Source organism: Homo sapiens, chromosome 16 (assembly GCF_000001405.40).
Source record: "Homo sapiens chromosome 16, GRCh38.p14 Primary Assembly".
Classification (NCBI taxonomy): Eukaryota; Metazoa; Chordata; class Mammalia; order Primates; family Hominidae; genus Homo; species Homo sapiens.
The window spans coordinates 48011141-48520369 of NC_000016.10; the positions used below are offsets into that span (position 1 = coordinate 48011141).

At 44.2% G+C, this 509229-nt stretch overlaps 4 protein-coding genes, 1 long non-coding RNA gene, 1 other non-coding gene and 3 pseudogenes across 41 annotated transcripts, besides 30 other annotated features; 2 read left to right on the forward strand and 7 right to left on the reverse strand.

Annotated features, from left to right (window-relative positions):
* Window positions 2044-2545: an enhancer, noted in NCBI's record as "H3K4me1 hESC enhancer chr16:48047095-48047596 (GRCh37/hg19 assembly coordinates)". NCBI's record gives its function as "activates a minimal SCP1, AML or CMV promoter by ChIP-STARR-seq in naive H9 embryonic stem cells {active_cell/tissue: H9 hESC(naive)}" and the evidence as "EXISTENCE:reporter gene assay evidence [ECO:0000049][PMID:30033119]".
* Window positions 10093-10702: an enhancer, noted in NCBI's record as "H3K27ac-H3K4me1 hESC enhancer chr16:48055144-48055753 (GRCh37/hg19 assembly coordinates)". NCBI's record gives its function as "activates a minimal SCP1, AML or CMV promoter by ChIP-STARR-seq in naive H9 embryonic stem cells {active_cell/tissue: H9 hESC(naive)}" and the evidence as "EXISTENCE:reporter gene assay evidence [ECO:0000049][PMID:30033119]".
* Window positions 19846-36252, reverse strand: LOC124903686 (uncharacterized). Its single transcript, XR_007065062.1, has 2 exons — window positions 35878-36252; window positions 19846-20137 (listed from the first exon to the last, which is right to left on the reverse strand). It is a non-coding gene; the product is annotated as an uncharacterized LOC124903686 (long non-coding RNA).
* Window positions 36253-69741: 33489 nt separating this feature from the next.
* Window positions 69742-144853, reverse strand: ABCC12 (ATP binding cassette subfamily C member 12). 13 transcript variants are annotated; one of them, NM_001393797.1, is made up of 31 exons: window positions 144701-144853; window positions 142476-142744; window positions 135166-135334; window positions 132770-132925; window positions 130066-130213; window positions 129547-129780; window positions 128023-128196; window positions 127088-127235; window positions 122547-122695; window positions 119648-119755; window positions 117319-117597; window positions 113073-113144; window positions 110576-110700; window positions 106121-106193; window positions 104275-104478; window positions 100636-100770; window positions 100438-100522; window positions 100296-100367; window positions 97300-97389; window positions 96182-96285; window positions 93999-94196; window positions 93002-93228; window positions 89732-89869; window positions 85606-85762; window positions 79980-80069; window positions 77405-77594; window positions 76786-76945; window positions 75601-75679; window positions 74453-74566; window positions 72769-72933; window positions 69742-72661 (listed from the first exon to the last, which is right to left on the reverse strand). In NM_001393797.1, the coding sequence occupies exons 3-31, from the start codon at window positions 135282-135284 to the stop codon at window positions 72575-72577; spliced, it is 4080 nt and encodes a 1359-aa protein (NP_001380726.1). In that variant the 5' UTR covers window positions 135285-135334; window positions 142476-142744; window positions 144701-144853; the 3' UTR covers window positions 69742-72574. The 13 variants fall into 13 exon arrangements, 5 of the variants coding, with proteins under 5 accessions (NP_001380726.1, NP_150229.2, NP_001380728.1 ...); NM_033226.3 differs by having other exon boundaries at window positions 129547-129776; window positions 130062-130213; NR_171628.1 differs by lacking the exons at window positions 75601-75679; window positions 106121-106193 and having other exon boundaries at window positions 85606-85792; window positions 100447-100522.
* Window positions 89754-90453: an enhancer, noted in NCBI's record as "active region_10789". NCBI's record gives its function as "activates an Ori minimal core promoter by ATAC-STARR-seq in GM12878 lymphoblastoid cells {active_cell/tissue: GM12878}" and the evidence as "EXISTENCE:reporter gene assay evidence [ECO:0000049][PMID:35858748]".
* Window positions 105805-106667: an enhancer, noted in NCBI's record as "H3K4me1 hESC enhancer chr16:48150856-48151718 (GRCh37/hg19 assembly coordinates)". NCBI's record gives its function as "activates a minimal SCP1, AML or CMV promoter by ChIP-STARR-seq in primed H9 embryonic stem cells {active_cell/tissue: H9 hESC(primed)}" and the evidence as "EXISTENCE:reporter gene assay evidence [ECO:0000049][PMID:30033119]".
* Window positions 111841-113040: an enhancer, noted in NCBI's record as "P300/CBP strongly-dependent group 1 enhancer chr16:48156892-48158091 (GRCh37/hg19 assembly coordinates)". NCBI's record gives its function as "activates an origin of replication core promoter dependent on BRD2, BRD4, P300/CBP, MED14 and CDK7 cofactors, with strong dependence on P300/CBP, by STARR-seq in HCT116 cells {active_cell/tissue: HCT116}" and the evidence as "EXISTENCE:reporter gene assay evidence [ECO:0000049][PMID:35650434]".
* Window positions 112247-112366: an enhancer, noted in NCBI's record as "active region_10790". NCBI's record gives its function as "activates an Ori minimal core promoter by ATAC-STARR-seq in GM12878 lymphoblastoid cells {active_cell/tissue: GM12878}" and the evidence as "EXISTENCE:reporter gene assay evidence [ECO:0000049][PMID:35858748]".
* Window positions 146837-148036: an enhancer, noted in NCBI's record as "P300/CBP strongly-dependent group 1 enhancer chr16:48191888-48193087 (GRCh37/hg19 assembly coordinates)". NCBI's record gives its function as "activates an origin of replication core promoter dependent on BRD2, BRD4, P300/CBP, MED14 and CDK7 cofactors, with strong dependence on P300/CBP, by STARR-seq in HCT116 cells {active_cell/tissue: HCT116}" and the evidence as "EXISTENCE:reporter gene assay evidence [ECO:0000049][PMID:35650434]".
* ABCC11 (ATP binding cassette subfamily C member 11) lies at window positions 153679-236399 on the reverse strand. 15 transcript variants are annotated; one of them, XR_007064925.1, is made up of 32 exons: window positions 233069-233448; window positions 220683-220799; window positions 219297-219433; window positions 216666-216824; window positions 213142-213289; window positions 211458-211691; window positions 204974-205147; window positions 204057-204204; window positions 203741-203889; window positions 202303-202410; window positions 199808-200059; window positions 197285-197356; window positions 194273-194397; window positions 192088-192160; window positions 189136-189339; window positions 187001-187135; window positions 186831-186927; window positions 185092-185181; window positions 182739-182842; window positions 181380-181577; window positions 176061-176287; window positions 175813-175950; window positions 173300-173486; window positions 167457-167546; window positions 165784-165973; window positions 164118-164277; window positions 159749-159827; window positions 158965-159078; window positions 156356-156520; window positions 156013-156226; window positions 154553-154686; window positions 153679-154017 (listed from the first exon to the last, which is right to left on the reverse strand). XR_007064925.1 is itself a non-coding variant. In XM_017023797.3 (31 exons), exons 3-31 carry the CDS (start codon window positions 220779-220781, stop codon window positions 156134-156136), a joined length of 4149 nt encoding a protein of 1382 aa, XP_016879286.1. In that variant the 5' UTR covers window positions 220782-220799; window positions 223992-224037; window positions 236342-236399; the 3' UTR covers window positions 154633-156133. The 15 variants fall into 15 exon arrangements, 14 of the variants coding, with proteins under 14 accessions (XP_016879286.1, NP_115972.2, XP_016879287.1 ...); XM_017023797.3 differs by lacking the exons at window positions 153679-154017; window positions 233069-233448 and adding exons at window positions 223992-224037; window positions 236342-236399 and having other exon boundaries at window positions 154633-156226; NM_032583.4 differs by lacking the exon at window positions 153679-154017 and adding an exon at window positions 223992-224037 and having other exon boundaries at window positions 154633-156226.
* Window positions 153880-154381: an enhancer, noted in NCBI's record as "H3K27ac hESC enhancer chr16:48198931-48199432 (GRCh37/hg19 assembly coordinates)". NCBI's record gives its function as "activates a minimal SCP1, AML or CMV promoter by ChIP-STARR-seq in naive and primed H9 embryonic stem cells {active_cell/tissue: H9 hESC(naive and primed)}" and the evidence as "EXISTENCE:reporter gene assay evidence [ECO:0000049][PMID:30033119]".
* Window positions 154382-154881: an enhancer, noted in NCBI's record as "H3K27ac hESC enhancer chr16:48199433-48199932 (GRCh37/hg19 assembly coordinates)". NCBI's record gives its function as "activates a minimal SCP1, AML or CMV promoter by ChIP-STARR-seq in naive H9 embryonic stem cells {active_cell/tissue: H9 hESC(naive)}" and the evidence as "EXISTENCE:reporter gene assay evidence [ECO:0000049][PMID:30033119]".
* Window positions 155039-155208: a silencer, noted in NCBI's record as "silent region_7452". NCBI's record gives its function as "represses an Ori minimal core promoter by ATAC-STARR-seq in GM12878 lymphoblastoid cells {active_cell/tissue: GM12878}" and the evidence as "EXISTENCE:reporter gene assay evidence [ECO:0000049][PMID:35858748]".
* Window positions 177298-177592: a silencer, noted in NCBI's record as "tiled region #3115; HepG2 Repressive DNase matched - State 8:EnhW". NCBI's record gives its function as "represses a minimal TATA promoter and a strong SV40 promoter by Sharpr-MPRA in HepG2 cells {active_cell/tissue: HepG2}" and the evidence as "EXISTENCE:reporter gene assay evidence [ECO:0000049][PMID:27701403]".
* Window positions 233096-233185: an enhancer, noted in NCBI's record as "active region_10791". NCBI's record gives its function as "activates an Ori minimal core promoter by ATAC-STARR-seq in GM12878 lymphoblastoid cells {active_cell/tissue: GM12878}" and the evidence as "EXISTENCE:reporter gene assay evidence [ECO:0000049][PMID:35858748]".
* LONP2 (lon peptidase 2, peroxisomal) lies at window positions 233160-351863 on the forward strand. 7 transcript variants are annotated; one of them, XM_047434738.1, is made up of 18 exons: window positions 233160-233481; window positions 240991-241225; window positions 245470-245601; window positions 247478-247600; window positions 250284-250447; window positions 251638-251732; window positions 258876-259134; window positions 266198-266339; window positions 284875-285025; window positions 288522-288648; window positions 292032-292165; window positions 323076-323218; window positions 336367-336574; window positions 336960-337150; window positions 340441-340658; window positions 345525-345570; window positions 350337-350619; window positions 350714-351456. In XM_047434738.1, exons 1-17 carry the CDS (start codon window positions 233249-233251, stop codon window positions 350454-350456), a joined length of 2721 nt encoding a protein of 906 aa, XP_047290694.1. In that variant the 5' UTR covers window positions 233160-233248; the 3' UTR covers window positions 350457-350619; window positions 350714-351456. The 7 variants fall into 7 exon arrangements, with proteins under 7 accessions (XP_047290694.1, NP_001335007.1, NP_113678.2 ...); NM_001348078.2 differs by having other exon boundaries at window positions 350337-351863; NM_031490.5 differs by lacking the exons at window positions 350337-350619; window positions 350714-351456 and having other exon boundaries at window positions 340441-346209.
* Window positions 272122-272648: an enhancer, noted in NCBI's record as "NANOG hESC enhancer chr16:48317173-48317699 (GRCh37/hg19 assembly coordinates)". NCBI's record gives its function as "activates a minimal SCP1, AML or CMV promoter by ChIP-STARR-seq in primed H9 embryonic stem cells {active_cell/tissue: H9 hESC(primed)}" and the evidence as "EXISTENCE:reporter gene assay evidence [ECO:0000049][PMID:30033119]".
* Window positions 289198-289492: an enhancer, noted in NCBI's record as "tiled region #13528; HepG2 Activating non-DNase unmatched - State 15:Elon, and K562 Activating DNase matched - State 14:Gen5'". NCBI's record gives its function as "activates a minimal TATA promoter and a strong SV40 promoter by Sharpr-MPRA in HepG2 and K562 cells {active_cell/tissue: HepG2 | K562}" and the evidence as "EXISTENCE:reporter gene assay evidence [ECO:0000049][PMID:27701403]".
* Window positions 308061-308683: an enhancer, noted in NCBI's record as "H3K27ac hESC enhancer chr16:48353112-48353734 (GRCh37/hg19 assembly coordinates)". NCBI's record gives its function as "activates a minimal SCP1, AML or CMV promoter by ChIP-STARR-seq in naive and primed H9 embryonic stem cells {active_cell/tissue: H9 hESC(naive and primed)}" and the evidence as "EXISTENCE:reporter gene assay evidence [ECO:0000049][PMID:30033119]".
* Window positions 323244-323744, reverse strand: UBA52P8 (ubiquitin A-52 residue ribosomal protein fusion product 1 pseudogene 8; annotated as a pseudogene).
* Window positions 325359-325860: an enhancer, noted in NCBI's record as "NANOG hESC enhancer chr16:48370410-48370911 (GRCh37/hg19 assembly coordinates)". NCBI's record gives its function as "activates a minimal SCP1, AML or CMV promoter by ChIP-STARR-seq in primed H9 embryonic stem cells {active_cell/tissue: H9 hESC(primed)}" and the evidence as "EXISTENCE:reporter gene assay evidence [ECO:0000049][PMID:30033119]".
* Window positions 349391-376106, reverse strand: SIAH1 (siah E3 ubiquitin protein ligase 1). Of its 4 annotated transcripts, none has more exons than XM_006721246.3 (2): window positions 375914-376106; window positions 349391-351290 (listed from the first exon to the last, which is right to left on the reverse strand). In XM_006721246.3, the coding sequence occupies exon 2, from the start codon at window positions 351286-351288 to the stop codon at window positions 350440-350442; it is 849 nt and encodes a 282-aa protein (XP_006721309.1). In that variant the 5' UTR covers window positions 351289-351290; window positions 375914-376106; the 3' UTR covers window positions 349391-350439. The 4 variants fall into 4 exon arrangements, with proteins under 4 accessions (XP_006721309.1, NP_003022.3, XP_024306163.1 ...); NM_003031.4 differs by lacking the exon at window positions 375914-376106 and adding an exon at window positions 374064-374273; XM_024450395.2 differs by lacking the exon at window positions 375914-376106 and adding an exon at window positions 373636-373729.
* Window positions 354375-355037: an enhancer, noted in NCBI's record as "H3K27ac hESC enhancer chr16:48399426-48400088 (GRCh37/hg19 assembly coordinates)". NCBI's record gives its function as "activates a minimal SCP1, AML or CMV promoter by ChIP-STARR-seq in naive H9 embryonic stem cells {active_cell/tissue: H9 hESC(naive)}" and the evidence as "EXISTENCE:reporter gene assay evidence [ECO:0000049][PMID:30033119]".
* Window positions 354375-355174: a biological region, named in NCBI's record as "H3K27ac hESC enhancer GRCh37_chr16:48399426-48400088".
* Window positions 354745-355174: a silencer, noted in NCBI's record as "silent region_7453". NCBI's record gives its function as "represses an Ori minimal core promoter by ATAC-STARR-seq in GM12878 lymphoblastoid cells {active_cell/tissue: GM12878}" and the evidence as "EXISTENCE:reporter gene assay evidence [ECO:0000049][PMID:35858748]".
* Window positions 366662-367163: an enhancer, noted in NCBI's record as "H3K4me1 hESC enhancer chr16:48411713-48412214 (GRCh37/hg19 assembly coordinates)". NCBI's record gives its function as "activates a minimal SCP1, AML or CMV promoter by ChIP-STARR-seq in naive H9 embryonic stem cells {active_cell/tissue: H9 hESC(naive)}" and the evidence as "EXISTENCE:reporter gene assay evidence [ECO:0000049][PMID:30033119]".
* Window positions 373352-373621: a silencer, noted in NCBI's record as "silent region_7454". NCBI's record gives its function as "represses an Ori minimal core promoter by ATAC-STARR-seq in GM12878 lymphoblastoid cells {active_cell/tissue: GM12878}" and the evidence as "EXISTENCE:reporter gene assay evidence [ECO:0000049][PMID:35858748]".
* Window positions 373712-373781: a silencer, noted in NCBI's record as "silent region_7455". NCBI's record gives its function as "represses an Ori minimal core promoter by ATAC-STARR-seq in GM12878 lymphoblastoid cells {active_cell/tissue: GM12878}" and the evidence as "EXISTENCE:reporter gene assay evidence [ECO:0000049][PMID:35858748]".
* Window positions 373882-374701: a silencer, noted in NCBI's record as "silent region_7456". NCBI's record gives its function as "represses an Ori minimal core promoter by ATAC-STARR-seq in GM12878 lymphoblastoid cells {active_cell/tissue: GM12878}" and the evidence as "EXISTENCE:reporter gene assay evidence [ECO:0000049][PMID:35858748]".
* Window positions 387934-388679: an enhancer, noted in NCBI's record as "H3K27ac-H3K4me1 hESC enhancer chr16:48432985-48433730 (GRCh37/hg19 assembly coordinates)". NCBI's record gives its function as "activates a minimal SCP1, AML or CMV promoter by ChIP-STARR-seq in naive H9 embryonic stem cells {active_cell/tissue: H9 hESC(naive)}" and the evidence as "EXISTENCE:reporter gene assay evidence [ECO:0000049][PMID:30033119]".
* Window positions 405064-405851: an enhancer, noted in NCBI's record as "NANOG-H3K27ac-H3K4me1 hESC enhancer chr16:48450115-48450902 (GRCh37/hg19 assembly coordinates)". NCBI's record gives its function as "activates a minimal SCP1, AML or CMV promoter by ChIP-STARR-seq in naive H9 embryonic stem cells {active_cell/tissue: H9 hESC(naive)}" and the evidence as "EXISTENCE:reporter gene assay evidence [ECO:0000049][PMID:30033119]".
* Window positions 415891-415950: an enhancer, noted in NCBI's record as "active region_10792". NCBI's record gives its function as "activates an Ori minimal core promoter by ATAC-STARR-seq in GM12878 lymphoblastoid cells {active_cell/tissue: GM12878}" and the evidence as "EXISTENCE:reporter gene assay evidence [ECO:0000049][PMID:35858748]".
* Window positions 419866-420055: an enhancer, noted in NCBI's record as "active region_10793". NCBI's record gives its function as "activates an Ori minimal core promoter by ATAC-STARR-seq in GM12878 lymphoblastoid cells {active_cell/tissue: GM12878}" and the evidence as "EXISTENCE:reporter gene assay evidence [ECO:0000049][PMID:35858748]".
* Window positions 420947-421491: an enhancer, noted in NCBI's record as "OCT4-NANOG hESC enhancer chr16:48465998-48466542 (GRCh37/hg19 assembly coordinates)". NCBI's record gives its function as "activates a minimal SCP1, AML or CMV promoter by ChIP-STARR-seq in primed H9 embryonic stem cells {active_cell/tissue: H9 hESC(primed)}" and the evidence as "EXISTENCE:reporter gene assay evidence [ECO:0000049][PMID:30033119]".
* Window positions 421303-421422: an enhancer, noted in NCBI's record as "active region_10794". NCBI's record gives its function as "activates an Ori minimal core promoter by ATAC-STARR-seq in GM12878 lymphoblastoid cells {active_cell/tissue: GM12878}" and the evidence as "EXISTENCE:reporter gene assay evidence [ECO:0000049][PMID:35858748]".
* Window positions 444632-445131: an enhancer, noted in NCBI's record as "H3K4me1 hESC enhancer chr16:48489683-48490182 (GRCh37/hg19 assembly coordinates)". NCBI's record gives its function as "activates a minimal SCP1, AML or CMV promoter by ChIP-STARR-seq in naive H9 embryonic stem cells {active_cell/tissue: H9 hESC(naive)}" and the evidence as "EXISTENCE:reporter gene assay evidence [ECO:0000049][PMID:30033119]".
* On the reverse strand, window positions 459134-460382 carry C18orf32P3 (C18orf32 pseudogene 3; annotated as a pseudogene).
* LOC124903786 (small nucleolar RNA U13) lies at window positions 481258-481361 on the reverse strand. The gene has a single exon (XR_007065232.1). It is a non-coding gene; the product is annotated as a small nucleolar RNA U13 (small nucleolar RNA).
* Window positions 485475-488286, forward strand: MOCS1P1 (molybdenum cofactor synthesis 1 pseudogene 1; annotated as a pseudogene).

Below are 509229 nucleotides of genomic sequence, written 5' to 3' on the forward strand. Positions count from 1 at the left end.
TGTCTTACATGCTGGTAGGAGAGAGGGAGAGAGAGAAGGGGGATGCACTGTACACTTATCCAACAACCAGTTCTCATGAGAACTCTATCAGGAGAACAGCAAGGGGGAAATCCTCCTCCATAACTCAATCACCTCCCATCAGGCCACTTCTCCAACAGGTGGGGATTAAAATTCAACATGATGTTTGGGTGAGGACACAGAGCCAAACCATACCAAGCTTCCATAACAAAATAGAATAGAATAGACAGAGTGGCTGGAAGGACAGGAATTTATTTCTTATAGTTCTGGAGGCTGGGAAGTCCAAGATCAAGGTTCTGACACATCCCATGCTTGGCAAGGGCCTGCTTCCTGGCTTGTAGATGGCAGCCTTCTTGCTGTGTACTTGTGAAGGGAGAGCTCTTGTGTCTTCTTTTCTTATAAGATAAACTTATGTCATCATGAGGGCACCACCCTCATGGACTTATCATTACCTAATAACCTCCCAAAGGCCCTGCCTCCAAACACCATTACCCTGGGGTTTCTGCACCAACATATGAATTTAGGAGTGAGGCACGAATGTTCAATCTCCAGTAGTCCCTCCTATCATGTGGCCTTTCAGAGCCGGCTTTATTTCTGAACACTCTAATCACCCTGCAGTGGAGGAACGGTAGACAATAAGATCTCCAAAGATTCTGCCAACCAAATAAATGTACCTTAATTTCCATTACTTTAGGACCCTAGGAGCCACAGCAGGAGACAGGTCCCAGGAGCCAAAGTAACTATAAAATTGTCTGGAAGTTCAAAGAAACAAAGGATCAATGAGGGATGAAGTAAATTCACACTGAGGGATGGCTTGTCCCGAGCCTGGAGGAAGTGTTGGTTGGATGAGCGGAGAGAGACAAACTTGGTATTACAGATCACGCAGCTGCTGTGCTTCCTCAGCAATAAAACCACAAAAGAGACATGCTTAATCTCCCTGAATCTCAGTTCCCTAAAGCACATGCCTGAAAATGCTCAGAGACCCATCAAGAAAAGCTACTGGGCTCCTATGTACCTGGACTGGGGCCACAAAAAACCCTCAGAAGGCAATCGAGAAATCAGGACTTTGATTTTTAATGACGGTGGGAAAACGCCAGGAGAAGGATGGGCAGAAAAAGAAAGATGAAAGATTTTAAGCATCTCTGATGAAAGAGCCTGAGTGAGGTGCATGTGAAAAGAGGTGGATGAGAGACACAGAAAGCAAAAGTAATGAGGCAGTGCCAGTGGAGGTGGGGAAGAGAGCAGGCATCAAAAGAGGAGGGTGTCCTGTGAAGTGCAAAGGTGGGGAAGTGCGTGCCAGAGACCAGCTATGCAGGGCTCCCACTGGCTGGCTGCTCCCTCCTTGGAGAGAGGAGAGATTGGCTCATCTCTATGACTTGTACGGCTCGGGCCTCTGAGTGGGCAGAAGGGATAGGTGCAGGATTTGGCTAATGACTGTCTGGTCTTCACCATTTCTCTGTATATTCTGGAGAGCAAGGGTTAAGGAGAGCTGCTTTATTTTGCCTACCCAGGATCCATTTCTTCCTCCTCTGCTCACAGCAGATTTCCATCTGGGAGCCCCGCTTACCAATGCTTTGCTTCCTTCCACCATTACTCCAAAGCTGGGCACATTACCCAGGTTTTGCCCATGAGATACAGGATCAACTAAGTGGTTGGCTTGGGAGTTGACATGGGACCCAAACTGGACCAATCATGCCAACATCATCAACTCCAAGACTTGGCTAGAATGATGGAAGATAGGTCCTCTTTTTCTCCTGTGGCTAAGCTAAGTAGGATGTCATTCTGAAGCTCCTACTGCGTGGGGAGAGTGTGAGAATGCAACAATAGGAGGAACCTAGGCTGGGCTTAGCTTGGGGGGCAGGGGGCGGGGTTGAGGGCCTGGATTCAGCAGCGCTTGAGGCTGGACATATCCTTGGGCATCTCCGAATTATGGATCCCCACATTCCTGTTGTTCCTCAAGAATGCCTGAGCTGGATTTCTGTCACTGAAAGCGTCTTAATACAGTTTCCACCTCTTCCGGTGGCAAGCTCACTCTCTGCCCAGGTTTCTTTGAGTATACTAGTTTGATTTCTTCCCGTGGCCACTGCCCAAATCCAGGGCCTTGATGTGTGGTTTGAATCCTAGCTCTTCTATTTCCTAAATGTAAGGCTTTGAGTAAGTTACTCAAACTCTCTGTTTCCTCATCTGTAAAATGGGGACAGCACTATCTCATCAGGTTGTCTGGGAAACTAAATGAGCCCATTGATGTCAATTGCTTAGAAATGTGTCTAGCACATAGTAAGCACTCAAATAAGCATTAGCTAGCTGGTGCCATGTCTTATCCTGCATGCCGACCCAGGAGGAGATGCAAAACAGTTGCCACCGCCAAATGGTCTCCCCCGCTGAGCCTGCACTTAGAATGCTGGGTTGACACAAACTTGGCTTTCCTCCCACACCTCCTGTTACTTTTAAAGCATGCAAAGGGCAAAGTGAGTAAGCGTTGATATGTGGGCCAGGATCCCAGGGTGCAGCCAGCCATGGCCCCAGGGAGGTGGGGGGGGGGATCTGCCCTGCCTTTCTGGCAGCAGGAAAGGCGTGGGCTCTGAAGGGGCACCACAGCCTGCAGGGCAGAGGCTGTCAGTCAACGGGAAGAGTTTTCCGAGGCTGGGCATTGAGCAGCTTCAAAGAGGACAGAACATAAGTACCTTTATTCTTTGAAACTTCTCTGAGATGCCTGGAGCCATATTCAAAAGTTATTTGTGGGTCTATTGGCTGCATAGTAATTGACTTACGCACCCCTGAGAATTCAGTCTCACTATGGTTTTCCGCCTCTTTATCTTAATTTTTGAAATCTTAAATTGTCCTTATAAAAAAAAAAAAAAAGACAGGCTGGGCGTGGTGGGTCATGCCTGTAATCCCAGCACTTTGGGAGGCCAAGGCAAGTAGATTGCTTGAGCCCAGGAATTCAAGACCAGCTTGGGCAACATGGTGAAACCCCATCTCTACTAAAAATATGAAAATAACTAGCTGGGCATGGTGGTGTACTCCTGTAGTCCCAGCTACTTGGGAGGCTGAGGCGAAAGGATCACCTGAGCCTAGGAGGTCGAGGCTGCAGTGAGCCAAGATCACGCCAATGCACTCCAACTTGGGTGACAGAGCAAGGCCCTGTTTCAAAAAAAAAAAAAGACAAAAGGCAAACTTTTGGGGGAGAATAAGTTAAGAAACTCTGTTGTCTCAAACAGTCTACTTGCTGGGACTATTCCTGCAGTAATGAGACCATTTCTCTTTGACATATGTCAGGGTAGCCCTCCAAATGCCCAGGATTCATTTCAATTCCCCTCATGTCAGAACACATGAGTCCTTTCTTTATGGACCCTCCACTCGCCCTGTTACCATAGAAACCACTGCCTGTGTCAGCACCTTGGAGAGGGTAGGAAGGAGGCATGAGCCGCCGTCATAGCAACACGCATCTCCACAGCAGCAGCCCACGCTCCGTGCCATCTTGTCTCCGAAGAGGAGGAATGGTTGTTGGGGATACCCGAATACTTTCCCCAGTCTGAGAAGAGAGAGCTCAATAACTTGACCCTTGCCAGTAATTCTGGCAGCTCTGCCTGGGATGGAAGAATCAGAAAGTTCATTTTCAAAGTGTTAAGATGACCATATAGGCCAGAATGCATCGGAAGCCATAAGACCAGCAAGGCCACCTGTCATTGTTGAAAGGGTTCAGGTGTTCATACTGATGTTTATGCTAACATTGTTCTCACATGACTAATACAGCATTGCAGTTAAGAGCATAAGCCCAGGAACCTGACTCCCTGGATTGGAATTCTGGCTTTGCCACTAACTGGCTGTGTCACTGTATGAGTCCATTCTCACATGGCTATAAAGACATACCTGAGACTGGGTGATTTACAAAGAAGTGAGGTTTCTTTCTAAGTTGGCATACAGTTCCATAGGTTGTGCAGGAAGCACGGCAGCATCTTCTTCTGGGGAGCCCTCAGGAAACTTACAATCATGGCGGCAGGCAACGGGGAGCCAGGTGTCTTATATGGTGGAGCAGGAGCAAGGGGCCGGGGGAGGGTGACACACACTTTTAAAACAACCAGATGTCGTGATAACTCACTCTTTCACTATCTTGAGAACAGCAGTGAGGGGATGGTGCTAACCTATTCATGAGAACTCCACCCCCATAAGCCAATCACCTCCCATCAGGGCCAACCTCCAACACTAGGGATTACAATTTGACATGAGATTTGGGTGGGGACACAGATCCAAACCACATCAGTTACCTTGGATAAGTCAACTTTGTGTCTCGATTTTCTTTTTTTTTTTTTTTTTTTCATTATACTTTAAGTTTTAGGGTACATGTGCACATTGTGCAGGTTAGTTACGTATGTATACATGTGCCATGCTGGTGTGCTGCACCCACTAACTCGTCATCTAGCATTAGGTATATCTCCCAATGCTATCCCTCCCCCCTCCCCCCACCTCACCACAGTCCCCAGAGTGTGATATTCCCCTTCCTGTGTCCATGTGATCTCATTGTTCAATTCCCACCTATGAGTGTGAATATGCAGTGTTTGGTTTTTTGTTCTTGCGATAGTTTACTGAGAATGATGATTTCCAATTTCATCCATGTCCCTACAAAGGACATGAACTCATCATTTTTTATGGCTGCATAGTATTCCATGGTGTATATGTGCCACATTTTCTTAATCCAGTCTATCATCGTTGGACATTTGGGTTGGTTCCAAGTCTTTGCTATTGTGAATAATGCCGCAATAAACATACGTGTGCATGTGTCTTTATAGCAGCATGATTTATAGTCATTTGGGTATATACCCAGTAATGAGATGGCTGGGTCAAATGGTATTTCTAGTTCTAGATCCCTGAGGAATCGCCACACTGACTTCCACAATGGTTGAACTAGTTTACACTCCCACCAACAGTGTAAAAGTGTTCCTATTTCTCCACATCCTCTCCAGCACCTGTTGTTTCCTGACTTTTTAATGATTGCCATTCTAACTGGTGTGAGATGGCATCTCATTGTGGTTTTGATTTGCATTTCTCTGATGGCCAGTGATGATGAGCATTTTTTCATGTGTTTTTTGTCTGCATAAATGTCTTCTTTTGAGAAGTGTCTGTTCATGTCCTTCGCTCACTTTTTGATGGGGTTGTTTGTTTTTTTCTTGTAAATTTGTTTGAGTTCATTGTAGATTCTGGATATTAGCCCTTTGTCAGATGAGTAGGTTGCAAAAATTTTCTCCCATTTTGTAGGTTGCCTGTTCACTCTGATGGCGGTTTCTTTTGCTGTGCAGAAGCTCTTTAGTTTAATTAGATCCCATTTGTCAATTTTGTCTTTTGTTGCCATTGCTTTTGGTGTTTTGGACATGAAGTCCTTGCCCATGCCTATGTCCTGAATGGTAATGCCTAGGTTTTCTTCTAGGGTTTTTATGGTTTTAGGACTAACGTTTAAATCTTTAATCCATCTTGAATTGATTTTTGTATAAGGTGTAAGGAAGGGATCCAGTTTCAGCTTTCTAAATATGGCTAGCCAGTTTTCCCAGCACCATTTATTAAATAGGGAATCCTTTCCCCATTGCTTGTTTTTCTCAGTTTTGTCAAAGATCAGATAGTTGTAGGTATGTGGCATTATTTCTGAGGGCTCTGTTCTGTTCCATTGATCTATATCTCTGTTTTGGTACCAGTACCATGCTGTTTTGGTTACTGTAGCCTTGTAGTATAGTTTGAAGTCAGGTAGTGTGATGCCTCCAGCTTTGTTCTTTTGGCTTAGGATCGACTTGGCGATGCGGGCTCTTTTTTGGTTCCATATAAACTTTAAAGTAGTTTTTTCCAATTCTGTGAAGAAAGTCATTGGTAGCTTGATGGGGATGGCATTGAATCTGTAAATTACCTTGGGCAGTATGGCCATTTTCACGATATTGATTCTTCCTACCCATGAGCATGGAATGTTCTTCCATTTGTTTGTATCCTCTTTTATTTCCTTGAGCAGTGGTTTGTAGTTCTCCTTGAAGAGGTCCTTTACATCCCTTGTAAGTTGGATTCCTAGGTATTTTATTCTCTTTGAAGCAATTGTGAATGGGAGTTCACTCATGATTTGGCTCTCTGTCTGTTGTTGGTGTATAAGAATGCTTGTGATTTTTGTACATTGATTTTGTATCCTGAGACTTTGCTGAAGTTGCTTATCAGCTTAAGGAGATTTTGGGCTGAGACAATGGGGTTTTCTAGATATACAATCATGTCGTCTGCAAACAGGGACAATTTGACTTCCTCTTTTCCTAATTGAATACCCTTTATTTCCTTCTCCTGCCTGATTGCCCTGGCCAGAACTTCCAACACTATGTTGAATAGGAGTGGTGAGAGAGGGCATCCCTGTCTTGTGCCAGTTTTCAAAGGGAATGCTTCCAGTTTTTGCCCATTCAGTATGATATTGGCTGTGGGTTTGTCATAGATAGCTCTTATTATTTTGAGATATGTCCCATCAATACCTAATTTATTGAGAGTTTTTAGCATGAAGGGTTGTTGAATTTTGTCAAAGGCTTTTTCTGCATCTATTGAGATAATCATGTGGTTTTTGTCTTTGGCTCTGTTTATATGCTGGATTACATTTATTGATTTGCGTATATTGAACCAGCCTTGCATCCCAGGGATGAAGCCCACTTGATCATGGTTGATAAGCTTTTTGATGTGCTGCTGGATTCAGTTTGCCAGTATTTTATTGAAGATTTTGGCATCAATGTTCATCAAGGATATTGGTCTAAAATTCTCTTTTTTGGTTGTGTCTCTGCCCGGCTTTGGTATCAGAATGATGCTGGCCTCATAAAATGAGTTAGGGAGGATTCCCTCTTTTTCTATTGATTGGAATAGTTTCAGAAGGAATGGTACCAGTTCCTCCTTGTACCTCTGGTAGAATTCGGCTGTGAATCCATCTGGTCCTGGACTCTTTTTGGTTGGTAAACTATTGATTATTGCCACAATTTCAGCTCCTGTTATTGGTCTATTCAGAGATTCAACTTCTTCCTGGCTTAGTCTTGGGAGAGTGTATGTGTCGAGGAATTTATCCATTTCTTCTAGATTTTCTAGTTTATTTGGGTAGAGGTGTTTGTAGTATTCTCTGATGGTAGTTTGTATTTCTGTGGGATCAGTGGTGATATCCCCTTTATCATTTTTTATTGTGGCTATTTGATTCTTCTCTCTTTTTTTCTTTATTAGTCTTGCTAGCGGTCTATCAATTTTGTTGATCCTTTCAAAAAACCAGCTCCTGGATTCATTGATTTTTTGAAGGGTTTTTTGTGTCTCTATTTCCTTCAGTTCTGCTCTGATTTTAGTTATTTCTTGCCTTCTGCTAGCTTTTGAATGTGTTTGCTCTTGCTTTTCTAGTTCTTTTAATTGTGATGTTAGGATGTCAATTCTGGATCTTTCCTGCTTTCTCTTGTGGGCATTTAGTGCTATAAATTTCCCTCTACACACTGCTTTGAATGCGTCCCAGAGATTCTGGTATGTTGTGTCTTTGTTCTCATTGGTTTCAAAGAACATCTTTATTTCTGCCTTCATTTCGTTATGTACCCAGTAGTCATTCAGGAGCAGGTTGTTCAGTTTCCATGTAGTTGAGTGGCTTTGAGTGAGATTCTTAATCCTGAGTTCTAGTTTGATTGCACTGTGGTCTGAGAGATAGTTTGTTATAATTTCTGTTCTTTTACATTTGCTGAGGAGAGCTTTACTTCCAACTATGTGGTCAATTTTGGAATAGGTGTGGTGTGGTGCTGAAAAAAATGTATATTCTGTTGATTTGGGGTGGAGAGTTCTGCAGATGTCTATTAGGTCCACTTGGTGCAGAGCTGAGTTCAATTCCTGGGTATCCTTGTTGACTTTCTGTCTCGTTGATCTGTCTAATGTTGACAGTGGGGTGTTAAAGTCTCCCATTATTAATGTGTGGGAGTCTAAGTCTCTTTGTAGGTCACTCAGGACTTGCTTTATGAATCTGGGTGCTCCTGTATTGGGTGCATATATATTTAGGATAGTTAGCTCTTCTTGTTGAATTGATCCCTTTACCATTATGTAATGGCCTTCTTTGTCTCTTTTAATCTTTGTTGGTTTAAAGACTGTTTTATCAGAGACTAGGATTGCAACCCCTGCCTTTTTTTGTTTTCCATTTGCTTGGTAGATCTTCCTCCATCCTTTTATTTTGAGCCTATGTGTGTCTCTGCACGTGAGATGGGTTTCCTGAATACAGCACACTGATGGGTCTTGACTCTTTATCCAACTTGCCAGTCTGTGTCTTTTAATTGGAGAATTTAGTCCATTTACATTTAAAGTTAATATTGTTATGTGTGAATTTGATCCTGTCATTATGATATTAGCTGGCGATTTTGCTCGTTAGTTGATGCAGTTTCTTCCTAGTCTCGACGGTCTTTACATTTTGGCATGATTTTGCAGCAGCTGGTACCGGTTGTTCCTTTCCATGTTTAGCGCTTCCTTCAGGAGCTCTTTTAGGGCAGGCCTGGTGGTGACAAAATCTCTCAGCATTTGCTTGTCTGTAAAGGATTTTATTTCTCCTTCACTTATGAAGCTTAGTTTGGCTGGATATGAAATTCTGGGTTGAAAATTCTTTTCTTTAAGAATGTTGAATATTGGCCCCCACTCTCTTCTGGCTTGTAGGGTTTCTGCCGAGAGATTCGCTGTTAGTCTGATGGGCTTCCCTTTGAGGGTAACCCGACCTTTCTCTCTGGCTGCCCTTAACATTTTTTCCTTCATTTCAACTTTGGTGAATCTGACAATTATGTGTCTTGGAGTTGCTCTTCTCGGGGAGTATCTTTGTGGCGTTCTCTGTATTTCCTGAATCTGAACGTTGGCCTGCCTTGCTAGATTGGGGAAGTTCTCCTGGATAATATCCTGCAGAGTGTTTTCCAACTTGGTTCCATTCTCCCTGTCACTTTCAGGTACACCAATCAGACGTAGATTTGGTCTTTTCACATAGTCCCATATTTCTTGGAGGCTTTGCTCATTTCTTTTTATTCTTTTTTCTCTAAACTTCCCTTCTCGCTTCATTTCATTCATTTCATCTTCCATTGCTGATACCCTTTCTTCCAGTTGATCGCATCGGCTCCTGAGGCTTCTGCATTCTTCACGTAGTTCTTGAGCCTTGGTTTTCAGCTCCATCAGCTCCTTTAACCACTTCTCTGTATTGGTTATTCTAGTTATACATTCTTCTAAATTTTTTTCAAAGTTTTCAACTTCTTTGCCTTTGGTTTGAATGTCCTCCCGTAGCTCAGAGTAATTTGATCGTCTGAAGCCTTCTCTCAGCTCATCAAAGTCATTCTCCATCCAGCTTTGTTCTGTTGCTGGTGAGGAACTGCGTTCCTTTGGAGGAGGAGAGACGCTCTGCGTTTTAGAGTTTCCAGTTTTTCTGTTCTGTTTTTTCCCCATCTTTGTGGTTTTATCTACTTTTGGTCTTTGATGATGGTGATGTACAGATGGGTTTTCGGTGTGGATGTCCTTTCTGTTTGTTAGTTTTCCTCCTAACAGACAGGACCCTCAGCTGCAGGTCTGTTGGAATACCCTGCCGTGTGGGGTGTCAGTGTGCCCCTGCTGGGGAGTGCCTCCCAATTAGGCTGCTCGGGGGTCAGGGGTCAGGGACCCACTTGAGGAGGCAGTGTGCCAGTTCTCAGATCTCCAGCTGCGTGCTGGGAGAACCACTGCTTTCTTCAAAGCTGTCAGGCAGGGACATTTAAGTCTGCAGAGGTTACTGCTGTCTTTTTGTTTGTCTGTGCCCTGCCCCCAGAGGTGGAGCCTACAGTGGCAGGCAGGCCTCCTGGAGCTGTGGTGGGCTCCACCCAGTTCGAGCTTCCCGGCTGCTTTGTTTACCTAAGCAAGCCTGGGCAATGGTGGGCGCCCCTCCCCCAGCCTCGCTGCTGCCTTGCAGTTTGATCTCAGACTGCTGTGCTAGCAATCAGCGAGACTCCATGGGCGTAGGACCCTCCGAGCCAGGTGTGGGATATAGTCTCGTGGTGCGCCGTTTTTTAAGCCAGTCTGAAAAGCGCAATATTCGGGTGGGAGTGACCCGATTTTCCAGGTGCGTCTGTCACCCCTTTCTTTGACTCGGAAAGGGAACCCCCTGACCCCTTGCGCTTCCCAGGTAAGGCAATGCCTCGCCCTGCTTCGGCTCGCGCACGGTGCGCGCACCCACTGGCCTGCGCCCACTGTCTGGCACTCCCTAGTGAGATGAACCCGGTACCTCAGATGGAAATGCAGAAATCACCCGTCTTCTGCGTCGCTCACGCTGGGAGCTGTAGACCGGAGCTGTTCCTATTCGGCCATCTTGGCTCCTCCCCGAGAATCCTCCATTCTTATAAGTGGGAAACAGGCCTCTACCTTCCACTAAATAAGCCAGAATCTCGATTTTCTTATCTGTAAAATGATGATAATCATAATCGTCCCTGCCTTACAGTGTTATTGTGAGAACCAAGTCACCAAATTGATGAAAAGCTCTAAATCCCATCCTACAGTTACCCCCTAGTAGATGTTAACTGTTATGATGATCACTAACAATAGTGAGAACGAATGAGTGCTAGTTTATGCCAAGCACTGTGCTAAGCACTTCACTTGAAGTGTGGGCTTTAGTTCTTGCAGTAACCCCAAGAGGAGGTGCCGTTGTTGTTCTGTACTAGTGTGCAGATGAGGAGCTGGGTAAAAGCACCCCTAAGGGAGCAAAAATTGGCTCCTGGTTGGGGGGGGGTAAATGCAAGAAAATCACCCTTTTTATGGATAAAGCACAGAAAGACATATAGTCCATAAACGACTGTACAGTGGAGCTGCGCTATTAACATTTAATGAGCAGGGGGAGGTGGAAGGCAATAGGGGAAAAATGTCTGCAAAACCTCTTTAGAAAGGTGATGATGAAAACAGGGTTGAGAAATCGGAAATCAGATGGAAGGTTTGGGAAGCCAAATTGCAGGCAGATCCATCCCCAGCCCATACTGCGTGCAAGTAATCAAGGCTAGAACTTCTAAACTCGCATCCTTTCACCCAACCCCAAGATCAAGAACCGGCAGGGAGAACCAAACCTTCCCATGGTGACCTTGGAAGAAATGAGCCCAACATCTAGGAAATTACTTTGAACTTAGAAGAAAGGTTCCATGCAGACCCAGAGGGTGGTTGTTATTCTTGACACCAATGGTGCAGTCCCAGATTGTCCTGGGAATCAAGTCCCAAGCTTTTCTTTGGCCTGTGAAAGGACAGGGGAGCACAGGCCTGGGGGACAGAGCCTGTAGATGCCTACCCTGATCTCTGTGAGAAGCTGAGAGCCAGCTAATGGCACGGGTGAGTTTAGGTCTTGGTTAGCCCTCGGATGTCTGGGGAAAGGCTGACAGGGCTAAATCCTCCTGGAAACACTTCCCAAAGGACTGAAAGCTTTTCCATCCCTATCGCCTTAGCTGCTAACCTCTGGGCACTGAGCTTCTAATTGGAGGAAGGGGTACCGTGAGGGCTGGCAGGCTGCAGCCGTAAGATGGGAAACTCCACTGGAGCTGCAATGATGGTCGCAGAATGACTAATTCCTGCCACCCCACCCCCATGTATGTGAACAAAACCATTCAGCAAAAGTAAAAATCAACCAGGAACTTACTTACAGGCAACATTTTACAATATACTAAGTCATTTTATATCCATCATAGCCATGAGACATCATTGCCATCAATATTATTATAATTAGAAAAGTCAGGGAAGAGGGACAGCAGAACCTCAGCTCAAAACAGCTAGGGGTTTTTCTCCAGAGGGACCCGGTAGACTAGAGACTTTCAAACTGTTTTTGGTTGTGACTAAACTTGGAGATACATTTTACATTGTAAACAGGTACGTGCACATGTGTATATGTCAAACTAAATAAAAGTGTTCTGAAATAATACTTGTCCTTCATGTGAACCATGTGCTTCAATGTTTTCTATGATAGTTGAGGGTAGACTATTTTTAAGGTGCTCATGATCCCCTAAAACGATTTCATGGGTCACAAGTCATCATGGGTCACAAGTCTAGATTCAAACCACACTGTCAATGAATACCAGTTACTCCCTAAGACAGTGAGACCCAGGAGGAAAGAATCTGGATTCTGTGGTCAGAACTCTGTGGTCCAAGCTCCAAAATTAACAGTCACTGCTGTGGAGATTTCAGCCAAGTTCTTCACTTCTCTAATCCAGATGTTCCTCACTAGCCAGTTGGGAATAATGTGTGTAGGACCCAGCCCCAAAGACTGCTTTGAATGTGCAGTGAAATAATGCCTATGAGGCACTCATCACATGCTTGACATACAGAAAGCAGCCACTGCATTGTTATTGTCATCACTATTACTGTTGCTATTGTGGTTGTGTTGCCTTTAATGAATATAGAAGGTGGCACGTGCACCAAATTGTGGTCATTTGGGAACTCAAGGCTGGATAAAGCAGAGGTAGAAATAAAGCCCGGCCCAAAGAGAGAGGAAGATGTGTCCCAGTAAAAAGCAAGAACAAGGAAAGCATCCTAGATGAAGAGAGACATGATGAGGAGCCCCAGGGTGGATGAACGGAAGGGGTTGTTATCCCCACCACAAGGCTGTGTGTGTGTGTGTGTGTGTGTGTGTGTGTGTGTGTGTGTGTGTGTGTGAAAGAAAGAGAATGAGAGAGGAGAGAGAGCAGAGAGAGAGGTGGGTGTGTGGGAAATATTTGGCTTCAGAAATCCTCACATACAAAATATTTTTCTTTTGTTGCAGGAGTCCCAGGCCTGTTTGTTTGTAGATGGCAGCAAGTTGCAAAACAAATTCCAGAAGAGACTGCTATGGCCCAGGCAAACCTGGAAGCTTGTAATGCACTAATCGAAAATTATACACTTCATTTTCTGACTGCCAACTCCTGTCCAAAGATTATCTTAAATACAGTTCTGGGTGCACAGCTTGCCTGACTCCTGACTCACAGGCTGTGTTTAGTGAGCAGCCGAAATTGTTGGTGAACCTGCAAAAATAGCCAGTTCGACCTGCAAATCACTGCGTTCAGGCCAGAAGCTGCATGCCAGGCCCTCGCCTCTGCCCTCACCCCACAGGACAGATAGTCCAGGTGCTCCTAGGAGCCAGGCTGTCAGAGAGTGTGAGTGTGCATGCATGGGTGTGCATGTGTGAATGAATGTGTGTACATGTGCTCTCACATGCCCACGTGGAGAGCAGCAAAAACAAATGGCTCCCAGGAGCAGTGAAGGAGGAGGCTGTTTTTCACTGAGTGAGGTGGTTGCTGCTTGTACCTGAGACCCAGGACTGGAAAGGAAGAACCAAAAATCCCGATGATCATCGTCATCATAGTAATATAAAAAGGACCAGCATTTGTTGAGTAATTACTTGGAGCCAGGCACTGTGCTAAACTCTTTAATTGAAAAAACACATTTACTCTTCCCAACAACTGTATGAGACAGCTGTTACTATCACACCCACTTTACAGAAGAGGAATCTGGGGCTCAGAGAAGTGAAGCAGCCAGCCCAAGGTCAAGCGCCTGGTCAGTGGCCGAGCAAGGATTTGGACAATTTGACTGAAAGCATCGTCTTCAGGGAGGCAGCCGACAGATGCGTTTTCCATCTGGGAGAAGGTGGTTTTTCTGAACTGGGCTCAGAGCTGTTCCAGGTTCCATCCTGAGATGCAAAGAGGTTGCTGACACCTTCAGGCAGGTTCCAGTGGTGGGGCAGGCAAGGAGGAGAGCTAGCACAGCTTGCTTGAATGCTGTCCTTCCAATAAGCACAAAGAGGGCAATATCTGAGCTGGAATGGCTCTTTGGCTTCTCAGATAGGGACAAAATTGAGACCCAGGAAGGGAAAGTCACTTGCTCAGGGGCACACAGCAAGTAAGTGGCTAAGCCGAGATGAGAATCTACGTTGACAGACTCCCAGTCTAGAATGTTCCCAGCAACATAATAAACATGGATTAAGTATGTATCATCCACAAGAAACTGTGCTAAGTATGTGGTATTAGCTCAGTTATTTCTCACAACAATCTGTTATGTCCTATTATGATCCCTATTTTACAGAGGGGGAAGAGATGGCACAGAGAGGTTGAGCAACTTTCTCGAGATGGCACAGCCAGGAAATGCGCTATGTCCTTCATAGCCAAAGTAGGAGCTATTGTCCTACCCTGTTACCCTCCCATCTCATTTGTCCACAACTGCCTGTTCTCTCCCTACCCCTACCTGCTTCCTGAAGAAACCACATGGTTCTCTCCTGGCCTTGATCTCAAGGAGTTTGGTCTGGACTGGGTGTAGAAGGAAGCCCAGAAGACTCTAAACAGATGCAGTTGTCCCCATTCCTCATCAAGCTGTGTATGGCCGGCCACCCAGTGACCTCAAAGCCAATGTCAACCGGATCTGATAGGCTCAGCTACATGTGTAGCTGGGCGTAGCTCTGGGACTCATCTGTAAGACGTGACTAACAGCTTCACACCCTCCAAAGCATTCCATTTTGAATCAGGTGTCACCTGAGATGGAAAAGGCTTTTGTTTAATTTGGGTTATCTGGGTGGCAGTTGTATTTTTTTTTTAACTTCACTCTACCCTTTTTTATAGCTGTAGATAATCTTTCTTTCTGTAGACAGGCCGAGAAATGTAACCATATTTATGGGTCAGGCTTTGCACACAGTCATCATTCAGAGAGTGGAGACAGAGCAGTAACTCTCTGGGCAGGGATGGCACCCTTGTGGGCTCTATTTTTTCTCCCCAGAGCTCATGGAGTGGAGGGTGGGTGAAGGCGACACCTTCAAGAGGAGAATAGAAAATGAGATTTTAGCCCAGGTACAAGGAGAGCAAAAACAGAATGAGAAGGAGTGTGTGGAGGCTGAGGACAGACCTGGGAGAGGTGTTTAATGACGTCTCACCTGCCTCAGTGTTTGACCTGCCCAGTGCAGGAGACAGAAGCAAAAGGTTCCTTCAGGCCTCAGGCTCTGGAGACAGACACTTGAGCTAGAATCACGATGATTAACTTACTAGCCATGCTACTCTGAGCAAGTGACTTAGCTTCTCTAGCTCTCCATTTCCTCAGCTACAAAATGAAGATGTTAAAAACGCACCATGGGATTATTACAAAGATATGTAACTTGAGCATTGTGCCTGGTGCACCAGGAGTATTCAAAAATGTTAGGTGTTATTTGCATGCACGTGGATGAGATTCAGAACATCATGCTGAGTGAAAGAAGCCAGACACAAAGCAGGGCATTGGTTTCAAATTACAGAAGAGACAAAACTAGACTATGGTAAAAGAAATCACAACAGTGGTTATCACTGAGGTGGGAGATGGGGAGGCGTTGACTAGGAAGGGGTGCAAAGGATCTCCCTTGGGTGATGGTACTGTTCTGTCTCGATAGAGATGTGCATGCATTGAACTGCATGCTTAAGATCTGTAAATGTTACTATATATAAATTATACTCCCATAAAAAATTATCAGAGAAAAACAGAATTATTATTCTATTTATGCTTAACATTTTGTGTCCCAGTATAACGTCCTTTTTTTGTTTTAAATAAACAACAGGAAAAAAAATTTATTTCTCACAGTTCTAGAGGCTGAGAAGTCCAAGATCAAGGTACCAGCATTTGGCATCTGGTGAGGGCCTTCTTGCTGTGTACTCCAGAGGGAAGGAGTGCTATGTCCTTACATGGCAGAAGGCAGAAGGCAAGAGAGCCAGGCCTGCATGAAGCCTCTTTTAGAGGGGGCTTAATTTCATTCATGAGGAGATCATCATGACCTAATCACCTCTTAAGGGCTCTACTTCTTAATATCTTTACATTGGCAATTAAGTTTCAACACCTGAATTTTGGAGGGGACACATTCAAACCATAGTACACAGTGTGCTCAGAGAGTAGGGAACATGAAGGGAGAGGCTAGCAGGCCTGTGTTGTCCTGGAGGCAATGTGGCACTTTACAAGGTATGTGGATAAATAATGCTCAGAGTTGCATCTCAGAAAAGTAATGTAGGAGCACAGAGGATTGATTGGAAAGGGAAAGACTGGGGTATGTAACAGTCCAGGGAAAAGATGGTGATGGCCTGGACAGAGTGTTTTCCTTGCTTCCCATGCGGCTAACACAGCCCTCTTCTGATCACCTGGGCACATCCCTGGCACGTATCTAATCAAACTCACACTCACATAACCAGAACAGAGTGCAACTTGAATTCTCAGACTTCCTACACTGGACTTCCAGATCCTAAAAGGGAGACCTGAAGCATGCCCCATACTCACAAATGTGTTGTTGAATGAGCATGAACAAGTGAAGAGATAAGTGAATGCATGTCACGCACACATGCACAGGGAAGCACAGATAAGAGACGCATCCAAAGAGTAAGGTGACCTAGAGGTATGTTACAGACCAAGTCTGGGTCTATGCACAGACCTGCCTGATTCCAACAAGACCAATAGTGTCTAGCATTTAGTGGGAACCTACTCTACACATGTATACAAATTCCACTTAAATTCCCCCAGAGTAGGTGTATATTTTATTTCTGATAGAAAATTGGAGAGCATCTCCTAACCCCACATTTCACTGAGGCAGAAATCAGTCCAAGGCTCATATCTAATACATGAATAAATGAGCTCATTCATTCTTTGCTCACAAGTAACTGGGACTAGAGGAGCATGCCATCACACCTGGCTAATTAAAAAAAAATTTTTTTTTAGAGACAGGGTCTCACTATGCTGTCCAGGCTGGTCCCAAACTCCTGGCTTCAACTGATCCTCCTGTCTCAGTCTTTCCTTTTTAAAGGCAACCTCAATTAGTTTCAAAAATCCTCCTCTTATCTGTTTTGTTATTAAAGAAAATCCAATTTCTTAATGAGGAATCCTTCAGTGGTGGACACCAAGCTAGATTAAACATAAAGAGGGATGCATTGACTCTCTTAGCTGGAAAGTCCAGGGATAGTTTGGCTTCAGGAACAGCTGGATTCAGAGGCTCTCTTCGTCTCCCAACCTACTTTCCATCACATCGTCCTCATCCTCGGGGAGCTTTCCTGTGCGTGGTGGCCAGAGGGCTGTTGTGGCTCTGGACTTACCAACCAGCAGGTCAGCACAAGAGTGGGGGCCTCTTTGTGGGCCACTTCTGTAAAACCCTCGGGTTGATTGATGAGTCTTATTGGATGGGGAATGAGAGAAGGGTTTTCCAAAGAGCCATCAGTCAAAAATGGTGTAGTTTCAGGAGGCATTTTTATTGTTGTGACTGCTGATCTTGTTATCAAACCCTCCAACCAGTACAAGTAAATGAATAGACTGAATTGAATTGAGAACCAACCCAAGCAAAATTGAATAAATTTCAAACCATCAGTGGTCTTTTTAGGTGAGACAATACTTGAACTGTCCTAAGCTCCAAGCTAAGAATTAAAGGACATTGTTTCTTATTGGTGTCTCTGCTGCCTCGTTTCTCTGTCCTGATATCTCTTCTCCAGTCATGCACTACCTTCAGGTGTTTGGAGACCCTCATTTGGGGGCCAAAATAACATTGCAGTTTTGACACCAGGTAAGTTTTACTCTCTTTTCCTTCTAAGACAAGACACATATTACATACCCTAAGGATATTTTCACCCTTAAAAAGTCTCTCTAGGTTCAATACTGATTGTCTTCCCCCTACTCACTGAGTATAGTTGTTTTTACTCCTCCTGATGAGTGTGACAAGTGTGTGACCTTGGGATGTCATTAACTTCTCTAAAAAGGGGAAGACTTTATCTTTCCAGCATGCCTCATGGGATCATAAGATCCAGAGAAGCTAATGCAAGTGAAGATATTTTGAAAATCACAAGTCCTTGGAGTAAGAGTTACAAGAAGGAATTTCAAATGTACAGACAGAAAGACCCTCATCTTGACCCTTAGCCCCCTGCAGGCTGCCAAGGTGGGTTTTGTTGGCTATGGCCCTGAAGGAGAAACTTGCTGAAGGAGAAACTTGCTGTCCTTATAAGCCCCAACCCAAGACTGAGCAGAAAGATGTTCATTTAACTCTGTTGGGGCCAGGGTGGGGGGTGGGTTGTGGCCTTGAAAACCCTGCCACTCCCCATGCCCTCTGTCCAGCTCCTACAAGGTCCTTTAACATATCCAGGACAAAATTTAAACTGTATGTACCCTCTGACTCAGAAAATCTCCCTTACTAAAGTATTCATTTGTGCATTCTGAGACACATGTAAAAGAGGGCTCATTGTATCACATTTGTAATAAAAACACCACACAATGCATTTATTAAGCATTTATAATGAAGGAGAGTGTTAAATACATTAAGCATTTATTAAGAAGGAGAGTGTTAAATATATTAAGGTACGTCTGAATTATGAAATGCTTGGCAGTCCCCAAAAAAGAATGAAGCTTTGGTCTAAGCTCTGATATGGAGCAGGGCCATACAATGTTTATTTTGTTTCATGGAAAAAGTAGGTTTCATAAGAAATCCTTCATTTATTCATTCAACATCAATAAACATGATTGGCCATCTACTAATGCCAGGCCCTCTCCCAAGAATGCAACAGCGAATGACACAGACACAGTCCTTGTTCTCAAGGGGCCTATATTTGGTGTAAAAAACTCCTGGTGCCACATTCTCAGAAAATGGCTGCTTGCAGTGACTACCCCAGAATGAGATTCAAGGAAGGGCATAGAGGCACGGGGGAAGGAGGAGGGTGGCGTTTTCACTTCGTCCATTATACATTTCTATGCTGTTTGAATTATTTTTACAATGTGCATTTATCAGTTTGTAATTTTTGTAAAACCAATAGAGGAAACAAAATAAATGAATTGTGTGCACATGTGAGCACACACCATCCATAAACAGCCAGGCTGGGAGAAGACCAGGAGAGGGCAGGAGAGAATCCGCATGAGAGACCGATTCCCTGTGACCAGCAGCTGGAAGGGAATTGCTCCTGGAGGGAGCAAGTTGCTAAAGTGCTCCTTCCTCTGAGTGCTGGGACTCAGGCCCCTGGGGCCCTGCATACAGAGGAGGCAGAAACCAGCTCTCATGCCCTGTGCCCATTTTGCAATAGGAGGTAGGTTCTGCCCAAATCTGAGAGGGAAACCCTCACCTGGACTCCATCATCTTGTCCTGGCCCCATCCCTGCTTCTTCCAGGCACAGGACAACCTGTGCCCCTTGCAAAACACAGAGGTCAAGGGCTAGCAATACAGCTCATGGGCCATGGAACCCCAGGCAACTCCCTTCACCTCTCTGGGCCTCAGCATTCTCATCTATAAAATGAAGAGGCTGATGATGATAGTTGTGGTGAGGATTCAGTGAGTTAAAACATGGCAAGTCCTTAGAGGAGTGCCCAGCACACAGCAAGAGTTCAAGAAGTGTTTGGCATCCTCAGAGCTGTTGTTGTTAGTATTGCCTCCCACCAGAACTATCCTCCAACGCCATAAACAGAACAAGGTTTCTAGCTGTTTCCGCTGGGCCCCAGTGGCTTTGGGATATCATTCTCATCCAGTAAATCGGCCCTCTGCATTGGGCATCTCAGATCCAGAGGGCCTTGAAGATCCCACAGTCCAATCTCCCACTTTACAGATGCAACCACTGAGGCCCAGGGAGACCAAACTTGAGCTCCTGAAGCTCACTGCGAATATAGTGGGGAAGGTGTATGTGGGTGGATTCATCCCTCTGCCTCTGTGTTGAAAGGGGTGTTGGTAGAAAGAGAAGCTCTGAGCAAGTACTTAGTTTGATTTCTGCACCAAAGCAATCTTGCTGGGACAGGTGGATTCTAAACACCATATCCTGTAGTGTAATAACAATGCTATTAAAATTTTCCTGTGATTTAGTAATATTGTCCTGTGAATATGCTTAAATGCAAATTTCTTGCTGTTACATGAATTTACATGTATTTTATGCACTTTTAAAAACTTTTTATTTTGAAATAATTTCAGACTTAATGAGTTACAAAGATAGCAGAGTTTCTACCTACCCTTCATCCAACCTCCCCTAACATTAACGTCTTGCGTAACCACAGTACAAAGATCAAAACTAAGAAATCAACATTGATGCAATATTGGTAACTAAATTACGGACTTTTTTTTGGATTTTCTTTTCCTCTTCCAGGATCCAGTGTAGGATACCATGTGGCACGCAGTCCTTGTGGCTCCTTAATCTCTAATGTGCACTTCACATAGGCCAACCTTTTAGGACACAGGGCAAGGCAGAAAAAAAAAACGAGTCAGTCCGCAGGGGTAAATGGATATAGCCTGGCTTACCGCCCAACCTAAACTGTGTGCACTACCCTCCCAAGCCTGTCATTTTGCCATTTCTCCTCCGCCACATCATACATTTACCATAATCAGATACGGTCTTGTTTATTTATTGCTTGTTTATTGTTTACCTTCCCCCAGTATAATGGGATTTCCATGGCAAAGGGACCTGGACCATCCCATCCACTACTGTATTCATAGTCCCTGTTCACATAGTACACATAGTAGCTATTCAATAAATATTTATACATGAATAAATAAATGAATCAATCAATATTTAGAGGCCAAACCCCGTGTTGAGAAAAAACCCACAGCAGTTTTTTCTCCCTTCAGAATGCTTCTGTGGCTGGGATAATTTGTGCCATTCTAGAGTGAGAATTTCTCATGTCAGCCTCCCGCCAGCACCTCTGGTTCACCTGGCACCGCTCCTCCTCATACTCCCCATCAGCCTGGCTGAGCTGACTCCTGGAACTGCAGTGGGATTCACCTGTTGGTGCTTCTGCCATCTTTCTCAAGCTCCCATCTTCAATATCCAGCCCCGCCTGCTGCCCCTGGTGCCTCTCTGGTGTCAGCCGCCCTTCCTACCCTTGTCATTCCTCTCTGCAGGCAGGTGCACCTTGACTCCCAGGGCTCACCTATTTCTCTAGACTTATACTGTCCAACGTAGTAGCCACTGGCTAAATGTGGCTGCTAAGCACTTGCACTGTGGCCAGTCGAATTGAGATGTGCTGTGAGTGCAAAGTACACACCTGATTTCAAAGAGTTAGTAGGAAAAAGGAATATAAAAATCTTGATCACTTGATTATCATTTTAGTATTAAAATGATAACATTTGGGATGTATTGGGTTAAACAAAATATATCATTAAAATTAATTTCACCTGTTTGTTTTTACTTTTTAAAGATAGCTACTCGAAAACTTAAAATCACATATGTGACTCACATTATATTTCTATTGGACAGCTCTGCTGCAGACAGAATGTCTCCACAACCATCCATTTCATTTGCTATAAAAGCCACAGAACTGGCACTGAGCCTGGCATGTAGTAGATGCTCAATAAATACCTGTTGAATAAAGGAGCATTTCCTACTGAGAGTCTTTTCCCCAGGAAGATCGTGAGTTCTTGGAGAACAAGATAGAGACCCTTCTGTCTCTTCCACAGGCTAAGCATAGAGTGAAAGTTGTGTAGGGTACACTTTTGCTGAATGAAGGTGATTTGGGAGGTTGAAGCGTCACTGAGGCTCCAGAAATAAAACCTAGCAGGGCCTGATGTGGGATACAGGTAGGGAAGTCAAAGTGCCAGATTGGAAAATAAATGGTGCTACTTTTCTAATACAAATAACCTGCTCAAGAGTCTTTAGAAGAAGACAGGACTCTTAAAGAAGAAACACAGGACCCTGGCAACCTGTTTTGCTCAGCTAAGAAGGTTGCTACATGCCAGTTTTCTTGACAGGAAGATGCTAGGATCTGCTGGCTCTGCACATTTTTACCTGACCATGGGGGAGAATATGTAACCTTTTCTGCTACAGGAGGCTGTGAAAGGAAGAGATATCTGCCTCTCCCCAGAGGCAATGCTTGAGCCAGACACTGTCATGAGCACTTGAAGACTGTTCTTTCATAAATCGCTTTATGCCTCTGTGGGGTAGGTTATCATCAACTCTGTTTTACTGATGAGAAAAAGGAAGCTCAGAGAGGTGAAGTAACTTAGCTGAAGTTTCAGAGGGATGGTAGCAGAGTCAGCACCAGAACCATGTTCTTGACACTTTATCCAGTGCTCAGTCAATTGTATCACACTGCCTGCATATCTAAAATGAAGGATGGGGAAAGGGAGGCAGAGAGGGAGAGGGCGGAGATGGGTGGAGAGGGAGGGTTAGGCAGAGAGAGAAAGGAAGAGAGCTCTGGGGTCTGTAATTAGTTCGTTCGTTTAGGTCTTTGATGATAGAATTTTTCAAAGCAGTGTAGGTGGACTCTCTTTCTGAGCATAGTTGTGTGATGGAAGTCCAGTTATAGAATTCTAAAATCAACACCCATAGCTGCCTCTGTCTCTATCCAATCACTGGCTGAGTCCCCGAGGACAGTATTTCCCAGTTCCATGTGTGCCTCCTCCCTCTGTAAGATGGAGAATTGAGATGCTGGGAACCTTCATGTCACCCAGTACACATAAAACAACTCCACCACTAGCTGTTTGACCTTGGGCAGGGCACTGTATCAGTCAGTTATAGCTGTGTAACAAATTGCCCCTAAATATATGCCCACTCACATATGTGCACATTGCTAGAGTGCTCCCACTTCACTGGTCTCAGCCCAGGCCCCAGACTGAAGGGTCATTGGCCACCCAGGGCATATTCTTCTCATGTTATGGCCAGAGTGCAAGTGGGTAATACCCACCACTCAAACATACCTCAAGAATCCACTATCATTGGCCAAAGCAAGACATGGCCCAGCCCAAAGTCAAGGAGTGGGGAAGTTTATTCCTCCCATAAAGATTGATTGAATAATGTAGGTGAGAGGAAACATTTTTCAAGAATAATCTAATGTGCCATGTTCATTCACTGATCTGGGCCTCAATGACTGTTGGTTTCAATGACTATTTGGTCAAGGAGTGGAAACACATACCATGCTTAAAAGACAATACTGGGTATGTTCTTGATTTTTGAAGTAAGGATATAGCAGATATCTATTACATCCTAGTTCATTATTTCCTTGATTTGAGTATTCCAAAAGTCAAACTGTATCTCTAAATGGAACAACTACATTTGATCTGATGCAATCAGCCCATGTATAAATCCCATTTCTCATTACCAAGCTGGCAGTATTTCCATTGCATGACTATAGAAATGTACCTATAGCAGTGAGAGCAGGTTTTTTCCAATTGTAGTTTTCTCCCTGCATGAATTATTAATGACAAAGGGTCTCCTTATAAATCTACTCACTTTTCTGTGGCCTTCCCAAATTTCAGAGCTTGCTACTTTTCTAATTTGCCCTTAAATGCAGCAAACCCTCTTTCCTAAGAGGGTTGCAAGAAGGATTGTTGCATTTAAGGGCAATTTAGTTGGGTGTGTTTATCAACAAAGTAATTATAACTATTTAGGCACCAGTTATGCACAAGGCACTGTGGCAGGAAAGTGAAAACAGACTGAAGGGTGAGAGACAGCTTATATTCAAATGCTGCTTACAGTCTGGTTGGAAAGTTGAGATACTCACTCACATTGACATAGACTAGCCATTTCACTGAAAATATCACCTTAAATTTCACAGCTGAGACTATGGCATAGCATGTTTTTGAGCATGTTTCTCAAACCTGACCTCTATAGCTTGGTTCTCAGGGGCAAATTTGAAATGTCAGTTTTCTGAAATGATAGCTCTCAGATCTCTGATCAACAATATGTAGGCTGCTCTAGCACTCCTTTCAGCTGAATTTCTCATCTCGTAAAGGATATTTTTTAATCAGTTTATGGGGGAAGGCTAATTTTGTTTGATAAAAGAAAAATGGAGGCACTCGATGATACACATTCATCTTGCTTTCAGTTCATGTTTCATGACGGATTTCCATCGCATCTGACGCTCTCACATTAACAAATCTTCGGATACATCATTTTGGAGTTAAGACAATAATTTGCCTGCAAATTTGACAAAAAATTTGGTAATGCTGAAGATCCATCATACAGATATAATTTGCTACTCTTGTGATCATTTTCAGTAAAATGATCCAATTAGATGCCACATAGCCTGTCATTAGGTTCTCTCCCTCAGCCAGCTGAAAAGGGAAAATAGAGTCATGTTATCAGTAAATAGCTAAAAGTTTGCTTTGTGCAACTTGAAGTCTGATTCTGACAATGTATTCCAGGGACATCAAGCTCCAAACCCTATTTACTCAACAAATACATGTTAAGCACGAGCACTCTGCAAGACACTGTGCTAGGTATGAAGAGGAGGAGGATCTACACCAAAAGTGTAAGACTTTTGGATCCAGACTCATGTTGACACAAATGACTAAGGTGAGTACAGGAAAGCTGGGCAAATGGGAGGCTGCGTGCCCCGCCTACTCAAGTCCAGTCACCTGTTACCTGGTGCAAAAGCATGAATGACGGGTGGAGCCAGATCATCTGAACTTTTACAAGAAGTCAGAAACCTGGGCATTTGGTGAAATCTTATTATTTGAAGCACCTGTCTATTGGCCTATGGGCTGCTAATTTAGACCTCTACACAGTAGGATTCTGGCCTTCAAGACACTTCTGGTCTAGCAGAGAAGGCAACAGTGGACACTGGCCACTTTGACACAAGGCAGAGTAAGATTAGTGCTGTGATAGACACAGCCCCAAAACAAAGAAGCAATATGGAAAGAGAGACTTCAATGCTAAGTCTCAGCAAGGGCCTTCTCACATGAGACACCTCTAGGCCCCGTGCACTATTTCCTTCGAAGACCCCACCCCAAGACATAGTAATCATATTAAAATACATCCAGTGCCCAAATTAACTAAATGTTTTGTTCTCAAAAACATTTTTATGATTTTGTTTTTTAAATATTGTTATTTGGATTCTGCAATTTTCGTATTTTGGAGTTGATTATTCCTACCTCCTTCACTGCAGGTCCCAAACATTGGCACAGGCTCCTGAAAATCCTATGAGGCCTAATTGCCTTGATAAATGACAATGTTTCCCCCAGCAGAGGGGAAGCTGAAGGGTTTTACAGAAAGAATAAACAGGAGAGAAGGTTCAGGATCAGTCTGGAAAGGATGAAGCCTTCAGCTCTTGACAAAGGCAGGTCAGAGAGGGGTCTGGAAAGATAGGTAGTAAACAAATTTTGGAAACTAGATGTGGATTTTAGAGTCTTCTCCAGGCCATGAGGAGCCACTGATAGTTTCTGAGAGAAGCCCGACCTGTCTAGAATATTGTTAGATGGGACTTGTCTGGAAAAACTTCAAGGAGGTAAATCTAAAACTTGGCTTTGACAAACAAAACTCAGGGCTGAGCTTGGTGTAGAACTCACATACTGTCTGCATTGACTCTACTCTTCTTTCTCTTGATTTTTTTTCTGGCCACTTTTCTTTTCAAGACTCCTTTCCCTGCCTCCAAGATCCCCAGAACCACATTCTACCCCTGCTGCCTGGTCTTCAGCAGTCCTGGTGCTGGTGTGGCTCTCTCTGGCCTTCTTAGTCCACTTTTCATTCATTATTAAATGTGCTTTCTCCCAAACACACTTCCGTATGGTTCACAATATAACTTCTCTTTCTACCATAGAAAGGAATTACTTTATAGAACTGTAATGCTGAAAAAGACATTACAGGCCAACCACCCTTTATTTCCCTTAAGTTTACAGGAAAGGAAATTGGCTTAGAGAGGTAAAATGACTTGCCTAAGGTCACCAGAATCAGAGCCAGAGTTGAAACAAGAATCCGTGTCATCTGATTCAAACAATTCTGCTTCTCTGCACCAGGCCACATCCTGTGGGCATAACCTGAAAGTTAAATGGACAACTATGCAAAGGTATGACCATTCAGACACTAAAAAGAGACACAACTATTCTCTGAATTAAGATTGGTGTCCTTGGCAAAAAGAAAAAAAAATTACATCCCATGTTTATAAATTCCAAGAATAAATATTATGAAAATAATTATACTACCAAACGCAATCTACAGATTCAATGCAATCCCTATCAAAATACTAACGATATTCTTTACAGAAATAGCAAACACTATTCTAAAATTCATACGGAAACAGAAAAGATCCCAAATAGCCAAAGCAATCCTGAGCAAAAAGAACAAAGCTGGAGGCATCACATTACCTGACTTCAAAATTCACCCCAAAGCTATGGTAACCAAAACAGTGTGATATTGGTATAAAAACAGACACATAGACCAATGGAGCAGAATAGAGAACCCAGAAATAAATCCATGTATTTACAGCCAATTGATTTTCAACAAAGGTGCTAAGAACATCCACTGGGGAAAGGGCAGTCTTTTCAATAAATGATACCAGGAAAACTGGACATCTAGATGCAGAATAATGAAACTAGACTCCTTTCTCTCACTATATACAAAAAGCAAATCAAAATGGACTAAACTTAAATGTAAGACTTGAAACTATGAACTAACTAGAAGAAAACACAGAGAAAATGTTCTAGGACATTGGTCTGGGCAAAGGTCTTATGAAAAAGACCTCAAGAGCACAGGCAACAAAAGAAAAAATAGATGAGTGGGATTACATTAAACTAAAAAAGCTTCTTCACAGCAAAGGAAACAATCAACAGTGTGAAGGGACAACAGTAGAATGGGAGATGATATTCACAAATGATTCATCTGACAAGGGATTAAAATCCAGAACTCAAACAACTCAATAGAAAAAACAAATAATCTGATTTAAAAATGGGCAAATGAGCTGAATAGACTTCTATCAATAGAAGACATACAAATGGCCAACAGATGTGTTAAAAAATGCTCAACATCACTAATAGTCAGGTAAATGCAAACCAAAACCACTATGAGACATCATCTCACCCCAATTAGAATGGCCATTCTCAAAAACACAAACAAATAACAAATGCTGCTGAGGATACAGACAAAAAGGAACTCTTACACGGTGTTGGTGGGAATGTAAATTAGTTAGCACAGCTATTATGGAAATGGTATGCAGGGTCCTCACACACTAAAAATAGAACTATTATATGATCCAGCAGTCCTATTTCTAGGTGTATATCCAAAGGAAAGGAAATCAGTACGTCAAGGAGTTCTCTGCACTCCCATGTTTGTTACAGCACTGCTGACAGTGGCCAAGATATAGAATCGACCTAAGTGCCCATCAACAGGTGAATGAATAATGTGGTATATATACACAATGGAATACTATTCAGCCATAAAAATAATGAAATCCTGTCATTCATGGCAACACAGGTGAACCTTTATTCACGATGTTAAGTGAAACAAACCAGGAAAGACAAATGCTGCATATTCTCACTCCTTTGCGGAAGCCAAAAAAGTTGATCTCGTAAAAGTAGAGAGTAGAATACTGGTTACCAGAGGTTGGGAAGTGGCAGAGGTGTAGCTAAACATTGGTTAACAGATACAAAATTACAGCTAGATAGGAGAAAAAGTTCTAGTGTTCTATAGCGTTGTCGTGTGACTATAGTTAACAACAGTTTATTGTTTTCTTTCAAATAACTACAAGAGCAGATTCTGAATGTTCCAAACACAAAAAAGATTAATATTTGAAGTGACAGAGATACTAATTACCTTGATTTGATCATTACATATTGTATACATGTATTGAAATGTCATACTCTACCCCATAAATATATACAATTATTATGTATCAGTTAAAAAATAATAATAAAAGAGGGAAAAGATTGCTGTCCTTCAACCTAAAAATACTTCTGGGCATGGGACCCCATGGTTTGTGGACAGACCAGGTTGTCCTGGTGCCAATTAGACATCCATGGAATACACAGTGTGTGATTTACTTTCCCTTTTCAACTAAGAGTGAATGAAATAAAATTTGGGGCTGGTGAGCCACCCTTTTTGTAATCCTCTGAGAGAAAATGTGAGAAAACGTCTGGCCTGGAAATAACCATTTTTAAAGCCCTTTTTAAAAGCCCACTCTTGGAAAAATAGTGATGTCAACCAGCCACTTCCTAGCCTTCTATGCTTTTTCCCACCATTTTAATGAAGAGGGCTTCCCAGACATCATGAATTTTGCATGAAATCCTCATTTCTCTTTAAAGAGATTTAGTGCCAAAACCTTCTGTGACAACCAAAACCCATGTTTGAGTTATATTGTTAATGTCAATATAACTCACAGTGATGTGTTGTGTTGTGGAGACAGTGGGCAAAATAGCCATAAATTCCATCCTAAGTGTACCATCTCCCCAACGTTTCTGGCATTGTCTGCTGGACTGTCATGACATCTCTTCCTACAGACCCCCAGGAAGGGCAACATCACTTCCTGGCTCCGAAGCCTCAACCTGATGCTTTAATAATAGATCCTGATTGTCCTATCAAAACTACAATCCCTTCGACATTCATTTAATCTCTTCCTTTTGAGGTCATTTCCTAAAACATGAAAATCACTGCTCAGTTTTGTCCTTTTCCTTCCTATTTTTGAAGATGTCATTGTTTCTGCTGAGACCAGCACCAAGGGCGCTAGATGATAAAGGCAGCTTGCAGGGAAGGTTTCCTTGGGCACAGGGCCCTAGATTCTCACCCTGAATTGGATTTCAGGTAGTCCCACTCGGAGAAGTTGTTAGCTCACTTCCCGGCTGCCTCTTCATTTCTTTGCAATGCCAACAAACCTACTGCAAACACAATGAAAATTCTTCCCTCGTTTGAATCTGTGCTTACAATCTCTAATTAAGTAATAACTTTCATAGCACTCTGCTTCTCCAAGCCTGAACGGTATTTCCATTACCTCCTCTACTGAAGTCAAAATTACAGACCTGTCATTTTTGGATTTTTCTAAAAAACGCAAGCATTAAATTATACCTACATTCACCCATTAGTAATTTCTCTTCGTGGTGGGTGTTTAAATCTATTATAATGACTCTACTATCTCTTCAACTTTCTATCCCTCTCAGAATATTGATGAATTCTACCTCATTCTGGACTGCCTGTCTAATTTTGTCTTTTAATTTCTTGATGAAACATGAATTTGATTTTATAAAGTTCTTTTTTCTTTCTCTTTGGGAAAGGAAAAGAGAAACATCTTTCTGATGTGGAGTTACTATTCCTCTTTAAGGGTGAAAAACTGATAGAAGAGGAATTACCTTTTAGGTTTCAAATTGTCTTTGAGCAGAAGTGACTCTTCAGTCGCAGACAGATTGGGTCCCTTGTTCTGGGGTGTGTAATCATTTTTTGCCACTCACTCACACTTTGATGAAAATACAAGTTTTGTGTGCTTTATATGTATTGATTCTTTTAATCCTCATAGCATCCTTACAAGGTAGTGTATTAGGCAGTTCTTGCATTGCTATAAAGATATACCTGAGCCTGAGTAATTTGTAAAGAAAAGAGGTTTAATTGGCTCGTGATTCCGCGGCTTTACAAGAAGCATGGTGCTGGCATCTGCTCAGCTTCTGGGGGGGCTTCAGGAAAGTTACAATCATGGCAGAAGGTGAAGGGGGAGCAGGCATGTCACATGGCCAAGCAGGAGCAAGAAAGAGAGTGGGGAGAGGTGCCACACACTTTCTTTTCTTTTTTTTTTTTAGATGGAGTCTCAGTCTGTTGTCCAGGCTAGAGTGCGATGGCACCATCCCGGCTCACTGCAACCTCTGCATCCTGGGTTCAAATGATTCTCCTCCCTCCTGCCTCAGCCTCCCGGGTAGCTGAGATTACAGGTGCCCACCACCATGCCCAGCTAATTTTTATATTTTTAGTAGAGACGGGGTTTCACCATGTTGGCCAGGCTGGCCTCAAACTCCTGATCTCAGGTGATCCACCTGCCTCGGCCTCCCAAAGTACTGGGATTACAGGTGTGAGCTACCGTGCCCGGCCTTTTTTTTTTTTTAGACAGAGTCTCACACTGTCACCCAGGCTGGAGTCCAGTGGTGTGATCTCTGCTCACTGAAAACTCCACCTCCTGGATTCAAACAATTCTCCTGTCTCAGCCTCCCGAGTAGCTTGGATTGTAGGTGTGCGCCACCACATCCAGCCATGCCACACACTTTCAAACCACCAGATCACGTGTGAATTCAGAGCTAAAGCTCACTTATTACTGAGGGATGGCCCAAGCCTTTCATGAGGACTCTGGCCCCATAATCCAAACACCTCCCACAAGGCTCCACCTCCAATATTGAGGATTACATTTCAACATGCGATTTGGGTGGAGACAAATATCCGAACTATATCAGATAGGTTCTATTATTGTTCCCACTTTATAGATGAGGACACTGAGACAGAGAGGCTAATGAACCTTCTGAAGATTGCACAGTGAGCCAGTGTCAGATGCAGATTGAACCCAAGTTGTAGTTTGGCTCCAAAGTCCACATCTGTCAAGCTTTTTTGAGTCACAAGTAACAGAAGCTCAACTCAAAATAGGCAGAAAGGAGGATTTGTTTCCAAACCTTGAAAAGAACGGGAAGTCTCTCTGAAACTATTGAAGCTGGAAACTTGAGTGACCTCGGGACTTTATCTGTGATCTCTTTGTGTCCCCCAGAACCCTGAGGCTGGCTTCTTCCTGAAGGCTGAAGTCAGGGTCACCAATTACTCTTTAGCTGACCCTCCCAGCCTTACATTGAAAATGAGGCTCTTGCTCCCAAGCTCCAATTAACAAAGAAATAGAAAAAGAAAGAGAAAAACAGGAAAGAACAGGTTGCATGCCCAGGGGCTGGATCAACCACTATGGCCAGGAGGATGAAGTATTAGGATTGGTTCAGCCTGGGTTAATTGCCTGTCCTTAAATAAGTTATTGTGGAGGAGATAAAGTAGCCTCCAGCAAATCACATTTTAAAGTCATGAAATTTAAATAATAATAATAATAATAATAATAATTATTATTATTATTATTATTCCCTAAAAGATGGAGGATGGCACAGCTTTGCCACTGGAGTAATTACTGCAAGCTGAACAGCCACCCTGAAGAAATAGAAAACTCAGAGAAAAACAAAGGGTAAGATAATGACTGTTCCTGAAGCAAATGAACAGGTGCACAGATTCGGCGACACCAGACCTTCAGGTCAACTGTCAGCCAGTGCTGAGGACTGGGATCCCCCTGCAGGTGGGACAGCGACAGTCCACTTTGCCAAAGTTCCCATACGGCCTGCTTTGCTCATTTATGTCACCTGCCTGGCCCCCACAGGCATCTGAGTTTGAGACCTGTGGCTTAGTGTGTTGCCAAATAGCACAGTCAATCATTGGGAAGACCAACTAGAGCGTCCGTTTCCTCCTTCACATTTGGCCAACAGCCAGTGAATGCTTCGAAGACAAAATAGCCAAGACAAAGGATCCAGTCATTAAAAACAGAGTTTTCTTGACAGAATGGCTTATGGCATTTGACAGAATTTTTCAAGGCGCAGAAAAACACATTTGACAGCATGTGTTTTAAGCAGAGATGCGTATATGACACGTAAAAAGTCAATCACTGCCAGCCTTTATGTGGGGAGAGATCGGGAAGGGAGCGAGAGGGGCTTCATTTCTTCCTCCTTCCTTCTTTCCACCCAGAGCCTCAGTCTGCCCTCTGTAGATGGTTGTATGAAATAGGCAAACCCATTTCTCTCCTGTGCCCATTAATTTCCAGACGTTCCCTTTGTGCTAGTGCCCAGCGGCTCCTGGAAAGCCTCAGGCTCCACAAACTCCAAGCTTTTCCCACTGTGGCCTGAGAGATTCTTTCCTGCATAAGGCAGGAGATGATTTTTGGCAAGAGGCCTGCTGAAAGCTTTCTAGAACTCAAAGAAAAGATTGTGTTTGTAAAGTAGCCTCTGGAAAATCATGAAGTCATGAAATAAGAAAAACCCAACAATTTCCTAAAAAATAGGGGATGGCACAGCTTTGCCACTGGAGTAATTACTGCAAGCTGAATAGCAACCCTGAAGAAATAGAAAACTCAGAAAAATAAAGGGCAAGATAATGATTGTTCCTGAGGCAAATGAATAGGTGCACAGATTTGGTGACACCAGACCTGCAGGTGAACAGTCAGCTAGGTGAGGACTGGGTCTCCCTGTAGGTGGGATGGGGACCGTCTGTTGGGACAGGGGGGGTGGTGGTGCAAACACAGGATGAGAGTTTTAAATTACACAGTCAGTCTTTATTTTTCTCCACATCTGAAGCTGCCAAAATATAAACAGCCACTGTAAAGAGGAGAGGGCAGTGACCCTGAGCTGGGAAGTGGAAGGCGAGGAAGCAGGAGGTGGTCACTGAGGAAAAGACATCATGCCAGTCAAGCAAAAATGGCTCTCTCCATTCCCATTTCACTGAGTGCCCATGAGAAGATGAGTCTCTTGCCTCTTTTTATGGGATTATTGGTTCCATTATGGTATTTGAGGTGGAGAGCAGACTTGGCTGCCAGTGACTGTCTGTTTCCTTCAGCTGTCCCTTTCAGAATAACAACCCATATTTATGCAGTGAATTCAGTTTTCCTGACCGTTTTTGCTGCCCTTCTGGGCATCATTGTTCTCCCTATGCCTTGTGTAATCATCCCACTACAATTCTAAATGATTTCAGTGTTTATTTGTATGTTTTCCCCTCATTTTGTTGAGAAAGAAGAAAACAGTTTGTTGCTCCCTTGTTGCACCCCTACAAAATCTTAGCTTCAGCTTGTATTAGACTAAGATCATCTTGCTCAACTCCTCATTGTGCTGATTTTCTAAAGGCAAAAAGTATTGCCTATATCAAATCCAGCTATTGGCCAAAGGTAAGTGAGAATGAGTTTCAACTTTCTTTTTTTAAAAAAATTTATATAACTTGTGCTCAAGGTAATCCTTAATCTAACAGCAATTGTCTCTCACACCAGATTAATTCATCCATTCATCCACTATCCATCCATTGACCCACCATAAATCCATCCATCCATCTATCCATTAATTCCACCATCCATCTATTCATCATCCATCCATTCATCCATTAATCCATCATCCATCCACCCATTCACCATCAATCCATTCACCATCCATCCATCAATTCATCCATCCTTCTATCCACTGATTCCACCATCCATCCATTGATCCACCATTCATCCATTGATCCACCATCCAGCCATCCATTCACCACCCATCCATCCATCTATCCATTGATTCCACCATCTTTCCATTGATCCCCCATCCATCCATCCATCCACCATCCATCCAACCACCCATTCACCATCCATCCATCCACCCATTCACCATCCATCCATCCAGCCATCCATTCACCATCCATCATCCATCCATCCATTCATCATCCATCCATCCATTCATCATCCATCCATCCATCCATCCATTCACCATCCATCCATCTATTCATCACCCACCCATCATCCATTCATTGATATACGTCCATCCATTCACCATCCATCATCCATCCATTGATCCACCATACACCCATTTATCCACCATCCATTCATTCACCATTCAATCATTCATCATCCATTTACCATCCATCCATCCAACATCCATTGATCCACCATACATCCATTTATCCACCATCCATTCATTCACCATTCAATCATTTATCATCCATTTACCATCCATCCATCCATCCATCCAACAACCAAACATCATCCATCCATCCATCCATACATTTCATGCATTCGGCATTTTGTTGAGTGACTGCTGTGTGCCACTCATGAACAGAATCTTTGCTTTTTTCAACTGCAAGTAATATTTATTCAGGTAAAAATATCAGATCAAAACACCGTCTCTTTGACATTTACATTCATCCCAGTGACAATATGGGATCAGCTGCATCACAAAACATAGCTACTCTGCCGAAATCAGTTTTTAAAACAACCAAAGAAGCAATTTGACTAGGCAATCATTAAGTGTATAACTGGGCTTAATTAGATTTTTCTGCAGAGTATTATGCTGAAATCTTTAAAAGTAATTTTTACTTGTGGAGGTAAAGTATGACTATGTGTCTTTTAAAAAGAAGAACAAAAGGAAGGAAAAGAGAGAGAGATAGAGGATAGAGGTGAGAACATCACAAATGTCTCTTTGCTAAGATCCTTTTTCTCCCTAGGCCTAACCATGTTCCCGTCCTTTTGCCTAAGGCCACCATTGTTATGCGGCAGGATATAAAGACCTTTTTATATGCATTTATATGCTTATTTACAGTGTAATTTATATTAAAATACACACAAAATAATGCCCCATATTTCTCCATGGGTAATTATATATACATGCATTCCCTGATATTTTTCTGGCAAGCAATTTCAGAAGTTTCCCATGGTTTTAGTAGGAATGGACAGAGAATGTGGATCATTTGTTCCCTGCTTTACAGCTTAAATCTAAAGTCCCTGGTTAAACATCAGTGCTTTGGTGGCAGCAATGTCTGGGCTTGGGGCAGAATGATGGCATAAATTTTTAGAAATGTATTTTTTCCAGATCAATTAAAATTTAAAACCGCCCGCTTTTATAGAGGGTACCACATTATCAATTTTCTCCAGTGTTTTTTCTTAGTAAGGGCTGGGAATTAGGAAAAGCAGTGTATTACCACTCTGACTTTCACAGACCTAGCCTTTTCCCAAAACCCACTTGCTCTTCGTTCACTCTCCCTGAATTAAGAGTAGAGAAATTGCCACCTGGGGAAAAATATCTTGAAGAAGCAAGAGTCTTAAAGCATGGGGCTGTCACTATATCAAGCCCAAACTGGAGGTGGTCGTGGCATAAAAACAGGGCCTTAAGTCACAATGTTAGGCTTGCTGTCACTCTAACAGGAAACTTTCTGTGCAGCTGCTCCGCCGCATCATTAATTCATTGCCTGTTTCCTTTATGCTGCACTCTGGCAGCACCGATCATAATACATTCATTTGCTTTTAACACAGAGATTTCATTCTTACCCCTTCTGCCCCAACTTTATCCCCAGCTCTGCTCCCCAGCATAGATCAGTGAACCCCAAATGTCATACTGTAACAATGACACCACCATCCATTAGTAGACGGAGGAACTCCCAAATTGGAAATGTTTAAACTTAAAAAATATGTGTCTGAGTTATAAGTCAGCAGGATTTCTAGATATATTCAAATAGTCTACGTAAACATGAATAATTATGCATGTTACCTAAGAATCCATGTTAAATTATTCATTCATATAGCAGATTTTCCAATTAACCCAGAGTTCTCTTCTATTGGATGAATGCTTTTTTTGAGAGTAATGATTATATTTTTAATAGTTTGTGTTTATTATAAAGATTTTAAGCAATGCCAAATCTATGAGGAAGAAAGTAAAAGAGTTACCCTGAATCTAGCCCCCAGAAATAGATATCATTAAATAATGTGACACTTTAAAAGTTGCAAGAATATCACTCCAAACACCTCTTTCTCTCTTGCATATATACAGATAGGAGGGCAGATGAATCAACTAAAATACATTTCTCTGAAGTAGGTGATGCATACTATTTTAAAAAATAAATGTAATTTAATTTTACTTGAATTTAGAAAAAAATGGTTATTAAACTGAAAATATTTATGAATTTCAAGTAAAATTTTCTAAACCACCAGAGGTATTAATTGCTAAAAGATTGCTCTTAGCTTAAAATGCTAATGAGCTGGGCATGGTGGATCATACCTGTAATCCCAGCACTTTGGGAGGCTGATTTGGATTGATTGCTTGAGCCCAGGAGTTCGAGACTAGCCTGAGCAACATGGAGAAACTCTAACTCTACAAAATACAATAAAATTAGCCAGACAGGGTGGTGCATGCCTGTAGTCCCAGCTAGTCGGGAGGCCGAGATGGGAGGATCCCTTGAGCTTGGGAGGTCAAGGCTGCAGTGAGCCATGATGGCACCACTGTACTCCAGCCTGGGCAACAGAGCAAAATCTCGTCTCAAAAAATAATAAAAATAAAAATAAATAATACGTTAATGACAATGAAAACTGGAAAAGGTTGAAGTCACATTTTTAGCTATGTATATCAATTTAAAATAATATTTATACACTTTATTCTATGGAAGATATGGAAATTAGCACTACCTCTCTGTATTTTTGTTAGTTTTTTTAAGTTTTCAAGATTTACGACATTCACAGGTTAGTCTGTGATTATAATTTCCAACTTACTTAGTCCTGGTTGATATTTGTGTGGCTCCAATGCTCAGAACCTGCCCCTTTCCTGTGGTTTCTCCACCATTAGTTCTTTATCTGGACTCCTCTTTTAAGTGGCTGAATTTTGTTGTTGGGTGATTTTTTCAAAAGGACTCAGGAGTGTTGCTTTTCCATGGTTCTCTCCTGTGGAGAATCTCTGCTACTGTGACATCAGAAGGACATGGTATTGGAAGGCAATAGATTGGGAAGGTGCGTAACATCCAGCCCCTGTGACCAGAGAGGACAGATGTGCTGCCAGCTTCTTAGCCTGCTGGGTTGCAGGGGTCCAAATGTAGCTGCATTTAGGAGGAGGAGAAGGAGGTGGAGGATGGGGAGAGAGAGGGAAGAGGAGGGGAAGCAGGAGGAGGGAGTGGAGAGGGAGGGAATGGAGGAGTAGGGGGAAGAGAGAAAGGGGAGGAGGGAGAGGGAAAGAAGGAGGAGAAGCAGGAGGAGGGAGAGGAAGGGGAGAAAGAGGAGGAAGAAGAGGAGAAGGGAAAGGAACAGGAGGAAGGAAAGGGGAAGGAGGACGAAGGGAAGGAGAGAAAAGAGGAGGGAGAGTGGGACCATGTGTTAGGGTGGGCACTGACTCCGCAGGAGAAAAGGATCCCCTGGACTGGTCCTTCGTGGGTGCCAGAAAAAGGCTGCCCACCAGAAGTTCACCCCCACATTCGTCCCAGCTCTTGGAGCAGCTGCACATAGAATGCAAAGGAGAAGGACAAAAGCCCCCATGAAATCCCAGAGGCCAGGAAGTGAGCACAAACAGTCCTGCCAGGGAACTAACGAGGAAATCCTGCCACCTGAAAGCCAAACCCTCTGTGGAATAAAGCAGGGTGAAACTAACAAATAAATCAGAGTCAAAGCAATGAAAAGGCGGTGAGGGTGGGAGGAAATGAAAAGCTGGTGAACAGGCACAGCTGGCCCATTCAGAGCAAGCTTCATATCTTTCAATTGCAGGACGTGCTTTGCTCTTCAAGAATGTCCACACCTGTTTCCTCATTCAGCCTCTCAGCAACTCTGTGGAGTTGTCAGGACTCACCCCATTTCACAGAAGAAGGCACCAGGCTGGGAGATGCAGGGCTGGTGGTACCTACTAATCCAGGGGGATTTTTCGATGTGATGCTGCCTCTATTACAGTCAAAAGACAATAAAAGAAAAAAAGGCAAACAAGATGAAACTGGAGAGTTTAGACACCTTTCACTGTGTGCTTCTTTTGGTTGCCTTTTGCAAGGTGGAGGCTGGGGCCAGCTAGGTAGTGGCCCCCCATCATCTCTGGTTACCTGGCATCCATCCCTTTCCCTAATAGCCTGCCACTTTCCCACTGAGGAATTACCTCCTTTCCCTCCCCACTGTGGGTAATCTTGGTGCAAAATAATTTTAGATGTTCACTTTTACTGCAGAGATGAAGGGAGCCAAACCCATCCCAGGACAGTTGGGAGAGGTGTCTTCCCCACAGACTTTGAATGCTGAGGAAATGCTAAAAGCAAAAATGCAAATGGTCATTCATCATAGCAATGGTGCAGGTTGTAGGGACCATGGCATCCTGTTTTGTGGTAGAACAGCTCCTGCCTGTTATATCTTCATTTATATAAAGAGACTAAAGTTGCTTTCTGTCACACATAGCCCAGAAGCCTAACTGATGCAAAGAGGTTTGGCAGACTCATAATCTTTCCAAAGCTCCAGCCCCATACTTAGTCATTAAGGCCCTAATGGACAGCCAAGGAATTAGGAAGGGGGCAGAGAGGAATAGATCATCCCTTCCTCCCTGGGCTGTGCAGCTACAGAAGAGCAGATCCTGAATTTGGCAGGTGCACAGCAGTCATCAGTGAATCACATGAGAAGCTCTTGGAGCCTCCAGGATGGTGGATTGGTGGCTGCTAAGATTTTAATGTAGCATCCATCCAAAATTCACGTTGGAACTTAAATCCCAAAGTGATGGTGGGAGATGATTAGGCATGAGGGCTCCATCCTTGTGAATGGGATTAATGCCTTTATAAAGAGGCTTCAGAGAGCTGGCTGGTCATCCTGTCCCTTCCGCCAAGTGAGGACACAGCATTCATCCTCTCTGGAGAACACAGCAACAAGGAAGCAGAGAGAGCACTGAATCTGCCGGCACCTTGGCTTCAGACTTCCTAGCTTTTGGAGATGGATGAAGAAATAAACTTTTATCATTTATGAATTACTCCATCTGTGGTATTTTCCTATGGCAGCAGGAACAGACTAAGGCCAAGCCTGGAGGATCCTGGGTCTAAAGGCTGCATTAAGCTGGGGTTGCCTCGGGACACAGGCTTTGTATAGGAACATTCTGGAGATGCATCTCTACCACAAAGCTCATTGAAGATGTCATTTCCTCCTGCAAAAACTTCCCTGCACCAGCAGAGTGGCAGGCTCCCTGTAGAAAGGCTACCCTCCAATTCTCACTGCTACTGCGGCAAAGAGATGCTTGGAAGCACCTGCCTGGGAAATGTCTGAGAGTTAAGTGTGAAGCTTTCACCCTTGCACTCTGTATGGGGGCAGAATGTCCACTCCTGGGGCTGCCCATCAGCGTGCATCTTCCACTTGATGGCAGAGCTTTGCTTCCAGAGTGCTCACCAGAGCAGCCCGGCAGGCAAGCCTCTGTAAACCCCACCTTGGAGCCCACTTCCAAGGGACTCTTTCCTGCTGCTGACTCAAACTTTCCCTCTGTAGGTGGAGGGTGGCTGTCTCCCTGATGTTGCTTCTCTCCACCTTTTACTCTTTTTATTAGAGTAGGTAGTTAGGAAGACATAAGCAGGGCAGAAGGGAGCCCCTCCACCAGGAATGTCAGCTGACCATCAGGTGATGGTCGGGTAGTTATTAAATGGTCTCTCTAAAATAATCATTAGTCACAGCCAGCATCAGGGAAAGGCAGTCTCCCAATAGATAGAAAACACCTGAAACTGATGATCAGCAACTTCCTGATAAGATCTTAGGAGTTGGGCGAGTGGACTCAAGCATGCGCATTAACAGGCAGATGGTGGAGATTACCCAGTATATGACCTTCCTCTAGGAACACTCATCTGGTAAGGGAAGGATGCCTCAAGTGAGCATGTACACTTCAGTAAACATACTGTGCATGTGGCCCCTCCCAAGTGCTGGCAGGCCACTGTGCATGTGGACAGCCCACTCCAAGGGAAGAATCAGAGGACAAGAGCTGCAAGACCCCCAAAGCATGCCAGTGTATGAAACCCCAAGTCAAAGGTCAAACCGCACACTTGATCTCTCAAGTCACCCGCTTGGCCCTCTTCCAAGTGTACTTTACTTCCTTTAATTCCTGCTCTAAATCTTTTTAAATAAACTTTCATGTCTGCTCTAAAACTTGCCTCAGTCCCTCACTCTGCCTTATGCCCCTCAGACAAATTCTTTCCTCTGAGGAGACAAGAACCGAGTTGCTGCAGACCTGTATTCACTACTGCTAATACTCTTACAGCAGAAGAAACGGAACATGGTTGCTCATTGTGGAAGTTGGTGGTAAGTGAAAGAGTCTAGTAGAAACCAAAAAGTTTTTATTTTACTTTATTCATTCGCTCCTTCTTAAGAAGGCTGCTTGCAAAACAGAGATGAGAAAGCACAATGGGTAGGGCCACAGCAAGAGAAGAAGCAAACCCTTCCCTCTGTTACTGGTGGAGGGTGTCCAGGTTCTTGGCATACTGAATTGGACAAAACGTACAAACAAAGCAAAGAAGGAATGAAGGGATTTATTGACAATGAAAGTACACTCCACAGTGTGGGAGCGGGTCTGAGCATAGGGGCTCAAAGGCTCTGTTACAGAATGTTTGAGAGTTTAGATACCCTCGACTTGGGGTATGCCCTATGTAAATGAAGAGGATGAAGTAAAGTTACAAAGTCATTCACTTACTGTATGCTCTATGGAGAGGATATTTCCTGTTATAGCTGAAGTGTGGGGTTGGGGGGATAGAAGCTGTCCTCCTGCATGCTGAATTGCTTCTGGGTGGGGTCACAGGAGTGGGATCGGTGGGTCGGCTTGGAGCCATAGGTGTCAGACATTCAAAAAATCTGACAAGCTATCTCAAAAGGCCAATCTACAATAGTGGTGTTATCTGCAGGAATGGCTGGCAATCTATGTCTGCACCTTAGCAGAATCAGGCTCCTTTCCACCCCCATAGCCCCATGGCCTTTCATTAGCTTTATAGAGGGAGTCAAGTTTGGGGGAAGGGCTATTATCATTTAAACTATAACCTAAATGTCTTCCAAAGTTAGCTAGCCCAAAAGCCCAGCAATAATTAAGGGAAAGGCAAGATGGAGGGTGAGTTAGATCATATCTCTTTTACTGCCATAATTTTCTTACTGTTATAATTCTTGCAAAGGTGGTTTCCATCTGAGTGGGCCAGAATGCTGCAGGTCAAGATGCTCGCTTATGGGTTCCTCTGTTTTCAGTCTTTTCTTTTTAGAATGGAATCTGCATCCTTGCTCATGTCACTGCTGAATCTCCAGGGCCGAGGGATGTCCCTGACATGGGGGGCTTGGTAACTGGTGGAAAGGAAGGACAGAGGGGCCGAGGAGTGCAATGTGGCAGCATTTCTTGTTCCTTCCTTTCAGCATCAGGAATAAAATGTGGAACACAAGGGACCTTAGTGATGCACTCCAAGGGCCTCATTTCATGATGAAGATGGCCACCCCACTCACCATAGATAGTTAGTTGGAGATAGAGATGGCGTTCACACTTGAGACACCCAGGTGATTCTATCCAGACCACAAAAGTAAAAGTTCCCTCAATTACTCATTTTTTCAGGCAACTTTGGAAATATAGGGTCCTGTTTGAGTGCCAGACTTTAAGGGGGACTTATTCAAATATCCATTCAAAATTATTCAGTTAAATATGTTTTTGAATGAAATAATATTAAAGAATTATTTTTGACAACATGGATGAGCTGAAGGACAATGACAAAGGGGTCTGGAAGCCATGTCATTCCAAGAACTGGCTGAAACACCTGAAGTCAGGAGAACGGAGAGAATGGGCCACTGTGCAGGGGTCCTCACACATGTATCTCTCCTCCCCATGGACACATAACACACAGTGAGCACCCCACACACATTTGTTGAGTGTGTTAATTGCTTTGCTTGGAGAAGAGAGGGCTGACAATACACACTGCTTCAGAAAGCTCTGTGACAGCTGATGAGAAGGAAAGTTTTGGAGAGTTGGCTGTCTTTCAGGGGAAGTGAAAGGGATCGGTCAGAGCTGAAGGACAAGAGCACTTCTCATTCTTGATTATGCTCTTGAATTATTTGGAGATCTGGTTGAAAGGCAGATTCTGATTCAATAGGTCTGCAGTGAAGCTGAGATTCTGCATTACCAATGGGCTTGCAGGCAGTGTGGATGCTGCTGTTCATGGACCACCCTTTCACGTCAATAATCATTTCGGATTGCTTCCATTTCTAAGAGTCCCTAAGTGCTGAGCCTTCCATAAAAAAGACAAGGTTGAGAAATCTGGTAGGGTGTGATTTCCAGATGTAGGAGAGTGAAAATGGCTCCCTTCACCCCTCTATGTTCCTTGGCTGGGCTGCTAATTAAATTGACATAAGACAGATTAACAAGACAAAAACTATATTCAATTACATATGATGCACAGAGTCCCACAGACATATGTGACTTGAAGAAGGGCCAGATGATTGAAGCTTATATAATATCCTGAGCTATAGAAAGGAATAGGGTTTTGGGGTTTCTAAGGGTTGGTGGAGAAAAGCCATGGGAGGGTGAAGGGAAGAAATACGTGTTGAATAAAGCTTGTGTTTTCGTGCAGCTAAGCGATCTCTCAGATGGTAAAAGTTGTCTCAGAGCAGCCCTCAGAAGAATAGGTGAGAGTCTGGGTGTGGCACCAAACTCCAATCTTATCTCCTGTGGTCCAAGATAATCTTCACTGGTTGCTAAGATTCCCAGGGAGAAGATTTATGACAGTTGAGTTCCTTTTGGAGGATCAGTCTTTAGGCGCATCAAGGGAGCTCAGAGAAAGCCCAAATCTTCTGTTCCCCAAGTGCCTTCAGTTCAAAGTAATCAGAAATACCAAGGCATCAGATTTGGAGGTGGCATTTCCTGAACTCCTTCACAGACATACAAATTCATCTTTATATTTATGTAAATCCAGAGATCTCTGTGCTGGGAACTGATCAAAAGAAGGGGAGGTATTTCTCTTTGTATTTTCACACAAGAAGAAAAAGCATTCCTGGTGGCTATGATTCTACTAAAATACTCAGCATATGTTTACTGCATTTCACAACAAATCTGCTCAGTTTGATGCATTTAAAACCTGTCAAATGCTTTACAGGCAGAAAATACATAACTCATGCAGAATCCATAAGACACTTAAAGCCCCGTGCTGTTACTCTCAGCAAAATGAAGTCTTTCATACTCCCACAGCCTCTCCATTCAGTTTATTTCTCTGGTTATCAGCTTTTCTTCCAGATTTTCACATTCCTCATGAGGCCGCTCCCCCATCTGGCCCTGGAGAGCCAAAGGAATTTGCCCTCCAGCCCCTTGAGCTGACTACACCGGCCTTGCCAGAGAGCCAGAGCCACGGGGCAGCAGTCTTGAGCTCACTGAACTGACAGCTTCTGGTTAGGGAAATGCAAGTCCACAGGGAAGCGAGGAGTAGGGAATCATATTTGTTGAGCACCTATTGTGTGCCAGATAATGAACCAGACTCATTCCACCCATTTCCTCTAATGCTTATTGCACCATCACTAGAGAACTATGGAGGTTAAAGAGGGAAAAAGAAGTCTCCTCATATTCATGGGCTTCAGAGACAAGTAAGCATGTCCCAGACTACTCTCCTATTGCTTGACAGACAGGTCCTGATTTTGACTCTGTGTTCTGAAATCCTCTACCATCTTTGGGGAGCAAGACACAAAAGCTTGCCCAGATCAGGGCTGCCTGGCCACATGAGGAGAATCTAGTAGTGATAGTTCCAAGTTGTTTGTTTTTCTTCCAGCGTTGTCTACTCCCGGGGGAAGGCTGCAGACAGTGAATGCAGAAGTCCTGCCTGGATTCTGCCCTCACAAAAAGTGCACATCCTCTCCTGGAGCCTGAAGCGCCAAACTATGGGTGCCAGAGTCCAGGCCAAAATGGTGTGGCTTGAAGACCCTATTATTAATGCTGCTGATTTCAGTCCTATTTCCAATCAAGGAGGAATGGGCTTTTGTTTTGTATTTTTTTTTTTCAGATTGAAAAGCGCTAAACTGATAAGCAATGATGCATGGCCTTCATGGTCAATTGCCCACACTAGCAAAAAACGTTCAAGATAAGAACGACAAAAATAATAAGGAGAGTAACAATGCCACCATGACCTTTTAGCAAGATGGAGGAAATCACTCTTCAGCAGGGATTCATTTTTCTAGTTTTCTTGTTTTTTTAGCCACAGGAAATAAAGCGTGCACCCTACCCTTTAATTCACTGTTTCCCCCATTCATTTTCTATTTCCTGGTAAATTAAGTAGATGCAATTTATAGGCCTTTCTTATGTTCCCAGCTCCTGTGGACCCTGATTCTAAAAGCCTCTCTGCCCTATCCCTACTACTCCCTCCACATTTCTAACCCAGCTCTTCCAAAGAGAGTATATATAGGTACTGTGGAAGCAGAGTAAGATATCCTGCATATAGTAGGTGCTCAATAAGTGCTGAGAGGAATTAAATTGAAGCACTGACAGTTCTTTATCTGGGTCTTAGTCTCATGGAGAATTACAGAATCTGAGAAATGTGCTATCATACCTTGCCTCCTCAATCTAGTTTGTTCTCTTCCACTTTTGTTACCGGAGACTTGGAACTGAGAATGCAACACCCATCCATCCTTGGAAGCCTTCTCCAGAGACAAGCGCTCGTTCTCCCTGGGAACTGTGTAGGAGATGCAGCAGGGAGCCTAGCCCAGCCTGTGCCCGTCCTAGTAGCCTGCACCTGTCAACGCAAGGTCTACGGATCAAACGGAGGGGACTTTCTGATGGAGCCATCCTGGCAGGGCCACTGTGTAAGAAAGAAGTCACATACTTGCAAAATGAGGGTAGTGGCCAAGCGCACTCCCCAAATCCTCTGAAATAACAAAATTATTCATGAACTGAAATAATCACTGCTTTGTATCTTTCCGTTTTCCCTCTTCGTAAACAGCTCTGCTCTTGGTACTCCTGCCTAACCACAGCAGCCCCTAGTGGCAACAAGCTGGAACACGCAAGACTGTTCCGAAAATGTCTCCAGCCCTTCACCGGAGCCGAAAGCATCCCCCACCTCCGCCCTCCCCGCTCACCTTCATGGATCTGATTTTTATTTCTTAGGGGCTGAGGTTAGCCTCTTGGTTTTTCAGCACACACGAATGCACACAAGCGTATGCATATACTGACACTGCGTGGGGTGAGGCAAGACACGCCGGTCAACGGGCCCCTGGGGTGGGGAGAATGCAGGAGGGCTGGTAGGAGCTGGAGGAGCTCTCTTCACACCCCCAAGTCCTCTGGTCCAGGGTGCCCGTGAAACCAGGGCCCAGCTCTGACTCGATTTTTGTCGAGAAGAATCAGCCATCAAAGAGTGAGAGGTGGGATGCCTCACTCAGGGGTTCACCTCTCTGCTCCTATCACATCCCCAGAAGCAGCTGCCACTAGCCAAGGTGAGAAAATCATAATGGCACCCTTGAGAGAGAGCCCTTTATGAAGCAGCTAAATATCCTCTCTTTCCAGGGAATGACTTAACAAAACCTCAAATGACACGCTTGGATGTCAGCTGAAACAACTTTTCTCAAAAAAACCTAAATGCAAAAAAAAAGCTTATTTGAAACAACATCCAGAGGGAGTCCTTGTACACCTAAGCCCAGGTAATGGATTTACGCCCGGACTGCTTTCCCCCGCAGGGAATCTAGTCCCTCCACGATCTCACTTCCCAGAACCAAAGGCTAGTGGAGCACCAGGCCTATTTTGGAAGGGCTGGGAAGGGAGGGGAAAATGGATTTGTAGATGTCTAGTGAGTGCTGAGACTGCTGGGTGCTTCCTTCACCAACCTGAACTCACTTCAGACTCACACAGAAAAAAACATCACGTTAAGAATTCCTCTGGGAGGGAATTGACTCTTAAGAATAGAACTGTTTAACTCTTGATCCTGCCTTTAATTGACTCTGCAAATGTTTAAATGGATTCAAATACAACTGAAACGGAGTTGGGTGATTTTGACATCAATTAATATACTCCGATGAAGTTAGCAGAGGGGACTTTGAGTTAAGTGCAAGGAAAAAAGGGAGGGGGGTGGGAAATACGGCCCTTATACTTTCTGTTTTAAATTATGATAGAGCATACAGGGCTATTCCCCCAGGGCTTATTACAAAGACTCAGAAGATGTTAAATCCACTGGGAAAAGCCCAAAGCTCTGGCTCCTAAAGGGAAATGTGAGTTAGTCAATGCAGACACCGTAGATGATTTATTGGTTATTGTGTGTGTTTTTATGTGTGATATTGGGCTCTGTGCTGTGTGCCTCTCAGCTGTTTGAGGGACAGATGTCAGGAGGAGTAGTCCAGGCACTCACGGGTTAACTCAAGCCCTGATCCCAAGGGACCCAGGCATTTTAAGAGCAGAGCCTCCTCCAGTCATGGCCTGCCCTTACTTCTAAAACCTTGAATGTGAAAAAAGACTGTCCCCCTTCCATCTGATGCGGGTGGCTGAATGTTTTCTTCAGCCAAGTCCCAAAATGAGGCACACGTTAGCTGTTTCCACCCCCTCACCTTTCAGCAGCCTGCGTCCACTGAAACGGCTTTTGGGGAGCTCACTGGAGTCCTCTCCACATCCAGATTCCCTAGCCTCTTTCCCGGTGTCCTGTGGGGTCAGGACCCTGTCTGAGCTGCGGTCCTTGCTGAGCTCCTGAGACGTGGCTTCTGCTCAAGTCTCCTCTCCTCCTCGGCTCTTCCTCGAGCCCTTCCAGCCAATCCCCTGAAAGTGTTGATGCCCTTTCTGGTTTAGGACCACTCCTTATACCAAACCAGTGTTCACTTCCCCTTCATTCATCCTACGAGTATCTACTGAGAGCCTACCATCTACCAGGCATTCTTCCAGCACTGGGGATACAACCGTGAATTTAACAGACAAAAGTCTCTTTTCTTATGGCCTTAGAGTCTAGTGCCAGGGTTGGCAACACTTTTCTGTGAAGGACCAAATAGTAAATATTTCGGACTTACAGGCCATATGGTCTCCATGGTAACTACAGCTCTGTGGCTGCAGCTGTAAAGCAGCCATAGACAAAACATAAACAAATGGGCATGGCTGTGTTCCAATAAAACTTTATTTACAAAAAAAAAAAAAAAAAACAAGTTGTAGGAAGGCGGAGGGCTTTGGCCTGCTGGGAAAGACATGTTCTCTTTCTGCTGAGATTTTTCTTTTTCTTCTTCTTCTTCTTCTTTTTTTTTTTTTTTTTTTTTTTTTTTTGAGACTGAGTCTTGCTCTGTCGCCCAGACTCCAGTACGGTGGCACGATCTTGGCTCACTGCAGCCTCCGCCTCCCGGGTTCAAGGGATTCTTCCGCCTCAGCCTCCTGAGTAGCTGGGATTACAGGTGTGTGCCACCACGCCCAGCTAATTTTTGTATTTTTAGTAGAGACGGGGTTTCACCATGTTTGGCCGGGCTGGTCTCAAACTCCTGGTCTCAACTGATCCACCCGCCTCGGACTCCCACAGTGCTGGGATTATAGGCGTAAGCCACCCGTGCTTGGCCTCTGCTGAGATTTCTAAACTGACAGAATGAAGCTCAGGGGCCATCTTTGCTGCGACACAGGGAGAAGGTGCCTGAGAATTAAGCCATCCTGGGAAGGCAGAGTGGAGAATCCTCATGGCATTCATGACATTTTTTTTTTTTTTTTTTTTTGAGACGGAGTCTCGCTCTGTCACCCAGCCTAGAGTGCAGTGGCGCAATCTCGGCTCACGGCAAGCTCCGCCTCCTGGGTTCAGGCCATTCTCCTGCCTCAGCCTCCCGAGTAGCTGGGACTACAGGCGCCCGGCGCCACGCCCGGCTAGTTTTTTGTATTTTTACTGGATACGGGGTTTCACCGTGTTAGCCAGGATGGTCTCGATCTCCTGACCTCGTGATCCGCCCGCCTCGACCTCCCAAAGTGCTGGGATTACAGGCGTGATCCACCGCGCCCGGCCTCATGACATCTTTTGACCCCCTGGATTCAACCAGGTAATCATATATAAAACGATGTATACTTTCGTCTGTACCTTTGGTTATTTTGAATCAATAAACATTTCTCCCTCCCCGCCCCCCCCCTTTTTTTTTGGCTTAAGCCGGTTGATTTGGGGTTCTGTCACTTATAACCAGAGTCCTGACTGATACCAAACCCAAACCCATTCTTGAACTCCTTTTCTCCTTTCTCTATGTGTTTTCCCTGGGCAATATCATCCACCTGCCTGAGTTTCTGCTGTCACCTCTGTGTAGATAACCCTGACATATTTTTTGTTTTATTTTTGAAATAATAAAACAGGATCTTTAGAGTAGAATTTTTTTTTTTTTTTTTTTTTTTTTTTTAGTATTTATTGATCATTCTTGGGTGTTTCTCAGAGAGGGGGATGTGGCAGGGTCATAGGATAATAGTGGAGAGAAGGTCAGCAGATAAACACGTGAACAAAGGTCTCTGGTTTTCCTAGGCAGAGGTCCCTGCGGCCTTCCGCAGTGTTTGTGTCCCTGGGTACTTGAGATTAGGGAGTGGTGATGACTCTTAAGGAGCATGCTGCCTTCAAGCATCTGTTTAACAAAGCACATCTTGCACCGCCCTTAATCCATTTAACCCTGAGTGGACAAAGCACATGTTTCAGAGAGCAGGGGGTTGGGGGTAAGGTTATAGATTAACAGCATCCCAAGGCAGAAGAATTTTTCTTAGTACAGAACAAAATGGAGTCTCCTATGTCTACTTCTTTTTACACAGACACAGTAACAATCTGATCTCTCTTTCTTTTCCCCACATTTCCCCCTTTTCTATTGGACAAAACCGCCATCGTCATCATGGCTCGTTCTCAATGGTCGCTGTCTCTTCAGAGCTGTTGTATACACTTCCCAGACGGGGCAGCCGGGCAGAGGGGCTCCTCACCTCCCAGAAGGGGTGGCGGCCAGGCAGAGGCGCTCCTCACCTCCCAGACGATGGGCAGACGGGCAGAGGCGCTCCTCACCTCCCAGACGATGGGCAGACGGGCAGAGGTGCTCCCCACCTCCCAGACAGGGCGGCCGGGCAGAGGGGCTCCTCACCTCCCAGATGGGGTGGCAGCCGGGCAGAGGCACCCCTCACCTCCCAGACGGGGCGGCCGGGCAGAGGCACCCACTTCCCAGATGGGGCGGCTGGGCAGAGGCACTTCTCACATCCCAGACGATGGGCGGCCAGGCAGAGGCTTCCTCACTTCCCAGACGGGGCGGCCGGCCAGAGGTGCCCCTCACTTCCCAGACGGGGTGGCCGGGCAGAGGCGCTCCTCACATCCCAGACGGGGCGGCCGGGCAGAGGTGCTCTTCACATCCCAGACGATGGGCGGCCGGGCAGAGGTGCTCTTCACATCCCAGACGATGGGCGGCCAGGCAGAGACGCTCCCCTCTTCCCAGGTGCGGTGGTGGCCGGGCAGAGGCTGTAATCTTAGCACTTTGGGAGGCCAAGGCAGGCGGCTTTCCACCAACCAGAGGCAAAATGTGCATCTTTCCAGTTTGACAATCCTTCACTGAGGAAACGATAAGGCAGGTACCACAGAGGACAACTAGGCGCTCAGCCCACTTATGCAGCTGAGTCTTTCCCTTGCGTACATTATTGATGCCAAACAATAGGATTCGATCCAAATGATCCATGCGGCAATGTTTTTCACCATAAAATCGAATCATACAGCCGAGGTCAGGATTTGTAGCCTCCTCCTGTATGTGCACAGGATCATCAAATCCCAGCCTGGATAAGTAATCATAAATGATCTGAAGAGGTCGTTCAGTAGGTTCCAGTCTCCTGTAATCCCAGCACTTCAGGAGGCCAAGGAGGGAGGATCACTTGAGGTCAGGGGTTCAAGACCAGCCTGGGTAACATAGTGAAACCGCGTCTCTTCAGGACCCGGATCTCTCCCGGCCGGCGGCTCGCGGGCGCTTCAGGCGGCTCTGGGGGCTTCAGCGGTCCCGCGGGCCCCGGCTCCACCTCCCCCCATCGGCGACCCAGGCTGCACCTAGAGTAGAATTTTTATCATCCTTTTTTTTTTTTTTTTTAGACAGAATCTCACTCTGTCACCCAGGCTGGAGTGCCATGGTACAATCTTGGCTCACTGCAACCTCTGCCTCTTAGGCTCAAGTAATCCTCCCACCTCAGCCTCCCGAGTAGCTGGGACCACAGGCCTGTGCAACCATGCCCGGCTAATTTTTTTTTTTTTTTTTTGTATTTTTAGTAGAAATGAGGTTTCGCCATGTTGCCAATGCTGGTCTCGAACTCCTGAGTGCAAGCAATCCACCTGCCTCAGCCTCCCAATGTGCTGGGATTACAGGCATGAGCCAATATGCCCGGCCTTCTGTTTTATTTTAAATTTAGAGTTGGAGTCTCACTATGTTGCCCAAGCTGGTCTCAAAATCCTGGGCTCAAGCAATCCTCCCACCTTAGCCTTCGGAGTAGCTGGGCTTTTATAGATGTGAGCCACTGTGCCCAGTCCTGACATCTTTATTTCAGGCTCTAACTTTAATCCTGAGCCCCTATTTCCTCTGGCCTACTAGACATTTTGCCTAAGATATCCAGGAAGTATAACATGTCTAAAACTCAACTCAATACTCTGGTTTCTCTTCAGATGGTATAAATCTTTCACCTTTTAAAACTCAACTTATTACCTAACCTCTTTCCCTTCAAATGTCTTTTCCTGTGTTTCATAATAATACTAAAAATAATACCCAAGAGGCACTGTGACTCATGCCTGTAATCCCAGCAATTTGGGAGCCTGAAATGGGTGGATTTCTTGAGCCCAGCGGTTCGAGACCAGCCTGGGCAACATAGTGAGAATCCACCCTACCAAAAAAAAAAAAAAAAATACAAAAGTTAGCCAGATGTGGTGGTACACACCTGTAGTCCTAGCTACTCAGTAGGCTGAGGTGGGAGGAATACCTGGGTCAGAGAGATGGAGGCTGCAGTGAGCTGAAATCACACCACTGCCCTCCAGCCTGGGTGACAGAGTGAAAACCTGTCTAAAAAATAAATGAATAAATAAATAAATTAATAATAATATCAACTGAGCTATTATTACTATGGGCAAGGTCTTGTGGTAGGCACCATATTATTTCAAAGGTCCTAATTAGCATGCAAGGCAGATATTATAAGTCCCCTTGTACAGATGAGTAAACTGAATCTGAGAGCCTAAGCTAATTGGATCAGCAGGTGACTAAGCCGTGGTTTAACTTCAGGCCAGCTGTCCCCAGCCTCGATCCTCCCCTATACCAGGCTGGCTGCCCTTCCTTATTCAGTTAATAGCAGCATCAGCCACTCAGTCGGAAGAAGAAGGCCAGGAGCTCTTCTTCTAGAACATCTCTTGTATCTTCCCCTTTCTACACAGCCACTGTTTTATTCAAGGTTCTCATTCCTAAGGTAACAACAGATAGTCTTCTAGATGACTTCTATTTTCCCAGGCCCTTCCCTTCCACTCCAGTCCATACTGTATTTCTTTATGTTATATGGTTGACCCTTGAACAACATGGGATTGAACTGCACAGTTCATTTATAAGCAGATTTTTTTTTCAACCAAAACACAGTATTCACAGGATGCAAAACCCACTGTGGAGGCGGGGGTACTTTTTGTAAACTCAGGTTTTATAGGGTCAACTGCAGGGACTTGAGTAAGTATGGATTTTGGAATATGTGGGGATTCTGGAACCCTTCCCTCACATATACCAAGGGCTGACTGTAAATATAAACCCCCAGTGAAGGAACAAAATTTCTGCCTCTTCTTCCTCCTCTGCTCAGAAACCAACACCTCCTCCTGCAAGATAGAAGCCAAGCATCTTAGCTGGCAGTCAAGGACATTTTCAACCCAGCCCACAACCTACCTTTTTAAACATAGTTATCCATATTTAAGGTATACAATGTAGTGTTTTAATATACAAATACATAGTTTAATGCTGACTACATTCAGGAAAATAAGCATATCCACAACCCATCTTTTTTATCTTCTCACTTCCTAATGCTCCATTTAATACATTCTTGATCTATCTGCTGCTTCCAGAAAATAACAAGTTTAATTTGCTCTTTTAGAACGATTGAAACTGTTTCTGCTTGAAGTGATCCAACAACTCTCTGACTGTCTTTTGGGTCCATTCTCAGTTTCCAATTCTTCCATAAAGCACTCCTGAATACTCTCACCTACTCTCATCTCCCCACTTTCTGAACTTTTTTGGTTCTCCCACTCATGCAGTGATCTCTGTCTCTCTCTCTCTCTGTCAGTTATCTGCTACTTTGAAAGATTGTTGTCTTATTTCAATTGTGGGTGTCTTGAATTGTTGTCATATTTCGTTATTTAACACATACAATGCATTGCTATTTAACTGCATCTTATTTCCCTAGCTAGGCAGTAAGTGCCTAGAAGTCAGGTGATGGGACTCTTTCTTAATCCGGCCATAGTTCCTAGCACACTTCTTATTATAGCTCTTCTCAACACTGGCTGCACATTAGAGTCTCCAGTGGAGCTTTATAAAAAATACAAATGCCTGGTCCCAAAACCAGAGATTTAGATTTAATCATTCTGAAATGAAGCCAGGCATTGGTATATTTTAAATCTTTCCAGATGATTCTAATGTGCAGCCAGCCTTAGAGCCAGTGATTTATCACATCACAGATACCCAGAAAATGCTTGATGGATGTTTGATTGATTGACCTGAGTCCAGATGTGGGCCCAAATTTCCTAATTAACTACCCAAATGTATTTGGCTACCAGAAAAAGGTGGCTAACCCAATAGACTTAATAAATATTGTTTGGGGCTGAAGATGGTAATCTTGATGTTGACAGTGATTATGGTGATGATGATAAAAATCTGAAACAAATTCTGGCATTTCTAGTCTCAGCACAGGACAACAGTTCCCCAAAAAGAAATCAGATCGGCCCAGCTTCGATTTTTGCAAATTCTTTTCTTCCCTAAGAGGTGCCTTGTGCCTTTCCAGTCACTCTAGATGGGACTCTGCAAGACAACAGGCTTCCTGGATCAGTGGAGCAGACTCACTGGGAATAACCTAGTTCCTCCTCATTCCCAAGGCCACAGTTTATAAAAAGCTTAGTTAATTTGTCATTGTGAGAAACTTTTGGACACAACTAAGTTCCTTTCTTAATGAGGCGTTGCTCCCAGGGAATGGGTAGGGACACAGCCTTTTAGTCTATGGCCTAAAAGGTTTGGGAAGGACAGAAGTTCCTTCAATAGTTGTTGCCAGTTGTTTAGAGACATTTAGAGACATTTACTCATTTGCTAATGAGGCAAGAGTCATGGCTCCATCCCCTCATTTAGCATGGAGTTTTGCTTCATTCTGTGAGTGGTGTTCACCCCTAATCTCACTCAGTCTTGCAAATGCCACTGGAGTATTCATATAGATGGTGAAAGAGGGGGAGGATTGGAGAGAGCATCTTTATCCATAAAAGGTCACCATAGGTATAGCCCAAGCATTTAGGACTGGGACTGTTTCATTTTATAGCAGGTCTGATTTAGAATTATCTTGACTAGAAGGTAATATGGTTTGGCTCTGTGTCTCCACTGAGATTTCATGTCAAATTGTAATCCCCACTTGTTGGAGGAGGAGCCTGCTGGGAGGTAATTGAATCACAGGGACAGACTTCCCCTTTACTGTTCTCATGATAGTGAGTGAGTTCTCACGAGATCTGGTTGTTTGAAAGTGTGTAGCACCTCCGTCTTCACTCTCTCTCTCTCTCTCCTGCTGCCATGTGAAGACGTGCTTGCTTCCCCTTCCACCATGATTGTAAGTTTCCTGAGGCCTCCCCAGCTATGCTTCCTGTACAGCCTGTGGAACTGTGAGTCAATTAAACCTCCTTTCTTTATAAATTACCCAGTCTCAGGTAGTTCTTTATAGCAATGTGAGAATGGACTAATACAGAAGTCAAATGATATTTAGGATGGAAAAATTAAGCCTGTTTTTTCTTTGTCTTTAGCTTAACTTTTATTTAAAGCCTGAAAAAACTAGGATAGGCCCAAGCAGATCAGAAACAGAGGGCCTTGGGTGGTGCTTATTTTTTGGGCAACATTCAGAATATATCAAGAAGGCAGAGTAGTGCAGTATTCAGGAGCAAAGCTCTGGAGTTGAACTGCCTGTTCCCAAACCCCACATTGATCTTTGGAAATTAAAGATCTCTTGCCTCTTGAGGCTTCAGTTTCCATATTTGTAAAATTGGATAATAATAGCAAGTAATAGTGACAATCTCATCAGGCATGAGAGAGATTGGGTTTGTGGGAGCCATGGCATTAAAGAACCCTGTGGCTATTGCAAGTCACAGTGTGGACCCGCATCCTTGTTCCCCACAGCCTGGCTTCTGTTTAGCACACTTACTTAAGGGAACCAGCTTTTCATTTCATTGGCCAATGAAGGGTAATAGGGATTTTTTGTCCACATCCTAATGCTATACTCATTGGGTTTTAGTCAGAAAAGCAGAAACCATTCCAGGACTTCCAAACAGCAGCAGTTTAATATGGGGAACTGGTGACACTGGTAATGCAAGAGCCAAGACGTCAAGAAGAGGATAGTGAGGAGAGCCAGAAATTAGCAAGAGCAGGAAGTCACTATCACCCATGAGCTGCAAGGACAATGGAAGGAGTGAGTGGATTACAGTCCAGGAGCCAGGCCTCCAGGGGGGAGCTAAAACCATGTCAGGGGCTGCTGGAAAGAACCTGGGGCAATGGAGGGAGGGACTGGCTCTCCTCAGTATCCTCTGCTTGACTTCTTGGCTCTTGCACTACCGGTGTCACCAGTTCCCCATATTAAACTGCTGCTGTTTGGAGGCAGAGGCTGTGGAAGGGACACAGTCACTGCCAGAGACAACAGTCAGCACCAAGAAGGTATGATTTTCCGTGACACCACTTGGTCCCAAGGAGCAAGGAAGTCTGGGAGATATGGTTTCCTATGACACCAAGTGAGATAGAGAATACAGGGAATGAGGCCAGATAGGTGGCTCATGCCTGTAATCCCAGCACTTTAGGAGGCTGAGTCAGAAGGATTGCTTGAGGTCAGGAGTTTGAAACAAATTGGGCAACACAGTGAGGTCCTGTCTTTACAAAAAAAAAAAAAAAAAAATAGCCAAGCATGATAGCATGCACCTGTAGTCCCAGCTAGTCAGGAAGCTGGGGTGAGGATTGCTTGAGCCCAGGAGTTTGAGGCTACAGTAAGCTATGTCTGTGCCACTGCACTCCAGCCTGGGTGATAGATCAAGACCCTGACTCTAAAAAAGAGAGACTGAATGAAGGAAATAGATCTGAGGGAAGACAGGTAGCTGACAAGCACAGCTCTTTTCCCACTTCCTAATCTCCCCTGAAGCCAGCACAGAATTGTGTCTCTTTGGCTGAACTAAAATTCAAAAAGGCACTTCTTACCTGGGAAGTGTCAAAAGGCAGAAGGGTGCTGGAACCACGGTGCAGACCCAGGACTGTTCTTTCGGGGTCTGGAATAACAGAGAAAGCAGGAAGGGAATGATGCTGAGATTGTGGGGATTGCAGTGGCTTGTTTTCTTTCATTTTTATTCCCTAACAACTGCTTCAGTTCTTTTCATTATTAATCTGGGAGTTTTTTTATGTTCTCTGCACATCCTTGGAAGATTAATTTAAGCCAAATCTTCACTACCACAGAGGCTAATTCATTTTTCTGACTCTTTGAACAAAGAACAACTATTATTTCTTATCAACAGAAAAGCACAACTTTCTGAGTTAAAAGCCAGAAGAATTGCAAGCCTCCTTGGCAATTTGGAGCCTTGAGACAGTCAGGGAATCTCAGAACAGGCTGTGTTTCTTGTGGGACTTTTCATATTGTGTTAGAGGAAGGAAAGAAGAGGATGGCCTTTGCCACATCAGGCAAAGACTTCAGGACCAAGGGCCTCTCCTCTCTCTTGCCCTCTTCCCACCTCAGTTCTGAAAAAAAGAGGTTTCCCTTCAGCCAGTGGGTAAATGCATAGTGGGGGACCCAGTTCTGCTGGTGGGTAAATGAAATATTTAGTCTGTGAGCTGAAGGGAATCTTTTATCTTTTGTCCGAAGTTCAGAAGCTGGGGCCTTCAAGCAGAAACTAAATTACAGCAGAAGCTCTCCAGGGGGAACTGAGAGACAGCGAATTCTGGAAATGCCAAGTAAGCCTGGCAATTGCAAGAGAAATAACCCTGGATTTCCCCCTCTCCTGCCCTTCAATTCTGGAGGAAGAATCAAAACAAAGACCTTAAAGCCACACAATCTCAGAGCCAGAATGTGTAGGTTTCTATCAAACGTCCCCTCCCCAATCCTTCCCCAAGCACACACAGAGAATCCCGGATGCTGCTAGAACACTTCCACCACTGGAAAGCTCAGGACCCTCCATCCCGTTGGTGGCTGCCCCAGTCATTACAGATTTTCTTCCTTTCACTGAGCCAAATCTGTCCACTGGCTTCCAGGAAGAGGAGGCCTGGTCTGTGCCCCTGCCTGGCAAAGCCCCGTAGACTTTCCTCAATCTTTCAAGTGTCTTCTTTATCTTCTATCCTGCTTATAACATAAGCACCACATTCAGCTTTGGGTTTTATATGTCGGCCTGCTAAGTATCTGAACCAGGTTTATCCAAAATTTGTCACAGTATATGAATTGATGTTCTTTGAAAAAGAACAAAGAAAGTTTTATGGTCAAATAAGCTTTGAAAATGCTGGGTTAATAAGCTTTGGTGGTCACACTAAGTGTTCATCTACATCCCTGGCTCTTCCCACTTTGGCACCCGCCAGCCCCACTGCCACTGTCATCACCTGCACTGCTTTACCTGAGGGCCCTGTCTGGTCCTTGGAGCCCACTTTTTCTGCCCAGGCAACAAGAAGTGTGAAGGAATCAAAACTCTCCAGGAGCAGCCCTCAACCAGAGACGGACTGGAGTTGGTGTGTGATATGGTTTGGCTGTGTCCCCACCCAAATCTCATCTTGAATTGTAGTTCCCATAATTCCCATGTGTTGTGGGAGGGACCCAGTGGGAGGTAATTCAATCATTGGGGTGGGTCTTTCCCATGCTGTTCTCGTGATTGTGCATAAGTCTCATGAGATCTGATGGTTTTATAAAGGTAAGTTCCCCTGCACAACTTCTCTGTCTTGCCTGCTGCCATATAAGATGTGGCTTTCGCCTTTTGCCACCCCTATGCCAAGATTGTGAGGCCTCCCCAGCCAGATGGAACTGTAAGTCCATTAAACCTCTTTTTCTTTATAAATTACCCAGTCTCAGGTATGTCTTTATCAGCATCATGAAAACAGACTGATAACACTGTGTAAATACCCCGGCTCTCCCACACCACCCTTTGGGTGGGATGACACTGAGGCCCTTGTTCTGAGGGCTGCCAAAGTTCCCCTGCAGCATGAAGCTTCTATTCACCATGGGAACTGGCTCCACAAAACATCCTTTATCCCCTGCTTTCCTTCCTGATCTCATTCCCACGCCTTCCAGGAAACAGGAATCTTTGTCTCAGTAAATGCTCATGGGGAACCCAAACTAAGACACAGTCAACTTGTAAATTTCCAAGCAAGGGCTATAGTCCAAGCCCTTTCCAAAACTTATTTGACTGAGAAACTCTTTTCTCACAGTTCACCTGGAGGGACTAGGGTTCTGGAGGACACGCTTAGGGAAGCTCCGTTCTGGCCCTGGGCAGGATGCAGACCTGTCATGGAGTTCCTGAGGGGAGAAGTCAAGGACAGCATGATAGCATGGATGATCAGGGTGTGAAGCAAGAAAGACATTGAGTGGGAATATCCAGCCACCCAGAAACACCTGGAGTTGAGACTCCCCAGGGGCGGAGTCCTCTCAGAGACAGTCTGAGAGGAAGTGGCTGATGTGGGCATTGAATACGTTCATCTGCTGCTACGGATTTGGGGTCTTGTTCTCACACTTCAAGTGCAGTGTGTGGATTAGACTAATTCGGAGTGGATTCATGCTTCACAAAAAAATCATACTGTAGCTGCCTGTGCGAGAATTAACCCACCTGCTCTGCTTCTACCTGTAAGGAAATGGTACCAATTTCCTCAAGCTGCAAGACTGAGAGACAGAGACACCCCAGGATTGGGCAATTATGTTAGGAAATTCAACATTCGAGATGAATGGAAAATGGCTGGGGACTTTTTCTCAACAACTTGGCTCGAACAGGATTGATTCCAGGACTGAGAAGTATTCAAGTGACTCAGTGCCTGCAGTGATATAAAATAGGATCATTTGGTAGCTGGAAAATCTAAGGTGTGCCCTATCATCAAAGCACCGGCATTTAATAAAGTTGATTAAGGATGTTGAAGCAGCAAGGAGGGAAACCAACCATGGAACACCGGGTCAACCCTGCATTAGGAGTCCGGAACATCACAGAGACACAGGGAGATGTCTTCTAAATTTCTGCATGGACCAGGAGACTTTTTCTTGCCTCTAGAAGGACATGGAATGTTCTTTCTGGAACACCCCCCAGCACTGGCTCAGGACATCTCTGTGAGGGTTCTTAGAGGACTCAGGGAATGCTGTCTGCACCTGCACACACAGGTGTGTGGGTTTCCTCTGGGCATTGGCTGCATGTTAGGCATTTGGTATTCTGTCCTATACATGATGGGATAAAGTGTTTAAGAGATAAATGTTCCAAGACCTTCCTGATCTACCCATGAATAAACAACCTGACTGGGACTGCCCTCTACCCCCTGAGAAGGGCACTGCTTGGCAGACCAGCTGCTTATACTCAGAATCTGGAGAAAGGAGGAGGGAGGAAAGTGCAAAAGGCCTGGGGAGTATGGCTTGGAAAATGAAGTTTTTCAAGGTAGTTGGGGGAAAAAATAAGTTCAGAGCCACAGTGGTATGAGAACGAAATAGATGAAAGAGAAAATGGGAGTGTGTTCAGAATGGCTGACATTGGCAGGGCATGGTGACTCATGTCTGTAATCCAAGTGTTTTGGGAGGCCAAGGCAGGAGGATTGCTTGAGGCCAAAAGTTTGAGACCAGCCTGAGCAAGATAGTGAGACCTCACCCGTACAAAATATAAAAAATATTAGCCAGGTGTGGTGGTGTGCATGTAGTTCCAGCTACTGGGGAGGCTGAGGTGGGAGGATTGCTTGAACCAAGGAATTTGAGGCTGCAGTGAGCTATGATCACGACACTGCACTCCAGCCCGGACAACTGAGCAAGACCCTGTCTTTAAAAAATAGAATGGCTGAGGTCTATATGTGTCCTTCTTGGTGTTTGAAAAATATTAGTCCAGGACAGAAGTGCTTGCTTTGAAATTACTCTTGATTGCTGGACTGGACTTTCTTGACCTCAAATACACCGTGGGATTGGGTATTGTGAGTCATGGCTTAAAGTACTACTGAGATGTACGTCCAGACCCTGAGCCTTTTTTTTTTTTTTTTTTGAGACGGAGTCTCGCTGTCGCCCAGGCTGGAGTGCAGTGGCGCAATCTCGGCTCACTGCAGGCTCCGCCCCCTGGGGTTCACGCCATTCTCCTGCCTCAGCCTCCCGAGTAGCTGGGACTACAGGCGCCCGCCACCTCGCCCGGCTAATTTTTTGTATTTTTAGTAGAGACGGGGTTTCACCGTGTTAGCCAGGATGGTCTCGATCTCCTGACCTCGTGATCCACCTGCCTCGGCCTCCCAAAGTGCTGGGATTACAGGCGTGAGCCACCGCGCCCGGCCAGACCCTGAGCCTTTAAACAAATCTACCCACTCACAATAGGCACAGCTAAAGACCAATAAAAATGGGGGGACTGTCTTGAATCTTCTCTCTCCTTTTATCTTTGCTCCTCACTGTCTACTCCAGTCTTCTGTTTACTTCTGACTTTTCAGTAGTTCTCCCATTTTTGGTTACAAAATTTCTCTTTGAATTTGAATAAGGAAATTGACTTTCATAGTATTGATTCTTGCTCTCCTTAAGAAAAATCTTTTCCTCCCTTCTGTCTCTCCCCTATCCTAAGCCTCCAGGGTGAGCACCAGCCCAGCCTGGCTCCAGTTCCTGAACCACCCCAATGCCTGTTAACTGGGCTTGTTCTGCATCTCACTCCCACCTTGCAGGGCCATGAGACAGTGCAGTGTATGTCTGTTTCCCTGGTAGACTGAGCTATGTCTTATTGTTGCATCCTTCCCTGCTCCTAGCACTGCCTCTATTCCATAACAAGGGTTCACTGAGTATTTGTTGATTTCCAGACACAAGATCAGCTGTAGGTCTCAGCCTGGAGGAGATGTTAATAAGAACTGTGACACTTGGAATTTACCATTGAGATGCTTAAATGTGTTAACAGAAATTCCAGAAAGCTAGAGAGGCTCTTGGATAAATTAGAAATCATGAGGAAAAGAGATGTTATTTTCTCGTCAACAGCCAATTCACTAATGATTTAACCAAGTCAATAGCTCATGGGACCTCCGTGACCTTACCACACTGAATTGCTGTTTCTCCTTTTGCTTTTAGAGGTCAATCCTCTCCTGGCCCAGCTAATTTTTCCCCAGCTGGGCTGCACTTTCTTGAGGCCCCTGGACTCCTGCCTGTGTAGCCTCTCCCCTCAGTCACCTGCCTCCTCACCTCATCCAGAAGCTGGAGCCAGATACAACCCAGGTTTCCTTAGGTCTGTGATTAAATATTGAGTTGTTTCTGATTGGACTGCTCACTTTTCCCATTTTTCTTTACTTTTTTCACAAATTTTTTGGTAACTACTATGAGCCAAGCCCTCTGGCAGGCATTGGGACTACAGTGAGTCTCTGACATCAAGAGGCTCCAGCATGATGGGGAAGACAGACAAGCCAGCGGAGAATTGCAAAATGCTGTTCTATAGGTTGCTGGGGCATTGCAGAGGCAGGGAGGTGGACCACCAACCTAGATGAGGCTGGGCTATGTTTGAAGTGGGGGTTGAGGAGGGGAATGGAGTACAATAAAACACCCATACAATAAACGTCTTCCGCTGCATCATTACCATGGACCCATGACCCTGCCTCCCAGACAGATGTGCTAGGCCCTGCTGCTGTAACAAAATCTCAACCCAACAATGATTTATCATTCATTTAACATGCCAGAAACTGACTTCTTGCTCATACTAGCTGTTCTATTCAGATCAGCTAGTGGTAGGAGTCGGGAGGAGAAGGGAGCATTCTTCACACACTCACTTGGGAGCTCAGGATGATGGATGGAAGCTCCTCCATTTGAAATGTCATCTGTGACTAAAGCAAGGAAAGAGACATCTAGAGGGTTTTGCACTGGCTCTTCCATACAGCCATCCTCGCTGACATGTGTCAATTCCATTTAAGCCTGTTAACGAAAATTGCAAGATAACTGCAAAAAATCCCTTCCCTAAGAGCAAAGGGGCTGGGAATGGCGAGGGGAGAAGTAGATGGAAAGTTTGATGGGACCACTGACTCTGCTACAGGTAGGAATATCATTTCCCCCACTTTCCTTCACTAGATGAGGAATAGGGGCACCATTGAAGGAGAGCCACCAACCCATACTGTCAGGCCTGAGATCCCATTGCCCTGGCTCCAATTCATTCACAGGACATTGTGAAGCCTGAGTCCTTAGGAAACCCTTGTGTGAGGTTCATTTTCCTTGGAAATGATAATCACTGCTAGATCTGACTGATCCTGGTCTTCTTTTCATAGTACAGGTACTGTCACCATCAGGAGACAGTATAGGGCAGTGTTTCCCTGACATGGCATCCATCAATGTCCTAGGTCTCTTCCCAGTGAACTCTGCCCACAGGGACTTCACTTTGCTCCCAGTCGCAAAACACAATCACGTAGCAGCGTACTCTTCAATCTTGATATTTCAGATTTTCCTTCACTCTCATTCTCATTCTCTTCTGTGATACCAGTTCCTGGAATTACTGCCATGTTTCCATGTTTCGGTTTAATCATATAGCTCATCTCTGGGGTTGCTGTCACGAGGGGCTTCATACAAACCACTTTTGATAATCATTTTTCAATGTCTTCTCACCCCTCCCTGATACCTCTCCTACACACTAGTGTCCTAGGCATGGTCTTTCTGTTCTCAGCTTGGACTCATTTATTAAAGCTGTTTAAATTTGTTTTCTGCCTAGGTCTATTAATACAGTGCATGTCAATGCCATTGCCTTCCTTAATTCTACATGTGCTGTAGATTTTGACTCAGGGGATATGCACCAGTCCACACGTGTTAGCTTATTGGAAGGCGGAGGGGAGAGGTTTGGCTGAGTAGTGGGAGTTTGAATGGCCTCTGCAGATTGGCCTTCTCCTTACTCCTCCAGTGCATCCACGTTGGTTTCTCTTTCTCATCTCCTCTTATGAGCTCCCCTTGGCTGCAGTCTCCTTCCAGGCAGGCACCATGTCTTCCCTGCACTCATGAGAGTGTACGGGGCCTGCTGGCTGTCAGATCGATCAAGCACTCCACCCCTGTTTCCTCTACTTCCCCCTCACAGATCTTCCCAATTTATGAGGGGCAGGAGTAGCCAGGAGGACTCTCAGCAGCCTTGGAGGGCAAAGGTGCCCTGGCTATCACTTGGGGATGCTTGCCTCCCTCCTTGGCTTTTATTCTAATATAATTTCAGGGAAATCTGAAATACTGCCTACTGAGGACCCTACCTGAAGGAAAATAAAGCTATTGTGGTTTGAGCTGAAACACTGTCTAGCTCATTAGAGGTGACCAGGCTAGCACGGCCCCGCTGCTCTGTCTGAATTTAGAGGGAGACCATCCTGGGGTGGGGAGTCACAGGTGAGGTGGAGATGAGTAGTCCCTGGTGTGTGTGTGTGTGTCTGAGAGAGAGAGAGAGAGAGAATGGCAGAGAGTAACACACTGTATGAGGAGCATGGTAGAATGAAAGAACTGAGAAAATTAAGACTCCAGACCCCAACTTGCTCAAGTTGCTCTTAGGCAAACCACTCTTGCCTTTGAGACCCCATCAATCCTCCAGTGACATGAGCAGTCAGAACTTCATGGCTTCAAAGTTCCTTCCAACTCTGAATGTCTATGGTTTTATGAATGAGCACTGACTAGAGCATCATTTTTCGACCATGGGCAATTTATTTCAACTTTTTATGCTTTAAGATGTTTTTAAAATTCCAAATGGATGATAATCCCAATTCAAGAAACTGTTGTGATCATAAAAGGAGATTAAAGATGTAAACACACTGAAAAAATTGTGTGGTACTTTAAAAATGCAAGTTACTTAACTTGCCTATATGCCTTGCTGTCTTGTAGTCCACCCAGGCTGCTATAACAATGAAATATAATACAGAGTAATTTCACAGTTCTGGAGGCGGAGAAGTCCAACAGCAAGGCACCAGCAGATTTGGTGTCTGCTGAGAGCCCACTCCTCATAGATGGTGCCTTCTACATAACCTCACATGGCAGAAGGGGCAGACAAGCTCCCTGGGCCTCTTTTTTTTTCTTTTCTTTTTTTTTTTTGAGACGGAGTTTCACTCTTTTGCCCAGGCTGGAGTGAAGTGGCACTATCTCAGCTCACTGCAACTTCTGCCCCAGGGTTCAAGTGATTCTCCTACCTCATCCTCCAGAGTAGCTGGGATTATAGGCACTCGCTGTCACACCCGGCTAATTTTTTTTTTTTTTTGTATTTTTAGTAGAGATGGGGTTTTGCCATGCTGGCCAGGCTGGTCTCGAACTCCTGACCTCAGGTGATCCACCCCCTTTGGCCTCTTTTATAAGGGCACTAAGTGTGGAAAAACTCAACCCACTTTTCATCTGCTGTCACACTACAACAATCAACACATGGACTTCTGTGACCAAATATGTGGTGGTTTTCCCCACACACAATTCTGCAGCAGTGGACACCAGCTGGGTGTCCTGAAATTCAATTCCATTCTGAAACCTTCCACCTAGAGATAGCCATGGTCACCTCTAACAAGGTAGATAGTGTTTCAGCTAAAAAAAAAATGGCTTTATGTTTTCTCAGGAAACATCCTCAGTGAAATTGCAAGTAGTTCACAGCCTGGCCCCATGGGTGGGCCTGGACTTTCTGGTGAAGGTTCTTCACTCCATTCAGAGCACAACACAGCATGGGTTTAGCACAGTGGGGACACTTCAGTGTTCTGGGGGTTCAGAAGCTCTGGAGTGACCAGGAATCAGCAGTGAATCCCCGCATAGGGACTGTGCTGTCTCAAGGGTGATGGATGACTGAGCACACAGTAGCTTCTTCTCCACCCCCCTGTTCTGCTTTCTTCTGTGTTGGCTTCATTCACAGCAGAATTTCTCCTCGTGATGTCAAAAATGGCATCTGAGGTACCCACCATCCAAGAAGAGCTCACATTTTCCCCCCAGAGTTCTAGATAATGTGTTGGGTTTGTGTCCATCCCAAACCACTCACACCACCCCTGATATGTGACCCTCTGATTTGCCTGGTCTAGATCCCAGGCCCATACCTGGGGACCATTGGTAGAGTCAGTGTCATCTGAACTACCCAGGTTCCAGGCTAAGAATAGAGTGGGTGGTGGTCCCCAAAGAGGAGATGGGAACTTGCAAATGATGGGTTTGATTTTGAGCTCAGAATTCTTTGACCCCCCTGGGCTAGGTCAGATTTCCTAAAGATTGACTCTGGGACAAGCATTTATATGCTTCTGACGTATCAAGTATATTAGTCTGTTTTCACGCTGCTGATAAAGGCATACCCAAGTCTGGGAAGAAAAGAGGTTTAATAAACTTACAGTTCCACATAGTTGGGGAGGCTTCACAATCATGGCAGAAGGCAAGATGGAGCAAGTCAAATCTTGCGTGGATGGCAGCAGGCAAAGAGAGAGCTTGTGCAGGGAAACTCTCGTTTTTAAAACCATCAGATCTCATGAGACTCATTCACTATCATGAAAACAGCACAGGAAAGACCTGCCCCCATAATCCAATCACCTGCTGCCGGGTTCCTCCCACAACAGGTGGGAATTGTGGGAGTTACAATTCAAGATGAGATTTGTGTGGAAACACAGACAAACCATATCATCAAGGATATATTCTCGGGGAAAATTTCTAAGTAACACAAGGAGGAAGAAAGATACGATTTCAGGCAAAGTACTATGGAAGTTAACTTCAGCCTGAATCCACAGGGGAACTTGGAGTGTAAGTTCCACTTTAGGATCTTCCCAAAACGAGGGAGCTGGGCCTATCAGCTCAGAGCTCACCTGGAGGAAGGTACACTTCTAGCCCCTTTGGCCCTTCCTTGGGTGTGCACACTCTCACTCTAGTAGCCCAAGGCAGTCCTGGGAAGAAGAGTTAAAGGTACCAATTACAGGTAGCAAAAGCACCCTGAAACACACCAGCAGCCGGGACTCTGGGCAGAGTATTGACTGATGGTGTTTACTAGAACCCCAGAGCTCATGCTTTTCTCTCTGTGTCATACTTCCCCATCCTCCAGTTGTCAGTCCAGATATTAACATGCTGCCTTTGCTTAGAGTGAGGTCACTTGGCTCTAAAATCCCCACATCAGAGAAAACTGAGGAATTTGATTAGTGTGGCACTGTTATGACCACTTACCAAAGAACCCTTTTGGTTGCCAAGCCAAATGTACTCTCTGTACAGAGTGGCCTCATCATTTCCTAAACGATTCTGCTATGTAGATGATCTCTGATTTACCAATTGCAGAAGCAAAGAGGCAAATAATTTAAATGGATGCGCTGGAGGGAACTTGGCTCTCCCGTCTTTTCCACCTCATGCTTGGAGAAGAGCTTCCCCTGGCAAGGGCAGCATGCATCATTACAGACTGGCACACATGACCCTTGTGTGTCACTGGCAGTGTCTGCCCTCAGGACACCCATCTTGTCCTGGGAGGGGTGATGTGGTGGAACCAACCCCATTTCTCTCCCCATAACATAGTTGGCTCTGCTGCAGGGGGATTGTCTGTGGCCCCACTTTTCCTTGGCCAAACTCCCTTTATTACTAATGGACTTTTCCCCAGCACCTGCCCTAATTGTTTCTATGACAAACTGTTCTCCCTTCACTAGTTGTATCCAAGCCTTTGGTGTTCACCAACCATTTGAAGATGCAGACTGTGAAGTACTGAAAATTTTCCAAGCAGTCCTCAGCCCTAGTTAGGCAGTGGCTGGCTGTCTCCCCAGCCAGGCTCGCCCTCACTCCCAGATCTTTGTTTGAATGCTTTCCTCAACCAGAAACAACACCTTCCCCAGCCTCATCACCTTCATGGCTCATACTTGCCCTACAAGGACTGTTGGTCATGTCCAGAATTGTTTTCACTTCTTCCATCCTTTCAATAGAAGAAAGGATCAAAAGAGTGAAAAATCAGGTGAAATACTGAATGAGTGAACAAATAAATGAAAGAATGAATGAATGAGCTCACCACATAACATCACACTTCATCCACTGGTATTTTATTGTGTGTACTTTGGTACTTTTAAGTCATTTCCGCAATAACATGATGAGCTGCCCGGAGGAAAAGAGCTATATTTTTACTTCCCTCTGGAGAACAGTCTGATGCAATGTGGCTGCATGGACATAGCACTAAGCTGGAATTCAGGAGCCCAATCCTCCCCCCTACCACTCTTTGAATGAACTTGGACCAGTTTTAGATCTTCTGGGCCTTCTTTTCCTAATGTGTGAAGTGAAGAGATTGGACTGGGAAAGCCAGCTCTGGGATAAAAGTCCAGTTTCCTCTCCCTGCCATCTGGGTAACCTTGGGAAAATACACAATCTCTCTGAGCAAACAAGAAAAGTCATTCCTACCTCATGAGCTGTTTTAAAGCCTTAATGATGTGATGTATGCCAGGTTCTTAGCCCATAGCTAATAATTATAGTCTCTGAGCTCCTGTACACATTGACATAGTGAGAATATTCATTTGAGAATGCTGTATTGGCCAGGTGCAGTGGCTCAAGCCTGTAATCCCAGCACTTTGGGAGGCTGATCAGGACAGATCACTTGAGGTCAGGAGTTCAAGACCAGCCTGGCCAACGTGGTGAAACTGTCTCTACTAAAAATACAAAAATTGGCTGGGTGTGGTGGTGAGCACCTGTAATCCCAGCTACTTGGGAGGCTGAGGCAGGAGAATAGCTTGAACCTGGGAGGCAGAGGTGGCAGTGAGTCCATATTGTGCCACTGCACTCCAGCCTGGGTGACAGAGCAAGACTCCATTTAAAAAAAAAAAAAGCTATGTTAAAAAAGGAACCTTGCAAGATGGGCTACCACAATTTCTCTTTCTAAAAAATGCAAAGCCAATAAGCACATGAAAAGATGCACAACACAACTCATTAGGGAAATGCAAATCAAAACCACAATGAGATACCACTTCACACTTATTAGGATGGCCTTAAAAAGGAATTAAATTCTGATACACGCTGCAACATGGATGAACCTTAACTGAAATAAGCCAGACACAAAAGGACAAATACTATATGATTCCATTATATAAGGCACCTCATGCAGACAGAAAGTAGAATAGTGGTTGCAGGGTTTTACGGGGACAGGGGAATGGGGAGTTTAGTGGGCACAGAGTTTCAGTTTGGAAAAATGAAAAATATCTGGAGACGGATGATGGTGATGGCTGCTCAGCAATGTGAATGTACTTAATGCCACTGAAATATACACTTAAAATTGTTAAAATGGTAAATGTTTTGTTATTTCCATTTTACCATAATAAAAAAAATTATTTAGAGCAATGCAGAACAATTGCCACAAACCACGCTGAGGCTTCTTTGAGTGTGGCTCTTGCCAGGTGAAGGAGGCAGGTTTGTGCTAAAACAATAGAAACTGACTTGGTCTGGTCCTTGAATGCTGGTCTCGGCAGAGGGAAAGCTCTCAGCTGAAGCCAGGAACGTGCACATCATGAAGTTAGGCAGGGCTTCTCCATGGAAATTGACATTTATTTGAAGACGTTAATGCTTGATTTGGCCTTACCCAGAAGTGACCTTCTACACAGGGCCAAAAGAAAAGTGATTTCTTTGATCGTCCATCTGACCCAAAACTGAACTCCTGCCTTTTCCAATTCATTTTGAATCATGCTGTACTGGCCAAAGTGATTCCAGCTCTTAGCAAAGAACATTTCATATTTTACCAACAATTCTGGGCCAATTTCAGATCTGTTCACTTGAACAGCAAGAATAAAATCTGTGAGTTCTCTCTGGGTCTTTCTGATCTTAAGCAGTAGGGAGGGAAGGCAAGGGGAATATTTATAATTTGCGTGAAGCTTGGGGGACAGATGAGAATCGGAAACTCCTCCCTGCTTCAATGTGAACTGGCTCACTTGGGCCACATCTGAGTGGGAGGGAGACGGTGTAACTCGCAGTGCGGGGACTGGGATTCTTTCTTCCTCAGGTGAGGATCAGCATCTTCCCAGGCAAGAGGAGAATATGACTCTTCTGTGTTGTTTACAACACTTTGGGCTGCAAGTAACAGCAAGACCAACTAGAGTTGGATTAAACAACAAGGAAAATGTATCCTCTATAACAGGACAAGAAGAAGGAGCTATACAAAAGAATAAGATCATGTCCTTTACAGCAACATGGATGCAGCTGTAGGCCATCATTCTAAGTGAATTAACGCAGAAACAAAACCAAGTATCACATGTTCTTGTAAGTGGGAGCTAAACATTGGGTGCACATGGACATAAAGATGGGAACAACAGACACTGGCGACTCCAAACGTGGGGAGGGAACAAGGATTGAAAAACTGACTATTGGGTATGTTTTCACTACTTGGGTAATGGGCACACCAGGAGCGCAAATCTCAGCATCACACAATATACCCATGTAACAAAACTGCATGCATACCCCCTGAATCTACAATTAAAAAAAAAAAAAAGACAAGAGGTAGGGTGACTTCAGGGTTGGTATATCAGCAGCTCCGTGCAGTAAGCAAGTCCCTGTGCTCTGTCCTTCTGTCTTGCTTCCTTCATGCTCACACGAGGCTGCTGACTCCCCAGATAGACCAGGCAACGGGAGGGTATGCCTTCCAGACCCCATCCCGACAACCAACAGACTTCCCCCTCATATGAATCATATCCCACGCCAATGCCCCAAATCGGAAGACAGCAACCTTTCTCTGTAAAGGAACAAGATAGTAAATATTTTGGGCTTTGAGGATATACATTTGGTCACAATCACTCCACTCTGCTGTTGGAATGTGAAAGCTGTCATAGGTAATGAATTAACAAATGAGCATGGTTGCATTCTGATGAAATTTTATTTATAAAAACAGGTGGGCTGGCTGGATTTGGCCTATGGGCTAATTTGTCCACACTTTTTCTAGACCAGGTAGCCTCAAAATTAGCTCCAGGATACAAGTGTTGATGAAACAAGTCACAGGCAATTTGTTACCAATTTATAACCACATGCTTGTAAGTGGCTTATTCCATTCTCTGTTGGCATCTACTATTCAAAAGGTCCTAATTCATAACATTGAGCATATGATCACCCAAAAGGCAGATGATATCAGAGCACAGCAAAGCTGGGGCACTGAAATAAATGAGAATAAAAATTTCAAGGCCAGGCGCAGTGGCTCACGCCTGTAATCCCAGCACTTTGGGAGGCCGAGGTGGGCGGATCACTTGAGGTCAAGAGTTCAAGACCAGCATGGCCAACATGGTAAAACCCCGTCTCCACTAAAAATACAAAAATTAGCCAGGCATGGTGGTGCACACCTGTAATTCCAGCTACTCAGGAGGCTGAGGCAGGAGAATCTCTTGAACCTGGGAGGTGGAGGTTGCAGTGAGCCGAGATTGCGCCATTGCATTCCAGCCTGGGTGACATCTCAAAACAACAGCAACAACAACAACAAAAACATTTAATTACATTTATAGGGCATTCTAATCCCCTCTGAATGCCCAAATTCCAATAGAAACTGTTTTCATATCTCCTTTTTTGTTTCTCCTATATTGAAAGTCAAGAATGAAAAAGACCTTAGCACTTTGTCCAAATTTTACAGATGGAATGGAGGTTCAGAGAAGGCAAGCTACTTTCCCCATATCACACAGCCACTCAGTGGCAGAATGAAGATCCCAACCCAGGCTATAGTAGGTTGTTGTATTGTTCAAAATATTTGCTGCCCCTCCAAAGAGGAAGCTTATACAACTCCTGCTGGAATAAGCTTGGTCCTTGTGCCTTATGGTGGCCCTCCCTGTGGAGTAGGGTATATACCACCACCACTACCCACACTGTTGAACTCAGGAGCAGCCAGGCAATTTGTTTTGCCCATGAAATGTGGATGAAAGTAGCATGTATCACTTCCGATTGCCATGTCTGCCTGCCCTCTACCACAAAACATGATGTTCCTGGCAGAGACTGCTCTGCTCCGCTGGGTCACAGAGTGAAGAGGATAAGCACAGTCACAGCTCACCTGTGATGGATGTGTCACATAAGCAAGAAATAAGCCAGTGTGGTCTGGGGTCTTTTGTTACTGCAGCATAACTGAGTCTACCCAGACCAGTACTCAGGCTTTACAACACAGGCACTGCTCTTTCTCACCAGGAGGATTGCATTTCTAGCAGTGTTGCATGGAATTTAACAGCACATGTTTTATTTTTATTGTATGTATTTCTGTAGTGACGAGGTCTCACTTTGTTGCCCAGGCTGGTCTCATACTCCTGGAGGAGCACACTTTTTAGAGTCAACCTGCCTGGATTCAAATCTCACCAGTGGCTAACCTTGGTCAAGTTACTTTCTTGATGCCTCAGTTTCCTCATCAGTAATATAAGGATAACACTTGTACTGTGTTAGTCTATTCAGGCTGATATAATAAAATATCTTAGACTGAGTAATTTATAAACAACAGAAATTTATTGCTCACAGTTCTGGACGCTGGGAAATCCATGGTCGAGGTGCCAACAGATTTGGTGTTGAGTGAGGGCCCATTCCTCACAGATGATGCCTTCTATGTGTCCTCACATGGAGGAAGGGGTGAACAAGCTTCCCCAAGTCTCTTTTATAAGAGAGCCAATCCTATTCATGAGGTCTCCACCCTCATGACCTAATTAATCACCTCCTAAAGGCCCTACCTCTATACTGTCACACTGAGGATTATGTTTCAACAGGAGGATTTTGGGGGAACACAATGTTCAGATCATAGCAGACACCTACCCCACAGGGATATGTTCAGGATTTAATAACCTAAGCCTGTGCTTTGAGGAATTTGGCTAAATGGCTACTATTATTCTACATAGTCTCCCCTTGGCTGACATGGCAGTGATAGCAAGGGGTTGGGGTGGGAGAGGGGTTTGCTAAGATGGTTTCGTGTCTTATACATGCAAACAGCCAAACCCTCAGAAGTCACTCTCCCCCAGGGATGATACTGATGACCATCACTGTCCTTGCAACAGGCCAAGGGGAAAGGACTGGAGGGGCTTTGTTGTGAAGGGGTTGGGAGCAGGGCCTGTGGAGCCAGACTGGTTAGGGTTCAAGCCCTATCTCTGTCCCTTCCTTCCTGGGCATCTGTAGATAAGTTACTAACCTCAGTGAGCCTCAAATCCCATCTCATGGGGTGAGATGAGGATTCAGTGAAATAATTCATGGAAAAAATGCTTGTCACAGTCCTGGCACACTGCAAGGTCTCAGTAGACATCAGGATCAATGTCGGTGTTCTTCTTCTGCCAGAGTAAACCAAAGCGAGTGTGGGCAGAAAAGGAGTCATAGGAGGTGATTCATCTCTCAATGCATCTGAAGGAGCAGCAGGGATCATTGTAGTCTATCCTCTGTCCTCATGAAAACACCACCTCTTGAAATCACAGACTGATTATCTGGCTGGTGTCCAGTTGGTAGAAAGTAAAGCATCCCTCCCTGACATTGCACAACTGTCATGGATTCCCATGGCCAGCACAGACTGCCCAGTCTGCTTGTCATATTGGGGAAGTTATCTTATGTCCATAAAGGTGATGCCCACACTCAGCTGGGAGCAGCTGCTCAGAACGCTGTGGATGTGGGTTTAATGACCTTCAGTCAGGGTCATGCACCATGGGGGAAAGCTCAGATCAGGCAAAGATACACTGTGTCCCTTCACAGAGAGATCCACACTTGGCCTGGAGCTGCCCACAGAAGGAACCCCCTGGCTCACGTCCTTCTCAGCCACATGTCTTAGTGCACCCTCTGCTGAGGGCAGGATCCATTGCTGCCAAGCTGCTGGGCCAGGGCTTTCATGCAGTTGCCAGGTTATAAGCTCTACCTAAGGCCAGGTGTGCTCACCTCCCCGCTGGTTGGGTAGACCCCTGCCCAGGCCTGGCCGGAGGAGGGCTGGAGAATAATCGGTTGGAGGTTAACCTCACATGCCCAGCCCTTGAATTGCTGGCTGTTGGCTTTTTGGCCAGAAATCCAGATTAAGCTCTTAACATGCACACACACCTGGGAGGGGTGTCCGCCAGGCTCCACAGCTGTGTTTCAGCGAGTTCATTAGATGCTGTCATTCATGGCTGCCACAAGTGTTTCCCGAGTGCTTCCAGGTGCCAGGCACTCCTTCCTCCACGTCTGGGGAAGCAAGTACGTGACCAACACTTACAAGGGAAGTGGGGTGGGGGGTTGTGGTCTGGAAGCTTTGCTGACCACACTGCCCTGAGCTACATTTAGAGCTCAGCCTGGGGCCTGGAAAGCAGGCCCAGGGAACCTCATGGGGCCTTCATTCCTGATGAATGAAAAACAGCCAGAACTCCCAGCGTGCCCCTTGGCGGCTACTACACAAGAGCTTGCTGGATTTTCTATAAATATTTTTTTCCCAAATGTCACCATGAGTTAGCAGCGCTCACTCCTGGGGCTGCTGGGAATACATCTTTACTGCTTCCATCAGAACCAGCCTCCAGGTTGGAGAGAAAGCTTTTTGTTTGGTAAGCGACTGTGAAGGTTCATTACTGAGTGAAGGGAGAAGGCAACAAGGGTCTATTGGAGGAAATAGTATGGAAATTGGAATATCTTCAGTGAAATAATTGCAAGGCGACATTTCAGGGTAATTTCCTACCGCGTTTTAACGACGAATAAAGAAGATATAAAAGTGTCATTTATAGAGAAACTCCAGCATTTTGTTTTCTTGGTTATTCTAACAGATCAATTGAAACATATAATATGATTTTTAAAAAAATTTTTGGCCAAACACTGTATTCAGTCTTTCACGCTACAAATCTGTGTCATTACCACTTGTCACCCAGTCAAGATGGAAGTGAGTGGGGTTAAACGAGAAGAAAATTCTGCTCTTTTTCCTTCTGATAATGGGCAAGGAAACCTTGCAAACTCCATCCTAAGGCATTTTCCCATGTTGTTTATTGTGGCTGATTTCTAACTGAAAGTTACAATATTTTCAATCTCAGGCACTGGGGTGGTTTTGGTGAAAACACATGAGGAACCCTTGGGGATTTGGGAGGTGAAGGGCAGTTTTTTAATCCATTAGCTGGGTCTGCCCCGGTTCACCACCCAGAACCAACCCCAAGCCCACCAAGTGGGGTGACATGGACTGAGTATGGCAGTGGGGACAACTTCAGCCCCAGCTCACTCCGTGGATGGGAGGGGCTGAAGACCAGGGCTGCCTGCGGAGAGGACAGCCCCTCCTCCTGAAGACTCCTCCTATTCATCTCACAGAGCCTCTTCCTCCTCTAGAATCAGCCGCCAGGACCTCTACAATCTGACTTCTGCTGCTAGTAACATCGCAAATGCAGAATCTGGCTTCTCTGCAAGGACTTCAGGCTTGTCAAACTCAATCACCTGAAAGTCAGAGAAGAAGAACTGAAATCATCGGAAAATATCTACCCACTGTAAAGCTCAAACCACTGGACTTTCTGGGGAGGTGAAGCCAAAAGAGCTTCCTATACCTTCCCATTTTCCATAACCAGGACGTGATCGCAGTTGAGAACTGTGTTGAGGCGGTGGGCGATGGTCAGCACAGTGCAGCCCTTGAAGGCATCTTTGATGGTGTTCTGAACCAGGGTGTCAGTCTTGGAGTCCATAGAGGCGGTGGCTTCATCAAGGAGAATGATCTGTGGAGGAGGAAACATTATAAGCCAAAGGCGCACTGAGAGGGGAATTTACAGCCTCGGCTCTATTTACTTTAAAAAAAAGAAGAAGAAGAAAAATAAGACCACAAGATGAAAAGTAATTAGCTAAACATCCATCTCAAAAAAGAAAATGAGAAGAACAAGAGTGAAATAAAAGTCACATCACATCACCTCCATCTTTCCAAAGGAACTTGCTAGAGGGACAAGGTTGTATATCCTTTATTCCTCTTTTTAAGTGGTTTATTCTAACCCTACAAACTCATAGGGAGACAGGCTGCACAGGCTTTATCTACTGTGCTAAACTGAGTCGGCATGAAGCACAGCAGCTCCTACATTCATTCCCTATATTGCTGCCATACCAAACAATCACAAACTTAGAGACTCAGTGTAAATTATCTTCTAGTTCCAGAAGTCAGAAATCCTAAAATCAAGGTATTGTCAGGGCTGCATTCTTTCTGTTTCCTTGCCCTCTCCAGTTTCTGGGCCACTTGCATTCCTTGGCCCACAGCCCCTCCTGGCATCACAGCTCCTTCTCTCTTTGACTCTTCTGCCTCCTCCTTGGAAAGCCCCATATGAATATGCTCAGCACACCCAGATCTAGGATCATCTCCCCATCTCAAGATCCTTAATCGCAACTGCAGAGTCCCTTTTGCCAGGTAAGTTAATATATTAAAAGTCTCGGAGGAACATGTTCGCAGGTTCCAAAAATCAGGACATTAACATCTTTGGGGAGGTGGGGGTATTATTCCGCTGATCACAGGACGGATTTGATTTAGCAAATCAGAGCACTTGAACTTAACCCCTGACTCTGCTTGACTGGCCAAGTTACTTAACTTCCCCGAGGCTCTGTTCCCTCGTAGGTGAAAGGGGGCTATGCCTTATTGATGAGCTGGATATGGAGACTACACTTAAACCACTTAGCAGCATGCAGTGCCACGGCAGGCATCAGATCCACGCCGGCCCCTCTCCCCTGACATTAGCACATCTAGAGAATACACACAATGGGTCACATCTTTGATGAGGCTTCAGAGACTGGCATTACTAAAGCAACAGCAATCCCTTCCTGGAAATCAGTAAGTAAGGGTGGCTAAGTTACAAAGAAAAATAAGTATAAATTCTACAATTCCCATATCCTAGCATTCTGATGGCCCTCTTGAGCATCCTGGGGACAGTGTATCCAGATTCAGAATTGTTCAGAGACAATGGGAGAAAGTTGGGAGACAGATTTTTCAAACTCAAACCACTTAGGCAAGCAGAGTGAAAATCTAAGCGAGACCTCCCCAGGGGAAGCCTGGGAGGGGAAGGTGCTCTTGCTGTAAATGGCTGTTACTTTTCAATTTTTATCCCTCACAACTTTGTCTTAAGAAAAAGTGATCGGTTTTTAAATGGCTCAATTGCTGTCTCTTTGCTGAAAGACATACACGTGGCTCTGCCTCCTGGATTGAGTGGCGCTGCGGGAAATATCCAAAATTTGACCAATCCATTTTCCGTGTTTTCTTACCTTTGAATTACGGAGAAGAGCTCGGGCCACACAAAGCAGCTGACGTTCCCCTACTGAGAAGTTTTCTCCATTTTCTGTGACTTCTGCCTGTAATTTTTCTGGGAGTTTCATTATCTACAAAACACAAAAAATGCCACATTTGTGCTGATGATCTATAAAATTGTCCTATGCTGTCTGTATTGATTGCCCCCTTCTCTTGCATTCATCAGCTTGCTTTATTTTACTGTGGCAAAGAAAGTGCAAAACAACAATCATTTCAATATTGCAAACAGGCACCAGGGAAAGACCAGGGAGTAGACGGACATTAATAATTTAAAATCACAGTATGACTCATAGAACCCCATAGACAATTCACCAAAAGAACAAATGATGCAGATGCAGTCCCAGAGAGCAAACAAACAAGTGGAAACAGCTTTCTGGATTGCTGTTTCCAGGGACCAAATAGAGATGGGATGGGAGAGTTTTCTGGACATTAAGGAAGGGTAAGACAGGGTCTGACTTATCCAGAGTGACAAGCCAAAGTGGCCTTGGAAGATGCTCATGTCGGTACCAAGTCCTGGAAAAATATCACGTTGGGCTGCAGAGGTGTCCATGCTCACCTGCTGACCCCAGCTGGGGCTGTAGCTCTTATAGGACAGGGTTCCCTCTCACAGATGGTTCGGTCCTCTCCAACCAGCCATACTTGCCATTCCCAGAACATTCCACACCCTTCTGTTTTCTGTGGCTTGTCTGTTCTGATAGCAAATGAGGCCACTGGCAGAGTAGCAGGGCCTTCCATCTGCTCTACAGCCAGACAGGCTTGAGTTCAAGTCTCCATCCTGCTACTCACTAGCCTGGGCATGTTACTTCCCTGAGCTTTAATTTCTTCATCTCTAAAATTAGGGGTAAGAGTACCAACCTCAGAGCATTGTAGTAAGGACCAAGTGAGATGATACATGTAGTGCTCTTGACTGGATCATTGTAGAGCCCTATTGTTGCTTTTAATAGGAAAGAATAACTAAGGATTATGTTCTACTGACTTACGTGGTGTCTACAAATAAACCTGGCTAAGTGCTGGCCTAGGTGCTTGTCAAATTTAAACATAGGCCAGGAATCTAGGGCAGTGGTGCTGGGAAACAAACTCCTCCTCAACAGCCCCAGAGACCTACTGTGTCTCTCATGAATGTTCTCTCCAGAACCTGCCAGAGCATCTCATCGGTGTGACTCTCAAAGGGATCCAAGTTGTACCTGCAATGAAGGAGAGGAGAGGACAGGGAGCCAGATTTCCAAGGACGAGAGGATGGATGCGGAGCAGGTTTTCTGTAGCATGTGGAGGAGGGTAGGAGGTGGCATGTGATGACCTCGTGCTCCAAGAATAGTGCTCAGTACAGGACAGTGGTCCACAAAATATGGACCTCAGGCCACGAGACCAAGGGCCCACAACTCTGCAATGGAGCAGAGACCACTGAGGCAGGCAATGACAGGTGGAACCCTGCCGAGAGGCAGCTCTGAGCAAGGTGCTCAGAAAGACACACCTGGGCCTCTCAGCAGCCCCGAGTAGCAGAGTGGGTTTGAACTGATAAAAATTCTTGGCAGAGAAAGAGGGAGAGTGAGCAACCCAAATCTGCCACTCCATGTATCGGCAGCTCCTAGGGCCTCACAGGGTGCTGAGCAGCTCAGACGCAGAATGTAAATCTACTGTTTCAAGAGGCAGAATGCATTTTTCAAACAATGAACTCTAAATACAGTAAATACAGTTACCCTACTTCATCTGGTGCTGTATGGGAGAAATGTTCCTCTCATCACAGAGAGAGCTAACTGAGAAACTGCCTTTCCCCTTGTGCCTTGATATCAGATCTGGAGCCCCACAGAAGCTGCAGCCCTACTGTTCTTGTGCTTGAAATAGCTTCTGTTCACTTAGGTGTGGAAATAAATGAATGCACTTTGCAATGGATAGCTGTATACACGGGGTAACTATTTATTTTATTGTGCAAACTGGGACACTTTTCAGAGTGGCCATTGTTAAACCTGATGGGATACTGGGACACAGGCATAAACTAGGGCTGTCCAGAGCCACTGGAATATCTGCTCAGTGTATGAATGAATACAGAAGCATCTTGCTCATTAATAATGTGTTTATAAAACACAAGTAATGCTCAGACCCCGGGCCCTGGCTCCTCCCAAGGCTGGATGCAGAAACAGGGACCAGCAGTGCTTGTGAGCCCCCCTGGGATACTGCTTCCCTCAGACAGAACAGCTCCAGGCCAGCCATGCCCTGGGGACATCACAAAGTTCTTGGTCAGTCTGATTTCACTCTCCAAAAATAGAAATGCACAATGATTAAAAACAGCTACCTTACTGTACCTACAAACAGGACAGGATCCTGTGGGATCACAGTCAGCTTGGTTCTGAGGTCTTCCAAGCTGAGAATGCAGATATCCACCTCATCAATAAAGATTGTGCCACTGGCTGGCTCCACCAGACGAAACAAAGCCATTCCTAACGATGACTTTCCTGGGAACCATAAAAGTAAGAACAACAAATCAAACATCAGTTTGTGCTTCCATCATATCCAAGCATTTAATCAGTGGGATTTTTAATGCAATGCAAATGTCTCCGTAAGGATGACAGTGTAGACAGAAAGTGTCCTCACCAGGGTGGGGGTGGAGGGATGGGCTACCCTGACACAGTTAACCTGCCCATCCTTGCAGGGGCCCTTAGCACACAACTCATCTCTGGAGCCCTGTTGCACTAGGATGATTGTCATTTAATTAATTCAAAAACTGATGTGTTTGCTTCCATCTCTACACACCCATTCAACCTGAAATCCTAATTTACAGTAAAGAGATTTGAGGGAAATAACAGCCAATCTGACACACATACACATCACTCTCTGGTGTGACTTAACTAGGACATCCAGTGGAAATCCAAAGAAAACAACCCAAAAGAAACAAAAGCAGAGCTTGTCCTCACCGGAACCTGTTCTTCCAACAATCCCGACTGTCTGCCCACTTTGTATGTTCAAGTTCAGGCTGTCGAGAACAAGGGGGGTGTTGTCTCTGTATCTCATCTGATAGTCTCTGAAGGTGATCTCCCCACGGCTGGGCCAGTCCTTGGGACAGGTCCCCACTTTGAGGGGATGAGTGCATTCAGGAACACAGGTCTGTAAAGGAGAATAACCAATGACCAGTGACTAGCCATTTGTTTTTTCACTTATTTAACTAATTCATTCATTGATTCACACAGTTTCAGGTACTGCTATTCATGGTGGTGAAATAAACCAATAATGACCCTTAATTCTAGAAACTCACATTCCAGTGGGGATGTCAGATAATAAACAAGAAAAAAAATTAAAAATGAAGACAATAAAACAGAATATTGCAATAGGATACAGAATGTGATTTGTGTGTTGGGAAAGGGGGGTAGGAGAGTAAAAGTACTTGAGGTTTCAGGAAGGCACCTATGTGACATTGGACCTGAGGGCTGGAGTGCTGGGAGGATGTCAGCTACAAGAGAATCAAGTCCAGAGCCCTCCAGGTTGGGGGAATAGCTAGCACAAAGGCCCTGGGGCCAGAATGAGCTTGGGCAATTTGAGGGACGGAAAGAAAAGTCATGTGGCTGGAGCTTAGCGAATAGAGGGATGGATGACTTAGAGGAATACACAAGGGGAAGCTCATACTGGGCCTGTGGGCCTGGGAAAATGTCAGAAGTGTAGCCCTGAAGCTGTGTGACAAGGCCAGACATAGCCTTGAGTTTGCAGAACTCAACCAGATATAATTTCAAAATCTGCAAGAATCATCATTATACTAGAAGAAGAAAGATGATAAGAATGCAGGATGTCAAGTTCAGAGGTCTTTAGACATACATGAAAAAAAAAACATTTAAGTCTCCTAAGAGTCCAAGAAATGCAAGGTCTAATTAAGGAGTAGAGCAGCTTGGCTTCATCACAAGAGCAGCCCCTCCTCTTAAGTCACCTCTGTGTAAACAGCTGGAAATAGGGATCCCGTGTGCCCCATCAGGATGGCGGACCAGCCCAAATCTCTGGTCAATAAGCAACCTCATTTAGCTGAGAAAATACCTGTATTGTTAAGGACTGAGTATTTTTAACCCCTAGAAGATTTAGAATTAGGAATAAAAATATTTTAGAGAAATGAAACTGTAACAGTAATATTTTTAGTTTAAGAAATCTGCACACTTGGTGTTTCAAGTATTCACAATATATTAACAGAACTTGGGCTTGTGACTCTAATTTAAAATGCATAATTGAATAATTGATTTAAACACGATTTTAAGTTAAAAGTTTACTGTTTATAGCATTGATACTGTCATGAAAACTTAAAGCTTACTATGTTTATAAGTTTAATTAATTAAATTTGTACAAACTCAAGAAGGTTTGTTGTTAAATCAGATCATTGAGGTACTTAAAAAGAAATTGAATGTATTAAATTTTAAAATGCAGTTTAAAATGTTTTAAAATCTTTAAGTTTGTAAATGGAGCCAAACACTCTTCAAAGGCACCTAAATGTGATTGCTAGAATTGGCTAGACTTCTTTTAAAAGAATAGCAAGATTTGTAAGTTGGATATAAAAGCTTTTAAAGAAGAGTTAGACTGAGCTTCTATTTTTCAACTTATGACTTCAATCAAATAATAATTTTTAACTTAAAAAAATTTTAGAGTCAGGGTCTAGCTCTGTTGCACAGGCTGGAGTGCAATGGCATCATCACAGCTTACTGCAGCCTCAAACTCCTGGGCTCAAGTGACCCTACCTCCTTAACCTTCTCAGTAGCTAGGACTATAGGTGCATGCCACCACACGTGGCAAATTTGAACTTTTTTTTTTTTTTTTTTTTTTGGTAGAGACAGGGTCTCACTGTGCTGCACAGGCTGGTCTCAAACTCCTGGCTTCAAGCATTCCTCCTGCCTCGGTCTCCAAAAGTGTTGAGATTACAGGTGTGAGCCACTGAGCCTGGCAAAATATTAATTTTTAGAAACCAAAGTAAGCCACTGAATTGTATTTTTCTGTGTATCAAAACAGCCCTTAAGGAAACCTTGTTAAAAAGAACCTCACATTCAACAACAAGAACTTCAGAATGTATTGTAAATACAGGTTTTAAGAAGAGGGATGACTCGTCCGATTTGGGGTTTTTTGTCGTTGCTATTGTTTTTGATTTTTGAGATGGAGTTTTACTCTTGTTGTCCTGGCTGGAGGGCAATGGCACGATCTCGATTCACTGAAACCTCCGCCTCCTGGGCTCTAGTCTCCCGAGTAGCTGGGATTACCACCGCTCGCCACCATGCCTGGCTAATTTTTGTATTTTTAGTGGAGACAGGGTTTCACCATGTTGGCCAGGCTGGTCTCAAACTCTTGACCTCAGGTGATCTGCCCGCCTCGGCCTCCCAAAGTGCTGGGATTATAGGCGTAAGCCACCACGCCCGGCCCGATTTCCGTTTTTTAAAAAGACCCCTTTCGCATCTAAAAAGATCCAGTATTTGCCCAAGTCCTGCCAAAATTAACTTGTCCCTCCTCTCTGATGCACTAATTTCTTACCGAAATGTATTCCCTGAGCAGCTCCACGGAGGTGAATTTGGCTTGCGTCTCTGTTCCCGTTCGCACACACACTTGGAGCAGTCCGCTCAGCTGTTGAAAAGGAGCGAGCAGCCGCAGTTAGAGCCCCTTCCTCCTTCGGGTTCTGCAGCTCCCCGTTCAGGAGGCAGTCCTAGTGAATGATCCCTCCCCTGCCTAGCGCAAGACAGCACAAACAGGAGGCCTGCCTTCCCAGCCAAGCGCCCAGAAGTAAAGATATTCCTGTTCGGGTGTTTTGCCTTTAAACACTTCCTTTGTATTTAGAAACAAATGGTAATTACATTTTTCCCTGGCACTCCAGATGGTGAGAATCATCTCCCCACAGAACCACTTGATCACACGCCTCTTTGAGTGGTGGGAATTCTCCCTGGGAGCTGCAGAACTGCTGGCTATCGGCCCCTTGCTGCCACCTGGCAGGGTCTTGCATCTCAGAGCAGCCCTCCCCTAGCCCCTTGCTCAAAAAACAACTGAAAACCACATCACCATGAGACCAGAAAACCATCAAGCCTGTCTTCTTGTTATAGTAATGAGAAAGTCAAGGCTCAGACTGGGGCATGTGGCTTGCTAAGGTCACCCACCTTAGGCCTGGATCTCCCAAAAGCCAACCCCAAGATTTGACTGCAAGAAGTATATTAGGGCAGGTTGAATGGTGTCCCTACCCCTAAAAGATGTGTCCATTTCCTAATCCCTGGAACCTGCGAATGCTCTCTCATTTGGAGAGAGGATCTTTGCAGGTGTTAGCAAGGATCTTGATATCATCCTGGATCACCTGGGTGGGTCCTAAGTCCAGTGATAAGTGTCATTATAAGAGACAGAGGAGAAGTCACCGAGGAGAAGGGGACGTGAAGGCAGAGGCAGAGACTGGAGTGATGCAGCTACAAGACAAGAGATGCCAGGGATGGCCAGCAGCCACAGAAGCTGGAAGAGAGAAGAAAGATTCTCCCGAGCCTCCGGAGGGAAGCTGGCCCTGCCAACACCTTGAGTGCGGGCATCTGACTCCACAACAGTGAAAGAAAACCTTTCTCTTGTTTGAAGCCTGCAAGCATGTAATTTGTCACAGCAGCCTTCACAAACAAACATAGGCGGTGAACCCAGATTGTACCAGGAGGGGATGGAGGAGTGAGCAGGGGAAGAGAGGCCACCCATACCAGGTGTGTCTGTGAGATGTTACCGCTGTGGGCAACTGAGAGTCCGGCTGGTCTTGGAGCTCTGGGACACTGAATGGAGCACACCTCGGAACTGTCCCGTGCTGGGGCAAGGAAGCCAGGGTACACAGGGCTACAGAGCCACTAACTCCCTCAGTCATTGCTGCACTTGCTTCTGGGTGTGAGAATGCCCGGAACCTCCAGCCTGCCCTGGAAGGGTGGGGCAGCCACAGCATTTGTCACCAAGTGGGCTAGAGGCAGGGCCATCTCATGCATTAGCGAACTTCATTGACTGAGCAGTAGCCATGGGCCAGGTACTGGTTGGGGTGCCGGTTTCCAGAGTTGAAGGTTATAGACAAGATCCCTGCACTCAAGCAGCTTCCATTCTAGTGGACTGGCAGGGATGGTGCACAAGGCCACTGCGGGAGTGACAAGAATGTCCCAAAAGCAGGTTGATGTGGGAGAGGGGCCGGGGCTGGAGAGTTACCTTAGATAGGGGTTTCCAGAGGACTGTGCGAGCTGAGGCATTTATGATAAGAAGTCCACCAGTCAAACTCAGGATAAGAATGCTCTAGTAAGAAGCAAGCGGTCTTAGCAGCAAAGAGGCAGGGGGTGCGAGCAGGCGCGTGACGTGGAGAACGCTATGGGTGCAGACCCTCTGAGAGCCCCTCAGCAGGCCTCCCTGCTTAATACAGTTCAGCAGTTTCCACTTCTTTAGAGCAATGGCTCTCAACCTGCCCTACAGAGGACATTTGGCCATGTCTAGAGACAGATTGGGTTGTCACAACCTGGCGGGAGGGACGTAATACCAGCGTCTCATGAGCAGAGCCAGGGAGGCTGCTGAACATCCTACCACGCACAGAACAGCCCCTCACCAGAAGGATTATCCAGCCCCAAAGCCCACAGTGCCATGGTTGAGAAACCCAGTCTTGGAATACAGGTAATACCCCGCCCCTGGCTTACAAAGCTCTATGTATTCTACTCTGCCGGCACCTCATACCACCTTGCTCAAGCCATGTGGGCTTCTCAGATCCTCAAACATGCCAGGATCATGCCTACCGCTGAGCCTTTCCCTGAGGCACTCTTTCTTCCAGTCTTCCTTGGCTGGTTCTTTATCCTTCAGGTCTCAGCTTGGAAGCCACCTCCCAGCAGAGGCCTCCTCTGGCTGTTGTATGAAATGCTGCTTCCCCTTCCGACAGCCACATTCCTCCACTCGTTGTCTTCCTAACATTTAAACACCTTCTGAGCTTCTCATCTATTTACTTGGCCCTCATTTATTCCAGCTGCCCACTAGAATGAGGGCAGGACTTGTCCAGACTGCTGACTGCTGATTCCACAGCCACTAGCACAGTTCCTGGCTCATGGTGGGTGCTCAGGGGATATCTGGCAAATGAATGAATGAACCCTGCCCTTGAGAAGGGCATATACATCTTTTGCTAAATGCAAGAGTATCAGCTCCCAAGGCCACGGCAGCCCTCCCAGGTTTAGGATGCCCACAAAGGCACAGTGCTGGCCCCAGGAAGTGCTTATTCTCCTACGTGATGTGATATGATGTCACTTTGCATTCACTTTCTGCTCTGTGGGATTTCATGCCAATTTCTCATCCATCTGGGGAGTCTTCTCTAATCTCAAGTGGAGTGCTGTCATTTTGATTCTGTGTTCTCCAAAGGGGGCTAATGCTCAATGAAGCCACAGAGCCAGCTGGAGAACAAGTGTTCCCATAGATCTCAATGCTGTGCACAACCTTACAGGAATGTTTGAAAACAATCTCATGGAAAGCTGATAATATCGCCCAAAAGCATGACCTTAGTTGGGGAAAGCTGTTTTACTTGGACCAATTAAGGGAAACTGTTCAACATCATCTGTTTGATATTTTACTAGGCAACAACAAATGAAGACATCTATCAATACAGGAAACTGGTTACCCAAGGAAAATTCATTTTTCCCCACTTAAGAGAGAGTACAGAGAATACATTTTTGTTTCCTTTCTTCCCAAAATACAATTTAAATTATATCAGAGAAATTTTCCATAAAGAATAGACCTTTAACAGTAAGGGGATTGAGAAGAGATAGCAGTGAATAAGCTACAAATTTCTGCAAGATGGAAAGAGGACGAAAGCCTTTTGATAAAATGGAAGCAGAGCATGCTAGAGTTTAAAGAGCAGAACCCAGAGAGGCTCCAGGTGTGAGAAGGGGGCCCACAAAGAGGCTGGCTGATAGGCTCTGTATATAGACAACCACTCCTGTCTGGTTCACTCACTCCTCTTCCCCTCTTCTTTCTCCTAACCAGAGTTAGTTGGACCCTTTATCCCTAGGCATGGGAGCACACATGCACATGGACACACACACATAAACATGATTTTCTCTAAAGAAATTGAATTAACTGCCTAGGGATAAATTGGGCTCTCTGAATAGTCCCCTGCATAAAAACTCCTTTAAGTCTTGCATTTGGGTACCTAAAAGCCAGCTCCCTGGCTGCTTTCCTGAAGTGAAGCCAGCCTATGGAAAAGCCCCACCACCCACCTACCTGCAGTCATAAAATTTCCCATCAGGAGACACCTAGCAAGGTGAAACAAAGGCAGAGGAAACTCTGAAAACCCAACCCAGTTCCCCGGAGTTAAATACTAATGGGTCAGGAGACAGATGGACAAAACCAATGGCATGAAAGAGCAAGAACGAGAGAAACAAAAAGAAAAACTACCTCTGGAAGAAACAGATAGATGCAAGTCAAAGAAGGGAGGAGAGTTTAGGAGGGGAAAAAAAGACTCTAACTGATATGGTTTGGCTTTGTCCCCACACAAATCATCTTGAATTGTAGCTCCCATAATTCCCACGTGTTCTGGGAGGGACCCAGTGGGTTGGGAGATAATTGAATCGTGGGGGCAGTTTCCCCCATACTGTTCTCATGGTGGTAAATAAGTCTCACGAGAGCTGATGATTTTATGAGGGGTTTCCCCTTTCACTTGGCTCTCATTCTCTCTTGTCTGCCACCAAGTAAGACGTGCCTTTCACCTTCCACCATGATTATGAGGCCTCCCCAGCCACGTGGAACTGTGAGTCCATTAAACTCCTTTTTCTTTAAAAATGACCCAGTCTCAGGTATGTCTTTATCAGCAGTGTGAGAACTAACACACTAATTAATATTAATATCCTCAGAGAGATTCAAAAATATGCTGCATCCATGTAAAAAATGATTCTTTTAAAAACTCAGAGAATAAGAGCTTGTGGAAATTAAATATGTGAATATATGATTGCCAAATTTAAAATTCAAGGAATAGCTGAATGGCAAAGCTAACAAAAATTCCCAAGATAAAAAGACAAGAACATGGAAACTGAGAGAAAAGAAAAAGAAACATAGAGAATTGATGCAAGAAATTCAATATTCAACTGACATGAATACAGTAAGAAAAAAAAAAAGAAAGAAAAAGAGGACATTGTCAAAATGAAGGAGAAAAAGGAGAAATGTTTCCAAGCTGATGAGAAATTGGACTTTAATCTTAAAGAACTCACAGCATCAAACAGAACACATGAATAAAGACCCACATTCAGATACATTATCCCAGAGTTTCAGAGCACTAAGAATAAGGACTATGTCAAAAAAGTTTCCAAAGATAACAAGATTCAAACAAACATGAGGACCAGGTGGCCTGCATTCAAATCCTGGCCCTCACATGTGACAGCTGTTATGATCTTGGGACAAGTCTTTCTGTGGCTCAGTTTCTTCATCTGCAAAATGGGGACCACAGCAGTATTAGAGGGTTGTTGTGGGGAGGAAATGAATTAATTTAGTTAAAAGACAGGGCCTGAAGCCAATCACAATCAATGCCGTATGTTCACCTATTATTGTTATTCAAAAGAAAAAAAAGCAACCAAGAAGAGAAGTCAGTAATTATTTGTCATCAATATTATGACTGTCTCCCCAGCATTCATTTCACTCCCTCCACTGTGGAGTAGCTATGTGACTTAAAGTTGGAAATGGGTGTAACTCCAACCCTAGCCTAACCAATGATCCGTATCCCATCAAACCACTAATTAGTTTTGGGATGCCTAAATTAATCCAATAATAGTAATGCTCCAGGCTTTTGCCTCCATGGCTGGGGCAGGAAATGCTTTCCTCCAATAACAGTAAAGCTCCAGGCTTCTGCCTCCGTGGCTGGGCCAGGAAATGCTTTCTTTCTGCTTCCTCTTTGCTGTAGACCCCAGAGGCTGCTGGTCACCTATGAGGAAAGTCATCACAGGGCATGGGCAAAGCTCAGAGACATGATCCCACTGTGCCTGAAGTCCACACAACCATCCTACTTTTTAATGATGTGAGCCACTAAGCTCCCTTTCTCATTTAAACCCATTCGAGTTGGGGTTTTTGTTGTGTCCATCCAAAAGCACCCTCGCTGATGTATTACAGGCCGGAGCCTCCAGACTAAGCCCAACTTTGCACCAGGCATTACCTGGATGATGTATGACAATGACAGGCCTTTGGATGAAGTACTGATGGAGGAGAAACTCAGGGTCACCAACAAGGCCACAGTGAAGGTAAGGATGTTCATGAGGACATCCATTCTCAGCGCAAACCACCTGAGAGCACAGTTAAAGTAGAGGAGGTGACTGGAGTTTTCGTCGTTTAGCGTCTTAAACCTACAGTCAAGAAAATCAGAAAAAGCAGGAGATCAGGTTGTGCTGTAGACTTAAGGTTAGGGTGACTGGAGAAATGAGGCCAAGGAATTTTTAATCAAGGGAACACACTCTCACATAGCAAACTCTTACAAAAATGAACATATATTCATGCTCTTAAAAATCTGCCACTCTAGACATCTTTGATTTGCACATATTTTGGGAAATCTCATGTGGCAATAGAGTAGGGTGCTAAGTGGCTCTTTCTGTCTTTCCCAGAACTGGCAGCTAGAATCTACAGCTGAGAAGAAGAGGTGCCGAGTGCTTCACATTCTGACTCCAAAGGATCCCTATCGTGGAGTCAGTCACCCTCAAAGGCTTTGTGGAATTGACAATTGGCCCCCTTGATCTATAGAAAGGGTGGGGGTGGGTTGTGGAGGAGGTCACCTTTAGGGAAATCAATGTTTGTGACTGTAGAGGAGGGAAGGGAGGGTGCATGTTAGGTTTCCCTCCCTGAATCAGAGAAAGAAGATTGAAGACAATTGCTTATAAAGCTGGGAGCTTCTTCAAGGACAGGAAGCTGACACCTTGCATCCCTGCTGCACGTCCACGGAGCCAAAGGGCTTGGAGAGGGGGGAAGAAGCACAGAGCGGAGTGACAGGGAGATGACACAGCCAGGGGATGGGGGCAAGACCCACCCCCTGGAGTTCCGCATTCCCCAGATGTATGCAAGGTGGATCCCATCAGCTCCACAGTTCCTAGGGCTGAGATAGCAGAAGGAAGATGACCTTGGAGGCTGCAGTCTTGATGTGACGGTCCCTGGCATGAAGCAAAGGGGCCTCCACATCAGAGGAGTGCAGTGTGAGGGCTGCCAGGCAGAACTCACAGGAAGACCCAGCAACTCCTACCGATGCAGCAATGCTGGCAGAACTCCTGGGGTTCTGGCCCTACTGGGGCCTCCAAGCTGCTGTCCCACATCTGCACAGTGCATTGCAGCAGCAGGAAAGGATAGCAGAAAGGAGAGAATGGCCCAGAGGTGCCAGTCACCCAAGGATGTGTTCTTCCTGCTGTCCCCTCCCCAGTTCCCCCACATGGGCATCAGAGAGCCAGGCCTGGAGAAAAGGAAGAGGGTGTTTAAAAGCACAGAGCAGGTGCTTCTCAATTGCAAGCCTGCCCCACCTGACACACACACACACACACACACACACACACACACACACACACACACACAGCATAGCCTTGCCACACCAAGCCTCTGGGGGAAAGAGACCTGTGGCTTGAATATATTCAAGATTGAAATTTTCACCGCACTGAGCTGACCATTAACCAAAAGAGACATCAGATTCAATTGCCACTGTGGCTTCCCTGATCTAGTGGGGAAGGGCTTCATGAGAACAGCTGGTAGAAACTACTGGGGGAAAAATGAAAACCCTTCCACGCTTAAAGCCCTAAGGAGGTACAATTCCTCCCCTGGCATAGCTGTGAATGGCCTCAGGCACTGCTGCTCCATGCTGTCCTGGAAGGCCTCCCAGAGTTCTGCCTGGAAGCCCCTCTGACCAGCCGCCCTGGGCTCTGCTGCCCTCTCCTCCTCTCTGTTTCAACTCTAACTTATTTTCCCCAGAGCTTAGTCAAAATATTCTTCAAAACACAGTGCTGTTTCTATCATGTAGCTATACAGCATACAAATTCAACTGACAGCCTCCATGACCTGGAAGTCACCTGTGGTCTTATCCGTGTGGTTGGTTAGATTGCATAGAAACAAAATCACTAGCTGGGATCAAATTGGAATTTGACCTCTAATCTTTTTACATTTTTTAAGCTGTAGCATTTTTGTCTGGTGGCAAATGCAATACACGTCAGAAACCCAAGCCCTTTGGAAAGAAACTATTAAAAGAAGGGAACCCCCATCAGTCATTCTTGGCTCCCTATAGGATTCTCTCAGAAATCTTGGAGTAGAAGCTGTGGGAAGACAAAGTTTGCATGTGTGTTTGTTGTGGGTGAGTAGACTAATGGCTCCATGGGCTTTCCTCATGGCCAGGACTTTGGAAGTGTCTATGTGTGAGGCAGGACTCTTGACAAACGATGTTCAGGTCAAACTAGGGTCCGGACTAGGTGCTGACTGAACTAAAGACAAGGTGTGATGTCAAGTCTACTCTGAGATCCTGGGTGGTAAAATGGAGGGGGCGTGAGAGAGAGAATTAGAGGCAATTCTAAATTTAATGCAATTCCAGGCTGGTTGCAGTGGCTCACTATAATCCCCGCACTCTTGGAGGCCAAGGCAGGTGGATCACTTGAGGTCAGGAGTTTGAGACCAGCCTGGCCAACATGGTGAAATGCTGTCTCTACTAAAAATACAAAAATTAGCTGGGCCCCAGTTACTTGGGAGGCTGAGGCAAGAGAATCGCTTGAACCCAGGAGATAGAAGTTGCAATGAGCCGAGATGATGCCATTGCACTCCAGCCTGGGTGACAGAGCAAGACTCTGTCTCAAAAAATAAAAATAAAAATAAATAAATTTAATGCAATTCCAAACTTAGAATGCATTCGATGCACCCTTTAGAACTGCATCTAATTCTTTCTCTCTGAAGGGTGTGTTGGCATTTTAAGGAAGGAAAAGACAGAAAGTGGGAAAGGCTGCTATGGATTCACCAAACTCCATTTTCTTTTCCTCCTTTGGACACAGCTGGACTACATTTCCCAGCCTCCCTTGCGTTAGGTGAGCCCATGTGACTCCAATGTGGCCAAGGAATGTGCAGAAATCTTGGGACACTTCGCTAGGGTTGGACCATAAAATCCCCCTGGGTCCTCCTTCCTGGCCTCTCGCCTTGTCTTCCGGCCTAACACAGAAGATCCGAGAGAATACCTCAGGGCCTTGGGACAGAAGAGCCCCAGATAGAAACAGACTATGCCTGAGTGTGGAGTACAATCACCTACTGTTGCCCCATGGACCTTCACTAAATTGTGACATCAGGAAAAATAAAAATTTATTGCATGATCTCCCTAAGATTTGGGCTTATTGTTACTGCAGTGAGCCTACTGTGATTTATCCTTTTTCTTTTTTTTTTTTTTTGAGACAGAGTCTCACTCTGTTGCCCAGGCTAGAGAGCAGTAGCACAATCTCAGCTCACTGTAACCTCTGCCTCCCAGGTTCAAGTGATTCTCCTGCCTCAGCCTCCCAAGTAGCTGACATTACAGGTGCCCACCACCACACCCAGCTAATTTTTGTATTTTTAGTAGAGATGGGGTTTCGTCATGTTGGCCAGGCTGGTCTCAAACTCCTGACCTCACATGATCCACCCACCTCGGCCTTCCAAAGTGCTGGAATTACAGGCGTGAGCCACCGCGCCCAGTCTGATTTATACATTTTATGTCATATTTTAGAAGTTTGAAGCTGGAAGATGCCAGAGAGATTTACTAATGTAGTCCCCATATTTTAAAAAGAAGAAAATGCTAAGTGAAATGAAAGGTGGCCTTTAGAAATTATTTTTACAAGACTCGTGTAATAACATGAAACAGGCTATTTCAAACTGTTAAATAAATTTAAGAAATGATTATAAATAAGAAGAAAAAGAAGACGCCATGAATAGAAAAAAAGAACAAAAAATGGAAGGAAACATGAAAAAATTAATAGGTTTGGGTTTGGGGAGGGGCTGTAAGTGATTTTTTTCTTCTTTTTTCTTCTTTTCCCTATCTTCCTGAATCAAACACATTTTTACTTTTAGAATGAAAAATAGAACAAATGAGGTTGTCATTGAACAAGCTCCCCTCATTCACATCTTCTGGGGCCCAAGATGCTGGAAGAGAGGCTGTGAGGCCAAGTGTCTTCAAGGACTCCTCCTGATTCTTCCAGCTCTTTGTCTGTGATCAGTCCCCAGCAGCCCAGACTTCCCTCCTCCTGTGCACTCCCCATCGGAGTCAGGCATGAAGCATGGGGGCCTGGGGCAGGGCCCCACATGGGACTCACTAGGTGATGCAGCTCTCCTTCTTGCCATAGGCGTGAATGATGCCCAGGCCCTGCATGGAGGAGGTGATGTGGGTGAACCAGGGTGACCGGCTGACATTCTCCACCTTCTTGAGCTCCTGGACTCCTCTGTGGAAAATGCTGGAAGAAAATTGAAAGGGGCCAGGTGGGCCACAAAGTGAGGTCTCATCAGGCTTGCCCTCACACATACAGAGCCAACTAGGCACTCAGCACAGTGCTTAAGTCAGAGACGGTGCCATCTAACTGGGGATGAAGAGCAGCCTGCCATTCTGCAGTGGTGCCTGCCCCAGGTGTGGGAATGGCGGAGGCGTGAGAACCATGAGTCAGCGGCACCTTCGTTTGGCCACGGTGCTGTGTTTCTCATATCAGGAAAGTCTCGCTCCACAAGGCGTGATTCTAGTCTTCTAAAACCAAAATTTCTCATACAGCACAGCCCCTAAGTATCAGCCAACCACTTTTTGGTGCCCAGCCAGAGAAAAAGTGATCTGATCTAACTCTGGAAGAAAACCCGGTGTGTCAACTGCCAACATGTGGCCTTCTAAAGGCATTTTCAAAGGTAATTTTGAATGAACGTCATTATAGCTGACTTTAAAACCAAACACCCACGGGATGCAGCTCCCCTTTATGTGGAAGCTCCAGGAGCCCTGGTGAGCAGGAGACCAGGGACCTCGGGTGTTTACAGCAGCTGGCTGGCCCCCGAGAGAGAAGACAATCAAACCTCCAGACTCTCAGCCAAAACAAACCCAGGGCAGTGAGGAGGGAAGTCTCATTAGTGCAGAGCTAAAGTGAGTTGTTTGGAAACACTTGGATAATTCAAGCAGGACGAGCTCTGGTCTGTCTAGTCTTTATAGCTAGAGGGGTGGGTACAGAGCAGGGAAAGAGCTTTTACTAAGTAAATCAACTGCATAAACAGGAGGACAGACAAGAGCAATGATCAAATACAGGAATGACAAAAAGGAACATGAGCCCAAAGAATCCACTGTAAGCATGACATCCAGGACTTGCTTTTATCCTGTAAATGACTCTCAGAAATTATTTGTATTTGGTCATCACAATAAACCCTTGAGTTTGGAGACTCAGACCATTTCATTTGGAGACAGGAGAAGAGGGTCTGGAGGCAGGGAACCTAAGGCCAATTCACGCTGACTTCCTAGAACTAAATCAAAATGAAAACCCCAACTTTCCCCGCCTAGGTAACAAAAGGCTCAAAGGCTACTCTCCTTGCACACCTGCCCCTTTTTCTGGATGACAGATGTACCTTTGATTAGTCCCCTCCCACAACCAATCAGGCTGGTGGCAGGCCAAGTCTTCATTTGTATAGGAGTAACTGTAACTTCACTTCAGCCTCTGATTAGTCGCTTTCTGCAACCAGTCAGACTGATCATGGGCCACTACTTCATTTGCATGGGGCGTACACCAAGTGGCCAATGGGAAACCTCTAGAGGGTATTTAAACCCCAGAAAATTCTGTAACTGAGCTTTGAGCCCCTATGCTCAGGCTTGCTCCCATCCTGTGGGAGTGTACTTTCATTTTTAATAAATCTCTGCTTTTGTTGCTTCTTTCTTTCCTTGCTTTGTGCGTTTTGTCCAATTCTTTGCTCAGGACATCAAGAACTTGGACACCCTTCAAGAACCTGGACACCCTAACAATTTCGCTTCCTCAGGGTCACCACGGGAACAGTGAAAGACAGCAGCAAGAGTCCAGCTCTCCCAGCTCTCTAGGGCACAGTGTCAGCTCCCAGAGCCACACCTGCCCCTGCACAGAGTCCAGCTCTCCTGCCCCAGTACATTCCCACACCCGCATTTGCCACTGTCCACGGACACCATCAGCCGACTTGTTGAACAGAACTGAAACATCCGAAACTAAACTCGTATTCTTATTCCCCAAACCGCTTCTCCTCCTGCACCACACGTATCTCTCTTCACATCGCTCTCCACCTTGAAATCATCCTTTGCCTCTCCCATCCCCCAACACCCAAAATTCCACCAGACGTGGGAAGTGAAACCCTGATGACACTACCTTGGAAATGGCTCTCAAATCCACACCTCTCTTCTGTTCCCACTGCTGCTGCCTACGTCTGGTCCTCATTAATTCTCTCACACAGACTGTAGATTTCAAGGGACTCCTGCTCTATAGTCTGCCCTGACCTTTCTGTAGCTCCATTCACCCTCCACACTGTGGCCACAGCAATTATTTCTAAAACTAGGATCTGAGCGTGAAAACCAACAAACCTGTGCACAGGTGAAAGCAAGTCTAGGGTTTGTGGGCTGAATATTTTATTTGGAGGATTCTCTTTCAGATCTACAATAACTAACCCACTGGCTGGGCACGTCTAGGAGCATAATCCTGTGCACAGGTGAAAGCAAGTTCAGGGTTTGTGGGCTAAATATTTTATAATTTGGGGGATTCTCTTTCAGATCTACAATAACTATCCCACTGGCTGGGCAGGTCTAGGATCATGATAAATGATTATTTTTAGTTATGATTTTTATGGAAACTCTTGCATAACAGCTTATTCCATTTTTAACCAACAAGCATTGGTTGTGTAGTCTCCCTGATCCTCACAAGCCCTCTGAAACAGGTGAGGCATATATTTCAATGATTACCATTAAGGAGAGAGGAAACTGAGGTTTGCAGCACCTCTCTGACTTCTCCAAGGTCCTTCAGCTAGTTGTGGCAGAGCTGGGGCTCTAATGCAAATTTCTCTGATTTGCAACCCTTTGCCCTCACCCAATACCCACCATGCTACCTGCTAGGAACCCCAGCTCACCCCAGGAACAGCAGGGAGCCGGGCAGGTCTCCTAGGAGGCTGGAATCATGGCTGTCCTCCTGCTTTCCCCCAGGGTGGGTGTGCACAGCTGCAGTGGGAACCCCCGCCCCGACACTGTGCAAAGCTGCCTAAGGCCTTTCTCTAAACACACCCATGGTTAGGGTGGCGGTTATTTCTCAAAGCTCAGAGCAGCAACGGTAGAGCCCCATGGTTAGGAACATAGCAGCAGAGAGGAGGCAATCATGGCTACTAGTTTCTTGGCCTGGGACCAGTGCCGTAATCTTTCAATAGTTTCCACCTCTCAGGGTTGCTCTGGGGCTAAAATGCCAGATGTATGCAAAGCACCTGGCATTTACTAAGTACAAAAAAAATCAATGGTAGACCATCAGTAAAGACAGCAAGCACTCCATGCTCAATATCACCTGATACCCAGTCAGTGTGTGTGTGTATCGTTTTCTCGTGTAAATAGCACATGGGCCTACCGTAACAGAATGAAGAAGCCTACAGCAAGGCTGGCCACGACTAAAAGGACAGCAGGAAACACAGCAGCCAAGATCACGAGAATAAACACCACCATAAAAAACTGCTGCAGAAAGTTCTCTGCGTGAAACGGCAGCCTCACATCCAGCTCGTCCATATCCTTGGAAAAACGGTTCATTAGCCTGCCAGTGGGAGTCGTGTCAAAGAAACTCATTGGGCTCTTTAAGATCTGTGGAGAATGGTAGAGAGTCAAACAGAGTCGAGATGCGTGCTTAGTAAACCCTGCTGCTCTGCTGGAGGTGAAATTGTGAGCACAGGGCCTGACCTTTTTTCCAGGGCACAACACAGTGTGTCAGGTGATCTTGGGAAAGGGAGGATGCACCCCATTCTTGCGGCCACCGTGAATGAGTGTGAATGTGGGGATTCAGTCTCTGTGTGGAAGTCCCGAGAGACCCCCTATAGGTCAGGCTTCCCCTTCAAATCTGGGATGCAGCCTGAGACGGGAGAGGCTGATGCCTTTGTCGGAGGAAGGAATTTTGTGCCCCATGGCAATAAAAAGCCAAGTTTCACTTTGTCTCTTTACCTCCAAAGTGTGGGCCCCACCCACATGCTCTAGCCAGGGCCCTCCCAGGCCCTGGCTGCCACCCACCACAGCAGTGGAATGCAGAGGGGGCTGGAAGGATCTCTTGAGGGCCGTGTCGCACTCAGGGCTCTTTGGAGCAGGAGGTGCTTGCTTGGCCTGCGCATCTCTGCGGCGGAGTGGCCTCCCACGCCTCCATCCCATAGCCCAGACTCAGGGCTGATCCACCCCCACAGCTCCCTGGAATCTACCTTCAGTTGGTAATTAGCTATTTGGGAGACTCTTCCCAGACTAGACTGCAAGCTCTATGAGGGCTCTGGCTGTCCCCAGAGCCCAGCACCATGCCTGGCACACTGCAGGTGCTCCGTATACCTTGTTGACTGAATAACTGGGTACACCTGCAATGCTTGTGGCCCTACCTTATCAAACACCGTGTCATGCAGAGAGGAGGATGCCATCAGTGTGGTCTTGGTGAAGACGAAGCCTTTGGTGACGCCAAACACCAGCATGAACACCATGCTTGCAGTGTACACCCACTGGTACACATGCTGACCGATGTCTGCCAGCACCGCGCCGACCTCACACATGGTCCTGTTGCCCTGGGGCCCACAGGTCATCTTTGGAGAAAAACAAGAGAAGCACCAAGAATTGATAAATTCCTGCCAGGAGAACAGGAATTTTCCGGAGAATCTTTCCAGAGAGAAGAAACTAAGAAGAAGCACATGAGTGTTTTGAATGAGTCAGGTGGATACAATCTAGTCTGTTCCCTTCTGGGGCCTCTGAGCTTTGTGGGGTTCCTCCTGCTGGCACTCATGACCCCAAGGGGCACCTGACTTGTGAGCTCAGCACAGTGGGAAAAACAAAGCAGAGAAACCAGATGGGCACTGGGCAGACATCCCCGAAGCTCACTGCACCTCGGGAGACCAGAAGCAATGCTGGGCTGGGAAGATCAGAGAGGCAAATGGGGAATTGGAATTCCACCAGGCTGGAGGAGTAACCCTCAGGCAACCCGGACTGGATAGAGGATCAGGAACTGACCTCCAGCATGCTCAGCTGTGTGGCAGCAGCCACCAGGCCTTCAGGGCAACTCGGGGGGCTTCTCTGTATGATGGGCCAGCTCCACAGTCCCTTCCCTTTCTTTTTCCCAAGGGGTAACAGAGAGGGTGCTGGGGTACTGCCCTGGGATCTTTGGTGGGGAGGAGGGTGCCCAGTGAATACAAGTGGCTTTCAGAGGATTCAAAGAATCTGTGGCTCCATCCTGCCCAGTGAAAACACACAATTTTGCCGGCACTTCTGAGGAGAGGGCATCTCCTTGCCCTGAGAAATTGGCAGTTTCGTTTTTCTCTGGGCTGTGTACTAAAAGTCAAGACTGCCCTTGGGGAGCAAACAAGCATCTTTCTTCTAAATGCCATTTTGCTGATTACAGTCATAGCGGAAATGTAAATCAGAGGTGGCTGATGGATGAACATCGTTAAAAGCAAAAGTATCTCTGGGGAGTTGAGGGATAGAAGGCCCAGCCTGAAGAGGAGACACTCCTGTGCCTTTGATTGTGCTGGGGCACCAGGGCCAAACACATGGTTCAACCACCGTGGCTGCATGTCTGGGAGGGCAGGGGCAAACACATAGTGTCCAGGGCACCAGGCGCAAACATACAGTGTCTGGGGCACCAGGGGCAAACACATGGTTCAGCCACCATGGCTGCATGCTTAATCAGCCAATGGCAGTGGGACTCCTGGGGAAGCACCAAGCCTGTGAGGAGGCTGCACCCTGACTCCAAACCTCGGGCTCTCCAAGGACAGGGCTCTTCGTGAGTGAGGGGGGATCTGGGAGAATCTGTCTATTCCAGAGATGGCTCTCTATTTCTGCACAGAGCAGGCCACCCAGCAGCCTCTCCCCTGCCCCCATCTCCCCAGTGCCACCACCCTTTGGTTGTCATAGCAACAGAGCTGTACCAAATGTAATCTTGGAGGATGGGCCAGCGTCCCCACAGCACTCCCCAGGGCTCCAGGAAAGCTTTGAGACCATTGGCCAAAAGCTGGGAGAACTCCCAGCAAGCTCAAGAGAGAGTCAACACATCATTTCTTCCCAGGAAGGGCCCTGCAGAGAAGGGTCCCCCATGGCTCTGTGGCATTTGCAAAGCCTGAATCTGATGCTTGCCCATCCTGTTCATGCAGAGACAACTTTGGGGAGCAGAGACACGTGGGACCTTCTGGCACTGGGCAGTGTCCGTAACAAGATGCCAGTTTCTCTTTAGGAAGACACAAATCAGTGTTAGGCTTTCCTGGAGGAAACTTACAAGAGAGGCTGTGAAACTGACCCAATCTTGTACGTGCCTGATTCCAGACAAGCTGGGGCACAGTCTTCTTTAGTCAACCCTTTAAAATCTGAAAGTGGTGTCTATACCCTGCTTGTCTTGAAAAATCAAAGGGGATTCCAGGGGTTTGGGTCCTGTGGTGTAAGCATCTGACTCCCACTTCTTGAAAAGGGCAGAGGGATGCATGTGGGCTCATGGCATGGTGGCAGGGGCAGTCAGATGCTCTGGCAGCAGAGTTTTACTCCAAGACACAGACTCGGCATCTTCCAATGCCAAAGGGAAACTCACCCGTGAGCCCTTGTCCAACCAGAGACCCAGCCACCAGTTGCTGAAGGCAGCGCTGCCAATCATCAGGAGGAAGAGGAACACAGTGAAGAGAGAAAGGAGGTACCCTGCAAGAGGAGCGGAGAGGCCCAAGGGGCTGCAGACATGAGCACATGGCAGGGGCTGACCTTCCTCAGGACCCAACCCTGATGGGAAATTCAAAACCTGCAGGAAAAGGACTCCCACGCCTGGAAACCACCTGCTAGACTGATGCAGCACATCTGAGTGTTGGGACCCTGAACTGTGGGGACATCTGTTCTACCTGGTTGGAAAATGGCTCCAAACAGTGAACATATTGGAAAAACCACCAATGTGCACTTCAATAGAAGTGACTCAATATTCTTTTAAAAGAAGCCAAGGAAGGTCGGGCATGGTGGTTCACGCCTGTAATCCCAGCACTTTGGGAAGCTGAGGCAGGCGGATCACCTGAGGTCAGGAGTTCGAGACTAGCCTGGCCAACATGGTGAAACCTCGTCTCTACTAAAAATAGGAAAATTAGCCAGGCATAGTGGCGGGTGCCTGTAATCCCAGCTACTTGGGAGGCTGAGGCAGGAGAATTGCTTGAACCTGGGAGGCAGAGGTTGGAGGTTGCAGTCAGCCGAGATTGCACCATTGCACTCCAGCCTGGGTGACAGAGCAAGACTCCATTTCAAAAAAAAAAGGAAAGAAAGAAAGAAAGAAAAAGAAACCAAGGAAAACCCAGTCTTGCTGGAGAGAGACAGAGAGTGAAACTACAGGCATGTTTTGCACACTGAGATGAGCATCTTTTATGGAAGGCTGGCAATGGACTGGCCACTGCTGTACAGAGCAACTGGAGTGCAAGGGTAGGGTTCATGCTGCTGCTCACTCCACTCCAATAAAAGAGAGTCTGGCAGCTTTAATGGAGATAAAGAATGATTCCATTTAAAAGGCTGTATTATCAGACGTTAGTTTTTAGGAGGGGAAAAAATAAAAGCATTGATAAATGGCCCTAGCATAAACAGAATAATTGTTAAAGAAATCATAAAACGTGAACCCAACAGTTTAAGACAGGATTTTTAAAATGCAAATTAAATCAAGAAACTTGTTGTTTTATACTGAACCTCCAGAAGCCTTAATGTACGTGTGATATGTTTTCCAGGTCACGGTTCCTTCCTGGGGGGATTCAGTCTGGATGAGCTGGTGCTCAGGAACTGTGGAGACAAACACAAGTGCCATGGCTCTCACCACTGGGGTGGGGGCCCAGCGAGGTAGGCACGGCCCCTCCACAGACTCCACAACACGGCTAAGGGGGCTGTGATGCATCCTTCCACTCGTCCCATGCTCTCAAATGCACTTCCAACACACTTTTGCTCATTTTGTGCTACTCGGTCTTCAGTACAGCCCTGTGAAGTAAGCTTCTGGTCTCTTGAGAAATATTTATTAAGCACCTACTATATGGTCAGTCCTGAGGATGCAAGGATTGTCTTGGTGTATTTCTCCTAGAAGCAGCACCCAAGAAGAGACTATGAATACATGAGGTTTATTTGGGAGCTAAAGGGAGTAAGGTGTGTCACCAAGCTGGCGACCACTGTGGGCCACTGGGGCTTCATCCCATGTGAAAAATCTCAGAACCAGTGTAGGCACACACTCAGGGCTTTTTCACGTGATGAGAGGGATCTGGGATTTTTCTGTACTGATTCCTATTGGCCTTGGGGTGAAGGCCGCTCCCTGGATGGGGGTGTTAATTCCCGTACTTCCAGCTTGACATTAGCTGGCATCTCCCAGAAAGAGCCCCCAGGCAAAGGAATGCAGAGATGGCATTTGGGAGGGGGCTGGGCATGCTGAAGTGGTAAAGGCACCCTTGTCATCTGCTACAGAGTGAGCAAGAAAGAGGCAGGTCCTGTGTTCTCAGAGCTCATGCCATACAGAAGAAAACCAGCGTATCCCCCTAGGTCAGCTGCTGCATGGACACCTGATTCCCTCAATGTCTGTCCCAGGTTCTTCCATTCCCCAAGGGGAAGGGAAAATGACTGTCAAGTTCTCATGGAAACAAGATTTTGGAGGAAAAGGGATGCTGGATAAAGCAGCTCCTAGCAGCCAGTACTGAATGCATGTCTCTTCCGCTCCTCCACAGAGAAATGCGAAAATGTCGACTCCAAAGCAGAATTATACACCGTACTTGGCTTTTATAAACAGAGATAAATAGAGTTAGAAGAGGGGGCACCCCACATACAGACTGTGCACTCTGGCCCAACAGGAAAAGCTTTCACGCCTCAAAGGCACCTTGCTGAATAGAGCCACCATTATACTCGCTGCCTGGGAACCTGGAGCTCCTTTGAAAATGTTCAGCCTGACTTCAGCCCATTGTGTCTCCCTCTGAAACTGCAAAATGAGGGAGACGCCTCAGCGTGTGAGCAGAGCCTAATGAACAGCATCCAGGAGCACAAAAGGGACTGGTCACATTCCCTCGCAGCCCGCAGGCTGGGGCAGGAGTGCCGCTGATGCTCTGTTTGCCTCGGCTGTGCCTTAGAAGATGCTGTGATGCCAGGCAGGTGGGCAGTGTTGTCTTTAACCAGTTCACGAGTCTTCCCTTCCTCCAGCTTTCACCGCCCTTGACAGCCCCGTTGTTTATCCTTGAGGACTAGGTCTCTCTCCAGCATGAAATTTCACAATTACACTTTCCTCTCCAGAGAGGGGTGAGTGATGAGGAAGTGAGGAGCAGAGATTACTCTCTCCACGGGACCCCAAATCCCGGGCAGCCTGAAGGTTTCTCCAAAAAGCACAGAAGAGATATCTGGGTACTTCAGCCCTGGAAGCCTCTGGAACTGTAAAACTATGTTGCCTTTCCAAATGTGCGTGCATTTGTCACAAGCACCATTGAGGATGCCAGATCTCATCGATTCGAAGGCTCACTTCTTTCCCCCACATTGTAACATCTCTGGAATCTGGATGTGCCTTCCATTTGCTAGTATGTCATATCGTTTAGTTAGCAGAGATTTTTTTTTCTTTCCAAGTGGTAGGTAAAATGGTGGTAGCCTTTAAAAATGGATGGCATCTTAAATTTGATGAAATGTGCGAAGTTTTTTTTTTGGCTATGCATTATTGAGGAACAGAATAACTTGGAAAGCCACCTTGCTGTGTATACTTTGAGGACTATTGACCTCAGTCCTCTCTGTGTCCAGCATGGGGCAAGGGGCAGAGTAGGTGCTCTAGGGATGTGGAGTGAATGAAGGCAGGGTGTCTATGGAGGAGAAGAGGTGGCCTGACCAGGTAGCCCCCACCAGGCTCATCTTCCACATCTCGTCTCCCCACCTCCCTGGAATCTCCTCCTACCCTCAACCTCAAGCCCTCTACCCTCTCCCACCTTCTCACCACAGTGTCCCCAGCAAACTCCTATACAACCTTGAGGGACCAGTCCGAAGGCCACCCCCTCTGTGAAGGCCTCCCTGACATGTTTGTTTCTCTCACCCAAATTCCCCATTACTCTTACTGGTTTCCCATAGTTACCCATCTGCCTGAGTCCCCTCCAGACCACAAGATCCTGAGAACACGGGCATCTCTTCTTACTCTCCTCAGCCCAGTTTAGTACTACTAGGCACACAGTCAATGCTTAACCTTTATTTGTTGAAAGAATAATAACCTTATCCCACCTCAATCCCTTCACTGCTTCATAATCCGTTCTCAATGCTCCCCATAAAGAGTGGGAAGCTCCGTGTCTGCCTTTGCCTCTAACGAATCCCCATGCAGTACTTTGATCTCTCCAGCTCATAATAACTATTGAGCATCACTGTGTGTCAGGCAGTGTGCGAATCATTTTATGTTCATTTTCTCATTTAATCTTTACAAGAAATTGTGGTTGGTACTACTTCCTCATTTTATAGATTAGGAGGCTAAGGTTCAGAGTGGCCAAGTATCTTGCTCAAGGTCACAAAACTAGTAAGTGGTGGAGCCAAAATTTGGACTTAGGCAGTGGAACCCCAAGGCACACAGTACCCTAGACCATCCAATTCTGGCTGCCCAAAATGACATGCACAGTGTCTACACTGTCTGTATCCCAAACGGTAGATGCCCAATACATCCTTAAGTGTATGTGACTGAGGGGATGTGTGGTAAATACCTTTTGTGTCTACAAATTCTGAGCCTGTTTCAGATTCTTTTCCTTCATCTTTCTCATTTCCTGGAGCCAAAACTAGGGTGAGAAATAAAGAGAGATCTGTGTCCATTCAAGCCAAGGACAATAACAGGGATGGGATTCTAACCGATTATACCAGCATCTTCCTCTCTCTCAGCAGGGCTCTCCTTGAAGGCTTCCACCATTGCTGCATTGTAAAGGTGTTCAGGATCCTGGAGACAAAATGAAATTCCTTCTGAATGCTAAGTGACAGGACCTCTCCCAGGCACGAAATCCTGAGGGATTCCGCCCCAATTGTTCCCACACCTGCCCAGGTGTGAGTTACCTTGAACTGCAATCCTCGCAGGTTGTGAATCAGTTTTGCATAGCGCCCTCTCTCCTCCATTAACTCCTTGTGGGTTCCCTTTTCACAAATCTCTCCATCTTCTAATAAAATAACTTCATCACAAGACTCTAAGAACTGCAGAAGTAAGTGATCGACAATGAACTTCTGCCTGGAAAGGAGAGCCCATGCCAAACTCCTCTCCAACCTTAGTTACCACTGTTGACTTTAGGGGCCAGATCATTCTTTGTTTGAGGGGGCTGTCCTGTGCATTGTAGGATATTTACCACCCTCCCTGGCCTCTACCCCACTAGATGTCGGTAGCACCCCCTCCTGGAGGTGTGACAAGCAATGATGTCTCCAGACATTGCCAAGTGCCTCCTGGGGGCAGATTGGCCCCCAGCACAGAACCATTCATCTAGTACCCACAGGTCTCATGAGTCCAAAAAAAAGCCAGCCTTTGGCTCTCACAGTAAAGAACACTGAATCTTCCTTTGCTACTGCTCCTTAAATGAGCTGCCTTCCTAAGAAATCTGATCATGGCCAGGCGCAGTGGCTCACACCTGTAGTCCCGGCACTTTGGGAGGCTGAAGCGGGTGGATCACCTAAGGTCAGGAGTTCGAGACCCACCTGGCCAACATGGTGAAACCCCATCTCTACTAAAAATACAAAAAGTAGCTGGGTATGGTGGCGTGCACCTATAATCCAGCTACTCAGGAGGTTGAGGCAGGAGAATCGCTTGAACTCAGGAGGTGGAGGTTGCAGTGAGCCAAGAAGGTGCCACTGCACTCCAGCCTGGATGACAGAGCAAGACTCTGTCTCAAAAAAATTAAATAAATAAATCGAAATCTGATCATGGAGATTTGGAAAATAAAACTGACAGTCACAGCAGCCAGGACTTGGTAGGGAGGGGAAATATGATCTTCACGAAGGTCCTCCTGTGTTCTAAAATTACAAGCCTCCCTCATCATCCCCATTTAGCCCAGGAGAAGCAGACCACGGTGTGGTCTCCAGGCAAGAGGCCACATTCCCTGGCCTGAGGAATTTATGCCAGCTTTATCTATGAGATAAAAACACAGCTACATTTAATGCTGGCATCCCACATTTTGCCCAAAGCACTTCTGTTTTTTTTAATTTGAATTCCCTTCATTTCCATATCATTCCTGAGATCAAAGAGTTCTGCTAAGAGGGTTTTCCTTTCATTTTGGAATGAGACACAGAGCTCTCCCCCCAGGATCAAGGAAGCTCCCTCCTAGAGGTGGGCAAGATGCTGAGACTAAAGATGGTTTGACCGAAAGAAGCCTTTGCAGTATGGGCCAGAGGTCTTCCCTGATACTGCACGGTTCATCCAAGGTCAAATCAACCTCTGCTGCTCTTGATTACAAGCCTGAAAGAAGTAGCTGTGTTCGGTCATTGTACACTTGATTGGGCGAGTTGGGAGGGTGCCCAAAGGCTGAATGATAACAGTTCTAACAGCTTGGACAGCTCCAGCCCTCATGCCTCCCTCCCACTAACTGCCCAGCTCCCTGTCTTATCAGCTGATTTTTCAGATGGGGAAACTGAGACACCATAAGCCTGTTCCAGTCCCATAGCCACAGCACACGCTCCAGCTCCAGGAGCTCCCGGGGAAGCCCCCTCTGGTCAGCAAGCCCCCAGTTCACTCCAGAGATATGAGGCAGATTTGAGCAGCTTTGTTCTGCAAGCCGTCACCAAATCTGCACCTGGGTTGGATTTCAGTGGTTTCCTTAGAAGAGCGATCATCCACCCCAACCACTAAGATGCTTGCCTGTGGGCCTGGGAGTAAGAGCAGAGGGGATAGGCTCTGGAAAAGCCCCGGGCCGCAGTTCTGGGGCTCTAAGTTCCATTCTCCCTGACAAGGCACAGCAGGACCAAGATCTTGTGCCACCTGGTGGCTACCTGCCTCTTCCAACTTGCAAAAAGTTGGATAAAATGACACGGGAAGGTGGAATCTAAGGAGATGGACCTGGTGTGAAGATGGCTCCTGCCTGAGGTCATACTGCGGCTCAGTCAGTTTCAAAGACCGAACCAGGACCAAGGTTATGATTCCCCTCATGAGGACTCCTGGAGGGACAGCCATGACCCACATCTGTCAGGGATGAGGCATCCCCCTCCAGATCCCCAGAGCCCTTGGAGGACAGCCCTCCCTGCTGCAGGGTGTCTCCAGGGATATTCCAGGTGCAGAGCTAGGGCTGCCAGGTTTAGCATCCAGACTGGGCCAGAGCCCATTCTGTCACCTCATGAGGGTCTTGAAGAAATCCAACCTTGTCCTCCATCCTAACTCAGAAGAAGAACTAGGCCAGAAGAAGAACTAGGAGCTCTTGCCCACACCAGCCCAGCATGATGCTTCCTGGAGGTGCTCAGGCCCACTCAGAGGAAATCCAGACAATCCCCATGCGCAAAATTCGGATGCCTGGAGCTTATTCCGGGACCAGAACTCTAGCCCTGGGCAAAGGTGAGCTCAGGCTAGGGGCAGCATCACAGCAATGGGAAAGCTTGGTTTTACAGGGTCTTCGAGGAACACCCTCTTTAGGCTGGTCCTCCTGGCCACTACTGGAGGGTCCTAAAATGCTGGCTGCAGCATCCTATAGCCATGGCAACTTTATTTGCTGCTATTGCCCCTCCCTCTCCACCCCAGCTTGACTTACCTTTGCAAAGACCTGCTTCCTGCCCCCAGACCAGGCCCTTATGTAACATGTTCTCTGCAGGTAGCAGGAGAGTAAAGAAGACGGGACACTTGCTCTCCTGCTCCAATAGGCCTTTCAACATAAGTCAATCCCAAGGAATCTCTCGTCGGGCAAGGAGACACCCACGTGCACGCATGAACACACACGTGCACACACATGCACTGCCCCCCCTTCCCCCACACATCTCTGGGGATTCCCTACAAAGAAGAGAGAGGGAGATGGTCTGGAAGCAGGGAAACCTGGCCTGGGAGGAGGAGGTTCTTGGATTCCCATCAGGCAATCAGGACGCCTTATGTGAGACCAATGCAGTGAGGGCTGTTCCCACTCTGCCAAATTCTTAAATTCACTGAGGTCAAGCCCAGTCGCTTTCTTCAGTGAGATTCATGCTCCTTAGCCTGAGACAGTGGCCCTGAGCAGAGAGAGCTTCCCCAAAGCCTCAGCCTTAGTCCCAAAGTCCTGGCTTCAAGCCCCTTTCCCCTGGGGTGTGATACCTGGGGCATCTGGGCCCCTCATCCAAGAGGTCTACCACCCCCTGACACCCCCAGTCAAGGTATCCCTGGCCTCAGGCTTGCCCAGAATTGCTGGAGTAAGGGTGGGGCCGTCATTGTTTTCCCTGGCTCCCCATCTTACCAGGCGCCCAGAACTTGGGGAAGGGTGCCCCAATCCACCCACAGGCAGGACTCAATTGCTTCTAGAGAATCTACCCTCTGGTGCAGGAAAAGTCTTGGCCCCACTGAGGCCATGCATGGAGTGGAAGAGGTGGGCCTCCTGGGAGCCAGGAAGGCTGGGGAATCATGAGTGTCTCTTGCATCCCTGGCTCCCTCCCCACATTCCCAGCTGAAGACAGGCAGATATAGGCAGAAGAGGAGGCTCTGTGAGCATCAGATCCCCAGCCACACCCATCCCGTGACCTCCTGGATCCTGCATGTCCCATCACCTGTAGCTGGTGGGTCACCAGGACGACTGTCTTTCCCCTGAGCGTCTTCTTAATGCACTCCTCAAAGACGTGCTTCCCCACGTGGGCGTCCACGGCCGACAGGGGGTCGTCCAGCAGGTAGAGCTGACGGTCGGAGTAGACAGCGCGGGCCAGGCTAATCCTCTGCCTCTGCCCCCCAGAGAGGTTGAGGCCCCGCTCCCCAATCTGTGGACAGGGACAATGCTACTGCCCATTGTCAGCCCACCCTGAAGTTCTTGGGCAATGGAAGCTTCCTGGAGCTTCTCAGGACTCAGGGGAAAGACGTACACACTGATCCTCGCCATATCCAAGTTCCTCCGCCCCTTACAGGGCCCCCGGTCACACGAGACTCTGTGGTGAGTGGAAGTGCTCCACTTGTCTACCTCTCCAGGAAGCCCAGTGGGCAGCGGCAACGAGGGCAAAGCTCTTTCCCATGAGGATTGAGGGGTGCCCATCTCACAAGACCCCAGCCCAATGCAGATCCCACAGGGAGGGGCTACGTCATTTTTATCACCAAAGGGAATTGTGTGAGCAGAGAGCTGGGGAGAATGCAGCAGTGAACCAGAGGGAAACGTGGCTGGGTGCAGATGGAAAAGCGAGTTCCCTATTTTGTTTACTTGTAGAGCAACTATCCCATCCCTAGGCAACTCTAAGCACTGTGGAGAGATAAGCCTTGACTTCCTGGTTCATCATCACCACCCTAAGGCCTGGCACCATGCTGGGCACAGAATAGGTGCTCAGTAAATATTTATGGAAAGGATGATTGCTTGCTGTAGGTGATTCTATCCAATGGAACCCAAAGTGAACCCCAGGTGTTCAGCCAGATGTTGAGTTAGGCACGGGGCGGGACACACAAGCTGGACAAGAGAAGTCCCCTCTCCCTGGGGAGCTCCACGGTGGGCAGGGTAGTTATGTACATAATAGCAGCAGCAAGCAGAATTTCACAAGCGCCTGCTGAAGAGCATCAGTAGAGTACTTTGTGGCAAATTATTCAGGTGGTGGGACTTGGGAAAGCCTTCCTTGAGGAGGCAGATTTTGGGTTGAAACTCAAAGGATAGTGATGTCACAGGAGCAGAGACTTAGAGGCTAGGAAGTGAGTGGACACTTTGGCAGGCAGGTAGGAGCATGGCCTGGAAGGGTGAACCAGGGCTGCAGTGTGGGAGGTCTCAGATGCAGGCCAGGAAGGCTTCACGGCCACTTCCTTGGGGATGCAGACTGAGGGCACCAGTAGAGAAAGACACCCCAAACTGCCTTTCCTCAGAAAGCTTTAGCCTTCTGATCTCCTCTGGGGCTCCTGGGCAAGGTGAGGAAGATTGTGCAGAGAGCACAAGAAGGGTGGGGACCCGAGATGGCAAGGTGACTCCCCTGGGTCTCTTGGGGTGGCAGGCTCAGCCCAGGATGGGGTGGCAGGCTCAGCCCGTTTGGACAAGCACCCCAGGGGGCAATGTTTAGAGGTGACCCCCATACTCCTGGCCTGGGCAGAGCCAGTGAGGCAAGAAGGGGCCCTGGTTTGCAGGACAGAGCCAGCCCTTGGGATGAGGAAGCAGTTTTCACCAGAAACCCTTCCTGAGACGACAGGCAGATTGGGAGTAGCCCCAAGAAGTGACTACACTGTGCCAAACACCAGTAAGCTTGGTGCCACGTCCACTATGACATCCAGCAAGTATAGATCCAGAGGAAGAATTCAGAATGGGTGGAACCTGAGCTTTGCCCACACGTCCTTGGGGCATCTGGATGTGGAACAGGGGCTTGCTGGCCTCAGCCCTTTGGACCTGAGCAAATGTACTGTGTGCAGCTACAGTGGGCTTGCGCTCCCAGCCCCGCTCACCTCAGTCAGGTCTCCATAGGGGAGGTTGCTCAGGTCCTTCTGGAGGCCACAGACGCGGACTGTGTGCTGATACCTGTTGGTGCAAAGCTCAGAAGTAGCTGGGTGAGAAAGACCCCAAGCACTGCTGCCCTGGGCTGCTTCCACAGGCGCTGCTGGTGTTGCTGGGGCAAGGCCAGGGGTGGCGGCTGCTATGTCCAAGGCTCCCTGGCCAGTCGCTCTGCCTTCAATGACCCAAGGGTAGCGTCCCAGTGACCACTGGCCCCTCCCCTGACCTGATGCAGAGTTGATTCAGGAATGGCCCCTTCCCTGGCAGGGTTTTCGCCAAGCAGGGAAGAAGACAACGCTGAACAGGAAAGCCCTGCAGGAAACACTGAGGGCGCCACCTGCTGGACGCTCATGGGAGTCAGAGGAGGGGTCACCCTTGGGGGCTGCAGTTACTGGGGATGGCCTCCTGGGGGTCACAGGGCTGAAGCAGGACCGTGGGTGGAAGAGAGGGTGTGTGTGAAGGAGGCTAACAGCAGGGGGCTGGGTGATCACCAGTGACGACCTTGACATTTGCCCAGCCCCTCCACAAAGCTACTCCATCCACCCCTCACTGCTAGTAGGTTGGAGAGAATGGAGTTTTCTCCCCTGCAACAACTCGGGATACTGAGTCGAAGGGAATGGCACCTGAGGTGAGGGGGCGGAATGGGAGAGAGAGTGGGACTCCTGCTCTTTGGGCCTCTTGGCCTCTCCACTGTGCCCCCTCAGCGTCACGCTCTGCCTAGCCCTGCAGCCCAGGCTTTGGGGAGTTTGACAGCCGAGGCCCTAGCCAGCTCTGCGGCAGCCAAGCCGCCAGGACTAGCGCCCTATCCTGCAAAAAGCAGCAAAGCTGTGGGGTCAGCCCCACAGCGGTCCCCAGGGGCATGACCCCGCTCTGCCCCAGGGGAGGCCTTTGGGGCCTTCTGGCACCGAGGAACCTAGGAACGTCCGTGGTCACTGGGATGTCGTCCCCATGTTATGACAGATGCCCACACCCTCCTCCCTCGGTTTTCTCTGCAACTCAACCTCACTCATACAGCCCCCACCATAAGCAGAACCTTCCCCAGGCATCACAGAGCCCCCGCACAGCCGCCTTGGGGACCCAACTCCTGCTCAGGATGCCTGCAGTGCCTGGCTCAGGTTTGTGCTCCCTCCCAGCAGCTGCTGAGCAGCACCACTGGGCCTTTAGGTTTCTGTCCTGCTCAGCAGGTTGCCTGCCTCCACAGTGGCTGATTGGTTGGTTGATGACAGAATTGATTGATTGATATCATTGGCATTATCGTCATCAGGACCCTCTTTCCTTCAGCGAGTAACAATGGGCAGGCCTCACAACTCAGACATCAAAAGACAGACCTTCCCAATAAAGAGGCAAGAAAGAGAGTGGCAGGCATGAGCAGCTGCCCTTCCGGTTGCACACAGGCCCCAAAACAGAACCTGGGCACAGCCCAAGCATCATGCCCACACACAAACTTTGGGGTTGGTGTACATAGCAGTTATGATGAGGGGCCTTGGAATCAGAGAATGGTTTGAATCCAGCTGGGCGACCTTGGACAAGTGACTGTACCTCCCTGATCCTCACTCTCTGCTCTATAAAATTGTGCAAACAACTAATTCTCATTGGGTTGTTGTGAGAATGGAGCAGAAAAACATGTGAAGCCATTAGCACAGTGTCTGCTGCATGGCAAATTCTCCATCAGTGGGGGCTATAATTGCTATTACTACATTTGCCAATCTGACTCAGACTGCGCAGCACATCTTCCTCCCCTCAACACCTCCCACCTTCAATTTCCTCCCACCCTCCTGCTTCCTATGGCCCTGAGAGCCACAGTTTCTGCCCTAGGAGCAAAATCTCTGCTAAATATGCCACATATGAAGGATGCTAGATCCATCTTTCAAAGCCCAATTCAAGTGCCATCTTCTCTTCCCTGATCCACCATCCTCTCGTGATCTCTGCTGCCTTGGAACAATCCGAGCACGGTCTACTGCCACCTGGCTCATTCCTCCCTGGTGCACTGTCATTTCTGTGCATTTCTTATAGCCCATTCCAGACTTGAGCATCTTAAGGGCAAAGATACACCTGAGCCATCTCTTTCCCCATGTGCCCTGCATGCTGCAGGCATTTGGCACATATTTGCCCTCTGAACATCATTTTGATGAATAAGGCAACCCTCTGTCCAGTCCGCATCCACAGACAGAGAAGGCATTCCAGGTGGGTGGCACAGGCCAAGAGATGCTGAGCAGAGTAATTTGGCTATACTGATCACTGACTCCTGCACTGATCACCTTCCTGCCACACCTGAGCCTCCTGGCCACAGGACGGCATGGCCGGGGAAGAGGAGGTGAATTGACAAGCCTCTTGATGAGAACATACATGCTGCCATACCAGCCAGCAGGGACAGAGTTGGTGGGTAAGATGAGAAAGGCCAAACTACCACTGGAGAGCTGACAGCCAGATTCCTAAAACCAACTCCAGTTCTCTTAATTAAGCATTGTGATGCCTGGGAAGGTTTCTGAGTGACCCAGCTGTCAGGCACCTCCAGCTCCAGAAAACTGATGTTGATCTGGAGCTCAACGTCTAAGTCCAAGACTCAACTCTGACATTTAATAGCATTTAATACCTTGGGAGGGTCAACTCGCCTCTCTAGGCCCTTTTATTTATCTGTAAAATGGGGATATAATGCCACAATCTCTCTAAATGGGTGGTTAAGGGACTCAAATGAGAGAATGTACGTGGCAATACACCAAGCTAAGCAAAGAACCATAGGAAGCCATTACTTTCCAGAGCTTAAAGATGATGGTCCAATCAATGGTGAATTGGATAAAGAAAATGTGGTATATATACACCATAGAATACTATGCAGCCGTAAAAAAGAACAAAATCATGTAGCAACATGAGGCAGCTGGACTTCATTATCTTAAGTAAATTCACACAGAAACAGAAAACCAAATATCACATGTTCTCATTTATACATGGGAGCTAAACCTTGGGTATGCACAGACATAAAGATGGCAACAAGAGGCAGTGGGAATTCCAAAAGGATGGAGGATGAGAGGGCGCACGGATGAACAGCTTCCTATTGGGTACTATGTCCAACAGAGAGTGAACAGGATCAGTAGAAACCCAAACCTCAGCATCACACTATATACCCCTGTAACAAAACTGTACCCCCTGAATCTAATGTTAAAATTAAAATTTAGAAAACTCAAACATTTCAGAAGTAGGGAGAGAATAACTATAGAAATGTCCACGGTGATCACGGTATTAATGAGTTTTTTGTTTTTTTTTTTTTTTGAGAAGGAGTCTCGCTCTTTTGCCCAGGCTGGAGTGCAGTGGCATGATCTCGGCTCACTGCAACCTCCACCTCCCGGGTTCAAGCAATTCTCCTGCCTCAGCCTCCTGAGTAGCTGGGATTACAGGTGCCCACCACCACGCCCAGCTAATTTTTGTATTTTTAGTAGAGACAGGGTTTCACCATGTTGGTCAGGCTGGTCTCAAACCCCTGACCTCATGATCCACCTGCCTCGGACTCCCAAAGTTCTGGGATTACAGGCGTGAGCCACTGCGCCCAGCTAATGGGTTATTAAATGTTCTTAGAGAAAATATTTCTCCCCAAATTGCTGTCTGTTCATTACATACTACAGTTATTACAAATACATACTCGCAATTTTCGTGTTGAAAACATTTACAATATACTATTTCAGTACTTTTGAAATATATAATACATTAAAATTTATCATTGTCACCATTCTGTGCAATAGATCACTAACGCCTATTTCTCCTGTCTAATTGAAACTTTGTACCCTTTGGTCAACATCTATCCTTTCCCCACACTCCCCTCTCCCCCAGCGTCATATATCAAAACACAAAAGTGTACCCCATAGATAAATGTAATTATGTCCATTTAAAAAATAAAATGATATAAAAAAGATGATGGCTCAAAGTAAATCAAGTAATTATAAGTTGAGCTTTGTTTTTATTTAGTTAGACCATTCTGAGGACACTAACAGTGATAATATATCCTGATAGCTCTGATGTCAATTAATAATGTCAGGGCTGATTCATTACATACTTGCTCATGATTCTGAGCAGTTTTGGGTACTCAGCCTAAAGCAAAATTGCTGGATTCACTTTTCTCTAGTCAGACCACATATGCCCTGTTGCAGAGAACCTCGGAACATATGCTCCTCTGCCCTGGGAATGAAGTGCCGATTCTATCCTCTTCCCAGTGTGCAGTCGCAGGTCTGCAGAAGTCGCCTCTCCTGAACGCTTGGCTCAGGAAGAGGAAAACCAGTGTCTGTGTGGATCTGATGAATGTTTAATCAGAATTCATTAAACTCAGAACCCACTTAGCAGTCATTACCAACAGCATCAGCATCTGTAGGAGAGTGTGTACCAAACACAAATGTGCCTCCTGCTTTAAAAGTTAATATTACCTTTGGTGATCATACTTTTCTCCAAAGAGTATGTTTTCTCTCACATTTCCATGAAAGATCCATGCCTGCTGTGAAACGTAGGCCAAAGTTCCATTGACTGCCACCACCCCTTTCTGCAGCTGCATCTGGAACAACAAGACGGGAGAAGCTTCAGGAGCCAAGCCTTGAGAACTTTTCCTCAAATGCCCATTGCACCCTGGCACCCACATATTCCACAAGCATTGGTTATGAAGGCACAAAAGCGTTGACAGGACATCTTGTCCATGCACCAGAAAGCCCAACCATGCAGATGCAGAATCTCAGAGTCAAACACCTGCACAGGGCCAGGCAGGGAATGCTTGAAAAGAGGCAGTGGTAAGCTCTGCTACAAATGGGAGAGCTTGGACTGCAGGGCTGCTCCCAGTGCACATGGCACCTGGGCCCAACTACAACAGGATGTTCTCTGAACAGACTCTTCACAAGAGGCTCCCCTTCCTCCAGGTGCACTGGCTGGATCCAACCCTGCTCAGCCAGGCCCTGGGAGCAGGGCACCACCTGCACGGCTGTGGGTGTTGGCCTTGGCACACCCCATCTTCAGGAAGCAGCCTTGACTCAGTTGCATCTTTGGTGCCATGCAAGGATGCAGGCCTGATGGAGCAGGATTTTCTAATTTGTCCAGAGGAGTCAAAGATCCAGTTTTATATGACATCTTTGGACTTTTAAAGCATTCAGCAATCAATTAAAACTATGCATGGGCTCCAGTTTGTGACCCTGAGTACATATGTTCATTTAAGATGACCCCTCATCGTGGGCATCCAATAGACAATGGTAGACAGCGGGGATGCAACGTTCAAAGTTATCAACAGAGGGTACATGTGGGGCAGGCCACAGTGCTCAGGGCTGATGCTCACGGGGCAGTGGCAGTGGGTCCAGGGGCAAAGAAGGAGAGTCACCAAGGCGGCCGAAGGATGTGATGCCACTTCACCTCAGGAGTTGTGCAATGGACAGAGAATTCAATTTGGAGAAGAGACCATGATAATAACAATAATAATTGTAGTATTTTTAATGTGTAGGGTATATTCCGTGAACTGAATTAAATGTATGTTCAATGTTTTTCACCATGACTGGCCTTGCAAATTATCCTATAGCCAACTATTGCTTACATGATCTCATTCAAACCTCACCACAACTCTCCTTAGTCCCATTTTACAGACAAGGAAACCAAGTGGTTTCATGAGGCTCAGAGAGGTTAAGTTACCTGCCCAAGGCTAAATAGTGAGCATGTGGCAGAAACAGCTGGGGAACCCAGGCTGTCCAGAGTGCCCCCCTGCTTCCCCAGTGACCACAGCCAGGGGCCTGATCCCACCACTGTCTCATGGGAGATAGACTTAATGTTATCTCAAAATTTCCAAAGGACAGAAATTAAAAGGAGGCAAATTTCACTCCAATATACATCAAAACTCTCCAAAGAAGGAACTGGCTGTGACATGATGAGCTTCCCATCACTGGAGCTATCCGAGCAGTTGGGCCATCTCTTATGCAGTAGGATGCTATTAAGAGTATTCACATCATTATGTGGGGAATTGAGCTGAGTCACCTCTATGGCTCACGCTGACTCATCATGGAGGCACACACTCTCAGAGCGTGGGTGACCTCAGGAACTCATCCAATTCAGCCCCCACCTCCACCTCCAGGCAGGGAAGGAGTTGTCATTCTTTCTATAGATGAGTCAACTGAGGCCAAAAGAAGTCACTCATATTAAAACTCATAAGACACATCCCCCCACCACCCTATTCTGGAGTCCCCACTTCTTCAGAAGTACCCCGACCTCTTCCTGAAAGAGGCAATCCCAGCTGCACAAACTTCTCTTTAGCAACAGCAGAGTGGGGAGAAAGAGGACTTAGCATTTTTTTTCCACAAAGCTTCTCATTCATGTGGGATGTGACTTAGAAACCGTGGCAACATAGAGGTTTGTGAAAACTACAAATGGCTTAGCCATTTTCCCTGGGGTCACCCAACTAGAAGGAGCAGGGAAGGGACAATGACCCAAGTCCCCTCCCTCTTCCTACCCCAAGGTTTGCAGAGAAGGTGGGGGCATGAGCTGCTTTAGTTCAGGCATAAAATACATCTATAGTCACCATGAGCTCCAGACTCCAAAGTCCTTCCACACCAAGCTGCCTTGCTGGCATTTCTAAATCAGGGCAGCCCAACTCATGGGGATAACCATGGGTTTAAGGACCCATCTCTCCTTTGACCAAGATGGAGCTTTAGGCAAGGAGGCAATGCCATTCAATAGACCTCCTCATTGGCAAACTCAAGAGTTTGTGAAAAACTCAGCCTCATCTGGCCCAGGGGCCTGGAGCTGCTGCGTGCATTAACCTCCCAAAAATTATTGTGAACCACATGCACAGTGTCCAGTGCAGCCGAGGCCATCTGCTGGGTCCACGCCTGACCGGAAGGGAGCCATTTCATTGTCATGTTAATGTTCCATCTTCACAGCACTCATCACACAGCTTACCTGTCCTAGGAGAGCTGCAAGGAGGGAGCTCTTTCCACTTCCCACATTCCCACATATTCCCAAGATCTTCCCCTGCCAGAGAAACAGAGATGGGACACAGTCACTCTCTCCCACTTCTTAGAGGGTCTGGCCCAAAGGTGCCACTCCCAAACTATGCTGGTCAGGCCAGGCGGAGAACAAGGGGTCACTGCAGGCTCTGGGGCATGGCAGCTGCAGCCACACCACCCTGGCCCACATAAACAGCCTGGGAGGATGCAGGAATGTAAGTCTTAATTAAGTGCTTTCCCTTGTGTGGCATAGCCAAGCACCCACAGGGCTTCTAGAAATCACGTAAGATCACTGGTGTGAAACAGCCTTGTGCTGGTCTGGGAGACACAGGCCTTGAACAGGAAGGCTATTCTGTGCCCAGACTCCAGAAAAGCAAATCTAATGGGATGCAAAAGGCTGTACAACCCAGGGGGACTAGGGTAGCTTTTGAAGTATGGACATCTAGGGGCTTTTCAAAAATCTGGAATTACTGAGAAGTTACACTATTCTAACATTCTACAGCTCCAGATTTATTAATTCAACCAACAAATCATTATCAGAGCCTGCTATGTGCCAAGCACTGTTCCAACCACCAGCAAGAACAGCAATGAACACAACAGGCAATGGCCTGAGTCTACCCTCATAGAACTTACCTTGTAGTCAGGGGAAGATGGACAGGAAGCAAGACAAGCAAATGAAATGTGGGGCAGGCACATCTATGCTTGCCATGGAGAAAAATAAAGCAGGGAAGAGACAGGGAAGGGACAGGGAGTGGGCTAGAGGCTTGGGGGTACAAGGAAAGCCTTACTGGAAAGGTAGATGTCTTAGCTTGAGTTTTCCCAGAAACAGACCTTGAATCAAGGATTTGAATGAAAGTCACACTCACATTTGGAAGGTGCAGGAAATTCCAGTAGGGAAGAGGAGAAGTGATACAGGAAAGGGAAGGTGGCCCATAAAGGGCAGCCTATTGGGTTGGCTCCCTAACAGAATATCCTACACAGGAGGCAAACGGAACTCAACCCTGCAGGGAAACTGCAGGAAACTCTGGGGAACTGACTATAGCTTTGTCCCACCCAATGGCAGAGGAGGTGGGGTATTGATGCCCCAGCAGTCATTGTTTGAGGGCTGCTCTCTAGTCTGTGAAGGTCTTTATGGAGGTGTGCAGAGCCCTTGGGCACGGATGCAGATAAGGCAGTTGTAAGATGGCCAGGAAACACTTAGAGGTCCAGGGCACATGGGCAGGGACAACATCTGCCACAGGTGACATTTGGGTAAGACGTGAAGGAGGTGAGGAAGGGTGCCATGGGGTATCTGGGGAGAATCATTGCAGGCAAACAGCCCATGTGGAGACTGACGTGTAAGCATGTCCACTCATGTTCAAGCAGATATTGCAATACTGCACTTGGAGCATCTGAGAACATTCTCATGTAGGCCTGCTCCCTGCAATCCCTTAGGGCAAAGATGCCCAACATGGGGCCAAATATGGCTTTTTTCCCACCCCAAGCTAGACCAGAAACGCCCATCCCCTGTCTGCCATTCTCAGCACATGAGAGTCGCTGCCTGTCATCAATAATTCCTTAAACAAGGTCTTTGCTGAATCCCAGGCACCTTGGGATAAAATAGTGATCCACACAGAGGTCTCCCTGCCTTTGTGGAGCCCACATGGATGTAAATTTGGTTGGCTGAGTGCAACTGAGTTCAGATTTCAGTTAAGTCCCACTGAGTGCCACCTACTTTGCCTTCTCGCCACTCTCCCGGTGGAGCACCTGACTTCCCCCATGCTGCATTCCCATTTGCCTCCAAGAGGCCTCCGTGAACTTCCTGTGTTCTAAGGACTTTCTGGCCACACAATGACTTTGCTAATGGCTATTCCATATGTCAGTGACTCTGGAATTCCTGCCTCATGAAATGAAGCTGAATCTATTTAATTCCCCTAAAAGGACTTCAATGAACCGGGGCATTAAAGAGACCGCAGATGTGATGCAGCCTCACCAGGTATTTGGCTGCCCTTTGAGTCCTATCCACTTCTTGGGGCCAAGTAAGAAGCCTTCTAGATTCATCCTTGTCTTTAGCAGAAAATCCATGAGGCCTGTATCCTCTGATGATTCTCCCAACAAACACTGCTGGCCACCTCCAAGCCAGGAGCTGGGCTTCGGGATAACGACATAACTGTGAACAAAAAACCCTGACCCCATGGAGGATCCAGTCTGATGGAATTGAGGAGCTAAACTTGGAAAAACCTGGATGCCCTGTAGAACACTTGAGGGCAGCACTTAAGCTGGACATAATTGTTAAAGAAAAAGGCAACAATCATACCTAACATCAGCTAAGACTTACTATGGGCTTAGCATTTTTATGTGGTATCTGAGTTCCCCCACCACCTTGTGAAATGGGTACTTCTATGAAATGCATGGTGCTGGTAAAGAAACAGAGGCTTAGGGAGCTTCAGCAAGACATCCAAGGTCAAGCAGCTAGGAAGTGGCTGGGCCTGGAACTGGGGTCCCTCAGGCTCCAGAGGCATTGCATTGCCCCCACTGCTCCAGAGGCAACAATGCATTGCCCCCACTTTATCTTCAATTTATTCCACAAAACATTGACTGCATCCTTGAGGCAGGAATTCCAGAGTCACCGACATATGGAATAGCACATTAGCAAAGCCATTGCGTGGCCAGAAAGCAGCGTCCTTAGAACACGGGAAGTTCACGGAGGCCTCTTGGAGGCACATGGGAAGGCAGGGCGGGGGGAAGTCAGGTGCTCCACGGGGAGAGTGGCGAGAAGGCAAAGTAGGTGGCACTCATGGGACTTAGCTGAAATCTGAGCTCAATTGCACTCAGCCAACTAAATATCGTTTCCAATGAATACGTGGCAGACAGCTTTGTTAGCTATGAGAGGTACCACTCTCACACCAGCTATTGAGCTTGACATTGCATAATAAATAAGAACCTCTCCTTCTATAGCGCTTGCACAGGGAAAGAGTGAGTCAACAGGATGAGAGATTAAAATACCAGGCACAAGATTAATGTTGAGCCCTCTGCAGCAAAATCAACACTGCCACCCTGGGAGTCTGCTGCTGAGTTCCCAGAGCAAGAAGGAGATGCATGCAGGAGATGCAGGAAGAGGCCAAACATTCCCTAAACCCACAGCGTTGCCTGAAATCTCCATCCCCCAATCTTGAGGGGAGAGAACAACAAACAGACTCTGGCTGGCTTGGCTGGCTTAGCCCTTGGCTGGGTTGCTTGTTATCTCAGTTTGCTTTTTACAAGAGGAGTTTTTGCCGGTGGTTAAGAGCCCAGACTCTGCAGCCAGGTGCCCTGGGTATGAAACCCTCCTCTGCCACTTGCTAGCTATGTGACCTTGGGCAAGCTATTTAACCCTCTTGTGCCTTAGGCTCCTCAACCATCAAGTAGGGGCAGTTATGATGCCTGGTTATTGAAGTGGTTAAGTGAGTTTATTATGTACCTGGTAAATAGTAGTGTTCAAAATTATCAGTCATTATCATCTATCATAATATTCCAATGTGAAATTAAGAACATATCTAGGACAGGAGCAGTGGTTCATGCCTGTAATCTCAGCACTTGACCCAGGAGGCCAAGACAGGAGAATCACTTGAGGCCAGGAGTTCGAGCCTGGCCTAGGAAACATAGCAAGACCCCATCTCTACAAAAAATAAAATAAAATTTAATTTAAAAATTATCCCGCTTTCCCCTGGTAAATAAAAAATTTTAAAAAATTATCCGGGCATGGTGATATATGCTTGTAGTACCAGCTACTTGGGAGGCTGAGGCAGGAGGATCACTTGAGCCCAGGAGTTTGAGGCCGCAGTGAGTTCTGATTGCACCACTGCACTCCAGCCTGGGCAAAAGAGTAAGACCCTGTCTCACACACACAAAAAGAGAACAAATCAAAAAAGATTTATGAAACCTAGTCAGTTCAAGCCTAGCCACCTGGAGTGGACTGTTCATTCAAAACTGCAACTGACTCTAAGAGAAGTACTGCAAATCAGAATGAATATAACCACCGTCTTCTCCACACTTGGAGAGGGGGCCTCCAATGTTCATGTACATAGTTTTAAAACTGGGGGAAAAATACAGGGACTCTGGTTAGAGACATCCCATCACCACCTTCAGCTCTAACTGAACTGTATCAGACCTGGAGAAGGCTGTAGCTATGTAATGCAAGGAGGAGGGCTGGAGGCCACACCTGTGCAACACACACCCACCTTTCTCACCACAAAGCTTATGCTGTGCAGAACCGATTTGAGGCTGTCACTTTGCTCCTCTGGGCCAGTGGCTCCCTTGGCTGGTGGACTCCTCTCACTGTATGCCTCTGACCTCTGTTTCTTGCATAAATGCCTTTTCTGGTTCTGCAATTTCTTTGGGGTACTTTTCCTGCTGGCTTCATGCTCCCATGTCAAGGTGGCATTTGCTAAAAGCAAGACAGTATCTGGGTCTTCTGGTTGGGTGATGTAAGATGGGGGGCTTTTATCTATGAGAATTTTCTAAGATTAAAGAGACAAAATTAACTGAGCAGATGTCATCCATTTGCAAGAATCATCCCAATGTATCTTCTAATGACCCCAAATCACAATTTTGGCTATTCTAACCCACCACATCCAGGAAAGAGGTTCTGAAATTATTCCCCCAGGAGAAGCTGCAGCAGAAATAGTCCACTAGCTCATGCTATCTGGGACAGTTGCCTCTTTAACCACAAGGCCTATGTGGGTCACCCACACTGGAGAATGCTGATCCCAGCCACATTTCACCCTTGTGCCCAAGACAGTCGGTCTTACCAGTCTTTGGGCAGTGGACTTCACTGCTTGGCACTAAATGCTTATGAAATCAAGGTCATATGCTCAGTCTCTGCTGTGTCCTCTTCCGAGGCCACTCAGCCCAGTTCAACAAAGCATTTGCTAAGCCCTAACCATGTGCCAGACTTTGGGGTAAACAGCAGAAATGCAAATATAAATAAGACACAGTTCCTGTCCTTGAAGAGATTACAGTCTGGAGGGAGATGAGAACATGCACGGATCGTTTCTGCAAAATGTGATGAGGACAAAGCACTGTGACTGCCAGAGAAGGGACACTTGGCTCTCATTCTCGAGGTCCATGCACTTGGTGCTAGAGCTGGGTCTGTACAGGTGTTGTACAGGCAGAGATGAGAAAAGGGAAAGAGAATGACAGCATTCTACCTGAAGGCCCAGCATGGACAAAGGCAAGGAGCATGCAAAGCCATGGTTTGTTGGGGTGGTAGCATGAAACAAGCAATTCAGGATTACTGAGGCACAGAGCTCAAGTTGGGAAGGGAAGGGGACACAAAACTGAGAACCCACAGCTGGAGAGCCTGGAGGGGACAAGGGTTCAAGGATTTTGAGCAGCTGAGAATAAGTATTGGTAATCATACCAATATTTTGACAGCTCTCTTGGGGTTGAGTGCTATACGGACTTGAGAAGAATGTTAGAAAAAGAAAGGTTAGTTCATAAATCACTGCGCTAATCAGATGAGAGATAATGGAAGCCTCAACTGAAGGCAATGGCAGTAGGGACAGAGCGAAGGTTGAGGAGTCAAGAAATGCCATCCTTTATCTAGTCTAAGGAGCACCTTTACTTTTTTATCTGATATCATAATACATGCAATTAATGTGATGGTGTCCTTATGTTTGTTCAAAGACTGATAACTCAACAGTGTACCTTCCAATCCAATCTTACAATGGCACCCCTTAAAATGGAGAGAATACCATAATCAGGAGTTGACTTAACAGGGTTCTTGACTGGTTGGATGTGTATGGTAAGGGAAAAGAGGAGTGCATGAATCAGGATGCTTACGATGACTTCTGGATTTCTGACTCGGGTGAGTAAGATCATTCAATCAATTCATAGATGTTTGAACAAGCTTTCGTGTTGACACAAATGCCCTTCTTCCCTTTCCTCTCCTCAGTTGAACTTTCAAACCACTTTATTTGCCCTTCTCAAATGTCAATTATATCCTTATCATGTATAGAAATTCTTAGAGTGCCTGGGTCCCACACTGGAACAGAGGCTCTTGAGGATAAAGCCTCTCTCTTCCTTATATTTGCATTTCCCATGTCTTATATATAGGAGGCACAAAGTAAATCTTTGATGAGTGAATAAATGAATGAATAAAGGGACTAAATGAGTGCATAAATGTAGGGACCCCAACATCCTCTTCATCACTTCCATCACCATGCCCATTAAAGAACAAACTAGGTAAAGTGGGGATGACTCAGAACAAAACCAACCTCACTTGTGGAACACTTAGGATGTATAGATTGTTTAGGAAAAAGAGGATCAGGAACATCTTCTTCATGTACAGAGATTATCTCGTCATTCCTACAGACAACCTATAAAACTCTGCCTGCTCTGTCCTTCATACACATTTATTCATCTAACTCTGAATGGATGCCCTCCTCCCAATGTCAACTCAACAAGCGACCCAGCTCTCCAGCAGCTTGGTACAGCCTCCACATATCTGAGCATTTTCCCACCCCAAAATGAGATCTCTCTTCCCTACTCACCCAGGGTTAGTTATACCTTCATTCTCCTTAGAGAGACATTCGCTTCAGCCATTGCTTTGATGGAGAAGGGCAAGATTGCAATGGAAAACTTCATTACATTAAACATGGCAATCACACTAAATGCCTGAAGAACAAAAGAGAAGTATGAGGGTTTAGAAGGAGAAGTCACGTTGGCTCTAAACCGTTATACACATGGGGTTTAAACTTGCTGAGATGAGAAATGGTGGCATCGTTGGAATGTGCAGAGGAACAATCTTTTCATTTCATGGCTCAGAAACCATCGGTTGGCCAGCTGGGGACAGCAGCATCTTAAATCTATTTTGCTTTGGGATTTTCACCAAAATGGTGGCAAGTATATCCCCTTGTCTCTGTTGATACAGAAGGGAAAAGGTCTGAGGCAGGCCACTAACAGAATACATTTGGCAATCTCCATCCACACTGCATCCTCATTTGAATCTAGACTATTCACTCGAAGCCCATGCAGACTGTCCTAAAGCACCCCCTGCTCTCAGTTCTTCAGAGGCATCTGACCCTTTAGAGTTAGACTACACCACACCACAGCCTCAGGCATGCAGCCGGAGGCTCCCTGGAGGGACCTGCTTGCCCCTGGGGGAAGCTGGAGGGTGACCTCACTCTCCTGCTCCCAGGACCTGGCCTCCATGCCCTGCCTCCCCATTCACCACACAAGGCCAGATTTGAGAGCCTTTGGTCAACTGTGGTTCCCCCTCACCCTTCCCTCCAAAAAATCACCTCTGTTCATGGGGCCTTCCTTGCTGTGCCCTGCATAGTGGGTGGTTAATATTCTACAGCCTCAATGAAAACAAGCCTTCTCCCTTCGGTTGGTGCCCCGGGGGTACATGATTTCATCTCTCCAATTTCATCTTCTCATCTGTCCAAATTGTAATTAGCAGCCGCTCCCTAGCTACCCATTTAAGAAATTAATAATACAACTTTCTTCATCAAATCCTGAGTGATCCTGCCTGCTGTTAAATGGGCCCCATGGACACGGCCCCAGGCTTCAACTAATCCTAGTCCCTTCATTAAAAGGATAATGAAAGATGCTTCTATCACATCTGGTCCTAAATACATCCTCAAAGGGAACTCAGTTCTTCCAGGTCCCAAAGCACCACCTTGGCTCAGGAAGCCCAGGCCTGGCTGACAGAGCGCATGGGCAGCCTGATGTGACTGAATACCCTGGGGCTGACCAACTCCTGACATGACCCTAGCAGAGAAGCGACTGCAATCAGTTCTGAATCCAAAGGACCCAGAGCTTTGCAAATTTGGTTTTGGTCTAGATTCCCTCTAAACTATCATGTTGGAAAATATGAACTACATGCTCTCAATTTGATTTCAAGTTGATTTGCTTGATATGTTGCTGGAGGAAAAAAATAGTTTTCTTTTTGGTCTGGGATCACAGAGAGCCACAATAATTGGGCAGCGTTACATCCAGCCTTGGTGTATCCTTGCCATTCAATCTGGCTTTGGGCTCACAGCTGGGCTGAAGGCCCTAAAGTGTGTCAGAATAAACTGTGCATGAGTGATTGCCTGCTGAAGAACCAGAGAAAATAAAAGCAACTCACCAAGAAACACAGGGCAGTAATGGGATTAAACACAGGGCAGTCATGGGCCCCACAAAGGATGGCTCAGCAAGACCATTCTGGCTTTGCAAACGTCACCTCTTTCCTCCCCCGTGAGGTCCCTGATTTTAGGTGCAATTCTTCCTCTATGAACTTGCTTATTTCCTTCTCTCTCTCTCTCTCATTTTTTTGTTGCCTTTGTTGGCTTTCCTCCAATTACTTGGTTTAATATTTAGTTGGTTTTTTCTTTATTTAAGCCAGGAATCATTTTCCCTCTAGCTTAGCATTTCGTTATCTTTGGATGTCCAGGCCCCTTGTAAAGAACTTGAACATCTCACATTCATCCCAGTTCTCCCTCTAAGGCTTTCAATCCTCATTTGCCTAGCCCAGATGAGAATCAGGCTAAGAAGAATAGCTGACACTTGTATAGGACCTAAGAGCCTGAGATGGTTCTACATGCTTTACACAAAATAACTGATTCAGTCCTCACAACAGTGCTGATTGTGGCTATTATCGTCCCATTTGCAGATTACAAAACCGAGGCCAGAGAGGCTCAATGATTTGCTATAAGTCATAGCTACTAAGTAGCAGAGTCTGGATTTAAACAAGGCAGACTGGGCTCCTAAGCCCAGACTTTGACCCCAACACCACTACTTCTCTTAATACCTATACCTCCTCCCTCCGAGAAAATTTTCTCAAACTCTCCTTCTTGTAGTGTAAGTAGATAAAACAGCCAACTGCTTGTTTGGTTTCCATTTTTTTTTCCACACTTAAAATTGCATTCCAACATTAACTATGACCCCTGCCCAGCCATGGACGTGATTAAGAACCGCTGCCAGGCTCTCCCGGGCCCCTTGTCAGCCCAAGCATTTGTTTTTAAAAGTTGGAGTTGGCCCGGCACTGTGGCTCACGCCTGTAATTCCAGCACTTTAGAAGGCCAAGATAGGTGGACTACCTGAGGTCGGGAGTTCAAGACCAGCCTGGCCAACATGGTGAAACCCCGGTCTCTACTAAAAATACAAAAATTAGCCAGGTGTGGTGGTAGCAGGCACCTGTAATCCCAGCTACTCAGGAGGCTGTGGCAGAAGAATTGCTTGAACCCAGGAGGCAGAGGTTGCAGTCAGCCGCCATCACGCCACTGCACTCCAGCCTGGGTGACTGAGTGAGACCCTGTCTCAGAAAAAAAAAAAAAAAAAGTTGGAGTTGAAGTCACATCCTGTGGCCTGCCATGATTGGATGTTCCTAATGCCAGTATTGAGCGACGGTAGGAAGGGCTTCCCACCTGGGACTTGCCGGGGTCAGGTTGTGAAAGAGCCTCGATCTGGAGCCAGCTCTTACCACGGGTGCGGTGAGTTTGCGTCTCAGGAGGATGTGGCAGGATAATGTCAGCACGATGGCTATGGTGGACACGATGGGGGCCAGGGCAGAGTTTCCACTTTGGACAAATCCAGCTTTTTCCAGTAATTTTCTTTCCCTCCTTCTTATATCTGCAAAATAGAACACAGTCCAAGGTGGTCTCATTTTGCATGTCGAACACTAGCATTATGAAATGTATTAGCCCTACTTGGTCCTCTTCCAGATGGGCGCTCATGAGTCCTGTTGTGAAGTTTAAATGAGAGGAACCACAGAAAGCCCCGGGCACAAACCCAGCAGGTACTCACAGCTCGGTACCTGTCAGCTGCCGTAAGTGGATGGTGTCCAACTTCCCTTCCAGCCCTGACACTCTGTGTGTCAGAAGCCATAAACTCAGATGCTTAGAAGGGCCAGGCAAGTACCATTAATGAAGGAAGTGGGGCCAGAGAGGAGGGAAGACCAGAGCGGGGCTCTGCAGCGCAGCAGAATGGAGAGGAGAATCAAAGGGGCAGCCTCTTCTCAGTGCAGGGGAGGCTGGTGCTACCATGAAATGCAGCAGGGACCTCTCCTAGGAGCCTGCTCCCCACCAACTGCAAGTATGGAAACAAAGGAAAATCTTGAGTTCCTTCAAGGGAAATTCTAGGCACCCAGCTAACCCCTAGAAGTAAATGAGTAACTTGATAAGCAAGAAGGTAACAATAGCCTGAAACAACAGCCAAGGAAGTTAGAGTCACAAGAATGTTTGGTTCCCTATAGAAACTAAAGGTTATATCTTAACATATGTCCTTGAGTTGTATTTCAGAAAACCTGGACCCCCATCCAATTGATCCATTGGCACACAGACCTCAGAGAAGGGGGAGCCGAGGACAGAGCTCTGACTGCAGTTTTTGTTCTAAATTTCTTCCTGAGGGGCCTGGAGGAGGTCACGCCCAAAGGCCGGATCCAACACTCTTTTCTGCTAACTCCAAATCTTTAGACAAAGCTTCCTTTCCTTAACCAGGTGCAAATCAGAAAATCTTTCAATCTACCCATGATTTATAAGCTGCCTACTTTAAGATATCCCACCCTCAGCCAGGAGTGGTGGCTCACGCCTGTAATCCCAGCACTTTGGGAGGCCGAGGCAGGTGGATCACGAGGTCAGGAGATCAAGACCATCCTGGCTAACATGGTGAAACCCCGTCTCTACTAAATATACAAAAAATTAGCCAGGGGTGGTGACGGGAGCCTGTAATCCCAGCTACTCGGGAGGCTGAGGCAGGAGAATGGCATGAACCCAGGAGGCGGAGCTTGCAGTGAGTCGAGATTGCACCACTGCACTCCAGCCTGGGCGAGAGCGAGACTCTGTCTCAAAAAAAAAAAAAAAAAAGATACCCCACCCTTTCAGGCCAAACCAATACATAATCTCCATGTATGAGTTACGATTTTGCCTGTAACTTCGCTTTCCTGAAATTTAGCCCTGCCTTTAAAAACCCTTGCTTGCAAGCCACTGGGGAGGCCAGGTCTTAAGCATGAGCCGCCTGATTCTCCTTGCTTGGCACGCAGCAAATAAAGGCCCTCCTTTCTCCTGCGGCAAAACCTCAGCGTGGATATTTGGCCTTACTGTGCCAGATAAGCAGGCCACAGTTCGGTCCAGTAACAACCAGATCGTCAACCATTTCAAAGTCTGAGGTCCAGATTTTTATTTATTTATTTATATTTGAGACAGAGTATTGCTTCGTCACCCAGGCTGGAGTGCAATGACATGATAGAGCTCACTGCAGCCTTGACCTCTCAGGCTCAAGCGATCCTTCCACCTCAGCCTCCTGAGTACCTGAGACCACAGGCACATACCACCACACCCAGATAATTTTTTTTTTTAATTTTTTGCAGAGTTGGGATCTCCCTATGTTGCCCAGGCTAGTCTCGAATATTTAGGCTCAAGCAATCCTCCCATGAGGTCCAGATTTTTCTGAGACATCTCCCTATTTTTAAATGTTGGGAACTAAATGAAAAAACATTTTTAAATACTATACTGTATGGGGAGAAATAAAACACATGTGCTGGCCTGAAGGCACCTGCCTGGTGTCCCAAGAATAGACACAAAAACTCAAGAGTATTCTCCCCTTCCTAAGTCCAGAACATGCCCACGGCTCTGCAAAGCTCACAAATTACATTCAAGCCTCCTTCACCTCCTGTTTTTTGTCCTCAACCCCAATTCCAGCCTCCTCTGCAAAAGCCCTTTCATATCCACACAGGACAGCTCCAGATGTTCTAATGGCGTGATCACTACATGCCAGGTGCTCTGCTCAACACTTCACAGGTGCTTTCTCATAAGATCGTCCTCACCACTGCATGATGAGAGAGAGTCTGTTATTTTATGCCTTTTTGACAGGAGAGCAAACTGTCTTCGAAGGTTTGCTTGCGCAGGTTTGCTTCACTGAAAACTTGCCTTTTCAGTGATCAGGGCAGAATCGAAGCCCACTTCTCCTGGGATCCAAGCTCTGCTATCCAGGTGCCCTTCCCCTAAAGAACATCCAGCACCCCCTAGTCCCCAAGAGCACCCTCTTATCTCCACCTCCAGGCCTCTGCTCCTCCCTAAGTGGGCTTCCCCAGTTCTCTGTGCGTCCCAATCCTTCCTATCCCTTTGGCCTACCTGAAAGCCACTTCTGCAGGGAAGCCATTCCCAGTCTCCCCAACCCAGTGTGCTCCCCCATGGAGCATCTCTGTTTCTCTTGTGGCACTTCCTCCATCTTCCCCCATAGAATAACGTGAATTCATGTGTTCACTCACTTAAGATATTTGAACCTGATGTCTACTACATGCCAGGTGCTGCACCTGTGTTTGGAGAATAGAGGAGTGAACAGGGTCTCGGCCCTCTTCCAGTGGGATAGATAGACAAGAAAGAAATAAACAATTAAATAATTACAAATTGTGTTGAGTGATCTGAAAGAAATGAGCAGGATGAAGTGATTGAGAGGTAGGGCATGGACATGCTTGGAACTGCAGCCCAGAAGTCCTCTCTGGACATTGAGAAGAGACCTAAAGTCAAGACAAAGTTACTGTAAACATCCAGCAGGAGCGCACTCCAGGCAAAGGAAACAGCAATTGCAAGGATCCCGAGGCATGAACGAGTGTGGCGTGTGGTTCTAGAAACAAACTAAGGCAGACACCGCTAGAGCTGAGTTTCCTAAGGTTACAGTAAAGTGTGATGATGATGTCAGAGAGGTCACCAAGGGCCAGATCATGTCTGACCTAACAGGCCATATGAAAGAATTTGGATTTCCTTCCAAAGACCTAACTTTGAATAATCTTAAGTGTGATAAGAAGCCACTATTTTCCAACAGGGGAGGAACAGGATCTGACTGACATCTTTTAAAGGTCACTTTGACTGCTGAGTGCACAATGGATTGCAGGAGGGAGGGGGAAGGCAGGAGCAGTGCCTAGATGTCTTGCATAGTCCAGGAGAGAGAGGATATTGGCTTGGACTGGGTGGGAGTGGAATGGAGACGAGCAGATGGCTTCCGGATATACTCTGAAGGTAGAGCCAACAAACTCGTGGCTATTTTTGAGCTAAGTTATCTTATCCTCCCTTACTCATAAAAGCAGGAAACTTTTCCATTTCATTTGTGTAGCTCCCATGGCCTTGCACAAAGTAGGAACTTGATATATATTTATTGAACTAAATCGACAAGTTAAATTAAGTTGAAATCACATGGAATCAAATTTAATCAAATCAAATTAAATTGCACTGAAGTGAACTCAGAGTGTGAGGATGTGTTTCTGGGTTTTCAAAGAGGGTCCCCTAGTGCTGCTGGGGTCCCAACCTGGGGCACTTCCTTTGGCCAGCTCAGAAGCAGGTTCTCTACAGCCACTCCCTAGAGGGCAGATACACAGCTTTGGCCCAATTCCATGCTGGTGCAAAAGTGTAATTGTCCATCCAGACAGTCAATTGTAACAGTGGTTCAGATCATTAACTGGTGAACCACCTGAGTCTATGTCAGCAATTATGTAAATGTCCCTGCAATTAGATTTGCATTTATATTTGATCAAAATAGTTTCTATATCAGCTTTAAAAAAAGTAAAACTACATATGCATCTCCTCGTGTCTGCCCAAGGAGTGTTGAGTCAGTGGACCATCCGAACACAAGGACGCTGCTGCAGGCAAAGAGGTCTGTGTAACCCTGGATGTGTGAGTGTATGTGTGTGTAGATGTCTTCTAAGTTAAGTAAATAGCTGGAGACAGCTTTTTTCCTGCTCACAATGTTTTTAGTGGATTATTTTTATAAAAAGTAACTCGCCAGGACCAGGATCCACATGCCCCAGGAAAGAGAAACCATATGTCACTCACCCCTGGGTTCACCAGAACAGATGCCTGGCTCTATTATTAAATCTCCATAATCCTTTGAAAAATTCTTTGACCTGCAGAGCAGCTCAGAGGGTCCCCTCAGCCTCCTTCTGGAATGCCTGGCCCTGGGAACCGTAAGAACCCCTTAGAAGAGCATATTCTACAAGGTAAGTGGTTCTTTAAGCAGCTACTCTTGTCCTACCTTGGATAGTGTTGGTAAAAGATTTCTCCCAGGCATACATTTTGATCAGCCTGATGCAGGTCAGAAACTCATTCATTGTCTGAACTCGCTTGTCTGTCACCAAAATTGCTGACCTTCGGAAAGCTGAATTGAGCTTGGCCATAAACATCTGAAATCAAGGTACAAACACTGTTTTCAGAGAGAAGTGCTGAGTTGCAGCTGGCCTAAAAATCCAGAAATGGGAGTGTAAGTGCCAGAAAAAGTTCTAAAGGAAGTTGGCTTCAGATTCTCAGCCAAGTTCTTCCCTTGAGTTGTGGCTGTTGATGCTGTCTGAGGAACACCATGGGGGGTCAGGCAGGTCATGTAAAGGCATGAATTGCCAGGACTCAAAGAGAGTGCTGGGGGCTTTGACAAATTGAAGAGGCATTCCACTTCCTAGAGCATTCAAATTCAAGCTTTTTTTAAAAACCTTCACTGTGGCCAGGTGCAGTGGCTTGCACCTGTAATCCCAGCTGCTCAGGAGGCTGAGGCAGGAGGATGGGTTGAGCCCAGGAGTTCAAGACCAGCCTGGACAACATAGCGAGACCCTATCTCTACAATTTTTTTTTTTAACTAGCCAGGTACAGTGGCATGCACCTGTAGTCCCAGCTAGTTGGCAGGACTGAGACAGGAAGACTGCTTGAGCCCAGGAGGTTGAGGCTGCAGTGAGCTACGATTGCACCACTGCACTCCAGCCTGGGTGACAGAGCGAGACCCTGTCACTAAACAAAAACAAAACAAAAAACAAAACAAACAAACAAACAAAAAACCACTACTCTGTGCCAAAGGAAGTAAATCTGTGAGTACAAAATGGGGCACAGGCTTCATGCGCCAGAAATGCAGCCTTCCACCCAATTCAGTGAAAGTGTGTGAAATGCAAATACAAAGCAGTTAGAAGCGCAAAAGCCTGCCGTTACCTGGACGGGTATGAATATGACATACACTGATATCCCGATGAGAGCTGTGGGCCCCAGAATGAAAAAGGCGTACGCCGCACAAAAGACCATTAGGATCGGGATGGTGGCTGGCAAAGGACAAAACAAGGCAGCTTCAAACAAAGAATAGCTATCACTTGACAGTATATTGAGCACCTGGAAAGAAAAGCGCAAAGGTTCAGGCTTTGGAAGAGTCAGTCAAACATGTCTTTAAATGAAGGCTTTCAGATTGGCCGAGGGGATCTAGGGAGAAAGGAGAAAAACTTCTCTAAAGCAGGAAGGGGTCACCGGGGACCAATATGATGAGTTTTATGGGTTCTGGTACGACTTTGGAGAGGCTGGTCTTTTAGGGCTGATCATCTCAATGCAGAAAGACAAAGTGTAATGTTACCATCTGGGAGCATGCTGGAGGGACTGCTAGCTGCCTACCCAGTCTCCCCCACCCCCTTCTCCCTCAGCCTTCCTTGTGAAGACAACTCCGCTTCTTTCGGGAAGAGATGGGCCCAGAAAAGACTACATTTCCCAGCCTCCTTTGTGGAAGGAGTGTGGCCATGTGTCCATGTTGAGGGCAATGTGATGTAAGCCAAAGTGTAGAATGGGACATTTGTGATGAATTCTTAAAGGGAGCCAACTCAACCTGGAAGGCACCCCTTCTTCTGTTCCTCTTTCTCCTACCACCTGTCTGAAGCGTGGCTGGGATGGCTGGATCTCTAGCATCTACTTTTGAACCATGATGACAGCCATGTGCAAAGACAGTGATAAAGAAAAGCAGAAAGATCTGGAAGCTCCTGTGCCAACCCTGCATTATTCCCTTCTAGATTCCTTTTACATAGAGTGAAATTAATTACTTTTTTTTAATTCACTGTTATTTTGGGTTTGCTATATGCAACTGAATCTAATCATAATTAAATGCTTTGAGCTTGCTAAAAGAGCAACTAGTAAGAAAGAAGCAAGTCTTTTATCTTACCCCACACCACCTGGGGTTCCCTTGATTCAAGAGTTTTTGTTGTTGTTGTTGTGTGTGTGTGTTTTGTTTGTTTGTTTTTTGTTTTTGATAAGTGTTAAGGATTAAGAGCTTAAGAAAATGTCAACTCTGAAGTCCAATAGGCATGGTCTTCATTGTGGTTTTGGCACCCCCTATGCTACACAATTGGGATTATTGGAGCCATCAGTTCATCCATTTTATTAAATGCCTATAGTGTGCTCAGTACTCCTCCACAGTCCCCACTGACCATCAAAGCGATTGGATTAAGTCTCCCTGAGCCCTGTTCCCGCTGGAACTAGGAAGTCTCTCCAAATTCTCCAGCCTGAACTGAGCCCTCCCTCTCTGAACTCCTCTGGTGTTCTGTGTCTCCACCACCTCACTTAGCCAGGAGATGGGACATGATGGGCAGGTCATAGACAAGCAAAAGGAAGGCAGGTGCTCCACTCAGGATCCACATCTCACATGCACTCAAACCACTCAGGGCCCATTTTCCAACATTAAACTCCTCTGAGCCAGCTTACCTCGCCAACAGAGATGTGGGTCAATGTCTTGAAGGACACTAGGTTTTCAAAAACCAAGGTGGAGAGCGCCACCTTCAACCGGATGGCCGTGCGGTAGTTGATGGCCCAGGCAAGGGCCCAAAAGAAGACTTTGGTAAACTCGGTGGCAAAAAGGGCTATGCACAGTCCAATGCCAACCCAGACTTTCCCAGAGGTCCTCTCAGTCTGCTGGAGGATTTGGTGAATGAGAACTGTCTGTAAAACAGCATGGTGGGGAGAAGAGAGGGCCACTGAGGGCTGAGGCTGGCATAGGAGGCCTCAGATCATGCCAGCAAGCTGACTTTAAGAGGCAAACTTTTTAATTAATTTTAGTGGCTGCTGCTGTGCTTGACAAGGATTCACTTTATGAAAATTCGCCCCCAAGGAGCGCAAAGATAATGACAATGCACTAAACCCACCAGCTCGTAGAGAAAGTAACTAATGACATTCTTTGCTAGGCTGGGGACCTAGCAGATGAGGAGGAAGGGCTGCCGCACTCACCGGCCCTATGGCTGCCATGATGATGCACAGGATGTTGGCCACGATGTCCATCAACACGCGTGTCCTCTGGAATTTCCACACCACGTGGCTCAGAGAGGCCTTCTCAGGACCCACCCTTGCTACCTCTTCATCCCAAAGGACTCGAAATCTGTGATGAAAAAACAGAAGCATAAAATGGATTGGCACTTCTATGTGCTGTTTGAAGCTACGCTGTTGGGCATGCTCTTGCAAGGGTGCTCGGCAGAGCCCCCCTCCCTGGCAGTGGTGCCTTCCAGCACTGGCTCAGCTTTCTGCTCTTCCTGAGCAGGTGGGATTTGGGAAGGGCAGGGGGCAATGCCTAGATACAAGCTGGTATGCCTGTGACATCTGGGTCCTTGCCAGGCCTTCTTTTCCTCTGCCTACCACCCATCTCTGCCACAGTGTCAGCTCTTATAAGAAGGCAGAGGCAACAAAGAGGCCAAGAGAAAAATCTCAGTGCAGCGAAGACATTGTTCATTTCAAAGATCTGGAAGAAGACCAGAGAGACAGGAGTGTGGTGCACAAAGAGGAGGGGCTGATGGAACAGTGGGAAGCAAGGCAGGAACTTTTGGGACCTTGGGGGACTTCACAAGACCTAGGGAAAACCTCAAGGGCCTTCAGGAGTTTAGGTTTCACTCCAAGTGCAAAGGAAGCCATTACAGTTTTTTAAGCCGATGTGACAAGATCATTTTGCACATCTAAAAGATCAATTGGCTGCTATGAAAGTGATGGATGATGGTGTGAGACCACAGCAGGAGATTGTCAGCCTCCAGGTGAGAGGTGGCAGTGGAATTAAAGAAAAGTGGACAGAGAGCGACAACAGGGCTTACTGATGAATAAGATGTGGGAGGAAAGGAGAAAGAGGTTCAAGGACCGACCCCAGTTTTCGGGCTTGGCCAACTGTGTGAATATTTACAGAGACGGAGATGGGAAAAAGCAGAAGAGGAGAGGAATAGTGCTAAGTCTGGGGCCCTGGGTCAAGAATAGGTCCAGCTTTAGATAGAAGATGCTCGTGAGGCATCCAAGTGTAGCCATCCCATTGGATGCTGGCCATGCAGTTTCAGAGTCTGGAAGTGGGCTGTGGCCTGGAGATAGCCACGGACATGTTATTGGGGGAGTCAGCATGTGTTTGGTGTTTAAGCCTTTGGATTGGAGGGGTTCACTTAGGAGCATAACACAGAATGGCAAAGGCAAGGATCTAAGTGGACATTGGGTAGATGGGAGGAAACATTAAGAACAGATGGAGAAGTACTGGCCAGAGAGAACGGCAGAGAGGTGGTCCAGTGCCTTGCCCTCAGTGCTCCCTGGCAACTTTCTCCAGGAGGTAGATTTTGGAATGTACCACTAGCTGAGATTTCTTCGGGGCACAGATGAGGAGAAGCACAATTCTAGAAGCAATTAGGAGGCCATGACTAACACTCCCAGGCCTTCCCCATTCTTTATATTATACATTTAATCAGAACCACAGAGTTCAATGCAGCTGCTGGAAAAAATGAAGTTGATGTCTTCATCCTAACATGGAAAAGTCTTTATAAACTCTTAACTGAAAAGAGCAACATGATCAACAGTTATGTAGTATGCTTCATTTTTTGTTTAGATTAAAATAAAACATGATCTGTGAGTGGGGGGTAAGAAGAGGTACTGATCTGAAGAAGACGGTAGCCCAGGGTGTGTTTAATCAGAGTAGGAAAATTCTGGACAGAGCCACAGTGAGATTTTCATAGTGCTTGCCTCCAGGGAGTAGAGCAGGAGCATGGGAGAGATCCTTCCACGGCTTAAACTTCTGCTGCTTTCACATTTTTATAATGAATATGAATTAGGTTGGACAAATGACATTTACATTTTTACAAGTTAAAATTGTCAAATATTGGCAGTTTCATTAGGATCAACCTAAATATATTTTGTAATATAAAAGTCCAATAATGATGTTTAAAGTAAAACAAAACCTGATGCTGCATGCTGGTCAAGTGGGGTCTGACCAGCACAGGGCAAAGTGAGATTCCAGCCACCTCTGTCCTGATGCGGTGCCCCTGCAAACCAGCTGGAGCTCAGCCAGAAGGGTCCTGAGCCTCAGGCCATAGCTCTTCAATGAGTCCTCTCTCCCCGCTAATGCTGCCTAATTCCCACCTCCCCACAGCTTGGGCCAAGAAGTTCATGCAGTCCAGCCCAAATCTCAGAGAATGGTTACCAACACCCATTGGTGTCATTTTCCATGTTGGGGAAATTGTGAAGCACACAACTAGGGAGCACACAAAAGAGTTTATGGGACCCCTTCCTTAGAGTGGGCTTCTCTCCTGAGGTGACTGATACAGTTTGGCTGTGTCCCCACCCAAATCTCATCTTGAATTTTAGCTCCCATAATCTCCACCTGTCGTGGGAGGGACCTGGTGGGAGGTAACTGAATCATGGGGGTGGATTTTCCTGTGCTGTTCTTGTGATAGTAAGTCTCATGAGATCTGATGGTTTTACAAAGGACAATTCCTCTGCACACACTGTCTTGCCTGCCACCATGTAAGACGTGCCTTTACTCCTCCTTCACCTTCCACCATGATTGTGAGGCCTCCCCAGTCACATGGAACTGTGAGTCCATTAAACCTCTTTTTCTTTATAAATTACCCACTCTCAGGTATTTCCTCATAGCAGTATGAAAATGGACTAATACAGTGACCCAAGCAAATCCTGGTACCTTTTGGCATTGGTGTCAGATGAGTCATATGTCGACAATGGGGGCAGGGTGTCTACGGTCAGCCTTTGCCGGTAGCCTTTCACCATCACCGGCGTGAGCCAGGAAAATGTGGCGAAGGAGAGTAGCCCGGCATCATCCACCGGGTTGGGTGCTAACCTGCAGACAAACAAGACACTCAGCGTTCCAGGCACTGGGGTCATTGCCCCAACTCTCTCTCTGGATTGAACTTGTAACTACAGCAACAACCACAGCTGCACTCAGAATCTGTGACTTGCATTCATTATGTTTATTAGCCCTTTGAGCAGTGATGTGCTGGGGCCAGCTGGTGAGAGCCAATTGTTAAATTTTCAGGAATTTTGCAAGTTAGTTGTTAAACACAGTCAATATTCAAAATTAAATTACCTAAGTTTTAATAAATTGTCTTAAAGACAAAGGTAATAATACTCAAAACCCATCACTTCCTTTTTTTGTTCTTCTTCCTTCATTTCTTCTTCCCCTCCTCTTCCTTCTTTTTTCCCCTCCCATTCCTCCTTCTCTTCCTTTTTTTCCTCCTTCTCCTCTTCTTCCTCCTCCTCCTGCCCAGAATTGCAGGGCATTAATACCCCCAGGGGCAAAACTTCACTAAGGTAGTATAGAAGTCCACCTCACATCCTCTGGGTGGAAAACTGGACACTTTCTAGAAGGACCTAGTAGGATCCAGGCCCCTCTGCTCACAGCAGTGACGCTGAGGCCACACCTCACTTTGCCTTTTCCTCCTTCCCTACATCACTCTCCCTAAATCTTTCTTCTTGCTGCTTGGAATCACTTCTCAAATAAGCTATTTGCCTCCAGGTTCTTGACTGAGGCCCTGCTTTTGGGAGAATTCAAGCTAAAATCATGTGAATAAGGTACTACGAGCTCAGCACATAGTAAAAATTCCCTAAAAGGTGACTTTCATGATACAGTCATGCATTACTTCATATATTCCTCACAACAACTCAGTAAGATGGGTGGCAGGGTCATATTATATGCCTATTTCATAGACAAAAACATCAAGGCACAGAGAGTTTAGAGTATTTGCCCAAGGTCTTACTGCTGGAAAGTGGTGAGATGGGAATTCAAACCCACTGCTTGTTGACTCCAGTGTCCTGTCATTCCCTTCAGCACCTCCCCACATTGCCTCTCCACAAAGCGATTATAAACTGGTTGAAAAAGTGGACAGTTAGAGATCTCCTGGGGCTAGGAATAATAGCCCACGTCCTCACCTTCCAACCTCCACCTCTCACCTTGGAGGGCTTAAATGTGTGTGTCCTTGGCCCAGACAGAGATGCTGGGAGAAGATAACGCAGTGTCCGCTTATTATAGAGTTGCCACTTGGCCTTCTGCTGCTCAGAGAACAAACCACAGGGCCTCGTTCCATGTAGAAAAGGCAGCATTTCATAATGTTATGGTTAGCATAATGCTAATAATATATATAATAATACAATATGCTGCAAGGTTGAGCATGTGAGCTCAGAAATCAGACTACCTGAGTTTCTATCCTGGATTTCAAAAATGACCCCGTTTTCTCTCCCCATCTGTTCCCAATTCCTTGGAATGTGACCTGGCAGCTCATTCCATCAAAAAGTCGAGTCTGTTTCCTCACACTTTGAATATAAGCTGGCTTGTGATCTGCTTTGGCCAATAGAATACAGTGAAAAAAGTGGTGTGCCAGTTGCAAACCTGAATCTCAAGAAGCCCTGCATGCTGTCACTCATTCCCTTGGAAGCCTGCCACATTACTGTGTGACCGAGCCTGGGCTAGCCTGCTGGAGGTTGAGCACACGCGGGGTCCAGTTGCCCCATTGCCCCAGCCAACAGCCGGCCCACCTCCAGCAGCACAGCCACCTTGCTGTACAGGAGTAAGCCTGGTCAAGACCAAATGAACCACCCAGCTGAGCTCAGCCCAAGTTGCTTTATTTTATGGGTCACCCATCAAACTGTAAGCTAAATGAGTGGCAATTGTTTTAAGCTGCTAAGTGTTGAGACAGTCTGTTACAAAGCAAAAGCTACCTGGTAAACCTTAGGCAAGTCACTTAACCTCTCTGTGCCTGTTTCCTCACCTATCAGATAAAGATAGTAACAGTACCTCCAGGGAGTTTGTGAGGAGTGAATGAGAAGATATTTGTAAAGCACTTGGACAGGTCTGGATCATGGAAAGCTCTCCTTAAACCTGAGCTACTGCCTCCTTTTCACCAAAGGACAGGAGGAGGCAAGGAAGTGAGTGACTGATAAATGAATGAACGTGTGCATGGGTGGACGGACAAAAGGACGAGCAGATAGAGCAGCAGATGGGTTGCAGGAGCAGTGCCCACTCTCCTGATGGACATTCCTGGAGGTCCTGCCCTGGCCCTCCCTTCTGTCCTTCTTCTGACTTACCTTGCACAGGGTCGCACTGGGATCATGGTCTTCAGGCTGGGGTCATATCTTTCTGCAAAGGATCTCCGCCGGCCTCGCTGGTCCAGATCTGAGATAAGGTAGGGTCCTTCACCCACCATCCTGATGGCAGCCTGGAGCCCTGGGCTTTTGGCCTGGGGACACTTTCACTCTATGGCAGAGAAATGGCAAAGGTTATTGAGAGGTGAGGATGTCTGATTGGGATCAGGCAGCCTCTACTTTACCCAGATCAGTTCCTTTGCTTTGACCCCTGAGAACTGTTTTCACCAATGAGCTTTCCACATTTGTAGGGGAGTGTGGCCAGAAGACCTGCTACGTCCCTTAATGCTACGCTGAGGCTTTCTTATTAGTAGGACCATTTAATTCCTCTTTTCTCATGTTGGGTTGGCCAAGAGCAGAAAACCCTATGGTGTGGTTTTGGTTGGGAGCCGGTCCAATGACCAAGGCTGAGTCCCAGCCCAGGGAAAGAGCCCCAAGAAAATGGGTTTTCTTAGTATTACTCAGAGTTAAGTTTGGCTGACACACACACACATGCACATGCACACATGCACACACATGCACACACACATCCACACAGATGCACACATGCACACACATCCACAAACATGCACACACACCGCCATGCGCATACACCCACACACACCCACGCACACACATGCACACACCCCTTCTTCTTTCAGATTCTCTCAGATCCCCAGGAGTTTTTGCATCCACATCCCCTCCATCCTGATACCCACTGGTCAGAGAACTTCAACAACACCACCCCTCAGGACCAGCCACATCTGGACAGGCCCACATTCCCCACACTTCTGTGACTGCTGCCCCAAATGAAAACCAACAACCCAGGTGGAGAGGACACTTTTTGCAATGTCTGTTCAGTCCCCAAGCCAGCCACCCCATCCTCCAGCCACCTAAATCCAATCCATAGAGCATGATCCCTGAAGGTTTCCCATGCCTAGTCTTAGTCCTTTCCTGAGGCCTCCCTCTATTCCTGCCCTAGGGTCCCATGACAGCCACTTCCCCATACCCTATAGATAAATTCTCCTTTTTTACCTAAGGTATGTTGAGTTGGTCTCTGCCACTTGCAAACAAAGGCCTTATTATTATATATAAACGGGGTCACATTCCCATGAGTTCTTTCTGGAAGTTTTCATAGCTAGAAGCAGTAGATAAACCAACTCCCATCAAGTTGTTAGTGGCTGATAAAACCATGGCATGGCAGAGCTGGAAGTGTCCTCAGATGCAATCTTTTACACATTTCTCATTATACAGAAGAGGAAACAAAGGCCCAGAGAGAGGAAGGACTTACTCAAGAGTATATAGAGAATGAGTAGCATCTATCTCATCTGGGGCACTCTGGATACAGGAAACTGATGTTCCCTCCCTCCTCCAATAACCCTACAATAACCCTTGCTTATATTATATAACAAGAGGCACTCCTCTGGAATAATATACGTACTTTTTACAACAGAATTTGAAAATCATAATGTCTTCATCTCAAAAAGATAAATCCCCCAACGTGGAAACTGAAGACTCGTAGTCAGATGGAGAAGCCCACATGTTTTAGAGCTAGTAGTTGATGAAAAGCTCTTTAATCATTGTTAATGAATTTAAAGTTTTTGTTGTTATTGTGGTTGTTGTGGAGACGGAGTCTCACTCTGTCGCCCAGGTGGGAATGCAGTGGTGCGATCTTGGCTAACTGCAACCTCTGCCTCCCGGGTTCAAGCAATTATCCAGCCTCAGCCTACTGAGTAGCCGGGACTAGAGGTGCACGCCACTGCGTCTGGCTAATTTTTGTATTTTTAGTAGAGACAGGGTTTTGCCATATTGGCCAGGTTGATATCGAACTCCTGACCTCAGGTAATCCACCTGTCTCAGCCTCCCAAAGTGCTGGGATTACAGGCGTGAGTCACCAAAAAAAAAAAAAAAATTGAGACAGGATCTCACTCTGTCGCCAGGCTGGAGTGCAGTGGCACCATCTCAGCTCATCATAACCTCTGCCTCCTGGGCTCAAGTGATCCTCCCTCCTCAGCTTCCCAAGTAGCAGGGACTACAGGCGTGCACCACCATGTCCAGCTAATTTTTGTATTTCTAGTAGAGACGAGGTCTTGCCATGTTGCCCAGGCTGGTCTCAAACTCCTGGGCTCAAGCAATCTGCCTGCTTCAGCCTCCCAAAAGTGCTGGGATTACAGGCATGAGCTACTGTGCCCAGTGCAGTTAATGAATATTAATGACATAAATATCATAGACCCAGCTGTAGATTCCTAATTCAATGAGAGTATTAGCAGCTACCAGAGACTCCCTAAACCTCTGGCCAAACTGCATACTCTACTCTCCACCTTCTATTTGTACCATTGAATACTGCACTCCAGCCATGTGGAATATCTTACTACTCCCTGGACAAACTGTTTATTCCTCCTGCTTTTTAGTTTTTGTATTTACTACTGGCACAACCTGGAACCATCTAGTATCCCTTTCTTCACTTGACCAATTTCTGCTCAGCCTTCAAGGCTCAGTTCAAACATTTCCTTTTCTAAGAAAACTTTCCTACATACTTTTTTATTTCCCCAAACAAACTGTGGGCTTCTTGTTTGTCTTGTTTGCAGCTATATTTCCAATACCTAGCATAGTCCCTGGTACATCGGAAATGTTTAATACGTATTTGTTGAATGAATGAATAATAGTAAGTATGAGAAACAACTAAGATGCAAATCCTTTCCCCAGAAAGTGAAAAATAAGCACACAATAACACACAGTAAAATATAAATTATTTTGAAATTAAGTATGGGATGATATAAAAATAACAAATAAAGTATAAATTATAACATTGTGTTAGCCCTAGAAAAAATACTTTTTAAAAAGGGTTAAAGCTAAGAAGTCAGTCAAGGAAATAAAATGAAACACTAAATAGTAGATTAACCAAAAAAAAAAAAAAAAAAAGGTAGGCAAGGAGGGACAGAAGAATAAAACACAAAAGGAATAAATAGAAGACAAATATTAATAGCAAGCCAATAGACTTAAACACAACCATATCAACAATTACATTAAATATAAATGGAGTAAATATTTCAATTAAAAAACAAAGATTGTCAGACTGAATATAAAAAGAAGATCCAATGATATGCTTCCTATGACAAGTTTATTTTAAATATAAACACACAAATAAGCTAAAAGTAGCAGGGTGAAAAAGGAATACCATGTTAACAGTACAAAGTACATACAGAGATATGTATTTATGATCTTATGATAGGGAATAATTTCTTAAAGCAATTTTCTTTAAAAAGTCCTAAAGCAAAATCTTGATAAATTCTAGTACACTGAAATTACAGAAGACATAATTTGTAAGAGAAGCAACATACTGGCACAGATGTGACCCATTTAACTGTAAAGAATTAGTATGCAGAATTTATAAAGAATTCTCAATACATTAATAACAGAAGGACAAACAATTAATTAGAGGAGCCAGCAAAAGGCAATTGACAGATGATCCAAATACACACAAAAATATGCTCAATCTCTGAGTATCAGGAAAATATGAATTACAACCACAATCACAATAACAGCCATTTCTCATTCTTCAAATAGACATTATTTAAAAGTCTAAAAATTGCAAGTCTTGGCATATGTATGGAGCACTGCAGCTCTTAAGCACCCCTGGTGGGAATATAAATTGTATAACTAATTTTTAAAGCAATTTGGCATTATCTGGTCAAGTTAAAGATTCTTACTAACATAGGCAGCAATTATCCTTCTTAATTATATATATGCCCTGGAGAAAGCCTGCCTGTTCAAGCAGTCAGATACAGAGTGGCCACTAATTTTGCAGGCTGTCTTCCACTCTCCTGCGAATTTCCTCCCTGCCCCTGCTAGCCTCTCTTCTCTCATACTGGTGTCAACACTGAAGTTCAATCTAGGAAAACACAAGGAAACAATCCACAGAGGATGGAATCTCATGCAAAAAATATTTTTGTGGCCCCTCTACAGGAATATTTATAGTGGCTCTGTTTATAATATCTTAAACATACATGAATAGGAAAATGGATGAACAAATTGTATAATATGAGTTTGGCATATTACTATTCAACAGTAAAACTGAATCAACTAAGTCCACATATCAAACTATGTGTATAGCTCATATGATAAATTGAGAGGAGGGGAAAAAGCTGCAGAAAAATACACACACTTTGATACCATTTATATAAAGTTTGCAAACTTGCAAAATATACAATACACAAATTCATGTGCTTGCAATATATAATAATATATTTTATTTAATAATGACTATATTTGTAGTAAGATTTCATTTCTCCAAGTACTTGAATCTCCTTATATTGGAGAATCGTATTAGAACTAAGATCTGGGCACTAGGTAAATTCTTTGTTATTAGGATGTTGTTGCTTCTAGGCCCTCTCAGCTGACAAAGCAAGGAAATATATGTATGCATATTAACTAGTGCATAAACACATATCTATAAATATTTCTATATGTAACCGTCCATATCTATTTTAAGCTAACAGTGAGTTCATACTGACTCTCCAACTTGAATCCATTACCATAATTATCACAATTCTAGCCTCCTCCCCTTGCTTATTTGTAAGCTCCAATTCTAAAACTGAGAAGCCTGGCTCTCACCATCTACCATGTGTTTACTTAACTGTGTACATGTATAGCAGTATCAGAATTGTCAACCCATAGCCCTGTGAGAAACAACTTAATCAACTAGAATCCAATGCTTCCAAGAGTATAGTACCATATGGAAAAGGAAAAAAAAATAGCAACTTTGCAGTGGAGAAGCCTGGCACACATCACCTCAGCCAGGTAATCAAGGTCAACATCAGCAGTGATAAGTCCTGTTGATAACGTGTACCCTTAATATGATGGGGCAAAAAGGGCACTTTACCTCTGAGGTCCTCCGCCCAAAACCTCATAACGCCGGTCTAATCATGAGAAAAACATCAGACGAATCCCAATTGAGGGACAGTCTACAAAATACCTGACTGGTACTCCTCAAAACTGTCAAGGTCATCAAAGACAAGGAGAGCCTGAGACAGTGACACAGCCAAGGGGCACCTAAGGAGACCTGACAACTACCTGTGAAGAGGCATCTTGGATGAGATCCTGGAACCAAAAAAGGATGTTAGATAAAAACAAAGGAAATCTAGTAAAGTATAAATATTAGTTAACAATGTAGCAATATTGTGCATTAATTACAACACATATACCATACTAACATGAGATGTTATTAATGTTATTAGCAAGGGTAGCTGGATATGGGGTACTGGAGAACTCTGTACTATCTTTGCAATTTTTTTTGTAAACCAAAACCATTCTTAAAAAATAAAGTTTATTTTTACAGAATGAATGGGAACACTCTACACCAAATTCAAGATGATGGTTACCTCTAGGGGTGGGGAAATAAGATCTGGAAGTTACTCAGGTTTCCTCCCACATTGCTGTAATATCTGATCATAAGTTTAAGAATCTAAAGCCGAAAGCAGGCTGTCTGTGCTCAGTGTCACTGAGTAATGCAGACCTGTGCTACAGAAGTTCTGAGAAAGTAGAGGTCAATACGGTCTGGGAGGAGGACGGGGTTAGGGAGGACTTTTGTGGGAGGTGAGACTAGAAGGATTTGAGAAAAAGCCCAAACAGAGATTTTTGCCTGAGCCTTGGTTTGTGTGGTGTGCCCGTGTCATGGGGCTCTATGCACCAGACTTAGGTAAGAGTCGAGACAAGGCTTGGCATGACCGTGAAAGACTTCAGATTCAAAACCTTCCTTGGATCCTTTTCCACAAGACTTCCATTTGTTTGTTTACCAGAAAGCCCTTCAGAATTTTCTGTACCCAAGGCACCCTCCACTCAGAACAGCCTCCTGCTGACCTCTCTGCATTTACTTCAGGAGACAGAGGGAGGCTATCCACTGCAGAGATGCTGGGGCTGAAAAGTTTAAAAATTGGCCTCTCATTCTTGCATAGGTCCTTGGCTCCCTGCATGAACAGAACCCAGCCCTGGTCTGGATCGGAAGCAAGAAAAGAAGCCTGAACCCAAGTACGGCCTTTGGGCACGGTCTTTCTACCACATGTCCACCCGCTCTGCAACTGCCGGGCACAGCGGACAGTCAAGCTGTGGTCCATGATCAACAACCTACGACCTCCCAGTGGCCGCTGGGCCACTGCCCTGCCCTTGGTAACCTGAGCAAAGCAGAGGTAGGAAAGCAGGTTAGCTGATGAAGAAGAAAGAGCTCACGGCAAGTTCTGAAACCCAGCTGAAATTATTTGGGGGAGAATCATAGAATCCAAGACATGGCAAACCAGCCTCTCAGGGAGAATTTCCCTCTGGCCCACCAGATCGGGCCTCAACATGCTTTGGTGACAGACCCCAGTCACTTCTTCTCAAGACGGCCCGCATGCAGTATTCCTGCAGGAAATGCATACCCTGCGTCTAGTCTTGAGAAAATACCAGATGAACCCAAAGGAGCTTTCTACAGAACAAGTGGCCTGTGCTCTTCAAAAACGTCAATTGCACGAAAGACAAAGAAAAGTGAGGAAACATCCCAGATTAAAGGATACAGAAGAGATGTGACAGCTAAAAGCAACACACAAGCCTGGATTGGATGCTTGACCAGAAGAAAATTAATTTGCTATAAAGAACATTATTGGCCCAAGTCAAAGGTCAAACTGTGCACTTGACTCTCAAGTCACCCGCCTGACCCTCTTCCAAGTGTACTTTACTTTCTTTCATCCCTGCTCTAAAACTTTTTAATAAATTTTCACTCCTGCTCTAAAAAAATAAAAATAAGTAAATGAAATGTGTAAAAGAACAGTATTGGAACATTGGAGAAATCTAAATATGGACTATAGATTCTGCAATAATATTTTATCAAAGATAAATTTCCTGATTTTGATATTAATGCTAAAGTAAATGTGGCAAAAATGTCACTGCAAATCTCAGTGAAGGGTAGTTGGGATCTCTTAGCATTATTTCTGTTACTTTTCTGTAAGTTTGAAATCATTACAAAATAAAAAGTTAAGCATTTTCTAAAGAAATAGCCCTAAAGGGGATGATTTTTTTTTCCTTCTGTGGAACTAAATGCAATTTTTCTGCACACTTCTCAGCTCTCAGGAGCCATGCATCCTCCACTGATGTCCTCTTCATGTGCCCTGTGATATTTGAGGACCATTGTCATTTCCGACAACTCACTCCCAGCCACCCAGTGGCTAGTCCTCTCTCATCCAGGCTAATCTTTCCCAGCCCCTTTGAGAAGGTGGAACTCATTGTCAGTGGAGAACCCTTACCTATAACTTCTATTTTTTGGTTCCCTTTTCTAATGGTAAGGGACCCTGGCAGCAAGATGTCATCAGCTTGTCTTAAGGGCTCCTGAGTCCCAGATGCCAAACACTGGAGGCCAGGCCTCCCTGGCCAGGTTTGAGTAATCAGCGCGCATAGGAAATTGGTGCTAGAAGGTAATTTCCTTGAGTGCTCCCCAGGGCATGTGAAGTTTTGATGATCTGAGGCGGCTTGGAAGCATTGCAGCTGGAATGGCACTTTGCTAAATTTGGCAGCCCTGGGGGGAAAAATGAGACTTTTTTTAAAATCAGGAAGCCTGCTTTGGCTAACGTCTCTATCCCCGTCTGTCACGCCATCCTCTGCCAGGAGTGAGGAGCTGCCTGGGGTGAGAAATCTGTTTGCTGGCAATCACAGGATGGGGTCTGAGGGGTACACAGCTGATGAGAGCTGGGAGGAGGCAGTGCCAACCGGGCCAGGGTCCCTGCAGCCATCATGGCTCTGTTCTTGGCATTGTGTTTTCCATGCAGAGCATCTGAGGGTTGGCAGGAGATGCCAAAAAGTCACTGGTGCACCCCTCTGCTAGCAGGCAGGGGGTTCCTAACCTAACCTCAACAGACTGGACAGGCAGAAGCAGGAAGGCCTCTGTTTAGAGCACAGGACACAAAGACCATGTACAACTTGCAGTTCCATTTTATATGGCCTGCATAGTTTAAACATTTTTTTCCAATTTGTGGAAAACATTTAAAAATGAGGAGATACCACATTAAAAAAAAAATAAGACTGGCTTCTGGCTTTCGTCAAATATCAAGAGCTCTGTATGTTCATGTGGTGACAATCCACTTACGTTGAGCACGGCAGCCCCTCCTGGGCAGGGTATACATGCTTTAGTTTGCCACAATCCCCACCACTCCTTACTGTCTCTGTGACTCTGAGATTTGGGGTCATGTAACATTTATTATTGCATTGGCACTGCTGTCTTCCTTATAGTGTTTCCTGAGGCCTTTTTCTCTATCCTTGTCTCTGCCCCAAGAGAGAACAAAAGATGTCTAGAAGTCATCTCAAGAAGAACCATTTTCCACACCTGCCCACTTTGCTCTGTTATATTTCATTTCTGCCCCTGTCTAGCCCAGAAAATTAACAACTTTATGTTTGAGAACTGGACTCTGGGTCTTCCTTGGTGCTCATGATGGGAGTTCCTCCATCAACCAAAAGCAGGCACACCTTTAGTCATAAAATTTTTCCCAGGTATGAGACTACAGCCCTACTTCTTTCTTAATAAATCCATTGTTAATTTAAAGCCACCAAAGTTATCAATATCTGATGGTCTCCCCCAACTCCCACAGCCCCTTCCTCCAGGGCCTGACTGGCCTCCAGCACAGAGGAGACACTGGGGAGCTCTCCCAGGCCCTGCCTGCACCGCACCTCTCCTGTCTGTCCCCAGGTCCCAGGCACCTGTGGCAGCCAGATCAGAAAGCCCTGTGAGTGATGAGGGACTGGGGTTGGGAGGCAGGGAGAGGCAGAGAGGTGGCAGAGGGAAGTGCATGCAGGGGACAGCACCAAGCTGGGGGTGTGGGAAGGGAAGTGGGGGTGCTTTTGCTCAAGTACCCTCATCTCCCAGAAGGCCTAAAACAGTGGCCAGTGATGGCATCTCCAAAAGAGGTCATCCATCCAGTTACAGACACATTCCGACACGATCAAAGAAGGATGCAGAGCCTGGATTCAGAGCAATTCAAATCTACCCTCCCAGGAAAATAATATATTTAAAAGTTAAAAAAAAAAAAAAAAGAAAGAAAGATGAAAACCTCATATGAGAACTGCAGTAAAGCTTTCCAGGTCTTTTTTTTTGGGGGGGAGGTATAAATCCCATAATTAAATTGTGAACACTACCCTGTATATGTGTTTGTGTTTGTGCATGTGTGGGAAAAGACTTAAAATATTCAATGTAGGCTTTTGTATTTCAGAGATTTTGAAATCGCGTCTTGGCATTTCTGCCTTTTCTTTTATGATAGCGGGGGCTCCAAAAGTGGAAGAGGGGCTGCCTTTCTTCTGGGAGCCTCGTCCCTGCTGCCTCCCACTTGGGCAGCCCCATTCAGTGGTGTCACCTCCCCCAAACCCCCCACCACACACACACACAGCCTGTCCTGAGGATGAGAAACAAAGGCCCTTGGGACTAAATGGTGGCCACTAATTGTTACAGGGAGAAGCTTTACCTGGGCTGGAAATGAAGCTTTACCTGGGCTGAGGATGAGAGGGAGGGGAGGAGGGTCAGCAGTCATGGGGCTCAGAGCCTGGCATCTGCTGCCCAGGACTCCAGGGCCTGCTTCTCCCCAAGGACCTCAGATTCAGTTTCTCTTGTCCCACCCGCCTGAAGTCCTCCTCTCCAACTGCCCCATTCAACTGCCACTCCCACCACACCTGAGAGGGAACTCTGGCGGGCCAACATTCCCTCTGCCCACATTAAAGGGCTCTCCCCTCTTCCAGGATGGCCTGTGGCCGGGTCTGGCTCTTTGGTGACAGTCAGAGCCCATGCATGAAAGCACTGTGCATGGCCAGCCCTTCCCTGGCTGTCACAGCACATCCTTGTAGAAGAGAAGGAGAAAAATCCTCTCTCCAACCGTCATTCTACAGACGAGAAGCCCAAGGAACAGAAGCCTGTCCACGACTGGCGTGGGGCTGAGACCAGCACCCAGGTCCCCTGAGTCCCACTCCAGGCTCCTTCCTGAGAGAATGCATCGAATTTTCTACGCTGTGTTCCTGCAACCGGGAATCAACTTTGGGATCAGGGGAAGGGAAGGGAGGGGAGGGGAGGGCAGGGGTAGGGGAGGGCAGGGGTAGGGGAGGGCAGGGGAGGCGAGGGGAGGGGAGATGAGCCTCATCTTCAAAACAGAAAATCTCATTCATTCATTCCCCATTCATTTAACGAAAAAGAAAAGGGTAATTTGAGCTCAATTTGTCTTGAAATGAACGGAAGGTAAGTCTGAGACCTGCACTAGCAGCTAGCCCTTGCATAGAAAAGTTCCCCTGTGTCACCCTTGGAACCCTGCACATCCCGAGCGCAAGCGTGATTCCCGGGGTCCCTTCTGCGCCTGTCCCAGAACAAGCGCCCGATTTCAGGGGAGCCCAGCCGAAGGGTTCCACAGCGCTCAGCGAGCCGGCTGGGAGGGAGCAAACTCTCTAACTGCAGAAAAAAACAAATCTTGATTCCGCTTTAAGGGTTATTTAAACATCTTAGAGGACCTTCCCAGCCTCACGCACGTGGATTTCATGAGGAACTTGGCCGCTACCTTCTCCTGTCCTGCGCAATGCCGCCCCCTGCTGGCTGCCTTCCGGCCCCGCCGCTTCCTGGAGATGCGAATTCACCGCCTTTGCCCAACCTGAGTTCCCTTCCTACCTAGAGGGAGGTGGAAATGGAGAGGGGCTGTGGGCAGCTGTGTAGGAAAATGGGTCCTCCCAGGAAGGCTCCCCGGCCTGGGGAGTGAGCTAGACCGACAGCAGTTTCCTTACACGTGTCCAAAGTGTTCCATTTAATTTCCGTCCATTCTTCCCTTCATGAATGCAAATCACTGCTAATAATATCACTCGACATTTCTGGAGCCCTTTGTGTATCGCAAAATTCTTCATCCTCTTTATCACTTGATCTTCGCAACAACCCCGGGGGTCTCATAAACACAGCAAAGACTCGCTTCCACAATCTTCCAAACGGAGTCAAGTGCTGTCAAGTTTATGGAGGAAGAATGCCGATCAGTTTTCCTCTATCTCCATGAAAGGCTGGGCGGAGATGGATTTCCACCCAGACAAACAGTATTGGGCGCTACGCAAGAAGATTGGTGGGCCTAGCCGGAAACAGAGTGGAGAATGATGGAGAGGGACTGTCCGGTCTGTATCCAAGGAAGTCCTTAGGAAAAGACCAGCCAAGCTCCTGTTCCAGGCAGAGCGTGGACTCACCCATAGTCAGGGAACTGAGGCCCATCCTGGGTGTACACACAGCTCGCGGGGGGGCGAGATAATCCACTGGAATACAAAAAGAAAAAAAATAGAAATCCTTTTCATATTTCTCCTCTTCCTTTAAAAATTCTATTTTGGCTGTGTGCAGAGGCTCAGGCCTATAATCCCAGTACTGGGGGGCCAAGGCAGGTGGATCACTTGAGCCCAGGCATTCAAGACAAGCCTAGGCAACATGGTGAAACCCCATCTCTACTGAAAATACAAAAATTAGCTGGGCGTGGTGGCATGTGTCTGTAGTCCTAGCTACTTGCGAGGCTGAGGTGGGAGTATGAATTGAGCCAGGGAAGTCAGGACTGCAGTGAGCTGTGATCGTGCCACTGCATTCAGGCCTGGATGATGAGAGTGACTCTGTCTCAAAAAAAAAAATTGTGTACAGTGATATACATGTGTAGGGGAGAAAAAGTGTGATACTTTTCCTCACCAGTCATGTGGGTCATGGCTGACACTCTTGTAACAAAAGGCAGACTAACAAAAGGAAAGCATAACAATTTTATTTCATCAAAGTTTAATGTGACATGTGAGTCTTCAGAAATGAATACCGAAAGGCTCAGGAAGAACTGTCCATTTTTATGCTTAGACTCAATGAGGAATGGACAGTGGTATAGAAATGCGATTGGACAGAAAGTTCTGATTAACTGTAATGGACCGAGGTGATGGGATGGGGACCCAGCAGGGCCTGTCTGTTCAGATTCTTCTTGGCCTCTCTGCACAGCATTTCTTCTTTCTAGGTATGGGGCACGACCCCTCTGGAATGAGGGTCTTAGGACCTACTCTCAGACAAAGTTGGTCAGAGAATTTCTTTACGGCCAGCTCCTGTGCAGAAGGGTGGAGGAAAGTTTGAGTCATAGTTTTAGGTTCTATCGGTGGCTTTGGGGGAAGAATTTCTATGACTCACCTTGGGGAAGGGGAACTCTGGTTTCTATGACTCACCTCATGGGAGAAGAGGTGCACAAGGGGTGCAGGAGGGCAGGAGAAGGTCAGAGAGAACTTGCTTCTGAGGCTGCTTCTGAGGTCATCCAAACTCCATCAGTTCAAAGTACTCAGCCTGCCAAAGTGCCATACTTTGGGGTATTGTTGTCCGAGCCTCAACACATGTCCACCCTGCACATCCTTGTAAATAACTATACATGCATAAATTAGGGGTCTGTGTGCGCACATACCAGCAGTGGTGCTCCATGGCAAGGGAAAATTGGTGCTTGATGGGAAGGAAATTTTCCCAGCTCTGAGGTTCTGTGGGGTCTCTATTCCAAAGTGAGGTTCTCGCCGGGCATGGTGCTTCACACCTGTAATCCCTGAACTTTGGGAGGCTTGGGCAGGCAGATCACCTGAAGCTAGGAGTTCAAGACCAGCCTGGCCAACATGGTTGAAACTCCATCTCTACTAAAAATACAAAAATTAGCCGGGCATGCTGATGCACACCTGTAGTCCCAGCTACTCGGGAGGCTGAGGCAGGAGAATCGCTTGAACCCTGGAGGCAGAAGTTGCAGTGAGCCGAGATTGTATCATTGCATTCCAGCCTGGGCGACAGAGCAGGACTCTGTCTTAACAATGACAACAAAAAAGTGAGGTTCTGTCTGAAAAAAAAAATAGAGAGAGAGGAGTGGGGAGACAAAGACGGAAAGAGACAGATAAGAGAGAAAGAGCAGAAAGACTTGGCCCAAAGGCCCCAAGAAGTGCTCAGAAATCAGTGTGTGCAGTTACATAGAATCAATAGCTCACAGTGGCTAAGAGTAGAAACTCTGGAATCAGATCTGTCCTCAAAATCTCTAAATTTCAATGTCGTCAACTACAAAATGAAAACACTATCCTGAAAGCATTGTAAATTAACTAAGGATTAAAGTGGATCATGGAAGTGAAGCGCTTAAACACAGTGCCTTAAACAAACACTCAATAAATGGTAGCTATTGTTTGTGAATAAGAATTTTAAAATTAGCAGGATCTCAGCAGGGCGCGGTGGCTCACACCTGTAATCCCAGCACTTTGGGAGGCCGAGGGGGGCAGATCACGAGGTCAGGAGATAGAGACCATCCTGGCTAGCACAGTGAAATCCCATCTCTACTAAAAATACAAAAAAATTAGCCAGGGGTGGTGGCGGGTGCCTGTAGTCCCAGCTACTCGGGAGGCTGAGGCAGGAGAATGGCATGAACCCGGAAGGCGGAGCTTGCAGTGAGCCGAGATCGTGCCCCACTGCACTCCAGCCTGGGCAACAGAGCCAGACTCCGTCTCAAAAAAAAAAAAATTAGCAGAATCTCGCTAGAAGTAAGAATTCTACCTCCTGGGTTGCTATTAGAATCTGTCTAGTAGAAATACACTGATGTCTCTGCTAAAAGAAGGGGTTTGGATTTTTCACTTTATTTGCCTAATGAACTAAGGCGAGCGATATAAAAGGACTGTCAAACAAAGCTGATGTCAAGTGATTTTGGAAAGTAATTGGAATTTGCATGGACTTTTAAAACAGTAAGTGGAAGAAATATATGTAAGTAAAGCAATAATAGGATTCGTGAGCCAGAAATACATGCATGCAACAGTCAGAGAACAAGCCCTCTAATAAAGAACAAAAATATTTCACAGCCAGAAAATGTGGGTGCTGTTCTCAGCTCCACCACTTAACAGCTTAAAGACCTGAGCAAGCCCCTTGGCTCAGAGAGCTGATCCTAGGAGTTAAAACCTGCCCCCAACATGAGAAAGAATTCTCAAAGAATCCATTCTCAGAATCAGGAAAACTATGCTAATTGCAAACAAATGAATTTTCCATTTAAATGGTGGTCATAACAATCTTGTAATAAACCTATTTCTTTCTTTGCATGGGCTGTTAAGGAGTTTAGAGCAAAAACTCAGCCATCTCTAGTAACTGTACACAATCTTATGGCATGCACTTATATGCAATTATATGCGAGGAAGTGCTCTGTTAAGTCTAAATCATGAACACACCCCAGATCAGTGAAGGATATTGATATGTGAGGGGAGAAGGAGGTGGGGAGCATTTCAGTGAATGCCACTGAGAGGGACTGAGACCCTCATATCAGAACAGAAGTTTCCAAATCGGTACGGTTCTCTCTAGAGTACAATGCTACCCATTAAGTATCTGGGAACCAAGGATTTGGCAAGAAACACGCTTATCAAGTCAGCAAAGTGTACTCCTCTTTGCTCTGATGAATCACAGTTTTGCACTAATGCTCCTCAGAGATGCCGCACTGGATGGCAAGCTCTGCGTAAGGGGCTGTCAGGCACTAGAAATAGAACTTCCATGAAGGGGCAGCCTATCTGTCCCCCTGCTCTGAGCAGGCCATGCTGGCTGGTTTGGGGGTGAGGCCTTTATCCCCAGCCCTTACTGCTTGCTTCATCCTTCTCGTTTTCTTCCCTCTCCTGTTTTATTTTATTATTTTATTTTATTTTGGGGATGGAGTTTTTCTCTTGTTGCCCAGGCTGGAGGGCAGTGGCTCGATCTCGGCTCACTGCAACCTCCACCTCCCAGGTTCAAGCAATTCTCCTGCCTCAGCTTCCCTAGTATCTGTGATTACAGGCGCATGCCATCACGCCCGGCTAATTTTTGTATTTTTAGTAGAGATGGCTTTTCACCATGTTGGCCAGGCTGGTCTCGACCTCCTGACCTCAGGTGATCCGCCCACCTTGGCCTCCCAAAGTGCTGGGATTACAGGCATGAGCCACTGCGCCCAGCCCCCTCTCCTGTTTTATATTCGAGTTCTAAACCAGCCTATTAAAAGCCAGTGGTGTGGTTGTGGGCAAGGTATCTCCTCCGCCTGGGACACGAGTTCCCTCTAGAAAATCAAAGAGCTGAGTTAAATGCAGGTTCTTAAATTGTTTGTGTGCCATGGACCTCTTTGGCATTCTAGTATATTCTCAGAAAAAGTATTTCTATGCATGAGATAAAGTACATAGGATTGCAAAGATAACCAATTATGCAGAATGTGCTTATGATAATATGTATAAAACACAGCTGAATACTGTAAGGTATATGCTTCTATATTGATGCACTAAGTAATGTGATCTAGCAGAAGTTCTAATGACTATTATAATTTCAAAGCATTGATGCATGTAAGTGATATTTTGAGACATCTGAAACAATTGAAATGAGATTTGAGAATACCGCTGATTTCTATTGGTAACAAAGTCACAGATACTGCTAATACTATCTATTTGTTGCCCCATCAAGGAAAACACCAAATTTCAGTTTGTAAAAATAAAGATGTCATTTTTTTCCCATCCAAATTCATAGATGCCCTGAATCTAGCTAAGAGGTCCATGGACCACAGGCTAAGAACAGCTGGACTGACGACTTCTAAAATTGCTTCTGACTCTGAAGCAGTTGGATTCCACAGAATTTTCTAAATGATGCCGGGGGACAGATTAGGGGACATTTAGGATAATGGGGTGAAATTTTACAATCTTAACAGCTGGCACCAGAGTGAATCAGAGGGTGGGAACCGTTTTTGTTTAGCAACTGCCTTGATCTGTCTCTTGGGGCAGTCAGAGACACCCTAATGACTTGCTTGGCAGGAAAGGGCACCAGAAGGGAGAACTAAACTGCTCTGCATAAAATGTGTCCAAGAATTGGGAGGCGGGGGCAGGGAGAACACAGACAGTAATTAGAGAACCAGAGAGGAAACCAGAGCCAGAGTGGGTAGAATGGTGAGGGACTCCTTAAGAAAGCACATGGTTGATATTCAATTGGAAGTTGTTGACTTGCTGTCAACAATTCTTTTGACCCCACCCTTCATTCAAGTGGTCTACACATACAAAGGAAATAAGGAGAAGTGCTGAATTCTCCTGCTAGATGAATGCAGTGGAGCAAAGGAGAGGATGGATGGCCTAGCGGGATGCTCAGGAAGGCAGAGTTAAAAGAGGTCATGCAAATCAAAGTGCCCGGAAGCACAGGAACTTTGGGAAGCACATTCACATGGGGGCCTGGACCCTTCCTGTCTAGATCATATGGGACACGTGCTCTCAGCTAACCTCTGTGTTCTCAGAGCACGGGCCAGAGACCAGCAGTATCAGCAACATCTGAGCCTTGTTAGAAGGGCAAATTCTTAAGCCCAACCCCAGACCTACTGGATGGAACTATATGAGGTTGGGGTCCAGCAATCTGTGTCTTGCCCTCCAGGCAATTTGGATACTCAAGTTCAAGTTTGAAAACTTCTGCTGTCAGGCGTTATTATTTCCATTATTGCATTCCAGTGTCCCAGTCCACAGAGAGGTGTATGCAGAATTTCTCCCAGCACTCAGCCTTGGGGGACCCGCTCCCAGCCTGGGGATAAGAACACTGCCCCTCACCTTGCACTGGAGAGAGCTTTCCAGAGCCAGAAAATGCTCCCAGCCACGGTGAGCTCCCTGCCCCTCCAGGCAGCCACTCCCTCCTGGGACCTTTCCAGTGACCCAAAGGTCCATGCCTTCTAGGCTGGGGCTGCCCTCTGGAGCCACTTTTCTGAAAGAAGCCCTTCCGGACCGGAAAGACTGAAGTCTGAGTCTTCCCCTCTTTCTGCTGGTGCCTTGCACAGCATGGTGCTCTGGCCACCATAGAGGTTGGTCTCTGAAGACTGCTCATTTACCAGTTTCTCTTACGATATTGTCCAGGGCTGCAGACAGAGGGCAGGGCAGGCAGGGCCAGCGTGACTGTGGCCTCCTTTGCTCTGCACATCAGTTGCTGTCATTGTGGACCACACTGTTACAGGAAAGGAGCTCCAATCCAGACACCAAGAGAGGGCTCTCGGATCTCACGCAAGAATGAATTCAGGGCGAATCCATAGAGTAAAGTGAAAGGAAGTTTATTAAGCAAGTAAAGGGGCCTGGCACGGTGGCTCACGCCTGTAATCCCAGCACTTTGGGAGGTGGAAGCGGGCGGATCACGAGGTCAGGAGAGCAAGACCATCCTGGCCTAACATGGTGAAACCCCGTCTCTACTATAATACAAAAAATTAGCTGGGCGTGGTGGCGGGCGCCTGTAGTCCCAGCTAGTTGGGAGGCTGAGTCAGGGGAGCCGCTTAAACCAGGGGGGCGGGAGCGCGGAGGTTGCAGTGAGACAAGATCGCGCCACTGCACTCCAGCCTGGTGACAGAGCAAGACTCCGTCTCAAAACAAAAAAACAAGTGAAGAAATAAAAGAATGGCTACTCCATAGAGCAGCCCCGAGGGCTGCTGGTTGTCCACTTTTATGGTTATTTCTTGATGATATGCTAAACAAGGGGTGGATTATTCATGCCTCCCCTTTTTAGACCATATAGGATAACTTCCTGACGTTGCCATGGCATTTGTAAACTGTCATGGCGCTGGTGGGAGTGGAGCAGCGAGGACAACCAGAGGTCCCTCTCTTCACCATTTTGGTTTTGGTGGGTTTTGGCCGGCTTCTTTACTGCATCCTTTTTTATCAGCAAGGTCTTTATGACCTGTATCTTGTGCCAACCTCCTATCTCATCCTGTGGCTTAGAATGCCCTAACCATCTGGGAATGCAGCCCCGTAGGTCTCAGCCTTATTTTACCCAGCCCCTATTCAAGATGGAGTTGATCTGGTTCAAATGCCTCTGACAACATCACCCCAACTCATGCCTCTAGAACCTCTAAAAAAATTCCATGACCTCCTCTCCGCCAGTATGGAATTGAAAATAAAAATAATAACAAACCATCAAATAAATATAACAAAGCACAGCAAAGCCCTGCATTCTCTCATTATAATTATTTTAGTATTATTTTTGAAAGACCAAATACCAATTTTTAAATGTTTATCATAAAACATTTCTGAAACCTGAAAAGGTGAAAAGAATTATTAAAAATCAAAGCCTCATACACTCACCACTCAGCTTAAGGAATAAAATATTACAATATTGGCTGGGCGTGGTGGCTCACAGCTATAATCCCAACAGTTTGGGAGGCGGAGGCGGGTAGATCACCTGAGGTCAGGAGTTCAAGACCAGCCTGGCCAGCTTGGCAAAACCCCGTCTCTACTAAAAATACAAAAATTAGCCAGGTGTGGTGGCAGGCACCTATAATTCCAGCTACTCAGGAGGCTGAGGTAGGAGAATCGCTGGAACCAGGTGGCAGTGAGCAGAGATCGCGCCACTGCACTCCAGCCTTCACAACAAGGTGAAACTCCGTTTCCCTCCCTCCCTCCCTCCCTCCCTCCCTCTCTCTCTCTCTCTCTCCATATATATATATATATATGTAAAATCAATGTTGTTTAAAAAAACTAATGGTATTTTTCAAAAAATTCTGCTTTATTACTGCTCGGAGCCAATGGTTCTCACATTTTGCTGCTGGAGGTGGGGACGGGGGCAGATGGGATGGGGCTCTGCACACTGAGTGGAAATGGGCTCTATTTCCTGTCCTCTGACTCCAGGGGTCAACACTTTTGTGGCGAATTATCTCCGGGGATCCGGCCAGCTCAGAAGCCCAGTGGGGCCATCACCGCATTTTTGGGACGAGGCTGCCATCTGCTGGTCGCTCAAGGAAAAGACGGCAGCTGCATCTGGCCTGGGGAGGGCCAGTGTGTAGAGAGCTCCCTCACCCGTGATGAGGGCAGTGTCCCACAGCAGTTCTGGGAATGGGGAAGCAGAGGAAGGAGAGTCACCCTCAATGGGCAGATGAGCAGCTGAACTGTGATGGGATGGTAGCATATGGGGTTCCCAGGGACACTTCAGGGCCCAAAAAAGAAAAAAGCCAGGACTGAGGGGAAGGGAATAACAGAGCAAAGGTTTTTTAAGAAAGATAAACCCCCTAGAAGGAGAAGCAGGTGCCACTAGAGAGTCCCAAATGGGGAACAGAAGGTTCGCGCTCCAGGGCACCGGACTTCTCCTGTTCCGTCCAAGGATTGCATCAGCCCCTGTAGTAGCTCATTCCCGCAGGGATTTGTTTGCTGTTCTCTCTGCCTTGAACATTCTTTCCTGCCCCAGTCCCCTTCCTTGGAGTAAATGTTTGTTCAGTGCTCAGGTCTCAGTAAACTGTGCCCACACTGCCTCCAGGAAGTCCCCGGGGGCTGCCTTTTCCTCTGCATCCTGTTCCTGCTTCTAGCCTCAGGTAGCCCTGTTCTGGATCGGCCTGTTTACTTGTTTACAGTTTTACTGTTTACTTACCCTCACGAGATTCCAAATTCCCTGAGGGCAGGGACACCATTTCATCCCCAGCACCAGTGCAGGCAAGAGAGTGAGAAATATTGGTTTACTAAATTGATTTTTTATGGCATTTTTTGAAAATCAGACATCATAATCTGGAATAAAAAGGAAAGTACTTTGAAACATATTTCCCCCAACAACAAGGTCTCCCCAGAAGTAAGTTGAAAATGATTGCCTTTTCTATTTGTCTGTAACCACATGTGGAGGGTGGGGGAGTGAGAACAAGAAAGAGAGAAAACAAATTATTTTATTTTCAGTTGTCATACGTTGTAAGTTATGCTGCTCTTCAGTAAACAATCATAGTAGACAGCTGCTATCTGGGGCCTGGCCAGCATCCATATCCATTCTTCCCTCAGGCACAATTTTACTTTGGTGAAACAACCTCTTCTATTCTCAGTCTACATGATCTAGGGCAGCAAATCCCATCCCCAGGCCCAAATATGGGCATGTGGCTCAGGCCTGGCAAATCACAGTATGCCAACAGCCTAGCACATGATTGATCAGGAACAAGCACATGACCCAAGCTGGCCCAGTGAGATTTCACCCTGGAATCATTGAGGCAAGAAGACCTGGGGGGTGCAGAGTGTGTAGGACGTGAACCTGGAGCTGCAGGCAACCATATTGCCACCATGAGGCAAGAGGAAGTTAGAAAGTGAAGCCAAACAAAGGAAAGCAGAGCTAGGAGAAGAGAAACAGAGACCTCAAAACAGGCATCCTTTCATTCCGGCACCCAACCTTGAACTTTTTCTGTATCTTTCTGTTACAAGACCAACAAACTCTTTTTTTTTTCCAAAGTTAGTTTGAGGGAGTCTCTGTTCCTTGCAACTGAATAAGTACTAGCTAACGTAAAAAGCAGAATGAAGATGGCTGGGTGCAGTGGTTCATGCCCATAACCTCAGCACTTTGGGAGGCCAAGGCAAGCGGATCACTTGAGATCAGCCTGGCCAACATGGTGAAACCCCGCCTCTACTAAAAATACAAAAATTAGCCAGTCATGGTGGCACATGCTTGTAATCCTAGCTATTCAGGAGGCTGAGGCAGGAGAATTGCTTGAACCTGGGAGGCAGAGGCTACAGTGAGCTGAGATTGCGCCACTGCGCTCCAGCCTGGGCAACAGAGCAAGACCCTGTCTAAAAAAACAAAAAGAAAAGAAACGAAAGGAAGCAGAACAAAGAAAGTGAGTTTTCCTTAGTTTTATATTTTACAAAGTCAGTACAGCATTTGCAACACTTCTAACACAGATCAGAAAACTATAAGCTTTTACCTTATTATAAAATTATTCAGCATGTAAGTTAAAAGGAGAACCACATGATCACTGAATCCCATGTCTTAGATGGTTCTGGGGTTCTAAGGTCTTGAGAGCCATCAAGTAGCCTATTCCAGGGTTTCCATCCAGCAATCCCCACCCCCCCTACATTTACCCCTGCTTCCAGGAGAAGTTCTCATCTCCAAACAAGAAGGTCGCAGACTGTGGGCCTCGAAGCTGCACCTGTGTGAACCTCTGAGCTCAGCTGCCAGCCTCCATGAAGTCTCCACATCTCCTTATCTCAGTGAAGAAGTGGCTGTGGCCATGAGGGCTGCGAACAATGACCCAGGCTTCTTCCGCAGTACCTCCGGCCGATCAAATTCTACCACCTGGAGGGTAGAGAAAGGCGAGGGGAGGATCAGGGCACAGCTGAGCTTGTGTCCTTGGAGGACTCAAAGGCATCTGGGGTAGCAGCCTGAGCCCTCATCCTCCCACCAGCCCAAGGACGCAGCCTTCACCTTCCCATTGCCCATAACCAGGATGTGGTCACAGTTCAGCACAGTGGTGACACGGTGGGCAATGACGAGCACGGTGCAGCCCTGGAAGGCTTCACGGATTGTGCGCTGGATCAGGGTGTCTGTCTCCATGTCAATGGAGGCTGTGGCTTCATCGATAAGGATGATCTGATGAATACAAAACAGGGGTGAAGGTGTCTACTTCAGGCCCTAGAGACCTGGGTCTAGCCCTGGTTTACCACTAATTCACCAGGGCCCTTCCTCTCCAGGTCTCCATTTCTTTAGCTGGGAAATGGGAGAATTATGCCGAGTGCAAAGCCCGCTCTGATTGCTGATTATCCATTACCTTATGAAGAGAACGTTAGGTCTCAACCAGGAGCTAACTGCATTTTAGTGGCCAGAGAATTAAGTTCTTGGAAATGAAAATGGCCTAGTGGCAACTTCTTGTTTTATTAACTACTTTCCCATTTACCGAAACTAAAGTAGAGCGGTGTTCTCCAAGAAGGGGCAGGCACACACCCCAGGAGGCACATGAGATGATTTCTCCAGCATATGGATAAACATTCTTTTTAGTTTAACATTTTTGTATTTATTTCATTAACGATATGCATGAGGAAACTGTAACTCACACTGAAAGTGTGATTTCACAAATGGCACTGCTTGGGATGAGGCTGTTTTTGAAAAGGGAGTATCATTAGTAAATCACAGGGTAGGTGGTACCCAGAGATGACAAAAATCATAAAGTAATGACTCAAATTTGGGAAGCAATACAGAGGAAGCCATTGCAGCACCAAATGGCTATGTAATTGAAATAAGGAAGTGTGAAGAAAGTACTACATGTACTTTGCAAATTTGTTGTTCATCTCTCCAAAGAAGAGGGGGAAAGTCCTACCTCCTCTGAAATTTTCCCAGGCTTTGGGCCCCACTGAGCTCTTTTCCCACAGCTCTGACAGTTTGCACCAACAGTTTTTGCATTTATCATTAATTAACCATGATACATGTGTGTGAGCATGCATACATGTGTGAGTATGGAGAAGGTATGTGCATATGCATGCATAAGTATGTGTGTACATGTGTGTCTTGCCTCGCCTACGTAGGAGAAGGTTTGCCCCAGGCTATCTCACATACTCAAACACCTGAAATTATGGACAAAATATCTAGAAAGCTTCTGGAAGCCCTGTTCCGCCAAATTTTTAAAAATATGCAATTTTGCAGCCATAAAAAAGAATGAGTTAATGTCCTTTGCAGGGACATGGATGAAGCTGGAAGTCATCATTCTCAGCAAACTAACACAGGAACAGAAAACCAAACACTGCATGTTCTCATTCACAAGTGGGAGTTGAACAATGAGAACACATGGACACAGGGAGGGGAACATCACACACCAGGGCCTGTCAGGTGGTGGGGGGCAAGGAAAGGGAGAGCATTAGGACAAATGCTTAATGCATGTGGGTCTTAAAACCTAGATGATGGGTTGATGGGTGCAGCAAACCACCATGGCACATGTGTACCTATGCAACAAACCTGCACGTTCTGCACATGTATCCCAGAACTTAAAGTAAATTTAAAAAATATATATATATGCAATTTTGCCCTGGATCAGCATCTGTCATCCAATTCCCAGTTCTAATAAAGATAAAAGGGATGTACTGCATCCAAGTTTTTAAAACAGTATACAGTAGGCAATTTAAAAATCAACGAGGGTCTAATGTGTTGTGTTTTTCTGAGAAAAGAGGATCATCATTTGGTCTAGTTGGAGACATTTCAGCTCAGGTGTAAGGAATCCGCTATCAGGCAGCCTAGGCTGTGAATCTCATCTACCATGCCTCACCCACACCACAAATGCATGTGGAATGGCACTCAGTGAAATGAATAAGCCCATCTTGAATTAATTTTTGTAGAAGGTGTAAGGAAGGGATCCAGTTTCAGCTTTCCACATATGGCTAGCCAGTTTTCCCAGCACCATTTATTAAATAGGGAATCCTTTCCCCATTTCTTGTTTTTGTCAGGTTTGTCAAAGATCAGATGGTTGTAGATGTGTGGAAATAATTAAGAAAATATGGCACATATACACCATGGAATACTATGCAGCCGTAAAAAAGGATGAGTTCATGTCCTTTGTAGGGACATGGATGAAGCTGGAAACCATCACTCTCAGCAAACTATTGCAAGGACAAAAAACCAAACACTGCATGTTCTCACTCATGGGTGGGAATTGAACAATGAGAACACTTGGACACAGGGTGGGGAACATCACACACTGGGGCCTGTCGTGGGGTGGGGGGAGGGGGGAGGGATAGCATTAGGAGATATACCTAATGTAAATGACGAGTTAACGGGTGCAGCACACCAACATGGCACATGTATACATATGTAACAAACCTGCACGTTGTGCACATGTACCCTAGAACTTAAAGTATAATAATAAAAAAAAGGAAATGAATAAGCCCTTTGGATTCTGTTGCTGTTGTTGTTGTTGTTGTTGTTGTTGTTAAGACGTACACCACAGAGCCCAGTGTCCCACGGTAGTGAAGGGAGAGGGAGCCGGTGTGGCTTCCCTCATCATGCGTAGTCTGTGGCTTCCCCTGGCCACACGGCAGTGGTGGCCTCACCTTGGAGTTGCGAAGCACAGCCCTGGCAATGCAGAGCAGCTGCCTCTCCCCCACAGAGAAGTTTCCACCGTTTTCCACCACATCTGTATGCAGCTTTTTGGGGAACTTTGAGATCTGCGATATGGGAAGAAGAGACAACATAACCTGGAAGCCACTGTGGGGTGAGACCCAACCTGACCTTGTCAATCTTCCGCTGTATTGGCAACACTGCCCTCCTCTCTCTACGCTCCAGCCTCTGTTTTCTTGCTCCTTAACTGCGCCTTGCTCACTCTCGTCTCTGGGCCTTTGCATACGCTAGCTCCTGTGCCCAGAATGTCCTCTCAAAAGATCTTTCATCGGCTGCCCCTCAGTTCTTGGTCTCAGCTCAGCTGCCACCTGTTTAAAGAGACCTTGCCTGGCCACCCAATTGAAAAGAGCTGCTCCTGCCCTGACGTTTCTATGGGTCTCATGACTACCTATACAGCCCTTACCAGTATCTGAAAGTATCTCCTGCATTTACTTGTTGCCTTTATCTCCTATTGAATGTACGTACCAGGAGGACAAAGACCTCATCTGCCTTGTCTTTGCTGTGCCCCTGAGCCTAGAACAGTGTCTGGCACACGGTTGGTGTCTGAGTGCCATCAGCCTTGACTTAGGAATGCCAAGTCATCTCATCTCCATGAGATGATGCATCCATGACCCGAAGCAGCAGCAGCTGGAACACCACATGAGAGGAGCCCCAAAGGGGCAGCCCCCCATGGGCGATGCAGACTTAGACCAAGACTTGGGCCTTGGAGCTACTTACGGCCTTGGTCAGGAATGTCCTCTCCAAGGCATCCCAGATCTGCTGGTCAGTGTGACGGTCAAAGGGATCTAGGTTGAATCTACCATATGAGAGAAAGAGAAGTGTTCAACAACATCACCCAGGCTTTGAACACTCATTTATATGCCCAGTGAATGACCAAGAATGTTTAGAACTGGATTATGGGGTTTAGGGAAATTCATGGAACCACCACAAATGGAGATTTTTTGTGCCTCCCAGCACCTGTTCCTTCTGCAGGCAGCAGGCCCAGGTTTTGTTTAGGGGCCACCTCCTCCCCAGTCCCCCAGCCCATGTGTTCCAGGGCAGGCTCCACCATCCACTCCTGATGGAGCAAAGGGCTCAAGGATAAGCCAATCGACATACAGCAATCCCTGGCCATGGTGCTTAGCTTGGGGTGGGAAAGTAACCAATCAGAGTGTATCTCAGGACTTTTCAGGCTACCATGGGAGACGTGCGGAGAGATTGCAACCATCCTCCCACAGGAGTGGGACACATGGAGCCCCCCAGGGCCCTCATGTGGAGTTCAGAATGAAGCAAGGCAATGCTAGGGGAAAACCGGGCCCTGGAACTCAGCCTTGGCCTCCCCATTATCATGCATGAGTCATTAGAGGCCACTTTTCCTTAAGCCATTTGGGTTTTGTTTTATTGTGTGATAGAAAGTACATAATATTTATCATTTTAACCACTTAAAAGTGTACAATTCAGCAGCATTAAATACATTAATAATGTCATGTAACCATTACCACTATTTATATCGAAACCTTTTTCATCATCCTGCTGGGCATGGTGGTTCACACCTGTAATCCCAGCACTTTGGGAGGCTGAGGTGGGCAGAACACTTGAGGTCAGGAGTTTGAGACCAGCCTGGCCAACATGGTAAAACCCCACTCCACTAAAAATACAAAAATTAGCCAGGCACAGTGATGCAAGCCTGTAGTCCCAGTTACTCAGGAAGCTGAGACAGAAGAATCACTTAAACCCAGGAGGTGGAGGTTGCAGTGAGCTGAGATGGTGTCACTGCACTCTAGCCTGGGTGACAGAGTGAGACTCGGTCTCAGAACAAAACAAAACAAAACAAAACAAAACTTTTTCATTATCCCCAACAAAAACTCTATACCCATTAAACAGTCTCTTCTTCCCCCTCCCCACCAGCCCTTGGTAACTTCTATTCTACTTTCCATCGATATGGATTTGCCTATTCCAGCTACCTCATATAAGTGGACTCATGTAGTATGTGTCCTTCTGTCTGGCATCTTTCACTTCGTGTCCATCCATATTGTAGCATGTAACATTTCCCTTCTTTTTAGAGCTGCATAATATTCCATTGTATGTATATACCACATTTTGTTTTTCCATTCATCTGTTTATAGACGTATGACTTGTTTCCACCTTTTGATTACTGTGAGTAGGGCTGCTCTAAACACTAGTGTACACATATGGGTTGAAGTCTCTGCTTTCAACACTTTGGGATATATAACTAGAAGTGAAATTCCTGGATTACATGGTAATTCTATGTTTAACTTTTTTTTTTTTTTTTTTGAGACAGGGTCTCACTCTGTCTACGAGGCTGGAGTGCAGTGGTGCAAACACAGCTCACTACAGCGTTGACCTCTTGGGCTCAAGCAAGCCTCCCACCTCAGTCTCCTGAGTAGCTGGAATTGCAAGCACAGACCACCATGCCCAGCTAATTTTTGTTTACCTTTTTGAGGAATTGCCAAATTGTTTTCCATGGTCTCTGCACAATTTTACATCCCCACTGGCAATGCATGAGAGTTTCAATTTTTTCACATCCTTGTTAATAATACTTGCTATTTACCTTTTATTATTGTTATAGCCATTCTAGTAGGTGTGAAGTGGTAGCTCATTGTTGGGGGGCTGGACTTTCTGTTTCTTGCAGTGAAAAGAATCCTAACATCCAGGTAACTGACATGAGAGAGGGAATCTATCTGGACTTTACACCCAGCAAGCTTTACACTTGCATCTGGAACAGGCAGCACTATAGACACTTCCCTGCTATGCAGCCATGTAGCCCTGAGTGAAACCTGTCAACCTTGCTTTATCCTTCCCCAGTTGTGCCAGCCACGCATATCTTGTGTGTAGGGCTAATGTGTACTAAAGAAGAGGCAGGTCTTATTTGCATGACATTTGATATCTCCAAAGCACTTTCATAGATGGGTTATTTGACATTTTCTCCTCCATGAGATGGGTATACTCCTTTCTTATCAGTTTTAAATGGCTTGTTCAAGGTCACGCCACAAGCCAGTATGAGAGCCAGGCTGGCATCAAGACATTCAGAGAGATGCTTAAGGGTAGAGCCTTAAGTTCTAAGGTAGGATTTCAAGTCCACATTTCTTTCTACAGAAAGAGGTGGGGGGAAATATCACAAATTATGGGTTTAGAACACCTAGGGTTATATCTCATGTTCGCCATTTCTTTGTGTGTCTTTAAACAAGTCCCCTTCCTCTCTAAGTTCCGTGCCTTCATCTGTAAAATGGGGATAATGAAGGGGCCTCACAGTGTTGCTGGGAGAGTTAAATTAGGCAGTATACTAAAGCATTCAGTTGGCACATATAAATGCTCAATAAATGTTAGTTCATATTTTTACTACTCTTCATATCAACGCACAGGAGATTTGGCCACATTCTACTGTAACATAGAAATCTATCACTAAATGTCTTATCATTCCCCTAACACAACCATTTTTTTGTTGTTTTGTGTGGGGGCGGGGAAGGTTTTGAGACAGAGTTTCCTTCAGTCACCCAGGCTGGAGTGCAGTAGCACGATCTCGGCTCACTGCAACCTCCACCTCCCGGGCTCATGCGATTCACGTGCCTCAGCCTCCCGAGTAGCTGGGATTACAGACATGCACCACCACATCTGGCTAATTTTTGTATTTTTAGCAGAGACAGGGTTTTGTCATGTTGGCCAGGCTGGTCTCAAACTCCTGGCCTCAAGTGATCTCCCTGCCTTGGCCTCCCAAAGTGCTGGGATTACAGGCATGAACTACCATGCCCCACCTCATGACCCAGTCATTTTGAAACCCTGTGTCTGTGCACATATTGTTCCTTCTCCTTGAAAAGAGTTTGTCTCCTATTTCTGCCTGGCAAGCTCCTACTCAGCTTTCAAGACCCTGATCAAATGTCCCCTCCTCTGGGAAGCCTTTCTGGATTCACTCAGGCAGTGACTCATCCCAGTCGTAGCTCCCTTAGCATTTTGTACATATCTCTGATCTAACAATTACCCCTTCATACTGTGATTTATTGGGTCTTACCCCTGTACAAAACCATCTTCCCCACCCACACTGTGAGCTCCTGCTGGGGGAGCAGGGAAAATGTACATTCATTAAACTGGCTCCAGTCCCTAGCACAGTGTCCAGACCAGGCAGAAGCTCAGAAAAGGCAAGTTAAATGAGTGGGAGGATGAATGAAGGAATGAATGAATGAAGCTCTGGGGTTCAGTTTATCCTCCTGGCTCTAAGAATTCTCCTTAAATATCACAAAACATGGGGGGACCTAGCCTGCTTTTTAGTGCATCCATCTTCCTCAGTCCCCATGCCTTGATGTTTCCTCCCAGATAAAGTGCATTGTCAGTAGGAGCCTAATCTGGATAAAGCTTTGTCCCTGAGTTGACTTCTGAGGACACAGAAAGTGTAGTGAAGAGGCTGGAAGATCTGGTTCTGTCTGCTTCACTGACTGGGCTGCCTGGATTTTTCTCACATCACTCCTGTCCAGAATGTGTACCATTGAAGAAGCACTTCCTAAAAACGTCCCCAGGGGCTTTGCCCAGTGCACAGAGAGAATAAGCTACATCTGGACAAGAAAGAATATGGTAGCCTGAGTGCAAATGCTTAATGGTGTAGTGAAATCTGACCAATCCCATCAGGGTTTTGTTTCTGTTTTTTGTTTGTTTGCTTGTTTGTTTGTTTGTTTTTTAATAAGAGTCAGGGTCTTGTTGTGTTGCCCAGGTTGGAGCACAGTGGCTATTCACAGGCACAGTCATAGTGTACTACAGCCCTGAGCTCCTGGGCTCAAGTGATCCTCCTGCCTCAGCCTCCCAAATAGCTCGGACTACGGCTGTGCACCACCATGCCATCCAGTTTCTAAAAAATAAAAATATGTTTTGTTTTTGCGTATAACATTACGGTTTACAAAGTGCTCTTATATATATTGAGGCCTCATTTAATCCTCAACAGTACTTCAGTGAGGTAAGCCAGGTAGGCATGAGTGGCCCAGCAGGCCAAGGAGGCCTGGAAATCGGGGCATTGGTCACCAGCTCACTATAGGCAGCCCGGTGCTGGAATCCTGGTCCTGTGACCCACCTCCTGCAGGCTGCCTGCTGGCCCGGCACTCACCTGATGGTTCCTGAGAGCAGCACTGGATCTTGAGGGATCACTGAGAGCTTGGACCGCAAGTCCTCCAGGCCGATGCTGCAAATGTCCACGCCGTCAATGAGAATCCGGCCTGCCATGGGCTCCACCAGGCGGAAGAGAGCCATGCCCAAGGAGGACTTCCCTGTGGGGCAAGAAACAAGCGGGGCCTCAGTTTCCTGCATCTGCACTAGCGGAAGCACAGATCGCACCTGGCGATCACACCTGACCCGCTGCCCTCCGTGGCCCATTCTTCATCACTGTGAGCCCTGAAGGGGTAGGAGAGGGCTGGCGTCCCTGCTCCAGGTGATACCTAATGCCATGAGCAGCTTGTTACAGCCTAGATCAGAGGGCACACGTGGGGCCCCTGGATCAAAGCCAGCCCGCAGACATGTTTTGTTTCATATACACAATGTTAGGATTATTTTTTAATTCCTTGCCAGCATTTTTAAAAATCCTAGATATAAAAGTTCAAATTGCATGTTTCTCTTGAAATTTAGTAGAATTGGCAACACTGGACCCATATCCCCCCCAGGCAACAGCTCGGCTGGAGCTGAGCGCAGCCACTTGGTTGAGACACAGTGGCATTCTCCAGTCACCACCCGCCCTCCCCCGCCCCCATATATCACACCCACCCATGGCACCTGCCAGGCTCCAAAGCATTGGAGGTTTCAACCCTGTTCTCATAGTTAAGCTCTATAAGGGTAGAAGCTGTGTGTCTTCCTTACCTTTCGGTTCCCAGGCACATAGTAGGTGCTCAGTAAAAACCTACTGAATGAATATAGGCAGTAGGGTCAGAATCTACTGAGAGCTTTTCTCTGCCAGACCCCAGCCCTCTCAGGGTTTCCACCAATCGGCAGGTGGAAAATAGCAAGAGAAGAACACCCAAAAGAACATATGTGGAAGCTCTTCACCCTGCAGTGCAGGAGTGCTGAGGAGACAGACCAGGCAGGCCCTCATTATCCATGGGGCTGCCTGGAGGAGGCAGCTCTGGGGTGCCCAGGAGTGGGGGACTGGGGACAAGAACCAAGTCTTAACAGTAGTTTTTGAACAATGCAAAGAGGCAGAGGGAGGGGGACTTGGGCCAGATCTCCCAGAAGTGACAGGAGAGGAAGACAGGGAGAGAAACTGAGGAGGAGAAAGGAAACTGGGAGAGGAAAGAGGAGGAGACAGAGGCTGGTGAGAGCAGTCCAGGAAGGGGGTGGGGAGGGAGGAAAAGGGGAGTCTGGATTTAACTCCTAGCCTGCTCTTCATCCTGGCAGTGCCCTGCAATGCCCCTCCAAAAGTGCTCCTGCCCGGACCCTATACCCCTCAGCTTAAGCACTGGGCTCAGAACCCAGGTATCCAAGGCCCAGTACCACTAGCCCCATTATTCTGCATACCACCCTGTGGCAGCCACCACAGCCTGCAGCTGTCACATTTCCGTCTTTATTTGCTGGTCTATTTAACATCCGTCTCCTCCACTGGAATCCCATGATCACAGGGACCTTGGGTTTCGCTCACCAGTGTTTGTCTAGCACAGGGCCCAGCACAGCATGAGGACCTAATACATATTTGGGGGATGACTGAGCAAACACATGCCCCTAAATAGGTCTAGTGCCCAAAGGGCAAAGGAGGAGCTGGGGACGCTCGCCCAGGAAGCTCAGCTCACCAGAGCCCGTCCTTCCCACGATGCCCACCACTTCGTGGCCGCGGATGGTCAGGTTGATGCCGTGAAGCACGGTGGGTGTGTTGTCTCTGTATTTCATGTGATAATCCTGAAATATGATTTCCCCATGCTGTGGCCACCCCTGGGGACAACTTGTGCCTTCCATGTGTAAAGGAGCTTCCGAGACACACATCTTGTTTTTGAAGAAAGAAAAAGAAATCAATAGTTATCATCTATCTCGGCCCATCCCCTGCGGGCCTGCCAGCCTCCCGCTGTAGGGGGTGTGACCCACCCCAGCCTGCCTTGCGCCAAGGTCAAGCCCCCTGCTGTGTAATCAGAGGAACATCGCCCGTGCCCCCATCGCCTAAAACATACAAAATTTTCCCCAGAAGAGTGAGAAACCTGCATAGCTAATTCCCTTGTTATTAACATAGAGCAATGTTCCTGATTTACTGTGTGACTTTAAAGAAATAGAATCCAAGGTAATGACAGTAAAGGCAGCAGAGACTCCCCCCTTCGGGGGGGTTCATAGCTCAGAGCCCTTGTGCAGACTTAATCTCTCTCTATCCTCATCCTATGAGACAGGCCTTTTTGGAGGCATTTCCCAGGTGAGGAGATAGAGGATCCAACAACTTAAGATCAACAACTTACTTAACGTAAGTTCCACAACTTACTTAAGATCACACAGTTTCAGGTTGGAACTCAAACCCAGATCTGCCTAACGCCGAGCCCACTCTGCATCAAGTGCAGTTGTGTGTGTTGAGAGGAAAGAACGCTGGAGAAGAAGTTGGATCTGACCACCTGGCTGCAAGCCACAACTCCCCATGCTGGTGCCGTGTCACAGCAGCATCCCTGGGCAGGAAATCAGAGCCCTACAATTCATAAATTCCACTCATGCAAGGGGGCAGGAGACCTGGTTTGTAGAGGGCTCTGCCAGCCCCAGCCTGTGTGATCTTAAGCAAAAGTTCTGCCTGGCCCAACCTCGGTTTCCTTGTCTGAAAAATGTGGATAATCATTCAATCAACCTAATAAAATTGTTCCATGATCCCATGAGATAGTCTAGATAAAGGGCTTAGCACCATGCCTGGCCCACAGAAAGGTCTCAATCACAATAATAAAGAACATGATGGAGCCTCACTATGGGTCAGGCAGTGTGCTATGTGCTTTACATGTTATATCATTTCAACTTTGTGATAATCTGGCAAAGGGACGCTATTGTCTTTCTCATTTCAGAGATGGGGAAAAGAGAGTTTGAATAAGTTGCCCAGGTTATTCCAATGATTCAAATGGTAAAGCTTAGACTTGAACCCAGGAAATCTGGCTACAGAATCTGTGCTCTTAACCACCATGACATAAATGGAAGCAATAATAGGAACAAAGATTGTTGTCATCATTATTATTGCACTGGGCAAACCTCTCATTTCCAAGAGGAGAAGATGATCTCCTCTTCCCCCTAGGAATGCTGTGAGGGATGTGGTCAAAGTGAGCAGACAGGTATGGAAGAGCTTCAGCGAGATGGTCAACAAAAGTCTGGGGAAGACAGGGAGGAAAGGCCAGGAGCCTGGTGTTTCCTGGGATGGTCTCAGGGCTCTGAGGCCAGTGGGGCTTGTAGAGGTCACAGAAGTCATGCCCCAACTTGCATGGCTCCCCACACCAGACCCAGACCTGAACCCCACCTTCATGTACTGCAGTATCCTCTCTACAGCCGTGAACTGTGCCTCTGTCTCCAAGCCAATCCGGGCAGTGGCCTGGAAGCTGGACGCCAGCTAGAAGGAAGGAGAAGTATCGGGGGTCAAGAGGCTGCTGGGGTGTGCTCAGGCTCTTCAACGCTCCTGATAACCACTGATTGCCATTGCCCCTGAGTGACCCCTGAAACTAAGATAATTTTCCTAGCAAGAATGGAGCAGAGGCCCCTGGTGCCTCCTCAGCCCACTTCTGAGTTTAGCTGCAGCTGCGATGGGCAATTCTGGGGGAGAACCTCCCCAGACACTGTTCCACCTCGAGTGCCCTCTGTATGTCTTTCTGCTCAAGACCTCTGCCCACATCACAGCAACCACCTAGCCTGTGCATGAGGACATCCCAGAAACCCAGGAGACTTAAGGTTACTGAGAATGAACTTTGACTGATGGGGAACAAGAGCTAGCAGAGATAAATGCTCCCATCTCCCAGCCTTTGAGGGCATGGTCCTGGAAATACCCCATATGCTTCTCAGGAGATCCCAGGACAGTTGAGCCCTAGTGACATAGAACAGGGACCCCAGTGTCACACTCCCATGATGACTTCCTCCTTCCTCATCTCACTTTTCTGCTCCCTCAATCCTGGTTCCTGGGAGCACTTCCCAAATAAGCTGCCTGCACCCAAGTTCCTTTCTCAGGTCCTGCCTTCAGGGAAACCCAGGCTAGAGGAGTTAGGGACTCTTGGGAATTGGGGGCACCAAAGATAAGGAAACTGAGGCGCCAAAAGAAGAAATTACATCCACAGAAACGTCTAGAAGCTGGAGGCAGAGCTGGGCTTGGGGCCCCGGTCTATAACCTCCATTACCCTGGCCCAAGAAATGGGCAAACAGGACGTGCAGGGGGTGCTGGGTAACACATTAATCATACATTCATTCAACAAACTCTGGTGGATGGCTCTGTGCCAGGTGCTGGACCAGGCTCCATGTCCCAAAGTGCAGCAGATGTAGGCCTGCCCTCGAGGAGATCCCAGCTGGATGGAAAGGCAGACAAGGCAACAAAGAATAAAGTGCAGAGGGGCGCACTCCACAATGGAGAAGCCCTGGAGTGCCACTGGGATGCACAGGAGGGGCCCTGGATGAGGGCACAGGGAAGGATTCCAAGAAGAGTCAGTCCTAGAGTGACATTTTTAAGGTGAAGTAAGATGCAGTGGACTAAAGATGGGTGGAGAAGTGTGTTCCAAACAGAACAGCCTATGTAAGCCCTGAAAGCAGCAAATTCTCAGAATACATCCAGGCACCCACAAGCCATTTGGCTATGGCTGAAACAAAAGGGTGTAGGAAGGAGGGGAAGCCCTCTGTAAGTCAGAGAAGGTGGGCACCATGATGAAATGGTGCTTAGTCTGAAAAAGAGGCCAGGGGCGGGTTGGAAGACCACTTTTCCTCCCATCCCTCAGTGTATCACACCCTGCGGGCTGCCTTGCCAGCATCATGTTCAGGTGTCTGGTGGTCTTATGCTTCAGGGAAGCTTGGTTAATCCAAACCAACCACATTAATTCTACTCCTCTTGCCAGAGCTTGGTTTAGGTGTGGGCTCATGATGCCATTCTGGCCGTTGAAGGATGAGAAGGCATCAGATGGGTGTATTCTTGAAAACTTCTCTTTGCTTTTAAAAAGGAACACATGGAAAAAGTTATCTCCTCTCCAGCCTTTGACTGTTATTGTGGGAGGATGTGACACTTGGGGCTGCAGCAGCCATTTTGTGACCATGAATACAGACAGACTTGCAGACAAAGCCAGGCTGTGGATGCCAGCACAGAAAGGTAGAACGATCAAGGGTTCATGCTAGGCCACTAAATGAGCCAACTGAGCATAGGCCTACCCCAGCCTTCTGGTTACATGAGAGAATAAGTTCCCAGATGGTCGAGGCCATTTTGAGTTGGTTCTTTGCCTCGCAGCCAGATGCATCTCTGGCATTTACTGAGAAGCCTCTTGGGGCTGCAAAGCAATGTGATGTGTGATTCCTGCCTCCCAATGCTCGAATGTAATTTTCTCAAAAGCGCATGCAGAAGTCAGTGAGGTTCTGGCTTGACTGGAGCAGAGGGAGCACATTGAGGTCAGGACCCCATAGCTGAGGTTTGGTAGACAGGAGACAGAGTTTTTGAAGGCTTCTGAACGGGGCAGTGACATGATGAAAACTATAATTAAACATTACTCTGGTGAGAGTGTGGAAGGTGACTTGGAAAGTACTGAAGGACTGGGAACTGAGACGTTATTACCAGGATGAAGATAAGATGCTTAAATAGTACAGCAGACCTTGAAAAGAAGAAAAGACCCTCAAGGGCCATTTTGAAGCAGTCAGTCCCCCAGGCAGGGTTTCCCATTAGAGTCTCCTGTGGTGCAACAACCTTTGAGCAACCGCCTGCTGTGAACAGTGCACCCTGGGAGAGATGAGCCTCTGCCTCGCTCCCTACAAGGGCTGCGCTTAGGGCAGCACCAGCACTGGGCAACCTTCGCCCTGAGCGTTGCCCTCCTGATCTATGTCCTGAAGCAGCAGCGGGAGGGATTTCTGGGCCTTAGTGATTCCGAATCCCCTAAGACACTGGTGTGGTGCCTCTCCCTGAGAGTGCCGGAGGTTTGGGGGGCACTCTGTAATGGTGCATGTGTATGTGTATCAGAGAGAGAGAGAGAATGTGAGCCTGTGCACACACCTGTCTCTTATTGGCTATGGGAACATAGCCAAGTTACTTAAACGCTCTAAGCCCTAAGTTTTCTATTTGTAAGACAGGAACAATAATAGCTAATATTCATTGAGCATTTATTCCAGGCCAGGCTCTACTCTAGGTTTTTACAAACATTAAGTCTCACATTTACACATAATCCTCACAAGTCTATGATTTTGAAACTTTTATCTCCCTTTTACAGATGAGGAATCCCAGAGGTTAACCAATTTACCCAAAGCCACACAGCTAATAATGGGCAGAGCCTCTTTGAACCTGGGTATTCCAAACCACATGTTCTTTTTTTTTTTTTTTCTGAGATGGAGTCTCGCTCTGTCACCCAGGCTGGAGTGCAGTGGTGCGATCTTGCCTCACTGCAAGTTCTGCCTCCCAAGTTCACGCCATTCTCCTGCCTCAGCCTCCTGAGTAGCTGGGACTATAGGCACCTGCCACCACGCCAGGCTAATTTTTTTGTATTTTTTTAGTAGAGGTGGGATTTCACCATGTTAGCCAGGATAGTCTCGATCTCCTGACCTCGTGATCCACCCACCTTGGACTCTCAAAGTGCTGGGATTACAGGCGTGAGCCAACGTGCCCCACCCCAAACCACATGTTCTTAACCACTTTGCTCATCTCATGCAGTGTGGTGAGCACTGAATGCCTGGAAGAGAGCACGGCCAGTGCCTGGCATTGCACCAGCTCAGTGGAAGCTCCCAGTCAGCCCAGCTGTTATTGCACTCCCAGTGCATGTACGTGCTTGCTTCAGGGGGCTCAACGAGGAGTGAGATGGAGCCCCTTTGCATGCCCAAAATAACAGCTCAGCATGGAGGACTGATACATGTGCTCATGGACATACATGCACTCCAGCACATACATGCACTCCAGCACACACATGCACTCCAGTACATACATGTGCTCCTGCACATACATGCACTCCTACACATACATGCATTCTTGGACATACACGCACATGCCTGTGTGTGCAGAGCCTTCTGCAGACACATGGACATTCAGAGAGCTATGTGGTCCTCACCCTCAGACGCCTGGGAGTGCAATAACAGCTGGGCTGACTGGGAGCTTCCACTGAGCTGGTGCAATGCCAGGCACTGGCCGTGCTCTCTTCCAGGCATTCAGTGCTCACCACACTGCATGAGATGAGCAAAGTGGTTAAGAACATGTAGTTTGGGGCGGGGCGCGGTGGCTCACACCTGTAATCCCAGCACTTTGAGAGGCCAAAGTGGGTGGATCACGAGGTCAGGAGATCGAGACCATCCTGGCTAACACAGTGAAATCCCATCTCTACTAAAAAAAATACAAAAAAATTAGCTGGGCATGGTGGCGGGCCCCTGTAGTCCCAGTTACTTGGGAGGCTGAGGCAGGAGAATGGCATGAACCCAGGGGGTGGAGCTTGCAGTGAGCCGAGATCGCATCACTGCACTCCAGCCTGGGCAACAGAGCAAGACTCCATCTCAAAAAAAAAAAAAAAAAGGAACATGTGGTTCGGGATATCCAGGTTTAAAGAGGCTCTGCCCATTATTAGCTGTGTGGCTTTGGATAAATTGGTTAACCTCTCTGTGCCTGGGATTCCTCATCTGTAAAAGGGAGATAATAAAAGTTTCAAAATCATAGACTTGTGAGGATTATGTGTAAATGTGAGACTTAATGCTTGTAAAAACCTAGAGTAGTGCCTGGCCTGGAATAAATGCTCAATGAATATTAGCTATTATTGTTCCTGTCTTACAAATAGAAAACTTAGGGCTTAGAGCATTTAAGTAACTTGGCCATGTTCCCATAGCCAATAAAAGACAGGTGTGTGCACAGGCTCACATTCTCTCAGGGGACATACGCAAGATCCCAAGCCAATTAGAGAGAAAGCCACATAACCACAGAGGGGACAATTAATGAATAAGCCCTGGGGGAAGGAGCCCTGGACTGGTACAGCCCAGGTTCCCTTAGGCACTGCCAAGCCGGCCTCAGGCCTTGGGGCCTTCACGGATGCCCCTTCTGTGGGACTCTGTGGACAGTGAACCTTGGCCAGTCGCTCTCTCTCCACATCTCTCCCCATCTCCCAGCCCCCAGTGTGCTGGGCACAGAGGGATTCCGGCCTTGAGGTACACAGCTCACTATATCAGAATCTCCTACAGAACCCGTTTTAAAAATTAGATTCCAGGCTGGACACGGTGGTTAACACCTGAGTGCCAGCACTTTGGGAGACCGAGGCCAGTGGATCACTTGAAGCCAGGAGCTCAAGACCAGCCTGGCCAACATGGCAAAACCCCGTGTCTAACCAAAAATACAAAAATGAGCCGGGAATGGTGGCATGTGCCTGTAATCCCAGCTACTCAGGAGGCTGAGGCAGGAGAATCAAGTGAACCCAGGAGGTGGAGATTGCAGTGAGCCAAGATCGTGCCACTGTGCTCCATCCTGGATGACAGAGTGAGATCCTATCTCAAAAAATAAAAAACAAATTAGATTCCAAGACCCCAGCTCAGGACCAGACTCAGAATCTCTATGGCTGTGGCCCTTGACTATGGTCCTCCTGGCAGCCCCACCCATGCCCAGAGTGAGTCAAACCCCCCGGCTAAGGTCCAGAAGTCTGTTTCAAGTCTTAGGCACATTTAAGTTTGAGAAGCCCTGTTCTAGGGGCTGGGCTGTGAAACCCACCTTTTAAACAACCTTTCCAGGTGATTCAGAAAGGTTTGACAGCTCAATCAGGATAGGAACGGTTAGGTACAAAGACAGCAGCCAGGAAGCCAAGAGATCAGTGTTCTCGTTCCAGCTCTGCTAACATGCATCTGTTTGGACAACTCCTTCCCTTGTCTGGGCCTCAGTTTCCCCATCTGCATAATATGCACACTGGACTCTGTCATCTGTGGGCTCCCCTTCACTCCCAGTGTCCTGTGATCCTATTAAATACCTTTGAATACAGACTTCCCAATTCAGAGCTGACCACAAGGAAACAGAGCAAAGTACCAATTTCAGAAGGCCAAGCACATAGCTCCTAAGATCACACGTGGCCAGAGCCTAAGGTGTCATTGAACACCTGAGGACCCCCTGAGTCTGCCCAGAAGCCACAGGCAGAGGATGAGCAAAGCTCAGAGAGGGCCCACACAGAGTCACCCCCTCACCTGCAGCACGATGTTGACAGCCATGACTTTAAAGGAGTAGGGGGTGGAGGAAATGCCAAAAGCCACGAACAGGGCAACAGCCAAGGTCACAAGGTTGGTCATGATCTCCAGCCTCAATGCCATCCATCGTGTGGAAGATAGAAACAACAGCAGGTAGTTATTCTGCGCATCAGTCAGCCTCTTAAACCTGAGAAGGAAAGCACAGACTAAGAACCATGTGTTTGTCTGACCTAGGGTCTCCCCGGGTCAGGGTAGATACCGGCTGCTTCCTCCAGCATCCAGTTCCCCACTCCCAGCAGCAGGGCCTGATTTTTCTTTGGGGAGTTCCTCCCTACCCCTTTCTCAGCCATGAATTTGGGTGAAGTTGACCTGACTCCTAACCCAGATTGAGGAGTAGGCTCTGCTGCTAAGGCCCATCCTTAGCACGCGCTCCTCGCCTAACCTCTGTGACTCACTCAGGGATGGGTGAGTTACCCCAAATTGGCCACAGAGAGTGAATAAATGCCAGGACGTGTGAGTGAGTGTGGGAGTGATTCCTTTCAGTGGGATGATGGGATATCTGAAACTACCATTCTGCTACTAGGAGGGGAGCCTGGAGCCACCAGAGGGTCTCTGGGAGCTTAAAGGTAAAATAACACCATGGAAGGCAGAGCAGTAAAACCGAGACACCCGGGGAACATTAGCTGAGTCTCTGGATTAAGCCTCACTTTAAGCAAGTCCTCCTCCCCAGCCTTTTGCTATGAAAATTTTTATAAGTACCAAGAGATTAAAAGCTTGATTTAATGAACATCTGTATACCCTCTAATGAAAATTTTTTAAAGTACCAAGAAATTAAAAAGTTTATTCCGTGAACATCTGTATACCCTCTACCTAATTTAGCAATTGTTAGTATTTTGCCATATTTAAGTCATATTTTTAAGCTAGTTTGCATTAGTTTTTTCTGTCACTTCCAACCAAGAAACCTACCAATTTCCAATTTTCACATACCACCATCACAGTTTTCCATGTCAATCACAACCTGTACTGTTATTTGATTAGTATTATTATTTTACTTGCTTTGTTTGAGAATGTATATTAAAAGAAACTTTAATCACAACCTTAAATTATATAAATAATGGGTTTGATATGTTAGTTGCATTTTTTCTAAAGTACATTCAAATAAACCTTTGATTATTGAAATTAAATATTCATTTACTCATCAACTAAAACCATCTTACCATCTGAGTGGGCTATCACCCCAGCAGAGTGGCCCTTCTGACTCACTCTGTCCATACCCTCTGAACCTTTGCATAAGACATTCCAAATTCTGTCCACCTTACCTTTCTATACTGATTGAGTCACCTCCACCTTGAGGCCTTCCCAGATTAAACACAACAGACCCTGGTCACTCTGTGGCCCCTGTGCTCAAGCCACCTTGCTATCCTTCAAACCTACTTCCCCCATCTCATGGTCTTTGCATTTACTGTCCCCTCTGCCTGGAGAGCTCCTACCCACATATTTCCATAGCTCAACCCACACTTCATCTCAGGGTCCTTTTCTCTGACACCTTCCCCAACAACAGCTCCAATCCCTCCAGACTCTCTTCATCTGCTTATCTTAGTATATACCTTGGGGCAGGGTTCTCAGTGTGGGCTGAATGAATGCACCGCTCCAGGATCCCCTCAGTCCTAGAGTCTGCACAGACCTTGAGTGGTCTATAATGCCACTGAGAGAGCAGGTGCCACAATTAATCCAATATTCCAGCTAACTGAGCACATACCGTCTCCCAAATGTGTGCCCAAGTCTTACCCAGGCTTCAAGGCCAGCTCAGATGCCACCTCCTCCCGAAAGCCTTATCTGATTCCCCCAGGCCACCTCCTTCCCCTCTGAATTCCCAAGCAGTTTATCTGCCCCTCTCTTATGCTATCTACCTTCTTCAATCACGTATAATTACAAAAACATGTGCCTGTTTCTCCCTTTTTCCACCAGACTATGAACTTCTTGTAGGTGAAGACCGTGCTTGATTATTCTCTACAAACAGATAAGTTCGTGTTACACCATTAAACCTCAACAACAATCACAGGACTTGTTTGCTTGTTTGTTTCAACATTTAGGGGGCAAATCTATGGCATGAGTAGTGAAGGAAGTTCTATTATTTAGAAAGCTATTGTTCCTCATTATTTTGTTAAAGATAGATATTTGTTTGGAAGTGAAAGAAATAACATAATGCAAGATGTGTTTGCACAGTAATGCACCTTATCATTAAATGTATGTATACATATGTCCATATATATATACACAATATATACAAGGTCTTTAAAGTTTACAAACATTTTTCCTATCATTTACATTTTTCATTCTTATAAATGAAAGAATGGTTCAGCAGGTTCTGGAGGCTCAGAGAAATACGTCCATCGAACAATGTGCTCTCTGATGCTTTTGAAGATGATGCCACTCCCAGACGCTCCATTCTTTCCCTGCTCCCCACCACCCCTGTGGTTCCATCATTCTCAAATGGCAGCAGAAGGACTCACTGGCTGATGAAGTCTTCAGTTTTTCCATAGACATGGATGGAGCTCAGGCCTTGCAGAGAATTGAGGATGTGGGAGAATAAAGGAGACCGGCTATAGTTCTCCAGTCTCTTGAACACACCGATGGCCTTCTTGAACATCCTGCATGGACAGTGGAGGTAAGGGACCTGGACCGTCCACCTCTGGGACCATCTAGTCTGGGTTGGTCCCAGCCTTGCTCCCCAAGTCACAAGCAAAAAGAACCTACTCACATATAATAAATGAAGCAAATAACCATGATTATGGCTCCCATTAACAGGATATATGGAGACAGCACACTGACAATCAACAGGACGGCGATCACCATTAAGGACAGGACCAGGAACTGCTCTGAAAAGATGGGCAAGAGCTGGTCCAGCTGTTCCAAGTCCCCTGCGAAGCAGTTCAAAAGCCGGCCTATTGGGATGGTGTCAAAGAAACTCATGGGGCAGCGGAAAACCTGCAGGGACAAAATCAACGCAGACCATGAGAGAAGCTGCAGGCCCTGCTCAAGATTGGATGAAGATGCCTGTTACCCTTGACTCTAAAGAGCCACGGATCCCAGGGGTCTCCAGGGCAGGCAATGTAGAGCAATGATTTAAAAGCATGGATGGGCTCCACGGCTACCTGACTCCTCCACCTACTGCTGTCTGACCTCGGGCAAGTACTGAGTTCCTCTGAGTCTCAAGGTCCTCGTTAGCGAAATGGGAATGAAAACGATGCTTCACAGAGTTGTAGTGAGGATCACACAACTCCTCAAATATACTAAACACTGAAGTGTATAATTAAAAGGCTGAATGTATGGTATATGAATTATATCCTGTAAAGCTATTAGAGAGAGAGAGAATACATTAAAAATGCTCAGAGCAGTGCCTGCCCCTGAGGTAGGAGGTGAGACTTGACTCTGGAGGCAGGGTTTGAACGCCAGACCAAATTGAGGACTAGCTAAAACAGGGGTGGGGTGGAAGCCACTTTCCATAAGACAGGCCCACCAGTGTGTCGTGTCAGTTTACCATTCCCATGGCAACACCCAGGAGTTACCGCCTCTTTCTGGGTCATCAATGACTTGATGACTTGGAAGTTGCCACCCTTTTCCTAGAAACTTCTGTATAAACTGTCCCTTAATCTACATGTAATTAAAAGTAGGTATAAATATGACTGCAAACCTGCCCTGAGCTGCAGCTCTCAGCACACTGCCTACGGGGTAGCCCTGCTCTGCAGGGTCAGTCACAGAGCTGCAACACTGCCAGAACTGCAACAGTGACACTTCAGTAAAGCTGTTTTCTTCTACCCTACCACTGGCTTGCCCTTGAATTCTTTCCTGGGCAAAGCCAAGAACCCTCATGGACTAAGCCCCAGTCTGGGGTTTACCTGCCCTCCATCACCCCCAGTAGGGCATTCTACCAATACCAGCTCTTATTATTTTCTACAGATGGGACCATTTTCACTCAGGACTGCCAAAGATTAGGAGCAGCAATCCTACTGGGTTGCACACGATTTGGACCCTTGGATCAAATTTAGCCTTAACTGCCCCCTTCTTGAGGGTGGCACCTGCAAGTTGATCTCTAACAGCCAGTGGCCATGAGGCCTTTCGGAGATCAAAGGACATGTCAAACCACAAGGTAGGCTCTAACAAAAGCATTTAGTTTGGTGTCCTTGTTTTGCAGATGAGGAAACTGAAGATTGCAGAAGAGGAAGTGGCTCTGTAACTTACTCATTACGCAAGTGGTTAATGGCAAAACCATGATCCAATTAGGCCTTCTGAGGCTTCCCCAAGCCTGGCACAGTCACTCTTCACAGAAGGCAATTTCTTAAAGGTTCATGGCACTGACCAAATGACCACCTACATTTCCCCATGTACTTCTCAAGCTATAATGCAAGAAGTAGAAATGAATAGAAGCCAATGGCATTTATTAAAGCCAAACTCAAAGAAAGAGGAGGGAAGGACATTTTGACGGTTACTAAATGTAATTATTTGAGCCATGAAGTGTTCTCTGTAGCTGCTCTCATCGCAAATGCATGGATACTGCTGACCAAGCGTAGCTCTCATGTATGTTTGCTTTCTAGCTGGTGGGGTAGTGAGGGTTGGAGGAGCAGATTTAAAGCCTCCTTGCTTTTTCTGCCTCTAAAATCCCTTCAATTTTATTTCCAGAATGTTTTATTAAATACTTGAGCTAAAGCAATCAGAATTGTCATGATCACTCAGAGGAATCAAAGGGCAAAAGGGTCACCCCTTCAAGGACTCTGAGCACACCTTGCAGGTGCGGGGCATGGCAGGGTTGTGGAGGGGACACAGGAGTGGACGTCAGCTCCACTGTGGGTGAGGAAGATGCATCTGTGGAAGCCCAGCATTACTTTGGATTAGGGACCAATGGTGGCGACAAAGGGAAAATGGTTTCAGTTTCTGATTGTCTTCTAAGTATCAAAATGATCTGGGGTTGTTCTTGTTTGTTCATTTTTGCTTCATTTTTTTCTGTTGTGCTTGCAGTTGAGCGAACTTTTTAAGATTTATCCTTTACTTGTGATTCTTTAAAACTACAAAGACAAATTTAAAGTTTAAAAAGCCATGAAAGGACTGGAAAAAGGAAAATATTTTAAACACAAAACACGTTTTCATGGAAAGAAACTTGAACATTTCTCAAAATTAAAATACGAAATGTCATTTAGAGGCATGGGCACTGGATATTTCTAGAATCTTGGAATGTGCCATCAAAAGAAACTCAGAGACCACCTTGAGGGCCGAGGGCCACCCCCAGAGGCCGGGTGGGAAAGTGTCAGGCCTCAGGTAGAATTTCCCCCTCCTGCTTTCTGGTTCTGCCAAGCTTTATCTGAGAGGTGGGGAAAAGCTTTGTCTCACCCTGCCAAAGTTGAAACACTTCATGGCAACACAATTTGCATTCAGTCTACAAGGAACGATGGGCCGCTCCTCACCTCCTGCGTCTCCAAGTCAAAACCCCCACTCCCACCTCTGAGATTAGCCTTCCAGAGCTCCATTCTCCTCCCAGAAGTGCTCTGCTTTTGTTCACCTTCAGTCTCCTGGTCTTGAGCTGGCTAAATCTGATTCCTCCTTCAAGGAGTGAAGTCCCCAAGAAGGCTTTCTGGACTCTCCCCACTTTCTTCCCCTGCCCTCAAGCTAAGACAAGGTGCCTCTTATGTTCTCATGGCCCTGTGTGCTCCATCCCGTGATAAACTTTACATATCTACGACAATGGCCTGTTTTCTTGTCCATCTCCCCCATTAGACTATACATCCATGATGGCCCAAACCCTACCTGCACTGTGCATTCTCTAATGTAAGCCTCATGCCCACTGCAGAACCTGGCACATAGTAACACTTAGTAAGTGAGAGAGAGGAATGACATTTCCAAGAAGCAGTGTGATACCATAAGCAATTTGGTTTTTTTTTTTTTAAATGAGATAGGGTCTCACTGTCTCCCAGGCTGGAGTGCAGTGGCATGATCTCAGCTCACTGCCACCTCCACCTCCCTGGCTCAAGCGATCCTCCTTGATCCTCAGTCCCCCAAGTAGCTGGGACTACAGGCACAAGCCCCCATGTCCGGCTAATTTTTATATCTTTGGTAGAGACAAGATTTTGCCTTGTTGCCCAGGCTGGTCTCGAACTCCTGAGCTCAAGCAATCCACTCACCTCAGGCCTCCCAAAATGCTGGGATTCCAGGCGTGAGCTACTGCACCCAGCTGACAATTCAGTATTCTAACCAAACACATATTCCAACTTTAACATATGTGAGATTTCAGTTTCCTCATATGTAAAATGAGGATAATATCCACTTCAAAGAGAACTCAGGGCAATCATAAGCAACTCTGTATATGACCATGCTCAGCCAGTGGAGGCCAGCGTCACTGTGGCCCTCCATCAGGGGACACTGAGCTCTTAGAACCAGACTTCCAGCAGGAGAGCTCCACCGCACTTTCATCACTCCCTTCTCACCAAGCAGCCTGGTTCACCCAGCTGCAACTACATTTTAGAAAAGGCAAAGCTATGAAGAGAGTAAAAAAGATCAGTGGTTGCTGGGAGTTTGAGGGTAGGGAGGGAGGGATGAATAGGTGGGACACAGGGTTTTGTTTATGGCGGCGGAACTATTCTGTACCATGGATACATGTCATTATACATTTTTCAAAACCCATAGAATGCACAGCACAAAGAATGCACCATAAGGTGAACTATGGATATTCATTAATAATAGTAATTAATAATGTACCAATATTGACTCATCAATTGTAACAAATGTCCCACGTTAATGCAAGATGTTAAGAATAAGAGAAATGGGCCAGGTGCAGTGACTCACAACTGTAATCCCAGCACTTTAGGAGGCTGAGATGGGCAGATGGCTTGAGCCCAGGAGTTCAAGACCAGCCTGCGCAACATGGCAAGACCTGTCTCCACAAAAATACAAAAATTAGCCAGGCATGGTGGTGTGCCCCTGTGGTCCCAGCTACTCGGAGGTTAAGGTAGGGAGGACTGCTTCAGCCCAGGAGGTCGAGACTGCAGTAAGCTGTGATCACACCACTGCACTCCAGCCTGAGTGATAGGCAGGTATATGAGAACTCTCTGTACTTTCATCTCAATTTTTCTGTAAACGAAAAGTGCTCAAAAAATAAAGTTGGCTTGGTTTCAAGTCTTTGCTATTGTGAATAGTGCCACAATAAACATACGTGTGCATACATGTGCATTTATCTTTACAGCAGCATGATTTATAATCCTGAAGCTGGAAACCATCATTCTCAGAAAATTATTGCAAGGACAAAAAACCAAACACCACATGTTCTCACTCATAGGTGGGAAATGAACAATGAGAACACAAGGACACAGGAAGGGGAACATCACACACTGGGGCCTGTTGTGGGGTTGGGGGACGGGGGAGGGATAGCATTAGGAGATATACCTAATGTTAAATGACGAGTTACTGGGTGCAGCACACCAACATGGCACATGTATACATATGTAACTAACCTGCATGTGCACATGTACCCTAAAACTTAAAATATAATAAAAAATAATAATAAAATAAAGTTGGCCGGGCATGGTGGCTCACACCTGTAATTCTAGCTACTTAGGAGGCCAATGTGGGAGGATTGCATTAGCCCAGGATTTTGAGACTAGCCTGGGCAAACAGAGCAAGACCCCATCTCTACAGATAAATAAATAATTAAGGTCTACTAATAAAAAAAAAATAGGCCGGGGGTGGTGGCTCATGCCTGTAATCCCAGCACTTTGGGGGGCCGAGGTGGATGGATCACTGGAACCCAGGAGTTTGAGACCACCTTGGGCAACGTGGTGAAACCCAGTCTCTACAAAAAATACAAAAATTAGTCAGATCTAGTGGCATGTGCCTGTACTCCCAGCTACTTGGGAGGCTGAGGCAGGAGGATCACTTCAGCCTGGAAGGTGGAGGTTGCCATGAGTGGAGATTGTGCCACTGCACTCCAGCCTGGGCTACAGAGCTCTAAAAAATAAAAAAATAAAAAAATAAAAATGAAGCTGGGCAAGTTCAGAGCTCAGCCTTCGGCCCCACCCAGCACCCAGGCCCATACCTTGTTGAAGAGCTTGTTGTGCAGGGCCGTGGATGCCTTCCTCGTGACCTTGGTGAAAATCCCTGAGGAGCAGACCCCCACACAGATGAGGAGCAGGGCGTTGAGCCCGTACACCAGCTGGTAGAAGGACAGTTGAGGATTGTCTGCAATGTTGCCCAGGTCTGCCATGGTTCCATTGCTCTCTCGGCTGCTATTGGTCTTCAAGAAAGAACAGGGGGTCTGACTGCAGGTGTCCGGGGGAAATTCAGTGGCAGGGAAAGCCTTCTCCCTGGGGCCACGTGAGAATCTGTGGCTGGTAGAAGGTGAAGCTGTTTGCCCAAACCTCCCTGCTCAGCGCTTGGCTACTCTCTTTTGCCCTTCATTCCCACTGCCCTGCCCTGCATCAGGCCCTCAGAGTCTGCCCCGTGGACACTGCAGCAGCTGGGCCCTTGTGCACGCTCTGCTGTGATGCAGCGAGAAGCTTGGGAACGTGATTTCCCAGAACCCCTCCCAGCATGGTTTCAGGTCAGATTCTGCCAAGGAGAGGCACCCACAGGGAAACAGAAAGGTGGAAGAGGAGAAGCCAGCATGCTCAGTGGCAACTGTGGGCAGGAGCATGGGGTGTGGGGTTTTTCCAGAGGCTGGAAGGCATCCTGGGAATCACCCACTTCAGTTCAGCTGAGATCCCTGATGGCCAATTCCCCTCCAATGGTTGACTGAGCCTCTAATTCCCTATATTAAATCCTTGGAAGCTCTAAATACTTAGAGTGGCTTCTGCTCTCCTGACCCAAACCTCCTGGTACACGATCCAGAAATTAACCATATGGAGTACTGTGGGAAAAGCATGGCTTCGATTCTAAGCACCAAGTTCAAGTTCCGGCCCTGTCCTGTCCTAGGGCAGGTTCTTCATCCTCTCTAGGCACAGGGTCCCCTTGGAAAAATGGAGACAGTGGAACCTTCCTCTGAATGTGGGTGGGGAGATTAGTGAAATAACTTGACACAGTGTGGCCCGTGGTGGCTCCCAGCTCACAAGACCAGAAGTATATTTTAAATAAACCATAGTATGGAGGCCAGCCTGGAGCTAAAGGAGACAGTTACTGCAGTGGAATGCAAAGATTCTTGGGGCACTGTCTGGGGATATAAATCTCTTGGTTTTCCAGTAAGACTGCACAGGCGACCACCCATTCTACAAAGTCAGGAGGCCTGTGCCAGGGGAACCCCAGAGTCCTGGCTCCCCACGGTTCTCTCTGGAACACCAGCTCTGGGCTTGTCATGTGGGTCCCAAGCCATGCTCTGGCTCTTGTGGTCTCAAGGAGCAAGAAGTCACCCCACCTCACTCAAGCCCATAGAAACACAGCCCATCCACCTCATGGCACTCACCCCCGAGCCCTGCTCCAACCAGTAGCTCAGCCACCAGAAGCTGAAGATCGTTAAGAAGACGATCAGCACCACGAAGAAGAAAATTATGCAAGAGACCATGTAACCTGGGAGGGAGACAGTGGTGATGTACAAGTGCCACAAACAGGTGCGAGGCAACTGCTGACTCAGCTGCTCGGCCATCTCTGTCTTTGAGTGCTTGGAAACCCTTGAGCCCCACCCAATGTGGACACCTTGGAGGAATGGGAAGAGCTGGGTTCCAAAGTCAGAGAGCCCTGGGTTCAAATCCTGGCTCCACCACTTCCAAACCGTGTGACCTTGGATAAGGTACCAAATGTCAGCAACATACCACTTCTTTACCTATGAAATAGTGATAACCTTACCAGCTTCAGAGCCATGCTGAAGATGATATGATATAATGTGTGTGAAGCACTCAGCCCAGTGCCTGGCACAGGGCAGTGTTCTAGAGAAGTTAGTTCACCTTATGCAGGTCCTGCAGGTTCAGTTTTATAAATAATAATAACAGTTACCTTTTATGTGGTACGTACTATTATGTGCTACATGCCAGGAATAGTACCAAATGTATGCATTATTTCTGAATTAGTAATTCCTATCCCCATTTTCAATAGTGCTACTGTGTGAATGTATGTGTCTCTCCAAAATTCATATGTTGAAACCAAATTCCCAAGGTGATGGTATTAGAAAGTGAGGCCTCTAAGAGGTGACGACCATGAGGATGGAGCCCTCATGAGTGGCATTAATGCCCTTAAAAAAGAGGCTTCAGAGAGCTGCCTTCCTGGTTTTTTGTCCCTTTCACCATGTAAGGATACAACATTTATCCCCTCCAGGGATGGAGGACACAGCGTTCAAGGCGCCATCTTGGAAGTAGATACTGGGCCCTCACCAGACAAAAAACTTGCCAGCACCTTGATCTTGGACTTCCCAGTCTCCAGAACAGTGAGAAATAAATTTCTGTTCTTTATAAACTACCCAGTCTAATATATGTTGTTACAGCAGCACAAATAGGCTAATAAAATGAGGAAACTTAATCTGAGAGGGGAACTCCCTTGCCCAAACTTGCAGAGTTGGTGAGTGGCAGAGCTGGGATTTGAAGCAGTTAAGGGCAGGAAAAGGCAGGGTACACTCCTTGGGGCACTGCCTCCTGCTCTAGCACTCCTCTCATCTATTCATGCTCACATGTCCCGTGCCCACAGTCTTTTCCCAAATTCTATCCTTCCTTCAAGGGCTATCTCTTCTTTGATGAGATTTGAGATTCCCTGGCCACAGAGATCTCTCTTACCATCTGATGGAAGCAAGTCTTAATTCTCCAGCTAGATTCCAGGGTTGGTTCTTAGATGACTTTATACCCCTCCCCTCTAGAGCTTGGCACAGTGCCTGGAACATAGCAGGCACTTTGTAAATACAGATCAATGTAAGCTGCTAGATCCATTCATGCATTTCACAAGCATTTGCTGTTTCCTGCTCTGTCTGGGCAGGCCCTGGGTTACTCCTTGCAGGATACCCATGGTGGACGGGGTGGGGACGGCGTTCTGTGTGCACAGCCTACCTCTTCCTCCCCCAGGCATGCAGACAGGAGACATCTTACACAAGGGTCAGCTTCCAATGTAAACGATGAGTAAAAAGTTTCATGGAGTAAAAATTACTCTCAAAAATCTCTTAAATTACTTGATAAGTACAGCACCATATACTGAGTTTTGTGTTTACAACATTGTACAGTAAATATACATGATGATATATACCATTTAATAAGGCAGTAGCTTTGAACTTCTAATTGCCCTCTGCCTGCCTTAAGAAATAAAAATTAAGAAATTTTAAATCACACCAAAATAAAAGTCCCACCACTGTGACCTTTTGCGATGTGGCCGCTATTTTCTCTCCGATTCTATTTCATGTCTTTCAGTGCTGCTCATGATAAACTCAGCTGATTGTAAAACCTGCTAAGGGAGCAGAGCCCAGAGTTTGAAAAACACTGAAATAATGAGGCAGGGGCACTTTGGGAGGCTGAGATGGGAGGATTGCTTGAGGCCAGGAGCTCAAGACCAGCCTGGTCAACATAGCAAGACCCCATGTCTATTCTATTTTTTTTAATTTTTTTTAATTAAAAAATAGAAAAACACTGAAATAATGAGTATACATGAAAATATAACTTCCAACCTTGGCTTTGGTGGTAGAGTTGCTATAACTGAGTAGAGTTTGGTTTTGCAAGTTAGGCCAATAAATACCATGGCTCCTCTGGACCTCTCTACTTCACATGACCTCACGTGTTCCAATCTGACCCAGTTCCAGGGATAGGGCTGCTCCAAGAGAGAGCCCTGGGCTGGCATGGGGACCGTACCTCCAGCTGCCTGGATGTAGTGGTGGTAGACCCTCCAACTCAAGGAGCCTTCTTCCATCTCCTCCTCCTGTGTGAGCTGATGCTCCGGCACTGGGTCAGGGTAGAAGAAGAGAAAAGTGGTATGCCTGCCAATCACATGATCTGCTTCCTTCTGTCTCTGGCTTCGATCCTGTGCCAGCTTTTCACTTTCCAGCTTCAGTGCCCCACCTATGTCTAAGGTTTTTCATGGAAGACTCTACTGAAAGAAACCTTTGACCTGGGCTCCAGAGCCTGGAAAGGGATCCATCCTTAGCCATTCAATAAACTCTGGAGGGACTGCGGGGTCTCACGTGTGTGATGGGCTGAGAGAAACGCAGGAAAGAATGAAGAAAACCACCTGGGACCAGAAAACCTAGGTTTCAGAACTGTCACTATGACACTGTGCAACATCAGGCAAATCACTTAACCCTTCTGTTTCCTTGTCCGAAAAAACGGAAAGCCGAGAAGTTTGCTAAGATGCCCTGCAGCCATACACTTCTGAGATAATGCTTCACAAAACAGCCCTGACACAAGCCCAGGTGGACTCTTGGCCTTGAGCTTGGCCTGAAGACCGGTACCTGGAGATGCCCATAGATGTTTCTGATGATAATTGTAACAACAAACATCACGACAGTGACTGTCTGCTGCTGCTGCCTGCTATTCTCCCTTCTAATAACGACACCCCAGTATTTCCTGGGGAACGGTGCTCTTTTTCTGGAATTTTAATCCTGAGGGAAATTACACCAGGATGGAAATTTTTTGAGTAGGTTTTCTTCAAAAAGCCTCAGTTGGTGGCCGGGCACAGTGGCTCATGCCTATAATCCCAGCACTTTGGGAGGCCGAGGTGGGTGGATCACTTAAGCTCAGGAGTTCGAGATCAGCCTAGGCAACATGGTGAAACCCAGTCTCTACTAAAAATACAAAAATTAGCCGGTGTGGTGGTGCGTGCCTGTAGTCCTAGCTACTTGGGAGGCTGAGGTACAAGAATCTCTTGAACCTGGGAGGCAGAGGTTGAAGTGAGCCAAGATCAAGCCACTGTATTCCTGCCTGGGCAACGGACCAAACTCTGTCTAAAAAAAAAAGACTCAGTTGGAGACAGGAGCCTACAATGTGACAGGTACTGTGTAGGGGGCTTCCCTATATATGACCTCATCTAATCTCCACTTTTGCCGAGAATTCAGAGAGGTTAAGTTAGATGGCTAAGGTCACACAGCTTTGTAAGCAGCAGAGCTGGGATTCAAATCCAGAACTGTCTTACTTGAAAAATGGAAGTCGCTCCCTTCTGCTACTCTGCCCCAGACAAGAGCAAAGCCATGAGCTTCCAGACATCAGGGGCTAAACCCAATTCATTTCTGATCCCTAATACCTTTGCTCTCAATATTTACTCTCTTGCAGTGTGTAATGAATGAATGTCTAGATGCCTGGTCAAGTCTTAAATCTGTGCCACTCAGAGCCAAAGGTACCCCCTATCCTTCCTCTGATGTACAACCTTAGCTGTGCCCCCCACAACACTCACTTCCTGGATCCTTCAGGCCTCCTGCCCATCAGTCTACACCCCATGGCCCTCAACTACTTGGTTCTGGAACCTGTGTATGTAAATGCTTAGGGTCTCAAGACACTGAGGGACATGGCCCAGTCTGGGGTCAAGGAGGAAACACTGGGACCTCTGGAGGACCCAGGCAGGCATGCAGACATTCTTGTCCTATCTCCCACACCATTACCAGCATTTCCGTTGAGAGACTCTTCCAGGGAGGTGGCCAGAGCCTGACTTTCTACCTTTGGCTTCTCTGCTATCTTTGCTGTGTCCTGCAACATGTCCTGGGGAGAGAGCACAGGCCCTGAGTACACGTGCGTCCACCGTGGGTAGTGAGGGCAGTGGGGCAGGACTCACCGAAGTGGCTTCCTTGTGCATCTTCTGGATAAGTTGGGCATATTTCCCCTTTTTCTGCATTAACTCACTGTGAGTTCCATTTTCACAGATTTTCCCATTTTCCAACAAAATGATCTGGCCACAAAATTCTAAGTACTGGACAGTCAAAAGAAAGAAAGGCTTCAGTAAGCACATGGAAAGATGTTTGATTTTACTATTCACCAGGAAAATGTAAATTTAAACCATGATAAAATATTATTTCATACCAACAGATGAGCAAACATTCAAAAGTTGGACAACTCCAAGTGTTGGTGATGATCTGAGGCAAAAGGAACTCTCCTTAACTATCAAGAGGATTGTAGATTGGTACAACTACTTTGGAGAACAATTTGACCTATTCAGTAACATGGAAGATTTTTGAAGAATTATGAACCAACGATTCGACTCCTAAAACCCTACCCAAAAAAACTCTCAAACATGTGTGCAAAGGTACACGTAGAAGGATATACACTGAAGTATTTTTTTTTTTTTTTTGTAGAAGTGAAAAATAAGAAACAACTGTTCATCTTGGAGAAATAAATTCTGGTACATTCAGATATTGGAATGCTATACCAAGGAGAATTAAATAAAGTTATAAGGCTGGGTGCAGTGGCTCATGCTTGTAATTCCAGCACTTTGGGAGGCCAAGGTGGACAGATCACGAGGTCAGGAGTTCAAGACCAGCCTGGCCAACACGGTGAAACCTCGTCTGTACTACAAATACAAAAATCAGCCAGGTGTGGTGGCGTGTGCCTGTAGTCCCAGCTACTCGGGAGGCTGAGGCAGAATTGCTTGAACCTGGGAAGTGGAGGCTGCAGTGAGCTGAGATTGTACCATTGCACTCCAGCCTAGGCAACAGAGTCAGACTCTGTCTCAAAAAAATATATATATATATCTATATATATATAAAGTTACAAGTATCAACATGGAAGATCTCAAAAAACATAATGTTGAGGGAAAAAATGAAATTACCAAAGGACACAGAAAGTAAAAAATAAATTCTATAAAGTTTAAAAATATGCAAAAGGAATTTCTTCATGTCTAGAGATTCATGCATACACTGTAGAAGTATGAAGACATGCATGGAAACAATAAACAACAAAGTCAGGAGAGCAGAAAGGGAGAACTGGAACAGAATTGGAGAGTGGAATCAATGTTTTATTGTTTAATCTGGGTGGTAGATACATGGGTTTTTATTAATTATTTTCTAAACCTTGTTTAGGTCTTAAATATTTTATACCAAAAAAAAATAGTAAAGCAAAAATAAGGGGCGAGAGAAAAAGAAACAGAAGAAGAAGGGGGAGAGAAAATAATAAGGCACTGTGGCCAATGCCATAGATGAAAATATTCAAGGGAAAATGACCCAGGAGAAGCACCACCAGAAGCAGTCATTGCACTGCGGTCATCATCGGTAAGAAAACACACTGAGATGGCTCTCAATCTAAGAATGGGAGACTTGGGGAATTCTTTTCTGAGAGATTGGTTTCTTTTTCTTTTCTTTTCTTTTTTATTGATTTTTTTTTTTTTTTTTTTTTTTTTTGAGACAGGGTCTTGTTCTGTTGCCCAGGCTGGAGTGCAGTGGCACTCACAGCTCACTGCAGCCTTGACCTCCGGGGCTCCATCCTCCCACCTTGGCCTCCCCAGTAGCTGGGACCACAGATGCACCACAACACCTGGCTAATTTTTTTAAATTTTTGTAGAGATGGGAGGTCTCTCTACGTTGCCCAGGCTGGTCTTGAACTCCTGGTCTCAAGCAGTCCTCCTGCCTTGGCCTCCCAAAGTGCTGGGATTATAGGCATGAGCCACCGTGCTCGGCCTGTTTTCATTTTTTATAAGTTGAAAAGCAGGGGTCTACTCAAAAAATTTTGAAGATAAAGGAGACCATAAAATTTGTTCTCAATTTTTACCAGCACAAAAATCTTCTACCAGTCTGTTTGCTTTGTGTGGAAAGCAGAGGAAATCCAAGTTTTTTACAGCCCTCCCCAAATGTGGAGGAGTCTAACCTGAGATGAGGACAGCTGCTGGGAGGCTGTTATTGAATCACACTCTGAAATGGCAAAGGCTTGAGGATCTACGTTATCCGTCAATCACAGTCAGAGCCCTGGAAGGGTGCTAACCTGCAGCTGGTGGGTCACCAGGACGACCGTCTTCCCCCTGAGTGTCTTCTTAATGCACTCCTCAAAAATGTGCTTCCCCACGTGGGCGTCCACAGCAGACAGGGGGTCGTCCAGCAGGTAGATCTGACGGTCGGAATAGACGGCGCGGGCCAGGCTGATCCTCTGTTTCTGCCCCCCAGAGAGGTTGAGGCCCCGCTCTCCAATCTGCAGACAGGCAGTAAAAGGCACCATGTCCAGACAGCAAGCACAGCCAGGTGTGCTCAAATGGGTAGGCAGATGTAGCAGACAGAACCCCCTCAGTACAGACCAAGATATGCACACACTCCAGGATACCTGATAATTTGGCATTCTGGACTTAAAAATACATATATATCTCACTCATATGTGGGAGCTTAAAAGCTGATCTCGTGGAGGTAGAGAGTAGAATGATGGACACCAGAGGCTGGAAAGGATTTTTGGGGGTAGGGAAGGGAGGTGAGAATGAAGAGAGGTTGGCTGATGGATACAAACATCAAGTTAGATAGAAAGAATAAGTTCTAATGTTTGATAGCAGAATAGGATGACTATAGCTAACAACAATGTATTGTATATTTCAGCAGAGCTAGTAGATAGGATTGAAAAGTTCTCAGCACAATAGAAATGATAAATACCCTAAATGCCCTGACCTGATCATTACATATTCTACAGATATAACAAAATAGCACAGGTACCCAAAAAACATGTACAAATATTATGCATCAATAAAAATATTTTTCAAAACGTGGTTAGTAGGGGATGAATAAATTGCTTCTCAATTAATTAAAAATCTTACAACTCTCCATGTATCCCCTGAATCTAAATTTAAAGATATATGACTTTTAAAAAATTGTAACTCTTACTTAGATACAATTTTTCTAAACCTATCAACTTCTAGGAGGCAAACATTAAACTATTAAAAATTCAGATAATAAAATAAGTCACTTATTCCCAAGTCAGAGCACTGTCTCACATATTATTCTGGTTTTATTTATTTGGTTTTTTGAGACAGGGTCTCCTCTGTTGCCCAGGCTGGAGTGCAGTGGCACCAGCAATCATGGCTTACTGCGACCTCCGCCTCTCAGTCTCAAGCGATTCTCCCATCTCAGCCTCCTGAGTAGCTGGGACTACAGGCGGTGCCATCACACTTAGCCAATGTTTTTAAACCTTTTTTTTTCTTTTTCTTTTTTTTTTTTTTTTTTGTAGAGATGAGGTCTCACTATATTGCCTAGGCTGGTCTCAAACTCCTGGGCTCAAGCAATTTCTCCCACCTTGGCCTCCCAAGGTGCTGGGGTTACACTGGACCTGGCCTTATTCAGGTTTTTAATCTCCATTGACAGCACCTGTCAACTTGTGGGACCATTGGCCTGGGTTACAGGTGTCGTCAAAGACTATTTGCACTGTGTGCACCCACTCAACAGACCAGAGCTACAATGGCTGCAAGGAGCTTTACTGACGCTGGAAGGACCATCTCACACGGCACCTGCTGTGATAGGAGTTGAGGGTGGAAACCCAAGTTACTGAGCATGTTTTGCAGATTAGCACTCCAGGCAGCTGCCAGCTGGCCCATCCCTCCTTGAGGCTCTGAGGAAGTGGGAGCTGGAGTGTAAGTCCTAGTTCCTGTTCTATCCTGACTGCTTGAAGTCTCTGTAGAGAAGAATCAGAGTTGAAATGGTGGCAGAGAAAACTCCTGTCCCTGCCGTGCTTCCAGGTCACCACTGTGTGACCTTGGACAACCTGCTTGATCTGGCCAAAGCCCAGTTTCCCCATTCATTCATTTACTTATTCATCAAACACTATTCAATGCCTACTGTGCTCTTACAATAATAGTTAACACTTACTCTAGGCCGGGCACTAGTCAAAACACTTTGTATTAACTCATTTAAACCTCAAAGCAATCCGATCAGGTCAGTACTCTTATTTATGCCATTTTACAGATGAGACCTTGTTCTTCCTATTGAAGAAACAACCTTGAATAAGATCATTGAGCTCTCTGCCATCAAGGATTTATAGTCCCAGCTTTAAAAGAAGAAGAATAGGCCAAGCGCAGTAGCTCATGCCTGTAATCGCAGCACTTTGGAAGGCCGAGCTGGGTGGATCACATGAGGCCAGGAGTTTGAGACTAGCTTGGCTAACATGACGAAACCCTGTCTCCACTAAAAATGCAAAAATTAGCCGGGCCTGGAGGTGCATGCCTGTAATCCCAGCTACTCAGGAGGCTGAGGTAGGAGAATCTCTTGAATCTGGGAGGTGGAGGTTGCAGTGAGTCGAGATCGCACCACTGCACTCCAGCCTGGGTGACAGACAGAGAACAAGACTCCCCTTCAAAAAAAAAAAAAAGAAGAAGAAGAATTAAGAGACTACCCTCCTGAGGTTATTGAGATTATCGTGACTCTCACCTAAGACACTACATTCAAGTCACTAGAATAGCACCTTGCATGTAGTAAGTGTTCAACAGACTGAGATATTATTAGACCATTAATATCAAGAAGGCAATGCCACTTTTATCTCGGGTGAGGGTCGTATGTGTATTAAGGTGGCTGCAGATGTAAAAGATTGGAATTATCGGGGAAATGTTACAGTCAGAAATTTCCCCTGAGGGTCATGGCTGATGTTGCACCAGCCGGAGTGGGGCAAGGGCGATGCAGCGTTTCTCATCTTGACAGGGTCTCCGCTCTTGCTTCAGAAGAAGGAGCTTGAGGTCAGCTCTCCACCTCTGTGGGATAAGGTACCCACTTTCCTTTCCAGGTGCCTCTATAAGCTGAGCCCCAACCTCCCTCAGTGAGGGAAGCTTTGCTCCTCCTGCAGCAGCTGCAGGAAAAACTCCAACTGCTTTGGGAGGAAGAGCTGGGATTCCTCCCTTCCCTGCCTGGGGAGGCAGCATGAACATAAGAGCACCAACATTACACAGAGAAGGCAGGCTCGCCTCCCTCTCACCTCTGTCATGTCTCCAAAGGGCAGAAGTTCCAGGTCCCGATTCAGGGAGCAGCAGTGGAGCACCTGGAGGTATCTGTGAAGGACAGGGAGCCATAAGGCACAGGGGACCAGCCCTCCCGCCCATCACCCTTCCCAGTGTCGAGAGGAATGGTCTTGATTTTCATGCTAAGAAATTTAGACTTGATGGTGTTTAATGGTATAACACTGAAGGCTTTTTTCATTTCCTTCCCTCTTTCATTTCTTTTAAATTAATACACACTCTTAGTAAATATTTGACCAGAATAAAAAGATGCAATAAAAAGCAGTTCTCCTTCCCATCTTTGACCTTCATTTGCTTTTCTCAAAAGCAGTCACTCTTGGCCAGGCACGGTGGCTCATGCCTGTAATCCCAGCACTTTGGGAGGCCAAGGAGGGCAAATCACCTGAGGTCAGGAGTTCGAGACCAGCTTGGCTAACATGACAAAACCCCGTCTCTACTAAAAATACAAAAATTAACTGGGCGTGCTGGTGCGTGCCTGTAGTCCCAGCTACTTGAGAGACTGAGGCAGGAGAATCACTTGAACCAGGGAGGCGGAAAGGTTGCAGTAAGCCAAGATCACGCCATTGTACTCCAGCCTGGGAGACAAAGTGAGACTCCGTCTCAAAAAAAAGCAGCCACTATTACAGTGTCTTACGTATTTATTCAGAAATAATCTATTCGTATATGGATGTGTACTGCATGGTACTGCATGTATAGGTTATTATTGTTTTAATGGCATTTTAGTATTCCATTATATGGTTGCACCATAAATTATTTAACCAGTGGCCTAGTGATGGACACTGGAATTTTTTCTACTCTTTTGCTCCTGTGAGCAATGCAGTGTGAACATCTTTGTATATGGGTCTTTGCTTCCATGGGTGAAAATATCTACACATTAAATACCTAACAGTGAATTTGCTGAGTCAAAGGGTTGGTGCATTTTTATTTTAACAGATATTGCAAAATTTCTGTATGAGTTCTATCAGTCTCATAGAAGACCCTAAAGAAGAGCAATGACAAGATGAGAGCTGGGACTTAGGATGATTGCCCTGGAGACAATCTTACGCGGGGTGGAACAGAGCAGGAGATTAGAGACAGGGACCCAAGGGCAGGGGCAGTGGGAACTGTTCAAACAAGAGATCACAGGCTGAACGAACTAGAAACAGAGATGGAGAAGACAGAAATACAAGAGATATGTAGGAGACAGGCTTATTCACGATCGGTGACCAATTACCAATTAGATGTGGAAGAAATCAGAGGAGGAGACATCTGGCTTCCCGGGGTGCAAGGTTTGGGTGATGCCATTAAACTGAGTTGCACAATTTGGGAAAAGAAGCCAGGGGTATGGGGCTGGGCAGGCAGGGTGCTCATGAGTTGGTATTGGACATAATTGTGAGGTGTCCACAGGACAACTAGACAGAGACAGCCAGTTCCTACACCTCCATATCTATGTTGTTCCCGGGGGCAGATTGCAAAACCAAGCAAACAGTCACAGGTCAGAGTCCACCATAGTTGGAAGCGTAGCTGTAGCATTCAGAGCAGTTTTCCTGGACCCTTCACTGAACAGGCTTCACTCATGACATTCAATCTCATGTCTTGGGCAGGTTAACCCGAGAATTCTAGGGCAGGGAGAAGCCATAGAGGGAAAGGAGGGATATGGACAAGACTTGGGAGATCCACGGGGCCATAGATTCAAACTGGTTTCCTCTATGTCACAGAACCTCATCACTCCCATTTGTTTTCCTTTTCACAGAACCTCATCGCTCCCATTTGTTTTCCTTTTCACTTAGGGGCCAAGATTTAACGAATACAAATGAAGTTCAAATGTAGCAATATTGGAGGGGGAGAGTGTATTGACTATTTTGAGCCAATATAGCGTAATAGTTAAGCACGAAGTTTCTGAAAGCAACTGGGTTCAAATCCTGGCTCTATCACATCCCACCACCTGGGTGACTTCGGGCAAATTATTTAACCTCTTGGGGCCTCAGCTGATTCATCTGGAAAATTGATATGATGGTATTTCTTTCACAGTGAGGGGTGAATATGATAATGCGTTTAAGTGGAGCACACAAGTGTTAGCAGTTGTCAGGTTACCGTTTGAAGCTGGAGGTGCCCCCAGACCAGCCACATGCCCTGTACTCTCCCTTTCCCCTCCCAGGAGCTTACCGGGCCTTGTCATATGCGCCTCCCATGAGGATGTTCTCCCTGATGTTCCCGCTGACGATCCAGGCCTGCTGGGGGACATAGGCCAGGCTTCCCTGCACCCCCACCGAGCCCTCGAGCAAGTGCATCTGCGGCAGAATGAGTCCAGCCTCAGGACCAATTGGGCCAAGGGACAGAGCCTGCCTGGCTCAGCAGGCACAGTGCCCAGGGCCCCACTGCCCTCCAGGACCTTGGGGGCTCTCCTAGGTAAAAGGGACTTTTAATGTGGCCCTACCAGGCCCACCAGCGAGTTCCAGGGACCGGCCATGAGAACATGTGGAAGCAGCTGGAGATAAGCCCAGCCAGGTCCTGCTTGGACTGAATCCAAGGTCTGCACTAAAGACACTCCATACGTTTTTTCCTCTTTTTTTTTTTTTTTTGAGACGGAGTCTCGCTCTGTCGCCCAGGCTGGAGTGCAGTGGCACGATTTCGGCTCACTGCAAGCTCCACCTCCCGGGTTCACACCATTCTCCTGCCTCAGCCTCCTGAGTAGCTGGGACTACTGGCGCCTGCCACCACGCCCGGCTAATTTTTTGTATTTTTAGTAGAGACAGGGTTTCACCGTGTTAGCCAGGATGGTCTCGATCTCCTGACCTCGTGATCTGTCCGCCTCGGCCTCCCAAAGTGCTGGGATTACAGGCGTGAACGTTTTTTCCTCTTATTTGTCCCAGCCCCATTCCCTGGCAGCCAGTGCCTCCATGGTCTTCACCATGCACACCAAAAGTTCCAGGCTATCTCTGAGCATGCCTGGGTATTATGGAATTATTATTGTTAGGTAGGATAATGTTATCATGGTTAGGCAGAAAAATGTTCTTACTTTTGGACATCACGATGAAGTATTTAGAATGGAAAGTGTTATAACCTCTGTAATTTAAAGTATTCTACAAAATATATGTCTATATAGTAAGGTAAATATGCAAAAACTATCAACTGCTGCATCTAGATGGTGGGTATATGGATCCCTGCTGTAGTGTTCTTCCTGTTTTTCTGCCTAAGTTCAAAACAACACGTTAAAAACAAATAGAGATAGACACTCATCCCCAGCACCCTGACTTGGGACCTCATCATTCTTAATCCTTTCTCTTTTATACCCTAAAATGTTTACTTCTAGTTTGGAGCCAAGCTTTAATGAATAAGAACAAAACTTTAAAATGGCATCTCTGTCTTCCTTTATTAGAAGGAAAGTGACAGGCTCATTTACATAGGAAACTGACAAACCACTGGGCACGTAGGAGGTGGTCTTGCCTGGAGGCTGCCAGGCAATGCTGCTGTGATGTAGAACAGAGCTCTGACCTCAGGTGGACCTGGGACTCAGCCCTGGCTCACCCCTTACCTGCTGTATGACCTTGGATGAGTCACCTCTCAGAACCTCACGTACTCATCTGTAAATGGGTCATCGTGAGTATGCCTTTGTCATGGGAGGTTACCAGAGTTAAAGGGGAAAATGGAAAGCTCTTTGCACAGGACTTCGCATGTAAGTACTGAAGCTAGTTTTACAATTTTTTTTAATGGAGTCTTTCTTCTTTGCAGTTGCAAAGAAACCGGGGAAAGGCCATTCCACATGCAGCACGTGGCTGATGTGTTAAGAGAGAGCTGGCTTTGGTAACATAACCGCATTCCAAGGAGGGGATGAGTTTGGCAATGTTCATTTGGGAGAAGGAGCTGAGGGAAAAGCCGAAGAAAGGAAGGAAAACTTCTCCCAGTGTTGGGGGAACAAGGGACAATGGACAGAAGAAGAAGGGGGAAGAGATGGCAGCCCAGGAGGGGGTGAGGTTGGGGCTCCCTGGGGAAGGGCTGGTGTAAGACGCTTGAGGGAATGTGACCAAAAATGCATAGCAGGCGTCATGGGTGCTTTTAGTGTTCGTTATAAGGTGTGCAGTGTGACCCCAAAGGATCTGGGGAATGGGTTTGGGGTTTTTTTGAAACTGGAGAAATGGCCGGGCATGGTGGCTCACATCTATAATCCCAGCACTTTGGAAAGCTGAGGCAGGTGGATGACTTGAGGCCAGGAGTTCGAGACCAGCCTGGTCAACATGGTGAAACCACGTCTCTACCAAAAAATACAAAAATTAGCTGGGCATGGTGGCGCATGCCTGTAGTCCCAGCTACTCAGGAGGTTGAGGCATGAGAATCACTTGAACCCTGGAGGCAGAGGTTGCAGTGAGCCAAGATCACACCATTGCACTCCTGACTGGATGTGTCAAAAAAAAGAAGAAAGAAAGGAAGGAAGGGAAGGGAAGGGAAGGAAAGGGAAGGGAAGGGAAAAAGGAAAGAAAAGAAAGAAAAAAGAAACTGGAGAAAGGGTGTGTGAGCCACACATCCACATGGCAGCAGACCTCAAACTCGTCCACAGGGGATGGAATGGGGGGTTCAAATCTCAAGGGCAAGGGCACCCAGCAGGCATAGGTACCCCACTGCCAGAGTACGAGTAAGACTGCCCCATCCCATCCAGCAGGGCTCCTCTCCCCAGCCTTCCTTCCTTCTTTCTCCCTGTTTCTCCCCCCACATTTCTCTTCCGACGCCATCCTAAAAGGCACATACATCCCACTCCTCAATGTTATGAGTCTGGCTTTACAAAATGATTTTTATGCTCTTTTTTTTTTATAGGGACCATTGCAAGAGGGTATTGCAGTGTGGAAGAGAGACTAGACTCAACTCTCTGTGAAATAATTTGTATGATCATATTAACTTTGTGTTAATATCCTGTATCCTCACAGAGCACAGGTGAGGACAGGTCTCCAGGTGACATAAGAGGCAGCTTGCACCAGGAGCGCTGCCACAAGGTGAAGAGAGAGGGCCACCTTGATCACGCACCTCCCGCACAGTGCAAGCACAACCATTTTTGATTTATAAAAATCCCACTTGCTCAGACCCCTGTGAGGAAGAAAGCAGTGGGGGGCCCCGCCTGGGGCACTGGAGCTTGGGAGGGCCTGGACTGCCTGCAGACAGGCAAGCATGTGGCCACAGATCACTTACCTCCTCCAGGATGGCTGACAACAGGCTGCTCTTACCACTCCCCGTGTTGCCGCAGACCCCTAACATCATCCCCTGCAAGCCAAGGAGGACATACAAGTGTTGGGACAGCATAGCCCTGGCATACCCACCTGCCCATGGCGGCTCAACTGTTTAGAACCCAAAACAACACACAGAAAACAAAATAACCACACAGAGCCCAAGACTCCTCAGACAGGCAAAGCTCAAGAGGAGCTTTGTGCTCAGTCCCTGGAGGCAGGTGGGGTGACCCGAGAGGAAGGAGATCACAAGGGAAAGGCAGAGGGGAATTCAGGGGTAGGTGGCAAGAACCCTGAATTCCAGATTTGTGTCTATTCTATGCAGCAATCCTGGGAAAGCCACTTAGCCTCTCTGGGCCTCAGTTTCTCCATTTGTGAAATGGGAATAAAGAAGCCAGCCTCACAGAATTTCATGCATGCATGCATGCATTCATTTATTGAAGCATTCATTCACCCATCAAATAGTGATCTGAGTTTCCTCTATGGACCTAGTAATGAAGAAAAGACCTCACATTGAGCTCAGAATATAAGCTGAGGGGATGGGAAGACAGAGAGACTACATAAATAAATAAATATCAGATGGAGATAAGTGATATGAGTAAAATGAAGTTGACTCTTATGACAGACAGAAAGTTGGGGGTTGAGGCAATTTTAGATGGGTCAGCCAGGGAAGGCTTCTACAGAGCAGGTGTCATTGCTGCCCAAGAGCTGTGAGAACACTGGTGGGAAAGAGTTCAGAGGTACAGGTACAGATTTGGAGGAACCCGGGCTCTAAGGGCAGTGAAAAGTCACTGAAGGGTTTAAGGAGAGTGACTTGCATTGGCTTATGTTTTAGAAAGATCCCTCTGTCATGGTATAATGCAGCTGCCCCCAATCTTTTTGGCACCAGGGACCAGTTTCATGGAAGACAATTTTTCCACCAACTGAGGGATGGCAGGGGATTGGTTTCAGGATGAAACTGTTCCACCTCAGATCATCAGGCAAGATTCTCATAAGGAGTGTGCAACCTGGATCCCTCTCATGCACACTTCACAATAAGATTCGCTCTCCTATGAGAATCCAATGCTGCCGCTGATCTGACAAGAGGCGGAGCTCAGGCGGTGATGCTCACTGGCCTGCTGCTCACCTCCTGCTGTGCGGCCTGGTTTCTAACAGGCTGTGGACCAGTGCAGGTCTACCGCCCAGGTGTCGGGGTCCCCTGGTATAATGGATTTTGGAGGGTCAGAGAGACAGAGGATGGGAGTGGGGCGAGAGATACAAACTACCTATTGGGTACAATGCACTCTATCGGGTCACGGGTGCACTAAAATCTCGACTTCACCACAATACAACTCCTCCGTCTAACCAAAACCCACTCGTACCCCAAAAGCTATTGAAATAAAAAATATATATTAATTATTTAAAAAAGGAAAATCCCTCTGTCTGCTGTATGGTAGAAGGCTCATAAGAAGGCGAAAGTGGGAGCAGAGAGGTGGATGAGGAGGTTCTGGGAGCGGCGTGACAGTGGCAGGGATAGGGCAGTGGAGGGGCTATGGTGAGGGTGGCAGGTTTGGGGCAGATGTGGAAGTCAAGCTGACAGGCCTTGCTGGTGGATTGGATTCGAGGGAGGGAAGGAAAGGAATCAAGTGTGACTTCCAGGTCCTCAACCACTGGAAGGATGATGGTGCCATCTCCCAGGAAACGGAAGATTTGGGGAACTCGTCAAAGGGGGTGAATATCAAAACCTTATTTCATTTTAAATGCTTGATGGACATTTAAGAGAGATATTAAATAGGCAGTTGAGTCTGGAGTCCAGAAGATACTTCAAGGCTAGAGATAATAGCACAGAGATAGAATTTAAAACCGCAGGGCTAGAGATGATCACCAAGGAAGAAAGTATAAATAGATAAGAGACAGTAGATATTAGATATTAACACCTATTACTACTAGATATTATCTATTTTTTAGACATTTATCATTATATATAGATCAATATCTATATCTATTCTATATCAATTATTATAAGGTATCAATATCTACATTAATAGATAACAGAGAAGAAAAGAGGAGGGGCGAAGAGGAGACAGCAGGAAGCTAATTTTTGTAAACATTAGGCAGAGAAAGAACCAGATAAGGTGAGTTCACAGAATAACCAAATTCAAACACAGGATAGTGCTTGGCACATACGAGGAATGTAATAAATGTTAGCTGGGTCTCCTTTCCCTTCTCCTTTCTGTGTCCTTAGTTCTTCCAAGGACAAGCACACAGTACTCTCATATTATTTTGGGTCTTACCTAAGCCAAAAAAATTTTAAATGATAGATTAATTCACATTAAAAAATGAACGATATCCTGTGTTTGCCCTCCATGAAAAATTTGAATTTTAAGGGGAGAGATCTTGGAGAGGGCAGTTTTTAACCAAGGAAATGGTGGGGCACCTGGCCAAGCTCCTAGCCTCAGGTCCTGAGAGCCTGGCAGCTGGCCTGCCTGCGTGGCCTGAACAAGGCTACCTTGGACACCACCAGGTTGATCTTGTGCAACTCTGGGCCCAGGCTGTTCCCTTCTTCCTCTGGCCCGAGGGCATCTCTAGGCCTGGTCATCCCCTCAGAAGCATGCCCGTTCCTCTCCAGCTCCAGTGCCCCATTGACGATCCCGGGACAGGTCTGTTGCCATGACAAGGTGGCCTCCTCAAAGACCAGAGCTTTGCTGGGGTCTTGTAATGTCTGGACATAGAAAACAGGGCTCTCCTGGAGGAAAAACTTCTGTAAAGACAGAAAAAAATAGAGGGAGGAGGAATACAGTTCTTTAGTTCAGCAGGAATGTGTTCCCAGTTTTACAAGTCTGCCAGTTGGTATGGTTTTGTGAATTTCTAATAAGCAGTAAAAGTTTGCAGAAGTACCACCAGTTAGGAAAGGCCAGTTTCTGTGGGTGAAAATTCCAGGTCAGTGTTTTCCAAATTTCAGACCACCGGGCCACTCTTCCATATTTGCAAACACTGCACTGTCAACTGCAACTCTGCGCTCAGGAGGTTGACTAAGGCCTAACCTACATTAGCCTCATCCCAAGTGATGATAGCCATTGACTCATAGGATTGATGTTTTTCCAATTAAATTCTATTTAGATTGGGCTGGACATAATGGCTCATGTCTGTAATCCTAGCACTTTGGGAGGCCAAGTCGGGGGATTGCTTAAGCTTGGGAGTTTAAGACCAGCCTGGGGACCATAGTGAGACTTCCATCTCTTTAAAAAAAAAAAAATCTACTTGTAGCTATTGAAAATAAAAAGCTCTGTCCGTGTCCCACACTGGGGAAAGGTCATTTGGGGTCATACATTTCAAAAGGTGATCATCAGCAGGTCAATTCTCTCTGCATCTCCAGCTCCCTGTCTATAAAGCACAAGGGTTGAACTACATAAATTCAAGCAATTAAAAGAATGGAGGGGAGTATGATCCTATGGAAGTCAGGTTACATTCACATATCCCTACCTGGAGATATGCTTAAGAGATCTAGAAGGATGCTTCCTGACATTTTGGACTCTCTTACCCATCCTTCTGAGCTCAGATTGTGGCTTCCTCATCTCTGCCCCCTCCACAGGTGAAAACAGGCACAGAAGGGGAGAATGAATGGGTGAACCCAGTGTCCCATGGGAAGGAAGGCAGCAGTAGGAGCCTTCTCATAGCTGCTGAGAAGTCAGGGAAGCGCACTGGGCTGGTGATAAGCAAAGCACTGTTTGTGTTACTCAGAGCAGCCAAGCTCATTCCAGCCTCAGGGCTTTCACACTTGCTGTTTCCTCAGCCTGGTCATCATCACTCAAAGTCATCTTCGCAGGGGCCTTCCCTAACCAGGCTCTTCCTAGGAACCCCCAGCCCTCCCCAACTTACTCCCTAGAACAGGCGTGTCCAATCCCTTGGCTTCCCTGGGGCACACTGGAAGAACTGTCTTGGGCCACACAGAAAATACACTAACACCAATGATAGCTAATGAGCTAAGAAAAAAAACAGCAAAAATAAAAATCACCTAATGTTTTAAGAAAGTTTACAAATTTGTGTTGGGCCACATTCAAAGCCATCCTGGGCCGCATGCGACCTGTGACCCAGGTTGGACAAGCTTGCTCTAGGACATCACATTGTTTTATTGGCATCATGGCTCTTCATGTGATCTGATCTAATCCTCTTTGATCATTAATTTACTTGTTAATTGTCTGTTTCCAATACCAAATCAGAACTCCCTGACAGCAGGGACCCCTGTTCAATACAGTATTCTCAGTGCCTGGCTTGTGGTAGGAGCTCAATAAATATTTTTTGCATTAATGAGTGAATGAGTGATAATAGGTCGTGGACTGCATGTATGTAAAAGTGGAGTGACTACAAAATGACTTTTAAGAATTGGTTTAGATTAGGGTTTTCAAACTCAGATGCCAGCTATGTAAATAAGTGAAGTGGACCATTTTTAAGATGATAAATGGTAAGTAAAATGCAGCTCCAGGCCTGGAGGTGCAATAGGGTATGGTAGAGACTGCAGCAAACTGCAGCTAAATGCCTCCATCTAAACAAGGCAGGTATTGCCTCAACTCCAGCGGCTTGTGGCCATGGTAGAATGTGGTCCAGGGTCACTAGACCTTCTAATCATTCAAGAGAATTCAAAAATCTGGGTTTTCACATAAAATGTCCAAGTTTTTCAATGCAAGCAACATCTATGGTGTTTTTCTAAAACAAAACTATCTATTGGGGTAACTCTATGCAAACCTGGATAAAGTCTGCAGAGCATCTGTCTGAGACCTGGTTTGGACACACTATCCTAAGATCTTCTTGGGGACTGAGACCTGACCCGATTCATCTGTCTTCCCAGGCTCCACACCAGCCTTGGAACAGGAGGTCACTGAGTTAGCTAATCCCTCTCTCGACCTAGGCCTTGGCCAGGGGACGTGTTCTGGAGGAACATCATGGGGGCTGAAGGCAGAGGAGCGTCCAAGCAGGGGGCCTACAGCCAGTCCCCTGATGACCTACCTTGAACCTCATCACTGCAGACTTGGAATTCGTGAGACCTTTGACTGCAATAGGCACAAAGAACACTGACAGCCGAAGGAGATTCAAGGAGGCCAGCATGCTGAAGGCCTGGATAAGAAGGGGAGGAGGTGGTGAGGGTCGTGGCCCTTCCTGCTTCCTCCATTCCCTGTCACCCGCATCCCTGAGCCACATCCTCAGCATCCAACAAGCAGTTGCTTCATCCAACAGAGGCTAAGCTAGTGTTTGGAGGAGACTGGAAAAAGCTGGGGAAAGAGCACTCGTCCTGGAGTCTTAGAGTCAAAGGCCTAGTCCCTGTTGCAGCTTAGCCACTGACATCTCTAGCTTTGGGCAGGTTGCCCCTACCACAGCCCAGTTTCCCCATTGGCATAGTGAGAAAAATCATAAAGTGTATACAGGAATAAAGTTGGGAAAAAACAAGAAAATTCATGTGAGTGAGCATTGCTTCCTTTCAATGTAGCTTGGTGCTATTCTTGCTGTCAAGGTCCTATTTCTTCTTCTTTGCCTTAGATGTTTGTTTTCTTTCTAACATTCAACATCTCCTTACCCTTCATGCCTAACCCATGCTGCACTGTGACTATAGCAAAACACCTTAGGCTCTCAGGACCCAGAAGGTGCCCTCCTGGAGGTGCCGAAAGAACCTTCCAATCCATACCCATCTCTCCTTCTTTCTTCTCCTGGCTTCATCCAAAAATGAACTCCAATGGAGCAGGAATGCCTTCGTCTAGACCTGCCTTGTGTCATCTCAGTGTGAGCCTCAAGTACCTCTGAAAGTATTCCTTCTATAGCGCCCCCAACACCCTCAGACTTCTCGGGGGTGTTTTCCTGGTGCATGCCTGAGCCAAGCAGAGGGGCCAGCCATCTGGGGCACACACAACCCCTTGGCTGCAGACTCTCAAATGCTTCCCTTCTTGCTCTGGGTGCTGCCTCCTGGCCTCCCCAGTTGGATTACCACCCCTCCAAGAGCAGCACCCTGTCTTATTCTGCTCAAAGAGCAGGGATTCCTAACACTGAAAGGCAGCTGCCACTTCTCAGGGCCAGGTTCCGACCACGAAGGGAAGGACTGAAGACGCTATACCTTTGTATTTAAAGTGCACTCCCAGGGCCCTTATTTAGGGATTAGAGGAACTCCACAACCTCAAGGTGTTATTCAAATTGTCAGAATTTTAACTACAAGTACCACCTCCCCCACACCCCCGATGGTTCTGCTGTCCAGCCCGCCCACAGGGCTATCCAAGATGTCACTTTTTCAGATGGGTTGAGATGGAAGACAGCACTGTACTTTTGTCTGGAAAATCAAAATCAACATATAATGTCCATTTACAAAGCCTTCAGACCTTTGAGGGGCATGGCTAAAAAAGGACACGTGAGAAAATTCCCAATCATGATGGGGAGAAAACAAAGCCCCCCAAACCCTTACCATTGACGCTGTGAGTTTCAGCTTTAAGGATGTGTGGATGAGAACCCAGACCGCTGTGGCCACTGTGGGGATGATGAACAAGGTTATACTTGTCAGGCTCTGGACAAGCCCGCACTTCTCCAATAGTTTCCTTTCCTTCCTTCTTAGGTCTGGGAAATAAAAAAGAAATACACCAAAGATAACCACAAGAACATTCTCCAAAGAGCACAGCACCATCCCCAAAGCATTAAAAAGAAAAAAAATCCTCAAGAGGTGAGAGGGGCTCGGCTTACCATGCCATCACCAGGTTTGGAGCAGAAAGTCAGACTTTCCATACCTTCAATGATTTTTGCAAATGGTTTCTCCCATGTGTACATTTTAATCAGCTTAATGCAAGTGAGAACTTCACTGGTCACACGGATGCGCTGGTCGCTGACCTCAGATGTGTGATGCTGAGCCTTCACAGCCATTCTTGTCATGAATACCTGGAGTCAGGATACAGCAAGTTTGGAGTTGATCTGCAAGGGCTTCCTTTGACAAGGGCAGGAGAGTTCAGCCTGGCATAAGTAGGGCAACTGGGTGTATTTCCAAAGAGAGGTTTTCCAATCAAAGCTCTCCAGGCCACTATGCCTTAGAGCATCCCAGGGGCCTTTCTTTCCTGAGTCCCAAGCCAGGCTATGGCTACTTAGACAGAAACTAAACCGAAATGGTTCCTCTGTCTTCTGGAACCCTAAACCCTCTAATAATTAAAATCATCTTTCCATCAGAGTGACTGCACTCAGGAAAACACTCAATTTCAATAATTCAGAGCACACATAATCCAAGAATCATTTCTGTTTTCTCAATTTTATTTCACCTGAATCTTTGGCAACAAATATGCTTCCCTTTCCCCATTATACTGTGCTCAGACAAATGTTAAATGCTGGCTGTGTTATTACATCAGCACATTCTGGGGAGAAGAGACGGAACAAAAATCTCGCACAGAGATTATCTACAAAGGAAAGTTGTCGAAGCAGATAATCTCCCATAGAAAGCTACGAGGTAGACTTTGCACATCACATTCACCTCTTATTTACTTCTTAACCGAATGTTGTGGCCAGAGAATAGTTTGAAGTAGGGAGTGGAGCTGAATCTTAACCACAATGGATTGAAAGGTCAACAAGAATCAATGTTCTCACTCAGAGCTATCCCAGATTCCAGAGCCCTGGGACTTCTGGGGCCCAGCATCAAATGGGTGACAGAGAAAGACATTACCGCCAGTGGGAAAACCAGGAGATAGCATAAGATGGCAATAAATGCAGTGTATCCAATAATGAAGTAGGAAGAAATGCTGCAGATGACCAGCGATGCGCAGGTGATCAGTACTAGGGGTCCATAGCACACCCCTTCAAACAGGTAGTTTACATCACCGGTGAAGAAGCTGATGGCCTGCAAGACAGCAAGTTGATGGGCACAGATGTCACCTCCCTGGGTACACAGAAGGGGTGGCAGGTGGCCTCCCCATGCCCTCTCCTAGCAGGAAGGCTTGAAAGGAAGGGTGGAAGAGTAGAGACAGACACCCCAGGTTCACATCTTTCTTCTCTCTGGCTGTGTGACTCTCAACAAGTTACTTTACCACTCTGAGCCTCAGCTTCTCCATCTGTAAAGCTGGAATAATTATACTTACTTTATATGGGTTTTGTGAGATTTCAATAACATAGAAAGTGTCTGCACACATAGAATGTGCTCAATAAAAGGGATATTTTACTACGATTAATACTACTACTATTACTACTGCTACTGAAACCATGACCCAAAGAGTTAAAGAAACCAGTAACTAACAGAAATTCTTGAGTTTGTAGGATAGCAGTTACAGAAAGAAACAACTTGCTGAAAGTCCCTCTGCTTTTAAGATAACAGAACTGGCTAAAATCGGTGGAACCAGTATGGCTAACTAGAGTCTGTACAGAACCAGCTTGCTAACGTCACAGCCTAAATTTTCACCACATATTTCATACTAATTCCCTGTGAATTTGCAAATGGGACCCATGAAGAGACATGAAGAGATCACTGCATATACACAAGGGCTTTTCAGACCTCCCCTCTCATTCCACCAATCACCTACTAATCTCAGAATCCACCCCTTAAATCTTTCCTAATAAAATCACTGTCTTAAAGCAAGGACAAGGAGACAGATCTGGGCTGGACTCCTGTCTCCTTGTGAGCCAATTTGCAATAAAAAGCTTTTCTTTTCTCAAAAACCCAGTGTCAAAGTATTGGCTTCTAGCACATTAGGCAGTGAGCCCCTTTTGCTTGGTAACACCACTAATATCTATATTCCAGAGAATTGCTTCTATTCTTCACTCGATTCTATTCATTCTACTACTAATAATAATATTAATTAAATTTTCTCCTTTTTTTTCTTTTTTGTTATAGATTCTTCTGCCTACTTCCCTCCTCCCACATATACTGCCTGGCTCAACGCTATATAAAAAGTAACATTTGGCCGGGCACAGGGAGGCCAAGGTGGGTGGATCACTTGGGCCCAGGAGTTTGACACCAGCCTGAACAACATGGTGAAACCCCGTCTCTATAAAAAGTAGGAAAATTAGCCAGGCACGGGGGCACATGCCTGTAGTCCCAGCTTCTCAGGAGGCTGAGGCGGGAGGATTACTTGAGCCCGGCAGATCAAGGCTGCAATGAGCTGTAATCATGCCACTGCACTTCAGCCTGAGCAAGAGAATGAGACCTAGTCTCAAAATAAAAACAAAAACACAAAATCTTACATTCCAAATCAGGAAATCTTTAAAGAACAATTCACTAATGTTTTCTAGAATTGCCAGTCTGAATCCCTTACAAAGTGATTTGCTTTTAACTTTCACCTAAACTCCTTCCAGTTTCCAGGACATGCCCTAGTGGGAGCCTTTAAAACATTTAAAAGTACATCAGGGAGCATAAATTGGTATAGCCACTCTGAAGGGCAATTTTAAAGTATCTTTTAAGATTAAAAATTGCACAAAACTCTATGATCTGGCAATTTCATTTTTCTGTTGCGAAACATTCACACATGTTAGATGAAGCACATACAAGGATGTTCATTACAGCACTGCTTACACCAGCCAAATGCTGGAAACATCTTACAAGTTGGTGGAAAAGGATTTAAAAAGTCCATCCCAGGCTGTGCAAAGTGGCTCACATCTACGATCCCAACACTCTGGGAGGCTGAGGCAGGATGATTGTTTGAGGCCAGGAGTTCAAGACCAGCCTGGGCAACATAGCAAGACCCCATCTCTAAAAAAAATTAAAAATTAGCCAAGCATGGTGGTGTGTGCCTGTAGTCCTAGCTACTCAGGAGGCTGAGAGAGGATGATTGCTGGAGCCCAGGAGGTCCAGACTGCAGTGAGCTATGGTGGCACCACTGCACTCCAGCCTGGGTGATAGAGTGAGAACCTGTCTCAGACAACAACAAAGTCACCCCAGAAGTAGTAGGCAATCTTGGGTCCTAGAGCTAAACTGTCAGAGCTCATGCCCCAGACTTGTCATTTACTAGATGTGCAACCATAGACAAGTTACTCCACGTCTCTGTGCCTCTGTCACCTCATCAGTGAAATGGAAATAATAATACAACCTACTTTCTCATATTGATTTGAGAACGGTGCTAGATAATGCATATATAGCACTTTATTCAGGCATGTCAAAAGTACTGTAATTATGATTCAGCATCACTGAATAAAATAATGATATGGTTTGGCTGGGTTCCCACCCAAATCTCATCTTGAATTGTAGCTCCCACAATCACCATATGTTGTGGGAGGGACTATTCTCATGACAGTGACTAAGTCTCACAATATCTGATGGTTTTATATGGGGGGAGTTTCCCTACACAAGCTCTCTCAGTCTCCCTTGTCTGCCACCATGTAAGATGTGCCTTTCACCTTCCGCCATGATTGTGAGGCCTCCCCAGCCACGTGGAACTGTGAGTCCACTAAGCCTCTTTTCCTTTATAAATTACCCAGTCTTGGGTATGTTTTTATCAGCAGCGTGAAAATGGACTAATACAAATAAGGACGATCTATGTGTGCTAACTGGAAAGCTCTGGAAAGCTCAGTCACAATAAGCAGGAGGGAAAGCTACAAAGCAACACAAAGATGTAGTATCATTGATGTAAAAAATCCCCCAAAAGCTATGTTCTACATTTTCTATTGGCAAAACCAAGAGGAGGACGCTATGTAAAACATAGTACCACTTACATAAAAATACACAAACACAAAATCCAATGTTTTTTATGGGTACCTTGCATGTGTACCTAAATGGACTGTTTTGGTTTTGGGTTTTTTTTTTTTTTTTTTGAGACTGGGTCTCACTATGTTGTCCAGGCTGGGGTTCAGTGGTACAATCTCAGCTCACTGCAACCTATGCCTTCTGGGCTCAAGCCATCTTCCTTCCTCAGCCTCCTAAGTAGCTGGGACCACAGGCGCACGCCACCACGCCCAGCTAACTTTTTGCATTTTTGGTAGAGATGGGATTTCGCTCTGTTGCCAAAGCTGGTCACAAACTACTGAACTCAAGCGATTCATCCAACTCGGCATCCCAAAGTGCTGGGATTACAGGTGTGAGCCATCCTGTCCAGTCAAATGTGCTTTAAAAGGTCTGAAGTACAAAAACCAAGTTGCTAATGGTGCTAATCTCTGGGCACAGGGGAAGAAACTAGGCCTAAGGCAACTTCTATACTATTTTATTTTGTTTCCAAGGAGAATGTATTCAGATAATTTTAAAAAATTAATTTTAGTGCAAGAGAAAGGACAAAGAAATGTTTTTAAGTAAAAGAAAATTTTTTAATTAATTTAAAAATAAAATGTAGGCTGGGAGCTGTGGCTCATGCCTGTAATCCCAGCACTTTGGGAGGCCAAAGTAGGCAGGTCACCTAAGGTCAGGAGTTTGAGACCAGCCTGGCCAACATGGTGAAACCCCGTCTCTACTAAAAATACAAAAATTAGCCAGGCGTGGTGGCACACACCTGTAGTCCCAGCTACTCGGGAGGCTGAGGCAGGAGAATCGCTTGAACCCAGAAGGCAGATGTTGCAGTGAGCCAAGGTTGCACTATTGCATTCCAGCCTGGGCAACAATAGGGAAACTCCAGCTCAAAAATAAATTAATTAATTGAATTAAATTAAAATGTATATAAGCAACTGCCTAGAAATCCTTACTTCAGAAATTACTTCCATCTCCACTCTCAAATAGACCATTTTGTTTTATGCTTCTATGAAGATGTTTGAGGAAACTGGATTTTGCATACAGCAGGTGCTCAGAATATACAGAAAGGAACCAAGCTAGGCCTTAGCACAGGGCTCCTTAGTGAGGCGGGTGACTGCAAGGGTTGAAGACCCGGACTCTGCAGCCAGGCACCATGTCCAAATTCAGGCCCCAGCACTTAGCAATCACATGACCTTGTACAAGTTACCTACCCTTTCCTTGCCTCAGTTTCCTCCTTTGTGACAATGGGGACAATAACAGAAACTGCCACACAAGAGGGATGTTAGAGAACTGACCAAGCGAATGTAAGTAATGACTTGGAGCAACGTATGGCTAAGAGTAAGTTAGGGGTTGTTACGATGACTTTCCTGAGATAAACAGGGAGATCTTTTAGCTGTGGGTCAAGTGCAGGAGGACAGTGGAGCTCAAGGCCTAATGGAAACTAACACTAATTGTACAGCTTACACTTGTCAACCACTACCCCCGTCTACATGCTTTACATGTACAAACTCACTGAATCCTATGAGACAACAATCCTATGAGGTTGGTTCTATTATTATTCCACAGCTTCAGAGAGGCTGAACAAATTACCTAAGGCCACAGAACCAATAAAATGGTGAACAGTAATAACCATAATGATTCCAATAAATACCTAATGTTTGTTAGTGCTTGCATTTATGGAACGCCTCTACTTGATGGCAATGAATAATTCAGCAGATGTTTTTGGAATATCTGTTCTGTGTAATTCAGGTGTTGGGCCTTTTGAGAGACAGAGTGGTGAATCTGAAATGGTTTGTGTCTTTGAAGGGGGCTCATATTAGTAGGGCAGCCAGATTTGTGCAAAAAGAACTGCAAATGCTTAGCAGGGAATGCCAGTAGAAGGCTGGGTTTGGAGATCCCGTCACGGAGGAGAGGAAAAATAAACTGGGTCTTGAAGGATGAGTGGGATTTTTAAAGGGCTGGGAGTGGGAGTGACATAAGCAAAGTCACCAGGAGGGGGATGTGCCCGGTGTAATTGAGGACTGGAGGTTAAGCCCAGCCTAGGTGGCAGGAGGAAGTCAAGCTAGGGCTAGAGGAGAGGACACAGGAAGAGATGAGGCTGGAAAGGGGCTAATAACAGATCACAAAGGGGGTTGGCTTAAAGGAAAGGAGCCAAAGCAGTGTTGCCTTTTCCAAAAATTAAAGTATCTGTTTCAATATCAAAGTAACCCACAACCCTCGAGGCAATTGGTAAACCACAGAAAAATAAAGATATCAAAATGAAATAGATGAAATCCCAGTATCCCCCACAACTATAGGTCATAAGTTGGAGTTTCTTCCTCCATTTCTGTCAATGGTTGTTTGTGTTATGCTGTAAAAAAAAAAAAAGCAAGAGTAAGAATGGACAGTAACAATAACCAGGCAGGTGAAAGGATTCCTTTTTTGCAGATAAGGAAATTAAAACTCTGAGATGTTACCAAAAATTGCTTTTCCCTGGAAGATTTCCCTAAGCCATCAAGTCTTCCCATACCCTCACCCTCAGGTTGGCTTAGGGGACGCACTTTCCAACATGCTTCTATTTGGGATTTGTGTCTTTTTGTTCAGGGGCCTATCCCCAGGGTCTAGAACATAATCTGGCTCAGAATAGGCCTCAGTAACTATTTGGGGTGTGTGTGTGTGTGTGTGTTTGAGACAGGGTCTCGCTCCATCACCTAGGCTGGAGTACAGTGGTGTGATAATAGTTCACTGCAGCCTTGAACTCTTGGGCTCAAGCGATCCTCCTGCATTAGCCTCTCAAGTAGATGGGACTATAGGTATATACCACCATGCCTGGTTAATTTTTGTCTTTTTTTTTTTTTTTGAGACAGGCTGTCACTCTGTTTCCCAGGCTAGAGTGCAGTGGCGTGATCATGGCTCACTGCAGCCTCAACCTCCCTGGGCTCAGATGATCCTCCCACCTCAGCCTCCTGAGTAGCTGGGTCTACAGGCATGTACCACCAAGCCCAGCTAATTTTTTTTTTTTTTTTGCAGGGTTGGAAGTAGAAATAGGGTCTTGCCATGTTGCCCAGGCTAGTCTCAAACTCCTGGATTCAAGCAATCCTCCTGCCTTGGCCTTCCACAACTGGGATTACAAGACATGAGCCACCACAGATGGCTGATTTTTGTTTTTGCTTTGTTTTGTTTTTTGGTAGAGACGGAGTCTTTCCATGTTGCCCAGGCTAGTCTTGAACTCCTGACTTAAACAATCCTCCTGCCTGGGCCTCCCAAAGTTCCTACTTGTTGAATGAATGGATAAATCCTCTCTAGTCTCTGAATGTAAGTGGCATTTCCTGCATTATTGTTGACCTGCTTTCATGACACACAGGCAATTGTTAATGGTTATCCACACTCAACCTAGGAATTATTTTCTTTCTCTTTCTCCTTCCTCTTCTAACCCCCTTTTCTCCCTCTCTTGGCCCCCAGGGCAGTTATGTCCGGAGGAAGGGTAGGGAAGCATGGCCCAGAATAGGCAGTCCCAGCTGCTTACCTCTCCTGAGGTGATGTGTATTACAGACTTAAATTGGATGAGCTTCTCAAAGGCAAAGGAGGAAACAGCTGCTCGGAACCTGATGGCTGTGCGTTGGTTGATGATCCAACTGGAGGAGAAACTCAGAGACTTCACACATTCGGAGAGAAAAAGGGCAAAGCAGAGTCCCACTCCATGGACAACATTCCCCAACTGCTCTTCTGAATATTCCAGGATCTTTGGTATAATCAATATCTACAAGGAAATGGGAGTTTGGATCATTCAGACCACCCTGCCAGACACGTTTGATGTTTTGTTGCTGGAAGAAGGGTTGGGAGGTCTGATTCATGCTGGGGGTTTGTTGAAGGATCAAAACTGACTCAAGTACAATCCTGCCCTCAAGAAGGTTAAGGTCCAGTTGGAGGAGACTTAGGAGTTCAACTGACCCAGTTCTGCAACCTTAGGTGGCTGTCCTCATCCTGACAGGAGACAGGGGACACACACAAAACAGTGATTTAGGCGTTAACAAAGTGGCTTTACAAAGGTGTAGACAGAATATAGGAAATCCAACAAGGCCTGGTGGAGCACCATGAAGCTGGTGACAGCAGGGAACAGTGGCCTCCTTAGACTTAAGGGGCAAGAGCAGGAAGAGGTTCTGTGGCCCAAAAGGGGTGAGGCACACAGAGAGGGTCTGGACAGGAGCTCTGGTCACCAGCCTCCAAGGACAAGGAGGGAGGCCGCCTGGGGAATATGTATCTTGACCTCATCTTCTTCCTCCTTCCAGTCTCCTATTAGAATCTCCCACCGGTCAACCCCAACCAGAAGCCAGAGGGCAGTGGGGGTCCATTAATGTGATCCACATTAGGGGCACAGGGCAGGATGGAAAATGATGGAGAGTGGATCTAGAGGACCCGGCACCTAACTGTCACCCGACTCAGTTATCTCTGTTCTGTCATCGACTGCTGTTTCTTCCTGACCTACCTTCACCTCCCCGTAGCTGGTACCAGTGCCTCAGTTTTCTTCTGGGAAGACTCCCACCTCCCCCATTGGTGCAGTCTAGGCTGGACTGTAAATCAAAGTACCCCGCTTCTTCTGGCCAACCAGTGATCATGTGACCCCAGCTGGCCAATCAGACTCTTTCTCTCATATGAGACTCTTGGGCTGAGGAACTGGAGAATGATGGGAAATAGAGCACATTCATCCCAACCATGTTACCTGGAGAAGACCATTATTTCCTGCTACCTACATTCCCAGAGTTGCTCAGCCATTTCTCAGAGGAGCTAACATGTGCTGAGCCAGGCCATGTTCTAAATGCTTTATATACTTATCTCATTTAATGTTACCCTATGAGGCAGCTCTCCATTTTACATGCAAGGGTTTCCATAAGGTCTACACCTGAGGGTCCCATGGGATTCCATGGGGAAACCAAGTCGCAGAGAATGTGACTATATTGCTAGAAGTCACCCAGCAGCTAAGTGCCAGGGACATGGTTTGAATCCAAGCAGTGGCTACAGGGCCACTCCTTGGTGGTTAGCTACTCCTAACCACCATGCTCTACTGTCCTCAAAAGGTCTTCATTTTCTAGACAGCAACTGAAAGACAAATGCATCTCTAACTCCTGGCATGGACTTGAACATGCCCGCAGTTCCATCGCTAAACCTCTGAAGCCTAGAGTCCCCCAAACCTCACCAAGTCTGCCACTTACTGGCCCGAGTACACTGGCAATGCAGAAGCAGATGCCCAGAAGTGCATCGAAAATCAACCTTGTTCTCTGGAACCTCAGCATCACCAGAAGCACTGAAGCTTTTTCAATCCCTCGCCTTGAGACTTCTTCTTCCCAAAGGCGGTGAAGCCTTGAAAAGAGGATAATGGAACTGGTGGAATCTCTTTGCATGTGACATCCAAACATCCTAGTTCTTGCTAGCCAGGAGCTTTGTTGCAGAAATTTTCAAACATAACAGAATAGAACAATGTAGTAATCTTCTGAGTACTCATCCCCCTTTCCAGAATCAAAAATGTTTGACATTTTTGTTTCATGTCTCTTCCCTTTGACTTTTGTTTCCTGGAGGATTTGAAGCAAATCTCAGTCATCATATCATTTTATCTCTAAATGCTTCAGTATATATCTCTTTCAGATAAAGTCCTTTAAAAAACCATAGCACAGGGCCAGGCGCAGTGGCTCATGCCTGTAATCCCAGCACTTTGGGAGGCTAAGGCGGGTGGATCACTTGAGGTCAGGGGTTCGAGACCAGTCTGGTCAACATGGTGAAACCCCCATCTCTGCTAAAAATACGAAAATTAGTTGGCACGGTGGCATGCGCCTGTAATCCCAGGTACTTGGGAGGCTGAGGCAGGAGAATTGCTTGAACCCAGGAGGCAGAAGTTGCAGTAAGCCGAGATCATGCCACTGCACTCCAGCCTGGGTGACAGAGTGAGACTCCATCTCAAAAAATACAAAAAACAAACCAAAAAAAAAATAGTAACAATAAAATAACACTACAGTCGGGTGCCTGTAGTCCCAGCTACTCGGGAGGCTGAGGCAGGAGAATGGCTTGAACCCGGGAGGTGAGTTGAACCAGTGAGCCGAGATGGCGCCACTGCACTCCAGCCTGGGCGACAGAGCGATACTCTGTCAAAAAAATAAAATAAAATAAAATAACACCACAGTAACAATAATTACTTAATGGCATTTAATGCCCAGTCTGTATTGAAATTTCTCTAATTATTTAAACATGTCTTTATAGAGTTAGTTTCTCTGAATCAAGATCCAAACAAGGTCTAAAGGAGAAATCTGATAGAACTCTTGAGCTGCATTTTAATCTGTAAGCGTTTCCCCTTGTCTGCATTTCTATGCCATTTATTTGTTGGAGAAACTGATTTTTATTTATCCTGTAGGATCTCCCACACTCTGAACTGGACTGATTGCATCTCCATGGTGTTGTCTAACATAATTGTTGATCCCTTGTGCTTCCTAATAAACTGGTCACTAGACCTAAGGCTTAATGAAATCCAGAATTCCAGCCGTTTGGCAAAAAAAAATGTAAGAGGTGATGAGTGTACTTCCTGTCGCCTCACATCAGGAACCACATGATGTCTGGTGTCCCACTTTTAGGAATGTTGGTGGGGATCAGTGGGTTAAGGTGTGTCAGCCTGGCTCCTTCATTATCAAGATCTCCAACACTGATGACCATTGCCTAGCGCCACCTCCACTAGTGCTGGAAAAATGATGAGTTTTCTAATTCTTCCATTCCTTCTGTATTTCGTAGTTTGCGTATATAGTGAGATCTCATCTTTAAACAAAAAACAAAAACGGAGTGATTGCAAAAGTGTTTGTGGACAGACATTGTAAGTAACGAAATTAAAAAGAGAATCAGTGAACTGGAAGAGAATGGAAAGAAATCAGGAGATCTTGTACTCACAATGGTTAGAGAAGAACAAGCAAACTCAAATTGACTTAGCTGGTTACCTATTAAGCATCAAGTGTGTTTCCAGGTACATTATTATTATTATTATTATTTGAAATGGAGTCTCACTCTGTCACCCAGGCTGGAGTGCAGTGGCGCAATCTTGGCTCACTGCAACCTCCACCTTCCGGGTTCAAGCGATTCTCTGTGTACTTTAAAAAATGAATTTATCACCTCTTTTGTTTCTTGCAACAATCCTATGAAGGACCATGAAATAAATTTATGATCCACTTTTTTTTTTTTTTTTTTTTTGAGATGGAGTCTCACTCTGTTGCCCAGGCTGGAGTGCAGTGGCGCAATCTCGGCTTACTATAAGCTCTGCCTCCTGGGTTCACGCCATTCTCCTGCCTCAGCCTCCTGAGCAGCTGGGACTACAGAGGCACCCGCCTCCATGCCTGGCTAATTTTTTTGTGTTTTTAGTAGAGATGGGGTTTCACTCTGTTAGCCAGGATGGTCTCGATCTCCTGACCTCGTGATCTGCCCACCTTGGCCTCCCAAAGTGCTGGGATTACAGGCGTGAGCCACTGCACCCGGCCAATCCATTATTTTATACATAAAGACACAGGGCCCAGAAAGGGAAACTTGTCTGATATCATAGTAAGAGGTGAGATTCTGACTAATATCTGGCATTATCCAAAAAGTATTTCCTGGAACCATTTCTTTTTTTCTTACCAAATAGGTCTGAGAAGGAATGGGTCAAAGTTTACCCAGTTTCTGTACTCCATGTGAAAACATGTGCCTTCAATGTGTTAAGTTGCTTTGTAAATCTCCAACACCTGGCTATAACACAACATTTCACAAACTCCTCTGACTACTGAATGCTCTTTATGGGGAGGCTCTTATGAGACTATAATTTCCAGAACACATTTGGAAACTCATTTTCCACCTGGTATCTCTCATGAAGCAGCTAGAGGTAGGAACATGAATACAGGATCTTTAAAATCACATATTCATATTCTCCCACCTTTTGTCCTCATATTACCGTGTGTGGTGGGTGGTACAAGAAATTTAATCACACAACTAGTTAGCGGTGGCTTGAGCACTGGGAGACTGGGCCACTTACCCAAAGTAATACTCAGTGCCACTGTTGAATGCCTGATCCAGAAGAGAAAATCAAAAGGGACTAGAAGTGGTCATTTCTAACTTTCTTGGGACAGGTGTGGTGGCTCACACCTGTAATCCCAGAACTTTGGGAGGCCAAGGCAGGTGGATCACCTGAGGTCAGGAGTTCAAGACCAGCCTGGCCAACATAGTGAAACCCCATCTCTACTAAAAATACAAAAATTAGCCGGACGTGGTGGCAAGCGCCTGTAATTCCAGCTACTTGGGAGGCTGAGGCAGGAGACTCACTTGAACCCAGGAGGCAGAGGTTGCAGTCAGCCGAGATTGCACCACGCTGCACTCCAGCCTGGGTGACAGAGAAAGACTCCATCTCAAAAAAAAAAAAAAAATAGTGATAAAAATAAAAGAAAAAAATGAAAAATAACTTTCTTGGGTTCACAAGCCTTGTGGTAAGTCTGATAAGAGATGTGAATTCTTGCTCCAGAGAAAGATCTCCAGCCCGTATGTACAAAATATCCATACCATTTTAGGAGATTCATGAACCCCACGTTAAAAACCCTCACCTAGTATGAGGCCTCTTCCTACAGGAAGAGCCAAGTCGTCTGGCATGGCCCCTCCCTACCACCCTTAGGCATCTCTGGTCATTATCCCACCAAGAGATTGTCTTTTAACCTATCCACTGGTTTGCCCAGCGCAGCTTCACCTTTGGACATTTTTGTCTGAGGCATCATGGACTGACAGTGGAGGGATGGTGTTCTCATCTAAGCGACTCCGTAAGCTTTGGATCATGAGCGGGGTGAGCCATGACACGGTGAGGTAGGAGAACAGGCCAGCATTGTCCAGGGGCTGGGGGGCAGGAAACCTAGTAGAGGGGCCACAAGGATAAGAATGAATTCAGGATCAAGATTTTGCAAGGATGAATGACAACCATATTAAAACACAACGAGGTTACCCAGATCTACACACAAACATGTTTTCATGACTCTTATTTGTAAGTTGAAAATCATAAACAACAAAAGTGCCCATTAATTGAGGAATTATTTAAACAAAAAGAGAGAAATTATGATCTACCCATACTATAAAATGCAAATGCAATGTAGATGTTTGGGGTTTTTTTTTTTTCAATAAGGTTTGTTTATATGTAAAACACAGGAAGAGTTCCAAGCAAAAGCCAAAAAAAAGCCACTTGCAGATTAAAAACTCAGTATTGGCTGGGCCCAGTGGCTCATGCCTATAATCCCAGCACTTTGGGAGGCCGAGGAGGGTGGATCACCTGAGGTCAGGAGTTCGAGACCAGCCGGGCCAACATTGTGAAACCCTGTATCTACTAAAAATACAAAAATTAGCTTGGTGTGGTGGTGTGCACGCCTGTAATCCCAGCTACTCGGGAGGCTGAGGCGTGAGAATCGCTTGAACCCGGGAGGCACAGGTTGCAGTGAGCCGAGATCACGCCACTACCACTCCAGCCTGGGAGACAGCGCACGACTCCGTCTCAAAAGAAAAAAAAAACTCAGTATTTTTTTCACTTATATAAAAAAGGAAGAAAGGAGAGAAAGCAGACAAAACAGTATGTACATTTATATCACATTGCTGATAGTGGTTGACATTGAAAAAGGAGTTGGAGTTGACAAAGAAATAGGAAGAGAGGTCCTCAAGGCTTTAATTCTTCTGTGAAACTTTTACAAACAATAAAATTGAATACATAAATAATTAAAGATGATAAGGTATTACCTTTAAGAATGATTTACAAATACCAAAAATGACTAAATTAGGGTATTGGGATTATGTGTCATTTTTCCACTTTTTTTTTTTTCAAAATTGCCTTTAAGTTTATGTGTTTCAATGGGAAGAAAATGCAATTCGAAAAGAGACTTGAGGAGAAAGATGGGAAGATGAAAATGCCGAACTTATAAGATTTCTTTTGGGGGGTAGGGGAGAGGGACTATGACGTCTTTTCTCTACCCTTTCATATCCTCACAGCATTCTCAACAAGGCTGGCCACATGCCATTGCCAGGGATATTGGAGCAAGGAGCGGGTGAGGGGAGGGCAAGAGATTGTACCATTTGTGATCACAAAAGACAGGGCAAGACCTATGAGCCAGTGCTAATATCTTAAAGCCCCAACAGAAACAATATATTTATCTAAGATGAGGTTACCCAGGTGAATGAAAGTACCAAGGTTCTTTGTTCTTGGTGGAGATAACATAATTCAATATGGTAACAATGTAACTAGTATTGACAGAAGCTCAGATTTTAAAAATGGGCAAACAAATGCAGTTTGTTGATAGATAAAAATCTTAGAAAACATGTTGGAAATCAACTTGGTTACTCCCATAACCAAGGCTGGTAACTTTTTTTTTTTTTTTTTTTTTTGAGACGGAGGCTCGCTCTGTCACCCAGCCCGGACTGCGGACTGCAGTGGCGCAATCTCGGCTCACTGCAAGCTCCGCTTCCCGGGTTCACACCATTCTCCTGCCTCAGCCTCCTGAGTAGCTGGGACTACAGGCGCCTGCCACCGCACCCGGCTAATTTTTTGTATTTTTAGTAGAGACGGGGTTTCACCTTGTTAGCCAGGATGGTCTCGATCTCCTGACCTCATGATCCACCCGCCTCGGCCTCCCAAAGTGCTGGGATTACAGGCGTGAGCCACCGCGCCCGGCCGGCTGGTAACTTTAATGTGGCCTTTGAGAACCTGTCTGATCCGCTTGCCTCTGCAGCCTCACCTCATGCCACACCCACATCACACAAGACTCTCCAGTGACACTGGCCTCCTTCTTTCTCAGTTCCTGGACACATCATGCTGTGTTCCTTGCCCCTCCAGGCAAGGCTGTCCCACAGGCTGTTCCTTGATCATTCTTCTCCTACTCTTGCTTAGGAAATTCTTGTTCTCCCTCTAGGTGTCACTCAGCTTAAGCCACTCAGAACCTACCAAGTTGTCATGGTTCTCCGGTCCCTCAACACTCGCATACTTCTTCACAGCACCTTCCTCAAACAGCTTGTAATCATGTCATGCACAAGTTTATTTGCTTATTGTCTTTCTCTCCCATGTGAGGTCCATGATGGCAAAGATCACGTCTGTTTGCTCACTGTTCTTCCCCTGTGATGTAGCACAGTGCCTGGCACATGTAGGTGCTCAATGATCCTTTCTGTATGAATAAATAATGAATGAATGGCTATGACGATGTGCCTCCCTGGTGTGCCTCAGGCTGCTCTGAAGGGATTTGGCTGTGTAGGGATGTAGTTATGCAACCTTCGTGAGAGGTCTAGTTGGGAGGGTTGGGGATCATTGCCCTGGTGGATACAGCTCTCTCCCACCACCCCCATCAGGACTCACCTCGGCTTGGGACGGAAGGGAATCATGGTTCTCAAGGCAGCATCATACTTCCCCCACGGTGGGACAGCTGCCCTCCCTGGAGCCTCAGGATTTCTCTCTTGCTGACTCCAGGGGCCATCTTGGAGAGTATAGGTTTTCTTGGAAAAGAAAAACAAAAGAGCATCAGTTTCAAATCTCGTAAATTCTGTCCTGAGGGAATGTTGGACCAGCTGCCCATGGAGAAATGGATTTTTCCATATCCTGCTTCCTAAAGAAAGGCTTCCATACCGAGAATAAGCAGGGGACCGAGAGTCAGGGCAACTGGATCCCAGCACTCGCTCTGACCCACATTTGCTGAGTGAGTCTGGCCCAGTCACTCTACCTCTTTGGATTTTTATCTGACAGTAAACAATTTAGACAGGAATAAAGGGTGCCATAGTTAGTTACCTGCAGAATGAGGGACCAAGTCACTCTTTGAGGGTAAATCTACTAAAAAGAAACCAACAAGTAAAAAAGCAAATCCTAAAATATTATATGTTTCCCTTTTGACAACTAAAATAAAAGGACAGGTAATTTTTAGGACTTCATATAGAATAAATAATATATTCTATATAAAATAATACTTTTTAAAAGCACAGCAAGGATTGACAGAAAGAGATTCAGAATAGTGGTTACATCAGGTAGGAAGGGTTGGGGAATGACATGGGGGAAGACCAATTGCTGCGTGTGATTGCCAAGGTCCAAGCTGATGTATTGGTGATGGGTTTGCAGATGCTTATTATTATTATTATTAATATGAGTAAATGCATAGATAAATAGGTAATAGGTGATAGAGAGATAGATACAATCTAATCTCTATATAATATTATGCATAGAGATATGCATAAACCATGAAGGTATGCCATGATGATGGATTATAATTGATCTCATTGTGGAAGCCTGAGGTCTATTTGAAAAAAATCAAGAGTAGCTGGGTGGGGTGGCTCATGCTTGTAATCCCAGTGCTTTGGGAGGCCAAGACAGGAGGATGGAGGCCAGGAGTTCATGACAAGCCTGGGCAACATAGGGAGACCCCCATTTCTGTGAAAAATTTAAAAATTAGCTGGGCGTAGTGGTATGTGCCTATAGTCCCAGCTAGCTACTCAGGAGGCTGAGGTGGGAGGATCATTTGAACCCAGGAGGTGTCAGTGAGCTATGATTGTGCCACTGTACTCTAGCCTGGGTGACAAAGCAAGACCCTGAGTCAAAAAAAAAAAAAAAAGAGAGAGAGAGAGAGCAAAAAGAGAAAAGAAAAAAAATTCAAGGGTAAATAAGTATGGGAAGAAATTGTTTGACGTAATTTATGACCGTGGAGAATATTCTGCCAACTCAGTTTCCTGGTGTGCTGATGCTAAGAGATCTACTTACATAAATAAGTCCTGAAACCATGTCATCGCCTATGTCGATGCCACGATTCACGAGGCCACCAGAAGAGTTGGGCACCCAGTATGTCCTCTTCCTAGTCATTTTCAGTTCCTGCCAATTCTTCGTTTCCCAGAATCAGAGAATATGAAAAGACAGCAGGAGTTAGAAGAAGCTTAGATCTCGCCTTGAGCAGCCAGAAGAGGGGGCACTACCCTGCAGGGAGCATATTGGGGCCATGCAGAGGTTTGGGTGCCTGCTCTTTCCTCTCCTTAGCCTGTGCTTGATCCCTCTTTTTAAACATCTTCTCAGGCCTCAGGCCCAAATCACTTAGTGAAACCTTCTCTAACCACCCTCCCCAACCCACCCCCAACACCGCACCCTTGATCCTGGGCAATCTCCTTTGATGTATCAAACCCCTGCTCATAAAATCAGTCTTCTTGCTTTATCCCAGTCTTTAACTGTGTATTTGTTTGAATCATTATTTGTTCAGACTTCATTTATGCACTACACAGAGAGCCTCATGAGCACAGGGACATGTCTGCTTTCCTCGCTGTTGAATTTCCTGGGCCTGGAACGTGCTGGGAGGAGAGCAGGTGCTCAATAAATGAAGAATGAATGGACACATATGTGAATGAAAGAAACATCATTTTCCCTGCTTTCACTCTTGGTTTTCACAGACCCCAGAAGGAATCTGGGGACAAGTTAGGAGACTTAAATAATCAGGGTTCTTTTTTTAAAAAAAAAATATGACTTTCATATTTGTTTTTCTGAGTATGTGACTCACTCCCTGCTTGACTCAGAATATTCATGTGCCTGGGACAGGAGAGAAGGTAGTAATTAGGAATATTCTGAAGAGATGGAAAGAGAAAGTGTGCAGCAGAGCCAGGGCCATGAGGGTGCAGCCTGTGCCCCCCAGGGCCCCACACTCAGAAGGGCCCCAGGCTCAGTTGAATGCTTTTCTGTTGCCATCCTGAAATTCTTAATAAATTTGAACAAGAAGACCCACATTTTCATTTTCATTTTCATTTTGCACTGTTACCCACAAATTATGTAGTTGGTCCTGGTGTTCAGATATAGCTTTTACCATTCAAATACTGAGGCTGGGTATGATGGCATGCACCTGTAATTCTAGCACTTTGGGAGGCTGAGGCGGGAGGACTGCTTGAGCTCAGGAGTTTGAGACCAGCCTGGGCAACATGGCGAAACCCTGTCTCTACCAAAAATATAAAAAATTAGCTAGACGTAGTGGTGCACGCTTGTGGTCTCAGCTACTTAAGAGGCTGAGGCAGAAGTATAACTTGATCCTGGAAGGTGGAAGTTGCAATGAACTGAGATTGTGCCACTGTACTCCAGCCTGGGCAACAGAGCAAGACCCCATCTCAAAAAACAAAACAAAACAAACATTCAAATATTGGATTGTACTTCAAGCAAATAGACTGCAAGCTAACCCATTACTTTGTGAGAAGTTACTCTAGATTTCTTTGTCCCACTCCTTCCCATCCCACTTCCTTTTACCAAATCACAACCAGATCTGGTAGAGTCAGTTGCTGGAATTTTCCTACAGACCATATAAGATAGGCTTCCCAGCCAGGGCACCAGGCCATAGGCTTACTTGCCATGTAGTGGTAGAATGTGGACACTTCAGGGATGATAGAAAAGAGAAAAGAGAGAGAAGGAGGTGTATTAGATAAGAGAGAGTGACACACACTCTTTACAGCTCTGGGAGGAAGACTGGCTGCCATGAACCAGCCTAGAATATAGCTGCATTAAATTAAAACTGGCATGATTCCCTAGAATGAGGCCCTGTGGATGGGGCCACGGTATATTGCTGTATGATTTATTCACACACAAAGATCCCCAGTAAAGGGAATAGAGCAAGGGGTGGAGGCAGCAAATTTCAGAGTGCAAGTCTCATATCCTTGCAAAGGGCTGCCTCAGTGCTGTGCTCATAAACGTTTATATCTGTAACAAACCTGTGGTTGCAATTGGTGATTAAGTATAGTTCCAATGCTACTTGACATTTTGCTCTATGTTAACAAGTAAGAGGAAAGTGCAATACCAGAGATATATGTTGGTTGAATCTTCACTCATTTGCCAATGACCTGAGTAACTTTGCTGAATAGTTTTCAAATGCTGAAAGAATATTCCCTTATTTTATTTTACTACTCACAATGTAATGGCTACAGGCACCACACACTTGTACATTTAATCTGCATTATTAACATTTCCTACATTTCTTTCTTAAGACTAGACAATCAACAAAATGATAAATCCAGCCCTGATATGTAGCCTTTGCCTATTTCTGTGGTGTAAACACACCCATCATGGCCGATTTCGTGATGTGATACCAACATAACTCCACTGAATGCAGAGCTGGGAAGAGATGCGCAGCACGGCATCATCATATACTGTTTCTACCATAGAGATATAATAGATGTAAGTAACCTCAGAAGTATAAATAACAGCAAAAGGTAGCAAAATAAGTAGGAAATGATACATTTTGAGTATTATCTTTGTTTTTGATGTAATTTATTTAATTGTAAGTTTATATAATTTTTTTTTTATTAATGTTTGTGTTTAGCAGCTATGCTCTCAAAGTTCATGAAAATTTGACCGATGATTGTCATGAGGCAGTATGAACAGGTACTAGCCGACCACTGTGGCATCCATCTTGCGAGAGTGCTGCCTTTTCCTAAATCCTCGTCTTGCCGGGCACATCATTTTCCAATTCACTTCTAAGTGCTCTATGGGCTGTGGCTGGCTGTGCCTGGTGGTTAGCTTTCTTGGCTTCCCTGTGGTATAGATGGGAACAAGAAGTTGCTAAAAGTCTGGGTGAAGGGCTTCCCAGAAGTGTCATAGTGGACAACCCAGGTTGCAAACAGCTGAGAGTCATGGAGAGATCTTGGAGGGGGTTATGCTGCCAACAGAAGTGGGACAGGGGAGGCCTAGCAACTCAGAGAACATCCCCAGGTGAGTGAGCCAAAAAAGGATTACTGTGCAAGCCAAGATCCAGCTGGCTTGCAAAGACAGCAGGACAGGCAGTGAGCAAGTAGACAAAAGACCTCCCCTGGGAAAGCCTAGGAGCAGAGGTCACTGTGCCCAGGTTCCTGATTCTTTCTCTGCCAGGTGACAACTCCTAGACAGAGCCTTTAGTGAGAATTATTTGATAAAATGACTTAAATTATTGGCTCAAACAAGGTCTTAAAATGGTAAGCCAAAACATTTATTTTTCCCTCATTAACCAGCAAGTGGGGGATCATGAGGAAGACCAGATTTATAAAGACCAAGTAAAGAAATTAGATTTTCTCTCACCTTTCAGCTATAGTATGATTTGCCAACCTGGTTTATTCAAATACACCTGCAAAGAGAGGTAACGAAGGTTTCACAACTAGAGATGCAAAGAGATGCAAAGAGATGCAATGAGGGTTACTCATCACATTCTGAAATTACCATTTCTTTCCTTGTTGGCTTATTTGTTTTCTGCATACCTCATTAGAATGTAAGCTCTTTGAAACCAGGGACCTTGTCTGTCCTGTTCACAAATGTGTCTTTGGATCTAGAAGAGTGCCCAGCACATAGTGTGACTCTTTCCTATTCAAGATTCATCCAGGAAACTAACGACATGGAAAATGAAACCCAACGAAAATTAAGAAAATGCAAACATTGTAATAGTTATGTTTGCAGAACATCAGTCGCTCATCCCAAGCAAACGAGCTCGAGCTCAGCCACACATTAGCTTGGGCCTCCTTCCAGTTCCATGGGGCCCATCTCCACTTCCTGGACTGACCAGGGGAATTCCCTCCAGAACCTTCCTTGGCAGTCCCGGAAGCATTCCCTGGACTCCCAATTCTCTTTCCGGAAGAAAATGGAGCTGGAGTTTATTCACTCTAATTGGTGTAAGACCATCATTGTAGTCAGGATGGAAACCAGGACATGACTGGGAATAAAATAGAGAGGAAACAGCAGATGCTTCCAGCCCTGTGTTTTCCCAATCCCCAGAGGCAAAGGTCAGGATGACAAATTTGGTTTGGACGTGGGTTGTTTGCGTATGGTGAAACAGACTGTGAACAGGAGGGGAGCCACTGGAGCGGGGTAACCTGTATCATGGGCTTTCTGGAGGAGCTGATTTATTTCCATGTTCTTATGCAGCAGGGTCTAGTGTCCAAGATCAGAAGGTACATCAGTGGTTAAGGAAGTGTCCAGGGCAAGGAGCCAGAAGCACCTGCCAGCTGGGCCCTAAAGAAGTTTAAGTGATTAGATCTTACTCCTCCTGTACCTCGCCCTGTGCTATTTAACTTTCTCTGCTCTTAGGTTTATTTCCTTCTGTTAGTTTCAGTAGCTTCAGGAGGGCATCTTGTTGCCTGAAGAATCCCCACATCTCAGTACCTGGCCTTCTCCTCAATTTCAGAAGCTAGGATGATCCTCTCACCTTGATCTTTGCATTAGTCCTAATATCTGACAAGAATATTCTCCTCCCACCTCCTTGCAGAGCTGGTTCATTCTTGACATTCAGGACTCTACTCAAATGCCACCTCCTCAGAGTAACCTTCCCAGATCCCCTCTCTCCATACCACCTTCTGCATATTTTCCTAATCTACTTCCTTTACTCATCACATTCTGAAATTGCCATTTCTTTCCTTGTTGGCTTATTTGTTTTCTGCATACCTCATTGAATGTAAGCTCTTTGAAACCAGGGACCTTGTCTGTCATGTTCACAGATGTGTCCTTGGGTCTAGAAGAGTGCCCAGCACATAGTATATGCATAACAAATATTCAATGGATCAATGAATGAAGTACATGCAGAGTCTGTCAAAAAAGGAGCTAGGAAAGCCACACAGTCACGAAAGACTTCACATTTAAATTCTTGGTGTTCTCCAAAGTAGGCTGACACATCCCATCACAGAGATACAGTGACAGGATTGAAAGAGGGTTTTCATCAAGCAGGCAGGTTAAACTTGGGCCTATTCCCACACCACACCACATCTTCTATAGAGCAGCATTAATTTGTGTTTTAAAAACTAAATCCAGCCATTATTATGTGAACAGAACATTTATATAGTATTGTTTATTGTGGTTGTTGGGGCACATGTATGTATTAGGCCATTGATGCCTAGTGTTCCATTATGGGAATGCTAAGCATGTGAAAGTTATTTATATCCTACTGCTCAAGGTCATCACCGAGGTCTGATTGCAAAAATCCAAAAAAATTGCAACCTCCGGCATAAGTGGGTTAAAATTATTAAACATTAGTGTTTTAAAAATATACCATAAAGTTTGTAAGCTGGTTTTAGAAGTTCTTTGTTAAAACTCTGGAAGCCTGAATGAATGCAGCCCCTCCCCTCTTACCCTTGGAGAGACCCTTGATGAAAAGGTAAGCGCTTGGGAATCTGGGCCACATATGTTTTATCTCTGTACCACCCTCAGAATCTGTCACAAGGTAGGGCACATTGTACATATCCAGAGAAGTGAATGAGACCCTCATTATAGCCAGGATCTTCAGCTACTGGCTCAACCTCTCTCCAGGCCCTGGTGGCTTAGGCCCCAACCTAGGATAATCCTTCTCAACTGTTTTTCCTTAAATCTTCATGTCCAATCCATCAGCATATTCTCTTGAAGCTACAATCAAACATAGCTTGACAGCAACTGCTCCTAGTCTAAGTCATCACTTCTTGCCTGGACAACTGCAACCACCTCCTGACTGGCCTCCCTGCTTTTGATCTTAAATCCTTACGTTCCATTCTCCACATAGCAGTCAAAATTAACTTTTGAAAATATAAGCTAGATAATGTTATTCCTCAACTTGATCTCTCCCATGGCTTCCGTCAGGTTTAGAGTAAGACCCAAACTCCTTACCAGAGCCTACAGAGCCCTCTATAATCTGACTCTGCCCACCTTATTGCAACTGAAATCACTAGGTCCCAAGCTCAGACATTCCAGGAACAGGTTCCTCAAACACCCTAAATTCATTCTAGCCACAGGGTCTTTGCAAGTGCTGCTTTTTCTGCCTACAACAGTGCCCTTGGCCCCCACCCCCTAATCTTTGCATTGATTTATGCTTTCTCATACTGCAGGGCTCAGTTCAAATGTCGTCTTTTCAGAGACCTTCCCTGACCATCTAAAAGGCTTATTACTATCCAGAAATATTTTCCTTATTTCTTTCCTTGCTTATTGTTTGTTTTTCCCACTAGAATGTCAGCTTCATGAAAGCAGAAATCTTGTCTGTCTGATTCCCTGATGTATTCCCCATTACCTAGAATAGTGTCCAGCACATCATAGGTGTTCAAAAAATATTTTTAGTGAATGGTTATTGAAATGAATATTAAGCAATGTGAAAATGATGTTCAGTGAATGAATGAAAGAAGGTGGGATCCTGTCAGACAAAGAGCTTTAGGCAGGAGCTTCTAAGTTTCTATATTTGTGTCTCTCCCACAGCACCTAGTAACCTGATTTCTCTTTCCCTTATCTGTTGCACACATATAAACACACAGTTCTGTCTGCCCTACCTCATACTCAGATGTCTATGGGTCTGTTCCCCTGGCTGAGAGATGCTTGAGAGTAGGACCTTGTTTTGGGACCTGTCTACCCTTCTGCAATTAGCTCAGGGCCTGGCACTGAGAAGTCGCTTAACAAATAACTCTTGATATGAATGGACTTTCAACTCCTTCTGGAATTCTGAAAGCACTGCTGGACTTCACATTGGAGAAAATGTTCCACCTGCAACCTAAGGCCAAACCCAAGTCAAATCTCAACATGCAGAAATGGTCAAATCCAAAACAATTCAAGCAAAAAAAAACAAAAAAAAGATAATATTATCGGATTAGAATCCATAAAAACTAGGCCGGGCGCGGTGGCTCACGCCTGTAATCCCAGCACTTTGGGAGGCCAAGGCAGGTGGATCACAAGGTCAGGAGATCGAGACCATCCTGGCTAACACGGTGAAACCCCGTCTCTACTAAAAATACAAAAAATTAGCCAGGCTTGGTGGTGGGAACCTGTAGTCCCAGCTACTTGGGAGGCTGAGGCAGAAGAATGGCATGAACCTGGGAGGCAGAGCTTGCAGTGAGCCGAGATCTCGCCACTACACTCCAGCCTGGGCGACAGAGGAGACTCTGTCTAAAAAAAAAAAAAAAAAAAAAAAAACCATAAAAACTAAATATCTGTAAGACCATACTAACATTAAAAAGTAATTGAGTAAGTAAATAAATGGGGGAGATGGAACAGCTCTTTCTTATAGTAGAATTCTAAATAATAAATGTAAAATTACACCTACAACCACCTGATCTTCAACAAACTTGACAAAAACAAGCAATGGGGAAAGGATTCCCAATTTAATAAATAGTGCTGGGAGAACTGGTTAGCCATATGCAGAAAATTGAAACTGGACCCCTTCCTTACACCTTATACAAAAATTAACTCAAGATGGATTAAATGTAAAACCCAAAACTATAAAAACTCTAGAAGGGCTGGGCGAGGTGGCTCACGCCTGTAATCCCAGGACTTTGGGAGGCTGAGGCGGGCGGATCACGAGGTCAGGAGATCAAGACCATCCTGGCTAACACAGTGAAACCCCGTCTCTACCAAAAATACAAAAAATTAGCCAGGTGTGGTGGCAGATGCCTGTAGTCCCAGCTACTCGGGAGGCTGAGGCAGGAGAATGGCGTGAACCCAGGAGGCGGAGCTTGCAGTGAGCTGAGATCGTGCCACTGCACTCTAGCCTAGGCAACAGAGCGAGACTGTGTCACAAAAAAAAAAAAAAAAAAAAAAAAATCTAGGTAATACCATTCAGGATATAGGCACCGGCAAGATTTCATGATGAAAACAACAAAAGCAATTGCAACAAAAACAAAAATTGACAAATGGGATCTAATTAAGCTAAAGAGCTTCTGCACAGCAAAAGAAACTACCAGCAGAGTGAACAGACAACCTACAGAATGGAAGAAAAATTTTGCAATCTGACAAAGGTCTAATATCCAGAGTCTAGAAGGAACTTAAACAAATTTACAAACAAATTTAAAAACAAACAACCCCATTAAACAGTGGGCAAAGGACATGAACAGACACTTCTCAAAAGAAGATATTCATGTGGCCAACAAACATGAAAAAAAGCTCAACATCACTGATCATTAGAGAAATGCAAATCAAAACCACAGTGAGATGCCATCTTACACCAGTCAGAATGGCAATTATTAAAAAGTCAAGAAACAATAGATGCTGGCGAGGTTGCAGAGAAAAAGGAATACTTTTACACTGTTGGTGAGAGTGTAAATTAGTTTGACCATTGCGGAAGACAGTCTGGCAATTCCTCAAAGATCTAGAGGCAGAAATACCATTTGACCCAGCAATCCCATTACTGGGTACATACCCAAAGGAATATAAATCACTTTATTTTAAAGGTACATGCACACGTATGTTCACTGCAGCACTAGTCACAATAACAAAGACATGGAATCAACCTAAATGCCCATCAACAATAGACTGGATAAAGAAAATATGGTACATGCACACCATGGAATACTATGCAGCCATGAAAAGGAATGAGATTACGTCCATTGCAGGGACATGGATGGAGCTGGAAGCTGTTACCCTCAGCAAACTAACACAGGATCAGAAACCCAAACACTGCATGTTCTCACTTATAAGTGGAAGCTGAAGGATGAGAACACATGGTCACATGGCGGGGGAACAACACAATGTGGCCTGATGGGGGCAGGGGTAGGGGGAGACAGAGCATCAGGAAGAAAAGCTAATGGATGCTGGGCTTAATACCTAGATTATGGGTTGATCTGTGCAGCAAACCACCACGGCACATGTTTACCTATGTAACAAACCTGCACATCTGCACATGTACCCCAGAACTTAAAATATTAGGTTGGTGCAAAAGTAATTGCGGTTTCTTGCCATTACTTTTGCACCAACCTAATAAAAGTTGAAGGAAAAATAAATAAATAAATAAATATGAAATTATCTCCTTACATAATACTTACTAATTACAAAGAGAAAAATAGTAACTTACAGTGAAAAAATCTGGCAGATACCACCTTCACCAAGTAGTCAAGATTCAAATCGTCATTAATAAGACATTTCACCATCATATATCACATGGCCACAGCATCACTTTTTTTTTTATTTTTTGAGACAGAGTTTCTCTCTTGTTGCCCAAGCCAGAGTGCAATGGCCTGATCTCAGCTCACTGCAACCTCTGCCTCCTGGGTTTAAGCAATTATCCTGCCTCAGCCTCCCAAGTAGCTGGGATTACAGGCACGCACCACCACACCTGGCTAATTTTCTGTATTTTTAATAGAAACGGGATTTCACCATGTTAGCCAGTCTGGTCTCGAACTCCTGACCTCAGATGATCCACCCATCTCGGCCTCCCAAAGTGCCGGGATTGCAGGTGTGAGCCACTGCGTCCAGCCCACAACATCTCTTTCATGGTATTTGGCCCCAAAATGCATATCATTGATCTAATCGTGAGAAACAGTAGATAAACTCCAATTGAATGAACTTCTACAAAATAACTGACTGATATCCTTCAAAAGTATCAAGGTTTTCCCACTGCTCAACGAAATAAAAGAGGACACAAACAAATGGAAGAACATTCCATGCTCATGGATAGGAAGAATCAATATCGTGAAAATGGCTGTACTGCCCAAGGTAATTTATAGATTCAATGCCATCCCCATCAAGCTACCAATGACTTTCTTCACAGAATTGGAAAAAACTACTTTAAAGCTCATATAGAACCAAAAAAGAGCCGGCATTGCCAAGACAATCGTAAGCCAAAAGAACAAAGCTGGAGGCAACATGCTACCTGACTTCAAACTATACTACAAGGCTATGGTAACCAAAACAGCATGGTACTGGTACCAAAACAGAGATATAGACCAATGGAACAGAACAGAGCCCTCAGAAATAATACCACACATCTACAACCATCTGATCTCTGACAAACCTGACAAAAACAAGAAATGGGGAAAGGATTCCCTATTTAATAAATGGTGCTGGGAAAACTGGCTAGCCATATGTAGAAAGCTGAAACTGGATCCCTTCCTTATACCTTATACAAAAATTAATTCAAGATGGATTAAAGACTTAAATGTTAGACCTAAAACCATAAAATTCCTAGAAGAAAACCTAGGCAATATCATTCAGGACATAAGCATGGGCAAGGACTTCATGACTAAAACACCAAAAGCAATGGCAACAAAAGCCAAAATTGACAAATGGGATCTAATTAAACTAAAGAGCTTCTGCACAGCAAAATAAACCACCATCAGAGTGAACAGGCAACCTACAGAATGGAAGAAAATTTTTACAATCTACCCATCTGACAAAGGGCTAATATCCAGAATCTACAAAGAACTTAAACAAGTTTACAAGAAAAAATCAAACAACCCCATCTAAAAGTGGGCAAAGGATATGAACAGACACTTCTCAAAAGAAGACATTTATGCAGCCAACAGACACATGAAAAAATGCTCATCATCAGTGGCCATCAGAGAAATGCAAATCAAAACCACAATGAGATACCATCTCACACCAGTTAGAATGGCAATCATTAAAAAGTCAGGAAACAACAGGTGCTGGAGAGGATGTGGAGAAATAGGAACACTTTTACACTGTTGGTGGGACTGTAAACTAGTTCAACCATTGTGGAAGACAGTGTGGCAATTCCTCAAGGATCTGGAACTAGAAATACCATTTGACCCAGCCATCCCATTGCTGGGTATATACCCAAAGGATTATAAATCATGCTGCTATAAAGACACACACACACGTATGCTTACTGCGGCACTATTCGCAATAGCAAAGACTTGGAACCAACCCAAATGTCCATCAATGATAGACTGGATTAAGAAAATGTGGCACATATACACCATGGAATACTATGCAGCCATAAAAAAGGATGAGTTCATGTCCTTTGTAGGGACATGGATGATGCTGGAAACCATCATTCTGAGCAAACTATCGCAAAGACCGAAAACAAAACACTGCAAGTTCTCACTCATAGGTGGCAACTGAACAATGAGAACACTTGGACACAGGGTGGGGAACATCACACTCAGGGGCCTGTCGTTGGGTGGTGGGGAGTGGGGGGGAAGGGATACCATTAGGAGATATACCTAATGTAAATGACGAGTTAGTGAGTGCAGCAAACCAACATGGCACATGTATACATATGTAACAAACCTGTACGTTGTGCACATGTACCCTAGAACTTAAACTATAATAAAAAATAAAATTAAATTAAAAACAGAAAAAAAATAAAAGTATCAAGGTTGTAAAAAAAAAAAAAATTGGACGGGCGCAGTGGCTCAGGCCTGTAATCCCAGCACTTTTGGGAGGCCAAGGCGGGCAGATCACGAGGTCAGGAGATTGAGACCATCCTGGCTAACATGGCGAAACCCCGTCTCTACTAAAAATACAAAAAATTAGCCGGGCGTGGTTGCGGGTGCCTGTAGTCCCCAGCTACTCGGGAGGCTGAAGCAGGAGAATGGCATGAACCCGGGAGGCGGAGCTTGCAGTGAGCCGAGATCTCGCCACTACACTCCAGCCTGGGTGACAGAGCGAGACTCCGTCTCAAAAAAAAAAAAAAAAAAAAAAAATTGAGGACTTGCCACAGATTAGAGAACACCTAGGAGATTTCATAACAAAACACCTAGGAGATTTCACAACAGGATCCTGGATATTGGATCCTGGACCAGATCCAATGAAGGACATTAGTGGGAAAACTGGCAAAATTTGGGTAAGGCCTATAGGTTAAACGATAATAATGTTAATTTCCTGGTTTTGATCATTGAACTATGATTATGTAAGATGATAACAGACGAAACTGGGTGAAAGGTATATAGGAACTCTGCTGTAGTTTTGTACATCTAAAATCAATTCGGGCCGGGCACGTTGGCTCACGCCTGTAATCCCAGCACTTTGGGAGGCCGAGGTGGACGGATCGCTTGAGGTCAGGAGTTAAAGACCAGCCTGGCCAACATGGTGAAATCCCCTCCCTACTAAAAATACAACAATTAGCTGGGTGTGGTGGCGGGCATCTGTAATCCCAGCTACTCGGGAGGCTGAGGCAGGAGAATCGCTTGAACCCGGGAGGCAGAGGCTGCAAGCCGTGGGTATCGCGCCATTGCACTCCAGCCTCCGCGACAGAGCGAGAATCTGTCTCAGAATAAATAAATAAATAAATAAATAAATAATTAGTTCGAATCAAAAGTTAAAAACACTTCAAGTATATGTAAAAAATCGAAGAAAACGTTAAAAACACTTCAAGTATATACAATTCAAATAAGATCATCCTTCCAAATATACTCTGTAAGTGAGGCGAAGGTCGCTGCACGCTTGAGTGCACGTCTTTCCGCATAGGTAGGACGCTCAAGTCTTACCGGGAGGCTCTCCTAGAGAGCAGCGCGAAGCCATGGCTTTTGGGCCCGGGGACGGACCGTAGCGCGTAGCCGGAAGCGGAGGCGTGGAGGCGGGTCTGAGGTTTGGTGACTGCGGGGCAGGCCGGGGGCAGCTGTCTGTCTGGCTCTTTTTGACAGCCCCCAGTGCGAAAGGCTGCCAGCATGTCATCAGTGAGCCCCATCCAGATCCCCAGTCGCCTCCCGCTGCTGCTCACCCACGAGGGCGTCCTGCTGCCCGGCTCCACCATGCGCACCAGCGTGGACTCGGCCCGCAACCTGCAGCTGGTGCGGAGCCGCCTTCTGAAGGGCACGTCGCTGCAAAGCACCATCCTGGGCGTCATCCCCAACACGCCTGACCCCGCCAGCGACGCGCAGGACCTGCCGCCGCTGCACAGGTAGGCCTGGCTGCCCCCGCGGCGGCGGCGGGCGGCGCGGCCTCCTCCGGGGACCTGGGCCCAGGCCACGGCCTGCCTTGAGCGCGAGGCTCAGTTCGGGGCGGCCTTCGCGGCTCGGTTCCGCCTCTCTGGTGCTATCACTTGCAAAATGGGGATGTCAGATACCTGCCCCATGACCATGAATGAGATCGTTCATGAAGTAGTGCCTGACACCTGGTGAAACTACGCAGTTCCCTACCGTTCTGGATAATTTAATTTGAATCCTCTTCCCCCTCTCCGCAATTCCTCGCCCTCGGTCTTCAGCCTCCTAGGCCAGTGCTTTTAACTTTCCAGGCCCTTTCTTTCTCCCCGGTGATCTCTGCCTTCACTTGCCTTCGCTTTTCACCTTTCTCCCCACTGCCCTTTACTCCTATCCGCCTCCCCTTTTCTGTCACCCATCATTTTTGTCCGCTGAGGCATTCTCTGCTCCGTGAGTTTTAACTTTTCCTGTTTCATTCCTAAACTGCACTATTTGTGGGTGCCTTTCTTCTATACTCCCTGCCACCCTTCTCCTTCTCCCCCTAATCCTTCTGTTTCCCTTTGTAAAGGGCCTTTACTGCTCACATTTTCGCTGGTCCCCCTTTCTGGAACTTTCCTAGCTTCTCACCTCTGCTCCTTCACTCATAACATTTCTTAGGCCCCAGGCTTACTACTATATTGCCCAGTACCCTCGCCCTATTGGTGTGACTTTGGGTGAGAGCTTTAACCTCTATTTCTTTTATTCTGCAATTTGGAAACTGACAGCATCCATCTCTTAGGCAAGTTATGAAGAATAAATTGAATAATGTGTATATTCCACTTTGCACCATGCATGATGGATGACTTTGCTGTCCAGTACTGTGTAGTGCATGTGGCTCGTCAAATTGAGATGATAGAATTGCCAGTTGTCCTGGTTTGCTGCGATTGTCTGTTTTAGCATTGAAAGTCCTATGTTTTAGCCCCTCCGTCCCAGGGAAACCAGGAGGTTGGTCACCCTAAATGTGCTGTAAGTGTACAATACACGCCAGATTTTGAAAAAACTTTTTGATTAATACATTTTATATGGATTAAATGTTGGAAAGGTAATATTTTGAGTACTTGGGGTTAATAAAATGTTAAGATTTCTGCTGTTTTTACTTTATAATGTGGCCACTAAAATTTTATATGTGGTCCACATTATATTTTTATTGGACAATGCTGGTATATCGTATGCTCTCAACAAGTATCTTCAAACTCACCTGCCAAGCACCCGCCTCCTATTCCTAACTCTACTGGAGGTGTTGTGTTTTCAGTTTAGAGCTTCTCCTTTCCTGGCAGTTATCCCTTATTTTTAAATTAGGGGTTCCTGACTCTGAATGGATTTCCGGAGGGTTGGACATGTCTTATTTTTCCTCAAAATCTTGTGACTATGTACATTTTTTTAGGAGAATCCTTTGCTTTCTTCAGATTCTCAAAGGAGACTGGTACCTCCCCCCACCCCCGTTAAAAGAAAGCAAAACAAAGCAACAAAGACCAACAAACCTTCCACAGCAGCCCAGTATTCATTTATATTGTAAAAGCCTTGATTTTCTCAAGCATGGAAAATATTTTGGCTCCCATCTGACCTGCTTTGGTTATTGCCTGAGTGGAATTGGTCACATTCCAAGTTTCAGTACTCTTTGATAAATTGTATTGGATTCTAGTTTCCCAACATACGACTCTGCTCCTTCTGCTTACTTTTCCCAAATTATTTTGCCTTCTGTGCCCAGGCACACTTAGTTCCCTGTCTAGGCAAGAGTGGTCATTATTAGACTTCATTTTCTTTCTACTGTGCATATGTATTGATTAGCCATGGGCACATTGTGAACTTGAAAAGTCGATTTAGTCACATTTTAAGTTTCACTATTTGTTGGTATTATTCTGGCAAGATTTTGGAAGGTTTTTATTATTTATTCATTTGTGTATTTTTTGAGACAGAGTCTCATTCTGTCTCCTCCGCTGAAGTGCAGTGGCGTGATCGTAGCCCACCGCAACCTTGATTGAACTCCTGGGCTCAAGTGATCGTCCTGCCTCAGCTTCTGGAGTGGCTGGGACTATAGGCGTGCACCACTACACCCAGCTAATTTTTAAATTTTTTGTAGAAATGGGGTCTCACTATGTTGCTTAGGCTGGTCTCAAACTCCTGGACTCAAGCTATCCCCTGCTTTGGCCTCTGGAGTAGCTGGGACTATAGGCAAGCGCCACCATACCCTTCAGGTTTTTAATTTATTTTATGAAAATCCCTCCAAAGCAACAATCCTCAATTCTCCTGCTTGAAAGTAATCACTAATAATCAGGTACTGTGTGATCTGATCCTTGATGTTCATATTATTGCCTTTAACTGAGTAGCAATGTTAAAATTTAATCATTTAAATTAGAAAACATATATTGAAAAGTCTTCATAGAAGTCCGGCATTATAAGAACTCATCAGACCATCTAGTTATCCTAGAAGTATTGTTTGCTACTTAAAAAGCCTATGTGGAAAGATTGTACCATATTCCTTGGTAATAGTTTCCAATGTCTTTTTTTCTCTAATAGGGCCTTTAAAACACTCTACTTAAAAAAAAAAAAAAAAAAAGGCTTTAACAATACCAATACTGAGTAATCCATAGCATTAGCCTGTTTCCACGCACAAGTCTGTCCTTCCCCAGTTACCTGCTTTTCTGTATGGTAGCCCAGAGGCCAGAAGAGGGGCTCTGTTCCTTTCTCTTGTTTCCTTTGCGCTATCCAGGTGACGCTGGCACAGCCTTCAAAGAGCAGCAGAAGTAATTTGCTCCCAGCGTTCTTTGCCACACAGAGTGGCAGGATTAGATGTTGACTTACCTCTGCCACTTCCTTGGTGGTTTTGAGTAGTACAGTCCCTTTCTGCACGTTAGTGTGCAGGCATGTTGCCTGCAGGAGCCTTTTTAAAGGAGGAGCTTTGGACTTGTCCTGCAGTATAGAACTTGGCTGGCATGCTGACCCAGGGCACCCTGCATTTTTCTGCTTAGTAGAACTGCATTTTTAGTGCTTCCTGAGTGACCCATTGTTTTCTTAGTGAAAAGGGGTCATAATTTAGTACTACCTGTACAATATCCTTTCAAGCATTTCAAGATGGTCATCCAGCTTTCTTCCAAATTTACACTTTTCAGGGTACATGGCTTCATTTCCTCATAGTGCCGACTTCTCAGTCTCCCTCACCAGGCTGGTGTCAAACTTGTGAGCTCAAGTGATCCTCCTGCCTCTGTCTCCCAAAGTGTTAGGATTACAGGCGTGAGCCACCATGCCTGGCCTATGTTTATAATTCTTGTAGGTAGAAGTGGTACCTATTGTCCATTGTAATGAGAAAAAAGTAAAATTTGTCTTAAAATATAATTAAGGAACTCAATTTATTAAATTTAAATTTATCCTTTAAATTTTAAATTTAAATTTATTTCTTAAATTTATTTCTATTACATTTTCTTGTAACCATGTACACCTAAGTTGTTCTACTTTAATTTTTTTGAGACAGGGTCTCACTCTGTCACCCATGCTGGTGCAGTGGTGCCATCTCAGCTCACTGCAACCTTTGCCTCCCAGGTTCAAGTGATCCTCTCACCTCAGCCTCCTGAGTGTCTGGGATTACAGGCATGTGCCACAATGCCTAGCTATTTTTTTTTTTTTTTTTTGGTGGAGACGGGGTTTTGCCATGTTGCGCAAACTGGTTTCGAACTCCTGAGCCCAAGTGATCCACTTGCCTCGGCCTCCCAAAGTGCTGGGATTATAGGTGTGAGCCACCATGCCATGTTCTACCTTTTTGAATCTCATTTACTCACTTGTAATAAGGAAATAATACTACCTTCTTCATGGGGTGAAGGGAGGTATAAAATGAAGTATACATATGAAAGCCTTTTGAAACTGCAAAGCATTCTAAACCTATATCCAAATGGGTAGTTTTAAATGTAGATTTTCACAAAAGGGGATTAAAGAGAGGAGTGGGGAGGCCCCATATTATTCCAACACGGGCTGAACTGAACTAACATCATTGCAGGAAGGTCTTGGAAGATTAAAGATTCCAAGAAAAATTAAGGGCTTTGAGTAAAAAAATTTTTTAAAAGTGGCTGGGCCTGGTGGCACGTGCCTGTACTCCCATCTACTCATGATGCTGAGGCGGAGGATTACTTGAGCCCAGGTGATCGAAGCTGCAGTGAGCTATAATCGTACCACTGCACTCCAGCCTGGGTGACAGAGCAAGATTCTGTCTATAGGAAAAAAAAAAAAAAAAAAAGCAAGTGCTGGGCATATAGGCTGGAATTAGATATTTACATAATATCCTCATCTTGGAAAACTTTTTCCAGTAGTGCTGCTTTTAGATTTTCCCACTACTGCAGTTGATGGTTCTTAAATATGTTTGGAACTCTTATATTATTTAGGTCAGTTTCCAAATTACACAAATTGTAACCATTGTAGTCAGACCTCACTTGAATGAAAACAATATTTTACAAACTCTGAGGGTAGATTCGAGTTAGGATTTGGATTAAAACATTATCTTAAAACCTCTGAGGGTAGATTCGAGTTAGGAGTTTCAAAACTTCTTTGAACAATATCATAATTAGGATGTAGATTTACAGAGCTACTAGCTAAAGGGAAGGACACCAGTCATTGGGATGTATAAGTTTGGATCTGTTGCAAAATTAAAATGCTGCCTTTTGAGCATGCCTAATAATGCACATACAATAGAAGAGCCAGAATTTTTAGAAAAATGACTGACTTGATATACAACCTTTTGTATATCATAGAAGGAAAATATTAGTTGAGTATTTTGTTTATTTACCTGTTTGTATATATAAAACCTGGGGCCCAATATACAATAGATTCTTTTTCACTATGCTTTTCACCCACAGTGTCTCACCAGGTACTCTGTTTCTAGCCATCTATAATTTCATAGATGTTTTTCTTTAAAAGGGATGTATTCTAGGCTGGGCGAGGTGGGTCTTGCCTGTAATCCTAGCACTTTGGGAGGCCAAGATGGGAGGATTGCTTGAGGCCAGTAGTTGGAGATCAGCCTGGTCAACATCATGAGATCCCATCTCTGTTAAAAAAAGAAAAAAAAATTTTTTTAAAGGGATAATTTCTAGTCAACTATAAGTGATTTTAAGTAAAAAGCAATTAAGGCATGTATACATCTGTACCTTTTGTAGGCATAGTATAAATTCAGCTTAATCTCTTCAGTTTGGAACATCTTCCTTTCACAGCAAAAATATTGTATTTGCTTTATAAGAAAACCCCTTTTGGCCAGGTGTGGTGGCTCACGCCCGTAATCCTAGCACTTTGGGAGGCTGAGGTGGGTGGATTACCTTAGGTCAGGAGTTCGAGACCAGCCTGGCCAACATAGTGAAACCCTGTCTCTACTAAAAATACAAAAATTAGCTGGGCGTGGTGGTGTGTGCCTGTAATCCCAGCTAGTTGGGAGGCTGAGGCACGAGAATCCCTTGAACCCAGGAGGCAGAGTGCAATAAGCCGAGATCACGCCATTGTACGTCAGGCTGGGCGACAGGGTGAGACTCCCTCTAAAAAACAAACAAAAAAACCACAGTGGCTCACACCTGTAATCCCAGCACTTTGGGAGGCCAAGGTGGGCGAATCATGAGGTCAAGAGATCGAGATCATCCTGGCCAACATGGTGAAACCTCATCTCTACAAAAAATACAAAAAATTAGCTGGGCGTGGTGGTGTGTGCCTGTAGTCCCAGCTACTTGGGAGGCTGAGGCAGGAGAATCACTTGAATCTGGGAGACGGAGGTTGCAGTGAGCCAAGATTAGGCTACTGCGCTCCAGCCTGGTGACAAAGTGAGACTCCGTCTCAAAAAAAAAAAACAAAAAACAAAAAACAACTCTTTAGCATCACCTTTTAGCAATGACATAGCCCAAATAATTAAATTTGTCTCCTGATCGGAGATTTGGATTTGTCTCATCTCTCTTTCTGGTTCCTCCTTGGTTTCTACTTTGTAAACCCTTTAGGCCGGGGATCCAGTTTCTTGTCTGTGGATGTTTTATATACAAACAGGACTGTGAGCTCTTTCAGCATTGTACAAACAGTGATGAATATCATCTGCAATTAATTATGTTTAAGTTATTCTCTAATCAGTTTAGAGGTGGCTCACTTCCTCAGGCAATCTGAGTGGGCTTTCAGGAAGTGGGAAATATTATCTACTATTGATTGAAGAAAAGCAGCCACAACACAAATAAGTCAAAATAATAGCTAATTGCTAAATAATTTCAAGTTTTTTATGTATGTGATTTTTTTCCCTCACCAATTTATCTTCTCAGTTGTTTGGCTTATTATTTAAATCAGTTTTTATTGTAAACATGGTAATGACTGAAAGGTAAGAAAAGGATAGACGTAGTTCAGAATAAACTGAGTGGCAGAAAGAAGCCAAAGGCTATGTGTAATCTACGGAATGAGTAATTTATAAGGAAGTAATCAAGAATTCACTGTGTATAGAAGTAAGCAAGTTCACTCACATAGTCACATACTGTATTACATGATTTATTATCTTTGAGATGGGCAGGTGTGGTGTTCTTCTATTACCGCTTTCCTAGGGTGTTGAGAGTTCTAGTCCTTCTATTTTCTTTTCTGGAATTACCACTTTTCCTATGGCTGAAGGGAGAAAATATTATTTATTTTGGGATCTGGAATTGTCTTCTCAATGTTGATTTTTGTATTTTATATAACTGACTTAGTTTGGATGAGGCTTCCTTTCTGTGAATTAAATTTATATGTGACTTGATCAGAGTTGTATTTGCTGATGAGGAGCTGAGACTTGAAGCCTTTTCACCTATTGTTAGGTAAAATGATTACCACTTAGAACTAGGTTGAGACCTTTTGAGATGTGGGTCTTTCTTTAGCTCTCCTCAGTCTATGGCAGTGTGTGGACTGTAATATTTAGCCCTCACACTTAGAAATTCAGTGTTAAGGGCATATATATAAGTTCCCAGTATGTGATGGCAGCTTGTGATAAGGTGGGTATGTGGAAGTTTCATAGACTGATTATGTAAGAAAACTGACTTGATGTTAGTAGCACAACTGGTGTTGGAACGGAGATTTCTTAGATTGGTTTATGCTATTTATATTTAAATGTATTTAAATTGATAATATTTATCCTGGTATAAGATTGCCTTATTCTTAGTTGACAATGTTAATTTAAGATATGTAATTCTCAGCTGCTTTTCTCTTACATTTTTACGCTTGAATAATCCAAGTGTTTACAAATTCCTACCTAATTTTTTAAAAGAGGTGCAGATTATAGTGAGATGGTCTGCTTTGCCATATAGCTGAGGGTAGTGGCAGAAGAGGCCACATACTGGATGCTAAGTTAAATAGAGAAAAAATTTATTTACACTTCAGATGTCTTTTGCTTAATGAATGTATCAGAAAAGCCAACACTTTCTGAAGTGAGTTTCTGTTCTACCGTATTGAATGTTTGTAATACCGATGTTTTGTGTGTTTTTCAGGATTGGCACAGCTGCACTGGCCGTTCAGGTTGTGGGCAGTAACTGGCCCAAGCCCCACTACACTCTGTTGATTACAGGCCTATGCCGTTTCCAGATTGTACAGGTCTTAAAAGAGAAGCCATATCCCATTGCTGAAGTGGAGCAGTTGGACCGACTTGAGGAGTTTCCCAACACCTGTAAAATGAGGGAGGAGCTAGGAGAACTATCAGAGCAGTTTTACAAATATGCAGTACAAGTAAGTTGCTTTTATTTTTTCTTAAAACCCATTTTTCTTTGGTTCTTTTGCTTTCCTAAGATATGGTGAATCTGTTGGATAGTGAAGTTTTAGGACAGTATACATTTAAATGAGTTAGTAACATTATATATTAATTCTGATTTACTCTTATCTGGGGTTGTACCTAAATCATTCCAGGACATATTGGCCTACCCTTTCTAAAGTTTTCCAAATGTTATTTCTACAGCTTTCCTTCTAACTTCTACTGTCTCTAAACTAGATAATTATTAAACCTAAATATTTAAAGCTAAAAAACGAAATACTGCACAGAAGCTGTCTGTCACTAAAATATCTAGGCACCATTTATATAAATTACAATATATTACTTCAAAAGTCAAGATCACATTGTCTAGCAGTAACTATGGTAGATCAAGCCTGTGGTGGGCTGATTTCAAGTATGGTTAAAACCTTGATTAACTAGAATGCTGGGAAGGAAGCACATTTTAGATATGCATTAAATATTTGACTCTTTAATTCTAGTTCTTTTTGGTTAACTCTAGATAGAACAGAAAGCTCCTATTCCCACCCCATTTTGTTTCAAACCTTAATGAAACATAAAATTATAAAGTATAGTCTTCTACTTTTCTATTAGTTTAATCCAGTGACTATAACTAGATCTATGAGGATCAGATAATGTTTAAAAGTCACAATTATAAATACTACTGATCATTGAAATATGTGTGGGGCAAGTGTTCATAGCCAGTGGTATTTGTATCTGATGTGGCATTTGAAGAGCCATACTTACAGTGTAATGAACAATAACAGAAAAATAGTAAATTTGAGGGCCAGGTGCGCTGGTGCACACCTGTAATCCCAGCACTTTGGGAGGCTGAGGTGGGTGGATTGCTTGAGCCCAGTAGTTCGAGATCAGCCTAGGCAGCATGGTGAGATCCCGTCTCTACAAAATGTACAAAAATTAGCCGAGTGTGATGGTGCGTGCCTGTAGTCCCAGCTACTGGGGAGGCTGAGGTGGGAGGATTACTTGAACCTAGTAGGTGGAAGTTGCAGTGAGCCAAGATTGCATCACTGCATTCCAGCCTGGGCAACAGAGCGAGACCCTGACTCAAAAAAAAAAAAAGAAAAATAGAAAATTTGAATCTGTAATTTCTATATGGGCTGAAAGAAAGCACTTTGAGGAAAGAAATTTCAGTTTGAAAACTGGAATAAGTGAATATACTGCTTAGGAATAAAGGAGATTGAGAGAAATAGAATTTCTTTTTCTTTTCAGCAGTGATGTTCCCTGGGTCTTTGTGCCTCTATTGGACATAGATAGCTTCATAGCCTCTTTTGCTTTGCTTTTACTTCTTTGTACTTTGAATCTAGAGGAACTTTTTAAACTTGTAAAGATTTTGCAGTGACATTAAAGGAATTTTTAGAAATAAATAGATCACCACACATCTTACTGTCATCATGCATCAAATTTAATTTTTGTTCGTCTTCTGGGCTCAGTTCATATTCAATTATATGTTTTGTTTTTGTATCCATGTCTGATGTTCATATTAAGTACTTTTGTTAATTTCATTGAGTTAATGTATACTAATTTTATAATTTCTCTTTTTAGACATTAAAGTTATTTCCAATTATTCTCTTTCATCCCCTTCTGCATCTACTTCTACTTCTGCATCTCTTCAATGAACTTCTTCAATAGCATCCTGTCTCCTAGTTCTTCTGTCTTGAACCTTTTCTCTTCACTGAGCCTTTCTAAAAGAAGTCTGGGGCATCCCATTCCCTTGAGTAAAAGACTTTAATGGCTATAGGATGGACACCAAATTTCTTAGTATAACATTAAGACCGTTTGCAACTTGTCTTGGGCCTATCTGTCTTGCGTCAACTCTAGTTATCACCTCACTGACACCCTAGTTCTAGCTCTACTGAATGTAAAACAGCTTCACATTGAGTTATTTTATGTCTCTATGATTCTGCCTTCAGTTCTCTGCTGGGAGTGCTCTTCCATCTCTGATTTTTTTTTTTTTTTTTGAAATGGAGTCTTGCCCTGTTGCCCAGGCTGGAGTGCAGTGGTGCAATTTCGGCTCACTGCAGCCTCCGCCTCCCGGGTTCAAGCGATTCTCCTGCTTCAGCCTCCCAAGTAGCTGGCATTACAGGCATGCGCCACCACGCCCGGCTAACTTTTTGTGTCTTTAGTAGAGATGAGGTTTCACCATGTTGGCCAGGCTGGTCTCGAACTCCTGACCTCATGATCCAACCGCCACCACGCCCGGCCTCCATCTCTGAATTTTAAAATTGAATCTATGCTTTCCCAACAGCTGTAGGCTGTTAGCGCTCATCTCTGTGTGCCTTCACAGTCTGTCATACATGTCATTTAACATAATGCTTATCACATTGTATTGAAATGTATCTTATAGGTATTTTTTCTCTACCAAACTTGAATTCACTTTTCTCCTTTAGCCATCCTGTACTGAGCAGTGTTTTGGGTCTGGCAAATAGTTTGTACTCAGTAAATGTTTGGAAAATGAGTTTTAACTGTTTTATTTTCGTGGGGTGAATTCCTAGTAGCAAGGGTATTCAAATTTTATTATCTACTTCTTCCACCTGAACAGCTTCATCGTAATTATACTTTAATTCCCTTCATTCTAGGCAGGTAATGGATAAGTTCCAAAATTACGATGTTGTTGGAGAGGTTTGAATATTACTAGCACATGAAATCTGATTTGAACTGACTAAATGAAGGTTTAGTACATCATTATGAATTAGTGTGAACTAAGTTTTGCTATGTTAACTTCTCTGAAATCTCAGTCGCATAATGTGAGTGTCTTTCTGGCTCATGCTTCATGCCTGAGACTAGTGGGGGTTGTGTCTGCCTATTAAAGTCACTCGGACCCAGGTGGATTGGAGATTCATCTAAAGACATGCTTCCCTTATCTCTAAGGCAGGAAAAGGAAATGGGGCGCATCTCTCATTGGCTTGTAATGCTTCTGCCCAGAAGGAGCTGTCACTTCCACTACGTTTCATGGATCAATTTAAGACTCATAGACACACCTATTAGTATATTCGAAGGAAGTTAGAAAGAGCAGTGCCCAGAAGAAAAGGGGAGTTTGTCAGTAGCCCTAATGACTATCACAGTTACTGAAAGTGTGCCTTGGGCATAATCTATCTTAACTCCCAGATATACGCTGACAGTTGTTTTTCTAAAAGTCATTCACAGTGCTCAGATTCTAGTTAGTCCAAATTGATATGGTTTGGCTGTGTCCCCACCCAAATATCACCTTGAGTTGTAATAATTCCCATGTGTCAGGGGGCGGTGCCAGGTGTAGATAATTGAATTATGGGGGCGGTTCCCCCATACTGTTCTCTTGGTGGTGAATAAGTCTCACAAGATCAGATGGTTATATAAATGATAGTTCCCCTGCACACGCTGTCTTGCCTGCTACCATGTAAGACAGGCCTTTGCTTCTCCTTTGCCTTCCTCCATGATTGTGAGGCCTCCCCAGCCATGTGGAACTGTGAGTCCATTAAACCTCTGTCTTTTATAAATTACCCAGTCTCTGGTATGTCTTTATTAGCAGTGTGAGAACAGACTAATACAAAATGTTATACTAAATATTAATATTTCATCCTCTGATTGGCCGTGATAATAGCATCAACTATGCTAAATTTCTAATAATACACATATTTCTAATAATATGCATCTAATAGGGTTTATATTGTGATTATGTAAGAGAATATTCTTGTTCTTAAGAACAAGGGTCCTTAATCTGTCACAGGATTAGAGATTTAAAGAATAAGGATCTCGATTCTGCAGCTTATCCTCAAATGTTCATTAATTATGTGTGAGTGTGGAGAGAGAGAAAGCAAACATGGCAAAATGCCACTTTTCAGTTGGTGAATTCAATTGGTGAATCTGGAAGAAGGATGTACAGGAGTTATTGTATGATTCTTGCAACTTTTTTGTACATTTGAATTTTTTTCAATAGAAAGTTAAAAATAATCATGGCACAGGTTTACAAAACCCTTGTAAACATTAGTGTTAACTACTTTTAAGCCATTATTGCTTTTCATTCTGATTGATGTTTTGAAAGTACTTTTCTTTTCCTCTGAGGCCTGTAAAATACGTGGACTATATTAATCAGTGATCTTTCAAAAACAAAGACTGAGGCCCAAACATTAAACCTAGATGGAAATCTGATTTTTAAAAATTCACAAATAATGCCAGATTTCATTTAAAAGACTTTTTTTCCCCCTTCTAGTTGGTTGAAATGTTGGATATGTCTGTCCCTGCAGTTGCTAAATTGAGACGTCTTTTAGATAGTCTTCCAAGGGAAGCTTTACCAGACATCTTGACATCAATTATCCGAACAAGCAACAAAGAGAAACTCCAGGTACAGTGTTCCCTTTTGAACGCCAGGTTGCTTTGTCACTTTTTATTGAGATCTAGATAGTGAGTAGTTAAGTTTTGACCTTCAAGAAAAAGATATTGGAGACCCAAAGTAATTGAAATGCTTTTACATTTAAACTGACTTTCAAATGTGATTGTTTTATATTTTTGTTGACACAAGCAGCTCTTTTATTTTATATTTTTGTTGACACAAGCAGCTCTTTTATTTGCATAATCAGTAATGGTAGTCAATTTACAGAAAAAGTTAAAGCAAAGAATCATAAAAAGGTAAATATTTGACTGGGTGCTCACGCCTGTAGTCCCAGCACTTTGGGAGGCTGAGATGGGTGGATCGCTTGAGATCAGGAGTTCGAGACCAGCCTGGCCAACATGGTAAAACCCCATCTCTACTAAAAATACAAAATTAGCTGGGCGTGGTGGTGCGCGCCTATAATCCCAGCTACTCGAGAGGCTGAGGCAGGAGAATCGCTTGAACCTGGGAGGCAGAGGCTGCAGTGAGCCAAGATTGCACCACTGCACTCCAGCCTGGGCAACAGAGACTCTGCCTCTAAATAAATAAATAAATAAATATTTAATTTAACTTAAATATGTAGACATTCTTTGATTCACTATTTTTAAACGTGGAGCCATGGCCCTTCCCTTATGTGTGGACCTGCTTTCTTAGAATCTTCATCATGTTTCTTATATAAATCACACCTATGATGCATTACTTATAATTTTAAATTTATATTTATTTAAAGTGAAATGAATTTTAAAGACACTTGAAAAGTAATCCAAGTATAGAATCCTACATTTACATGACTTAATCCCCAAACTGTAATACTTTAAGTTTTCTTGCACACTTATTTTTAAGATATTTTTAAAGCAGTATTTTTAATGAATCATCCTAGAATATTTGTTTGTTTTCAGTGAAACAGCTCTTTCATATGTTATCAGTTTATTTAATACTTAAATCCAACTGTTATAATAGCAAATACAACTAACACAAACAGGTTGGTTATACACAGGAATTCAATTAATCCAGTGGGAGTAGAAGAGTTACAGGACTGCCAGAGAGCCCCCTGGCTGTGGGCGGCAGCAGTGTGTTTTACTGCGGGAACAGAGAGCGGCCTGTGCTCCGACAAATCACTAGTGAGAGTTGGTTGAGTGCTTCTGTTCTCTTGTGTATGTAAACATTTAATATTTTGAACCTATAATTTGTTTAGATCTAATATGAAAACACATTCTGGGCTTCAAGAGAGTAATTCCCAGAAAGAGTTGACGTCAACTGTGTGTCTGGTTTTTTCATCTTAAAAACACACAGCTTCGGCCGGGCGCAGTGGCCCACGCCTGTAATCCCAACACTTTGGGAGGCCGAGGTGGGAAGATCACGAGGTCAGGAGATCGAGACCATCCTGGCTAACAGAGTGAAACCCTGTCTCTACTAAAAATACAAAAAATTAGCCGGGCATGGTGTCGGGTGCCTGTAGTCCCAGTTACTCTGGAGGCTGAGGCAGGAGAATGACGTGAACCCAGGAGGGGGAGCTTGCACTGAGCCAAGATCTCGCCACTGCACTCCAACCTGGGGACAGAGCAAGATTCCGTCTCAAAAAAAAAAAGAAAAAAAAAAACCACACAGCTTCATTTTAAAGTGAAAAACCAAGATCCTGTTTTTTCTTTCTTTTTTAAGGATTCTGATATTCATCTCAAACAACCTTGCTGATTAATATAGTTCATTTGGTTGTCTTAGCCATAGTGTAGCTTTGAATACTGTTAATAATTTTTTTTTAACTTGGCAATTTAAACCATGGCTCTGACTGTCTGTTTTTGGATTGTGTGTTTCTGAGAGAGATCCTATTGATTGACTCACATTTCCTTAGATTTTAGATGCTGTGAGCCTAGAGGAGCGGTTCAAGATGACTATACCACTGCTTGTCAGACAAATTGAAGGCCTGAAATTGCTTCAAAAAACCAGAAAACCCAAGCAAGATGATGATAAGAGGGTAAATATTTATTTTAACCCATTTCAGTTTTGAAAAAAAAATAAGGAGAATAAAGAGAGGAACAAAGAAGAAAAGTTTATTGTCTCCTACCACTCGCACTACTGATAAAATTTAGGTGTTTCCCTCTCATCCTTTTCTTTGCCTGGATTTTTTTTTAAAGCATGTAAGCATTTTTCTCACTTTGTTTTGGTTATCATCCAAAAGGATAATTTACTGAGCCATTTCCCCTTTTGTGTTGTTTCCAATGTTTTGTGTATTGTAAACACTAACAAATAACTATGATGGGTGTCTTTGAGTATAACATTTTTTTACTGCATGTAATACTAAGAAACTAATACAAAACTCTTTCTTAAAAGGACTATATGTTGTGTCAAAATTTGGCTGTTTTCAACTTATAATAAGTTTCCATTTTTATTTAGTCAAACTCTTGATCTTTTTTTGTTTTCTAAGCTTAAGTCCTCTAACCTTCAGTGGCTTGATAAATATTCACTTTCCTTTCAGTTTAATTTTAGTTGATTTTTTAAAAAGTATTTAATTCTTTAACCCATATATTATTTTGAAGACAGCAGTTGTATTTTTCCCTCAAATAGCTTTTTGTTTGACTCAACACCACTAATTAAATAATCCTTCCCATCCCCATTATCATCTATTACATTTATATGTATGATGGGATCTGTTTGAAGTCTACCTTGATCTGCTGATTTTACTATTTTTATGTCTGGACAGAGTTTATATTAGGAAGATATATTTGATGTGGACAGGATGTGAAAATGGCATTTCTCTGAAGGTGTTGAGATGCAGCGCTCTGACTTAAGTTGAGGCGTTGAGAATTATGTTAGCAATTTGACGTTCATCAGCGCAGAAGTCTTGTCATCAAAGAGAATACATTGTAGAGAAAGCGGAGCAGAAGGGAAGAACTCCTCCCCGGTGGGACTAGAGAAGGGGCAGTCAAGTAGGCTGAGGAGAGAGATAGGAACAGTGATGATCATGCTGGCGATTAGTACTCCAGGACACCATGCTGTTTAAAACATGCAGAAAGCTGGATTATTTCTGGCTTGAGATCAGGTCAGGGACTCAATTACTCATTTTGTATAGAGAGACAAATCCACTGGGAGTTGCAGAAAACTGCAACTTACTCTCAGTAAAGTTTGCCATCACTTAAAATGAAAGTTTTTCAAAAGTGCTCCAGAAAATAAGCAAGAGACAGTTATTTAAAAAGTAGGAATTAGGATAATATTTGGAGTTAACCTAAAACTCTCTCCTTTTTGTTCCCCTAAGAGTTGAAAAGCACTGTTTTAGCAGTCAGGAAGGAAAAATGCATTAAAAAGTGCTTTTGTCTTAACAATGAAATCACTGATATGCTTATAAAAATCTCACTTTTAAAAAATATATAATATGTTCAGTTTTTTATTTATAATATTTTATCTGCTGATGACTTATGTAAGAATAAAAGCATATATTTAGTACTTGTGTTTTTATAAAATTAAATTTTTATTTACTGCTTTATGTTTTAAACATTTTTATATTTGAATGTATTAAATAGATAAATTTTCCAGGTTAAAAAATAAGTTCTGGGCTGAATGCAGTGGCTCATGCCTGTAATCCCAGCACTTTGGGAGGCCAAGGAAGGAGAATTGCTTGAGGCCAGGAGTTCAAGACCAGGCTGGGCAACATAGTGAGACCTCATCTTTACAAAAAAAATTTAAAAAATTAGCCAGCATGCTGGTGTGTGTCTGTAGTCCCAGCTATTTAGGAAGCTGAGGTGGAAGGATTACTTGAGCCAGGGAGGTTGAGGCTGCAGTAAGCAGTGTTCATGCCATTGCACTTCAGCCTGGATTACAAAGCTTGACCTTGTCTCAAAAAATAAAATGTTCTGGGGGCTTTTAAATTAAATGCTAGTATATAATTTTGCTCCAGTAGTGGTTGTTTATTCATGAATTTCAAGGAGCATATAAGGTAGTTTTAACATATGATAGAGAGATCATAGAGAATACAAAGGCCATTTGACTTTGCACAGAATATGTTTTTTAGATTTGAAAGAACAATTTTGGCAGGATGGGAACAGATGCCGAAGGCTCACTGAAGTAATTGATGAGGTAGGGGATCTGGTGGTTATAGCCACTTGCTGGAGAAGCAGAACTTCACAAGAAAGGAAGTAAATAGTGCGATAGTTAACTAGAAGAAACTAGAGGTAAGAAAAAAATATTTTGAAAGCAGGAAAGCTTTGAAGACAAAATAGAGCCAGTGGTGGAAAGGTTGAAGATGCTAGGAAGAAATTTTGTAATGTAGGAGATAAAATGGAATTTTTTTCAGTCACCAAATGGTAAGAAGTAATGTATTTCAAGAAAATAGTGGCTGCAATAGTAGCTCAAAGAAAGGTAATTCCTAGATGGTTTAATTATTTCTAGTATCCAGTTCCTTGAAATTTGTTTTCTCATGCAAGTATTATTGTAAGCATATACCAAAGAATCATGTCTACCTTACGTTGGTCTACTTCTGCAATTCTGCTGCCTCTCTGTATACAACTGCCTTTTGATTATCATTCTGAACTTCACTTCCTAAAGATAGAGACTGTAGTCATAAAAATATTTATTCAGCACCAGTCATAATCTTATGTGTACCTGGGTACTTCGTTTCCAATTTATTTTGACATACGGTTTTACTTTTCTGCTTTCTATGTTAGGTTATAGCAATACGCCCTATTAGGAGAATTACACATATCTCAGGTACTTTAGAAGATGAAGATGAAGATGAAGATAATGATGACATTGTCATGCTAGAGAAAAAAATACGAACATCTAGTATGCCAGAGCAGGCCCATAAAGTCTGTGTCAAAGAGATAAAGAGGTAAATTATAAAAGGCATTTGTTCATTATTGTTTTCATTCTTGGTACTCCTGATTAACACCACTTTCACTACTCTTTTCTCCAATACTGAGGATACATAATACAAATCTTCCACCTGCAGTGTGCTGTCAGGCAATATAACTCTTGCAGCTGCCTTTTTGTTGTCTGAAAGAACAGACCATGCTTCTTTGTTTATACGTAATGTTTGTTCAGTTAGCATCATATTCTTCACATGTGACTTTTCTTCTCTAGATTATAAACTCTCAAGGGCAAGGACTGTCCATTTCTCTTTGTACAAGACAAAGTACAGGGAAACCTTGATAACAGAATAGGATATATGGGTTGATTACATTTTCTGGATATCCCCAGTGTTAAACTGAAAGCCATTTTTCCTTTGCATACTTTTAACTTTATAACTCTTATTACATTTTCTTTTATTAGTGAATTGTAGTGAGCCTGCTTGAATGCTTAGTGACTTAATATTTGACTTTCTGAGGCTTACAGTTAAGAACATTAGTAATTGTAGTTGATGGGTATTTTATATTGCCTCTGACATTAGTTAATATATGTAGAACATTTATTATGTGCAGAACACTTTGCTAAGCATTGCATATATTATGGAAGTAGCATTTGTTATTAAATATATGATATTAGCTTGCTTTTATGAGCAGACCTCACTCATCTCTGATACAAAAAAAAATGTATTGTATTATGCATAGTTAGGCACTTACATCTTATTGTGATAAGTAAACCAATGGATATATGTCACTTGACTATCCCTGTGAGCTTAAAAGGGACACACACTAGTAAGGCCATATTTCCAGGTTAGAATTAGATATAATGTTTTCTCCTGCAGTTTGCAGGTATCTGCCTTATTTTGTTTTGTAAGTACCTTAAGTACTTAGAAAATATGAGAATACTTTGTAGAGAAAGCAGAGCAGAAGGGAAGAACCCCTCCCTGGTGGGACTCCAGAAGGGGCAGTTAAGTAGGCTGGGGAGAGAGATAGGAGTGGTGATCATTACATTACAAAACAAAATAAACGTTTTATTATCTGGATACTTTAAAACTTTTTCAGATTTGTTTAAACATGCATGATATATCTAACCAAGAAAGAGAGCTGTGTTTGATTTTTCTGTTATGGAATTTTTCTGTGTTCTTGAACATGTTTGCTGTGTATTCTTTCTCCACAGACTCAAAAAAATGCCTCAGTCAATGCCAGAATATGCTCTGACTAGAAATTATTTGGAACTTATGGTAGAACTTCCTTGGAACAAAAGTACAACTGGTAAGCCAAAAAATAACACCTGTTTTGCAGTCTAATTGTCACTCAGAAAGCTCATGCAATTTTTCATTTCAAATTTACTCCACTGATTGTCGTACTGTTAAATTATTTTTGTTTTCAATTTTTTTGAAACCATTTTATTGAAGTGTGATTGTCGTACAAAAAGCTGTATATAATTAATGAATACATCTCAGTGAGTTTCAGAATAAGTATACACCCATGAAACCATCACAATCTTCATAGCCATAAACATATCCGTCACCTCCAAAGTTTCCTCCTACCTCTTTTGTGATTATTATTATCATCATTATTATTGGCTTTTTTCTTTTGGTGCTGGTGGTAAGAACATTGAACATAAGGTCTAATGTTAAATTAACAATATTGTTAGCGATAGGCACTTTTCTTTATAGTAGATCTCTAGAACTTATTTATCTTGCATAAGTGAAACTTTGTTCCCTTTAACCATCACCTCCCATTTCCTTCTCCTCTCATCCTGTGGCAACTACTAGTCTACTCTCCATTTCTATGAGTTTCACTATTTTAGATTCCACATGCATTAAATAGGTGAAATCATACAGTACTTGTCTTTCTGTGTCTGGCTTATTTCACTTAGCATGATGCCCTCTAACCTAGAGGTCCATCCATGTTGTCACAGATGGCAAGATTTCCTTCTTTTTTAAGGTGCATAATATTCCATTGTGTGTCTATACCACATTTTCTTTATTCACTTATGTGTCAGTAGACATTTCAGTTATTTCCGTATCTTGGCTATTGTAAGTAATACTGCAGTGAATACGGAAGTGCAGATAACTCTTTGAGATCCTGATTTCAGTTCCTTTGGCTGTTTACCCAGAGGTGGCATTGCTGGATCATATGTAAGTTGTATTTGAACTTTTTTAGTAACTTCCATACTGTTTTCATAATGGCTGTTATCGGGGGACCTGCCCCAATAATCATGTAGGTTCTTTTCTATTTTCCTAAGCATTGGCTGGCTTGAGAAATAAAGAGACAGAGTACAAAAGAGAGAAATTTTAAAGCTGGGTGTCTGGGGGAGACATCACACGTTGGTAGGATCCGTGATGCCCCACAAGCCACAAAAACCAGCAAGTTTTTATTAGGGATTTTCAAAAGGGGAGGGAGTGTGCGAATAGGTGTGGGTGACAGACATCAAGTACTTAACAGGGTAATAGAATATCACAAGGCAAATGGAGGCAGGGCGAGATCACAGGACCACAGCTCCGAGGCGAAATTAAAATTGCTAATGAAGTTTCGGGCACCATTGTCACTGATAACATCTTATCAGGAGACGGGGTTTTGAGATAACGGATCTGACCAAAATTTATTAGATGGGAATTTCCTCTTCCTAATAAGCCTGGGAGCGCTATGGGAGACTGGAGTCTATCTCACCTCTGCAATCTCGACCATAAGAGACAGGTACGCCCCGGGGGGGCCAGTTCAGAGACCTACCCCTAGGTGCGCATTCTGTTTCTCAGGGACATTCCATGCTGAGAAAAAAGAATTCAGCGATATTTCTTCCATTTGCTTTTGAAAGAAGAGAAATATGGCTCTGTTCTGCCCGGCTCACCAGCGGTCAGAGTTTAAGGTTATCTCTCTTATTCCCTGAACAATTGCTGTTATCCTGTTCTTTTTCCACGGTGCTCAGATTTCATATTGCACAAACACACATGCTGTACAATTTGTGCAGTTAACGCAATTATCACATAGTCCTGAGGCCACATACATCCTCCTTGGCTGACAGGATTAAGAGATTAAAGTAAAGACAGGCATAGGAAATCACAAGAGTATTGATTGAGGAAGTGATAAGTGTCCATGAAATCTTTACGATTTATGTTTAGAGATTGCAGTAAAGACAGGCATAAGAAATTACAAAAGTATTAATTTGGGGAACTAATAAATGTCCATAAAATCTTCACAATCCACGTTCTTCTGCCATGGCTTCAGCCGGTCCCTCCGTTTGGGGTCCCTGACTTCCCGCAACACGCTGTACCAATTTACATTCCGAACAACAGTGTACAAGGGTGCCCTTTTCTCCATATCCTCACCTTCACTGATGATGGTTTTTTTGTTTGTTTGTTTGTTTTTTTAAATAATGGCCATCCTAACAGGCATAAAGTGCTTTCTCATTGTGGTTTTGATTTGCATTTCCCTGATGATTAGTCATGATAAGCACCTATTTGATTTTTTGCCGTTAAGTTTCATGAGTTCCTTGTGTATTTTGGATATTAACCCCTTATCAGAAATATGGTTTGCACATATTTTCTGCTGTTACATAGGTTGCCTTCTCATTTTGCTGAACTTTTTTTATTCTGTACAGAAGCTTTTCAGTTTGATATAATTTCACTTGTTCATTTTTGCTTTTGTTGCCTTGACTTTGGTGTCAATATCCAAAAATACCATGCCCAGACCAATGTCAAGGAGCTTTTAAAATATATTTTGTTCTAGGAGTTTTACAGTTTCAGGCCTTACATTTAAGTCTTTAATCCATTTTGAATTAATGTTTGTACATGGTGTCATATAAGGGTTCAAGTGCATTCTTCTGCCTGTGGGTATCTGGTTTTCCCACAACATTTTCTTGAAGAGACTGCCCTTTCCCTATTGTATATTCTTGGTGCCCTTGTTGAAAATTGGTTGACCTTCTAGGTAACTTTATAGGTTTATTTCTGGGCCCTCTATTCTATTCCATTGGTCCGTGTGTCTGTTTTTGTGCCAGAATCATACTCTCTGATTACTGTAGCTTCGTAATATAACTTGAAGTCAGAAAGTCTGGTGCCTCCACGTTTGTTCTTGCTCAAGATTGGTTTGGCTATTCAGGGTCTTTTGTAATTTCTTATTAATTTTAGGATTTTTAAATCTATTTTTGTGAAAAATGTCATTGGAATTTTAATAGGGATTACATTGAACTTGTAAATTGCTTTGAGTGGTATAGACATTTTAACAACATTCTTCTAGTCTACGAACATGTAATATCTTTCCATTTATTTGTGTCTGACTTATTTCATCAGTGTTTTATAATTTTTAGTGTACAGACATTTTACCTCCTTGGTTAAGTTTGTACTTAAGTATTTCATTCTTTCTGAAACTATTGTAAATGAGATTGTTTCCTTAATTTCTATTTATTTATTTATTTTTTTGACAGGAGTTTCACTCTTGTCGCCCAGGCTGGAGTGCAGTGGCATGATCTTGGCTCACTGCAACCTCTGCCTCCCAAGTTCAAGCGATTCTCCTGCCTCAGCCTCACGAGTAGCCTTAAATACAGGCACCTGCCATGACACCCGGCTAATTTTTTGTATTTTTAGCAGAGACGGGGTTTCACCATGTTGGACAGGCTAGTCTCGAACTCTTGACCTCAAGTGATCCACCTGCCTCGGCCTCCCAAAGTGCTGGGATTACAAACGTGAGCCACTGCGTCTGGCCCTTAATTTCTCTTTGGAGAAAGGTTTTTTTTTTTTTTGAGCTTTATTGAAGTGTAATTGACGTACAGTAAACTTCACAAATGTAGTATGTACATTTTGATGAGTTTTGACTTACATATACATCTGTAATACCATCACCATAATTAAGATAATGAGCATAACCCTCACCTCCAAAAGTTTCTTCATGCTCTTTGATAATCCCTTCCTTCTTCCCCGCCCCTTTCCTCCTTGCCTCCTAATCCCCAAGCAACCACTAAAGATTAATCTGTATTTTCTAAAATTTCATATAAATGGAATCATAGAGTATGAGCCCTTTTTTCTGGCTTCTTTAATTCAGCATGATTATTTTGAGGTTCATCCATGTTGCTGTATATAACAGTAATTTGTTTCTTTTTATTGCTGGAGTTGTATTCTGTTGTATGGATATACCATCATTTGTTTATCAATTCATCTGTTGATAGACATTTGGGTTGTTTTCAGTTTTTTGGCTATTAAAAATAAAGCTGTCTGGGCACAGTGGCTCATACCTGTAATCCTAGCACTTTGAGAGACCAAAGTGGACAGATCATTTGAGCCCAGGAGTTTGAGACCAGCATGAGTAACACAGGAAGACCCCAACTCTATTTAAAAAAATAAAATAATAAATGAAATAAAAATATTTAATAAAATATCAAAAAATAAAGCTACTGTGAACTGTGGTAGTAAATTTATTTTTAAATTTATGTAATGTTTGCATGTCGTGACAAAATACTGCCTTTTAGTTGAAAGGAAACATTTCTTGGTACTCTGAGATGCCATGTGTGTCAGCACTAGAGATGTGTAGCAGCCATGTATCCATCATGAAAATAATTCCATTGTTTAGCATTGCACATAGCACAAAGAACTGAAGATGAATAAATTATGGTATAAAAGGAGTCATGTTAAGCTCCTAAACCATTACTACACAGGATTATGTCTAGATAATTGTGAGTGTGGTTATAAAACCATGAAAATGCCATTCATATATATATTTTTGAGATGGAGTCTCGCTCTGTCACCCAGTCTGGAGTGCAGTGGTGTGATCTTGACTCACTGCAGCCTCCGCCTCCTGGGTTCAAGCAATTCTCCTGCCTCAGCCTCTCAAGTAGCTGGGATTACAGGCGCTTGCAACCACACCCAACTCATTTTTGTATTTTTAGTAGAGACAGGGTTTCACTACATTGGCCAGGCTGGTCTCGAACTTCTGGCCTCAAGTGATCTGCCTGCTTTGTCCTCCAAAAGTGCTGGGATTACAGACCTGAGCCACTGTGTCCAGCCTAAATATCTTTGTTTGTTTGTTTGTTCGTTTTTTGAGATGGTGTCTTGCCCTGTCGGCCAGGCTGTAGTGCAGTGGTGTGATCTCAGCTCACTGCAACCCCTGCCTCCTGTGTTCAAGTGACTCTCCTGCCCTAGTCTACTGAGTAGCAGGGATTACAGGCGCCTGCCACCATGCCCAGCTAATTTTTGTGTTTTTAGTAGAGATGGGGTTTCACCATGTTGGCCAGGCTGGTCTCGAACTCCTGACCTCAAGTGATCCTCCCACCTCGGCCTCCCAAAGTGTTGGGATTACAGGTGTGAGCCACCGAGCCTGGCCCCCCATTCATAATTTCTGAAAGAGAAGTTTACCTACCAAGTAGAGATCTCAGATAGTAACCGAAAACAAAAAGGAAAGCAGAGAGGAAAGAGTTGTAGGAAATATGTTTGCAGATTTTCCCAGCTTAGAGGAGTCAGTAGATACCATTTCAATCTTCTAATTATAAATAAGGAAATTTATATTGAAATTTGAAAAATTTTTTACATGTAATCACATGTTATTCAAAACAGGAAGCATGCTTTCTGAATCATTAAAGAGAATAATTAGAAAAATATATCCTGTATAGAAAAGATAGAAAATAATTTATACAGCATGGAAATCACCTTTACTTAAAAGATTGAAAGAACTTTTAAAATTGTCTTTACTTGGCATATTTCTTGCAAGAAATTTCTTCACAGTGTTTTCAGTCTTTTCTAAATTATCTTGACTTTTATTCTTACCTTACTGAATGTGTTAATCATGAATGGATAACGCATTATAACAAGTACCTTTTTAGGTACAAGATGATATTTTGATGGAAACTTACTCTTCTTGAACATGATGACATTGATGACCTAACACTGAACCATGTTTGCATAACTAAAATAAATCCCACTGGGACTTAGTATATTATTCTTTATAGATTTGATTTACTAGCATTTTAATATTTACAGCTATATAAAAAGATTTGTCTGAGGTTTTCTTTTATGTTTACTGTGGTAGGTTTTAGTGTCAGGGCTAGCACTGTGAAACAATTGAGAAACTCTCTATCTTTCACTTCTTCATATATTCATTGGTTGGGTTCTGGAGCCAGGAAAGGGGGAAGAAATTTTAGTTGTTCTTCTCCTACTTCACTCACCTAGGACTCTGACTAAAATCAATAGTACTATAATTAAATTATATAGTTTACTGCTTAGCTAGGTTTTTTGGGGGACTAGCTTGGGAACCAAATTACCATCTCAGGCCATTTTTTTCCTTTATGAAATATCCTTAGCAAATTCTAAATAATTAATTAAAAGATATGTATTAATTAATTAAAAGATTTCTGTGTATTTCTCTCTCCCATCTTCTTCTTTCACTGCCAGCATGATCAGGTGGCTGTGTATTATACCCTGGCAGCCACCCAGCTAGTGAATTCATTTTGGCTTCTGTTACCTGGTGTTTAATCTGAGTATTTTAAATGCTAAATCTTATTAGTAAACCTGTTGAAAGCTTGGCTCTAGAAACAAAGCCTAACTCATACACTTCTGGTGAGACTTTGATACAACTTTCTGTGTGGCAATTAGGCAATTCTTTACATCATCTGTTTTTTTTTTTTTTTTTGACCCAGCACTTCTGTTCATAGAAGATAAGCTGAAAGAAATCATTGCAGATATATGGGAAGATTTAGTTCCAGTGATGCACAGTTGAAGCATCTTTTATAAATGTAAAGATGTGTAAACAACTTGAATGCTCAGCAGTAGGGAATTAGTTAAATGAATATAGATAATTTAGTAATGGAACATTAAGTAACCATAGAATGTTACTGATAAATATATGTGTGACAGTGAAAGTTGTCTGTCATATATTAAGTGAAAAAAACATTTTACAAAACTTAAAGGCCCCATAAAATCCCATTTTGAAAAATAGGTTTGTAAATGCACGCACACAGCCTGGAATTACACATACTGAAGTAAAGGTAGTGGTGATCTCTTGGGGGCATGAGATTATGGGTAACTGTTTTCTTCTTTTCTGTTAGTGTTATCAGGTTTTCTGGAATGAACATATGTTACTACTGAAATAAGGAAAAAAATCACCCTTTTTTTTAAAAAACAAATGCCAGCACACATACAATATGTAGAAATTAAGAAGTAATGCATAACTAGAAAATCATTCCAAATAAAATGATATGAACATTGAGTTTTTAATTGTGTAGTGCCTACTATCTCTGGGGACACTAAGTCTTAAGCAGAGAAACCAAACCAAATGCAGATCTCCTAGAATCCTCATCTAGAAAGATCCAAGTCTGTTCTTATCACATCTATTTTCAAAAAAAATATTTTGCCCTCGTCATGCTTGAAAGGAGTTCTTTAACTTAAAAATTTTATGTGTTCTAATTATTTCTGTTGGGTTATTTGACAGACCGCCTGGACATTAGGGCAGCCCGGATTCTTCTGGATAATGACCATTACGCCATGGAAAAATTGAAGAAAAGAGTACTGGAATACTTGGCTGTCAGACAGCTCAAAAATAACCTGAAGGGCCCAATCCTATGCTTTGTTGGCCCTCCTGGAGTTGGTAAAACAAGTGTGGGAAGATCAGTGGCCAAGACTCTAGGTCGAGAGTTCCACAGGATTGCACTTGGAGGAGTATGTGATCAGTCTGACATTCGAGGACACAGGTAGAACACTTCTCTCAGTTTAATCTCTGATTCCTCTTTCTTTTTAATTGACTAGAGCTCCCTAAAAGCTTAGGCATAGCATACATCTATTTTCCTTAAAGGGCTATGTGTGGTACCTTGAATGAAAAGGACATTTACAAGAAGTATCAGCTAGCCTAGAGCCTCTAAGCGTAATGATAAACCCAAACTAACCTTGATTTGTATGACAGTGGATACTACTCTGTGCCTCAACTTTCCTGGAATCTCATTTGAATGTAATTATAAGTTATTTATGATTGGATATTATTATGTCTTTACACTCTTTTCAACCCAGTAGCATGCCATAAATAATGATCCCTAACTCTCAGAGTTAAAAAAAGTAACTGCAATAGGGAGGGCCAATAGGAGGAGGTGAGAAGTCTTTGATAACAAACTTGTTCTGATTGCAGTCTAAACTTCCTCTTATGAAGGTTGGTTTGTATTATGAATATGAGTAATAAGGATAAATGTTAGCATAATTATTAAGGCTTATTCTTGCATTTTGGACTCACTTTCTATAAAAAAACAATAAACTGTAAGAACTGTCCCTCTAGGCTGGGCACAGTGGCTCATGCCTGTAATCCTAACACTTTGGGAGGCTGAGGTGGGTGGATTGTTTGAGCCTAACAGTTTGAGACCAGCCGGGGCAACATAGGGAAACACTTTTGTCTCTACAAAATTTATATTTAAATTTTTTAATTTTAAATTTTAATTTTTGTCTCCACAAAAATTAAAAAATTATGCAGGCACAGTGGCATGCACCTGTGGTCCCAGCTACTCAGGAGGCTGAGATGGGAGAATCATTTAGGCCTGGGAAGGTCCAGGCTGCAGTAAGCCATGATTGTCCCACTGCACGCCAGCCTGGAGACAGAGACATTATCTCAAACAAACAAACAAACAAACAACAACAAAACTGTTTCTGATTAATCTGACATTATTAGAATCAGATTTGCATGTTGCATTCATTGTTCTCACTGGTCTCTTTGTTGATCTGATGGAAATTGCCTTGGGAAAGCATGAATTTACATTTCGTGGTTTAAGGGATTCATAGCAATTGTAAGTTGTGAGAAAACATACCTATAGTGTATGTGTTAAAGAACATGTTTAAATGTAGGAACCATGAACTGCTTATAAAAGAATATGATGCTTTTTTAATATCTTGTTTTCTATGTGCCTTATTCAAAGGGATCCCTATCCATAGACAGGGATGGGAAACTGTTTCAGAAACTTTTCTATAAGAAATGGTTATTTTTATTCTCTTTTATTTGCTCACTTAAAATTCTTACGCATTTAAAAAGTATCATTACTGGCCTTGTGTAGTAGCTCATGCCTGTAATCCCAGCACTTTGGGAGGCCAAGGCAGGCAGTTGCTTGAGCTCAGGAGTTCAAGAACAGCCTGGGCAACTTGGTGACACCCCATCTCTAAAAAAATAATAATAATAAATTTTAAAAAAGACTCATCACAAGATTTTAGTAAATAAACAATGAGGCGTGCAGATCAGAGTAGAGAATTGATTTGGGTGATTTCTTCTGGCAATTTCAAAAGATATTTTTGTTGCCTAGACTTCTTATTCTTGCATGTACCACTAGAGGCTATAGTTTGCTTTCGTAAAGGAATTGGCATTTCTCTTGGACCAAACTCAAAGAAGCTGCGTCTAGGGCCTAAATCTTCTAATTTTAGCTACAGAGTAAGTATTTGATGGCATTTAGAGAGTGAGTTCGTGGAATTAATGCTATGTGAAATTGACATCATAAGCACGTGACATGTAGGTAATTTGTTCTTATTTCTTTTCACATTGGTATTGATTATTTGATAAGGCTTGGAAAGCACTTATTCAATACCTGACACACAGTGAGCATTCACTAAAAATTAGCTTTAACCATTATTTAAATTCTATTAATAAATTCTCAGGAGGACAAATTTAGATTTACAAGCTTCAGTATGAGTTTTTATAAATTTCAATCTGATTTTTTAATTGCCTTCTAAAATATTTATCCTATTCTCAGCATTATTACTTAATTTATACGGCAGAATTATGGGAAAATGCATTTTTCTGTTGCCTACTAATGGACAGTGTATAGTGTCATGGTTCTCACCACTTACAAACATCACTGGATTAAAATAAATCTCTATTTTAAATCCTTACTGACATATAAAATTTGTTCTTTTTTTCAAGTGAATATGCTTTTGTGTATGTGACTGTATTAAGAAAATTGAGTCTGAAGAAAATAAGAATTGACTTTATGGGTCTTTTGTAAAAGGAGGTTGTGTTACAATCACCATTGCCTAAAATATTTGTAAATATAACCTTTTTAGAAACGTATATATGGAGGCTGTGATTGTTGCCGAGTAAAAAGTATAAGGATTTGTTTTGTGAATCATTCTATTCAGCCTGATTTTAGATACACCTTGCTGGTAAGTGTTACTTAGCCATCAGTGTACCAGATGTTTGATTAACTACTATAGCAACCTGCCCTTGTGCTGTTGGGGACATATTACCCATCTACCCCGTGAATTATTAAAGCCTGGTGAAAAATTTTATTTCAAACCCTGTTTGGAAGCACGTGGAGAGTAGTGGGGTTCAGTTGTTGAGGAAAGGGTGAGGGCAGAGCATGCACTTAGGTCAGTTATGAATTGAAGGTGAATAGGAGGAGGAGAGAAAGAACAACCGACAATTCCAGCACAACCATGGGTGTGCCTGGGGGAACATGTGGTTCCATGTGACAGTTGAGGCATTTGGGAGACAACCCAGGTCTTGACGTTTGAGTACCGGTCACATGCTCACAGTTAGAGTTCATGAAAAGTTTTGTTTTTCCTCAGCCTTTGAGTAGGCACCACTGTTCCGCAGCCTTAGAATAGCCAAGGAAAAAGAAAGCCAGGGAAAAAGAAAGCTGCTTTGTTATTGTCCTTGCTTATCCTCTCGATTTTGCCACTCACTCTCCCTGTTTTCCCATGTGTGGAACACTTTCCTTTTGCTAAAAGTACCTGCGTATGAGAAGAAGGATGCCGATAAGTTGGGGATTGATTTTAAAAACAAGCAAAGATATGTTTTTTATGGTTAAATGATAATGAGGTGGGAGATGGGGAAGCAAAAGAGAGGCTTGCCTTAATATTTAATCTTAAACTTGGAAAATAATAGTGATCTGACTAAACATTGCCTCATTTTTGTCTGTATTGTTTTGAGTAGCTTAAAGGAAGAATAATGTTTATGCTACGTATTAACTCATTCAGTTTTTCAGTCTTTTCGATATTTCTCATTTGGATTTATCTCCATTGTGATTTTTCTGTCCACTTTGTAAGCCACAAAATACTCATTCCCTTCTATCAGTTTTAACAACTTAAATTTTTATATTTAAGTATTACATTTAAATAATTTAAGTCAATTCACACAAATATAAGGTAACTAACTTCTTTTAAGATGAAGTTTTATGAAATAATGTTTGCATAATTGTTTTTCATTTGTTCTTTGGTAAAAAGAAATAATATATTATTGTTATGATATATCTTAAATCACTGTGGATATTAACTCCTAGAAATACTTTACCAGCTGTTTACTTAGATAATAAAATTATATTATTGCAAGAAATCCTTGTCTCAACTTTCAAACAAGATGAGAAGAAAAATGAACTTGTGATTTCCACATTGATACATTTTCATATGCAACCTGAAATGGTAAAGTTATAAATAAACTATTTCATTATTAGTTTCTACAAGGGAAAAATAACTGAAGCAGCAAGCTTCTAATGTATTTTTTTAGCATAGTGTACCAGATATATTATGGTTTGCCCACTATCCTTTCAACTTACATTTGCATGTAGCTCTTCTTTGCCTCTCCAAAACTTAGGTTTATTTTAAGGCCTCAACCCAAGGCTTCCTCCATTAATGTAAGTGCAGTCAGTTATGATTTCACTCTTCTCTAAACTGACCACCTATTGTGCTCCTTTATCGAATACGGGCCTCTGGCATTTCTACCATACAACTGTGGAGATGAAACATAAATACGTTTATAAAAAGTACAAGCTTTCTCAGGCAGGGGATTTATCGTCTATCTCCTTTATGTACCCCATGATGCTTATTTAACATGGTGCTAAATGTGGTGAGCGCTCTCTGGGTGTTTTGTGAATTCATGTAAGATTAAAACATAATATTTTGGAAGTTATGCAACCCTTTAGACGAGTACACCCATACAAATTAGTCTATAAAAAGATTTAGGAATGACTACCAGAAGAATAATTGCATTTGTTTAGACATGCTATTATACATTAAAATCCCAGTTTCTTAAAGACTGTTTTTCTTTTTGAGATCATTAGGATCTTTTTTAAACTGATTCCTTTTTCCAGTTTGAGATACACACACACACCCACACACCCACCCACACCCACACCCACACATCCACACACCCTTGGTAGAAAATGTGAAAAATAAGGGGAAAAAATCCTCATGTTTTTCTACCGTACAAAGATAATCACTGTTAACATTTGTTTTGTTCTGCCAGACTTATCATTGGATTTTAAGTAACAGAATTGTAATCCTGTCATTTTCACTTAACATTGTAACACTTAAACTCTTTTCTATTCCAAATTCTTTGTAAATTTTATTTTAACAGTTTGCATTATAGCCTGCGGGAGCCGAGCCCTTTAATTGAATAGGTAGGAAGAGTGGATGGTGAAATGCCTATATTTTTCTCTCTTGTCTGCTATAAAAGACATTTGCAAAAGTTGCTTCCATGAGGCAGAAATTGAAATGGGACTCAAATTCAGGTGTACTGAATTCTGCTCTTGTGCTTTTTCCAGGAAACCAGAAGTAAACTTTAAGTAGCTGTTGCTAATAATGATGAGCATCACTGGAAAGCTCACTGTGTGCCAGGGACCGTGCTGTGTGCTTTGCCTGTGTTCTCTCATGATCCTTATATTAATATAACCCACCAGGTTGACACTATTTTCCCCATCTTATAGGTGAGGAAACTGAGGCTTAGGTCAAGTAATTTGCCCAAAATAGTATTCAGAGGCTTGTACTGTGTTACCTTTAGAGTGCTGATGGAAAGATGCTTTGAGTGCTGGCACGGTGGATCTGGTGGGGAACAATCTTACAGCTCTATATCTAGCCTCTACTCTGTGGTAAGACCCCGTCTCTGTCATAAAAGTGCTCACTGGCTCTATAGAGGAGGTTATTATACCCATGAATAAAAACTAGGTTGTAAGTAACCATCAGATGAGTTATGGGGCCAGTAAGTGCTGTAGACATTGCATTATTAGAGCGATCCCTTTGTGAGAGGTAGTCAGAAAAAGTTTCTTAGAATTGTTGGGATTTACGTAGCAGGAAGAGGAGTATTAAGGGCAGGAAGGCACCATATTTTTAAGAAAGGTAAAAATTTTTAAGGGGCGTAATAGTATCTTGATTGTGGTTGAAGCAAGAAAGTAATGGCAGCAAGTTGGGAAGATGAATGGGAGCTGGATTGTGAAAAGCCTCGAACTCCAGACAAAGGAATTTGAACCTTATTCTGTAGGCTCTGGGAAGCAATGGAAAGTGTAAGAGGAATTGCTTATATACAGTGTGAGTAGAATCTAGGATTCCAATTTTTTTAGAAAGGGTGCCTACCTAGAATATTATTTTCTCTCTGTGACTTCAGGTGTAGAATTGTCAGTACTTGTTTTTGAAGTTTACTCATCAAAAAAGGAAAGGCAAATAAATAACTGCAGCAAAAAATGACCCATTAGAGCCTTTGAGATTCTTTAAAAAAATTCCCTTCCCTACCACTCTTAAAAATCAGAGTAATGGCAAATCTGTAAGTTCTCTAGAAAAATAATTGGAAAGAATTTATAAATTCTGAGTCTCGTCTTTCCTGTATCTGATTCTGAAATCTTGAATGTGCTAATTCCTTATATTAACAGGACAATGTTTATTGCCTTTGCTTCCCTGTGCCTTAGTCACCTTTCCCGGATGAAAGGCATTCCCATGATATTTTTAAGGCTTGCTTGCCTTTTCAAAGTTCACTCTGTTTATTCTGTCCTACTTTATACCAGTCATGTGGCAGAAATCAGGCCTGCTCTGTGAATCGGCTTTGTGCAGATCATGAGGTAACTGTGGCTGTTCCACTTGTCATTGATCATTTTCTTCTCGGCAGTCAGGCTTTTATGCCTTTTCAGAGACAGCATTTGCTTTGCACAACATAGACAGCAGGGTTATAATTAAAATTAGTAAATTGCTGCTTTAAGTTTTGCTGGCTTTGTAAAAAAGACACCTTTTTTGGTTTGATAAACTTATGTGTTTTTATTTCATGCCACACTCTACATCTGTCATAATTATGTGGGTGATTCTTGTCCAAATACAATAAAGCAGGCTCTCACATTTTAACGTTCAACAAAATACCTGGCTGGCTGAACGTGGTTATTGCCAATTAGTGCATATGGGATGAATACAGTTTTGTTCAAAAGGACAGAATAATGGAATTCTGATATAAATACTGTTGACCCCAGATCCTTATACTATAATTAATAGATTATTTCCTCTGAAAATAAAAGAGATTGGAGTTTTTCTTTTTTGTTGTTGTTTTTGGTCTGCATTCTGAGTGGCTGTTTGAACTGATTTTAATTTCCTTCATGAAGATGATGATGTTTTAGCTGGCCCAGGGGCAGCCATTTCAGTGTGCATAAAGGTGGTTGCGTTGGGTAGGGGGATGCTCAGAAAAATCATGGAAAGCATGGGAATTCATAGGGTACTTTGGACATTTTGGAATCTTGAAGAGTAAGAACCGTAACTGGTGACTTAAGTGTCGTGTTTCTTCATTTCACCAAATGGCAAAATGTGATACAGTTCTTCCAATATCATGGGCAACTTGTAGCCAGAATTAAGTAGAAGATAAGATTAGAATTGAATATAATAACTTTTGATTTATCATAGTGCCTTTTAAATACATAGTACCTCTTTGCTATATTATAGTGATAGCTAAATGATCTTTTCACATTCCTAAGTTTTGATTTCTGAATGGCGTCGCTCCTGCCTCCTGACATCTCACACTGTGAATGTGCTACTTGCTTTCTCTAGGCGCACCTATGTTGGCAGCATGCCTGGTCGCATCATCAACGGCTTGAAGACTGTGGGAGTGAACAACCCAGTGTTCCTATTAGATGAGGTTGACAAACTGGGAAAAAGTCTACAGGGTGATCCAGCAGCAGCTCTGCTTGAGGTAAGATTTGGAAAATTCCCTGTCTGTCTTCATACTGGAAGAGTATGGAGGAGGGTTGATAATCATATTCAAGTGATATACACAGTGGTGTAGCTTTAGTTATGGGAAAAACAGTTTGATACCGGCTGAGGTCTGAGCAATTTGGCACTTAAATTAAAATGTTTTTGAGATTTCTTTCACTAAGTCCCCTTTTTTTTTATTTTCCTTTTGTATTTTAATCAGATAGTTTAACAAAGTTTTGTGCACACTTATTATCTAGAGGCCAACAATTCTACACAGTTATGGCAAAAAAAACAGCAAGCAAGTCTCCTTCTCCCTGGGGTCCCCCATGCCTTCTTCTGCACTTTGACCTCTTCAGCTTTTAGTTGATTAACCCTATTTTCAAAATAGCATGGCTATCTTGCACTTCCTGATTTTTTTTTTTTTTAGTTTTTGTCATTTTCTATAGATGCCCCCCAACAGGAGGTGAAGATTTTACCTTTTTTCTTCCGTTGTCCCCACTGTATCATTTTTATACCTTAGATCTCGCAATAAGAATTTTTTTCTTGTTTTTTTGTTGTTTTTTTCTTGTGAATACTAATACATCCATATTAGTATTTACATTATTATGATTATGTAAATGCTTTTCACAGCAGGAGCCACATGGTAAACTGTGATCACTTTTCCTGTTCCTATTTTTGTTTTTCTCTACTTTTTAAGAATATTTTCAGAGTTAGCTGTCTTGTTTCTTTTGTTTACTTTTTCACCAATCGTCTAATTCTGTCAAGACCTTCAGACACTTTAGGTGTTCTATCCATTTTATCTTCTTAAGCGTCCGGTCTGAACTGGTTGTTTTTGACATCCGGTTTTATGGCTTCCTTCCTAGGTTCTCCCTTCACCTCTCACCATGTTGGATTTCCTGTCTCCTGTATTCCATTTCTTGCTCTTTCTTGGTCCATTCCCTCATTTTTGTGGTGTTAACTCCCTGATAGTTTCCTGAGAAAGCTTGCATGAGTGGTAAATGTTTTAGACTTTGCATATCTGAAAATGTCTTTATGTTTCCCTCATACTTGATTAGTAATTTGAGTAAAGAATTCTGGTTGGAAATAATTTTTCTATAGAATTGTACTTTGCCTCCATTTTACTTCACTTTCCCATTTCCAGTGTTGCTGTTGGTAAAACTGATTCCATTCAGTTCCTATCCTTGCAGACCTGCTTTACCCTGAAAACTTTCAGGTTCTTCCCTTTATCCTGGGATTCTGAAATTTCCTAATAATCTGCCTTGGCATGGGTTTCTTTTCATGCATTTTTGCTCATTCTTTCTTTGAATTCTTCCTGTTCTTTGGTTCTAAAATTTTTCTTAAATTCTTTTATTGATGACTTTTCCCCTTTATTTTTTGGAACTCCCATGACTTGGATATTATGTTTCAGACTTATCTTTTCTCTCCTATTAGTCTCCACTTTTATGTTTTGCTCTACTTTCTGTGCAGACTTTCTCAGATTTATCTTTTAAAAACCCTCTGAATTTATTATTTCAAAAACTTTCTCTGCATGTTCTTTTATAGTATCCTGTTCTTGTTACATAGTTGTAATATATCTTATCTCCATGAGAAAGATACTTATAGATATATTTTAAAATTTTACTTCTCTGACCACTTGGTATATTAAAAAGAAAAAGAAAAAAATTACTTCTCTTTAAGCTGCTTTTATCTGTTTATTATATATTTCTTTTAGTCTCTTTTATATTAGAGTCTTTCATTAGATATCTGGACATTTTTGTTTGTGTGTTTATATTTAATAGTAAGGGACAAAAAGGCTGATTGGAGGCTATGAGCATAGGAGTGGGGCTTATCAACAGTGAGTTCCACAATAGAGTCAGCTGGCTGTGCTGTTTGGTTGAGGAATCTTCTACTCAATAGCTTTAAGTCTTCCTTCTTAGGATGGTCAGATTCCTCAGAGAAGACTTCCTGTCTCTTGCCTTGAGAATGAAGGCCTGGCTGCCATCATTCTGGGAACCAAGCAGGGGAAGAATGATTGGGGTCGGGGGTATCACTGCATTCAGCATCCGTGTATATGCATTCACCTGAGCTCTTGTTTTCAGCATAGTATATGTTCTTATCAGCTGTGCCCAGGGTCCCCTGTGCAGAGAACCACTGTTTTATGTTCTTAAGAAAATAAACTTCCAGTGTTTTGCTGGGGTGGGGGAGGGGATCTGGGATCTGACTGCTTCCTAAATTTATTTCAGCCAGTCCTCCTTATTTTAGCACATCAGCCCCTCCTCCCTTTTACCCTTGCTTAAAATATTATTAATGCAAATTGATTTGTAAAATTGAGGAAAACTTACTTTGTGAAAGTTTTTATTTTTTTCTTGTTTATTTCTGTGCTTTGAGCTGCCTCGTGCTTCCTGTTTTTTTTCTGTTTTTGTGATCTTAGAACAGGATGGCCTGGGACATGTGTCTTATTAAGCAGGAGACCATACATTCTGGTTTGCTTGGCACATTCCCAGTTTATGCCTAATATTAATTGCACTCTTTTTTAGTCTCAGAAGTGGGTTTTGTTTGGACGATAAAAAAGTACAGTTACCTTACTTAAAAGCCCTGGTATTTGGAGGTAAGGGTTTGATTTGGTTCAGTTTTGCTACTTTTTATTGTAAGATCATTACCTTCTGGCTCCATAACTGGTTCTTTTTACTATGAAGAGTAAAATAGTGAACATTATTTAAGATTTTAGTAGTTTCTTATATAATATCTTTAGACTTTCAGTTTAATTTATATTGGGACATTTTTTCAGGTTATCTGACAGATTCTCCCATTAGACACTTACAGTTATCCTGTTGAAAATAATTTTAGAGTATTCCCCTGACACTTAAATTTTTTCAACAACTGTTTTGAAGCAAGTTCACCAAAGACAGCTTTACAAGTAGTAGTAGATGATTAAGTCCCCTGTTTATTTGTTCAGTTGATAAACAATATGTTTTAGGTCTTCACCTATATATACTTTGTAATGATTCAATAATATTTGTTAAATTGATCTTTGATAACAAGCAGCTAGCATAATGATATTTTCTTGTCTGATGTAGACCTTGGTACTCACTTTTTTGGCAGTCGATTTATTAGCATTCAAAAAAAAGGTATGAAAACCTCAAATGATATCTCAGAGTAAATGCCCCCTGGGCCCACGTACTAATCACTGTAGTTTAGTTATGAATAGCATTGGTTCCTTACAGACTGTAAATGCTATAAAATGAAGCAAGACATACATATGGAGGAACTGAGTATCTTGGTAGCTGACAGCCTCTTCCTCCCTGCTTGCCCAAGTCCTGGGTAAAAACCTCAGACCTCACAGATTGTTGAAACAATTAAATAACAGTACATATTAAAGCACTCTATAAATGGTAAAGTACTGTACAGATGTTAATTTAATATCCACTGATATTTCTTCTGTGTCCATTTTGAAAGCCACTTGCTGCTTCCATTGCCAGTAGGTTCACTTAAATTTAAAAAAAGAACAAACTCAATTACACAACACGTTACATTTAAAGTGAATATTCCTGAGAGTTTGGAGACCCAAGTATAGTTTTATTATCTTTCTACATAGAAAACCTGCTTTTAAAAAATGATATCTAGATATTATTTGTAAAATGTATAAGATTATTTTATGTTTAAGCTAATTATATTATTAAGGTAATATAGCCCAGATGTGAAGAATGTAATAGTAGATGTAAATATACACTAGAGTGCTTACTCTGAATAAAGAATAAACTTTTTCTGCTGTGTATTCTTCTTTTTATTTATGTAGGATATGCCCGTTTCCTTGACCTACCATGTAATTGTTGCTTATGTAAAACAGAATGTATTTCAAGTTATTACTTAATATTGTCCAAAAAAGGAGAATTCAAAATTTAGATGATCTCTTTTGAAAATTTATTGGAAGACTATAAAAATAGGTCCAACTACTTAATTAATAAATGGTGGTAGGCAGTAGAATTTGGGCAAGTCTATAACTGAGTAGCACTAAAATATTAGATATAAGGAAAGTAAGGGCTTGTATGTAATTAATAGACTTGAAAGAAAATTACAGAATTATTTTCTTACCAGATATATGTTATATTTATAACTGGCACATGTCCAGACTTTATTGTTAAATATGAATGCATATCTCAAATACATTTTTGTGTGAGTGGGCAAATAAAATGCATGGATACAATAATTAATTGTCTTTATAGGCAATAATATTTACAGTTCGAAAAACATATATTCCCCAAAATAGAGAAGTCACTAGTCTAGATATAGTAAACTTCCTTTAAAACTGAAGTTCTTACTTAATTCGAATTAGATCCAGTTAGTAATTAGACCAATAGTATATTTACTACTTAGATACAGTAGACATGATCTTTTGATTTGAGCTATACAATTATTGTCAAAGAATGTCAGAAGAGAGGGACTTAGACATCATCTAATCCAGCTTCATGCTCTTAAGGATAAAAAGCTTAAGGCCTAAGATATTATTTTAATTTCTTATTTCACTACATGCTATATTAATGATATAATTTCCAAATATCGAATGGAGTTAAAAAATGCCTTAAATAAGGCATACCTTGTTTTATTGTGTTGTGCTTCATTGTACTTCACAGACTGTGTTTTTTTAACAAATTAAATGTTTATGGCAGGCCAGGCACAGTGGCTCACGCCTGTAATCCTAGCACTTTGGGAGGCCGAGGCGGGTGGATTGCCTGAGCTCAGGAGTTCAAGACCAGCCTGGCTAACGTGGCGAAACCCTGTCTCTACTAAAAACCCACAAAAATTAGCTGGGCATGGTCGTGCATGCCTGTAATCCCAGCCACTCAGGAGGCTGAGGCATGAGAATAGCTTGAACCCGGGAGGCAGAGGTTGCGGTGAGCTGAGATCGCACCATTGCACTCCAGCCTGGGTGACAGAGCAAGACTCTGTCTCAAAAAAAAAAAAAAAAAAAGAAAGAAAGTGTTTATGGCAACCCCGTGTCAAGCAAGTCTGTTGACACCATTTTTCCAACATCTTACTTCATGTCTGTATGTCACATTTTGGTAGTTATTGCAATATTTTTAACTTTTTCATTATTATATCTATTATGATGATCTGTTATCAGTGATCTTTGGTATTGCTATTGTGATTGTTTTGGGGCACCACAAACTGCACCCATATAAGACAGCAAACTTAATCAATAAATGTTGAGTATGTACTAACTGCTCAACTGGCCAGGCATTCCCCTTTCTCTCTCCCTCTCCTCTGGCTCCTATTCCCTGAGACACAGCAATATTGAAATTAGGCCAAGTAATAACCCTGCAGTGGCTTCTAAGTGTTGAAGTGAAAGGAAGAGTCACACATCTCATTGTAAATCGAAAGCTAAAAATAATTAAGCTTAGTGAGGAAGGCATGTTGAAAGCTAGGCCTCTTGTGCCAGATAGCCAAGTTGTGAGTTCAGAGGAAAAATTCTCAAAGGAAATTAGAAATGCTATTCCAGTGAACACACCAATGATAAGAAAGTGAAATGGCCTTATTGCTGATATGAAGAAAGTTTTAGTGGTCTGGATAAAAGATTAAGCCAACTACAACATTCCCTTAAGCCGAAACCTAGTCCAGAGCAAGGCCCTAAGGCTCTTCAGTTCTATGAAAGCTGAGAGAGGTGAGAAAGCTGCAGAAGAAAAATTTGAAGCTAACAGAAGTTGGTTCATGAGATTTAAGGCAAGAAGCCATTTCTACAACATAAAGTGCAAAGGGAAGCAGCAAGTACTGATGTATTGTAGAAGCTGCATCATGTTATCTATCCAGAACATCTAGCTAACATCATTGATAAAGGTGGCTACACTAAAAAACAGATTTTCTATGTAGATGAAACAGCCTTATTTTGTATTGGAAGAAGTGTCATTTAGGACTTTCATGGCTAGAGAAGTCAGTACCTGGCTTCAAAGCTTCAAAGGGCAGGCTAACTCTTGTTAGGGGCTAATGCAGCTGGTGACTTTAAGATGAAGCCAGTGCTCATTGACCATTCTGAAAACCCTAAGGCCCTTAAGAATGATGCAAAATCTACTCTGCCTTTGTTCTGTAAATGGAACAACAAAGCCTAGGTGACAATGCATCTGTTTATAGCATGGTTTTACTAAGTACTTTAAGCCCACTGTTGAAACTTACCGTTCAAAAAAAATAGATTCTTTTGAAAATATTACTGCTCGTTGTCAATGCTTCTGGTCACCCAAGAGCTGTGATGGAGATGTACAAGGAGATTAATACTGTTTTCATTCCTTATAAAACAACATCCATTCTGCAGCCCATGGATCAAGGAGTTATTTTAACTTTCAAGTCTTATTATTTAAGAAACACATTTTTTAAGGCTATTGCTCCCATAGATTATGATTCGTCCCATGCATCAGGGCGAAGTACATTGAAAACCCCTAGAAAAGATTCACCATTCTAGATGCCATTAAGAACATTCATGATTCACGGGAGGAGGTCAAAATATCAACATGAACAGGAGTTCAGGAAGAGTTGATTCCAGCCCTCATGGATGACTTTGAGGGGTTCAGACTTCAGTGGAGGAAGTTACCGCAGTTGTGGTAGAAATAGCAAGAGAACTAGAATTAGAACCCAAAGATGTGACTGAAATACTGCAATCTCATGGTAAAACTTGAACAGATGAGGAGTTGCTTCTTACAGATGAGCAAAGAAAGCGGGTTTCTTGAAATGGAATCTAGTCCTGGTGAGGATGCTATGAACCTTGTTGAAATGACAACCTTGATGTTGTGAACCTTGTTGAAATTCTAAACAAGATTTAGAATATTACATAAACATAGTTGATAAAGGCAGCAACAGGGTTTGAAAGGATTGACTTCAATTTTGAAAGAAATTCTACGGTGGGCAAAATGCTATCGAATAGCAATGCAGGCTATAAGAAATTGTTTCATGAAAGGAAGAGTCAATAGATGAAGCAAATTTTACTGTTGCCTTATTTTAAGAAATCGCCACAGCCACCCTAACTTTCAGCAGCCACCACCTGATCAGTCATCAACCATTAATATTGAGACAAGACACTCCACCAGCAAAATGACAACAACTAACACTGAAGACTCAGGTGATTAGCATTTTATAGCAAGAAAGTATTTGTTAATTAAGGCATGTACATTGTTTTTTAGACATAATGCTATTGCACACTTAATAGACTATAGTATATTGTGTAAACATAACTTTTATATGCACTGGGAAACAAAAAAAAACATACATGTGACTCACTCTGTTGCAAAATTTGCTTTATTGCAGTGGTCTGGAACTGAACCCACAGTGTCTCTGAGGTATACCTGTATTGAGGAGGGGTTGCAAATTTTAGCACATAGGCAAATTTGCAAATATGGAATAATAAGGATCAACTGTAATTACTGCTTTATGCCATTATCTTTTAAATCAGATAAGAAAAAGTTACGTCAACAATATATTTACACTGCCTTTTATGTTTGCAATGTAATCACTTCTGCCAGTGCGCTCTATTTCTTTGTGTGGATACTGTCTAGTGTCCTTAAACTTCAGTCTTTCATATTTCTTGTCTCATCTCCTGGTGACATATTCTCAGTTTTTGTTTTTCTGGGAATGTCTTAATTTCTCCTTCATTTTTGAAGTAATTTTGTTGGTATAGAATTTGGGTTGACAATTGTTTGCTTTCAGCCCTTTCGCATGTCCTCTCACCACTTTCTGGTCTCTGTGGTTTCTGCTGTGAAGCCAGCTGTTAAGCTTGTGGCGGATCTCTTATGCCTAATGAGGGCAGCATTTTTCTCTCATAGTTTTCAGTATTCTCTCTTTGTCTTTCATTTCTGACAGATTGACTGTGTTTATGTGTGATCCTCTGAGTTTACTTAGTTCTTTTTGAGCTTCTTGGATGTGTAGGTAAATGTTTTTCATCAAATTTGAGAAGTATGTGGCCAGTATTTCTTCAAATATTCTTTATGCCCCTTTCTTTTTCCTCTCCTTCTGAAACTCGTATTATGGTGTGTTGGTAATCTTTGTGGAGTCCCGTAGGTCTCTAAAGTGCTGTTCACTTTTTTTAAAGCCTTTTTTCTTTCTATTCTTCAGACAGGATCATCTCAGTTGACCTGTCTTCAAGTTCATTGATTCTTTCTTCTGCCAGCTGAAATTGTCATTCAGCCCCTCTAGTGAATTTTTCATTCAAATTACTGTAGTTTTCAACTCCAAAATTTCTATTTTAAAATTTTTATTATTTATCTTTGTTTATATTCTCTATTTGTCAAGACATCATTCTCATACTTTCCTGTAATTCTTTAGACATGATTTCCTTTAGTTTTTTTAAATGTTAGTAAATATAACAGAAAAAGTCCCATTTTTACCACTTTTATGTGTACAGTTCAGTAATGTTAAGCACATTCGCATTGTTGTGCAGCCAATCTCCAGAACTTTTTCATCTTGTTAAAGTGAAGGTGTATACTCATTACACAGCAATTCCCTGTTTCTTTCTCCCTCCCTCAGTCCCTGGCAGCTACCATTCTCTTTTCTGTTTCTATGAGTGACTACTCTATATACCTCATATAAGTGCATCATACGGTACTTATCTTTTTATAATTGACTGACTTCACTTAGTTTCCTCAAAGTTCATCAATGTTGGGGCATTAGTTTTTTAAGCATATTTATAGTAGCTGATTTGTAATCTTTTTTTTTTTTTTTTTGAGACGGAGTCTCACCATGTTGCCCAGGCTGGAGTGCAGTGGCGGGATCTTGGCTCACTGCAAGCTCCGCCTCCCAGGTTCACACCATTCTCCCGCCTCAGCCTCCCAAGTAGCTGGGACTACAGGTGCCTGCCACCAGGTCTGGCTAATTTTTTGTATTTTTAGTAGAGATGGGGTTTCACCATGTTAGCCAGGATGGTCTCGATCTCCTGACCTTGTGATCTGCCCGCCTTGGCCTCCCAAAGTGCTGAGATTACAGTCGTGAGCCACCGTGCCTGGCCGCTGATTTGTAATCTTTATCTAATAAATCCAACATGTCTTCCTTAGGGATGGTTTCCATTGACTTCTCTTTTTCTTTTTTGAGACAGGGTCTCGCTCTGTCACCCAGACTGGAGTGCAGTGGCGCACTCATGGCTCATGGCAGCCTTGACCTTACCCAGGCTCAAGTGACCCACCCACCTCAGCCTCCCGAGTAGCTGGGACTACAGGCACACACCAGCATGCCTGGCCAATTTTTTGTAGAGACAGGGTTTCGCCATGTTGCCCAGGCTGGTCTCGAACTCCTGAGCTCAAGCAATTTGCTCACCTTGGCCTCCCAGAGTACTGGGATTACAGGCATGAGCCACTGAACCCAGCTGACTTCTCTTTTTTTTTTTTACTCTTTAGGGCCGTACTTTTGTATTTCTTTGTGTGTGTCTCATAATTTTTTTTGTTGAAACTGAATATTTAGAGTGTTATATTTATATTAAATACAGTCAGATATATAATTGAATAATATAACCTTAAGGGTTTTTTGTTTGTGCTGTTGTTGTTGCTGTTTGTTTAGTGACTTTCTGGTTTCATTCTGTAAAGTCTGTTTTATTCATTAATGTGTGACCACTGAAGTTGCTCAGTTTGTTTAGTGGTCAGCTAGTGACCGGACAGAGATTTCCTTAAGTACCTGGACAGTAGCTCTCCCACTCCTTGCCCAAGGGGCTCTTATGTGTGTATTGAAGTGGGCCTTTCACACTTTGGCAGATGGTTTACAACTCTGCCTTAGCCTTCACTTCCTGCTTTTGCAGAGCCTCAGTGTCTGCCAAAGATGAGCTTATAGGGCCTTCTCAGGTCTTTCCTGGATATACTTAGAGCCTGCACATTCACATGAAATTTTGGATTCTCAGGCATATGTCAAGGCTTTTCAAAGTCCCCATGAATATCTCATTTCCCAGTTTTTCCATTTAAGTTTTTTGGTCAGCCTCTTGTTAGTCCCAACTAGTTTCATTGCCTCAGGCAGCTGCAGTGCTAAAACAGTTGCCACTGGTTGTTTTTGGCAAATGTCCTAAGGATAAAACTGTTCTCACAGAGTGTTCTCTGAGTTAAGTCAAATAAGGATATGGAGCTCTTCTAAGGAACTGCCAGAGTCAAACAGGGACAGTTCTCTGGGGATGGGGCTTTTGAAGGATTGTAATCCTTTTCTACCCCCTAACAGGATTGCTAGGCTACTGGTTTTCACAGCTACTGGGGTTATGAGGCTGTTGATTTTGCTACCATGAACTTGAGAGAAAGGGATGAGTGTAAAGCAAGTTAAAATATCACAAAGCTCGTTCTGTTTATTGAGATTCAGCTGTTTTTCTTGAATAAGCACTCCTCAAATTGTTGCAAGTTAGTATGTAGCATTCTGAAAAAGTTGATTTTGACAATTTTTGCTAGTGCTCTCATTGCTTTTCTGGAGGAGCAGATTTTCAGAGTTTCTTACTCTACCATTATATAATAGAAGTGCTTCCTCCCCCATTTCATTTTGATTCTGTGCTTGAATGATTTCACTGCATGCTTCTGATACTTGTATTTTGGTTTATCACTTGTTCAGATGAAATATATCTTCAGGTTACTTCATTCAAAGATTTGTGTGTGAGTTGTATTTTGAATCTCTTCTATATTTGAGAAGGCTTCTTTGTTGTCTGCACCAGTAGTAATATATATGTAAATAAAATAAGAATGTATTAGTCTTCTTCTTTTTTTTTTTTTTTTTTTTTGAGACGGAGTCTTGCCCTGTCACCCAGGCTGGAGTGCAATAGTGCAATCTTGGCTCACTGCAACCTCTGCCTCCCAGGTTCAAGCGATTCTCCTGCCTCAGTCTCCTGAGTAGCTGAGATTACAGGCACGTGCCACCACGCCTGACTAATTTTTTGTATCTTTAGTAGAGATGGGCTTTCACCATGTTGGTTAGGCTGGTCTCGAACTCCTGACCTCGTGATCCATCCGCCTCGGCCTCCCAAAGTGCTGGTATTACAGGCATGAGCCACCGCGCCCAGTCAGAATGTATTAGAATGTATTTCTTAAGACTGCCATAACAAAATACCACAGACTGGGTAGCTTTGAAGACCAAACAGAAATTTATTTCCTTATGGTTTTGGAGGCTAGAATTCCAAGACCAAGGTGTTTATAGGTTTGATTTCTCCTAAGGCCTCTCTCCTTGGCTTACAGACAACCGACTTGTGGCTGTGTCCTCGGGAGACCTGTGTGCATGCATCCCTGGGGTCTCCTCTTTCCTCTTATAAGGGTACCAATTGTATTAGACTAGGGGCCCACTCTTACCTTCATTTAACCTTAATTACCTTCTTAAACACCCTGTCTCCAAATACAGTCTTCACCCTGACTGCCCTTGAGACAGAGCGGAGGGGGTTAGGGATTCTGTCAATTTTGAGGGGGCACAATTCAGTCCATAACAAAGGACATATATAATAGATACATAATATATATGTACCAGTGTGCCCATATCATGTACTTTATGTAAAACGAAATCAGTTTTAAAAGGTAATTATATTTTCAATGAAAGCACTGTGTTCTAATTAGATAATTGTTTTTACTTCATAATATGTCTATCCTAGCTTATTATATAAATAAAAGTGTCAACTCTGTTATTTTCTTGTGGTTCATACCTTTGCCTATACCCTTTTTAATGATACTTTGCAGGAATCTTTTTAAACCACTCAACCCATTTGTAATATTAGGCTCTGTGAACCCGGAAAATTTGAGACAGGTCTCAGTTAATTTAGGAAGTATATTTGGCCAAGGTTGAGGACGCGCGCCCATGACACAGCCTCAGGAGGTCCTGACGACACGTGCCCAAGGTGGTCAGAGCACAGCTTGATTTTATACATTTTAGGGAAGCATGAGACGTCAATCAGCATATGTAAGGTGAACATTGGTTTGGTCTGGAAAGGCAGGACAGCTCTCTGGAGAGGGCTTCCAGGTCACAGGTAGATAAGAGACAAACCCTTGTGTTCTTTTGAGTTTCTGATTAGCCTTTCCAAAGGGGGCAATCAGGTTTACCTCAGTGAGCAGAGGGGTGACTTTGAATAGAATGGGAGGCAGGTTTGCCCTAAGCGTTCCCAGCTTGATTTTTCCCTCTAGTCTGGTGATTTTGGGGGCCAAATATATTTTCTTTTCACAGCACACATGGACAGCAATGTGCTGTAATTATAGTTAAGGCAGATAAGTGAGGACACCACAGGCAGCCTTCGACCTTATGGAACTTCTTCTAAGTGAAGACATCAATTCCATTTTGGATATTAAATATTTACAAGCTATTTTTTTCTGGTATTTATAAATAAAAAAGATAAATACAAATACTAATATTTTCTACTTGCACTTTGGTGGGTCATTTTCCACTTTTGTGACCACTGGTCTAAATAGATAAACAAATGTCTTCACAAATGGGTAGTAGGTTCACAGGTGTTCATTTTGTTATTATGCATCATATCTTATATATATTACATATATTTGATGTATTCAAGATTGTAAAATATTTTAAACTAGTGATAATTTTGCTTGAAAATTCTGTAGGTGTTATTCTAATGACATTCTCATTTTTATTGCACAGGAGGAGGAATCTAAATCTTTTCAATCTATAGTGTCAAGGTCTTCTAGAATATTTTCGTTTCTTTAATCCCTATTTTAATTTACTGAGACCTCTTCTTTAGTTATATTAACCAGTTATGAATTGTATCTCTTAATTTTTCCCGTATTTATCCCCTACATGTCTCTAAAGCCCTTTTTCTTCTATGTCCTGAACACTTTTCTCAAGTTTGTCTTTATCACAGATTTAATTTCCATAGTTGAGGATATAGAGGAAAAGTAAACTCAGTTTCTCCTACTGCACTCTCACAACACAGAACACCTCTGACCAAATGCACGGGTTTTTTCTCCATATGCCAAGCAAGCAGTTCTTCAGCAACCGACCACAGCTGGGTGTCCTCTAATTCAATTCTGACAAAGTGTATCAGATCCTACGGGTTGAGCACTGAGTCCCACAAGACTGCCTCCCCCTTCAGATGCCAGTCGTGAGTTGACTTCCAGAACGTGTGACCAACCAGTTATAAATTGGAGTACCCACAAGCCCCCCTCCTCAGGTTTGCTTAATTTGCTAGAGTAGCTCACAGAACTCAGGGAAACAATTTACTTGCATTTACTGGTTTATTAAAAGAATATTTTAAAGAATACAAACAAACAGCACAGGAGCTTCCATCCCAGTGAAGTCAGGGTCCACCAGTCTTCTTGCACCTGGGTGTGCTCAAATTCACCTTCCTGGAAGCTTCCTGACCTCAGTCCTTTCGGGTTTTTAATGGAGGCCTTGTCACATAGGCCTGATTGATTAAATCACTGGCCATTGGTGATCAACTCAACTCTTAGCTCTTCTCCCCTCCCAAGAGATTGGGCTGGGGAACTGACAAGTCCTCAGCCCTCTAATCATGCCTTGGTCTTTCCTGTGACCAGCCCACATCCTGAAGCTGTGGAGGGACTGCCAGCCACCAGTCAATCACTAACATACAAAATGATACTTATCACTTTGGTGATTCCAAGGATTTTAGGAGTTGCATGTCAGGAAACAAAGAGATGAAGGCCAAATATATATTTTACAGTATCATAATAGTATTAATTGTGTGTGGCTTTCAGAGCTGATTTTAGTTATGTTATTTTATCTTTATTTTCTGTTGTGGAAAATTTCAACCATAGCAAAAGCAGAGAAGATAGTATAATGAATTCTGTGGACTCATCACCCAGCTTTAATATCTTGTTTCATCTATTGCTTCCCATTCTCCCCTACCCAACCTCTGATTATTTTGAAGCAGATTCCAGACATCATCTTTTCATAAATGTTTCAGTAGCTATCGACAAAAGATATACACTTTTAAAAAGCATAATCATACTATATCACACCTAAAGATGACAGTTACCTAGTCTTGTGTAATGAACTCTATGTAATCTATTCCTGGATTGCCTACAGACATCTATAGTTCTTCTCTTGTCAGAAATTATTATTGAAGAATAATTCTCAGTGTACATTCCTCCCACGGTTCATCCCATTGTGACTTCACATTCCTAGGAATAATGCGTCATATCACAGCTATTTCCATTCCCAGTCATACTTTGTAGGTAGGAATTATAGTCCTAGGATTGATACAGAAAATCTTTTAGTTGGGGAGAATAAAGGAGAAACAGCCCTAATTATTTTTGAAAGTGGCCCTGGATGTGGGCAGTAGAATCCCTGCTCTGAAGTTAGGGTAAGAAGATGAGGTTTGATAGCTACAAAGCTCTTAATTGTAATTTTCGTCCTTCCATGGACTCACCAGTTTGCCTCGGAGCTTCATCTGAGTAGTGATTACCAGAAATTATTTTCTGCCAGAATATTGATCAGTATTTCTGATGCTGTTTAAATTCTATATGTCTTTTTATGCTTTTGAAAACCAGAAAGTATCTGAGACAGGTCTCAACCAGTTTAGAAGTTTATTTTGGCAACGTTCTCCAGAGATGATTGTGAGGGCTTCAGTATTTAAAGGGGAATGGGCAGATATTGGGGAAAGAGGAAGAAATTTTAAAAGGTATGAGTAGACAAGAGACAAACGGTTGCATTCTTTTGAGTCTTTGATCAGCCATTCACCTGTGAGAGGGGAGCAGAGGAATAGTCACTGACGCATTCATCTAGCTTAGTGAATCTGCATTTCTACATAAGATAAAATAAATATAGCGTACAGGAAGCCATCAGATATGCATTTGTCTCAGGTGAGCAGAGGGATGACTTTGAGTTCTGTCCTTTGTCCTGTATGTGTAAAGAATAAGCTATCAATTTACATGGTTGGGGTGAAATTCAACAGAACTGTTACAGGTTAAAGATCTTGGGGCCCACAAGGAATTTCTCAGTGGGGGGATTGTGAGGGAGATATGTAGCTTTTTTTGTCTTTGTAGCTATCTTATTTGGAAACAAAATGGGAGGCAGGTTTGTGTGACGCAGTTCCCAGCTTGTCTCTTCCCTTTTGCTTAGTGATTTGGGGGTCCTGAGATTTACTTTCCTTTCACACTCTTCCTGAGTAAAAGAGGAAGGCAGGCAAATTGGGCACAAATTTAGCCTAAGTCTGCCTCCTTACATATTAATATTTTAAGTTTGGCCTAAAGGTTTCCCCTTACAAAGTAAACTGCAGCCTAACTAGCTGTGTAAACACACTATTCTTAACACCAATCACAGATTTTCAGCAAGTCACAGGAAGTCAGCTGTTAACAAACTTTAAATAAAGCAAACACCAAGCTGTAAGCAATCCCGCTGTTTCTGTACACTCTTTGTTTTCTGCATGTCGCTTTCCTTTTTCTGTCCATAAATATTATCAAACCATATGCCAGAGTTTCTCTGAACCTATTCTGTTTCTGGGAGCTGCCCAATTTGAGACTTGTTCTTTGCTCAATTAAACTGTTAATTTATCTAGAGTTTTTCTTTTAACAAGCATCACTAATTTTTTCTCCTTATAATCTAGGTATTCTGTCACACTGTTTTAAAAACCTCCTTCATAATTCAGAAACATTGCTTTATTAATTTTCCTACTTTTTAAAAACGCTAGTGTCTTAAAATTTTAAGAGAAAAAAATTACTTGTTCAAGTCTGACAGCCATTTCTAAAACATATCCAGCATATATGAATTACATATGCTTAGAGCCATTAAAGAATAGAATTTTTTCCGGCCAGGCATGGTGGCTCATGCCTGTAATCCCAGCACTTTGGGAGGCCGAGGTGGGCAGATCACGAGGTCAGGAGATCGAGACCATCCTGGCTAACATGGTGAAACCCCATCTCTACTAAAAATACAAAAAAGTAGCCGTGCATGGTGGCGGGCGCCTGTAGTCCCAGCTACTCGGGAGGCTGAGGCAGGAGAATGGCGTGAGCCCGGGAGGCGGAGCTTGCAGTGAGCCGAGATCGCGCCACTGCACTCTAGCCTGGGCGAAAGAACGAGACTGTCTCAAAAAAAAAAAAGAATAGATTTTTTTCCTTAGCTAGTGTTAAAAAATTACTCATGACGCTTATTAAAGGTGGTAAGGATTACTTTATTCAAGGTGGGAGACTACGTATAAGAAACACTGCAATGGGGTTTTGCAGTGACAGGAGGAGAGTGAATGGGGAATCAGTAGAGGGAAACATTCTAAGAGGAAGAATTGGGGTTACGGGGGATTCTCACTAGAAGGACACAACAGAACTCTTGCTGAAGGGAGGCCAGGGTGAAAAGATACTGGGTTAGAAGTGAGAACAGATACGTATGGGTATGGGTCATTTTTGCTAACCTGACTTAGCAGGATTCTTGCTCAAATTGGATTTTACAAAGACAGAGGGAAGGCTGACATTGGCCTAGTTGAGCAGAGGACTCAGAGGAGCCTGACTCAAGTTTGCGTCAAAAGAAGAGCGTTTTTGTCACTAGATGATAGTTTTAACTATTTTCCATACATAAACATTTTCCGTACCTAAACAGTTTGTTTGTTCATTTGTTTGTTAGTTTGTGTTGGATTTTCACTCTGTCGCCCACGCTGGAGTGCAGTGGCGTGATCTCAGCCCACGGCAACTTCTGCCTCCAAAGTTCAAGCAATTCTCATGCCTCAGCCTCCCGAGTAGCTGGAGCTACAGGCATGTGCCACCATACCAGGCTAATTTTTGTATTTTTTTTTAGTAGAGACAGAGTTTCACCATGTTGGCTAGGCTGGTCTCAAACACCTGACCTCAACTGATCTGCCTGCTTCGGCCTCCCAAAGTACTTGGATTACAGGTGTGAGCCACCGTGCCCGGCCTGTGAACAGTTTTTAGATGATTAGTAGATAGTAAGACCACTCTTAACCAATTCAATACTGAACATAATTAGTTTTCCTTGATTACTTGAAAGTACTTGTTTTTTAATGATATTAAACATTATTAAGTCTTGTGAAAATGTGAAATTAGAGCTTTCTGGGAATTCTAGATAGAGTTTCCAGTAATAATTAATGTTTAACAAAATTCAGAATTATGTATGAGGCCTAGAATTAAGACTAGCTTGGGGCTGGGCGTGGTAGCGCACGTCTGTAATCCCTGCACTTTGGGAGGCCAAGGCAGGTGGATTGCTTGAGGCCAGGAGTTTGAGACCAATCTGGCCAACATGGTGAAACCCCATCTCTACTAAAATTGCAAAAATTAGCCAGGTGGGGTGGTACGCACCTGTAATCCCAGCTACTCAGGAGGCAAAGATTGTAGTGAGCTGAGACCATGCCACTGCACCTCAACCTTGGTGACAAAATGAGACTCTGTCTCAAACAAAACAAAACAAAACAAAACAAAAAACTAACTTTGGATAGTTTTGAAAATAAGTAAAACTTCAGAAAGAATCAGAAGGTAGGAAAAACTGCTTATATAGTTAAATTGTGGTTGGTGAGTATATTAGTCATTTTATTGCCTTTTTGAATATGTATGGCAACCCTATTTATAGTAATTGGGCGTAAGTGAGAGTGTTAATATGTTTAAGGTTTGGAACATGTAGAAGCTGTTGGTGCCTTATGAAAGTTCTGCACCAGCCCCTTAGCAACAAGTGCCTGTGACTTGAAGCTCTTTAATGTACAGTTGCACATTTTAAGAATCCAAGTTGACTGATAAATTATCTAATGTATCTAATTCAAATATTTTTAAGAGCTATTGTAATCCCAGTACTTTGGGAGACTGAGGCAGGCGGATCACTTGAGGTCAAGAATTTGAGACCAGCCTGGCCAACATGGTGAAACCCCATCTCTACTAAAAATACAAAAGTTAGCCAGGCATGGTGGCGCACACCTGTAGTCCCAGCTACTCAGGAGGCTGAGGCAGGAGAATCGCTGGAACCCGGGAGGCGGAGGTTGCAGTGAGCTGAGATTGTGCCACTGCACTCCAACCTGGGCAACAGAGTAAGACTCTGTCTCAAGAAAAAAAGAGTTATTGATGTTTTGCTTATTATAAGCAGCAATGTTTTGTAGTAAGCCATTTTTAAATAGTGAATTTTTTGCTGTATCAGAATATAGTAGCATAGTAATTTTTACTCTTATTTAACTCATAGCAAAGGTTACTCTTATTTGGAATTCTCCTTTCAGTTAAATAATTTATACCAGACTTTCTGAAAATGTTTGAGGAGGATTATATGGGTTCTTATTTACTGGTTCTTTGAGAATTTCAAAATACTTTACACATTTGCTTTATATTCCCATAGCAGTTTAGATAGGGTGTGTTACCAAGATGGAAACTGGTTCTGCAGGACTGGTAACTTATGATGGCCAAACAATGAGTCATTAATAAATAGATTTTTGAACAAAGCTTGAAACTGTAATTTCTGCTGCTTTGTGCTATTACATTTTCAGAAATTTTGACACTGAACGTATTTTATTTTTTAAAAAGTATGTAGAATGTAGAGAATGCAAATAATAATGCTCAGATGTTAGTTTTGTCTGTTTCTTAAATTCTTCTGAGCAGAAATACCAACCTTGCCAGTACATCATGTGTGTTTTCACTTATATACAGCCTTCTGTTGGCACTACTAAAGTTTTTAAAATGTTTTTTGTTCTCCCCTAGGTGTTGGATCCTGAACAAAACCATAACTTCACAGATCATTATCTAAATGTGGCCTTTGACCTTTCTCAAGTTCTTTTTATAGCTACTGCCAACACCACTGCTACCATTCCAGCTGCCTTGTTGGACAGAATGGAGATCATTCAGGTTCCAGGTACCTGACTCTTAAATCATTATGATACATCTTGCCTTTCTGACCATAACTTTAAAATTAGTTATGCTATGGAGTTTTGACTAAAAGAAGTTCATTTGCCAACATACAATCTTCAGAAGTTCTGAGGAATGTATATAAATCAGTTTCTATGTAGCTTCAAAGTCTGGAAGAGCAAAACAGCAAACGTTGACAACAACAATTTCAGATTTAATTAGCATGAAAGAATGATAATTTTATGACAAATAAGACATTCTTCTTTAGTATAATTTCTAAAATGGCAGGCTGTGTGTGGTGGCTCACACCTGTCATCCCAGCACTTTGGGAGGCTGAGGCAGGTGGATCACTTGAGGTCAGGAATTCGAGACCAGCCTGGCCAACGTGGTGAAACACCATCTCAATAAAAATACAAAAATTAGCCTGGCATGGTGGCGGGCGCCTGTAGTCCCACCTACTCGGGAGGCTGAGGCGGGAGAATCCCTTGAACCTGGGAAGGGGAGGTTGCAGTGAGCCTCACGCCACTGCACTCCAGCCTGGGTGACAGAGTGAAACTCCATTTCAAAAAAAAAAAAAAAAAAAGAGTAACTGAACTTTCTCATAAAATCTGGCCTCACTTTTATATTAAAGTGCATGCCGCTTTTAAATTCCTCTTGAATCTGTCAAATAGTTAAATTTTTTAAATGTCTTCCCTGTCACTGGAGCGTGCAAAATGTATTCCTTCAGTTACTAACACTAGATAAGTTATAGCATTTTCACCTTATTTTAATTGCTCAGAATTGTTTTTCCCTGGAAGAGATCAAATATCACTGAGTTTTTTTTTAATGTAGAGTAGAATCTAAATGTCTTTATTTATTTAATTATTTAGAGACAGAGTCTAGCTTGTTGCCCAGGCTGGAGTGCAGTGGCACGATCTCGGCTCACTGCAGCCTCCGCCTCCGAAGTTCAAGTGAGTCTCGTGTGTCAGCCTCCCAAGTAGCTGAGATTACAGGCACTCGTGACCACGCCCAGGTAATTTTTGTATTTTTAGTAGAGACCATGTTGGCCAGTCTGGCCTCGAACTCCTGGCCTCAAGTGATCTGCCTGCCTTGGCCTCCAAAAGTATAAGGATTACAGACGTGAGCCACCATGTCCAGCCTAAATGTCTTTTACTTATTTTTTCTTTTTTTGAGATGGAGTCTCACTCTGTCACCCAGGCTGGAATGCAGTGGCACAATCTTGGCTCACTGCAACCTCTGCCTCCTGGTTCAAGCGATTCTTGTGCCTCAGCCTCCTGAGTAGCTGGGACTACAGGTGTGCACCATCACACCTGGCTAATTTTTGCATTGTTAGTAGGGACAGGGTTTCGCCATATTGGCCAGGCTGGTCTTGAACTCCTGACCTTAGGTGATTCACCCGCCTCAGCCTCCAAAGTGCTGGGATTACAGGCGTGAACCGCCACACTCGGCCCTAAATGTCTTTAGATTCTAAATGTAATCTAAATGTATTTTTCATATTAATCTGAAATATATTTTTACTACTAAGTGAATTATAATTGGATTTCTGTTTGTTTTTTTTTTGAGATGGAGTCTCACTCTGTCACCAGGCTGGAGTGCAGTGGCACGATCTCAGCTCACTGCAACCTCTATGTCCCAGGTTCAAACAATTCTCTTGCCTCAGCCTCACAAGTAGCTGGGACTACAGGCGTGCACCACCACGCCCAGCTAATTTTTGTATTTTTAGTAGAGATGGGATTTCACCATGTTGGCCAGGAAGGTCTCAATGTCTTGACCTCATGATCCACCCACCTTGGCCTCCCAATATAACTGGATTTCTTAATTATCTGTGAGCATTGCAGGTTCCTGTATTTAGTTTTAAAATATGGTAGAGTAAAAAGTTAATTGTGTGTATTTAAAGTCTAAAGTAAATAAGTAATGAATTCCCTGGAAACTCCAAGTTATGGCAGAAAATTCATTAGATACACTAAAGTAAAGTGAAAGAATCAGGACAGCTGCTGCAGAGGGGAGCATATGATGCCACCTTCTTCCTTTGGCAGATTTAGCTGTCCGATCTTCTAGCTTTCCTGGTGTTTACTAACCTCTTTCCATTCAAAAGGTGCCTTATCAATTCATATTTTTAATTTTTGCTTGTTAAATGGAAAGGGACATTAGTTGGAATTTTGTCTTACGGGATTTAGAGACAAAGGAAATCTATATTTATTCAGGCTATTAAATAAGAACATTATGTGTTCTAAATATACTATATATAGAAAAAATACATATATACATACATAAATACATATGCACACATATATAAATACATACACACACACACACACATATATATATATACCATCATGTGGAGGAAAAAACCTTTTATATGGACATCTTAGGTTTTCTTTTGCTGCTACAATTTATTTTATAGTCATAGTTCTGGAAACAGTATCTTTAGAGCCCTTCCCTTGGAACCCACTGCTTATTTAATTGAGGTGTGTGTGTGTGTGTGTGTGTGTGTGTGTGTGTGTGTGTGTGTTTCAAGTATAGATCAAATTAGGCTAAAAAGATGCATTTATTCTTCTATTTGAAATTTCAGAGGATTTGAGGATAAAGAGATAATTGTCTCTAAGATTTGAGGTGTTTTCCTCTTTGGGAAATATATCATTTAATCAGAAAACTTTCAAGCACTGTGCTTAGTAAATGCTTGTTTTGTTTGTGAAAACGTTGGAAATTTTAACAATTATTGACTTAGATCAAATTTCTTTTTCTTTTTTTTTTTGGAGGCAGTCTCTGTTGCCCAGGCTGGAGTGCAGTGGTGCAATCTCAACTCATTGCAACCTCCACCTCCCCAGCTGAAGCAATTCTCGTGCCTCAGCCTCCAGAGTAACCAGGACTACAGACATGCGCAACCATGCTCAGCTAATTTTTTGTGTTTTTAGTAGAGACAGGGTTTCGCCATGTTGCCCAGGCTGGTCTCAAACTCTTAAGTTCAAGTGATCCGCCCGCCTCAGCCTCCCAAAGTGCTAGGATTACAGGTGTGAGCTAACGTGCCTGGCCAGAATAAATTTCTTCATTGTAATTATAGTCTCATTTGAAATAATACTTAAATTTGTTCTAAATCTAAGATCCATTTAATCTACATTTGATTCATTAAAAAAGCATGGCACTGGCTGGGAGCAGTGACTCATGCCTATAATCTCAGCACTTTGGGAGGCTGAGGCTGGTGGATCACTTGAGGCCAGGAGTTTGAGACCAGCCTGGCCAACTTGGCAAAGCCCTGTCTACTGAAAATACAAAAATCAGCCAGCGTGGTTGTGCATGCCTGTAATCCCAGCTGCTCGGGAGGGTGAGGCAGGAGAATCACTTGAACCTGAGAGGTGGAGGTTGTAGTGAGCCGAGATCACGCCACTGCACTGCAGCCTGGGCGACAGAGCAAGACTCTGTCTCTAAAAAAAAAAACAAAAAACAAAGCATGGCATTATGGGAGCCATGTAAATAATTACAAAACAAGATCTCTTCTTTTCCAGGTTATACACAGGAGGAGAAGATAGAGATTGCCCATAGGCACTTGATCCCCAAGCAGCTGGAACAACATGGGCTGACTCCACAGCAGATTCAGATACCCCAGGTCACCACTCTTGACATCATCACCAGGTTAGTTAGCCATCCTGAGGCTTCATTAACTCCAGGCAACTTTTGAGTATTTACTGAGTTACCAAACAGGACATAGAGTATCAATATTTGAGTTTTTCATCTTTTGAGATAAGCCACAGTCTCCTGAAAAGGAGATTAGTTTATTGGCATCCCATAGCATCCATTTCTCTTTCTTCAACAACTTCCAGCAAGTGTTATCATAACTATTGATTTACACCGTTCTCTACACTAGGCAGAAGTTTACAGAGAAACCATTTGGAATATTGTTATAGCTAAAGCTGAAATTTATGCTTTGCCACAATAGCAATATAAGGGGTTAATTTGATCATTTAAAAACCAAATACATGGCAAATATAGAGACACTTTTTATGCCCAGGATCTTGAAAGTTGTTGAATTCTCTTAAGAGGTGATATGCTACTTTCAGATAATCTGATTTAAGTTACTCACTTTTCTTTTCTTCTCTTTGGCTGAGAGATTTTTAAAATCCTTAGAATTTTGATCTTCAGAATTAACACTGGAACAATAGAGAAGGTGCCTTCCCAAGTTTACTACCAAATGCTTAAGCCTGTAGCAAGCAGTGTGTAAATTATCTGAATAGAGTATTGCTTAGTCTAATTTACAGATTCCCTGTTTGAATGGAAAATATACTCTGTTGAGAATTTATATCCACCACAGCCTCTTACAGTTTTCCTAGCTCAGTATTACAGATCCATTGCATCATCCAGCAAGTCATGTCAGGCTGCCAAGCTCTCCTCTTGCGGCCCTTTTCTAGTAACTACTGTTTTTAAGAGATTTGAAGTATCTCTCTATTTTGAACTTTGACTTAGAGTTTGGCCAGACTGTCTTTTGATCTATGCCTTCTTATGGATCTATTTAGATTTATATACAAAGCAGTAAGACTAAGTCTTACCTGGGGGTTCCTTTTCTTAATTTGTCTTGTGATTTATGGTGTAGATAATGCCAGGAGAAATAAATTAAGTGACTTATATGTCTGAGTCTTCCAACAATATCATTATTCCAGATAACACCCATGATGCCTTTGGGTAACTTTCAATAAGTCATTTAACATTTTTGATAGCTTCCCCATCTGTAAAATATGAGGGATGGAGAAAAATCCAGAGTTTATCTGAATAATAATGATTCTGAAGAGTGATCATTATTTATATTTCCCAGTTGTTACCTAGAGAACTGTTTCTTTTTTTATGTATACTTGTTAACTCAAAATATCAGATCTTAAAAGCTGTGGACATAAGGAAATATCTGGAGCAGTTTTGTTAGTTTTGATATTGTTTTTAAAAACAGCACAAGTATGTACTATTCCAGGCACGTTTTTGGATATTTAGTGAGTTACCAAACTTAGGACATAGAGTATCAATATTTGAGTTTTTCATCTTTTGTGATAAGTCACAGTCATAGACCCTAATGTTCTAGTCTTTCTTATCTCCAAGTATAACTCACCTGCTTGAATACTTCCAGTCCCAGTATGCTTAATTCTAGCGAATAACTACCTTTTCATGGGTAATTCTAACTGTAACAAAGATATTCTTTTTATTTATTTATTTATTTTTTAAGACAGGTTTTCATGCTGTTACTCAGGCTGGAGTGCAGTGGCATGATCTTGGCTCACTGCAGCCTCTGCCTCCTAGGCTCAAGCCATCTTGCCATCTCAGCTCCCAAGTAGCTGGGACCACAGGTGCATGCCGGGCGTGGTGGTGTGTGCCTGTAATCCCAGCTACTCGGGAGGCTGAGGCAGGGGAATTGCTTGAACCAGGGAGGTGGAGGTTGCGGTGAGTTGAGATCGTGCCACTGCACTCCAGCCTGGGCAACAGAGTGAGACTCCGTCTCAAAAAAAAAAAAATAGAGATGGGGTTCTCACCATCTTGGCCAGGCTGGCCTGGAACTCCTGAGCTCAAGTGATAATTGTTACAAAGATACTCTTTCTATTCACTTTTCTATAATTTTCTTCTTCTGCCTTATAGGAGCACCTGGAATCTAAGTGTAATTCCTCCTTGTACAGCCCTTCTGACATTAAGATAAAATACTATCAGGTGCTGCACACTAAGTGTTCTCTTCTTCAAGCTAACCATTCCTCTCCTCTGTACCATTCCTCTTGATGTAGTTTCAAGACTTCTCACCCTCCTGATTAGTCTTCTTCTGAAAGAATCCTGTATATCAATGTGTCTTTTAAAATTAAACACCCAGAATTGAACACAGTGTTTCAGATAGAGTCTAAACAGTTCATGGTATAGGAAGCCCATGCTTTTCTTATTCTGACTATATTATTTTATGACTGTATCTCTAGATTCTTAGCTTTTTAAAGATTATTCTCTTCCCTTTTTCAGTGAATTTCGCTAAGCTTGGCATATCCCATTTTGTATTTATAAAGCTGAATTTTTTAAAGCCCAAATGTAGAAGTTGTTAAGATGCCTCCCTGTTTTCTCCCTTATTGAAATTATACGTAGTTGCATAATATAGGCTTTATATCCTTCTATACCTTTGACTGAAATGAGTATTAGAGTGTTTAGCTAAGAGCTTTTTATCTGTCTTTTCTCAGAACTTTTAAAATCTGCTTTCCTAAAGTCTACAGTGTATGTCTGACTTAATCAAATGTATGGCTTTGTCAAATCCAATTCTTCAGATAAAACTGCATTCTCCACCTGATCCTGTCCATTCAGGTCCATCCAAAGCTGAGTGGCCAAAAGTGGTTTCACTATATAATGGTCTGTGGAATGACTTAACGGAGTTTGATTCTAATGTACATGTGTTTAAAGCAGCTCTGCTTAAACCACACATAGCATCTTTTTCACAAAGTCCTCAAAGTCAGTGCTGTCATCACTTAGCATACCTTCTTCCTTTAGAAATCTTCACAATGAAAATACACTGAAGAAAGGTGGTTAGCAAAGTGCCTAGTGAAAACCAGATTTCTGTCTCAGATTTGTTTTTGTTTTAGTTCCACAAAGAGCACAATTTCTCTTATTCTTTCAGTAGTATTTCAAATACAATGAATTTATCTAGAATTTTCCTAAATTGACAAATTTTGTTTAAGAAAACTCTTCAACAAATTACCGAGGAGTAAATGGTTTTTTATATGCTGCCAAGTTTACTTTGGCAATGTAAATTGAACTAGAACTAGGGTTCATTTTTAAGTGTAGGATTATAATTCAAGATAATCTGTATAAAGGAAATTGTTGTAGCTGAAAATAGATCAAAGTATTGAAGAAATAACAATAATGAGGAGTTTTAAGTGTGGAAAAGTTAGTACTCAAGAAAGGGTAATGAACTTTTAAATGTACACTGTTTTACCAAAAATGTTAATCACATTACCTCTCTATTTTTTTAAGTGGTATATAGTCAAAAATAAAATATTTTTGTTTGATGACAGGTATACCAGAGAGGCAGGGGTTCGTTCTCTGGATAGAAAACTTGGGGCCATTTGCCGAGCTGTGGCCGTGAAGGTGGCAGAAGGACAGCATAAGGAAGCCAAGTTGGACCGTTCTGATGTGACTGAGAGAGAAGGTTGGTGACCTTGTTCTGGCATTCTCAGGCCTGGTGGCTAGGAGTGAGTGACAGAAGAAGGTTGGGTATGGAGGGGAAGGTGTTGGGTAGTCCTTGGAGCAGTGGCACACATGACTCCACTGTTAAATGCATCCAGTAAGTAATACCTTAATGTTTCAACATATTTCATCCAGAGGATTGTCTTTTACAAATAGCACAGTTTTAACTGGAATAATAATATGAATGCTTTGAGGATATAGGAACTGTATTAGGGTTCACTAGAGGGACAAGACTAATAGGATAGATGTGTATATGAAGAAGAGTTTAAGGAGTATTAACTCACACAATCACATGGTGAAGTCCCACAATAGGCCATCTGCAGGCCGAGGAGCAAGGAAGCCAGTCCAAGTTCCAAAATCTCAAAAGTAGGGAAGCCGACAGTACAGCCTTCAGTCTGTGGCCGAAGCCCCAAGAGCCCCCAGCAAACCACTGGCGTACGTTCAAGAGTCCAAAAGTTGAAGAACTTCGAGTCCAATATTCGAGGGCAAGAAGCATCCAGCACGGGAGAAAGCTGAAGGCCAGAAGATTCAGCAAGTCTGATCCTTCCAGCTTCTTTTCTCTGCTTTATTCTAGCCATGCTGGAAGCTGATTAGATGGTGCCCACTCAGATTGAGGGTGGGTCTGCCTCTCCTAGTCCGCTGACTCAAATGTTAATCTCCTTTGACTATATCCTCACAGACACACTGGAACAATACTTTGCATCCTTCAATCCAAAGTTGAAACTCACTATTAACCATCACAGTAACTTTCTCCAGATGTATAATGATGGTGTACGTTATGTATGGGTTCTGGTGTTATCTTATTTCTTTCTGACCCAGACAGTTAAGTCTTTAAATAATTTATAACATAAAAAGTTTTTACAACATAAGACAATCCATGCTGTTCAGGTACTGCAAGGACAGACCTTTGTACTCTGGAATAGCTCCATGTGTAATAATTTTTCACACATTTTCTTTTATGGATAAACAACTAAATGTAATTTAAATTATTCTTTAAAAAATTATTGTGAAGGTGTTCTATTACTGGAATTAATCAAATGTGGATGTTCCTTTGGTATCTACTTAAAATGTTTTAACTGGCCAGGCACAGTGGCTCATGCCTTTGATCCCAGCACTTTGGAAGGTTGAGGCAGGCAGATGACTTGAGGTCAGGAGTTTGAGACCAGCCTAGCCAACACGGTGAAACCCCGTCTCTACTAAAAATACAAAAATTAGCCAGGCGTGGTGTTGGGCGCCTGTAGTCCCCGCTACTCTGGAGGTTGAGGCAGGAGAATCGCTTGAGCCCAAAAGTCAGAGGTTGCAGTGAGCAAAGGTCATGCCCACTGCACTCCATCTGGGCAACGGAGCGAGACTCCATCTCAAAAAAATAAATAAGTAAATAAAATAAAATGTTTTAATTTCTTGCCCCAAAACTGTAAGGGGTCTCAGTTCATCATATCATGCTGTTATGCAGTTTGCCAAAACTTGCTTTAACAAACATGAGTTGTAGGGAATTGACAATTTCTTTCATAGTAAAGAGATTTATTAGATTTTTCTATCATTTCCATAGCTGTTTCCAGAAAGGAGTTGGATGACTGTGATTAAAGAACCATAATTTATGGTGGACCCAGTTGAACAGACACAGCCAAATGTCTTTCTTGTTTTTCCATCAGTCGCTGAACACAGTGCATTTTACAGCAGTAGCATCAGAGTCAGCTTTCACAGAATCCTTCTGTGGCCAGTACAGTGCTTCACCCCTGCCTCCCCACGCCTGGAACCTCACTGGTTCATTTTCTCCAGAGAGCGAAGCTCCTATCTTCTGTTGGATTGGAGGGAGGCAGTGCCTTCATTATGTGGAGTAGGAGTAGAGGTAGTGAGTTCTAATTGTATTTTATCCAGACTTTAAAACTTGTGCTTTATTTTTATTATTTTTATTTTATTTTACTTTTTGAGATGGAGTCTCGCTCTGTCGTCCAGGCTGGACTGCGGTGGCACAATCTTGGCTCACTGCAACCTCCGTCTCCGAGGTTCAAGTGATTCTCCTGCCTCAGCCTCCCCAGTAGCTGGTACTGTAGACGGATGCCACCACGCCCGGCTAATTTTTGTATTTTTAGTAGAGACAGGGTTTCACCATGTTGGCCAGGCTGGTCTTCAACTGCTAACCTCAGGTGATCTGCCCACCTTAGCCTGCCAAAGTGCTGGGATTACAGGTGTGAGCCACTGCGCCTGGCTTTATTTTTATTTTTTATTTTTACTCTGCCTTGGGAGAATCTAGAAAACTTTTGCCTTTTGTCCCACTCTTCATCCATGCTTTCAGGGCTACCTTGAATTCTTTAGCTTTTGTAGACTTTTAGGACCCACATCAACTTGTTGTTCTCTATCTCTAGCCCCACAAATGTTGAGGTTTCTGCTTTCTCTAGCCTGTTAAGTGTTGGTTACTTTTTGTCCATGTACTTTTTGTTTCCCAAAATTTTGTCAGCATCTCTTGTCAGCTGATGTCCTCTTTGTCATTATTTTTGTTCTTGTGGGTTTATATATTTTTTATTTCTTAATTGTCATTTTAATACTATTCAGACAGGAAGTAAAAACGCATGCTCAGACTACCATTTATAGAAATTTGAATTTAAAAAAAATGTCCTAGGTGAGGGAGTACCTATCAAGGGTGGAAATCACTTGTGTAGATGACAGTGACAGTGGAGAACTGAAGTCTATAAAAGTTAAGACCTAGATCTAGATGCTCCTGAATTTCCCCTTTTTATTCTTAACAACACTTCCTTTGTGCTGTGATCTCAAGCAACTGAGCCTAGGTCTTTTTATTCTTGTCTGATATAACAGAAGGTAGAGGATGAAATAAATGAGTTTATTAGGTAACACATTTTGAAAATTGTGTTTAAGATTTAGATGATATATTTTAGAACTTCTAATAAATTCAGAGGAATTCAATGTCAAAGGAAACTTTTGTATAGTTATACATTGCTTAATGTTTATACATACATCCATGTAGCATACTTCTAATAATATCTTTAATTATACTAGTTATTTTAAAATAACCCACAAATACTCAAGGAATTGTTCAGTTTGTGAACTGTGTGAGAACTACAGTTTTTCATGGTAACATTTATTTGTGTGGTTTTTAAAAGTGATCACAGGACATCTCCTAAAAGATAATATAGTTAAGCAGATTTGCTTAGTTAAGATATTACCAAGAGCATCTAGATGAATAATTAGAATAAATACTTGTCTCTTGGAGACGATTTTGGGTGTAGTCTTTACTAGAGGCATAGGTATGGACTCCAAGTTGGCTCTAATATTATGAGATACCCTTGAGTAAATAACAGCCATTCTCTAGACCTTAGTAGAATGATTATTAGGTGTCCTGAATTGTTTATGACCTCAACCAAACCAAAAGAATAATTTCTACAAAAGAGTCTATGTTAGGTTTTCATAGCACCAAGTTCAAATGGAGCTTAGTAATGAAAATTTTCTCATTAAGAAATGAATTAATTAAAATTAAGAGCATAAAATAAGACAGTTGTTTTAGAAACTTCAAGTAATACAGTGTGGGAGTTATTTTTAATGTTAAAAATAAAGCTTTCCTAATTCAAGCACGAGAGACAGAAAAAAAATAATAAGGCTGAACTTGGAGTTACTGCCAGGAAGAAAAGTAATTTTAGGCCACAAGCTTCAAAACAGGCAGAAACCTCCAGTGTATCAAACAAACTTTCTGGAATAGGCCCAGAAGCACTGATCTGTGAACAGTTGTCTTTGTATTTGTGGGGTCTTAACTGGCAGTTAAAGAGACTAAATAATAGCAGGGAGTTTAAAAAGCAGGTGAGATTTAGAATTGATCGATCTGTGTTAGCGGAGGAACATTTATGGTTTCAGTCACTTACCTATAAAGTATGAGAATTGTTTCTTTAAAAGAATGCTGCCTCTGTTTTTCTGCATGTTGTTAGTATTTTCTGAATTGCCGTTTTCCTTTCTAGGGTATTTGTTGGGTTGAGAGATTAGTTGGATTACATGACTACAGTTTTATTCTGCTTTTTGCCTGCCTTTTGCCAAGAAAGACACAAATGTCCCATGTATTTAATTTTGCACACTTCAGTGTTTCTAAACAGGGTAAATGTTCATTTGTTTAAGTACCCATGTATCATATATTCAATTTATATCTAGCAAGATTTTTCCTCAAAAATTATCCTAAGCAAAGAAGGATTTATATTATAATCAGTCCTTATAAAGTTTCTCATAATACACTGCATTCTCAATTACTTTATTTTTGAAGAACATAGTATTTGAGGAAGTTACATTAAACAGAAAGAACCTGGGTAGATACTAGTTTCTGATTATTTTCATAGAAGTCACCTGAAAAATTGGTTAGAAAAAAAAGACAAAATTAATACAAATTTAACAGTTATTTGTGAAATATGTAAATGTTGTGTTATTCCATTTTGCTGTGCTACAAAGGAATACTTGAGGCTGGGTAATTTATAAAGAAAAGAGATTTGTTTGGGTCAGAGTTCTGCAGGCTCTATAACAGGCACAGTGCTAGCTTATAAGGTGAGACCTTAGGTAGCTTATAATCATGATGGAGGACAATGGGAGAGCAGGCATGTCACATGGTGAGAGAGGGAGCAAGGAAAGAGCCAGGGACCTTTTAACAACCAGCTGTCATGTGAACTCATTACCATGGGGAAGGCACCAAGCCATTTATCAGGGATCTGCCCCTGTGACCCAAACATCTCCCAGTAGGTCCCTCCTCCAACATTGGGAAACAAAGCTATAGTAACCAAAACAGCATGGTACTGGTATAAAAATAGACACATAGATCAATGGAACAGAATGCAGAAACTAGAAATAAAGCCACAAATCTACAGCCAACTGATCTTTGGCAAAGTAGACAAAAACGTACACTGGGAAAGGACAACCTATTCAGTAAATGGTGCTGAGAAAATTGGATAGCCATCTGCAGAAAGAATGAAACTGAACCACTCTCTCTCTTATTTTATATAAAAATCAACTCGAGGTTAGGCTAGGTGGCTCACACCTGTAATCTCAGCACTTTGGGAGGCTGAGGTGGGTGGATCACTTGAGGTCAGGAGTCTGAGACCAACCTGGCCAAAATGGTGAAACCCCGTCTCTACTAAAAATACAAAAATTAGCTGGGCGTGCTGGTGCATGCCTATAGTCCCAGCTACTCGGGAGGCTGAGACAGGAGAATCACTTGAACCCAGGAGGCGGATGGTGCAGTGAGCCGAGATCGCGCCATTGCACTCCAGTGTAGGGGTATCGCAGCGAGACTCTGTCTCAAAAAAAAAAAAAAAAAAGTCAACTCAAGATAGATTAAAGACTTAAATGTAAAATCCAAAACTAAAACATACTAGAAGAAAATCTAGAAAAAATTCTTCTAGACGTTGCCATAAACAAAGAGTTCATGACTAAGACCTCAGAAGCAAAAGCAACAAAACCAAAAGTAGACAGATGAGACTTAATTAAACTAAAAAGCTTTTTATACAGCAAAAGAAACAACAGAGTAAACAGACAGCTTGCAGAATAAGCAAAAATATTTGCAAAATACATATGCAAAAGACCAATACCCAGAATCTACAAGGAACTCAAGCAACTCAACAACAACAAAAGAACCCCAAATAACCCCATTAAAAAGTAGGCAAAGGAGATGAAAGACATTTTTCAAAAGAAGACATACAAGTGGCCAGGAAGCATTTGAAAAAATGCTCAATATCACTAATCATCAGAGAAATGAAAAATCTATGAGATACCATCTTATACCAGTCAAAATGGCTATTTTTAGAAAGTCAAAAGTAACAGATGTTGGTGAGGATGTGGAGAAAAGGGAGTGCTTATATAGTGCTGGGAGAAATGTAAATTAGTACCACCTCTATGGAAAACATATGGAGAGTTCTCAAAGAACAAAAAATAGAACCGTCATTTGATCCAGCAATCCCACTACTGGGTATATACCCAGAGGAAAAGAATTCATTATGTCAAAAAGATACCTGCACACATATGTTCGTTTTATCTGATATAAAAAGTCTGTTTTATCTGGTATAAAAAGAATGGAATCATGCCTTTTGCAGCAATATGGATGAAACTGAAGGCTGTGACAATAACTCAGAAATTCAAATACTGAATATTCTCATTTATAAGTGGAAGCCAAATAATGTGGACATATGAACATAGAGTGTGGAATAATAGACACAAGCATGAGCTATCATGCCCAGCCTCAAAAAATTTAATTTCCCTCTTAATTTTGTCATTGACCCAAAGGTTGTCCAGGAGCATGTTGTTTAATTTACATGTGTTTGTATATTTTTGAGAGTTTCTCTTCAGATTGATTTTTAGTTTTATTCCATTGTGTGAAGATACTTGATATGATTTTGATTTTTTTTTAAATTTATTGAGACTTGTTTTGTGGCCTGACGTTTGGTCTGTCTTGGAGAATGTCCCATGTGCTAATGAGAAAAATGTATCTTTTGTGGTTGTTGGGTAGAATGTTCTGTAAATGTCTGTTAGGTCCATTTGGTTTTAAGTTCAGTGTTTCTTTGTTGACTTTGTCTGTCTCAGTGTTGAAGTCCCACATTTTGTATTGCTATCTGTCTCTTTTCTTAGGCCTAGTAGTATTTGTTTTATTAATCTGGTACTCCAGTTTTGGGAGTATATACTTAGGATTGTTATATCTTCTTGTTGAATTGATCCCTATGTCATTATATACTGGCCTTTAAAAAAAAAAAAACTATTGTTGATTTAAAGTCTGTTTTATCTAATATAAGTATAGTTACTCTTGCTTGCTTTTGGTTTCCTTTTGCATGGAACATTTTTCCACCCCTTTACCTTCAGTCTGTGTGTCTTTAACAGTAAGGCAAATTTCTTGTAAGCAGCATGTAGTTGTTGTTTTTTAATCCATTGCACCAATTTATATCTTTGAAGTGGTGCATTCAAGGTTAATACTGATGCATGAGGTTTTGTTCCAGTCATAATGTTAATTGCTATCTAGTTGCTTTGTAGATTTTTTTTTTTCTTTTAAGCAAGAGTCTTGAGTCTTGCTCTGTCACCCAGTCTGGAGTGCAATGGCGCGATCTTGGCTCACTACAACCTCCACCTCCCAAGTTCAAGCGATTCCCTTGCTTCAGCCTCCCAAGTAGCTGGAATTACAGGTGCATGCCACCATGCCTGGCTAATTTTTGTATTTTTAGTACAGACGGGATTTTGTCACGTTGGCCAGGCTGGTCTCGAACTCCTGACCTCAGGTGATCCTCCCGCCTTGGCCTCCCAAAGTGCTGGGATTACAGGCGTGAACCACCGCAACCAGCCAGCTTTGTAGATTCTTTGTTTGTTTTTTGTTCCCGCTTTGTGGTCTTCTGGAGTTCTGTCATGTTGCCCTTTTATTTCTTTCTTTTCCTTATTTGTATAATTGTTTCATAAAACTTGTGAGTTTCATGTGTTTTTATGATAGAGTATCACCTTTTGTTCCCATGTTTAGAACTTCTTTAAATATTTCTCATAGGACCAATCAAGTGGTGATGAATTCCCTCATTTGCTTATCTGGGAAACACTTTATTTCTCCTTCATTTGTGAAGCTTACACTAGCAGGATACAAAATTCGAGTTTGACCATTTTCTTTAAGCACTTTGAAAATAGAATCCCCGTCTCTTCTGGCTTCTGAAGTTTCTGCTGAGAAGTCCACTGTTAGTTTGATGAAGTTTCCTGTATAAGTGACTAGACACTTTTACTGTATTTAGGGATTTTCCCTTCACATTGACCTTAGACAGCCTGATGACTAGATGCCATGGTGAGATCCTTCTCGCAATGTATTTGGCTGGAGTTTGTTGAGCGTCTTGTATCTGGATGTCTAGATCCTTTGCTAGACTAGGGAAGGTTTTCTCAATTATTTTCTCAAATAGGTTTTCTGAAATTTTTGCTTTTTCTTCTCCTCTAGGAATACCTATGATTCATAGGTTCCAATGTCTTATGTAATCCCTTACTTTTCAGAGGCTCTACTCATTTTTTAAAATTCTTTTTTCTTTTTTTTTTTTGTCTGACTGGATTAATTGAAAAAACCTATCTTAAAGTTCTGAGGTTCTTTCTTCTGCTTGGTCTAGTCTGTTGTTGAAGCTTTCAAATGTATTTTATAATTCCTTCAATGAATTTTTTATTTCCAGGAGTTCTGTTTGGTTTTCTTTTTAAAATACCTATCTCTTTGGTAAATTTCTCATTCATTTCCTGAACTGATTTTCTGACTTCTTTGTATTAGTTTTCAGATTTCTCTTGTATCTTGTTGAGCTACTTTTTTTCTTTTAATTTAATTTTATTTTGAAACAGGGTCTCGCTCTGTTGCCTTGTCTGGAGTGCAGTGATGCAGTCATAGCTCATTGTAAGCCCAAGCAGTCCTCTGCCTCACTGTCCTAAGTAGCTACAAATTCAGGCACATACCACCACACCTAGCTTATTTTTTTATTTTTTGTAGAGATGGAGGGTTATACTGTGTTGCCCAGGCTAGTCTTGAACTCCTGGCCTTAAGTGATCCTCCTTCCTCTTGCCTTGGCTTCCTAAACTATTGGGATTGCAGGCATGAGTCACTGTGCCCTGCCCCTGACAGCTTCTTCTTTTTTTTTTTTTCTGAGACAGAGTTTTACCCTGTCACCCAGGCTAGAGTGCAGTGGCACGATCTCGGCTCACTGCAGCCTCCACCTCCTGGGTTCAAGTGATTCTTGTGCCTCAGCCTCCTGAGTAGCTGGGATTACAAGCGTGCGTTACCATGCCTGGCTAATTTTTGTATTTTTTTAGTAGAGATGCGGTTTCACCTTGTTGGCCAGGCAGGTCTTGAACTCCTGGCCTCAAGTGATCCATCCACCTTGGCTTCCTAAAGTGCTAGGATTACAGGTGTGAGCCACTGTATCCAGCCCCTGATAGCTTCTCTAAATCAGTGTTTTGAATTCTTTATCTGGCATTTTGAAGATTTGTTTTTTAGTTAGGATCCATTGCTAGAGAATTACTGTGTTTCTCTGGGGGTGTCATAGCACCTTTTTTTTTTCATATTTCCAATATTACTGTGCTGATTCATTTGTATCTGGGATAACAGTTGCTTCTTATTATTTTTTAGTTTACTTTTGTTGGGGCAGGACTTTCTTTCCCTTGAGGATGTATCTATTATGTATGTTGAGTAGGGTCATTTGGCTTTGCTTCAGGGTGCATTCAGTGACATAGACACTGTATGATAGCCTTGGTTATAAAGTAGTCTTAGTATGGTGGCTTTCTCAAATGCCAGTGACAGTAGTAATGTACGGGGTGGGTGATTGGGCTCAAGGCCTCCTGCCTAGCTGGGGTGGATGATGGTGGCAGCAGAGGTCGTGCAAAACTTGCTTTCTTCCAAGGCACTATGCAGTTGTATCAATAGATGTTGTAATGGGTGGTGCAGGTTGACTTCCCAGCTAGGAGGTGGTGCCTGCAGATGAGCGTCAGCTGCAATAGTGGCAGTAGGGTGATTAACCTTTGTAATTCAAGAATTATTCAGGTATCTCAGGTACCGAGCTGGGCCGTGAAACTCTCAGGGGTCCTGGTCTTGTGCTGTGCTTCCAGGGTAGATTGTGGGGTGAAGCCAGGCAGGCTGGACCAGCCAAGCTCATGTTTGAGCCCCCTGAATGGGTACTTAGGGCCTGGGATAAAATTTCCAGAGGCTGCCTCATACATTGTTTCAAGAATTACTTTATCTTAGATAATCTTGGTATCTGGTAGTGTAAGTCTTCCAGCTTTGTTCTTCTTCAGAATTGGGTTGGCTATTGTAGGTCCTTCAAATATCCATGTAAATTTTAAAGTCAGTTTGTCATTTTCTACCAACAAGTAAATAAATAAAAACTCCTGGGGCATTTTTATTATGATTCCGTTGAATCTGTAAATCTAGTTGGGGAGAATTGACAATTTGTATTATCAAGTCTTCTAATTCATGACCAGCTTCATTTATTTAAGTCTTCTTACATAAGTTTTTTTTCTTCAGCTTTTAAGTTCCAGGGTACATGTGCAGGATGTACAAGTTTATTATGTAGGTAAACATGTGCCATGGTGGTTTGCTGCACAGATAATCCATCACCCAGGTATTAAGCCCAGCATCCATTAGCTATTCTTCCTGATGCTCTCCCTCCCCTCACTCCCACCCACAACAGGCCCCAGTGTGTATTTTTCCCTGCCATGTGTCCATGTGTTGTCATTGTTCAGCTCCCACTTATAAGTGAGAACATGCAGTGTTTGGTTTTCTGATCCTGCATTAGTTTGTTGAGGATAATGGCTTCTAGTTTCATCCATGTCCCTGCAGAGGACATGCTCTCGTTCCTTTTTATGGCTGCATAGTATTTCATGGTGTACATGTACCACATTTTCTTTATCCAGTCTGTCATTGATGCGCATTTGGGTTGATTCCATGTCTTTGCTATTGTGAATAGTGCTGCAATGAATATATATAAATCATTCTGTTTCTTTGGCTATATACCCAGTAGTGGGATTGCTGGATCAAATGGTATTTCTGCTTCTAGATCTTTGAGGAATCACCACACTGTCTTCCACAATGGTTGAACTAATTAAACTCCCACCAACAGTGTAAAAGCATTCCTTATTCTTCACAACCTCGCCAGCATCTGTTGTTTCTTGACTTTTTAATAATTGTCATTCTGACTGGCGTGAGATGGTATCTCATTGTAGTTTTTATTTGCATTTCTCTAATGATCAGTGATGTTGAGCTCTTTGTCCTATGTTTGTTGGCAACATAATGTCTTCTTTTGAGAAGTGTCTGTTCATGTCCCTTGCCCACTTTTTAATGGGGTTGTTTTTTTTTTTCCTTGTAAATTTGTGTTCCTGGTAGACTCTAGATACTAGACTTTTGTCGGGTGGATAGATTGAAAAATTCTTTTCCCATTCTGTAGGTTGTCTGTTCACTCTGATGATACTTTCTTTTGCTGTGCAGAAGCTCTTTAGTTTAATTAGATCCCATTTGTCAATTTTTGCTTTTGTTGCTATTGCTTTTGTCATTTTCTTCATGAAATCTTTGCCCGTGCCTATGTCCTGAATGGTATTGCCTAGATTTTTTTCTAAGGTTTTTATAGTTTTGGGTTTTACATTTAAGTCTTTAATTCATCTTGAGTTATTAAATAATTTTTGTATAAGGTGTAAGGAAGGGGTCCAGTTTCTGTTTTCTGCATATGGCTAGCCAGTTTTCCCAGCACCATTTATTAAATAGAGAATCCTTTCTTCATTGGTTACTAGTACAAAAACAGACACATAGACCAATAGAATAGAATGGAGAACTCAGAAATAAGACCACACATCTACAACCATCTGATCTTCTTAAATAAGTTTTTTAAGAGTTTTGATCATTTTCTGTGGCACACTTTTACATAATTTTTCTTTAGATATCTTCCTAGGTATTTGATCTTTATGTGTATATTATTGTAAATAACGTTCTTAAAATTTTGTTTTCTAATTTTTTGTTGGTAGTGTATGACAATGCAATATTGGCCTCCTGTTCAACAAACTTGCCACATTCACTTATTAATCATAATTGTTTGTGGAATCTTTTGGATTTTCTGCATCTACCATCCTGTAATCACAAATGCAGATGTCAGTTTTTACTTCTTCCTTTCCAACGTTATACCTTTTATTTAATTTCTTCCCTAATATGTTGTCTAGGACCTCCTGGGAAATGCTGAATAGAAATAATGATAATAGACAAAGTAAGCAGGATAAAAGCCTATGAAGAAATTACCAACTGACATAGGCTTTGCTTTGTAGCTTTAGGTCACCCCTCATCACCTAATATTATAAAATGACAATTCGGTAGGATTCTCAGAAACTGTCCAGTTTGACCCTGATTTAATTCTCAACATTCTCCAGTAAACACTATGCCTTGCCTGTTTGACTTTGTTAACAGACATGTCAGACAATCATGTGGTGAAGTGTGATTTTACTTGTTTATTCAACCTGAGATTTGCTGACAGTTCGTTCTGTGTTGCTGTAACAGAATACCACAGACTGGGTAATTTTAAATGAGCAGAAATGTATTGGTTCACAGTTCTGGAGGCTGAAGAGTCCAATGTCAAGGTGCCAGCTTCTGACAGGAACCTTCTTGCTGCATCTTCACATGGCAGAAGGGCAAAGAAAGAGAAGGGGGCCTGAACTCACTCTTTTATAAGGATATCAGTCTCACCCATAAGGGCAGAATCTTCAGGAACCTAAGAGCAACTTGTTACTTCATGGCCTACTGACCTCTTAAAAGTCTCACTACTTAATATTGTTACAATGGCAGTTAAATTTCAACATGAATTTTGAAGGGGACAAACATTTAAACCATAGCACTGACTTTCTTGAATTTGTATACTCTTTTATTGGTTTTGGAAAGATTTTGGCCATTATCTTTTCAAATATTCTTCCCATTTTTTTACTCTTCCTTCTGGGATTCTGAGAAGAGAGCCCTTCACTGTCTCTTATCCTCCTTTCTATTTTTTTTTTGTTTGTTAATTTTTCTCTCTCATTCAGTTTAGATATTTTCTGTTGCCCTGTATTCCAGTTTGTTATTGCTTTCTTCTATTTTTTTGTGGTCTGCTATTAAGCCTATGAAGTTCTTAATTACCATATTGTAATTTTTTTTTTTTTTTTTTTTTACTTTTAGAATGGCCACTGGATATTTTTTTTTTCTTTCTTTAAGACAGAGTCTCACTCTGTCACCCAGGCTAAAGTGCAGTGGCACGATTTTGGCTTACTGCAACCTTTGCCTCCTGGATTCAAGCGATTCTGATGTCTCAGCCTCCTGAGTAGCTGGGATTACAGGCGTGTACCACCATACCCAGCTAATTTTGTATTTTTAGTAGAGACGGGGTTTCACCGTGTTGGCCAGGCTGGTCTCGAACTCCTTACCTTAGGTGATCTGCCCTCCTCTGCCTGCCAAAGTGCAAAGTGCTGGGATTACAGGCATGAGCCACCGCGCCCAGCCCATTGGATTCTTTTTTTTTTTTTTTTTTTTTGAGACGGAGTCTCGCCCTGTTGCTCAGGCTGGCATGCAGTGGCGTGACCTTGGCTAACTGCAACCTTCACCTCCCAGGTTCAAGTGATTCTCTTGCTTCAGCCTCCCGAGTAGCTGGGATTACAGGCGCCCGCCACCACACCCGACCAATTTTTGTATTTTTAGTAGAGACGGGGTTTCACCATGTTGGCCAGGCTGGTCTTGAACTCCTGACCTCAAGTGATCCACCCACCTTGGCCTCCCAAAGTGCTGGGATTACAGGCATGGGCCACCACACCCGGCCAGGATTCTTTGTATATATATGGACTCCAATAGATTCTCCATTGATATTTTCTATCTTTTTATCTATTTAATCCCTCCTTTTCCCTATTTTCTTGGACATGCTAGTCATTATTTTGAAAATCTCTACCTTAACACTCCATTATCTGATTCAGTTATGTTTGGTGTTTGTTTTGTTTGTATTACCTTTTTTTCCCCCTTGATTTCTAGTTTTTTGTTCTGTTTTTTAGCATTTCTTGTATTTTTTTACTGGATGCCAGACATTGGATGAAAAATACAAGGGCTGTAACTATTATCCTCTGAAAAGTGTTACATTTTCTTCTGATTGGTAACTACAGTACCAACCTGTCACTCTGTCCTGTCAAGGCTGAGTTTTAGGCTTTGTCAGGACTCGTCAATTTCAGTTTGGGTCTTATTACTGGGATACAGTCTTTATTTTTATTATGTGGTACTCCCAGGATGTAGTTCTTATTCCTTCGTGGGTGACCCTTACTTCTAGAGCATGATCTTTCTGAGTTCTCACATGAAAATCCAATCAGGTCTTTAGCATCCTGGCTTCTCCTTTCTCCTGGGTTTCTAAAAGACTCACCCTGAATACATTCAACTTAGGAGTTAGTCAACAGCTTGAGGGGGATTTAAGTGCAGATTTTTGAGATCCTTCTTTTTGGTTTCTTCCTTTATTGGGATTTTGCCAATGAAGTCCCAGTTGCTTTGACAACCTCTAATTTTCAGAATTACTTTTGACTAAATGTTTTATGATTCTAAACATACCATCTACTCTGTCAATTCTGAATTATGGTGATACTCAATTCTACCTCAAATCCCAAAGAAAAGAGGGGGAAAAAACAACAAAACTAAGAAGAAACATTGCTTTTGTTTTGTAGCTTTAGGCTTCTACCTATATAATTGACTATTATAAAATCTCATTTGAGTAGGATCTTTAGTAGCCACCTACTTTGACTGTGATTTGATTTATAAATCCCTTCACAACATTCCTCAGTAAACACCATGCTTTGCCTGTTTGACTTGGTTAACAGACATGTCTTTATAAACTTGGCTATCCATTTTCCAGTCTGTAGGAAAAGAGAAGCTGTAAGTTGGAGAAAAGGCTAGTGGTTGGGTGGTGAGTCATAAGCAATAAGATTTGATGTCAGTGATGACAGGCCTGTCCTCTTATGATAGATTCCTTGAGCCCCCTGCTGACCACAAAGCTTTGGCTGGCTAGACCACAAGTCTGTCTCCCTCAATGACAATTTTTGTAGCTCAATATGGATCCTATTTTGTGTGAGTTGCATTTGGAGATTTGTTGTTTATCTGCTGTATTTGCCTTAGGTGGGACAGTGAAATCAACCTAATGTAGTGGAAGGAAGTAGGTATTACATCCTTAATTCCTTGATATACATCCTTTTATTATGTGGTACTCCCGGGATGTGGTTTTTCAGATTTGGAGAAGAATAGTTAAAAAAAAAAAATGCAGAAAGGATCAAAAGCACTTGATTCTCTCGCAGGGACAGCTTCCTGTTTTGGTTGAGGAAGGAGCTGCACTTAAAATAACTAGCATAAAGCATGCTTAGGGCTTGCTTTCCAGACAACCTCAATTTAAAATGCATCAAAAGCCAGGTGTGGTGGCTAACATCTGTAATCCCAGCACTTTGGGAGGCTGAAGAGGGCAGATCACTTGAGGTCAGGAGTTTGAGACCAGCCTGGCCAACATGGTGAAACCCCATCTCTTCTAAAAATACAAAAATTAGCTGGGCGTGGTGGCACACACCTGTAGTCCCAGCTACTTGGGAGGCTGAGATGGGAGGATCATTTGAACCTGGGAGGCGGGGATTGCAGTGAGCCGAGATCACACCACAGCACTCTAGCCTGGGCAACAGAGCAAGACTCTGCCTCAAAAAAAGAAAGAAAATAAAATTCATCAAAATAAAATATTTGAATTTTACAGCACTAGTTCTTTTCATTCATTGACTTTCATTCTCCCACTTTACCACACCTTTAACTATTGGCAAGAATGTGGTGAGTGGGAGAAAGGTATCCTGCCACGTAAGCAAGTATACCTAGAGCCAAGGGGTCAGAGTGTCACAGAGGAGAGCCACATGCTGATGGGCTTGTGTTCGTTCCCACTCACTGACTATGCAAGCGCCTCTTCTCTTAGCCTTTCTCAGGATGCAGTTCTCCAGGAGGAATCAGCCTTCTGTTGGGCTGCTTTCAGAGCTCTTTGTTGTGGCTTCCTGCCATTGACTTTGCAAGCCCTAAGCATGCTTTATGCTAGTTATTTTAAGTGCAGCTCCTTCCTCAACCAAAACAGGAAGCTGGCTCTGCAAGAGAATCAAGTGCTTTTGATCCTTTCAGCTTTTTTTTTTTTTGACTATTCTTCTCCAAATCTGAAACATATCCATTCTCGTCTACGGCCATGAGTGCATTTATGTTAACAGAAAATGCTAAATTTAATGTTTAGAAAGTAACCTCTGTGGCCAGACATGGTGACTAATGCCTGTAATCCTGGCACTTTGGGAGGCCGAGGCAGGCAGATCACTTGAGGCCAGGAGTTCGAGACCAGCCTGGCCAACACAGTGAAACCCTGTCTCTACTAAAAATAGAAAAAATTAGTTGGGCATGGTGGTGGGTGCCTGTAATCTCAGCTACTTGGGAGGGTGAGGCAGGAGAATCACTTGAGCCCAAGAGGTGGAGGTCGCAGTGAGCCAAAAATCAAGCCACTGCACTCTAGCCTGGATGACAGAGCAAGACTCTCTCAAAAAAAATAAAAAGTAACCTCTGTGCTTTGTGTAACTTTTTGCTAAATTCCTGTCTTTGTCTTCTTGGAACAGTCTTCTACTTGTTACAGGATCTTCCTATCTTTTGGATTTTATATTAGTTTTAATATAAAATTAATATAGTTTTATATTATATAGCCCACTGACATGGCTGTTAGCTGACCTCAGTTCCTTGCTGACTTGGCCAGAGCCTTCAGTTTCTTATCTCTGGTAAGAGGTAATGTGTCTCTCCCTAGGGCAAGGCTGTGACAGCTGGCTTCTCCCAGAGGGAATGATGTGTGAGAGAAGCAGGGAGAGTAAGAATCAAGACAAAACTGCAGTCTTTTATACCCATCACTATTGCCATATTCTCTTGGTCACACAGCCCAACCCTGGTATGATATGGGAGGCACTAACTCCATGGGGATGGGATATCTGGGCACCATCTTGAAGGCTAGCTGACACAGATTATTTTTTGTGCGTGTGCCTGTAAGAATTTTTTGGCCAGGCGTGGTGGCTCACGCCTTTAATCCCAGCACTTTGGGAGGGCGAGGTGGGTGGGTCACGAGGTCAGGAGTTCAAGACCAGCCTGGCCAAGATGGTGAAACCCCATCTCTACTGAAATACAAAAATTAGCCAGGCATGGTGGCAGGGGCCTGTAATCTCAACTACTCGGGAGGCTGAGGCAGGAGAATCGCTTGAACTTGGGGGGCGGAGGTTGCAGTGAGCCGAGATCACGCCACTGCACTCTAGCCTGGGCAGCAGAGTAAGACTCTGTCTCAAAAAAAAAAAAAAAAAAAAGAATTTTTCTAAGCCCGCATTGAAGTTTATACTGTAGAATATCCATCAAACTTGAGCTGATTTCTTATCAAAGACCCAGGTTGCACAGATAGGGGTTAGAAGTTTGGATTCGGTTTTGCATTTTCAGTATTTAAAGTCTTGTTTCATCTTGTTCATTCTTACCTTTCCTTTGATTGTATTAGTAGCTCAGGACAAATAAGAATTTATAATTTTCCAAGGAACTAAGGTTGCTGTTGAGGAATATGGGTTTCAGAGACAAGAGTTTAGGCACTGGCTCATTGGTACTAAGCTTCAGGGGTTTGTAGTGTTGTTAGAGCTAATTGGATTTTACAAATAAGCCAAGATTATTAAAAAAAAAAAATAGATCTAGAGAGTAACACTTTCTGTGCTAAATCCATTGCATTTGATGGGATACTAGGCAGTATGCTATGTCCAAACTTCTAAAATCAGGCGGTGGTCTAACGTTGAGGTGAAAATATCATGTTGGTATATACTGCCAATATCATGAAGATATACTAAATATTATTTTCTGAGTCTGACATTTACACTGATTTACTGATTTATCCCTCATCAATATTGGCCTGGTTTAAGAGAGACTTGTTTGCCTGTACAGACCGGGAGGAAGCTTCAATGAAGGCAAAAATCTAACTATAATAGGAGCCAAACATTTGTTATTTGAATTCCAATTGGGGACAGGAAAATAAAATATTATCAAATAATTATAAAGTCATCATTCTGTTAAATGAATCATATAGGAAAATGCATTGACCTTAAAACAGAGTCTGGCTCTGTTACCCGGACTGGAGTGGAGTGGCCTGGTTTCAACTTGCTGCAACCTCCACCTCACGGGCTTAAGCTGTCCTCCCACCTCAGTCCCTAGAGTAGCTGGGACCACAGGTTTTGCCATGTTGCTCAGGCTGTTCTCAAACTCCTGAGCTCAAGAAATCCACCTGTCTCAGCCTCCTGAAGTGCTGGGATTACAGGCGTGAGCCACCGCGCCCGGCCTGCAGTGACCTTTGGTTGTCATTGTTATACATTATCAAAACAAACTCAAGTTACAAGAGTATTAAAGCAATACTTAATGGTTTTAAAAAAAATATTACAAAAGGTCTCTGCATTTTAACTACTCATCTAAATAATTGTCTAGGAATATTTTCTGAATCTCTAATACAGGAAATGAGATTTATTAATACATAAAACCCACTGAAAACAGGGGTGCAAACTTTCTTGTCTGGTACTAAAGATGGATTCCTATGTTTTGGGCCCTTGTTTATACCAGTTTATTCAATCAGTGAGTCAGCTAGCATTTACTGAATAGTCATATGCGTTGCTTAATGATGGGGATAATGTTCTGAGAAGTGCATCCCTGGGAAATTTTGTCATTGTGGAAACATCATAGAGTGTACTTACACAAACCTAGATGGTATAGCTTTCTACACACCTAGGCTATATGGTATAGCCTGTTAATCCTAGGCTATAAACTTCTACAGCATGTGACTATACTGAATACTGTAGGCAATTATAACAGAGTGGTATTTGTATATCTAAACAACAGATGAACAATAAAGAAAAAATAAACAACAAATAAAAGCTGGTACTTCTGTATAAAGGCACTTACCATGAATGGAGTTGCAGGACTGGAAGTAGCTCTGCGTGAGTCAGCAAGTGAGTGGGAGTGAATGTGAAAGCCTAGGACATTACTGTGTATATACTACTATAGACTTATTAACACTGTACACTTAGCCTGTATTTTTTAATTTTTTTCTTTTTTTTTTTTTACTTCTTTTTCTTTTTTTGAGACAGGCTGTGTTGCTCAGGCTGGTCTTGAACTCTTGGGCTCAAGTGATCCTTCTACCTCATCCTCCTAAGTAGCTGGGATTACAGGTGTGTGCCACCACACCCAGCTTTTTAAAACTTTTCAAATCTTTTATAATAACACTCAGCTTAAAACACAAATACACTGTATAGCTATACAAAAAATATTTTTACCCCATTTATGCCTAGTGCTCCATTATTGGAACACTAAGCTTGTGGGAGTTATTTATATCCTACTGCTCAAGGTCATTGCCAAGGTCTGATTTTTCACAAAAAAAAATTCACAACTTCTGGCATAAATGGGTTAATATCCTTACTGTATATAAGCTTTTTTAAAAATTGTTTTACTTTTTAAACTTCTTTGTTAAAAGCAAAGACACAGACACACATTAGCCCAGTCCTGAACTAGGTCAGGATCTTCAGTTTCACTGTCTTCCACTTCCACATCTTGGCCCACTGGAAGGTCTTCAGAGGCAGTAACATGCATGGATAACAGTGCCTTCTACCTTCTGAAGGACCTGCCTGAGGCTGTTTTACAGTTAACTTCTTTTTTACAGAAGGGAGTACACTCTAAAATAATGATGAAAAGCATAGTATAGTCCAGGCACGATAGTGTGTGCCTGTAGTCCCAGCTACTCAGGAGGCTGAGGCAGGAAGATTGCTTGAACCCATGAGTTCAAGACCAGTCTGGGCAACATAGCGAGACTCCACCTCTAAAAATATATATAAGAATAAAAAATTTTTTTTAAATGAAGCATAGTAAGTACATAAACCAATAACATAGTCACTCACTATGACTATGAAGTATTATGTACTGTATGTAATTGTACGTGCTGTGCATTTATACAGCTGGCAGCACAATAGGTTTGTGTACACCAAGCATCACCACAAAGATTTGGGTAATGCATTCCATTGCCCTAACGGGGCTACAACATCACTAGGCAATAGGAATCTTTCAGGTCCGTTGTTGTCTTCTGGGACTTCTGTCATATATGTGGTCTGCCTTTGACCAAAATGTTGTTATGCAGTGCGTGACTATACCCACTATATGTTCAAGTTCTAAATTGGATTCTGGGAAGCTGATTAAAGAGAAAATAATGTGTAGTCTATTGGAAGAGGTAGATAAACAATTTTTAAGTGAAATAATTGCTAATTTTTAACCTCTGTGGAGGCACTGAACTGATCATTGAAAGCTCTATTTTACTTACTAAAGATATGGTAGCTTATAAAAATTACTTATAGTAAATGGACATGAAAAGGTCATTTGCTTACATCTCTAAATTCATTTTGATGGAAAAATAGTGGAAAAATGTTTGCAGATACCCTTTTGTTTGTTTGTTTTTTTCATAATAGATAATTGCCACTAAAATTGAAGAATGGCCAGGTCCGTTGGCTCATGCCTGTAATCCCAGCACTTTGGGAGGCCAAGGCGGGTGGATTACTTAAGCTCAGGAGTTCAAGATTAACCTGGCCAACATGGCAAAACCCCGTCTCTACTAAAAATACAAAAAATTAGCCAGGTGTGGTGGTGCACACGCCTGTTGTCCCAGCTACTTGGGTGACTGAGGCATGAGAATCACATGAGCCTGGGAGGCGGAGGTTGCAGTGAGCTGAGATTGTGCCACTGCACTCCAGCCTGGGCAACAGGTGAGACTCTGTCTCCAAAAAAAAAAAAAAACAACTAAAATTGAAAAATACCTCACAGTCATAACTTCCATCTGTATCTCAGTGGTTATTATGTAGAAATGTTCAGTAGGTAAACTTGAAAGAAAATGTATTTGGTAATCGTAAGGTTGTGTTGCCACCCCCAAAATAATGAAGAAAATACCAACAGAAAGAAAAAGGATTTATTGCTGGCCTGAAGGTTCTTCTGGGCATTTGATCTACAGATTTCTCCATTATAGCTAGTTCCTTTAAAAAAATAAAAAACATTGAAAATATGCAGACCCAAATGCCTTGGCAGCCCTGGTCAGTAACTTGAATCTCAGTTGCACTTAGCACAATTCCTCTGGCTGGGAAGATGTTGTTTTGGAAAAGATTAACCTGAAATGACAGCACGAATTATACAGTTGGAAATACTCAGGTTTTTCTGATTTTTTTCAAAAGATACTTTGCTTTTCCTTTTCTGCCTTACCATGGGAAGGTCCTTAGATGCATCATATCCTTGTCAGTTTAGCCTTGTGACACATATTTCTGCAATTTTGTGCAATAAGAAAGCCACTCGAAATCTCAGCATTTCATGTCACTTTTAAAGTAGGCTCAGTTAAAACAAAACCACTTGATTGTTTGTATAACCACAACCATATGTGTCTTTCTCTCCATGCTTAAACAAGGTCTGAAATCGTGTGTCAAACAGTTGAGATGTAAACATCTCCTCCTCACACATAACCCCTCTGCCATGTTGTTATTTATATCCCCAGTAACACACTTCTTGTCCCTGACACAAGTACAGCCGTCTCCACATTCCATTTTGCTCCTACTCCATCAGCTTGCAAGAAAAATTTTAATCATTCAAAAATAATTGTTACATAATTACTTTTCACTGATTAAAAATATTTGTTTACTTGACAAAATTAGCATTAAAAACAGTAATTCTTTGGCAGATTAATAAGTATTTTGATGATTTGTCATTTTTCACAGATGTTGATAAAATTTAAGAATTACATAGCCGAAATTTGGTCTAATTCAACAAACCACAATTGACTCTTTTGGTAAGGCCCTATGACGAATGGTATGGGAGAGTGGAGTTTATCCAATCTGACTTTCATTTTATTGATACGGAAACTGGGGCCCCATTTGTTCTTTTTTTTAATTGCTACATAATATACATATTTATGGGGTATAGTGTGATGTTTCAGTACATGTATACATTGTGTAAAAATCAAATCAGGCTGTTTAGCATATCTGTCACCTCATATATTTATCATTTCTTTGTGGTAAGTATATTTAAAATTCTCTATTCTAGCTATTTTGAAATATACAATACTGTTAACCATAGTCACTGTGCAATAGAACAGTGGTCCCCAACCTTTTTGGCACCAGGGACCAATTTCATGGGAGACAGTTTTTCCACGGACCTGTGGGGTGGTGGTTTCAGGATAAAACTCTTCCACCTCGGATCATCAGCATTAGATTCTCATAAGGAGCACCCACCCTACATCCCTCACATGCACAGTTCATAATTCACAATAGAGTTTGAGCTCCTATGAGAATCTAATGCCGCTGCTGATCTGACCGGAGGCGGTGCTCAGGCCGTAATGCTTGCCCACCCGCTGCTCACCTCCTCCTGACAGGCCATGGACTGGTACTGACCAGTCCACAGCCTAGGGTTTGGGGACCCCTGCAGTAGAACACCAGAACTTATTCCTCCTATTTATCTGCAATTTTGTACCCATTGACCAATCTCTCCCCATCCCCACTATCTCTCCCCTTGCCAGTCTCTTGTAACCACTGTTCTACTCTCTGTTTCTGTAAGATCAACTTCTTTAGATTCCACATATAAGTGAGATCATGCAGTATTTGTCTTTTGGTGCCTGGCTAATTTCACTTAATATAATGTCCTCCAGGTTCAACCATGTTGCCACATGTGACAGGATTTTATTCTTTTTGTGGCTGAATAATATTCCATTGTTTATATATGTCACATTTTCTTTATCCATTCATCCGTTGATGGATGCTTACGTTGATTCCATATATTAGCTATTGTGAATAGTGCTGCAACAAACATGGAAGTGCAGATACCCCTTTGACATATTCATTTCCTTTGGATAAATGCCCATTTGTGGGATTGCTGGATCATATGATAGTTCAACTTTTAGATTTTGAGAAACCTCCATACTGTTTTCCATAATGGCTGTACTAATTTACATTCCAGCCACCAGTGTGTAAGAGTTCTCCTTTCTCCACATCCACACCAACTACAGGTGGCTTTTCTAGACTGGACTTTAGGTTGGGACAAAAAGTGTCTTTGAGAGTCAGTAGTCCTAATACTGTCTGTGAATGCTGTGGACTTAGGCAGTTTGTTTAAGCTTGTTTAAACTGGGTCTCTCTTTCCTTAGATATAAATGGAGGGTTAGACTGGATCTTTAAGCTTCTGCCCAGCATTTAATGTTCTGTTTATTGTGGTTCTAGCCTGTGCTTCTTGAATTCCTGATTCTTCCTGAATTCTGCTAAGCATCAGAATGCAGTCTATACATTCTCAACAGCTTCCCAAAGACATGATATTAGTATAACAGAAACAGTAGTAGTCCTTTCTTGGAAAATTATCCCCATTTCTGGACCCTATTTTATTGCTGGCTGCAATTAACAGGTTCTTGTATGTCCCATCCTTCCCTCCTCCATCCCTAACCCACAGGCATTAAAAACCTGCTGTTTGTGAAAATGAACACTTCTTTGATAATCTGGAAGAAGGGGTTCCTGTTACCAGAAAATTTAGCTCTTGAACTCCTGGGACTGGGCTTGAAAGCATAGTACTATTATGCTTCAGATTAAGCAGGGTATAGAGAATAAGGAGTGATCACAAAAATTCTGTCTTGAATAAAGATGATGATAGATATCCCAGGGCCCTCTGTGGTTAGATAGTCTCCATTTCTACCACATTCTGAGGAATTGTGGGTGTTGCGCTTTTTATGTTTCTGGCCTCCCTGCTACTTGCCATTGGTTGGATCACTGGCCAAGAGCTACCGAGAACTACCATTTTGCTTCAAGATTTTTTCAAACAGCAAGGAACTTTTTTATTTTTTAACAGAGAGCTACTGAAGTTTCCTGAGTTATTACAACCCCCTTATCCTTCCTCCTTACTTCCCCTTTCAATAATTCCCTTTCCTCCCTCTTCCCACAGCAGTTCTTTGGCTATTGGGCCTGTTTTCATTGAAATCATCTTCCTGTGGCAGAGGGAAAATGAATAGAGAAGAACAGTTGACTGTGTCCAAGTGATAGCTGCTTGCTTAGGAAAAGCCTGGTCCTTCCCCAGAGGAGTCTGTCCCTATAGGACTTCCCTCCATAATAGCTGTGCTTCCATCAGCTCTAGAGGATGGCTTAGCCCCCTTCGGGGGTACACCGCATTTCACTCTCACTTGGCTCACAGCCATCACCACAGTCCATGCTGTGAGTGCATTGCTGGTTCTGCCCCCGTGCTGTGTGCATCTCTGCTGCTTTAATGCTGGGAAACTCCGTGGTTATGCCCCAACTATCTTGGCAATGTTCTGAATCAGACATAGATAATACCTATTAAAGGTATTAATAGGCCAATAATACCTAGTAAAGAAGAGCTGGGATATACCTCTGCATAGATTAAATCAACTAGAAAACACTAGCCCCCTCCCATTTTCAGACCGATTTTATTTCTTTTAAGTGGGAAAATAGTCGAAGTGGGATGAAGCAGAGCTAGCTTATTCTACTCATTTTATATTTCTGTGGCCTTTTCAACCTCTGTTTAACAGCACTTTATTACTTAGTTTTTTTGTTTTGTTTTGTTTTTTTGGGATGGAATCTCACGTTGTCGCCCAGGTTGGAGTGCAGTGGCATGATCTCGGCTCACTGCAACCTCCACTTCCCGGGTTCAAGCGATTCTCATGTGTTAGCCTCTCAAGTAGCTGGGATTACAGGCACCTGCCACCAGGTCCGGCTAATTTTTGTGTTTTCATTAGAGATGGGGTTTCACCATGTTGGCCAGGCTGGTCTCGAACTCCTCACCTCAGGTGATCTGCCCGCCTCAGCCTCCCAAAGTGCTGGGATTATAGGTGTGAACCACCACGCCCAGCCTCACTTTATTACTTTTAAGAATATGCTTCAAAATAGTTTGTAAAGAAGATTTTAATAGGGAGCACTTATATGAAATATAATAGTGATATATAGTATAGCATAGAGCAGAGTCTTCAGTCTTTGTATCTTTTTCTTTTTTTCTTATGCATATTTAATGTATGTGATTCCCAACCGTTGTGTGATTGTGGTCAGAGCCCTGTCTGTGGGATGCTGGGTAGAATGAGATTGTAGAGAGCACTTTGTTTTCTTGTAATTGAAGGGTTTGGGGTGAGAATATGTGAGTCATAGAAATCTGTATAGTAAATATTACTCTAAAAAGGGAGCCATCAGGATCTGGGAGAATTTGCTAAAGGAAAACTAAGAATGAAAAAAAGGCCAGGTACAGTGGCTCACTCCTGTAATCCCAACACTTTGAGAGGCCAAGGCAGGAGGACCTGAGGCCAGGAGTTCAAGACCAACCTGGCCAACATAGTGAAACCCCGTCTCTACTAAAAATACAAAAATTGGGCCGGGCGCGGTGGTTCACACCTGTAATCCCAGCACTTTGAGAGGCTGTGGCGGGTGAATCACGATATCAGGAGTTCGAGACTAGCCTGACCAACATGGTGAAACCCCGTCTCTACTAAAAATACAAAAATTGGGCCGGGCGCAGTGGCTCACACCTGTAATCCCAGCACTTTGAGAGGCCGTGGCGGGTGGATCACGATATCAGGAGTTCGAGACTAGCCTGACCAACATGGTGAAACCCCGTCTCTACTAAAAATACAAAAATTAGCCAGGCATGGTGACGTGTGCCTGTAATCTCAGCTTCTCAGGAGGCTGAGGCAGGAGAATCACTTGAACCCAGGAGGTGGAAGTTGCAGTGAGCCGAGATCACACCATTGCCCTCTAGCCTGGGTGACACGGGGACTCCGTCTCAAAAAAAAAAAAAAAAAAAATTGGCCAGGTGTGGTGGTACACACCTGTAATCCCAGCTACTTGGGAGGCTGAGGCATGAGAATCGCATGAACACAGACGGCAGAGGTTGCAGTGAGCTGAGATCACACCACTACGCTCCAGCCTCTGTCTCAAAAAAAAAAGGGGGGGAGGGGCGGTGGGGGGAGCGGGAGCCAGTATATAATTCAGTATCTCTCATCTATACATATTAAGGCTTTTGACCATTACCAAATTCTCCCAGCAGCTCTCTGAGAGTACTGTAATTCTGGTTTTGCTGATTAGAAAACCAGATACAAAGAGGTAAAGTCACCTTGTTCTAGGCCACTAGGTGGTAATCTGAGTCAGGACTGGAGACAATGATTTATTTTTAATATCTCATGTAATGTTAATCTCATAACTCAGGGCATAACTCTTTTACCATTTTGGACTATATCATTTCATTCATATGATAAAGACACTGTAGCTTCCCCCTCACCTGCAGCTTCACTTTCTGCAGTTTTAGTTACCTGTGGTCAACCATCGTCCAAAAATATTAACTGGAAAATTCTAGAAATAATCCACTCGTAAGTTTTAAATTGTGCACTATTCTGGGCAGTGTGATGAAATGTCGAGCCATCCTGCTCTGTGTGACCCTGGACAGGAAGCCTCTCTTTGTCCAGCATATCCATGCTGTATGACTCCCGCCCCTTTAGCCACTCAGCAGCCATCTCACTTACCAGATCAACTGTCTTGGTTTCAGGGTGTTTGTGTTCAAGTAACCCTTCCTTTACTTAATAATGGACCCAAAGCCAAGAGCAGTGATGCTGGCATTCTGGGTTTATTTTATTAGTATTGTTGTAAATCTCTTACTTTGCTTAATTTATAAATTAAACATGATCATAAGTACATATCTATAGGGAAAAAATGGTATATATAGGGTTCTGAACCATCCTGCATTTCAGGTATCCACCGTGGGTCTGGAAATGTATCGCCTGTGGAGAAGGGGTGACTACTGTGTATGTAAAAATCACCCTGTGTGAAATGTTATATCCTCCCCTTTCCTCAGTTTAACGTTGTTTTGAAAGAATTTTCTCACATTACTTGAAAACACTTAGGAAACCATTTTTAGTGACTGTAGTATTTTACCAGTTAGATATGCCATGGTTTACTTAACCATGTTCCTAATGTTGGGTACTTATATTGGATCTAAGTTTTGCTGTTATTTGTAGTGCTGCGATGGGTGACTGTGCACAAACCCTTGCCTGTACTTTTGTGTATTTCCCTAAGGATAGATTGCTGCAAAAAAGAACCACTGAGTGTGAGACTGTAAATATTTGGAAGGCTTTCAGTCTATTTCCATATTGCTTTCCTGAAAGATTGAACCAGTTTATACTTCTGTAAGCAACAGTGTTTGAGAAGATCTCTTTACTTTTTTTAACATTGACCTTTGTCATTTCTTAAACTTTACTAGTTATTTTGGTAACCGGCTTGTTTTTATAATTTGAATTTCTTTGCTTCTCAGTGAAATAATAGTTTCTTTTATAGGAGTATTAACCATTTGTTAAGAACCACTATTTTAGTCCAAAAGAAAGGTATATAAGAAGAAAACTGCACAATTCCAGTGGGAAGGACTTGGGGTCAGGGTCCCTGATATGTTGGAAGGTTGAACTTTTTGTTGTTGGTTTTTCCCCTTGCCTTAAAAAGTCCATATTGCTTGAATGTTGCAATCTTGGGCAAGGCCAGCAATTAATCCAAGGGATGATGCCACTGTCTTCTCCTGGTGCTGGTCCTTTCTGACAGAGAACATGGTACTAGGGCTGAGTGCTTGAATGCTTGCACATAGGACCCAGAAGGTGCACATATAACCGGGGGTTCGTTCCTTGAGTGATATCTTTGTGAGATGACATTTTGCTTGTTGGTTGTTTGTTTTATAATGAGGAATCAAAGTGGGTATTCTAGGAAGATCCAGTGTTTCCCTACTCACACTTTGCATTACACACAGTCCAGGGGGTGACTCAGAATCCAGTGCTGTCCTGCCTCTCCCAGTTGGCTGACACCATTTTCTTGACTGGAGCCTTAGTTTTCTAGGCATATATTCTAATGATGGAACATTTTGAAATGCAGATTATTTTTGAGGTTACTGAATTTTTTAATAACACAGCTGCTGTCCCTAAATTGCCATCTTTTATAAGGTCTAGTTGCATTAGAAATAGCTCTCCCAACCCCACTCCCCCAGTGCTCAGAACGCTGAACCCCGTACTACACTTGGAAAAGGATTGGATGTCCTAAAGCATTGGTTATGTAATTGTGGGTTGGCTTTCACCCACTGAGCTTTACTTCCTCCTGTGATCGTGAAATACAAGCTGGCAACAGTAATTAGATCTCAGAAAAGCTTGTCACAAAGCACCACAGACTAGAGAAACTTGTAAGCTCTTTTTGCACTGGCTGAAGTTTTTGAGTACCACTACCTTCCATCTATAGTGTAGTAACCTTAGACAGGTAGTGCTTTTCTTCTGTGCATTAATTTTAATTAAGCAATGACACCTACTTTCTTTTCCACTCTGAGATCTGCATGTAGCTAAACTTATCAGGTGAGTGCTTTCCCATCTTTGATCATTGATACTGCTTGGAATATACCGGAAAAAGAGCAGCAAGCAGAAAATCTCCCATTTCCACAAGCTGCTGACTAACTCAGAATTGCTAGATTTTGTGAAGCAAATGAATGCTATAAAAGAAGTCAGAAAGATCAGGGAAGCTGTCCCTAGGACTTGGTCAGGCCAAACCTTGAAATATCAAGTGATGTTACAGAGGTACAATTATGAGAATATATATAACTCAAGACTTACATATGTGATAAATAGTGCATTGCTCTTTGCCGTCTCCAAAGGATTTTCTTTTTTTTTTTTTTTTGAGACGGAGTCTCACTGTGTCGCCCAGGCTGGAGTGCAGTGGCGCGATCTCCGCTCACTGCAAGCTCTGCCTCCCGGGTTCACGCCATTCTCCTGCCTCAGCCTCCCGAGTAGCTGGGACTACAGGCACCCACCACCACGCCCAGCTAATTTTTTGTATTTTTAGTAGAGACGGGGTTTCACTGTGTTAGCCAGGATGGTCTCGATCTCCTGACCTCGTGATCCACGCGCCTCGGCCTCCCAAAGTGCTGGGATTACAGGCGTGAGCCACCACGCCTGGCCAGGATTTTATTTTTAATTCTCACAGCAATTCTGCAGAGAGAGGTAGTGAGAGGTTTAATGCTTTGTTCAACATAATTTGCTGTTAAATAGCCATTCATTGGCAGAAAATCTGAACTGTTGTGTTTTCCTTCCTGTGTCATTCATGGTTTCAGTCCTGAAGAGGAGCCCACTAGAGCCCAACAGGAGAGGAGAGTGGGAGAATCCCTCACCCAGAAGTTCACAGTGGTATCATTTAGTGACACTCAGGATGTCTCCAGTTATTGTTAGAATTTAAAGTTAGGTTCATCCCTGTGAGGTCCAAGAAAATATAAAAATAAAATAAGGGTCTACTAGTATTAAACATACTCTGTAATCACTTTTGAAAGGAAAGGAGTTAGTGGAAAAAATGGAAGAACCATAGCGAAACTAAAATAAATATATGTAGATATATTGCTGGACGTGGTGGCTCACACCTGTAATCCCAACACTATGGGAAGCTGAGGCAGCCAGATCACTTGAGGTCAGGAGTTCAAGACCAGCCTGGTCAACATGGTGAAACCCCGTCTCTACTAAAAATACAAACATTAGGCCAGGCTCAGTGGCTCACACCTGTAATCCCAGCAGTTTGGGAGGCTGAGGTGGGCGGATCACCTGAGGTCAGGAGTTCGAGACCAGCCTGGCCAACATGCTGAAACCCCATCTCTACTAAAAATGCAAAATTTAGCTGGGCATGGTGGCACATGCCTGTAGTCCCAGCTACAGGGAGGTTGAGCCAGGAGAATCGCTTGAACCCAGGAGGTGGAGGTTGCAGTGAGCCATGATTGTGGCACTACACGCCCGCCTGGGTGACACAGCGAGACTCCATCTCAAAAAAAAAAAAATTACATATATATACACATACACACACACACAAACATTAGCCGGGCATGGTGTTGTGCACCAGTAATCCCAGCTACTCTGGAGGCTGAGGCAGGAGAATCGCTTGAACCCAGGAGGCAGAGGTTGCAGTGAGCCGAGATTGCACCACTGCACTGCAGCTTGGGTGACAGAGCGAGACTCTGTCTCAAAAAATATAGATAGATAGACAATGTTAGATAACTGCATAATTATTATATGTGTGTATTAATATACGAAGCAATCACTTTCAGAAGGAATAGTGTGTTAAAAAAAGGTAATGAAAGATTTTAAAACAAAACACTTCATGAGACAAGAAGTTAGAACAATTACGGCAAACTAAAAGAAAAAGCTAGGAATGAGATCGAATACAGCCAAGTATTTCCTGCAGTTTTAAAACCTCTACTCCCCATTTTGGGTTTCTGGCCACAGATTACGTAATATTTTTCGTTACTTGAACTGGAATTACAAAGATTGATACAGAAGATGGTCCGATAAGTCAATTGGGTCCTGCTCCTTGTATGTCTAGGTCCAAACCAAAATGAGTCAATATTTGGACAAGATATCAGCCATCCAGGGCTTATAGGCAGGTAAAGGAGATGGCCCATTATTACAGGGATTTCAAACCAGGCTTTGTATTCTCTTACCCTGGCACTGCCAATTATATTTATTTATTGGAAAATGATAACCTTAGAGTTAAGCTATATGCTTATAAAAGAGGCACTGCTTATATGGGTTCTATCATGTCCAGGTTTACATTGCCCGTTAGAAAACAGGACACCTGGCTGGGTGCAGCAACTCATGCCTGTAATCCCAGCACTTTGGGAGGCCAAGCGAGTGAGGATCGCTTGAGCCCAGGAGGTCAAGGCAGCAGTGAGCTGTGTTCACACCAGTGCACTAGACACCATCTCAAAAAAAAAAAAAAGTGTTGGGGGGAGAGAGAGAAAGAGAGAGAGAGAGAGAAGAGGAGGGGAGGGGAGGGGATACCTGATCAGACTCCTCTGAAGAGGGAATTGAAAAGTTTGTCACAAGCCCTGAGTTATGCTGATATAACAGAGAATTGTTAGATCAGAGAATCCAAAGTAACCTACTGCGCTTAGCCCTTCAGTCTTTGTCCTAGCTATAGGCCATAAAGTTGAATAGTGCCGGGAATTGTTCTTGACTTAAGAATATAATGGTCAAAAAGGACAGGCAAAGTTGTTTCCCTTCTGGAACTTACACTTTAATGGGGGAGATAGACAATAAGCAAGTAAAAGTAATTGAACAAGGCAATTGCAAATACCACCCTCGGTGAGCTCTTGAAACACAAATTATTTCACCTGCATTCCACAGATACACAGGTGAATGTTTGCCTTGATAAATGCATAAAAGTGACTGAACTTTTGAGGTCCACTGGGCTTTTGTTTGATATTTACTGCTAGTGAATTTTCCAGCCTGCAAATCTCTTAGAACTTCTAAATACATTTTTTTTTCTTTTAGGTTGCAGAGAACACATCTTAGAAGATGAAAAACCTGAATCTATCAGTGACACTACTGACTTGGCTCTACCACCTGAAATGCCGATTTTGATTGATTTCCATGCTCTGAAAGACATCCTTGGGCCCCCGATGTATGAAATGGAGGTGATTCATTCTTTTTATTTCTTTTTGCTCCAGTCAATGAAAGGAACACTTTATTGAGGCCCCAGGGCCGTAGGGCCTGGGCAGGAGGCTGCCCTTTGGGGAAGGAATAGCCTTATTCGACCTTCTTTTTGGGACGCAGGTTGTTGGTGTGGCCGCACTTCTTGCAGCAGTTGACTGCATGGGGGCGCAGGCGAGCACAGCTCTTGTGGCACATCATCTTCTTGCAGTTGTATTTCTGGGCAAGGTGGCAGAGGGAAGGCTCCGTAATGCCACCTCACAGGCACAGCATCAGGCGCAGGGTGGACTCTTTCTGGATGTTGTAGTCTAAGAGTGTGTGGCCATCCTTCAGCTGTTTGCCCTCAAATATCAGACACTGCTGGTCAGGTAAGATGCCCTACCTGTCTTGAATTTTGGCTTTGACATTCTCAGTGGCATCACTGGGCTCGACCTCAAGGGTGATGGTCTGGCCTGTGAGGGTCTTCACAAAGATCCACATCTCAGCGTCTGCAGCTTGGCCAGTCTCACTCCATTCTCATTTTTTTGTTGGTACTCACTGGTGTACTCAGGTGGTTGCTTAACAGAGAAGTAAAATTGGATGTTTCCAGAGGCTGAATTTTGCCTTAAGATGGAAACTTTATTTCTATATGGTATTGTGTTTTAGTGCTTATTGTGATAATATGACTTGCCAGGAGCCAGAGATCCCAGCCATATCCTCTTTTAGAACCCCAGTCTCATTTTATTCTCTACCATTCAGTTCCATTTTAAGGACAATGCCTCTGACTCTTCTTCTTAGAAAAATTACATATTCTTATGTGTACTTTAAGGAGGGATTTCTTTGTGCTATCAAGGGCTTGGGGGAAGAGGCGGGGAATCAACCTGATACAGGTCTGAAAACATGAGCATAGCTTAGCTTCAGACTGTGCTAGTGCAGACCCAGATGACATCTTTCAGGAACCTATTGTTCCATTGTTAATAGTTCCTTTAGGGTTAAACCCACATGCAGGTCTAGCCCTATTTTCATCTTTCTCTCCTAACTGTACCTCACAGCAGAAGGCCTGGGTGCCAAGACCGAGTTGAAGCAGCTGATGGAAATAGATGTTAGACTATAACTGCTAAGGGCATTGTGAAATAATTTATAGGTGCTTAGATGAGCTTTCATAGGTTGGTTACTATAAAAATGTTTGTATTATACTACTGAATTTAGCTTTATCATCACCTCCTTATCAGTTTAAGGAAAAAATATTTTCAGAAAATAAATCTGATAAACTATGTAGAAGATAATCTCTCCATCTAACATTTGAAATCATTACCAGTAGATATGGTTTTCCTCAAGTTCTTACAACTGAGCAGATGAGAAATAGCCCCCAAGCCTGTCTTGTTTATCCATTTAAACTCTAAACTGGTCATTAAAGCTAATGAGCCTCTCTACAGAGCTCTCAGTTACAAGAATAGAACTTGTTTACTCTTGACAGTAAATCTGGACTTGAACAATAGAATCAGAAGCATTGTTTTGATTATTTGAATTCTTAAGATATCATGGATTTGAATTTTGAAGTGTTGAAAGAACTTGAGCAAAACATTGTTGATTGAGAAAGTGAACAAAACCTGCTTTCTCGTTCTGGGAGGATCCAGTGACATTGTGAGTGAAGACGCAAACAGGTTTTGACTCCTGCATGGCCGATGACCTTTTTCTGTAGGCTTACCAGAAAAGTACATTCCAACAGTTCTTTGAGGATTTAAACTAGAGCAGCAAATAAAGACAAAAGATTAATGCATGTCTCTGTTGCATATACCCCTCTCTCCCAGCCATTTCTGCTGATGTTAAGTTTGGAAGCATTGCTGACATTCCTGGAGCATTAGCAAAGAAAGAGCCAAGAGAACAGAAATGAGAAATTTTATAAACACTGCTTACCAGTTATCCTTGTTAGCATGGGAGAACCTTATTTTCCTTGTAGCATGTGAGCTTTAACATAGTAACACTTTTACCAACATGAGTCTGCAGAAAGACTCCAGTAGCCATTTTGTCTTTTATAGATAGCATCTTAGAATGGAAGATGTGGTGTGTCACATGCGTGCGTGCGGAGAGACCACCAAACAGGCTTTGTGTGAGCAACAAGGCTGTTATTTCACCTGGGTACAGGTGAGCTGAGTCCGAAAAGAGAGTCAGCAAAGGGAGATAGGGGTGGGGCCGTTTCATAGGATTTGGGTGGGTAGTGGAAAATTACAGTCAAAGGGGGTTGTTCTCTTGCTGGCAGGGGCGGGGGTCACAAGGTGCTCAGTTGGGGAGCTTCTGAGCCAGGAGAAGGAATTTCACTAGGTTAATCGCTCAGTTAAGGTGGGACAGAAACAAATCACAATGGTGGAATGTCATCAGTTAAGGCAGGAACCAACCATTTTCACTTCTTTTGTGATTCTTCACTTGCTTCAGGCCATCTGGATGTATACATGCAGGTCACAGGGGATATGATGGCTTAGCTTGGGCTCAGAGGCCTGACATCGTGTTTTGAGTGTTGGGAACATTGTGTTCATTTTTTTCATACTTGAAAGTGAGAACTCACCCTGTAGCCGGGTGTCTCTACCTGTAGTGGTCTGATGACCACCAGCCCCAAATTACTTAACCACACAGTCTACCTCTGCTTTTGCATCTATAAAATTAAGATTTATGGAACATTTCTTTCTTGTCCGTGAGGGCTGTCACTGTGCTAGGAGTGTAATTCCATTTTACATACAAGGGAAAAAGTTTGAAGAGATTAAATGAATTGTACAAATTCACGTAAGTGGCAGTTGGTAGAGTTAGGATTCAGACTCAGATCAGCTTATTCCAAGTCCATTATTCTTTCTACCTTTCTACAGTACCCTGTCAGGCCAAAATAATTCCTGCCCTTGTCTGCTAGAAGAGAGTGGCAGTGATGTATGAGAGTTTTTTAAAAAGGCATCTGCTCTACATCAGATTCTCATTCATATTCTTACCAACTCTGTTGCTCTGTTTTGGAATGGGAGAGGCTGGGCTCAACTTGTTGACCACTCCCATTTTTGTATCTCTTGGCTATCAGGCACTGTGTAAGGCCCTCCACAGTGATCATTTAATCCTCAGTCATGGTTGTCTTTCCAATAACAGTTGAGGAAACAGGCTTAGAGTATTTAAATAACTTGAGAGAAGACACAACTTATGCCAGAAATGAGATTTGGTTCTAGACCTGACCAACTCCAAACCTAGTGCTGTTTATTACTCTAGAAAAACATCACAGGCAACCTGAGCAGGGCCTCTGTTCATTGCAGAGAGCTCACAGGTGGACCTGAGCAGGGCGTCTGTTCTTTGCACCTCACAAGTGGCCAGTCTTATTTCTCTACTTCTTTGTGCTTTCCTAGGCAAAGAATCTGAAGAGAGAGGTTATACTAGGAATACTGGAATACATGTTGAGGTGTTCCCAAGATGTTATAAGATACCTTTCATTTGTTTGTTTTTACTTTTTGAGATGAGGTCTCACTCTGTCACCTAGGCTGGATTGCAGTGGCATGATCATAGCTCACTGCAACCTCCACCTCCTGGGCTCCCACTTCAGCCTCCTGAGTAGCTGGGACCACAGGCGTGTGCTACCATACCCAGCTAATTTTCTCTGTATTTTTTTGTAGAGATGGGGTTTCACCATGTTGTCCCAGACTGGTCTCAAACTCCTGAGCTCAAGCCATCCACCTGCCTCAGCCTCCCAAAGTGCTGGAATTATAGGCATGAGCCACCAAACCCAGCCGATACCTTTTTTTTGTCTAAATGCCTGTATTCTCCCTTAGGGTAAATTACAGTCTAGGGTCTGTGGTTTCTTCTAGAAAGAGTTTGATTCATTTAATAAATACCTATTAAGGACCTAACATGTGCTTCTGGCAACACAGTAGTAAACAAGCAAGGTATGATGTCTGCCTTCATGGATCCCACTTTAATGCAGGAAAACAATAGACAAGTAAACAAATAATCACAAATTGAAGTTGATGCTATAGAGAAAACAAACAGGGTGGTACTGAGATAGACAGTAACTACTCTAGCTATATCTGAGGTCTGTTTTAGAGGTAGAAGTAGACATGCTGATGGGAAACATTTGGGGAATGAAGGAAACAGTTATCAAAAGGGACTTACAGGTTTCTGGCCAGAGTGACAGGGCATGTGTAGTAGTGCTGTTTACTGAGATGGGGAAGACTTGGGGAGGGAGATGAGGAGAGAGTGTTGCAAAGAAAACTGAGAGCTCTTTTGAACACATTACAGTTGAAATATCCAGGCTGGGCGCGGTGGCTCATGCCTGTAATCCCAGCACTTTGGGAGGCTGAGGCAGGTGGATTGCTTGAGTCTGGGAGTTCAAGACCAGCCTGGGCGACACGGCAAAATCCCTTCTCTACAAAAAATACAAAAATTAGCTGGGTGTGGTGGCTTATGCCTGTAGTCACAACTACTTGGGAGGCTGAGGTGGGAGGATCACTTGAGCCTGGGAGACGGAGGTTGCAATGAGCCAAGATCACGCCACTGCATTCCAGCCTGGGTGACAGAACAAGACCCTGTCTCAAAAAAATAAAATAAAAGTTAGAAATATCTGTGAGGCATAGAAGTAGAGACATTTGGACATTCAGATCTATTGCTCAGAGGAAATACCCAAGATGGAGATTTTAGAATTATTAGAAAATAGAGGATATTTAGAGCCCCAGATATTGAGGCTTTCACATCACCTAAGAAAAAAGGATACATTTTTAAAAAGCAGGTAGTCTAGAAGCAAGCCCTGAAGAACAGCATTATTTAGGGATCATATAGAGAGAAGAGGAGCCAACAAAGAAGTCGGGAAAAACAGAAAGGGACTGGGAAGGAACAAGCCTTCAGGGAAGAGGAAAACCAGGATGTTGTGCTGCCATAGAGACAGAAGAGGAGAGTATTTCAAGAAAGAGGGGACATCAAAATGTGTTTACTGTTTGAGAGATCAAAAGAAGATCAAGGTCAGAACAAATGTGTATTGGATTTGATGGCATGAAGGTTGTTGGTGACCTTGAAAGAGATTTCACAAGGAAGGAGTGGTGGGGATGGTAGAAATTGGAGTATGTTGAAGAGAGAATGGGAGGCGAGGAAGTAGAATTAGTGTGTAGGCAGCTCTTTAGAAGTTTGGCTGTAAACAATTGCAGAGAAATGAGGCAGCTAGAAGAGAATATGGATGTCAAAGGGAGAATGTTTTCAAAATAGTAGCTGCTGCTGAGAGTAATCCAGTAGAGAGCACAGACTGATGTTGCAGGACAGAGCAGTGGTACGATAGAAACAAAGTCTCCAGGAAAGTGAGAGGGGGTGGGACCCAAAGCACCAGTGAGGAAATGGCTTTTGTTGGGAGAAGGGATACCTTTTGCAGGATATTATGTAGAAAGGGACAAGAATATTGAGTTATTTATAAGGAAAAGATTATAATGATGGGGCTAACGTGTGTGAGCTGCACAAGAGAGGAGTGAAGTTAGGGCAGAGCTGCTGTATGATGGGAATGTGCTGGAGTTCATGGCTTGAGTACAGGCGAGCTAGAAGGATAAGAAATGATGGTCAGGGGTTTCAGAGGTAGCATGGTTTCTGTTGGTGATAAGTACCTGGAAGAGGGTGGCTGAGTTCAGGAGGCATTTAAAGAACTGAGAAGCCAGGTTCTGGGAGAGCATCATGCCTTCACTGAAGACACCCAGGGTGATAGCAGGGGCTGGGGCAGAAAGGAAGGAGCAGAGTTTAGAATCTTCCTGAATGTCAGAGACAGTGAAGAGAGAGTCAGGATGGTAAAGCCAGCTGCCATAAGCAGGGGCTCAGAAGGGTAGAAGAATAAGGCCTGAAAGTTGCAAGGCAGCCTCTTACTGACTAAATTTTAAACTTAGTCTCTTTGAGCTTGATGTCTTCCTCTGATAAATGGTGGTAAGCATGTGCACGTTATCACAGAGTTCAAATTTGGTGAGTCAGTGTACCCACTGCATTGCCCAGTAATACTAAAAAAGAAAAAACAAATACTAATTTCTGCAACTACCATACTCCCTAAAAACAGAGACCTACCCCCAATCACCAAAAAATCCCCATTGTTTTTCTAATCCAAATTTTGTACATATTTAATAACCTTATACCACCACTTACTATTTTTTTACTTTCATCGAAGATGAATCTACAAAAATATATTAATGTCAAAAAATATTACTGACCTAGCAAACTGGCAGTTGGGAAGTAAGGTAAGAAGGCACACTTTTATTAATTAATAATATCTTTTGTATTCCCTAAACAGATTGAAAAATGATGGATTAGTTCATTCTTGCATTCCTATAAAGAAATACCTGAAACCAGGCACAGTGGCTCACGCCTGTAAATCCCAGCGCTTTGGGAGGCCAAGGTGGGCGGATCGCTTGAGTTCGAGACCAACCTGGGCAGCAAAGTGAGACCTGGTCTCTACAAAAAATACAAAATATTACCCGGAAGGCTGAGGTGGGATCCACCTGAGCCCAGAAGGTTGAGGCTGCAGTGAGCTGTGATCACACCATTGCACTCTAGCCTAAGTGACAGAGTGAAAACTCTGTCTCAAAAAAAACAAAGAACCACCTGAGACTGGGTAATTTATAAAGAAAAGAGGTTTAATTGGCTCACGGTTCTGAAGGTTCTAAAGGAAGCATAGCTCCAGCATTAGGCCAGGTGCATTGGCTCACACCTGTAATCCCAGCACTTTGGGAGGCCAAGGGCAGGCGGATCATGAGGTCAGGATTTCGAGACCAGCCTGGCCAATATGGTGAAACCCTGTCTCTACTAAAAATACAAAATTAGCTGGGCGTGGTGGCGCACACCTGTAGTCTCAGCTACTCGAGAGGCCGAGGCAGAAGAATCACTTGAACCCAGGAGGCGGAGGTTGCAATGAGCTGAGATCGTGCCACTGCACTCCAGCTTGGGACACAGAGTGAGACTCCATCTCAAAAATAAATAAATAAATAAATAAATAAATAGGTCCAGCATCAGCTTCTGGGGAGGCCTCAGGAAACTTACAGCCTTGGCAGAAAGTGAAGGGGGAGCCGGCATGTCATGTGGCCAGAGCAGGAGCAAGAGTGCAGGAGGGGAGGTGGCCACATGCTTTTAAACAACCACCTCCCACAAGAACTCACTCACTATTGCGAGGACGACAGTACCAAGGGGATGGGGCTAAACCATTCATGAGAAATTTCCCTCCGTGATCCAGTCACCTCCCACCAGGCCCCACCTCCAGCACTGAGGATTATAGTTCAACATGAGATTTGGTGGAGACACAGATCCAAACCATATCAAATGGGTTCTAGGAACTTAGCCTAGATTTCAGATTTAGGAACAGTATCATAGGTCACCTTTTCAAAATACATAAAGTTTCCTACAGAAACAATATCAATTAAGTGCATGTTTTAAAAATAAAAATAAAGGTTACTACAAAAAAAGTGGGGAGGAGCAGGAGTGGGTGCAGGTGTCCCCAGGAAGCCTAGGCATAGCTCACACTGCATGTGCTATCACGGCAAGACTCAGAACTGCCCCGAATCCGAGGAGGGGCCATGCGAGTAGGTGGGCCTAGGCACCTCCTCAGTCACTGGCTGTGCCCTTTCACTCTGTCACTGGGAGACAGAATCCTGAGTTTTCTGCTTCAGGGAGCCTGCATGGAAAGAGTAGGTCACTGCCGGAAATCAGGCTAGTTTTAGCAAAAGGAACGGACATTAGGCACCTCCAAAGGGACAAAGGACCAATATACCTGGTTGGGGACAGGATTCTGTCATTTGATTATTCCTGACTCATGTTTTCATGAGGTAGTCCCCCACCTCATATAAAAGCCTCAGTGTTGGCTTCTGACCATGGTGTATGAAAAGCCCTTGTCTAAAGGTTACTGCCCTGAGAAAATAATAAAGGAAGAAGAGGATAGACATGAAGACACTTTAAAGCCTCCTGAATAGAATGCATCCAGAAGCGAATTCCAGGAGATTCTGTCATCATGCTTGCCTTTCAAGCAAACAAAATTAGCTGCTAGAACTGAGAAAGAGTGTAAACACCAACTAAATGCCTCAAAGAATCATGGTAGTAAATTACTTCTCCATGTTGCTCCATATAAACCTGCTGTGCCACCTGTTGAAGGCAGCACTGATGCTGCATGTTCAGTCTGGTCCAAGGCCCCAACAGGAATCCGTTGTGCCAAGAAAAGGCCCTACTGGAAGGATTGGAGAGCAGCTGGTTCTCAGCAATGCAAGCATCAGGCCAGGCTGGGGCTGCTTAATGCTGCTTAAGAGATGACAGTGGTGGACCCCAACACCTCTCCAAGGGATGTAGAATCTGCTTTTCCCATTTCTGAATGCTACTGAAACAAATCTACAACTAGAAAAATCAAATATTCATGAATTCAAGACTTGGGATCTCAGTACTAAGACTTTAAAGAAGTTGCCAGATGGATCGCTTCTGTGGTGACAGCCCTGGCAGGAGCATTCAAGTGCTCTATGAGCTACAAAAGAAACCAGTTGATGGTGTGAACACCACTACAGAGCAACCTGCACACCACAGCAATTTGACAGCTCAGGTTCTGTGTCTCATGTGGCACCGTGCTTGTCCTTGGAAAGAAGGCCTACAAAATTCTTCATATCTCCATTCCTTGACATCTGCTGGCAAACTCCCACTCATATTTTAAGACTCAGCCTCTCCTGTGACACCTGTGTCTTCTCTCCAAACAGGGAGGGACGCTTGCCTCTTCAGAGCTCCCCACACTGGAGTATAACTGCTCCTGTGTCTGATGCCCTTAGTCTCAGTGCCAGGAGGTATTCATGCTTATGTCCCCATGGCCTGTAACAGAGCCTGCATCAGGATGCTTGGTAAAGGACTGTTGAATGAATGTCAAATATGGGTCCCTCTGATGGGTCTATACGTGTTGATCTAGGATTGGAAGGGTCACAAAGAGTTGTGCATGCTTACAATTTCAATCAAATATCACTATTTTTAGTTAAGAGGGAAGAGTAGTGTGAAATTGGCAATAATTAGATACTCCAAATGTTCTTTAAAAACTAATAGCATTGATGTATTAAGAATGCAATCAGCCGGGCACAGCAGCTCACACCTGTAATCCCAGCACTTTGGGAGGCTGAGGCAGGTGGATCATGAGGTCAGGAGTTCGAGACCAGCCTGGCCAAGATTGTGAAACCCCCGTCTCTACTAAAAATACAAAAATTAGCCGGGCATGGTGACGCACACCTGTAGTCCCAGCTACTTGGGAGGCTGAGGCAGGAGAATTGCTTGAACCCAGGAGGTGGAGGTTGCAGTGAGCCCAGATCGTGCCATTGCACTCCAGCCTGGGTGACGAGCGAAACTCAGTCTAAAAAAAAAAAGAATGCAATCATACATTAGAAGACACATTCTGTTTTAGATTTTTACTTAAATATTTTAAATACTTCCTTAATCTGCATATTTACCTTATTGATAGATTTCAGAAGAAATTGATCATTTCATGGAACAAGATTTATTAGACACATAAGGAAAGTGAATCATAACAACTGTACAGGTGGGAAATTGAACAACAAAAATGACCCTGAGATACCCACATTCTACTTTGGCATATAGTGGGAAAAACATTCTAGACTTCAAGTCTAGGCCTATCTTGGCTAATGTAACCGATGACTTCACAAACCATTTATGGGACTAGAAGCTGAAAGGAAAGTACTGGTGGATAAACATCATATTGAAATTATGTTGAGTCACTTATTTGCTATAAAACACAAATTGTTTTGTGTAAAGGGGTTAAGATGGCTGGAAAACTGTCTCCACTCAAGAGCAAGAAAGCAGCATGTGTCTTACCCTGTACCTTCATTTTTACTTGTACTTCATAATTTCTGAGGGAGAAATACGTGGAAACCAGATGCTTGATATAGTTTCAGAACACGTCCTTAAAGAATATGACTCCAAGTCTAAGAATTGTAGGTCCTTTGCTTCTTAGATAACTACTGTTAGCCTTGATCACAGAGATTCCAGGTTTAATAACTTCAGTTCTCCCCACTGTGTATATAGATGTTAAGTTACACAGATTTGGCATTATTCCCATTTTCAGGTTAATATCAGAACACTTGTTATCAAGTCAGGATAGTAATTGTGAGCCTAGATGCTCTAGGTTTGGCCATACGTGGTTATCTACACCACCAACTGTTCCAATTAACAATTTACCAGTTGCTTCTACCCAAAGTACCAAGACTCCAGCAAATGGGGAATATTGGAAACTGGCTTGGCTTCTTGAAGCAACATGGTAATCAATAAGAATCTTGGCTGGGCATGGTGGCTCATGCCTGCAGTCCCAGCACTTTAGGAGGCCAAGATGGAAAGATGGGAAGATCGCTCAAGCCCAGGAGTTCAAGACCAGCCTGGGCGACATCGTGAAACCCCATCTCTACAAAAAAATACAAAAATTAGCTGGGTATGGTCGTGGGTGCCTGTAGTCCCAGCTGCTGGGGAGCTGAGGTGGGAGATCACCTGAGCCCAGGAGGCAGTTGCAGTGAGCCAAGATTGCACCACTGCACTCCAGCCTGGGTGACAGAGTGAGACTCTGTCTCAAAACAAACAAAACAACAATCTGGCTGGGCGCGGTCGCTAATGTCTGTAATCCCAACACTTTGGGAGGCTGAGGAGGCAGATCACTTGAGGTCAGGAATTCGAGACCAGCCTGGCCAACATGGTGAAACCCGTCTCTATTAAAAATACAAAAATTAGCCGGGCATGGTGGCACACACCTGTAATCCCAGCTACTTGGGAGGCTGAGGCAAGAGAATTGCTTGAACCAGGAGGCAGAGGTTGCAGTGAGCTGAGATCATGCCTCTGCACTCCAGCCTGAGCTACAGAGCGAGACTCTGTCTCAAAAAAACAAAAAACAAAAACAAGAAGAATCTTACTACTGCTTCTTCGGGGATACTTTTGGTATTATTTTGACAAATGAATTGTGAGGATTCAAATATAAGAAAGGGATTATTCTTGGTAGAGTTAACAAAATTGTACCAAATGACTTTTTGTGTTAAACACGATTCATTCACCCAACCCTAGAAAGGAGCCTGAATGAAGTCTAATTTGGGTGACAGATTCCCACACAAATTAGATGTATGTCATTCAGGTATAGAGAATTGATTTTATATTAGAAAAAACAAACCTTGTAAACAGTTTTATAAATAACTGTTTCATGATTTTCCTTAAGTAGTACTGATCTCTTACATATAGATCGTTTGTGTCTTTCGCCTCAAGTTAGTATAGAACAGGGCAAGTGGCAAAGCTCGAGGAAAGTGTGACCTGAGGTACATGCTGTCAGCTTGATGCTGGAGTTTGGCCTCTCAAATCTCTAACCTGTTAAATGAAGTTAATTAGGATTAATTTTTTTTAATGTATGTTTACTACTGAAAATAAGTGCTCGGCCAGACGCAGAGGCTCACGCCTGTAATCCCAGCACTTTGGGAGGCCGAGGCTGGCAGATCACCTGAAGTCAGGAGTTTGAGACCAGCCTGGCCAACATGGCGAAACACTGTCTCTATTAAAAATACAAAAATTAGCTGGGTGTGGTGATACATGCCTGTAATCCCAGCTACTCGGAGCCTGAGGCAGGAGAACTGCTTGAACCCAGGAGGCGGAGGTTGCATTGAGCCAAGATTGTGCCATTGCACTCCAGCCCAGGCGACAGAGTGAGACTCATGTCTCAAAAAAAAAAAAAAAAAAAAGAGGAAAAGAAGTGCCCAATAGCTTCAATGGATGCCACATAATTTTGGAATAATTTTTACAATCAGGAATTTCATTGTCCAAGCCCCTTAGAAAAAGAAGCAACCCAGCCCCATACCCAGAAAGTCAAGCTGTATAGTGCTGTTCCTTAGTGAGACGGTCAACTCTCAGTAGAAAAATCTCCTGTTTGGATTAGTGCTTAGTTGACCTATTGTGTTCAGTTCCTCTAACATGAGTAACTTCTATTGGATAGGAAATTTTGAAGCTCAAAGGGTGTAATGAGAGTTAACATTACTGATTTTCCACTGTTACTTTTTAGTGTTTTCATAACTTGGATGTGTTAACCTATGGCCCATCAACTATGCTCCTAGTCTCAGGTGACAACATGTTCAATTTAAGATGGCAGGCAGTACAGTGGACCTCTCTCATCCCATGGGAAGGAACCCAGGATGTTTATTATGTAGTATTGTATAGTCTCTGCAGCAGTAATAGAGAAAGTTAAAGGTAAGCGGTGGAGAAGTAAAATCTAGAGTTTCTAATATAACCCTTCTCACTTTTCTTTTCAAAAAAAATAAGAGGGTCTCACCATGTTGCCCACACTGGTCTCTATCGAACTCCTGGGCTCAAGCGATCCTGTCGTCTCAGCCTCCCAAAGTGCTAGGATTACAGGCATGAGCCACTCTGCATGGCCAAGCTCACTCTTCTTAAAGGTCTGCTAGTAAGAGGGTTTCTACTTTTTGAAACAAATTCATGATTACCTAAAATGAAGCTAGGTTATGAAGTATATATAAATATGCAGCCCAATAGGCTGGGTGTGGTGGCTCACACCTGTAATCCCAGCACTTTGGGAGGCTGAGGCAGGCAGATCACTTGAGGTCAGGAGTTTGAGACCAGTCTGGCCAACATGGTGAGACCACATCTCTACAAAAAATACAAAAATTAGCGGGTGTGGTGGCCTGTGTGCGCCCATAGTACCAGCCACTTGGGAGGCAGAGGCAGGAGAATCACTTGAAGCCAGGAGGCAGAGTTTTCAGTGAGCTGAAATTGTGTCACTGTACTTCAAGCCTGGGCAATGGAGTGAGACTGTCTCAAAATATATATATATTTGCAGCCCAATAAAGATACTTAGATAAAACTATTGGGTTTATTCCTTGAAAACTAGGGCATGTGTAGCTAGATCTGGCTCATAAAAAGCAAAGTTATTTACATATATTTTAAGGTAAAATTGCCTCTGATAAATGTCAAAGAGGAAGTTTAGGTCTTTCTTCTGGCAGAAAGCCAGAGAGTAAGTGCTGAATGTGACGCAGAATCATGTTAGGTAACAAGGACTTTGAGGTAAGTGGCTGAAGTCTTCTGTGGAGTCAGCCGACTCTTGCAGGATTGTGTGGTATCAGTCACCTTTAGCATTTGCCAACCCAACTCTGATCATTCTTCTTCTTTCAAGGTATCTCAGCGTTTGAGTCAGCCAGGAGTAGCAATAGGTTTGGCTTGGACTCCCTTAGGTGGAGAAATCATGTTCGTGGAGGCGAGTCGAATGGATGGCGAGGGCCAGTTAACTCTGACCGGCCAGCTCGGGGACGTGATGAAGGAGTCCGCCCACCTCGCTATCAGCTGGCTCCGCAGCAACGCAAAGAAGTACCAGCTGACCAATGGTAGGAGCCTGCACCCGGCCAGGCAGGCGTGACCCAGGAGGCGGTACCTTCCATGGCGGAGACTGGCATGAGCTCGAGACTGCCAGTTACACATCTAGCAAAGTACACACCGTTTTGAACCCCTGTGGAAATCCTAGTTCCCATTTCAGGACTATTTGACTAGTGCCTGAACTAGAAACTAATTCAAAAGGTTTATTTTGTTTTAATACGACTTAGAGTAGAATGGAACTGTTCTTCCACACCCTCACCCAAATTGTACTGTCCACCAATATTTTGAAGAATTCATTTACCCAAAACATTCATTTTTGTTTGTGACTTTTTTTTTAGGAGAAAAAGAAAACAGGTTTAATTTTTCTACATTAAAGTCCCTTTTTCCTTTTTAAAGCTTTTGGAAGTTTTGATCTTCTTGACAACACAGACATCCATCTGCACTTCCCAGCTGGAGCTGTCACAAAAGATGGACCATCTGCTGGAGTTACCATAGTAACCTGTCTCGCCTCACTTTTTAGTGGGCGGCTGGTACGTTCAGATGTAGCCATGACTGGAGAAATTACACTGAGAGGTCTTGTTCTTCCAGTAAGTATGAAAAAACAATTTATATGGTTATTTTTTATTTAATTTTTGAAAATTAATATTATTTTTAAATACGGGTTTGCCTTCTTTCTATGAAAACCTTGGTTTTAAGTATATATTATATTTTTATGCCTGTAACTAATTCATATTTTAAAATTTTGATCAAATAAAAGAAAAACTGACAATTTTTCACATTTTCCTTTTTTTTTTTTTTTTTTTTTTGAAATAGACAGGTCTCACTCTGTTGCCCAGGCTGGAGTGCAGTGGTGTGACTGTAGCTCACTATAGCCACCAAGTCCTGGGCTCAAGCGATCCTCCTGTCTATCTCCCGAATAGCTGGGACTATAGGAGCACGCCACCATGCTCAGCTAATTTATTTTATTTTGCGTAGAGACAGGGTCTCTCTGTGTTGTCCAGGCTTGTCTCAAACTCCAGGTCTCATGCAGTCCTCTCATCTCCACCTCCCAAAGTGCTGGGATTACAGGCGTGAGCCACCACATTCAGCCCACGTTTCCCATTCTAAGATTTGCTAAGGGAAAAAAATATTAGTGTGGTCATCAGAAATATTGGCAGTTACATGAAAATTTGAGGCCTTGTTCTACTTGACAAATTGTTAAAGATATAGCACATGTGCAAAATGGGATAGTAGTTGTTTTTAAGCTTTAAGCCCATTTCTTAAATTTGAAGTTTCTTTGAGACCTCCTGTCCCCCTGCAGAAAACTTTGCTAGTATAGAATGGAAACTCTAATAAAGATTAACCATATCTAATGACTACATTTTGAAAAGGTTCTATACATGTGGGGTCTTGAGGCTCCAGATCCTAAACTGCTTATAAAAATAGTGTGATAAAATGTACAGAACTTGAGAGTATTTAAAGTTGTTAGTTGAGTATTAGTCTACAACAGACTAGACTACAATTTTAGTCCACAACAAGATTTTGGCAGGTTCATAGCAAGATGAGGAAAAAAAAAAAGAAATAGTCTTTTTTTCTTTTTTCTATCGAGATGGAGTCCGGCTCTCTTACCCAGGTTGGAGTACAGTGGCACAATCTTGGCTCACTGCAACCTCTGCCTCCCAAGTTGAAGTGATTCTCCTGCCTCAGTCTCTCAACTAGCTGGGATTACAAGCATGCGCCACCACGCCCGGATAATTTTTTCTATTTTTAGAACCTCCATAGAACAAATGGGTTTTCTACTTGGTCCCCTCTCAGAGCAAATCGTAGCCCAAGTAAAGGCTTCTGCAGCCTCAGGAGAGACAGCCACAGCGGCCTGGGGTACACCTTCAGCTCCAGACCATTACAAGAGGCAGGATGGAAAGCAGCAGCACTTGAAAGAAAGGCCTGTGAAAGCTGGAGAAAACCTCCTTTGAGAACAGAGGACAAGACGGGGCTTTGGGATTTGAAAGTGGTCAAAGAATTATTCAGGAAAAAACTATAGTGAAAAACAATTTGTTGTTAGAACTCCAACATCTAAAAGGAGTTCTAACAAACAGGAAAATGGAATGGAACAAATTATCCAAGAAATAACTGAACATTTCCTAGAAGTTAAGGCATCTTGAGATCGAAAGGACCATTACTAACCAGGAAAAACATTTCATCCCCTTGACTTTTCAGATTACTGAGGATAAAGCGGCCTCAGCACTGACACTGGATGTGCAGTACCTTCAAAACTATGAGGGAAAATGGGCCAGGCGTGGCAGCTGACGTCTGTAATCCCAGCACTTTGGGAGGCTAAACAGGAGGATAGCTCAAGTCCAGGAGTTCAAGACCAGCCTGGGAAATATATCTCTACAAAAATTGTTTTAAAAATAGTAAGGAGGCTGGGTGTGGTGGCTCACGCCTGTAACTCCAACACTTTGGGAGGCCAAGGTGGGCGTATCACTTGAGGTTAGGAGTTTGAGACCAGCCTGGCCAACATGGTGAAACCCTGTCTCTACTAAAAATACAAAAAAATTATCCGGATGTGGTGGCGCATGCCTGTAATCCCAGCTACTCAGGAGGCTGAGGCAGGAGAATCGCTTGAACCTGGGAGGCAGAAAGTTGCAGTGAGCCAAGATTGTGCCACTGCACTCTAGCTTGGGTGACAGAGTAAGACTGTCTCAAAAAAAAAAAAAATAGTAATGAAAGCTGTGAGGGAAAATGTTTTACATCTAGTCTTGTATACATGGCCTTAGTATCAATCAAGTGTGAAAGTAAAATATTTTCAAACATGCAAGGAATCAGTTCATCTTACACTCTTTTGAAGAAGGTACTTTGAAGGAGTACTTCAGCAGCATGAACAAAACCTTGAAAGAAGATGCCAGTGGGGCGGGAAGGCCTGGAGCAGCCAGCCAGTCTTAATTGGAGCAGATGCAACACATTACCCCAAAGCAAGAATACTCCATACTCTTCAAGTTCCTGTGGGCCAGGAATTCAGGAGAGGCTGAGCTGGGTTCTTGTGGCCCAGGGTCTCTGGCCTTACAGTCTAGGTTCCAGCCAGGCTGCAGTCACATGAAGGCTGACAGGCTGGAGAAACTGCTTCCATGGTGGTTGACTCATGTGACTGGCAAATTGGTCCCATCTAGTGGCAGGAGGCCCCAGTTCCTCACCTGATGGACTTGCCCATAGGCTGCTTGAGTGACCTCAGACATTATGACTGGCCACCTCCAGGGCAGGTGATCAAGAGAGATTCAGGCAGCAGCTCTCGTTTTTTGTGACTCAGCCGTGGAGATCATACAGCATCACTCCCACCACACTCTGTTTCTTACCGAGTCACAAAGCCTGGCCCACATTCAAGCAGGGGGACCATTGTAGACATGTTTGAAAGCCACCATAGGAGCCTAGTTTAGGGATACATTTTCTTCATTAACCAGCATGGAGGTTCTGGCTTTAAACCTGTAGAGAGGGAAGTAACCCCAGCACACAGCTAAGCTCTGCAGGAGCGGCGCTCATGGTCAGAATCACGTGCTGCTTTTTCAGATCAACCTAAAGACTAGACGGTTGTGATTACACCTGAATGCCAATTTACTTTGACAGCATTTATAAAAACAATCATTGACAGAAGAGGAACTCATACCTATCAACAATTTAGAATCCCCCTCATCAGAGTCTTTAATATAACACCAATTGAAACATTAAAAAAAGGTTACTACTTATCCTTTTTCCTGGCTTTCCTAGCTCATGCTATAACAAAACGGAAGATGATTTGGATGTTTTAAAATAGTAGTGGTTAAATTCAGTGAAAGAAAGCTGGGTCAGGGTTTCTTTCAGCTTGAGGGTGATCATTAACCCTAAAAACTTTTTTCTCTCCTTACAGGTGGGTGGAATTAAAGACAAAGTGCTGGCGGCACACAGAGCGGGACTGAAGCAAGTCATTATTCCTCGGAGAAATGAAAAAGACCTTGAGGGAATCCCAGGCAACGTACGACAGGATTTAAGTTTTGTCACAGCAAGCTGCCTGGATGAGGTTCTTAATGCAGCTTTTGATGGTGGCTTTACTGTCAAGACCAGACCTGGTCTGTTAAATAGCAAACTGTAGGTCCAAATCTCAATTTTTTAGAATTTTAAGTTATGAAGTGCTCAAAGGTACTGACACAGTTGATTTTATTCACACCATTAGGGGTATGCAAGATGTCCCTGTTTTATAAACATAATCACAACAGTAATAAACCTCAAGTAGTGGCTAGTGTTTAGTATAGAAATATAAGATGTTGATTTAGTAAACTGATAAAAATCGAATTCTTGTCTTTTTAGTGGGATCCTTACTGTCCCTGGAAAGATATAGCATAGTGGTTCTCAGCACAGTCTCCAGAACAGAAGCATCTGTAGTACCTGGTAACTTGTTAGAAATGTACATTCTCAGGCTCCACAGCAGGCCGCCTGAATCAAATCCTGGGAGGTGGGGACAGAAATCTGTGTTTTAAGAAGCCTTCCAGGTAATTCTGCTGCACACTCAAGTTCAGGAACCACCGGTATAGACCATTACCTTAGTGGATTTACCTGTAGAGTTTATTGGATCCTGAAACCAATCAATTACTTAGAACTAGGCAAAGATGAAAGTATAGCCAACTATTCTTGGCTATATATATATATTCAAGTGGGCCGGGCGTGATGGCTCACACCTGTAATTCCAGCACTTTGGGAGGTCGAGGTAGGCAGATCACCGAGCCCAAGAGTTCAAGACAATCCTGGCCAACGGCGAAACTCTGTCTCTACAAAAAATATACAGGCGTGTTAGCATGTGCCTGTAATCCCAGCTTCTTGGGAAGCTGAGGCACAAGAATTGCCTGAACCCAGGAGGTGGAGGTTGCAGTGAGCTGGGATCGCGCCATTGCACTCCAGCCTGGCTGACAGAGCGAGACTGTCTCTAAAAAAAAAAGACTCAAGTGGACCCTACAATGAAGCCTACACATCCCAATAGAAGCCCCTTCTTATGCTGAGGGAAGCAGCCCTCAGAACATGATAGCTTGTATCCAGCAGAGTGGCACGTGCTGGCACACCTCACAGAAGCACCCTGGCCCTGGATGCCTGCAACCTCAGAAGAGTGCAGCTCCCAGAGGGAGGCAGCCATCCATCTGGGATGGTCCTAAGCATGGAATCCTAACTCCTGATTCCGTCTCCTATTTCTTGCTTGGCTACGCCAGTTCCCAAATCTGGTAGATGTCCATGCCCATGTGCTCCTGCTGGGACTCAATTCAGGCTATGTATGACTATGAAGTCAGGCTCATCTGCTTACTGGCTGTGTGAACTTTTTGTATCTTGGTTTTCTTCATCCATGAAATCCAAGTAATACTACCTAATTGTTACTGTGGAGATTAAGTTCAAATGCAATGTATAGTAATATTAAGCAATTTCTAGTTATTATTCTAGCCAGTAATGGACTTCAGAATCTTTTATTACACAATATAAGAATATGTATGTAAAGACATTTTGGAATTTCCTGGATGAGAAGGAAGTCTGGGCTGGGCATGGTGGCTCACGCCTGTAACCCTAGCACTTTAGGAAATCGAGGCGAGTGGATCACTTAAGCTCAGGAGTTCAAGGCCAGCCTGGGCAACATGGCAAAACCCCATTTCTACAAAAAATACAAAAATTAGCTGGGCATGGTGGCACCCGCCTGTAGTCCAGCTACTTGAGGCTGAGATGGGAGGATGAGGGAGGTCGGGGCTGCAGTGAGCCAAGATCACGCCACTGCACTCCAGCACCCTGGGCGACAGAGTGAGACCCTGTCTCAAAAAAAAAAAAAAAAAAAAAGATTGGGCCAAAATACTGTGATAAAATAGCAGGCCTGCTGATAAAAGTTTATCTGAATGCATTGAGAGGAAAAGTCCAGACCTAGGACTAGTTATGGCAGTTGGAGAGAAAGAACATCGGGATGTTTGAAAATATGCCATTGACTATCTTAACTACTGTAATTTTATCATTTCCAACGTCATCTAACTGGGGACTAGAACAAACTGTGAATTCACTTTCAGCAACCAGAGGGCGCTAATCCACACCCACATCGCTCTGCCCTGTTCCACCCAGCAGGGGCAACAAGGATATAACTTGGGGTTCTCGGTATTCTTCCTTTAGTCCTGACACAGGCAGCCTTGCACTTTGTAGCAGCAGGAGGGCACTTGCTTTAAGCATATCTTTCGAAAGGCATCCATTGAGAGAATAATGCATTCTCCCCTTGCTGTGTATGACATGGAACAGTATGACCATTGCACTAGCTTTGTTTTTGGTTTGTTTTGTTTTTTTTTTAATTCCAGGGGTGGGAGGTTGGTTGGTTGAAGTCTAAGCTCTTCCTTTTTCACCTGGGTTTTTTTTTTTTGGGGGGGGTGGGGGGTTAGGGGTGGGGCGGGTGGGGAAGAGCCAAAATTTTAACCATTTTTAAGCATATAATTTGGGGGTATCAGTTACTGGATCTAAGCATGTCCACTCTACACGCTTTTTTTTTTTTTTTTTTTTTTTTTTTTTGAGATGGAGTCTTGCTCTGTTACCCAGGCTGCACTGCAGTGGCATGATCTCGGCTCACTGCAACCTCTGCCTCCCCAGTTCAAGCAATTCTCATGCCTCAGCCTCCCAAGTAGCTGGGACCACAGGTGTGTGCCACCACGCCCAGCTAATTTTTGTATTTTTTAGTAGAGACAGGGTTTCACCATGTTGGCCAGGCTGGTCTCAAACTCCCAACCTCAAATGATCCGGCCACCTTGGCCTCCCAAAATGCTGGCATTACAGGCGTGAGCCACCACACCCGGCTTACATGCATTTTTTATCACCACAAACTGAAACTCTGTACCCACTGAAAAAGAGCTCCAAATTCCACCCTCACCCCAGACCCTGGTAACCACTATTTCACTTTCTTTCTGAATTTCCCTTCATATGAGTGGGATCAAACAAGAGTTGTCCTTTTGTGTTTAGCATTCTTACTTAGCAAGCCATCAACTGCTCGAACAGTCACTGGGGCAACTACTTTTCGCCCAGTGTCCTCCAGAAAAGAAAGATCTGGAGGGTCAGGCCACTCTTTTTCTTCAAAATAATGGGGTGCAGAAGGGTAGGGATGAACCTCTTCCTCCTTTGCCACTTTAGCTTTAGCTCAAAGGAACTCCAACTTTTTATTATTTGCAACAGTTAGCTTTCTTTGTTTCACATCTCTGCCTTGCAGAACCATGACCTATCAAGGTGTTTTGTCAAACAAAAACTAATACTTTCCCTGGGAAAAAGCCATGTGGTAGCAAGTACCAGAAATTTTTATGGCCAAATAATACACCACTATATCCATAGACCGCATTTGGTTTATCCACTCATCTGCTGATTGTTTCCCCCTCTTGGGTATTATGAGTAATGCTATGAACATGGGTGTACACATCTCTCTTGAAGTCCCTTCTTAGGTCCTTTAGGGATACATATCCAGGAGCAGAACTACTAGATCACATATGCTAAGGTCTGAATGTCCCCCCACCAAATTCGTATGTTGAAGCAACCACCAACGTGATAGGTGAGGCTTTAGGAGGTGATTATGTCATGAGAGCTCCATCCTCATTAATGGATTTAGTGCCTTTATAAAGGGGCTCAAGGGAACCAATTACCTCCTTTTTGCCCTTCGATTCCCTTCCACCATATGAGGACACAGCAACAGGCCCCGTCCTAGAAGCTGAGACTGGGCCCTCAATAGATGATACCAGTCTGCCAGCACGCTGATCGTGGGCTTCTCAGTCTTCACAACTATGAGAAATAAATTCGTACTTTTAAATTACCCAGTCTCAGGTATTCTGTTACGGTTAACACAAATGACTAAGACAACAGGATAATTCTGTTTAACTTTTTGAGAACTGCCAAACTTTTCCACCGCAGCTGCACCATTTGACATTCCTTCCAGCAATGCACAAATGTTCCAGTTTCTCCACATCCTTGCCAGCACTCATTTTCTGGGTTTTTTATAATAGCCCTCCAAATGGGTGTGACGTATTTTGATTCTATGTCCCTAATGACTAGTGATGTTGAGCATTTTCTAGCATTGATTTTTAAGATGTTACCCAAAGACCCCTTGTATCAAAATAAGCTGGATTTTTTTATTGAAAATTATTAACTCTAGAAATTTTAGTTTAAACTAGACTTAGGGATATGTGTATTTTACCGGTATTCCACGTTTTATGCATGGGTTTTTAAAACTTCTCAAGTATTAAAACTAAAAGCTTTAGGTGCTTTGCTTATCAAGAAATCCTACACTGTCCACTGGAGACATCCATGTTTTTACTTGGCTCTGCCCCTTTAGTGGTCCCTGTGAACCTTACCTCAAACCATGCATCTGGGGCAGAGATCCTTACTTGCTTGGTGGTTACAAATGCAAATACAGTGAAGAATGTCATCTTTGTGATTGTTCCTGAAATAGTTCACGAGAAATCCATGACCGTAAAGTACTGTGATAGTGATGTCTACCACTGTGAGCTTCCAGTACTAGGTGATTGGTCTGCATTCACAGTGACCAAAATCAGCTATGTGGCCAGGTAATTCACTGCTGAGGGCTTTGGATTTTCCTTTATGAACTACTGAAATGAGGTCAACTTGACTATTACTAAGGGACATTTTGCTACAAAGAATGTTAGTTTTGCCAATTCCCTTTCCAAATCTAAAATTTATTTTAACCAGGATTTTAGATGTAAACATCAAGTAGTTTTGGTTGTTTCAATGAAGTAACATGTTTAAGCTCACATTATTTGAAGTACTTCAGTTCCTATTGCCATGAAAATTGTATCCAGCAGCTAAAAAAAAAAAAAAAAAAAAAGACTACAGTTAGTCATTATCCAATTTGATGATTTATGGTCCAACACTAATGCTCATTTTTTTTGTTTGTTTTACAAACATTTGGTGGATACCACAATGAAAACTGCACTTAAAAAACAAAAATGCTGAAAGAGGAAGGAAATATCAAAAAGGTCTGAATAGACAACAGGCAAATATGGTGAGTGGTCATTGAGATGTTTTAAAAGTTACAGCAAAAGGACTTCTAAAACAATTTTAGGAAAAGCTTTGTCATGAAAATTCATTTCTTTGGAAATACTGTAGTTTGTACTTAATGACACTGTCAGCACATTTCTAGGCAATACAAACTCTTGAGGCTAAATCCTCATCCTGACATGACAGTGCAAGCCTGTCAAAATGTGACCCCAAAACCAGGTGTCCTTTTGCTCCATTATTTATATCTGTAAACCTGTTATTATTTTCAGAATTCAGAAAGGCCTAAGAAAATTACATCTATGATAATAAAGTGTATTTCTTTGTCAAGTTTCTAGAGCTATATAAGGATAGCGAAAATATTTGGTTCAGCAAGACACTGGGGTATCAAGTCAGGCATAATAAGCACTTTATAGCACATCTAGCCTTCCTCATTCCCTTACGCAGTGGACATCATACCCTTTTGTGGAGGAGGGACCAGGCAGAGAAGGTATTTAAATAAAAACTGGTAGATACAGAGTCAGAAGTCAACCCAGGCAGTTAGAATCTACAACCCACACTGTTTGCCACCAAATCTTAGTAGATGCTTGATAAGGAATTTTGTTTGGATGGTGCCATTTTTAGATAAACGTACGTTTCTTTTGGTAAATTCAGGTTAGGATCATAAGCAGTAAACTACCAAATACTCCTTTGTGCTTTGAACATGCACACTGGATGAGTGGGGAGGGGAATGACAAAGCTTCAAACTCCGGGTCTCTGTAACACTCTATCTGTACCTTTCATGTTTAACCTACACAAATACCACAGTCCTGCGTGGTAGTTCACACACACTATTCACCCTGTCGAGTTTCGACATTACTTTTATGTCCATTCTAATGCAGCAGTCACAGACTGACCCCCCAGGTATGTTGGATTTGATCCATTATTTTCTTAATTTGGATTACTTACCAATTCTTCTAATCAGGAGTGTGAATGAAATAGAATTCTACCATTAGTAGAATCACTGCAGATGTTTCTAAATATGAAGAGCTTTTGGGGGTTGGAGGCAGCACACTATTATTTTGGTGAGCTAAGCTATCTACAGCCACTTACATACGTTTGAAGTTTGCAGAAAGGTGGGTCTTAAAATCATACATATTACAATAAAAATTACTCACAAAGGAAAAACTGTTCCCCAAAAATTAACACACCAAACTGGCCCATGATTAAATAGGACAATTTCAAGTTTAAGGGTATAAAAGCAATAGAACAAAGTTAATAAGTATCTCCCATACCTACCCCATGTACAGCCTCCTGAAAGACACCAAAAATAAGAAATGGAGGAAGTCTTCGTTATAACAAGCAATTTCAGGACAAGAGTTATGCCTCATAAATCAAATGTGTAATGGACCAAGAAATATGGCTATAGATCTTACCTCTATAGGCTAAGAATATGAAGACCCAAATGCAAATAGTTAATACTAAAATGTCAAGCTTATTAACTGTTAAACACAAAATGTACTACCTTAATTTGCTTAAATTAGCAAAACATGAGGTGAAAATGAAAATGGAAAACTTCACACAGTTACTGGTGTCCTCTGGAACCTCTCCAGAAAGCAATGATGAAGTGTGTAAAAAATAATCCCAAGAATATAAACAGAAAACATACAGGTATGTTCATGGTTTACTTATATCCAGCAAGAACCTAGGTAAAATTACAGTGAATCCTCAAACTAACAAAAATTATTTTTCCAAGATTATTAAAGTGGTGAAACACTCAGATGACCATGTTGTGTGATGAAAGGCCTACAAGGTAATACATAAAAGGGCTCCCAATATCTTTGAAAATAAACATGTGGCTGGAGCCAGCTGCTCATGCCTGTAATCCCAGCACTTCAGGAGGCCAAGGCAGGAGGATCACTTGAGCCCAAGGGGTTTGAGACCAGCCTGGGCAACATAGCGAGACCCCATCTCCACAAAAAAATTTAATTAGCCAAGCATGATGCCATACACCTGTACTCTCAGCTACGCAGGAGGATGAGATGGGAGGATCACTTGAGCCCAGGAGTTTGAGGCTGCAGTGAACCGATTGCACCATTATACTCCAGCCTGGGTGACAGAGGATGAGCATATGTACATACACATAAAAAAAACTGGAAAAATAAAAATGTCACCTGAGTGGACAGTTAAGATTACACATCTCAATTGTATGTGCAGTTTTATAATTTCCAAAGTCTACATGAACTTTATAATCAAAACACTTAATAGTAAAACTACAAAATGATATACCTCCACGAATATACCCAATATGTTTTGTTTTTTGAGCCAAGAGTCTCAGTCCGTCACCCAGGCTGGAGTGCAGTGATACGATCTTGGCTCACTGCAACCTCCGCTTCCTGGGTTCAAGGGATTCTTCTGCCTCAGCTTCCCTAATAGGGTGTGCCATCATGCCTGGCTTTTTTGTACTTTTAGTAGAGACAGGGTTTCACCATGTTGGTCTCGAACTCCTGACCTTAAGTGATCCGCCCACCTTGGCCTCTCAAAGTGCTGGGATTACAGGTATGAGCCACAGCGTCCAGCCACGTTTATTTTGAAAGATATTGGGAGCCCTTTTACATATTATAATGTAACCCTTTCACCATACAACATTAAATATGGAATAAAAGTCACTTTTTCCAAGCACACATGCTAATGAACAGACTTGAATATAAATCTGTGGTTGAACTGTTGTTCTCTTTCACCATAAAAATGGCTACGCAAGGCCGGGCGCGGTGGCTCACGCCTATAATCCCAGCACTTGGGAGGCAGGCGGATCACAAGGTCAGGAGATTGAGAACATCTTGGCCAACATGGTGAAACCCCGTCTCTACTAAAAATATAAAAATTGGCCGGGCATGGTGGCACGTGCCTGTAGTCCCAGCTACTCTGGAGGCTGAGGAAGGAGAATCGCTTAAACCCAGGAGGCCGAGGTTGCAGTGAGCCGAGATCACGCCACTGCACTCCAGCCTGGGTGACAAGAGTAAAACTCCGTCTCAAAAAAAAAAAGCTCCACAAGCACATTATAACCAGTTCAAAAGATATTTATGTAAGGAAGAGACTACACAATCATCTTTTCTGAAAATGGATAACAGAAATAAACTCTTATCCAAAATTATCCAGAATCAGTGGTGGGATAAGGGTGAAGCCCAAATTTTCATTGACTTTCTAGGCTTACAGTACCCATAAAAACCACACAAAATTCTCTTTCACCATTCAGAAGGCAATTTCAGAATCTTGCCATGTGCCTCAAAGTAATTAGCAACAGTTAACTACATGGTACTGAAGGCATAATGGTAGCTAACATTCGCTGGATGCTGATATGAGCAAAGCACTGTTTCAGGTAACATACCTGTACCCCATTTAAAGGTTTTAAGTATCTACCATAATTTAACCCCACTTTACACATTAGGAAACTGGGGCCCAAGGTCACACAGCTGGTTAGTGGGGTAGAGCCGAGACTGGCACTTAGGTGCCTGGAAGTCTGGTTGCAGAACCAAGGCTCTTAGCCACTAGGCTATGAAATAGTGAATTTATTATATCATTGTGCTTTTTTAAAGAGGTGAAAAGTGGTCAGCATTTTAGTCATTCTCCTGACAGTTGTAAGAATCAAAATGTGGGCAAGAGGGGCAGGGCATGGGAAAGACTAATCCAGAGGCCATATACCCAGTTATTTGCTGTGATTAGAGTTAAGTCTACCGCACTTAAAAATGACAACACACAGCTTTCTGCTATATAATTAAAGTATGGAATGAAACAGGAAAATAACTTCGGATTTTATCAAACTTAGAGCTAAAGCAGACACAGTAAGATTTTTTTAATTTGCCAGATATTCTTTTAATGAGAATTATAAAAGACCAAAAACATTTTTTGCAAACTGCCTTTTTAAACAAATGATTTGCTTTTAATTACAAATACTGTGCATGACGATGCCTTCTTCTGCAAAACCAATAAATACAAGAACAAATTTTAAAATATGTGATTTGTCCAAGATATCTGAAAAAGGAAACAAAAGCCTGATTTGCAGTATTTATAAAAATCAATTTATTCTCTAACCTTTCAAAGATTAAGCTCAAAGGTGTGACTCATCTGTAGAAGACAGAAAGAGAGCACCTTATAGATGCTTTAAATAGCTTTTGATTATTTTTCCGATGTCACCTTTACTTTCTGGAACTCATGGCTTCACAAAATAGCTGATTTTAAAATATTTCTAATGAACTGATTAATGGGGGAAAAGAAAATATTGAACACGTTATAAATTTTTTACCATAAACAAATATGCATATCAAAAGATACTAACTTTAAAATGGTACAAAAAAAGGAAAAACCTGAATTACAGAAAAGTCAAATTTATTTAATGAAAAACTAAAATTAATAAAAATTAGCAAATACACACAAAAAAAGCACACAGCAGCACTATGTATTGACTCACAAAGGGAAAAGCAGTGGCCCATGACCACTCAAGATGGCTTGTCAGTTAAAGGAAAAAAACCCAAACACGCACACACCCACGCAGGCACACACTCCCACGCAAAAACAAACTTTTTCAACAATACAATCAATCTACAACAAACACAAAACTCAGAATTATTTTACAATGCTTCCTTTCTTAATACAAAAGATGCCCATCTTGGGTGTATATACATATATTTTTTCAGTGGTTTACTGTTGACTTATTTTTAAATATATTAGTGTTACTACATGCAACTGTTTCCTGTATTTAACAGCCTTTCTTTTTATTTACCTTCATGTGTCTAGCTTCCACCTACCGAAAGAGTTTTAGGTTGGCAGACAGATGGGTGCCTTATTTTCTGTGAAACTGAAGTTTTAAACACTGGCCAGAAAATGTTTGATTGCCATTTCAACACATGGAAATAGTTACATTGATGCCTAAATTGCCATTTTCTGCAAAAAGCTGTGCAATGCTGGTGTCAAAGACTAGACAGTCGCTATTCATAATGGCTGTTGCAATTCCTTCATGAATAGATCGAGGAGTCGCTTCCCAAGTCAATCGTCGCCTATGACCATTTAGCTCAAGTCGGTAAGCAAAATTTTCAGCTTGCTTGCGTGTTCCTATCAGCTGTACGATTGCGAAGAACTGCTGGTGACCATCGTATTTTTCCTGTTTCTCTAAGACTAACATGAAGTGAAAGCCAAAACAGGACTGCATCATCACCCAGTCAACAGCACCAGGAAGATTAATGTCTGTAGCAAGAAAAACTATATCCTCTCCCTGTAGGGTTGTAATGGACTTATGCTGATGCATCAGATGGGGCATTACAGCATCCAGAGAGCCTTGCCATTTACAGGAAGCACCAGGGCACGGACAGGAATAAGGCCTAAACTCACAGAGCTCTTCATGGTCTGCTTTTTCTGTGTGTGGCAGAGTTATTTCACATCCAGAAGACGCATATTTACAGGGGAAAAGTACTGAATTAGCCACTTTCTCCATAGCCAAGTTGCGAATGGATCCCAAAGGGCCCCGGCAAGTTGGACAACATGTGAGCTTTGGGCGACAGTTGCTACAAACAAGATGGCCACTCTGACATTGAAGAATGGGCGGTAACACATAGTCAAAGCAGACTGGACACTCAAAAAGACTCGCCAAGTCATTGTTGGATGCAGTTGTGCCAGTCAGGGCAGGCACCCTCTGGGATGGTGGACACTTCGAGGTACCGGTAGGTAATGCTGTAGCAGTCTGACGGCTCATTTCTGAAATAAATACATAAGGAGGCAGGAGAAAAATAATTATAACCATGACTTACTTTATAAATAATGTTTACATGCCATAAGTCCTTTTAAAGTTTCATACAAAATTTACTGAGCAAAAGAGGAAGAAAAATAGGATTAAAAAAGATATTAAAAAAATAAAATTACACTGAATGTGCACTTTATTAGGATCTGTACACTGGATAAGCTCTCTTTTCAAAATGTTCCGGAAAACATGTGGAACTCCCTTAATCGTCTTTGGATAGACTACATAGAATAATAAATGCTAAAATAGAAAATGGACCATAAACAACTAAAGAAACTATACAAGGAACTGAAGTTTAATCGAATCCGTTTTGCTAGGACTCTCCCTGAGGCTCCCTTACTCTATTTCTTTCTAATTTGGAGTCAGCTGTTGATAGGTACAGGGAGTTACAGGTGAACTCCTGTATAAAATCGGCACTCTGTATCCACACGGTCTGCATCCGAGGACTTCACCAGCCATGGATTGAAAATATTCAGAAAAATTTATAAAGAATACAAAATTTTTAAAATACAGTCTATAACAACTATTTACATATTGTTTACATTGTATTAAGTAATCCAGAGATCACTTAAATTATACAAGAGAATATGCACATACAAATATGACACCATTTTCTATCAGGGACTTGAGCATCCTCAGGTTTTGGTATGGAGAAGGGGGTCCTAGAACTAATCCGAGGATACCGCGGATTGAATGTAGTTCCAATGCCAAAGAATCAGAGTATCACCTTCCATTAACTCTTCTTAATGGTAAGCAATTATCTACTCTAGAGGTGTATTTTGGAAATGAGGGGAAGGGTCACAAGGGGAAAGGTCTGCTGCCATCCCATTATCCATCTCTATCTAATTAAGTCTTCCCCCCAAATTATCACCAGCCAGGTATTAATCTTATTTCCTACTGATCAGTGCCCACCTCAAGAGTGAGGGGATGTACTCGCTAGTGAAGGTGGCGAAAATATAAAAATAAATAAAAACACAACTAAGGTGAAGTGAGGCATGGGAGAAATGGAGGGCCATCTCAAAACTTTTTAGTCTGGTAGAGAAAGTATATCTTTCTGTTCTACTTTCAATCCACAATATGTGTCAGACATAATGAACAAAGGAGGACAGTCAGGAAGAGACAATGAAAAAGGAAAGAATAAAGATGATAGCACGGCAGAGATATATGCCATACTGGGGGTGGGGGATGGAGTCAACAGGTGAAGAACCCCTTGCAGCCTAGGGTTCTCCAGCGTTGCTGAAAACATTCATCAGCAGAGTAATAAACATTATTTAACAGGTAAATATCATCTGGAAGAAATAATCGACAATGTAACTAGCCAGGCTGAGTCAAAGATAAAACAAGCAACTTTTCCCAGGAAGCTACCTGGGCTGGAAAATGGCAGGCCACTATTTGTCTTGGGGGTGAAAAAAAAGATCAGTCAATGTCCTAAGACTGCACTCCTAGTAACTCTACTAAGCCATAATCTTTTTTTTTTTTTTTTTTTTTTTTTTTTGAGATGGAGTTTTGCTCGTTGCCCAGGCTGGAGTGCAATGGCGCGATCTCGGCTCACTGCAACCTCTGCCTCCCAGGTTCAAGCAATTCTCCTGCCTCAGCCTCCCAAGTAGCTGGGATTACAGGGGCCCGCCACCATGCCCGACTAATTTTTGTATTTTTAGTAGAGACGGGGTTTCACCATGGCTGGTCTCGAACTCCTGACCTCGTGATCCACCCGCCTCGGCCTCCCAAAGTGCTGGGATTACAGGCATGAGCCACTGCGCCCGGCCACTAATCCATATTACAAAATTAAAGCCTCAAAATTAATGTTTTATCTCAATTATAGTCATTCTGTTGCAAGGAACTTTTAAGAAGCAATGTTGGTTACCAATGTGACCAAATAAATGCAACTTAGGTTTAGATTACCCAAGTGGTTACCAACTGATAGCTTAAATGAGGGCTGAGGGTGACGGAAAAAATAAAGATTAATTCCACGTCACTAAACGGGTATTTTAAAGTTCCAGAGGCAACAAAAGTGACAATTCCATCGTAATGTGTCTCATCATATGGACTCAGAACATGAATCAACTCTCAATCTGAAGCCCAGTGTGACCCAGGTATTCTGTCCCCTGACAAAGGACTATAAGGGAGCTCTCCTGTAATCCAGTTTCCCTCTCAGTAGATTCTTTGTACATATGACATCCATTTTATGTCACTTGTAAAACAGTGGGCTCAGCATTGCCAAAACACCCTGGCTGTATGCTGTATGCCTACTGCATGGTCCAGTTTACTTCAGTAAGCAGCGTAACAATTACAAAGTGGTTCCTTGGGCAAAAAACAGTCTAGTCAACCAATGCCTTTCAAATTACTAAATCAAACCAAAGAATCACATCCAAGGGCAGTAAACTCAGTTTATATTTAACACAATATAGCTACGGACCAAGCAAAACACTGTTGTTCACAATTTCTTGACCTAGCAATAGTTATACATTTATCAACAACAGTTCGGGCTCACATTACAATATATCTTTGCCATTTTCCAAACACTACAGAAAGCACATTTTAACTCCTATTCAAAGTGTGAAAAAGAAGCGAAATGTGAACGGTATTTCTTGGGAACGGAGGTATTACAGGACAGCAACTGCTAAAGCCTCTCAAAGCTCCAAGGGTGGAACCCAGCTCCATCTTGAAACAGAAAAGGAATCCCAACCACACAGGCGCCCTGCAGTAGGAACCAAGGACAGCCCTGCAGAAGTCATGACGTAACCTGAAGTTTGATTTAAACAGAAAAAAGAACAGCAGCCCAAATGAAACATGACTGAGAACCTCGGAAACGTCTCGATTCTGCTGCAGCCATTCCCTAAGCCAGGCAGGTTCCACTGACTAATAGCGTTCAAGTTTCACAGCCTCAGCAAACCATCCTCTTAATGTCAATACCTTTTCTCTTCCTTGTCCTGGCCGCTGGTAAACATGTGAACAAGACTCCCCTCCAGGAGTACAGAGAAGGTGGAGTAGCCTTTCCCGTCATGAGAAGTCAGGCCACGCATTGCGTTTCCCCCAAGAAGTAAAGGAACAGGCCCCTCCTGGGCTCTTTCTGCTCCTAAGCACAGAAGACCCAAATTCGCGTCTGAGGTCAGGATCCAAATACCATTTACTTCTCAGAAGCACCAGTTACAGAGGTGGAGAAAGGAAGCCTTTCCATCCCCAGGAGGCAACCACACCTCCCTGTGAGCTCAAATTCGACTGCATCTCCAAAAATGGGAGCCACAGCTGCGCTGTCCTCCAATGTGCCCTAAGCTTTCGTCTGTCTCCCAAGTTTGTTTTCTCCAGATTCACTGGGTAGGGTCCTGCCCAGCTCCAGTGGAGGCCACGGATGCAGGGGGCGACGCGCTGGCTGAGAAGGAAGTGCGCTCCCTGAGCCAGCTCAAGAGTTACTGCAGGAGCCTGCCTGCCGGGAGAGCCATTTGGAGCCTCGGCCGGGGCTGGGCCTGCGTTGGGAACGCCTACTCCAACCCGGGGCGCCAGGGCCAGTTCAGGGCGCGCGGCGCACAGGGCGATGCCCGTCTTGCTCGCGCAAGGGTGGGGCCGTGCCCGCAAGCCCCGCCCCCCAGCCAAAGGCCGGGGGCGTGGGGGAGCCCCCGCCACCCCGCCGTTGACCCCATCCCACCCCAGCGACATCGAACCTTCCTCAGCATTTCCACCAGTTTAAAATTAGGTGGAACCACGCTATTTTCGGTAGGTCAGAACAGTCGAATATCGGCAGTTTCTTATGGTTTCGATCTAAGAGCTACAGCGTATCTGGGAAATGCGTGGCCACACTGGCGCTACGCTCCAGGTTTATCGTGCGAACTCTAAATTTTTAGAGTGAAAACATTCTCCCTAATTCATTCAACGGCTATTTACCGGGCATCAACTACCATATTTCCTCAATTCTAGCTCACTTCATTTCTACTCCTATCAGCACTATATTTTAAACTCTCCTTACCCACTGTGAAAAGACTTTGCAGGAAAAGTAGTAAGCACACTTCTGCCACATTAAACTCCTACTTAAACCTCCTAAGAGATTATACTCTCTTCCCACTCTGGGAAAGCCATCTTAAATGGCCTCATTAAACGCAGAGTAGCTTGTTTTGTTTTTAAACAAGCACTACCCTTGCCCCAATAAAGTCCTGCGCCTCAGATTTGCATTGCATCAGCTAGTGCGTGCAGAGGTTTAACCTGTCATTACATCATGCTTAGGGCAGCCTCAAAATGCAGCAAGAGTTGGCAGTGAGGAGTGAACCCAATGCAAGGAATTGCAGATTACCCACTTTCAGCAGGAAATTTTAACTCTAACCACTTCCTCACTCTATTAAGTGTGTTCAATCACCTCAACCTCGTTTTACAATACAGGCTACACAAAACAGCATTAGGAAAAGAAATATAATTGAAAATAGACACAGTCAGCCCCACAACTACTTTTTTTCCTTTTTTTTGAGACAGGGTCTCACTCTGTTGCCCAGGTCTGAGTGCAGTGGCACAATCTCCACTCACCGCAGCCTCGGTCTTCTGGGCTCGAGCAATCCTCCCACCTCAATCTCCCCAGTAGCTAAGACCACAGGCTGGCACCACCACTCTCGTTAATTTTCTTTGTAAAGATAGGGAGTCCCCATGTTGCCCAGGCTGGTCTCGAACTCCTGGGCTAAAGCCATCAGCCTGCCTTGGCCTCCCAAAGTGCTGAGCCACTGTGCCCAGTCTATATTTTTATTTTCTAATATTTTTTCATTCGACAGGTCTTAAATTTCCCTAGAGAAGAAAATTTCATATAGAGAAACTCTTCCAAACAGAACCAAAATGTATACAACAAAAAGATGACTGATTATTTCTCAAGCAAAAGATATTTCACTGTTTACCAAACTCCAAAAGATCTGTACAGAGCCTTACAGCACACTCTGAAAACCACTGATCTATGGACAGGCCCCTCTACTTAATTAAGTCAGAAAAGTGGAAGCATTCTAGAGTCATCTACACTTGGATTCAGACCCCGGCTCCACCAGTTGTTGAGCTGTAAAACTGGACTGTTTCCAGCCTCAACTGGCTTTTGTCTAGATTGAGATGGGTAATTTATGTGTATCATGGATGGTACATATTCCAGAATATTTAAGTTTTCAGCTGAGACCTGATTTAATTGCCAAGTCATCAATTAGTCACAGACTCAGAATTTGTAGATTCCAAGAAACACACTCCAAAAGATGCCTTAACCTTGCAAAGGTGATCAAACATGTCTGCCAAGAATCAACCACCATTTAATTTTTAGCACAATAAACCTTAATTCTCAACTAGGTAGAATATTTACACTAGTTTTACAAAAAGCTGAAAAGTTCACAGAAGTACCTTAAGACAAGCCCATAGAATCCAAAACTGGCAAAAATCCAAAACTTAGCAAGAATGCACTATTACCTACACTTTCTAAAGCCTACGTCCCAAGCCCAGTTTGGTATATAGTTTAAGTAGATGTCAATCTAAACAAAAACATTTTAGAATCAGCCTTTAATGTTGTCTTAGTAATTTCAGAGCATTCAGCCATTGCTTTACCACCTTAGCATACTTAACAGTAGAAAGATAAACTTTTATTCTCAATTCCACGTGGTAATCTTTGTTTCCTTTTATAAATTACTTATAAAAGTTTAAAATGGAGAAATGTAGTCAGATATGGAAAAAAATCATAATATATTGTAAATGAAGTTACAAATAGAACACAGACGTGAGGGACGGGGTGAGAAACCAAGAGGGCTACAACATCAGACCAATGAATCAGTTACCTATATGAGGATACTGGTGATTTTTAGCTGTATTTTCTCCAAAGGGGACAATAAACTGCTTTATAAAGATTAGTCTGATTAACAACTGTGAAAACAGTCAAAATGAGCAAAAAGTAAAACATGTTTATTCTTAATTTAGTAAAAAACAACAACAACAAAAAACAGCTGGGCGTGGTGGCTCACGCCTGTAATCACAGCACTTTGGGAGGCCAAGGCAGGTGGATCACCTGAGGTCAGGAGTTCAAGACCATCCTGGCCAACATGGTGATACTTTGTCTCTACTAAGTAAATACAAAAATTAGCCGGGCATGGTGGCGTGTGCCTGTAATCCCAGCTACTTGGGAGGCTGAGGCAGAAGAATCACTTGAACCTGGGAGGCGGAGGCTGCAGTGAGCCAAGATCGACTTGAACCCAGGAGGCGGAGGCTGCAGTGAGCCAAGATCGTGCCACTGCATGCACTCCAGCCTGGGCGACAGAGCAAGATTCCATCTCAAAAAAAAAAGAAAGGGTAGGATGCAATTATCACTACCCCATCTCTAGTAAAACAAAAATTATTCTTAGAAACAATAAAATATAAAATAAAATTATAGGTATCAGATTACAAATTTGCTCTTTCCATTAGAAATCTTAATTAAATAAAACTCCTCCATTCAAAACACTTAAGGCTTTTCTTGTTCCCAGAATGCCTTTAGGTTAAAAGGGTATTTTCCAAACTCATTTGACATTGTGGCAGGTATTATGTAGAAAATGTTTTACGTTAAAATGTTAATTAAACATTGCTTCTATTTGAAGACTTACTTGCTTCTTACACAATGACAAAATCAAAGCAAGTCTCTTAAAAATTCAACAAGTTAAAATGCCAAAAGTTAAAAAATCAAACACTGTTATAAGGACAATAAATTAAACAATCTATAGCTTCCAGAACTGTAGCAAAGCAATAAAATGATTTCTTAAAAATTGTATGTTTTTCCTAAAACCTCCATTTTTCCTGAAGATAATTCTGAAAACTTTGCAGCTACAGAAGAAGTTACACTGAATAGGTATAGAAAGATTGATTACTGGAGATGAGGGAAACCCAGGAAAGCTGCTGTCAACAGAAGACAAAGAGGAAAGGCAAATCCCGACTTAAATGTGTTCAAAGCAAAATACAACACTTGCTAAGTCACTTTATTTTGAGGCTTCCACCCAAGCTAAACATTAGATATACATGGAGTTTGGTGGCTCATACCTGTAATCCCAGCACTTTGGGAGGCTGAGGTGGGAGGATCACTTGAGCCCAAGAGTTTGAGACAAGCCTAGGCAATATACTGAGACCTCATCTCCACAAAAAAAATACAAAAAAATTAGCTGGGTGTGGTGGCATCCGCTGTAGAGCCAGCTATTTGGGAGGCTGAGGTGGGAGGCTCATCTGAGCCTGGGATGTAAAGGCTGCAATGAGCTATGTCTGTGCAACAGAGTGAGACCCTGTCTGGGAAAGAATAAATAAAGTGTAAGATCCCCCTAAAACAATGCAAGCCCTTCAACATGCCAATAGTAAAACTTTCCCTTTCCCACTAGGCACAATAAAGATTGTACTAAGCTCCTAACTTTGTCAAAGCAATTAATCAAACCTAACTACACCTGAATCCTTAATTTTGTGGTGTGATCACAATACTTCAAAGAAAGTTTCTGAAAGGATTACGTAAGTGATTAACTCTCCATCTTAGTCTAAGTCTGAAGCTCTTGCATAAATTCCACAGCTTACAATCCTGGTCACAACTCTCTTCTCTAAGAACTAAGTAAGCTATGCCCACTGTCTTCTGCTATTCAATGATGTAAGTGAAAGAAAAGCCTAATGCCATTTTCATTCTCAACCCTTTGCAGATAACCTTCTGATATGCTAAAGCATTTTCCAAAATATATAGGTATCCTCAATCTCCAGCAAGCCAACAGAGACTGATGGCAAGAATGGCCACTCCCTTCCCTTTCCCTTAAGTAGGAAGAGCCACATAAATTCTTATTACATTACTCTTGTAACTCCTTAACCCCTCTATATAAATTTTCATGCTTAATTTTCTCGTCTTTCCTTGGACCTTGGTTGTTGGTTTTGGTCTTGCTGCTAGTCTCAACGGGTTCCAGAGTCAGCAAGCTAAACACAGTTCTTCATTAATGAAGAACTGCCCCAAACACATATTAAGCACCTACTAAGTGCCAGGTAGACTCAATGGTTTACATATGTTCTCATTTAACCTTTCCAATGACCAAAGTTAGACATTTATCCCCACCTTACTTAAGAAAATAGATTTCGGCTGGGCGCGGTGGCTCGTGCCTGTAATCCCAGCACTTTGGGAGGCTGAGGTGGGCGGATCATGAGGTCAGGTTATCGAGACTACAGTGAAACCCCGTCTCTACTAAAAATACAAAAAATTAGCCAGGCGCGGTGGCGGGCGCCTGTAGTCCCAGCTATTCGGGAGACTGAGGCAGGAGAATGGCGTGAATCCGGGAGGCGGAGCTCGAAGTGAGCCCAGATCACGACACTGCCCTCCAGCCTGGGCGACAGAGCAAGACTCCATCTCAAAAAAAAAAAAAACAAATTTCAAGGACAGGCATGGTGACTCACACCTGTAATCCCAACAACTTTGGGAAGCCAAGGCTGGCGGGATCGCTTGAGGTCAGGAGTTTGAGATCAGCCTGGCCAACGTGGTAAAAAGTTGTCTCTACTAAAAATACAAAAATTAGCTGGGTGTGGTGGCAGGTGCCTGTAATCCCAGCTACTACGGAAGCTGAGGCATAAGAATCGCTTGAACCCGGGAGGGGGAGGTTGCAGTGAGCCAAGATCGTGCCATTGCACTCCAGTCTGGGCAACAAGAGTGAAATTCCATCTCAAAAAAAAAAAAAAAAAAAGTAAGAGCAAGCTGGCACATGCCTGTAGTCTCAGCTACTCAAGAGGCTGAAGAGGGAGGATCAGGTGAGCCCAAGAGGCTGTACTGCACCATGATTGTGTCTGTGAATAGCTACTGCACTCCAGCCTGGGCAATACAGTGCCTTGAAATAAATACGAGCACAGCCAGATGTTTTGTTGTCTCTAATCTCATCTTCTTTTGAATAACCCTAAAAAAATCATGTATGTTCTCCTTACTTACCCTGGTATGGAATATTTAATTTGGCATTCAAAACATCTTTTCCATATTTACAAAAATGTGTCAAGAAAATAAACTTCCTAAAGTCTTTAAATTAAACCTTTACTTTCCATCAAAGTGATAGAATCACATATTCTAAGTCTGCCATTAAGTCATTAGATATGAAATCAAAGCAAAGTATGTATCATGGAGAGGAAAGAGCAGAGAAGAGCAACAGAACCAGGCAGAGGGCCAAACAGGCTTTTTCAACTTTTTATTTCATACCACACATTACTAAAATTTTTAAATAACCTTAAAACTTTTTAGCAACACACTTGAAATTAAAATTATTGAAACATCAGTCTTGATTACAAACTAATCTGCAATATAACCAAGTCTCAGTGTCTATATAAAAACATTCAAATACTATTTACCTAGTTATCTGAATACAGCCATTTACTACCTTATGTTTTATATTCTCTCAGGATACAAAATTCTCACATTCCAGTGCAAGCTTGCTCTTTTACTCCATCTTGGCATTTAAGCTGTGCTTTTTAAAACCTTACTTATAAAATTCATGGTACCTAGTTCTACACTCTACCATATAATTCATTCAACTTCACATTACATCTGACAAATCTGGTAGGTAAGTATGTATACACACACACACACACAGAGAAAAAAATTTTACAGCAGATCAAAATTAGCAGTAATCTATATTTGGGATACTAAACTAAGCATAAAAGAGCATATTGCTAGGAAGACTAAAGAAATTAAAGAAACAGGGTAAAAAGTCACATTAGTGAGTCTGATATATTTTGATTGATGGCTCTTTACTAGTAAAATAGAAAAAAGTAATGGAATTTATAGGAAAGAAATGCCATCTTTTAAAAAATCATGGAGCCTTATTAAAATTCAATTATATTCAGCTGAAATAGTTACAATCTATGTTGACATAAGCAGTACCACCTGAAACTCCAGGCAAACCATTTTAGTTATTTCAACTAAGGATGTAACAGAAGAATTAACCTATATTAATTTCCCTCAAACTAAGATTCTGTTCACAAGGAGTTCACATTTCTCTAAAAATTTAATATTTTACTTTCATGTTTTTAATAGTCTAAAAAACAGTATCAACACATTCTGAATCATCTGAATACACCTGTTAGCCATGTAATTAAATGCCTCTATTCATATTTATGGCCACACTGGCTCTAAGTTGGTCCTATTTTCTCTACGCAAGCTAGAGAAAAGCTGAGGTCGATCTAATAACATAAATAATTCATTTGTGTGAAGCAAAGCCTAAATGCCATCATGGTTTCCACTAAAGCACTTGTATGTCAGTGAAAAAATTAAGATTTCATACGACCACATGATACAGGGCAATTAAGGTATGCTTAACTCAAAAAGAACCTGCCCGGTAACAGTCAATTTCATAACCGTAAGTCAATCCCATAAGTGCAGTTTTAAGACTAAAATTCAGCCTGACAGTATCCAATATTTTAGTGAATCAGTAATTTGAATTTCAATGGTTCTGTGGTTTTGTTTGTATTTAAATTGCAAGTTTTGAACTGTCAGCAACACCTAACAGAGTTGACGGATCACTGGGCTCCTGCCTAATAAACTCTGTTCACCGACTTCACATACTCTTGGTTTTCCTATCTCAGTCACTCCTCAGCTTCCTTTTATTCCTGCTCTTCTCCCCCAAATTATTGAAATTGTAGCTGCCTATAAATTACTGTAATCTCTTCCAAACCAGTCTCTCTGTTTCCATCCTTGTCTCCCACCCTTACACCCTAAGATGTTCTTTTCTTATGTACACTGGTACTTTGGTGATCTCATTCAGTCTCCTAGTTTTAAATTCCATCAACATGCTAAGGATTTCAAAATTTTCATCTCCAGCCCAGATTTTAAAAATAAACACAATGCTCCAGATTTGTCTGAAACCCCAGATTTGTAAATCCAATTGCCCCTTCAGGGGGATGGCCAAAGAGAAACTCCTTATCACCTCCCAAAGTCTCTCCACTCAGAGTCTTCCTTTTTTCAATTAATAGAGACTCCATCCTTCCAGTGACTCAGGTCAAGCGCCTTCGAGTCAGCCTTGATTCTTCTCTTTCACAACATACATCTAAAACAGTCAGGAAATCTTATTATACCTCCCTTCAAAATGTATTCAGAATCCAACCATTCCTCCCTACCTCTACCACTACCATCTAGTCCAAGCCACCAGTATCTCTCATCTGGATTACCACAATATCCTCCCAACCAGTCTCATTGTTCCCAGCTATGTCTCCCACCCTCACCACCTAATATGTTCTGAGCACAGCAATTAGATTAATTAATCCAGCTCCGTTTTATATCAGATGACATAAATCTCTGCTCTACACCCTCCGCTGGCTACCCATGTTAGAGTAAAAGCTGAAATCCTAAAAATAGCCCACAAGGGGCCATTATGTATAAGGATACAGTATGGTGCTGTGTTCCCATTACTCTCTGACTTCATCTCCTACTTTGTTCCCCTTTACTCACTGCACTGACTTCCTTGTTCAATGGCAATGCTAGGTTGCTCCTTTGGGCCTGTGTCTTAAAATACTTTTCTCCTGAATATCCATGTGGCTAACTCCCTAACTTTCAAATCTTTACTTGTTACATTCAATGACACTCACTCAGACCCTCTATTTAAAATAGTAAGCGGCACCCTGCCCACTGCCCCTCTGTGTACTCCTAAATCTTTGGCCCATCTCACGCCTCCTACTCTTTTCCCAGCAAAGAATGTATTATCTTCTAACAGACTACATAATTCACTTATTATTTTTTATTTGTTGTTATAGGCGCCCACTGTCCTCAATTGGAAGGTAGGATTTTTGTCTGGCTCAATTATGTATCCCAAAAACTTAATACAGTGCCTGGCACATAGTACAGACTCCAATAAATATTTTTTGGATGAATAAATACATCAGAAAACAAGAACTTTGGACTTTCAGGCAGCAACATCCAAAGTCAGAAAGCAACAGAACAATGCTTTTAAAATTCTCAAAGAAAATTATGCCCTAGAATTCTATACCCAACTATCTCGAAAGTGTTGAGGGCAGAATGATGATGCAGTTTCAAAATACTACCTCCCCTGGATATGTTCTTAGGAAGCTCCTGGAAGATAAGCTCTTCAAATACAAGGGAAATAACCAAGAAAAAGAACGGGGTTACAATAAACAGAAGACTGCATCTAGGAGAAAGGTAAAGAAACTACTGAAGATAATGACAACTTTATGCTAGAAGAGGGCAACTGAAGGCATCCAAACAACCTGATGGAACATTTAGACAAGCGGCAAGGAATGTGAGGTAGCATTAGCAGTAAGCACAGAAGAAAACAAAGCCAAAATAGGAAGGAAGAAAAAAGATATTACCTACAAAAATAAAAACTAAAAAATGCAGAGAAAGAAGTAATCAGTTTATTACATGGCTCAAACTGAATAACTTTGACAGTCAGGATAAGCAAATAAAAAACTGCAGTGTTACTAACTAAATTAGGAATGTAGGAATGAGAAGGGTATGCACATGTGATGGGGGCAAGAAGAGTTAAAGTCACAAACGGAAATCAACAAAGAAAGCCAAAAACTGAAATCTAGAAACAATAGAGGCGTGTTATTTAAAGACAAAGATAAATGCAAAAATAATCAGCTAAAAGAGGTCAAAGTGGTGGCTACGGCAAGATAATTACTTGAACCCGGGCACGGAGGTTGCAGTGAGCCAAGATGGTGCCACTGAACTCCAGCTAGGGCGACACAGTGAGACTCTAAAAAGTCTATCCTCTAATGTTGGCAAAGGAGTGAGTGTGTATGGATGCCTGTTTGTAATAGTAAACTGAAAACAGCCCTATCCTAAGAAAGTGGTTAAATTATGGTCCACACAACAGAATACTGTGTGCTGCCTTCTTTAAATAAAATGGACTCATACATCAGACTTACTAACATGTAAGAATCAACTGTTTAAACGGGGTGGGGGGAGAGAGGCGAGGAGCAGTAGCTCACGCCTGTAATCCCAGCAACTTTGGGAGGCTGAGACAGGTGGATCACTTGAGGTCAGGAGTTGGAGACCAGCCTGGCCAACATGGTGAAACTGTTTCTACTAAAAATACAAAAATTATCCAGGCATGGTGGTGGGCACCTGTAATCCCAGCTACTAGGGAGGCTGAGGCAAGAGAATTGCTTGAACGCAGGAGTTAGAGGGTATAGTGAGATGAGATCAGGCCAACTGCACTCCAGCCCGGGCGACAGAGCGAGACTCCGTCTCAAAAAAAAACAAAAAACAAAAAACAAATTGGGGGGAGAAAAAAAGCTACAGAATATACAGATTACAATTTCATTTAGGTTAAAAGAAAAAAATAGGTAAGTATAATAGATATGCACATTGATGTATATATTTTCATGTATGTATGCATGTATGTAGCATGTAATGAAACAGAAAAGAAACTGGAAGGACATCCAAACTGCAGAATGTAGTTTAATGGTTTAAGATGCAGGATCAGACAAAGGGAGAGCAAGCCTGGAATTAGAAACCAGAGAGAGATGGGACCACTGAACTACAGGCACACAAAGCATCAAGAACTCCAAGAAACAGAGACTGTCGGCACAAATTCCATCGTTTGAAATTACAGTACACAGTTCAAACATATATAGTTCTTAGAGATGATAATCATGAGAACTACAAGAATTTAGGTCAGATCAAAGAAACTAACTTTAAAATATCTTTGGCTGAGTAAAACAAAAAAATGTGAAGCACACCCAGACTACACCAAAATGTCTATGATGGTTACTTTTTAGTAATCAGATTATAAATAATAGTTTGGGGGTGAGGAGGGATTTCGGTATCTCTCCAATGTTTCATAAAATTATTGGCAACAAAAAATATTACACTTAAAAATTTTAATGCACATTTTATCATATCTCCACATTTTCTGTTAATGAATTGCTAGTAACTTCTACAGAACATCAAATACAGAATTCAAGAGCTGATTTTCTCCTTGCTTTCACTTTTTTTCTCAAAATTCCTCAAATAGATGGATACTTACAGGAAACTTAAAACCAGCCTATTCACAAAAAACTACATATTTTGTAGACATTTTATTTTATACTATAAAAAAAAATCTTATTTATTTTTTCTTGAGACAGAGTCTCGCTCTGTCGCCCAGGCTGGAGTGCAGTGGTGCAATCTCAGCTCACTGCAACCTCCACCTCCCAGGTTCAAGCAATTCTCCCGTCTCAGCCTCCCAAGTAGCTGGGATTACTGGCGCCCGGCACTACACCCGGCTGAAAATATCTTAAACATTTTAAAAGTTAACAAAATTTATGATAGCCCCCCTCCCCTCACAAACTCAAAAGAATACAGTCTGCAAAAATTAACTAACGTCTGTATAGACAAGATATCCGAAGTTGTTCTAATAAAGCTAAATCAGGGCCCTTGACAAGTTTTTAGAAGTAAAGCTACCTTACCCAACAAGCCTGAGTTCTGGCCAAATTCAAAAGGGCAAAATTTAATGTGAAATACAAAGGAAGGAAACCAGGAAGAAGTTTTTAACAGGGAGAGGATTACTTCATTTTGTCAAATAAATTATTGAAGTAATCTTTCCAAGGTAGAGTCTTTGCAGAGAAGCTAGTATACACTTATATTTACTGTATCAACCATCACTAGACCAAGGTGGTCGATGTGACACTAATAAATAACTATACCAAGTACGCTGAAATATTTTCTACAAAATTCAAGACTGGCATTAAACTCCTTAAGAAAATATTTCTCACTGGCAAGATCTGTTTTATAAATATAATTAGTTCTCCAAAGGTTTTTCTCTTTCTAGTTTATTCCATGTGCCCGGACTCCCTGTTCAAAACAAAAACGAATAAGCAAAAAAAACCAAAAACAAAACAAAACAAAAAAAACAAGTCAGTTCAAACATGACTGGGCAACCACAAACCTAATGGAAGGTTTCTGCCAGCTTTATTCTGGTCATATCTTGTCTGTAACATTAAACCTAAAGTTCTGGAAGACTTTTTTTTTTTTTTTTTTTGAGACAGAGTCTTGTTCTGTTGCCCAGGCTGGGTGCAGTGGCACCATCTCGGCTCACTGCAACCTACACCTCCCGGGTTAAGTGATTCTCCTGCCTCAGCCTCCGAGTAGCTGGAATTACAGGGGGATGACACCATGCCCAGCTAATTTTTTTATTTTTAGTAGAGACAAGGACAGGGCTTCACCATGTTGGCCAGGCTAGTCTTGAACTCCTGACCTCAAGTGATCCACCAGCCTCGGCCTCCCCAAAGTGCTGGGATTACAGGCGTGAGCCGCCACGCTGAGCCTCCTGAAGATTTAAGGAAAAAAAAAATCGTTCTAGAAATACTGGTCAGAAAGTATTTGAGATGGTCAGGGAAAAGAATAAGACTTAAAAAACAAAAGAAGGGCCAGGTGTGGCAGCTCACACCTGTAATCCCAACAATCTGGGAGGCCGAGGCGGCAGGATTGCTAAAGCCTTTGAGTTTGAGACCAGCCTGGACAACATAGTGAGATCTCGTCTCTAATAAAAATAAAAATTATAATAAAATAAAATAAGAAGTACTGGGACACATGGCTATTCAGCTGGTAACTTTGTCATGGATAAGCAAATAATACTCCTTAATCACACAAAAAAACATAATGTTGAGTGAAAGAAGCCAAACAGAAATGAAAGAGTACAGGCCGGGCGCAGTGGCTCACGCCTGTAATCCTAGCACTTTGGGAGGCCAAGGCAGGCAGATCACCTGAGGTTGGGAGTTCAAGACCAGCCTGACCAACATGGAGAAACCCCATCTCTACTAAAAACACAAAAAATTAGCCAAGTGTGGTGGTGCATGCCTGTAATCCCAGCTACTCGAGAGGCTGAGGCAGGAGAATCGCTTGAACCCGGGAGGTGGAGGTTGCCGTGAGCCAAGACTGTGCCATTGCACTCCAGCCTGGGCAACAAGAGTGAAACTTTGTCACAAAACAACAACAACAACAACAAAAGAATGAAAGAGTACAAACTCTACTGTTCCATTCATATAAGGCACAAAATTAGGCAAAATAAATCTATGGTGTAAAAAGTCAAGAGGTGGTTTCCTGTGAAGGGGGCGGCTCCTTGTTTCTTCGATCTGGGAGGTGGTTACAATAGCGTTCCTTTTGTGAAAATGTCAAGCTGTACACATGATTTGAGCACTTTTTCCATATGTATTTAGGCTAAATGTCAACAAAATAGTTTACATTTAGAAAATAAAAGTCCTAATATTGCTCTAGGTATTCTCCTAGAATCTCCTTGAACAACAGCCAGATGCTAATATCAGCTAACACTTCACAGCATCTCTCCTCTCTTTCCCTCTGCACAGTTCTTCAACCTGTCTCTCTCTACTACCCATTTGCTCCAGCAACACTCCTCAGGTCCTAGAGCAGTCCAAATTCATCCCTACTTCATGGGGCCTTTATCTGGCTGCATCTTCCATCTAAGATGTACTCCTTCCCCCTTCAAAGGGCGAGCTCCTTATCCTTGGACACCAGGTCTCCCTTCCACCCCACTGGTCTCTTCAGCACTTTGACTCCTTTACAGTACACTTCACAATTTGTAATTCTGTTTCTTTCTTTCCTCACTAGAAGGTAAGTGGTAATATTTAGAGAAGTAACTTACTCAACAACTAATCTTTTTACAACACTTGCTGTGTTAGGCAATGTGCTTTTAGATGCAAAGTAGGCAGTGTCTCTGCTCTCATGGAACTTAAAGTCACAAACACAACTAATAAGTGATAGAGCCAAGAGACACATCCAGATCTGACTCTTAAGGGCTTGTCCTCTTAGCCACTTAATTATACTGACACTCTAGCATTAGGACATGGGGGCTGGGGGGGCGAGGGGAAGGCAGGGAACAGCAATATACTTAATAACTGTTCATGTACTAATAGAACTAAGGCTTAGAGAGGTTCAGTAATCTACCCAAAGTAGCACAAATAGACATTTCAGAGGCTAAATACAATCATGACCAAAGGCACAGAGATGCTAAAGCAGTGTTCAAGGAACAAAAGAACCCAGTTGGCCTAGGTAGGGCAAAGGGGAAACACAGGCAATAAGGCTAGAGAAGTTTGTAAGAAACACTATGCCTTGGTAAAAACAAAACACAACGAAAAGGCTAGAAGAGTTTAATAAGGACAGTGTGGAGTCAGTCGCTCAATAACTTTTTACTGAGCACCACCTATGTTCCAGAAAGAGTCCTAAACTCTTGAGACACAAGGATGACCAAGTCGTCATAGAGATTACAGTCTATCTGGGGAGGCATACAACTAAAGAAAAATTATAATTCAGGAGGATATGTTACAGTGGGACCGAGCAGAGTGCTATGGGAACACAGAGATGACATCCAATTCAATGTGCAGAGTTCACAAAGAGCTTCTCAGCTAGTGATGTCCAGGCTGAGATAAGAGAGCTTAATAGGATGAGAGGGGCTTGCAAGTAAAGTCCAAAATGGCAGGGGAGTAACAAGAGAGGCCAGCTCAGGAGAGGCTATGTACTTACGAACCATATCAAGAACTTAGAACTTTACACTGAAAGCCTTTTAAGTCAGGTTCACCTATTAGAAAGCTCACTTAAACTGCAGTAGGAAAACTGACTGTAAGGCTGGAGACCAAAAGGAGATCTCTTAAAGGTAGAAGGAAATGAATGTAAATGTGAAGAAGAGAGGCAATGCCAGCTTTGAGATAGAGAACAGAAAAAATATCTGCAAAAGACGTATCTAAAAAAGAACTGTTATCCAAAATATGCAAACCTGGCCGAACACGGTGGCTCACGCCTGTAATCCCAGCACTTTGGGAGGCTGAGGCAGGCAGATCACTTGAGGCCAGGAGTTCACCAGGCTGGCCAACATGGCGAAACCCCGTCTCTACTAAATATACAAAAATTAGCCGAGCACGGTGGGCTCGTTCCTCTAATCTCAGCTACTCAGGAGCTACTCAGCAGGCTGAGCACGAGAACAACTGCTTGAGCCTGGGAGGCGGAGGTTGCAGTTAGCTGAGTTGGCGCCACCGCACTCCAGTCTGGACAAGAGTAAGACTCTGTCTCCAAAAAAACAAACAAAAAAAAAACAAAAACTCACCAATAACAAAACAACCCAACCTAAAAAAAAGAGTCAAAAAGACCTTAACTAACTCCCCACCAAAGAGATATACAGATAACAACTAGCATATGAAATGATGCTCCACATCACATGTCATCACGGAAATGCAAATTTAAAACAGTAAGATACCACTACAGGCCAGGCGCAGTGGCCCACGCCTGTAATCCCACCACTTTGGGAGGCCGAGGTGGGCGAATCACTTGAGGTCAGGAGTTCGAGACTGACCTGGCCAGCATGGCAAAACCCCGTCTCTACTAAAAGTAAAAAGAAAAATTAGCCGGGCGTGGTGGTGTATGCCTCTAATCCCAGCTACTCAGGAGGCTGAGGCAGGAGAAATCACTTGAACCTGGGATGTGGAGGTTGCAATGAGCCGAGATCACGCCATTGCACTCCAGCCTGGGCGACAGAGTGAGACTCCGTCTCAAAAAAAAAAAAAAAAAGAACGGCTAAAATCCAGAACAGTGGTAGCTCCAAATCCGGCCGAGGATACAGAGCAACAGGAACGCTCATTCATTGCTTGTAGGAATGCAAAATGGTACAGCCAATCTGGAAGACAGTTTGGCAATTTCTTACAAAACTAAAGATACTCTTCACTTTGGGAGGCTAAGACAGGCAGATCACCTGAGGTCAGGAGATCAAGACCAGCCTGGCCGACATGTTGAAACCCTGCCTCTACTAAAAATCCAAAAATTAGCTGGGCGTCATGGCAGGCGCCTGTAATCCCAGCTACTCAGGAGACTGAGGCACGAGAATCACTTGAACCCAGGAGGTGGAAGTTGCAGTGAGCTGAGATTGTGCCACTGTACTCCACCCCAGGGCACAGAGTGAGACTGTCTCAAAAAAACAGCAGCAAAACAACTAAACTCTTACTATCTGATCCAGCAATCACATTCCTTGGCATTTACCCAAAGGAGTTACAAACTCATGGCCACACAAAAACCTGCAAATGGACGTTTACAGCAGCTTTATTCAGAATTGCCAAGACTTCGAAGCCAACCAAGACATCCTTCAGTAGGTGAATGGATAAACCAACTGTGGTACATCTAGACAACAGATTATTATGCAGCCCTAAAGAAATGAATTACCAAGCCATAAAGACGTGGAGGAAACCTAAATGCATATTACTAAGTGAAAGAAGCCAATGTGAAAAGGCTACATATTTTAAAAGCCCAGTTACACATATGACATTCTGGAAAAGGCAAAACTATGGTGACAATAAAAGAAAGAAGATAAGTGGTTGGGGGTGTGGGGACAAATAGGTGGAAGTCAGAGGATTTCTAGGGTGGTGAAAGCATTCATGTATGTCATTATGTATTTGTCTAAACCCATAAAATGTACGCCACTATAATCTTTGGGTAATAATGGTGTGTCAATGTAGGTTCCTCAATTGTAACAAACGTACCACTTTGGCGGGGAATGTTGATAATGGAGGAGGTTACACGTGTAGGGGCAGGGGCTACACGCGAAATCTCTTGTCTCTTCTACTCAAGTTGCTATGAACCTAATGCTGCTCTAAAAAATAAAGTCAATTAAAAAAATCTGCATAAGGGGATATATGGGTCTACATCTCAGCAGGCAAAAAGATTGGAGGCCAGGCACAGCAGCTCACACCTGTAATCTCAGCACTTTGGGAGTCCGAGGTGGGCGGATTACTTGAGCCCAGGAGTTTGTGACCAGCCTAGGCAAGATGGCGAGACCTGACCTGGTCTCTACAAAATAACTTTTTAAAAAATTAGCCCAGTGTGATGGCACATGCTCCTAGTCCCAGCCACTTATGAGGCTAAGGTGGGGGGAACCTTTGAGCCCAGTTGGAGGCCACAATAAGCTATGACATCACCACTGCACTCCAGCCTGGGCAACATAGCAAGACTATCTCAAAAAAAAATAAAAATAAAAATAAAGATCTGAATGTCATTAGAATACGCACAGTAGTAGGTGAGTAAACAAATACCTACTGAGCACTAGGTACTGAGGATATATATTAAAAACACAATTCTTGCCCTTATGCAGCAGATATTCTAGTAACTATAGCCATGGGAACTAAATCATTTAAAGTGCATTAGACATCCTGCTATTTTGAAGAATACTATTAAGGATACTTATTGTAAAAAGGAAAATTTCCTTTTTTGGCGGGGGGATGGAAGGTTCTGGGGATTTCATACAGATTTTGTTGAAAGAGAGGGCTGTACAAAAAATATCTAGATTTTAACATTTCACAAAGCGAATATGGAAATTCCACAAAATTCTGTTAATAAATCTCTTTAAACAAAGAACCTCCAATCTTTAAAAATTTTGTAAATCAACTGCTTAAAAATACAATTTAAGCAGTCACCTAAAACTCTGTAAATTACTAAACTTTGTTACCCTAGTTATGTAAGATCTGTTTTCAAAACACCATACTCACTGAAAATCCTATTTGTTATTTTATGTCATTACTGACATAGCTAGATAATTCCTTCATAACTCCAATTTAACCTAATCATGCTTTTTAATTACAGATATTAAGAAAGAATATTTCTCTACAGCAATTTCGTAAGAACTTCCCGAAGCTTAGAGGGAATAGATTAATATTTAACAGATGTAAAATGCATTAACATTGTTTCTGAATTTGTACTTTGTGGAATACTTATCCTGAAAAGTTATCAGTTTCACATCTATTATACGTATTTCAGTTTAAAATATTAAATGTTAGTAAATTATGTTGGAAAGATGCCAATAACGAAAAAAAAACTGTTTGGCATAAACTTTGGGGAACAAATTCTGGATATAATCGCAACTAACCATCCAAGATTACAGAAATCTGTATCTTTATTTAAATTTTCAGAATGAAACACTACACAACCAATTTGTGTAATCTACTTTGAGTCTCAAGATCTACCAGTCTAAAGTCCTCCTAACAACTAATTAAAATCCTCTCCACCATAATTTGAGCCAACAACTCCCAGATAAAATTACCAGACCATTACATTTGCCACCACACTACATTCTGCTCTTCAGTAACTTCTAAAAGTGATGGTAACACCATAGATACACACTCAAGTATTCACTGTCCCACTTTTCTAAGTTGGTTAACTCAAGTCCTTGAAAGTGAACTGATCAATAAATCTAAACTAGCTAAGAGAAGACCTCATTTTAATCAATTTGATTTTTTTTAATCACAAAGATATAGCCATTCAAATCCCCGGCCACAGCAATTTCCAAAATGCCACCATCTCAGAAAGTCTGTTAATTTATCATACAAATCTCCTTGTCCTTTTTAACAACAAAATGCATTGAAAGAAAAAACCCAGCACTAAAGATCTGTGACCTGATTTCACAAATTCTGGTCTATGCACTTTCATCATACCAACACATCATGCCAAGAAAACCTCGTAAGTTTAGCTATTAAACTACAGTCTTAACAGTAAGCATTTGTTGAGAACTTAGTATGGGGCTGCCACTGCTTTCAGTCCACCTATTGTCATCTCATCAATTCTCAACAGGGCTTGAGGTAGATACTGTCGTTACACCCATTTTGCAGATAAGGAAAGCGAAGCACAGAGAAGTATCTGCCCAAGGTCACAAACCAGTGGAGCAGGATTTGACCCAAAGCAGACAGTCGGACTTCACAGCCCGTGCTCTCAACATCCAACTGCTGAAGAGTTAACAATTTACCCTTGACAGCCGCTATAAGCAAAGGTAAATGCTCAACTGCTAGGAAGGGACAGTCAGAACACCGTCCCATATCCAGTATCCATGTCTCTCTGTTTGTTTATGGCCTCTATGACTTTGGCAAAAGAAGTACACACAATCTGATTTTCCGAACACCCAAGCTGGACTTTTCTGAATGTCCGAGCAAACAAATTATGTATCTTTCCAGGAACGGGCAGACAGCGAAAACGAACCTACGCATCGGAGTGGCCCAGGTTATTCACTTTAAGTTATAAATTTGGGAGAGTTAAGAAAGGACCCCAAACTACCCGGCAAATGAACCCTAGGAAATGCCAGGTTTATAATAAGCTAGAGCTTCCCCGGCACGCCGTTCACGCGCTCTCCTCTCTAACGACATAAACAAGGGAGGAGGCTGCATTCTTCCCACTGCACAATGAAGCCTCCGGCCGAAGCGGCAGGAAGAGCGCAGCCCCGTCCCGGACGGCTCCAGCCGGGGGTCGGGGGCAGAGAGCGGAGGCCGAGGCCCGCCGAGCGGCGCGGTGCGGCCCGGGCCTCCGGGCGCCGCGGGGAGGAGGGGGAGGGAGGGCAGGGCCCCGGCAGCTGCCCGCACTCAGCTGACCTCCGCCATGTTGGCCGCACACCCCGGGACCCTCCACAACAAAGGCCGGCACGAGGGCGCGGGGCGCGCCGGGCGCCACCCCCGGCCGGGCCCGCCTCCCGGGCGCGCGGGGGCCGGGCCGCCGCCGAGGCCCTTCCCCCGCCCTCGGCCCGGCCGCGCGGGGCCGACCCCCGCCGCCACCCCGCCGGGCCCGGGGCTCCAGGGGCGGGGGCGAGCCGGCTTGCGAAGGCTGAAGGCAGGGGAGGGGCGGGGGGCGGCGCTCGACCGGGCGGCCCGACTCCGGCCGAGACAAAGGCGCCGCCGCGCCGACTACTGCCCGCGCCCCGGCCGGGCCGCCCTTCCCGCCCTCCGCCATTACCGGGCCTGGGCGCCCGCCTGTCGGAGAGCCCCTCGCCGCCGGCTCCTCCCTCAGGCCGGGCCCCACTTACCTGTGGGCGGAGAGCGCGCCTCGGACCCCGGTCCTGGCACCAACGCGCTCCGTCGCCAACCCCCGCCACCGCGGGCAGCGCCACCGCCTCTTCCCGGCGCCGAGACCGACGGGACACCCTGGGCCGCCGCCGCCTCTCGAGAGCGCGCCCCGCAACGGCCGCCCCGGCTCCCCCCTGGCCGCCGCCGCCGCCGCCGTTTCGCGCGTCCTCGAGCCCGCCGCGCGCCCCCGCTAAATACCACACACTGCGGCGGCGGCCATGAGGAGGCGCGGCCCCGCGCGCTGGGAGCCTGGGGGGGCGGGGCTTTCGCGGGCGCGCAGGCGCACAGGCGTTGGCGCGGCCGGCGGCGGCCTCCGCGGGCGTAGCTGTGCGGGTCTCCAAAGGCGGCAGTAGGTGCGGGGGCTACTCGGCTACCGTTGCTGCGCCCGTGCACCGCGCATTCAACGGATCCTGGCACGTGGCGCTCTGGCCCGCGAGAAGCTAGCGCTTGCCCGTCGGCTCAGGGCAGCTCCTCCCGCGGCGCTTTGTTCCGGGGCCGCGTGACCCCCCCGGCTCCGGCCGGAGGGGTCGCCCAGCGGGATGCGAGCCCCAGGCTGGCCGCCGCCGCGGCCTTGTGCCCTCCCCCTTGTTTTGTCTGCTGATTTAGCCCAGCGCCTCCACGGATCCTTCCCAACTCCACTCAGTCCCAAAGAAAAAGCGGCTGCCCTGCCCGCCGACCGGGACCCCACCCCTAAAGAGAGTCCCAGCCTCTCCCGAGGTTGAGCCGCTCCTCAGCAACAGCGGGACGAGCTTCAAAAGCTTGTTTCAGCTGAAAAGTGGGTAATGGGGAAGCACGCGTTTTCCTGTGTCCATGCTCATCTGGAAAGTCCCTAATTAGGGACTCTGCATTCCACTTCTTGAAATAATAAAAGGAAAACATCACTTGCAATTCTTTGATGGGTGCTATGAGCAGAAGCAAGCATCTGAGACATTTACAAGCCCTAACTGGAATTCCATGTAAGATCTATTAAAATGGTATTCCGTCCGGACGCGGTGGCTCACGCCTGTAATCCCAGCACTTAGGGAGGCCGAGGCCGATGGATTACCTGAGGTCAGGAGTTCGAGAGTAGCCTGGCCAACATGGTGAAACCCTATCTCTACTAAAAATACAAAAATTAGCCGGGCGTGGTGGTGCACGCCTGTAGTCCCAGCTACTCGGAGGCTGAGGCAGGAGAATCGCTTGAACCCGGGAGGCAGAGGTTGCAGTGAGGCAGAGATCAGGCCATTGCACTCCAGCCTGGACAACAGAGCGAGACTCTGTCTCAAAAAAATAAAAATAAAAATAGAAAAATCCCATACCGGGCACGTATGTACAAATTCCCAGTGTATGATAAAGTTTATATGTGCAAAACACTAGTTTACAGTATTCCTAATTACATGATTTAAACTGCAATTTTACTTTCACATTTTTGGGGAGAAGTTATAGCTCCTCAGTACACGGGAAGGTCAATAGAGTTCGGTTCACTTCAGTTTAGAGGTAAATTTTCCATTTTTACAGACTATGTGCTTGGCATAGCCATGTGGCCTTGACCTGGTCGTGAAGGGCAGAGGAGTTCTGTCCTGGGCGAGGAGCAGCTCTGGGGTGAGATGTGTTTCTCGCCCCCAGAACCCCTGGGCCGCTCTGCAAGCAGTGAAATGGATACGGACTAAGAGAGAACTTGCCAACGTGGCGATTAAAGTTCTAAACACCCGGCTTTGCCAAAGTCAGATTTTGTCCTCCTTATCCCGCATCCCTTCCTCTACCCAACAGCATTTGTCCATCTGAAAATAACAGTCTGTCTCTGGCCCACTGCTGACAGTCGAGGACTTACCTTATAAACTAGTGGATTCTCTTAAACTGCAGGGGTGCCCAGGACACAGTGTCCCCTGAGGATGCCGCACACCAGTCTTGAAGTGCTGGATCGTTGACGTCAGGCACCCAGAAGCAACTTCTGCCTCTGGAATTCTCAAACGTGCTTTTCTTGGCTTAGTTTGTGCCTGCTCTCCTCTAGAAGAGTCCAAGTTACTTCTTACTTTCCCCACTTCCCTTTTATACAAAACAAATTTAATCGGGTTAATTCCATCTCTGAGAATTCCTACCTAGATTTGGGCGGGGCTCAATCTGATTTGGTTAATTCTGGGTGGTAGCTATGGGTGGGACATAAACATCACCATTATAAATTTAATTTACTCCCCCTCTCAAAAAAATGTACCTTCCATTTGAAAGAAAATAGCTCCACTGTGGGGGTAACTAAGCACCTTTTCTGAACAGGGAGTTGACTCTGCTTCCTTGACAGTTTATCCATAGAAAAGCATTTTGTAAACTGTAAAGCCTATCCAAATAATCCTCCAATTGATGGGATTTCAGTAACGGTGACAAATATTTTCAGGCCACATCTGGATAGGGAGCCTTCCTGGTCCCCTCAAATCACATCAAATGGTAATTCCATCTATTGCAATGGAACATAACGCTCTGGTCCTGCATCTGGCCCGTAGTTAAGGTACCAGTGATGTAAATTACTTTCCTCTTATGAATAAAACAGGCACTGGCCAGGCACGGTGGCTCACACCTGTAATCCCAGCACTTTGGGAGGCCAAGGCAAGAGGATCGCTTGAGGCCCAGAAGTTCCAGACCAACCTAAGAACATAGCAAGACCCCGTCCCTATAAAAAGTTTAAAAATTAGCCCGGCAGGGTGGTGTGCGCCTGTAATCTCATCTAATCAGGAGGCCAAAATGAGAGGATTGCTTGAACCTGGGAATTTGAGGCCATAGTGAGCTATGATTGTGCCCCTGCACTCCCATCTGGGTGACAGAGGGACACTCCATCTCTAAAAACATAAAAATAAATGAATAAATAAAACAGGCACTGATGAGAGTATCTTTATTTGGGGGTTTTGCTATGAATTTATATTAAATTGATATTTATTTATTTATTTATTTTGTAATCTCGGCTCACTGCAACCTCCATCTCCTGGGTTCAAGCGATTCTTGTGCCTCAGCCTCTCAGATAATGCTGTCAAAGTTGGCTAAACTAGTTAAGACTGAACAGATGATTTCCAAGTGTCTTCATGTCAATATAGTTATTTTACAATAGACCAGTTCACAAGACCAAACCCATCTATTGAATCACCGATGGGCTGTGTTTGTTTCCAGGCAATCACAGATGTCTCTTGCCCAGGAAACTATAGCTATCTCCTCTTACATTAAACCACTGATACCCATTTGTCATTCAGCTTAGGTGGATAGGTCTGGAAACATATTAGCATTCCCTTCCAAGCCTGGCTCTGCTGGTAGCGAAACAGAATCTTTTTCAGCCTGGAAACTGGAAGGCGGTTCCTCCCTCCCAAATAGACTCCTATAAGCTTTGCAAAGGAAAGCAGGTCCCCAACTTGTCAGACATGCCTACAGCAGAGCAGAAACAATGTTTTCTTTATCAGACACACCTGTTGCCAGTCACTGTCTGAGGTTGGTGAATGTGTTAAACAGTATCCCAAACAAATTTTCCTGGACATGGTGGAGAAGTTAGAGACACAACATGAGCATCCAAGAATGAAACAGGAAGTAGCTGAAGGAAGTTCCCAAAAGCCCAAGTGGTTGGGAAATGAGTTCGCCCATAACTGTAGTTTTCCTTCAATATAATCAAGTTTCTTTAGGAAAAAGGTTACATGCTAGGCATCACATTTTTCAAGAAGTTAGAGCCGGGCACGGTGGCTCACGCCTGTAATCCCAGCACTTTAGGAGGCCAATGCCTGCAGATCACCTGAGGTCAGGATTTGGAGACCAGCCTGGCCAACATGGTGAAACTTCGTCTCTACTAAAACTACAAAAATTAGCCAGGTGTGGTGGTGGATGCCTGTAATCTCAGCTACTCGGGAGGCTGAGGCAGGACAATCACTTGAACCCAGGAGGTGGAGGTTGCAGTGAGCAGAGATCACACCACTGCACTCCAGCCTGGGCAACAGAGCAAGATCCTTGTATCAAAAAAAAAAATTAGAAAATCATTGAGGTTTTTATGTAGCTGGTGGAAGTAGGTGATACTGACAATTAGTTTAAGTAATTGTTGTTCTTGAGTTCATTGGAATGCAGTGATAACTGTCCAGTGCATTAGGTACAACCCCTGCCTCATGCCCAACCCACAGATGCTCATTTCCATGGATCCAAATCTTTTCTTTACACTTGTCAGAATTTAGCCTTTTTCTTTTTTCTTTTTTTTTTTTTTTTCCAAGACGGAGTCTTACTCTGTCACCCAGGTTGGAGTGCACTGGTGAGATCTTGGTCACTGCAACCTCTGCCTCCCAGGCTCAAGCAATCCTCCCACCTCAGCCTCCTGAGTAGCTGGAAACACAGGTGCGTGCCACTGTGCCCAGCTAATTTTTTTGTATTTTTGGTGGAGACAGGGTTTCACCATGTTGCCCAGGCTGGTCTCAAACTCCTGAGCTCAAGCCATCTGCCCATCTCGGCCTCCCCAAGTGCTGGGATTATAGGCGTGAACTACCATGCGCGGCCTTAGCCTTTTTAAAAAATTTAAGTATTTGTTGAACTGCTATGACATGGCAATAAGTAGAATAAATCCCTGGAGGGCAGGGTGCATGTCTGTATTTCCATCTATGCCTAGCACAGTGGCTGACACATAAAGGGCCCTCAACATTTTTGTTGAGCAAATGAAGAAATATTAAACAAGGACCATGCCCTTAACTATCACGGTCTATGGAATCTGTTTCCAGTTTCTCTTTTACATCCTTTCATTCATTGTTAGTAGATATTTGACTTTCTTTCCAAATTATCTTGGAGAAACTAGCATTTAGAAACATTTAGCATTCAAGAAATGCTTAACACACGCACAAGTTCATGGGTTACTTAATTTTTTTTTTTTTTGAGACGGAGTCTCGCTCTGTCACCTAGGCTGGAGTGCAGTGGCGTGATCTCGGCTCACTGCAAGCTCCGCCTCCCGGGTTCACGCCATTCTCCTGCCTCAGTCTCCCGAGGAGCTGGGACTACAGGCGCCCGCCACCACGCCTGGCTAATTTTTTGTATTTTTAGTAGAGATGGGGTTTCACTGTGTTAGCCAGGATGGTCTCGATCTCTTGACCTCGTGATCTGCCCGCCTCTGCCTCCCAAAGTGCTGGGATTACAGGTGTGAACCACCGTGCCAGGCGGGTTACTTAATTTAATACTAACAAATATATGAAGTGAGCACTGCTTTCCCATTTTACAGATGAGGAAATGGAAACTCAGAAAGGATAAAGAACTTTCCCATGGCATGTACTAATAAGTGGAGGTGTGGAAGTTAACATCCAGGTCCGTCTGGCCCCAGAGCCTTTGCTCCTTCCTCATTCATCGTGTCTTACAGCTGAGGAGAAACATGATCTGTGATTCATATTCATCCAGGAGGGCTTACACATGAATCTGCAGGGCCCTCAAGTCCTTTATGAGAATTTGTCAATTCAGGGTTTTCATTTTAATGAATTTTAGAAGGATGAATTAAAGTATATTTTACATTATCTAAACAACTACCTGCAATTCACTATGTTAATGAAAAAATGGCCAGGTGCGGTGGCTCATGCCTGTAATCCCAGCACTTTGGGAGGCTGAGGCAGGTGGATCACCTGAGGTGAGGAGTTCGAGACCAGCCTGGCCAACATGGCGAAACCCCATCTCTACTAAAAATACAAAAATTAGCCAGGTGTGGTGGTGGCAGGCATCTGTAATCCCAGCTACTTGGGAGGCTGAGGCAGGAGAATCGCTTGAATCCAGGGGGCGGAGGTTGCAGTGAGCCGAGATCGTGCCACTTTACTCCAGCCTGGGCGAAAGAGCGAAACTCCATCTCAAAAAACACATGCACACAAAAGTTATAACACTTAGGGTACAGTGGTGACCGCTAGACGCATTAAAGCTGCAATGGTTAAAGGGGTTATTTCTGGCAAAAAGTACTAGGAAAGGGGAACTAGGTGGAGTTGGGGTAGAGAAAAGGGAGAATTTTTTTTTTTTTTTTGAGACAGGGTCTTGCCCCATCACCCAGGCTGGAGTGCGGTGGTGCGATCAGAGCTCACTGCTGCATCGACCTCCTGGGCTCAAGCGATCCTCCTGCCTCAGCTTTCAAAATAGCCACCACACCCAGGTAATTTTTGCATTTTTTGTAGAGACGGGGTTTCACCATATTGCCCAGGCTGGTCTCAAACTCCTAGGCTCAAGCAATCCACCCACCTAGGCCTCCCTAAATGCTGGGATTACAGGCACGAGCCACCGCGGCCAGTCTAAAGTCTATGTGATATTTGAATGAGAAAGCAGGCTCAAGGCTGGGCAAGGCGGCTCACGCCTGTAAACCCAGGACTTTGGGAGGCCTAGGTGGGTGGATCACTTGAGGTCAGGAGAAACCCTGTCTCTACTAAAAATACAACAATAACAAAAAAAATTTAGCTGGGCGTGGTGGCACACTTCTGTAGTCTCAGCTACTTGGAAGGCTGAGGCAGGAGAATCGCTTGAACCTGGGAGGTGGAGAGGTTGCTGACCTGAGATTGCACCACTGCACTCCAGACTGGTTGACAAAGCAAGACTTGGTCTTAAAAAGAAAAAAAAATGCCTGGCTGGGCACGGTGGCTCATGCCTGTAATCCCAGCACTTTGGGAGACGGAGGCGGGTGGATCACCTGAGGTCGAGAGTTTGAGACCAGCCTGACAAACATGGAGAAACCCCATCTCTACTAAAACTACAAAATTAGCCAGGCATGGTGGTGCATGCCTGTAATCCCAGCTACTCGGGAGGCTGAGACAGGAGAATTGCTTGTACCTGGGAGGTGGAGGTTTCAGTGAGCCAAGATCGTGCCACTGCACTCCAGCCTGGGCAACAAGAGGGAGACTCCATCTCAAAAAAAAAAAAAAGTCTACAACCTAATCCCCAGAACCTGTGAATAAATTACTTTATGTGGCAAAAAGGACTTAGCATATGTGATTGAGTTAAGGATTTTGAGATGAAGACATTATCCTGGACTATCCCATGGGCCAAGAGATAGAAGACGTGATAACAAGAGGTCTGAGCCAGGCTCAGTGGCTCACACCTGTAATCCCTTTGGAGGCCAAGGCAGGAGAAGCACTTGAGCCCAGGAGTTTGAGACCAGTCTGGGCAACATAGCAAGACTCTATCTCAACAAACAACAACAACAAAAGCAGAGGTCAGAGAGACCCAGAAAGGGGCCATGAGCCATGGAATGCAGGAGGCCTCTAGAAAACTGAAAAGGCAAGGAAACAGATTCTTTCCCTGGAGTATCCACATGGGGTCAGCCCGGCCGACACCTTGATGTTAGCCCCATAAGACTAATTTTAGACTTCTGACCTCTGGAACTGTAATATAATACATCTATGTTGTGGCAACCCACTAAGTTTGCAGTAATTTGTTAAAGCAGCGATAGGAAACTAGTACAGACACAAAACAAAGTGTAAATCCTCAGTCAATGTAGAGTGAAAGAGAGGTGAGGGGCAGCTGCGGACAGCACCCTTCCAAATGTCACCGAATATCTGCAAACAAAGCCAAAATATACCTGGGTAAATCAACAAAGTGGAGGCAGAAATCTGTCTGGATTGTTTGGTAAGTTGTATTAAGACAGAAGAGGCCATGGAAACTCACTGAACTTGGTATTTACATGTATACAATCTCAGTCTTTTCATCCCTTGATCCTATTGAAAGAAAACAAATACCTGTCTGCTAGTTTTAGTGAAACTGTCCCTACACAGTTAAGCAACTGATTCTTAATAACTGTCTGTACTGATTGTGGTAATCAATAAGAAACAGTTTCTCCCAGTTCATTCATTTCTTTTTTTTTTTTTTTTTTTTTTGAGATGGAGTCTCACTCTGTTGCCCAGGCTGGAGTGCAGTGGCCCGATCTTGGCTCACTGCAACCTTGGCCTCCCAGGTTCTAGTGATTCTCCTGCCTCAGCTTCCTGAGTAGCTGGGACTACAGGCACCCATCGCCACACCCAGCTAATTTTTGTGTCTTTAGTAGAGACAGGGTTTCGCCATGGTGGCCAGGCCAGTCTCCAACTCCTGACCTCAGGTGATCCACCTGCCTTGGCCTCCCAAAGTGTTGGGATTACAGGCGTGAGCCACTGCCCCCAGCCTTTCTTTTTTTTTATTTAGAAACAAAGTCTCACTCTGTTGCTCAGGCTGGACTCAAACTCACTGGCTCAAGTGATACTCCTGCCTCATCCTCCCTAAATGCTGGGATTATAGGCATGAGCCACCACACCCAGCCTCCAGTTCATTTCTTAATCAAGAGACATACTGATTAACCCAACTGACTTTCCAGCATGTACACTGTATATCTGTATTCATAGACACATTTCTCTTTTCTTCCTCTTAATAAAAATGTAGCTCTCAAAGATATCCTGAAAATAGTGCTCAGGCTTGCAACATTACAGCTTTAATGAGCCAAGAACTCTATTTTTTCCCTATTACACAGAACAATAATTCTCAACAGCTTAAATTTTCAAAGCACTTCACAGGCATTTAATTAATCCTCTCCATTGCCAGAGAGAAGGAAACTGATATTCATAGCATCTCATCCTGACATCCTTTAATTTGGCAAGACTTCTGCTGGCTTTGAAAAACAGTGTCTGAACCACTGAGGTTATTTGGGCCACCGTTGCTTAATCGGGCCTTCTTACCTAATGAAACCTGGTCATCAAAGCAGTTTAAATTGCCATCTCATCAGCGCTTTACACGGGGCAGGGGGAGCTGCTTTGAGCCTGGAAGAGAAATGACAGTGATTCCCTCAGAGAAATGACAAAGCTCATCTGTGCGGAGCCTGTGAGATGAAGCTTGTGATTAAGGCCTATTGCCAATTGCATCAGAGCCTGATTCACTCGGTGTAACTGGGGCACGATGTGTATCGCGAGGCCCTTCTCAGAACCCTGCTCTCCTGAGGCCCGGAGAGAATCAGCAGTTGAATTTCACTGTGTTCTTTGCTGAGCCTCTCCTGTGTGTGGGAAGCTCTAAGAAGCCCTACTTTTCTCTCTTTTCAGACCTGCTTCCTGCGGAAGGCATAACTAAGACAGACTAGTCATGCCACCTCAATCACCAAACAGGATTCTCCTCCAGCTGTGCCCCAGAGGCACAGCCTTTCCCTTCACTGCCTCCCAACACCCCCATCCAGACCTACTCCATTTGTTTTTTATTTTGGTGGGGGGTGGGGGACAATACTTCATTCCGTTAACTAGAACGAGTAACGCACCAGACCCATTCCATTTACTGCAATTTCAACTAGCCAATCTCTTCCCACTTCATTATGTCAGTTACACAGTGGCCGGAGTGACGTCATACCCTGTGTTCAATTCCAAGAAACAACCTCGAGAGATGCTTCCTGAGTGCTTGCTATATGCCAGGCACTGAGGGATCCTGAGTGAAGGCCCCACACCTCAAGAAGCTTGGTTTGAAGTAAGATAAATAGCAAAAAATAACTAGACTATAAGTACAATGATGGAGGCACAAACAAGCTATTACTGAGAGAACAGGGCACAAGGAGAAGGGAGAGAGAAGGGAAAATACCATTTATGAGGGGTAGGGAAGAATCATTGAATATTTTCTTTTTTTTTTTGAGACAAGCTCTTGCTCTGTCGCCCAGGCTGGAGTGCAATGGCATAATCTTGGCCCACTGCAACCTCCGCCTTCTGGGTTCAAGTGCTTCTCGTGCCTCAGCTTCCCAAGTAGCTGGGATTACAGGCATGTGCCGTGACTCCTGGCCAATTTTTGTATTTTTTATAGAGATGGGGGTTTCGCTATGTTGGCCAGGCTGGTCTCGAACTCCTGACCTCAAGTGATCTGCCTGCATCGGTCTCCCAGAGTGCTGGGATTACAGGCACGAGCCACCGTGCCTGGCCGTAGAATTTTTAAGAGGTGGCATTTGATATGGCCCTTCGAGGATGTGCTTTTGTTTCTTTTTATTATTTTTCAAATTTTAAATTCTTTTTTTGAGACAGGGTCTTGCTTTGACATCTAGGCTGGAGTGCAGTGGCACTGTCTCAGCCCATTGTAACCTCTGCCTCCAGGGCTCAAGAGACTCTCTTACCTCAGCCTCCGAGTTGCTGAGATTACAGGCATGCGCCACCACGCATGGCTAATTTTTCTGTTTTTGGTGGAGACAGGGTTTTGCCATGTTACCCAGGCTGGTCTAGAACTCCTGACCTCAAGCGATCCTCTTGCCTCAGCCTCCCAAAGTGCTGGATTACAGGAATGAGCCACTGTGCCCAGGCAGGATATGCTTTTAATGAGCACAACGGGAGGGTGTATTCTAGACAGAGGAACTAGGCAATGTGCAGGGTCTGTGTTTGGGGAAATGGAAGCCCGCTTTCACTGGGGCCTGGAGGAGACACTGCTGGACAGCTAGGTTGAACCAGACTGTAGGGTTTTATGCACAGTAAACATTTATGACTGCATTGCTCAACTTGGTTATTGTTGAGCCACTGTTAGACTATTCTATTGGCCCACAAATCATTTGTACTCTCCTTTACTTCATATTATTCTTAGCTATTGTTCTGTTTAAATTAAAAGAACACTCTATAGAGCCCGGCCTTACATGTTTAAATGGTTGGAAAAAATCAAAAGAAGAATATTTCGTGACACATGAAAATTATGGAGCTTGGCACCGTGGCTCATGCCTGTAATCCCAGCACTTTGGGAGGCTGAGGCAGGTGGATCACCTAAGGTCAGGAGTTCAAAACCAGCCTGGCCAACATGGTGAAACCCCGTCTCTACTAAAAATACAAAAATTATCTGGGCATGGTGGTGAGCACCTGTAGTCCCAGCTACTTCAGAGGCTGAGGCAGGAGAATCGCTTGAACCTGGGAGGCGGAGGTTGCAGTGAGTCGAGATTGGGCCACTGCATTCCAGACTGGGTGACAGAGTGACATTCCATCTCAAAAAATAAATAAATAAATACAAAAGTAAAAAATTATCTGGCGTGGTGGCGTGCTACTCGGGAGTCTGAGGCAGGAGGATTGCTTGAGCCCAGGAGGTCCAGGCTGCAGTGAGCCATGATTGTGCCACTGCACTCCAGCCTGGGCAACAGAGTGAGATACTATCTTGAAAGAAAAAGAAGAGGAAAGGGAAAGGGAAGTGGAAGGGGATGGGGAAGAGAGAAAAAAATAAAAGAAAGAAAGAAAGGAGAGAACAAAAGAAAATTATATGAAATTCAAAGTTTAGCATCCATTAATAAAGTTTTTTTTTTTTTAACTCCCATTCCCTGAATTATCTAGTAACATGAATAGAGTTTTATCGAGACACAGCCATACCCCTTCAGTTACATTTTGTCTATGGCGGCTAACAGCAGAGTTGAAAAGTTACATCATAGTATGGCCTGCCTTAGTTGAAATATTTATTATCTGGCCCTTTACAGAAAAAGTTTGCCAACCTCCGACATAGAGTAAATATATTAGCATATACATTTGTATGTCATGTCATCTTTCATAAATGAGAAGTAATGGCCGGGCGTGGTGGCTCAAGCCTGTAATCCCATCATTTTGGGAGGCCAAGGTGAGTGGATCACTTGAGATCAGGAGTGCGAGACCAGCCTGGCCAACATGGAGAAACCCTGTCTCTACTGAAAATACAAAAATTAGCTGGGCGTGGTGGTGGGTTTCTGTAATCCCAGCTACTCGGGAGGCTGAGGCAGGAGGATCGCTTGAACCTGGGAGGTGTAGTTTGCAGTGAGCCAAGATCACGTCACTGCACTCCAGCCTGGGCGACAGATCAAGACTCTGTCTCAAAAAATAAATAAAATGTAATGGGAAAAAACAGTTTTGAAATACAAGTAACACCAGAGATACAGACTCAAGTAACATCTTGGGAAAGCACTGATTGCTTGAGTACCTTAGTGGCAGGCACTTTTTGCTAAGCACCTTTATGTGAGCTAATAATGATAGCAGCTACAATATAGTCATGGCTTAATGTGAACAAGGATAAATATTTTGTATGCATTATCTAATTCCATCCTCAAGACACTTGATTGGAGAATTATCCCTGACAGAGGTTCACAGAGTTGGCACAACTTGCCCAGAGTCACACGAGACAGGAAGATCACTTGAGGCCCAGAGTTTGAAACCAACCTGGGCGCATCCAGGATTTTGTCTCAGGTCTTGGGATTTCAAGCCTCTTGCAGGTTAAATATTAAACTACCGTAATCTCACATACTGTGAGATCTGGAGTGCCAAAATGGAAAAGTTCATTCCTCTGTTCCCAGGAAGAGCCACTGAAAGTTTTTGAACAGGAAGGGTAACATACTCAGAGCCCCGGCTGTACTGGATTAATCAGGTATGCAAAGCAGGAAGAACTGGACTGGGAACTCTGAGAGGCTCTTTTTTTTTTTTTTTTTTTTTTTTTGAGACAGAGTCTCACTCCATCACCCAGGCTGGAGTACAGTGGTGTGATTATGACTCACTGCAGCCTCAACCTCTTGGGATCAAGTGATCCTCCCACCTCAGCCTCCCAAGCAGCTGAGACTACAGACATGTGCCACCATGCCTGGCTAATTTTTAAAATTTTTTGTAGATACAGGGAGGGTCTCACTCTATTTTCCGGGCTGGTCTCAAACTCCTGAGCTCAAGTGATCCTCGTGCTTCAGCCTCCTAAAGTGCTGGAATTATAAGCATGAGCCACCGTGCCCGGCCCCTAGGACACATTTGGATTAGTGAAGCTGTGGTGGTAGTAAAATCCAGAGGGCTTGTTGGTGGAATGGTTGTCTGAGGTGAGGAAGAGGGAAGGGTCAGAGCGCCCATGGTTCTGAATCTCAGAAATGGTAGGAAATGGTGGGTGGATTGGGGAGGGGGTTAAGTTTAGACACGGAATGCTGAGTGGTCTCTGGGATATCTAGATGGAGAAGTGCAGCAGACAAGATAAAATTTGGAAATGGAATTTGAGAAAATACTATGCTTTGGGGTATCATGTTCCTACAGGGGATGGTTAAAATCACAGGAGCCAATGAGATTCTCAAGGACAAGGCTGTGTAGTGAAAGGAAAGGGAAGGGCAGGGTTGGGCGCAGTGGTTCACTCCTGTAATCCCAGCACTTTGGGAGGCTGAGATGGGAGGATTACTTGAGGCCAGAAGTTCGAGACCAGCCTGAGCAATGTGGCAAGACCCCATCTTTATAAAAAAATATGAAAATTAGCTCGGTGTGATGGCTCACGCCTGTAGTCCCAGATAATTGGGAGGCTGAGGTGGGAGGATCACTTGAGCCTGAGAGGTCAAGGCTGCCATGAGCTGAGATCATGCCACTGCACTCCAACCTGGACAACAGAGGAAGATCCTGTCTCTAAAAAAAGAGAGAAATATATATTTTATTCTCCTTCATATACCCTCACAAACACCTGGGAGATCTGACTTGAATTTAAAATCCACAGACTGGCCAGGTGAGGTGGCTCACACCTGTGATCCCATACCTTTGGGAGACCAAGGCAGGAGGATCACGTGAGCCCAGGAGTTCTAGACCAACCCAGGCAACATAGTGAGACCCCATCTCTATTTTTAAAATAAATTATAAATTAAATTTGTAAAAAATAAAATCCACAGCCTTCCCAGAGTTCCACCCAGCAGCCCAGAGAGCAGAGGCCGACCCTGAGCCCTGCTCCTGAGCTACTTTTCTTCCCAGCCCTCCTCTGCCTTGCCATGTCTCATACATCAAAGGGACTTGCATGTGTCCATGTGGACACTGAAGCCCAGTGTCCCAGCTCAGGCCTCACCTGTTCCCGCACAGACACCCATTGATGTGTTTCCCCTCAGGCCTGGGGGTGCTCATCTGAGGCCTGTTCACCCTCTGGAGGACAGAACGAGAGAGGAGGCACATGTGGGCCATGAGTGCAGGACCAGGGCCATTGAGCAGCTCACTGATGTTAGAAGAGGCCTCCATAGGGGCACCTCTCCTTGGGTCCTTAGACTCCTGACTCCTTAGGGGCCCCACCAGGGTGGGCCTAGAGCCAGTCTAGGGTGGAGTATTAGTTTCCCATTGCTGCCGAAACAAATGACCACAAATTTTTATTTATTTAGAGATGGGGTCTCACTCTGCCACCCAGGCTGGAGTGCAGTGGCGTGATCTCAGCTCACTGCAGCCTCGACCTCCTAGGCTCAAATGATCCTCCCACCTCAGCCTCCCAAGAGTTTGGGACTATAAACGTGAGCCACCACACCCAGCTAAGTTTTGTATTTTTGTTTTGAGATGGAGTTTCACTCTTGTTGCCCAGGCTGCAGTTCAATGGCGTGATCTCAGCTCACTGCAACCTCCGCCTCCTGGGTTCAAGTGATTCTCCTGCCTCAGCCTCCCAAGTAGCTGGGATTATAGGCGCATGCCACCACACCTGGCTAATTTTTTTCTTTTCTTTTTTTTTTTTTGAGACGGAGTTTCACTCTTGTTGCCTAGGCTGGAGTTCAATGGCATGATCTTGGCTCACTGCAACCTCTGCCTCCCGGGTTTAAACAATTCTCCTGCCTCAGCCTCCTGAGTAGCTGGGATTACAGGCATGCGCCACCACGCCCAGCTAATTTTTTATTTTTAGTAGAGATGGGGTTTCTCCATGTTGGTCAGGCTAGTCTCGAACTCCTGATCTCAGGTGATCTGCCCACCTTGACCTCCCAAAGTGCTGGGATTACAGGCATGAGCTACCACACCTGGCCCTAATTTTTTTATTTGTTTGTAGAGTTGGGGTCCTGCTGTATTGCCCAGGCTGGTCTTGAACTCCTGGCCTCAAGCTATTCTCCCACCTCAGCCTCCCAAAGTGCTGGGATTACAGACGTGAGCCTCCACACCCGGCCCAAATGACCACAGATTTAGTGGCTTTAAACAACACAAATGTATTGTCTTACAGCTGTATAGGTCAGAAGTCTGGTGTGGGTCTCATGGGACTAAGATCAAGGTGTTAGCAGACCATGCTCCTTTCTGGAGGTTCTCGGGGAGAATCTGTTTCTGTGCTCATTCAAGTTTTTGGCAGAATTCAGTTTTTTGCAGTTGTAGGACTGAGGCCCAGTTTGCCTGCTGGCTGTCCATGGAGGGCCTGTTCTGAGCTCCTAGAGGCCACTGCACTTGGTTGACAGAGCCTGCCTGTCTCCATTTTCAAAGCCAACCACGGAGGGTGATTCCCCCTCACACTTCTTGGTTTTTTTTTCAGACAGAGTCCCACTCTGTCGCCCAGGCTAGAGTACAGTGGCGCAATCTCTGCTCAGTGCAACCTCCGCCTCCCGGGTTCAAGCGATCAAGTGATTCTCTCGTCTCAGCCTCCTGAGTAGCTGGGACTACAGGCGCCCACCATCATGCCTGGCTAATTTTTGTATTTGTATTTTTATTTTTATTTTTATTTTTATTTTTTTTTACTTTTTATTGATCATTATTGGGTGTTTCTCGCAGAGGGGGATTTGGCAGGGTCATAGGACAATAGTGGAGGGAAGGTCAGCAGATAAACAAGTGAACAAAGGTCTCTGGTTTTCCTAGGCAGAGGACCCTGGGGCCTTCCCCAGTGTTTGTGTCCCTGGGTACTTGAGATTAGGGAGTGGTGATGACTCTTAACGAGCATGCTGCCTTCAAGCATCTGTTTAACAAAGCACATCTTGCACTGCCCTTGATCCATTTAACCGTGAGTGGACACAGCACATGTTTCAGAGAGCACCGGGTTGGAGGTAAGGTCATAGATCAACAGCATCCCAAGGCAGAAGAATTTTTCTTAGTACAGAACAAAATGGAGTCTCCTATGTCTACTTCTTTAATTTTTGTATTTTTAGTAGAGACGGGGTTTTACCATGTTGGTCAAGCTGGTCTCGAACTCCTGACCTCAGGTGACCTGCCCGCCTAGGCCTCCCAAAGTGTTGGGATTACAGGCGTGAGTTACTGCGCCTGGCCTGCCTCACACTTCTAATCTTTCTCCTTTTTCATCTCTCTCATCTCTATAGCTCATCTACTTCTCTACCTACTTCTTTTTCCCTTTTAAGGACTCAAAAGATTAGATGGGCTCATCCAGAAAATTCAGGAGAACTTTCCCATTTCAGGGTCAGCTCAGCAGCAACTTGATGTCATCTGCAACCTTAATACCCCTTTGGCAGGTAAGGTAACAGGTTCCAGGGATTTAGATGTGTATGTTTTTGGCGGGGGTTGGGGGGGCATTCTGCCTTCCACAGGTGGCAATCCTGAGGAACAGCCTCTCTGAGAAGATGATCGATAGCTGAACATTGCAAAGGAGCAAACCATGAGCCATGCCGCCCAGTATAGGTGCCACTAGCCCCCGTGACTATTTAAATAAATTAGACTTGGCCTGGCAAGGTGGCTCATGCCTGTAATCCCAGCACTTTGGGAGGCCGAGGCAGGCGGATCACCTGAGGTCGGGAGTTTGAGAACAGCCTGATCAACATGGAGAAACACCGTCTCTACTAAAAATACAAAATTAGCCGGGCGTGGTGGCGCATGCCTGTAATCCCAGGCAGGAGAATCGCTTGAACCTGGGAGGCAGAGGTTGCGGTGAGCCGAGATCTCGCCATTGCACTCCAGCCTGGGCAACAAAAATAAATAAATAAATGAGACTTAAATACAGTGGGTTGCAGTGGCTTGTGCCCATAATCCCAGAACTTTGGGAGGTTGAGGCAGGAAGATCGCTTGAGCCCAGGAGTTCTAGACTAGCCTGGGCAACATAACAAGACCCTGTCTCAAAACAACAAGAACAACAACAAAAAAACTCAAAAGCAAAAATGAATAAATAAATACAATTAAAAATTCATTCCATTCCTCAGTCACACTAGCCACATTTCAAAGGTTCAATCCCCACATTTAACTAGTGGTTACTGTACTGGACAATGCAGGTTAATAGAACATTTCCATCATCCCAGAAGGTTCTACTGAATGGAGTTTGATTCAGAGGAGATGAGTTCCAGGCAGAGGAAGGGGCACATGCAAAGTTTTGATCCCATTGACACCATCCTACTAGGGTGTGGAAGGACATAACACACACCAGGAGCACAAGCCTGGCAGATCTGTATTCCAAACCCATCACAGAATCATAAGTTAACCATCGACTATAAGTATCAGAAAATGACCTCACAGACCCTGGGCCACCCCATGCCCTAGATGCAAACCCCAGTTCAAGATAGCTTGGATGCACCCCAAGCTCTCCTAACTCTCCGTTCATTATTCCTTCCTTTATACCCTGCTGCTTTCCCGACTAGGAAGGCCGTCTTTCCCCCAGTCTACCTCCTCATTGCTTTCTTCTTTTTTTTTTTTAAGACAGAGTTTCACTCTTGTTGCCCAGGCTGGAGTGCAATGGCGCGATCTTGGCTCACTGCAACCTCTGGCTCCGGGTTCAAGTGATTCTCACTGCCTCAGCCTCCCGAGTACCTGGGATTACAGGCGCATGCCACCAAACCTGGCTAATTTTGTGTTTTTATTAGAGACATGGTTTTTTCCTGTTGGTCAGGCTGGTCTCGAACTCCTGACCTCAGGTGATCCACCCCCCCTTGGCCTCCCAAAGTGCTTGTATTACAGGCATGAGCCACCGTGCCCAGCCACTTTCTTTTTTATTTATTTATTTTTGAGATGGAGTCTCACTCTGTCACCCAGGCTGAAGTGCAGTGGCGCAATCTCGGATCACTGCAATCTCTGCCTCCCAGGTTCAAGTGATTCTCCTGCCTCAGGCTTCTGAGTAGCTGGAACTACTGCCACCAAGCTCAGCGACTTTTTTTGTATTTTTGGTAGAGACAGGGTTTCGTTGTGTTGGCCAGGCTAGTCTCGAACTCCTGACTTCAAGTGATCTGCCTATCTCGGCTTCCCAAAGTGTTGGGATTACAGGCGTGAGTCACCATGGCCAGCCCTCATTTCTTTCAAGAGCCAATCTAAAGAGTACACTTTCAGAAAATCTCAGGTTGGTTTTTTTTTTTTTGCAAGAGAACTTATGCTAATTTCCCCTTTACTTTTATTTTCTTATTTTGTTTTTGTTTTAATCCACTCATCTACACACTGATCCCCTTTATTTTTAGATATGCACAAGGGATACAGTTGGGCCAGCATCCCCTCATTTTTATTCTTTGTTAAAGGTCTCCCTGTCTTGTCTCCATAACTAAATTGCACAGCAACTGTGACTTCTCCGTGTTTGGTTTCCCCACAGCAGATGGCAAAGGTTATTGAGAAGTTTTTACTGAAGAAAGGTATAAAGTAGGTATGGTGGAGAATAGAAGGAGATAGGACAATTCCAAAGTCATAAAGGTCATTCCAGACTGATTGGTGATGTGCAAAATGTCTCTGTTTTGTTTGTGATGTGGCTGGGATGAAAGAGGTTTTTTTTTTTTTGTGACCAGGGCTGGGCAGGGACAACTTCCTGTCTAGCACCTTCACACATACCTTCAGAGACCATTTCCTCCATCTTCCTTTTGTCCTGGGGAGCTCCCTTAGAATATGTGTCCACTTCTTGTCACTTTGAGTTGATGCTTTATAGACTCCTTGAAGGAAAGTTATAGGATGAAAATAGAAATAGAGCATCAGGGATCATTGTGTTGGGGATATCTTTAAGACATTCTAGAGTTTTAAAAGGTTCCATTTTGTAGATAATTCCTTGATCCTTTTTTTTTTTTTTTTTTTTTTTTTTTTGCAACAGTGTCTCGCTCTGTCACCAGGCTGGGGTGCAATGGCACAATATTGGCTCACAACAACTTCCACCTCCCGGATTCAAGCAATTCTCCTCCCTCGGCCTCCCAGGTAGCTGGGACTACAGGCACAAGCTATCACGCCTAGCTAATTTTTGTATTTTTAGTATAGACGGGGTTTCACCATGTTGGCCAGGATGGTCTCGATCTCTTGACCTCATGATCTGCCCTCCTCGGCCGCCCAAAGTGCTGGGATTACAAGTGTGAGCCACTGTGCCTGATGATCCTCTCTTTCTTGCTGGCTGAATATGCCAACCAAGGTGATTTTCTAAACACAAAGAGAAAAAATGCTGGGTTCCCCTGCCCGGGTTACCTGTTTCTTTCTCTAGTTATTAATGGTGCAAGCTTCTGTTCATCCTCACCTGATAGAATACAATGTAGTGGAAAAGCACAGGATATTTACATGAAAATAGATTTGGGGTGTTCAGTCCCCTGCAAGATGCTTGGTCCAAGAGAATGAGTTATTCACGTAGTAAATAACTAAGCCAGGCCGGGCACAGTGGCTCACACCTGTAATCTCAGCACTTTGGGAGGCTGAGGCTGGTGGATCACCTGAGTTCAGGAGTTTGAGACTAGCCTGGCCAACATAGCGAAACCTCATTTCTACTAAAAATACAAAAATTAGCCAAGCGTGGTGGCACACGCCTGTAATCCTAGCTACTCGGGAGGCTGAGGCAGAAAATCACTTGAGCCTGGGAGGCAGAGGTTGCAGTGAGCCGAGATAGTGCCACTGCACTCTAGCCTGGGCAACAGAGTGAGACTCCGTCTCAAAAAAACAAAACAAAACAAAACAAAAACTAGGCCCTTGCCACTAATCCTGAACACTGGGTACTGAAGGGAGTTGGGGTGCGAGGAGGATCTAACAGATTTCTAGAATTCCTTTGGGAGCTTGAGCTTGACAAGTGTTGCAAGACCCAAAGGCCATGACTGAGAGTGCCCAGGGCTGAGACATGAAGCAAAACCCAGGGTAAGTAGGCATCTCATTAGGCAAGTCTAATTTAGCATCTTTCACATCATTTTTTGTGTGATTTTTTAAAAAACTATGTTAGAGAATTACAGTGGTGCTGCTGCTGCTGCTGCTGTTGTTGTTGTTTTTCTTGGAAAGAGTATAAGATGTTGCCTTGGTTGAATTTGGAGGAAAAGGAAGAAAAAAATATGAGTGCAAGATCTGAGTGGTCACATTTTTTTTTCCTCTGGGTATTAAGAAATAAGGCAGGGCCAGGTGTGGTGGCTCATGCCTGTAATCCCAGCACTTTAGGAAGCCAAGATAGGCAGATCCCTTGAGCCCAGGGGTTTGAGACCAGCCTGAGCAACATGGCAAGACCCCATCTCTACAAAAAAATACAAAAATTAGGCAGGTGTGGAGGTGTATGCCTGCAGTCCCAGCTACTTAGGAGGCTGAGGTGGGAGGATCATTTGAACCCAGCAGCTGGAGACTGCAGTGAGTCATGATTGCACCCTTGCCCTTTAGCCTGGGTGACAGAGTGAGACTCTGCCTAAAAAAAAAAAAGAGAGAGAGAGAGAGAAAGACACAAGGCAGGACATTATGCACCTGGCATCCTTCAAAACCTTGTTACAGCAATAGCGGTGGGCAAGCATAGATGTCCTGACACTGAGGGCCTCAAAGTCAACATAAGGATGTGCATTTGGGAAGCCCAGGTAGTGAAAGGAAAAGGCAAATAAATCCTGTCCCCTCCTGCTCCCTGGCCAGGTCCACACAAAAGAGTCCATTAAACTAATTGGTGACAAAACTCCCAGCAGGGTTAGGTTTCTCCAACTTTCCCTAGAGGAGGATCTCAGATGGCCTCCTTCTGGCTCAGGGGAGCCAGGTCACAGTGACCCCTGGGGATGGGGGCCAGACCATGGCCTGGGAGCTGGAAAACAGCTCAGGCAAGTCATGCACCTTCTTTCTGAGTTTCCCCATCTGGGAACTGAAGGTCTTGGCCTAGAAACTCCTTTCAGCTCTAATTCTGTGTGTTTACACAAACTTTACAAAACAAAACAAAAAAACAAAAGCTCGCTCTAGGAAAACTGTTAACATTTATTAGATATCTACTACCATGTGCCAGCCACTTCACACTAACTCGTTGAATCCTCACAATCTAGGTATACTGGTATACAGGTATACTGTTTGCCCATTTTATAAATGAGGAAATAAGGTTCAGGAAATGCAACCAAAGTCATTACAAATAGGCAGTCATGTAGTTGGCCTTCACACTGAGGTCTGTCTGGGTCCGAAGTTCATTTCTTTCCACCACTCAGCCTCCCTATCTCCTTTATTTCTTTACCACTTTCAATTACAAGTCACTGACTCTGTCAAACATGCTAGGAAGGACAGTTGAAGCCATGCTGCACTCCCCTCAGCCTTCAGTCTCTGCTCTCCAACCTTTTTTTTCTTTTTTCTCGCTATCTCGCCCAGGCTGGAGTGCAGTGGTGTGATCTCAACTCACTGTAACCTCTGCCTCCTGGGTTCAAGTGGTTCTCCTGCGTCAGCCTCCGGAGTTGCTGTGACTATAGGCATGAGCCATCACACCTGGCTAATTTTTGTATTTTTAGTAGAGATGGGGTTTCACCATGTTGGCCAGGCTGGTCTTGAACTCCTGACTTCAGGTGATCCACCTGCCTCGGCCTCCCAAAGTGCTGGGATTACAGGTGTCCAAGCAACGTTGTTCTCTGGGCCATGCTGTATTTTGACTGCAAACATGGGTTGAACCCTTGCTTTGGGCCAGATGCTGTGCTGAGCAACTCCCATGCTCCTGCAGTATCATTACCACCCTATGAGATAGTCACCATGGTCAGCCCCACTGCACAGAGAATAGAACAGATCCAGCGAGCTCAGAAGCTGCACAAGTCAGATGGATTCCTTAGGCTCAGGGAACTTCCATCTGGGAAGTAAAGGTCTTGCCATATGCACTCATAGTGGGTAGTACGTTTTGTACGCTCATCTAGACCGATATCCCCCCTAATCCATGGCTCTGGGCAGCATCATGGAGTTTCTCTTTCATAATCCTGAAAGAGCAACCTGGGGTGGGGGAATTTTGTTCCCACACAACACGCTTGTGTATTGTTATAATTTATTAAATAACTTGTTGTATGACTTTATAATAAAAAGTTATTTATTTACTTGAGACAGGGTCTTGGTCTGTTGCTAAGGCTGCAGTGCAGTGCTGTGATCTTAGCTCACTGTAGTCTCAAACTCCTGGACTCAAGCGATCTTCCCTCCTCAGCATCCCAAGTAACTAGGACAACAGGCATGCACCACCACACCCAGCTAATTTTTAAATTTTTTATACAGATGGGGGTCTCACTATGTTGCCCAGGCTGGTCTAGAACTCCTGGGCTCAAGCCATCCACCCACCTCAGTCCCCCAGAGTGCTGGGATTACAGGTGTCAGCACCACGCCTGGCCTATAATGAGAAGGTTTTATTTTTATTTTTATTTTATTTTTGAGACGGAGTCTTACTGTGTCACCAAGACTGGAGTGCAATGGCACCATCTCGGCTCACTGCAACCTCTGCCTCCCAGGTTCAAGTGATTCTCCTGCCTCAGCCTCCTCAGTAGCTGGGATTACAGGTATCTGCCATCATGCCCAGCTAATTTTTGTATTTTTGTAGAGACGGGGTTTCACCATGTTGGCCAGGCTGGTCTTAAACTCCTGACTTCAGGTGATCTGCCCGCCTCAGCCTCCCAAGTGCTGGGATTACAGGCATGAGTCACAGAGCCCAGCTGAGAAGATTTTTTAATACTAAAAATAAGATATAATTTATTATAAAGACAAAGATAAGTTCTCATATCAAATAAAAGGAGAGAAAATTTCAGGGCCAGGTAAACATTTCAGATATTAGTCCCTCCTCTTCCTCCTGTGTTACAAAAAAATAGTTTGTTTTGTGAGAGGGGGAAAATCAGTAATTGGACCAAATAAAAAGTTTTTACAAATTCATTCACCCATTAAAAAATATATTGTTTTGCTTCCTGTACTAAGTTCAGTGGAGAATAGAAAAATGCATGAGCTTTCATCCCTACCCTCAAGGAATCTACCATCTCACCAGGGAGGTGACTAGAACACGATCATTTGAATAAATGCAGAAGTAAGGCTAGGCACAGTGGCTCACCTCTGTAATCCCAGCAGTTTAGGAGGCTGAGGCTGGAGAATGGTTTGAGTTTAAGAGTTCAAGACCAGCCTGAGCAACATAGTGAGACCACTGTCTCTCCAAAAAAAAAAAAAAAAAAAAAAATTAGCTGGACTTGGTGGTGCACACCTAGAGTCCCAGCTACTTGGGAGGCTGAGGTGGGAGGATCATCTGAGCCCAGGAGGTTGAGGCTGCAGTGAGCTGTGATAACACCACTGTGAGATCCTGTCTCAAAAAAAAAAAGCATGCATGGAAAAATTGAGACTCGGTGTAGGGGCACATCAGAAAGAGAAGGCAGTGCTTCAGTTGGATGCAGGAGATGGGAGGAGAAAGGGAGTGTGGAGAGGGGAGGAGAGGGGGCATGCATGCTGGAGGGGCACAGGGAAATGGAGGCTGGATAAGGGGATTGTTTTGGGGAGGTAAATCTGGACACATCAACTGGAGTCAGATTGGGTCTTTTTTTTTGAGACAGAGTCTTGCTCTGTCACCCAGGCTGGAGAGCAATGGCACCATCTTGGCTCACTGCAACCTTGGCTTCCCAGGTTCAAACAATTCACCTGCCTCAGCCTCCTGAGTAGCTGGGATTACAGACATGTGCCACCATGCCTGGATAATTTTTTCATTTTTAGTACAGATGGGGTTTCACCATATTGACCAGGCTGGTCTCGAAGTCCTAGCCTAAGGTGATCCGCTCACCTCGGCCTTCCAAAGTGCTGGGATTACAGGCATGAGCCACCACGCCCGGCCCAGATTGGGTCTTTAATGCCTAAGAAATGTGGACTAAACTGATGGCTGCTGTGTGTTTGTGGGTTTGTGGAGTCATGGTGCTAAGCAGCTAAGGAAGGCCACACAAGGGAGACAACTGGAAGAATGCAGAAGTGTTGGATGGCTGCCAGTCCCACTGCAGGGAAAGGCAACTGTAGAGGAAGAAAGAGAACAGGGTGAGGGGAGGCTGGGTGCCTGTGAAATGACTCCACTTCACTCCTCCTTGGGAAGCCTGCTCTCCTTTCCCTGGTCGCGGAGAGGCAGCTGCAAGATGCGAGTATTTACTGGAGAGATGAACAGAAATGCTTTACCTGTCCTATAAAGCTATTTCAGGACATGGATTCAGCAAAGATACAGCTTCCATCTTTTCATTTTAGTGAATTTCAAAGTCATATTTCCTTCTACTTTACTGGACATATTGGAGTGACACAAATCTGAGATTCATAGAATTTTAAAATGTTAGAGCTGGAGAAACTTCTATGTTTATAGGATATCTCTACAAACCCTTATTTATTTTTTATTTTATTTTTTTGAGACAGAGTCTTACTCTGTCACCCAGGCTGGAGTGCAGTGGTGTGATCTTGGCTCACTGCAACCTCCACCTCCCGGGTTCAAGTGATTCTCCTGCCTCAGCCTCCTGAGTAGCTGAGACTTCAGGTGTGTGCCACCATGTCTGGCTAATTTTTGTATTTTTAGTAGAGATAGAGTTTCACCATGTTGGCCAGGCTGGTCTCAAACTCCTGACCTCAGGGATCTGCCCACCTTGGTCTCCCAAAGTGCTGAGATTATAGGCGTGAGCCACCAAGCCCAGCCTACAAACCTTATTTAACATCTGACTTTCAACATTTGAATTTGAAGTCCTTTAAAATTGGGTAATGTTTCTTATAATCCTAGGAGGGAAAAGTAAGAGCTTTCTTTTCTCTTTGTTTTCTTCCTCCTTTTAATAAAAACAAATAGACAAAACTGTTTGTTAGATGGAACTTAAGAGAACTTTGTCAAGAGAGAACTTCAAGACGACCTGGAATATCTTTTTTTTTTTTTTTTTTTAGACAGAATTTCCTTCTGTTGCCCAGGCTGGAGTACAGTGGCTTGATCTTAGCTCACTGCAATCTTCTCCTCCCGGGCTCAAGCGATCCTCCCACCTCAGCCTCCCAAGTAGCTGGGACTACAGACACGCTTCTGAGCTCAAGCCATCCAACCGCCTCGGCCTCCCTAAATGCTGGGATTATAGGCATGGGCCAACCATGCCTGGCCAGCCTGGAATATTCTACGTTGACCTCACACACCACCCTTCCCAAAGTGGACTCAAATGCTAGAATCTGCCCTTACTGCAAAGAGAGAGAGGGCTTATCAGTCACTTTCATGAGTCACCCAGGCTGCTGCACATACTAACTATCCAATATGCAGCAACAAATCAGAAGCAGGCCAAGGTTCATGGCATACACACTTGAGCAATCCTCAGAGAGAGGCTGCCAGAAGCCACATGCATTCTACCCCCTCAGCGTTCCTCTCATCCGCCCTTCCTCATCAGCGAGGTGGCTTCCTTGGGGTCTTTCAGAGCTCAAGCGTGGGTGACATCCAGGAAGTGGGCTCTGCCCTTGAGCTCCCAGTGCAGGCCAGGAGCCTCCCTTCTCTAGTCCTGCCCCTTCCTTGGCACTCACACAAGGATTTTGTGACCTCCCTCTGCACCTCCTGAACACTAATTACAGGTGTGTGTCTACACACATGACTACCTCAGAAGCTACAGGACAGCCTCTGTGCACAGAATTCCTTAGGTAAGGGCGAGGGCACAATTGCACAAGCCTTGCCTCGGCCAAGTTTTCCACTAAAAACAAATTGTTACTTGGCAGCCAAAGCAATTAGGCCCAGTTCAGGAAATTATCTACCCCCGAATAGAGCACCAAAACAGTCTGGGACCACCAGCCTTCCCCACCGTCTTCACATGTGGTTCAATAGAACTGAGCAATGCATGTATTTGTTCACAACAATTTATGCAAGAGTTGGATTCAGGAATAAGCAGCTCAAAAATGTATTTATGGCTAACAAAATTAGATGGTTAGAGAAAGATGGGTGGTAGATGTGATGTTCTCAGAGTTAGTTAATTAGCATTACTAGTTTTCGAGCCCTACACTCTTCTTTTTTTTTTTTTTTTTTTTTGAGACAGAAGTCTCCCTCTGCCACCCATGCTGGAGTGCAGTGGCACGATCTTGGCTCACTGCAACCTCTGCCTCCTGGGTTGAACCGATTCTTATGCCTCAGCTTACCAAGTAGCTGGGACTACAGGCATGCACCACTACACCTGGCTAATTTTTGTATTTTTAGTAGAGATGGGGTTTCACCATGTTAGCCAGGCTGGTCTTGAAATCCTGACTTCAAGTGACCCACCAGCCTCAGCCTCCCAAAGTGCTGGATTATAGGCATGCGCCACCACACCCGGCCTTCTTATTATTATTTATAAGAAACCCCACCTTTACTAAGAGTACAAAAATTAGCTGGGCATGGTAGTGCACACCTGTAATCCCAGCTACAGGGAGGTTGAACTCGGGAGGCAGAGGCTGCAGTGAGCCAAGATTGCACCACTGTACTCCAGCCTGGGCAACAGAGTGAGACTCTGTGTAAAAACAACAACAACAAAAATTCTGAGAGGTGAGGGGACAAAAAGGGAGATGAAAATCAGATCCCAGAAGTACAAGCACATGCAGATGTGGAAGCGTGACAGTGCCGATACGAATCCCTGTGGAGAGTGCCCGTGGATGCATATGGGGAATAATAAGAGGTGAGTTCAGGGACAGTCCTGCAGACCATGCTACAGAGCTCCTGTTTTATCTTATGGGTGGGGAGCCATTCAAGAGTGTAAGCAGACAAGCAGGTTTGTGTCTGGGCAAGAGCATTCTGGATGCTAAATCCACAAGGGGTTGGAGAGGGGCACCATCAGCGTCAGGGAGACCAGACAGCCTGTAGCAGTGACCAGGTGAGGGATGATCTGGGCTTTGGTTGTAGCTTGGGTGTAGACAGAAGAAGGTAACCTAGAGGTACATTGTGGGGATAAAATCCATAGGACTAGCTATGGATTGCATATAGGAGGTGAGCAAAAAGGAAAAATTAAAATACTTAAGTGGGCCAGGTGCAGTGGCTTACACCTGTAATCCTAGCACTTTGGGAGGCCGAGTTGGGTGGATTGCTTGAGGTCAGGAGTTTGAGACCAGCCTGGCCAACATGGCGAAACCCCATCTCTATTAAAAATACAAAAATTAGCTGGGCACGTTGGCGCATGCCTGTAACCCCACCTTTTTGGGAGGCTGAGGCAGGAGAACTACTTGAACCCAGAAGGCAGAAGTTGCAGTGAGCTGAGATCATGCCACTGCACTTCAGCCTGGGTGACAGAGCAAGGCTCCGTCTCAAAAACAAATCAAAAAACCAAAAAAACAAAAAAAAAAACACTGAAGTGTCTTGCTTGGGCACTAGGTAGATGCCATTTGTGATGATGGTGCAATGGACTGCATGTTTGCATCCACCCCCCAAAATTCCCAATATGATGGTAATAGGAGGTGGGGCCTTTGAGAGGTAATTAGGTCGTGAGGGTGGATCCCCCCACGAATGAGATTAGTGTCATAAAAGAGACTCCAGAGAGCTCCCTTCAGCCCTCTTCCCACCTTGTGAGGACACGATGAGAAGTCGGCAGTCTGCAACCTGGATGAAGGACTTCACCAGAATCCTACATGCTTGGACCCTGATCTCAGACTTCTAGCCCCCAGAACTGTGAGAAATATATTGCTGCTGTTTATAAGCCACCCAGTCTAAGGTACTTAGCCATAATAGCCCAAACTAAGACAGATATAAAGACTGGGGAGAAGGGTGGAGGGTGTGCTCAGGATGAATTAGGAAAAATCCATCGTTAAGCCTGGAATGCTTACAGGAAACTTAAAATATGCCTGGGGCAAGCCTAGAGAACAATTTAGGAACACTCATGCTTGCCCAGGACCAGACACTGTATTATCCACCTCAAAACTCTGTGTCCTGCGTTTTCCTTTTAGATAGAAAACAAAACCAAAACCCCCCAAAATCCTTTGTGGTTCCCTTTTGCCTAAGCATGGGTTTTAACCTGGATGTGCCCCTGAATCACATTTGAGCTCTCTGGATGCATATCACTTCTTATCTTTTTTTTTTTTTTATACAAGGTCTTGCTCTGTCACCCAGGCTGGAGTGCTGAGGCGCTATCATGGCCAGGCTAGAGTGCAGTGGCGCGATCTCCGCTCACTGCAACCTCCGCCTCCTGGGTTCAAGTGATTCTTCTGCCTCAGCCCCCCAGTAGCTGGGATTACAGCCATGCACCAGTATGTCCAGCTAATTTTTGCATTTTTAGTAGAGGCAGGGTTTTACCATGTTGGCCAGGCTGGTCTCAAACTCCTGCCTTCAAGTGGTCTGCCTGCTTCAGTCTCCCAAAGTGCTGGGATTACAGGCAAGAGCCACTGCACCCGGCCAATTAAAAAATTTTTGTTTCCTAGAGATGGGGTCCCTATGTTGCCCATGCTGGTCATTTAACTCCTGGGCTCCAGTAATCCTCCTTCCTCAGCCTCCAAAGTACTGGGATTATAGATGTGGGACACTGTGCCTGGCCACACCTTTTATCTAAAGGGCTGGGCCCTCTTCTACATGTAGGACACAGAATCGGCCCTGGGTAGGCTGGTTGCACCTGGCAGTTTTTCAAGTACTGTTTATATATTTAAAATTTTCTGTTTGCAAAAGCAATGTATACACATTGTAAAAATTCAAATCATGTGGAAATGTAAACACACACACACACTCCAAAAAACAAAGAACAACAAAACAGAAACCAGGAGTCCCTCCTAAACCCCACTCGCCTGCCCCCACACCTCCCATCAAGGTTTGTTCTTTTTTTTTTTTTTTTCAGTTGAGACAGTCTCACTCTGTTGCCCAAGCTGGAGTGCAGTGGCGTGATCTCAGCTCACTGCAACCTCTGCTTCCCAGGTTCAAGCAATTCTCCTGCCTCAGACTCCCCAGTAGCTGGGATTATAGGCATGCACCACCACGCCCAGCTAATTTTTGTATTTTTAGTAGAGACGGGGTTTTGTCATGTTGGCCAGGCTGGTCTCGAACCCCTGACCTCAGGTGATCTGCCTGCCTCGGATTCCCAAAGTGCTGGGATTACAGGCATGAGCCACCGCGCCCGGCCTAAGATTTGTTCTTAATGTGATGGTGTAATTGGCCAGATCTGGATCTGAAATTGATGCATCCTTTCCGAATCATACTTGTGGGTTGCCAGCAAACAGCCTTGCATGGGAAACTCCCCTTCCTGAGTCACTTGGGGGAAAGCTGAGATGGCCTGAAATTCTAAGAAGGTGTAGGAACTGCAGTGTCAGGAGGGGAAGACTGCAAGACTGCCAACTTGCTGAAATGTGCACAGGGCCAGCCGCCAGGACCATCCCCTCAGTACCCCTGAGCCAGTTAGGAAGTCTGCAACTACTCTACTTACTTTCATTTTTAAAAATCAACACTTCAATTATTTTTATATAAGTAAAATTTTTTTTTAGACACAGAGTCTTGCTCTGTTGTCCAGGTGAATGCAGTGGTGTGATCATAGTTTACTGCAGCCTCAAACTCTTGGGCTCAAGCAAGTCTCCTGTCTGAGCCTCCTGAGTAGCTGGAATTACATTCATATGCCACCATGCCCGGCTAATTTTTTAAACTTTTGTAGAGATGAAGTCTGGCTATGTTGCCCAGGCTAGTCTCAAACTCCTGGGGTCAAGTGATCCTCCTGCCTTGGCCTTCCAAAGCTCTGGGATGACAGACATGAGTCAGTGTGTCCAGTTGTCAATTATTTTAAAATATACAATGGCTGGGCGCAGCAGCTCATGCCTGTAATCCCAGCACTTTGAGAGGCCAAGGTGGGTGGATTGCCTGAGGTCGGGAGTTCGAGACCAGCCTGGCCAACATGGAGAAACCCCACCTCTGCTAAAACTACCAAAAAAAAAAAAAAAAAAACAAAACTAGCTGGGCATGGTGGTGCAAGCCTGTAATCCCAGATACTCGGGAGGCGGAAGCAGGAGAATCACTTGAACCTGGGAGGTGGAGGTTGCGGTGAGCCGAGATTGTGCCACTGCACTCCAGCCTGGGCAACAAGAGTGAAACTTCATCTAAAAAATATATATATATACACAAACAATACATGCTCATAGAGTATTGTATATTTTGGGCTCTGTCGCCCAGGCTGGAGTGCATTGTCACGATCTTGGCTCACTGCAACCTCTGTCTCCCGGGTTCAAACGATTTTTCCGCCTCAGCCTCCCGAGTAGCTGGGATTACAGGCACCCTCATCGTGCCCAGCTAATTCTCATATTTTTGTAGAGACAGGGTTTCACTGTGTTGGCCAGGCTAGTCTTGAACTCCTGACCTCAGGTGATCTGCCCACCTCAGTCTCCCAAAGTGTTGGGATTACAGGCGTAAGCCACCGTGACCAGCCTAGAGGTGCTATCTTAGCTGAAATCTGAACAATGAGTAGGGTTAATCAGGCAAGATGGAGAGTGTATTAGGAACAGGAAACTATAAAGTGCAAAGACTGGAAGGCAGATAGAGGATGGCCCACTGAAAAAATGGAAAGAAATAGTATTTGCAAGAGTTGAAGGACGTATCAGCTAAGCCTTTATACTTTCTCAAGTCAGACTGCCTGGGTGCAAATTCTAACTGCTACTCACTGACTGTATGACCTCAGGCAAATTTCATAACCCCTCTGGGCTCAGCTCCCTCATCTATAAAATGGGCTGGGTTATTTAATCTCCTTCATAGAAAATATACATATATATATTTATTTTCTTTTTCTTTTTCTTTTTTTTTTATTTTTGAGACCGAGTCTCGCTCTGTCACCCAGGCTGGAGTGCAGTGGCGCAATCTTGGCTCACCGCAGCCTCCACCTCCTGGGTTCATGTGATTCTCCTGCTTCAGCATCTCGAGTAGCTGGGATTACAGGTGTGCGCTACCATGCCCAGCTAATTTTTGTATTTTTAGTAGAGACGGAGTTTCACCATGTTGACCAGACTGGTGTTGAACTCCTGACCTCAGGCAGTCCTCCCACCTCAGCCTCCCAAAGTGTTGGGATTACAGGAGTAAGCCACTGCACCCGGCTTTCATAGAATTTTAAATGAGACAGTGTAGGTGAAACTGCTTAGAATAGTGCCTGGCTCATGGTAAGCACAAAATAAGTCTTCGTTGTTTTTTCTTCAAGTTTTATTAAACTTGAACTGACGTGAAAGTCTAGGGTTGGGGGCACGAGGTGAAACTAGAAGGCAAAGCTGAAGAGGGAAGCACAGGGCGGTTCTTGAAGGGCCTTCTTTTTTTTTTTCAAAGAACAAAAATGTGATTGGGGTTATTTATTAGAAGAGCTCGCCAATTCATTTCATTTTTTTTTTTTTTTAGTATTTATTGATCATTCTTGGGTGTTTCTCGGAGAGGGAGATTTGGCAGGGTCATAGGACAATAGTGGAGGGAAGGTCAGCAGATAAACATGAGAACAAGGGCCTCTGGTTTTCCTAGGCAGAGGACCCTGCGGCCTTCCGCAGCGTTTGTGTCCCTGGGTACTTGAGATTAGGGAGTGGTGATGACTCTTAACGAGCATGCTACCTTCAAGCATCTGTTTAACAAAGCACATCTTGCACCGCCCTTAATCCATTTAACCAGGAGTGGACACAGCACATGTTTCAGAGAGCACGGGGTTGGGGGTGAGGTTATAGATTTAACAGCATCCCAAGGCAGAAGAATTTTTCTTAGTACAGAACAAAATGGAGTCTCCTATGTCTACTTCTTTCTACACAGACACAGTAACAATCTGATCTCTCTTTCTTTTCCCCACATTTCTCCCTTTTCTATTCGACAAAACCGCCATCGTCATCATGGCCCGTTCTCAATGAGCTGTTGGGTACACCTCCCAAAAGGGGTGGCGGCCGGGCAGAGGGGCCCCTCACTTCCCAGACGGGGCGGCTGCCGGGGGGAGGGGCTCCTCACTTCTCAGGGCGGCCGGGCAGAGACGCTCCTTACCTCCCAGACGGGGTGGCGGTCTGGCAGAGACACTCCTCAGTTCCCAGACGGGGTCGCAGCCGGGCAGAGGCACTCCTCACATCCCAGACAGGGCCGCGGGGCAGAGGCGCTCCCCACATCTCAGACGACGGGCGACCGGGCAGAGACGCTCCTCACTTCCCAGACGGGATGGCGGCCGGGAAGAGGCGATCCTCACTTCCCAGACTGGGCGGCCGGGCAGAGGGGCTCCTCACATCCCAGACGATGGGCGGCCAGGCAGAGACGCTCCTCACTTCCCAGACGGGGTGGCGGCCGGGCAGAGGCTGCAATCTCGGCGCTTTGGGAGGCCAAGGCAGGCGGCTGGGAGGTGGAGGTTGTAGCTAGCCGAGATCACGCCACTGCACTCCAGCCTGGGCAACATTGAGCACTGAGTGAGCGAGACTCCGCCTGCAATCCCGGCACCTCAGGAGGCCGAGGCGGGCAGATCACTCGCGGTCAGGAGCTGGAGACCAGCCCGGCCAACACGGCAAAACTCGGTCTCCACCAAAAAATACAAAAACCAGTCAGGCGTGGCGGCACGCGCCTGCAATCCCAGGCACTGGGCAGGCTGAGGCAGGAGAATCAGGCAGGGAGGCTGCAGTGAGCCGAGATGGCGGCAGTACAGTCCACCTTGGGCTCGGCATCAGAGGGAGACCGTGGAAAGTGGGAGACAGAGACGGGGAGGGAGAGGGAAACGGGGAGGGAGAGGGAGACGGGGAGGGAGAGGGAGACGGGGAGGGAGAGGGAGACGGGGAGGGAGAGGGAGACGGGGAGGGAGAGGGAGAGAGGGAGAGAGGGAGAGGGCAGGGCCTTCTAATTCATGGTAAGAGGTTGGGACTTTTCTCCTGCAGGGGAATAAATCAATTTCAGGGAACCAAAGAGAAACTAGGAGTGAGGAAAGGCCCATGAAAGTCCTTGTTGAAAGAGCAAGCTCTTGGTGGTAAGTGTTCACCAAGTGCCTATGGTAGACAGACAGGTACAGGCTGGGAGACCTGAGCTTGAATAACTGCTCTGCCAAGGCAGGTGGGGACAAGTGGCATCACTTCTCTGGGCCTGCACCCTCAACTGAGATGGATTTTTTTCGGGGACTGAATGAGAGGGGGAAAGCCAGATGCCTCCTTTCTGCGGTACCCAGCAGAAAGCATGGGTTTGATGTTGGCTGGTGCCTGTGCCCTCAGTCCACACATACATCTTGAGTGTAACAGCTTCAGAATTCTTATTCTACTGCCTTCTCAGCCCTCTTTTTTACTGATATCTGGTGATTATGCAGGATGAACCTCCCCACATTCACCTACCCTAGTTAGAACCATGTTCTGGAGGCTGGACTCCCAACTGCAACTCCGTGTAGCCTGAGCTCTGTCCGGTCGGTGAGTGGTCTGTACATCTCCAGCATCTTACCCCAAACATAGTGATTCTAACTTGATTCAGTGAAATATGCCAATTAGCACTTGTCTGGGAGAAAAGAGGTTCAAATCAAACAAGTTATGCTGGAGTGTGAGACCAGTCTGGGCAATGCTGCAAGACCCTGTCTCTACAAAAAAATAGAAAAACTTAGCAAGGTATGGTGTTGCACAGCTGTATTCCCAGCTGTTTGGGAGGCTTAGTTGAAAGGATCACTTGTGCTGCAGGAGTTAGAGGCTACAGTGAGCTAAAAAAGAATCTAGTTTGAGTCAGTTCAAGTGAGATCCCTGTCTCAAAAATAAATAAATAAAATAAAATAGGCCGGGTGCGGTGGCTCAAGCCTGTAATCCCAGCACTTTGGGAGGCCGAGGTGGGTGGCTCACCTTAGGTCAGGATTTTGAGACCAGCATGTTGATGCTGAAACCCTGCCTCTACTAAAAATACAAAAATTAGCCAGGAGTGGTGCTGGGTACCTATAATAATCTCAGCTACTTGGGATGCTGAGGCAGGACAATTGCTTGAACCCGGGAGGCAAAGTTTGCAGTGAGCCGAGATCATGCCACTTCACTCCAGCCTGGGCAAAAGAGCGAAACTCTGTCTCATAAAAAAATAAATAAATAAAAATAAAATAAAGCCAGAAACAATAAATCTATGATTTTTTGCTAGTCATAGTACTACCATTTTTACTTATGAGTTAAGTAATCCTGAAATAGTAATCGTGTTTTATTAGTTCATCTTCAGTGTCCGGGAAATAGTTAATTGAGTGGAGTAACACAGACATTTATTGAGGTCCTTCTCTGTGCCAGACCTTGGTCTATCCACTGAGGATACAAAGATAAGCAGGACTCAGAGAGTCAGTCTCAGTTACTGGAGTACAAGGTCTGTAGGGGAAGAGGACAAATTATTATATTTTATACTAAATACTAGAGTAGAGGTTATGAACAGTTCCAGGAGAGCCTGCAGGCAAAGCTGCTGGCGTACATCTGTATAGGTTGCACACTGCACAACTCCAGGGCACCACTAACATAGACCAGGGTTTGGCAAACTTGTTCTGTAAATGGCTGGATTTTATATATATATATATATATATATATATATATATATATATATATATAAAATATTATTTTATTTTTTTTTTTCCAGACGGAGTCTTGCTCTCTCACCCAGGCTGGAGTGCAGTGGCACCATCTTGGCTCACTGCAACCTCTGCCTCTTGGGTTCAAGCAATTCTCCTGCCTCAGCCTCTGGAGTGGCTGTGATTACAGGCGTGCGCCATCATGCCTGGCTAATTTTTGTATTTTTAGTAGATACAGGGTTTTACCATGTTGCCCAGGCTGGTCTCGAACCCCTGACCTCGAGATCCTCCTGCCTTGGCCTCCCAAAATGATGGGATTACAGGTGTGAGCTACTGCACCCAGCCAATAGTAAATATTTTATGCTTTGTGGGCCACCATCTCTGCTCTTGTAGCACGAAAGTAGCAATAGACAATATGTAAACAAATAAGCATGGCTGTATTCCACTTTTCATTTTACTTTTAAATTATTTACATCTGTTCAAAAATGAAAATCATTCTTAGTTCATGCAACACACAAAAACAGGTGGTGGGCTGGATTTGTGGATTTGGCCTATGGGCTGGACTTTGCTGATCCTGACATAGATGACCATGAGAATCACCTCCCTTGGAGTTGTACAGCAGGAGGGCCCTGTCTGGAGGTGATCTTAGACAGGCTTCACTCAGAAGTTTCTGTCTGAGCTAGGGTTTTTTTTTTTTTTTGAGACAGAGTCTCACTCTGCTGCCCAGTCTAAAATGCAGTGGTACAATCACAGCTCACTGCAGCCTCAGCCTCCTGGGCTCAAGTGATCCTCCCACCTCAGCCTCCCAAGTAGCTGGGATTACAGGCACACAGCACCATGCCCGGCTAATTTTTGTATTTTTCGTAGGGACGGGGTTTCACCATGTTGCCCAGGCTGGTCTCGAACTCCTGAGCTCAAGCCATCTTCCCACCTTGTCCTCCCAAAGTGCTGGGATTAAAGGCGTGAGCCACTGCACCCTGCCTGAGCTAGGTTTTAAAGGATAAGTAGGTACTGAGTAGGGACACTTCAGGGAAGGGATTATAAGAGAGAACAGCATGGGCAAAGGCACAGGATGGCTGCACTGGAGGGGACAGAGGGAAATGGGACCCAGAAAGATAGGGTGGAGACTGACTGTGAAGGGTCTTGAATGCCATACTTCAAAGTGCAGGCTCTGTCCTGTGGGCAATAGGGAGTCATTCAAGGTTTTAAACAGAAAGTGACATGGTCCAGGATTGCATCATAGGGAGTGAAATGGAAAATGGAAAGCCCAGTTAGGAGGCATGCAAATCAGTCAGAGAGGAGACGGTGAGTGCCAGGTGCAGTGAGTGCCAGGTGCAGTGGCTGGAGCCTGTAATTGCAACTACTCAGGAGGCTGAGGTGGGAGGATGGCTTGAGCCCAGGAGTTTGAGACCAGCCTGGCCAACATAGCAAGACCCTCTCTTTACAAAAAATAGTGCCATAGTGCCAGCTACTCAGGAGGTTGAAGGAGGAGGATGGCTTGAGTCCAGGAGTTTGAGGCTGCAGTGAGCTATGATTGTGCCACTGCACTCCAGCCTGGGCCACAGAGCAAGACCTTGTCTCTTGAAAAAAAAAAAAAAAAAAAGGAGATGGCTAGGACCTAAATAAGCAGGCACAGGGGAGTTAGAGAGAATTCAAAAGTAAACTGGAAAAAAAGGTCAACATCCTTAGCCATTAGGAATTATAACCACATAAGATACCACTTGACATCCACTGCAATGGCTATACTGAAAAAGATAATAAAAAGTGTCGGCAAGGATGTGGAGAAATTGGAACCCTCACCACTGCTGGTGAGAATGGGAAATGGTGCAGCTGCTTTGGGAAACAGTCTGACAGTTCCTCAAAGAAAGCTGCCATATGACCCAGCAATTACACTCCTGAGCATATACCAAGAAAACTGAAAATATATGTTCACGTGAAAACTTGAGCACGAATATTCATGGAAGCATTCATATGGCTATTCATAATAGTCATGAAGTAGTAATGACCTAAATGTCCACCAACCGATGCATGGAGAAATAAAATGTGGTCTATTTATACAATGGAATATTACTTATCAACAAAAAAGAATAGCTGGGCCTGGTGGCTCATGCCTGTAATCCCAGCACTTTGGGAGGCTGAGGCGGGTGGATCACTTGAGGTCAGGAATTCGAGACCAGCCTGGCCAACATGGTGAAACCCTGTCTCTACTAAACATACAAAAATTAGCCGGGTGTGGTGGCATGCGCCTGTAGTCCCAGCTACTAGGGAGGCTGAGGCAGGAGATCACTTGAACCCTGGAGGCAGAGGTTGCAGTGAGCCGTGATCACGCCACTGCACTCCAGACTGGGTTACAGAGAGAGATTCCATCTCAAAAAAAAAAAAAAGAAAGAAAGAAAAACATAAAACAAAAGAACAAAAAACAAGAATATATCCTGCAACATAAATGAACCTTGAAAACATGATAGGCCAGGTACAGTAGCTCACAGCTGTAATCTCGGCACTTTGGAGGGCATAGGTAGGAGGACTGAGACCAGCCTGGGCAACACAGGGGGACTCTGTCTCTATAAAACAAAACAAAACAAACAAAAAAAACCCCATTATGCTAACGAAAGAAGCCAGTCACAGAAGACCAAAGATATGATTCCATTTGTGGGAAATGTCCAGAATAAACAAATCTATATAAAGATAAGTGGTTTCCCAGGGCTGGGGAAGTGGGTGGGGTAATGAAGGATGATTGCCAAAGGTTATACAGTTTTTTGGGGGGTTAAATAAAATGTCCTAAAATTGGTTGTGTTGATGGTTGCACACCTGTGGAAGAAACGAAAAATGATTGAATTGTACATTTTAAATGTGTGAAATGTATAATATGTGAATTATATCTCAATAAAGCTATTTTAAAAGATTACATGAGGCTGGGCATGGTGGCTCATGCCTGTAATCCCATCACTTTGGGAGGCCGAGGCGGGCAGATCACGAGGTCAGGAGTTCAAGACCAGCCTGACCAACATGGTGAAACCCCTTCTCTACTAAAAATACAAAAATTAGCCTAGCATGGTGGCGTGCATCTGTAATTCCAGCTACTCAGGAGGTTGAGGCAGGAGAATCACTTGAACCCGGGAGGCGGAGGTTACCGTGAGCTGAGATCACGCCACTGTACTCCAGCCTGGGTGACAGAGCAAGACTCCATCTCAAAAAAAAAAAAGTTACATGAATGCAACTCAAGAAGCGTAATTATCTCTCTGCATCTCTAAATAAATGATCTGTCAAATGCAATTTAAACCACTCATCGTTGGTTTTAAAATACATGCAGTTTTTGTAATTTAGATTTCTGCATTTTGTTTAATTTAATGCAATGCATATGTGTTCATCTTAGCAATGATATTCCAAAATTCACTCATAAAAAAACTAGAACATTGTAGCCAATAGGGAATTATACATGCAGCAGATCAGATTCAGACTGTGTGGACCTTGCTCTGACTTAGTCCTCACATCTAGTCAGCCAGCCATGCAGACCTTTTCATTTTATTCTGTGTATGTGGGCTTTGAGGGGGGCGGGAATGGAGGGAGTATTATACAATAACAGCTTTATTGATATATAATTCACATACCATACAATTCACTCTTTTTAAGTGTAAAATTCAGGCTGGACACGGATGCTCATGGGTAATCCCAGCACTTTGGGAGGCCAAGGCGGGCAGCTTGCCTGAGCCCAGGAGTTCGAGACCAGCCTGGCAACATGGTGAAACTCCACATCCACAAATAATACAAAAATTAGCCAGGCATAGTGGCATGTGCTTATAGTCACAGCTACTCGGGAGGCTGAGAGGTGGGAGGATTGCTTGAGCCTGGTGGGTTGCAGCTGCAGTGAGCCATGATCGTGCCACTGTACTCCAGCCTGAGTGACAGAGTGTGACCCTGTCTCTAACAACAACAATAAAGTGTACAATTCAATTTTTTTTAGTATATTCATAGAATTGTGCAATGGTCATCACAAATTATTTTTAAAACATTTCGCCATTAAAAAGAAACCCCATATCCATTAGCTATCACCCTTCATTCCCAGATCCCCCAGCCCCCCACCCCTAGGCAACCATTAATCTACTTTCTGTCTGTATAGATTTGCCCATTCTGGACATTTCAAATAAGTGGAGTCAATATAATACATAGCCTTTCATGACTGGCTTCTTTTACTTAACATGTTTTCTTTTCTTTTTCTTTTTCTTATTTATTTATTTTTTTGAGACAGAGTCTTGCTCTATTGCCCAGGCTGGAGTGCAATAGCATGATCTTGGCTCACCACAACCTCCACCTCCTGTCTCAGCCTCCCAAGTAGCTGAGATTACAGGCATGTACCACCGTGCCTGGCTAATTCTGTAGTTTTAGTAGAGACAGGGTCTCTCCATGTTGGTCAGGCTGGTCTCAAACTCACAAACTCAGGTGATCTGCCCACTTCAGCCTCCCAAAGTGCTGGGATTACAGGCGTGAGCCACCATGCCCAGCCTAATCTTTGTATTTTTAGTAGAGATAGGGTTTCACCATGTTGGCTACGCTGGTCTCAAACTCCTGACCTCAGGTGATCTGCCCACCTTGGCCTCCCAAACTGCTAGAATGACAGGCATGGGCCACTGCATCTGGCCCTAACATAATGTTTTCAAAGTTCATAAATGTAGCATGTATTAGTTCTTTGTTCCTTTTTATTGGTGAATAATAATCCATTGTATGGTTATCTTGCATGTTATTTATCCATTTATTAGTTGACGGACATTTGGTTGTTTCTACTTTTTGGTTATTATGAATAAAGCTTCTGTGAACATGTAAAAATTTTTCTGTGGATATACATTTTCATTTTTGGGGGGTACATAACCAGGATTGAAATTGCTGGATCAAATATAACTGTTTTATAACAGCATAGTAGTATTACTTTAGATATTTGATAGAAATAGATTTCAGAGTCTGTTGACTCCAGTTGTCATATGGTGAATTTCTTTCAGTCTAGGGTACTCAGCCACGCAAATAACCACACTTTTAGATATGGATACACACATGGCGAAAGACTGCTTGACTACATAATGCACGAATGCAGCTCTCATTTTTAACCGGAGATAAGCACCTAATAGCATTATGATGCCTTAAAGGGGAACCTTGCCATGCAGTCATCAACCTGTACCTTTTAATTACAACTCATGACAATTACAATGTGGTATTTCCCCTTCCAAATCAAGATGAGAGAGGGTACAGATAACCATGTCCCTTTTTCTTTCTTCTTACATGCTTGTTTGTTTTTGACAAAGGAAACAAACAGAACTAATGATGTAGTAATTTCAGCAGGCCTGGCTCCCACGTTTGGGGAATTTGGTGCAGCCCTGTACCAGTAGTCCTGAGAATTTTCACTCAGCATTCTCATTGCTTTTTTTCTCTTAATTATGGTAAAATATATGCAATATAAAATATGTGATTTTGACTCTTTTTAAGTGCACCATTTAGTGGCATTAATGACATTCACAATATTGCAGAGCCATCACCACTATGTCTGAAATTTTTCCATTACCAAGAACAGAAACTCTGTACCCCTTAGGAAGAACCTCGGCTCAAGTGATCCTCCTGCCTTGGCCTTCTGAGTAGCTGGGATTACAGGCTTGCACCACCATGCCTTGCTACCCTGTATCTTTTTAACAAAAAGTTCTTACTTTCAAGTGTACCTGGGTTCATTTTGTACCAGTTTGAGACAGGGTCTCACCCTGTCACCCAAGCTGGAGTGACACCATCACAGTGGCTCACACCTGTAATCCCAGCACTTTGGGAAGCCGAGGCAGGTGGATCACTTGAGGTCAGGAGTTCGAGATCAGCCTGGCCAACATGACGAAACCTGGTCTCTACAAAAATACAAAAATTAGCTGGGTGTGGTAGCACCTGTAATCCCAGCTACTCGGGAGGCTGAGGTAGGAGAATTGCTTGAATCTAGGAGGCAGAGGTTTCAGTGAGCTGAGATCATGCTACTGCATTCCAGCCTGGGTGACAGAGTAAGACCCTGTCTCAAAAAAAAAAAAAATTAAAATTAAAAAATAAAAGTATTTTTTAAAAAGCTTTACATTTTCACGAAGTCCAATTTATCTATGTTTTTGTTGCTTTTACTTTTGGTGTCAGATCTTAGAGTCCATGGTCACCTCATCACTCTTTTTTTCCTTTAACACCTACAAAGCTTCCGGACCTCATGTCTCCTATGCAGGAGAGGCAGGACGTGTAGATGTCCTACAAAATAACCGTGGTGGAAGTGGCAAGTCAATTATCTTTCTAATACAGAAAATATTTAGAAAGCCACATATTTACACTGAATATGGGCTAAAACAGCATTTGTATTTTCTTTGACAAAGCTCATATTTAATGAAGTATGTTTATGTTGCTCTGAGAACCTAAGTTCATTTTCATCAATTATTTGTTTGGGTCTCTATCAAAGTGGACAATATGAAAGGTGTCTGCCTAGCCCAGAAACCATTGTTCCTCCTAGGAAACTGCCCCCACAATGTCCTCTCCCACCTTGGTGGCTCCCTGGAAGCCACATTTGTACCTCATGATCCCACTCCCTGGTCAGGACCCAGCCTGGCCAACCAATTCTGTCCTGAGAATCTGTCTTTGAGACTGAGAAATGACGTGTTCATTACTGCAGGGGACCATGGGACTGCCTCATCCTGCCATTTGATTTGAATTAAGTAGACTTCATTCCCTGCCTTGAGATCCATGTAAGAGATCCCTGTATTTATCTGTTTTCTTGAAACAGGGTCTTGCTCTGTTGCCCAAGCTGGAGCACAGTGGTGCGATCTCGGCTCACTGCAACTTCTGCCTCCTGGGCACAAGTTATTCTCCTGCCTTGGCCTTCTGAGTAGCTGGGATTACAAGCATGCACCACTGTGCCTGGCTACCCTGTATTTTTTAGTAAAAAGTTCTTATTTTCAAGTGTATCTGGGTTCATTTTGTACCAGTATGATTTTTTTTTTTTTTTTTTTTTGAGACAGGGTCTCACTCTGTCACCCAGGCTGGAGTGCAGGTCTGTCACTGTAGCCTTGAACTCCCAGGCTCAAGCCATCCTCCCAACCAACCTCAGCCTCCTGAGCAGCTGGGACTACAGCCACATGCCACCACGCCTGGCTAATTTTTGTATTATTTATAGAGATGGGGTTTTATCATGCTGCCCAGGCTGATCTCAAACTCCTGAGCTCAAGTGCTCCTCCTTCCTTGTCCTCCCTAACTGCTGGGATTACAAGTGTGAGCCACTGTGCCCAGCCTGATATTTTGAAATAATGTGTATGTTCCCATACTGGTGGGCTGGCTTCTCTCCCTGCAGGTACCCCATCTGCAACCAGAGTTGAGCTGTGAAACTGCAGTCAGAGAGGAGGGTATGGCTTAGTGCAAATGTGGAAGTCTCAGTCATACAGAAGAAAATGAAAAGCCTGTTCTTTCCTCTTCACAGGATTGTGAGAAGCAGGGATCTTGAGGTAGGTGAGATGGTTGGGCCCTTCATGTTTGTTTCTCTTTGGGGCTCTGCCTAGGTGAGAAGGGGATTCAGGCTCACCCAGCTGGGAGCAATGGAGCCTGAAGACATGAAGGCTCATGATTTGCTTCCCTGGACACTGTCTGGGGGAGGCTGCCAGCCCTGGGAGGCCTATCCTGTGGTTTGGCAACATTTTTAACAAGAGACTGAAGAGAACGTGGTGTCAAACACAGCTACAAAAATGAGTCTAGGGCAGAACCCCTTGGCTCTTCAAGGTGTGGCATTCAGGGACCTGGAGGTTTCCCCAGGTCCCAGCAAGGAGATGCAGAGAGCCTGAGAGAGCCTGTGGACCCTCAGAGGCCTGGCTGGGTGCTGAGGCCTCTATGGCCCAGAGCACGGATGGTGCCAGACGTACACTCACACTTCAGCATCGCCAGTCCCAGGGGCAGGGGCAGGGAGATGCTCAGCTTCAGAGACCAATGCACGTCCATAGGACCCTACCTAGATGGGAATGACCCTTCTGTCATCTCCAGGACTCAGTGACCCTCTGTACCAAGGCACCATCCTGGGGAAGAGAAGGGGTGGGCCTTAAAGTAGCTGAGAAATCATTGCCCTGGGCTCCTGTTTGCCAGACACAGACACAGATGGAGCAGACGCAGCTCTCCTTTCTCACCCTCACCTCTCTGCAATGTAAAGAGCTCATCGGACACTGAAAAACTAAAGAAGCCATGTTCGCTTTGCATTCTGGGTGTTCTGTGAACTCCAATTTAGACCAGACTATACTAAAAGCTCCAGAATCCAAAACCAACAGACATTGTTCTCAGGGGCCAGAAAAGTTAATCCAAAAGATACCAATGACTCCCTTGTTTCTCCTGCCTATCCTGCCTCCCTCCACCTCTCCCTCTCTCCTGTCTTTCCCTCATTCCTCAGTAGGTCTCAAATGCCCTATTGGAGGTCAGGCTCTGGAGATTCCAAGATGACCACACAATCCCTCCTCCGTGGAATTCACAGTTCTGAGACAAGACAGAGACCAAGCAGCTCCAAGCCGGGTAATTAACACCAACACTGAGGTGTCCACGGGGGCTCTGGGAGCAGAGAGGGGAGCCTCTTCTCTCTGCTTGGGCAGGTGTGAGGGCAAGCGTGTGAGTTTCACAAGAATGTGTGTACCTCTTGTATAGATGTGGGTGTCTGTGGTAGATGCAAACAGTTACCTACCCCTAAACGATTCTTTCCCTTCTTTTTTCCTAATGGAACCAGATTTTGTTTGAGGCTGCCTGTGTGCCATCTTAAGGGCTGATGCATGAATGATGAATGATTCTGTTTCCATTGCAGACTCTGTTTCCAGGCCCCCTTCCCTTGTAGCCATGGCTCATGATCCAGATTTTTTTTTTTTGTTTTTTTTTGAGATGGAGTCTCATTCTGTTGCCCAGGCTGGAGTGCAGTGGCACCATCTCAGCTCACTGCAACCGCCACCCCCTGGGTTCAAGCAATTCTCCTGCCTCAGCCTCCTGAGTAGCTGGTATTACAGGGGCCTGTCACCATGCCCAACTAATTTTTTGTATTTTTAGTAGAGACAGGGTTTCACCATGTTGGCCAGCTGGTCTCAAACTCCTGACTTCAGGTGATCCACCTGCCTCAGCCTCCCAAAGTGCTGGGATTACAAGCATGAGCCACTGTGCCTGGCCAATTTTTGTATTTTTAGTAGAAATGGGGTTTCACCATGTTGGCCAGGCTGGTCTTGAACTCCTTGGCCTCAAATGAACTGCCTGCCTAGGCCTCCCAAAGTGCTGGGATTACAGGCATGAGCCACCATGCTCAGCCTATTAAAAAGTTTTAGAGCAGGAATGGAAGGAAGTAAAGTACACTTGGAAGAGGGCCAAGTGGGTGACTTGAGAGATCAAATGCACTGTTTTGACCTTTGACTTGGGGTTTTATATGTTGGCATGTTTCTGGGGGTGTTGGTTCCCTTCTCCCTGATTCTTCCCTTGGGGTGGGCTGTCCGCAGCTGCAGTGGCCTGCCAGCACTTGGGAAAGGAGCATGCACAGTGTGTTTCCTGGAGCTGTGCACATGCTCACTTGAGACGTCTTCCCTTACCAATTGCGTGTTCCTATAAGGAACCAGTTAAACTCTAATTTTGCCTCTTAGTGTGCCTGTGTGAGCCCACTCACCCAGCTTCTGAGATCTTATTAGGAAGCTAATCACCAGCTTCAGGGTTTTTCTATCTGTTGGGAGACTACCTTTGCCTGGTGCTGGCTGTGACCAGTAATGATCTCTGTGAGACAGTGTAACAACTGCCTGACCATCACCTGACAGATGCCTGCCAGTCATGGCGGGAGATGGCCTCTTCTGCCTGCTCATGTCTAGCTACCTACTGTAACAGTTCTATTTACGAAACCAGTTCCATTTATGAAAATTCATCAAGCTGTTCTCATGATATGTGCATTTTTCTTTATGTTGTACTATAAGTGTAGCTGAGAAAAGAAGTATGGGAAGTGGAGGAAAAAGTGTGAAGAAAATGCTAATGGGTTCTGTCTTACAAAGTGAGGAGTGAAGAGAGTTTGTCAGGTTGATGGAGAAGATATAAAATCCGGAATATGTAAATGAACAATAGTAACCAATAGATGAAGTAAAAGTAATACTAGAAGTGTCAAACATGGAGGAAACTAGGGAGGTAAAGTGAGCGTTAAATTCTCATGTTTCATTGTATGAGTCAATAGATGTCTTCCAAGGTGGAATTAGCCACCTAAAGAATTCAAATCCAGGCCAGGTGCAGTGGCTCACACCTGTAATCCCAGCACTTTGGGAGGCTGAGGCAGGAGAATCACCTGAGGTTAGGAGGTCAAGACCAGCCTGGCCAACATGGCAAAACCCCGTGTCTACTAAAAATACAAAAATTAGCTGGGCATGGTGGCACACGCCTGTAATCCCAGCTACTTGGGAGGCTGAGGCAGGAGAATCGCTTGAACCTGGGAGGCAGAGGTTGCAGTGAGCCGAGATGGCACCACTGCACTTCAGCCTGGGCAATAGAGTGAGACTCCATCTCAAAAAAAAAAAAAAATTCAGATCCTAAGCTGGGTGCAGTGGCTCATGCCTGCAATCCCAGCACTTTGGGAGGCTGAGGCAGGAGGATCACTTGAGCCCAGGAGTTCAAGACCAGCTTGGGCAACATAGAGAGACCTCATCTCAAAAAAAAAAAAAAAAAAAAAAAGGTCTCAGATTCTCAGATTTCTAGTGGTGAAAAGACAGCTTCTGAGGTTGGGAGGCATGGGATGGAAGACTGTTGTCATCAGTAATACTGAGCTATTTAATTTATTACCATGTAGGCCAGGTGCAGTGGCTCACACCTGTAATCCTAGCACTTTGGGAGGCTGAGGCGGGCTGATTGCCTGAGCTTAGGAGTTTGAGACCAGGCTGGGCAACATGGCAAAACCCTGTCTCTACTAAAAATACAAAAGCGTAGCTGGACATGGTGGTGCACACCTGTAGTCGGGTGGCTGAGGCAGGAGAATCGCTTGAACCCAGGCGGCAGAGGTTGCAGTGAGCCGAGATCGCACCACTGCACTCCACCCAGCCTGGGCACAGAGCAAGACTCTGTCTCAGAATAATAATAATAATAATAATTTATTACCTTGTGCATCTATTATTTTAATAATACAGACCTTAAAAACAATGCAATTGACCAGGATGGAAGGAAACTAAAAAAAATAAAAATAAAAATAATACAAGACAATAAACAAGCACTACATTGTATGATATAGTCAAGCAGTGCTGAGAAGGGCCTTCTGATGTTTTGAGGCCAGAGCACCTCTTTGCCCTGGCTACCAAACCATGTCACCAAGACCCACAGAATGTCTAAAAGACCTTTTGGCTTTGAAATGTTTCTAGGACACAGGCTATAACCCACATTTTCCCTTAAACTATATTCCTAAAGTAGGCAATGGTATTTCTAAATCTCAGTTTTTCAGTACCATGGGGGAAGCACCAACAACTTTCAATGGTGCTAGGAGAGTCTTAAAGATGTCCCAACAGAATTATTTTTAATATATTTTATGATTTAAACAGTTTATACTCATCAGCATTTGTAGACATTATGAGGCAAGGGGAATACAGAGGAGTATAGGAACCTGCATAAAATTTGATAAACAGTAGGATGTTGTAATCTAAAAATTATTGGGGTATGAAATAAGATTTTTAGGAGGCCATTGGTTTGGACCGAGCTCCCGCACCAGGCTCAACAGACCAAACCAGAATGGAGTCACTCATGTGAAGTTCCACACCACCAAACTGAAAGTAAGTTGTTTATCTGACCTTCCAAGAAATCAGGACAGAGAGAGAGCGATAATAGCCAAATCCCCAAACAGTCTGGTTTTAGCTGGCATGATAAAAAAAAGTCCCCTCTGCTTTAACCTTTACAAGAAAAGTGGCTTTGAAATGACCTATTCACTTTCTGTTTTCTCTTTCTGCTTCCCTCAGCCCCTCTGTTTATAAAACCAAGTTCCGGGCCAAGTGTGGTGGCTCACGCCCGTAATCCCAGCACTTTGGGAGGCCGAGGTGGCCGGATTACCTGAGGTCACATGTTCAAGATCATCCTGGGCAATGTGGTGAAACCCCATCTCTACTAAAAATACAAAAATTAGCTGGGCGCGGTGGTGCATGCCTCTGATGCCAGCTACTCGGGAGTCTGAGGCAGGAGAATCGCTTGAACCCGGGAAGTGGAGGTTGCAGTGAGCTGAGATGGCGCCACTGCACTCCAGCCTAAGAGACAGAGCGAGACTCCATCTCAAAAAAAAAAAAATTAATTAATTAAAAAAATAAAATAAAACCAAGCTCCTCTGCTCAGCTTGTCAGAGCACTCATCTGTCTTATGAAATAAGTGTTGCCTGATTCTGGAATCACAAATAAAAGCCAATTAAGATCTTTAAACTAAACTTGTTGTAATTTTGTCTGTTGAAAGAGGTTTGCCATGGAATTAACAGAAGTCACCTTAAATTCAGGTCTTTTTCACACCTTGGACAAAACACACAGCTGAAGCAGGATGTCAGCTCACAAATGTTCATTTACTTCACTCCACAAAAATATACACTAGGCTGAGTCCTGGAGATTCAGCGCACACCTTCAAGGACCCTTTAGGAGAGTAGACAGATTTTGTGAATTAAAATGGCAATTAATAGGGCCTTCTCCCTATTAAATGTATTCATAACATTTTGCACCCAATTTAGGAGGCTCCTGGGCCACCCCTAAAGCCCATCCTTGGAAGGATTCATGAACTTTTTGCTCTAAGAGTCTAAGAACTTAGGACCACCGTGTTTCTTATCACTTCCATGGATCCTAGGGCAAGGGTGCTTCTTGGGAAGCCAGCAGCCAGGAGACTCCTCTTGCAAGAAGATCCTGGAACATCTCTTCTGTTCACAGAGATATTCCAAGTGGAACCAAAGACAAGTCGAGCACCTTTGTTTACAGCTGAAGAAACTGGAAACCCAGAAAGGGGAAGTTTCACACAAGGTCTACTTCCTCATCCACTTAGAGATCACAATAACAATAGTCACAATTGCTGCCTCAATGGAGTGCAGGGGAGTGGCAGTCACTCAAAGATCCTTCCAACACTCTGGCCTGGGCTTGATCATCCCTGTTCTCCAGAGTCAGAGAGGACGAGTGGCTTGTCAGGTCACACAGCAGGAAGTAGCCCAGCTTGGCACAGAACTCAGTTCTGTGGAACTTCAAAGCAGGATGCCAACAGTTAAGAGGGCTATAAAGGTGGCAGAGACACTGTCTTTGCCCTCATGAAGCTGGTAATCTTATTGGCTCTGGGGATGGGGCATTAATATGTAAAGAAGTTAACATAGGGGCAGTGGCTGATCCCTGTAATCCCAGCGCTTTGAGAGGCCAAAACAGGAGGATCACTTGAGGCCAGGAGTTCAAGACCAGTCTGGGCAACATAGCGAGGCCCTGTTCCCTACAAAAATAAACAAACAAATAAATAAAATAAAGAGTAAATAAAAAGTTAGCATATTTATTGAATGCTTATACCTGGCCTGGAGAGATGCTCCCCGGGATAGAGCCCTGAGTCCTGAATCCATGCTGCCGGATTTTGCATTCTCTTTGGCTCAGATGATAGTTGTTTTTGTTTTTTTGAGATGGAGTCTCACTCTGTTGCCCAGGCTGGAGTGCAGTGGCGCCATCTCGGCTCACTGCAACCTCCACCTCCCAGGTTCAAGTGCTTCTCATGCCTCAGACTCCCGAGTAGCTGGGATTACAGGCATGTGCCACCATGCCTGACTAATTTTTGCAGTTTTAGTAGAGACAGAGTTTTGCCATGTTGCCCAGGCTGGTCTCGAACTCCTGGCCTCAAGTGATCCACCCACCTCGGCCTCCCAAAGTGCTGGGATTACAGGTATGCGCCACCATGCCCGGCCTGAAATCACAGTTTTAATGCTGTGCACACTCAGGCTGCAGTTTGTAGAGTTCTGTCAGGCAGAGAGCAGGTGTCCTAGTTTCCTCAATTTTGCACCAACCAAGGGCCTCTGTGACTCCCACCTGGAGCCCTGCTTGTCTCCTCCAGCTTGCACATAAGAGGCAGCTGTGCTGAGTCTTTCTGCCTTGGTGGGGAGGTGAGAACTGCGCAGGGGGACAGGGAGCCTCTGCGGGGGTGGGAGGTCCTCTAATCAGCCTGCCATCAGTTATTGATCAGACCCCCGGGTCAGAACTTCTCCCTGGCCACGAGGCCTGGTTGACCTCTCCAGCCCGATCTGTTTCTCCACGGTCCTCCTTACCCCACTACCAATCCATATTTGCACCTGCCTGAACAGATACGCAGTTGCCGCCTTCCTTGCGTTGTCCACACAGCTCCCCTGCCTGGAAGGCCCTGGCCGTCCTGATCGCCGGGCAGTGAGTTCCTGTCCTTCCTTCACAGGCTGCTCACGCTCCAGTTCTGCGAGGCCCTCCCTGACCTCCAGCCTAACTTTGAGCCCTGCTGTTTTCAATGCCTCTGTTTCTGTCATTTCACTTGTCTTTCTCCTTCTTAGGGAGCCATATTCTTTCCTATGTCCCTGTCCTTTGCATGAGGCATAGTGTCCAGGACACACTCAAAAATACCAAAAAATGAAGGCACGCTCCTTCCCTTCTCTCCCTCTACACCCGGGCCTCATTTAATTATGCACAGACTCTGGGAGTTGGCAAGTATTCACTTCAATTCCTCACTTTACAGATGAGGAAACCAAGACCCAGAGAGAGGAAGTGACTTCCCCAAGGTCACAGGCTGTTGATAGAGTCCAGACTGAACCCAGGTTTCTTTCCTCCCTGTCTTGCACCCTATTCCCTTCCCCATGCCTCTCAGAGTAGCCTTTCTCTTGGGGAAATGATGATTTTATTTAGCCACAAGGACCCTGTGATTGGATTAGGTTGTCCTCAAGACAACAGAGGGGGCCTCCAAGAAAGACATCTTTAATGGTGGAGGAGGAAGGAAGTGTAGAATAAGAATTGCTACAAACTTTGGTTTCCTCCTGTGTAAAACTGGGAGCCTGACCCCTGTCCTGCAGCAGTGTTCTGAGGATATGTGTTGATGTAAGAGCCGAGGTTCTCATTCATGAAAAGCTTATATCACATGCTTCTCTTGCTGGCGGAATATCGCTTCTTCAGTCAAGAGCTTTTATAATCTGGCCCAAATTACCTTTCCAGACTCATCTTATCCTATTCTAGCCCAACAGCTCACACTCCAGCCACATCTGGCTCCTCCCCTGTCCTAACCATTTCCTACCCTTTCCTCCTCTGTACCTATTTCCTCAGCCTGGACTAGCCTTTCCTCTCAATCCAACTATTGCATCCCCGGTCCATTTCTGGGTCCAGTTCAAAGACCACCTCCTCTGAGAAGTCTTCCCTGATAGCCCTCCTTTCTGTGTCTCTGACGGTTTGCTCACTCTTCTCCTTAGGCATGGCTTGGTCATTTCCATTTGGATAAATGTTCCTCTTCCTTTTACCCTGTGGGTTTCTTGAGAGCAGAGATCCTGTGCTGTCAATATCTGTGTTTCCTGCAGCTCTTAGGCAGCTCTAGTACAGAGCAGTTGCCCCATCCTGTCTGTGGTAAGCAAGAAATAAAGGCTTCCTGGGACAGAGTCAATGTGAAGAAAGATAACACCAGGCAGAGCCTTCAGGTGAAGCAGGAACATGGCTTCCAAGAACACTAATCATTGGTTTTGCAGAGCAAACCCCTAGCTGGCTCCTTTGTGTGCCTATTTTGGCCCAACTTTCACGTCAGCACGTTTCCACCATCCCCAAGCTGGAACTTCCCTCTGCCTCTCCGTGACTGACCCTTGCCTCACCAGATGTTTATTTTGCCTCCCAGGCTGAGGAGTTTAGACACTGCTCTTGCAATAGGGGCCCCAGGCAGCTGTGTGACCTTGGCATGTTACTTTGCATCTCTGAGCCTTGGTGCACCTCCTCTGCAAAACAGCAATTTAAAATAGCACCTGACTCCTGGGTTGCTGTGTTAATTAGATGAGCCAAGACATGGGAGGTGCCTAGCCCAGTGCCTGACACGAAGTAAATACTCAATTAAAGATGGAAAAAACAAAAATAAACTCACTTAGTATGTGTTTCCCTCTGTGTTGCCAAAACCTGTTCCTGGACCCTTGCCACCCATCTTGCTGTTTGGCGAGTCTTGCTTGGGGCAGTTTCCAGCTGCCCCCTGCCGGGAGCACCCCTGATGGAAACCTGGGACCCAGGAAGGAGGAGGTGCTGACACGACTGTGAATCCACGGTCACCAAGCTGCCCCTTGCCCAGACTGTGGGTAAAACCTACATAAGTAACAGATCTACAAAGTATTAATTTTTTTTGTTTTGTTTTTTTGAGATGGAGTCTCACTCTGTCGCCCAGGCTGGAGTGCAGTCGTGTGATCTCTGCTCACTGCAACCTCCACCTCCTGGGTTTAAGCGATTCTCCTGCTTCAGCCTCCTGAGTAGCTGAGATTACAGGCACATGCCACCACGCCAGGCTAATTTTTGCATTTTTAGTAGAGACACAGTTTCACTATGTTGGCCAGGCTGGTCTCAAACTCCTGACCTCAAGTGATCCACCTGCCTCGGCCCCCCAAAGTGCTGGGATTACAGGCCGTAGCCACCGCGCCCGGCTTTTTTACTTTTTAAAGATCTAATGTCACAAATGGGAAGAATCCTGCCTTCTGGGAGGCCCTCATGTGTGCCTGGCCCGGAATCAGTCCCATCCAGCAAGGGCATTGATGAAAATTCTCAGGACATCTAACACAAAGTGGTGCTTCCTGGCACTTGTGGCTGCACCAGTACGAGGCTGATCTGCTGCTTGGCTCACCTCCCCAGAGCAGAGCTCCTTTCTGGCCCTCTCTAATCATGGCCCATTTCCAAGAAGAAAATGACAACAAAGTCCTAGGCAAAGCATTGGAGTCCTGGCCTTGGCTTTAACCTCCTGGGACTGATTGCATCCCTCTCTGGCTCTCCCACCTGGAGGGCAATTCCCGCCTGCAGTGGAAAGCAGTAGCTGTGTGCAAGTCTTAAAGTTCTCAGTGGCATATTTAGAAATAACAGAGGGAATTAGGTTTCATAAAACCATCTATTTAAGTGGCTCCAAATTAAGCCCCATTGTGATCTCTCTCTGTCTCTCTCTCTCTCTCTCTCTCTGGTTCCTTATATCCTGATTGTTCATGAGAGGCCCCATAGGACATGTGAGAACACCCCCTTTTTTTTTTTGAGACAGTCTCACTCTGTCGCCCAGGCTGGAGGGCAATGGCACAATCTCGGCTCACTGCAACCTCCACCTTCCAGGTTCAAGCAATTCTTATGCCTCAGCCTCCGGAGTAGCTGGGATTATAGGCGTGTGCCACCACGTCCAGCTAATTTTTTGTATTAGAAACCTTTTTTTTTTTTTTTTTTTTCTGATAAACCAGCAGAAAGGCATTAGTCCTGGTAACTAATCAAGTCAGGAATTGCCGAGAGGAGGGAGAAGGGGAGGTGCAGGGCCAAGGCTGGGACTATTAACACATTTGGATTTTTGGAGGAATAGTTTATTACTCCTCCTCCTCCAGCTCCTTCTATATTCAAGGGTTTTCAAGCGGGAAAAGTTGAGGTCTTGGCCTTGGGTGACTTTCATAGCCACATGACCTTAGCAATGGATTGGTTGATGCAGAACTTCTCATTGATGACTTTGTAAACCCTTGGTTAGCTCACTGCTGTCTTGCTGCTTCTCTGTGTCAGAATTAAGAAACTACTCTAGGTCTTTCAACAGTGGGAGTTTAACACAAGGAATTGCTTACATAGATAATGGAAGGATGAAAGGCTGAACGGGATAGTGAGGAACACAGCTTAGCACCAGCAGGAAGCTTCTTACTCCAAGGTTGAGGAGATGAAGCCCAGAAGCCAGTGTTGGTGGCAGCAGCTAGAACCATGGCAGGGCTGCCCGTGAGAGCTCGCCCCATGGAGGTGAGGGTTGTCTGGCAGGAGTCAGAGCCACAGAAGGGCTTGGAACCATAGATGATACACAGCCACTGTGGAAGATGCAGAGCAAGAGGGGGGAAATGGTTGATCCCCACATCTCACCCTACCGTACTCTGGTCTTGTACCATTTTCTCCCAACACACAAAGCTATGGAGAGCCACTTGACAAGGGAGCCTGGGAAACACAGCTTCCTGCAATATAGAGCAGAACATTGGAAAGGCAGGGAATAAGCTGGGAGCAAACAGTGGGCCATCTGTGTAACACAAGGCTGCTGGATGAAATGGCTGGGAAGTAAGAAAGCACTGCAGAGAGGAGCTGAGGGGGCCATGGCAGGCTGGATCCCATTGAAAGCCTTACAGCAGTGTTTCCCAAAGTGTGGGATGCACTGGGCCACCTGAGCTGGCAAAAAGACCAGGCAGAGCATGAAGGAACAGTGTATCAGTAAGAAAGCTAGTCTATTTTCAATTCTCTTTCCCATCATCTGACGACATTAAGGAGAAAGTCTCTATTTGGTGCTAACCTGTCTTTAACATCACTCTAACATTTTCTAATTTCTTTTTTCTTTCTTTTTTTTTTTGAGACAGAGCTCTGTTGCCCAGGCTGGAGTGCAGTGGTGTGATGTAGGCTCACTGCAACCTGCAACCTCCATCTCCTGGGTTCAAGCAATTCTCCTGCCTCAGCCTCCTAAGTAGCTGGGACTACAGGCATGCACCACCACTCCCAGCTAATTTTTGTATTTTTAGTAGAGACGGGGTTTCACGCTAGCCAGGCTGGTCTCAAACTCCTGACCTCAAGTGATCCACCAGCCTCGACCTCCCAAAGTGCTGAGATTACAGGTGTGAGCCACCGTGCCTGGCCACGTTTTCTCATTTCTTTTTAACTCCAAAAGATAGCAAACCAGACAGGTGTGGTGGTTCACGCTTGTAATCTCAGCGCTTTGGGAGGCCTATGCGGGAGGATTGCTTGAGTCCAGGAGTTCAAGACCAGCCTGAGTATCATAGTGATGACCCCCATCTCTACAAAGAATAAAAAATTAGCTGGGCATAGTGATGTGTGCTTGTAGTCTTAGCTACTTGGGAGGCTGAGGCAGGAGGATCCCTTGAGCCTGGGAGTTTGAGGTTGCAGTGAGCCATGACTGTACCACTGCACATTCCAGCCTGGATGACAGAGTGACACCCTGTCTAAAGCAAAAAGAGAGGAAAACTTAGGTTAAAGCCTTTGGCTGGTACTGGTATAATAGATGCTGCTGGTCCTGCCTAATCCCCGTCACCTAGTTGATACATTCACCTCCCAGCTGCTGTGAATGTTGGCAGCTAGCACTTTACAGCCACACCCTTCTTTTGGAAATTGCCTCACCTGGAAATAGGTGGGAGATTATACCATCATCCCGAGAGGAAGTATGCGGCAACGACTGATTGATGCCAGGCACAAAAGCCCAGCCCTCATGCCTTGAGGTGGTTCAACTCTGGTCCCATTCCTGTTCCAGAGCTTCAGCTGGCCCCACGCCTTTGCTTAGCCTCTTTCTGTTTCCCTCCCTCCTTCACCAGGAGTCCCCCCTGTAAATCACTTGCACAAGAATCCCCACCTTATACTCAAGCCCTGGCTTGACTTCTAGAGAATCTAAGATAGCAGGCAACAGGAGCTAGCTGGAATTGTGTAACTTTAAAAATTATTCTTTTTAATATTTTTGCCTGTGTTGATTTATGATAAGGTATAAAGGTTTTCCATTTATAGTAGTGCTAAGTTTTCTGTAAGTGTAATATTATTTTTAATTTATATATATATATAATTAAATTATAAAGACCATGGGCAACATAGTGAGACCCATCTCTACAAAAATTAGCAGGGCGTAGTGGCATATACCTGTAGTCCTAGCTACTTGGGAGGCTAAGGCAGGAGGATCCCTTGAGCCTGGGAGGTCGAGGCTGCAGTGAGCTAGGACTACACCACTGCACTCCAGCCTAGGCAACAAAGTAAGACCCTGTCTCAAAAAAAAAAAAAAAAAAGGCAGGGGTTGGTAGAAAAAATAAAAAATAAAAAATAATTATCTGGGCATGGCGGCATATGCCTATACTACACTACTCAGGAGGCTGAGCTGGGAGGATCCCTTGAGTCTCAGGAATTCGAGGCTGAAATGAGCTATGATTGCACCACTGCACTCCAGCCTGGGAAACAGAGAAAGTCCCTTTCTCTAATAATATATATGTTATTTTTATTTTTATATTTTAATTTATATATAAATATATATAGGTCGAGTTCTGTGGCTCACGCCTGTAATCCCAGCATTTTGGGAGGCCGAGGCGGGCAGATCACCTATATTAGGAGTTTGAGACCAACTTGGCCAACATGGTGAAACCCTGTCTCTACTAAAAATACAAAAATTAGCTGAGCGTAGTGGTGCATGCCTGTAATCCCAGCTACTCGGGAAGCTGAGGCAGGAGAATCGCTTGAACCCGGGAGGCGGAGGTTGCAGTGAGCCGAGATCTCACCACTGCACTCCAGCCTGGGTGACAGAGCGAGACTCTGGCTAAATATATATAAAATATTTTTATAATTTTTATACTACTTATTTTTTATATTTTATAATATTTATTTTTATTCTATTTTTATAATAGTTGTATGTATTTTTATAATATTTAATATATACATATATAATTTTATATATGTAATAAAATAAAAAAAATAACTTTTTTTTTTGAGATGGAATCTCACTCTGTCGCCCAGGCTGGAGTGCAGTGTCGCGATCTCACTGCAGCCTCCGCCTCCCGATGTTGCTCACTGCAACCTCCGCCTCCCAAGTTCAAGCAATTCTTGTGCCTCAACCTTCTGAGTAGCTGGGATTACAGGCACATGCCACATCTGGCTAATTTTTGTATTTTTAGTAGAGATGGGGTTTCACCATGTTGGCCAAGTTGGTCTCAAACTCCTAGCTTCAAGTGATCCACCCGTCTCAGTCTCCCAAAGTGCCAGGATTACAGGTGAGTGCACCCGGCAGAAATGGACTATTAATACTTTCAAAAACTTGGATGGACCTCAAAAGCATTATGCTAAGAAACTCACAAAACTAGGTGCTGTGTGATTCTTCTTCTGTGAAACTTTAAAAAGGCAAAATTACAAGGACAGAAGGAAGATCAGCATTGCCAGGGGCTGGGAGGGGAGGAGAGGGACTGCAAAAGGGCATGGAGGACCTTCTTGGGTAACGGAAATATTCTATATATTGTAATTGTAGTGGAGGCTATAGACTACATACATTTATCAAAATGTATCAAACTATACACTTGAAATGGTAAATTTTAATGTACATAAATTATACCTTATAAAGCTGATTTTTTATTTTTTTTTGAGATGGAGTCTTGCTCTGTTGCCCAAGCTGGTGTGCAGTGGCATAATCTCAGCTCACTGCAACCTCTGCCTCCCGGGTTCAGGTGATTCTCCTGCCTCAGCCTCCTGAGTAGCTGGGACTACAGGCGCATGCCACCATGCCCGGCTAATTTTTGTATTTTTAGTAGAGACGGGGATTCACTATGTTGGCCAGGCTGGTCTGGAACTCCTGGCCTCGTGATCCACCCGCCTCGGCCTCCCATAGTGCTGGGATTACAGGCATGAGCCACTGTACCCGGCCATAAAGCTGGTTTTTTAAAAATAGAGGCAGAGCATGGTGGCTCACACCTGTACCCCCTGCTGCTTAGAAGACTGAGGTTGGAGGATCACTTGAGCCCAGGAATTTGAGGCTGCTGTGAGCCATTGTTGCGCCACTGCACTCCAGCCTGGGTGACAGAGGGAGACCCTATCTTCAAAAATAAAAAAATAAAAAAAAAATAAAATGAAATAATAGTACGGTTGCATGTGGATATAGGAGAAATTGCGATGATGGTAGAGGGAAGAGCCCAAGTGGGAAGAATATTTCAGAGGGAGGTGCCAAGCCTCTACCGAGTAGGTAAAGTGGACTCCTGGAGTCCGCTCTAGGAATTTGGCAAGTTTGGTGGCTCTGGGCCGGTTGGGGTGAGTGGGGAGGAAGTAGATTGTGGCTCCTTAACACAGCCTCAGGCCTGATGCTTACGACAGATGCAGACCTCTATGGAAAGTGGTGGGCAGAAGCCCAGCATGCCTCTCTGTCCTTCCCCCAGGGACCGGTTGAGGAGAAAGCAAGGACCCCCTGCCTCTGCATAGCAACACCTTTCCTGGTCTTTGGGTCCTTTTTTTTTCAAAGAGACAGGGTCTCCTTCTCTCACCCAGGCTGGAGTGCAGTGGTACACTAATAGCTCACTTTAGCCTCAACCTCCTGGGCTCAAGTGATCTTCCTGCCTTGGCCTCCCAAAGTGCTGGGATTACAGGCATGAGGAGCCACCACACCCAGCCAAATTTCTTTCTTTTCTTTCTCTTTTTTTTTTTTTTTAAAGCAAATATCCCTGGAAAAGAGGAAGAATGAAGAAAAAAAAGGGTATTGAGGAAGCTGGCAAAGAAAGAGCTTTCCCCAGCCTCCCTTTGAGGCAAGGTGGGGAGCAAGAAGAGTGCTTGGTGACAGAGGTGAGCTCCAAGAGACACTTCAGAGGACAGAATGGGCTCTGGAAGCCCCCAAGGGTACTTGGCCAGGAGCCTTTCCTCTCAGCCTTGGTCTTTCGGCCTCCAGGTCTCTCTCAGTCTCCCAACTTTGTCTCTGACTCTTTCTGATGGGGGATCACGCTGAGCCAAGGTGAGATGCTGACATAAAGTCCACACGGGAGCCTGCTCTGAGAGTCCCCTCAATGTTGACTTAGTATGAAGTCAGCTTGTCCAAACATCACCATGGACAGTACTTCATTAGATTAAATGGCTTCTTTTTGCAAAGAAGAACCTGTACTAATATTTGCTTTGCATCTTGTAAAATCATATGGAAATAGGATAATGATGTTGAAAATAGAAAAAGAGTGAATTCCCAGAGAGAGTGTGGCTGAGATAGCTGTACTTTTCCAAGCAGCCCCTCCTCCCCCGTCCGCAGTCTCTCACTCTGAGCAGCCCCAGCCTCAGCCAAAGGTGACTGTCAGGCTCTGGAGTTTATTCAGATTCTCACATGGAGAGTTTTTTAAATTTAGACTCAAACCACCTTTCCCTTGGTGGGTCAGGGGTCTGTTTTTGTTGTTGTTTAAAAATTTGCTAAGAAATTCAAGAAAAGGGAGTAAACAGTTGTATGATTGTAAAAAAAATCTATCACCAGTAAATGTTAATGAAAACAATTCTTTTTTCTTTTCTTTTTCTGTTTTCTTTTCTTCTTGTCTACTTTTTTTTTTTTTTAGAGACAGGGTCTTGCTCTGTTGCCCAGGCTGGAGTACAGTGGTGGGTCACATAGCTCACTGTAACCCTCAAACTCCTGGGCTCAAGTGATCCTTGAACTTCAGCCTCCCAAGAGGCTGAGACTACATGCAGGTACAACCATGCCCAGCTAATTTTTTTAATTTTTCATAGAAATGGGAATCTCACTATGTTGCCCAGGCTGGCCTGGAACTCCTGATCTCAAGCAATCCTCCTGCCTTGGCCTCCCAAAGTCCCGGGATTACAGGCATGAGCCACTGTGCCTGGCTTTTTTTGATCATTTCCTTAGTGAAATGCATATTGTTAATAATGTGATTCACTAATTTGTCAAACATTTGCAGAGTCCTATGCACTGCATTCCCTGCACTATGACAGACACCAGGGTTGTACTAATTCATGTTTGCATCCATTTGTTTTTCAACAAATATTATTGAGTTCTTTCTGTGAGCCAAGCACTGAGTGAGGCTTCGAAGGGCAGGAAGGAATGTGAAATAGCTTAAGTTCCCTTACAATTTTGCCTTACAGGAGGCAATGAAGGATTCATCTATTCAATTGCTCCTTCCTGTATTAACTGACTCTACGTTTACTCCTGAACATCCACTACTGGGCACTAAGATGCGGGGTGAGTGTAGCCCTGTCCTTTCGGAGTTCAAGGCTGGACACACCCCAGAATCCCTTCCCAACTCTGTCGCCATTAAGTCACTCAACCAGACATCCACTAGACAGAATGAGGGGCACACATAAATATGAAACAATGGCCAGCTGACCAGTGAGGTGTCAGTGGCTGGCCCAGGCTCTGGACCAGGGGACCTCAGGGAAGGCCAGCACCCTTCTTGGTGTCAGCCAGTACTTCCCCTTTGCTCACCTTCATTGTGTTTGCAATGTTATTTAGCAGCAGTGGCAGTGTGTCTTGTTCAGATCAGTGTCTGGCACATAGTAGGTGCCCAGAAATACTTGTGGCCTGACTTCAGCCAGCTTCCCAGAGCAACTGAGTTTCTGGAGGAGGAGGCCTTTGGGGCGGGATTTTGGGGGAAGACCAGGGGGCCTTGGTGTGCTGGCATGCAGAGGCACCAATATTTAGAAAAGTGTCACCCACATAGGCTTGACACCATGGTGTATGCCTGTAATCCCAGCACTTTAGGAGGCTGAGGTGGGAGGATCACTTGAGGCCAGGAGTTCAAGACCAGTCAGGGTAACACAGTGAGATCCTGTCTCTACAAAAAATTTACCAAAAATAGGGCTGGGCACAGTGGCTCACACCTATAATCCCAGCACTTTGGGAGGCCCAGGAGGGTGGATCACTTGAGATCAGGAGTTCAAGACCAGCCTGGCTAACATAGCAAAACCCCGTCTCTACTAAAAATACAAAAATTAGCCAGGCGTGGTGGCGGGGACCTGTAATCCCAGGTACTCAGGAGGCTGAGGCAGGGAGAATAGCTTGAACCTGGGAGGCGGAGGTTGCAGTGAGCCAAGATCACGCCATTGCACTCCAGCCTGGGTGACAGAGTGAGACTCTGTCTCAAACAAACAAACAAACAAACAAAAAACAATTACAAAAAAGAATTAGCCAAATGTAGTGGTGTGCACCTGTAGTTCCAGCTACTCAGGAGGCTGAGGTGAGAGGATTGTTTGGGCCCAGGAGGTGAAGGATGGGTCTTGTATAGTACTTGCATAGTACTCTGTAAATGTTTGACAAATTAGTGAATCACATTATTAACAACATGCATTTCACTAAGGAAATGATTAAAAAAAAGCCAGGTACAGTGGCTCACGAAAACAAGGCAAAATGATAACATTTCAACTATAAATAGCAGAGCAAGCAGTTCCTCTGTCATCCTGCAAAACAATGAGGTTGCAGTGATCCCAGATCGTGCCACTGGACTCCAGCCTGGGCCACAGAGCAAGACCCTGGCTCAATAAATTTAATTTAATTTAAACAAAAAATAAAATCTTGAACCCTGTGATGCCAGGACTCCCAAGAGCCACAGTCACCTAAGAATTCCAGCCAACATCTATTGAAGGCTGACTGTGTGCCAGGCACGGGTCTAAGCACTTTACATGGATTCATCCAATCCTCACAGTGGCTCAAGCCTGTAATCCCGGGACTTTGGGAGGCCAAAGCAGGAGCTATGATTGTGCCTCTGCACTCCAGCCTGCAGGACAGAGCAAGATCCTGTCTCTTTAAAAGAAAAAAAAAAGTGCCACGTATGTAATAAATGCTCCAAAGAAACATTAGAGGTGACGTTGATGATGGTGAGGTGATTAGTCATGAGTGACCAAGAAGCCAAAGGCAGAGGCTGGAGCCAGTTCCTGCGGATGCGTCCAACTCTGGAATCCTTGGAGATGTTTCTTTTTTCTTTCCTTTTTTTCCTTTTTTTGAGAGAGGGTCACCCAGGCTGGAGTGCAGTGGCACAATCACAGCTCATTGTAGCCTCAAGCTCTCTGAGGGATGTTTTTGAAATCCATGGATAATGATGTTTCTCTGCCTCTCCCTTGTCAGAGAAGCCTGGGGCCCAGGAGCTGGCAGGTCCCTATACCCCCTCCTGGAAGTCCACACTGCAGGCTTGTCCAGGAGCTTGCCTGGGTGGGACTTCGCTGGGCTAGGCACAGCAGGCCTCCCAGTCAGACTCCAGGGGACCAGAGCTGAAGAATCAGCCCCCACCAGCACACTCCCAGTTCCTCCTCTGCTGTTGGACACGGCTCTCAAGTTACTTCCCTGTGTGTGTGGTGGGGGAGTGAAGGGGACTCTATTTATCCTTCAAGCAACATGAAGGAAGAGGCTCATTGTTTTGCAGGATGACAGAGGAATTGCTTGCTCTGCTATTTATAGTTTGAAATGTTATCATTTTGCCTTGTTTTCGTGGCCTGAAGTCCCCAGCGCTTCCTGTCTAGCAGTCCTCATTCTCTCCCTTTGCACAGTCTGCCTTTAGTTTAAAATCTTGGGGCTGGGCGCGGTGGCTCACGCCTGTGCTCCCAGCACTTTGGGAGGCCGAGGCGGGTGGATTGCTTGGGCTCAGGAGTTTGAGACCAGCCTGGGCAAAATAGTGAAACCCCGTCTCTACTAAAAATACAAAAATTAGCTGGGTATGGTGGGAGCCGGGCCAGCTATCTGGGAGGATGAGGTGGGAGGATGGCTTGAGCCTGGGAGGCGGAGGTGCAGTGATCCCAGATCGTGCCACTGGACTCCAGCCTGGGCCACAGAGCAAGACCCTGGCTCAATAAATTTAATTTAAACAAAAAATAAAATCTTGAACCCTGTGATGCCAGGACTCCCAAGAGCCACAGTCACCTAAGAATTCCAGCCAACATCTATTGAAGGCTGACTGTGTGCCAGGCACGGGTCTAAGCACTTTACAAGGATTCATCCAATCATCACAGCAATGCTTTGAGGCAGATGCCACTATCATCCCCACTTTACAGAGGAGAAAACTGAGGCACGGGGTTGGTAAATTACCTCTCCAAAGTTGTCAGGTGGTAAGCAGGAAGAACAGATCCCAATCTCTGAACCACAAACACCTATATCTCGGAGAAAGGCAGCTCCTGTTTCTGGAACTTGGATTGGAAGAAAAGTAAAGACCAGTCCAGCACCGTGGCACATGCCTGTAATCCCAACACTTTGGGAGGCCAAGGCGGGAGGATCGTTTGAACAAAGGGGTTCAAGACCAGCCTGGGCAACATAGGGAGAACCCGTCTCTAAAAAATATAGAATTAAATTAGCCAGGCATGGTGGTGTGTGCCTGGGGTCCCAGCTATTTGGGAGGCTGAGGTGGGAGGATCACTTGAGTCTGGGAGGTCAAGGCTGCAGTGAGCAGTTGATCGCACCACTGCACTCCAGCCTGGGCAACAGAGTAAGACCCTGTCTCAAAAAAAACCTACCAAACAAACAAACAACAAAAAACTAGACCTTAAACACTGCTTCAATTTTAGCTCCAATTACAAGCAAGAGAGTTTTTTCTGTTTGAATCTTCCATCATCCCAGGGTACAGAAGCTAGATAGTGGCCAAAGAAATGCAGTCTCTGAGCCCTGCAGTGACAGCTGAAGGAATAGTGACTGACAGCAACTGACCCGTGACCATTTCCTGATTTCCAGCTTCCCCAACCCATTGGTCAGCTTTCCATCCCATGGAGGAGCAGCTTGGGGCCAAAAAGGCCACCTGCAGAGAGCACCAATGCCTTGTGCCAGAGACCACGCTAGGGAGGGGCTGCAGCAGAGGATTAGAGGTGCTTTGGTTTGCTTGCTTGTTTTATTTTGGTTTAATAATTAGGGAGGTATCCAGACCCAACCATGGTTCTTTTTACCGCATGTAGGCAGCGAAGCCCAGAGTCGCTTGATGCCTCAAAGGAGGTGATTAAAGTGGAAGAGAAAATATTCTTTTCTTGGCTTTTCAGTTTCAAATGCCTATGCCTTTAGGCAAATAGAAAGGACTAATCTAGGCTGGGCACAGTGGCTCACGCTTTTAATCCCAGCATTTTGGCAGGCCAAGGTGGGAGGATCACTTGAAGCCAGGAGGATCCCTTGAGACCAACCTAGGCATAGTGAGACCCAGTCTCTACAAGAAATTTAAAAATTTGCTGGGTGTGGTGGCCCGTGCCTGTAGTCCCAGCTACTTGGGAGGCCAGGGTGGGAGGATCACTTGAGCCTAGGAGGTTGAGGCTGCAGTGAGCTATGATGGTTCCACTACACTCCAGTCTGGATGAGAGAGGGAGACCCGGTCTCAATAATAATAATAATAATAATAATAATAATAATAATAATAATAATAAAAAAAAAAATTAAAAAGGACTAATGAACTCACCTAAAGATGGGGGGTGCATAATGAAGAAAACCAGCACCCTTCCCCAGGTGGGGGAATACAGATGTTGATGGGTCCTGAGTGGGGATCCTTGACCCTCGTGCCTTGTCTAAGCTTCAGATGGGAGGCAAAACATCCATCCAGACTGTGGAGCCGATGACCAGAGAGCACCCAGTACCATTTAATGGGAAAGGCCCTGGGCAGGCACCAGACACAGAGAAAGAGGAATGAGCTGGAGCCAAGGAGGCCTCCCCAGTGAAACGCTGCCAGGCGCCCAACACCAGCAGAGACTCTAGACCTGGGGCACGGAGGAGCAGGTGTCCCAGCAGCAAGCTGTGAGGACAGGTGGGACCCCAGGCCTTGATCGCAAGCCCTCGATGACTTCCTCGATAGCAAGCCCTGAGGAAAGGGGCAGGCCCCCAACATTGCCTGAGATGACATTTCTGCCACCTAGCATAACAGGGGCTCAGAATAAAATTGAGTTATAAAAAAAAAAGTAAGTCCCATTTTACTCTAATGAGGCATCCTTTAAAGACCCCAAGTGTGCAGCCTGGAGCTTGGCTTGCTGCATCGTGTGGAAACAGTATACACCGTTCTCCTTATGGGGCACGGGCAGCACCACTCAGCAAACCTGTTGCTTTTGTGCCTTCATGAAAGTCTTTCAGGAGTAGTCTACACAGCAGGTCTCTCATCACTCTGGGGAGCCCAGTGGCTCAGAAGCCCCCTGTAGTCCGGGGAAGTCCTGCTAAAGTACATCCAGCACAAACAAGCTTCCAAGCACAAACAAGCTTCCAACTCACCCACCTCCCTGTGTTCAGCTTGGAATAGCAAATACCAAAAAGTAAACATTTGAAACTGATGGCCTCAATGTACAGTCTGGAGTTCATGGGTCTAAGTTTCCCACTGGCGTTCCCCTCAAGGTCCACCATTACCTGGGCTCCACTGCCTGCTAGGCTTCATGACCCCTCTCCAGGGAGGCAGCATCCCAAACACAGCTGGGCGGGCATGTCCTTCCTTCCTCTGGCCCCATCCTTCACCATCCCACTGCATGCCATCCACACTGCCCGGTAAGCAGCCCTGGGGACCTCAAGACTTCACTCAAACACCACCTCCTTTGTGAAGTTTTCCCAGGTAGTGCTAACCACACCCTTCTTCTGTGACCTCACCGTGACAGGTACAGATGGCTACCGGTGCCCTGGCACTGCCTTGGGAATGAGTGTGTTTTAATGTCTTTGTCTTCCACTGCAAGACTTTTGGGGTTCAGGATAAGAGAGAGAGAACAGGGGGCATCAAAGAGGGTTGCTAACTACTTTGCTATGTAAAAGGATGTTTGTGAAACAATACCCCAGCTCCTCTACCTACCATCACCATTATTTCATAAAAGCATGGTCATATTAATACAAAAAATAATAGGAAAATCATGGCCTCAGAATGAAGGATGCTCCTTCACAGAAAGAAGTCTTTACAGCTTCCACATTTATACACACACGTGTTGGCCCAGGTTTCTCATTTGCCCTCAAGTCACAGAGTGGTCCTAGAATATAAGCTCTGCGGGGTGCCTGGGGGCCTGTGAGATCACAGCTCTGGCCATTGGGGATCCCTGGCAACAAGAACCTGAGGGATGCCCCTCTGATGCTGCCTGAGGCGCTCCCCATCTGGTCCCAGTGTGGGATGGTGAGTGAGACTGGGGGCCATGGGTGCCGATGATGTCGCTGGGAAACTCCCAATTTGTGTGTCGATTTAAGCTTAACAAGGGTGGTTCTCAGCTGGTGAATCCCATTTGGTTGAGAAGCCTCAGACTAAAGAGGTTCATAGGCAGGGCTTACTGGATTTGACACAGCTTCCGCAGCCCAACACAAGGTCTGTGTAGGAGGAACTCTCCTGAACCCCACTCCACAACCAGGGAGGAGCCCGCTGGGTGGCGTGCACCTGTAACCCCAGCAACTCCCTAGGCCGGGGCAAGAGGATCTCTTGAGCCCAGGAGTTCCAAACCAGCCTGGGAAACACACTGAGGACTCATCTCTACAAAAAAATTAATAAAATTAGCCAGGCATGGTGGTGTGTGCTTGTAAACCCAGCAACTTGGGAGGCTGAGAGGGAGGATTGCTTAAGCTTAGGAGGTTAAGGCTGCAGTGAGCTATGGTCACACCACTGCACTCCAGCCTGGGCAGCAGAGCAAGACCATATCTCTAAAAAAGAAAGAAAGAAAACTAGTATATGACAATCAGGCAAGGTGCTCAACCCACAATCCCAACACCATCCTACCTTTTTAGCCCCTCCCACAATTTTATGTCATTGTCAATGTTTCCTTTTTATAACAATTACTTTAAAACCTCCCTTACTGTTACTGTATGCATAACATAACTGACCTACATGTATTATGTATATGGAAGAAATGCAATTTATAAAAACATAACATAGGCCAGGCCCAGTGGCTCATGTGTGTAATCCTGGCACTTTAGGAGGCCAAGGCACTTGAGGTCAGGAGTTCAAGACCAGCTACCATGGCCAACATGGTGAAACCCTGTCTCTATTAAAAATGCAAACGTTAGCTGAGCATGGTAGCACGCACCTGTAGTCCCAGCTACTCGGGAGTCTGAGGCACGAGAATCACTTGAACCCAGGAGGTGGAGGTTGCAGTGAGCCAAGATCATGCCACTGCACTCCAGCCTGGGTGACACAGTGAGACTCCATCTCAATAATAATAATAATAATAATAATAATAATAATAATAACAACAACAACAACAACATAACTTAAAATAATATGCTTTTAAAAGACTACATATTGGGTACAGTGTATACCACTCAGGTGATGGGTGCACCAAAATCTCAGAAATCACCACTAAAGAACTTATCTATGTAACCAAAAACCACCTGTACCTCAGAAACTATTGAAATAAAAATTTAAAAATAGATATGTATGCTTTTAAATATGTAAATGCCTTGGCCCAACTACACTAGTAGAATTAATAAAATAGGTGCTTGCAGTTCTGTATAGAATCATCATAAACATGTGTGTTATTTAGTAATGTGATGTTTTAGTTTTTCATTTTTTAATTGACAATTATATATATATTGATTGTGTATGTGTTGTTTTGAAATAGGTATACATTACATATTTCAAACATAATCACTAATCAAGTGAATTGACATATTAACCTCACATGCTTTTCATTTTTGTGTAATGTGATGTTTTGGTGAGTCAAATACCATGAGCTATGTTGCCACTAGTGGTTTGATATTCTGAAATCTCTTGGTAAAGTACTGAGCCAAACAGAACGTATCTTTTCTTGATTTACATAGGAATTGCAATACTAGAAAATGCAGTATAGGTTAAAACTGAAAAAATACTTGGTGTTTATATGTACACATATACACTGTATGTAAAATGGATTATTAAAGAGAGAATTATTCATGGGTTTAAACTACAAGGCTGTTTGCAGAAGCAGTAGAAAGCCTGGCCATGACAAACCAAAATCGGCCCCTCTCCCACCCAGACCTCCCAGTGAGAACCACTGATGTGGGCTGCAGAGGCACAGAAAGAAAGTGATCCACCCAAGGCCACGCAACTTGTCAGCTCCCACGCCTGGACTGGGCCTGTGACTTCTGACCCCAACTCAGGGCTCCCACCTGCACCAGGACATTTCAGACACTGCTGTTTGGAGGTCAAGGCTCCCTAGAGGTCCCTTTAGGGTGACCGCAGAAGCCCAGGGAAGCATCATGCCCTTTTAACCAGAGCCATTCCATGTTTATATATTTTGTTTTAAAAAATGTGTAAAATAATTGCTAATAATTTGGGGGCATTTGCCATGTACCAGACACCTCTGGAGATATTACACTGAGTTTCCACAACCACCCTGTGGGGCAAGCTTTAGGAGCCCTTTTTACAGATAAGGAAATGGAGGCTGAGGGGCCTAAGGCCACATAGCCCCAAGTCTCTCTGATCTGAGTCTGAGCCCCTTCCATTCTGCAGGCTGTCTCCCCACACCCTGTTTAGAGGTTGGGCTTCCTTGTCAGTTTTATTTGAAAAAAAAAAAAAGCTATTGGAATGGGAAAAGATGTTTGTGACTGGACGTGGTGGCTCACGCCTATAATTTCAGCACTTTAGGGGGTGGAGGCGGGAGGATCGCTTGAACTCAGAAGTCTGAGACCAGCCTGGGCAACATGGTAAAACCCCACCTCTGCAACAGCAACAAAAAAGCTGTGTGTGGTGACATGCGCCTGTAGTCGCAGCTACTTGGGAGGCTGAGATGGAGGATCACTTGAGCCCACAGTGGAGGCTGCAGTGAGCTGAGACCATACCACCACACTCCAGCCCGGGCAACAGACCTGTCTCAAAAAACAAAAACAAACAGACAAAAAAAGGTTTTGCTGTGAAACTGCGGCCCCATGGAGGCCACTTCAGCAGCCCTGGGTCATTCAGTTGGGGGTATTTGGACACACTTGGTCTTCCCAATCTCCTAGGAGAGGCCAGTGTTGAAGTAGCCCCCTCTACAGAGCTGCAGGCCAGAACCCACTTTTGTTTATAAAAAGCACTCAACCAATCAGTCGTTGCAGAAAAGATAGCAAAAAGAATGAGATCAGGCCTGGCGCAGTGGCTGATGCCTGAAATCCCAGCACTTTGGGAGGCCGAGACTGGTGGATCACTTGAGGTCAGGAGTTTGAGACCAGCCTGGCCAACATGGTGAAACCCCGTCTCTACTAAAATTACAAAAATTAGCCAGGCATGGTGGCACGTGCCTGTAATCCCAGCTACTCGGGAGGCTGAGGCAGGAGAATCACTTGAACCCGGGAGGGGGAGGTTGAAGTGAGCCCAGATTTTGCCATTGCACTCCAGCCTGGGTGACAGAGCGAGACTCTGCCTCAAAAAAAAAAAAAAAAAGGAAAAGAAAAGAAAAGAAAAGAATGAGATCAAAATCATCCATAATCTCCCCTCTTGATGAGGTGGCTATTAACAGACAGTGATTAACTTTCCAGACTATAAATGAACAATGGATTTATTCATATAGTTCATTTATCTATTTATGGAGATTACATTTAATAAAATGTATATCATGGAAAACATTCTATTTTATAATTTTATGTAACTTGATAATGTATATTTACATATTGCTAACAGGATGGGATAAGAGCACACTCTAGACACAATTTGATGAACCTTATTTGGCCAAGTGGAGGATGGGTGTGTCTTCTCCTTTCCCAGATGCCAAAATCCCAGTTCTTTTATTTATAATGACAATGACTGGTGTTGAACTCCTCCTTACAACTCACTAAGTCCTCTCCAGTTATTCTCTCTTTTATTTTTTTTGAGACGGAGTCTTGCTCTGTTGCCCAGGTTGGAGTGCAGTGGCACAATCTCGGCTCACTACAACCTCTGCTTTCCGGGTTCAAGTGATTCTCCTGACTCAGCCTCCTGAGTAGCTGGGATTACAGGCACCTGCCACTATGCCCAGCTAATTATTGTATTTTTAATGGAGACAGGATTTCGCCATGTTGCCCAGGCAGGTCTCAAACTCCTGACCTCAGGTGAGCCACCTGCCTCAGCCTCCCAGCTGGGATTACAGGTGTGAACCACCGTGCCAGCCCCATTCTCTCTTTTAATCCTAACACTCACTCTGGGAGGTCAGTCTGTGTTGCCTAATTATCCTCATTTTATTGAGAAGGAAATTCAAGTTCAAAGAGGCTCCTTGACTTGCCAGCTTGATCCCGTGTCCTCCCAACCAGCCATCGCCTCCTCTTTATAGTTTGTCGGGTGCAGCCTGCATGCTCCAGGCAAGTGACTTCTCAGCACAGCCGCTGGCCTCCGGCTGAGACCTCTGGCCTCTGTGCAGGGCCAGGGATGTGGGCAGAGTCGCAGGCGGCTGCCAGGAGCCAGACTCTGCCCAGCGCCCTGGGGATCCCCTCTTGCCAGTGCCTGAAATGCCTGCTTCGTCCCTTAGCAACTGCTGGTGGCATCAACAGTAAAGGGCTGTGATCCTGTTTCAGAGCTTCTGAGGTCTTCCAAAGGTGTTTGCTCTTTCTAATCCCAATTAGATACTCCTGAGGCCAATACCAACCTTGTAGGGCACAGGCAGGGGCTGGACCACTCAGCACCCTCCCTACTCCCCAGGCCTTGGCAGGCCCTGCCCTTGCAGCTGGCCCTGAGCTCAGGGCACCCAGAGGGTAGTCTGCTCCTCCCAGGCCTTCTCCTAGGGTGTCAGGGTATGAGGTGTCAGATCTGGGGCACTCCTGACATTCTAATCCACCCGGGATTCCGGCAGATGCCAAGTCTCTGGTATCAGGGGAAATGACCTCAGAGCTTTGGATGTGGCTGGCAGGCCACTGTCCAGACTTAAAGGTCTCCCAGCAGGCACCTGTCATCTGAGCTGGGAGGTCTCTTGTCCCTCCCCTGCCTCAGACCTTCCAGAAGACAGCTGAGGCTCCTGGGAGAGAAGGTAGACTTCTAGGACAAGATGAGACCTTGGAATTTCAAAGCCCCTTTTATGAATGCTTGGTTCTCTAAAGTCCAGGCCGGGCGTGGTGGCTCATGCCTCTAATCCTAGCACTTTGGGAGGCCAAGGTGGGCAGATCACTTGAGGTCAGGAGTTTGAGACCAGCCCGGCCAACATGGTGAAACCCTGTCTCCACAAAAAACACAAAAATTACCCAGGCATGGTGGTGGGTGCCTGTAATCCCAGCTACTCAGGAGTGTGAGGCAGGAGAATCGCTTGAACCTCTGAGGTGGAGGCTGCAGTGAGCTGAGATCACGTCACTTCACTCTAGCTTGGGCAACAGAGTGAGACCCTGTCTCAAAAAATAGATATCTATATCTCTATACATAGATGTATGTAATAAAGGCTGAAAACACAGCTTTCCTCTTGGGCCAGTGGAGGAGAAGTGAACTGCCGTGTACTGCATGGGCTTGGGGGCCCTGAGGAAGACCCTCTCTTGCTCCCAGGTATTTATCACTACACTGCACAGTGGATGGAAAGTGAAATTAGGACCACTCTTCACGCTGCCACTCGCCGTGGCCTTCACCTCCTTCCCTTCCCTCAAACCTGTGAGGAGTGCGGAACTGCTCCATCACGTCCATTTTCACACATGAGGAATCCCAGGTTTGGAAAGGTTATTTGTGATTCATCCCAAGCCAGGGACCAAAACTGGTCAGGGCAGAGCTCAATCCCAAAGGCAGGTTTTCCGTTTCCACCATAACCCAAAGCATTCAAGCCATTCTCCAGCCATGCTCCTTTCATAAAGGAGTCACACGCACGTAAGCGTGTTCATTTGGAAATTCTTTGATGGAGCTATTTATGTGCCCATTCATCACCAATATTTATTTTTTTAATTAATTACTATTTTTTTTTTTTTTTGAGACAGAGTCTTGCTGCGATGCCCAGGCTGGAGTGCTGTGGTGCGATCTCGGCTCACTGCAACCTCCGCCTCCCTGATTCGTGATCCTCTTACCTCAGCCTCCTGAGTAGCTGGGATTACAGGCACCCGCCACCATGTCTGGCTAATTTTTGTATTTTTCAGTAGAGACGGGGTTTCACCATATTGGCCAGGCTGGTCTGGAACTCCTGACTTCAAGTGATCCGCCCGCCTTGGCCTCCCAAAGTGCTGGGATTATAAGCATGAGCCACCAGGTACAGCCCATCACCAGTATTTATTAAGCACTTTCTTTTTTATTTTTATATTTTGACCTTTACAAAATGATGTGGGGTGTGTGTGTGTGTGTGTGTGTGTGTGTGTGTGTGTGTTTTAAGAGACAGGATCTTGCTTTGTTGCCCAAGTGGAAGTGCAGTGGTGTGGTCACAGCTCACTGCAGTCTTGACTTCCTGGTCTCAAGCGATCCTCCCATTATAGTTCTCAGTCTCCCAAAGTAGCTGGGACCACAGATGCACACCACCATGTACAGCTAATTTTATTTTGTAAATTTTTTATAGAGACAGGGTCTCACTATGTTGCCCAGGCTGTTGCTGAACTCCTGGGCTCAAGCAATCCTCCGCCTCAGCCTCCCAAAGTGCTGGGAATACAGGCGTGAGCCACTGTGCCCAGTTTATTAAGCACGTTCTGTGAGCCCAGCTCTTGGCTGGGGACTGTGGGGACCTCCAAGGTGAAAACGGTCTAGTTCCTGCTTGAGAAGGAGAAGGAGGTGTGGATTAAGGAGAAAAGGAAGACAGGTCCTGAAGACAGACCTGCAGGGAAAACGATGGGCTGGAGGAGGGGATGGCCAGCACATCCCAGGGGCACTGTCTGTGGGCTGGGGCTCCAGGGGGCTTCCTGGAGGAGGACTGGGGGAAAAAGGGGCTCTGTTTGGAAGCTGTGATGACCCTTGAGAGTCTTGATGGACGCAACAGCCAAGAGCCCCCAGCTCCCAGTTGGCAGAGGTGCAGGCTGGGGCTGAGGCTGTGCTCAGAGTCCCCTGGTGCCCAGAAGGTGTGTGGAGACAGAGCCTGGAGGAAGCTGCAGTGCACACATCCCCTGCTTGGTGGAGAGGAGAACCCATCCTGGGCGTCCCTGGCTCAGCTCTGAAGACCAGAGCACAGTTGGTGCCCCGTTCAGGGCCCCAGCCAAGCCCCCCGGGGAGGGATAGCCCTTCAGAAGCCCTTTCCTTCCCTGCAGGCACATGTGGGTGCTTTTCCCAAAAGCCGGGGTAGAACCACCTCTCTCTTTGGAGAAAGTTCTTCCATGGTAACTGCTAACACAGCAGGGCTCAGGGATCAGCGGACCCTCGACAAAAGTGAAGTAAGGTCACAGAGTACAGCAGGGTTAAGCCCCCTGTGGACCAGGCTGGCCCTGCCACTTACCAGCTTTGGGGATTTTGGGCAAATCACTTAATGCTCTGAATTTCAGTTTCTCCTCTGTAAAGTACAGTTGTGTCTGCCTTATAGGGTGGTTGTGAGTTTTTCTTTTTTAAATCTTTCTTTTTTAAATTTTTTTCAGACGGGGTCTTGCTCCATCACTCAGGCTGGAGGGCAGTGGTGCCGTTATGGCTCACTGTACCCTCAAATTCCTGGGCTCAAGCAATCCTCCTCTCTTAGCCTCCCAAAGGGCTGAGATTACAGGTGTGCACCACCACACCTGGCTAATTTTTAAAAATCTTTTGTAGATATAGGGTCTTGCTATATTGCCCAGGTTGCCCTCAAACTCCTAGCCTCAAGTGATCTTCCTGCCTCAGCCTCCAAAAGGTTTGGGATTACAGGTGTGAACCACTACACACAGCCAGCCACTTGGCCTAATATTTCAACTTCAAATAACTTTTTTTTTTTTCAGTGGAGTCTCCCTCTGTTGCCCAGGCTAGAGTGCAGTGGTTCAATCTGGGCACACTGTAACCTCTGTCTCCCGGGTTCAAGTGATTCTTCTGCCTCAGCCTCCTGTGTAGCTGGGACCACAGGCGCCTGCCACCATGCTCAGCTAATTTTTGTATTTTTAGTAGAGGCAGGGTTTCACCATGTTGGTCAGGCTGGTCTCGAACTTCTGACCTCAGGTGATTGCCTGCATCGCCCTCCCAAAGTGCTGGGATTACAGGTGTGAGCCATTGTGCCTGGCCCCAGATAACTTATTCAAATGAAAGGATAAATCATCAAATGAGAATGATGTATGTGCTTGAATAGTCACTGGAACATTTTTATAAAAGCAAAAAGCTAGAAACAACCTAAATGTCCTTTAAAAGGGGATTGTTAAGTAAAATACTGTAAAGTTATAAAATAGATTATTACATAGCTGTTAAAGGAGATACGGTGGATTTAAACATGCTGATGATAAGGGGAAAAGTCCATGAAAAAATTCAAAAAACAAGTCGGGGTATGTGATCTTATTTTTGAGTAACAGAGTCTTCTGGCTGAGCCCTAACTTGGATTTTGATTTTGACTCTATACAACTGGTTTTCTGGAATTTGTAGGAGTTGAAATGTTTGACAGACTATTTTGTAAATATGCACGAGGTTTCTGCTGAAAACTCTAGCACAGTGTTGAGAAGATGGTGGAGATTTGTAAGCAGGGCTAGGACCCCAGCCTGTGTAAGAAAGGGACAAAGGTAAGATTTTTTTTGGTTATTTGTGCATCTATAAGTGTATTTTTAGATTTACCAAAGACTGGTGTGTATAAGCTACATTCATTAAAAAAAAGCTTATTTAGGCCGGGTGCAGTGGCTCACACCTGTAATCTCAGCACTTTGGAAGGCCAAGGTGAGAGGATTGCTTGAGTCCAGGGGTTCAAAAGCAGCCTGGGCAACTTAGTGAGACCCCATCTGTACAAAAAAAACAAAAACAAAAACAAGCAACAAAAAACCCCACGCTTATTTATTGAACATAAACATAGAGAAGGCATAACTTGATGAGTTTTCTCAAAGCGAGCACCCTCATGTGATGCCCAGTCAGATGCACAAATTTGTGGGAGCCCAGAAGCTGGTCTCTTGCACCCTCAGCCACTTTTCTTCTCAGGGGACCACTCTTCTGACTTCCGACACCAGAAATGAGTTTGATTTTGTTTGAACTTTACATCAGTGGAACCATAAAGCATGGCCTCTTTTATGTTTAGCTTCTTTCACTCAACATTATGAAATGCAGCTGGGTGTACTAGCTGTCCCTCATATTCCTTTCTGCATAGTATTTTATTGTACGAATATACACACATTGTTGATCTATTTTTCTGTTTATGACTATTTGGATTGTTTTCATCTTTGTCTATGAAAAACGATGTCACTGTAGATATTCTCACACATGCCTTTTCGTGTGTAAATGTGCCAGTTTTATTAGGTATATACCTAGCTGGTTAAAGGGTTTATTTACATTTAGCCTTTTGTTTTTTTTCTTTTTTGAGACAGAATCTCACTCTGTCGCCCAGGCTGGAGTGCAGTGGCACAATCCTGGCTCATTGCAACCTCTGCCTCCTGGGTTCAAGCGATTCTCCTGCCTCAGCCTGCAGAGTAGCTGGGACTACAGGCACCCGCCACCACGCCCAGCTAATTTTTGTATTTTTAGTAGGACGGGGTTTCACCATGTTAGCCAGGCTGGTCTCAAACTCCTGACCTCAAGTGATCCACCCATCTTGGCCTCCCAAAGTGCTAGGATTACAGGCGTGAGCCACTGTGCCTGGCCACTTACATTTGGCTTTGATAGTGCCAAACCATTTTCCAAAGTTGTACCAGATTACATTTCTACCAATGGTGTTTGGGAGTTTCAGTTCCACCACATATTTGCCAGCAAGTGACGTGTCATGTCAATTTTGAGTATACTGGTGGGTGGATATCTCACTGTGGTTTTAACTTGTGATTCACTGATGACTAATGAGGATTAACACTTTTTAAACAAGTTTCTTGGCCATTTGTCTGGAACATCCTTTGTGTTCTAGACATTTGCTTTTTTTCTGTTGAGTTGTTAATCTTTTTCTTATGAATTTGCAGTTCTTTATGCATTTTGGATATTAGATCTTTGTCAGTTATATGTATTGCAAAAATATTTTTAAAAATATTTATTTATCTATTTGTAGAGAAAGGGTCTTGCTATGCTGTCCAGGCTGGTCTTAAACTCCTGGGCTCAAGCGATCCCTCTGCCTTGGCCTCTGAAAGTGTTGGGATGATAGGCATGAGCCACCATACCCAGATGCAAGAAATCTTTTCCCATTCCAATAGCTTTCCTTTTTACTCTCTTAATAGTTTGTTTGATAAACAGATACTCTTTAATATAGTCCAATTTATCTACTTTTCTTTTATGATTTGTGCTTCTTCGTGTCCTGCTTAATACATTTTGCCTAAAATAAGGACATAAATATATTTTTCTACGCCAGTTTCTAAAAGCTTTATTGTTTCACCTTTCACATTCAGCGCCTATCTGGATTTGATTTTTGTGTATGGTATGAGATAAGAGTCAAGATTCACTCTTTTTCCTCCTATATGGTTATTCAGCTGACCCAGCACCACTAATAGAAAAGACCCACCTCTTCCCCGCTGTGCTAACGTGTTATTTTTTGTCTTGTCTGTATATGTGTGTGCTGTTTCTGGACACTCTGTTATTTCACATTGGCCTGTTTGCCTGTCTTTGCATTAATACTGGGCTATTTTAGTTATTGCCCAGTAGTACCCCCTTGTCTACAGTTCCTCTTTCCATGGTTTATGTTACTCAAGGTACAGAACAATGATATATTTTGAGAAGGAGAGACCACATTCGCATAACTTTCATTCCTATATATTGTTATAATTGTTCTATTTTATTATTAGTTTTTGTTGTTAATCTCTTAATGGGACCAATTTGTAAGTCAATTTTATTATAGGTATATAACAGAAAAAAAAAACCATAGTATATATAGGTTTTGCTATTATCTGTGATTTCAGGCATCCACCAGGGGTCTTGAAACATAACCCTCACAGATAAGAAGAAACTACTATGGTCCAAATCCTTCAACTTTGTTTTTATTTTTCAAGACTTTCCTAACTATTCTTGGCCCTTTGTATTTTCACATAAATTCCAGAATTGGTTTGTCCATTTCAACCTCCCTCATTCCCTTTCCCCTATACCCCTGCCACCACAAAAATCCGCTGGGATTTTAATTGTGATTGCTTTGAATCTATAGATCAAGTTAGGGAGAAGTGATATCTTAACAATACTATTTCTTTTCTTTCTTTTTTCTGAAACAGAGTCTCATTCTGTTGCCCAGGCTGGAGTGCAGTGGTACAACCCTGTCTCACTGCAACCTCTACCTGCTGGGTTCAAGCGATTCTCCTACCTCAGCCTCCTGAGTAGTCGGGATTGCAGGTGCCCGCCACTACGCCCGACTAATTTTTGTATTTTTGGTAGAGATGGGGTTTCACCATGTTGGCCAGACTAGTATTAAACTCCTGGCCTCAGGTGATCTACCCGCTTCAGCTTCCCAAACTGCTGGGATTACAGGTGTGAGCCACTGCCCCTAGCCAATACTGAGTATTTCGATCCTGAACATATCCTGAAATTATATCCTTTCATTTTTTACGATCTTTTATAATCCTCCATAAAGTTGTATAATTTTTTGTGTAGAGGCTCTGTACAGTTTTGTTTCGTTCATCCCTGTATATTTATGTCCTTGATGCTACTGTATATGATATTTAATTTTTTTCAATTTCTAATTAGATAGAAATACAATGAATTTTTAAAAATTTTGACTTTGTATCTACTGACTTGTTAAATTCATTTATTAATGGTAGCAGGTTTTTTTTTGGAGACAGCGTCTCACTCTGTCACCGAGGCTGGAGTGCAGTGGTGTGATCTCTGCTCACTGCAACCTCTGCCTCCTGGGTTCAAGCCATTCTCGTGTCTCAGCCTCCCGAGTAGCTGGGATTATAGGCACACACCACCATGCCTGGATAATTTTTGTATTTTTAGTAGAGACGGGGTTTCACCATGTTGGCCAGGCTGGTCTTGAACTCCTGACCTCAAATGATTCGCCCACCTCAGCCTCCTAAAGTGCTGGGATTACAGGCATGGGCCACTGTACCCAGTCATGGTAGCAGTTTATCTGTAGATTTGTTTAGACTTTCCAGGTCTATAATAATGTCATTTGTGTATTATAGCAATTTTAATTTCTCCCTTACTGATTCTTTTTTAAAATTTTTATTTTCATTTATTTATTTATTTATTATTTTATTTATTTAAAATATTTTTGAGGCAGAGTCTCACTTTGTCACCCAGGCTGGAGTGTAGTGGCGCCATCTTGGCTCACTGCAGCCTTGACCTCCCAGGTTCAAGAGATCCTCCTGCCTCAGCTCCCCAAGTAGCTGAGACTACAGAGGCATGCTATCACACCTGGCTAACTTACTGATTCTCAGACATTTTATTTATCCTCTCCCTCCCCCTGTACATCTTCTCTTCCTCCTCCTCCTTTCTTTTTCTTCCTCTTTTTCTTGTTTGTAATTGTTTCACTGGCTAAGACCTCTACTACCATGTTAAAAAGAAGTGGTGACAATGGTCATCATTGTTCTAAACTCAGTGGAATGCTTTCAATATTTCACCATTAAGTATGATGTTTGCTGTAGAATTTTAAAATTTGAAGTGAAATTCACCTAGCATAACATTTAGGGCACTTGGTTATTCACAACACTGTGCAGTCACTACCTCTGTCTGGTCCAAAACATTTCTGTCATTCCAAAATAAACTCTGTTCCTATTCAGCAATTACTCCCCATTCCCCCAAACCTCCCACCTCTGGCCACCACCAATCTGCATTCTGTTTCTATGGATTTACGTGTTCTGGATATTTCATATAAGTAAACTCATACATCTCTGGTCTTTTGTGTCTGACTTCTCTTACTTAGCATACTGTTTTCAAGATTCACTCATGTCGTAGCACAAATCAGTACTTCATTCCTTTTTATGGCAGAATAATATTCCACCGTGTGTATGTACCACATTTGTTTATCCATTCAGATGTTGCTGGACATTGGATTGGTTTTGTCTTTTGGCACTGCAAATAGTGTCGCTATGAACACTCATGTACAGCAGTTTCTCCCTCCCGTCATCTATGGTTTTGTTTTCCATTGTTTCAATCACCCACCGTCCAAAAATATTAAATTAAAAATTCCAGAAATAAACAATTCATAAGTTTTGTTTTTTTGAGAGACAGAGTCTTACTTTGTCATCCAGGCTGGAGTGCAGTGGCATGATAGCTGACTGCAACCTCTGCCTCCCAGGTTCAAGTGATTCTTGTGCCTCAGCCTCCAGAGTAGCTGGGATTACAGGCGTCTGCCACCATGCCCAGCTAATTTTTTTTAAATATATTTTTAGTAGAGACGGGGTTTTACCATGTTGGTCAGGCTGGTCTCGAACTCTCGACCTCAGGGCATCCGCCCGCCTCAGCCTCCCAGTGTGCTGGGATTACAGGCATGAGCCACTAGGCTCAACCAACAATTCATAATTTTTAAATTGTGTGCTGTTCTGAGTAGGATAATGAAATCTTGTGCTGTCTGGCTCTGTCCCATCCGGGATATGAATCATTCCTTTGTTCAGCTTATCCACGCTATATTACTACCTGCCCATTAGTTATCAACATCATCTTGTTTGCTCCTGACATCCAACCATCAACATCATCACGGCTTGATTATCCAGGATCGCCCAAATCATATGATCCTCCTCACACATAGTCAGAAGGTCAATAGCAGCCTAATGATACATCGCAATGCCTGTCATTCACCTCTCCTCATTTCATCACGTAGGCATTTTAGCCTTTCACATCATAAGAAGTAGAAGGGTGAGCACAACACAGTAAGATATTATGGGGGTGGAGGGAGAAGTCAAAAAAAAAACCTGTAGTGTGTATGGGATTTGGTACAATCCGAGGTTTGAGGCATCCACTGGAAACCTTGGAAAGTATCCCCTGCAGATAAGGGCAGACTACTGTATGAGGATTTTTTTTTTGAGCTCATTTTAAATTCTTTTAGGTGTGTATCTAGAGGTGGACTTGCTGGGTCATATGATAATTCTATGTTTAACTTTTTGAGGAACCACCAAACTGTTAAAAAACAACCTGAACCATTTTACATTCCTACCAGAAATACATGAGGGTTTGAATTTCTCCACATTCTCACCAACACTTGCTATCTTCCACTTTAAAAAATTTTAGCCATCCTCTTGAATAGATTCTTTATCAAATTAAGAAAGTTTTCTTCTGGGACAGCATTACTTTGTAATATTCTTGACAAAACTGCATAATCTCAATCTAGCTATGGGAAAACATCAGAGAAATTTGCACTGAGATATTTCACAAAACAAAGTACTCTTCAAAAAGTGTTTAGGTCATAAAGACAAAGAAAGACTGAGGAACTGTTCCAGATTGGAGGAAAGTAAGTAGACATGACAATTAAATGCTAGATGGGATCTTGGACTGGATCCTGGGTCAGAAAGGAACATTAATGGAAAATCTAGCAAACTTTTAAGAAGGTGGCTGGGCATGGTGACTCATGCCTGTAATCCCAGAACTTTGGGAGGCCAAGCCAGGCAGATCACCTGAGGTCTGGAGTTTGAGATTAGCCTCGCCAACATAGTGAAGCCCGTCTCTACCAAAATACAAAAAATTAGCTGGGCGTGGTGGCACATGCCTGTAGTCCCAGCTACTTGGGAAGCTGAGGCAGGAGAATCGCTTGAACCCAAAAGGCAGAGGTTGCAGTGAGCTGAGATTGTGCCACTGCACTCCAGCCTGGATGACAGAATGAGACTCTGTCTCAAAAAAATATATGTATATAATATTTATATATTATATATAATTTTAAATATATAATAAAATTATAAATATATTTATAAATTTACAAATATACAAACAAGGTGTTCTTTTACATTTGCTGAGGAGTGCTTTACTTCCAACTATGTGGTCAATTTTGGAATAAGTGCATGTGGTGCTGAGAAGAATGTATATTCTGTTGATTTGGGGTGGAGGATTCTGTAGATGTCTATTAGGTTCACTTGGTGCAGAGCTGAGTTCAATTCCTGGATATCCTTGTTAACTTTCTGTCTCGTTGATCTGTCTAATGTTGACAGTGGAGTGTTAAAATCTCCCACTATTATTGTGTGGGAGTCTAAGTCTCTTTGTAGATCTCTAAGGACTTGCTTTATGAATCTGGATGCTCCTGTATTGGGCGCACATATATTTAAGAGAGTTATCTCTTCATGTTGAATTGATCCCTTTACCGTTATGTAATGGCCTTCTTTGTCTCTTTTGATCTTTGTTGGTTTAAAGTGTGTTTTATCAGAGACTAGGATTGCAACCCCTGCCTTTTTTTGTTTTCCATTTGCTTGGTAGATCTTCCTCCATCCCTTTATTTTGAGCCTATGAGTGTGTGTGCACGTGAGATGGGTCTCCTGAATACAGCACACTGATGGGTCTTGACTCTTTATCCAATTTGCCAGTCTGTGTCTTTTAATTGGATCATTTAGCCCATTTACATTTAAGGTTAATATTATTATGTGTGAATTTCATCCTGTCATTATGATGTTCACTGGTTATTTTGCTCATTAGTTGATGCAGTTTCTTCCTAGCGTCAATGGTCTTTACAATTTGGCATGTTTTTACAGTGTCTGGTACAAGTTGTTCCTTTCCATGTTTAGTGCTTCCTTCAGGAGCTCTTTTAGGGAAGGCCTGGTGGTGACAAAATCTCTCAGCATTTGCTTGTCTGTAAAGGATTTTATTTCTCCTTCACTTATGAAGCTTAGTTTGGCTGGATATAAAATTATGGGTTGAAAATTCTGTTCTTTAAGAATGTTGAATATTGTCCCCACTCTCTTCTGACTTGTAGAGTTTCTGCCGAGAGATCCACTGTTAGTCTGATGGGTTTCCCTTTGTGGGTAACCCGACCTTTCTCTCTGGCTGCCCTTAACATTTTTTACTTCATTTCAACTTTGGTGAATCTGACAATTATGTGCCTTGGAGTTGCTCTTCTCGAGGAGTATCTTTGTGGCATTCTCTGTATTTCCTGAATTTGAATGTTGGCCTGCCTTGCTAGGTTGGGGAAGTTCTCCTGGATTATATCCCGAATAGTGTTTCCCAACTTGGTTCCATTCTCCCCATCACTTTCAGGTACACCAATCAGACGTAGATTTGGTCTTTTCACATAGTCCCATATTTCTTGGAGGCTTTATTCATTTCTTTTTACTCTTTTTTCTCTAAACTTCTCTTCTCACTTCATTTCATTCATTTGATCTTCCATCACTGATATCCTTTCTTCCAGCTGATGGAATTGGCTACTGAAGCTTGTGCATTTGTCACGTATTTCTCGTGCCATGGTTTTCAGCTCCATCAGGTCATTTGAGGACTTCTCTACACTGGTTATTCTAGTTAGCCATTCGTCTAATCTTTTTTCAAGGGTTTTAGCTTCTTTGCGTTGGGTTCGAATTTCCTCCTTTAGCTTGGAGAAATTTGATCGTCTGAAGCCTTCTTCTCTCAACTCGTCAAAGTCATTCTCTGTCCAGCTTTGTTCCATTGCTGGCGAGGAGCTGCATTCCTTTGGAGGGGGGAGAGGTGCTCTGATTTTTAGAATTTTCAGCTTTTCTGCTCTGTTTTTTCCCCATCTTTGTGGTTTTATCTACCTTTGGTCTTTGATGATGGTGACATACAGATGGGGTTTTGGTGTGGATGTCCTTTCTGTTTGTTAGTTTTCCTTCTAACAGTCAGGACCCCTCAGCTGCAGGTCTGTTGGTGTTTGCTGGAGGTCCACTCCAGACCCTGCTTGCCTGGGTATCAGCAGCAGAGGCTGCAGAACAGTGAATGTTGCTGAACAGCAAATCTTGCTGCCTGATCATTCCTCTGGAAGCTTCGTCTCAGAGGGGTACCCGTCTGTGTGAGGTGTCAGTCTGCCCCTACTGGGGGGTGTCTCCCAGTTAGGCTACTCGGGGGTCAGGGACCCACTTGAGGAGGCAGTCTGTTCATTCTCAGATCTCAAACTCTGTGCTGGGAGAACCACTACTCTCTTGAAAGCTCAGTTGGAAATGCAGAAATCACCCATCTTCTGTGTCGCTCCACTGGGAGCTGTAGACTGGAGCTGTTTCTATTCGGCCATCTTGGAACACCCCCGGTTTTTTTATATTTTTTGAGACAGAGTTTCACTCTTGTCACCCAGGCTGGAGTGCAATGGTGTGATCTCGGTTCACTGCAACCTCTGCCTCCCGGGTTCAAGCAATTTTCCTGCTTCAACCTCCTGAGTAGCTAGAATTACAGGTGCGTGCCACCATGCCTGGATAATTTTTTGTATTTTTAGTAGAGATGGGGTTTCACTATGTTGGCTAGGCTGATCTCGAACTCCTGACTTTGTGATCCGACCCACCTCGGCCTACCAAAGTGGTGGGATTACAGGCGTGAGCCACCATGCCCAGACTTAATTTACTATTTTCTTTTTTTTTTTTTTTTTTTTTTTTTGAGACGGAGTCTCGCTCTGTCGCCCAGGCTGGAGTGCAGTGGCGGGATCTCGGCTCACTGCAAGCTCCGCCTCCCGGGTTCACGCCATTCTCCTGCCTCAGCCTCCCAAGTAGCTGGGACTACAGGCGCCCGCCACTACGCCCGGCTAATTTTTTGTATTTTTAGTAGAGACGGGGTTTCACCGTTTTAGCCGGGATGGTCTCGATCTCCTGACCTCGTGATCCGCCCGCCTCGGCCTCCCAAAGTGCTGGGATTACAGGCGTGAGCCACCGCGCCCGGCCTTAATTTACTATTTTCTAACTATTATCTGGAAATATGGATAACTGATTTTTCGTACTTTTCTTCTTACATATGTATTTGAAGCTATAAAATTTTCTCTAAACATGCCTAAGCAGCAGCCCAGAAGTATTGACATGCCATTTTTATATTATAATTCTCTTCAACAAGTTTTCTAATTTTTGTTGTAATTTTTTTTGACCCATGGGTCATTGTGAAGTGTATTGCTTAATGTGTAAACTTTTGGGGAGTTTTTCTGGTTTTCTTTCTGTAATTCATATTTATCTTATTTCTATTGTAGTCAGAGATACATGCTCTATGTGATTTTAATCCTCTGAAATTTGTTGAGACTTGCTTTATGGCCAAGCATACATTCACTTTTTAAATTTTTCCATGTGCATTTGAAAAGAATATATATAATTTAGTTGAGTTCAGTGTTCTTTTTATTTTTTATTTTTTGAGACAGAATCTTGCTCTGTCAGCCAGGCTGGAGTGCAGTGGCATGATCTCAGCTCACTGGAACCTCTGCCTCCTAGCTTCAAGCGATTCTCCTGCCTCAGCCTCCTGAGTAGCTGGGGTTACAGGTGCGCACCACCATGCCTGGCTATTTTTTGTATTTTTAGTAGAGATGAGATTTTGCCATGTTGGCCAGGCTGGTCTCAAACTCCTGGCCTCAAGTGACCCGCCTACCTCGGCCTCCCAAAGTGCTGGGATTGCAGGCATGAGCCACCCCACCTGGCCAAGATCATCTTTTGTAACCAGATAGTTTTCAAAATCTAGATTGACAATCTTTATCTTCTAATTTACATATTTTGTCCATTTATACTCAACATAGCTATGATATATTGAGATTTTATTCTCTTTTCTCTATAGCTAAATGATTTAATGTTGATTTTTATTTTTTTCTTCTTTTCTCTTGGATTAATCAATATTTTCAATAAATTTTCCTCCCATTTTTAGCTTAGTAGTTATACCTTATTTTGTTCTTCTTTAACGGGTTGCCCTAGAGATTATAACATGTATCTTTGACTTATTGGAATCTCATATAGATTAGTACTTTTATATTTTCAAGGTCCTTAGAACATTTTAACTCCATTTACTTCATCCTTCTCTTTATGCTACTATTGTCCTATAGCTTATGTTTGGGGTTCTGTTGTTAGGTGCATGTATGCTTGTAATTGTTATATTTTCCCGATGGATTAAACTTTTGCATCATTATAAAATGCTATTGTTTGTCTCTAGTACAAATTTTTGCCTTAAAGCTTATTTCTTTTGATATTAGTATAGCCATACTAGCTGTGCTTTGGCTGATGTTTGCATGGTATACCTTTTTCTATTCCTTTATTTATTTATTTATTTATTTATTTATTTATTTTTGAGACAGAGTCTCACTCTGTCACCCAGGCTGGAGTGCAGTGGCACCATCTTGGCTCACTGCAACCTCCACTTCCCAGGTTTAAGTGATTCTCATGTCTCAGCCTCCTGAGTAGCTGGAATTACAGGTGTGTGCCACCATGCCCCCTAATTTTTGTACTTTTAGTAGAGATGGGGTTTCACAATGTTGGCCAGGCTGGTCTTGAACTCCTAACGTCAAGTGATCCACCCACCTCTGCCTCCCAAAGTGCTAGGATTATAGGTGTGAGCCACCGCACCCAGCCTATCCCTTTACTTTTAACTTATTGCATCTTTGAATCTAAAGAGTGCTCTTGTATACAGCATAGAGTTGAATCATTTTTTAAAAAATCCATTATGCCCATTCTGCCTTTTGATCACAGTATTTAAATCTATTTATATTTAATGTAATTACTAATAAGGTAAGATTGACACCTACTGTTTTGTTATTTATTTTTAATATATTTTATGTCTTTTTGTTCCACTATTTTGCAGTTACTGCTGCCTTTGCATTGAAAAGATTTTTATAGTGTACTATTTTAATTCCTTTGTTCTTTTCTTTACTATTTTGTTTTGTTTTTAACATATTTCTTAGTGGTAGCCCTGAAGATTACAATTAGCATCTTAATTTAAAAACAATCTAGTTTGGATCACTAACAACTTTATATCACTCTTACACGAAAACATTGCTTTGGTATGGCTTCATTTCCTCCCCACTCCTTTGTGCTAGTATTGTCATACATGTTACATCTTTATACATTACAAGCCAATTAACATAGTTTTATAATTATTGATTTATAATTTATAATTTATATATACATATAAATTTATATATATAAATATATATAAATTTATATATATAAATATATATAAATTTATACAATATATAAATAAATATATAATTTATAATTATGTGGTTGTCTTCTAAATTGGATAGAAAAAAAGGGTTACAAACAAAAATACATGTATACTCTCTTTTATATTTACTTATGTAGTCACTTTAATTGGTGCTGTTTTTGTATTTTTTTTTTTTTGACAGTCTCACTTGTCACCCAAGCTGGAGTGCAGTGGTACGATCGTGGCTCACTGCAACCTCCACCTCCTGGGTTCAAGCGATTCTCCTGCCTCAACCTCCCGAGTAGCTGGGATTACAGGTGTGCACCACCATGACTGGCTAATTTTTGTATTTTTAGTAGAGACAGGGCTTCACCATGTTGGCCAGGCTGGTCTTGAACTCCTGATCTCAGGTGATCCACCTGCCTCAGCCTCCCAAAGTGCTGGGATGACAGATGTGAGGCTCTGCGCCAGGCCTGTAGTTATCTTTTTTGTAATGTCATTATCTAATTTTGGTATTAGGGCAATGCTACTCTCATAGAATGAGTTAGAAATGATTCCCTCCGCTTCTGTCTTCTAAAGGAGATTGTAGAGATCAGTCTAATTTCTTCCTTAAATGTTTGGTAGAATTCACCAGTAAATACATGTGGGCCTGGTGTTTTCTGTTTTGGAATTTATTAATTATTAATTCAACTTGTTCAATAGGTATAGACCTATGCAGATTGTCTGTTTCTTCCTATGTGAATTTAGGCAGGTTGTGTCCTTCAGTGAATTGATCCAATTCATCTAGGTTATAAAATTTGTGGGAATAGGGTTGTTCATAGTATTTCCTTATTATCTTTTAAAAATTCACAGGAGCTGTAGTGACATCCCCTTTACATTTCTGATATTAGTGATTTGTATCCTCTTTTTTTCCTAGTCTGTTTTATGTTTTATTAATCTTGCAAAAAACCACCTCTTGGTTTCATTGATTTTTCTCTATTGAGTTCCTGTTTGCAATGTCATTGGTTTCTGCTTCAGTTTTTATTATTTCTTTTTTTCCTGCTTAGTGTGAATTTAATTTGCTCTTATATTTCTAGTTTCTGAAGGTAGAAGTTTAGATTATTGATTTTAGCTCTTACTTCTTTTCTTTTCTTTTCTTTTTTTTTTTTTTGACAGGATCTTACTCTGTCACCTAAACAGGAGTGCAGTGGTGAGATCAGGGCTCGCTGCTGCCTCAACCTCCCACACTCAAGTGATTCTTCTGCCTCAGCCTCCCAAGTAGCTAAGATTACAGATGTGTGCCACCACACCTGGCTAATTTTTTTTTTTTTTGTAGAGATAAAGTCTCACTATATTGTCCAAGCTGGTCTTGAACTTATGGGGTAAGCAATCCTCCTGTCTCGGCCTCCCAAAGTCCTGGGATTCCAGGCATGAGCCACTGTGCCTGGCCTATTTTCTAATACATGCATCTGATGCTATACATTTCCCCCTAAGCACAGCTTTTGTTGCATCCCACAAATTTTGATAAGTTGTCTTTTTATTTTCACTGTGTTCCCAATATTTTTAAATTTATCTGAGATACATTCTTTGACCCATGTATTGTTTTGAACTGAATGTGTAATACATTTGTAGAAATAGAAGGAATGCAACAAATATCAGAATTTCATAATATACATTAGACATTTACGTAAAAGTTATTTTCCAAAGAGGTTTCCCCTATGTTCCTGTCTTTCCTATCTTCCTCAGAGGGTAAATAATAATTACGGCTCTCCTGGATAAGCTGGTCCATTGTGTTGGAGAGTAATTATATGTTTATGTTTCATATCATAAAAACTCTATCCTTCATTTCACAGCACAGTCTTATGGCACTGTTTCACAGTAAAAGTGTTCTCCACTCAAATTAGAAGAGCCCAAAGAAATTAAAGCAAACAGCAGTGAAATTCGTGTGAATAAATGCTGGAGTACCAACATTTTTTAAATATTGACTTAGTAGCAGGGTGTCTACCGGCACAAACCTTCCATTTATTCGTCTTATTAAAATTGTAATAATAGAAATGAAAGCTATTTTAAGGAAAAAGGAACTCAGGAAGGAGGTCATTAAATATAACTAAATACATTGAAAATATAAATACCATGCATTTCCTGATTAGTATCAGGTAAATATTGAAATATTCTATCCCAAATTCTGGTCTCAGAGAAAAAGGTCAGAGACAATGACAAACAACGTGTTTCATATTATCAGGTTCATTTTTAAAACAATGAGATCCTTTGGGAAAATTGCTTTAGTCTTTCTTTTTATCAGAGATTTCTGTTGGTCCTTTTGTTGGTAATCCATTTATGTCTGCATTATTATAGTCTCTTTGGCTTTTATTTTTATCATTGGATTATTGTATAGTTTTTCTAAGACATATATGACCAACAAAAGGGGAAATCAGAGGGTATATGTGTGACCCAGGATGTTTTTGTGTTGTTTTGTTTTTTCGAGATGGAGTTTCACTTTGTCACCCAGGCTGGAGTGCAGTGGCACCATCCCAGCTCACTGCAACCTCTGCCTCCCGGGTTCAAGCAATTCTCCTGCCTCAGCCTCCTGAGTAGCTGGGGGATTACAGGCGCCACACCTCCACACTCAGCTAATTTTGTATTTTTAGTAGAGAGGAGGTTTCACCATGTTGCCAGGCTGGTCTTGAACTCCTGACCTCAGGTGATCTGCCCACCTTGGCCTCCCAAAGTGCTGGGATTACAGGCGTGAGCCACTGGGCCCGGCCGGAAGTTTTTGCAGCTTCAGAGCAGAACTGGAATGAAGACACAAGGAATGTACATCATTTTCCCAGGCCTGAGGTCCTAACCATGAGATGGGATGTATCCTCAGAGCACAGGTGGGCAGCCAGGAGCCCAGGAGGGCAGAAAGGAAAACTGCATGGGGCTAGGGCTCCATGAGGCAGTGGGCTGGAGCCTGCCAGGCAGCTTGGAAGCACTGAAATCACCCTGGGAACATGCAGCCTAGAGCCCATCCCCAGCCCAAACCCTGGCTGCCTGCGGGGGCCACCCCAGCTCCACTCACCCACAACCACCCCGTATGGTTTTTTGTTTTTTGTTTTTGAGGCGGAGCCTCTCTCTGTCACCCAGGCTGGAGTGCAGGGGCGCGATCTCAGCTTACTGCAGCCTCCACCTCCCGGGTTCAAGTGATTGTCATGCCTCAGCCTCTCAAGTAGCTGAGATTACAGGCACAGGCCACCACACAGGCTAATTTTTGTATTTTTAGTAGAGACGGGGTTTCTCCATGCTGGCCAGGCTGATCTTGAACTCCTGACCTCAAGTGATCTGCCCACCTCAGCCTCCCAAAGTGATGGGATTATAGGCATGAGCTACCTCGCCCGGCCACATGTGTTATTTTGAAGTGTATTGTTTAATCTCCAAGTATTTTCAGATTTTCCAGCTATTTTTCTGTTACTGACTTTTAGTTTAATTCCACTGTAGTCTGAGGACAGAAATATGATTTCCATAGTTTTAAATGTTGGCCAGGCACAGTGGCTCACGCCTGTAATCCCTGCATTTTGGGAAGCTAAGTTGGGAGGATGGCTTCAGCTCAGGAGTTCGAGACCAGCCTGGCCAACATGGTGAAACCCGCATCTCTACCAAAAATATAAAAGATTAGCTGGGCATGGTGGTGTATACCTGTGGTCTCAGCTACTCAGGAGACTGAGGTGGGAGGATTGCTTGAGCCTGGGAGGCGGAGGCTGCAGTGAGCTGAGATGACACCACTGCACTCCAGCCTGTGTGACAGAGTAAGACTCCATCCCAAAAAAAAAAAAAAAAAAAGTTAAGGTGGTTTTAAAAATTTTTATTTTTATTTTTACTTTTTTATACTTTAAGTTCTAGGGTACATGTGCACAATGTGCAGGTTTGTTACATATGTATACAAGTGCCATGTTGGTGTGCTGCACCCATTAACTCGTCATTTACATTAGGTATATCTCCTAACTCTATCCCTCCCCCATCCCCCCACCCCACAACAGGCTCTGGTGTGTGATGTTCCCCTTCCTGTGTCCAAGTGTTCTCATTGTTCAATTCCCGCCTATGAGGGAGAACATGCGGTGTTTGGTTTATTGTCCTTGCAATAGTTTGCTGAGAATGATGGTTTCCAGCTTCATCCATGTCCCTACAAAGGACATGAACTCATCATTTTTTATGGCTGCATAGTATTCCATGGTGTATATGTGCCACATTTTCTTAATCCAGTCTACCATTCATGGACATTTGGGTTGGTTCCAAGTCTTTGCTATTGTGAATAGTGCCGCAATGAACATACATGTCCATGTGTCTTTATAGCAGCATGATTTATAATCCTTTGGGTATATACCCAGCAATGGGATGCCTGGGTCAAATGGTATTTCTAGTTCTGGATCCTTGAGGAATCGCCACACTGTCTTCCACAATGGTTGAACTAATTTACAGTCCCACCAACAGTGTAAAAGTGTTCCTATTTCTCCACATCCTCTCCAGCACCTGTTGTTTCCTGACTTTTTAATGATTGCCATTCTAACTGGTGTGAGATGGTATCTCATTGTGGTTTTGATTTGCATTTCTCTGATGGCCACTGATGATAAGCATTTTTTTCATGTGTCTGTTGGCTGCATAAATGTCTTCTTTTGAGAAGTGTCTGTTCATATCCTTTGCCCACTTTTAGATGGGGTTGTTTGTTTTTTTCTTGTAAATTAGTTTGAGTTCTTTGTAGATTCTGGATATTAGCCCTTTGTCAGATGAGTAGATTGCAAAAATGTTCTCCCATTCTGTAGGTTGCCTGTTCATTCTGATGGTAGTTTCTTTTGCTGTACAGAAGCTCTTTAGTTTAATTGATCCCATTTGTTAATTTTGGCTTTTGTTGCCATTGCTTTTGGTGTTTTACACATGAAGTCCTTGCCCATGCCTATGTCCTGAATGGTATTGCCTAGGTTTTCTTCTAGGGTTTTTATGGTTTTAGGTCTAACATTTAAGTCTTTGATCCATCTTGAATTAATTTTTGTATAAGGTATAAGGAAGGGATCCTGTTTCAGCTTTCTGCATATGACTAGCCAGTTTTCCCAGCACCATTTATTAAATAGGGAATCCAGCTGATAAGCAACTTCAGCAAAGTCTCAGGATACAAAATCAATGTGCAAAAATCACAAGCATTCTTATACACCAGTAACAGACAAACAGAAAGCCAAATCATGAGTGAACTCCCATTCACAATTGCTTCAAAGAGAATAAAATACCTAGGAATCCAACTTACAAGGGATGTGAAGGACCTCTTCAAGGAGAACTACAAATCACTGCTCAATGAAATAAAAGAGGACACAAACAAATGGAAGAACATTCCATGCTCATGGATAGGAAGAATCAAAAGCGTGAAAATGGCCATACTGCCCAAGGTAATTTATAGATTAAATGCCATCCCCATCAAGCTACCAATGACTTTCTTCACAGAATTGGAAAAAACTACTTTAAAGTTCATATGGAACCAAAAAAAAGAGCCCGCATTGGCAAGTCAATCCTAAGCAAAAAGAACAAAGCTGGAGGCATCACACTACCTGACTTCAAACTATACTACAAGGCTACAGTAACCAAAACAGCATGGTACTGGTACCAAAACAGAGATATAGGCCAATGGAACAGAACAGAGCCCTCAGAAATAATACCAACCATCTGATCTTTGACAAACCTGACAAAAACAAAACATTTTTATTTTTAATTTTTTAAAATTATTATTACTATTTTACTATTTTTAAAAATTTTTCCTGTTCACTTAGAGGGAATGGAAGGTGGTTTTCTTTTTTAATAGCCCAGAAGTTGTCTATCTTGGTGAATGTTCCACATGAGCTTGAGAAGAGAAGAATGTGTATTCTACTGTTGCTGAATGAAGCTGTCTATAAGTAGCCATCGTACCTCATTGATTGGTGGTGGTGGTGAGTTTACCTAAGTCCTTACTGCTTTTTTGGCTGCTGGATCTGTCCCATTATGAAAAGGGAGGTTGGAGTCTCTAACTATAATAGTGGATTTATGTATTTCTCCTTGTGGTTCTATCAGTTTTTGCCTCATGTACCACTGTGACCAGCTATACCATTGACTTTCAAACTGATTATTTATATAATTGATTATTATCTACTATATTTGTTACTGTTTTCTATTTGTTGTTCTCGTTCTTCATTCCTAATTTTGCCTTTCACTCTTTTTCTGCCTTTTGTGGTTTTAATTAGGCATTTTGTATGATTCTGTTTTCTGTCCTTTCTTGGCATATCAGTTATACTTCTTTTTTACTTTTTTTTTTTTTTTGAGACAGTCTCACTCTGTTGCCCTGGCTGGAGTGCAGTGGTGTGATCTTGGCTTACTGCAACCTCTGCCTCCTGGGCTCAAGGGATTCTCCTGCCTCAGCTTCCTGAGTAGCTGGGATTACAGGCACGCACCACCATGCCTGGCTAATTTTGAATTTTTAGTAGAGATGGGGTTTCACCATGTTGGCCAGAGTGGTCTCAAACTCCTGACCTCAAGTGATCCGCCTGCCTTGGCCTCCTGAAGTGCTGGGAATACAGGTATGAATGGTCTGAACTCAGGAGTTCATGACCAGTCTGGCCAACATGGTGAAACCCCATCTCTACCAAAAAAACACCATCTCATTCTTTTTTTATGGCTGCATAATATTCCATGGTGTATCTGTACCACATTTTTCTTATCCAGTCAGCTGGCCACTTTTTAAACTTTTTTTAATGGTTGCCCTAGAGTTTGCAATATACATTTATAATTAAATATAGTCCTCTTTCAAATAACACTGTGTCTTTTCAAGGGTTGTGCAAATACCTTACAATAAAACATTCCTAATTTGTCTCTCCTGTTTCTTGTATCATTGTTCTATTCATTTCATTGTATACATAAGCATACACACACATACACACACACACACAAGTGTAATCATACATAACTGAATACATTGTTGTTATTTTGAACAAACGGTTATCTGTTAGATAAATTAAGATTAAGAAAAATGAAAGTTTTTCTTTTACCTCCACTTATTCATTCTCTGGTCCTCTTCCTTTCTTTATATGAATCTGAGTTTCCGACCTACATTATTTTTGTTCTCTTTGAAGAAGTTATGTTAACATTTCTTGCAAGACAGTTCTAATGGCAACAAATTCTCTTCCAAATTTCTTTCCTCCTCCGCCTCCCAAAGCACAAGGAGATTTTTCTCAGAAATTCACTGTGAGAACTGCAAGGTAAATCTCACAAAAACATGGGGGCCCCATCAATGACAGATTGGATAAAGAAAATGTGGTACAGATACACCATGGAATATTATACAGCCATAAAAAAGAATGAGATGGTGTCTTTGGGGGAACATGGGTACAGCTGGAAGCCATTAGCCTTAGCAAACTAACACAGGAACAGAAAACCAAATACTGAATGTTCTCACTTAGAAGTGGAAGCTGAATGATGAGAACATGTGGACATAAAGAAGGGAACAGCAGACACTTGGGCCTACCTGAGGATGTAGAACGGGAGGAGGGAGAGAATCAGAGAAAAGAATTATTGGGTACTAGGCTTAGTACTTGGGTGATGAAATAATCTACACAACAAACTCCTCTGACATGAGTTTACCTATATAACAAACCTGCACATGTACCCTTGAACATAAAAGTTTAAATAATTAAAAAATATATTAAACAATACATAAATAAATGATTTCAGACACTCAAAAAAAATGTGGGGGCCTTCTGACGCCTAGGGCCTCCTGATATTTTATCTACTGGACTTGTCCACATTGAGCTTCCAGCAATTCGTCAGTTACAGATTAGGTTTCCCTACCTCAGTTCTGGTTCCCACCGAGGTTTCAGCCTGTGGGTTTCTGCTCCAGTAAATTGTGATTCTCTGAGAGGCTTCTAGTTTTCAAGGCTACCGTGGATCTGGGAAAGGGTATGGAAACAGAAAAGGCTAAAATGCACAAAACTCACTCTTCTTTCTGAGATGCAACTTTGCTTCTTGACTAGAATCTCCTTCGTTGTTGAAACCTGGTGGTTAATTTCCAAAGCCTAGAAAAGATTTTTTTTTGTCCTTTGTTGCCAATGTCCTTATGGCTTTCATGGAAAACTGAATTTTTGGAAGTCCTTACTGCACCATTTTAGAATTACTTCTCTCTATCCTGCATTTTAATTCTACATATACTTTAAACACCAAGAAACATTATTATTTTATACAGTCAGTATCTATTTACAATTAATCATATACTTACCTTTCTGCTGTTTGTCATTCTTTCTTGCATTCTTGTACCTTTGTGTTCAATAATTTCCCTTCTGTTGAAGAGCCTCCTTTAGTATTTCTTTAATTATTTTATTACCATTTTTATTTGAGACGGGTCTCACCCTTTTGCCCAAGCTGGAGTACAGTGGTACGATCTTGGCTCACTGCAACCTCTGTCTCCCAGGTTCAAAGGATTCTGGTGCCTCAGCCTCCCGAGTAGCTGGGATTACAGGCATGAGCCACCAAACCCAGCTAATTTTTTTTTTTTTTTTGTATTTTTAGTAGAGACAGGGTTTCAACATGTTGGCCAGGCTGGTCTCAAACTCCTGACCTCAAGTGATTCACCCACCTGGCCTCCCAAAGTGCTGGGATTACAGGCATAATAAGCCACTGCACCCAGCCCAGTATTTCTTTTATTCCTATCTACTAGAAATAAGTTCTCTCAATTTTTGCTTCTTTGAAATATTTTCATTTCTTTGTTTTTTTTTTTTTTTTTTTTTTTGAGACAGAGTCTGGTTCTGCTGCCCAGGCTGGAGTGCAGTGGTGTGATCTCGGCTCACCACAACCTCCACCTTCCAGGCTCAAGCAATTCTCATGCCTCAGCCTCCTGAGTAGCTGAGATTACAGGCATGCACCACCACGCCTGGCTAATTTTTGTATTTTTAGTAGAGATGGGTTTTCGCCATGTTGGCCAGGCTGGTCTCAAACTCCTGGCCTTAAGTGATCCGCCTGCCTCGGCCTCCCAAGGTGCTGAAATTACAGGTGTGAGCCACCATGCCTGGCCTCATTTTACCTTCATTTCTGAAAGAACTTTTAATTGAGAATAGAATTCTAGGTGGGCTATTGTTTTGCTTGAGTTTGTAGGAGCCAAGGAAAGCTTCTGTGTCCTCCAGAGGTTCACTGAAAATGAACTAGCAGGTTAATAGGGAAAGAAGGTGTACAAAATTTTTGTAGCATGCACAAACATGGAAGCCATACACAAAGTGTAAGATGTGAAGAGGGGACAGGCCTAAATACTCTCTTATTAGGGGAGAGATGTATGGAGCGGGGAGGCAGATATTATTTTGTAAATGATTCTCTTTGGAAGCTGGTTGGGACATGACTGGAAAGTGAAGGGCAGAACTGCACAGGAACACAGGTTGTCCTACTATACAAATAAAGTCTCCTAAATAATTTCTTAGAGTTGCTATCAAAAGAATTGATGAACTATGGGTGCAGTGGCTCACACCTATAATTCCAGCACTTTGGGAGGCCAAGTTGCGTGAATTACCTGAGTCAGGAGTTTGAGACCGGCCTGGCCAACGTGGTGAAACCCCGTCTTTACTAAAAACTACAAAAATTAGCCAGGAGTGGTGGCGGGCACCTGTAATCCCAGCTACTCGGGAGGCTGAGGCCTGAGAATCCCTTGAGCCTGGGAGGTGGAGGATGCAGTGAGCCGAGATCGCACCATTGCACTCCAGCCTGGGCAACAAAAGTGAAACTCTGTCTCAAAAAAAAAAAAAAAAAAAAGAATTGATGAAAAGTTTGTCTGGCCATGGTGATGAGTTCCAGCCTCTTCTCTTCGCCTGTGGTTAATCTTTCCTGATGATTTAATGAGATTCCTAGGGAAGGGACCTTGATTGTATTTCATTTGGAAAGGAGCTTTCTTAGTTAGATAAGGAAATTCCAGAGAGAGTGCCTCCAAGTGCCTTGGGAAAGAGGATCGGAGAGACAGGAATGTCGGGGTAGGGGGGTGGTGGGGGAGGTGAAAAAGAGCCCTTGTTTCTGAGGCTTATTTCTGAGGCTTTTCAATTTTCAAAGCACTCAGCATGCCGGAGTGCCATATTTTGGGGAATCGTTTTCTGAGCCACCACAAGCTCCACAAATATTCCATTGGATTATTCTCTAGGCTTCCAAACTTTCTGCTGAATAACTGTTAGTTAATTATTATTCTTTTGAAAATGATATGTCCTTTTATTCTGTGGTCGCTTTTATGAAGTTTTATTTGTCTTTCATTTTCTGCAGTTTTAGTATGACTAGTTGTGTCAGATTTTTTAGTATTCATTCTTGTTGACATTCATGGGGTTTCTTGGGTCTGTGACTTGATATCTTTTATCACTTGGCAGTAGGCTCGTCAAACATTGCCCATTTCCTATTCTTTTTCTCTCCTGAAATCCCAATTACATGTATGTTTGACCTTTTCACCATGTCCCATGTGTTACCTAAGTTTTTTACTGAATGCTGGGCATTGTGTATACAAAATTATGGAGATAATTTGAGGCTCTCATGATGTTACTTTTCTCCAGGAGGATTACTTTTGATTCTGGCAAGCAGTTCGAATAAATACAGATTACCCTAATCCAGTCTGAGCCTGATTTGGTTTGAAATCAAATTTTAGTCTTTAGAAGGATCAGGTTATTTTCATTTTAACTTTATTCCTAGGGTGTAGGTCTTCTGGGATCCTAATTGAAGCTATGGGGTCTTTATTCCTTCACAGTGAACCCTGAACTTCAAGTTTTGTCTCGTTAGTGATGCGAGACTGCTGAGAATACTGCTCAGCTTTCAAGCTGCCAGGCTCAATGCTACATATGCATCAGCTAAGACCCCAAGGGGAGTGCTTCTGAGCCTCTTAGCTTAGCCCCATGGCGCTTATGAATTGGCTAATGGTTCAATGGGGAGCCAGGCATCATGCCAGCCTCACTTCAATGCACCTCCTTTTTCTCAGAGATTTTGGTTTTTTAGGTAACTGTTATCTGCAAATAAGCAAACAAAAACAAGTAAATAAACTTTTTATTTTGGAATAAAAGTTGCAAAATAGGATAGAGGTCCCATACATCCTTCATCCAGTTTTCCCTCATTGTTAACATCTTGCCTTGCTAGCTGTGTTACATTTAGGAAAAATGAAGTTAACATTGACACAGTGCTATTAGCTGAACTGTAGACTTCATTCAGATTTCACCAGGTTTTTCATGATGTCCTTTTTCTGTTCCAATGTAAAATCCAGGGTATCACATTATGTTTATCTGCCATATCTCCTTAGTATCTTATGGTCTGTAACAGTTGTTATCAGTCTTTTTGTTTTGTTGTTTATGACCTTGAGAGTTTTGAGAAGTACTGGTTAGGTATTTTGTAGAATGTCCCTCAGTTTGGGCTTGCCCGATGTTTTCTCATGATTAGACAGGATCACGGGTTTGGGAGAAAAATGACAGAGATGCTAAGTACTCTATGGATTGCATCATGTCAGGGAGTACATGATGTAAACATGACTTTTTACTAATGGTTTCAACTTTGATCACTTAGTTGTGAAAGCTGATTACACAAGTTGGGTCATTCTTGTCATACACAACTAAATCAGAGTTGAGGGGCTGTGGGAAAAAGCACTTGAGGCACATAGCATTGCTCCAAGAATTGAATTATCTGAAAGCCCAGCTGCTAAAACTACCTGTAACCTGAAGACCAATTTTACCTAGGAGCTGCTGAAATGACCTGCTGTGACTATAAGACTAGTTTTACCCATGGTGTCACTCTCTAGTGCTTGCCAGCTACCCAGAGCTTCTCTAGTGCCAGTGAGCTTTCTTTCAAAACAGTACATACATTTATATATTATATATATATAATATATATAATATATAATATAATATATATAATATATAATATATTATATATACATAATATATAATATATTATACATTATATATAATGTATAATATATAATATATATTATATATATATTTTTTTGAGACGGAGTTTTGTTCTTGTTGCCCAGGCTGGAGTGCAATGGTGCGTTCTCAGCTCACTAGAACCTCCACCTCCCTGGTTCAAGCGATTCTCTCACCTCAGCCTCCCAAGTAGCTGGGATTACAGGCACCCGCCACCACACCTGGCTAATTTTTGTATTTTTAGTAGAGACAGGGTTTCACCATGTTGGCCAGGCTGGTCTCACACTCCTGAGCTCAGGTAATCCCAAAGTGCTGGGATTACAGGCGTGAGCCACCTCGCCCGGCCAACATTTATCTTTTTAATAAAACCCCCAACCTTTTCTTTGTTCTGCAGACAAACCAGAAACCATCCAGTCTATGTGTATGCCCTGAAATGCAATTCTTGCTTCCCAAAATAAAAAGTTAAATTTAGAGATTTGTCTCTACATTTTATTTTGACTTTGACATAGTCAAAGCAGTGTCTGCCAGATTTCTCCAGTAAAGTTACGTTTTCCCCTTTCTGCACTGTATACTTTGGAAGTGGGTCTCTGAGAACAGCCCACACACAAGGATATTTAAGCTCCACCCACTGTAAAGACAAGTATCTACTTATCTAATTTGGAATTTTTTCTGTATGGAAAATTTGTTGCTCAAATAGTCTTTTACTTTTGTTTTCATGAAATCAGTATTTGTAGTTGTTCAGTGCAAGCATTGGTCTAATACAAGCTAGTTTGCTGTGACTAGAAACAGAAGTCTGCTGCATTTATTCTTAAGACATATTTTGTTTAGAGAAAGCTAGTCAAAGCAATTATCTCTGGCATCTGTGGCAAATGAGATTATATGTGTCTGTGTGTATGTGGTGGGTTTTCACTTTCTGTAGTTGTATATATTTGCATATTTTATAACAAGCGCATATTTTATTTTACAATCAGCAAAACAATGATGGTTTATCAATTTTATAAAAATAACAGAACAAAACAGTGGTCTTTACCTTTACTTCTTAGGGGAGAGGAAAAAAAGTCTCTTTCCTCTACCCATCTTAGGTTTTCCAGCTGGGGCCCTGTAAATTAGATTGGCAAAAGGCAGATTAACAAGAGAGAAACAAACAGAAGTTTATTAATGTGGGCATTGCACATACCCACGGGAGCACCCAGTGATGAGTAACTCCAAGGGATGGTTACAAAGTGGGGTTAAAGAGCATCTTAACAAAAAGAAAATAAAGTTTTAGAAAGTGACAAGACAAAGGAAAAGGACTTTGAGCTTCTAGTAAAATGTGCACAGGCAAATACATGGGAAAAACTAATGTAGGATAAGGGCTAGTTAATGAGGTTTACTATGTCGATTCCTCTGGTGCCCTGTAGGCTAAGGGTCTAGCATTGTTTCCAGTGATTAATTTCTGTCCTTTGCGGTAGAGAGGGGAGGGAGGATATCTTAACAAACTTTTGTCCTGTTTTTAGGCAAATAGAGGGAGGGCAGAGAGCTTTTCTGATCTTTTTCTTTTTTTTTTTTTGAGGCAGAGTCTTACTCTGTTGCCCAGGCTGGAGTGCAGTGGTGTGATCTCAGCTCACTGCAACCTCTGCCGCTGGGGTTATGCGATTCTCATGCCTCAGCCTCCCCAGCATTTGGGACTACATGCGTGCACTACCACGTCCGGTTACTTTTTTTTTTTTTTTTTTTTTTTTTCAGTAGAGACCAGGTTTCGCCATGTTGGCCAGGCTGGTCTTGAACTCCTGGCCTCAAGTGATCTGCCTGCCTCGGCCTCCCAAAGTGCTGGGATTACAGGTGTGAGTCATCATGCCCAGCCAGGGAGCTTTTCTTTTTTTTTTTTTTTTTTTAGTATTTATTGATCATTCTTGGGTGTTTCTCGGAGAGGGGGATTTGGCAGGGTCATAGGACAATAGTGGAGGGAAGGTCAGCAGATAAACATGTGAACAAGGGTCTCTGGTTTTCCTAGGCAGAGGACCCTGCGGCCTTCCGCAGTATTTGTGTCCCTGGGTACTTGAGATTAGCGAGTGGTGATGACTTTTAAGGAGCATGCTGCCTTCAAGCATCTGTTTAACAAAGCACATCTTGCACTGCCCTTAATCCATTTAACCGTGAGTGGACACAGCACATGTTTCAGAGAGCACGGGGTTGGGGGTAAGGTTATAGATTAACAGCATCCCAAAGCAGAACAATTTTTCTTAGTACAGAACAAAATGGAGTCTCCTATGTCTACTTCTTTCTACACAGACACAGTAACAATCTGATCTCTCTTTCTTTTCCCCACATTTCCCCCTTTTCTATTCGACAAAACCACCATCGTCATCATGGCCCTTTCTCAATGAGCTGTTGGGTACACCTCCCAGACGGGGTGGCCGCCGGGCAGAGGGGCTCCTCACTTCCCAGACAGGGCGGCGGGCAGAGGGGCCCCCCACCTCCCAGATGGGGCGGCGGCCGGGCGGAGGCGCCCCCCACCTCCCGGACGGGGCGGCTGGCCGGGCGGGGGCTGCCCCCCACCTCCTGGATGGGGCGGCTGGCCAGGCAGGGGCTGCCCCCCACCCCTCCTGGACGGGGCAGCTGCCGGGCGGAGATGCTCCTCACTTCCCGGACGGGGCAGCTGCCGGGTGGAGGGGCTCCTCACTTCTCAGACGGGGCGGCCGGGCAGAGGCGCTCCTCACCTCCCAGATGGGGTGGTGGTCAGGCAGAGACACTCCTCAGTTCCCAGACGGGGTCGTGGCCGGGCAGAGGCGCTCCTCACATCCCAGACGGGGCGGCGGGGGAGAGGCACTCCCCACATCTCAGACGATGGGAGGCTGGGCAGAGACGCTCCTCACTTCCCAGACGGGGTGGCGGCCTGGCAGAGGCTGCAGTCTGGGCACTTTGGGAGGCCAAGGCAAGCGGCTGGGAGGTGGAGGTTGTAGCTAGCCGAGATCATGCCACTGCACTCCAGCCTGGGCAACATTGAGCACTGAGTGAGCGAGACTGCATCTGCAATCCTGGCACCTCGGGAGGCCGAGGCGGGCAGATCACTCGCGGTCAGGAGCTGGAGACCAGCCCGGCCAACACAGCGAAACCCTGTCTCCACCAAAAAATACAAAAACCAGTCAGGCGTGGTGGCGCGCGCCTGCAATCCCAGGAACTCGGCAGGCTGAGGCAGGAGAATCAGGCAGGGAGGTTGCAGTGAGCCGAGATGGCGGCAGTACAGTCCAGCCTCGGCTCGGCATCAGAGGGAGACCGTGGAGAGAGAGGGAGAGGGAGAGGGAGACTGTGGAGAGAGAGGGAGACTGTGGAGGGACGGAGAGGGGGAAGGGGAGAGGGGGAGGGGGGGAGGGGGAGAGGCGGAGGGGGAGAGGGGGAGGGGGAGAGGGGGAGGGGGAGAGCAGGGAGCTTTTCTTATATCTGCTTCTTCTCAGTTATCTTGAGCTCAAAATCATCTTTATGATGAAGTGGCATATTTTGGGGTGACATATTCTGCTACCTTTCAGCTCCCATGATCTATGTCTGTGTCTCTCAGTGAAGGGAAAAAATGAAGTTCACTGTTTAGATTATTTAGCTCAGAGTCACATCTTTTTCCCATAAACTCTGCTATTTGGATGTTTGGGGCACAAGGAACTGTGCTCTTGGGTCAGTGTGCATAGTACCCAAAAACCTGGGGTCTAGAGTTCAGATTCTGCATCTACCACTTATGACTGGCTGAGTAACCTTGACCAACATACTTACCTTTTTGTGCCTCTGTTTATCTGCCTCTGGGGTTATTGTGAGGAATAAATGAGATAATGAATGTAAAACATTTTGCATAGTACCTCTGCCGCAAAGTGCTCATTTCATGTTAACGATGATTATCATTAGGAATCAAATATAGGCTTGGAGGGGAGTCAGTCCTGAGCTTTATGGTCCTAGACCTTCCTCTGGACTGAATCCCCCTTTGGAGCCCTGCCTGCTTTCATGGGTTGTTCAGATCTAATTTTCTTTATAAATTTGGTTGCTAAGAAAGAGTGCAATTTTCCATATTGACTAAGTATTTAAAAATATGTATGTAAAATCACGGAGTTAGGAACAAGCCCAAGCCCCGGGGGTTTGCTTTTCACCCTTTGTTCTTTAACAGTGAGTTTTTTTCTTTTTAAAATCAAATAAACAAGCCAGCCGACACTCTTCAGTCTCACCATGATCTCTCACAGTCTAGAATAAGGTCTGGTGCCCCAAGGGCCTGGAGCTGAGCCCAGTACCTGGAGGGTGTCAGGCTGAGGTGATCAAGGATGCTGACACATCTGACACCAGCAGGTGCTGGGACAGGTGAAGCCCATGTGTGGATGAACATAAGGTATCAGGGGACCCTTCGAACACTACATTTATGGTGGAAAAGCACTGAACACCCTCTGCAACATGATTAGCTGATTAATTCACCGGGAGCTTGTTTTGTTCCTATTATGGAGACTAATCATGTGTTGTTTGAATGTGTTAGATGTTCCAGCTCCAATAAAGACATTAGTGACCATGAATAAATAAAATGTGTTTGCATTTCTAAGTAGTGGGTTGGAATTTTATAATTTTCTATTTCCCTAGAAGCATCTCATTATCCTGAAGCATCTCCTGCTAGATTCTAGACACAGGGTTTCAACCAAAAGAACAAATTTTCAGGCTGCAAAATGAAAAGAAGACTGAATGTTAACAGAATGTTGTCAACAAACCTGGGCTTTCATGGCCTTGGTCTGTAATGACTGTGGACAAATTGGTTGTATTCTAGGCATTGTGTTGAGTTTTCTTTTTCTTTTTTAATTTTTTTTGAGATGGAGTTTAGCTCTAGTCTCCCAGGCTGGAATGCAGTGGTGCGATCTTGGCTCACTGCAGCCTCCACCTCCTGGGTTCAGGTGATTCTCCTGCCTCAGCCTCCCGAGTAGCTGGGATTACAGGCATGCACCACCATGCCCGGCTAATTTTTGTATTTTTAGTAGCGACAGGGTTTCACCATGTTGGCCAGGCTGGTCTCAACTCCTGACCTCAGGTGATCTACCCGCCTCAGCCTCCCAAAGTGCTGGGATTACAGGCATGAGCCACCGCACTTGACCTGTGTTGAGTTTTAGACACATGACCTCATTTCCTCCTCCCCTCAAATCTGGCCAGTCACAGTGGCTCACCCAGCACTTTGGGAGGCCAAGGCCGGTAGATCACCTGAGGTCAGGAGTTTGAGACCAGCCTGACCAACATGGTGAAACCCCGTCTCTACTAAAAATACAAAAATTAGCTAGATGTGGTGGCAGGTGTTTGTAATCCCAGCTCTGTTGCCCAGGCTAGAGTGCAGTGACATGATCTCAGCTCACTGCAACCTCCACCTCCCAGTTTCAAGCGATTCTCCTGTCTCAGCCTCCCGAGTAGCTGGGATTACAGGCGCCTGCCACCACGCCTGGCTAATTTTTGTATTTTCAGTGGAGATGGGGTTTCACCATATTGATCAGGCTGGTCTCAAACTCCTGATCTCAGATGATCCACCCACCTTGGCCTCCCAAAGTGTTGGGATTACAGGCGTGAGCCACCACGCCCGGCCTTTCCCCAATATTTCTTAAGGGATTTTTTTTTTTTTTGAGATAGCGCCTTGCTCTGTCGTCCAGGCTGAAGCAGTGGTGTGATCATAGCCCACTGTTGCCTCTGCCTTCTCAGCTCAAGCTATCCTCCCACCTCAGCCTCCCAGGTAGCTGGGACTACAGTCACACACCCCCACACCCAGCTAATTTTTGTATTTTTGGTAGAAATGAGGTCTCACCATGTTGCCAAGGCTGGTCTTGAACTCCTGGGCTCAAGCAATCCTTCCATCTTGGCCTCCCAAAGTGCTGGGATTACAGGCATGAATCTTTCCCCAATATTTCTTTAGTCTAAGAGCAAGACCTACTTTCCTCATAATAAAGGCAGGTGGATGTGTCATCTTGGGTATTAACGCTGACAGATAGTAAGCTTGTGTATACACTAGGAGTTTAGTTCTATTACAGACATCTCTTGCTTAACACATGGATCAAGCACTACTTTCCAATCAAAAACTATCTGAACAAGCAGAAACTGCAGAAATTCTGAGTGTCTAATGAACCAGTGTGAGCAGATTGAATGGCCTGCAGGGCAAAATTAATCAGTTTGGAACTTTGCTTGTTGGGCAAAATCTTAGCAGAAAACTCTCCCACTACTTCAGTTCAATCACTAGATAGCATTTTCTCTAGTAAATAATACTGGAAATTCACATGGGCTTATAACCATCTTATAGAACATATTGTGTTAACATTCCCTTTTTAGGACTTGATAATTTTTTAAAGACTTGGCTTCTTCAATAAAAGGCTGAGATTATGGGTTCTTCTTCTTCTTCTTCTTCTTCTTCTTCTTCTTCTTCTTCTTCTTCTTCTTCCTCTTCTCCTTCTTCATCTTCTTCTTTTCTTCTTCTTCTTTTTTTTAGAGTGTGCACCACCACACCTGGCTAGTTTTTTATTTTTTGTAGAGACAGGGTCTCACTATGTTGCCCAGGGTGGTCTTGAACTCCTGGGCTCAAGCTGTCCTCCTGCCTCAGCCTCCTGAGTAGTTGAGGCTATAGGTGCACACCACCACACCGGCTAAATAAATTTTTTTTTTTTTATGTGGATACTGGGTCTTGCTCTGTTGCCCAGGCTGGAGCACAGTGGCACAACCACAGCTCACTGCAGCCTTGACCTCTCAGGCTTAAGTGATCCTCCTACCTCAGCCTCCTGAGTAGCTGGGACTACAGGCATGCACCACCACCCCTGGCTAATTTTTATTTTATTTATTTATTTAGTAGAGATGGGGTCTCGTTCTCTTGCCAGGGCTAGTTCCAAATTCCTGGGCTCAGCTGATCTTCCTTCCCTGGCCTCCTAAAGTGCTAGGATTACAGCTGTGAGTCACTGCCCAGCCGGATTTTCCTTCTCAACTCATTTCATGGTCACCCTTTTAGGTGGGAGTTTTCCCTACATGCTGGCCTCCTTCTGTGTTCCTACAGAAATCCCAAATCTTTGAAAACATCCTTGCTTCCTCACCACAAGTAGTTTCAGGCTTTTGTTGCTTGTCTTACTTGTAAGAATCCCACCCCACCTCATCAGGGAAGCTCTAAACTTTGCACATGAGGGTGCATGTTATGTTATGTTTACCACCTCTGTAGGATGACTCCAGAGAGACCACTCTGTTTTATATCATTGAGAGTCCAAGACTTTCATAAAGCCCTTTCCCATCATCCTTCAAGTAAGAGCTTTTCAATTTTTGCTTCTATTCCTTCTGAGTTATCAGCTTTCCTCTTCTCTTTCAGATGCAATGTACCGTCGTATATGTCACACCAGACTAATGTGTATGTTCAAGTACGAGGCTCTACAATGATTCTGTAACATCAACTATTAAACACCAATGGCCTAACTTTTTGGACCCTTGAATTAATTTCCCTACTTTACTCAATATATTTAAAATGACTTCCAACCTCATGCAATGGTGTGACATAGAACATGACATTTTCTCCTAGATCTCTATACTTTTCCATGATAAAACTACGTTGTTGAAATGTCCCATAAAGGAACACTTCAAATACACATACATATCACTACAAATATTGTGAAATAAAGCCCATCTTACAGAAGTGAAAACAAACAAATGAAGAAAATTTCCTTGACCTCATATTCCTTTCTACCTCTCATTTCTTTGTTTTCCTTTACATCTCAAAAGAGATATCTATACTATGCTCAGCAAGTCCTCCCATTCTCTCTTAAATATTCTCCAACACAGCATTTGTCTCTACCTGTTCACCAGAACTGCTCCAAGGTTACCAGTGACCATCCTATGGCCACATTGAATGACCACTCTCAGCTCTTGTCTCACTTTGCCTTCAGGAGCATTTGACAGTTGACTCCTCTCTTTCTTGCAAAGCTTTTCTTCGCTCAGCTTCCAGAACCCCATACTCTTGAGGTTTCCTATCTCTCTCGCTGCCCCTTCTCAGTCTCCTTTGTTTATTCCTCCTCAAAGCCCCAAGTCTTAAACTTTGGGGTGCCCCAGGGCTCAGTCTTTGGGATGTTTCTCTTCTCTATCTCTACTCCTTTGGTGATCTCAATTAATTTGCTTAAAAAAAAAAAAGACACAAGGTCTTGCTTTGTTGCTCATGCTGGAATGTAGCGGCACAATCATAGCTCATTGTAGCCTCAAGCTCCCGGGCTCAGGCAGGCACAGTGGGCTCACGCCTGTAATCCCAGCACTTTGGAAGGCTGAGGCAGGCGGATCACCTGAGGTCAGGAGTTCGAGACCAGCCTGGCCAACATGGTGAAACCCTGCCTCTACTAAAAATACAAACTTAGCCGGGTGTGGTGGTGCACACCTGTAATCCCAGCTACTCAGGAGGCTGAGGCAAGAGAATCACTTGAACCTGGGAGGTGGAGGTTTCAGTGAGCCGAGATCGTGCCATTGCACTCCAGTCTGGGGAAAAGAGGGAGAGTTTGTCTAAAAAAGAAAAAACCAAAAACCAAAAAACAAAACACACACACACACACACAAAACAAAACAAAACAAAACACCTCCTATGCTCAAGCAATTCTCTTGCTTCAGCCTCCCAAGTAGCTGGGACTACAAGTGCACACCACTGTGCCTGGCTGATTTTTCTTAGTTTTTGTTTGTAGAGATGGGGTCTTGCTACGTTGCCCAGGCTGGTGTCAAATTCCTGCCCTCAAACAATCCTCCCACCTTGGCCTCCCAAATACTGGGATTATAGGTGTGAGTCCCTGAGCCTGTTCTCAATTAATTTCAGGACTTTAAATACCAACAATACACCAATTACCCCTAGATTTATACCTCCAACTCAGACCTGTCTGTTGACCTCCAGACATATCTGAACTCCCGATCAATAATCCTAAGTTGGATATTCAGCTGATACCTCAGCATTAACAAGCACCCAAAGGAGACTCTTGATCTTCTTCGCCAAACCTGTTTCTCATTCAGCCTTCCTCTGAATAATGATAGTCAGCATTTACACAGTGCTTACTCCATGCTTTGCACTGTTCTAAGTGCTTTATGATAGTAACACATTCAAAACTCATGACAACTTTCTGAGGTGGCTGTTATTACTATCTCCATGTCCTAGGTTAGGAAACTGAGGCATCAAAAGGTTAAATGACAAGAAGTTAAGGACACAGGCATCATGTGGCAAAGCCCCTTTAGAATATAAGCTCCATGACAGCAGGAATGCTGTGTGATTTTTTTTTTTTTTTTTGAGACGGTCTCTCTCTGTTGTTCAGGCTGGGTGCAGTGGCACCATCTCAGCTCACTGCAGCCTCAACCTCCCCAGCTCAAGTGATCCTCCCACCTCAGCCTCCCGAGTAGCTGGAACCACAGGCGTGCACCACCATGCCCGGGTAATTTTTGTATTTTTTTGTAGAGATGGGGTTTCACGATGTTGCCCAGGCTGGTCTCAAAGTCCTGAGCTCAACTGATCCACCTACCTTGACTTCCCAAAGTGCTGGGATTACAGGCATGAGCCACTGCACCCAGCCACTGTGTGTCTTATTTGTTGCTGTAACCCCAGGTTCTAGTGGCTGGCACACAGTAGGTGATTAGTAAGTGGTTACTGATCAATAAATGAATGAATGATTGTACACATTTTAAGTTACATATGAATTATTACAATGAAGTATTACAGTTATTACTGGTGCATCCAGTAAGCTGGAACACTTTTGCCCAGAGTGAACCACGTGGCTTTTCAGGGCAGGCCATGGGTATATAGCCAGCAGTAAATGCAGAGGCTGCCTTCTCTTGATAGTGACCCATGATCACTGGGGATCTGGATACCCTGTTCCTTCTCACCCCTCTCCCTGTTTTGGGCCCTTAGGGATGGCTCAGGTTGACCAGGCAGTTGATATCACATCTGTAGTGCTGCTGTGCCCACCCCACTTTTTCAGCAGCACAATAATAACTGTTTTTGGGTTTTTTTGGGGGGTCACTGACAGTATGCCTGAAACTCTGCTAAGTGCTCCATATGGCTTAACTGAATTCTCTCATTAACCCTAAGTGATAGCACCCCCCCAACACACATTTTATTTTAAAACAAGAGTCTTGCTCTGTCCCCCAGGCTGGAGCGCAGTGGCACAGTCTCGGCTCACTGCACCTCTACCTCCTGGGTTCAAGGGATTCTCATGCCTCAGCCTCCCGAGTAGCTAGGATTACAGGCACGAGCCACCATACCATGCTTGGTTAACTTTTGTATTTTTAGTAGAGATGGGGTTTCACCCTGTTGGCCGGGCTGGTCTCAAACTCCTGACTTCAAGTGATCCACCTGCCTCAGCTTCCCAAAGTGCTGGGATTACAGGTGTGAGCCACTGCGCCTGGTGGTGACAGGCCTTCTTATTAACACCATTTTTCAGCTGAGGAAACTGAGGCTGAGATGTGTTAAGTAACTTGTCCAAGATCACACAGCTAAGTAGCAGATTATAAAGGACTTGGTCCATCCCGAGGCTGTCACTGACTGGTGCAGCCAAACTATTTCTCGTGATCTGAGTGGACAGAAAGGGAGGAGAATGTGCTGGGGAAGCCAGTTCCCACATTCACATCTCAACATCAGGAACCCAGTGATAGTTTTAGCCCCAGTGGTGGGAGATGCTGCTGCTCTACAACTACAGTCTCCAGGTCCCATTTGCTTTTCTGTACTGACCAAATGGGCATTTTGTTTTGAGTGGGCACTGGGGATTACCCCTTCTTTTTCAGAGTTCTTGAACTTCTTAGACTCCTAGGGTTGGGTAATCACTTTGGGTTGGTAGTTTAGAGGACACTGGAAACTTATTGGGATTTGCATCCAGTCAGGTGTGTGTACCCTGGGTAACACCATTACCAGGTAGCTCAAATGACCTCTCTAGCTCATTCCATCCCTCCTTCCTAAAATCTGCCCACTGTACTGCAAGGTTAGCCACTGCCAGGACTGCTCACTGGGCAATTATCATTTTTACCATTTCAACCTCATTTGCAACCAGCCACTAAGCAGCCATTGTGGTTTAAACAACAATCCCCTTTGGACACAGACATAGTAATCAAAGCCTTTCACACCAAATGCTGGGAAAGTCTGTGATTTTGTTAACTAAGAATGCACTGTTTTCTGTTCTCCATGTCTATGATTTTCACATTCCTGAGCACTGGCCAAGGGGGTTGTCCAAAATCATGTCAAACAGCAAGACCATTGTTTACCTTTTTTTCCTTGGCAGTTTCAGCACTGACTTGCTCTTTTTGTTTTGCTTTGTTTAGAACAAGTAACAGGCAGTAAAGGAGCAAAATAGCAGGTCCCAATAGGGGTGACAAAATAATATCTTTTTCAGAGTTGAAAACAAGTGTTCAGACAGAATTTTACATGAATGGTCACAGCAGCACTATTCACAGTGGCCAAAAGGTGAAAACAACTCAACTGTCCATTAACACATAAACAGATAAATTGTGGTATAAACACACAACGGGATATTATCCTCTCATAAAAAGAAATGATGTACTGATACAGGCTACAAAATTTATGAGTCTTGAAAAAATTATGCTAAGTGAAAAAAAATGGGCCAGACACAAAAGGCCAATATAGTATGATTCTATATAAAATATCTAGACTAGGCAAATCCACAGAGACAGAAGGCAGATGAATGGTTGCCAGAGCTTAGGGAAGGTGGAATGGGGAGTGATTGCTTAATATGTATGGGGTTTCCTTCTAAAGTAGTGAAAATGTTCTAGAACTAGGCGGTAGTAATGGTTGCACAATATTATAAATGTACTAAGTGTCACTGATGGTAAATATTGTTATGTGTATTTTCTGTGTGTGTCAGACTGGTAATGTGCTGATGTCATAACAAGGCTTGAGGGAGTCACATCTCACACATGCACATGAAAACCCAACGATCATGCTTAGGAACTCCAAAAAGATCGTGTTATGTGGATTTTATCACAATTAAAAAAACTTTCATAGGAAGAAAGAAAAAATTTTTTTTCAGAGATCTTTGGGCATTAACTCAAATTAATATTACCAAAACTCCCAAAAGAGAAAATTAACCAATTAAGACATTGGTTACATAGGAGTATACATTTGTCAAAACCCCTTGAATTGTACTTGAGATCTGTCTTTCACTCTATGTACATTTTACCTCACTAAAAATTTGACCAATCAAAAGTAACAGAAAATACAACTATACTACGTGCAAAAATAATCTATGAAGAGGTGATATTATATTACCTATAAGATTGAATTATACAGCTTCTGGGTATCCAGGCAGTCATCGACAATGCTCTGTGGAGCTCTGGGAAGCCTATCGTAAAGTTATTTAAACTACCACCGAATTCTAGAAGGAATTGCAATGTGGAGTTGCAGTCAGGGTAGACGTTCATGTCCCAGAGGTCACAGCATGTTCCTGTTGCAGCCGCACCCAGATGTTCACAATGGTGGAGACCTTGCTTCCCAGTAACACCAAGTCTGAATGTAATTTCACTTAATGTTCTTTGGCTATACAGCAGTCAATAATGAGAAGTATCCACTGCAAATAAAATTATTTACAGTTGTCACGTGGGGCTAGCTCATCCATCACTATATCCCTACTTCACCAGTGCGTAATATATAAAATCACATTGTATCTGACAAATGAGTCAACGAAAGATTTTTCTCCTATTTACATTAGAAGCATCCAGTAAAACCATTCCCAAACAAAAATTTAACATTTAACAACTTCACCAAATATGTATTTCTTTATTTACTGAAACCTACCTAGATACATAGAATTATAGTATTAGAACTCTATTGTGTAAGCCCAGTTTCAAATGAATTAGATTCCACAGTTTTTAAAAATCTCATTGGAATTAGAGGGTGATTGGGAAAGCTTTTAGTTCCAAGAAACTTTGTCTAGTTTTAGTCCTTGTTTGTTCCTTGCTGATACCAGATAGAAGTAGGGTTATATGGATACCTTTTAAAATAGCCTAAGTTGGCCAGGCACGGTGGCTCACGCCTGTAATCCTAGCACTTTGGGAGGCCGAGGCAGGTGGATCACCCGAGGTCAGAAGTTTGAGACCAGACTGGTCAACATGGTGAAACCCGTCTCTACTAAAAATACAAAAAGTAGCCAGGTGTGATGGTGCATGCCTGTAATCCCAGCTACTCGGGAGGCTGAGGCAGGAGAATTGCTTGAACCTGGGAGGCGGAGGTTGCAGTGAGCTGAGATCATGCCACCGCACTCCAGCCTGGGTGACAGAGTAAGACTGTGCCTCAATAAATAAATAAATAAATAAATAAATAAATAAATAACATAAAAATAAAATGGCCTAAGTCTAACACTCCCCCCAAAAAAAGAAAAAAAAATAAGGGCTGCGAGGGCTGGCTCACATGTAATCCCAGCACTTTGGGAAGCTGAGGGGGCACAGGTCACTTGAGCCTGGGAGTTTGATACCAACCTGGCCAAGACCCCATCTCTACAAAAAATACAAAAATTAGCCAGGTGTGGTGGTGTATGCCTGTGGTCCCAGCTACTTGGGAGGCTGATGTGAAGGAATCACTTGAGCCTACGAGGTCCAGTCTGCAGTGAGCTGTGACCACGCCACTACACTCCAGCCTGGGTGACAGAGTAAGACCCTGTCTCAAAAAATAAATAAATAAAAATACATAAAATAAATAAAATTACAAACCCTAGGTAAAACAAAAGCTGATAAAGAAATGTAGCTTAAAAACATTTCTGAGCTCTGCAGTGAACAACGTTTATATTGTCATAATATAAATCCTGTTTATTAAATTTCAACTTTAAGAATCTATAGTTGGGCTGGGCGCAGTGGCTCACGCCTGTAATCCCAGCACTTTGGGAGGCCGAGGCAGGCGGATCACCTGAGGACAGGAGTTCAAGACCAGCCTGGCCAACATGGTGAAACCCTGTCTCTACCAAAAATACAAAAATTAGCCAGGCATGGTGGCATGTGCCTGTAATCCCAGTTACTTGGGAGGCTGAGGCAGGAGAATCGCTTGAATCTGGGAGGCGGAGGTTTTGGTGAGCCAATATCATGCCACTGCACTCCAGCCTCGGTGACAGAGTAAGACCCTGTCTCAAAAAAAAAAAAAAAAAAAAAAGAAAGAAAGAAAGAAAGAAAAAAAAAATCTGTAGTTAGACAACATATAGATGCAATTTTGATTATAGGACAGAAAATAAATGCTATTCACTTTGTCAATCTAAAATTAAATTTCAAATGATAGAAGTTGAAAAGTAAAAGGGAGAAGAGCTCAAAGTGTGTGAGGGGCTGATATTCTCATCTCATGAAACAGGAACCAAAAGACACTACATAATTAATAGAATTAGAAGTAAAACTGTTAGCATATGACCAAAGTTACTGGAGCAGACACACTACATAACCAATATTTATTCCCCTTTACTTCCTTGTAACAGAACCCTAGTTTTGTTCAGGGCATCAATATGGTGTAATCATGATATGTAATGGATCATTCAGAAACCAGTGAATCTTAACCCTGGCTGCACATTGCAACCACGTAGAAGAGATTATAATTTAATTGGTCTAGGGCAAGGTTTCTCAACTTGACACTACTGACATTTTGAAGAGAATAATTCTGTGTTGTTGGGGGCTGTTCTGTGTGTTGTAGGGTGTTTTACACCATCCTGGCCTCTATCCACTTAATGGTGGGCGCACCTCGCCCCCAGTTACAAGGATCAAGACTGTACACAAACATTGCTAACTTACCCTTGGTTGAGAACCACTGACCCTAGGATAAGACCATGTTCAGAGACGTACACTTAAAAATATCCCTAGGAGATTCTAATATGTAACGAGGGTTGAGAACTATTGATATAAGCCAATTAGTCAATCCAGTTTCTTGTAGGTTTTTCCAGGTTCCCTTGCAGCTATGTGTGGTCATGTGACTTAGTTCTGGCCAGTGAGATTTAAGTGGAAGTTTGCTTTGCTAGAGGGTTTGTGAGAGGAGGTCTAAGAAAGCTTGTACTTTATTGATGAAAGGTGACAGACATAGCTCTTGTTTCCTGCCTACTCTCCTCTTTTTCCTGTTTGTATGAAGCTGTGATGTTTGGAGTTGTGGCCACCAACTTGTAATCAAATGAAGACAAGCATGAATATAAAAACTAGCCTGTTAAGGATGGCAGACAGGAAAGACAGGGAAGGCATAAAATAAAAAATTTATTTAAATTTTTATTTTATTTTAAACTGGGTCCCTGCTGGCAGTTTTTGGCAGCTGAACCAACAATAAGCAGGACTTGTTTAGTGAGTACAAATTTCTCCCTGTGTGTTTAAGCTGCTGTAGGCAGGTTTTTGTTATCTGAGTGAAAATCAATCACAATTACTACAGTTACGAATGTAATAAAAGGAAGAAGAAAAATAGATTACTGGTAGGATAGAGATGGGAAGGAAAGAGAATACTGTAAACAAGCTAAATCCTCATCTCTCATAACAGGAAGTATAAAGGGATGAATAAAAACAGTTGTATATATATCTCCAAAAGAATTGAAAACATATGTGCACACAAACACTTATATATGAACGCTCACAGCAGCGTTATTCATAATAGCCCCAGGTGGAAACAGTGTAAATGTCCACCAACTAATGAACGGATAAACGAAATGTAGTCTATACATACAATGTAGTCTATGCATACATTACTTTATGACCAGCTGTCATAAAGTAATGGGGCACTGACACACGCTACGACATGGATGAACCCTGAAATCATTACACTAAGTGATAGAAGCCAATCATACAAGGTTACATATTATGTGATTCCATTTGTATGAAATGTCCAGAAAAGGTAAATCTATAGAAACATAAAGTAGATGTGCCTGGCGCGGTGGCTCACCCCTGTAATTTCAGCACTTTGGGAGGCCGAGGCAGGCAGAGCATTTGAGGTCAGGAGTTCGAGGCCAGACTGGCCAACATGGTGAAACACCACCTCTACTCTATATACAAAAAATTAGCCGGGCGTAGTGGTGCATGCCTGTGATCTCAGCTACTCAAGAGGCTGAGGCAGGAGAATCGCTTTTGCCCGGCCAGTGTGCTCCCGAAGCCGGCTGAGGGCCGCAGCTCTGCCGGGATCAGGCTTCACGGTGGCGCGGCCGCTGTCCCGGATGCTGCGCCGGCTCCTAAGGTCCAACGCCACGGAGCTGCAGCTCACGGGTTCCGGTGATGCCGCCCCGCCCGGGCGAGTCCCCGCAAGCTGCCTCACAGGAGCTGTCCAGGTGGAGGCAGTTCTCGCGGGAGCACGAGGCCCCCTTCTCCGCCTTCCTCACAGACAGCTTCGGCGGGCAGCACAGCTACCTGCGGATCTCCCTCCCGGAGAAGTGCAACCTCAGATGTCAGTACTGCATGCCGGAGGAAGGGGTCCCGCTGACCCCCAAGGCCAACCTGCTGACCACAGAAGAGATGTTGACCACAAAAGAGATCCTGACCCTCGCCTGGCTTTTTGTGAAGGAAGGCGTCGAAAAGATCTGGCTCATGGGCGGAGAGCCGCTCATCCAGCCGGACGAGGTGGACATTGTGGCCCAGCTCCAGCGACTGGAAGGGCTGAGGACCATTGGTGTCACCACCAATGGCATCAACCTGGCCCGGCTGCTGCCCCAGCTTCAGAGGGCTGGTCTCAGCGCCATCAACATCAGCCTGGACACACTGGTGCCTGCCAAGTTTGAGTTCATTGTCCGCAGGAAAGGCTTCCACAAGGTCATGGAGGGCATCCACAAGGCCAATGAGCCAGGCTACAACCCTGTGAAGGTGAACTGTGTGGTGACGCGAGGCCTTAACGAGGATGAACTCCTGGACTTTGCGGCCTTGATCAAGGGCCTCCCCCTGGACGTGGCCTTCATAGAGTACATGCCCTTTGATGGCAACAAGTGGAACTTCAAGAAGATGGTCGCTATAAGGAGATGCTAGAAACTGTATGGCAGCTGTGGCCAGAGTTGGAGAAGCTGTCAGAGCAGGAATCCAGGACAGCCAAGGCCTTTAAAATCCCTGGCTTCCAAGGCCAGATCAGCTTCATCATGTCCATGTCTGAGCATTTCTGTGGGACCTGCAACCACCTGCAAATCACAGCTGACGGGAACCTCAAGGTCTGCCTCTTTGGAAACTCTGAGGTATCTCTACGGGATCACTGTGATCTGGGGCCTCCAAGCAGGAGCTGCTGAGAATCATTGGCGCTGCCGTGGGCAGGAAGAAGCAGCAGCATGCAGGCATGTTCAGTATTTCCCAGATGAAGAACTGGCCCATGATCCTCATCGGTGGGTGACCCCCATCAAGACATTTTTGATGTTCCACGATTCCCCACCAGCCAATCCAAGCATTTCCTCCTGGGACCCCCTCCATGTTCAAGGTCTGAGATCCAGAATGAATTTCTCCAGTCAGATGGCCACTTTATGGAAAGGATACAGGGTACCCCAGACCCCTCTTCTAGCCCAGCAGCAGCTAGGTTCTGGCTCCTTTCAGAGACACTACACTTCCCATGCAGACTCAGATGCCAACTCAAAGTGCCTTAGCCCAGGTTCCTGGGCTCCTGCTGCCCCCTCAGGACACCAGCTAAACTCAGAACAACTAACTCATGTGGATTTGGAAGGACGGGAAGCTATGGTAGATGTGGGCAGGAAGCCAGACACAGAGTGGTTGGCTGTGGCCTCAGCCATGGTCATCCTGGGGCCTGTAGCCTTCAAGCTTGTCCAGCAGAACCAGCTCAAGAAAGGAGATGCCCTGGTGGTGGCCCAGCTGGCTGGAGTCCGGGCAGCCAAGGTGACCAGCCAGCTGATCCCTCTGTGCCACCACGTGGCCCTGAGCCACGTCCAGGTGCAGCTGGAGCTGGACAGCACATGCCATGCTGTGGAGATCTGGGCATCTTGCCAGGCTCGGGGCCCCCACCAGGGTGGAAATGGAGGCCCTGACCTCTGCTGCAGTGGCCGCCCTCACCCTGTGTGACATGTGCAAGGCTATCAGCAGGGACATCGTGTTGGAGGAGATCAAGCTCATTAGCAAGACTGGAGTTCAGTGGGGGGACTTCCATTGGGTTTAGCTTCTGCCCTTCTCACCCATGGCCCAGCCAGGTCTGAAGATGGGGTGCAATTTAAGCTGAGGGAAAGACATCAAGTTCCTTTCATCACAGTCACTGTTTACCTTGAGCAGTAAACCTGAAGTCAGCCTGCTCTACTACTAGGCCTGCTGCTAGATGATCTTTAATGACCAATGGGGCTTCCTTTCTATAGGGAGGATACCAGGAGGCCCTTAAGCCTTCCAGGACACTAAGTTCATGGGAGCCAGACTGCAACAAGCAATGCTAGATAACTGAGAAATCATGTTCTTTCTGGACTATTTCAGACAAACAGTCTCAGACAGTCCAGCCCAGAAATGTTCCTTCTCATTTTGGGTTTTCTCTTCTCCTACTTTCCTGGGGAGAGATTAAGGGCTCATTAAGCGGAGGAACCCACTTTGAGGAGAGTAAAGCCCAAGCTTGCCTGAAGAATGCATCTCCCCAGCAGCTCTGCCTCCCTAAGTCTGTGAAGCCACAGCCCTGCCCTGTCCTGACTTTATCTCCCTTCTGCCCAAGTCTATGTCCCATCAAACTTGCAGCTTTTCAGCTTAACAGTTGCCTGGTCCTGCTGGCCCCCTTTTCTCAGGCCCCCCTCCTCTGAAACGGGATGTGAACACGTGGGCCACAGCCCTAAGGACTCCTGACAGACCACATAGCCCACAACTGGCCCTGCTCATGGCTGTTCCACCCACCCCTCTTTATTCTGGAGCATATCAGGGAAAGAAGAGTTGACGATAGATTGCCTTCACCCTCACAGTGCACAAATAAAGCTACGATGCCAACTTTGCATATGCAATAAATAAATAAATAAATAAAGTAAGTAAGTAAATAGATGAGTAGTTGCCTGGGGTTGGGGGAGGGGCAATGGGGAATGATTGCCTAATGGATATCGGGTTTCCTTTTGGCATGATGAAAACATCCTAAAACTAGATAGTGGTGATAGTTGCACAACTTTATGAATATACAAAACCCCACTGAATTGCACTCTTTAAAAGGATGAATTTAATGGTATGTGAATTATACCTCATAAATAAAAATTAAAAAAAAACACAGAAACAGCTTTATAAGCTGAGTATTAGAGGCATGGAAGGATCCATCAAAAGGCAAAGTTGAAAGAGACTCCTTCTTAGGAGCAGGAAGAGGACTTGGGAGGGCAATTGTTTTTCATTATTAGTCCTTCTGGATCCTTTGAGACATACATATATATATATATTTTAAATGTATCTGTATTACTTTGGTAAAATTTTTAAAGAAAATTTAAAGGAAAAAAGTGACATAAGAATCTTTCTTTCTTTGTAGCCTTGGATAAGCTAGCAACTCATGTAAGCAAGAACTTTTCTCTCTTATTTCCAGGCAAGCTGCCAAATTAAATCCCTTTCTTTTCCTGCTGGCGTCTGCCAACGTGATGTCAGAGACTGAAAACTAGCTTCTAAGTAAATAGGAAAAAAGAAAAATAAAAAGCACATTCTTAACTAAAATCACACATTTATAATTCTTCAGGCTCATGACTAACACAATGTTTTTCATAACCCTGAAAAAGTGAGGAGCATGTCATAACTCACAAATAACCTCTAAAACCATTTAAGAGCTTTTTAGCAAGAGAAAGGAGAGTGTTAAACAGCAGTAAGCTGTCACATCAATCCAGATCTAAATTCCAAACCAGTAGGACAAATGTACACAGCCACGTGTACATGAACTCTGCAGATATCAAAATAGAAGTTTATGCTTTCAGCTGAGCAATCCATTTTCCTGGGGAGAACACTTTCTTCCTGCAAATGAGTATGAAAGGCCTCAAATTCAAGATTTCTGAGCAACTGCTCCTGAAGAATCCAGTTTCAACTCCTACAAAATGCAACTTAAAAACAAAATGTAGACATATTTTCTTTTCTTTCTCTTTTTCTGAGATGGAGTCTTGCTCTGTTGCCCAGGCTGGAGTGCAGTGATGTGATCTCGGCTCACTGAAACCTCCGCCTCCCAGGTTCAAGTGATTCTCCTGCCTCAGCCTCCCGAGTAGCTGGGATTACAGGCGCCCGCCACCACGCCCAGCTAATTTTTGTATTTTTAGTAGAGACGTGGTTTCACCATGTTGGTCAGGCTAGTCTCGAACTCCTGACCTCGCGATCCACCCGCCTCGGCCTCCCAAAGTGCTGGGATTACAAGCGTAAGCCACTGCGCCCGGCCCTTTCTTTCTTTCTCGATTTTCTTTTCTTTCTTTCTTTCGTTCTCTCCTCTCTGTCTTCTTCTTCTTCTTCTTTTTTTTTTCTGACAAGGTCTCACTCTGTCACCCAGGCTGGAGTGTAGTGGTACGATCTCGGCTCACTTTCAACTCTGCCTCCCAGGCTCCAGCGATCCTCCCAGGTAGCTGGGACTACAGGTGTGTGCCACAACACCCGGCTAATTTTTTTATTTTTATTTTTTTTGTAGAGGCGGGGATTTCCTCATGTTGCTCAGGCTGGTCTCGAACTCCTGAGCTCAAGCAACCCACCCACCCCGGCCTCCCCAAGTGCTGGGGTTACAGGTGTGAGCCACTGCACCCGGTCTCGGACGCATTTTCATTAGGTGCCCTCTGACGTCAGCAGCTGGTTGAAGGTTTAATGGCTTAGAGTGCGCACAGAGTGGGGTGGGAACTTGTGTGTCTCACCCCTGCCCCACCCCGCTTGGGTTTCCCTACAGTTTCTACCAGGTTCATAAGCAGAACCTAAAACAAATGGGTTTAGAAGTAACTTTAGCCTCTTTGGCTACTTCTGGTGCTCGCCGAATCCAGAAAAATGGTCTTTTTAAATGTCCTGTTATTTTGCACAAACGATTTCCTGCTTAGAGTGAGGAGCAAAACCTCTGGCTTTTAACCCTGCCAAAGACCTACTTGAAGTCAATCTGTGCATATTTAATTTTTCAGGCTCAGCAAGGTCTTATCTCATTCTATCTGCATTTTATAACAATCCCACATTTTCTCTCTACTTTCCTCAAGCATTCTAACCCTTCCGTGTCCTCGCTGCCCGCCACCCACTCAAGGGAACTTCACCTACTCAAGAGCCACAGGGGCTGGACAGAAGAACCTGGCAGCTGTCCAAAGCCTTCAGCGCCTAATTTCCCACCAAGTGCAAGACTGACAAGGTTCTTCCCTGCGGTCTCCTCTTGCCAATCCTCACCGCGTTCTTAGTTCCTGCCTCAGTGTTATTTTCTCCAAGCAACATAGCAAGTGAGGCCCGATGGGTCTGGAAGGCTTACACGGCCCAAAGGGACAATGACGGCAGGCTTCAGAGCTGTGGTTGAGAGTCTGGAGGATTTCAGCCTGGATTTCACATACCATCCTCATCATGAGGAAGGAAGCAGCCCCCATCTGGGAGCTGGGAGGTAGGTTGGTTGCCGACAGCACCAGGTTCACCTACTGAGGGTTCACATCTGTGAAAAAGTTTCTCCTTCCCACTAACTGGATCCCATTTGGCCTGGTTTGAGTCATGTGTTCATCCCTGGGCCAATCACTATTGCCTAATGGAAGGATTCTGATAGGCCACATCCAAGTCGCATGATCATGTTGAGTCATGTGCTCATCTCTGGACCAATCACTGTGACCTACTGGGCAGATTCTAATAAGCCAGGCCCAAGTCACATGATCACCTTCCTGATTGTGGGGGTGAGAAGTCAGGATTGTAGTTACCAAAAGAAGGGGAGTGAATCTCAGAGAAACAAGAACAGTGGCTTTCTCTACATATATCTACTCAAAAACAGCAACAGCAAACAAAAAATTAGAAGGAAGGATGAAGACAAACACTAGGAACATAAAAGTCTCTCCTATTCTCTAGATAGATGCATCCTTAGGATCAACCTCTACATATCATTTTGTAACTGTTATTTTTACTTATTTGTTGAGGACTTAGTATATACAGTGCTCTAATAAAGCTCAGCACAGAGGAGGCATAGAAAGACTGGGAAAAAAGGTAAGTGCAGCTGGGAGCAGTGGCTCACACCTATAATCCCAGCACTTTGGGAGGGTGAGGCAGGAGGATCGCTTGAGGCCATGAGTTCAAGGCCAGCCTGGGCAACATAAGATGTCTGTCTGTAAAAAACTAAAAGAAAATAAATTAGCCAGTGTGGTGGCACATGACTATAGTTCCAGCTACTCAGGAAGCTGAGGCGGGAGGATCGCTTGAGCCCAGGAGTTCCATGCTGCAGTGAGCTATGATCGTGACAGAGTGAGACTGTGAGTCTTAAAAAAAAAGAAAAAGTAAATACTTTTTTAAGCTTTTAATATAAATGAGCACACTGTCCCTAGAGGGATTTCATCTTTGTACACCCACTCACTGTGCCTAGACTTCCCTACCCACCAGCCTCAGCATAGCACAGCCATGGAACCATCCTCCCACAGAAGACAATGCTCAGAGGTCTCTTTCCAGGAAGGCCTTTTCAGGAGGCCTCAACCTCCAATTCGAGTCTCTGAGGCTTAAAAACTGAAAAGTCTGGAAAATGTCCATCTTACACCCTTTCACCTCCTTATTGGAGGCCCTATGCCCCCCCGATGTCCTTCTCTCCTGTTGCCCTTCAGGTGTTGGCCAGAGATAGCTTAAGGCAAGAACTGTTCAGGACCATTTATGGTTTTTAATATCAGAGCTTGGGAAGACTTACTGGTGGAATTTCAGGCATCGGGACCCGCAGTGGAGGAAATCCTATAATTTGATGTCAGACTGACTTGGGTTTCATCCCCAGCCTTATCACTTACTAAATGTGTGGCATTGGGCAAAATACTGAACGGATCGTCCAGTTATTTTGAGGATAAACTTGAAAGTACTACTATATTTTAAATACCCATCAAGGGATCTGGTTTAAAGTCAGCACCTGGTAAATGTAATGTTGCACTGTGACTTGCTTTGCTGTTTGACCTTTGCGAAATCCCCGTGTCTCTGGACAATGAGGGTTGAATGAGATGTTCTGCCTGTTCTGAGAGCCTGGGATTTCCAAGTGCAGGACGTGTTGGAAGTCCAGTGCAGAGAATGGCATGGTGTGTGTGCATGCATGCACCTGTATGCCTGTGTTTTGTGTGGAAGCATGAGTGTATGTGTGTCCCTTCGCACTAGGAGAAGATGTTACCCTTGGAACCCCAAATTCTGTGGAGGCAGAGAACCTTCCAGCTTCCTGCCACCATGTCAGGGTGGCAATCACTTGAATGTTTTGGAAAACCTGAGAGGCTGGCAGGGGGATGGATCTGCAGGAGACCAAAGTTGGGTTGCCAGGGAGTCACCTCCACTCCTTCCCCAGGATGCCTGAAAGAAATAAGGGGGCTAGGTGGGTTTGGCCTGGCTCCTCCACAACTCTGTATCTGTGCACAGCGGGCTCAGCTCTTCCTGCAGTGTGCTGGCTGGTGGCCAGGCCTCGTTTTCAATGTTCACAGCTAAATTGGATCCAGATGTTGCTGAGGAATCTGATATTAAACAAATGCATTCCCTGGGCAGCCGGTTCTTTCTACTGCGGAAGGGCAGGAAGCCTCGGACCCCCAAGCCTGGGCAGAGGTGTTGGAGGGGCCCAGGCTGGTGGGATCTCAGGTTGTTTCTTCTGTGGGGCAGTAGGGTGTTCCCTAGCTGGCCTAACTTATGGCCAGGTTATCATGTTCATGAAATATCTGGTCAAATGATGGGCTGGGCCTCTTTCAAAGGTACATGAATCCCACCTCTCCATCTTGGGAGCTGCCTCCAGACCAGCTTGATTTCTTGTGTGCTTTCCTTAACTTGAGCTTGTCCTTTCATCAAGCTTGGAAGGGTCCGGCTGCATGGAGCTGGTGGTGGAACATGTCAAGGGAGTCCAGGAGCTGAGCATGGATGCTCCATCGCCCTCCTATGTTTTGAAATCTACTGAATGTCACAGGTAATCTTCCCTCTCTTCCTTCCAGGGGTACTGTGCGCCAGGCATTCAAAGACAGCACTCAGGAGATCTTCATAGCAGCCCTCAAAGTAGGTTTTAGCCTCTGCTCAGAGTAACTGTTAAATAACTCCATGGAGGTTACAACAGCAGAACAGCAGAGGCTGGTGGAGCCACAATTGAAGTTCAGGTCTGGCTGACACTGGGACAGTGTTTTTTCCCTCTTCCATGGTGTATTCATCAAGCACTGGGCCTGACACCAGGGGACACAGATAAACCAGAACCCCTGCCCTGCGGAAGCTGGTGGGGCAGGGAGGAGTCAATAACAACTGAGACAGACCGGAGCAAAAGGTGGGCTGAAGCAGGGCTGGAAATGACTTCAGTGGAGCACAGGAGAGGGAGAGACGCAGCTGCAAAGAGGTGCTGACTGAGTCAGGGAGAGGCTGTTACGGAGGGGGACAACCCTCAGGGATGGTGGCTCTCTAAAGGAGCAGGACATGGCGACTAAATGCAATGTGGGATCCCAGGTTGGCTCTTGGATTAAAAATAATAATAATAATAAAAAGCTACAGGCTGGGCACAGTGGCTCACACCTGTAATCCCAGCACTTTGGGAGGCCGAGATGGGCAGATCGTTTGAGCTCAGGAGTTCGAGACCAGACTGGGCAACATGGTGAAACCCTGTCTCTACCCATGATACAAAAACTTAGCCGGGTGTGGTGGTGTGCATCTGTGGTCCCAGCTACTTGGGAGGCTGAGGGGGAGGATCGCCCGAGCTCAGTGGGTGGAGGTTGCAGTGAGCTGAGATCGCACCACAGTACTCCAGTCTGGGCGACAAGAGTGAGACTGTCTCAAAAAAAGAAAAAAAAAGTTACAAAAGGCATTACCAAGGTGACTGATACAATTTAAATATGTAGTCTATTTTAGATAAAATAGAGTGTCAATATAAAATATCCTTAACTATATTTAGATTGTGGTTAAAATTACAAAATTAAAATACAAAAATACTAAAAATACAAAAAGTAGCTAAGTATGGTGGTGCATGTCTGTAGTCCCAGCTACTTGGGAGGCTGAGGCATGAGAATGCTTGAACCCGGGAGGCGGGGATTGCAGTGAGCCGGGGATTGCAGTGAGCCGAGATCGTGCCACTGCAGTCCAGCCTGGGGAACAGAGTGAGACCCTGTCTCAAAACAACAATAACAAAAAAAGCCTATACATTGAGATACAGCAAAGTGGTAACATGTCAACAACTGATGAACTTAGATGAAAGATATAAGGGTATTCATTGTACTATTCTTGCAACTTTTTGTAGGCTTGAAGCTTGTAGGAGAAGAGAAGCGGGAGAGGGCAGAAGGGCAGGGTCCTGGCAGCTCAGAGAGGGTGGGTGAGTCCAGGAAGGCAGCACAGGCTGTGGAAGGCAGGGGCAGAGAGATTGGGTGCAGAACAGTGGGAAGGCCGCTGCCAGCCTTGGAGTGCAGGAGAGCACAGGGAAGGTAGGAGGAGGAGGGAGCCATTGTTTAAAGATTTCTCTAGTGATGCAATGGAGAATATCACACAGGCTACGGGGCACAGCAGCGGTGAGCAAATGCCTCCTTAGGATGGGAGCATCCTGAGCCCTTTTCTAGGAAGAACAGAAAGGGTGGACAGAGAGAGAGTTGATAAAGAATTAAGGACACTGGGTGCGGTGGCTCACGCCTGTAATCCCAGCACTTTGGAAGGCCAGGGTGGGTGGATCGAGAGGTCAGGAGTTTGAGACCAGCCTGGCCAACATGGTGAAACCCTGTCTCTACTAAAAATACAAAAATTAGCCAACCGTGGTGGCACATGCCTGTAATGCCAGCTACTTGGGAGGCTGAAGCAGGAGAATCGCTTGAACCCGGGAGGTGGAGGTTGCAGTGAGCTGAGACTGCACCACTGCACTCCAGCCTGGGTGACAGAACAAGAATCCATCTCAAAAAAAAAAAAAAATTAAGAGAGCCCGTGTCTTATTTCCCTATTTTCTTAGCTCTTGACCCAGTGTGGCATCATCCACCTGGCTTTCTCCTTCATGGCAATGTGAGCCCTCTGAAAGCAGTAATTCTTCGCTCCTCTTCTTTATCTTCATGGCTTTGCCCCCAGCACATGGTGGGGCTCTGTAAATATTTTTGAATGAATGAGTGACAAGGTGTGTCTTAGTTTTCTGGGGTGGCTGTGGCAGAGGACCATGGACTGGGTGGCTTCAACAACAGGAATGTGTTGTCTCACAGCTTAGGAGCCTGAGAGGCTGGAGTCAAAGTGTAGGCGCTGGCTCCTTCTGAGGTCTGTGAGGGAAGGTTCTGTTCCAGGCCGTCTCTTTGGCTGATAGACAGCCCCCTTCTTCCTGTGCCTTTTTGTTTTTGAGACAGGGTCTCGTTCTGTCGCCAGGCTGGAGTGTGGTGGCATGATCATAGCTCACTGCAGCCTGGACCTCCTGGACTCAAGTGATCCTCCCACCTCAGCCTCCCAAGTAGCTGGGACTACAGGTGTGCCCCACCATGCCCGGCTCATTTTTAATTTTTTTTTTTTTTAATTTTTTGAGATGGATTCTCACTCTGTCATCCAGGCTAGAGTGCAGTGGTGCAATCTCAGCTCACTGCAACCCCTGCCTCCTGGGTTCAAGTGATTCTTCTGCCTCAGCCTCCCAAGTAGCTGGGACTACAGGCGCATACCACCACACCTGGTTAATTTTTTTGTATTTCTAGTAGAGATGGGGTTTTACCATGTTGGCCAGGCTGGTCTCGAACTCCTGACCTCAGGTTATCTACCCACCTCGGCCTCCCAAAGTGCTGGGACTACAGGCATGAGCCACTGAGCCCGGCCTTAAAATTTTTCCTGAGACAGGGGTTGTGCTGTGTTGCCCAGGCTGGTCTTAAACTCCTGGCCTCAAGCAATTCTCCCATCTCAGCCTCCCAAAGTGCTGAGATTACAGGCGTGAGCCACTGTGCCTGTCTGTTCTCCCTGTGTCTTTACAATATCTTCCTCTGTGAACGTCTGTCTCTGTGTCCACATTTCTCGGTTTTCTAAGGCACCAATCATATTGGATTAGCATGCTACTGCACTGGTCTTAATTAATTACATCTGCAATGATGCTATTTCCAAATAAGGTCACATTTTTTAAGTACTCAGGGTTAGGACTTCAACACATGAATTTTTGAGGGACACAATTTAACTGATAATGGGGGAAGTGGGGGTAGGGGTGCATCTGGGGTTGGAGGGGAGGGATGAAGGCTGGAATTGGTCTAGGCTGGATGCCAGGGGTAGGCTGACCATGACACTAAGGCTGGAGACTGGGATGGGTTGAGGGCACCCAGCTGAGTGTTAAAAAAGAAGTAAAAAGGGTCCTCCTGCTCTGTGTGGCCCCGGGGAGCTGGACTAAAGCCAAAGGGAGGATGTTTTGGTTCCATTGAAGGGAAGCCTGTATGTTAAGAGGAACGCCAGTCTAAGTACAGAAAGAAGGAAGGTGCTCTGAGGGTGGGAGGTGAGTGTCCCTGCAGGCTTGGGGCTGAGGACACAGGTGGGCCTGAAGCTCCCAGGTTGTCCAGTGACCAGTGAGGTGCGATCTGGTGTCTGTCCTCCTGCTGAGGCCTGGCTGGGAACAGTGACCACACATGGGCAGTCAGGAGGAAGCTGAGGAACTCAAGGGCTGGAGAAGGTTCTGCCCCCACACTCCTCCCTGTGGACTGCCACCTGGCCAGGCCAGTTACAAAGTGTCCCTCAGGGCCCCCAAAGTTGCTCCCCAAGTTGGCTCTGGGCAGATCAGGATACCCGGACTTTGTGGATCAGGTTCTATCAGTAATGTTGGGCCACTCTGTTCCTGGTTTTCCAAAGTGGTTCTGTTCCCAGTTTTCCAAAGTGGTTGTAACAATTTACCCTTCTGCCATCAGTGGATTGCAGAGAGTTCCAGGGAGTTCCAGTTGCTCCACATCCTCTTCAACGTTTGATATTTTCTGTCTCATTTATTTTAGCCTTTTTGTTGGGGATAGCTGTGGTTTTAAACAGCTAAACCACACTTTTGTTGGTGCTACTGAGAGGTGACAGCATGCTGGCAGTCCTCACAGCCCTCGCTCGCTCTTGGCGCCTCCTCTGCCTGCGCTCTCACTTTGGCGGCACTTGAGGATCCCTTCAGCCCGCCTCTGCACTGTGGGAGCCCCTTTCTGGGTTGGCCAAGGCCGGAGCTGGCTCCCTCAGCTTGCAGGGAGGTGTGGGGGGAGAGGCACAAGCAAGCGGGAACCCGGGCTACGCACGGCACTTGCGGGCCAGCTGGAGTTCCGGGTGGGCGTGGGCTTGGCAGGCCCCGCACTTGGAGCAGCCCTGGGCAATGAGGGGCTTAGCACCTGGGCCAGTGGCTGCGGAGGGTGTACTGGGTCCCCCAGCAGTGCCGGCCCACCGGTGCTGCACTTGATTTCTCGCCGGGCCTTAGCTGCCTCTCCTCGGGGCAGGGCTCGGGACCTGCAGCCCGCCATGCCTGAGCCTCCCCACCTCCATGGGCTCCTGTGCGGCTGGAGCCTCCCCGACGAGCGCCGCCCCCTGCTCCACAGTGCCCAGTCCCATTGACCACCCAAGGGCTGAGGAGTGCGGGCGCACGGCGCGGGACTGGCAGGCAGCTCCACCTGCGGCCCCGGTGCGGGATCCACTGGGTGAAGCCAGATGGGCTCCTGACTCTGGTGGGGACTTGGAGAACCTTTATGTCTAGCTAAGGGATTGTGAACACACCAATCAGCACCCTGTGTCTAGCTCAGGGTTTGTGAATGCACCAATTGACACTCTGTTATCTAGCTACTCTGGTGGGGACTTGGAGAACCTTTGTGTCTACACTCTGTATCTAGCTAATCTAGTGGGGACGTGGAGAACCTTTGTGTCTAGCTCAGGGATTGTAAACGCACCAATCAGCGCCCTGTCAAAACAGACCACTTGGCTCTCTGTAAAATGAACCAATCAGCAGGATGTGGGTGGGGCCAGATAAGAGAATAAAAGCAGGCTGCCCGAGCCAGCAGTGGCAACCTGCTCGGGTCCCTTTCCACACTGTGGAAGCTTTGTTCTTTTGCTCTTTGCAATAAATCTTGCTACTGCTCACTCTTTGGGTCCGCACTGCCTTTTTGAGCTGTAACACCACAAAGGTCTGCAGCTTCACGCCTTAAGAGCTGTAATACTGCGAAGGTCTGCAGCTTCACTTCTGAAGCCTGCGAGACCAGGAACCCACCAGAAGGAAGAAACTCCGAACACATCCGAACATCAGAAGGAACAAACTCCAGACGCGCCACCTTAAGAGCCGTAACACTTACTGCGAGGGTCCGCGGCTTCATTCTTGAAGTCAGTGAGACCAAGAACCCACCAATTCCGGACACACTACCATAGGAACATGCCATGCCCTGGCAAGGTTGAGTTCCTATACTGTCTGCCCTTACAGCACATATGACATTTACAATTGTTCACTTCTGCATGTGCTCTTCTGACCGTCTCTTACCTCCATTCCACTACACCAGAAGCTTTGGAGGGAAAGGACTGCATTTGTTTTCTTTTCTTTTTGTTCCCAGTGTAGAGCCCAGGGCCTGCCACATAAATGGCCCTCCAGTCAACTAGGATTTGGAGTAACAGTGAGTGATCTCTTAAAGTGGTGACTCTCTATATATATATATATGGGCACATGTTCTCAAGACCTCTTGAGACTGTGCCTCAGGAAAATACTTTTTTAAAAATATGCATTTATTTTGGTCTAAGTTAAATAAGTCCAGAAGTAAGAAGTCCAGTCGCTGAACTCGTGCTTATGGCGTGGTGACCTGTGATTGTTGGGAATTCAGGCTTGCTCTCTTGGGTGGCTCTGCTATTCACCACTCTTGGCTTCCACATTGTGGTCCATGATGACTGCTCAAGTCATAACTTCCAAACTCCAGCCAGCACAGGGGGAGGAGATGATGATGCTTCCATTTTTAAGAATGTTTTATGAAGTTGTGTATACACTACTTCTGCTTATATCCACAAGTCACATCACATCACCACATATGCAAGGGTGCTCCTAGATGGAAGTTAGGGCTCGATTTCCAAGAAGGGGAGAGTCACCAGCAGTGCCTGCCACAGCCCTCAATAAATATGTATTGACTGGAGGAATGATCTTAGTCTGCACAACAACCCTCCAAGATAGGTGGTATTATTCCCATTTTATAGATGAATACACTGAGGATCAGAGAGGTTAAAACAGCCTGCCAAAGATAGTAAATGGGTGGCCCTGCAGCCCTGGGGCATCTCACCCCAGGTTTGGCCAGCTGTTGGCTTCCTGTAGCAACCTGGACATTGTCCTCCCCACTCCAGGCCCATTTTTCTGCCTGTCCTATAAGCCTGTGGGTCTTTCCAGCTCTGACCTTCTGAATTTCCATGACAAGCCTGTAGTCCCTCTGCTCAGAAGAGCCAGAACCTTCTAGTTCCCCGCACGGGGCTACATCAGGGGATGGTGGAAGTCTAAGACTAGCTCTGTGAGGGCCTGGCCTCCATTCCTCCCACTGAAGACTCTGACCACCCAGGGAGGACCTACTCCTGACCCCAGCTGCCCAGTAGGCCCCTGTCCTCGCTGTCCCTCAGGCCCCACGCGCCTCCACCATCCTGCTTTGTTTCCTGCATCCCACCAACCCAGTTCCCGCCTCCCAGCCAATGCAGGGCCCCTGATGCTGGGCCAGAGGAGCCATCTCAGGCTGCAACTGCTGGTGGTGGGCACAGGTGGGGCTGTCCTCTGCCCACACACTGCACATGAGTCAGGAGCTGCTGGGAACGCTGTCTGGTTTCTGGGTGTCTGGTCCCAACAAGCTCTCCTCCCATCCCAGACCTGCCCGCTGTGTCCTGCCTGCCTTTGACGGGAGCTGCAGACTACAGTGAAATGCTTTCCTTCCCTGCCAACCCAATGCTTCCACCAATGAAATCCCAACCTTTGCATAATCCACAAGGAATTTGGCCTCTGGCTGCAAGATTGTGTTGCTGACTGTCTCCTGGACGCCTGTAAGGCTCACCCTCCACAGCCTTCCCATCACATGACGTAGGCTCCCTAACACATTTAATCCCTTCTGCGGGGTGGGGGACTCACCTCCTCTCCCATCTCTTCATCTGCTCACTACATATTTATTGAGCACCTACTCTACGCCACATTGTGCCAAGCATAGGAAATACAGTGCTGAAAAAGTGAGTCCCCATGGCCTAAAGAGAGAGATGGGCATTAAATACAATCTCTCCATGAACATTTGATGACAGCATGAGCCATGTGTGCTAAAGGAAGGGAACACATTTCTATGTGCTCATTTATGCCACAAAGATTTATTGAAGGCCTTCTGTGTCGCAGGCTGTGTTCCATGACAGTGTATTAGAAAATTCCAGCCTAGGCTGGAGCTGAGGCTACCTGAGTTATTATGAAGGATGAGTCAGAGCTACCTGGAAAAAGTGAGAAGGGAGCCTGGGGTGGAGGGGTGGGTACAGAAGTGCTCTTGACCGAGGGAGAGCGTGTGTGGACCTGGCTTAGTCTGTCCCTCCAAGAGGAAGGCAGTGTGGCTGAAGGATGGAGACCAGGAAGTGAGGAAGGGGATGACATTGGGTCCCTGTGTCTCCTTCTAGTCCATTTCACTGGTCAAATCTCACCTCCTCAGTATATATTGATCACTTTCTGCCTTTAGATCCCCAATGTCACCTGCATGGGCCTGTCCCTGCTTAGGGAGGGGTCTCTGGAGGGCAGGCATTCAAAGGCAGAGGAAGAGGCCAGGCGCAGTGGCTCATGCCTGTAATCCCAGCACTTTGGGAGGCTGAGATGGGCAGATCACTTGAGGTCAGAAGTTCAAAACCAGCCTGGTAAACATGGTGAAACCGTCTCTATTAAAAATACAAAAATTATCCAAGAGTGATGGTGCATGCCTGTAGTCCCAGGTACTCGGGAGGCTGAGGCATGACAATTGTTTGCACCCGGGAGGCAGAGGCTGCAGTGAGCCAAGATCAAGCCACTGCACTCCAGCCTGGGCAACAGAGCAAGACTCCATCTCAAAAAAAAAAAAAAAAAGAAGGCAGAGGAAGAGACATCCAAGTTCCAGCCTGGCAAGTAAGGAGCTTAGGCGCAGCCATGCTGTCCACACAACAAGTAATCAACAAAGGAAACAGAACAATCAACAACCCTTCTTAGAATCATCCACGAGGTGAGGTCACAGGGCACACCACTGCTCCCTTCCATTGGAGAGACAGACAGGCGAACACAGAGAACCACACCTTACTGAAGCACAAACCTGCCTATGAGCTGAAAACTCTGGAGGAATCAGTGCAGGGCTATGGAAACCGGAATTGTAATTGACACATTGCTGGAGGCTCAGTGTGGACAAGCCTGAGAGACAAAACTCCAGTGCCACCCAGTCATGAGGGGCTTCCATGCTGTTGTGAATTTTACCCCTGGGAGTTCTACCAGGTCCACATGGTAATTACAGGAGAAAAATTCCCTTATGCTTCCAGCAAGGTAAGAGAAACATTTTTGAAATTTTGAAAAATGTCAGAGCATTCTGTTCCTCTCAACAAGATCTGCCCTCAGGAAAAACTTCTACCAGCTCCTAAACTTCTGAGGTTTTATCAGAGCTTTATTAACCCAAGGAAAGGATAACACCCAACTCCAGCCCCCTTTGTAGCAATCCTGTCCGATTTATGGGGGAAACACTGAAAAGCACAGGTGTTCAGTCCAGAGACAGACTCTCAAAAGACTGAGACCTGCTGGGCATGGTGGGTCACACCTGTAATCTCAGCATTTTGGGAGGTTGAGGCGGGAGGATCATTTGAGGCCAAGAATTCAAGACTAGCCTGGGCAACAGAGTGAGACTTCATCTCTATGAAAAACTTTAAAAATTGGCCAGGCGTGGTGGCTCATGCCTGTAATCCCAGCGCTTTGGGAGGCCGAGGCGGGCGGATCACTTGAGGTCAGGAGTTAGAGATCAGCCTGGTCAACATGGCAAAACCCCATCTCTATTAAAAATACAAAAATTAGCTGGGCATGGTTGCCCACGCCTGTAATCCCAGCTACTTGGGAGGCTGAGGCAGGAGAATCACTTGAACCTGGGAGGTGGAGGTTGCAGTGAGCCAAGATCGCACCACTGCACTCCAGCCTGGGCAACAGAGTGAATCTGTGTCTTAAATTAATTAATTAATTATTTAATTAAATTAAATAATTAATTAATTTAATTTAATTAAATAATAAAAATATTAAAAAATAGCCAGATATTGTGGCGTGTGCCTGCAGTCCCAGCTACTCAAGAGGCTGAGGTGGAAGGATCACTTGAGCCCAGGAGCTCAAGGCTGTAGTGAGCTATGATTGTGCCATAGCACTCCGGCCTGGGTGACAGAGTGAGACCCTGTCTCAAGAAAAAAAAAGACTGAGACCTAATCACAGGACTATAGAAAGCTTCCCTTCCCCCAACTACCATGCCACTAAAGGCCTATCTCCTATAGTTCCTTTTACCCAGGACATCATGTCCACCTTTCAACAAAATTATAAGATGCCTTAGAAAGAAAAAAACACAATTTGAAGTGACTGAGCAGGCATCAGAACAAGACTCAGTGGAGGCTGCAGTGAGCGGAGATCGCGCCACTGCGCTCCAGCTTGGGCGACAGAGCAAGACTCCGTCTCAAAAAAAAAAAAAAAAAGAAAAAAGGAAAGAAATGGAAGGATTAAGGTATAGAGTGTCTGGAAAAAAAAAATTTAACAAAGGAAAGAAATCAAAGGATCAAAAGTAAAAAATCCTGAAAGAAGCCACAACAAAAACCATCTTAGCTAAAGAGAAACAAAGATAAAAACTGATCTAATTTATTCTTAGAAACCACTTAGGAAGATGGGAGTAAACATTTAAAGTCTTAAGAAAAAAATCCACCAACCCAGAATTCTGTATCCTACAAATTTATCCTCCAGAAGTGAAGAAGAAATAAAAACTTTCTCAGACAAACAAAAATTGAGACCAGCCTGGCCAACATGGTGAAACCCCAGCTCTACTAAAAACACAATGGTGACGCATGCCTGTAATCCCAGCTACTTGGGTTGGGGGTTGCTGAGGCCAGAGAATTGCTTGAACCCAGGAGGCGGAGGTTGCAGTGAGCTGAGATCGCGCCACTGCAGTCCAGCCTGGGTAACAGAGTGAGACACCCTGTCTCAAATAAATAAATGAGTAAATAAATATATAAATAAATAGAGGGAATTTGTTGCCAAAAGGTTTGTCTTGCAAAAAATGTTAAAATAAGTTCTTCAGAGAGAATGAAAATAGTATAGGTCAGAAACACAGATCTACATAAAGAAAGAAAGAGCATCAGGAAATGAATAAGTAGAGGCAAAATAAAAGCTTTTATGTTTTTAATCCATCTATCACATAACAGTTTGCTCAAAAGAGGAACAATGTATTCAATTATGTATGCTGGCGGGGTGCGGTGACTCACACCTGTAATCTCAGCACTTTGGGAGGCTGAGGCTGGCAGATCACCTGAGGTGAGGAGGTTGAGACCATCCTGGCCAACTTGGTGAAACTCCGTCTCTACTAAAAACACAAAAGTTAGCCAGGAAGCGTGGTGGCAGGCGCTTGTAATCCCAGCTACTTGGGAGGCTGCTTGAATCGATTGAACCAGGAGGTGGACGTTGCAGTGAGCCAAGATGGCACCACTGCACTCCAGCCTGGGTGACAGAGTGAGATTCCGTATCAAAAAACAAAAAAAATTATATATGCTTAAACATACATGCTTATGGATGCTTATGTATAGATGAAATGAATGATAACAATGAAACAAGGAACAGGAGAGAGAAATTAGAAATATTTTGTTATTATAAGGCACTTGCACTACCCTTTAAAAGGTGTAGTGTTATTTGAAATCAGGTTTGATTTAGTTTCAAAAGTATATTGATTTGTGTGTGTTTGTTTATAAAGAAAAATTTTTAAAAATGTATATTGCAAGTTTTAAGGCAACCAAGTTTTGAAGTAGAAGTAATATACTAAGCAAGGAGAGAAAATGGTATCCTACAAAATGCCTAATTAAAACCACAAAAGGCAGAGACAGAGTAAAAGACAAAAATAGGAACAAAGAATAAGGGCAGCACATTTTAAAATATGGTGGATAATAATCCAATTACATCAACAATTACTTTGAAAGCCAGTGCTCTAAATGTACCAATTAAGGACAGAGATTGTCACAGTATATCAAAAAATAAGATTCAACTGTAAGTTGTCTACAAAAAACCCACTTTAAATATAAAAACACATATACTTTAAAAGTAAAGAGATAAAGAAAGATATTCCATGCCAATGCACATCATAAGAAAGCAGTAGTTCTATTAATTTCAGACAGAGCTGACTTCAGCAAGGAAAGTGATCAGGAATAAAGAAGGCATTACAGAATGAGGGAGGGCTCAGTTCTCCAAGGCAACAATACTTAATATGTACACGCCTAACAACAGAGCATCGGTGCCTGAGAGGCAAAAACTGACAGACCTTCGAGAAGAAATAACGAACCCACTTTTAAAGTTGGAGATTTTGGCTGGGTGCAGTGGCTCACACCTGTAATCCCAGCACTTTGAGAGGCTGAGGAGGGCAGTTCACCTGAGGTCAGGAGTTTGAGACCAGCCTGGCCAACATGGTGAAACCCTGTCTCTACTAAAAGTACAAAAATTAGCTGGGTGTTGTTGTACGCGCCTGTAATCCCAGCTACTCAGGAGGCTGAGGCAGGAGAATCACTTGAACCCGGGACGCAGAGGTTGCAGTGAGCCAAGATCGCACCACTGCACTCCAGCCTGGGTGACAGAGCAAGACTCCGTCTAAATAAATAAATAAATAAATAAATAAATAAGTTGGAGATTTTAACACCCCTTTAACAGAAATGGACAGATCCAGCAGGCAGAACTCAATAGTACCATTAACAGCTGGTATATTGATCTATAAATGGCCTCACCCAGTGACAGCAGATTACACATTCTTCTGAAGCTCATATGGAATATTCACCAAGACAGACCACATTCAGGGCCATAAAAAACACCTTAAGGCCAGGTGTGATGGCTCACACCTGTAATCCCAGCACTTTGGGAGGCTGAGGCAGGCAGATCACCAGGTCAGGAATTTGAGACCAGCTTGGCCAACATAATGAAACCCTGTCTCTCCTAAAAATGCAAAAATTAGCCATGCATGGTGGCACGCACCTGTAGTCCCAGCTACTTCGGAGGGTGAGGCAGGAGAATCGCTTGAACCCGGGAGGCAGAGGTTGTGGTGAGCCGAGATTGCACCACTGCACTCCAGCCTGGGCGACAGAGCAAGACTCCGTCTCAAAAAAAATAAATAAATAAAAACAAAAAAAATCTTAATACATTTAAAAGAATAGAAACCATCCAATGTCTGGCCTCAGACCACAGTGGAATTAAACTAGAAATCAGTAAGAGAAAGATAGCTAGAAAATTCCCAAATACTTGGGGATTAAACAACACACTTCTGCATAACACAAAGGTCAAAAAAGAACTCTCAAGAAAAATTTAAAAATATTTTGAACTAAGTGAAAATGAGAACACAACTAATCAAAATTGTGTGATGTAGCGAAAGTAGTGTTTAGAGAGAAATTGATAATATTGAATGTATGTATCAAAAAAATAGAGATCTAAAATCAACAATTTAAGCTTCCCCTTTAGGAAACTAGAAAAAAAAATTAATTTACACAAAGCAATTTTACACAATTATTTGTGTAATTAATTTACACAAATTTGTGTAATTTGTGTAATTAATTTACACAAATTAAATTTACACAAAACAGAAGAAAAGAAATAATAAAAACCAAAGTAAAACTCAATGAAATTGAAAATAGGAAATCAATAGAGAAAATCAATGAAACTAAAGGGTGGGTCTTTGCAAGACCGATAAAATTCATAAGCCTCTAGCCAGACTAGGAAAAGAGAGCAGACACAAATGACTAATATCAGAACTGTAATTCACTACAGATGAATTAAAAGAATAAATTCATGAGTTAAAAGAATAAAAAATAATATTATGAACAATTCTATGCCCACCAATTTTATGATCTAGATAAAATACACCCATTCCTTGAAACATATAATCTGCCAAGCTGCAATGGAGCAAAGATAGTCTTTTCAACAAATGGTGCTGGAATAACTGAACATCCACATGTCAAAAAATGAATCTAGGCTGGGTGCAGTGACTCATACCTGTAATCCCAGCACTTTGGGATGCTGGGGCAAGAGGATCCCTTGAGCCCAGGAGTTCAAGACAAGCTTGGGCAATATAGTGAGATCTTGTCTGTACAAAAAAAATAGAAAAAGTAACCAGTTGTGGTGGTGCATACCTGTGGTCCCAGCTACTCGGGAGGCTGAGGCAGGAGGATTGGTTGAGCCCAAGAGGTCAAGGCTGCAGTGTGCTGTGATTGTGCCACTGTACTACTACCATCTGGGTGACAGAGTGAGACCCTGTCTCAAAAAAAAAAAAAAAATCTAGACACAGAACTTATACTCTTCATAAAAATTAACTCAAAATGGATCATAGACCTAAATGTACAAATGCAAAACTATAAAACTCCTAGAAGATGACATAGGAGAGAACCTTGATGGCCTTGAGTATGGCAATGAATTTTTAGATGCAACACCAAAGACCTGATCCATGAAATAAATAATTGATAAGCTGGACTTGATTTAAATTTAAAAACTTCTGCTCCATGAAAGACAATGTCAAGACAATGACAAGACAAGCCAGAGACTGGGAGAAAATACTTGCAAAAAACATATCTGATGAAGGACTATTATCCAAATATACAAAGAACTCTTGAAACCCAACAATAAGACAATGAATAATGCTATTTAAGAATGGGCCAATGGCCTTATCAGATACTTCACAAAAGGAGACATACAGACAGCAAATAGCATATGAAAAGATGCTCCACATCATATGTCATCAGGGAAATGCAAATTAAAACAATGAGATACCACTATGAACCTATTAGAATGGCCAAAATCCAGAACACAAACAACACTAAATGCTGATGAGGATGTGGAACAACAGAAACTCTCATTCACTCCTGGTGGGAATGTAAAATGGTACAGCCATTTTGGAAGACATTTTGGCAGGTTTTTATAACACTAAACATCATCTCACCATTTGGTCTAGCAATTGCACTCCTGGGTATTTACCCAAAGGAGCTGAAAACTTATGCCCACACGAAATGCTGCAATAGGCCAGGTGCAGTGGCTCAGGCCTGTAATCCCAGCACTTTGGGAGGCCAAGGCGAGAGGATTGCTTGAGCCCAGGAGTTCGAGACCAGCCTGGGCAAAACAGCTCAACCGCATCTCTACAAAAAAGTTGAAAAATTAGCTGGGTGTGGTGGCGTGCACCTGTAGTTTCAAGTACTCAAAAGGCTGAGGTGAGAAGATCGCTTGAGCCTGAGAGGTCAAGGCTGCAGTGAGCCATGATTGCACCACTGCACTCCAGCCTGGGTGACAGTGTGAGACCCTGTCTCAAAAAAGCAAAAAAAGCTGCACACAGATGTTTGTAGCAGCTTTATTTATAACTGTCAAAATTTGGAAGCAACCAAGATGTCCTTCAGTAGTGAATGGATAAATAAACTTTGGTACATTCAAACAATGGAGTATTATTCAACATTAAAAAGAAATTAGCTATGAACCCACAGAGAGACATGGAAGAAATTTAAATGAACATTATTAGGTGAAAGAAGCCAATCTGAAAAGGCTACTTACTGTATGATTCCAACTATATGACATTCTGGAAAAGGCAAACCTATGGGAGCAATAAAAAGATCAGTGGTTGCAGCCGGGTGTGGTGGCTCATGCCTGTAATTCTAGCACTTTGGGAGGCCGAGGCTGGCGGATTGCCTGAGCTCAGGAGATTGCCTGAGCTCAGGAGTTTGCCTGAGCTCAGGAGTTCGAGACCAGCCTGGTCAACATGGTGAAACCCTATCTCTACTAAAATATAAAAAATTAGCCAGGTGTGGCAGCGTTTGCCTGTAGTCCCAGCTATTTGGGAGGCTGAGGCAGGAGAATCGCTTGAACCCAGGAGGCAGAGGTAGCAATGAGCCGAGATCACACCACTGCACTCTAGCCTATACAACAGAGCGAGACTCCGTCTCCAAAAAAAAAAAAAAAAAAAAAAAAAAAAAAAGATCAGTGGTTGCTAGAAGTTAAGGGGAGGGAAAGATGAACAGGGGGAGCACAGAGGACGTTTGGGGCAGGGCAACTCCTCTAATGTGTGGTACTGCAGTAGTGGACACGTGGCATTATACATTTGTCAAAACCCATAGAATGCACAATACCCAGAATGAATTCTCATGCAAACTATGAACTTTGGGTGATGGTGTGTGGAGGCAGGTTCATCACTTTTAATGAATGTACCAATCTGTTGGGGGATGTTGATGGTGAGGGAGGCTGCTGGGCATGTGTGGGAACAGGGTGTATATGGGAACTCTCTGTACTTTCCATTCGATTTTTCTGTGAACCCAAAACTGTTCTAAGAAATAACATTTACTAATTTAAAAATTTTTTAAATGCTGGGCCTGGTAGTGCATGCCAATAGTCCCAACTACTAGGGAGGCTGAGGCAGGAGGATTGCTTGATCCCAGGACTTTGGGTTCAACCTGGGCAGCATAGTGAGACCCCTGTCTCTAAAGACAAAACAAAGTTCAAAAAAAAAAAAAAAGGCAGAGGAATGCCAGGCAGTTTTCCTTCTTGCCTCCCAGCACTCAGCAGTCACCCATCTCGGCTCCCTGGACTACCTGGGGCCATGTTGTTCATCCCAGCAATGCGGAGGGAGGCCTGCTAAGCTCAGACCTTGGGAACCTGGATAAATAAGGCTCAGCTGCTCTCAGGGCGTTCACAGTCTAGTGCGGCTGTTCTCAGC

What these genes read in the sequence shown, in the direction of transcription:
- ABCC12 (NM_001393797.1), bottom strand. Translation starts at nt 135,284, where the DNA reads ATGGTGGGTGAAGGACCCTACCTTATCTCAGATCTGGACCAGCGAGGC. An exon ending in TTGCAGCTCTCCTAGGACAG is followed by an intron (nt 110,701 to 113,072) that starts GTAAGCTGTGTG and finishes TTGTTGTTCCAG; the next exon opens with ATGCAGCTGCAGAAAGGGGT. An exon ending in TGCGAGGATTGCAGTTCAAG is followed by an intron (nt 100,523 to 100,635) that starts GTAACTCACACC and finishes TTTTGTCTCCAG; the next exon opens with GATCCTGAACACCTTTACAA.
- ABCC11 (NM_001370496.1), bottom strand. Translation starts at nt 220,781, where the DNA reads ATGACTAGGAAGAGGACATACTGGGTGCCCAACTCTTCTGGTGGCCTC. An exon ending in TGCACAAGGAAGCCACTTCG is followed by an intron (nt 186,928 to 187,000) that starts GTGAGTCCTGCC and finishes CTCTCTCCCCAG; the next exon opens with GACATGTTGCAGGACACAGC. An exon ending in CTACATCCAGGCAGCTGGAG is followed by an intron (nt 182,843 to 185,091) that starts GTACGGTCCCCA and finishes TCTCCCTCCCAG; the next exon opens with GTTACATGGTCTCTTGCATA.
- LONP2 (NM_001348078.2), top strand. Translation starts at nt 233,249, where the DNA reads ATGTCATCAGTGAGCCCCATCCAGATCCCCAGTCGCCTCCCGCTGCTG. An exon ending in AGCAAGATGATGATAAGAGG is followed by an intron (nt 247,601 to 250,283) that starts GTAAATATTTAT and finishes TTTCTATGTTAG; the next exon opens with GTTATAGCAATACGCCCTAT. An exon ending in GGTCTGTTAAATAGCAAACT is followed by an intron (nt 340,659 to 345,524) that starts GTAGGTCCAAAT and finishes AAATGCTGAAAG; the next exon opens with AGGAAGGAAATATCAAAAAG.
- SIAH1 (NM_001006610.2), bottom strand. Translation starts at nt 354,337, where the DNA reads ATGACGGGAAAGGCTACTCCACCTTCTCTGTACTCCTGGAGGGGAGTC. An exon ending in CAGGACAAGGAAGAGAAAAG is followed by an intron (nt 351,291 to 354,246) that starts GTATTGACATTA and finishes TATTTATTTCAG; the next exon opens with AAATGAGCCGTCAGACTGCT.